At 44.9% G+C, this 576,716-nt stretch overlaps 4 protein-coding genes across 15 annotated transcripts in view; 2 read left to right on the top strand and 2 right to left on the bottom strand.

The window, feature by feature from the left end:
• Nucleotides 1-108,590: 108,590 nt before the first annotated feature.
• On the bottom strand, nucleotides 108,591-360,442 carry LOC143783036 (uncharacterized). Of its 8 annotated transcripts, none has more exons than XM_077271204.1 (26): nucleotides 360,425-360,442; nucleotides 342,421-342,536; nucleotides 340,753-340,866; nucleotides 339,562-339,638; nucleotides 280,355-280,422; nucleotides 264,972-265,074; nucleotides 264,450-264,604; nucleotides 259,036-259,122; nucleotides 258,804-258,954; nucleotides 255,359-255,517; nucleotides 252,641-252,750; nucleotides 246,827-246,917; nucleotides 245,540-245,568; nucleotides 222,905-222,996; nucleotides 222,684-222,798; nucleotides 212,242-212,412; nucleotides 207,226-207,296; nucleotides 174,315-174,485; nucleotides 164,687-164,805; nucleotides 158,377-158,575; nucleotides 158,083-158,284; nucleotides 130,067-130,203; nucleotides 126,744-126,901; nucleotides 112,375-112,441; nucleotides 111,673-111,797; nucleotides 108,591-108,846 (listed from the first exon to the last, which is right to left on the bottom strand). In XM_077271204.1, exons 3-26 carry the CDS (start codon nucleotides 340,779-340,781, stop codon nucleotides 108,842-108,844), a joined length of 2,691 nt encoding a protein of 896 aa, XP_077127319.1. In that variant the 5' UTR covers nucleotides 340,782-340,866; nucleotides 342,421-342,536; nucleotides 360,425-360,442; the 3' UTR covers nucleotides 108,591-108,841. The 8 variants fall into 8 exon arrangements, with proteins under 8 accessions (XP_077127319.1, XP_077127316.1, XP_077127317.1 ...); XM_077271201.1 differs by lacking the exon at nucleotides 360,425-360,442 and adding an exon at nucleotides 360,091-360,241; XM_077271202.1 differs by lacking the exon at nucleotides 360,425-360,442 and adding an exon at nucleotides 359,817-359,936.
• Nucleotides 360,443-360,587: 145 nt separating this feature from the next.
• SQLE (squalene epoxidase) lies at nucleotides 360,588-382,533 on the top strand. 2 transcript variants are annotated; one of them, XM_077271210.1, is made up of 12 exons: nucleotides 360,588-360,738; nucleotides 360,927-361,208; nucleotides 364,556-364,808; nucleotides 373,800-373,980; nucleotides 375,702-375,798; nucleotides 376,091-376,204; nucleotides 376,565-376,736; nucleotides 378,163-378,258; nucleotides 378,555-378,697; nucleotides 379,020-379,116; nucleotides 380,721-380,808; nucleotides 381,422-382,533. In XM_077271210.1, exons 1-12 carry the CDS (start codon nucleotides 360,589-360,591, stop codon nucleotides 381,612-381,614), a joined length of 1,866 nt encoding a protein of 621 aa, XP_077127325.1. In that variant the 5' UTR covers nucleotide 360,588; the 3' UTR covers nucleotides 381,615-382,533. The 2 variants fall into 2 exon arrangements, with proteins under 2 accessions (XP_077127325.1, XP_077127326.1); XM_077271211.1 differs by lacking the exon at nucleotides 360,588-360,738 and having other exon boundaries at nucleotides 360,808-361,208.
• A 10,897-nt stretch (nucleotides 382,534-393,430) lies between these two features.
• On the bottom strand, nucleotides 393,431-459,948 carry WASHC5 (WASH complex subunit 5). Of its 3 annotated transcripts, none has more exons than XM_077271213.1 (29): nucleotides 459,839-459,948; nucleotides 448,397-448,595; nucleotides 446,518-446,663; nucleotides 445,131-445,215; nucleotides 443,724-443,824; nucleotides 441,360-441,552; nucleotides 440,286-440,438; nucleotides 439,902-440,015; nucleotides 439,519-439,690; nucleotides 439,010-439,137; nucleotides 437,538-437,667; nucleotides 437,038-437,150; nucleotides 436,359-436,525; nucleotides 435,520-435,595; nucleotides 435,152-435,262; nucleotides 427,034-427,174; nucleotides 421,284-421,364; nucleotides 411,204-411,305; nucleotides 410,893-411,072; nucleotides 408,864-408,988; nucleotides 408,440-408,602; nucleotides 400,074-400,176; nucleotides 399,700-399,779; nucleotides 398,931-399,034; nucleotides 396,563-396,692; nucleotides 396,378-396,474; nucleotides 395,024-395,177; nucleotides 394,851-394,938; nucleotides 393,431-393,720 (listed from the first exon to the last, which is right to left on the bottom strand). In XM_077271213.1, exons 2-29 carry the CDS (start codon nucleotides 448,580-448,582, stop codon nucleotides 393,664-393,666), a joined length of 3,480 nt encoding a protein of 1,159 aa, XP_077127328.1. In that variant the 5' UTR covers nucleotides 448,583-448,595; nucleotides 459,839-459,948; the 3' UTR covers nucleotides 393,431-393,663. The 3 variants fall into 3 exon arrangements, with proteins under 3 accessions (XP_077127328.1, XP_077127329.1, XP_077127327.1); XM_077271214.1 differs by having other exon boundaries at nucleotides 459,797-459,934; XM_077271212.1 differs by having other exon boundaries at nucleotides 459,742-459,914.
• The window catches only part of NSMCE2 (NSE2 SUMO ligase component of SMC5/6 complex), a 184,903-nt gene continuing 68,103 nt past the window's right edge, over nucleotides 459,917-576,716 (top strand). The window contains exons 1-4 of one of the 2 annotated variants that reach the window (XM_077271215.1): nucleotides 459,917-460,053; nucleotides 463,086-463,237; nucleotides 529,126-529,232; nucleotides 542,650-542,803. In XM_077271215.1, the coding sequence (XP_077127330.1) occupies nucleotides 463,099-463,237; nucleotides 529,126-529,232; nucleotides 542,650-542,803 (400 nt within the window). In that variant the 5' untranslated portion in view covers nucleotides 459,917-460,053; nucleotides 463,086-463,098. The remainder of the gene's footprint in view (nucleotides 460,054-463,085; nucleotides 463,238-529,125; nucleotides 529,233-542,649; nucleotides 542,804-576,716) is intronic. The other variant, XM_077271216.1, reaches the window with a different exon arrangement.

Consider the following 576,716-nt stretch of genomic DNA (forward strand, 5'->3'; position numbering starts at 1 on the left):
TTATTATTGCTATTATTATTATATTGCATTATATTATTTAATTATATTATTTATTACATTCATTATTATTACTATTCTTATCTTACATTATATGCTATTATTATCATATTACATTATAGTATTTTATTAGATTATAATTATATTACATTATATGTATTATTATGTCATATTAGTTTGTATTATAATAATAATAAATTATATATATGATTATTTTATATTATTTTTATATGACATTATTATTACATTAGATTTTGTATTAGTACTTTTGTTTTTATTATCATTATTATATTACTATTATTATTATTGATATTAGTTTGTCATGACATTATTATTATTATCATATTATAATGCATATTATTTTATTTTCATTATTACATTATATATATTACACTTTTACGTTTTTATTCTAATTTTATAGTATTATTATTATTTTACATGACTTTATATTATTACATTCTATTACTTCATATCTTATTACTGTATTACATTATCATATATATGTTATTATATTTCATTATTTTATTATTATTATTATTATTATTATTATTATTTTATCTTATATTATTTTATACTACATTATTATTGTATATTATTATATTACATTATGTTGTGTCCTCCTCTGTTAATATTTCTCTTTTAGGGTTTTCTTTAACTAAGAAAGGTGGGGGGATGAACAACATGGTCGCCACTACATTACTTACTCAGCTTTCCCAGACTTCTGAATGGTGGATCAGTGGTTAGCACAGCAGCCTTACATCTCTGGGGTTCTGGGTTCACATCCCACCAAGGACAACATCTGCCAGGAGTTTTTTATGTTCTCCCCGTGTTTGCGTGGGTTTCCGGCGGGTTCTCCGGTTTCCTCCCACACTCCAAAGACATACTGATAGGGAATCTAGATTGTGAGCCCCATCGGAGACAGCGATGATGATTAATGTAAATTGATGCAGAATTAATAGAGCTATATAAGAAAGTATAATATATAAGTAATGGAAGCCATGTTAAATCAGTTGGGGGTCTGACACTGAAATTCCCATAGATCAGTAAGATGAGGGACCCCCACAATTGTGTGTAGGTGCAGAGCAGTGGTCACACTTCTTGGCCGTCTCACACCTCCCATTGCGTTGCATGGAGCAGCAGCCTGAACAGTCAATCACCTCAATACAGACCCCCGAGTGCGATGGAGATGGACGGAGCTGAACATTTATCTCCTCTTGAGCCAGATCTGTCCAGGATTTCCTTCATCTAAGACAAAGGGATCAGTTTGCTCCATGGACAAGATCCTGGCCAAGGTAGACTTGCTTCTTGCCCTCCTCCCGGTCACTCAATACTCGGGTGCCTCAGTGTCCAGTGAATCATAGATCCCAGCGGTCAGACGCCCAATGTTCGCACATTCATCACATATCCTGACAGCTATATCTCTGGAGGCGGCTGACTCCCCTTTCTCCATTGAGAACATCTGCACAATCACCATCAAACTGATTGTACTTTCCGTGAACCGCTAGCAAGAAATATGGCCACTTACATGGCCGCCTTTAGAGGATCCTGACAGATGAGAAAGCTGAGATTGGCTTCTTAAATAACAGTGAAAATGTCCAAATCAGATCACTATGATCATCTGTAAGATCGGTTTGATTGGTCAGAAATCTGTACGAGCAACTTGGACAATGGAAGAGGAACACGTCTCTTGCTCTGAGGTCTACATATATATCAGAATTTACTTTTTATGGTTTCACTAAAACTGTATACATGACAAAGGTGTTGTGGAGACTCCCACTTCACCGATCGCTGGTCATGCTGACCACATCAGCCAATCACTGGTCAACATGACCACATCAGCCAATCACTGGTCAACATGACCACATCAGCCAATCACTGGTCAACCTGACCACATCAGCCTATCACTGGTCAACCTGACCACATCAGCCAACCTGACCACACCAGGCATTCACTGGTCAAACTGACTACATCAACCAATCACTAGCCAGCCTAACCACATCAGCCAATCTCTGGGTAACCTGATCACATCAGCCAATTACTGGTCAATCTGATCACATCAGCCAATTACTGGTCAACCTGACCACATCAGCCAAGGGAAAATATGGAATTACAAGCTTGGGTCCTCCCATCTCCAACATCTATATCAGCTAATAAAACATTAATATTATTCCTTTAAAGGGGTCGTCACATGAAACAACCTTTTTCTATATGTCCTGGGAATCAGCACTAAAAAAATAATGGTAGATGAAATGTGTCATGTTCGCGGGAGGAATTCACCATCTAAACAGTTCTACCTCCTGTGACCTCGGCTGCCGTCTCACAATGCTCCTTTTATTAGCGAGAAGTCAATATAAGATATGAGCAGAATCTCAGAACTTGTCCTACAAGTCGTCCTGCCAGTCACACCACCAAGGTACACCTGAGTGCACACCGCCCACCTGTGCTACATAACTGGTATATCCTGCTGACAACCACAGGCAGACAGTCAGGGTCGGAGGTACGGGAGGGGGTAGATGTGACATCCATGTCCTCCAAATGAGGGTCACCAGGAAATGAACACTTCGGGATGTTATCGGAATATTGGACATGAAGAGCATAAATCAAAACCAAGATGTCCGCAATGAATCACACCTGCAGGATGTGTACAGGCAACATTGTAAGGACAACGTCACCATGGGTGTCAGGGCTTCATGTGATGGGCCTCAGACAACAGATACCGGGGGGAAGATATCATTCCTCATAATCCGATGAGAAAAAGTCACAAATCATTTAACGTTTTAAGACCCTCGTTGAACTTTTCTAACACGTGGATGAGCTTTGTGGCCAGTGGGGCAACGTCCGCACCCCAAGAAATGCACCGTAATTATTCTAACTCACCATAGATGCACATGTGCCAGATACCATCCATCTCAGGGGCAGAAATACCATTGGTGCAACCAACAGGATAAGGGTGGATTGTCCATTATAATGAGCTATTGGACTGCAAAGGGCCCATATACTGTTCTTGCACTGGTGCCTCTTCTATCTGTGTCCGCCCCTGATCTAACCCATTATCTATCGCTGTCTACCTAGTTTATCTGTGTATTTTTTTGTTTAGTGACTGTACAGGTTGCATCAGTGGTATGTCCGCCCCTGATCTATCCCATCTAACATGTATAGGGGCCTCTCAACTCTCCCCTGATGGATGAAGAGAAGAATCAGGAAGTTGGAATTTCGACAGGATTTCAACTGATCCTTCCTTCCTTCCCTCCCTTCATTTTCTTCTTTTTTCCTTCCTTCTTTTCCTCCCCTCTTCCTTCCTTCCGCCCTTACTTCCATTCTCCCTTCTTCTTCCCTTCCTTCATTCCCTCCCTCCAATCTTCCTCCATTCCTTCCCTCCCTTCTTCCTTCCTTTCACCCTTCCTACCTTCTTCCTTCTTTCCCTCCCTTCTTTATTCCTTCCTTCCCTTTCTCCCTTCTTCCTGCCTTCCCACCCTTCTTCCTTCCTTCCTTCCTTCCCTCTTTTCTTGCGTACTTCCTTCTTTCTTCCTTCCCTCTGTCCTCCCTTCCCTTCCTTTATTCCCTTCCTTCACTCCCTCCCTTCTTCCTCCATCCTTCCTTCCCTTCCTTTGCTCCCTCCCTTATTCCTTCCTCTCTCTTTCTTTCTTTCTTTCTTTCTTTCTTTCTTTCTCTCTTCCTTCCTTTCTTTTCTTGTATCTATCACTGCTTGCAATGGGTGTCCTAATTATAGAAGATTTTTTGCTTACACTATTTATTCCATATATTCACACGCAATTGCTCTATTTCTAACAATAGCAAATCCCTCCCAAACGAAGGGTATATGTACCACCCAACAAGACTTCCACATATAGTGGGATCTGTTAAATAAATCGATCTCCACTATGGTACTGATATGAAACAACACATTTTATTTAAGCATAATAATTAAAAACATCTAAAATCAAATTACTACATGTAAGAAAGGTACAAATCCAATTGAAGGGACTATACTGCCATAGGTAATTGCAGGATAAATCAGGCTAAATCCAGTATATATAAAATATTAGATACCTATACCATAACATGAGAGTCCTAGAATAGAAAGCTATCCCCATCAGGGAAACAATGCTTAGTCATATGATATCCTAGACCAGACTCCTAAGATGTATGGCATATTCAATTGGTAGTAGAGGAATATTACCTTACTGACTGCCTGTTGCAATGTCCTCGGCGTCCCTCTGCCCCGACGCGCGTTTCGCGTTAGCTTCCTCTGGAGGCGTGTTGTTGTTGTTTCATATCAGTACCATAGTGGAGATCGATTTATTTAACAGATCCCACTATATGTGGAAGACAATTTATTCCATGTAGACTTGCAGGAGTGATCTGCTTTTTGTAGATCCTTTTTTTCCCCACCAAAGGATTCTCCAATAGGTTGATCTCCGGAAGTCCCACAGTTGTAGCAAGTGTTCATTTTTCCTGCAGCACCACCACAGATACAGTTGTGCTCAAAAGTTTACATACCCCGGCAGAATTTTTGCTTTCTTGGCCTTTTTTTCAGAGAATATGAATGATAGCACCAAAACTTTTTCTCCACTCATGGTTAGTATTTGGGTGAAGCCATTTATTGTCAAACTACTTTGTTTCTTCTTTTTAAACCATAATGACAACCCAAAACATTCAAATGACTCTGATCAAAAGTTCACATACCCCATTTCTTAATACCGTGTATTGCCCCCTCTAACATCAATGACAGCTTGAAGTCTTTTGTGGTAGTTGTGGATGAGGTTCTTTATTTTGTCAGATGGTAAAGCTGCCCACTCTTCATGGCAAAAAGCCTCCAGTTCCTGTAAATTCCTGGGCTGTCTAGCATGAACTGCACTCTTGAGATCTCCCCAGAGTGGCTCAAATGATATTGAGGTCAGGAGACTGAGATGGCCACTCCAGAACCTTCACTTTGTTCTGCTGTAGCCAATGACAGGTCGACTTGGCCTTGTGTTTTGGATCATTGTCATGTTGGAACGTCCAAGTATGTCCCATGCACAGTTTTCAGGCTGATGAATGTAAATTTGCCTCCAGTATTTGCTGATGCTGCACCCCCAACCTTCTGTCTCTTCCCCATTATGCCGTAGAATGTAAGTCCGCAAGGACAGGGTCCTCTCTCCCCTCTGTACCAGTCTGTCATTGTAAATTAATTTACTGTAAATGATATCTATAACTCTGTATGTAACCCCTTTCTTATGTACAGCACCATGGAATTAATGGTGCTATATAAATAAATAATAGTAATAACATGCTGCATTCATCGTTCCTTCAATTTTGATCAAGTTTCCTGTGCCTTTGTAGCTCACACATCCCCAAAACATCAGTGATCCACCTCCGTGCTTTACAGTAGGAATGGTGTTCCTTTCATCGTAGGCCTTGTTGACCTCTCTCCAAATGTAACATTTATGGTTGTTGCCAAAAAGTTCAATTTTGATCTCATCACTCCAAATTACCTTGTTCCAGAAGTTTTGAGGTTTGACTTTGTGCTCTTTTGCCTATTGTAGGCGAGATACTTTGTGGCATTTGCGCAGTAATGGCTTTCATATGGCGACTCGACCATGCAGCCCATTTTCTTCAAGCGCCTCCTTATTGTGCATCTTGAAACAGCCACACCGCTAGTTTTCAGAGAGTTCTGTATTTCAGCTGATGTTATTTGTGGGTTTTTCTTTGCATCATGAACAATTTTCCTGGCAGTTGTGGACGACATTTTTGTAGGTCTACCTGACTGTGGTTTTGTTTTTACAGAGCCCCTGATTTTCCATTTGTTAATCACAGTTTGAATGCTGCTGACTGGCATTATCAATTTCTTGGATATCTTTTTGTATCCCTTTCCTGTTTTATGCAGTTCAACTACCTTTTCCCATAGATCCATTGACAATTCTTTTTGCTTTCCCCATGAATCACAATCCAGAAATGTCAGTGGCTGGATGAAAGATGCAAGAGTCTGTCTGGATCCCAGAAACTTACTCAGCTTTGTTAAAGAACTTCATCTTCATCTTGTTAAATATCAGAAAAATAACAGAAAAAATGCACAGACACTGATTACAAGCAAACAGGTCACAGGTGAGGATGTTACCTTTAGTAGCCATTCAAACACATTTGTGTCAACTTTTGAACTTGTTATCAGGCCAAAATCACCAGGGTATGTGAACTTGTTATCAGGGTCATTTGGATGTTTTGGGTTGTCATTATGATTTAAAAAGATAAAACACAGTAGTTTAAGAATAAATGGCTTCACCCAACCACTAACCATGAGTGGAGAAGAAGTTTTGGTGTTATCATTCATATTCTCTGAAAAAAGGCCAAGAAAGCAAAAATGCTGCCGGGGTATGTTTTGAGCACAACTGTAGTATGAAGTACTGTATTTCACATCTCCTACTGAAATTAATCAGCTTTTCCTGTAATGCATGGACATGTTTGATCCTCCACAGCGAGAAGCGCTTTTTTTCTTGTCGATAATGGGCGATGGTGCTAACCCCCTTTATCGACTGAAAATTAGGTTTCTTATCTCAAGGATTGCCTTTGAAGTAAGTGTCCACTTTACGTTTTTAGGCCCAATATTATGTTCTGATTAATTTCTAATTGTAACGTTAAAGGTGTTTTCATGATCTAAGAGCCCCAGATCCACTGTGCAAACATTACAGGAGTTGTCCAAGGTTGGAAAATAAGGGTCTAATTTTTGGGCAGAAGCAGGGCCACTCCTGTCCGTGGGTCATGTATGATATGGTAGTATTCTCAAGATACGGCCTCCTCTTCCATCTATGCAAATCTAGTTTTGTTTCCAAGTGGGCGTGGTTTTTAGCTCTTCTCTATCAGCATCATCTTTAGGACCACGCTCCATCAACTAAGAAGATTAGATTCATTTCCACTGTGATTACAGCTGATCACTTGGGGTCCCAGCAGATTGACCCTTTGTGATCAGCTTATTTCTACCAAGCAGAGATTGTGCACAGAGGAGAACCCCTTAATGTAGTCGTTCCCATGAATTTCTTAGTAATTATTTTCTATGTCTCCCTTTAATTACACAGATGGAGTAATTGCATCGTTACCAGGATCAGAAGCAGAGCTTTCTCCTCATTACTCGGTGATATGTTCAGTAGGAGCTCTAATCCATGTTCCGTATCCGCGGAATAGAAGGTTGTTGTGTCCATCCCACCAGCCGCTATAATAACAGCTTTATACACATCATAATGGCTGCTCTATACATCACATAAGCCTTTTAGACCTCGTATCAGCAGAGGGTTTTACGCATTTTTTTTTTTACTTTTGCATTATTCTTGGCTGATCAACAATTACAGGGATTCTTGGCTGTGACTGTTAATCTTCCGAGCCAAAAAAAAAGTTTTTTTCATTTTACAAGTTTGTGCAAAGAATTATGTTTTCCAATTGCATACCTGGGAAATGGTTCCTTAGTAGTATTGAGCGAATATACATGCAGCGCCCCAGAGTCCTGGTCGTTGCAGTAATGTCGCTCTGCCACTAAGGGGAGTGATGTTACGTCTGATTGCACTAAAGGAGTTCACCTGACCAGGTATCACAGTCACACAATACACTTCACACTCCGGCCACCAGGGGGAGCAAAAGGTTCTATGTATTAGGCCACTCCTCACAGTCTGGTAAAACTGGGGGCTGGATAGGAAGTTAGCCAGAAGCTGACTGGGTTGGATCCAGGCAACACCCTGTGGCAGGGGGTGTTGCAGGGGAAGATTCAGGGGGGTCTCTGTCAGGGGTGGGATCCTGACAGTGGCCTAGCGACAAGAACAGAACGTTACGGAGCCGCGCCTGCACTTGAATGCGGTGGCATCCTAAGAAAGGAAACAAAGCGAGGTTTATTGTGGAGAAGTGGGAAACGAGATCGCAGCAAAAAGGAGATAAAGCCAGTAGGAGTCGTGCCTTAAGATCGTGGCAACATCCTACTGAGGCGCGTAGCCGGTGGCCGGAACGCCGAGGAAGTATTGGGCTCTAAGCATTTCTTCAAACCAGCTTTAAGGTTGGCTGTCTCACCTAATTCACCTAAGCAGACAACGGAGGCAATTGTGGGAGAGGAGCGTCTTTAGGGTCCCTATAAAATAACTCCAGGCCTACCCCGTCATACGGGTGCGTCCTAGCCATATCATCTGGGGGACGGAGAGAGAAAGAACATCAGAAACAGACACAACAGTTGTGAGGACTATCCCGTAAGCACAGCAGGGACGTACTACAACACCCAGGCGCTAGTAGGTAGGCACTGATTTCCACCTGCAAAGGGAACTCTGGATGTGCCTTCGGACCGGCCGGTCTCAGCCAGCCCTGTTAGCAGTGCTCTGGATTGCGGATCCCGAAGCCTTCAGTAAAGAGGTAAAGAGACTGCAACCCTGTGTCCTCGTTATTCATCGCGCCTTGCACCACGCACCATCATCACCCCTTTCATTGGACGCCCCTTAGCAGGGTCACGGACCGGGTCTAGCCACCGTGACAACCCCAGGACCGAGACAGAGAGGCCCGGTACCGAGTACCCCGCGGCCCTGCATCTGGGGGCGCTCCAACAAACAGGATCTACTTAAGCCTGAAGAATGAGGTCATGTGCGCCTTGGAACTGTGTCTGAATTGTGCTTGAACTGTGACTTATTGCAAAGACTGTGTATTGCTATTGCCGCCAAAAATTCCCGCCAAAACCGCCGCCATTACAGCGCTAAGAGGAGCGCAGGAGAAGAAGAAGGGCGTGGAAGTGGGCGTGAACAAGCTGAAGAGCGCGAAAGACAATGGCTGCCCAGTCTAAGGATTACTGTATCCTGAGCATAGGACCTGGTATAAGAGAGATGCCGTAAAGTGGCTACCAGGTACACATAAAATTGGCCTTTTTTATGCGCTAAACGCTCTCATTTTTCATATTTCTAGTGCAGTAATGCAAATTCAATTTCTGTGTTTCATGTTTGCATGTGTTAGCGCTGCAGTGTGCTGCCTTTTTTGCTTGACTGTATAGGAGTTGGTGACTCTAAGGTTCAGCACCTGTTCACACTTAATCTATGTTTGGATGTGACGGTCAGTTTTTTCAAATGTATTATTTAGCCTTCTGACCGAGCACTCCGCCTCCTAGTCACAGGTGATTTAATTGTAGCAGGTCCAGTACCCCTCCACAGAGAGAGAGAATGTTAGTCTCATAAGAGGTTTTCATAGGTACCCATTCACATGGAGACGTTTATTCTCAGCGAGGAAGGAAAGCATAGGACCTGGTATAAGAGAGATGCCGTAAAGTGGCTACCAGGTACACATAAAATTGGCCTTTTTTATGCGCTAAACGCTCTCATTTTTCATATTTCTAGTGCAGTAATGCAAATTCAATTTCTGTGTTTCATGTTTGCATGTGTTAGCGCTGCAGTGTGCTGCCTTTTTTGCTTTACTGTATCCTGAGGACGTGTCCGTCAGCAGCTGAGGTCCGCCTTCTCATTCTCTATGGAGGGTGGAGACCATGGAGACTGGGCCGCCCCCGAAAAAGAGCGCGGGAAGAAGATCCAGAGGAGGGGACAAAGATGGCGACTTCCAGGACACCGCATGGGGACGTCCCGGCCCAGCGCAGGGCTGCATCACCCACAGCAGTTCCGGATTCACCACTGCTGCAGGGACTGACCATCGCGGAGCTGCCTATGGGGAGGCCCAGCAGACAGTCGCCCGATGACTGGGTAGCCGCAGCCGAAGCCCGGCAGCTGGCGCACTGCTGAGAAGCCCACGCTCGCGTGAGTTCCCAGTTGGGCCATCCGACGGAGATCCCCCTGTCCCCCGTGTCCCCCACTCTACCCGCTCCAACCGCGGAATACCAACGAACCCCGCCATTGGATCGTGAGCCGCAGGAGCCGGACCTGAGGATCCTGCCGGTGACGGAACACCGACGGCGCCTGGTGGCGGCGTGGAGGAAACAGCCGCGACCCGTGGCCACGATCGATTTAAAGGGTGATGTGGAGGTCCCACCATCGAAGTGGGGTGTGGTGGTACTCTTTAACTCCCAGGAAGGAAGGGGACTCATTCAGGAGATTGGGGAGCCACTAAAGGTCCACGTCACCCGGAGCGAGGTAGAACCTTGCTATGGAGAGATCGATGCGGATCGTGACCTGGAACTCGGGGATGCTGTGACCTACACCCGGTGGCAAAGAGGGACCGGTTGGATGGCTCGGGGCGTCCAGCGGTGCGCAACTCTTCAGGCCGCGACTGAGACCCAGGAGACCGTACCCGTCGCGGGGAAGACAACGGAAGCCTCCGCTACGGACCACCAGGCCACCCAGGCCCATCGTGTGACTTCGGGTCCCACCCGTTCTCGGCTGAGAGGGGTGGTCTGTGAGGTAAAGCCGCTGCCGCCAGAACCGGAGTAAATCCTAATGCTCTGACACTGTAAATAGTTACTTGTTCGTCTTCCTGCTGTTGTTTTGCTGCTAAAACCCGACCAGGGTTGTCCTTAAAGGGATCCCTTCGTTTACCCCGGGTCCCTATTGCTTTTGCTTTTTGTTTTTGCTTTTGTTTTTACTTTTGTTCATCATTGTTTACAAAGACTGCCGAATCATGTACGGTGAATGGTTCACAAACTGTGTTGTAAATAGTTCGCACCTTCTTAAAGGCGCCCTCTACTGGTTTTACAAAAAAGGAGAGCTTTTAAAGAGACTGCTCCTGATTACAGCGCAGAAGTTCTTGCCTTAAACAGACTTGCAGATAGAGAGTCTGCACTACCTCAGAGAGACTTGAGTCCCTCTTAAAGGGAATGTTCACGTGTTGCACTTAAGTATAATGTTGCCGTAAGAAAAAGTTGGATTATAATAATGTTTACATAGGAGTAGTATGTAGTCAGTTAGACAGCAAAAGGAATTGTTTAATGATGTTACTAGAGATTGACGACAGGAAAGAGTTGAAAGCCGAATTTCAATAAAGTGAACCCGTAGGGGTTAGTGAGTCCTCCTGGAAACCATAGAGAGATGGTTGATTGATCTTATACTGTGAATAAAAGTTGAGCTTATGGAAGAAAAGAGGCAGTAGGCCTGGACGAGTAGCCAGGCGGTCCTGCATGTTCAAAGTCAAAGAATAAAGACAAAGTTAATTTATATTTTAGACTTTTGTAGTAGGCCTTTAGTGCGTTCAGCTTATACGCCCTTAAAGGAAAAGTTAAATTATTGTTCAAAATTTGCACTTAGTAGATAGAATACCCGGCTGGGTAATGATGGTTATTTATAGTCGAGTTAGTCATAAGTGTTATTTATAACCTTGAGTAAAAATGTAAATATGTTTCCGTTTGTAACGTTCAAGCGTCCTCACCTTCGATAAAGGGAAGCACTGTTAAATTTACTTGTTCATTGCATTTCAAAATTTTGTATGTCTTTTGCTAACATGTATTGTTGTTCTTCTTCCCAGTCCGGGAGTACTGGATTTAACCGGGGGGGAGTGCAGCACCCCAGAGTCCTGGTCGTTGCAGTAATGTCGCTCTGCCACTAAGGGGAGTGATGTTACGTCTGATTGCACTAAAGGAGTTCACCTGACCAGGTATCACAGTCACACATTACACTTCACACTCTGGCCCCCAGGGGGAGCAAAGGGTTCTATGTATTAGGCCACTCCTCACAATCTGGTAAAACTGGGGGTTGGATAGGAAGTTAGGCAGAAGCTGACTGGGTTTTGCCCAGGCAACATCCTGTGAGAGAGGGAGTTCCTGGGAAGATTCAGGGGGGGTCTCTGTCAGGGGTGGGATCCTGACAGTGGCCTAGCGAAAAGGACAGATCGTTATGGAGCCGCGCCTGCACCCGTTGCGGTGGCATCTTAAGAAAGGACACGAAGCGAGGTTTATTGTGGAGAAGTGAGAAACGAGATCACAGCACAAAGGAGAATAGAACCAGTAGGAGTCGTGCCCTAAGATCGTGGCAACATCCTACTGAGGCTTGTAGCCGGTGGCCAGAACGCCGAGGAAGTATTGGGCTCTAAGCATTACTTCAAACAGCAGTAGGACAGTTAATTATAGGTTGGCTGTCTCACCTAAATCACCTAATGAAAACAACGGAGGCAATTGTGGGAGAGGGGCGTCTCTAGGGTCCCTATAAACTAACTCCAGGCCTACCCCGTCATACGGGTGCAACCCTGTGTTCTCGTTATTCATCGCGCCTTGCACCACGCACCATCATCACCCCTTTCATTGGACGCCCCTTAGCAGGGTCACGGACCGGGTCTAGCCACCGTGACAACCCCAGGACCGAGACAGAGAGGCCCGGTACCGAGTACCCCGCGGCCCGGCGTCTGGGGGCGCTCCATACACGTTACTCGAGAATTCTCGAGCACGCTCGGGTGACCTCCGAGTATTTTTTAGTGCTCAGAAATTTAGTTTTCATCGCCTCAGCTGAATGATTTACATCTGTTAGCCAGCATAAGTACATGTGGGGATTCCCTAGCAACCAGGCAACCCCCATATGTACTTATGCTGGCTAACAGATGTAAATCATTCAGCTGCAGCAAGAAAACTAAATTTCCGAGCACTAAAAAATACTCGGAGGACCCCCGAGCGTGCTCGAGAAATCTCGAGTAACGAGCATATTCACTCATCACTATTCCTTAGTGTATAACAATTATGGAAGTTCATTTGGTCAACAAACATGGAACCAGTCACGACTATCCCAAAAAGGGGGAATTTTGAGAGTGTTTTGCGACGTTCCTGGAATGAAGCTTAAGTGTGATTAATTCTGGTCAAGAAGAAGGTGTCACCATGTTCCCAGGAGCAGAGTGTTCTGTCCTGGTAGTTTATTTCTACCTGCCTGCCTGTACACAATGTATATTGTCTATGTTGTATTGTGTACTTTACAGGCTACCCAGAAATTTGTTCTCTAAATTAGGAAGGCTACAGCTGGCCAAGGGAATGATAGCCTTCATGGCTGACAGCTGCGGATACAGATAGTCAAGTTCACCCAGAAAGTGCCTGAGGTTACCAGGATAATATTTATGATGACACTGATGCATTTCACAAATACAAAGGCACAGGGATTGTGATAGGGGCAGTCAGAAGTGCACATTAGTGAAAGTATGGATGATCCATGTATGGGTGCCTACTGGAGTTGCTTTTGGTTTGTGCTCGAATTAAGACTCAGTCTGCTAGAGTCTAGTTCTGGTTTAGATATCTGGAGCAGTGGTGACCCTGAGGCATACACTGGCCTTGACATTGGGAGACGGTGGTGGATTGGAGGCTAGGTTTTGGTTTTTACATCAGACATGGTGGTGGGCTGTAGACCTATTCTGGTCTGAACATCGAGAGCAATGGTGGCCAGTTCTGTTCTGGATATCAGAAGTAGTAGAAGACTGGAGGCTGGATCTGGTTTAGACATCAGAAGTGGTGGTGGGCTGGAGCTTGGTTTTGGTCTGGATATCAGAAGTATTGGTTGGCTCGAGGTTGGTTCTAGACAGGAGCAGAGGAGGACTGCAGGATAGATCTGATCTGGACTTCAGAAGTGGTGGTATGTTGGAAGCCCGTTCTGTTCTGGATATTAGACTTAGCGATGGACCAGAAGCTGTTTCCAATCTAGACATTAGAAGTGGTGGAGAACTAGGGTTTATTTCTAGTTTGAACAAATGGTTTACAGTGCTGGTCTGGACATCACAAGTGGAGGTGGACTGGAGGTTGACTCTGACGTGGACTTCAGAAAGGGTGGTAGGCTGGAGGCTAGAGCAAGTTGACTACTGAAGATTTGTTGTCTGCAGGAGATTGGGAGACTTGGGAGGGTGAGACAGCTGTGAGGAGATTCGCCTTGTGTATTTTAGCAGGTCTTAGAGAATGCCACTTCTGCTTCACAGAGGAAGATTTGAATGGACAGATGTTGGGCTAAGAACCCTAGTCTCCCTAAAAAGGATAGGGAGACCAGCCAACAAAAAAAGGCAATTTACAAGGGTTTTACTAAGGGCTTGCTCACTCGGGCATATCACTTGGGCAAGTGCTATCCAATGTTTTATTAGATAGCTATTGGGTCAATGTTATGCTATGAGGCAGTGCTGATTTTTTTTCCTCAGCATGAGAAAAAAATGGCAGCATTCTGCGAGTGATTCCGCCAATTGGATCAAGCAAACCCATACATGTCTATGGGTGCTTTTTAAACATCAAACTTAACTCGGATATCATCTGAGTGCAGCCTGACAGCCTGACATCCACGGAGTCAGATAATGGCGAAGATGGAGAAGTTACGTTCTCCATCTTCTCCATCACCTGTGCTACAATTCTCTCATCCAAGAAAATCGGATTGCAGTAAGACGACACTTGGCTCAGACTCTGATCAGAGTTTGATCGGAGTGTCATTAGCTTAGTTGATCTGATTATATCTCATGTAACGTCAACCTTAGACTAGCACTGAAGGGAGGTTGGACAACGCAACCTAGAAAACTCTGCTACTGGGTCCAGGTGGGACTTTTATACGTGACAGTTTTGTGAGGACCAGAGAGAAGCTTCAGTGGAGACTTTATTAAAGCAATTACCGTACCTGTAATGTGCAGGTAAAACACTACCATGGGGAATGTTAGGCTTTACACAGAGGCCATTCATGCCAATAAGTGGTCTGTGTAACCCAGGACAGGACAGGTCCTCCAGAGAGAAGGATAGACTTTGTAACTACGCTATACTGTGACTAAAAGATAAGGCTCCTGAACAAGAGACTCTATTTAAGTATACTTCTCTAAAAGAATGTGAGAAAATGTTTTGTGTTTTTTTTTTTTATTTTAAATAGATAGCCTGTCTGACTTATTTAGATTTTAGTAAAACAAAAAAATGTTTTCAGCATAAAATTTTAAAATCACTTTTCTTTGGTGTAACTTTGTTTTCCTATATTGAACAAAGAACAGTAAATCAAGCAAGGTCTAAATCAGTAATTAGCAGCGTGTAATTCCTGGTACTTTCCAGATCTATCGCTGTGATGAAAAACAAATCTCCCGACTTCTGTATATGTTTTACACTACAATCTGCAGCAACAATACACAGCACTTAGACTATAGGAGTCTGTCACTGAGTGTATAGAGGAGTGAAAATACACTCCACAACGATGACAGTGCAATGCCAGGAAGAAAAGGTTGCGGAAGTATAGAAATCACAGGATGGGTAGACAACATAATGATCTGCAAATTATCAAAACATGGAAATAAATTTTCAAAACCTTCCAATTTTTTCAGTCTGGAGTATGAAATCCCTCGGCGGCTATCAGTGAGGTTATTAGGTCGTGTGAGGAAGGTTCTGCAGCACTGAATGCTCTTGGGCAAGTAATCAAGATCCACTGCTGGCAGCTCCTGTGTAATCACCGACCAATGACGTCCCTGAAGTGCTCAACGGGACACAGGTCCGGGGACACTGCCGTCATGGTAGCACAGTTAGGCCACACAGGCTATCCACACTAGCACCAGGAGCATGGTGTTGTCATGTTAAAAAACGGATCCAGGGCCACTTTGAATAAATGGTTGGACCACTGATTCCACCACTAAATCAATATCATGCCAAGCTGTTAGTGAACCTGGAATGAAAATAAGAGGGGTCCGGCTACTGTACATTATGACACCCCACACCATAATCACATGAGTAGGATGAGTCTGACGTTCCCTCAAGAAAAACTCTGCCTGACGTTGCCCACATGGTCTCCACACCATCCCCAGCTATCATTGCATCCAAGACAAAAGCGGGACTCATTACTGAAGAGGATAAATGTAAATTGCAGCATTCAGTTTCCATCTGGCGACCACGTAGGCAACGCTATGAAGAAGACTTCACGAGGGAAAGTCATACTGGTCCTACTCCCGGGATCCAACACCTTTGGGATGATCTAGAACAGAAATTGTGAGCCCAGTCTTCTCCTCCAACATCAGGGTCTGATCACAAATGCTCTTCTGAAATTTCCACAGACATCTCAAAAATCCTGTAGAAAGTCTTCCCAGAAGAGCGGAAGCTTTTATATCTGCAGAGGGACCGACTCCATATTAACGTGTATGGATGTAGAAGCTAGAAGGGGAAGTCTATGGGAAATCTCCTGTAGGTGTAATGTGGAGGGGAGCACATACTTTGTATACGTAGTGTACCAGGTAATGTAAGTTCTCTTGATAGGAGAGGATTCCATAGTTGGCGTAGTCAGGACCTATTCCATAGAACAAGGCAGACATCCTACTGTATATTCAGAGCCTATTATGTTGTACAGTAATAGACAATCTACTGTGAATATTAACATCAGTTCCGTCTAGGAACTTCTTGTACGGAGTCCGTATAATAGTGTCAGTTCATTCATTGCGGCTCGTTGAGATGGAACGCTGCCGCGCTGCAGAACACACACTCATTATGAGCCGCTCAACAGATCTGCAAGTGTTTCTCCTATTGACATCTATAATGATTAATAAGGGAAGTCGTCCAAACCCTCGCACTGAATGTAACCTATTATGTGCTATTCATTTACCCAGAATTACGCAAAACAAACATGTTCTGTGGTTGCAGCCTCATGTTGTTCCTTCTCCTGGAGATATTATGTTTCTAGTGCATTATGGAACATACAGAGGTCCCAGTGCAAAACCTGAAACGGGGCCCCACCGCCCAACATGTACCATTCATAATACTGGTGCCATTGTATGGCGGAATGGCCCTAATTACCTTGCACATCAGCTACTTGTGTTGTACATATATATATATATATATATATATATATATATATATGAATTTATATTCTAGTAAAAGAAAATACGAAAGACATTGTGGAATGAGATATGTATATAGATTAGGAAAATATGATTTCTTAGGGGTCTTATAAGTCACTGTGCTAGGTGTAATAAAGAGTATAATACCTATATTGTGTAGATAAAAGAGGGGAGAAACAACTTCAATTCACAATGTTAAACTTCAAAGATTCCAAAAATATAAATAAGAAGAATACGTAAATGATGTATAGAGGGAATGGAGGATGAAAGCTCATACCCACCCCATACAGGGGTAAACACTGACAGCAAGGGGCGCCTGTGGAGGAAAGAGCTTAGATTCCTCCAAGTACCTCCTTTTTCATTGATGATATCCCCTGATACCAACTTTACATCCCCTTGGCATTCTTTCAGCAGCTTTATCAGGTCTTCACCTGGAATATCTTCCAACGTCCTGAAGAAGTTCCCAGAGGGATTGAGCACTTGTTGGCTGCTTTGCCTTTACTCTCTGTCCAATTCATCCCAAACTATCTCAATTGGGGTGAGGTTGGATGATTGTGGAGATCATGTCATCTGATGCAACATCCATTCCTTGTCATCTTGGTCACACATCCCTTACATAGCCTGAAGGTGTTTAGGGTCATTGTCTTGTTACAACACAAATGATGATCCCTTTAAGTGCAAACAAGCTGGGATCACATGTTGTTGTAGAATAGTGTGGTAGCCATGCTTGGCAAGTGACCCTTGACTTTGAAATAAATCACCAGAAAATGACCCCTCTCTCCACACCATCACACCTCTCCTTCTGAGCTTCACAGTGGGTCCGACATGAAGAAACCATCTTGTCATAAAAAAATTAAAATCCATAAGGCCTTTCCAGTGTGGAGGGTGGGGGGACATTCACCCCGCTCTCCCCTCACACAGAGTCTCCGGGAGGAGAAATAGCTTACAATCTAAAACTCTTTTTTTAAGAAGAACCACATGTTTAACATGGGGAAAGAGAAGAAATTATGTGTAGTTAGGATTTGAAAAAAACTCTTTAAAACACCCAGTGACGCTAGCACCCCCTGGTGTGGACAGGTAATTAAGACTGGTATATTTGCTGGCAATACACATGAACTCTGGGGTTTGTTTAATAAAAGGTGGAGAAATACCCTTTCACAAGAGCTAATGCAGCGCCCCAGAGTCCTGGTCGTTGCAGTAATGTAGTTCTTCCACCAGGGGGAGCGATGTTACGTCTGAAGGCAATAAAGGAGATCACTTTACCAGGTATCACAAACAACACAACACACTTCACAATCCAGTCCACCAGGGGGAGCTACACTCCTATCTATTAGGGCACTCCTCACAATTAGGTAAAACTGGTGGGCTGGATAGGAAGTTAGGCAGAAGCTGACTGGGCTTCACCCAGGCAGCACCCTGTCGGGCAGCCAGGGGGGAAGGAGGAACATCAAAGAGCTGCAGACAGAGGGGTCCCTGACAGGGGTGGGATCCTGGCAGAGGCCTAGACAGAAGGCCACGGAGCTGCGCCTGCCCCACGTGCGGCAGCATCCTAAGGAAGGACACGAAAGAGAACTGTATTGTAGAGGGTGAGAAACGAAGTCATAGCACAAGGAGAGGAATCCAGAAGGAGTTCTGCCCTGCAAAAGGCTACCTCCTTTCTGAGGCACAGAATCCGGTAGCCGGAACACCGAGGGAGTAACCGTCTCCAAGCCTTGCTCCAGAGACCGGCAGGACAGTTAATTCCATGTTAGCTGCCCGACCCATACCCAGGAGGCACGGTGGCAACTTGTGGGGGCCGGGGCATGATAGAGTCCCTGTAAAAAGCCTCAGGCCACCAGTCATACGGGTTTGTCATATCCATTCCATCAGGGGGACAGAGAGAAAGAGAAATAACATCTAGAACACCAACATCAGTTGTGAGGACCTTACCAAGAAGCTCAGCAGGGAGGTACTACAACACCCAGGCGCTAGAGGAAGGCTACTGATTTCCACCTGGATAAGGGGACTCTGGATTTGCCTTCAGACCGGCCAGACTCTGCCTACCCTGTGGTCTGTACCCTGGACTGTGTATGCTGAAGCCATCAGTAAAAAGTTAAAGAGACTGCAACCTTGTGTCCTCGTTCATCACTGTGCCTCATACCATCCACCATCTACACTCTGGGAAGCCCTGGGGATACACTTCACCTGTGGGAAGGTACACCATCTAGCTGCCATCACATCATCCCCAGCGGACCCCTAAGCAGCGTCGGTCACCCTGACTGAATACCACAGGTGGCGTCACAAACATTATCCCTTTTAAAGACCTTTCCCCATTTACAACGGACGTCCCTAGGGCCACGGACCGGGTCAGCCACCGTGACATCCCCACTGAGAACCGAAGGACCCAGTACCGAGTACCCCATAGCCCTACTGGGGGCGCTCCACTAACTGTTTGGAACAAAAGACTGCTTAAGACATGTGGGCAGCAGTGGAAAGTTATGAATATTGGTGCTTGTATGGGCCTGATATTGATGGGAAATACATTTTCAACTACAGGACTAAAAGGGGAAGAACATGCATATTTTTTCATAACTGTAAAACATGCCAATCCCCCAAATTAAGAGTGGCCAGATAGTTAACAACAGCCATGCCATGTTTTCTATCTGTTTTCCAACCAAAGTTCTCCCTTTAGCTAAGCTCTGAACTGGGGCAGCACGGTGGCTCGGTGGATAGCACTGCAGCCTTGCAGCGCTGGAGTCCTGGGTTCAAACCTCACCAAGGACAACATCTGCAAAGAGTTTGTATGTTCTCCCCGTGTTTGTGTGGGTTTCCTCCAGGTTCTCCGTTTTCCTCCCACATTCCAAAGACATACTGATAGGGAATTTAGATTGTGAGCCCCATTGGGGACAGCAATGTTAATGTGTGCAAACTTTAAAGCACTGCGGAATATGTTAGCGCTATATAAAAATAAAGATTATTATTATCTCTGTGACCAGTGCTTAGTAAGCTTCGCTTATTTATCCTGTTTATTTTATGTAATTGTATATGCTTTACTCTTTTGTCCCCTTAGTAAAACCTTTTGTATGTATTTTTATAAACACTGCCTATTTTTCTGGATTAAGTAAAACATGTAATAGTTCTGTTCCTTTTGTTCTGTAAACCACACCCCTAAAAACCATATGCTACCTGTTGGGTGTACAATCGACCTGTATGAATGATTGGTGGTGGCAGGGAGTACTTAGTTTTCTTATTGCAGTGACTATACCGGGGGTATATACATATATTCCATGCATTGGAATAGATTGTACTGTATGTATACCAAACGCTCACTGTGAATTCTCCAATAATCGGCCTAGTAGAGGTAACAGTCGCAGCCTCCTCCGTTAATCATCTGTCAATTGCGTAATTGTCCTGATGATAGGGGGAAACAGAGGGCTGTTCATGACAAAAAGGTAACAGCGTGGTGGACTCAGCATGACCCCCTCCAGCTGTAATCTTTAACACATCTACTCACCTTTTCTGTGTTTCACAAAGATATTGTGGTTGGTGCCAAAATTCTCACATTTTGACTCAAACCACACTATAGATTTTCACCTATCTAATGTCCAGTCCTTGTGTTGCTTTGGCCGAACAAGGTTCTTTTTCTTGTTTGCGGTCCTCGGTAGTGACTTCTTTGCAGCAATTCGACCATAAAGACTTGCTTCTCTCAGTCTCCCCTGGACAGTTGATGTTGAGATGTGTCTGTTACTTGATGTCTGTGCATCATTTATGTTATTTGAGGTGCTGTCAGTTTGTGGTGTCTGAGGCTGGTAACTCTGATGAGCTTATCCTCTGCAGCAGAGGTAATTATCGGTCTTCCTTTCATGGGGCAATCTTCATGAAAGGCAATTTTCCATATTGACTGAAAATATTTCAAGTTAATGATGGACTGTCATTTCTGTTCCATTAGTCGGCCATATTCTGGCCTAGGACAGTTGTGGAATAGGGTGCAACACTGTATAGAGTTGTGTAACAACACTACCTCAGTAAAACACACCTGATGGCCACAATGACTTTCTGAAGGCCAGTAATTCCGCAAAGAAGCTCTTTACGAGCCATACCTGTTCGTTGAAAACAATTCCTGATAACGGCCTGATGAAGCTGTTTGAGAGAATGCTCGGGATGTGTTACTATTATAAGTGTAAAAGTGGGGAACTGTGAGGAATATGAGGTTTAACACATATTCTGGTTTGTTTCACAAGCGTTTCTTTACCTCTTGTTTCCATGTGTTACTTTGTGATTTTGCTGCCTTCAGTCTGACTCTACAATGTGCTCTTTCCAATAGGAACAATGGTACATACTTATATGCACCCATAAATAAAATACACACCTAGCATATTCACATGCGTGTAAACTTTACACCCACAGATAAAAAGTAAACTCATGTTTTTTTGGCTGGGCCCCGTCCCTAAGATTTATTTCCTCATTTTCGCTTCTGGTCTTTTCCAGTCCTACAAGGAGACTCGAACTATTAATTAGTTTTCCTTCAGTGATGCTTTAAATGTAATGCCGAATGCAATTCTGGAAAAGTTGCTGGACATTTCAGCTCCGAAGTCTGCAGAATTATGAAGCAGTAATACTTTGTTCACAGTTTACAAAACTAACCTGGGTAGATGTGAAGGGAACATAGAGCTTTTGTGGGGTTATAACAAAGGATACAGAAGCATCAAAAGGAAATCCAAACGTGATCGTAGAAAATGTATTTACATGAAGTCTTCAAAGTGTCGGAATAAAACAAACGCAGATTCTTTGAACGTTCATTTAATTCTGGTATTATTGTTTATGAAGGGAGTGTCTGAATAAAGGAGCGTGTCTGATATACACAATATCAAGGGTAGTGTCCACGTCATATATCCCAATTTTTATGAAAGTAAAGCAGGTCAATTAAATAAATCATGATCCTTGGACAATAATAACATTTTTATATTTTTGCTCTTTTACAGTTTGCATTGAACCTGCTATCACTTGACATTGCCATCCTGTAATATATGCATTGTATTGTAGTGAGGCTGTCCTCACAATGCCATTGACCCCCACAATCATGTTGCTTCGGAAAGAGACACCTTCATCCATTTCCAGCCTCTTAAAAGAGCTACAATGCTGTCCAGCAGCAGCACTAAAAGCACGGCTAAAGGGAGGAAATGTACTTTATTCTTCCCAGGAGCCACTGATCTTTAGTCATGGAGCACATACGTGCACGTAGCGACAACAGTCACTGCTCACAGCCTCTTCATTCATGCACCCATAACTGATTGCCTGAGGCTCCTGGGAAGAATAAAATTAATTTTCTCCCAGTAGCTGCACTTTCCTGACAGCATTGTAATGCTATTTACCTGTTGATTAACCCTCATATCTGCAGCATAATAGCATTTTGGGACATGACAGGTTCCCTTTAACCTGCTGTAATTGTCGCTAGCTTCACTAGCAGCAGTAAGACTTCAGTGCCAGCTGTATAACACAGCCAGAGCCTGTGCGTTACGTAGCTGAGACTGCTACACAAGGAGTGGGCACATCTGCTATACGGTGTGTGTGCACGCATTGAAGCCTGGGCAGAGTGGGTATTCCGAGTGCTGCTGGCACTTTCATAGGTTCAGTGTGAGTCGGATCTGATATGGTGCCCAATCTAGTGCCCATTACTGCCCAGATAAATAGTTGAAATAGATTAAAAACAAGCTGCAGTAGGGTTTTTCTAAATACAGTAGGTACAGCGAATGCCGTATGTTATCCAGAACTATGCATAGTGCATACTATCATATCCAGAATAGAACAATTTACCCAAATTATGTCACACTTCAGTACAATAAAGTTAAATAGTGCCCATATATTGCCATACTTTGCCATGTGCAGAGCTAAATAGTGCCCAGAGTGCCCACAAAGCAGCACATAGTTTGTACCTTGAGCAAAATAATGCAAAACAGTGCCCACATAATGCCATACCATGGCCAGATCAATAGGCAACCAATACCCATTGCATAATACCTGCAGCCCCATTAAAGTCCACTCTACCTACCTCACTATTACTGGAACAGGAATTCATTTATACCGCCCTCTGCTGGTCACAGCCAGTAAAACTAGTAATGTCTCAACATATAATGCCTAAATGCCATTACTATAAGGTTGTCAGGACTCTGAACATTTTTATTACCTTTTGTGCATTACTGCCCTTTTCCAAGATGGCGTCTTTGGTCTCATGTGCACTGTGTCTTCCTGCTATAAAACTCCACCCCAACCTTCAGTCTGTGCTAGAGTATTCTGCCTTGCATCCAGCTCCTCACCCTGGTGACTCCCTGGCTATATACCTGCTCCTGTGAACCTGTGTGGTTATCCTGCTACTCTGCTCTGAGTTCCTGCTGCATACACCAGTTTCCAGTAATCCTCCTTCATCTGCTGCTTGTGTTTTCTCCATCTGTATTTGATGGACATGTAAGCTGTTGCTGCTCTGCAAAAATCTGAGACTATTACCCAGGCCTCCCTGGTTGTGCTAAGATATTATTTGAACTGCCTTATAAGCATAGCTATCTGTGTTTGGACTAAAACAAGGACTTATTCGTGTCAAGTATCCTCAAGAATAAATGTGCTTCATAGACTTTCTGTGTGATTGCATTTTCCTCTGAAGTTCCCTATAGACTGCTAAGCTGCGTTTAATATTCACACCAAGTGTTGTGGACTTGAGTTTCTCTCTGCACCTGTTTGAATCACCGTGTGATAATATAGACTTTACCACTTATAAAACTGTGTCCCGTAGTTGTCTTGTTCCATGCAAAGAGTCTCCTGAGTTATCCCCTATAATTACTACAAAGGTGCTCAAACAACACTTATTATTATTATTTATTATAATAGCGCCATTTATTCCATGGTGCTTTACATGTGAGGAGGGGTATACATAATAAAAACAAGTACAATAATCTTAAACAATACAAGTCATAACTGGTAAGAAGAAACAAGACCTCAGATACAGAAACCATAACTACATAGAAAATAGTCCTGTCTGGATCATCCAGGACTTATCGGGATAATACCCTGAGATACTTCAAATACAATCAGAACCAAAAAACATGAAGTAATATAACTCATAGAAATATAAAAATATATATGTTTATTGATAAATATAGAAAAAACAACCAAAACAAAACAAAAGATATAATTACAATCCAGAGAAATAGACAATAATTAACACAGAGTCATATGAATATTGAGAACTGGGTGCACCAGAACCAGTGTTGTACCATGGACAGAGAGGGGAATCTACAATTTAAAGTGCAAATGCTTGATATACCGCAGTAATAGGTATAATAACAGAGGTAGGAAGGGATATACCCTATGGTCAAGTGACCGTCATCCTAACAATATAAGAGAGCTAGTCTCATGCTGTCCTCTTACCCTTTTCCTTGTCCATGTGTAACAACACGCGCCCCTACGCGCGTTTCGCCCACAGCTTCATCGGGGGGCTCGCATAGCATTCATGTCTCCCAATCCAGTTTTATAGTGCATGGCGGCGCCATTATGCGGCGCATGTCTATGACAAGTACGGGCGCCGCAAGCCACATCATCACTGGCGCCAATATGGCGGTGCGGGTCACCGGGATTAACCGGTGACGTCACTGACCCGCACACGTCAGAGGAGAGCGCCAGAGACGATGCCGCAGCCCTTGCCCGCGTCAGAGACATGCGCACTAGCGCCGCAATGATCACAGAGGAAGCACCAAGGTAACGTATTAAAGTACAAACAGAAGACGGTCCACAGATATAATGTGCAATACTTATTTCCTCAAATTTACCCAATATATGGGCCCTGGAAAAATGCTGCATACATCAAATTAGTGAAAAGAGATACTTATAAGGAATATAAACAAAGTGCAATAACAATTAATATCACCATGATAAAATTCATGGCAACGTGACAAATACAGTAACATTTATAATGAAGTGACAAAATATAAAATATAATATACTACATCAATAATAAAATTACTAAAAATTCATATAATGTTAAAGTGACATAATATTAAAGTGAAGATGTGCATAAATATAATCAGCAATATCCTGGATACGACGATCACATTGCACGGGATGAGATTTTGAAGATCTGTGTCCAAACCGACTTTATTCAAGAAAATGCATCATGGGAAAGATCCTTATTGTAATTATGACACTAAATATATAAAAAACAAGAGACAAAAATTTTAAAAGCAAGAATAAAAACAGTGATCCTTAGTCTAGAGATGACGTGATTTATAGAAATGATGTAAAATTCAGTTGCTCATTAAGTCCATGGGGGGTCATCGTATCAAGATTCACTATCCAACGGCATTCTTTTTGCTTTAGAATCCGTACAGCATCACCACCTCTTATCCCCATATGGACACAGTCAATTCCCCAGACTTTCAACTCTTTAGAGTTACATTTGTGTTTGAGTTTGAAATGTCTGGGGATTGTTTTTAAAGACTCCACGTCCTCCACATCATGAGCGGCCTCAATATCCCGTATATGTTCACGGGTTCTGACTCGTAACTCACGTGACGTGAGTCCGATATATATCAAGTTACAACTACACACGGCATAATATATGACGTGCGTAGTTGTGCATGTGATATTTTCTCTAATCTCATATGACCTGAGGCCACTCGATGATACAAAGGACGTGGATCTGGTGTGGTTCTTGCACGCCAAACACTTACCACATGGAAAGAAGCCCCTCCTCTTGCTCCCAACACCAAAAAGGGAAGTAGGTTTTGAGATATAGTGACTTGACACAAGAGTGTCTCTAAAATTTCTCCCTCTTCGTGCCGTCATCAGGGGTGTTGGAGACAGTTTTGTTTTAAGAACAGGGTCAGTCAACAAGACTGACCAATGTTTTTTGAGAATAGTTCTCATGAGGTCCCATTGCTGATTATACGTTGAGATAAACCGTACTTCTATCTCCTTACCATTTTTCCTACCAGAATTGCCACCCTGTGAGCCCAGGAGATCACTTCTCCTGGTATTTTTAGCTCTGACATAGCCTTTCTTAATACACCTGTTGCTATACCCACGATCTCTAAATCTCTGCCCAAGGTCTTTGGCCTGTCCCTCGAATAGTGCATCCGAGGCACAGATTCTGCAAGCCCGCAAAAACTGACCAGTTGGAATGGCAGCAATCGTTGAGTATTGGTGTGCAGAGGATGCGTGTAGTAATGAATTAACGGACGTTTTCTTACGATACATGTCCGTATATATCAATCCATCCCCTTGCACCCTTATTTCAACATCAAGAAAGGACACCACCCTCTGATCATAAGTGTAGGTAAGCCTGATGTTGGAGTCGTTGCGGTTCAGACCCACCATAAATGTTTCCAAATCACTGGCAGAGCCCTGCCATATAAACAAAATATCGTCGATAAAACGAAACCATCCAAGGACTTGGTGGGCAGCCTGTGCACCGTCCACCAGCAAACCCCTCTCCCAGTATCCGAGAAAGAGGTTTGCGTAGGAGGGCGCACAAGCCGCCCCCATCGCGGTACCGCGTTGCTGTAAAAAGAATCGGTCCTTGAATGTAAAAAAGTTATGGGTGAGAATGAACCGCAGCAAGTCCAACACCAGTTCCCTCATATCGGCATCAAGATTGCTAGATTCCAAAAAGAATTGCGATGCTCGTAGTCCGTCCTCATGTTTAATACTAGTGTATAGGGATTCAACATCCACTACTACAAGGAATGCATCAGTATCGAGGGACAGGCCGTCAAGACGCCTCAGGATGTCCGTTGTGTCCCTGACATAGGAGGGCAGCGTCTCCACCTGTGGATGCAGATAATGTTCAATAAATTTACAAACAGGGTCGCATAGCCCTCCAATGCCAGAGACAATCGGACGCCCTGGGGGATTAACCGGGTCCTTGTGGACCTTGGGCAGAAGGTAGAACATGGGCACAACAGGATGCTTGACCAACAGGCCATCAAGGACTTTTTTAGAGATAATACCCCTCTCATGTGCTATCTCAAGGATATAAGTAAGTTCCATCTGAAAGGGAACCAATGGGCTATGTGTTAATTGGGCATATGTCTGTTTGTCCCTTAATTGTCTAAAGGCCTCTTTCTCGTACCTCTCCACTGGCCATATGACCACATTCCCCCCCTTATCAGCTGGTTTGATGACTACATCATCCAATAGTTTAAGATCTTCCAATGACTTACGTTGTAGAGGGGTTAAATTATCCCTACTCTTACTATTATGGATCAATTTAAATTCTTCTGTTACCAACTTAGTAAATATGTCAACCTGTGGACATAGAGATAAGGAGGGGAATGTGGTGGATCTAGAAAATATAGGTGGTGGAGAGGTACCTGAAATCTCTGGATTGGATTCTCGTTCCAACTCCTCCAACGCCTCAATTGCTTCTTGTTCAGTTACATAAGCATCACTCTGGTCAGCAGTTGGTTTGGAGTGTAATTTTCGCAGTACTAGCTTCCGAGAAAACAAGTGGAGGTCCTTTAGTGCTAAAAAGAAATTAAAATTATTAGTCGGGGCAAACGACAGGCCCAAGCCCAAAAGATCCTTCTGGGTCTGAGACAGCACATGAGAGGACAAATTAATCACCTCCAATGTGTTTTTTGTCCTTTTCTCCACAGGGGGTGAGATGGGTATTTTACGTTTCTGATTTTTCTTTCCTCCCCATCTAGAACGGTTTTCTCTAAGAAAATCTCTCCTCTCCCATGTTGTTTTAGGGTTTTCAGAACCCTGGGCTCTATCTTCAGCCGAGGACATGGATGATATGGAGGTAGATCGTGCCCTTGATGATGATCGCTGACCAATTCCCTTTCTCCTCCATTTATAGACTTGATCATTCTGAAAATCTAATTGGTCACGTTGGTATTTCTTCGTTTTACCTTCCACAATTTCCTTTTCCCATTTCAGCTGTTCTACATCAATTTCCCCTTTAAGCTTCATGACTTTATCGGGGGTTAAATGCTCATTAATACTATCTTGTATCTTTTTCAATTCGTCATCAATCTCTATCAAAGATGATTCATTAGATTTAATCAGAAGTTCTAAAAATATTTTGGAGCAATTAGAGGCAGCCACTTCCCATGCTGTGATAAAATCTTCATTAGTTATAGGGAAGGAAGGGAACACTTGGATCCTGAGACCCCTTGGAATAAGACCACATCCAATATATTTTTCTAAAAACGCCTTATTCCACCATAGGCGGGTGCGTTTTTTGAGCAACTCTTTATATTTCTTAATAAGTTCACTGTCATCTCTAGACTTTGGATCACAGGGGGCACCCAGACCCTCATCAAATACTCTGTTGAGTTGTGTCCGCCACGTCTTTTCACGTTCGCGGAAATCCATCTGTTCTGAGATGGACACTGTGAGAACACAGACAATAATTAGAAACAAGACCTCAGATACAGAAACCATAACTACATAGAAAATAGTCCTGTCTGGATCATCCAGGACTTATCGGGATAATACCCTGAGATACTTCAAATACAATCAGAACCAAAAAACATGAAGTAATATAACTCATAGAAATATAAAAATATATATGTTTATTGATAAATATAGAAAAAACAACCAAAACAAAACAAAAGATATAATTACAATCCAGAGAAATAGACAATAATTAACACAGAGTCATATGAATATTGAGAACTGGGTGCACCAGAACCAGTGTTGTACCATGGACAGAGAGGGGAATCTACAATTTAAAGTGCAAATGCTTGATATACCGCAGTAATAGGTATAATAACAGAGGTAGGAAGGGATATACCCTATGGTCAAGTGACCGTCATCCTAACAATATAAGAGAGCTAGTCTCATGCTGTCCTCTTACCCTTTTCCTTGTCCATGTGTAACAACACGCGCCCCTACGCGCGTTTCGCCCACAGCTTCATCGGGGGGCTCGCATAGCATTCATGTCTCCCAATCCAGTTTTATAGTGCATGGCGGCGCCATTATGCGGCGCATGTCTATGACAAGTACACCACCACCTATATTTTCTAGATCCACCACATTCCCCTCCTTATCTCTATGTCCACAGGTTGACATATTTACTAAGTTGGTAACAGAAGAATTTAAATTGATCCATAATAGTAAGAGTAGGGATAATTTAACCCCTCTACAACGTAAGTCATTGGAAGATCTTAAACTATTGGATGATGTAGTCATCAAACCAGCTGATAAGGGGGGGAATGTGGTCATATGGCCAGTGGAGAGGTACGAGAAAGAGGCCTTTAGACAATTAAGGGACAAACAGACATATGCCCAATTAACACATAGCCCATTGGTTCCCTTTCAGATGGAACTTACTTATATCCTTGAGATAGCACATGAGAGGGGTATTATCTCTAAAAAAGTCCTTGATGGCCTGTTGGTCAAGCATCCTGTTGTGCCCATGTTCTACCTTCTGCCCAAGGTCCACAAGGACCCGGTTAATCCCCCAGGGCGTCCGATTGTCTCTGGCATTGGAGGGCTATGCGACCCTGTTTGTAAATTTATTGAACATTATCTGCATCCACAGGTGGAGACGCTGCCCTCCTATGTCAGGGACACAACGGACATCCTGAGGCGTCTTGACGGCCTGTCCCTCGATACTGATGCATTCCTTGTAGTAGTGGATGTTGAATCCCTATACACTAGTATTAAACATGAGGACGGACTACGAGCATCGCAATTCTTTTTGGAATCTAGCAATCTTGATGCCGATATGAGGGAACTGGTGTTGGACTTGCTGCGGTTCATTCTCACCCATAACTTTTTTACATTCAAGGACCGATTCTTTTTACAGCAACGCGGTACCGCGATGGGGGCGGCTTGTGCGCCCTCATACGCAAACCTCTTTCTCGGATACTGGGAGAGGGGTTTGCTGGTGGACGGTGCACAGGCTGCCCACCAAGTCCTTGGATGGTTTCGTTTTATCGACGATATTTTGTTTATATGGCAGGGCTCTGCCAGTGATTTGGAAACATTTATGGTGGGTCTGAACCGCAACGACTCCAACATCAGGCTTACCTACACTTATGATCAGAGGGTGGTGTCCTTTCTTGATGTTGAAATAAGGGTGCAAGGGGATGGATTGATATATACGGACATGTATCGTAAGAAAACGTCCGTTAATTCATTACTACACGCATCCTCTGCACACCAATACTCAACGATTGCTGCCATTCCAACTGGTCAGTTTTTGCGGGCTTGCAGAATCTGTGCCTCGGATGCACTATTCGAGGGACAGGCCAAAGACCTTGGGCAGAGATTTAGAGATCGTGGGTATAGCAACAGGTGTATTAAGAAAGGCTATGTCAGAGCTAAAAATACCAGGAGAAGTGATCTCCTGGGCTCACAGGGTGGCAATTCTGGTAGGAAAAATGGTAAGGAGATAGAAGTACGGTTTATCTCAACGTATAATCAGCAATGGGACCTCATGAGAACTATTCTCAAAAAACATTGGTCAGTCTTGTTGACTGACCCTGTTCTTAAAACAAAACTGTCTCCAACACCCCTGATGACGGCACGAAGAGGGAGAAATTTTAGAGACACTCTTGTGTCAAGTCACTATATCTCAAAACCTACTTCCCTTTTTGGTGTTGGGAGCAAGAGGAGGGGCTTCTTTCCATGTGGTAAGTGTTTGGCGTGCAAGAACCACACCAGATCCACGTCCTTTGTATCATCGAGTGGCCTCAGGTCATATGAGATTAGAGAAAATATCACATGCACAACTACGCACGTCATATATTATGCCGTGTGTAGTTGTAACTTGATATATATCGGACTCACGTCACGTGAGTTACGAGTCAGAACCCGTGAACATATACGGGATATTGAGGCCGCTCATGATGTGGAGGACGTGGAGTCTTTAAAAACAATCCCCAGACATTTCAAACTCAAACACAAATGTAACTCTAAAGAGTTGAAAGTCTGGGGAATTGACTGTGTCCATATGGGGATAAGAGGTGGTGATGCTGTACGGATTCTAAAGCAAAAAGAATGCCGTTGGATAGTGAATCTTGATACGATGACCCCCCATGGACTTAATGAGCAACTGAATTTTACATCATTTCTATAAATCACGTCATCTCTAGACTAAGGATCACTGTTTTTATTCTTGCTTTTAAAATTTTTGTCTCTTGTTTTTTATATATTTAGTGTCATAATTACAATAAGGATCTTTCCCATGATGCATTTTCTTGAATAAAGTCGGTTTGGACACAGATCTTCAAAATCTCATCCCGTGCAATGTGATCGTCGTATCCAGGATATTGCTGATTATATTTATGCACATCTTCACTTTAATATTATGTCACTTTAACATTATATGAATTTTTAGTAATTTTATTATTGATGTAGTATATTATATTTTATATTTTGTCACTTCATTATAAATGTTACTGTATTTGTCACGTTGCCATGAATTTTATCATGGTGATATTAATTGTTATTGCACTTTGTTTATATTCCTTATAAGTATCTCTTTTCACTAATTTGATGTATGCAGCATTTTTCCAGGGCCCATATATTGGGTAAATTTGAGGAAATAAGTATTGCACATTATATCTGTGGACCGTCTTCTGTTTGTACTTTAATACGTTACCTTGGTGCTTCCTCTGTGATCATTGCGGCGCTAGTGCGCATGTCTCTGACGCGGGCAAGGGCTGCGGCATCGTCTCTGGCGCTCTCCTCTGACGTGTGCGGGTCAGTGACGTCACCGGTTAATCCCGGTGACCCGCACCGCCATATTGGCGCCAGTGATGATGTGGCTTGCGGCGCCCGTACTTGTCATAGACATGCGCCGCATAATGGCGCCGCCATGCACTATAAAACTGGATTGGGAGACATGAATGCTATGCGAGCCCCCCGATGAAGCTGTGGGCGAAACGCGCGTAGGGGCGCGTGTTGTTACACATGGACAAGGAAAAGGGTAAGAGGACAGCATGAGACTAGCTCTCTTATATTGTTAGGATGACGGTCACTTGACCATAGGGTATATCCCTTCCTACCTCTGTTATTATACCTATTACTGCGGTATATCAAGCATTTGCACTTTAAATTGTAGATTCCCCTCTCTGTCCATGGTACAACACTGGTTCTGGTGCACCCAGTTCTCAATATTCATATGACTCTGTGTTAATTATTGTCTATTTCTCTGGATTGTAATTATATCTTTTGTTTTGTTTTGGTTGTTTTTTCTATATTTATCAATAAACATATATATTTTTATATTTCTATGAGTTATATTACTTCATGTTTTTTGGTTCTGAAGTCATAACTGGTACAGGAGGAGAGAGGACCCTGCCTACGAGGGTTCACAATCTACAAGGGATGGGTGAGGATATAGTAGACGAGGGTAGAGCTGGTTGTGCAGCGGTTTGGTCGATCGGTGGTTACTGCAGGTTGTAGGCTTGTTGGAAGAGGTGGGTCTTCAGGTTCTTTTTGAAGGTTTCGATGGTAGGCGAGAGTCTGATGTGTTGTGGTAGAGAGTTCCAGAGTAGGGGTGATGCGCGAGAGAGATTATGGGAAGAGGAGATAAGAGGGGAGTAGAGAAGGAGATCTTGTGAGGATCGGAGGTTGCATGCAGGTAAGTACCGGGAAAAGAGGTCTCAGATGTATGGAGGAGACAGGCTGTGGATGGCTTTGTATGTCATGGTTAGGGTTTTGTACTGAAGTCTCTGGGCAATGGGGAGCCAGTGAAGGGATTGACAGAGGGGAGAGGCCGGGGAATAGCGGGGGGACAGGTGGATTAGTCGGGCAGCAGAGTTTAGAATAGATTGGAGGGGTGCGATGGTGTTAGAGGGGAGGCCACAGAGCAGGAGGTTACAGTAGTCGAGGCGGGAGATGATGAGGGCATGGACTAGGGTTTTTGCAGATTCTTGGTTTAGTAATTTAAGGATCCATGAAATATTTTTGAGTTGAAGGCGGCAGAAAGTGGAAAGGGCTTGGATTTGTGGTTTGAAGGAGAGATCAGTGTCAAGGATCACCCCGAGGCAGCGAGCTTGGGGGACTGGGGAGAATGGGCAGCCATTTACTGTAATGGATAGGTTCGTTGGGGGGGTCGCGTGAGATGGGGAAAGATGATGAATTCTGTTTTGTCCATGTTAAGTTTCAGAAATCTAGCGGAGAAGAAGGATGAAATAGTGGACAGACATTGAGGGATTCTTATTAGTAGGGTGGTGATATCTGGTCCAGAGATGTAGATCTGTGTGTCAAAAGCATAGAGGTGATACTGAAAACCATGAGACTCTATGAGCTGTCCCAGGCCAAAGGTGTAAATGGAGAAGAGCAGGGGCCCTAGGACTGAACCTTGTGGGACTCCGACAGATAGGGGGTGAGGTGAGGAGGTGGTGTGTGAGTGGGAGACACTGAATGTCCAGTCAGTTAGGTATGATGAGATCCAGGATAGGGCCAAGTCTGTGATGCCAAGGGATGAGAGGGTCTGTAATAATAGGGAATGGTCCACTGTGTCAAAGGCAGAGGACCGGTCCAGGAGGAGGAGGACAGAGTAGTGTCGCTTGCTCTTAATAGGTCTTTTGTGACCTTAGGGCAGTTTCAGTGGAGTGGTGTGACCGGAAACCTGATTGTAAGCGGTTGAAAAGGGAGCAGGAAGAGAGATGGGAAGACAGTTCAAGATGGACGTGTTGTTCCAGTAGTTTGGAGGCATAGGGGAGAAGTGATATAGTGCGATAGCTAGATACAGAGGATGGGTCAAGAGTGGGCTTTTTGAGGATGGGTGTGATTGAGGCATGTTTAAAGCTTGAGGGGAAAACACTAGTTGTTAGTGATAGGTTGAAGAGATGGGTTAGGGTTGGGATGAAGACTGTGGTGAGGTTTGGGATGAAGTGGGATGGGATCAGGTCAAGTGCACAGGTGGTGAGATGCGATCTTGAGAGTAGAGTGGAGAGTCGATCTTCTGTAATGGTGAAGTTGGTTTTGGAGGTGGAGGGCTGGGAAGCTGGGAGGAAGGGCTCTGGGGGTTGTTGACCAAAACTGTATCTGATGTTATCAATCTTATGCTTGAAAAATGAGGCAAAGTCTTCAGCTGAGATGAGTGGGGAGGGAGGAAGTGCTGGGGGATGGAGGAGAGAATTGAAGGTGTTGAATAACTGTTAGGGTTGTGAAACAGGGAGTTGGGACCTGGGGTGAAGGCTATGAGGGTCCTCGCCATCACAGCCCATGGCAGCTTATAGATGACATAGGTTTCTTACCAACCAATCATGTGTGCACAGCCCTACATTTGCCTGTGCAGTAGTCTGCTGGCTGCATGTGACATGCTGAATGCCCCTGCACAGGGCACAGTCTCTATCCTCTCCTGGGCCTTGGATCTAGATCTGTGGCGGCATCCTGTTCTGTTCACAATGTAGTTTCTGAAATATGTGATCTGGGTAAAGGCATCCTGGGACCAATCCGAGCTGAAGTCCAGATGGAGAACAACATCCTTCAAATTGTCAAAATTACAGGTGATTTGAAGAAAAATCATCACAATATAAACCAGGTTATACTGTGGTTGGAATGGTTTTATCTTTCCATTGGATTTTGTCATTTACTCTCAAAATCAGTTGTTTTAACTAAAAATACTACAAAGAAGGCGTCATTGCTATGTAATCCCATTATATTGGGAATTTAGTAATTATATAGTAAAATGATTATATAACTATCCAGTGTAGGTTAGGATAACAGATTCTAAAAGATTATTGTATTAAATTTTGAATCATTATTTATATAATGAAGTAATCGGTATCCTTGTATCCTTATATAATTAGGAAGTAAAACAGTAAATATTTACACCTCTCCACTGCTCCGACCTGTTCACTAATACAATGGAAGACCTATCTTATGTGGGCACATTGTGTAACCATGCCACAACATATTATGCAATAGTAGACGTAGGTTCACTTTAGTCATTAAGTGCACACATTGTATTACTTATCCTGTATTATACTCCAGAGCTGCACTCACTATTCTGCTGGTGCAGTCACTGTGTACACACATTACATTACTGATCCTGTACTGATCCTGAGTTACATCCTGTATTATACTGCAGAGCTGCGCTCACTATTCTGCTGGTGCAGTCACTGTGTACATACATTACAGTACTGATCCTGAGTTACCTCCTGTATTATACTCCAGAGCTGCACTCACTATTCTGCTGGTGCAGTCACTGTGTACATACATTACATTACTGATCCTGAGTTACATCCTGTATTATACTCAAGAGCTGCACTCACTATTCTGCTGGTGCAGTCACTGTGTACATACATTACATTACTGATCCTGAGTTACATCCTGTATTATACCCCAGAGCTGCACTCACTATTCTGCTGGTGCAGTCACTGTGTACATACATTACATTACTGATCCTGAGTTACATCCTGTATTATACCCTAGAGCAGTGATTTTCAACCAGTGTTCCGCGGCACACTAGTGTGCCGCGACACATGGTCGGGTGTGCCGCGGGGAAAGTTCCCCAAACTATGGTGCCCCCTTTGTTTTGTTTCCCGGCGATGCGCAGTCACGGAATAACACATGCGCGAGCTTTGAACGCTTGCGCGACTTAATGACGTCACCGAGGCCGGCGCATCATCCTGAGAGCGGAGAGACTCTCGCATTTGCCCGCCGCCAAGGTAATGCCCGCCAATAATGCTGTGTATAATCATTAAGTCAGCAACAGCTCATTAACCCCTTCCCGACCTTTGATGCCACGTAGGCGTCATGAAAGTCGGTGCCAATCCGACCCATGACGCCTATGTGGCGTCATGGAATGATCGCGTCCCTGCAGATCGGGTGAAAGGGTTAACTCCAATTTCACCCGATCTGCAGGGACAGGGGGAGTGGTACTTCACCCAAGGGGGGGTGGCTTCACCCCCTCGTGGCTACGATCGCTCTGATTGGCTGTTGAAAGTGAAACTGCCAATCAGAGCGATTTGTAATATTTCACCTAAAAAACTGGTGAAATATTACAATCCAGCCATGGCCGATGCTGCAATATCATCGGCCATGGCTGGAAACACTTATGTACCCCCCCACCACCACCGATCTCCTCTCCGGTCCTCCGTCCGGATCTCCGCTCCCCTCCGTCGTCCTGTCCGCTCCCCCGTCCTCCTGCCCGCTCACCCCGTGCTCCGATGCCACCCCCCTGTCCTCCGATCCACCCCCCATGCTCAGATCCCCCCCCCCTCATACTTACCGGGCCTCCCGGTGTCCGTCCGTCTTCTCCATGGGCGCCGCCATCTTCCAAAATGGCGGGCGCATGCGCAGTGCGCCCGCCGAATCTGCCGGCTGGCAGATTCGTTCCAGGTATATTTTGATCACTGAGATATAACCTATCACAGTGAGCAAAATAAAAAAAATAGTAAATGACCCCCCCCCTTATCACCCCCATAGGTAGGGACAATAATAAAAAAAAAAAAAGAAAATATTTTTTTTTCTTTTTCCACTAGGGTTAGGGTTAGAACTAGGGTTAGGGGTAGGGTTAGGGTTAGGGCATGTGCACAAAAAAAACTAAAAACAGGGAGAGACAGAACTGTTGAGGAAGAGCTTCGTGTGTGTCTTTCCACCATTCCTGCCAGGATATCCCTTTTGTGTTTATCGAAACAGGCCCAGGTTTCACACTGAGTGAGTATAAATACATTTAGAATCAATATTATTAACTAGATGTAGAATATGTACTGTTTTAGTGTCATTTTGTGCCATTTTGGTTGGTGGTGTGCCCCGGGATTTTTTAAGTATAAAGTGTGTGCCGCGGCTCAAAAAAGGTTGAAAATCACTGCCCTAGAGCTGCACTCACTATTCTGCTGGTGCAGTCACTGTGTACATATATTACATTACTGATCCTGAGTTACCTCCTGTATTATACTCCAGAGTTGCACTCACTATTCTGCTGGTGCAGCCACTGTGTACATACATTACATTACTGATCCTGAGTTACATCCTGTATTATACTCCAGAGCTGCACTCACTATTCTGCTGGTGCAGTCACTGTGTACATATATTACATTACTGATCCTGAGTTACATCCTGTATTATACCCCAGAGCTGCACTCACTATTCTGCTGGTGCAGTCACTGTGTACATACATTACATTACTGATCCTGAGTTACATCCTGTATTATACCCCAGAGCTGCACTCACTATTCTGCTGGTGCAGTCACTGTGTACATACATTACATTACTGATCCTGAGTTACATCCTGTATTATACCCTAGAGCCGCACTGTTCAGAGCTGAAATCTGTCAGCGCTTCATTTTGGCTTTCACAATTGTATAGTGGTGATGTGGGATCACTAGTTGTCCCTATAAATGATGGCAGTTCAGCAATTAGATGGTGCATTTGAGGAATTGCAGTTTATAATGTAATAATATATACCAACCTGCTCTGCGTCTGTTCTCCTATAGAGTGGACTGAGGTGTTTGCAGTATTGTTGTATAAGAGCCAAGCACCAAAATTATGTTTTTTATGCTTCTTACTGACGTTTGAAAACATTTCAATGGGCTGGGAAAGTTACCTTAAAATAAATGACAGATCATGTCAGTGTAAAGGGCAGCTGATCAGTTACCAGTCTGGTAAGGGTTATCCCTTCATGTCTTCAGTTCTCATGGACTTTTAATTACATCCCATTCATACATCAATGGTGTTCATTCAGCTGAATCCTGTTTCTCAAATGTTGTCAATAATCTCCGCACAGCAAAATCTGGAGGTTTACCGTAATTAAAAGCAAAGCAGTGATATCTCTAATCATACACAACCCACTCACAGTGAGGAGTTTAGTATTATAGCATAGTGCACAACATATAATGAGGGCTTATAGTATTTACAAGAATATAACTACTATAACACTGCTACCTATGTACAAGAATATAACTACTATAATACTGCTCCCTATGTACAAGAATATAACTACTATAATACTGCTCCCTATGTACAAGAATATAACTACTATAACACTGCTACCGATGTACAAGAATATAACTAATATAATACTGCTCCTATGTACAAGAATATAACTACTATAATACTGCTCCTATGTACAAGAATATAACTACTATAATACTGCTCCTATGTACAAGAATATAACTACTATAACACTGCTACCTATGTACAAGAATATAACTACTATAATACTGCTACCTATGTACAAGAATATAACTACTATAATACTGCTCCCTATGTACAAGAATATAACTACTATAACACTGCTACCGATGTACAAGAATATAACTAATATAATACTGCTCCTATGTACAAGAATATAACTACTATAATACTGCTCCTGTATACAAGAATATAACTACTATAATACTGCCCCTATGTACAAGGATATAACTACTATAATACTGCCCCTATGTACAAGAATATAACTACTATAATACTGCCCCCTATGTACAAGAATATAACTACTATAATACTGCCCCTATGTACAAGAATATAACTACTATAATACTGCTACCGATGTACAAGAATATAACTAATATAATACTGCTCCTATGTACAAGAATATAACTACTATAATACTGCTCCTGTATACAAGAATATAACTACTATAATACTGCCCCCTATGTACATGAATATAACTACTATAATACTGCTCCTATGTACAAGAATATAACTACTGTAATACTGCTCCTATGTACAAGAATATAACTACTATAATACTGCCCCTATATACAAGAATATAACTACTATAATACTGCTCCTATGTACAAGAATATAACTACTATAATACTGCCCCTATGTACAAGAATATAACTACTATAAGGGTATGTTTCCACGTTCAGTTTTGCTTCAGGCTTTGGTCAGGATTTTATGCAGGTAAAATCCTGACCAAAACTGCACCTGAGGTCACTGGCAGGTCACCTGCGGTGTACCTGCGTGTTTTGCTCATAGTAGCAACATGCTGCGTTTAGAAAAAACGCACCACGCATGCGTTTTCGTGGCAAAAACGCATGCGTTTTTAAACGCATAGTGGAGTCTGGATTTCATGAAATCCCATCCACTATGCTGTAACATCTGGACGCTGCGTTTTTGACGCTGCGGAAAAACGCAGCGTCAAAAACGCAGCGTTTCCTGAACGTGGAAACATACCCTAATACTGCTCCTATGTACAAGAATATAACTAATAAAATACTGACACTTTGCTGCCTATATCCTTTGTATTTTACTTATATACTTTAAGTAAGTGATGTCTAATGGAAGACACATACAAGTGCTTCTCACAAAATTAGAATATTATCAAAAAATTAATTTATTTCAGTTCTTCAATACAAAATGTGAAACTCATATATTATATAAAGTTATTACAAACAGAGTGATCTATTTCAAGTGTTTATTTCTGTTAATGTTGATGATTATGGCTTACAGCCAATGAAAACCCAAAAGTCATTATCTCAGTAAATTAGAATAATTTAGAAAAAACATCTGCAAAGGCTTCCTAAGCATTAAGAAAGGTCCCTTAGTCTGTTTCAGTAGCTCCACAATCATGGAGAAGACTGCTGACTTGACAGATGTCCAGAAGGCAGTCACTGACACACTCCACAAGGAGGGGAAGCCATAAAAGGTCATTGCTAGAGAAGCTGGCTGTTCAGAGTGCTGTATCCAAGCATATTAATGGAAAGTTGAGTGGAAGAAAAAAGTGTGTCAGAAAAAGGTGCACAGGCAACCGAGATAACCGCAGCCTTGAAAGGATTGTTAAGAAAAGGCCATTCACAAATTTTGGGGAGATTCACAAGGAGTGGACTGCTGCTGGAGTCATTGCTTCAAGAGCCACCACACACAGATGTATCCAGGACATAAGCTACAAGTGTCACATTCCTTGTGTCAAGCCACTCATGACCAATAGACAACATCAGAAGCGTCTTACCTGGGCCAAGGAGAAAAAGAACCGGGCTGTTGCTCAGTGGTCCAAGGTGTTGTTTTCAGATTAAAGTTAATTTTGCATTTAATTTGGAAATCGAGGTCCCGGAGTCTGGAGGAAGAGTGGAGAGGCCACAATCCAAGCTGCTGGAGGTCTAGTGTGAAGTCTCCACAATCAGTGATGGTTTGGGGAGCCATGTCATCTGCTGGTGTAGGTCCAGTGAGTTTTATCAAGACCAAAGTCAGCGCAGCCATCTACCAGGACATTTTAGAGCCCTTCATGCTTCCCTCTGCCGACAAGCTTTTTGGAGATGGAAATTTCATTCTCCATCACTGTGCTTGATTGGCAGCAAACTCGCCTGACCTTAACCCCATAGAGAATCTATGGAGTATTGTCAAGAGGAAGATGAGACACCAGACCCAACAATACAGACGAGCTGCAGGCTGCTATCAAAGCAACCTGGGCTTCCATAACCCCTCAGCAGTGCCACAGGCTGATTGCCTCCATGCCACGCCGCATTGATGCACTAATTGATGCCAAAGGAGCCCCGACGAAGTATTGAGTGCATTTACTGAACATACATTTCAGTAGACCAACATTTTGGATTTTAAAATCATTTTTCAAGCTGGTGTTATAAAGTATTCTAATTTTCTGAGATAATGACTTTTGGGTTTTCATTGGCTGTAAGCCATAATCATCAACATTAACAGAAATAAACACGTGAAATAGGTCACTCTGTGTGTAATGACTCTATATAATATAGGAGTTTCACTTTTTGTATTGAAGAACTGAAATAAATTCACTTTTTGATGATATTCTAATTTTGTGAGAAGCCCCTGTAATTGTGCAGTGACAGAGTATCAGATGGTTGTACTGCTTGGCAGGAACGGACGGGCTCCAATATTTACAGGACTTCTCCCAAATAAAATAGTCTGATCTGACCATGATGTCTTCTCAGACTCGTGAATAAACAGGGAGCAGACTAATAAACCAGCTGTAATTGCGCTCAGTGAGGACTAACGTCGGCACAATACTCTGCACTTTGGTAAAAACTTTCTTCTCTGACGAGATCAGACATGACCTGAAGTGTTTTCAGATAATTTCTAGTTATTGTTTTTTATTATTCAGAGTGTAAGTAAAATCAGTGTCTGGGACTTAGGGAAGATTTCCAGCACCAGCAGATAAAAATACTGTGGCTTTTGGAATGAGTCTGGGGGCGGTGGATGCTTCTCATGAGTTGGCGAATATTAAAAGAAACTGGCAGCTGCTTTCACTGGTGACTATTAGATTACAAAATACATCATTTTATAGCACTTAAAGGGGTTGTCCAGGATTAGAAAAATTGGGCGTCTGTGGGTGGAATCATAGCGGATCATGTATGGATGGCAATGTAAATCCTGGAAACCCCCTTTAAATATAGCCAGTGCCACACTTCCAGTCAATACTGTACTCCAAGGGATTATGTTCTATAATTTCTCAGTTCGGAGGGTAGAGAAAAGCTTTAGAATTTGGTGATTTAAAATAAAACTGCGCTAATTATTTTACCTAGCAAAATGGAGATACTGGGATCGTGTGACATACCAGGGACTACAAATCTTTTTCTCTGGTCCCTTAACCACTTCATGACCGGAGGTATTTTCGTTTTTTGCTCCCCTTCTTCCCAGAGCAATAACTTTTCTTATTTTCTGTCAATATGGCCATGTGAGGGCTTGTTTTTTTGCGGGATGAGTTGTACTTTTGAACGACACCATTGGTTTTAACATATTGTCTACTGGAAATTGAGAAAAAAATTTCAAGTGTGGTGAAAATGCAAAAAAGTGCAATTCCACAATTACTTAGGTTTTTTTTTTTTTTTTTTAGAATGTTCACTAAATGCTAAAACTGACCTGCCATTATGATTCTCCAGGTCATTGCAAGTTCACCGACACCAGGCATGTCTAGGTTATTCTTTATTTAGGTGGTGAAAAAAGAAATCCAAACTTTGGTAAAAAATAAAAATGGCGCCATTTTCTGAGACCTGTAGCGTCTCTATTTTTTGTGATTTGGGGCTGGGTGAGGGCATATTTTTTGCGTGCCGAGGTGATGTTTTTAACCCCTTTCTGACATCTGACGTACTATCCCGTCGAGGTGGGGTGGGCCCGTATGACCACCAACGGGAGAGTACGTCATACGCAATCGGCCGCGCTCACGGGGGGAGCGCGGCCGATCGCGGCCGGGTGTCAGCTGCATATCACAGCTGACATCCGGCACTATGTGCCAGGAGCGGTCACGGACCGCCCCCGGCACATTAACCCCCGGCACACCACGATCAAACATGATCGCGGTGTACCGGCGGTATAGGGAAGCATCGCGCAGGGAGGGGGCTCCCTGCGGGCTTCCCTGAGACCCCCGCAGCAACGCGATGTGATCGCGTTGCTCCGAGGGTCTCCTACCTCCCTCCTTGCCGCAGGTCCCGGATCCAAGATGGCCGCGGCATCCGGGTCCTGCAGGGAGGGAGGTGGCTTACCGAGTGCCTGCTCAGAGCAGGCACTTGGTAAGCCTGCAGCTCTGCACAGCAGATCGCAGATCTGACAGAGTGCTATGCACACTGTCAGATCACCGATCTGTGATGTCCCCCCCTGGGACAAAGTAAAAATGTAAAAAAAAATTTTTTTCCACATGTGTAAAAAAATAAATAAAAAATAAATTCCTAAATAAAGAAAAAAAAAATATTATTCCCATAAATACATTTCTTTATCTAAATAAAAAAACCAAAACAATAAAAGTACACATATTTAGTATCGCCGCGTCCGTAACGACCCAACCTATAAAACTATATCACTAGTTAACCCCTTCAGTAAACACCGTGAGAAAAAAAAAAAAACCGAGGCAAAAAACAACGCTTTATTACCATACCGCCGAACAAAAAGTGGAATAACACGCGATCAAAAAGACAGATATAAATAACCATGGTACCGCTGAAAACATCATCTTGTCCCGGAAAAAACGAGCCACCATACAGCATCATCAGCAAAAAAATAAAAAAGTTATAGTCCTGAGAATAAAGCGATACCAAAATAATTATTTTTTCTATAAAATAGCTTTTATCGTATAAAAGTGCCAAAACATAAAAAAATGATATAAATGAGATATCGCTGTAATCGTACTGACCCGACGAATAAAACTGCTTTATCAATTTTACCAAGCGCGGAACGGTATAAACGCCTCCCCCAAAAGAAATTCATGAATAGCTGGTTTTTGGTCATTCTGCCTCACAAAAATCGGAATAAAAAGTGATCAAAAAATATCATGTGCCCAAAAATGTTACCAATAAAAACGTCAACTCGTCCTGCAAAAAACAAGACCTCACATGACTCTGTGGACTCAAATATGGAAAAATTATAGCTCTCAAAATGTGGTAACACAAAAAATATTTTTTGCAATAAAAAGCGTCTTTCAGTGTGTGACGGCTGCCAATCATAAAAATCCGCTAAATAACCCGCTATAAAAGTAAATCAAACCCCCCTTCATCACCCCCTTAGTTAGGGAAAAATAGAAAAATAAAAAAAATGTATTTATTTCCATTTTCCCATTAGGGTTAGGGCTAGGGTTAGGGTTAGGGCTAGGGTTAGGGTTAGGGCTAGGGTTAGGGCTAGGGTTATTGCTAGGGTTATTGCTAGGGTTAGGGCTAGGGTTAGGGCTAGGGTTATTGCTAGGGTTAGGGCTAGGGTTAGGGTTATTGCTAGGGTTAGGGCTAGGGTTAGGGCTAGGGTTGGGGCTAGGGTTAAGGCTACAGTTAGGGTTGGGGCTAAAGTTAGGGTTAGGGTTTGGATTACATTTACGGTTGGGAATAGGGTTGGGATTAGGGTTAGGGGTGTGTCAGAGTTAGGGGTGTGGTTAGGGTTACCGTTGGGATTAGGGTAAGGGGTGTGTTTGGATTAGGGTTTCAGTTATAATTGGGGGGTTTCCACTGTTTAAGCACATCAGGGGCTCTCCAAACGGGACATGGCATCCGATCTCAATTTCAGACAATTCTGCGTTGAAAAAGTAAAACCTTCAGAGCTTCAGAGCTCTCCTGTGTACCCAAACAGGGGTTTACCCCAACATATGGGGTATCAGCGTACTCAGGACAAATTGGACAACATCTCTTGGGGTCCAATTTCTCCTGTTACCCTTGGGAAAATACAAAACTGGGGGCTAAAAAATAAGTTTTGTGGGGAAAAAAAGATTTTTTATTTTCACGGCTCTGCGTTGTAAACTGTAGTGAAACACTTGGGGGTTCAAAGTTTTCACAACACATCTAGATAAGTTCCTTGGGGGGGTCTAATTTCCAATATGGGGTCACTTGTGGGGGGTTTCTACTGTTTAGGTACATCAGGGGCTCTGCAAATGCAACGTGACGCCTGCAGACCAATCCATCTAAGTCTGCATTCCAAATGGCGCTCCTTCCCTTCCAAGCTCTGCCATGCGCCCAAACAGTGGTTTCCCCCCACATATGGGGTATCAGCGTACTCAGGACAAATTGGACAACAACTTTTGTGGTCTAATTTCTTTTCTTACCCTTGGGAAAATAAAAAAATGGGGGCGAAAAAATCATTTTTGTGAAAAAATATGATTTTTTATTTTTACGGCTCTGCATTATAAACTTCTGTGAAGCACTTGTTGGGTCAAAGTGCTCACCACACATCTAGATAAGTTCCTTAGGGGGTCTACTTTCCAAAATGATGTCACTTGTGGGGGGTTTCAATGTTTAGGCACATCAGGGGCTCTCCAAACGCAACATGGCGTCCCATGTCAATTCCAGTCAATTTTGCATTGAAAAGTCAAATGGCGCTCCTTTCCTTCTGAGCTCTGCTATGCGCCCAAACAGTGGTTTACCCCCACATATGGGGTATCAGCGTACTCAGGACAAATTGTACAACAACTTTTGGGGTCCATTTTCTCCTGTTACCCTTGGTAAAATAAAACAAATTGGAGCTGAAATAAATTTTGTGTGAAAAAAAGTTAAATGTTCATTTTTATTTAAACATTCCAAAAATTCCTGTGAAACACCTGAAGGGTTAATAAATTTATTGAATGTGGTTTTGAGCACCTTGAGGGGTGCAGTTTTTAGAATGGTGTCACATTTGGGTATTTTCTGTCATATAGACCCCTCAAAATGACTTCAAATGAGATGTGGTCCCTAAAAAAAAATGGTGTTGTAAAAATGAGAAATTTCTGGTCAACTTTTAACCCTTATAACTCCCTAACAAAAAAAAATTTGGTTCCAAAAGTGTGCTGATGTAAAGTAGACATGTGGGAAATGTTACTTATTAAGTATTTTGCATGACATATGTCTGTGATTTAAGGGCATAAAAATTCAAAGTTGGAAAATTGCGAAATTTTCAAAATTTTCGCCAAATATCCATTTTTTTTCACAAATAAACGCAAGTTATATCGAATAAATTTTACCACTATCATGAAGTACAATATGTCACGAGAAAACAATGTCAGAATCGCCAAGATCCGTTGAAGCGTTCCAGAGTTATAACCTCATAAAGGGACAGTGGTCTGAATTGTAAAAATTGGCCTGGTCATTAACGTGCAAACCACCCTTGGGGGTGAAGGGGTTAATGATACCATATTGGTGCAGATACAATTTTACATTTTAATGCAATGTCGTGGCGACCAAAAAAATGTAATTCTGGCGTTTTTACTTTTTTTCTCGTTACGCTGTTTACCGTTCAGGTTAATTCTTTTGTTATATTGATAGATCGGGTGATTCTGAACTCGGCGATATCAAATATGTGTATGTTTTTTTTTATTGTTTTATTTTGAATGGGGCAAATGGGGCGTAGAACTTTTATTTTTTTTTTAATATCTTTAAAAACATTTTTTTTTGCTTTTTGCATGCTTCAATAGTCTCCATGGGACACTAGAAGCTGCAGTTGCCTGATTGCCTCTGCTACACACAGGCGATGATCAGATCACCTGTATGTAGCAGAAATGCTCACTTGCTATGAGCGCTGACCACCGGTCTGGCTATGACAACCATAGAGTTTGTTGGAGACCTCTGGTTGTCATGCAAACCCATTGGTGACACGAGATCACGTGACGGACTCACCGATGGGCGGGATTTACGGCATGCTTAACGGAAGCGCAAGTTAAATGTCGCTGTCAGAGATTGACAGCAGCATTTAACAGGTTAACAGCTGCTGGTGGATCACGATTCTACCCGCGGCTGTTAGGCCAGTGTCACACTATCAGGAGTGGATGATAAATCCAGAAGTTGTTCATATGTTTCTATTATACTTTTCCTCTAATTGTTCCACTCCTGGTTTTGGCTTACAAAAACTGATGTAAAATACTGACCAAATACTGCTAGTGTGATGGCAGCCTTGGAGGCACGTGTCAGCTGTTCAAAACAGCTGACATGTGCTGAGCCCACATCAAAGGCGCTATTATGCCCAACGTCAGAAAGGGGTTAAAGGGGTTCTCCACTACTGGACAACCCCCTCTTAAATGCTGAAGTGCACCAGATAAAAGAAAAAAAACACATACTTAGCTCCCGGGCTGATGACGCTCCAGTGATGGCGATGCTATGTCTTCCAGTGCTCACGTGACATTGTTGACTGCTGCAGCCAATCAGCAGCTACGGATTGTCAGCAGCCTTCACCATTCCATATGTGCTTTTAAAGAGGACCTGTTACCAAGTCACCAAGTTATAAGGCTATGTGCCCACATTGTTTTTTTGTAAAATCTGCAGGTAAAACGCACTGCGTTTTTATCTGCGGATTTACCGCGATTCATGCAAAGTTTGTGCGGATTCCACCTGCGGGTTTACACCTGCGGATTCCTATTGAGGAGCAGGTGTAAACCGCTGCGGAATCCGCACAAAGAATTGACATGCTGCGGAATGTAACCAGCAGCGTTTCCGCGCGGTATTTTCCGCACCATGTGCACTACTGATTTCGTTTTCCATACGTTAACATGGTACTGTACAACTCATGGAAAACTGCTGCGAATCCACAGCGGCCAATCGGCTGCGGATCCGCAGCAAAATCCGCAACGTGTGCACATAGCCTTAGAGTCTAGTTTTTGCTCATATTTTAAGAAAATTTTTAAACAAATAATAATTCACCATTTGACCCCACTTGGAATTGTTCTTCAGTATATGGTAAATGAATAGTGTCAGAACTACAACTCGCCCCACAGAAAAACAAGTCTTCATACAGCTATGTTGATGTAAAAATAGAAAAAAGTAAAGGCACTTTCTGAAGTTTTTTTCTGAAGTTATTGGGCTGATTACAGTCTCTATCCTCTGTAGCACTTGGCACAGGGAGCGTGCGGTACGTGCCTGCCTCCTATCAGTTACATCGCCTCTCCTAAGCTTCTGGCCGGTAGAAAGCTGCTTAGCGCGGAGTCTGACACCGAGTTACTGGCAATGGAGCTAATAGGCTCATAACAAAATAAAACAATTATGTGCGAGCAACGAAACATCGGTCAGAGGCCGCGTCTGATGGGAGTTCGCTCTTTAGACCCATAAAATGCTTCGTGTTCCCACAGGGTTGTGAGTCATTCTCTTTGGGGATCAGGATTTTCTTCTGTTTGTAGAACATCATCATATAAGTCTTAAAGATAAGAGCTGATAACAGTGAGCGATAGCGTAAAGCAATTTCAAAAGCTGTTGGCAAAAAATGTATTCTGCTGATAACTATTCTTCAGTCCTCACTATACATATGCACGCTTGGTTCAGCCGATCCTGCATGTGTTCTGAATGGGTAGAGTGGAGTAAGCCTCAGGCACGCACCTCTGGCGGCAACCTAATGTTAAAATTCATCAAGCCTGATCCTTATGGGAAAGAAATTCTAACACTCTCGGCGACACCATTGTCCATGTGCACTAGCTCTATATGAAGCAAGCTAAGGAGCAGAGCCCGCTACCTATGGTGCCAGCTGTGTAATACAGACGGCAGAAAAGAGGAACTGCTGCAATTTGAGCCAGCCCTGATCGCAATAGTTAGTCAGCATTTTTAAGGTTAGGAATAGGGATGGCATAAGGCGTTATCTGAGCATAGAAAAAAGGAAAATCCAGCTCAACGAAATAGTGAAAAAAACGTGTCGTTCCTTTATTCACTTCAATAATATATGTGGAGGATAAAAACATCAGCAACAACAGAAATAAAAACAGTATCAACGCGTTTCTGGTGACAGAGCACCCTTAATCATGATATCTGTTATAAGATTTGTCTCATACCTTTATACCAAGATCCGGTGAACACACCGGTGCTGCAGTTGATTAGCATAATTACAATTGTTGAAAAAGTAAAAACACATGTGAGTGCATGCAGAGCAAGATATAAGACAAGACAGAAAACACAAAAACAAATAAAATGGCTAGATGGGAATACAGAATGTTGATCACACAATTGTAAATTATTAGAAAAAATTATTACTGCAGAAATACAGTAAAAAAAAAATAAAAAATTTGGAGTCACTTAGAGTCTATGGGATTGAAAAAACGCACAAACCGTTCAGAGGAGGAGACACAGAGGTTATTTTGAGAAATAGAGAAACCTGGTGGATCTTTAAACTCGGGACCAGAACACCACATGGTCTTAGCAAAAGGAAGGATATTATGCTCTTTTATTAATCTTTTCCTTTATATATATAATAGTAAAAAAAATGTATTATTTTTTTTTTTTTCTCTCGGCAGGTCCTTATTTATAGTCCAAGTATAGATCCTGTCCTCATAATGTGGCTTTTCACTTCTGTTCCAGTGATTGAACTTCTTACAGGCGGTCTAACATGACTCGCTTGGCCACCTCAGAGCATTTAACTACTAGTCCATTTATATGTCCATTCAGATTCTTTGAACAGAAGAGTCCGCATTGCAACTTATCTACATAATGCTTTGAATTAATTCCCAGCTTTTACTCTATATAATATATAGCGCTAGGTCTTTTGTTTAACCCCTTCATGACCCAGCCTATTTTGGCCTTAATGACCTTGCCATTTTTTGCAATTCTGACCAGTGTCCCTTTATGAGGTAATAACTCAGGAACGCTTCAACGGATCCTTGCGGTTCTGAGATTGTTTTTTCGTGACATATTGGGCTTCATGTTAGTGGTAAATTTAGGTCGATAATTTCTGAGTTTATTTGTGAAAAAAACGGAAATTTGGCGAAAATTTTGAAAATTTCGCAATTTTCACATTTTGAATTTTTATTCTGTTAAACCAGAGAGTTATGTGACACAAAATAGTTAATAAATAACATTTCCCACATGTCTACTTTACATCAGCACAATTTTGGAAATAAATTTTTTTTTTGCTAGGAAGTTATAAGGGTTAAAATTTGACCAGTGATTTCTCATTTTTACAACAAAATTTACAAAACCATTTTTTTTAGGGACCACCTCACATTTGAAGTCAGTTTGAGGGTTCTATATGGCTGAAAATACCCAAAAGTGACACCAACATTGAAGCTCCCCCACATGTGACCCCATTTTGGAAACTAGACCCCCCAAGGAACTCATCTAGATGCATAGTGATCACTTTAAACTCTCAGGTGCTTCACAAATTGATCCGTAAAAAATGAAAAAGTACTTTTTTTTCACAAAAAATTTTTTTTAGCCTCAATTTTTTCATTTTCACATGGGCAACAGGATAAAATGGATCCTAAAATTTGTTGGGCAATTTCTCTTGAGTACGCCGATACCTCATATGTGGGGGTAAACCACTGTTTGGGTGCACGGCAAGGCTTGGAAGGGAAGGCGCGCCATTTGACTTTTTCAATGGAAAATTAGCTCCAATCGTTAGTGGACACCATGTTGCGTTCGGAGAGCCCCTGTGTGCCTAAACATTAGAGCTCCCCTACAAGTGACCCCATTTTGGAAACTAGACCCCCCAAGGAACTAATCTAGATGTATAGTGAGCACTTAAAACCCCCAGGTGCTTCACAGAAGTTTATAACGCAGAGCCATGAAAATAAAAAAATATTTTTCTTTCCTCAAAAATGATTTTTAGGCCGGAGTTTTTTATTTTCCCAAGGATAATAGGAGAAATTGGACCCCAAATGTTGTTGTCCAGTTTGTCCTGAGTACGATGATACCCCATATGTGGGGGTAAACCACTGTTTGGGCGCACGGCAGGGCTCGGAAGGGAAGGCACGCCATTTGGCTTTTTGAATGGAAAATTAGCTCCAATCATTAGCGGACACCATGTCGCGTTTGGAGAGCCCCTGTGTGCCTAAACATTGGAGCTCCCACACAAGTGACCCCATTTTGGAAACTAGACCTCCCAAGGAACTAATCTAGATGTGTGGTGAGCACTTTGAACCCTCAAGTGCTTCACAGAAGTTTATAATGCAGAGACATGAAAATATAAAATTATTTTTCTTTCCTCAAAAATGATTTTTTAACCCACAATTTTTTATTTTCCCAAGGGTAACAGGAGAAATTGGACCCCAAAAGTTGTCGTGCAGTTTCTCCTGAGTACGCTGATACCCCATATGTGGGGGTAAACCACTGTTTTGGCACACGTCGGGGAGCGGAAGGGAAGTAGTGACGTTTTGAAATGCAAACTTTAATGGAATGCTCTGCGGGCGTCACGTTGCGTTTGCAGAGCCCCTGATGTGCCTAAACAGTAGGAACTCCCCACAATTGACCCCACTTTGGAAACTAGACCCCCAAGGGAACTTATCTAGATGTGTGGTGAGCACTTTGAACCCCCAAGTGCTTCACAGAAGTTTATAACGCAGAGACGTGAAAATAAAAAATGTGTTTTCTTTCCTCAAAAATATTTTTTTAGCCCAGAATTTTTTAATTTTCCCAAGGGTAACAGGAAAAATTTGACCCCAAAAGTTGTTGTCCAGTTTCTCCTGAGTATGCTGATACCCCATATGTGGGGGTAAACCACTGTTTGGGCACATGGCGGGGCTCGGAAGGGAAGTAGTGACGATTTGGAATGCAGACTTTGATGGAATGGTCTGCGGGAATCATGTTATGTTTGCAGAGCCCTTGATGTGCCTAAACAGTAGAAACCCCCCACAAGTGACCCCATTTTGGAAACTAGACCCCCCAAGGAACTTATCTAGATGTGTGGTGAGCACGTTCAACCCCCAAGTGCTTCACAGAAGTTTACAACGCAGAGCCGTGAAAATAAAAAATCATTTTTCTTTCCTCAAAAAAGATGTTTTAGCAAGCAATTGTTTATTTTCACAAGGGTAACAGGAGAAATTGGACCCCAATATTTGTTGCCCAGTTTGTTGTGAGTACGCTGGTACCCCATATGTGGGGGTAAACCACTGTTTGGGCGCACGTCAGGGCTCGGAAGGGAAGTAGTGACATTTGAAATGCAGACTTTGATGGAATGGTCTGCGGGCGTCACGTTGCATTTGCAGAGCCCCTGATGTGCCTAAACAGTAGAAACACCCCACAAGTGACCCCATTTTGGAAACTAGACCCCAAAAGGATCTTATCTAGATGTGTGGTGAGCACTTTCAACCCCCAAGTGTTTCACATAAGTTTATAACGTAGAGCCGTGAAAATAAAAAATAATTGTTCTTTCCTCAAAATTATGTTTTAGCAAGTAATTTTTTATTTTTGCAAGGGTAACAGGAGAAATTGGACCCCAATAGTTGTTGCCCAGTTTGTCCTGAGTACGCTGGTATCCCATATGTGGGGGTAAACCACTGTTTGGGCGCACGTCGGGGCTTGGAAGGGAGGGCGCACCATTTGACTTTTTGAACGCAAGATTGGCTGGAATCATTGGTGGCGCCATGTTGCGTTTGGAGACCCCTGATGTGCCTAAACAGTGGAAACCCCTCAATTCTAACTTCAACACTAACCCCAACACACCCCTAACCCTAATCCCAACTGTAGCCATAACCCTAATCACAACCCTAACCCCAACACACCCTGTTATGGTTCTCAATGGCAAGAGAACATAGCCCAGCAAACATAAGAACTAGCTCTTGGAAGGATGGAAACTAAACTGACCATGAACTAAACCTGCCGCACAACTAACAGTAGCCGGGTAGCGTAGCCTGCGTTTTATCCCTAGACGCCCAGCGCCGGCCGGAGGACTAACTAATCCTGGCAGAGGAAAATATAGTCCTGGCTCACCTCTAGAGAAATTTCCCCGAAAGGCAGACAGAGGCCCCCACAAATATTGGCGGTGATTTTAGATGAAATGACAAACGTAGTATGAAAATAGGTTTAGCAAAATTGAGGTCCGCTTACTAGATAGCAGAAAGACAGAAAGGGCACTTTCATGGTCAGCTGAAAACCCTATCAAAACACCATCCTGAAATTACTTTAAGACTCTAGTATTAACTCATAACATCAGAGTGGCAATTTCAGATCACAAGAGCTTTCCAGACACAGAAACGAAACTACAGCTGTGAACTGGAACAAAATGCAAAAACAAACAAGGACTAAAGTCCAACTTATCTGGGAGTTGTCTAGCAGCAGGAACATGCACAGAAAGGCTTCTGATTACAATGTTGACCGGCATGGAAGTGACAGAGGAGCAAGGCTAAATAGCGACTCCCACATCCTGATGGAAACAGGTGAACAGAGAGGATGATGCACACCAGTTCAATTCCACCAGTGGCCACCGGGGGAGCCCAAAATCCAACTTCACAACAACACCCCTAACCACAACCCTAACCCCAACACACCCGTAACCCTAAATCCAACCCTAATCCTAACCCTAATCCCAACCCTACCCACAACTGTAACCCCAACACAACCCTAACCCTATCCTTAACCCTAACCACAAGCCTAATCTTAACCCTATTTCCAACCCTAGCCCTAATTCCAACCCTAAGGGTACCGTCTCACATAACGATTTACCAACGATCACGACCAGCGATACGACCTGGCCGTGATCGTTGGAAAGTCATTGTGTGGTCGCTGGGGAGCTGTCACACAGACCGCTCTCCAGCGACCAACGATGCCAAGGTCCCGGGTAACCAGGGTAAACATCGGGTTACTAAGCGCAGGGCCGCGCTTAGTAACCCGATGTTTACCGTGGTTACCAGCGTAAAAGTAAAAAAAAAAAACGTACATACTCACATTTTGGTGTCCTTCAGGTCCCTTGCCGTCTGCTTCCCGCTCTGACTGAGTGCCGCCGTACAGTGAGAGCAGAGCGCAGCGGTGACGTCACTGCTGTGCTGTGCTCTCACTTTCCGGCCGGCAGACAGTCAGAGCGGGAAGCAGACGGCAAGGGACCTGAAGGACACCGGAATGTGAGTATGTACGTTTTTTTTTTTTTTTTTTTTTACTTTTACGCTGGTAACCACGGTAAACATCGAGTTACTAAGCGCGGCCCTGCGCTTAGTAACCCGATGTTTACCCTGGTTACAAGTGAATGCATCGCTGGATAGCTGTCACACACAACGATCCAGCGATGACAGCGGGAGATCCAGCGACGAAAGAAAGTTCCAAACGATCTGCTACGACGTACGATTCTCAGCAGGGTCCCTGATCGCTGCTGCGTGTCAGACACAGCGATATCGTATGATCGCTGGAACGTCACGGATCGTACCGTCGTAGCGATCAAAGTGCCACTGTGAGACGGTACCCTAACTCTAATTCCAACCCTAACCCTAAGGCTATGTGCCCACTTTGCGGATTCGTGTGAGATTTTTCCGCACCATTTTTGAAAAATCCGCAGGTAAAAGGCACTGCGTTTTACCTACGGATTTACAGCGGATTTCCCGTGTTTTTTTGTGCGGATTTCACCTGCGGATTCCTATTGAGGAACAGGTGTAAAACGCTGCGGAATCCGCACAAAATTGACATGCTGCGGAAAATACACAGCGTTTCCGCACGGTATTTTCCGCACCATGGGCACAGCAGATTTGGTTTTCCATAGGTGTACATGGTACTGTAAACCTGATGGAAAACTGCTACGAATTCGCAGCGGCCAATCCGCTGCGGATCCGCGGCGGATCCGCGGCGGATCCGCTGCGGATCCGCGGCCGATCCGCTGCGGATCCGCGGCAATCCGCTGCGGATTCGCAGCCAAATCCGCACTGTGTGCACATGCCCTAACCCTACCCCTAACCCTAACCCTACCCCTAATTCTAACCCTAATTCTAACCCTAGTTCTAACCCTAACCCTAGCAGAAAAAAAAATATATATTTTATTTATTTTTATTATTGTCCCTATGGGGGTGATAAAGGGGGGTAATTTACTTTTTTTTCATTTTGATCACTGCGATAGGCTATATCGCAGTGATCAAAATACTTCTGAAACGAATCTGCCAGCCGGCAGACTCTGCGGGCGCAGTGCGCATGCGCCCGCCATATTATAAGATGGCGGCACCCATGGAGAAGCCGGACGGACATCGGGAGGCCCGGTAAGTATGAAGGGGGGGTGATCGGATCACGGGGGGGGACCGGAGCACAGGGGGGGGGACCGGAGCACAGGGGGGGGACCGGAGCACGGGGGAATCGGACAGGAGGACGGAGGAGCGGACAGAACGAATTAGGGGGGCGGACCGCGCACCGGAGCACTGGGGGGGCGATCGGTGGGGTGGGGTGGGGTGGGGTGGGGGCAGATTAGGTTTTCCAGCCATGGCCGATGATATTGCAGCATCGGCCATGGCTGGATTGTAATATTTCACCGTTTTTTTGGGTGAAATATTACAAATCGCTCTGATTGGCAGTTTCACTTTCAACAGCCAATCAGAGCGATCGTAGCCACGGGGGGGTGAAGCCACCCCCCCTGGGCTGAAGCACCATTCCCCCTGTCTCTGCAGATCGGGTGAAATCGGAGTTAACCCCTTCACCCGATCTGCAGGGACGCGATCATTCTGTGACACAGCATATGCGTCACAGGTCGGGAAGGCGTTAAATATAATTTTTTTTTTTTTTTTTTGGGGGGGGGTTTGTTGCCAGCATAGAATACCAGGTTACAATGTGGACATTGCTTAGGATTAAGCTTGCTCTTATATCTGATGTCAGATTATTCTGACGAAATTCATCATTTTCATATAATTGTGTTAAATTATATTCTGTATTTCTGCAGTAATAATTTTTTCTAATAATTTACAATTGTGTGATCAACATTCTGTGTTCCCATCTAGCCATTTTATTTGTTTTTGTGTTTTCTGTCTTGTCTTATATCTTGCTCTGCATGCACTCACATGTGTTTTTACTTTTTCAACAATTGTAATTATGCTAATCAACTGCAGCACCGGTGTGTTCACCGGATCTTGGTATAAAAGGTATGAGACAAATCTTATAACAGATATCATGATTAAGGGTGCTCTGTCACCAGAAACGCGTTGATACTGTTTTTATTTCTGTTGTTGCTGATGTTTTTATCCTCCACATATATTATTGAAGTGAATAAAGGAACGACACGTTTTTTTCACTATTTCGTTGAGCTGGATTTTCCTTTTTTCTTTGATCCCTCCACGCCCTGACACAGCGGTTCCGTGCTCCGAATATTCAGAGATGTCAACTATGGTGAGCTGGACTTTGCTTTGTGTTATCTGAGCATACATGAGTGCTAACCAAGTGATCTAAGGATCATGTGACCTGAATAAAAAGTGTAAAAAATATTTAAAAAAATATACCCTCACCCCCCAAAACCACTCCAAAATTTCAAATCAACCCCCTTTTCTGATAATGCAAATAGAAAAATATAATATACAGTACAGACCAAAAGTCTGGACACATCTTCTCATTCAAAGATTTTCCTGTATTTTCATGACTATGAAAATTGTACATTCACACTGAAGGCACCAAAACTATGAATTAACACATGTGAAATTGTATACTTAACAAAAAAGTGTGAAACAACTGAAAATAGGTCTTATATTCTAGGTTCTTCAAAGTAGCCACCTTTTGCTTTGATGACTGCTTTGCACACTCTTGGCATTCTCTTTATGAGCGTCAAGAGGTAGTCACCGGGAATATAACCCATAACTGTGCAGTAATATTATGCAACATTATGCTACAATTGATTGACAGAAGGTATTTGCATGACATTGGGCCTCAAGCCCGACATCCAGCTACAGGTGTCCTATTGACCCAGGGCCGGACTGGCAATCTGGCAATTCTGGCAAATGCCAGAAGGGCCTGTCTAGTCATGGGCTGCCTTGTCTGCTACGTTGTTAACAGAATTGGTGTTCTCAAGACACCCATACTGTTAAGGCTACTTTCACACATCCTTCGGTACGGGGCCATCGCAAACCGTCGGCCCGATGGACGTTGTGCACAATTGTGCACAACGTGGGCAGTGGATGCAGTTTTAAGACGCATCCGCTGCCCATTATGAGTTCCGGGGAGGAGGGGGCGGATTCGACGGACGAAAAAACGTTACACTGAACGTTTTTTCGTCACGACGGACCGCAAAAACACGACGCATCCGTCGCATGACGGATGCGACGTGTGGCCATCCATCGTCTGTAATAGTCAATGGCAAAAAAACGGATCCTGCGAGCACATTTGCAGGATCAGTTTTTTGGCCATAACAACGGATTGCGACAGAGGCCTGAAGACGGAAGTGTGAAAGTAGCCTTAAGAGTTGCGATGGAGCACAAAGTTGCTGACTCTGTCACTTACCCCAGCAGGCCACGGGTATTATTAGAAATATTAGTCTTGTAGTAAATCTTGCCTTCCTCCATCCAGGGTAATATTAGTAATATATCTCATCTGGTTCATGAGAACGGGGACAACATGGGCCTGTGTGATTTCAAATGCCAGGGCTGAATTTCAGCCCAAGTCCGTACCTGTATTGACCTCACCCCACGGTTCTCAAAGGCTATCATGGTACAGAGCAAGACGGGAATGGAGGCTGCAATGGAGGTCTATCCTCCTCATCTAGTCCTGCTTTAGTCTTGAATGCAATGATAGCTAAAGATTGGTCTGGAGACCATGTGGTTAACGCCATGAAAAGGCCTTTATGAGTGAATGTCAGAGTTTCAAGAGCCATTTTTCAACATGCCAACACCAGGCCGCATGTTGCTCGTGATACTGTGAGCAACCTGCGTGGCCTAAACATTCTCCCATGGCCTGCAGCCTCTCTGGACATGTCTCCCATTGAGGACATCTGTGATATCATTGGTGGGCAATTATAAAGGAAGCTGCCAGCAGCAGATCTTGATGATTTGCCCAACTGCATTCAGCAAGGCTGAACATTCCTCGGACAACCATTAATAGCCTCATTAATAGCATTCAAGGTTATCAGAGCTGGGATTCAGTGGACATTATGGGGTCGGACTAGTATGGCTGGACAGTAGGGAGGGAGAATAGTGTGACGGGACACTATATGGAAAGAAGTGTGAAGACAGTATGAAGGCAGAAAAGTGTGAGGGGATTGTATTGGATGTAGTGTGAGGGAACAGTATGGGGAGAGAAGTGTGAGAGAACAGTATGTGGGAGAAAAGTGTGAGGGGCAAATATGGAGGGGAAAGGTGTGAGGTACAAAATGGGGGGATGTGAGAGGATAGTATGGGGGGAAGGGTGAGGGAACAGTATGGGGGCAATAGTGTGTTGGGAAATAGCGTGAGAAAAACAGTATTGGGGATAAAAGTGTCAGGACACAGTATAGGGGAGAAAAGTGTGAGAAGAACAGTATGGGGCAATGTGAGGGGAGAGTAGAGACAGTATGGGTGTAGTAATAAACTGGGAGGGAACAGTGGAAAGGGAGTGTGAGGGAAAAGTATGGTGCGAATAGTGGTGAGGAGACAGTTTGGGAGACTAGTGTGAGGGGATAGTATGGGGTAATAGTCTGAAGGGACAGTATCGGGGGAACAACAAAGAAAAGGGATTGAAGGAGGCACTCCAAACCTGCTGATAAAATTATCAAAAACTTTATTTAAGGCATGTCAATGCTTAAAAACGTGAAAAACACCTGACGCGTTTCAGATGTTTGTTGTCGTTTCCAATACTTTGCATTTGTAACATCAATTGTATACTAATCTAATTATTTGTACAACATTGATTGGTTCTTTGCATGTATTTAAGGCTTGATTCATTTTTATTGCACATAACCTATGACTAAAGGCGCAGTTAACGTGCCTGAAACGCATCAGGCGTTTTTCACATTTTTAAGCATGGCTGACATGCCTTAAATAAAGTTTTTGATAATTTTATCACCAGGTTTGGAGTGCCTCCTTCAATCCCTTTTCTTCGTTGTTGTTGCTGTCCTCTCCATCGGGATTGGCACCCACCTGTGTATTGTTGATTGGACTCAACCTTACTTGGCCAAATTTTTTCATGACGTCTGCAGCTCCCATATCGCTCTCCTGCACCCTATTGGGGGAATAGTCTGTGGGGACAGCATGGGGGATAAAAGTGTGAGGAGAAAGTATGAAGGGAGAATAGTAGGAGGGAAACAGTATGGGGGAGAAAAATTTGAAGGGAATAGTGTGGAGGAATGTGAGGGGACAATATGGGGCTAGTAGTAAAGTGTGAGGGCACTGTATGTGGGGAATGTGAGGGGACATTATGGAAGAAAATGTGAGAAGACATTATGGGGGAATACAGTGGGTACGGAAAGCATTCAGACCCCTTTAAATTTTTCACTCTTTGTTTCATTGCAGCCATTTGGTAAATTCAAAAAAGTTCATTTTTTCACATTAATGTACACTCTGCACCCCATCTTGACTGAAAAAAACAGAAATGTAGAAATTTTTGCAAATTTAGTGAAAAAAAACCCCTGAAATATCACACTGTCATAAATATTCAGACCCTTTGCTCAGACACTCATATTTTAGTCACATGCTGTCCATTTCCTTGTGATCCTCCTTGAGATGGTTCTACTCCTTCATTGGAGTCCAGCTGTGTTTAATTAAACTGATAGGACTTGATTTGGAAAGGCACACACCTGTCTATATAAGACCTCACAGCTCACAGTGCGTGTCCGACCAAATGAAAATCAAGAGGTCAAAGGAACTGGCCAAGGAGCTCAGAGACAGAATTGTGGCAAGGTACAGATCTGGCCAAGGTTACAACAGAATTTCTGCAGCACTCAAGGTTCCTAAGAGCACAGTGGCCTCCATAATCTGTATTGTTATTGATTCTGATCTTTTACACATGTAGCAATCCATAACTTATTATGTTATTGGTTACTACAGGGTCGGCCATGTATATGGAAACACCTAAATAAAATGGGAATGGTTGGTGATATCAACTTCCTGTTTGTGACACATTAGTATATGGGAAGGGGGAAACTTTTCAGGATGAGTGGTGACCATGGCGGCCATTTTGAAGTCGTCTATTTTGGATCCAACTTTATTTTTTCCAATGGGAAGTGGGTCATGTGACACATCAAACTTATTGAGAATTTCACAAGAAAAACAATGGTGTGCTTGGTTTTAATGTAACTTTATTCTTTCATGAGTGATTTCCAGGTTTGTCTTTGTTTACAGCCATTGACATGTCGCAGAGGTTAACATGTGAGGAGCAGATAGAAATTGTGTTGATGTCTGGTGAACGCAGTACCCGGGTCATTGCAGCAGATTTCAATGCAAGACACCCTACGCAAGAAAACTGTCACCATTCCCATGTTATTTAGGTATATCCATATAAATGGCCCACCCAAAAAAGTTTGCCTCATCACTGAACATAATGTTCTGTGTAAACTGAAGGCCCTGTTCCAATTTTTGTTTTGCCCATTCTGCAAATTCAGTGCGCCGATCTTGCATCAGTTGAACATCCCTTCGGCGGATATTAGCTACTCACAAATGGCACCTTTACAAAATCCAGCTGCTGCAGCATCTCAACTGAGATGATCCAAAATGGCTGACTTCAAAATGGCCCCCATGGTCACCACTCATCTTGAAAAATTTTCCCTCTCCCATATACTAATGTGCCACAAACAGGAAGTTGATATCACCAACCATTCCCATTTTATTTAGTTGTATCCATATACATGGCCCACCCTGTACATCTGTATTTATGTTAGGAGTATTAATTATAAAATTAAGCACTGCTACATGCCAATTCCTAACAGCATGTAATATACTCATTGTAAAGCCGGGGTCACACTTGTGAGTGCAATGCGAGAAACTCGCGTGAGTCTTTCGCATCAATTCCCGGCACTGCCGCCAGCACTCGGGACCGGAGTGTGCGGCTGCATGTGTTTCTATGCAGCCGCACGCTCCGGTCCTGAGTGCCAGCGGCAGTGCCGGGTATTGATGCGCGAGTTTCTCGCATTTCACTCGCAAGTGTGACCCCAGCCTAAGGATTCGATTCTGTTTGCCGTTTACAATGGTCATCACATGACCACAAATATGTTATTTTCATACTTAAGGTCATGTGCCGATTAGCTTATCTTCCTGCTTCTCTCAGTGAAGCAGGAAGAGGAGCTAATGGCACATGAATGTAAGGCCGGTGTTGCATCGCGAGTGCAATGCGAGAAACTCGCATCAATTACTGGCACTGGCGTCGGCGGTTCGGACTGGTGCGTTCAGCTGCACACTCCGGTCCTGAGTGCCGGCAGCAGTGCCGGAAATTGGCGCGAGTTTCTCGCATTGCACTCGCAAGTGTGACCCCGGCCTAAGTATGCAAATTGCATGAGTGGTCACATGATGACCAGTCAAACTGCTTAAGCTGTGATAGTAGGGGGGCGTCAAACTGAAATTTTTGCTCCAGGTGCCGGGAAACCTAGATCCGCCTCTGCATTTAGAAATGACTTTGTAGATGACTTATGGGATAAACTTTGCAGAAGCTACATGGAGAATTATTAACACAGTATAGCATAGCAGTGCTTCCAGGAGCAATTTTAGGCGTTGGTGGAAAAGTGTCATATAAAGTTCATTACTGAAAGTTCAGTGTTGATAGACGTAAGGTTACGTGGAATGAGATTACATATTGAATTGTAAATCTGACGTGGGAAATTTAATGAAAGGCAAAATTAACTGTAGAACTAATGTCAGGCAGCTGCTGCCAATGCAAATAGGTGATAGGACGCTTAAAACAGGGCGAAAAACCCCAGAATGAAAACATTGCTGCACCCTTATATAGATCATACTGAACACAATTTTAAATAGTTTTCCAGAAAACGAAGGTTACTTGTTGGAGACCAGAGTAATTAATGGCATAAGCGTAAATCGGGTTATTTTGTAGAAAAAAAAGTTAAAATATTACCGTGCAAAAATACATAAATGTTCAATATTGGGGTCTGTCTAATGATCTCTCATACCCATGCTAGTAAGTATAATAAGGGGACATCTACTATGTCCAGGGCCTTTTTTAGAAACTAAAAGTGGCTCCAAATGTTAAGATATTGCACTGCTACTACGACCATTCTAAACGTTACTGCCATCAGCATAGGAAGGATTCTATAATGCAGTAAAAGCAGTAAAACTATAGAGTTAATTTAGATGTATGTTCGACAGAATATTACAATTTAACTACAATTAAAGGATGTTTTTTAATTATATGCCTATAAACAATCATTATTTTATCTTGATTTCATTTAACATTTTGTACCATTTCGTTGTTACAGTCTGTTTCCCTACATATTCAACTTTATTGTGGTTTGAGGTCGTCAATCAGCTGAGAGGAGCTAGGAAAAACACAAATAAAAGAATTAAAAAATCACCATCAGACCATCAGAATAAACCCATTCTGCAGCCGGCATTATTCAGTGAAAAACAGAAGTTATATAATTATAATAATAATTTTTATTTATATAGCGCCAACATATTCCGCAGCACTTTACAAATAAGTAGGGATATGTACAGACAATAAAAACAATACAAGGTCACACATTTCACCAGTTACAGAAGGATTGAGGGTCCTGCTGCTCACAAGAATACAATCTATAAGGAAATAGGGACACACTAGGAAAAACGTCCAGTTATGTCTAGTCCAACCATCAATATAATAAATAAGGGTTTTCATATTAAGCTGCATGATCCGGTCATCAGCCAGGATCTGTCTGAGTGCTGTTACCGTGTGCTGTTGGGTGCATGGAGGATGTGGAGACAGATGAATAGGAAGGAGTAGATTATGATTAACATTTAGGAGGGAACAGGGGGTAGTTAGCTTAGTGAGTTGAGGTGAAAGAGAGCATATGCATGCGGGATAGATATTAGTTGGATTGAGTGAGGTAGTGCATTCCAGAAAACTAGCGCAGCATAGGAGAAGTCTTGGAGATGGAGGTGCAAGATTAGGATTATGGAGGACGTTAGTCTTAGATCAGTTGCAGAATGGAGGGCATAGGAAGGGTGATAGATAGAAATGAGGGATGAAATATAAGGCGGTGCAGAACTGTGGAGGATTTTGCGGGTGAGAGAGATGAGTTTATATTGAACTCTATATAGGATGGGTAACCAGTGTAATGACTGGAACAAAGTGCAGGCATCGGTGAAAAGGCTGCACAGAAATACGACCCAAGCTGCCGCATTCAAAACGGATTCAAGAGGAGAGAGTTTGGTTAGAGGAAGAGCGATCAGAAGAGAGTTGCAGTAGTCCAGACGAGAGTGAATAAGAGCGACAGTTAGAGGTTTTGCAGTTTTAAAGGTGAGAAAAGGTCAGATTCTGGAGATGTTTTTATGGTGCAGGTAACATGAGTGAGTGAGTGATTGGATACAGGGAATAAAGGAAAAAGTTCTGTGTCAAATATGACCCCAAGACAATGGGTGTGCTGCTCGGGAGTTATGGTTGCACAACTCAGGCAATTGCAATATTGCGTATATGTAGGTTAAGGTACCTTCACACTAAGCGACTTTACAACGATATCGCTAGTGATCCGTGACGTTGCAGCGTCCTGGCTAGTGATATCGTTGTTTGACACGCAGCAGCGATCAGGATCCCGCTGTGAGATCGCTGGTCTTTGCTGAAAGTCCGGAACTTTATTTCGTCGCTGGATCACCCGCTGACATCGCTGGATCGGTGTGTGTGACACCGATCCAGCGATGTCTTCACTGGTAACCAGGGTAAACATTGGGTTACTAAGCGCAGGGCCGCGCTTAGTAACCCAATGTTTACCCTGGTTACCATTGTAAATGTAAAAAAAAAAACATATACTCACATTCCGGTGCCCGGCGTCCGCTTCCCTGCACTCCTCCTGCATCCTGTGTAAGTGCCGGCCGTAAAGCAGAGCGGTGACGTCACCGCTCTGCTCTGTGGGAGATGCCGGAGATGTTCGGCGCTGACACAGGATGCAGGAGGAGTGCAAGGAAGCGGACGCCGGGCACCGGAATGTGAGTATGTGTTTTTTTTTTACATTTACAATGGTAACCAGGGTAAACATCGGGTTACTAAGCGCGGCCCTGCGCTTAGTAACCCGATGTTTACCCTGGTTACCAGGGGACTTCGGCATCGTTGGTCTCTGGAGAGCCGTCTGTGTGACAGCTCCCCAGCGACCACACAGTGACTAAACAGCGAAGCTGCAGCGATCGACATTGTTGTCTGTATCGCTGCAGCATCGCTTAGTGTGACGGTACCTTTAGTAGAGGGAGGAAACACAAGGAGTTCTGTTTTGGAGAGATTTAGTTCCAGATAGAGGGAGGACATGATGGTAGAGACAGCAGACAGACAATCTCTGGTATTTTGTATTAAAGGTAAGGTACCGTGTTTGTAGATCATTAATAAATCACTGTAATGTAGCATAACATGCTGCTATAACCAAGTTTTAAATGCATGTGAAACAGATTTCGTGTGTTATATGAGTTTAAAGAAGGAACTGGGGGCTGACATCTTGGTTTCACAGCAGTTCACGACACTAACAGTGTCATTTTATGGCACCCCATGGACATAGGAGATAATAGACCACCGCGGACCCTATCTATAACATTGTATCTGCATTAGCAGTGAGCTGGGCACGCCTCTGTGGGCTGCACAATTCACTGCTGTAGGTGTGACTAGCTGCCATTTAACTATAGCCCAGTGCTCTCTGCCCAGCTCCACTTACTCTCTATCACAGGAGAAATGTGCACTGCTCCTCTGTACTCCAGGCACTGGGCAGACATCTTCTGCCCCTCACAAGCTGCCCTGTGTGCTTCTCCTGCTGTGTCTCCGCCTCCCCCCTCACACACAGTCCCTGTGATCTCTGGTAAGCTGCATTCACAGCCTGCAGAGAGAGGTGACACCTGACACCTGTCTCTGCCATACAATGTATCTCTCCCCTCCCTCCACAATGCCTGGCCATTCACTGCAGACCTGGAGCTCCTTATCTTACTGAGGGATGAGTCACAGACAGCTCTGCACAGACAATGCTGCTCCATACACACCACATAAACTATGTAACTGTGCTTCTGATGCAGTAACTGCTGGTGATAGCAGATCACAGGGCAGTCACCCACAAAATGGCTCTGCCCTGTGATGCTGCTCTTCATTCTGCCCCAGGGATATTAGACCACCCAAAAGGGGAGGGAAATGGTGATGTCAGCAGTTACTGCCCCAATTCTCCAGCTAACCGTAAAGCTGGTAAGTCTTACTATAGCTGCTTGAGGTCTAAAACGGAAAATGCTCCCCCTAGTGGTCAATATATATATTTTGTAAGAAAATATATAATATTTTTCATATAGAAATGTTTGCAAACAGTGCAAACATTGCATTAATACATTTTATTTACTATTTTAAGCTTAATTTCACAAAAAAACAAACTACAAAAAAACTGGTGGCACATTCCCTTTAAAGTGTGTGTGTGTGTGTGTGTGGGGGGGGGGGTGTCAGGTGAAGAAGTGTATAATTGGGTGTCATCAGCATAGAGATGCTGCTGGATACCAAATCTGCTAATTGTTTGTCCAATAGGGGCAGTATGTAAGATGAAGATGATGGGTCTAGAACTGAACCCTGAGGAACCCTGATAGTAAGTGGAAGATTAGAGGAAGAGAAGCCAGCAAATGATACCGTGAAGAAGTGGTCAGAGAGATGAGAGGAGAACCAGGAGAGAACAGAGTCCTTGAGGCTGATTCACCGGAGCATAGTGAGGATGAGCTGGTGATCCACAGTGTCAAATGCTGCAGAGAAACCCAGGAGAATCACATGGTAATAGTGACCATTGGATTTTGCTCTTAGTAGATCATTAGAAACTTTAGTGAGGGCAGGTTCAGGAGAGTGTGAAGAGCAGAAATCAGACCGTAAAGGGTTGAAAAGAGTTATCTGAGAGATAGCACATGAGATGGGAGTGAAGCCGGAGTTTAGAGATGAAAGGAAGATTAGAGACTGGTCTGTAATTACTAGTGCAGTTCTGGTCCAGGGATAGCTTTTGAAGTAAATGATTTACGATGGCATGTTTGAATGAAAATGGAAAAAATACCTGAAGAAAGAGAAAGGTTTAATTTTTTAGTTAGGTGGGTAGTGACAGCAAGGAAGAGGAACTGAAGGAGATGTGAGGAAATAGGGTCACTGTTACAGGTTCTAGGGCGAGAAGAAGAGGGGAGTCCAGTCACTTCTTCTTCTGTGACAGGCTTGAAGATGGAAAGTGAACTTGAGGTGTGGGAGGGAAGGGGATCCGGGCTCTGAGGAGATTGTGCAAAAATGTCTTGATGGCTATGATTGATTTTTTTTGTAGGAAATAAGTGGCCAGATCGTCAGCGCTTAGGTTGTTGATGGGGATCAGTACTTTAGGGATCAGCAGGGAGTGGAAGGTTTCAAAGAGTTGTTTTGGATTGTTGGCTAGGGATGTGATGAGGGTGGTGAAGTAGACTTGTTTAGCCAGATGGAGAGAAGAGTTACACGTTTTGAGCATGAACTTATAATGGATTAAGTCTTCTGCTGAAAGTGATTTTCTGCACAGACTCTTGGCACATCTTAAGCAGCGCTGGAGAAAGACTGTTTGCAGCACGTGCCAGGATTACCAGTGTCTGTACTGGGTTGATCTACGTGTAGCTGGGGCTGCTTCATTCAGGGTGCTGTATTGTTATAATGTGACAATGCTGAGACTGGATAGGAGAGGGAGGAGATGAGAGCTATAGATGACTGTGGATTGTTCATAAGCTGCTGGGTATTGATGGCACATAGATTTCTGTGTGTGCAGTAAGTGGGGGTGTCTTGGGTATTGAGACAGTCCTTGATGGAGACGGAAAGAAGGTTGTGGTCAGAGAGTGGGAGAGGAAAGTTAGTAAAATCATGCAGTGAGCAGAGTCATGGAAGACCTGAGTATTCCCATCTTCACATGTAGGAGAGTTGGGAAGCTGTGAAAGGCCAAAGGAGGATGTTAGAGACAGATGATGAAAGAGGTAGATGGGGAGAGTGGCTCATCAATGGGGATGTTAAAATCTCCCATGATGAGAGTAAGAATGTCACAGGATAGAAAGCTTGGAAGCCAAGTGGCAAAGTGATCCATAAACTGACAAGAGGAACCTCAAGGGCGATACACAATTGCCTCTCGCAGGGAGAAGGGTTTGAAGATTCAGAAGGGAAATAGTGCAAAATTTTTGATGAAATGCAATTGCAAAAATAATTTTTAGCCCAAAATACATGCATTTAACTAAAAAAAAAATATCCCAGAAGACAAACAACCCAAGGCAGGAATGCAACAATAGATGTTGCATAGGTTGCAATTGTACCCAGGTGGTTTTGTGACTTAAGGTGGTCCATTTGGCTGCTAAAAAAGCAGTTTGTAACTTAGATACACTGTAAAGTTTTTAAAATTAGGATAAATTAGAAACTTTTATGTGGCCTCATGTATGCAAATCGCATACTTGTGATCACGTGACCGCCCACTCCTGGCGATGGCGTTAGAGATTCCTGAGGAGGGCACACTGTGCTCACTGTTAGGATTCAAAAGTCTGCAGTCACATTTACATACAGTAGTGACTGCAGATATGTACCCCAAGGCTGGACAACCCTTTTAAGTGCTTTGTCACACCCAGAGCACTTAACAAAACTTAGCCTCCTAAGAATATTTCCTTAATGCTTTCCTCTCTATGAGTGATAGCTCAATGTCTCTGTGATTTTCGGCACTGACTAGGTAATCTAGCGTCTGCGTAGATCACTGCGCTCCTCGATTTTACACTCTAAGGTGCCCTGGCATCTGCATTTTACTGTGCAAACTTACATTTTCTAGCCTAGAGGTGAGGGAAGGGGGCACAATGGTGCATTATTAATATATAAGGTGGCATTACTCATATATGGTGGCATAAGGGGACATTTTTAATATATAGTGGAACAAGAGGTATTAATAATATATGGTGGCACAAGTTGGTATTACTATTTCTGGTAATATTGATACTGAATATATTTATGTTGTTTTTTTGGTAGGAAAAACATACATAGCTCCTAGCAGTAACACCGATGGACTCCATGCAACAGTCTAGTGAGGGTCAGGGCCAGGTTCCGAAGTTGCACTGGGGCGCACAGAACTCTAGTCATGTCACTGACTAGTACCAAAGATCCGCCACTTTGAAAAGCTCCAAGCAGCCCGCATCCAGCCTATGCCCAGATTGTGCGGGTTAAAGCGTTATTTTCGCTGTGGGTGGACAATGGTGGCATTATTACTTTTGGAAGAGGCATTCAGGGGCCATAAGTACTGTTTAAGAGGATACTAAGGGGGCATTAAGATTTTCTTGATTGGGCACTCAAGAGACGTTATTTTCTCTAAAAGAGGCTCCCATGGGACATTAATTGTGTTAAAGAGAGGGCATTATTACTGGATACTGGGCACAATATCTGCACTGCCACAGGCCTTGGCACCCCACGTACCATCCCAATGCCCAATTCATCTCTATATCCGGGGAATCTCAGCTTACATTCCGGGGCTGCTTTTTGGTAGGAACGAAACAGGATTCTGAGTTCTGGAATGTATGGAACAGCAGCTGCTAATAGTCGTCACCCACCTATGGAATATCCAGGAATGCAGGGCAGAATGTCCACAACAACACAGCAAAATTCTCAGCCTTCTCTAAACTGGAAAGACTACTGACCCCCAACCCCCCAAAAAAGAAATGGCATGTAATTTGTTATATTAGAGGTCAGCAATGAATGTAAATATCCAGCATTATATATGGATAGGTGCTTAACTATAAATTTAAAGAGGACCTATCATTTGCCATGAATATGTACTATTTTTACCTGGAGTAAATGCCGCTATTCTCCTGAATCCGGCGATGTTTATATTTTATTCCTGTGCCACTCCGTTCTTGAGATATGGCCTCCTCTTTCCTGGAAATAAATGTAGTGATTTTGCTGCAGGGGGGCGTAGTCCTGAAGAATACATCCCCCAAAAATGTATATGCCCACGCCCACGCCCACTTGGCTAACTGGACTAGATTTATATTTAGGGAAGATGAGGTCACATCTGAGTAACAAAGAGGGGAAGGAATAAAAGAAAAACATTGCCGGATTCAGGTGAAAAGAGGCATTTATACCATGTAAAAATTATATATTTTATGATAAGTAATAGGTTCTCTCTAAAGGAAATGTCATAATAAATCACAGCACCCAAAATATCTTTATCCAATACCACATTATTCCCCTCTATACGGGGCATTTTATATGGGGTAACATTAGATCCAACTCTCACATTGAAGTCTCACCTCTTGCCATCTCCAGCCCCTAGACTACAAGAAGACCTTCCTCCTAGCTGACCTACTGATTAACAGACTGCTAAAGAAACGTTCCCAAAAATGCTCATTCCTCATCAATAGTCGGTGTAAGTGCAGCGCCCCAGAGTCCTGGTCGTGCAGTATTGTCGCTCTTCCACCAGGGGGAGTGATGGTACGTCTGATTGTACTAAAAGAGTTCACCTGACCAGGTATCACAGTCACACATTACACTTCACACTCCGGCCACCAGGGGGAGCAAAAGGTACTATATATTAGGCCACTCCTCACACTCTGGTAAAACTGGGGGTTGGATAGGAAGTTAGAAAAGAAGCTGACTGGGTTTTGCCCAGGTAACATCTAGTGAGAGAGTTGCTGGGAAGATCCAGGGAGGTCCCTGTCAGCAAGAGACAGATCGTTACGGAGCCGCGCCTGCACTTCATTGCGGCGGCATCCTAAGAAAGGACAAGAAGCGAAGTATATTGTGGAGAAGTGAGAAACGAGATCACAGCAATAGGAGATAATACCGGGAGGAGTCGTGCCCTAAGACCGTGGCAACATCCTTCTGAGGCGCGTAGCCGGTGGCCGGAACACCGAGGGAGTACTGGCTCTACGCATTACTCCAGATCACGGCAGGGCAGTTAACTTTAGGTTGGCTGTCTCACCTTTACACCTATGCAGACAACGGAGGCAATTGTGGGAGAGGGGCGTCTCTAGGGTCCCTATTAAAAAAGCTCCAGGCCTACCCCGTCATACGGGTGCGTCCTATCCATACCAACTGGGGGACGGAGAGAGAACTTCAGAAACAGATACAAGAGTTGTGAGGACTATCCCGTGGTGCTCAGCAGGGAGGTACTACAACACACAGGCGCTGGTAGGAAGGCTACTGATTTCCACCTGCAAAGGGAACTCTGGATGTGCCTTCGGACCGGCCGGTCTCAGCTTGCCCTGTTAGCAGTGCTCTGGATTGTGGATGCCGAAGTCTACAGTAAAAGGTAAAGAGACTGCAACCCTGTGTCCTCGTTATTTACTGCGACCTACACCGTCACCATCTACACCTCGAGGGAAGCCCTGGGGACATACTTCACCTGTGGGAAGGTATACCATCTAGCTGCCATTCCATCACCCCAGCGGACCCCTAGCAGAGTCGGTCACTCTGACCGAATACCACAGGTGGCGTCACGAACACTTGACAGACTTCTACCTACACCATTAATTGGACGCCCCTTAGCAGGTCCACGGACCGGGTCGGGCCGCCGTGACATCCCCAGAACTGAGACAGAGAGACCCGGTACCGAGTACCCCGCTGCCCTGCGTCTGGGGGCGCTCCATAAGTGGAAAACAACTGTTCATCATTTGGTGGGATTTTGTATGCGGACCCTAAAAATCATCAGTTCCAGGAGCTCATCTCAAAATGTAAACCGGATTTTCTCCCAGACATATGCAAAGATCATATCAAGCGGCCCTGACTCTCTAAAATGCGAGAAGCCCCACTACTCCCATCCATCAAGCCTCCTCATCAATGTGCACAGAGACATGCTTTTCCTCCTGGGAGATCTCATAGAGACCCTTATAATCTAATTTTCTGGTCCCAAATATTAGTTACCACTTGTAGTCTGCCCATCGTGCCACTAAGCATATATTAGCTGGTGGTTTTTCCACCATACAGAACTTGAAGCTTGTTGGCCCCAGTGCAAAATCTCCAACAGGCTCCCCCCAGCTATCATGGGCCTTTAATAGTATTGGGCTTCTCAAATGGGCCAAAGGGCTTTGGTGCTACTGTAACACCTTCACGTACTATAGTTATGCCACTGCCACAACACAGAGGGCTTCTATAGGTGTTGATGGGCCAGTATGAGTATTGGGCTAAATGGCTAGTGACAGTCCATAAAACTCACCAGACACCCTTGTGATGGTCAAAGTGCGCCAAGAGACGATAATAAATTGCCCCCCATAAACAGTGATCATCCGGAAGCTCCTGCATAATAACAGCCGGAGCTGCTTGTGTTAAAACAAAATGCTCTCCAGGCAGTCGTGTGACCTGAATTCTTCGCTCATGACCTAGAATATAGGCACCCAGACAGCTCAGCATCTCAAGAACAAGTCTGAGAGGACACAATCACCCGGTTCCGCGATCTCAGGCATCAAGTAGAATTTAGACATTTTTCTCTTCACTGCTGTTTTTTTTTCACTTGAAAGCTTCAGTTTTTCACTTGGCTTTTTTTTTCGAAAAGAAAACTAGGTCAAGTATACATTAACCAGCCGCCGTGTAGACAAGTTCACTTACTTTAATCATAGTTTAATCTCATTCAAAGTGACAGCTACTCGAAGTAAGAGGGTTCTGTCGGGGACCACAGAGCGGGAATTCTCGTCTATTGTTGTTTCCACACATGAATATTTGAGATTTGGTTTTCTACGTGTTTTCATATTTGAGGTGAATTATTGATTTTCCTCTCAAATGTTTTAGAAAGAGAGAAGAAGAAGGAGAGACGATGAGAAAAACTGCATTGAAAAACACAAGAAAGTTTCATTATACAGATGCCCTGAATGGTCACTTTATTGCAGACACCGACCCTTTCACTGTTGGAGCTTCTTCCTATGGATACCCGACCCCGCATCCAGCATAAAATCAAGTAAGAACATTTTCCATGGATCAGTTTCAATGTGATTCTACGGAAGTACACAACAGCTGCAGACTTATGCTGGAGTGACTGACTTAAGAGGATGTGGTGCTGTGTTAGTTCTTAAGAGTTTATTAATGTTATACTGTGTGACCTCTCTCCTGTAAGTTTTCTCCTGTAATCCTCCACGATCTGACAATACAGTTAATGGTTGTTATATGTCCAAAAGTAAAACAGTTTAATCTCCCAGAATGTTTGAACCATTCTGCTGAAAGCTGAAATCTGCAACGGGTTCTATGAAAGAATGGGAAAATCGAGCAATATGGGTGACTTTGCACGAGTAATGGTCATCGGTAGGGTTGAGCGAAACGGGTCGTTCATTTTCAAAAGTCGCCGACTTTTGGCAAAGTCGGGTTTCATGAAACCCAATCCGACCCCTGTGCGGGGTCGGCCATGCGGTACGCGACTTTAGCGCCAAAGTCGCGTTTCAATTACGCGAAAAGCGCCATTTCTCAGCCAATGAAGGTGAACGCAGAGTGTGGGCAGCGTGATGACATAGGTCCTGGTCCCCACCATCTTAGAGAAGGGCATTGCAGTGATTGGCTTGCTTTCTGCAGCGTCACAGGGGCTATAAAGGGGCGTTCCCGCCGACCGCCATCTTACTGCTGCTGATCTGAGTGTAGGGAGAGGTTGCTGCCGCTTCTTCAGAAGCAGGGATAGTGATAGGCAGGGTACATAAAGCTGCAAACCGCTTGTGCTGTAGCGATTTCCACTGTCCAACACCACCTTTTGTTTGCAGGGACAGTGGAAGCTACATTTTTTTTTCCTCAGCGCTGTCGCTCATTGGGCTGCCCTAGAAGGCTCCCTGACCCTGATAGCTGCGTTGCTGTGCCTGTGTGTGTACGACGCTGTGCAAACCAACTGCTTTTTTCAAAGCACAAATCCTCTTGTTCCTTCCTTTCTGCACAGCTATCTTTTTTGTTTGTCCACACTTTTTATTTAATTTGTGCATCAGTCCACTCCTTATTGCTGCCTGCCATACCTGGCTGAGATTACTGCAGGGAGATAGTAATTGTAGGACAGTCCCTGTTTTTTTTTTTTTTTGTGGGAGATTAAGATTGGCATTTCTGCTAGAGTGCCATCCGTGTGTGTGCCATCCCTGTGTGCGCCATCTCTCACTCAGTGGGCCATAGAAAGCCTATTTATTTTTTTGCTTGATTTGGGTTCTAAAATCTACCTGAAAAAAAATCACTACATCAATCAGTGGGAGAAAAATATTGGCCTCAGGGCTTGTGTGCCACTCCTGACTCCTGTGTGTGCCATCTCTCACTCAGTGGGCCATAGAAAGCCTATTAATTTTTTTGCTTGATTTGGGTTCTAAAATCTACCTGAAAAAAAATCACTACATCAATCAGTGGGAGAAAAATATTTGCCTCAGGGCTTGTGTGCCACTCCTGACTCCTGTGTGTGCCATCTCTCACTCAGTGGGCCATAGAAAGCCTATTATTTTTTTTGCTTGATTTGGGTTCTAACATCTACCTGAAAAAAAATCACTACATCAATCAGTGGGAGAAAAATATTGGCCTCAGGGCTTGTGCGCCACTCCTGACTCCTGTGTGTGCCATCTCTCACTCAGTGGGCCATAGAAAGCCTATTAATTTTTATTATTTGGTTTCTAAAGTCTCCCTGAAAAACAAAACAAAAAATTCAAACAGTGGGAGATTAATATTGCCCTTTCTGCTTGTGTGCCAGTCTTGACTCCTGGGTGTGCCATCTCTCTCTCTCAAATTGTGGGCCATAGAAAGCCTATTAATTTTTTTGCTTGATTTGGGTTCTAAAATCTACCTGAAAAAAAATCACTACATCAATCAGTGGGAGAAAAATATTGGCCTCAGTCAGGGCTTGTGTGCCACTCCTGACTCCTGTGTGTGCCATCTCTCACTCAGTGGGCCATAGAAAACCTATTAATTTTTTTGCTTGATTTGGGTTCTAAAATCTACCTAAAAAAAATCACTACATCAATCAGTGGGAGAAAAATATTGGCCTCAGTCAGGGCTTGTGTGCCACTCCTGACTCCTGTGTGTGCCATCTCTCACTCAGTGGGCCATAGAAAGCCTATTTATTTTTTTGCTTGATTTGGGTTCTAAAATCTACCTGAAAAAAAATCACTACATCAATCAGTGGGAGAAAAATATTGGCCTCAGTCAGGGCTTGTGTGCCACTCCTGACTCCTGTGTGTGCCATCTCTCACTCAGTGGGCCATAGAAAGCCTATTAATTTTTTTGCTTGATTTGGGTTCTAAAATCTACCTGAAAAAAAATCACTACATCAATCAGTGGGAGAAAAATATTGGCCTCAGTCAGGGCTTGTGTGCCACTCCTGACTCCTGTGTGTGCCATCTCTCACTCAGTGGGCCATAGAAAGCCTATTAATTTTTTTGCTTGATTTGGGTTCTAAAATCTACCTGAAAAAAAATCACTACATCAATCAGTGGGAGAAAAATATTGGCCTCAGTCAGGGCTTGTGTGCCACTCCTGACTCCTGTGTGTGCCATCTCTCACTCAGTGGGCCATAGAAAGCCTATTAATTTTTTTGCTTGATTTGGGTTCTAAAATCTACCTGAAAAAAAATCACTACATCAATCAGTGGGAGAAAAATATTGGCCTCAGTCAGGGCTTGTGTGCCACTCCTGACTCCTGTGTGTGCCATCTCTCACTCAGTGGGCCATAGAAAGCCTATTAATCTTTTTGCTTGATTTGGGTTCTAAAATCTACATGAAAAAAAATCACTACATCAATCAGTGTGAGAAAAATATTGGCCTCAGTCAGGGCTTGTGTGCCACTCCTGACTCCTGTGTGTGCCATCTCTCACTCAGTGGGCCATAGAAAGCCTATTTATTTTTTTGCTTGATTTGGGTTCTAAAATCTACCTGAAAAAAAATCACTACATCAATCAGTGGGAGAAAAATATTGGCCTCAGTCAGGGCTTGTGTGCCACTCCTGACTCCTGTGTGTGCCATCTCTCACTCAGTGGGCCATAGAAAGCCTATTAATTTTTTTGCTTGATTTGGGTTCTAAAATCTACCTAAAAAAAATCACTACATCAATCAGTGGGAGAAAAATATTGGCCTCAGTCAGGGCTTGTGTGCCACTCCTGACTCCTGTGTGTGCCATCTCTCACTCAGTGGGCCATAGAAAGCCTATTAATTTTTTTGCTTGATTTGGGTTCTAAAATCTACCTGAAAAAAAATCACTACATCAATCAGTGGGAGAAAAATATTGGCCTCAGTCAGGGCTTGTGTGCACTCCTGACTCCTGTGTGTGCCATCTCTCACTCAGTGGGCCATAGAAAGCCTATTAATTTTTTTGCTTGATTTGGGTTCTAAAATCTACCTGAAAAAAAATCACTACATCAATCAGTGGGAGAAAAATATTGGCCTCAGTCAGGGCTTGTGTGCCACTCCTGACTCCTGTGTGTGCCATCTCTCACTCAGTGGGCCATAGAAAGCCTATTTATTTTTTTGCTTGATTTGGGTTCTAAAATCTACCTGAAAAAAAATCACTACATCAATCAGTGGGAGAAAAATATTGGCCTCAGTCAGGGCTTGTGTGCCACTCCTGACTCCTGTGTGTGCCATCTCTCACTCAGTGGGCCATAGAAAGCCTATTAATTTTTTTGCTTGATTTGGGTTCTAAAATCTACCTAAAAAAAATCACTACATCAATCAGTGGGAGAAAAATATTGGCCTCAGTCAGGGCTTGTGTGCCACTCCTGACTCCTGTGTGTGCCATCTCTCACTCAGTGGGCCATAGAAAGCCTATTTATTTTTTTGCTTGATTTGGGTTCTAAAATCTACCTAAAAAAAATCACTACATCAATCAGTGGGAGAAAAATATTGGCCTCAGTCAGGGCTTGTGTGCCACTCCTGACTCCTGTGTGTGCCATCTCTCACTCAGTGGGCCATAGAAAGCCTATTTATTTTTTCGCTTGATTTGGGTTCTAAAATCTACCTGAAAAAAAATCACTACATCAATCAGTGGGAGAAAAATATTGGCCTCAGTCAGGGCTTGTGTGCCACTCCTGACTCCTGTGTGTGCCATCTCTCACTCAGTGTAGATCAACTTGGCACACACGTGATCAGATGCAAAATGTGATTTTTTAATTGAAGAGAGTACATACATAAAGACGTTTCGGTCATAGACCTTCTTCAATGTACTAAACAGAATAATAAATGATAACAAAATAAGTAAAGTAAAATAAAGTATATACAATGAAGTCATACAATTATGGTCTCATGCATATTGCAGAGTAAATGATTCATATAGCTGCTATGGAATAGGCCAAATACAGTAGTAAGTCGGTCCCTTGTGTAAAAGCAGTTAAAGAAGAAACGTCCAAATATAAGGGCACAAGTGATGTTAAGGGTGAGGGCTATTTAATGGTGATTCTGGTAGTGAGGCATTATGCATTAAGTGGAAAAAGGGGGGAGAATGGAAGACCTACCCTCTCTTTTGGAGACACTGGTATGCGTATTTTGTGGGCGGCTTCACCTGTAATATGTACAGGATGTCTAAAACTATTCAATTGTGCCGTGGCTATAATAGCATAAGTGTGAGTGAACATACCCTTAAGAATACCCTATGGTCCTTGGTTCAGGTACAGACACTTGTGTTTGTATTGCACTATGGGAATGAGAAAGAAAGCCATGAGGGCCCCGCAGAGATGATACCATATGATACGGCGTGTCCCTAGGGTAGTGAGTGCCTGACTTACCTGGTGAGCTCACGTTCCGGACGCGGTGTCCACCGCTTGTCCTGAGTGTGAAGGAGCTCACCGGTCTGTGTCCTTAAATGAGCGCGATATCGCGCCGTATTACCGGATGTGCCGGACCGGAAGTGACCTAAAGCGGAGGGGCGGTGCGGTCATGGTGTGTTCCACCAGTGCTTGAGAGGGTGGGACTATGCGTTCCACCTTGAGCATGCGTTGTATATGTTGCTCACAGGCACTGTGATGCGTTTCTCCAAGGTGATGTAGGTGCTGGGATTGGTGAGAGGTGATCATCCGTGGTGACTATATTCAGTGAGTTTAGCAGAGGCGATATAGGTTCTAGGCATTCTTAGTACAGGCGATTCTGCAAAGAGAAATATCAGTATTAGCAGGAATCTTAGAGATACAATGTCATTCAAAGACAATAATCATGTTATCAACATGTGACGCTCCCATGATGGGCGTAATATTTTGTAGCAACAGTCGGTGAGCCGATCACTGTTCAGGAGAGGAATGCCTGGATATCATAGTCTCTATTCAGGCCCCTAGGGGCTAAAGTCTGCAGTTCATGTATCCAGTAGGCCTCCCTCTTCTTCAGGAGGCCTATTCTGTCACCCCCTCTGCGTAACGGTGACACCTGCTCAATCACTTGAAATCTGAGTTGGGCAATGGAATGGCCTTGGGTGACGAAATGATACGGAATGGGTAATAAGGTGTTCTTGCACCTTATAGTAGATTTGTGTTTAGAGATTCTCTGTTTGATGGATTGTGTTGTCTCGCCAACATAGTACAGTCCACAGGGGCACTTGATAACATAGATGACATATGCCGAGTTACATGTGAAGAATCCTTTAATAGGATATTCTTTACCATTGTGTGGATGGTATAAGGTTGTGCCTCTCTGTATGTTATTACACTGCATGCACTGTAGGCAGGGAAATGTGCCTGTCCTTGGATTCGAAAGAAAGCGCTGTCTGGATGTAGGTTGTAGACTGCCTATATCCGCTCTCACCAGTTTATCACGTATGTTACGTGGTCTCCGGAAGCAAGGGAGAAAGGGTTCATTAAATTCTTTAACCCCTGGATGTGCTTTTCCTAAAATGACCGCACCGCCCCTCCGCTTTAGGCCACTTCCGGTCCGGCACATCCGGTAATACGGCGTGATATCGCGCTCATTTAAGGACACAGACCGGTGAGCTCCTTCACACTCAGGACAAGCGGTGGACACCGCGTCCGGAACGTGAGCTCACCAGGTAAGTCAGGCACTCACTACCCTAGGGACACGCCGTATCATATGGTATCATCTCTGCGGGGCCCTCATGGCTTTCTTTCTCATTCCCATAGTGCAATACAAGCACAAGTGTCTGTACCTGAACCAAGGACCATAGGGTATTCTTAAGGGTATGTTCACTCACACTTATGCTATTATAGCCACGGCACAATTGAATAGTTTTAGACATCCTGTACATATTACAGGTGAAGCCGCCCACAAAATACGCATACCAGTATCTCCAAAAGAGAGGGTAGGTCTTCCATTCTCCCCCCTTTTTCCACTTAATGCATAATGCCTCACTACCAGAATCACCATTAAATAGCCCTAACCCTTAACATCACTTGTGCCCTTATATTTGGACGTTTCTTCTTTAACTGCTTTTACACAAGGGACCGACTTACTACTGTATTTGGCCTATTCCATAGCAGCTATATGAATCATTTACTCTGCAATATGCATGAGACCATAATTGTATGACTTCATTGTATATACTTTATTTTACTTTACTTATTTTGTTATCATTTATTATTCTGTTTAGTACATTGAAGAAGGTCTATGACCGAAACGTCTTTATGTATGTACTCTCTTCAATTAAAAAATCACATTTTGCATCTGATCACGTGTGTGCCAAGTTGATCTACAAGTATATATGGTTTGGGCACCTACTTGTGCACCACCCCTAATAGTAGTGCCTACGGCTATCTAACATCTCTCACTCAGTGGGCCATAGAAAGCCTATTTATTTTTTTGCTTGATTTGGGTTCTAAAATCTACCTGAAAAAAAATCACTACATCAGTGGGAGAAAAATATTGGCCTCAGTCAGGGCTTGTGTGCCACTCCTGACTCCTGTGTGTGCCATCTCTCACTCAGTGGGCCATAGAAAGCCTATTTATTTTTTTGCTTGATTTGGGTTCTAAAATCTACCTGAAAAAAAATCACTACATCAATCAGTGGGAGAAAAATATTGGCCTCAGTCAGGGCTTGTGTGCCACTCCTGACTCCTGTGTGTGCCATCTCTCACTCAGTGGGCCATAGAAAGCCTTTTTTTTTATTATTTGGTTTCTAAAGTCTCCCTGAAAAACAAAAAAAAAATTCAAACAGTGGGAGATTAATATTGCCCTTTCTGCTTGTGTGCCAGTCTTGACTCCTCGGTGTGCCATCTCTCTCTCTCAAATTGTGGGCCATAGAAAGCCTATTAATTTTTTTGCTTGATTTGGGTTCTAAAATCTACCTGAAAAAAAAATCACTACATCAATCAGTGGGAGAAAAATATTGGCCTCAGGGCTTGTGCGCCACTCCTGACTCCTGTGTGTGCCATCTCTCACTCAGTGGGCCTTAGAAAGCCTTTTTTTTATTATTTGGTTTCTAAAGTCTCCCTGAAAAACAAAAAAAAAATTCAAACAGTGGGAGATTAATATTGCCCTTTCTGCTTGTGTGCCAGTCTTGACTCCTGGGTGTACCATCTCTCTCTCTCAAATTGTGGGCCATAGAAAGCCTATTAATTTTTTTGCTTGATTTGGGTTCTAAAATCTACCTGAAAAAAAATCACTACATCAATCAGTGGGAGAAAAATATTGGCCTCAGTCAGGGCTTGTGTGCCACTCCTGACTCCTGTGTGTGCCATCTCTCACTCAGTGGGCCATAGAAAGCCTTTTTTTATTATTATTTGGTTTCTATATTGTCCCTGAAAAAATAATTTTATCTTATTTGGTTTCTAAAGTCTCCCTGAGAAAAAAAAAAAAAATAGGTGGGAGATTAATATTGACATTTGTGCTTGAGTGACAGTCCTGCGTGTGTGGCATCTCTGTGATTTTGTGCCACAGAAAACAGAGTGTGTAACATTGTGCCTGATTTTCCTTGGGGTCTCACCAACCTGTTAAGGGATATTGAAATCATTCTGAAGTTATAGCTCACCGTGTAAGTTGTTTGACAGCAACAAATAAAGTTACTTTGGTTAATTTTTTAAAACAATGAGGAAGTCTGGTGCAAGAGGTCGTGGCCGTGGGCGTTCATTGTCAGCTGGTAATGATGGTAGTGGTAGTGGAGCATCAGGTGGTCGTGGGGATAAAAATATTCCACCTAAGTCTGGAGCTGTGGAGCCAGTTTCGTCGTCTGGCTACACAAGGCCTCGAACGCTCTCTTTTCTGGGAGTAGGAAAACCGATTTTAAAGCCGGAGCAGCAACAGCAAGTTTTGGCTTACATTGCAGACTCAGCTTCTAGCTCTTTTGCCTCCTCTTCTGAAACTGGTAAATGTAAAAGCAGCGCGTCGCTTGTGGATGTTCACGGTCAGGGACAAGTCGCTTCCTTGTCCTCTTCAGCAAAAACTACAACAAGAGAGAAGGATGCAGCAGGCGACACAACTGGTTACTCCATGGAGCTCTTTACACATACCGTCCCTGGCTTAGAAAGTGAAACACTTAACAGGCCATGCCCATTACAAGTAGATTCTGACATGGAGTGCACTGATGCACAGCCACAGCCAGAGTACTATGCTGCTCCTTTGACTCAGACCACAACATTGCCCTCTCAGGGTACTGATCCACAATCAGACCCTGATGAGACTATGTTGCCCCGCCACGAACGCTATACCACCGACCGACACAGTGACACAGACGAAGTTGCACATGAGCTCGAAGAGGAGGTAATAGATGACCCAGTTGTTGACCCCGATTGGCATCCATTGGGGGAACAGGGTGCAGGCGGCAGTAGTTCAGAAGCGGAGGTGGAGGAGGGGCCGCAGCAGGCATCAACATTGCAACAGGTTCCATCTGCCGGGCCCGTATCTGGCCCAAAAGGCGTGTCAAAGCCAAAACCTGTTGGAGGACAGCGTGGCCATCCGTTTAAAGCTCAGTCTGCAATCCCTGAAAAGGGATCCGATGCTAGGAAGAGTGCAGTCTGGCATTTTTTTAAACAACATCCAATTGATCAGCGCAAAGTCATCTGTCAAAAATGTTCAACTAGCTTAAGCAGAGGTCAGAATCTGAAAAGTCTCAATACTAGTTGCATGCATAGACACTTAACCACCATGCATTTTCAAGCCTGGACTAACTACCAAATGTCCCTTAAGGTTGTAGCACCCTCGGCCAATGAAGCTAGTCAGCAACGCAACATCCCTTCCGTCACTGTAAGGCCACCATTTTCCGCACCACCGGCAGTATCTGTGCAGGTTTCTTTGCCAGCCAAAAGCAGTCAGGGTCAGGGAATCACCAGTTTTGTAGGAGGAAATATTGCATCTAGGGCACCGGCGGAAACAATACCGTCTCCAACCGTCTCTCAGTCTGCCATGTCCACCGGCACACCCGAAAGTTCCACGATCTCCAGCTCTCCAGTCCAGCTCACACTACATGAGACTCTGGTTAGAAAAAGGAAGTACTTATCCTCGCATCCGCGTACACAGGGTTTTAACGCCCACATAGCTAGACTAATCACGTTAGAGATGATGCCCTACCGGTTGAAAGCGAAGCTTTCAAAGCCCTGATGGAGTACGCTGAACCACGATACGAGCTACCCAGTCAACACTTTTTTTCCAGAAAAGCCATCCCAGCCCTGCACCAGCATGTTAAACAGCGCATCGTCCATGCACTCAGGCAATCTGTGAGTACAAAGGTGCACCTGACTACAGATGCATGGACCAGTAGGCATGGCCAGGGACGTTATGTGTCCATCACGGCACACTGGGTGAATGTGGTGGATGCAGGGTCCACAGGGGACATCAATTTCGGGACAGTTGTGCCTAGCCCACGGTGTAGGAAACAATTGGCTGTAGGCGTTCGCACCCCCTCCTCCTCCTGCAGAAGCTACAGCTCTTCCACAGACCGCAGTCGGCCAACCACTCCATCGGCAGATGACACTGTTGCACACCAGTTGTCCCATTATGGGCCAGCTACTGGCAAGCGTCAGCAGGCTGTATTGGCTATGAAGTGTTTGGGCGACAACAGACACACCGCGGAAGTTCTGTCCGAGTTCTTGCAACAAGAAACGCAGTCGTGGCTGGGCACAGTAGATCTTGAGGCAGGCAAGGTAGTGAGTGATAACGGAAGGAATTTCATGGCTGCCATCTCCCTTTCCCAACTGAAACACATTCCTTGCCTGGCTCACACCTTAAACCTGGTGGTGCAGTGCTTATTGAAAACTTATCCTGGGTTCTCCGACCTGCTCCTCAAAGTGCGTGGACTTTGCTCACATATCCGACGTTCGCCTGTACACTCCAGCCGTATGCAGACCTATCAGCGGTCTTTGAACCTTCCCCAGCATCGCCTAATCATAGACGTTGCAACAAGGTGGAACTCAACACTGCACATGCTTCAGAGACTGTGCGAACAGAGGCGTGCTGTTATGTTTTTGTGGGAGGATACACATACACGGGCAGGCAGTAGGATGGCAGACATGGAGTTGTCAGGTGTGCAGTGGTCGAAGATACAAGACATGTGTCAAGTCCTTCAGTGTTTTGAGGAATGCACACGGCTGGTTAGTGCAGACAACGCCATAATAAGCATGAGCATCCCCCTAATGTGTCTGCTGATGCAAAGTTTGACGCACATAAAGGATCAGGCGTCTGCACCAGAGGAAGAGGAAAGCCTTGATGACAGTCAGCCATTGTCTGGTCAGGGCAGTGTACAGGACGAGGTAGCGGGCGAAGAGGAGGTGGAGGACGAGGAGGATGATGGGGAGGAGTATATTTTTAATGCGGAAGCTTTCCCGGGGGCACTGCAAATTGGTTGCGTGGCAAGGCCGGGTTCTGGTTTTTTGAGGGACACAAGTGACGTAGATTTGCCTGAAACTGCCCCTCAACCAATCACAACCGGAGATTTGACAACTGGAACTTTGGCCCACATGGCGGATTATGCCTTACGTATCCTAAAAAGGGACACACGCATTACGAAAATGATGAACGATGACGATTACTGGTTGGCCTGCCTCCTTGATCCACGCTATAAAGGCAAATTGCAAAATATTATGCCACATGAGAACTTGGAACTAATATTAGCAACCAAACAATCAACTCTTGTTGACCGTTTGCTTCAGGCATTCCCAGCACACAGCGCACGTGATCGTTCTCACACGAGCTCCAGGGGGCAGCAGACTAGGAGTGTTAGGGGTGCACACATCAGAAGTGGCGTTGGACAGAGGGGTTTTCTGACCAGGTTGTGGAGTGATTTTGCTATGACCGCAGACAGGACAGGTACTGCTGCATCAATTGAAAGTGACAGGAGACAACATTTGTCCAGTATGGTTACTAACTATTTTTCATCCCTTATCGATGTTCTCCCTCAACCGTCATTCCCATTTGATTACTGGGCATCAAAATTAGACACCTGGCCAGAATTGGCAGAATATGCATTGCAGGAGCTTGCTTGCCCGGCAGCAAATGTCCTATCAGAAAGAGTATTCAGTGCTGCAGGTTCAATATTAACCGAAAAAAGGACTCGTCTGGCTACCCAAAATGTTGATGATCTAACATTCATTAAAATGAACCACAACTGGATTTCGAAATCTTTTGCCCCACCTTGCCCGGCCGACACCTAGCTTTCCTATGAAAAGCTCTTGCCTGTGGACTACTGTGAATTACTTTTCTAATGTCTAATTTGCTGCAGCTGATTGTCCAGCATATGACATGTTTACACCTCCCTAAATGGCCAAACTCCACACACGGGGCCGTGGTATTGGACTTGGCGCAAGCACCCGTGAGACTGCTGTTTGTCTGAAGAGGTGGGTGTGCTCGCTTTTGGTCGACGGCATTGCTACTGGGTCCCTCATAGTACAATAAAGTGTCTCTGGCGGTGGTGGTGCGCACCCAACGTCAGACACACTGTTGTAACATGAGGGGCCCTGGGCCTGTACCGCCGGCCACAAGAGAGTTCACCCACCCCCAGGTCAAACATTGGTCTACCACTTCCACAGTTATCTCTCACACTTCCAACAATGTTTAGTCTATGCGCTGACATCCTTCCATACCTGCCACTGACAATACCATTGTGTTGACATGTATGATGGTACTTAACATAGTCAGGGGCAGTGTCCTCTATTTACCACAGTAAATACTTTGCGCTAAATTAGTAGGTCTGAAACAACGCAGAGGATCCCACCCCTGAACCTAATGATTGCACCCTTTAGTGTTTTTGTTTTGTTTTAATGCGAGACATTCACATTTATTTGTTGTTTTGGACTACTAACTGGCAGACCCTCATTACAATCGGCCTCCGTTGACCAGACCACTGCTGCCCATGTACCCCTGGAACCAATTATAAAGTGCCTACAGCCAGCCCATTTTAGTATGTTAGGCCTTCGAAGCCTGTCTGCGGTCCCTCCTTCCACTAGGCCTCCACTGACCTGACCACTGCTGCCCGTGTACCCCTGGAACCAATTCTAAAGTGCCTACAGCCAGCCCATTTTAGTATATTAGGCCTTCGAAGCCTGTCTGCGGTCCCTCCTTCCACTAGGCCTCCACTGACCTGACCACTGCTGCCCGTGTACCCCTGGAACCAATTCTAAAGTGCCTACAGCCAGCCCATTTTAGTATGTTAGGCCTTCGAAGCCTGTCTGCGGTCCCTCCTTCCACTAGGCCTCCACTGACCTGACCACTGCTGCCCGTGTACCCCTGGAACCAATTCTAAAGTGTCTACAGCCAGCCCATTTTAGTATGTTAGGCCTTCGAAGCCTGTCTGCGGTCCTTCCTTCCACTAGGCCTCCACTGACCTGACCACTGCTGCCCGTGTACCCCTGGAACCAATTCTAAAGTGCCTACAGCCTGCCCATTTTAGTATGTTAGGCCTTCGAAGCCTGTCTGCGGTCCCTCCTTCCACTAGGCCTCCACTGACCTGACCACTGCTGCCCGTGTACCCCTGGAACCAATTTTACAGTGCATAGAGCCTATTTTTTTATTTTATTTAATATTAATAAAGCCATGACGTACTACGCTGTACCACGCTATGAGCTACCCAGTTGACAATTCTTTTGCGAGAAAAGCCATCCCACCCCTCCACCAGCATGTTAAAGACCACATTGTCCTTTCATTCTGTCAATCTGTGAGTCCAAAGGTACACCTGACAACAGACACATGGAGCGGTAGGCATGGCCACGGAAGGTTACGTGTCCTTTGTGGCGCAATGGGTTAATGTATTGGATGCATGGTCCACACAGGGGACAGCCTGGTAAGTCTGTCTGCAGTCCCTAATTCAAGTTGTCCTCAACTGAATAAAGCTGAGCTTCTACCTTCTGGCTCTCTTTAAGTGCTGGGTTTTTAAAAATTGGTGGTTCCGGCCTACTAACGGTGTCTGCCCCTGCCTGGTGTTGTCCTCAAATGAATAAAGCTGAGCTTCTACCTTCTGGCTCTGATTAAGCTTTTTTTTTTTTTTTTTTTTTAATTGCTGGATGGGGCCTAATACCTCTGTTCGCTGCTCCCTGGTGTTTTTCCTCAACTGAATAAAGCTGAGCTTCTACCTTCTGGCTCTCTTTAAGTGCTGTCTTTTTAAAAATTGGTGGTTCCGGCCTACTAACGGTGTCTGCCCCTGCCTGGTGTTGTCCTCAACTGAATAAAGCTGAGCTTCTACCTTCTGGCTCTGATTAAGCTTTTTTTTTTTTTAATTGCTGGATGGGGCCTAATACCTCTGTTTGCTGCTCCCTGGTGTTTGTCCTCAACTGAATAAAGCTGAGCTTCTACCTTCTGGCTCTCTTTAAGTGCTGTGTTTTTAAAAGATTGGTGGTTCCGGCCTACTAACGGTGTCTGCCCCTGCCTGGTGTTGTCCTCAACTGAATAAAGCTGAGCTTCTACCTTCTGGCTCTCTTTAAGTGCTGTGTTTTTAAAAATTGGTGGTTCTGGCCTACTAACGGTGTCTGCCCCTGCCTGGTGTTGTCCTCAACTGAATAAAGCTGAGCTTCTACCTTCTGGCTCTGATTAAGCTTTTTTTTTTTTTTTTAATTGCTGGATGGGGCCTAATACCTCTGTTTGCTGCTCCCTGGTGTTTGTTCTCAACTGAATAAAGCTGAGCTTCTACCTTCTGGCTCTCTTTAAGTGCTGTGTTTTTAAAAGATTGGTGGTTCCGGCCTACTAACGGTGTCTGCCCCTGCCTGGTGTTGTCCTCAAATGAATAAAGCTGAGCTTCTACCTTCTGGCTCTCTTTAAGTGCTGTGTTTTTAAAAATTGGTGGTTCCGGCCTACTAACGGTGTCTGCCCCTGCCTGGTGTTGTCCTCAAATGAATAAAGCTGAGCTTCTACCTTCTGGCTCTCTTTAAGTGCTGTGTTTTTAAAAATTGGTGGTTCCGGCCTACTAACAGTGTCTGCCCCTGCCTGGTGTTGTCCTCAACTGAATACAGCTGTGCTTCAACCTTCTGGCTCTCATTAAGTGCTGTATTTTTAAAAATTGGTGGTTAGGGCCTATTAACGGTGTCTGCCCCTCCCTGGTGTTGCCCTCAACTGAATACAGCTGAGCTTCTACCTTCTGGCTTTCGGCCTATAGTATCAGATATTAAACTGCATTTGGCCTACTAGTGTGGTTGGGCCCTTAAAACAGTGTCTGCTGCTCTTGGGTTTGCTACTCCACTGAACAAAGCAGTGCCGCCTGTTTAGTCCTGTTACCAATTTTGAACTGTATTTAGCCTACTTTATTCTTTGGCCCTATATCTGTTTCCTCCTCATCCTGCCCATTGCCCAGCCACTGCTAGATGAGTCTGCTGATACATTGACCCAGACCACTACATTCCCCTTGCACTCTACACAGCCAGAATCTGACCCTGCTGAAAGTAAGGTTCCCCTTCCCGCATGTTATACCACCTTACACAGGGACAAAGAGGAAGGTGCAGATGAAAGTGCAGGTTCCTTCATCAGGTGGGGGGGGGCATACTCGTTGGCGACGTCACTGGCACAGGGCCCCTCAGAGTACGCAAAAGTGTCGCTGCTGGTGGGAGGCGCCCTCGCCGTGCAAACACACCGCTGTACTTTGAGGGGCCCTGTGCCAGTGCCAATGCCAACGAGTGGGCCCCCCTGCTTGCTTAGGATCACAGCACTTGCAAACTTGACATACTTACCTCTCACTGCTCCACCGCCGTGACGTAGTCCACGTTTCCTGTGCCCACTAAAACCTTGAACCAGCCCTACCCCCAACAACTTTTGCCAAATGACCCCCAATTTCCAATGCCCAACTATTATTATAAAGTTAATTAAGATTGACAAGCTTCAGAAACAAGAATGGATGTTTTTGGCATTAAAATGGGCACTGTAGGTGTTTTCCTGGCCTCCACTCACTGCCGACTATGCTTCCCCATTGACTTGCATTGGGTTTCGTGTTTCGGTCGATCCCCGACTTTCAGCGATAATCGGCCGACTGCACTCGACTCGACTCTGGACAAAATCGGGTTTCACAAAACCCGACTCGACCTTAAAAAAATGAAAGTCGCTCAACCCTAGTCATCGGTCATAGAACAGTCTGGGTTAATATTCCAAAACCTGCAAGTCTCAAGCAATTGTGTAGAAAGTATACCGAGATTATGTGATCGAGGGAAAATATCAAACGATACAGTATCCGGTGGATGTGAATAACTTCATGAATGGGGTCAGAGGAGAATGTGAGGAATTTGTCTGTTACACAAGTGGTGCGCATCTAAGAAAACTGGAGCTGACTACGACGCTGTCAAACTAGCGATAAATCCAACTTATGCACAACTTATTGTTTCTTAGCACGGATGGACCTCAACAACAGACAACTCTTTCCAGTGCTTGTACACATTAGAATAGCGTCGGCTGAACTCGACTATCCGACAACAGGTGATGTCTTGGAAGATATTAACACCTGATCATTTCAGGCAGGAAATAAATTGCATCGGGAGCTGCTTGGCTGCAGATTTCTCTGCTCTCTCCTTGAAAAACACATGAACGTTTGGCTGAGCCAAATCGTCATATACATTAGGGAGTCGCGAAAGATAACTGATGACAGAATGTGCGATCTACAATCAGCTATCAAATGTGTGTTGCCAGATTTTCTGTCTAAGGAAACAGGAAGGCAACTCCAGTGAGCAAAGAAGCACAAAAATTGCCTTGTTGAGCAGTGAAAACATGTTCAGATGAATCCAGATCTCTCTTACACCATGCTGATGGGAGGTCAGAATTTGGTGCCAACAGCAGGAATCAATTAACTCTTCTTAGCAATTATCCACAGTTCAGGCTGGTGGCAATTGAATAATAGTGGGGAATGTTTTTGGACTCCCTGGATCCTCTGATACCTTAGGATGGATGACCCCTTCTTCTCAGGCTGGTGGTGTTGGTGTAATGGTAGAGAATATTTTTTGGCACACCCTGGGTCCTCTGATACCTGTGGATAGATGACTCCTTCTTTTTAGTTTGGTGAGGCGGAGTAATGCTTTGGGGAATGTGACTTTTTTTGTACGCGCTGGGTCTTCTGATACCTGTGGATGGAGGTTTGCACAGTAGGACTTTCCAGTTTATGGCCAACCAACCTAATCCCTTCGTGGCAGCTGTTTATCCTACAGCAGTGGATCAATACACCAAGCACCGAGGGTCATAGGGCCATAGATTGATTTCAGTAACATGACACTGAGTTTTCATAGCTTCCGTGGCCTTTTCAGTTTCCCTGGTCCATCGCATCAAGGTAGACCAGACTGTTGTTATTATTATTATTATTTATTGTTATAGCGCCATTTATTCCATGGCGCTTTACAAGTGATCTGAATATTATGCCATCTAATCTGTGGCAACAGCAAAAGTAGATCCTGTCCAGCTGAGTCAATATTCTCAAAAAAACAGTTTCAACACTAAGCCATAAGAAAACACTATGGTTCTGAAGTATAAAGGAGGTTCAAAATAAAGTGGTGTTCAGTGAATATATGCACAATTTAGCTAGCCATAAGATTAAACCTACCTGTCAAATATTAAGTAGGTCTCCTTCATGCCACCAAACCACCTATGGTGCATCGAAGCATGGACCTCTGATGGTGTCCTGTAGTATCTGGCACCAAGAAGCTAGTACATAGCTGCTGTGAGAGCAGGATTTATATTTATCTATCCTGACTCCATTTTGGTTTATTTGTACATGCATTTGCTTCCTTGCAAGATGGAGACTTAGGAATGTCTTTGTCTAAAGACTTGGAAATGACGGAGAAACGGAACTAAGAGTAGAACACACTTAAACTCTTCAGCAGGGTGTAGACAGTATTACCTTTAGCCAATGAGGTGTATGTATGCTAACGCCAGCACATATTTAGAGATAAGATGAGCCAATTATTATGCTACAATGATTGATAAAAAATGACTATATATGATTATGTAATGATGTAAAAAAGAGATATTTTCCTTGATGCTCAATGTATCAGCGTGGCTCTTCTGCACATATTTGTATTTTACAATTTAATTTGGAACAGGCACAACGTCTCGGAACGTCCCACATTATGTGGCGACGACACTGCCAACTTTTGAGAAGGTTAACGTGAATCAACAGTGTGATGCAGCAGCAAAAAAGGAAAACACAAGTCTGGGTTGCATTAACAAAAGCATACAGTCTTCATGATTTGAAGTAATTATATGGTGAGCAGACTGCAAACAATGTTCAGCGAGGAAAGGTTAGAGGATCTGGGAATGTTTAGCTTGCAAAAGAGAAGACTGAGAGGAGACGCAATATCTGTAGGGATGTCACAGTGTAGAGGGATCATCATTATTCTCATTTGCACAAAGAAAGACTACAAACGATGGAATGAAACTGAAAGGGAGAAGACACAGATTAGATATTAGAAAGATCAATGAGTGGAACAGGCGGCCACGAGACGTGGTGAGTTCTCCTTCAATGGAAGTCTTCAAACAGAGGCTGGACAGACATCTGTCTGAGATGGTTTTGTGAATCCGGCACTGAGCATGGGGTTGGACCAGATGACCAAGGAGATCTCTTCCAACTGTACCTTTCTATAATTCTTTGATTCTAAGGGAATTCGGGGAGATTACAAAAGGAATATGAAAAACTGTAAAATATTTACGGGTTGGGTAATGTCTTACCTTATTTAGGACACATAATTACAAATAATAGATGACCTCTTTCGGTAAACTGCAAAAAGAATATAGACCAGCTAATTGCATACAAACCCCAGTCAACCTAAACAAAAGTGTGGAAACCACCAGCATGCAGAATAATTGCTGTTGACAGATCTTAATATCATGTTAGCTGTAGGGGCAGTTTAGATATTAGTTTAGATTAATTTTACTTCTAGTTAGGAGCAGTATAAAATTGGTTCTTGACAAAAAAGCATCATCATACTCTTAAGGTACGTTCACATGGAGTTTTTTTAAGTTGTGTGAACATACACTTAAACTTATATTCGCAGTCGCTTCCATCCATGTATCTGTATTTTTCCTTTTTTCATGTGCACATATATGTGGTTTTTTTTTACTAGCACAATGTAGGAGTAGTAAGGACACATCATTCATGGCAGGGACCTTACTCTATCGGAGGATTTGGAGCAGCTCATTTCTCACCGTGTATTTCAAGTCATTATAACAATAAAGCGCCTCAGAAATTCCTAGGCCTCTGGAAAAATAAGCACAGGCAAAATCAGATTAAGGAAAATCCCTATATGCAAAATCCAGAAAGGATTATAGAAAGGAGCTACTTGTCGAAACTTAACCCCATTAGTGCTGAAAAGATGGAAGAAATTTATGATGAAGGGGAAAGAGAAAAGTTTTCGTAGCAATAAAACCATGCAATGAGCCATATTAGAAGATATGTTAATGGTTCAGAAACATAACGTTGGGTAGCTTTCACAGATAATTTGTTAAATACTCACATACCATCATCTCCAGCCTTGAAAACGGCATGGTCCACAGTTTCCATGGTTGCTAAGTAGCTAAAGAGTGTTGGCATGAAATCCGCCATATGGCATCGGCACTGGTTTTCTGATATTTTGGGGAATGATTTCAGACAGCTACAACAACTTAAAGGTTATGAACACTTTTGGAGGTGATGCGGACATATAGCCTGACCCTTTGACGGCATTCTAGTGTCAGGCTGGAGAATACATCAAGATATTTTTTGTTCTTGGCACTTGGGGGCCGGGCCTTAGATTTTAGTTTTAGTGGCCACCTAGGATCCAGGTTGCCTATGTGGATAACTGGATAAGGTCCTTCATGGTTGCCACATATGACTGCCCAAAACAAATGTCACAACAGGCCAACTGTCCCGAATTTGCTGTGACTGTCCCCTATTTTTAGATAAATTATTGGGATTCTGGACCAAAAGGAGAGAAGGGTTTATGTAACACCCATCCAAAAATGTGTGTTTCATGTCAGGTTGGTAGCCCTCCTGGAAGAGTTGCGGGAGTTCAAGGTAGGACTGGGGATGGGACATAAACATCAGTATTCCCCTAACATTTAATGTTCATTAAGACATCCGCAAATAAAGTCTAAAAATTGCTGCATTGCCCGTGAGCTCCCAAGAAACATGCATACTTTTATCGACAGCTGATCTAACTGATATCTATGTGTTATCTATCAGCAACCATTGTACAGTAAAGGATATAGTATCACTTCTTGTACAGTAAGGAATCCACAGTCTCACTGCTTTTACAGTAAAAAAATCCATAGTCTCACTGCTCTCACAGTAAAGAATCCAGAGTCTCACTGCTCTTATATTAAATAAATTCATAGTCTCACTGCTTTTACAGTAAAAAAAATCCAGTCTCCCTGCTCTTAGAGTAAAGAATCCATAGTTTCACTGCTCTTACAGTAAAGAATCCATAGTCTCACTGTTCTTACAGTAAAGAATCCATATTATCACTGCTCTTACAGTAAAGAATCCATATTATCACTGCTCTTACAGTAAAGAATCCATAGTTTCACTGCTCTTACAGTAAAGAATCCATATTATCACTGCTCTCACAGCAAAGAAATCCATATTATCACTGCTCTTACAGTAAAGAATCCATAGTCTCACTGCTCTTACAGTAAAGAATCCATAGTCTCACTGCTTTTACAGTAAAAAATCCATAGTCTCACTGCTCTTACAGTAAAGAATCCATAGTCTCCCTGCTCGTACATTAAAGAATCCATAGTTTCACTGCTCTTACAGTAAAGAATCCATAGTCTCACTGCTCTCACAGGAAAGAATCTATAGTCTCACTGCTCTTACAGTAAAGAATCTATAGTTTCACTGCTCTTACAGTAAATAATCCACAGTCTCACTGCTATTACATTAAAGAATCTATAGTTTCACTGCTCTTACAGTAAATAATCCACAGTCTCACTGCTCTTACAGTAAAGAATCCATATTATCACTGCTCTTACAATAAAGTATCCATAGTTTCACTGCTCTTACAGTAAAGAATCCATAGTCTCACTGCTCTCACAGCAAAGAAATCCATATTATCACTGCTTACAGTAAAGAATCCATAGTCTAACTGCTCTTACAGTAAAGAATCCATAGTCTCACTGCTTGCATAGTAAAGAATCCATAGTCTCACTGCTCGCACAGTAAAGAATAGTCTTGCTCCTCATTCAGTAAAACAAAAATCACCATCTGTGATAATGATTAAACCTTCTTCCCTCTAAATGTAGAGGATGCTCCCTTTTCATTGTTGCAGGCCTAGGTGTAAAAAAAAAACATTAGTAAGAAATTGGAAAATATAGTATAACAGTAATTAGTTAAATTGGGGTTATCCTATGAAGCTCAGGCAAAGGCTGTTTTTCACTTGAGGACAATGCGGCAGTCAAGGGGCCCTTCAGCATGTCACTATCTGTCATGGTGACCCATTGGCATCCCACCATTGCATTATGGGGGGACCAATGGGCAACTCAACAACTTAAATACCAGTGTCAGTGATTGACTGCAGCATTTAAATTGTTAAACTACAGCGATCGGTGCTTGCTCAGGTCGCTTCTGTTACAGACAGATGACAGCTGAGCCTGTTCGCTCCATACACCCCTGTGACTATATGATGCAAATTTCATGGGGTTAATAGCAGGAATTACAACAAAGGGTTATTCGCATCGCTAAATGTTATCACCGATCAAAAGAATAGATGATATCGTGTGAGACCACTGAGGGCAGGACCACTGGGACCTCCACGATTCTGAAAATTGCCACCGTGCCATTCATTCTCTATGGGACGTGTAGCACAGTACTTGGCCGTCACCGGCAGTCTGCTCCATTCAGACATTAGAGTCCCATTCATAGAATTGGTGGGGGTTCCAGTGATTGGACACCCACCGATCACAAACTTACCTTCCCCTTGGATAAGTGATAACTTGTAATGATGAGGTTAACCCTTTAATAGTCGCTATTAGATTGCTGGACAAGAACAGCGCTTACTACTGAATAGTCTCTTTAACCATATACAACCTGCTATTGAGAGTTCTTTATACTTCATCTCCACTTGCATTTATCATCTTTGTTTACCATGTGCCCTTTTCAATTTCTATAGTACCCCGGCTCTGCGCTGCTGCAGAGGTACTGTACCTCTCTGCTTGTATCTTGTAACTCCAGGATCTGGTCATTTTTATGGGGGTCTTTTGCATAGGTCACACTCCTATCAACACTCTGCGCCGGGCTATCTTATAAAGGCAGCTGGTTCTGGTATCAGTCTCGGGCAGCTTCAATTTAGCTGACATCTCTGGGGCTCACAGGTTGTACTTCCAAGCTCCTGGACCTCCCTGGCACTCCATGTGGTCCAGGCCACACACTGAGACACTTCCTCTTTACGAGTTTATTTTATAATTTTTGGTCTGCAGTGGCATCTAGTGGCCATAATAAATTACCATAATTTTCAGTACATAGAACTAAATAAGTCTGTGTACAGAAGAACAAAGGCCAAGTGGACATATTAAATACACTATAATAGTCTAAAACGGGCAGCATCAGCCCTTACAAGGCAGGAGCTGATTTTCCTACAAGCAATCCTACTGAAATCAAAGAATCACGTGGATCATGCACGGAGAGACTATTAAACCATTAGATCCAAAAGGATAATCTTAGATAACTGTTGGCTCACCAGGATAACAATAGATGACCATTGGATCACTAGAAAAACCATAGATGAGCGCTGGATCACCAGAATAACCATAGAGGAACACTGGATCACCATAAATAAGGACTGGAACACCAGGATAACCTACATATACAGTGGTTCACCAAGAAAATCATGGGCAACCAATTATTTGCCAGTTTTACCATTATTGCACTCCAAAAACTCCTCAATATCCAGAGATAACACTGGATCCCTAGTGCTGCTGACATCAAAGTTTATCTCTGAAGTTCCTGCTTTCTTCTTAGATGGGCTGCTTAACCTTAAAAATATTGATGATCTATCTTTGAGATAAGTAATCCATATAGGAAATGGGATGGGCCAGACATTGGTCGTCTTCAAAACAGGTGATCGGTAGGGGTGCCGAGTGTCGAACCCCTATTGATCTGATACAAAATTACCTATCTTAAGGAGAGGTCATCAATATCTTAAGGCTGGACAACCCCTTTTACGTTTAAGGCAGAGTACACAAAAGCACCGCTGTTTTTCAAGACGTAATTAAAGTGAAGAGCGGGACATGCGGGGAGTCATGCAGTGTAAAAAGATGGAGATGATTCTCATAGATTTTCTGACTTCTCCACACATCAGCTGGAGCAGGGATCTGAAATCTGATTAAACAATGGCCCCTTGCAGTGTCCTGTATCTGATTATCTAGAAGGACCCTACAAGGCAGCATAGGTCGGTCTTACCTGCAGAGTTTATTTTCTGCTAAATATTATATCGCAGAACTCTGCTGGGTATTTTATTTCTAAAACGAGAATATAATCTTAAACCAGCAGACTTCAAAGACCCTTATCAGTGCCGATGGAGATAAGCGATATCAAGAGAAGTCTCTTTCATGTCCATGATTTTATGCTATTGGGTGCAGAAAAGTGTGGACATGCTCAGGTTTGCAACAAGTAAGGACACAAATGCCGCACTTTATCCTTAAAGGGGGGTTGTACACTTTGAACAATCCTTCTTAGTTAGAATGGCTCTAAACTATAAGCTGGTCATACAGTATACCATTACTTGCATACCCATAATATTACAGTCCTTGCAGGGGGTCCCTTGATTGGGACTGTCTCTAGGAACCACTAGAGAGTACTGCTGCGCAGATCTTCTCAAGGAGACTAATATATTGACCCTGACCTTGTGTTAGTGACCATGTATTACATACACACTGCTCAACAACATTGAAATCCCAACACCAAGAAGCAAACGTCATGGAATTGTGGAAACCACAGGATGATAATGATGCGCAAAAAAATTAAATTTTCAAAACATCTGTATTTATTCAGTAGAACAAATATATAAGTGCAGAAATAAATGCTCTTACACACTTTGACATGCATCCGATTGCTCCCATTGCAAATGTTGACAATGAGGTCCCAGATGTGGTCGATGGGAAACAACTCCCGACACTGGAGAATCTTGACAGTGACAGCCAAATGGTGTAACTGCAGAATTGAACCCTGAGCCTGGACAACCTCTTTAATGATTTGCACCAAGTGAAGTCAGAACGACAGAACAACCCTGAGATGACCATTAATAACCTCGCTGGTAGCAGCCGAGGCAGTAAGTGCCGAGATTTCTGCATGTCGAGCTCATACTCCATACTGAATAAATCGAGATATTTCGAAAATTTTGTTTCCACTTTATCAGAATTTGCAGATCAATAACATCTTCCATCATTTAACAATTTTTTCTTCTTTTTGTTGCAATTTCAATGTTGAGGAGTGTAGATATGTAATATGGTTACCCATTCATTAAATAGGTGCCATGCTACACTGGATGTTTCCCATGCAGGGGAACCAATGCAAACTTCTTGACCAAGTGATCTGCAATAAATACGTTGCATTTTTACTGCAGATTATTATGCAGTATGTCTACAATATATCTAATCAAGGCTTGTTGCATGCAGAATTTGCTGAAGATTCGCCAAATACCGGTACTTGGATTAACAGAAATATTTGGAAGGGTAGGAAATAGTTTTTTCTTTTGTTATTCCAGCAATCTTACTTTGTATGTAAATGTAGAACACTCAATAATCCATTATGTGGCTCCTGGTCTGATGGAAGCCTTTTCATTGTGAAGTCCAGAGAGCAGGTGACTTCCGAGTGTAAGCAGCCTGAAGATTAAGCATGTTACTTCTTTTTACTGCTTCAGGATTTCCAAACGACAAAACATGTGCACACAATGTTGTTTTGACATTGCTGTGCATTATGTTCATTTTATGGTGCTTTTTCATGGAGGAATCCGCCTGAAAAATAAAACTCATTTGTGTGCAACATAGCCAGTTTCTGATGCAAAAACTCAGCAAAAAAGACTCTTGGTCCAATACATCATGACCGGTGTTGTTCAGGCTCCAGCTCTGTCCACTTTGTCCTAAGAATGCCAAAAGTCGCAAAATGTTAGCGTATCCTTGAGTTCCATCAAAATTTTGAGACTTTTCAAAGATATTTTATGTGGGCCAGGGCCGCCATCAGGGCATTACAGCCGTTACTGCTGTATGGGGCCCGGTCAGCAGCAGTACACAGAGGGGCCCGCAGATCTGGGGCCCCACTGTTGTGGTTCTACTGATCGGGCCCCATCGTGCACTAAAATACTGTGCACTGCGGCGCACATGTCGGCGCTGGGGCCCGGGAGCCGTCTAGGAGCTGTGCACTGCCTTAACTAGTCGGCTGTGCAGCTCCTGCTCGGCTGTAGCTAGAATGTATGGGCTCCCTGCAGGTCCTGACTACAGCCCATCCATTCTAGCCAGTAGCGTAGGGGGGGGGGGGGGGCATCGCCCCGGGCCCTGTCACATGAAGGGGCCCGCGGGGAGCCAGGGCAGGGCCACTTCTGTGACGAGGCAGAACACATAGGAGCAGAGCAGTATAACGTCTGCTCCCGTCTGACAAGCTGCACGCTGGCTACTAGCACAGTGGCCGGCTGCAGTCTCCCCCCTGCAGTGAATGGTTTCGCCCCCTCTGACCTGATCATGAAGCTTTTCCTGGCTGCAGTTTTCTTCACTCTGTGCAGGCTGGGATTGGCTCAGGCACGCTGGGTCCTAGTGCCCACACTCTGCATTTCACTGACACTTCCTGGTCCTGCCCGCAGTGCAAACGTTATCAGTAAGTGCTGGGGATGGGACATGTTAGGTTTATTAAATTCAGGTATGCCAGTGTGAGACCATTGGGGTATTGTGGGGGCTGAAAGTGGGTGAGGGGGGGACAGGGTACTGGGGGGTGAATGTGAGCCCATGGGGGTATTGTGGGGGAGGGGAGACAGGGCACTGGGAGGTGAATGTGAGACCATGGGGGTGTTGTGGGGGCTGAAGGTGGGTGAGGTGGGACAGGGCACTGAGGGGTGGATGTGAGACGATGGGGGTATTGTGGGGGAGGGGGACAGGTCACTGGGGGCTGAATATTATAATGTTATGTACGGGGAGGCTGGAGATGGGGGTAGGGGGCCTTTGATACGTACCACCTGGGTATTTTATGAGTGTTAGTATAAGGAGCCCGCATACAGTAACCTAGAGCTGCATCACATTTACAGCACCACTTCCAGGTGCTGAAAATCCCCGTCCCCTGCCCCTGTCTGATACTCACCTTCTGGCATCTTCATCTGTTTTAGTCTCCGCTCGGCTCCGTCTCCTGCAGTTTGTGGCCTGTCCGAGGCTCCAGTGTTTCATGGGGCAGCGCAGAGGTCACTAATCAGTGTGAGTCTATGGGAGCCTCGTTCTGGCCTCGTTCTCACTCTCAGGCTATGTGCACACGGTGCGGATTGGCCGCTGCGGATCTGCAGCAGTTTTCCATCTGGTTTACAGTACCATTTAAACCTATGGAAAACCAAATCCACAGTGCACATGGTGCGGAAACGCTGCATTGTATTTTCCATAGCATGTCAGTTCTATTTGCAGATTCCGCAGCATTTTACACCTGCTCCTGTATAGGATTCCGCAGGTGGTAAAACGCAGATGAAATCTGCACAAAAAACACAGGAAATCCGCAGTAAATCCGCAACAAAGTGCACATAGCCTCATAGTCTTACATTGAGCGCTTGTGACATAGCTTCTAACTTCTGGCCTGTCAGAAGCTGCGCTCACAAGTTTGAGCAGCGGCACTGCAGCAGTGCCACAAAATAGTGAATACGCCGGAGGATGAGTAAATGTCCATCATACTGTGTATACGGGAGCTGCAGGTCCATCATACTGTGTATAAGGGAGCTGTGAGTCCATCATACTGTGTATAAGGGAGCTGTTGGCTCATCATACTGTGTATACGGGAGCTGCGGGCCCATCATACTGTGTATACAGGAGCTGCGGGCCCATCATACTGTGTATAAGGAAGCTGTGGGCTCATCATACTGTGTATAAGGGAGCTGTGGGCTCATCATACTGTGTATAAGAGAGCTGCGGGCCCATCACACTGTGTATAAGGGAGCTGCGGGCCCATCATACTGTGTATAAGGAAGCTGTGGGCTCATCATACTGTGTATAAGGGAGCTGTGGGCTCATCATACTGTGTATAAGAGAGCTGCGGGCCCATCACACTGTGTATAAGGGAGCTGCGGGCCCATCATACTGTGTATAAGGGAGCTGTGGTCCCATCATACTGTGTATAGAGGAGCTGCAGGCCCATCACACTGTGTATAAGGGAGCTGTGGTCCCATCATACTGTGTATACAGGAGCTGCGGCCCTATCATACTGTGTATAAGGGAGCTGGGGGTCCATCATACTGTGTATACGGGAGCTGTGAATCCATCATACTATGTATACGGGAGCTGCGGGCCCATCATACTATGTATAAGGGAGCTGTGGGCCCATCATACTGTGTATAAGGGAGCTGGGGGTCAATCATACTGTGTATACGGGAGCTGCGGGCCCATCATACTCTGTATAAGGGAGCTGGGGTCCATCATACTGTGTATACGGGAGCTGCGGGCCCATCATACTGTGTATAAGGGAGCTGTGGGCCCATCTTACTGTGTATATGGGAGCTGCGGGTCCATCATACTGTGTATACGGGAGCTGCGGGTCCATCATACTGTGTATACGGGAGCTGCGGGTCCATCATACTGTGTATAAGGGAGCTGCGGGCCCATCATACTATGTATACGGGAGCTGCGGGCCCATCATACTGTGTATACGGGAGCTGTGGGCCCATCACACTGTATAAGGGAGCTGCGGGCCAATCACACTGTGTATACGGGAGCTGCGGGCCAATCACACTGTGTATACGGGAGCTGCGGGCCCATCATACTGTGTATACGGGAGCTGTGGGCCCATCATACTGTGTATAAGGAAGCTGTGGGCCCATCATACTGTGTATAAGGGAGCTGCGGGCCCATCATACTGTATATATGGGAGCTGCGGGCCCATCATACTACATATAAGGGAGCTGTGGGCCCATCATACTGTGTATATGGGAGCTGCGGGCCCATCATACTGTGTATAAGGAAGCTGTGGGCCCATCATACTGTGTATAAGGGAGCTGCGGGCCCATCATACTGTATATATGGGAGCTGCGGGCCCATCATACTACATATAAGGGAGCTGTGGGCCCATCATACTGTGTATACGGGAGCTGCGGGCCCATCATACTGTGTATAAGGAAGCTGTGGGCCCATCATACTGTGTATAAGGGAGCTGCGGGCCCATCATACTGTATATATGGGAGCTGCGGGCCCATCATACTACATATAAGGGAGCTGTGGGCCCATCATACTGTGTATACGGGAGCTGCGGGCCCATCATACTGTGTATAAGGAAGCTGTGGGCCCATCATACTGTGTATAAGGAAGCTGTGGGCCCATCATACTGTGTACAGGAGAACTGTGAGGGACATCATACTGTTTGACGGGAGCTGCCGGCCCATCATACAGTGTATAGGAAACTGTGAAGGCATATTGTGCATATGGGAGCTGTTGGCCCATTACACTGTATATAGGGGAGCTCTGGGGGGCATTCTACTTTCTATAGTGGAGTTCTGTCAGCATTATACTGTGTATAGGGGAGCATTGGGCTCATTATCTATAGGGGAGCAGTGGGAACATCATACTGTGTAAATAGGGGAGAAGTGGGAACATCATACGGTGTATGGGGGAGTTATAGAATCATTATACTGTGTATAGGGGAGCTGTGGGGGCCTTATACAGTGTATATGGAAGCTTTAAGCTCACCATACTGTGTATAATGGAGCAGTACAAGGGGGAACTTAGGGGACATTATTAAATGTTAAGTGGGCACTTAAGCATCATTGTTATAGGGGCACTCGGAGTATTGCGACCATCAAAGTTGCATATTATCACAATATGGCGGTAAAATCAATGTTCGTTTTTGTATAGAGATTTATTTTCAATAACAGTAGGGTCATATTCTGAGGTTCCCCCTATATTCACAATAAGTGCTCAACCGTAGCTGTAATCAGGGTTAGCTGGTTAGGGGCCCACTCAGATGTTTCGCCCCCCCTAAGTTGAAACCTTAGCTACGCCTCTGATTCTAGCAGTCTCAGTAGTGAATGTGCTAGAATGTATGGGCTCCTGTCAGGTCCTCTCAGCAGCCCATACATTCTAGCTGCTGCTTCACTGCTGGAAACACTAGACGCCCCGGGAACGACTGAGGTAAGTATAAAAAACATTTTTATTTTTGTTTTTTTAAATGGGTGAGGTGGGGGGAGAGTGAGACTGCAGATGATGAAGTGTGTTTGAGGGGGTACTGCACATGATGAAATGATAGGGGGCTGCAGATGATGAAGTGTGGTTGAGGGGGCACTGCGCATGATCAAATGATAGGGGGCTGCAGATGATGAAGTGTGTTTGAGGGGGCACTGTGCATGATGAAATGATAGGGAGCTGCAGATGATGAAGTGTGTTTGAGGGGGCACTGCGCATGATGAAATGATAGGGGGCTTCAGATGATGAAGTGTGTTTGAGGGGGCACTGCGCATGATGAAATGATAGGGGGCTGCAGATGATGAAGTGTGTTTGAGAGGGCACTGCGCATGATGAAATGATAGGGGCTGCAGATGATGAAGTGTGTTTGAGGGGGCACTGCGCATGATAAAATGATAGGGGGCTGCAGATGATGAAGTGTGTTTAAGGGGGCACTGCGCAAGATGAAATGATAGGGGGCTGCAGATGATGAAGTGTGGTTGAGGGGGCTCTGCACATGATGAAATGATAGGGGGCTGCAGATGATGAAGTGTGCTTGAGGGGGCACTGCGCATGATGAAATTATAGTGGGCTGCAGATGATGAAGTGTGTTTAAGGGGGCACTGCGCATGATGAAATGATAGGGGGCTGCAAATGATGAAGTGTGGTTGACGGGGCACTGCACATGAAATGATAGGGGGCTGCAGATGATGAAGTGTGTTTGAGGGGGTACTGCACATAATGAAATGATAGAGGGCTGCAAATGATGAAGTGGGGGTGATGGGGACTGCAGATGATGAAGTGGGGGTGATGGGGACTGGAAATGATGAATTGTATTTGAGGGGGTACTGCACATGATGAAATGATAGGGGGCTGCAAATGATAAAGTAAGGGTGATGGGGACTGCATGCACATCAAGTGAGTGTGAGGGACGGTGGACAGCAATTGATTTGTAGGTGGGGGTGGGGAGAGCCAATGGTATATTGAAGGTAGGGAGAGCAAATAATGAATTTTGAGGGTGGGGAAGAGCAGTTAATAATGAGTAGAGGGTGGGAGAGAGAAGACATGACAATGAATTGAGGCAGAAGGGGCATGTAACTATAATGAATCGGAGTTAGGGTTAGAGCGGGAGGTGCATAGTGGGATCGTTGAGGATAAAGTGACTGGAAATAAATTGGGAGAAAGAGTACAGGTGCTAATTAATTTATATATTAAATGGGGAAAGTGGCTATGTATAGCTAGAAGGGGCTCAGTGGGGAATTATAATTTATATTTGGAATGGTGGGTTGCATAATAACCAATTACAGTATATATTAATGGTGGGTGAATGTCTGTATTCAGATGGGTAGTGTAGAAGAAAGGAAAAAAGTGGGGAATGTGCTCTGAAAGCGGTGCTCTAGATAACTGTGTTATTTTATGCAGAGACGAGTCCTGGCTGAAAGAAGTGATGGCGGTCTGCGCTGGATTAAAAAGAAACGCAAAGATGAAGGACTTCAGCTAGAGACATCACTGGTGAGTCAGTATGTTACCTGTACACTGACACCATACGCTATATACTGTATACAGAGCTCCTGTGTATCATGTCATTAGTGATCCCTGTTTTACCTATACACTGACACCATATACTGTATACAGAGCTCCTGTGTATAATGTCACTGGTGATCACTATATTATCTGTACACTAAACACTGTATACAGAGCTCCTGTGTATAATGTCACTAGTGATCACTGTATTACATGTACACTGACACTATATATAGAGCTCCTGTGTATAAGGTCACTGGTGATCCCTGTATTACCTGTACACTGACACTATATATAGAGCTCCTGTGTATAATGGCATCGGTGACCACTGTATTACCTGTACACAGACACTGCATACTAAGTACAGATCTCCTATGTATAATAGCACTTATGGTGATAGCATTTTTTTTTATTAATGATCAGTATTGTACTATTCAGTCACAATGTGGTGGTAATATGTTGTCCGGCCATGGTGTGGCGGTATTTGTTCCTTGTATGTGCTATTATTTGGTCACTATTTGGTGGTAATATGTGGTCTGGTCATGGTGTGGTGAAAATTTGTTCCTTGTACGTGCTATTATTCGGTCACCGTGTGGTGGTAATATGTGGTCTGGTCATGTTGTGTTGGTATTTGTTCCTTGTATGTAGTTGGTCACCATGTGGTGGTAATATGTGGTCTGTACATGCTGCTTTGGTATTTGTCCCTTGTATGCGATATTGTTCGGTCACTGTGGTGGTAATATGTGGTCTGCACATGGTGTGGCAGTATTTATTCCTTGTAGATAGTATTATAGGTCACTATGTGGTGATAATGTGGTGTCTGGTCATGGTGTTGTGTTATTTGTCCCTTGTATGTGGAATTATTGGTCATTTGAAAAATTGAAAAATAAATAAAAATATACCTAAATTATATTGCATATTTTAACAAATGTTTAATAAGTTAGAGTAGAGTAGGGCCCGGCCAAAAGAGTCTACCTTGTCATCGTGGCAGATTAAAAAACCTTTTGGCCAAAACAAAATCTGCTGGCTATGTGTGTGATCTGGTGATGGGAACTGTTAATGTGTGATTGGTGAGAAGTGTAGTTTTTCCAAGAGTCAGCGGTGGTGCTGTAGACAGTTTGAGGGTTGGAGGCGGGGCTGGGTTGGAGCCTGGGCGGAGTCTTAAGGGGGCCCCGAAAATGTTGCCAGTATGGGGCCCCGAAATTTCTAGTGGCAGCCCTGATGTGGGCGGACTGAGGCGGTATTATTACTGGATGTGAAGGCAGACTTAGGGGACATTACTATATGTAGGCGTGGACTCAAGAGACATTAATACTGCATAATGGGATACTCAGGGGACATTATTACTGTATGTTTGGGGGACGTGTGCATTATTATTGTATGTAGGGGAATCTGTGTCCATTATTACTTCATGTGAGGGACTCAAGTCAGGTGATTGTGATGGCATCTCCAGAAGCATTCAGGTTTTATTCTGAAATCAAACCATACTTGGAACCATTTCCTGTTGGAAGATCGAACGACAACCAAGATTCAGTTTCCTTAGAGAAGGCATGTCAGTTTCTGATGGGATTTTCTGATACTTGATTAAATCCACCTTGCTCTCTACACGCTTCAGGTTTGCAGTGCCAGGGAAATCAAAACTGCCCCAAAGCATCACTGAGCCACTGCCGTACTTCAGTGTTGTCATCACCGAGCCACCACCATGCTTCATTATAGACATCACCGAGCCACCACCATACTTCACTGTAGTCACCAGAAAGCCCCCACCAGGCTTCACAATAAGTACCAATGAGCTGCCGTTGTGCTTCACTGTAGTCAGTGTTATCCTTTCAACAGATGCATCATTCTTACTCATCCAAATATACTGATTCATAGTCAAGAAAAGTTCCATTTTTTTTCATTGCTCTACAGAACAGAATCCACAAACTTCAGTAGATTATTTACGGTATATGGTTTTGAGCATACTGAAGCTGACTTCTGTGCTGTTGGGTCAGCAAAAGAGACATCTTGGAGTTCGGGCACGTAGACCTTCAGCGATTAATAAGAGCTTTGCTTGAAACCTTGGTGCTGCTCTAACCAAATCTTCCTGCAGGTCTTTTTCAGTCACTCAATGGTGACTCCTCAGGAATCTAGTGGCAACTAAGCCAGTGTTCCTTTAACGTGAATTTGGAAACTTTTTCCGACTGTATCTCCAGGAACATTGAATGTCTTTGTGCCTTTTTGTATCCTTACCTTGTTTGTGAAAGGCAATGATCTCTTCCCTTACTTTTTTCGAGCACTCTTTCAACAATCTAAGAATATTAGAGAAATGGAGGCCATTGCCCTTGAGACATGTGCTCAGATTCTTCAATAACACTGCCAGAAGTTAGTTTCTGGCTATGCATAATGTTTACAGCAAGTCATAACAAGCCAAAGGTGAGACTGAGTCATAACAGCCAAAGGTAAGCTAAGACTGCAGAAAGTGGCATTTTGTGATGAATTTGGAAAAAACACTTGTTAGTTCTGTAGAACTATTTACATTGTTCTTGATTGGTTGATAGTAAACAGCAGAACATTTAGACATTTTGCTAGTCATTCAAACTTACAATGATGGAAAAATTCTTGACTGCAACTAACTGTACAACATTTTTGGAGAACATCCGTGGTTGCAAAATGATTACAAATGCCCAGCAATTTTCCCACATATAGGGTCAAGCAATACCAGGGCCAAGTATCTTTCTCTCTAGTGTGTATGGGGAGAATGAGGGGGTCTCTTCTTCACATTTTGTCAGTGGAGGGAATAAAATAGGGAAAGAGGACACTCAGCAAAATGGGTATGGGTCATGACTGTTTCTCTATAGTAATTGATAAAATTGACATCAGCCACTACATTAGATGTGTGGCCTAAGCTAATAACATTTGTAGAGTAAATGTTCAGGATTACATTTTGGCCCCCAAATGTGGCCAATAGTTTATCAAAATACAATTGGTAAAGAAATATTTACAATGATTCAAACAATTATCACATTGAACTTATAGGACAAACTTTAAACAAGGTAGTCACCTCTCACCAACAGCCTGTCCAAAGCACATCATCTATCAAGAGCACAAGTTGTATGTTTATTGTCATACTAGATGGTAGCCCGATTCTAACACATCGGGTATTCTAGATTATGTATGTAGTTTATTTATGAAGATTTTAGAATAATACATTGAATACACAGGATTCGGCCGGCCGCGACCAATTAGCGAAGCGTGGTTCAAATCCCGCGCCAATTCGCGGCCGGACTGCGCCTGTCGCTGATTGTTCGTGGCCGGCCATGTAGTATATAACAGCCCACGTGGTAAATAGCACAGCCACGTAGTATATTGCACAGCCACGTAGTATATTGCACAGCCACGTAGTATATAGCACAGCCACGTAGTATATAGCACAGCCCACGGAGTATATAGCACAGCCCATGGAGTATATAGCACAGCCACGTAGTATATAACACAGCCCACGGAGTATATAGCACAGCCACGTAGTATATAGCACAGCCCAAGGGGTGTATGACAGCCCACATAGCATATAACACAGCCACATAGTTTATAACAGCCCACGTGGCATATAACACAGCTCACATAGTATATAACAGCCCACGCACGCAGTATATAACACAGCTAATGTAGTGTATAACGCAGCCCACGTAGTGTATAACACAGCCCACGTAGTGTATAACACAGGCCACGTAGTATATTGCACAGCCCACATTAGTATATTGCACAGCCGACGTAGTATATTGCACAGCCCACGCAGTATATAGCAATGTGGGCATCATATCCCTGTTAAAAAAAGAATTAAAATAAAAAATAGTTATATACTCACCTTCCGTTGGCCTCCGCTTCGCACCGATGCTCCTCGCGTGCTCCGGTCTCAAGAGTGCATTGCGGTCTCGCGAGATGATGTAGCGGTCTCGCGAGACCGCTACGTCATCATATCGCGAGACCGCAATACATGGAGCAGTCACCAGAGCGTCGCGAGGAGCGGGAAAGGCCGGTTCTGGATCCGAGGGGCCGACAGACAGTGAGTATATAACGATTTTTTATTTTTTTTATTATTTTTAACATTAGATCTTTTTACTATTGATGCCGTATAGGCAGCATCAATAGTAAAAAGTTGGTCACACAGGGTTAACAGCAGCGGTAACGGAGTGCGTTACCCGCAGCATAACGCGGTCCGTTACCGCTGCCATTAACCCTGTGTGAGCGCTGAGTGGAAGGGAGTATGGAGCGGGCACTGACTGCAGGGAGTAAGAAGCGGCCATTTTGCCGCCGGACTGTGCCCGTTGCTGATTGGTCGTGGCCGTTTTGCCGCGACCAATCAGCGACTTGGATTTCCATGACAGACAGAGGGCGCGACCAATGAATATCCGTGACAGACATAAAGACAGACGGAAGTGACCCTTAGACAATTATATAGTAGATTTATTATATAGAATTAAAATTATATATTTATGTAATATAATAATGTAATATATATATACCGTGTGATTGGTTGACACACTCAGCTGCTTCCCAAGGGAGACACAGGAACATTTCTTGAAGTAAATCACCTGCTGGATTATTATAGACCACAGCAGGGTTCAGCAACATAAACAGATCCTTTCTGGCATAACAGTAAAACAAAAAGATAACATACAACAAAGTCCACTTGTCTGAGGGATGCGCCTGCTCAGACCACTAGGTGTATTCAGTTCCACGTGGATCCGCCGTTTGGAGACTTGCTCTCTCCAAAACCACAACACCCACTGACTCTCAAGTCAAGCTATTTAAGCCAGACCATGCGATGATCACATGACCATGACATTTCGGCTCTGCAGCTGGGGATATGGTGGACACCTTCCTTCCCGCTCTATAGGTGTCCACCTAAAACCAGCCCATGTCTGCAACTTTAATTTAACCCTCCCAACATGTAGTGTGCTGGAGGAAAATAGCCTGGTTTCACATCACGCCATCAGGCCGGGTATGTATTGTCCCCTCATTCCTATCCCAGTATGTGTGGTTCCCCCCGTCCTCTCCTGCTCTGTGTGGCTACCCCTGTTGTATGCATGGCTCCCCTGGTCCCATCTTGTATGCATGGCTCAGCTCCCCCCTCCCATCCTTGTATGCATGGCTCCTCCGTCCCATCTTGTATGCATGGCTCAGCTCCCCCCTCCCATCCTTGTATGCATGGCTCCTCCGTCCCATCTTGTATGCATTACTCAGCTCCCCCCCTCCCATCCTTGTATACATGGCTCCCCTGTTCCATTTTGTATGCAAGGCTGGGCTCCCCCGTCCTCCTCTGTCCTCCCCGTCATACTCACCCTCCTCGCACCGTCGCTGAACGTCCCTGCATCTCTGTCCCGGCGCGGCAGCTTCTTACTGTGCTGAGCAGTCACGTGGTACTGCTCATTAAGGTTTGTTTTTAGTTTGAATTTGTAAAAAAAAATTGGCTTTGTTTTGCCATTTTCTAAAGGCTCTTACACACATACTAATATTTCCGGTACCAGAAAAAACAGTATCGGAAATATCAGTGTCCGTGTGTGTCATACTTGTGGCATACATGTGGCAACCGTGTGCTGCATCAATACCACACATACAAGGGCCTGGGAAGCAGCGGTACAGTTAGCGCTGTTCCCCCGACGCTGAGTGCTGAAGATCGCTCGTATCATTTTGCCCCATTTTCAAATAAAAGCGCAAAAATTGAAAATTGCAAGGTCATGAAGGTGTTAAAGGGAATTTGTTTAACTGATTTCGCTACTCAAACTCGTGGTACGGTTGTTTAGATCCTGCCGTATTTTTATAATGACACATTTATAATGCACATTTTTAATGTTGATTTTATAAGCCATAATCATCAACATTAACATAAATAAAGACGTGAAATAGATCACTCTGTGTGTAATGACTCTATATAATGTATGAGTTTCACTTTTTGTATTGAAGAACTGATATAAATTAGCTTTTTGATGATATTCTACTACTTTTGTGAGAAGCAACTGTTTATACCGGTACACACATTAGGGATGAGTGAATTTATTGAGAATTGACAAGGCCTTGGCCTCAGTTCTGACTTGGTATCAGGCTTAGGAGGAAAGAAGAGGCTAGACTGAGTGGAGGACCAGATGGTGGGCTACGGCAGGGCATTCATAAGTCTGCAGCCACACAGAGTGACTGCAGACTTATCGATTTGGACCGGATAATCTCTTTAATGGAATTTTTTAAGGTCAGTTTTCCTTTGCCATTATTTATGTTAAATGTATCAAACTGTCGCACTATGCTTGATAAAATTGATGCAACTTAAGAAATTATTCTTCCATCTATAAATGTTTGTCCATTTTTTTATGCCAAATTACCCCCTCTGACTAATATGAGTTTGTGACTTTTTAAAAAAAAAAAGTTACAAGGTTAATATAAATATATCTTAAACATTCTTTGCCTACTTGAACCTGGCCCGCTATTGAAAAAAAATGCGCAACCGAATTGAAAACATGAACGTGTCAAAAAAGACCTTGATAAACTCCTTTAGTTTTCTGTATATTTTATGCCTATTTTTTTTTTTTTTTTTTTTTTGGGGGGGGGGGGGTTGATTTTAAGGTGACCATTGTGTGGTAGAATCGATTCTTCAGCTAAATACCATTAAGGTGATACCAGACGTTTCCAGTAATTTGGGCACTTGTGAAAAGAAATTTTGGGATTGTGTTACCATTTTCCAAGATTCGTAACATTTTCAATTTTTGGTAAATGGAGCTGTTCGAGAGCTTGTTTTTTGCAGGGTAAGATGATGCTTTTATTGATGCTATTTTGGGGCAGATATGATGTTTTGATGGCTTCTTATTGCATTTTATGTCGTCGACCCAAACAATGCAATTTTGGCATTTTGACTTTTTTTTTTTGCCCTTACGGCGTTTACTGATCGGGTTAATTATTTTTTTTCATTTTTATAGATCGTACTATAATGGACATAGTGATACGACATATGTGTATATTTATTTTTCTTAATATCTGTTGTTTGTGTAACGCACGACAGGACACGTCCTCCTAAATGGGAGATGCTCTTTGTAGCTACTCACTGGGTAAGGCTACTTTCACACTAGCGTCGTGCACTGCACGTCGCTATGCGTCGTTTTGTAGAAAAAACGCATCCTGCAAAAGTGCTTGCAGGATGCGTTTTTTCTCCATTGACTTGCATTAGCGACGCAGTGCGATGCATTGCCACACGTCTCAACCGACGTGCGACGGTTGCGTCGTGTTGCGTCGGTCCGTCGCCACCAAAAAAAGTTGCTTGTAACGTTTTTTGGTGCGTCGTGACCGTCTTTTCCGACTGCGCATGCGCGGCCGGAACTCCGCCCACGCCTCCCCGCACATCACAATGGGGCAGCGGATGCGTTGAAAAACAGCATCCGCTGCCCCCGTTCTGTGGCGCTTTCAACGCTAGCGTCGTTGCGTCGGCACGTCGCATTGCGACGTGCAGTGCACGACGCTAGTGTGAAAGTAGATGGATTTGCTGAACAGAGGATTCCCTCTATTAACTCACTAATAGGGTGTATGGAAATATGTTTAGTAAACTTGGCACCCTCTCTCATGTTTGTGGTTGTGTCTTTTAGTCATATCAGTAGTCTAAAGAGTAACGTTTCTTCTTGTGTAGAGTGACAAACCAAGCTTGGCATGTCAGAGTGAGGAGACTTATAAGCCATACATGCTCCTCTTGGAAATTAAATATGAAAATTGTCTCTTCGTGGAGGAACAGGACTAGAACTCTAGCGCCACCTATTGGAAGCAGTGATCCTAAAGTCAATATCAACTCTTTAAAGAGTTCTCACTGTAATTCCCAGAGCAGTCCTTAATATCATAAGTGAAGTCAGACAGTTAATGCTTTGTATTTAAAGAGTTGACCATTCCGCCATGAAGAGTTGACATTGAATAAATAGAGATAGAGTGAAATGAGGTGCCTTCCTTCAGAAATCACACGCAGCACACAGAATTTGGAGGAATGAAAATTTTTTAAGATGTCCATTTTCAGTTCATCCGGAGGTTATGACATAAGTCTTTTCTTCTGGTATTATGGAAATTCTCAGTCCAGGAGGAAGAAGTCTGATGGACAGACGTATGCAGTTACGCTGAAAAAAAATGATGTCATGAATGTTGACAGATATGTATCAAGCAGGATTAACATGTATGTGAAATACTCAGCCTAAAATCAATCAGAATTATAAAGTTGGTTTAAAACAGCACCTCCCAAGTGTGTGTGAGCCGCCTCCAGCACCACTTGTGCGCCATGCATGGGTCTCTCAGGTGCTGGACCCACATATACTGGATATTTACACGTAGAATGCCCCATCACCCTGTATTCATGCACTACACCAGCTACTTACACCATACAAGCGTATTCATATATAGGGCACAAGCTTGTGTTCATAGTTCCCAGAACTCCCGGATAAGATTGAGAGAAGCTGATGTGAGCTTAAGGGGCACAATGTTGTGTCGAGTCCAATAGTCCTTGCATTTTACTGATCAGATGGCTCCTGGTAGTTGATTCCCCACAGCTGACAACATTGTGAGCACTTACTGAACAATGTGTCAAATTAGGGGCACATCATGACCCACCAATCATGGGCACATTATAAACCAATAACCATGGTCGAAATAAGAACTACCGATCATGGGCACAACATAAACAACCAATTATGGGCACAGAATAAACCATAAATCATGGGCACAACATATACCACCAATTCTGGGTACAACATAAACTAATAATCATTGGCACAAAATACACCGACGGGCGAAAAGGTAATAATGTTTTGAACTTCTGACTTTCAGGCTCCATATCTCACCATCCACTACTGCTTTGATTGTGAGACTACCATCATTTTATAGACAATCTGTCTTTGGTTATAAACAAATTTGAATCACTGCAGTGGAAACACGGGGGTCAGCAGGTGCCTTAGTCAGCTAGACGAAACTGCATGGACCTGGGATCACCCCACCCCGAACGCCTACTCTCCTTTTACCGTGGGCATAATACTACTACAACACAGGGTGAGGGTAAAACAGTGTGGCAATACTTTATTGAACCACAAAACAGGCAAATAACACATAGAACAGTCCCAGCAAAATACCCAAGATGGTGGAAAATAAGTCTCACCCTTACCCTTACTCTCCGGGATAAGAGCAGCTGTGACTTCAGAGCTTCCAGGTCTGACTACCCCACCTGTGGCTCTCACAGACAACAGGTAACGACAAGCTTAGTGTCACGATCCATTTTTGGATTTGTGACAGCTCTGGTTCCACACACATTAAAGCTTTTTCCTTTCAGGCCATTGAGGGTTAAACGCAGTTTTTCCCTGCTGGCAACCTGGTGTTACTGCAGTGTTGCTGGGTCAGCTGATGTTGCTGGTGACCACGCCCACATCCTTTAAAAGGTCACCTGGTGCATCAGCTGACTGTTGGTGATACAGGTCCTTTCTTGAGACCAACCTAGCAGGAGCAGCTCCCTGGTGTCAGTCAAGTCTGGTGTTTGGAGCTCTGTTGCTGTACTATCTGTGGTGTGGAGTTTAGCAGCGGTGTGCACAAGCTAAGTGCTGATTTTTTGTTACTTTGTCCCTTTGTAGTTTGTTCATTCACCTTTTGGTATTGTGTTCCCCTTACTCTCATATTGTGTCATCCTGTTTATTTGCTTTGTGGTGCTGCTTACTTTGTTCACCTCCTGGGGTGGGGGTTGGGGGTTTAGCTCTGGGTTTAACAAGAGATAGGGACAGGTCGGTGACTTGGGCCTCCCTACCTTCAAGGGTACCCCCAAGTTGAGGAAAGACAGGGCTCCCCTTAGCCTGAGGGGCAGTTCAGGGGCCCAGATTCCTCATCTCCTGTTTTCCCATTACTGCCCCGTGACGATCCATTGAAGTACTAGGCCAGGTGACTGAAGGGTCATATCCTGGCTTCTCTAAACAGCTCCTTGGGGCCAGGTGACTGGTGGGTCCCAATCCTGGCTTTACCAAAAGTATCCAAGGGACTCAGGTGTCCGGTGGGTCCACATCCTGACTACCCTAAATGTATCCGTGGTTCAGTGATGGTCAATGGAGCAGATCTGTATTCTTTCAACCGGGTTCGTGGTCCCCTAAGCTGACATCCTGCACAATGTCAAATCTGTGTCTCTCATGATGAAGCCATGATATGGCAGCTATCCTGTAGAGTGTTCCTGGCTGTGGTTTTGTAAAGAGTCTCTGGTTCTTTGGATGTCTTGGCTCTTCTGTTACAGAGGCATATCTCAATTATATAGCTCACAACTGCTGTCCTTCAAGCCATCATCCAAAGGTCAAGAGGAAGATGTGTTGAGATTAACTCGCATTGTTTGACTAATCCATTTGCATAGTTTTTACTCCTCTGTTTTGCAAGTCAACAAGCCACAGGACCCACACAATGGTCATTCAACATATTAAGCAAACATCCATTGCTCAATGACCCTGCATCACTGCTTTGCAAAGGTAGCAGACAATAAGCTTTAGGAGCTGAAATAAGAGGCAAACATCAGCCATTCAAAAATATAAAAAATTCAGTTTAAGACTCATATGAGAACAGTGTATGGTTCTTGACCGACTGAAGAACAAACGCATAAACTCAAACGTCAACATATAGATAACAGTCTATGCCTCCTGGATTACTGAATTTAGACGTCTGGTGAATTAAGATAAAATGCTGTGTCGTCACAACCCTCTTTACCCGATTTAGAAATAAAGACATTAAAATAATAACTATTAGGTATCATCGTGTCCGTATTATTCCAGTATATCAAAATATAACATTGTTTAACCTATGTGGTAAACGTTGTCTTGAAAAATTTTTTTAAAAATGCCCAAATTGCTGTCCCAGATATAAAACCTTTACCTATCAGACATTTATTGCCATAAATGTGGCATAACCTTTAGCTACATGAAGAATCTGCTCACCATTCTTGTGTGCTGTCTGGTCTCTCGTTCTTCCAATGATGTCCACTGTCACCTGACTGTCGGGCTCATATTCGGTCCACGCTGTTGTCAGATCCAGGACTTGTCCATTTTCTGGATTGTAATCCCTGAATGTGAAACAAAAGTATGACTACTAGTGTCCTCTAGCTTCCCAACACATGCACATGTACTGAATCTGCAAATTCTCTCATAAAATTAATTTTCTAGAAAACTAGAAAACTTCCAGAGAGAATTTTGCTGTGAATTTGCCAGGGATTCCACCCTTAGCCCTTTTCACACATCTTAGCTATTTTTTTCAAAAGAATATCGTTAGCACCAGAATTTTGCTTATCTAATACATCAAGGATTTTCCTAACCCATGTACACCACTTCAGGGACACAGGGACATGTTTTTTGGAACCAAGTGTCTGCCCTAAATAAAAATAAAATAAATAAAAAGCAACTTGAATTTTTTTTCCCCTTTTGCATACAAGAAAAACAGATGCAGCACTGGTGGTAAGAATAGACACATGGACCAAAAAATAGATGAAAATCAGAACCAGAACACTGATGAAAAACAGTCTGTTTTTCCTCATATGCAAAAAAAAAAGACTCAATAAAGCCACGTGTAGATGGGGCTCCAACATCTGCACAAGACCCGATAGTGCCTGTCAGTATAGAGAAGGTTAGCTGTATAGTTCTCACCTGTCCCTGGATATTGCTCCGGCTGGCTGTAGGTTTACCTGTTCCCAGTCTGCTGAAGATGAAGAACCTGAATGAGATACCAAGCAGTGAGCATATAATAAGGAATATGTAACATTTCCATGTAGAGATATTTCCACTGAGTGATCAAGTAATGCACCTGCTTTTTAATGCTGTCATCTGGGGCCTTATGGAACTGTGCTACACACTGCCTAATGAATGCTGCCATATAGTGCTATTAACTATTCCCCCACAGAACTCAATTAATGCTCAGTGGATAGCACTGTTGCTTTTCAGCGCTGGGGTCCTGGGTTCAAATTCCATCAATGACAACATCTGGAAGGAGTTTGTATGTTCTCCTCGTGTTTGTGTAGGTTTCCTATAGGTTCTCTGGTTTCCTCCCACATTCCAAAGACATACTGATAGGGAATCTAGATTGTGAGCCCCAATGGGGACAGCGATGATAATGATAGCGCTATATAAGTAAACATACTAATTATGCAGCTGTAAACACCAAATATAAACCACACATTCATAAACACAAAAAGGGAATGTGTTGTCAGAAAATGACCTATTGTTTAAATCAATTTGTATATTAAATTTATTTTTAATACACTTTTGTTAATTTTTTTGTGAGCTCATGATTGATTTCTTTAAAAATACAGAAATCTTGCAATGTTCACAGTTGTGAGCAGTGGCTTCACCTATTATATAATAGGTGGATCCTGTGTTATCTACTGTATATAAAGATGTTATCGGTCATTGTACAGGAGGAGGAGGTGAGCTGTGACATCACCTATTGTGAATGGTGGATGCTGTGTTATCTACTTTATATAGAGGTGTTATCAGTCATTGTACAGGAAGAGGAGGAGGAGGAGGTGAGCTGTGACATCACCGACTGTGAATGGTGTATCTTGTGTTATCCACTGTATATAGAGGTGTTATCAGTCATTGTACAGGAGGAGGTGAGCTGTGACATCACCTATTGTGAATGGTGGATCATGTGTTATCTACTTTATATAGAGGTGTTATCAGTCATTGTACAGGAGGAGGAGGTGAGCTGTGACATCACCTATTGTGAATGGTGGATACTGTGTTATCTACTGTATATAGAGGTGTTATCAGTCATTGTACAGGAGGGGGGAGGAGGTGAGCTATGACATCAGCTATTGTGAATGGTGGATGTTGTGTTATCTACTTTATATAGAGGTGTTATCAGTCATTGTACAGGAGGAGGAGGTGAGCTGTGAAATCACTGATTGTGAATGGTGGATCCTGTGTTATCTACTGTATATAGAGGTGTTATCAGTCATTGTACAGGAGTGGGGAGGAGGTGAGCTGTGACATCAGCTATTGTGAATGGTGGATGTTGTGTTATCTACTTTATATAGAGGTGTTATCAGTCATTGTACAGGAGGAGGAGGTGAGCTGTGAAATCACTGATTGTGAATGGTGGATCCTGTGTTATCTACTGTATATAGAGGTGTTATCAGTCATTGTACAGGAGGGGGGAGGAGGTGAGCTGTGACATCAGCTATTGTGAATGGAGTATGCTGTGTTATCTATTTTATATAGAGGTGTTATCAGTCATTGTACAGGAGGAGGAGGTGAGCTGTGAAATCACCTATTGTGAATGGTGGATCCTGTGTTGTCTACTGTATATAGAGGTGTTATCAGTCACTGTACAGGAGGAGGAGGTGAGCTGTGACATCACCTATTGTGAATGGTGGATCCTGTGTTATCTACTGTATATAGAGGTGATATCAGTCATTGTACAGGAGGAAGAGGTGAGCTGTGACATCACCTATTGTGAATGGTGGATGCTGTGTTATCTACTGTATATAGAGGTGTTATCAGTCACTGTTCAGGAGCAGGAGGTGAGCTGTGACATTACCTATTGTGAATGGTGGATGCTGTGTTATCTACTGTATATAGAGGTGTTATCAGTCATTGTTCAGGAGCAGGAGGTGAGCTGTGACATTACCTATTGTGAATGGTGGATGCTGTGTTATCTACTGTATATAGAGGTGTTATCAGTCATTGTACAGGAGGGGAAGGAGGTGAGCTTTGACATCAGCTATTGTGAATGGTGGATGTTGTGTTATCTACTTTATATAGAGGTGTTATCAGTAATTGTACAGGAGGAGGAGGTGAGCTGTGAAATCACTGATTGTGAATAGTGGATCCTGTGTTATCTACTGTATATAGAGGTGTTATCAGTCACTGTACAGGAGGAGGAGGTGAGCTGTGACATCACCTATTGTGAATGGTGGATACTGTGTTATCTATTGTATATAGAGGTGTTATCAGTCATTGTACAGGAGAAGGAGGTGAGCTGTGATATCACCGATTGTGAATGGTGGATCCTCTGTTATCTACTGTGTGTAGAAGTGTTATGAGTCATTGTACAGGAGGAGGAGAGCTGTGAAATCACCTATTGTGAATGGTGGATCCTGTGTTATCTACTGTATACATAGGTGTTATCAGTCATTGTACAGGAGGAAGAGGTGAGCTGTGACATCACCTATTGTGAATGCTGGATGCTGTGTTATCTACTGTATATAGAGGTGTTATCAGTCACTGTTCAGGAGGAGGAGGAGAGCTGTGACATCACATATTGTGAATGGTGGATCCTGTGTTATCTACTGTATATAGAGGTGTTATCAGTCACTGTACAGGAGGAGGTGAGTTGTAACATCACCTATAATGAATGGTGGATTCTGTGTTATCGACTGTATAAAGGGATGTTACCTGTTATTATAACCCTGTCTATGATGATAATGAGACTACTGTCCCAGCCCAAGTCCAACCCTGTACCATACATCAGTGCTGAAAACGACGGTCCGGCTCACTCGCATCTCCCGATCACCACCACAGGTTGTCTTTTCCCGGGTGAAGTATCCTCAAGAATCTTAGGTGCTTGACCGATGGTGGGTGTCTCCAAGTTCTGATGGGTTGAGGGCTGGGCTCTGACTTGTGTCTGGCGTCATCTGGGCTCTGTAATTTGACCGATGCAGGTCTGGGATTTGGCCTTCACCGGTGTTGTATGATCTGCAGTTCTTGACCAGTGCAGATCGGGTCCTTGGGTCTTGACCAGCATAGTATGTACTCAAGGCTTGGTTTGGTGCCGTTTGAGTCCTGTTTCCAAGTGTGCCTCAGCCTGCTGCCACACATTTCTTACTGCAGCCTGTTGTCTCGGCTATAGCATCTTCCCTAGTGGACGTCTGTGTCTCTCTCTCTTGGCACCAAACTAACCTCCAGTTTGGCGCACAGATCTCTTATATTCAGGAACTTCGTCATCAATCCTACATGACCAGTTTGGATAGTAGGTCGAAGTCTTCTCATACCAATGACGCACCGCTCTGGGGATTCCCATGATTATTGTCACATCCTCTTACACATACGCCCTGTTAGTAACACATGTCAGTACAATATCCATGGCCCATCTATAGCTGGCCGATACAGAATGAAAATCACCTGCCATTTACTGATATTCCAGGCATGAATAACAAAAACAATTCATTGAATGTAAAAGTTACTTTGCTGGAAACATTTATTTTTATGACATTGATGTCTTTTCAGTGGCTCCAGGAGCGTTCAATATTAATTCTTTATTCTCTCAGATCTCAGCAGCGTTTGACAACATAGATATCCCCTATTTTCAGTGAGTCATCTTTGATTTCACGCAAGTGTGTTAGAGCGGATTGCTTCCTTCTTTAGAAAGCATTAAAGTTGGATTAGCACAATTTCTTCAGCTGAAAATTCTAAATCTTCCTGAGCTTCTGTGCTTTACCCTTAAGGTATTCTTCTAATCATATACTTCTAAGTGCAAAAGTTATACTGTACGGTGTGTAATATCCATACTTAGGATACATAAATAAGAATGGTCCCATCACAAAAAACACGATGATCTACCACTGTGGTCCCACCTCCCAGGAATAAAGTGTAAGGAGATGGACATACTGAAACTTAACTTTTAATAAATAAAATATGTATAATATCACAGAAAAAAAAAGAGAGAAGAGAGCAATCATTATTATGTAACTATTGTCTCCCTTGGGTATGGAGGATATTGACTCCTGTTTGGAGGCGGACAGGCATTATACCCACGGTCTTCTTATCAAACTCTAAGATACTGTATATACTTGAATATAAGACGACCTGAGTATAAGCCGAGGCAACCAAATTTTGCCACAAAAAAACTGGGAAAACTTATTGACTCTAGAATAATCCGGGTATCCATTGTCCCCTTATCCCTATCCTGCATGCATGGCTCCCTCATCCCTGTCCTTGTATGCATGGCTCCCCCGTCTCAGTCCTTGTATGCATGGCTCCCCCATCCCTGTCCTTATATGCATGGCTCCCTCGTCCCTGTCCTTGCATGAATGGCTCCTCCGTCCCAGTCCTTCTATGCATGGCTCCCCAGTCCCAGTCCTTGTATGCATGGCTCCCCATACCTGTCCTTGTATGCATGGCTCCCCCGTCCCAGTCCTTGTATGCATGGCTCCCTCATCCCTGTCCTTGTATGCATGGCTCCCCCGTCTCAGTCCTTGTATGCATTGCTCCCCCGTCCTTGTCCTTGTATGCATGGCTCCCCCATCCCTGTCCTTATATGCATGGCTCCCCCGTCCCTGTCCTTGCATGAATGGCTCCTCCGGCCCAGTCCTTGTATGCATTGTTCCCCTGTCCTTGTATGCATGGCTCCTCCGTCCCAGTCCTTGTATGCATGGCTCCCCCGTCCCAGTCCTTGTATGCATGGCTCCCCATACCTGTCCTTGTATGCATGGCTCCCCCGTCCCTGTCCTTGTATGCATGGCTCCTTATCCCCTATTCTCCTATGCATGGTTCCTATAAAAAAAGCAAACACATCCTACTTACCTTCTGTGCGCATCCTCGCTGCATCTTGTTCCAGCGCCAGCAGCTCTTCCTGCCGAGCGATCACGTGGCCCCGCTCATTAAGGTAATGAATATGCACTCCATGCTTATAGGAGTGGAGAGAGGTGAATATTCAATACCTTAATGAGCGGGGCCACAAGATCGCTCGGCCGGAAGAGATGGTGGTGCTGGAACCAATGAGATGCAGCGAGGGCGCGCAGGGAAGGTAAGTAGGATGTGTGCCGGCTCCTGCATCTGTGACCCGCTGCTCCCTCTCCCGCGCCGTCTTTCTGGGACAATGACTCGTGTCGAAGCCGAAGTGGGTGTTTTCAGCACAAAAAAATGTGTTAAAAAACTGAGCTTATACATGAGTATATACAGTAAGTCCTTTTCAGATATATGACTATATATCAGTATGTTCTCCTGAGGAACCAAATAATGTGGAAACGCTTCGAGATTATACATGCTGAAGTTATCTATATGTGGTGCATTTGAACTGGGGGCATTTTTTCTGTTGTTTAAAGGGATATGTGCAATTTTTGCCACAGGTGTTAACTCGGCGACATGGCTACTAAATAAGTTTCCTGATGTGCAAATAAATAGGGTATTATCCAGTGGAAACATGTACTATAAAAAGGGTGGAATTTAACCACCGATGTAGCAAAGGAATTATTATATGAGAATGCCCCTTGTGCCATATGTTGTCTATTGGACTTATTTATGAGTGATATATTTGAACTGGGACACACTGCTTTGTGTATTAGCTTGGCTAATACTTTGACTTGGCTCCTTGGTCATTATGCCTCACCCATGGGGTATACAGGAATATGATGTTACTTGATAGGAATATATAATCAAGGGATGGAGTTTAAATGGTGATTTTTTAAATATATGGGAGCACCTTCAGTGTTATATGAACCCTGTTTTGTTTTTGAGGTTTAGGGAGATCTATGTATGCTATCCCTATCTATAGCTGATGAATGGATATAACCCCCCCTCTCTAAAGCCATTATTCCCCTAGATATTTTGGGATATGTGCAATATCTGCCTATATAATCTAACATCTATTGAATCTGTGATCTTTTTTTCCTTGGCTGAAACCCTTCTGATATATTTCACGTACCACATGGTATATCAGAATTAGGGTACTATTTTGACCTAATTACCTTATAGACAACTCTTTGCACCCTGTGCTATCCTATAGGGTTGTCTAGGGTGAGTGAGGGTTAGCCACCGATGAGTGGGGGTGCCACTACGCAGGACTAAGGGTGCCAACCACCACTGGTACTAGGGAGGGAGACAATAGTTATATAATAGGGATTGCTCTCTCTTCTTCTCTCATAGACAATACAGATCTTTTTGTCTTGGTTTTTTTTTAGTTTCTTTGATATTATTATACATATTTTATTAACAAATTAAAAATTAAGTTTTACTAAGAGATATTTATAATTTCCATAGTGGCAAACTAGCTCCGCTAGAAGGAAAAAGGATGCAGAACTATGAGTTGAGGAAAGGACTTTCATTTACTGGACTGTAGTACTGTGTTGGGTTGTGGTGATGGCAGAGGAACTTGGGAACAGTAGCAAGTAAAGCCTGGAAGCGGTAGAGAGACTATGTGTGAAGATGCTCCATGTTGTAAAGGAAACATTTGTGAAGTTATGCACCAGCTATCTATTGTACATAGTTCCCTATCATGTTACTGCTCAGTAAAAAAAACCTGTTTATTGTTGACTGGTGGTTTCCCTTATTGAACTTTACCCCAACTGGTCTTGGCCAGTTGAAGTCCCAGGCATCATGCAAACAGCAAGGGCGTAGCGCCCTCATATACAAAGTCCACAAAATGCCCCGTACAGACCACGATCACCCTGGTGATCTACTGGCAGGTACAGGACAGATTGCAGGAGACCGAGTTAAGAAGTAGGCCCAAAGAAATGTCATGCCCAATTCCCCAATGTGTTGTCCTTTTTGGACTTAAAGTATAGTGCCATCACAGCCCACTTGCCCAAAATTCACCGGTCTATAACAGTACTGAGCACGTGCACCCTGGTCATCTAGTGGCAGTTAAAGGACACATAGCAGGAGACAGACTTAAGAAGTAGGCCCAATGTAATGTAATGCCCAATTCCCCAATGTGGGGTCCTGTTTTTACAAAATGAAATAATGCCTTCACAGCCCCTGTGCCCAAAAATCACCGGCCTATAACAGTACTGAGCACGTGCACCCTGGTCATCTAGTGGCAGTTAAAGGACACATTGCAAGAGACAGATTTAAGAAGTTGGCCCAATTTAATGTAATGCCCAATTCCCCAATGTGGGGTCCTGTTTTTACAAAATGAAAGTGCCTTCACAGCCCCCATGCCCAAAATACACCGGCCTATAACAGTACTGAGCATGTCGTCGGAGATAAAGAAGAGACATTGCAGGAGACAGAGTTAAGAATTAGGGCCAATGTAGTGGTGTGGGTCTCTGAGACTTGTAATGCAGTGCATGATCTGCCAAACAATTCCCCAATGGGGGTTAAAAATACACTAGTGCCATCGCATGCCCCTAGCCCAAACTTCAACGGCCTATAATAGTACTGAGCACATTCACCCTGGTGATCTAGTGGCAGGTACATTTTAGATTGCAGGAGACCTAGTTAAGAAGTCGGCCCAATGTAATGCCATGCCCAATTCCCCAATGTGTTGTCCTTTTTAAAAAAAATAAGACTGCCATCACAGCACCCTTGGCCAAAATGCACAGTACAGACCACGTTCACCCTGGTGATATAGTGGTTCTGGATGAGGAGGATGAGGATAAGGAGGAAGAGGATAAAAACAAACAGACCAAATCTGGAAGCGTATACCCATGTGTGGTTGTGAAGAGGTGCATGAGAATACACCTCCCCAAAAGAGAGAATGTATTTGAGGTTATGTTTCGCTGTTTTTACTTGGTGGTGTACAGAAGTCTTTCCCAATCCAGGCCTTGTTCATTTTTATAAGAGTCAGCCTGTCAGCATTCTCAGTTGACAGGCGGATGCGCTGATCTGTTATAATTCCACTAGCGGCACTAAAAACCCTCTCTGACAGAACGCTAGCAGCAGGGCAGACCAGGACCTCCAAGGCGTAGAGAGCCAGTTCATGCCACGTGTCCAGCTTGGATACCCAATAATTAAATGGCACAGAGGAATCACGGAGGACGTTTGTACGATCTGCAAGGTACTCCCTCACCATCTTCCCAAACATTGCACTTCTTGTGACAGCACCCCTTGCCTCTGTGCCGCCTCAATGGGAGGGTCTGAGAAAACTGTCCCAGAACTTGGCCATTGTTCCCCTGCCTGAGCTGGATTGTACTTCTGTCTCTCTCGCTTGGAGTCCTTGGTTGTACAACTCTGACGTCTGCTGCCAGCGTTCTCACATGGGAATTTTCTAAGTAATTCCGCTACAAGGGCCCTGTGGTACTGCAACATTTTAGTACACCTCTCTGCCTCAGGCAGAAGAGATTGAAAGTTCTCCTTGTAGCGTGGGTCTAGAAGTGTCACCAACCAGTAATGAGTGTCACCCAAAATTTTGATAACCCGAGGGTCACGTGAAATGCAGCACAACATAAAGTCAGCCATGCATGCCAGATTAACAGGCAAGACTTCCGTGTCCTCTCCAACAGGATGACTGACCATGCTGTCCTCTTCCTCCTCATCCTCCTCCTCCCTGCCCTCAGGCCATACCCGCTGAACAGAAGCTAATACAGATGTGTTTGTAGTACCGTCTATAGCGCATGAAAGTAGCTCCTGTTCTTCCTCCTCCTCCTTATTGCCTACCAATCCACGTTGAGAAGACATGAGGCTGGGCTGAGTGTAATCCCCCTGTATGTTTCCTTGCTCCATGTCCTCGTGCTCCGCCTGCAATGCATCTTCTTTGATTGTGAGCAGAGAGTTTTTCAGAATGCTGAGAAGCGGGATGGTGATGCTAATTATGGCGTCATCACCGCTCACCATCTTGGTGCAGTCCTCAAAGTTTTGGAGGATGTTACATATGTCTGACATCCATGTCCACTCCAGAGGTCTTATGTGTGTAGTCTGACTTGAAATTCGATGGCCTTGTTGATGTTGGTAGTCAACAACGGCCCTCTTCTGCTCACAAATCCTTTCCAACATATGCAGCGTAGAGTTCCAGCGCGTGGGAACATCACACAACAGTCGGTGAGCTGGAAGCTGAAACCGCTACTGAAGCACAGCAAGGGCAGCTGAAGCTGTAGCTGACTTTCTAAAATAGACAGACGACGTACTTTCACTCGCAGATCCGGCAGCTGCTGTCCTCGCTATGCATGTCCTCCTGCCAGGTTGAGTCAGTCACTATGTCATCCACCACCTCGTCTTCCACATCCACACCCTGCTCCTCCTCTCGACTTTCTGGCAATTGTGTCTCATCATTGTCCACCTCTTGTGACACTTTCCCACCATCGCCTTCGTGTGACTGTGGCTGGTCAAAGCTTTGGGCAGCTCTACATGCGATCTCATCTTTCCCCACTTCAAGTTGACCGGCAGAGATTTCTGAATCTTGAAATGGAAAACTGAACAGCTCTTTAGAGTGTCCAAGTGTAGGATCAGCTGTCTCAGGGCACTTGGCATGGTGGGAGGAAGGAGGATCAGGGTGAGGAATATCCTGGCCACACTCACGGCTACTCAGACATGACTGTGTGGAAGACAAGGTGGTGGTGGTGGCTAAGTGACTGGAAGCATTATCCCCTATCCAACCAACAACCGTTTCACACTGCTCTGGCTTCAATAGTGGTGTGCTGCGGTCCCCCAGAAACTGGTACAGGAAGGTCGAGCGAGAAGATGTGGGTCTTTGTTGTTGCCCACTTTCACCTTGCCCACGGCCTCGTCCTCTGGATGCACCATCAGCATCACGTCCACTTCCCCGTCCCTTGCCCCTCCTTGCCTTAACCATTTTAAATGGACTACTGAACTATTTCAATTGCTCAACACAAATGTCTTTATTACTAGTGAAATAATATGTGATCAGTATGCCTGCAAATCTATGATTTTTCAAACCCAAACACCAGGCAGGCCTCAGCCTGACCTAGCAGACTGTACTAAATTTTTTTAAATTTTTTTTTTAAAGTTAATTTATGCTAAATAGCGCTGTATAGAATTAGAGTATCACACAGCCACAAAGTAAGTACACCGGCCTCCAATGCCCAAACTTAGAGCACAGAGATATCTGACGGCTGTAACGGAAATACCACACTGGCAAATCTGTGGCCTTTCAATTTTTTTGGATGCTAAATAGCGCTGTATAGATTTTGAGTATCACACAGCCACAAAGTAAGTACACCGGCCTCCAAAGACCAAACTTGAAGCACAGAGATATATGAGGCCTTTTTCGGTGAATTTAAAACACCAAAAAAAAAAAGGGGGCACAAGGGTAGCACACACAATTATACTACGTATGCCTGACAAACTATCACTTTTCAACAGGCCTCAGTCTGACAGAACAGGCTGTATTTTATTTTTTTTTTTTTTGGGGGGGGGAGTTTGTGTAAAAAAAAAAAAGAAGGTATATAGACAGTAAATAAGCTGCAGCAGCAGGCAGTTATGGAGCTTTGGGAAGGATGCAGTGGGAGCAATGGACGCACATATAGTGCCTGCAGGCCTTGCACTGATGTCGATATGCTGTGCCCTGTCTGCCTAGCGCTGCAATATTGGGACCCACGAATTGGCCATAAAAAGGACTGTTGGTTTCTCAGGAGTTGTCGATGTAAGAGTTGCAGACCTACACTAACTCTAAAACCACGATTCTGACCCTATCTCGGCAGCAGCTCTCCCTACTCTCGCTGAAACAGGAACAGAATGCGGCCCAGCCGTGCTGGGTGGAGACTGCAGTTACCGCCGAATAATCCCGGAAATGCTCGCTGCTCGGCGAGTACCCCAAGTACCCCATACTCGGGCGTAAAGAATAGTGGCGAGCACGTTCGCTCATCACTAGTCTGAAGACTTGTGACCATGTGATATTTCAGTTTTTCTTTTTTATTAAATTAGCAAAAATTTCTACATTTTTTTTTTCAGTCAAGATGGGGTGCAAAGTGCACATTAATGAGGAAAAAAAAGAACTTTTTCCGAATTTACCACAAAGAGTGAAAAATTTAAAGGGGTCTGATAGCTTTCCGTACCCACTGTAAAATGCACAGAGAATCGTTTCACATTGCAGTGCGCATGTAAATTATTTTTTGCATTATTTAAGTGCTTTTTCAGGTGGTTTGCAGGCAGAATCCACCTGAAAAAGATATCATGAGCTCATACCCTAAGGCTAGGTTCCCATTGCATTAATGGGATAGCGCTAACGGACAGCGTTGCACGGCGAAATTAACGCCGTGCACCGCGTCCGTTAGCGCTCCCATTGCCGGCAATGTTAGAGCGCATTGCTAGCGCGTGTCATTTTCGGCACGCGCTAGCGATGTGCCGGTCTTTTGTAGCGCGCCTCGGACGCTGCTTGCAGCGTCCGCGGCGCGCCAGAGGTCCGTTCCCCGCTCTCGCAGATCGGGGATCTGCGAGAGTGGGGACGTTAACGCGACCCCTGAACGCGGCCCCGAAAAAGACATTGCGTTAGCGCAATCCGCTAGCGCTCGCGCTAAACGGATTGCACTAACGCAATGTGAACCTAGCCTAAGGTTAAGCTGACACAGTTTTTTTACATGGATTTTTAAGCAGATCTGCAGCCAAACATTCTGTGAACATACTCATTCATGTCCAGCCAGAAGAACCAAATTATCATATTATTGTGGTAGATTTGGTGCTGTTGCTATCCAGATCACATCTAGTTTTATGGTTTAGGGCAGTAATAATTAATTTGCACCAATGTGTATACATATTCCATATATGTCATGCTATATGCAGCTGTGATCAAAATTATTTAGAGCATCATTTCAGCATTTTTTTCAGTCACCTCCGTCTTCACCTTCCATCGGCACCGCTCCTGTCCTGTGGCACCATCTTGTGACTGCAACTTCTGACTGGCCAGAAGACAGAAGTCGCGGGAACAAGCTCTCAATGTAAGTCTATGAGAGCCAGAATGAGGTTTCAGTTTGCACTGTAAGGCGTATAGCTGTTGCTTAGTGTTACCTACAGTGAAGCATGGTGGTGGCTTAGTGATGTCTACAGTGAAGCGTGGTGGCTCATTGATGTCTACACTTAAGCATGGTGGTGGCTCAGTATTACCTACAGTGAAGCATGGTGATGGCTCGATGTTACCTATAGTGAAGTGTGGTGGTGGCTCAGTGTTACCTACAGTGAAGCATGGTGGTAACTCAGTGTTTTCAACAGTGAAGCATGGCAATGGCTCGATGATGCTTACATTGAAACATGGCAGTGGTTCTGTGATGGCTACAATAAAACTTAGTGGTGACTCGGTGATGCTTTCAATGAAGCATGGTGATGGCTCGGTGATGCCTACAGTGAAGCATGGCAGTGGTTCAGTGATGTCTACAATGAAGCCTGGCGATGACTCGGAGATGCCTATAGTAAAGCATGGCATTGGCTTGGTGATGCCTACAATGAAGCTTGGTGGTGGCTTCGTGATACTCCTGGGCTGTTTTGAACCAGAACCAGAAGTGTATGGAGGGAAACATGGATTCAATCAAATATCAGAAAATCCTAGGAGAAAGCGTCATGACTTCTCTGAGTAATCTGAAGCTTGGATGACATGAGAGAGAGAGAGAGAGAGAGATCCGCCAAAACACGATGGATCCGTTGCACGATGGACGTGACGTGTGGCCATCCGTCGCAATCCGTCGTTTTGGGAAAAAAAACGGATCCTGCAAATGTGCTTGCAGGATGCGTTTTTTTCCCATAGACTTGTATTAGCGATGGATTGCGACGGATGGCCACACGTCACGTCCATCGTGCAACGGATCCGTCGTGTTTTGGCGGACCGTCGTCATGAAAAACGTTCAAGGGAACGTTTTTTCGTATGTCGCGTCCGCCATTTTCTACCGTGCATGCGCGGCCGGAACTCCGCCCCCTCCTCCCCGGACTTTAGGATGGGCAGCGGATGCGTTGAAAAACTGCATCCGCTGCCCACGTCGTGCACAATTTTCACAACGTGCGTCGGTACGTCGGCCCGACGCTTAGCGACGGACCCGTACCGACGCAAGTGTGAAAGTAGCCGCTATTTTCCAACGGATACAGTGCACGATGGATGAAACGGATGGCCATCCGTCGCTAATACAAGTCTATAGGAAAATGCAGGATCCTGGAAATTTTTTTGCAGGATCCTGCATTTTCAAAAATCGACGGATTTTGACGTGAGACAAAAGACGGAAGTGTGAAAGAGGCCTAACAGGACACTAATCCCAAACATATCTCAAGGTCCAACAAGGCTTGGTTTCAGAAAAAGACCTAGAAGATCATGGCCATCACAGTTCCCTGACTTAAATCCTATAAAAATCTTTGGTGGGATTTGAAGAAGGCTGTTGAAGCAAGAATATTAGTGACCTGGAGGCCATTGCCCATGAGGAATGGGCTAAGATTCCTCAGGAACGTTGCCAGAAGCTGGTGTCTGGCTATCCATCACTTTTGCAGCCAATCATAATAGCCAGAGGAGCTCTAATAAGTAATAAAGACATTTGCAATGTAGGGGGTGAATAATTTTGACACTACAGTAGTCAGTAAAAGTGGCAATCACACAGACAGCTCTCCAGCGACCAACGATGCCGAAGTCCCCTGGTAACCATGGTAAACATCGGGTTACTAAGCGCAGGGCCACGCTTAGTAACCCGATGTTTACCCTGGTTACCAGCGTAAAAGTAAAAAAAAACAAACAGCACATACTTACATTCCGGTGTCTGTCCCCCAGCGTTCTGCTTCTCTGCACTCTCAGCCCCAGCCGGAAAGCACAGCGGTGACGTCACCGCTGTGCACGCTTTCCGGCCGGCAGGCGCTCACAGTGCAGGGAAGCACAGCGCCGGGGGACAGACACCGGAATGTAAGTATGTGCTGTTTGTTTTTTTTTTACTTTTACGCTGGTAACCAGGGTAAACATCGGGTTACTAAGCGCGGCCCTGCGCTTAGTAACCCGATGTTTACCCTGGTTACAAGCGAACGCATCGCTGGATCGCTGTCACACACAACGATGTCAGCGGGAGATCCAGCGACGAAAGAAAGTTCCAAACGATCTGCTACGACGTACGATTCTCAGCAGGGTCCCTGATCGCTGCTGCGTGTCAGACACAGCGATATCGTATGGATATCGCTGGAACGTCACGAATCGTACCGTCGTAGCGATCAAAGTGCCACTGTGTGACAGTACCCTAAGTTGCAATGGAAAGTGAAAAATTCGGACTGCAACTGTAAACTCTCATGGCTTTTATGAAATGATCATACCGGGATCAAAGAGTATTTCAGAAATGGTGTTGACAATTCTATATAATATAAAAGGTTCTTGTTGAACAGTCAGTGCAGCAGAATATTTTGGGTCTTCCATGAACTGAAGAGACTGACAATGCATTTTTTAATCCTGTTACCTGGTGGAGCATTAGGCTGCAGGCTGTGACGAATCATCCTTTCTAGAGACTGAAGCCTCTGGTTCATTTGCTCTAAAGCTGTGCTCTGTTCCTGCTGGTTTGCTATCAGCATCTGAAATGACTGTGAACTTTCTGAACTTGGAGACTGAAGTATCAGCCTGGTAAGAAAACAAAGCAAAAGGGATCTTAGAAGCTCAGTCTTCATCTCTCATAGGAAACCTCCTGACCTTTAAGAGCTGTGCCACTTCAAGAAGAATATGAGGGTAAAAATAGTTCAGGCTCATGCTAGTTACCGTTCTCCGCAGATCAGGCAGTCGGCTCTGTGCAGATCAATGTTATTGCAAAAACTTTCCACAATCCTATACTGCCAACCTGCTAAGTACATACAGTATTACCGCCACCATACCAGAAATACTATAATGACCTCAGGTACAAAGCTTATCACTGTGGGTAAAAAGATGTAAAAAATAGGGTATTTGGTTGATACGTTTTTTGCAAAAAATGTATACTAAGCTGCTCCACCAAACGTCAAGGTATACCCATATAGAGCAGTCCTAACTGATGTATGCAATCCCTATCTGATGTATTTAAAAACCTGATCATCTGTATATTACCTGTATGAGCAGGGTTCAGAGAGGAAATGTCCAAAAAAAACGTATCAACCAAATACCCTGGTTTTTTTTTTTACATCTTTTTACTAGCACTTGCTGATTACTGTGATTTTTTTGCAATGGAGTGTTTTCGGTTTTACTTTGCTCTTTTGTGTCTTCAAGTTTCTTGGTGGTGTGTGAACATGTTCCTACAGACTTGTTCACTGTGCAAGTAGCCCATGTGTTTCTGTTTCCATAATTGTTCTCTTGTGTCTACAAGACTAGGGAGTTATCCACCACTCCTTGTGGGCTATATGCACAAAAGCTGCTCCATTCAGCGTGTCCACATGGACATTTCCACTCTGAATCCTACTCATACAGGTAATATACAGATGATCAGGTTTTTAAATACATCAGATAGGGATTGCATACATCAGTTAGGACTGCTCTATATGGGTATACCTTGACGTTTGGTGGAGCAGCTTAGTATACATTTTTTTGCAAAAAAACGTATCAACCAAATACCCTGTTTTTTACATGTTTTTACTAGCACTTGCTGATTACTGTGATTTTTTTTGCAATGGAGTGTTTTTGGTTTTACTGTGCTCTTTTGGGTCTTCAAGTTTTTAAAAAATGGCTGGATGATTTCCTCGATACACATAACATTGTGGGTTATAGTTAAATTAGTGACAAATGTACAATTGGTGGAGAAAGGTTGAACTTTATAGAGCTAAGTCTTTTTTCAACCTATTCAACTATGTAACTATGGAGCTGTGTGGAAGGCTTGTTATTTTCACGGTGAGCTGACCCTTCTTATTGGTACCATTTCAACAATTTGATCACCTTTTATTCTATTATTGCATTTTTGGTGAAGGTGCAGTGAATGAATAACGGCAATTTTAGCGTTTTGATTTTTTTTCTTTCCGCTGTTTATGTTACTGTATTGGTTAGTCCTTTATCTTGACAGATCAGACATTTACAGACACAGCGATACCAAATATGCTTTTTTCCTATGATTTTTCAGATTGGAAAAAAGGGGGAAGATTTTAAACTTTTATTTATTTATTTTAACTACCGGAACTTTGTACAAAGTTTTTAGTTTCCTACGGCTATGTTCCCACGATGAGATTTTGGTGAGTGTTTTATACTGCGTATTTTTGAAAACATGTAAGTAACCTATTTTACTTAATGGGTGCAGAAAAACTGCAACATCAAAAATTCACCAAAAGCAGATGGTGCTGATTTAGCTGTTATACTTTGCTTATGTGAATGCTGTTGTCCTAACCTGTACTCTTTCATCTCTCAGCTTTGTTTTGTGTCACTTGTATCCTCCATAATATTGATAAAGAAGATATGGTTGCTATATGTCATAGGTGAACAAAAGCTCATTCTCTCAAGATGCCTGAGGAGTGCAGGCGACTCAGCTAAAAGCTGAAATATGCAACAAGTTTTCCTATGGATCCACTAATTAAGGCTCGAGTTACATGGTGACTAAAAATTATGTACAAATATTACATAAGAATGTGTCTTCGGTTATTCCCTGAGTGTAAAAAAGTAGCAAGTAACTATGGAAAAAGCCTAAAGGAACTCTCAGCTGAGCCTTCTACACATTCTACTTTCTTCTAAGGAGGTGCTGATCAGATTTTTTTTTTTTGCGCTGTGCTTGATGCTCATTAACCTTTAAATTTGTAGGAGAGGTACGTTTGATAGTATCAGGGACCCATCATAGAGGGGTTGCCTTGTGAGCACACATGAAATGGGCAAATTCACTAAGCACCTCAGTTTTCTAAGTATACTGTAGTCTAAATGGCAGTAATGTTTATTTTCGATATCTGCATATATCCTGGAGCGCACAGTGGCTGCTGCACTCACTTGTATGTATATGTATACATTGTAGTCATCGCAGCTGGCTCAAGTTCACATTTGCTTCATTTGGTTAGACGGGGCCTTGTAGATAGATAGATAGATGTGAGAGATAGACAGGAACCTGTCGTGTCCCCATATGCTATTTACTTGTAGATATACGGTTAATCTACAGATTAATAATGTTACAATGCTGCCTCACTGAAACTGCAGCTACCGGGGGAAAATTAACGTCATTCCTCCCAGGAGCCGCCGGCTTTCAGTCATAGGTGTGTGACCAGAGGGGCTACAGTCGTCGCTCACAGCATTGTGAGTGGCGACCATAAGCAAGCTACATCACACTGACTGACAGGTCGTGCTTTGCACTGATGAGCTGCAGAGTGCTGCAGAGAGAGCTGCAGTGGAACGCTATTAACCTTCAAGTTCCCTTTAAATGGCTATTTCACCCTGAAGCATTTATCAGTGCAGAACTGACCCCTGGGACCAAACGTTAAAATAGGGGACCTTAATCGCTGTTCCCCGTCCTCAGCAACTAGAGAGGAGCGGGGAGGAATGTGAATGGATCAGCATGAGGGAACATGGTCAACCATCGCCGATCTATCCAGTGACTAGATGATAAATGCTTCAGGTGGCAACATCCCTTTAAGCAGCTCTCAATTAAACAACGTCATTGAACCAAAGCATCTTTGCACAATCTCATGGTTGGATTAGATTCTTAAAGATTAAAGATCTTTCGTTTTGTGCCGTACAATTATTCTCTGCTTCACCACAGGAAACAAGTCATTTTCTTAGCATTAAAAGTTCATGTTGTGAAGAAAATCATCCCCAGAGCTGCGTACATCATCTCAGACGTGGTAAAAAGTGACGTACCTCTGCAGGCTATTGGTCTGATGTGGTTTGGAGCTGGATTTCGTGTTTCCATGGCTAGTCCTCTTTTTCTGAATGCCCGACAGCTCGTTCTTCAGCTCCTGTTCTTTCACAAGCTGCAATAGTTCCCCTAATTCTTCCTGGAGGAAATAAAAGAAAGTAGGTTGTTTCTGTGACCGGGCACTTGAGAAAATTGTGAATACATTAGTGCGGCAGAAAGAACATTCATACATTTTTCAATAGGAGATTCCCATCGGAGCAGCGCAGAGACCCGATGAAGAAGAATATTTCTTAGTATTAAGACTTAAAGGCCCGAAGGCCAGAAGACGGAGAATCCAATCTGGGCACAACACAGATATTCAGTGCCACTTGGTAATTTGCTAACAGAAATAAAGTGATGTTATTAAGGAGCCTCGTTGGAAACATATGTACTACTCAAATTAATTTGTTAGACCTTAAAAAACAACAGAATTGGATTTGTACCCTGGGAAGTCATGCTTGTACTGGCGCCACATGGCTATAAAAATACAGCAAATTCAACAGGTACTTCATATTACCCCTTTTTCTTTTCAATCTGTTCCCTCTTTGGGCAATGTTTTTTTTTGCGCTGTTGTTTTTTTTCTCTCCCCTTCTTCCAAGAACCATAAATGTTTTTTATTAAACTATCAACATAGTCAAACAACTTTTTTTTTAACCCCTTACCCCTGAAGATGGTTTGTACATAACAATCAGGCCAATATTAACAATTCTGACCACTGTCAATTTATGAGGTAATAACTCTGCAACGCTTCAATGGATCCCGATGATTGTGAGACTGTTTTTTCGTGACATATTGTACTTCATTTTAGTGGTAAAATTTCTTTGGTATGACTTACGCTTATTTGTGAAAAAAATGGAAATTTGGCGAAAATTTTGCAACTTTACAACTTTGAATTTTCATGCCCTTAAATCACAGAGATATGTCACATGAAATAGTTAATAAATAACATTTCCCACATGTCTACTTTACATCAGCACAATTTTGTAAAAAAAATTTTTTTTGTTAGGAAGTTATAAGGGTTAAAAGTTGACCAGCAATTTATCTTTTTTCCAACAAAATTTACAAAACCATTTTTTTTTAAGGGACCACCTCACATTTGAAGTCACTTTGAGGGGTCAGTATGATGGAAGATACCCAAAAGTGACACGATTCTAAAAACTGCACCCCTCAAGGTGCTCAAAACCACATTCAAGAAGTTTATTAACCCTTCACATGCTTCACAAGAAGTTTTGGAATGTGGGAAGAAAAATGAACATTTAACTGTTTTTCACACAAAAATTATTTTACATTCAATTTTTTTTATAGAAAAGATGGACCCCAACTGTGTTGTGTAATTTCTCCTGAGCATGCTGACACCCCATGCAGAGCTTGGAAGGGAAGGAGCACCATTTGACTTTTTGAATGCAAAATTTGCTGGAACAATTGGCAGACTCCATGTTGCATTTGGAGGGCCTCGGATGAGCCTAAACAGTGAAAATCCCCAACAAGTCACATCATTTTGTAAACTAGACCCCACAGGGAACTAATCCCGATGTATGGTCAGCACATTGAACCCCCAGGTGCCTCACAGAAGTTTATAATGTTGAGTCGTAAAAAAAAAAAAAAAAAATTCTCCACAAATATGTTTTTAGCCCAAAATATTGTATTTTTTTAAGAGTAACATTATGCCCAGCCTGTGCTTCTGGAGACATGCACCCGTAAGTTAGGCGGGCTCTAATCGCTTCAGACATGCCAAACATGTGGACGCTATATGTCGTTTAGGTGCACTGTGGGGCTCAGAAGGGAGGGGGCATGTGGATTTGGGAGCGGAGAATTTGCTGAATTTCTTTTTAGGGAGCAATTTAGCTTTTTCATAGCCTTTGTACTACGTGTAACGTGGAAGCCCACAATAATTTTGTTAACAGATGACAGACCTGAGTGAGGGCTTGCATTTTTTTGTGGATCGAGTTGAAGCTTTTTTTGGGAACATTTTACATAACGTTTGGGGTCACATTTATCCGGCGCTCTATGCTGAGCACTTGCTTTGGAGTTTCCATTCTAAATTTCTGAGTGACGTGATTCAGATGAACCTCCGAGGGATCCGTTCACTATATTGAGACAGCGGAGTTACTCTGGACTCCGTCTGGCCTCTGATCTGCAGTTTCCTTCTTTTCAGAAGTGCACAAAACTGTGGTCAACAGCAATTTTATGCAATCCTAAAAAGACGGACACCGCTGGATCACAGGTCCTATGGGGTCCACAGTGCCTCCATTTGCCTCATTATAGGGAATCTTCCACCAGAGGTTCCGTCTGAATCACGTATTTCAGAGATTTACACAGAAACCCTGATGCAAGTGCTCAGCGCAGGGCACAGGATAAATGTGCGCCGAGCCTTAGTGCAATCTTTGGAAGGGAGAATAAAAAAATCAACAGCAGGTGAAGAATTGGTTGTATTTAATTCTTACACTGTTCTTCGTGCGGTATAAGTGATTAGGTGACTTTATTCTTCGGGTCGATGCGATTACAGCGATACCAGATTCATATCAGGTTTTTATGTTTGGTTGCTGTCACACTAAAAAACGCTTTTTATTGCAAAATAATAGTTTTTGCATCACCATATTTTGAGAGCTATAATTTTTCCATGTTTTGTCCCACAGAGTCACGTTATGGCTTGTTTTTTGCAGGACGAGTTGACGTTTTTACTGGTACCATTTTTGGGCTCATGACTTTTTTGATCACTTTCTATTCTGATTTTTGGGTGGCAGAATGAACAAAAACCAGCAATTTAGGATTTTTTTTTTTTTGTTGGGGGTTATTCTATTCCATGTGTGGTAAAATTGATAAAGCAGTTTTATTCTTCGGGTCAGTACAATTACAGCGATACCTCATTCATATAATTTTTTTTTATGTTTTGCCGCTTTTACACAATAAAAACTGTGTTATAGAAAAAATAATCATTTTTGCATCACTTTATTATGAGGACTATAACTTTTTTATTTTTCCACTGATGACGCTGTATGGCAGCTTGTTTTTTGCAGTACAAGATGACATTTTCAGTGGAACCATGTTTATTTATATCCATCTTTTTGTTTGCATTTTATTCCACTTTTTGGTTGACGGTACGACGATAAAGCAATGTTTTTTCCCTTGTTTTTATTTATTTTTTTATGGTGCTCACTAAAGGGGTTAACTAGTGTGACAGTTTTATAGGTCGGGTCGTTGCGGACGCAGTGATACCAAGTATGTCTCCTTTTATAGTTTGGGGCTTTTTTCCTAAAAATATTTATTTATAGATACAATATCTTTTGATTTTTTTATTACTATTTTGGATTTTTTTTTTTACATATTTTTACAATTATTTAAATTTTTTCTTCATTTTTTACTTTGTCCCACTATGGGACTGATCACTTCTACAGCATGGGGATGCAGCAGCATCCCCATATTATGCAAACTGTCAGCTCTGCATTGTTAAAGAAACTGCTTGATCATGAACTGTTCATGATCAGCAAGTTTTCTAGCTCTGGTGACCCGGATGTCGTTATGATGACATCGGGTCACCATGCCAACGATCGGGACCCCGCGTCACGCCGCAGGGTTTCCGATCCAAAGGTATAGGGGCTGACAGCCCTCTACTGGCTCCCAGAATGCTGCGATCGTATTCGATAGCAGTGTTTCGGGGGCTAACGTGCCGAGAGGGGTGTGTGACCGCCCAGGGCACAAGGACGGATTATTATGTCCAATGTCAGAAAGGGGATAATTAAGCCATAATTTTTTTTTTAATAATTCAACTTGTGAATTTTTTTTTTGTAAAAACTAAAAATTTGTTTAGTTGCCATTTTCTATGGCATGTACCCTTTTTTTTCTTGCTTTAGGACTCATTCACACGACAAGTTCTTTTCACGTACGACAAAAATGAGCCATTTTTCATCAGAGCCTGGGACGAGTGGCATCAGTTTTCCTCGTACGTGAAAACTAAAGTTTCTCCAACGTCTCCTATCTATAACTCAATGAAAATCAGACCACACTCAGATGGCATCTGTATACACATGTGTATATATATATATATATATATATATATATATATATATATATACACACACATATGTATATATATATATATATATATATATATATATATATATATATATATATATATATATATATATACACACACATATGTATATATATATATATATATATATATATATATATATATATATATATATATATATATATATATATATATATATATATATATACACACACATATGTATATATATATATATATATATATATATATATATATATATATATATATATATATATATATATATATATATATATACACACACATATGTATATATATATATATATATATATATATATATATATATATATATATATATATATATATATATATATATATATATATATAGAGTTTCTGCAGAAAATCTGCTGAGAGACTTGCAGTGGCCATGGTGGCAATATCCTCGCTCCCAGTGGGTCTCTGTATCTTGATGAGACATTATCTCTGAAGATTGGCAAGGAACAAGGTTTCTACTACTATAGAAATTCAGGAGAAGGTAAGTACACAAATATTTTTAATGTCTTTTGGACTTTGCTGATCCTTTAACATTCCACCACATTTAAAATACCGCCAGGGTATCAACCATCAGTAAATCTCTGCACAGTTATTAGAAATAGGGCACCTAATTCCAGTGGCCGGTTCCAGGCTTATTCTTCTTGGGCAGAGTCCTGGTGACTGCTCCACTCTTTTGAATTTTCCTTCTAGTCTTAATATTATTTATTTAGCAATCTTCAGCCCGATCTTGATCCATGGTGGCTTGATGGATGTTTGATCTGTTTGTAGATTCTGTACAACCCTAAATAGGTTCACCAGGGTCTTCTCAGTCGTTGTCTTGATAGTATCAAGCCATTGGGTCTTTCTCTTCAGCTTGTTTCTTCTATTATTCAGATCACGATGTCCTTCTCCAGTGATTGCTCTTTTTGTTTATATGCTTTCTTATTTTTATGTCAATAGAATTAGATACAGCCTTGCTTTATATAGGACACATTTTTTTATTACAATTTTGCGGTCTATATGACTTACTGCTCTCTTTTTGTTCAATTTTAGGGAGGTGAAGTGCCATTTTAATGATATATTAGTTTGGACATTTACACATGCAGAGATAAGGTACTTGTTATTTTTTATATATTTTTTTATATATTTTATTTAGATTCCAGTAAAAAAGAGGTGATGTGCACCGTTTTATTTGACAAAAAATATTTTTACATATTTTTAAGTTCTGGTTTCTTTTTTGTACATTTTTTTTATTAGTCCCTCTAGGGGACTTGAACCTGTGATCGATTTTACAATGCATGGCAAACAAAGCGGCATTCAGTAGGTCTCCAGCTGCTTTGACAACCCTATCTGTGCCCCACACGTGCGGTAGTCCATGCACAAAAAAATGAAAAAATGCCGCATGCACCAGTCTTGTCCATGTTGTGGGCAAGACTTTGCTAGATTTCAAGGTCTAACAAAGCTTTTGTACCATTCTGCGATGCAGACAAATGAACAGAACCCCTTTAAGGCCTCATGCACGTGGTCGTGTTACAGATCCATGTTGTATATAGCTTTCTGTCCCACGTTTTCTTAAAATCTTGTCCCTGTTGAAAGAGATCGGAAAGAAAAAGATGTAGATTGCTACTAGTGACAGCATTTGCTTAGTTTGCGAGGCTGTTAATTAGTCTGTCGTGCCTTCTCCGTGCCAAGTCCTATTTTAATCATTACATCATAAATTAATTGCCAAACCGTGAATGAGAGAACTGAACTGCACAGCAAAAATCTAATGTGATTTAAAGATAAGCTGGGAACAGACTTGTGAATCTCAATTAGCTCATAAAAGAAATTAATTAAGTTCAGAGACTGAAACTTCCACATTGCTAATGGCTAGGTTTGTGCATCAATTCACGATCAAACCTAGCGATCAATAAGAAAATAAGATTAGGGCAGACAGAATGGCCAATTGCAATGGACGCACAGTTTTGTGGTTAAAACCGCTGTAAAAATCAAGTAATTATTTAAAGAGCAATTATTTAATTACTCATCTGGCCTAAGGTCTCGTTCACATGCCAGTAATTTTCACATACGAGAAATAAGGACTGATTATTCTGATCAAACTTTGATCAGAGTGTAGTCCGAGTGCCATCAGTTTTTCTTCTCCTTCCTGACAACAGTCAGTGCTAGTGACGTCATTCACTCTCAAAAGTTGCTCAAATGTGTCTAAAAACCTGTCTGCAGTGAGGAATCAAATTATATCTGCTACTAATACAATTCTCTGGACTGTGGGGTAATTAAAAGGAGAAGCTGCTGAGGCTTCTAGTGCAGGCGAGAAACTGCTATAAGCAGGATACACGTCCGATAATGGCCAGAAATAGTGTTACTCCCCACTTTTTTTTTTGTTCATGTTTATTGTATTTGTCTATACTTGCCCCCTTTTCACATGTAAAGCACCATGGAATAAATGGCGCTATAAAAATGTATAATAATAATAATAATGTACACACAGTACAGGTTATACTGAAAGCTCAGCTGAAAATGCAGCTACACCTTAAGTCAATACAGGAGCAGAGAACCGCACAAGTTCTCATCATTGCTATGAAGCAGCGAGGAGGAATGAAGTATTTGGGGCCTACGTTTTATAGATAGTGGGGACCCAGCACTGGAATACTAAGCAATAATTTTTTACTTATCCACAATGGTGGAATAATCTCTTTCACTCACATATCAGTTTGGCAGGCTAATTACTAAGTGAAGAAGTTGGATCGGAATTACTACAAACATTCTAATGGAGGGGAATAGTCATGTATGCCCAGTTACTTACTCGCTCGGTTACTTTGTGGCTAACCGCTGGATTATTTTGTGGCTAGTCGCTGGAATATTTTGTGGCTAGTCGCTGGGTTACTTTGAGGCTAGTCACTCAGTTACTTTGTAGCTAATGACTGGATTATTTAGTGGCTAATCGCTGGGTTACTTTGTGGCTAGTCGCTGGGTTATTTAGTGGCTAGTCGCTGGGTTACTTTGTGGCTAATCGCTGGGTTATTTAGTGGCTAGTCGCTGGGTTACTTTGTTGTTGTGAACTCTGTTTTTGGGCTCCCTCTTGTGGTCACAAGTGGTACTGTGTGAGTGCTATCTTTGGGCTCCCTCTGGTGGCTCTTTTTGTCATTCTGCAGATCTGTGGCTGGGATCAGCTGTCTCGTTGTCTGCTAGTTGGTTTCCTGTTTGGCTCACCTGGACTTTTGGTTGTTGCCTGCTGTCGATATATTCAGTGCTATTTTGATCTCTCCTGACTACCTTCGTTATCAGTCTCTCCAAGAGAAGCTAAGTTTCTGTTTGTTTATTTTTTGATCATCAGTGTTCAATATGTTTCTTGGTTTATTATCTGTCCTTGTCCAGCTTGCTAATATGTGATTTCCTCGCTTGCTGGTAGCTCTGGGGGGCTGAGTTTCTCCCCTCACACCGTTAGTTGGTGTAAGGGTTCTTGAATTCTCAGCGTGGATATTTTGTAGGGTGTTGTGAATTTGGATTCTGGGCTCCCCCGGTGGCTACTGGTGGAATTGAACTGGTGTCTTCATCTTCTCTGTTCACCTGTTCCCATCAAGATGTGGGAGTCGCTATATAACCTTGCTGCTCTGTTAGTTTCTTGCCGGTCAACAATGTTATCAGAAGCCTCTCTGTGCTTGTTCCTGCTCCTAGACAACTACTAGATAAGTTGGACTCTTGTCCATGTTTGTTTTTGCATTTTTGTTCCAGTTCACAGCTGTAGTTTCGTTACTGTGTCTGGAAAGCTCTTGTGAACAGGAATTGCCACTCTGGTGTTATGAGTTAATGCCAGAGTTTTAAAGTAATTTCTGGATGGTGTTTTGATTAGGGTTTTTAGCTGACCATGAAAGTGTCCTTTCTGTCTTCTGCTATGTAGTAAGTGGACCTCAAATTTGCTAAACCTATTTTCATACTACGTTTGTTGTTTCATCTTAATTCACCGCCAATACATGTGGGGGGCCTCTGTCTCCTTTTGGGGTATTTCTCTAGAGGTGAGCTAGGACTAATATTTTCCTCTGCTAGCATTATTTAGTCCTCCGGCTGGTGCTGGGCATCTAGAATCAACGTAGGCATGCTACCCGGCCACTGCTAGTTGTGTGTTAGGTTTAGTTCATGGTCAGCTCAGTTCCCATCTTCCAAGAGCTAGTTCCTATATATGCTTATGCTATGATCTCTTGCCATTGAGATCATGACAGTTTGACCGGCCCACTAAAGGGTTAAAATCCTTGGCTGAGAAAGGAGAGAAATAAGTAGTCTGCTGAAATTTTTTTTTTTTTTTTTTTTTTCTCCCCTTTGAATGGCTCTGTGTCCACCTGTTTGTAATGGATCTTCAGAGGGTAACTGCAGGTTTGAATAATCTCGCCACGAAGGTACAAAATTTGCAAGATTTTGTTTGTCATGCACCTGTATCTGAGCCGAGAATTCCTTTGCCGGAATTTTTCTCGGGGAATAGATCTGGGTTTCAGAATTTTCGAAATAATTGCAAATTATTTTTGTCCCTGAAATCTCGCTCTGCCGGAGACCCTACACAGCAGGTCAGGATTGTGATTTCCTTGCTCCGGGGCGACCCTCAAGACTGGGCTTTTTCATTGACACCAGGGGATCCTGCGTTGCTCAATGTGGATGCGTTTTTTCTGGCCTTGGGGTTGCTTTATGACGAACCTCATTTGGAGCTTCAGGCAGAAAAAACTTTGATGTCCCTATCTCAGGGGCAAGATGAAGCGGAAATCTACTGCCAAAGATTCCGTAAATGGTCTGTGCTTACTCAGTGGAATGAGTGCGCCCTGGCGGCGACTTTCAGAGAGGGTCTCTCTGATGCCATTAAGGATGTTATGGTGGGGTTCCCTGTGCCTGCGGGTCTGAATGAGTCCATGACAATGGCTATTCAGATCGATAGGCGTTTGCGGGAGCGCAAACCAGTGCACCATCTGGCGGTGTCCACTGAGAAATCGCCAGAGAGTATGCAGTGTGATAGAATTCTGTCCCGAAGCGAGCGGCAGAATTTTAGACGGAAAAATGGGTTGTGTTTCTATTGTGGTGATTCTACTCATGTTATATCAGCATGCTCTAAGCGCACTAAAAAACTTGGTAAATCTGTTTCCATTTGCACCTTACCGTCTAAGTTTATTCTATCTGTGACCCTGATTTGCTCTTTGTCATCTATTACCACGGACGCCTATGTCGACTCTGGCGCCGCTTTGAGTCTTATGGATTGGTCCTTTGCCAAACGCTGTGGGTATGATTTAGAGCCTTTGGAGACTCCTATTCCTCTGAAGGGGATTGACTCCACCCCATTGGCTAATAATAAACCACAATACTGGACACAAGTAACTATGCGTATTAATCCGGGTCACCAGGAGATTATTCGCTTTCTGGTGCTGTATAATCTACATGATGATTTGGTGCTAGGATTGCCTTGGCTGCAATCTCACAACCCAGTCCTCGACTGGAGAGCTATGTCTGTGTTGAGCTGGGGATGTAAGGGGGCTCATGGGGATGTACCTGTGGTTTCCATTTCATCATCTATTCCCTCTGAAATTCCTGAGTTCCTGTCTGACTATCGTGACGTCTTTGAAGAATCCAAGCTTGGTTCGTTACCTCCGCACCGAGAGTGCGATTGTGCCATAGATTTAATCCCGGGTAGTAAATACCCAAAGGGTCGTTTATTTAATCTGTCTGTGCCTGAACATGCTGCTATGCGTGAATATATAAAGGAGTCCTTGGAAAAGGGACATATTCGTCCATCGTCATCTCCCTTAGGAGCCGGTTTTTTCTTTGTGTCAAAAAAAGACGGCTCTTTGAGACCATGTATTGATTATCGGCTTTTGAATAAAATCACTGTTAAATATCAATACCCATTGCCGTTGCTGACTGATTTGTTTGCTCGCATAAAGGGGGCCAAGTGGTTCTCTAAGATTGACCTTCGTGGGGCGTATAATTTGGTGCGAATCAGGCAGGGGGATGAGTGGAAAACCGCATTTAATACGCCCGAGGGCCACTTTGAGTATTTAGTGATGCCTTTTGGTCTTTCTAATGCTCCGTCAGTTTTCCAGTCCTTTATGCATGATATTTTTCGCGATTATTTGGATAAATTTATGATTGTGTATCTGGATGATATTCTGATTTTTTCGGATGACTGGGACTCTCATGTCCAGCAAGTCAGGAGGGTTTTTCAGGTTTTGCGGTCTAATTCTTTGTGTGTGAAGGGTTCTAAGTGTGTTTTTGGGGTACAGAGGATTTCCTTTTTGGGATATATTTTTTCCCCCTCTTCCATTGAAATGGATCCTGTCAAGGTTCAAGCTATTTGTGATTGGACGCAGCCCTCTTCTCTTAAGAGTCTTCAGAAATTTTTGGGCTTTGCTAACTTTTATCGTCGATTTATTGCTGGTTTTTCGGATATTGCTAAGCCATTGACCGATTTGACTAAGAAGGGTGCTGATGTTGCTGATTGGTCCCCTGATGCTGTGGAGGCCTTTCGGGAGCTTAAGCGCCGTTTTTCCTCTGCCCCTGTGTTGCGTCAGCCTGATGTTGCTCTACCTTTTCAGGTTGAGGTCGACGCTTCTGAGATCGGAGCTGGGGCAGTGTTGTCGCAGAAAAGTTCTGACTGCTCCGTGATGAGGCCTTGTGCCTTCTTTTCCCGTAAATTTTCGCCCGCTGAGCGGAATTATGATGTTGGGAATCGGGAGCTTTTGGCCATGAAGTGGGCTTTTGAGGAGTGGCGCCATTGGCTTGAGGGGGCCAGACATCAGGTGGTGGTATTGACTGACCACAAAAATTTGATTTATCTTGAGACCGCCAGGCGCCTGAATCCTAGACAGGCGCGCTGGTCATTATTTTTCTCTCGGTTTAATTTTGTGGTGTCATACCTACCGGGTTCTAAGAATGTTAAGGCGGATGCCCTTTCTAGGAGTTTTGAGCCTGACTCACCTGGTAACTCTGAGCCCACAGGTATCCTTAAGGATGGAGTGGTATTGTCAGCCGTTTCTCCAGACCTGCGGCGGGCCTTGCAGGAGTTTCAGGCGGATAGACCTGATCGTTGCCCACCTGATAAACTGTTTGTTCCTGATGATTGGACCAGTAGAGTCATCTCTGAGGTTCATTCTTCTGCGTTGGCAGGTCATCCTGGCATTTTTGGTACCAGGGATTTGGTGGCAAGGTCCTTCTGGTGGCCTTCCCTGTCACGAGATGTGCGAGGCTTTGTGCAGTCTTGTGACGTTTGTGCTCGGGCCAAGCCTTGTTGTTCTCGGGCTAGTGGATTGTTGTTGCCCTTGCCTATTCCTAAGAGGCCTTGGACGCACATCTCGATGGATTTTATTTCAGATCTGCCTGTTTCTCAGAAGATGTCTGTCATCTGGGTGGTGTGTGACCGTTTCTCTAAGATGGTCCATTTGGTTCCTCTGCCCAAGTTGCCTTCTTCTTCCGAGTTGGTTCCTCTGTTTTTTCAAAATGTTGTTCGTTTGGATGGTATTCCTGAGAATATCGTTTCTGACAGAGGGACCCAATTCGTGTCTAGATTTTGGCGGGCATTCTGTGCTAGGATGGGCATAGATTTATCTTTTTCGTCCGCTTTCCATCCTCAGACGAATGGCCAGACCGAGCGGATTAATCAGACCCTGGAGACATATCTGAGGTGTTTTGTGTCTGCTGACCAGGATGATTGGGTTGCTTTTTTGCCATTGGCGGAGTTCGCTCTCAATAATCGGGCCAGCTCTGCCACTTTGGTGTCCCCGTTTTTCTGTAATTCGGGGTTTCATCCTTGATTTTCCTCTGGTCAGGTGGAATCTTCGGATTGTCCTGGAGTGGATGCTGTGGTGGAGAGATTGCATCAGATCTGGGGGCAGGTGGTGGACAATTTGAGGTTGTCCCAGGAGAAGACTCAGCTTTTTGCCAACCGCCACCGTCGTGTTGGTCCTCGGCTTTGTGTTGGGGATTTGGTGTGGTTGTCTTCTCGTTTTGTCCCTATGAGGGTCTCTTCTCCTAAGTTTAAGCCTCGGTTCATTGGCCCGTATAAGATATTGGAGATTCTTAACCCTGTTTCCTTCCGTTTGGACCTCCCTGCATCCTTTTCTATTCATAACGTTTTTCATCGGTCATTATTGCGCAGGTATGAGGTACCGGTTGTGCCTTCCGTTGAGCCTCCTGCTCCGGTGTTGGTTGAGGGTGAGTTGGAGTACGTTGTGGAGAAAATCTTAGACTCTCGTGTTTCCAGACGGAGACTCCAGTATCTGGTCAAGTGGAAGGGATACGGCCAGGAGGATAATTCTTGGGTGAATGCATCTGATGTTCATGCCTCTGATCTGGTTCGTGCCTTTCATAGGGCCCATCCTGATCGCCCTGGTGGTTCTGGTGAGGGTTCGGTGCCCCCTCCTTGAGGGGGGGGTACTGTTGTGAATTTGGATTCTGGGCTCCCCCGGTGGCTACTGGTGGAATTGAACTGGTGTCTTCATCTTCTCTGTTCACCTGTTCCCATCAAGATGTGGGAGTCGCTATATAACCTTGCTGCTCTGTTAGTTTCTTGCCGGTCAACAATGTTATCAGAAGCCTCTCTGTGCTTGTTCCTGCTCCTAGACAACTACTAGATAAGTTGGACTCTTGTCCATGTTTGTTTTTGCATTTTTGTTCCAGTTCACAGCTGTAGTTTCGTTACTGTGTCTGGAAAGCTCTTGTGAACAGGAATTGCCACTCTGGTGTTATGAGTTAATGCCAGAGTTTTAAAGTAATTTCTGGATGGTGTTTTGATTAGGGTTTTTAGCTGACCATGAAAGTGTCCTTTCTGTCTTCTGCTATGTAGTAAGTGGACCTCAAATTTGCTAAACCTATTTTCATACTACGTTTGTTGTTTCATCTTAATTCACCGCCAATACATGTGGGGGGCCTCTGTCTCCTTTTGGGGTATTTCTCTAGAGGTGAGCTAGGACTAATATTTTCCTCTGCTAGCATTATTTAGTCCTCCGGCTGGTGCTGGGCATCTAGAATCAACGTAGGCATGCTACCCGGCCACTGCTAGTTGTGTGTTAGGTTTAGTTCATGGTCAGCTCAGTTCCCATCTTCCAAGAGCTAGTTCCTATATATGCTTATGCTATGATCTCTTGCCATTGAGATCATGACAGTAGGGTTTTCTACTGACCGCACAGTTTCCTATCTGTCTTCTGCTATCTAGTACTGGCGGGCCTCATTTGCTGAATCTGTTTCATTTCTACGTTTGTATTTTCCCCTTACCTCACCGTTGTTATTTGTTGGGGGCTTTCTATATCTTTGGGGTTGTTTCTCTGAGGCAGGTGAGCTCTTGCTTTCTCTCTAGGGGTAGTTAGTTTCTCAGGCTGCGTCGTGACGTCTAGGAATTCGGGCACGTTCACCGGCTACCTTTGGTATGTTCGGTTGGGATCAGGATTGCGGTCAGTCCAGTTACCACCTCCCTAGAGCTCGTTCTATGTTCAGTAACTTAGCTAGTCAGCTCTGTGATCCTCAGCCACTAAGGATCATAAGAGTACAGCAGGCCAAAAAGTGTTTAATGCATCGTAGAAGTGGGATAAGAGAAGTCCTGAGTGCAATTTTTTTTTTCTCCTTTTGCTGCAGTCTGTCCAGCTTCTCTCATCCCCTTAATCTCTGGGTGGCTTTGAGTTCAGCTGCAGACATGGATATTCAGAGTCTGACTTCTAGTGTGGATCATCTTGCTACAAGGGTGCAAAGCATTCAGGATTTTGTTGTTCACAGTCCTATGTCAGAGTCAAAAATACCTATTCCTGAGTTGTTTTCTGGAGATAGATCTAGGTTTCTGAATTTTAAGAATAATTGTAAATTATTTCTTTCCTTGAGACCTCGTTCCTCTGGTTCCTCAGCAAGTTAAAATTGTTATCTCCTTGTTACGGGGCGACCCTCAAGATTGGGCTTTCTCCCTGGCGCCAGGAGATCCTGCATTGCTGAATGTGGATGCGTTTTTTCTGGCGCTTGGACTGCTTTATGAGGAACCTAATCTTGAGAACCAGGCTGAAAAGGCTTTGCTGGCCCTCTGTCAGGGACAGGATGAAGCAGAGGTGTATTGTCAAAAATGTAGGAAATGGTCGGTGCTTACTCAATGGAATGAGTGTGCCCTGACTGCAAATTTCAGAGAAGGTCTTTCTGAAGCCATTAAGAATGTTATGGTGGGGTTCCCCACGCCTGCTAGTCTGAGTGACTCAATGGCTTTGGCCATTCAGATTGATCGGCGTTTGCGGGAGCGCAAATCTGCGCACCATCTGGCGGTGTTTTCTGAACAGAGACCTGAGTCTATGCAATGTGACAGAATTCTGACCAGAATTGAGCGGCAAAGTCATAGACGTCAAAATGGGTTGTGCTTTTACTGTGGTGATTCTACTCATGTTATCTCAGCATGCTCTAAGCGCTTAAAAAAGATCGCTAAATCTGTCACCGTTGGTACTATACAGCCTTAATTCATTTTGTCTGTTAATTTAATTTGTTCTTTGTCATCCTACTCGGTTATGGCTTTTGTGGATTCAAGTGCTGCCCTGAATCTGATGGATTTGTCGTTTGCCAGACGCTGTGGTTTGGTCCTGGAGCCTTTAAAATTCCCTATTCCACTAAGGGGAATTGATGCTACACCATTGGCTGAGAATAAGCCTCAGTATTGGACTCAAGTGACCATGTGCATGACTCCTGTACATCAGGAGGTGATTCGCTTTCTTGTGCTGCATAATTTGCATGATGTTGTCGTTTTGGGTCTGCCATGGCTGCAGGCCCATAATCCAGTTCTGGATTGGAAAGCTATGTCTGTGTCAAGTTGGGGTTGCCAGGGGATTCTGTTATGATCCCAGTGGCAAGGATCGCAGGTCTGACAAGCTAAGTACTAACGGACAACTAGCTCTGGGGAAGTGGTAGCTAGATTGACCGCAACCTGATCCTATCCGCACCCAACTAAAAGTAGCCGTGGAACGTTACCTAAAAAATTCCCAGACGTCTCGTCACGGCCGGAGAAACTGACTATTCCTAGAGGGAAAGAAAGTCCTCGCTTGCCTCAGTGAAATGACCCCAAAGAAATAGAATAGCCCCCCACAAATATTAACGGTTAGTTAAGGGGAAAGCACAAACGCAGAGATGAAATTAGATTTAGCAAACGAGGCCCGCTAATACTAGATAGCAGAAAATAGGAAGGGGACTGTGCGGTCAATACAAAACCCTATTCAAAATGTCCACGCAGAGATGGCTCGAGCCCCCGCACCAACTAACGGTGCGGGGGAAGCAACTCCGTACCCCAGAGCTTACCAGCAAAAAGAAATCACATATTAGAAAGCTGGACTAGACTCATCATACACAGAAATCATATTGCAGGCAGATGAGCAAAAATATTCAAACAGAACTTAGCTTATCCTGAAGAGGCAGAAAACGAGATGAACAAGAGCAATCAGAATAGCACCGAATACATTGACAGCCGGCGACAAGTGGAAGTGAAGCAGAGCTAAATAGGAGCCTCCCTGGTGGATAACGAGGCAGCTGATCCAGCCAGACCCGCAGGATAATAAACCAAACCACCAGGGGGAGCCCAAAAACCAAAGTCACACAATACCATCTGTGACCACAAGAGGGAGCCTGAAAACGGAGTTCACAACAGTACCCCCCCCCTTGAGGAGGGGTCACCGAACCCTCAAGAAAACCCCCAGGGCGATCAGGGTGAGCCACATGGAAGGCACGAACCGAATCAGCCGCATGAACATCAGAGGCGACAACCCAGGAATTATCCTCCTGACCATAGCCTTTCCACTTAACCAAATACTGAAGCCTCCGTCTAGAAATACGAGAATCCAAGATCTTCTCCACCACGTATTCCAATTCTCCCTCAACCAGCACAGGGGCAGGAGGCTCAACCGAAGGAACCACAGGCACCACATACCTCCGCAACAACGACCGATGGAACACATTATGAACAGCAAACGATGCCGGGAGGTCCAAACGAAAAGACACAGGGTTAAGGACTTCCAAAATCTTATAAGGACCGATAAACCGAGGCTTAAACTTAGGAGAGGAGAAGACAACCACACCAAGTCCCCAACACAAAGTCGGGGGCCCACACAGCGACGGCGGTTGGCAAAGCGCTGAGCCTTGTCTTGTGACAACTTCAAATTGTCCACCACATGATTCCAAATCTGATGCAACCTATCCAACACAACATCCACTCCAGGACAGTCGGAAGGCTCCACCTGACCCGAGGAAAAACGAGGATGAAACCCTGAATTACAAAAAAAAGGCGAAACCAAAGTAGCAGAACTAGCCCGATTATTAAGGGCAAACTCGGCCAATGGCAAAAAAGTCACCCAGTCGTCCTGATCAGCAGAAACAACACATCTTAAATAGGTTTCCAAAGTCTGATTAGTGCGCTCGGTTTGGCCATTCGTCTGAGGATGGAAGGCCGACGAAAAAGACAAATTAATGCCCATCTTAGCACAAAAGGTCCGCCAAAATCTAGACACAAACTGGGATCCTCTGTCGGAAACAATATTTTCAGGGATCCCGTGCAAATGAACCACATTCTGAAAAAATAGAGGAACCAACTCGGAGGAGGAAGGCAACTTAGGCAAGGGCACCAAATGGACGATCTTAGAAAAACGATCACACACCACCCAAATGACAGACATTCTCTGAGAGACAGGGAGATCTGAAATAAAATCCATGGAAATGTGCGTCCAAGGCCTCTTCGGGACAGGCAAAGGTAACAACAAGCCACTGGCACGAGAACAGCAAGGTTAGCCCGAGCACAAATTCCACAAGACTGCACAAAGGAACGCACATCCCGCGACAAGGAAGGCCACCAGAATGACCTAGCCACCAAATCTCTGGTACCAAAAATCCCAGGATGGCCTGCCAACACCGAAGAATGAACCTCCGAAATAACTCTGCTGGTCCATCTATCTGGGACAAACAGTCTCTCTGGTGGGCAACTGTCAGGTCTATCCGCCTGAAATTTCTGCAGCACACGTCACGAATCTGGGGAAATGGCAGACAAAATCACTCCCTCTCTGAGAATACCAGCCGGCTCTGAATCTCCCGGAGAATCAGGCACGAAGCTCCTAGAAAGAGCATCAGCCTTCACATTCTTCGAACCAGGCAGGTACGAAACCACAAAATCGAAACGGGAGAAAAACAACGACCAACGAGCCTGTCTAGGATTCAGGCGCTTGGCCGACTCGAGATAAATCAGATTTTTGTGATCAGTCAAGACCACCACACGATGCTTAGCTCCCTCGAGCCAATGTCGCAACTCCTCAAATGCCCACTTCATAGCCAACAACTCCCGATTACCAACATCATAATTCCGCTCGGCAGGCGAAAACTTTCTTGAAAAGAAAGCACATGGCTTCATCACAGAGCCATCAGAGCTTCTCTGCGACAAAACAGCCCCCGCTCCAATCTCAGAAGCATCAACCTCGACCTGGAAGGGAAGGGAGACGTCTGGCTGACATAAGACCGGAGCTGAAGAAAACCGGCGCTTCAGCTCCCGAAAGGCCTCCACAGCCGCAGGAGACCAATTAGTAACATCAGAGCCCTTCTTGGTCAAATCCGTCAATGGCTTAACAACACCAGAAAAATTAGCGATGAAGCGACGGTAAAAGTTAGCAAAACCCAAGAACTTCTGAAGACTCTTAACAGATGTAGGCTGAGTCCAGTCATGAATAGCCTGAACCTTGACTGGGTCCATCTCAATAACAGAAGGAGAAAAAATGAAGCCCAAAAAAGAAACCTTCTGGACTCCAAAAAGACATTTTGAGCCCTTCACAAATAACGCATTGGCACGCAGGACCCGAAACACCATCCTGACCTGCTCAACATGGGACTCCCAATCATCCGAAAAAAACAGAATATCATCTAGATACACAATCATAAATTTATCCAGATATTCCCGGAAGATGTCGTGCATAAAGGACTGAAAGACAGAGGGAGCGTTAGAAAGTCCAAAAGGCATCACCAAGTACTCAAAATGGCCTTCGGGCGTATTAAATGCAGTTTTCCATTCATCACCCTGCTTAATACGCACAAGGTTATACGCACCTCGAAGATCTATCTTGGTGAACCAACTAGCCCCCCTAATGCGAGCAAACAGATCAGATAACAATGGCAAAGGATACTGAAATTTGACCGTGATTTTGTTTAGAAGGCGATAATCAATACAAGGTCTCAGGGAACCATCTTTCTTAGCCACAAAAAAGAACCCCGCACCAAGAGGGGACGAGGAGGGGCGAATAAGTCCTTTCTCCAAAGACTCCTTTATATAACTCCGCATAGCAGCATGCTCCGGCACTGACAAATTGAAAAGTCGTCCCTTAGGAAATTTACTACCAGGAATCAAATTTATAGCACAATCACAATCCCTATGAGGAGGTAGAGAACTGAGTTTGGGCTCATCAAATACATCCTGGTAATCTGACAAAAACGCAGGGACCTCAGAAGGAGTGGATGAAGCAATTGACACCACAGGAGTGTCGCCATGAATTCCCTGACAACCCCAACTTGCCACAGACATTGCTTTCCAATCCAGGACTGGATTATGAGTCTGCAACCATGGCAGGTCCAACACGACAACATCATGCAAATTATGCAATACAAGAAAACGAATCACCTCCTGATGAGCAGGAGTCATGCACATGGTCACTTGTGTCCAGTACTGAGGTTTATTCGTAGCCAATGGTGTAGCATCAATTCCCCTTAGTGGGATAGGGAATTTTAAAGGCTCCAAAACAAAACCACAGTGCCTGGCAAATGACAAATCCATCAGACTCAGGGCAGCACCTGAATCCACAAAAGCCATAACCGGGTAAGATGACAGGGAACAAATCAGGGTAACAGACAAAATAAACTTAGGCTGTAAAGTACCGATGGTGACAGATTTATCAATCCTTTTTGTGCGCTTAGAGGATGCTGAGATAACATGAGCTGAATCACCACAGTAAAAGCACAACCCATTTTGCCGTCTATAATTTTGCCGTTCACTTCTGGTCAGAATTCTATCACATTGCATAGACTCAGGTGTCTGTTCAGAAGACACCGCCAAATGGTGCGCAGGTTTGCGCTCCCGCAAACGCCGATCAATCTGAATGGCCAGAGTCATTGACTCATTCAGACCTGCAGGCATAGGGAACCCCACCATGACATTCTTAATGGCTTCAGAAAGACCTTTTCTGAAATTTGCAGCCAGGGCACTCTCATTCCATTGAGTAAACACCGCCCATGTACGAAATTTCTGGCAGTACACCTCTGCATCATCTTGCCCCTGAGAGAGGGCCAATAATGCTTTTTCAGCCTGGTTCTCAAGATTAGGTTCCTCATAGAGCAATCCAAGGGCCAGAAAAAACGCATCCACACTGAGCAATGCAGGATCCCCTGGAGCCAATGCGAAAGCCCAATCTTGAGGATCGCCACGCAAGAAAGAAATAATAATCTTAACTTGCTGAACAGAATCCCCAGAGGAACGAGGTTTCAAAGAAAGAAACAATTTGCAATTGTTCTTAAAATTCAGGAACCTAGATCTATCTCCAGAAAACAACTCCGGAATAGGTATTCTAGGCTCTGACATAGGACTGTGCACAACAAAATCCTGAATACTTTGTACCCTTGCAGCAAGATGATCTACACTGGAGGCTAAACTCTGGATATCCATATCAGCAGCTGAACTCAGAGCCACACCAAGATTAAGAGGAGGATAGAAGCCAGACACACAGCAGCTAGACACACGGCAGCAAAAAAAAAAAAAATATTCTCCAGGCTTCTTTTCTCCTGCTTCTGCCATGCAATTAACACTTTACGGGCCGGCTGTACTGTTATGATCCCAGTGGCAAGGATCGCCGGCGACAAGTGGAAGTGAAGCAGAGCTAGATAGCAGAAAATATGAAGGGGACTGTGCGGTCAATACAAAACCCTATTCAAAATGTCCACGCAGAGATTGCTCGAGCCCCCGCACCAACTAACGGTGCGGGGGAAGCAACTCCGTACCCCAGAGCTTACCAGCAAAAAGAAATCACATATTAGCAAGCTGGACTAGACTCATCATACACAGAAATCATATTGCAGGCAGATGAGCAAAAATATTCAAACAGAACTTAGCTTATCCTGAAGAGGCAGAAAACGAGATGAACAAGAGCAATCAGAATAGCACCGAATACATTGACAGCCGGCGACAAGTGGAAGTGAAGCAGAGCTAAATAGGAGCCTCCCTGGTGGATAACGAGGCAGCTGATCCAGCCAGACCCGCAGGATAATAAACCAAACCACCAGGGGGAGCCCAAAAACCAAAGTCACACAATACCATCTGTGACCACAAGAGGGAGCCTGAAAACGGAGTTCACAACAGGATTCATGGCGATGCTCCTTTGGTGTCAATTGCTTCTTCCACTCCTTCTGAGGTCCCTGAGTTTTTGTCAGACTACCAGGATGTATTTGATGAGCCCAGATCCGGTGCCCTGCCTCCTCATAGGGATTGTGATTGTGCTATAAATTTGATTCCTGGTAGTAAGTTCCCTAAGGGACGACTTTTTAATTTGTCTGTACCAGAACATGCCGCTATGCGGAGTTATATAAAGGAGTCTTTGGAGAAGGGACATATTCGGCCGTCCTCATCCCCTCTTGGTGCAGGATTCTTTTTTGTGGCCAAGAAGGATGGTTCTCTGAGACCTTGTATAGATTATCGTCTTCTAAATAAAATCACGGTCAAATTTCAGTATCCTTTGCCATTATTGTCTGATCTGTTTGCTCGGATTAAGGGGTCCAGTTGGTTCACCAAGATAGATCTTCGTGGTGCGTATAACCTTGTGCGTATTAAGCAGGGGGATGAATGGAAAACAGCATTTAATACGCCCGAAGGCCATTTTGAGTACTTGGTGATGCCTTTTGGACTCTCTAATGCTCCTTCTGTGTGTCAGTCCTTCATGCATGACATCTTCCGAGAATATCTGGATAAATTTATGATTGTGTATCTGGATGACATTTTGGTCTTTTCTGAGGATTGGGAGTCCCATGTGAAGCAGGTCAGGATGGTATTTCAGGTCCTGCGTGCTAATGCCTTATTTGTGAAGGGCTCAAAGTGTCTTTTCGGAGTACAGAAGGTTTCCTTTTTGGGTTTTATTTTTTCTCCTTCTACTATTGAGATGGACCCAGTCAAGGTCCAGGCTATTCATGACTGGACTCGGCCTACATCTGTTAAGAGTCTTCAGAAGTTCTTGGGTTTTGCTAATTTTTACCGTCGCTTCATTGCTAATTTTTCTGGCGTGGTTAAACCCTTGACGGATTTGACCAAGAAGGGTTCTGATGTGACTAATTGGTCTCCTGCGGCCGTGGAAGCCTTTCAGGAGCTGAAGCGCCGGTTTTCTTCGGCTCCAGTTTTATGTCAGCCTGATATCTCTCTTCCTTTTCAGATCGAGGTTGATGCTTCTGAGATTGGAGCAGGGGCTGTTTTGTCGCAGAGAAGCTCTGATTGCTCTGTGATAAAGCCTTGTGCTTTCTTTTCAAGAAAGTTCTTGCCTGCCGAGCGGAATTATGATGTTGGTAATCGGGAGTTGTTGGCTATGAAGTGGGCATTTGAGGAGTGGCGACATTGGCTCGAGGGAGCTAAGCATCGTGTGGTGGTCTTGACTGATCACAAAAATCTGATTTATCTCGAGTCTGCCAAGCGGCTGAATCCTAGACAGGCTCGTTGGTCGTTGTTTTTCTCCCGTTTTGATTTCGTGGTCTCGTACCTGCCTGGTTCGAAGAACGTTAAGGCTGATGCTCTTTCTAGGAGTTTTGTGCCTGACTCTCCGGGAGTTTCAGAGCCGGCTGGTATCCTCAGAGAGGGAGTGATTTTGTCTGCCATTTCCCCAGATTTGCGACGAGTGCTGCAGGAATTTCAGGCGGATAGACCTGACCGTTGCCCACCAGAGAGACTGTTTGTCCCAGATAGATGGACCAGCAGAGTTATTTCCGAGGTTCATTCTTCGGTGTTGGCAGGTCATCCTGGGATTTTTGGTACCAGAGATTTGGTGGCTAGATCCTTCTGGTGGCCTTCCTTGTCGCGGGATGTGCGTTCCTTTGTGCAGTCCTGTGGGATTTGTGCTCGGGCTAAGCCTTGCTGTTCTCGTGCCAGCGGTTTGCTTTTGCCTTTGCCTGTCCCTTGGACGCACATTTCCATGGATTTTATTTCGGATCTTCCCGTCTCTCAGAGAATGTCTGTCATCTGGGTGGTGTGTGATCGTTTTTCTAAAATGGTCCATTTGGTGCCCTTGCCTAAGTTGCCTTCCTCCTCCGATTTGGTTCCTCTATTTTTTCAGAATGTGGTTCGCTTGCACGGCATCCCTGAAAATATTGTGTCTGACAGAGGATCCCAGTTTGTGTCCAGATTTTGGCGGTTCTTTTGTGCTAAGATGGGCATTGATTTGTCTTTTTCGTCTGCCTTCCATCCTCAGACGAATGGCCAAACCGAGCGAACTAATCAGACCTTGGAAACTTATTTAAGATGTTTTGTTTCTGCTGATCAGGATGATTGGGTTACTTTTTTACCATTGGCCGAGTTTGCCCTTAATAATCGGGCTAGTTCTGCTACTTTGGTTTCGCCTTTTTTTTGTAATTCTGGCTTTCATCCTCGTTTTTCCTCGGGTCAGGTGGAGCCGTCTGACTGTCCTGGGGTGGATTCTGTGGTGGATAGGTTGCAGCAGATTTGGAACCATGTGGTGGACAATTTGAAGTTGTCACAGGAGAAGGCTCAGCGCTTTGCCAACCGCCGTCGCGGTGTGGGTCCCTGACTTCGTGTTGGGGATTTGGTATGGCTGTCTTCTCGGTATGTTCCTATGAAGGTCTCCTCTCCTAAGTTCAAGCCTTGCTTCATCGGTCCTTATAAGATTTTGGAAATCCTTAACCCTGTGTCATTTCGTTTGGACCTCTCAGCGTCGTTTGCCATTCATAATGTGTTCCATAGGTCTTTGTTGCGGAGGTATGTGGTGCCTGTGGTTCCTTCTGTTGAGCCTCCTGCTCCGGTGCTGGTTGAGGGCGAATTGGAGTACGTGGTGGAGAAGATCTTGGATTCTCGTATTTCTAGACGGAGGCTTCAGTATTTGGTTAAGTGGAAGGGCTATGGTCAGGAGGATAATTCCTGGGTTGTCGCCTCTGATGCTCATGCTGCCGATTTGGTTCATGCCTTCCATGTTGCTCATCCTGATCGCCCTGGGGGTTTTGATGAGGGTTCGGTGACCCCTCCTCAAGGGGGGGGGGGTACTGTTGTGAACTCTGTTTTTGGGCTCCCTCTTGTGGTCACAAGTGGTACTGTGTGAGTGCTATCTTTGGGCTCCCTCTGGTGGCTCTTTTTGTCATTCTGCAGATCTGTGGCTGGGATCAGCTGTCTCGTTGTCTGCTAGTTGGTTTCCTGTTTGGCTCACCTGGACTTTTGGTTGTTGCCTGCTGTCGATGTATTCAGTGCTATTTTGATCTCTCCTGACTACCTTCGTTATCAGTCTCTCCAAGAGAAGCTAAGTTTCTGTATGTTTATTTTTTGATCATCAGTGTTCAATATGTTTCTTGGTTTATTATCTGTCCTTGTCTAGCTTGCTAATCTGTGATTTGCTCGCTTGCTGGTAGCTCTGGGGGGCTGAGTTTCTCCCCTCACACCGTTAGTTGGTGTGGGGGTTCTTGAATTCTCAGCGTGGATATTTTGTAGGGTTTTCTACTGACCGCACAGTTTCCTATCTGTCTTCTGCTATCTAGTACTGGCGGGCCTCATTTGCTGAATCTGTTTCATTTCTACGTTTGTATTTTCCCCTTACCTCACCGTTGTTATTTGTTGGGGGCTTTCTATATCTTTGGGGTTGTTTCTCTGAGGCAGGTGAGGTCTTGCTTTCTCTCTAGGGGTAGTTAGTTTCTCAGGCTGCGTCGTGACGTCTAGGAATTCGGGCACGTTCACCGGCTACCTTTGGTGTGTTCGGTTGGGATCAGGATTGCGGTCAGTCCAGTTACCACCTCCCTAGAGCTCGTTCTATGTTCAGTAACTTAGCTAGTCAGCTCTGTGATCCTCAGCCACTAAGGATCATAACACTTTGTGTCTAATCACTGGATTATTTAGTGGCTAGTCGCTGGGTTACTTTGTGGCTAGTCGCTGGGTTACTTTGTGGGTAATCGCTGGATTATTTAGTGGCTAGTCGCTGGGTTACTTTGTGGCTAATCGCTGGATTATTTAGTGGCTAGTCGCTGGGTTACTTTGTGGCTAGTCGCTGGGTTATTTAGTGGCTAGTCGCTGGGTTACTTTGTGGCTAATCGCTGGGTTATTTAGTGGCTAGTCGCTGGGTTACTTTGTGTCTAATCGCTGGATTATTTAGTGGCTAGTCGTAGGGTTACTTTGTGGCTAATCGCTGGATTATTTAGTGGCTAGTCGCTGGGTTACTTTGTGGCTAGTCGCTGGGTTACTTTGTGGGTAATCGCTGGATTATTTAGTGGCTAGTCGCTGGGTTACTTTGTGGCTAATCGCTGGATTATTTAGTGGCTAGTCGCTGGGTTACTTTGTGGCTAATCGCTGGGTTATTTAGTGGCTAGTCGCTGGGTTACTTTGTGGCTAATCGCTGGGTTATTTAGTGGCTAGTCGCTGGGTTACTTTGTGTCTAATCGCTGGATTATTTAGTGGCTAGTCGCTGGGTTACTTTGTGGCTAATCGCTGGATTATTTAGTGGCTAGTTGCTGGGTTACTTTGTGGCTAGTCACTGGGTTACTTTGTGGCTAGTCGCTGGGTTACTTTGTGGGTAATCGCTGGATTATTTAGTGGCTAGTCGCTGGATTATTTAGTGGCTAGTCGCTGGATTATTTAGTGACTAGTCCCTGGGTTACTTTGTGTCTAATCGCTGGGTTAACTAATCGATAAGTTTTGCAGTTCTGTCTGGAAAGTAAAAAATCTCACACTTGTGACTTTTAGGCTCCGGTAGGATCACACTGCATAAACTACGAATCGAGTTGTGTCACCCGCGGTTTTGACTCATGATCAGAAGTTAATTAAAGTCTCTTTGAAGTTCAATTTGAATAATCTCCACGGCATTCACAATCGGCAAAGATTTCAACATGTTGTTCCCCAGATCTTTTTTTTTCTTCTTTTCCCTGCATGTCAAATGCTTTCATCTTCCCATATGCCCCATCTCCCTCATGAAAACAGTGGTTTCACTCATTTTACTCGTCCTGTGTGGCACTGATACTGTATAACAAGGGAGCTCTTTTTTCTTTACAGGCAGCCCCATGTAAATGATAATTAGATGGAAAATGTTGTAGACAATGTAAAAAATATAGGGTTTTGCAGACTGAAGATAATAATTACCAATAGTTAGAACAGGCCATCAATATTAGAAGGATGAGGGACCAACAATCAACTACTTTCAGTTCCGGCAGATGCCAGATAGAAATAATGGATAAAGCTGGCGCAGCTCAGCTCCATACACTGTGTAGTGTCCGCTGCCGGGTACTGCAGTTCAAATCAGTTCAGTCGAAAAGGAGCAGAGCTGCTGTACCTAAGAACGGCCGTTACACACTGTATGAAGCTGTGCCGCTCCAGCTCCATTCACCATTTACATTGAGCCATCTCCATAGCTAAAACCAGCTGACTTATGGGGTGTTGGCCCTCCACCGATCTTATATTGATGGTGGTTTATTTGGCTCATGTCCACAGCAATGTTATGGATAGACCCATACAGGGATGAAAGGACTGTAATTTGTGCTCACAATAAGGATATATGTATTTCCTGTGCCACCCTGTGAAACGTCCATTAAAGGGGTTGTCCGAAACTAAGTGACTTTCTTACTAAATGCTTATCTATTTAATATAATATTACAACCATTTTTTAAAATGTGCATCAATTAAAGGGAACCTGTCACCTGAATTTGGCGGGACCGGTTTTCGGTCCGATGGGCGGTGTTTTCAGGTGTTTGATTAACCCTTTCCTTAACCGCTGGCTGCATGCTGGCTGCAATATTGGCTGGAAGTTCATTCTCTGTCCTCCGTAGTACACGCCTGCACAAGGCAATCTTGCCTTGCGCACGCGCAGTATCCTTTGCCCAACTGCGGGCAAAGCCGAAAAGCATTAGTGCGCATGCGCCGGCGTACTATGTCCCGGAAGTATTTCGCTGTGTTCCGGGACATAGTGCGCCGGCGCATGTGCAAAGGGTGAATCAAACACCCGAAAACACCGCCCATTGGACCGAAAACCGGTCCCGCCAAGTTCAGGTGACAGGTTCCCTTTAAAATTTCCCGCCGTTTCCTCTCTCCTCTAACTTTCTTCTGTGTTTTTTTTTTATAATGATTTTCATCATCATCACCAAGCTGGGGCTGCTGTCACTCACACTGTTTCTTTTTTCGCCCCTGAAATAAAGCATCATCAGGGGGCGGTGCTGCGTTCACATTCCATAGCTTCTGTCACCACTGTCCCCAGATGACGTCCTGTTTCAGCAGTGGTGATGGAGAAGTGACTGCAGTCTCTTCCCTGAAATCTCCAGTTTACACTGCTTCTGTCCCTGCTGCCTCATTCACTGAAAAGAGACATCTTCAGGGGACTGTAATAGAAGCAGGGTGAGTGACAGCAGCTCTGCCCCTTGATGATGATTCATTTGAGGGCGGCAATAAAAGCTGTGGGGGTGGCGTTGATGTCACTAATTTCGAAAAACAGAAGGAGTAGCCAGTAGTAGGTCATCAGGAGACAGTGGTGACAAAAGTTGTGATGAGTGACAATGATGCCACACTCTTTTTTTCATCAGTGGTGAGTGACAGCAGCCCCATAAGAACCAGCCATTTCAAGCCAGAGAAGGAAGCAGTGGAGAATGACTGTAGTCCCAGCCCCAATGACGATGTCTTTGCGAATCCGCAGTGCTGGGATACTCTAGGAAACTTTTTATCAAAAGTAAGAAGTAAAAATACAGACAGGAAGAGTAGAGTCAGAACATACCACTTTTAGAAAAGTATGTGGTATGTTTACCTCAAACGCATAGATGGAATTTTTTTTTTACTAAATTTTGGCACTTCACTGATGTCTTTATACTCTGTGTTCACACTAAAAATACAGTATTTACCGTGATCGTGAAGCTGGACTCCCTCTACTTCTTTTGGACATTAGAAAATGGATTAGATTATTGTAAATAGTTATCGACATTCAGACAGACTCTTTTGCTTATGAATTGGGCCGCGGCTGCCCGGTCTTCTCAGTTAGCCTCAAAGAACCACATGAATTTTAGAGAAGTGCAAAAAACTCTCATATGTTGAAAGTATGCAATCAGGAAAATCTCCCACTTTTTAACACCACAGTTTAAGAGTAAGTCTAAGAAATCCCCCCATCCCCTCGATGAATTAACTACAGATGACCAACTTGATTTGTGCTGCCCTGGTCCAATGTCCAGTTTGGTTCTCCATGACAGTCGGTCTTCTTCTATGCCTGGCATCCTCGGCCAAAAATCATAAGCGCCTTGCGATGTGACCCTTATCATGACATTGCAGGGTCCAGGATGTTGAGCTGAGAATGCTGGCACAGATATGAAGACCTGCTACCACAGAGGTCTGGAAGTCAGCACCGGGCAGCATGAGTCAATTTGCTAATCTTTAATGGAGACACATTAAAAAAAATAGCAGATCCAGTAGCAGCAACATGCTGATGGTTTCCAGTTAGCAATTTTATTTTGTACACTGAAATAAGTTAAGCAAACTAAAATGAAGGGAAAAGAAAAAATAAGTGACAAAAAATATATTACAAAGATGCTATACTTTCCACTTACCACTTAGTTATTGAGTAACCATACATGAGGCTTTCATATGTACTAGTGATAGTAGTAATTTGGTTGAAATATTACTGTTCAGAAAGACACCACCAGGAACTGAAGCCAACCACAATCTTAATCTTAGCACAACCATGGCATGTGTTGGATGCACAAATTTACCTTTATTTGGATGGTGACTTTTTTCAGATCTTCATCTTGATCGATTGTAAGGTCATCGTCATAGAAGAGAGACAGAGGGGCGCAGCTGCTGTGCACGTAGTGATCAAACTTAGATTTATTTTTTTTGCTGAGGTTTTCCTCTATCTGTAGCAGCATAGTTGCCTGTTGCATGGCTGCATTGGCCGTTGCATTATCGTAAACCCTTCGAAAGAAGATTAAACAAAATATTTCTATGGACAGGTAGAGAAGTCGGCACAAACATACAAAAATCAATATTATCTATCCAAGCAATACCTCTGAAATGTATCAGCAAGCAGCGCTATGAGCAGGTTGATACAGAGGATGGAGGAGATTCCTAAAAATGTTCCACACAGTATATAGGCCATGACAGGATCAACAGAATACATGTCTTCAAAGCCATAGTCATCCACCAGCGTCATGCGGAATATGGAGAACAACATCTGCGGTACGGTGGCCATGTTGGATACTAGACCTGCAAAAATAAAGAAGGAATATCCAGTGGCACATAATACATTTCTTCAATGGACGGTTTTATTTGTCCTAGGAACGTTTGGATACGCATTGTAGAAATATGAAGGACAGTAAAAGCTCCTGAGGTTGGGATTGGGATTTTCACTGTGAATATTTTCTAATTTAGTCAATGAATCAGTTTTAATTACCCTGTGACCCAATAAGAACTAACTGATCTGCAACCGATTTGCATTTTATTTAAATATAGTTTAGTGATATAATTTTGTTGTCTTCGTTTGTTTTTGGTGACTTGGGGTGATTAAAAAAAAGAAGAAAAATGTGCTCAGAAAAATACAGGTGCATCTCACAAAATTAGAATACCATCAAAAAATTAATTTATTTCAGTTCTTCAATACAAAAAGTGAAACTCATATAGAGTCATTACAGACAGAGTGATCTATTTCACGTGTTTATTTCTGTTAATGTTGATGATTATGGCTTACAGCCAATGAAAACCCAAAAGTCATTATCTCAGTAAATTAGAATACTTTATAACACCAGCTTGAAAAATGATTTTAAAATCCGAAATGTTGTCCTACTGAAATGTATATTCAGTAAATGCACTCAATACTTGGTCGGGGCTCCTTTTGCATCAATTATTGCATCAATGCGGCATGGCATGGAGGCGATCAGCCTGTGGCACTGCTGAGGGGTTATGGAAGCCTGGGTGCTTTGATAGCAGTCTTCAGCTCAGCTGCATTGTGGGGTCTGGTGTCTCCCATCTTCCTCTTGGCAATACCCCATAGAGAACTATGGGGTTAAGGTCAGGCAAGTTTGCTGCCAATCAAGCACAGTGATACTGTTGTTTGTAAACCAAGTATTGGCACTTTTGGCAGTGTGGACAGGTGCCAAGTCCTGCTGGAGAATGAAAAGCTTGTAGGCAGAGGGAAGCATGAAGTGCTCTAAAATTTCCTAGCAGATGGCTGCGCTGACTTTGGTCTTGATAAAACACAGTGGACCTACACCAGCAGATAACAGACAGCATATACACTCCTGAACATTGATATTGCGACATTAAGAAGGAAAAGTCAATTCTCATGACCTATTATCGCACTCCTGAGCTCTTACACAAATTAAATCCAGCAATCCCTGAAGTCTGTGGGAAGATGTAATACTGATAGCAGCTCTCGCGATCATATTTTCTGGACTTGTCCTTTGGTACTACAAAGTATTGAAGCACATCCATGTTCCACCTACAGGAGCTTCTACAATGTCTCATTCTACATCCATTGACATTAATGGAGTCAGTCCGTTTGCAGATATGACATTCCCGCTCTTCTGAGAAGGTTTTGGAGTTAATATGTGGGAAATTTCGCCCCTTCAACCAGAAGAGTATTTGTGAAATCCATTCTAATTCATCCCAAAGGTGTTGGATGGGTTCCAGGTCGGGGCTCTGAGAGGCCGGTCATGTTCTACAACCCCAACCTTCACAAATTATGTCTGTATGGACCTTGTACAGTACACTCGGCACCAGGGGTGGATTAAGGGTAGCCAGGGTCCCGGGCTGTTCAGACACTGTGGCCCCCCCCCGGTCATGTGACGGGGGTCATGTGACGGGGTACATGTGACGGGGGTCATGTGACGGGGGTCATGTGATACCCGAACCAGATTATTCCGGAAAAATGGCCGGGCCCTACTCTACTGTAACCTATTAAATATTTGTTGAAATCTGCAATACAATTTAGGTATATTTTGACCAATAATATCACATACAAGGAACAAATACCACCGTGCCATTTCCAGACCACATATTACCACCACATAGTGACTGAATACTACAATACTGATTAGTAATTAAAAAAAAACAAAAACACAGTACTATCACCATAAGTGCCAGTATTCACAGGAGATCTGTACTTAGTATGCAGTGTCTGTGTACAGGTAATACAGTGATCACTGGTGACATTGTACACAGGACCTCTGTATATAGTATACAGTGTATAGTGTCAGTGTATAGGTAACACTGACTCACCAGTGACGTCTCTGGGTGAAGTCCTCCATCTTTCATCCAGCACAGACCGCCATCATTTCTTCCAGCCAGGACTCGTTTCTGCAGGAAATAACAGTTATCTAGAGCTCTGCTCGCAGAACACATTACTTAATTTTTCACAACTTCTACATTACATGGAGAAAAAAAGGCGATATAGTGTCACTCTGCACAGTAACAGGACCGCCCCCCCCATTTAAAACAGTATACTCAATAAATAAAATAAATACATCACTGCAGTAATAATATCCCTTAATTAGCCCCTATGGTAATAATATTCCCCACCCTGGCCCCGTGTGTCTCATTCCTGGCTCCTGCCATATGTTCTCCCATCCTGCCCTCATGAGTATCCATTCTACACCATATGATCTCCCCATCCTGCCCCATCTGTCTCCATCGTATCAATCCTGCCCCATGATCCAATCCTGCCCCATGTCTTTCATTCTGCCCCGTGTCTCCAATCATGCCGCGTGTCTACATTCTGCCCATGCCTCCAGTCATGCGCCCAGTGTGTCCAGCAATCTGCCCCAGTGTGTCCAGCATATTACCCCTAGTGTGTCCAGCATATTACCCCCAGTGTGTCCAGCAATCTGCCCCAGTGTCTCCAGCATTGCCCCAGTGTCTCCAGCATTGCCCCCAATGTCTCCAGCAATCTGCCCCAGTGTCTCCAGCATTGCCCCCAGTGTCTCCAGCATTGCCCCCAGTGTCCAGCAATCTGCCCCAGTGTCTCCAGCATTGCCCCAGTGTCTCCAGCAATCTGCCCCAGTGTCTCCAGCATTGCCCCCAGTGTCTCCAGCATTGCCCCCAGTGTCTCCAGCATTGCCCCCAGTGTCCAGCAATCTGCCCCAGTGTCTCCAGCATTGCCCCCAGTGTCTCCAGCATTGCCCCCAGTGTCCAGCAATCTGCCCCAGTGTCTCCAGCATTGCCCCCAGTGTCCAGCAATCTGCCCCAGTGTCTCCAGCATTACCCCCAGTGCCTCCAGCATTGCCCCCAGCATTGCCCCCAGTGTCTTCAGCATTGCCGTTCGCAAAAAAAAAAAAAAGAGTTCTCCTCACCTGACCAGCGCTCCAGCGGCGAGCAGCTCCCTCCAGCAGCGCACACTCGCCGGCGACTGACAATGACGTCAGACGCCGGCGACGTGTGCGCTGCGGCCGACTTCAGCTGCCAGCCTCCAATTGGCTGGCGGCTGTTGTTAACCGCCACAGCGCCGGAAGGGGCCTGGTGAGCAGATGAGAAGGGGCCCGATGCCGGCCCCCTCTCTCTGCCCACCGGGTCCGGGGGCACATAAATGCCGGCGGCGGCGGGCATTCACAGTACTCGGGCGGTCAATCTGTGCGGTAGCCCAGGGCCCCCCACACCACTGGGCCCTGGGCTACCGCCCATATTGACCCTCTTATAATCCGCCCCTGCTCGGCACAGTCATGGGGAACAGAAAAGGGTCTTCCCCAAAGTGATCCCACAAATCTGGAAGCTACGATTGTGGGTCGCCCCGCAGGCTAGGGGTTACTCGGTACCGGGTCCGGTGGTTCACAGGGGATGTCACGGTGGCGACCCGGTCCGTGGTCCAGGGCGCCCATGTTAAAGGGGAAGGTCTTTAAAGGGAATAAAGTTTATGTTTGTGACGCCAACTGTGGTATTCGGTCAGGGTGAGGCTGCTTTAAGGGGTCCGCTGGGGTGATGTTATGGCAGCTAGGTGGAATATCTTCCCACAGGTGAAGTATATCCCCAGGGCTCACGATGTGTAGATGGTGGTATGGTGAGAGGTGCAGAGAAGAACAAGGACACAGGATTGCAGTCTCTTTACTTGGTTTACTGTTGGTTTCAGCAGCCACAGTCCAGGGCACCAGACCACAGGGCAGGCAGAGAAGTCCGGGCAGTCCAGAGACAAGCAAGTTCCCCTGGGTAAGTCAGGTGGGAGCCTACCACTATGCGCTTTCTGTCTCTAAGTCTGCTGCCACTAAGTGTCTCAGCAAGGTCTTTAATCGTTCTGCTGTCCTAGGACAGGTACCTGTATGGCAATCAGCTCGAGCCGTGTGAACTGGAGTCTGTTCTCAGTGACTCCAGGCTCCTAGGTGCTGCTGTGCCACAGGTAATTATGGGCAAAGTCATTGTAGAACAATACCCTCCGGTTCTGCTCTGTGTTTTATAATCCACAAAAGCCTCGGGCTCCCGGATTCTTGTGCTGTAACTCTTCAGAGGCCTGCTCGTGGCCTCCTAGAGCTCTCACTTTCCTCTGTGCTCCACTCCTGTATGTCCTCGCACCCAGACTCCTGCTACAAACTGAGCTCTCTCCGCCTCCAAACCAGGATCTTTATTCAGGGAAGCTGCCCTAAAACAGGGTTTTGAGCTCCCCCTCCTGGCCTGGAATTGGAAGGTGTTGTGTGTGTGCAAACCTACCAAAGGAAATCCCACTTGTCTCCAGACATAGCACTATCCTCCACATGAGGAAGACAGCACTACTGTGGTACCCGAACTCCTGGGGTGCCACATTTGTCCACAATGTTTTGTGCTAAAGCATCAAGGTTTCCCTTCACTGGGACTAAATTGCCGAGGCCGAACCCTGATAACAAGTCCATAGCATTATCCTCCTCCATCACCTGTACAGCGGGCACAATGCAGTCAGGGGGTAACATTCTCCTGGCATTCACCAAACCCAGACTCCTCCAGATAGAGAACTGTGATCCATCACTGTACAGAACACATTTCCTCCAGAGTCCACTGGTGGCAGCTTTACAACACTCCATCAGACGCTCAGCATTATGCTTGGTGATGTACGGCTGCATATTTCTGTTAGGCCGTGAAGCTCCCGGTGGGGGGTGCAGTGTTTGTGCTGATGTTAATACCAGAGGAGGTCTGGACTCTGCTGTTATGGGGTCAGCAGACCGTTGGTGATTTTTTTTTTGCCCTCTGCTCCTCAGCACTCAGTGACTCAGCTCTGCAACGTTATGGGGTCTCCACTTCGTGGCTGAGTTTCTGCGGTTACTTCCACTTCTCAATAATATTCACAGGTGATGGGGGAAGATTCAGGAGAAAGAAATGTCATGAATGGACATGACATTTAATGGTGGCTCCTATTAGGGTACGTGCACACAGTCAGTAAACGCTGCAGGTTGGACGCTGTGTACTTCCGCAGTATCCAACCCGCAGCGTCCAGATGTTACAACATAGTATGCGTGCACAGATATCCGAGGCTCACCTGCGGAGATGGACATGCGGCGGATCTTTTCAGACTGCAGGACCTCTATCTATCTTGCGGAGATGCGCCGTCTCCGCAAGATAAATTTTACCGGTACAATGCATTGGACACAGTGAATCCGCATGGTTCAGTGAACACATGCGGATTCACCTGCGTTCAATAACCGGCAGCGGACATGTGCTGTGTCCAAAGCGCTGCCGATTCCTGACCGTGTGCACCTACCCTTACAGGACTGACCTGGTATCAATGAGCTTTGCACCGGTCTGTCACATGTTAGCAAAGACAGACAGCATGGCGGAGAGCTGGTAGTTATGCACTGTGGAAATGGGACTGAATTCAATAATTAAGAAGTGTGCCCCAATACTTCTGACAATGGACAAGCTGTTCTACTAAAAGCAGGGCTTCATACAGCATCGTCAATAAAAACATAAAAATGTTATAAGTCTATAAATGCAGTGACACGAAAACAAATGATCTTCAGAAATAAAGTCTAAAAAATGTAACGAAGCAAACCACACAAATGAAAACAATGAGTGGAAATTATCTTACTTTGTTGGTACAGCACCACAAATACAATCTGACATAGAGGTAGTTTTATATATTTGCAGTGTATTCCCACTATTACGCAAAGGGCTAAATTATTATTTACACATTATGCACAGTGCATCTAGATCGATTCCATGTAATTATTTTATTCGGATGGGATGTAATAGGGGTTGTGATCCCTGCAGGGTACAGGTTGTAGTGGTGGCGGCACAGAAGAGACGGCTTAGTGCACAGTGGAAAATCGTTATTTGCTTCCGGCATTTGATAGCCTTGATTTGTCTAGTATTGTATAAAAATATCATATCCTGTATATACGAATGATAATAAAGATGTGAACACTTTACCTCCAAAAATGATCCAGAATGAACAGGCATAAGGAATGTAAAATTCTCCATACAGAAACAGGAATTTTAAGATGTCAGTTACAATCTTTCCAAGCATCACAATGAATGGGCCAAGAAGACTGAAAAAAAACAATAAGAAAAAAACATTACAAAAAGTGCCATGTATGAGAGCGTGGAGTGTGTGCATATAAGCCATTAGTAATACGTCACATGCAGTTGTGCTCAAAAGTTTACGTACCCCGGCAGAATTTTGGCTTTCTTGGCCATTTTTCAGAGAATATGGATGATAACACCAAAACTTTTTCTCCACTCATGGTTAGTGGTTGGGTGAAGCCATTTATTGCCAATCTACTGTGTTTTCTCTTTTTAAATCATAATAACAACCCAAAACATCCAAATGACCCTGATCAAAAGTTCACATACCCTGGTGATTTTGGCCTGATAACATGCACAGAAGTTGACACAAATGGGATTGAATGGCTACTAAAGGTAACATCCTCACCTGTGACCTGTTTGCTTGTAATCAGTGTGTGCATAAAAGATGAGTGAGTTTCTGGGATCCAGACAGACTCTTACATCTTTCATCCAGCCACTGACGTTTCTGGATTGTGAGTCATGGGGAAAGCAGAATTGTCAACGGATCTACGGGAAATGGTAGTTGAACTGCGTAAAACAGGAAAGGGATCCAAAAAGATATCCAAGGAATTGATAATGCCAGTCAGCAGTGTACAAACTGTGATTAACAAATGGAAAATCAGGGGCTCTGTAAAAACAAAACCACGGTCAGATAGACCAACAAAAATGTCGTCCACAACTGCCAGGAAAATTGTTTGTGATGCAAAGAAAAACCCACAAATAACATCAGCTGAAATACAGAACTCTCTGAAAACTAGTGGTGTGGCTACTTCAAGAAGCACAATAAGGAGGCACTTGAAGAAAAATGGGTTGCATAGTTGAGTCACCAGAAGAAAGCTATTGCTGCGCAAATGCCACAAAGTATCTCGCCTACAATACGCAAAACAGGACAGAGATAAGCCTCAAAACTTCTGGAACCAGTAATTTGGAATGATGAGACCAAAATTTTACTTTTTGGCCAATACCATAAACGGTACATTTAGAGAGAGGTCAACAAGGTCTATGATAAACGGAACACCATTCATACTGTAAAGCATGGAGGTAGATCACTGATGTTTTGAGGATGTGTGAGCTACAGAGGCACAGGAAACTTGGTCAACGTTGAAGGAAAGATGAATGAAGCACCTTATCACCAAATACTGGAGGCAAATTTGCACTCATCAGCCCGGAAGCTGCACATGGGACATGCTTGGTTGTTCCAACATGACAACGATCCAAAACACAAGGCCAAGTCGACATGTCATTGGCTACAGCAGAACAAAGTGAAGGTTCTGGAGTGGCCATCTCAGCTCCTGACCTCAATATCATTGAGCCTCTCTGGGGAGATCTCAAGCATGCAGTTCATGCTAGACAGTCCAGGAATTTACAGGAACTAGAGGATTTTTGTCACGAAGAGTGGGCAGCTTTACCATCTGAGAAAATAAAGAACCTCATCCACAACCACCACAGAAGACTTCAAGCTGTCATTGATGTTACAGGGGGCAATACACGGTATTAAGAAATGGGGTATGTGAACTTTTGATCAGGGTCATTTAAATGTTTTGGGTTGTCATTATGATTTAAAAAGAGAAAACACAGTACTGTAGTTTGACAATAAATGGCTTCACCCAACCACTAACCATGAGTGGGAAAAAGCTTTGGTGTTATCATTCATATTCTCTGAAAAAAGGCCAAGAAAGCAAAAATTAGGTATGGGTATGTAAACTTTTGAATACAACTGTATGTCAGGGTGCTTATCATATACCAGTCGGGGAGGAGCCGGGCATCAGATCCCCCATAATCTGATATTGATGGCCTCTCCTAAGAACATTCCATCAGTAGCTTAAAGGGAATCTGTCTGCAGATTTGTGCTATTTAATCTCAGAGTGGCATGTTTAGGGGCAGATACCCTGATTCCAGTGATGTGTCACTTACTGGGCTGCTTGGTACAGTGTTGATAGAATCCCTGTTTTCTCTGCTGTAGATGTATCAGTGTCAGAATACTGAGCTGTGTATAATCTCGCCGACACCACTGATTGGTAGCTTAATATGTAAAAACACATACCAAGTGATAAAGCCTTCCTAATACCCTGTCTGATGACAAATGCACACTTAGCAGGATGCAGCAGGCCTCCACTGATAAAGGCTAGGTGCGGCACGAGTGCAAACTACTTGATAAAAACAACCACCCCTATCCTCCAAACATTGCAGGGGTTGGCTGCCTAGTAGAAAAAATGCACATTGATATGACTCACATAGGACGCCAGTCACACTGATAGGTGTGGTGCACAGTGTCTGGTATGCAACCTATTAATGACGCCCCTTGTATTAACAGGCGGGCTGCCCAGCACTATAATATGCAGCACACGGTGACAGACGCCCCCCCAAAAAAAAACCTAACCAACATAAAAAGGCCTGGCCACATCCTGCAAAAAAGGATATGATATAGTGCAAAAAAATGTATGCATATGATAAACACATACACTATATGAGGTATTGGTTTATTATTTTGGCCAAAACAACGTAAGCCCGCAACCCAACGTCAAGGGTCCCCATAATAATGCGGGTCCTACCACTAATATCATAAAACAGCTAACATAGAAAAAAACTCAGAAAAAACACATACCAAGTGATAAAGCCTTCCTAATACCCTGTCTGATGACAAATGCACACTTAGCAGGATGCAGCAGGCCTCCACTGATAAAGGCTAGGTGCGGCACGAGTGCAAACTACTTGATAAAAACAACCACCCCTATCCTCCAAACATTGCAGGGGTTGGCTGCCTAGTAGAAAAAATGCACATTGATATGACTCACATAGGACGCCAGTCACACTGATAGGTGTGGTGCACAGTGTCTGGTATGCAACCTATTAATGACGCCCCTTGTATTAACAGGCGGGCTGCCCAGCACTATAATATGCAGCACACGGTGACAGACGCCCCCCCAAAAAAAAACCTAACCAACATAAAAAACGTGTGCTGCATATTATAGTGCTGGGCAGCCCGCCTGTTAATACAAGGGGCGTCATTAATAGGTTGCATACCAGACACTGTGCACCACACCTATCAGTGTGACTTTATCACTTGGTATGTGTTTTTTCTGAGTTTTTTTCTATGTTAGCTGTTTTATGATATTAGTGGTAGGACCCGCATTATTATGGGGACCCTTGACGTTGGGTTGCGGGCTTACGTTGTTTTGGCCAAAATAATAAACCAATACCTCATATAGTGTATGTGTTTATCATATGCATACATTTTTTTGCACTATATCATATCCTTTTTTGCAGGATGTGGCCAGGCCTTTTTATGTTGGTTAGGTTTTTTTTGGGGGGGCGTCTGTCACCGTGTGCTGCATATTATAGTGCTGGGCAGCCCGCCTGTTAATACAAGGGGCGTCATTAATAGGTTGCATACCAGACACTGTGCACCACACCTATCAGTGTGACTGGCGTCCTATGTGAGTCATATCAATGTGCATTTTTTCTACTAGGCAGCCAACCCCTGCAATGTTTGGAGGATAGGGGTGGTTGTTTTTATCAAGTAGTTTGCACTCGTGCCGCACCTAGCCTTTATCAGTGGAGGCCTGCTGCATCCTGCTAAGTGTGCATTTGTCATCAGACAGGGTATTAGGAAGGCTTTATCACTTGGTATGTGTTTTTTCTGAGTTTTTTTCTATGTTAGCTGTTTTATGATATTAGTGGTAGGACCCGCATTATTATGGGGACCCTTGACGTTGGGTTGCGGGCTTACGTTGTTTTGGCCAAAATAATAAACCAATACCTCATATAGTGTATGTGTTTATCATATGCATACATTTTTTTGCACTATATCATATCCTTTTTTGCAGGATGTGGCCAGGCCTTTTTATGTTGGTTAGGTTTTTTTTGGGGGGGCGTCTGTCACCGTGTGCTGCATATTATAGTGCTGGGCAGCCCGCCTGTTAATACAAGGGGCGTCATTAATAGGTTGCATACCAGACACTGTGCACCACACCTATCAGTGTGACTGGCGTCCTATGTGAGTCATATCAATGTGCATTTTTTCTACTAGGCAGCCAACCCCTGCAATGTTTGGAGGATAGGGGTGGTTGTTTTTATCAAGTAGTTTGCACTCGTGCCGCACCTAGCCTTTATCAGTGGAGGCCTGCTGCATCCTGCTAAGTGTGCATTTGTCATCAGACAGGGTATTAGGAAGGCTTTATCACTTGGTATGTGTTTTTTCTGAGTTTTTTTCTATGTTAGCTGTTTTATGATATTAGTGGTAGGACCCGCATTATTATGGGGACCCTTGACGTTGGGTTGCGGGCTTACGTTGTTTTGGCCAAAATAATAAACCAATACCTCATATAGTGTATGTGTTTATCATATGCATACATTTTTTTGCACTATATCATATCCTTTTTTGCAGGATGTGGCCAGGCCTTTTTATGTTGGTTAGGTTTTTTTTTTGGGGGGGCGTCTGTCACCGTGTGCTGCATATTATAGTGCTGGGCAGCCCGCCTGTTAATACAAGGGGCGTCATTAATAGGTTGCATACCAGACACTGTGCACCACACCTATCAGTGTGACTGGCGTCCTATGTGAGTCATATCAATGTGCATTTTTTCTACTAGGCAGCCAACCACTGCAATGTTTGGAGGATAGGGGTGGTTGTTTTTATCAAGTAGTTTGCACTCGTGCCGCACCTAGCCTTTATCAGTGGAGGCCTGCTGCATCCTGCTAAGTGTGCATTTGTCATCAGACAGGGTATTAGGAAGGCTTTATCACTTGGTATGTGTTTTTTCTGAGTTTTTTTCTATGTTAGCTGTTTTATGATATTAGTGGTAGGACCCGCATTATTATGGGGACCCTTGACGTTGGGTTGCGGGCTTACGTTGTTTTGGCCAAAATAATAAACCAATACCTCATATAGTGTATGTGTTTATCATATGCATACATTTTTTTGCACTATATCATATCCTTTTTTGCAGGATGTGGCCAGGCCTTTTTATGTTGGTTAGGTTTTTTTTTTTTGGGGGGGCGTCTGTCACCGTGTGCTGCATATTATAGTGCTGGGCAGCCCGCCTGTTAATACAAGGGGCGTCATTAATAGGTTGCATACCAGACACTGTGCACCACACCTATCAGTGTGACTGGCGTCCTATGTGAGTCATATCAATGTGCATTTTTTCTACTAGGCAGCCAACCCCTGCAATGTTTGGAGGATAGGGGTGGTTGTTTTTATCAAGTAGTTTGCACTCGTGCCGCACCTAGCCTTTATCAGTGGAGGCCTGCTGCATCCTGCTAAGTGTGCATTTGTCATCAGACAGGGTATTAGGAAGGCTTTATCACTTGGTATGTGTTTTTTCTGAGTTTTTTTCTATGTTAGCTGTTTTATGATATTAGTGGTAGGACCCGCATTATTATGGGGACCCTTGACGTTGGGTTGCGGGCTTACGTTGTTTTGGCCAAAATAATAAACCAATACCTCATATAGTGTATGTGTTTATCATATGCATACATTTTTTTGCACTATATCATATCCTTTTTTGCAGGATGTGGCCAGGCCTTTTTATGTTGGTTAGGTTTTTTTTGGGGGGGCGTCTGTCACCGTGTGCTGCATATTATAGTGCTGGGCAGCCCGCCTGTTAATACAAGGGGCGTCATTAATAGGTTGCATACCAGACACTGTGCACCACACCTATCAGTGTGACTGGCGTCCTATGTGAGTCATATCAATGTGCATTTTTTCTACTAGGCAGCCAACCCCTGCAATGTTTGGAGGATAGGGGTGGTTGTTTTTATCAAGTAGTTTGCACTCGTGCCGCACCTAGCCTTTATCAGTGGAGGCCTGCTGCATCCTGCTAAGTGTGCATTTGTCATCAGACAGGGTATTAGGAAGGCTTTATCACTTGGTATGTGTTTTTTCTGAGTTTTTTTCTATGTTAGCTGTTTTATGATATTAGTGGTAGGACCCGCATTATTATGGGGACCCTTGACGTTGGGTTGCGGGCTTACGTTGTTTTGGCCAAAATAATAAACCAATACCTCATATAGTGTATGTGTTTATCATATGCATACATTTTTTTGCACTATATCATATCCTTTTTTGCAGGATGTGGCCAGGCCTTTTTATGTTGGTTAGGTTTTTTTTTGGGGGGGCGTCTGTCACCGTGTGCTGCATATTATAGTGCTGGGCAGCCCGCCTGTTAATACAAGGGGCGTCATTAATAGGTTGCATACCAGACACTGTGCACCACACCTATCAGTGTGACTGGCGTCCTATGTGAGTCATATCAATGTGCATTTTTTCTACTAGGCAGCCAACCCCTGCAATGTTTGGAGGATAGGGGTGGTTGTTTTTATCAAGTAGTTTGCACTCGTGCCGCACCTAGCCTTTATCAGTGGAGGCCTGCTGCATCCTGCTAAGTGTGCATTTGTCATCAGACAGGGTATTAGGAAGGCTTTATCACTTGGTATGTGTTTTTTCTGAGTTTTTTTCTATGTTAGCTGTTTTATGATATTAGTGGTAGGACCCGCATTATTATGGGGACCCTTGACGTTGGGTTGCGGGCTTACGTTGTTTTGGCCAAAATAATAAACCAATACCTCATATAGTGTATGTGTTTATCATATGCATACATTTTTTTGCACTATATCATATCCTTTTTTGCAGGATGTGGCCAGGCCTTTTTATGTTGGTTAGGTTTTTTTTTTTGGGGGGGCGTCTGTCACCGTGTGCTGCATATTATAGTGCTGGGCAGCCCGCCTGTTAATACAAGGGGCGTCATTAATAGGTTGCATACCAGACACTGTGCACCACACCTATCAGTGTGACTGGCGTCCTATGTGAGTCATATCAATGTGCATTTTTTCTACTAGGCAGCCAACCCCTGCAATGTTTGGAGGATAGGGGTGGTTGTTTTTATCAAGTAGTTTGCACTCGTGCCGCACCTAGCCTTTATCAGTGGAGGCCTGCTGCATCCTGCTAAGTGTGCATTTGTCATCAGACAGGGTATTAGGAAGGCTTTATCACTTGGTATGTGTTTTTTCTGAGTTTTTTTCTATGTTAGCTTAATATGTACACTGTACGCAAGGTGCCAATTGGTGGAAGCGAAGTTACACAGAAGTTACACAGATTAGCTGGACTATTGTACATACGACACCTAGTCCTGTAGTGATAAACTCCTGCTGAAAAAACACTGATTATTTTGAATCTACAACAATGGTTAGAAAAATATTTAGAACTGAGAGTCCTCAGTGGTTGATACCTTTTAATGGCTAACTGAAAAGATGGTAACAAATTGCAATCTTTCGAGACTACACAGGTCTCTTCATCAGGCAAAGACTAAAAGAAATTCTGAAGAATCACATATTTATGCACAACATAGCATAGGAAAAAAAAAAAAAAACCATGGATAAGACAGGTGACATGAAGCAGAATTACCATGAGTGATAAACAGTTATGTCCATAAATATTGGACCAGTTCTTAGATAAGGAATGTTTTATTGTCCTCTGATTGGGGTCTGTCCTCTCCGACAGCTGCAGGTACCTTTCCTTGCAATCAGAAAAAAATTTAAACCTGTCCATTTATAATGACCATGGACAAGATAAAGATCCCCAATTCACATCAGGACTACAAGATACCAGGTACTTTCAGCTGCGTCACTTCTGATGTGGTGTACCTAATTATTTGTACTAAATGTCCAACTGGGGGTCTGTATGTAGGGGAGACAGGGCAAAAGCTTAGAACAAGAATTAATTCTCACCGCCACACAATAAGAGAAAAAAGAATGGATCTACCTGTGGCAATACATTTTTGTCTCCCAAATCATAACATTATGGACATGAAATTACTTGTGTTAAAAGGTAGCTTCAAATCTAAGAGAGACAGAAGAGCATGGGAATATAAACTGATGACGACCTTTGACAGTCTTAGTGGAGGAATGCATGTGTCGCATGGATTTATGTCTTTTTACATCAACTAAGGAACTTGCCCCTCAGACTATGAGGGGTCATCACAACAGAACCAGACCCCAATCAGAGGACAATAAAACATTCCTTATCTACGAACTGGTCCAATATTTATGGACATAACTGTTTATCACTCATGGTAATTCTGCTTCATGTCACCTGTCTTATCCATGTTTTTTTTTTTTTCTGTGCTATGTTGTGCATAAATATGTGATTCTTCAGAATTTCTTTTAGTCTTTGCCTGATGAAGAGACCTGTGTAGTCTCGAAAGCTTGCAATTTGTACCATCTTTTCAGTTAGCCATTAAAAGGTATCAACCACTGAGGACTCTCAATTCTAAATATTGTTCTATCTACTGGCTAACACGGTACCAAGATATATATCTTTCCTGTATCAACAATGGTTAGTAAGGTGCACAGATGGGATATTACTAGATATAACTACTTACATAATCGCATTCCCTCTGGACGTGTGTCCTGTCTGTTTATCATGTTTGCCAATGTGGGCGAGTTTTTTGTTTTCCAGATGTTTGTGGATGGTTGTGAATTTTAAAAAAGTTACAAGATTTTGAAGTGATTTTATGTACGTCTGAAATTTCTGCGCAAATTCTGCAACATTTTAGTAGAACATGCAACTATTTGCTCTAAAAAGGTGCAAGGAGGATAAAAGACAACAAAATAAAAAGCATTTTTTCTTTTGTGTAAAATAGAAAAAGAAAAAAAAATGACAACAAATACCACTAGAGAAAAAAAAAGGTGACTTAAAAAAGCGAGTGACAGATCTGGTTCAGTAGCTTTGCCATACTGCAGAGCTTATGCTACAGTGACATATTTACTGTTAGGGTTCATACTACTCACCTGCGAGAAACTCGGATGAGTCTCGCATGTCAATAACCGGCACTCAGATCGGAGCGTGCGGCTGCATAGGAATACATGCAGCCGCACGCTCCGCTCCTGCTGCCGGGTATTGACGTGCGAGACTCATCCGAGTTTCTCACAGGTGAGTATGAGCCCTTAGTCAGTGATTGTTCGGAAGTCAACCCTGTTGTCATTTTATTTGCAAATACAGATAATGGGGCTTTTGAGCAAGAGAGCAATGATTAGAAAAACTGCTCTGAAAATGCCCATGTTTGGGGGAGTAGGTGATTTTTCACGACTGATAACAGAAATTTAGTCAGGAGCGAAGAGGAAGGGGGACGTGAGCAGATAACAGCTGTATAGAAACCAGAGGGCTGGTGAGAGTTGGGTGGTATCTCCAACCTTAACTTCTCAGCCTAGAATGTAGTCACTGCATACTTGGCTAGTCTCTGGTGGTCAATCTCTTTGGCAATAAGCTGTACACTATGTAAGATAAAAGCTCTCATTGAAGGAGAATGAAAGCAGATAGAATCCCGAAACAGGATACATGGAGTCCAGATATCTCAATGATCATATGACCCTTTTATAATTAATCTATAGATGTTAATTATATCCATTTCAGTGTAAAAAGTATGGATACAAATATACCGCTGACTTATAAACTAGTGACAGGTGGATTCAGCAAACCTATCCTACTACTTACCGGATGGCTCTGGCGTGCTTCATCAGCCGCAGCCAGAGAAAGACAATGGTGACTGCAAAGACTCGCACATGAGAAACATGTAGGTCAGAATTTTGCCGCACAACCACATCTGCTATATGTGTGAGAATAACAGCCAGAAGTAGAAAATACACAATCCAATCGAAGACATTCCTGAGAGAGATAAAAAATTATACATTTGTATAGGAAACTGTCATTTATGGTAGAGGAAAATGCTACCTTGTCAAAATTGTATGTATTGGTGCAATAAACAACACTGTTGCATAATATACATACCCTTTTATTAAAATGTTAGTACAACTAAGAATAGGGTCTAATGTCAGTGCTCTCACTGTATATTACAATACATATCCAAGGGGTGAAATAAGTATCGAACATGACACCAATTTTCTAAGTAAATATCTTTCTAAAGGTGCTATCAACATAAAATTTTCACCAGATGTTGGTATCAACCCATCCAATCCACACAGGCAAAGAAATCAAACCATATCTGTCCATAAATTAAGTTAAAAGTATTGAACAGGCTTACGGAAATTTAGTTAATACTTCGTACAAAAGCCTTTGCTGTTAATGACACCTTCAAGATGCCTCCTGTATGGAGAAACTAGTCACAGGCATTGCTCAGGTGTGATTTTGAAACTACTTGAGAGTTTCCTTGTCATGTGTTCAATACTTTTTCCCTGTGTTTATTTAGAAAATTGGTGACATGTTCAATACTTATTTCATCTGCTGTAAATCATAAATTTTACAACAAATAGCCCTTGTCTAATCTTCATGTAATGATCTATTAATTTGAGTTCAATATCAAAAGTAATTTTTTTTTATCATTGTTATTAATTAGGATTAAACCTCTGACCTTTGCCGGACGCTGAGCGATGGACTCCAGTGAGTAAAACACGGCTCCTTGGGACGTTTTATACTGTTTATATTAATACGTTAAAATGAGAAATTAATCTCAAAATTATCAGGCTGTGAGTTTAAATGTTTTCTAAAGCTCAGAAAATGGAAAGTAATTGTACCATTTAATTTCCGAGCGTTTCTAATCTATGCAATGTGTCACGTACCAGTGCTGAGAAATAAAATTCAGACATCCACTGCAAATGCGAGAAGATGTGAATGAAAAGCTAACAAAAATGATACTGTTCAATAGAGATAAAAACCAAGACTCAGCCCAGGGGAACTCCAATTTTAGACCCACCAATCAAATTCATTATTAGCACTGACTTTAATCGTCAAGTCAGTATTGATGGTATTACAAATAGTTACAGTCTGCAGCTATCCTGTATATGTTTGTATAGGGCTATCCTTTTTATTTAAGAAAACAATGAGCAGTAACAGATAACTTTTCTAAATTACACCCCTTATCAAACATGCTGATATGTCCCTAATGCCTTCCTAAAAGAAGTGACTTTCTAGCAAAAATTGGATCCAATCTTCCGGGCATGCAGAGAGGGATCCCACAACCCTCTGCGGTGCCCCTCACTGAGAAAGCACAAGATCACGTGCATTGAACTAAACTAGCTCTTACGCTCCTAGGTGGCGCACGTGGTTCATGGACCCCCTGTGCCACGGACCGGACTTACCCTGGAGGGGTGTGACTAAGCTGCTACCCTGGTGTTCTCTGGAGCCTCTAGTGGTGAGGTCAGACTTGTGCGGTAGGTAGCTGCCAGGTACCACTCCAGGGCGACGTCCGGCCGTAGCTGTTGACCCCAAAGGGCAGAGATGCTACTTCTGCTTCTTGGACACAGCAGGATGCTCACTTGGGACAAGTTCAGGTAGGACAGCCTTTTGGTGCAAGTTCCCACAGGACAGTCTCTCGGAACAAGTTCACACAGGCAGCCATGGGGATAAGCTCACAGTCCTGGATAGGACAGCCTCTTGGGGCAGGTTCACACAGGACGGCCTCTCGGGAGAAGTTTACACCGGACGGCCTTTCAGGACAAGCAGACAGGGCAGCCACAGGGAAAAGTTCACTGTTCTGACTTGGGTATTCAGTCCCAAGTGTGGCAGACAGTTACCGTCGATGCGACCATGGGGACACCGTCAAAGCAGTCACAGGGATACAAGGGCAGATACACAGGTTCTCAGGATATGGAACATTATCAGACTAGGGAAAGGGGACCTGGCAACATACAGTTACAACCACCTAACATAACTATAGGGGGTGTTCAGGTGCCTCTCAGTAGGGCAGGGTGCTTTTTGTACATGATGTCTCCCAGCTATTGACTGGGAGACACCTGGCAGGGGAATGCACATTTTACTAAATGCTTCCTAGCACCTGCTGGGAGCATTTATCAAGTGCGCACACTGCCCCTTTAAGAACAGGGGAGTATACACACCCTTGCCCTATGAATGCCGCTGAGACACCGCTGCATGCGCAGAGGAGGAAGAAGACAGGGACTGGAGCAAGCTGGGGATCTCACCACGGCCAGGGCGGTGAGTAAGCCGGCGTCACTACATGGTGACAAAACAGGGCACAATGCAGGGGTGCCGAGCACAGCGCTACACTAGCTTTGCCTTGTCCTTTGTTAAGCAGTTGCCAAACTGGTTAGTAAAGTATGAGGGAAAGCTGGTTTAGTTCACAACGTGAGATCCCCCTAAATACAACGAGGGCAGCTGAAGGTAATAAAAACAAAAAGAAAATACAGTGTCCTTTAAAAGAGTATTGCAGCCTACGCCTAACTAGGTTATTATCATTCCACTGGGTAGGCAATAACTGATAAGTAGAGAGTGGTTCCACTTCCCACCACTGAGACCACCACTGATTGCTGGAACAGTAAACTTGTGTCCATCATTCTTCCTTGGCCGCTGTAATCTTTTTTTCCGCTGTTCTCTATAAAACTTAATGTTTTGGATCTGACAAGTTTCCTTTATTAACCTGCCGATATGGGGTTAATCTGCAGGTTAATAGTGTTATGAAGGTGTCTGGCCACAGTATTCAAAGTGAGACATCCAGGAGAAAATGAACTTTATTTCTCCCGGGAGCAGTCGGCTTTCAGTCATGCAGGCGGGCTTGGAGCAATTACAGTAACTCAGAGCACTGAGAGCGGCGGCTGTAAACACACCCCAACACTGACTGACAGGTGGCTCTGTACGTACTTATGAACTGCTAATCCGGCTGTCAGTCAATCCCCGGGTGTTCTTACCACTGTAATTGCTCTGGCCTTGCCTGCATGACTGAAAGCCGGCTGCTCCCAGGAGAAATAAAGTTTATTTTCTCCTGGGTGTGGCACTTTCAATACTGTGGTCGGGCTCCATCATTAACTATTAACTTGCTAATTAACCTTTATCTGCAGTTTAATAATGTTTTTGGACCTGACAGGTTCCCTTTACGTTTTATGGAGAACAGAAAACTAAAAAGACTATAAATAAGGAGAAAAGCACAAGGAGAATAAAAAACTGCAGTTATGGGGCTGTGCTGATGCATGAAAGCAAGTAAAAACAGCAGCATCCTGGATACACACCAAGTTCACATTCAGCCTGTATTACTGAGAGGGACAGTCTCATAGATGAGAAATCTGAAACTTGGATCAGGCTGAAAACAGCATATTAAAGGTCTGAAAATGAATCAAGAAATGAAGATTGCAAAATGGAAATGTTTCCATGTCAAAAGTATCTACAGAGGTCAATCCATCCTGTATTGTTTAAGTAGAAAAGTTCTAAAAAAAAAAGAAAGGTGGGAATAACTGAGAATACATTTCAATTAAGCTGTACAGCAGTGCTTTTGACAGGATGGGTCCAACAATTATAGTAATCCATGAGATGAAAACATCAAGGATAGATGAATAATGACTTGAGGATCTTCAGTGATGAACAGGTTAATTCAGCATCTGGTTAGCTGCGGATAGTGAGTCATAATGGCACAAAAACAGATAATACATACCGAGGAAGCAAATTCAAAACAGACACCACGGAAGCATTTCTCTCCATGGAAGAGCAATGCAAAGATCCCAGTGGGCAAAGTCAAAGAAAGTCTCATCAAAAGCTAATTAGACTGTGGCCTCAGGGAAATGTATTACTGAATGAAAAGAGTGGGTCTTCCTTCTCCCTTTGCGATTAAATGCTTTATAACTGAAAACTTGAGCACGGATTGAGCTAATACTATTGTTGAGCGGCTTCTGGTAGTTGGTAGGGTTGAGAATACGGGCATGAAAGGTCAGCGAGTCACTTGTCATCACAAATGTATGAATTCATATTGCCTCACCCCGGGCAGGAGAGAGCTAGTAGCTGCCAAAAACAGGCGAGACAACAATTCATGATTTGTTTTTATTTACATTTTTCTTTCTTTTCAGTTTCAGGAGAATGACCCTGATTCTAATTTAGAGTGCCCATAACCCATTTAGATGAGCCAATAATCGGCAATTTCATTTGTGATTATGGGCCTCTGCAGTGTTGAATTGGGGTGGTAAGAGCCCACCAGTAACATTGACTTGGGGGGCCCTCTGTTCAGCATCATGCAAATATCACAGTGGCGACCAAAAGTTTTCTTTTTTTTTTTTTTTTTTAAAGTGTGATATCTTCTGTCTGGTTGTTGTGATGCCATTTTCCTGGTGATGAATTGAAAGTGCATGAAGCTGTATACTATTTATTGCTCACAACATAGAGAGTAACATTTTTGTTTGCAAACCAATTATTTACTAAATTGGATGTGTGCTTAGGATCATTGTCTTGCTAGAATTTCCAGCCCCTTCCTACTTTGGTTTTACCATGTGGCAGCTTTACATGCTCCAGTATATCCTATACCTGGTAGCATTCATATTTCCATCAATTCTATGCCAAGGGCAAATGGCAGATGCAGAAAAGCAGCCCCAAACCATTACATTGCCACCACCATGTTTCATTGTAGGAGTTTGGTACTTTACATCACTATAGTATACAGATTGAACTTGAACTGAACTTGGATTTATCCTACCACAACACCTTAGACCCATCTGCCTTCTGGTTCTTTGCTGAGATGAAAGGCTTCTTGACTGGAACTCGTCCAGTCAACCCTACTGCTCTTAGCCATTGCCCCACAGTTTGGTGACTCACTTTGACCCTATATTCTTCATTCATTTTGTCATGATACAGGTTGGGGTTTGCTTCTTGCTTTTCCGTCCCCGGCCTGGTTATGGTGGGGTTAAACTTTCCTGCCTCTTTTTGGTTCGTGGTTGGCTATTTATTGGTGCCACTCGTGGTAGCATTTGTCAGTGATAGTTCAAGCCCCTGGCTTGAGCAGCTGACCCGTATACCCTAGTGATCCTTCTGCCTCTGATTATCCGTATTTGTGCCTGACCCGTTCCCTATCCTTGACTTAGTGTGTGTTTGGTAGTTTTCTACAGTGTATGACTGGGCTTGTATTCTGAAATCTGCCTCCTGCTTTCCGTCTCCGTTATTACGCTTCCCATCTGGCTTTGACTCTCTGGCTCGTACCCCGACTACGTCTTGTGTCTTATGTTTTGGATCCTGCACTCCCGTCTGGTTCTGATTTCTGGCTGGTCTCTGGCCTCGTGCATTGCTGTGACCTCTGGTACTCCGTCTTCCTGTTTGTTGCTGACCGGCCTGTCTGACTACTCTGTCACCTCCTGGTGGCGCTCCTCGCTTTTCACTGTGGTGCTACACGGTGAGTGCTACCTTTTTCCCCTTACCTGCGCCCCCCTGGTGGAGGTTGCGTGCAACTGCCTTGCAATTGCATTACACATTTCGTTTGAAATCTGCACAGCACTTTTATGGACATCAGATACTGGCTTTTACTTATTAATTTTGTCAACTTTGGAGGAAGTTTTCCATGGTCGTCCACTTCTAGGTTTATCAGCTGTTCCATAAACTTCTTTTTTCTTCTTTTTCTTTCTTTATTATAAGTGACACGTGACTCTGAGAGCAGGTGAATTCCATAGCGACCTCTTTTTGGGTTTTGTCTGACTTTACTCTCAGGATAATAAGCTTCCTGACATCTGGTGATAAATTTGACTTTGTCACTTTGCCATGTTTTAACCGAAAAACACACAAAAAAAGTAAAAATTTTAGGCAAAATTCGACTACCCACGAAAAAAATATGCAAAACATTTGGCCCAGCACATGTTGAAAACTAACACATAAAGGGATAAAACAATGTCAAACAAAATTTTCATCCTTGTAGCTGACAACCATGTGCTCCTGGTTTACTAAAATCACCAGGAAAATGGCATCACAACAACCATACAGAAGTAATCACATTTTTTAAAAAAATGCAAAACTTTTGGTCGCCACTGCATGTATCTCTCTTTTTCTCAAATTTACTTCTATATAATAAGTATCTAAATTTTGGACAATCCCTTTAATAGACAAAACATTTGCCGTTAATTCTGTGGTGCTATACACATGAAAATAGTGTAAACGGTTTACAGTATATAACATACAATCTAACTTTATATAAGATAACATGAAGTATAACAGTACAATGAACAAGTCTAAATGTCTCTGACTGGTGCAGGGAGAAAGAAAAGACCCTGCCCACAAGGACCTACAATCTACAGAGGAAGGGAAGAAGACAGTAGGTGAGGCCCGCAGATTCTTATTAAAAATAGTTGCACCAGGGCTATTCTAGGTTGGAGGCTTTTTTTATTAACTCAGTTTTTTTTACACTGAATCACTCCTTAGGCAAGCCGTGAGGCAGTGAAGAATTCAGAGGTCAAATGCCAGCAGGGTACGTCATAGACAAAGGCGATAATACAAACAGTCAGAGGCAAAGTCCGAGATCTATTAACTAAGGTGAGAGTGTGTCAAAGGCAAAGTGGTAATCCAAACAAGTAGTCAAAAAGGCAAATCCAAGGTCTGCCAACAAAGATCAGAATAGCAGAATACAGAGCACAGAACAAACACACCACTGAGCTAAACGCTACAACTGGCAATGGTCTGATAACAGCTAGCCAGCTAAAAAGTTAGGTAATTACCAATAACGGGTGATACCCAGAAGACCCTGGAGGCCGGCCAGATGAGCAGCTGGGCTGTCAGTCACAATACTGACAGCCCAGGACACCCCTGCCTCAGATTTGGCAATTGGGCTGTCATTCACAATACTGACAAGTCAGCACACCCCTATCCTATAGAGCGGCTGAGATGTCACTCACAGCGTGGAGGAATCGTGACAGTTGTCATGTTGCTTTCAAAGATTTTCAAGGCAGGGGAGAGTTTTACTGGTTAGGGTAATGATTTCCAGAGTTTGGATGATACACAGGAGAAGTCTTAGATATGGTTGTGTGAGGAGCTGGTTCAGTTGATGCTCTCCATTGTCTGACTTAAACAGAAATTTGTTTCTAGCAGCAAAGATGTTGAAATAGATTACAAAAAGTGAATGCAGGTCTTTGTCTCTATACAGGAAATAGGGTTGGGTCTTTCTTTGTCATTCTGCTCTTGCTCTCCTGTCTGTCACTGACAAACTCCATAAGGACATAATAGAGAGGCAGGCTTTCAGTCCAGAGCAGGAATGTCATTGGATAACAGTAGGAAGTGAGAGAAAGAAAGTTCTAGCACCTACAGTTGTGGCAGAATGCTGGTGAAGAAGAACTGCCCACTCAAGTGGATGGCAGGTTACAGAAAGTGAGATTCGCAACCGTTCCTGTGCAAATTGCCTCTTCAGAGAAAAAGAGGACTTGAACTCTATGACTTATGATAAGAGCCAAATCAGTATCTCAATTCGCAGACATGGTGTTTCGGGCTGTTGGCCCTCGTCAGTGCGAAGCACGAGAACTAATTTGGCTAGGTGAGAGGCTCTGAATTTCCCAGAGGCGCATTGCATGGCGAATAAGCCTCCTTACCTTGACAAGCCAGAGCTGGTATGTCACTCTCCACAAGGAGAAACCTTACCTCTTAGACCTCAGTCCACAACAGTTCCTGGACATATTAGAAAGGTATGTTCACCTTAACCTGTTTTAACTTGTCGGGGCAGAGAGCACAAGAAAAAAGGTTTGCTTTAAATATTAGATAGATTAATATGTCATAAAGATATATATTGTAGCCTGTAAGTCTTTTGTTAGAGAAATGTGAATACTATATAGCAGCCATGGATGGTCTGATATTACTATATCATGTTGTGTTGTTTTACAAAGTAAAAAATTAATAATTTATAAAATCATCTCACAGACGGCAAAGTTTGAGAAGATGCCTGGAGAAGAAAGTCACAAGAATCAATAAAACAATAAACTGTCACTACTTTCACAGTCTGGAGGCAAAATACATAAATTACTTTTCTTCGCTATTTCTTCCTTTCCTTAGAAATCTTCTTTGGTGCTCTCACCGAATCACTTACCATGGTGCCAGACTAATTTATATTTCAAGGGCAGGCAGAGCACATAGCGCACAGATTCAGTAAAATTACAATTGTTTACATAAAAAAAGATATATAGCTTTGTACCTCCCGTTAGCCAGTAGATAGAAAAATATTAAGATTGGAGAGTCCTCATTGGTTGATACCTTTTAATGGCTAACTGAACTCATAGCAATGGCTTACAAAAGAGGGAAAATAAAATCGGAGTTTGGCTAAGCAAGTGCAGCCAAGGAGAGCCATCTGGGGACCATAGTAATAACCCTGACTAGTCGGGCATTGGCCACGGCCAGCTTCTTCCAGCTCCAGATTGACAGGTCTCTTGGAACAAGCCAGCCGGGGGTGGCGATGGACTAGTTTCAGCTCCGTCTTTGGTTCCTTTGACTATGATTGGCTCCCTCTGTGTTGGTATATATTCGGTTGCTAAGGTAATCCACAAGCATCTTTAATGTCATTAATTTAAAGGTCAGCTCAGGCAGCTATGTGCTGCCTGAGTACTTAGGCTGTATAGTTTTCTGCTTCCTCCTGTTTTGTCACAAGTTTAACTCTATCTTCCTCTTGGTTCAGCTCCAGCCAGGTGTTTAATTTTGTACTTAGCTACTCCTAACTTCTATACAGCTACTTCCATTTTTTTTTTTTACCAAGCATAATCCAGGTTCTGTAGATGTTCACTGAGCCTTCATGAACTTAGATGGAGTTTCTGTAGATGTTTACATGTTTACAGAGCCTTCAGGAACTTAGATAGAGCTTCTGTAGATGTTCACAGAGCCTTCAGGAACTTAGAGCTTCTGTAGATGTTCACAGAGCCTTCAGAAACTTTGATGAAACTTCTGTAGATGTTCACAGCGCCTTCAAGAACTTAGATAGAGCTTCTGTAGATGTTAACAGAGCCTTCAGGAACTTAGATGGAGCTTCTGTAGATGTTAACAGAGCCTTCAGGAACTTAGATGGAGCTTCTGTAGATGTTAACAGAACCTTCAGGAACTTAGATGGATTTCTAACTATTTTGGAAATGCATCTAGGAGTTACAGACATTACAGTAGCAAAAGTAGAAAAAAAAAACATTTTAACATTTTCAATGTAGACAATTTTGAAAATTGCTTAAAATTGCATTTAGGAAGCAAATACACAATGGAAATTAAGTCTGTGAAAAAAACAGAAAGGAAATGCACAGGTTCCCTTAGGACACGTGAACACTGTAGTACTAAAAGGGTTGTCTGAGACATGAATGATGCAGTAAGGAATGAGGACAAAGGTTTGCAGTCTCTTTACCTTGTTTACTGAAGACTTCAGGCAGCCACAGTCCAGGGCACCAGATCACAGGATAGGCAGAGTCCGGCCAGCTTGGAGGCAAGTTGGGAGTCCCCTTTTCCAGGTGGAGATTAAGAGCCTTCCCTCTAGCGCGGTGGTATTGTAGTCCCTTACTGCCTATGGCTTCGGATAAGGTCCTCACAGTTCTTCTCTCTGTCCCCCATATAGGATAGGACAATACCCGTATGACAGGTAACTCAGCCTTTTTACAGGCACTCTATCACGCCCCGGGCTCTATGTGTTACTGTGTCTTCAGGTGTGTGTGGCAGACAGGTAACTTGCAATTCAGCTGTCTTGCCCGTCTCTGATGTAAGTCTTACAGTCCCTTACAACCTTGGTGTTCCGGCTACCGATTGTCTGCACTTGGCCAGGGAGACAGTCTGCTCGCTGCTGTCCTCCCCCTGGTGTCCTCGCCTGTGCTCCTCTCTCCTACACGCTCACTGCAATATATTCGTCTTCCGGTGTTGTCTCTGTCCAGGAGCTGCAGCACTTTCTTGTGGCTGCATGACTCCTCTGTTTCCTTCCCCTCTGTCTCTCTGACAGGAACTGCCTAATTTTCCCTCCAAACCACAATTTGTATATGGGAGTCTCCTAGGAATAGGATCAAAAGCTCCCTCTTGTGGCTTGGAGTGTGAACATGTTGCATGCTTGTGTTTACCTGATGAAAATTATCCTTCCTTGCCTCCAAGCGTAACATCACTCTGCCCATGAGGAAAGCAATGTTAATGTGACGACCAGGACCCTGGGGCGCCACATATATGTAGAAAGATGTCTATGATTTCTGGGATGTCGAAGGAAGATTGTATCATGTTGTGTGAGTGGCATGTAACCTCTTAACCCCCTTGTAAAACTCCCAGATGAGAAGGTAATGATTACACTTTTAGCAGAATATTTTTGCACCCTGCTATTAAACATTATTACAAGTTAATAAACACAGAAGAGACATTCACAAATGGAAATCCTCACAGATCTTGACACGATAAGGATACTCATCTACTTCTTAAGCCCTCTTACTTTGGCAGTCTCGATGTAATCAAAGAATTTTGCATGTATTTTTACATTAGGCATGTCTTACACACTGTGGTCCTCTAATGGCACTGTCTCTGTGACATGTGACAGGCTGCTCAGGTTACAAAGAGCTGCATTTGATTGCGTGACACTTCCCAGTGTTTGGTTTGTAACCCACATTACAGAGCTTTCAGCTTGCGGGATGAATAAGATAAGAGCAATGAGGCAGAAATGATATCTGGGATTGAGGAATCTTCAGTCTAATAGCGTATGGGCCAGTCAGGACTGGCAGAGCAAGGGGCGAAATAGCAAAATAATTGCTGGGTTTGAAGCTATAAAGTCGTTACCATGAAAAGATGTTATATGATGGAAAACCTAGAGAATCTGCTATAGCGCCACAGAGTTGTTGGGATTATTATATTTTTTACAGCTTTGCATCTTTTTTAATGTAGCTATTTTAACACTTTTCTAGTATTTTTAGGCTGTTTTTAAAATGAGTATGTCTTAGTACCTAATTTTATGACTGCGTTTTCTGTTAAATTGCATTTTTAACACATTACGTGATTCAAGAATCATGTGATTTCAAGATTCTACTAAAAATAGCAAGAGTCATCATATCAACATAAAACTACACATCAACAGAAATAAAAATCACTGTACTATAAGAATGGTATGATTTTTTTTTTTTAATTCGTTTATTAATTTCAGAATAAAACAAACATTACACAGATTTGCATTTGTCATTGTCAATTATACCATAATGGTATAATTTTGAAATAAATAATCAATCAATTTAAACAGGACTTGTCACTTGTTAAAAAATGGAGTGAAATACCTTGTAAAAAATCACTCAACTCCCCTGATTCTGCCACTCTTTTCCTTTATCTGCTGCGTCGCTCCATTGCAGAGATATTCACATTTGTTTTTTTTCTGGAGCACAGTATGTGAAATCTCTGCTCTGCAGTCCAGCTGGGTGATTCTTCACAGTCTTCTCTAGGCGAGTGCGCTTTCACATCTCTCTCAAAGACAGCCAATCACAGCTTGGCAAGGCATGAGACTTATAGACTGATATATCTGTGATTGGCAGCACATGGGAAGGAGGGATGAAAATGCACGTCCCCAGAGAGAAGCCTGTAAAGAAAAGCCCACTTGAACTGGAAGTGTAGATTTCACATTGTGTGCTGCAGAAGAAAATATGTGTATATCTCGGCAACACAGTAATGCAGCGCAAATCGTAAATAAAAGCGAAGAAGCAGGGGAGCTCAGGGATTTTTACTCATGAGCCAGGAAGTGGGGGTGGATCTTTGTCTCTACAAGAAGTGGGGGTGGGACCTTGTCTCTACAGGAAGTGTGGGTGGATTTTTGTATCTACAGGAAGTGGGGCGGTCTTTATCTCATTACAAGAACTTGGAGCAGATCTTTGTCTCTAGAGGAAGTAGGGGTCTTTGTCTCAACAGGAAGTGAGGCAGATGTTGTCTGTACAGGGGGTTCTTAGTTTCTTTACAGGAAGTGAGGGTGAGTCCTTGTCACTTCAGGAAATGGGGAGGGGTCTTTGCCTCTCTAGTGGAAATTTGGACAGATCTATCTCTCTTCAAGAAGTTGGGACAGAGTACAGACATGCAGAAACAGGTTTTAGGTTCAGGACAGAAAATCAATTGAACAATGGCAGGTGCATTGCATGCTAAGAAGTAAAGTAAAGGAATTTCCAGCTCCTCCAGTGCTGCCAGAGTCCTGATGAAGAGGAACGGACTGCTAAAAATAAAAAATGGCAAGTTATAGAAAATCAGAATTGGGGTTCCTAGACATGCTAGACTGGTATTGTATGTGCACCAAAAGCAGTTTGATTTTGTTGTGGCTGATGTGGACAGTAAGACCATGCTTTTATTCAGGCTTTGGGCGAGATGACATTTTAAAACTTTATAATTTGCACCTTATAAGTTTCATAGCTTGTTTTATTATTTATATATATTTTTTTACCTCTTTGCCTTTAGTGCTAAGTCTAGTCTACGTTGACTGTGTTTGGGTGTGATTTATTCTTAATTTATAATTAAGTGCAATGTTAGTGCAAGACTGAGGAAGTAGCAGTGGGTTAATCCATAAGGCCGGGTTCACACAAGCGATCCCTCGTCTGGTGGCAGTAATTTCGGAACATGAAATCATTGACTTGTCCAGGCATTGCAGTCCATATACGGACAGTGAAAAATGCTTATGTCAACCCAGTCTTATAAAATGTACACAACAACCTAATGCAATCTATGTCACTCTATCATTCCTAGATTCCTGAATTCACAAGTGTTCCCTCCGAACATCCATTTTATTTAATAGAGCTGGAGAGTTTGCTTCCATCAATGCTCCCAAGCATAAGTGGCAGCACATAGAATCATTTCAGCAGGCTGAGATAAATAAGCCAGATCGTTAGGTCACAGTGATGGAATTAGAAGAGACAGACAAAAGGAAGAATAGTGAGAGGACTAATAGGGGAATTGATAAACTGTGTCAGCATGATTCAGACTGCCGCACACAAAAGTCAAACGAGGAGACGTTGGAGTGAAATAAGGTTCTGGGAGGAAAACTTCCCCGATCACAGAGCAAAGGCAGGATTACGTAACAGGACTCCGCACACAGCCCATACTGATTAGCTGCTGTGCGCTGGATGCTGAACTATGTGCTTAGCATGCTAAATTTGTGAAGATGTATTTTATGCAGAGCAAAAAGTTAGTTTACCATTAATTAGGTTGCAATAGAAATACAACTTCCTAGACATAAAACTGTGCACATCAGTTCACTGGGGAAAGGGTTGTTCCCCCCAGCACACCATACCACTATACTTTGTGAATGACACAGGGTCAGGAGCTCCACTTGCCCCATCATGGCATGCGCATCTTGCACCATACAAGTGAGACGCAGCTGTAATGGCCAAAAAAACCTGTTCTGGACCTTTAACCCCCTTAGATGCAATGACTAGCAGTGGAATCTGCACCTAAGTGGTTTTACAGTAAAAAGGGCCCATTCTGAATACAATACAATGTGATTGTGGGGCGCCAAAGGATTGGACTCGCAACTGGTGTCTGTTAATGACCGATGGGTCTACCATGTACATAAGTTTGCTAGAATATCTATGTTAGTATTGGCGCAGACAAATGTATATTCTCTCATCCAAGACAATTGGACCAATTATGCAAATCACACTGATCAGAGTTTCATCAAAGTGTGATCCGATTCTCTAGGAACAGGAGAAGATGGAGAATTTTTTCTCGTCCTCCATTCTATGGAAATTGAACAGCACTCAGATGTCATCCAAGCACAGTCCGATGTTTTGCACGGACTCAGTGACTTCCATGACTGAGTTCGATCCAAAGATTAGATCAAACTCTGACATAATGCGAGTTCAGGCTTGGACAAGCTCTGCCTGAGGAAAGAGTCGTATGTGTACACGGCCCCATAGACAAAACATCAGATTGCAATTGGACCAAAAATACACTCGTCTGCACCTGCCCCTACCAACAGGCATAATGAATTGCAATTCTGAAATATTGCAGTCTATTATGAAAGAAATGAGAATATTCTTTTTTTAAGCCAATTACTAAGTAAATAAGTAAGGCCTCATTCACACTTCAGTTGTTTGGCGTCAGTCTAAAACCGCCAGTTTCCTCAAATAACGGATCCGTAATTTTTTTTGGCGGATCCGTTATTTTCCCATAGACTTGCATTGGCGACGGATTGTGACGGATGGTCGTCAGTTCCATCTGTCATGCGACAGATCCGTTGAAATTTGGCGGACGTTGTCTAGACATAGACGGACATTAAAACGTTTTTGTCAACGCCGAAATGACGGTTTGCGGCGGATCCGTCGCGTCCGTCATTCCATAGAATGGCCGCCTATGGACGACGGATCCGTCGCGACCGTCATTTCGGCGGATCCGTCGCCCCAATCCGTTTTTTCAATTGCGCATGCTCCAAAAAGTAGATACTTTTCCCAGACAACCCCAAGTAACGGATCCGTCAAAAAAACGGATCCGTTAGAACCGTTTTCTCAATAATTGTGACGGATCCGTCGATCCGTCACTATGTCGGAAGTGACTGACGCCAAACAACTGAAGTGTGAAAGAGGCCTAAGTTAGAATGTTCAAGAAAGTGATTAGAAACATTTAAAAAGAATCCAAATTTCATAACTCTACTTTTAACTTAAATTTACTGTGGGAAAAAAACAACAACAAAAAACTATATGACCACATTCACAGTTACCTATTTAATACAGATTATTTATTTTGCATGATGAATGCGATTAACTTAAAACAATACTTAAATAATTGGTTTTGATATCCTGCCTCCCAAGAAGTAAGCACAAAGTCGTATGTAAAATAAATAGTGACCATGAAAAATCTTCACGCATAATGCAAGCTTTCAAACAGCTTTCATACAGCTCCACCCACTGAAAAATATTATGGGTGAGCAAATGAATACCCATCCCCCCAAAAAAAATTATATTATATATATATATATATATATATATATATATATATATATATATATATATATATATATATATATATATATAGTACAGACCAAAAGTTTGGACACACCTTCTCATTGAAAGATTTTTCTGTATTTTCATGACTATGAAAATTGTACATTCACACTGAAGGCATCAAAACTATGAATTAACACATGTGGAATTATATACTTAACAAAAAAGTGTGAAACAACTTAAAATGTGTCATATTCTAGGTTCTTCAAAGTAGCCACCTTTTGCTTTGATGACTGCTTTGCACACTCTTGGCATTGTCTTGATGAGCTTCAAGAGGTAGTCACCGGGAATGGTTTTCACTTCACAGGTGTGCCCTGTCAGGTTTAATAAGTGGGATTTCTTGCCTTATAAATGGGTTTGGGACCATCAGTTGTGTTGAGCAGAAGTCTGGTGGATACACAGCTGATAGTCCTATTGAATAGACTGTTAGAATTTGTATTATGGCAAGAAAAAAGCAGCTAAGTAAAGAAAAACGAGTGGCCATCATTACTTTAAGAAATGAAGGTCAGTCAGTCCGAAAAATTGGGAAAACTTTGAAAGTGTCCTCAAATGTAGTTGCAAAAACCATCATGAGCTACAAAGAAACTGGCTCACATGAGGACCGCCCCAGGAAAGGAAGACCAAGAGTCACCTCTGCTTCTGAGGATAAGTTTACCTGAGTCACCAGCCTCAGAAATCGCAGGTTAAAGGGAACCTGTCACCACGTTTTTGGAAGATGGGATAAAAATAGCGTTAAATAGGGGCAGAGGTGGGCGTTACATTAGTGTGTGTGTTATGCGTTTATTACCCACCTAAGTTGCCGAAATAACTTTGCAAAGTCTCCGTTTTCGCCTGTCAATCAGGCTGGTCAGGTCACATGGGCGTGGTGTCTTCACCCAGATTTGGCGTAGTTTTCCGTTGGTGGCGTAGTGGTGTGCGCATGCCCAAAGTCCGGAATCCTCTTCCAGGGGATTTAAAATAGCGCGGTGTTCGTTATTGCATTGGTGATCGGTGGGCGCGGCCATCTTCCTTTGGCCGCGCGTGCGCAGAAGCGGCGCTCTGCTGGCCGCGGCTTCAGGAAAATGGCCGCCGCGATATCCATCTGCGCACGCGCGGCATCCCGCGGCCATTTTCCTGAAGCCGCGGCCAGCAGAGCGCCGCTTCTGCGCACGCGCGGCCAAAGGAAGATGGCCGCGCCCACCGATCACCAATGCAATAACGAACACCGCGCTATTTTAAATCCCCTGGAAGAGGATTCCGGACTTTGGGCATGCGCACACCACTACGCCACCAACGGAAAACTACGCCAAATCTGGGTGAAGACACCACGCCCATGTGACCTGACCAGCCTGATTGACAGGCGAAAACGGAGACTTTGCAAAGTTATTTCGGCAACTTAGGTGGGTAATAAACGCATAACACACACACTAATGTAACGCCCACCTCTGCCCCTATTTAACGCTATTTTTATCCCATCTTCCAAAAACGTGGTGACAGGTTCCCTTTAACAGCAGCTTAGAATAGAGACCAGGTCAATGCCACACAGAGTTCTAGCAGCAGACACATCTCTACAATAACTGTTAAGAGGAGACTTTGTGCAGCAGGCCTTCATGGTAAAATAGCTGCTAGGAAACCACTGCTGAGGACAGGCAACAAGCAGAAGAGACTTGTTTGGGCTAAAGAACACAAGGAATGGACATTAGACCAGTGGAAATCTGTGCTTTGGTCTGATGAGTCCAAACTTGAGATCTTTGGTTCCAACCACCGTGTCTTTGTGCGACGCAGAAAAGGTGAACGGATGGACTCTACATGCCTGGTTCCCACCATGAAGCATGGAGGAGGAGGTGTGATGGTGTGGGGGTGACACTGTTGGGGATTTATTCAAAATTGAAGGCATACTGAACCAGCATGGCTACCACAGCATCTTGCAGCGGCACGCTATTCCATCCAGTTTGCGTTTAGCTGTACCATCATTTATTTTTCAACAGTACAATTACCCCAAACAGACCTCCAGGCTGTGTAAGGGCTATTTGACCAAGAGGGAGAGTGATGGGGTGCTACGCCAGATGACCTGGCCTCCACAGTCACCAGACCTGAACCCAATCGAGATGGTATGGGGTGAGCTGGACCGCAGAGTGAAGGCAAAAGGGCCAACAAGTGCTAAGCATCTCTGGGAACTCCTTCAAGATTGTTGGAAGACCATTTTCGGTGACTACCTCTTGAAGCTCATCAAGAGAATGCCAAGAGTGTGCAAAGCAGTCATCAAAGCAAAAGGTGGCTACTTTGAAGAACCTAGAACATAAGACATATTTTCGGATTTTTCAAACTTTTTTGTTAAGTATCTAATTCCACATGTGTTAATTCATAGTTTTGATGCCTTCAGTGTGAATGTACAATTTTCATAGTCATGAAAATACAGAAAAATCTTTAACCCCTTCCCGACCCATGACGCCACGTAGGCGTCATGAAAACCCGTGCCAATCCGACCCATGACGCCTATGTGGCGTCATGGAATGATCGCGTCCCTGCAGATCGGGTGAAGGGGTTAACTCCTATTTTACCCGATCTGCAGGGAGAGGGGGAGTGGTACTTCAGCCCAGGGGGGGTGGCTTCACCCCCCCCGTGGCTACGATCGCTCTGATTGGCTGTTGAAAGTGAAACTGCCAATCAGAGCGATTTGTAATATTTCACCTAAAAAAATGGTGAAATATTACAATCCAGCCATGGCCGATGCTGCAATATCATCGGCCATGGCTGGAAATACTGAAGTACCCCCCCCCACGCCCACCGATCGCCCCCCCCGTCCTCTGTTATGGGGTCCGGTCCCCTCCGTCCGCCTGCCGGCTCCCCCGTCCTCCTGTCCGCTCCCTCCTTGCCCAGACCCACCCCCCCTGTGCTCCGTTCCCCCCCCCCGTGCTCCGATCCACCCCCCCACCACCCCTTCATACTTACCGATCCTCCCGGTGTCCGTCCGTCTCCTCGCTGGGCGCCGCCATGTTGGAAAATGGCGGGCGCATGCTCAGTGCGCCCGCCGAATCTGCCAGTCGGCAGATTCCTTACAGGTACATTTTGATCGCTGTGGTAGGTTCTATCACAGCGATCAAAATAAAAAAATAATAAATAACCCCCCCCCCCCCTTTATCACCCCCATAGGGACAATAATAAAATAAAGAATTTTTTTTTTTTTTTTTTTTTCCTCTAGGGTTAGGATTAGAACTAGGGTTAGAACTAGGGGTAGGGTTAGGGTTACGGGTAGGGTAATTAGGGGTAGGGTTATGGCATGTGCACACAGAGCGGATCGGCCGTGGATCCGCAGCGGATCGGCCGCGGATCCGCAGCGGATCGGCAGCGGATCGGACGCGGATCGGACGCGGATCCGCAGCGGATCGGCCGCGGATCCGCAGCGGATTGGCAGCGGATCCGCAGCGGATGGGCCGCGGATCGGCAGCGGATCCGCAGCGGATTGGCAGCGGATCCGCAGCGGATCGGCCGCGGATCCGCAGCGGATCGGCAGCGGATAGGCAGCGGATCCGCAGCGGATCGGCCGCGGATCCGCAGCGGATCGGCAGCGGATTGGCAGCGGATCCGCAGCGGATCGGCCGCGGATCCGCAGCGGATCGGCAGCGGATCCGCAGCGGATCGGCAGCGGATCCGCAGCGGATTGGCAGCGGATCCGCAGCGGATTGGCAGCGGATCCGCAGCGGATTGGCAGCGGATCCGCAGCGGATTGGCAGCGGATCCGCAGCGGATTGGCCGCGGATCCGCAGCGGATTGGCCGCGGATCCGCAGCGGATTGGCCGCTGCGAATTCGAAGCAGTTTTCCATCAGGTTTACAGTACCATGTACACCTAAGGAAAACCAAATCCGCTGTGCCCATGGTGCGGAAAATTCCGTGCAGAAACGCTGCGTTGTATTTTCCGCAGCATGTCAATTCTTTGTGCGGATTCCGCAACGTTTTACACCTGTTCCTCAATAGGAATCCGCAGGTGAAATCCGCACAAAAAAACACTGGAAATCTGCTGTAAATCCGCAGGTAAAACGCAGTGCCTTTTACCTGCAGATTTTTCAAAAATCGTGCGGAAAAATCTCACACGAATTCGCAACGTGGGCACATAGCCTTAGGGTTAGGGTTGGAATTAGAGTTAGAATTAGGGCTAGGGTTTGAAATAGGGTTAAGATTAGGCTTGTGGTTAGGGTTACGGATAGGGTTAGGGGTGTGTTGGGGTTACAGTTGTGGTTAGGGTTGGGATTAGGTCTACGGTTGGGATTAGGGTTAGGATTAGGGTTGGAATTAGGGTTACGGGTGTGTTGCGGTTAGGGTTGTGGTTAGGGGTGTGTTGGGGTTAGGTTTGTGATTAGGGTTATGGCTACAGTTGGGATTAGGATTAGGGGTGTGTTGGGGTTAGTGTTGAAGTTAGAATTGAGGGGTTTCCACTGTTTAGGCACATCAGGGGTCTCCAAACGCAACATGGCGCCACCATTGATTCCAGCCAATCTTGCATTCAAAAAGTCAAATGGTGCTCCCTCCCTTCCAAGCCCCGACGTGCGCCCAAACAGTGGTTTACCCCCACATTTGGGGTACCAGCGTACTCAGGACAAACTGGGCAACAACTGTTGGGGTCCAATTTCTCCTGTTACCCTTGCAAAAATAAAAAATTACTTGCTAAAACATAATTTTTGAGGAAAGAACAATTATTTTTTATTTTCACGGCTCTGCGTTATAAACTTCTGTGAAGCACTTGGGGGTTGAAAGTGCTCACCACACATCTAGATAAGTTCCTTCGGGGGTCTAGTTTCCAAAATGGGGTCACTTGTGGGGTGTTTCTACTGTTTAGGCACATCAGGGGCTCTGCAAATGCAATGTGACGCCCGCAGACCATTCCATCAAAGTCTGCATTTCAAATGTCACTACTTCCCTTCCGAGCCCTGACGTGCGCCCAAACAGTGGTTTACCCCCACATATGGGGTATAAGCATACTCACAACAAACTGGGCAACAAATATTGGGGTCCAAATTCTCCTGTTACCCTTGTGAAAATAAAAAATTGCTTGCTAAAACATCTTTTTTGAGGAAAGAAAAATGATTTTTTATTTTCACGGCTCTGCGTTGTAAACTTCTGTGAAGCACTTGGGGGTTGAACGTGCTCACCACACATCTAGATAAGTTCCTTGGGGCGTCTAGTTTCCAAAATGGGGTCACTTGTGGGGGGTTTCTACTGTTTAGGCATATCAGGGGCTCTGCAAACGTAACATGATGCCCGCAGACCATTCCATCAAAGTCTGCATTCCAAAACGTCACTACTTCCCTTCCGAGCCCCGGCATGTGCCCAAACAGTGGTTTACCCCCACATATGGGGTATCAGCGTACTCAGGAGAAACTGGACAACAACTTTTGGGGTCCAATTTCTCCTGTTAGTCTTGCAAAAATAAAAAATTCTGGGCTAAAAAAATATTTTTGAGGAAAGGAAACACATTTATTATTTTCACGGCTCTGCGTTATAAACTTCTGTGAAGCATTTGGGGGTTCAAAGTGCTCACCACACATCTAGATAAGTTCCCTTGGGGGTCTAGTTTCCAAAATGGAGTCACTTGTGGGGAGTTCCTACTGTTTAGGCACATCAGGGGCTCTGCAAACGCAACCTGATGCCCGCAGAGCATTCCATCAAAGTCTGCATTTCAAAACGTCACTACTTCCCTTCCGAACCCCGACGTGTGCCAAAACAGTGGTTTACCCCCACATATGGGGTATCAGCGTACTCAGGAGAAACTGGTCAACAACTTTTGGGGTCCAATTTCTCCTGTTACTCTTGCAAAAATAAAAAAATTCTGGGCTAAAAAATATTTTTGAGGAAAGGAAACGCATTTTTTATTTTCACGGCTCTGCGTTATAAACTTCTGTGAAGCACTTGGGGGTTCAAAGTGCTCACCACACATCTAGATTAGTTCCTTGGGAGGTCTAGTTTCCAAAATGGGGTCACTTGTGCGGGAGCTCCAATGTTTAGGCACACAGGGGCTCTCCAAACGCGACATGGTGTCCGCTAATGATTGGAGCTAATTTTCCATTCAAAAAGCCAAATGGCGTGCCTTCCCTTCCGAGCCCTGCCGTGCGCCCAAACAGTGGTTTACCCCCACATATGGGGTATCACCGTACTCAGGACAAACTGGACAACAAAATTTGGGGTCCAATTTCTCCTATTACCCTTGGGAAAATAAAAAATTCTGGGCTAAAAATCATTTTTGAGGAAAGAAAAATTATTTTTTTATTTTCACGGCTCTGCGTTATAAACTTCTGTGAAGCACCTGGGGGTTCTAAGTGCTCACTATGCATCTAGATAAGTTCCTTGGGGGGTCTAGTTTCCAAAATGGGGTCACTTGTAGGGGAGCTCCAATGTTTAGGCACACAGGGGCTCTCCAAACGCGACATGGTGTCCGCTAACGATTGGAGCTAATTTTCCATTCAAAAAGTCAAATGGCACGCCTCCCCTTCCGAGCCTTGCCATGCACCCAAACAGTGGTTTACCCCCACATATGAGGTATCGGCATACTCAGGAGAAATTGCCCAACAAATTTTAGGATCCATTTTATCCTGTTGCCCATGTGAAAATGAAAGAATTGAGGCTAAAAGAAATTTTGTGTGAAAAAAAAGTACTTTTTCATTTTTGCGGATCAATTTGTGAAGCACCTGGGGGTTTAAAGTGCTCACTATGCCTCTAGATGAGTTCCTTGGGGGGTCTAGTTTCCAAAATGGGGTCACTTGTGGAGGAGCTCCAATGTTTAGGCACACAGGGGCTTTCCAAACGCGACATGGTGTCCGCTAACGATGGAGATAATTTTTCATTCAAAAAGTCAAATGGCGCTCCTTCCCTTCCGAGCCTTACCATGTGCCCAAACAGTGGTTTACCCCCACATGTGAGGTATTTGTGTACTCAGGAGAAATTGCCCAACAAAATTTAGGATCCATTTTATCCTGTTGCCCATGTGAAAATGAAAAAATTGAGGCTAAAATAATTTTTTTGTGAAAAAAAAGTACTTTTTCATTTTTACGGATCAATTTGTGAAGCACCTGGGGGTTTAAAGTGCTCACTATGCTTCTAGATAAGTTCCTTGGGGGGTCTAGTTTCCAAAATGGGGTCACTTGTGGGGGAGCTCCAATGTTTAGGCACACGGGGGCTCTCCAAACATGACATGGTGTCCGCTAAAGATTGGAGCCAATTTTTCATTCAAAAAGTCAAATGGCGCTCCTTCCCTTCCAAGCCCTGCCGTGCGCCCAAACAGTGGTTTACCCCCACATATGAGGTATCAGCGTACTCAGGACAAATTGGACAACAACGTTCGTGGTCCAGTTTCTCCTTTTACCGCTGGGAAAATAAAAAAATTGTTGCTAAAAGATCATTTTTGTGACTAAAAAGTTAAATGTTCATTTTTTACTTCCATGTTGCTTCTGCTGCTGTGAAACACCTGAAGGGTTAATAAACTTCTTGAATGTGGTTTTGAGCACCTTGAGGGGTGCAGTTTTTAGAATGGTGTCACTTTTGGGTATTTTCAGCCATATAGAACCCTCAAAATGACTTCAAATGTGAGGTGGTCCCTAAAAAAAATGGTTTTGTAAATTTTGTTGTAAAAATGAGAAATCACTGGTCAAATTTTAACCCTTATAACTTCCTAGCAAAAAAAAAAATTGTTTCCAAAATTGTGCTGATGTAAAGTAGACATGTGGGAAACGTTATTTATTAACTATTTTGTGTCACATAACTCTCTGGTTTAACAGAATAAAAATTCAAAATGTGAAAATTGCGAAATTTTCAAATTTTTTGCCAAATTTCCGTTTTTTTCACAAATAAACTCAGAAATTATCGACCTAAATTTACCACTAACATGAAGCCCAATATGTCACGAAAAAACAATCTCAGAATCGCTAGGATCCGTTGAAGCGTTCCTGAGTTATTACCTCATAAAGGGACACTGGTCAGAATTTCAAAAAACGGCAAGGTCATTAAGGCCAAAATAGGCTGGGTCATGAAGGGGTTAACTGAGAAGGTGTGTCCAAACTTTTGGTCTGTACTGTATATATATATATATATATATATATATATATATATATATATATATACACACTGTATATAGACACAGGTGCATCTGACAAAATTAGAATATCATCAAAACGTTGATTTATTTCAGTTCTTCAATACAGAAAGTGAAACTCATATTATATAGTCATTGCAAACAGAGTGATTTATTTCAATCGTTTGTTTCTGTTAATGTTGATGATTATAGCTTACAGCCAATGAAAACCCAAAAGTCGTTATATCAGTAATTTAGAATAATTAACAAAAAACACCTGCAAAGGCTTCCTTAATGTCTAAAAAGGTCCCTTAGTCTGTTTCAGTAGGCTCCACAATCATGGGGAAGACTGCTGACTTGACAGATGTCCATAAGGCGTCATTGACACACTCCACAAGGAGGGGAAGCCACAAAAGGTCATTGCTAAAGAAGCCGGCTGTTCACAGAGTGCTGCATCCAAGCATATTAATGGAAAATTGAGAGGAAGGAAAGTGTGGTAGAAAAAGTTGCACAAGCAACCGGGATAACCGCAGCCTTCAAAGGATTATTAAGAAAAGGACATTCAAAAATGTGGGGGAGATTCACAATGAGCGGACTGCTGCTGGAGTTCTTGCTTCAAGAGCCACCACACACACAGACATATCCAGGACATGGGCTACAAGTGTCGCATTCCTTGTGTCAGGCCACTCATGACCAATAGACAACGCCAGAAGCATCTTAGCTGGGCCAAGGAGAAAAAGAACTGGACTGTTGCTCAGTGGTCCATGGTGTTGTTTTCAGATTAAAGAACATTTTGCATTTCATTTGGAAATCAAGGTCCCAGAGTCTGGAGGAAGAGTGGAGAGGCCACAATCCAAGCTGCTGGAGGTCTAGTGTGAAGTCTCCACAATCAGTGATGGTTTGGGGAGCTGTGTCTTTTGCTAGTGTAGGTCCACTGTGTTTTATCAAGACCAAAGTCAATGCAACTGTCTACCAGGAAAATAGAATTAGTTCTTACCGGTAATTCGGTTTCTAGGAACCTTCCACGACAGCAGTATCAGAGGAGGTCTCCCCGCCCTAATAGGGGACAGGAACAAAGAGGTTAAATACCCCTCCCCTTCCTGCAACCACCAGTGTTTTTTCTGGACACAGTAGCATGTATAGTTACCATTTAAGTGCAGGAATCATAAATTTATAAAACAGATAGGGAGGGAAATTAGTGCTGTCGTGGAAGGTTCCTAGAAACCGAATTACCGGTAAGAACTAATTCTATTTTCTCCAGTCACCTTCCACGACAGCAGTATCGGAGTGATACCAACCGCTAATTTCTTTAGGGAGGGACAACCGCCTGCAGAACACGTCTGCCGAACGTTAGATCCCTGTTGAAGTTGAGCCTGTAGTGCCTGGTGAACGTGTGTATTGACGACCAGGTGGCGGCTCTGCAAATCTGCTCTGCTGATGCGCTTCCCCTTCCTGCCCAGGAGGTTGAGACTGAGCGGGTAGAATGGGCCTTCAGTGAAGCTGGAGGTGAGAGCTTCTGAGAGGAGTATGCTAAGCTAATGGCCTGCTTAATCCAATTAGCGATTGTGCTTTTGGCTGCCTTCTTGCCCTTATTACGCCCCGACCACAGGATGAACATGTTTTGGTCCAACCTCCAATCTTCCGTTTGTTGGAGGTAGAACAGGACTACCCTGCGGACGTCCAGGGTGTGAAAGGCTTCCTCTTTAGGATTAGAGGGATTGGGGCAGAAAGAAGGTAATATGATGTCCTGATCTCTGTGAAAGCTTGAAGCTACCTTAGGTGTAAAGGACGGGTCTAATTTGAGAATTATACTATCCGTAGTTATAGTCAGGAATGGTTCCTGAATTGATAAGGCCTGTAATTCCCCTATACGCCTGGCAGTAGTGATAGCTACCAGAAAGACCGTTTTGAGGGTTAAGATTTTTAAGCTAGATGTTGAAAGGGGTTCAAAGGGTTCCCCGGTCAGACCTTTTAGCACCAGGTTTAAGTCCCAAGGAGCGGTATGGATCTGGAGTCTTGGACGGATTCTGGTTGCCGATGATATGAAACGTTTCACCCATCGATGACATGCTAGATCCTGGTCAAAGAAAGCACCAAGAGCTGACACCTGAACCTTTAGGGTACTAGGTGACAGACCCAGCTCCAAGCCCTTTTGTAGGAATTGAAGAATCTGTGCAATATTTGGGTTAAAGGGATCCGGTCTGTTCGGGGCACACCAGGACGAAAATCTCTTCCATATCTTGCCATAAATGGCGTTTGTTATTGGTTTCCTACTTTTTTGTAGGGTTTCGATTACCTCCTGCGAGAGTCCTCTGGCTCTCAGGATCTCGGCTTCAGTAACCAGGCTGTCAACTTTAGTTTGTGTAAGTCTGGATGGATCAGGGGACCCTGTTGAAGAAGGTCGAGTCTCTGTGGAAGCGGAAACGGGCCTTCTAGACACATGCTTGTTAGAGCGCTGAACCAGCTCCTTCCTGGCCATAATGGGGCCACCAAAATCGTTGTGACCTGATCCGTCCGGATCTTCTGCAACGTCCTGGGTAGCAATGGTATTGGTGGAAAAGCGTATGCCAGGGTAAACTCCCAGGGGTGGGAGAACGCGTCCAGTCCTAGTGTCCCGCTTGAGGGGGTCAGGGAGAAGAAGGTGTCTGATTTCTTGTTCTGAATGCTGGCAAAAAGGTCCACATCGGGAGTTCCCTACCTCTGGACCAGGGCTAGGAATACCTCCTGGTTTAGAGACCATTCCCCTGGATGGAAGTCTCTCCGGCTGAGATAGTCCGCCTGGGAATTGTCCAATCCCCTTATATGAACTGCCGAGATTGACATCAGGTGGTTTTCTGCCCAGGAAAAAATCCTTCCAGCAGTCAGCTTCAGGTTCGAGTGTCCTGTGCCCCCTTGGTGTCGGAGATATGCCACGGTGGTCATATTGTCGGACATCACCCGGACATGGTAGCCCTGGATGATGGCAGATGCGGCTTTTAGCGCCTCTTCCACCGCTTTCAATTCCCTCAGATTTGAGGAACTGCGTCTCACATCTGGGGCCCACAACCCCTGGAAGTGGAAGCCTTCTATCACGGCACCCCAACCTCTCTGACTTGCGTCTGTTGTGAGAACTCTGAGGGGAAGCTGATCCCAGCTGACTCCCCGGTGTAGATTCTGGGGGTTCAGCCACCATAACAGAGAGGATCTCACATGCGAGGGAAGGGGAATCTTCCTGGTTAAGGCCATCTGATGTCCTCTTGAGTATGCCAGGATGTGTGATTGAAGTATTCTCGTATGGGCTTGCGCCCAGGAGACTGCTTGAATGCAGGATGTCAAAGAACCCAGGACTGACATAGAGTCTCTTAGAGTCGGGGCTCTTTGATCTCTGAACCTGGAGATCCTGCGAACAAGATCGGTCTGACGGTCCTCGGGTAGAAAAGACATTCTCTTCTCTGAATCCACAAGGATTCCTAGGAATTTCTTCTGTGGCGAAGGTTGGAGGTCTGACTTCTCCAGGTTCTGGATCCACCCGAGAGATTCCAGAATGTCGAGGACTCTTGTTACATCCTGATTGAGACGTGAAGCGGATGGAGCGATGATAAGAAAATCGTCCAGGTATGGTATGACACAGATCCCTTGTTGACGAATAAAGATTACCGCTTCTGTCATGATTTTGGAGAAGACTCGTGGAGCCGACGAGTCTCCGAACGGGAGGACGTTGAATTGGTAATGGCTGACCCGTTTGTTTTGGGAGATCGCGAACCTGAGGAATCTTCTGTGGTCTGGGTGTATTGGCACATGATAGTATGCGTTCCTCAGGTCCAGCGTTGCCATCACCCAGTTCTGACCGATCAGCGGGATTGCTGATCTGATTGATTCCATTTTGAATCTCCGGTATTTTATTACTTGATTCAGAGGTTTCAGGTTGATAATGATGCGATGTTTCCCTGAGGGTTTTTTCACCACGAAGAGGTGGGAATAGTGACCTTCTCCTATTTCCCGATGTGGTACATGGGAGATCACCTTCGCTCGAAGCAGGTCTAGGATATCCGGCATCAAAATTTCCCGAAGTCCTGGGGATTGTAGGGAAGTGATAGACAGACGATGGGGAGGAGGACTCTCGAACTCCAATCTTAGTCCCTCCCGTATGGTACGTAGGACCCACTGGTTTGTGGTAATCACCTGCCACTGGGAGAGGAATCCCGAGAGTCGACCCCCGACCGGAGGGCAGTCATTGTTTTTCAGAGGCCTGGGTCGGTTGGGGGACCAGGATGTTTCTGGCCTTTCCTCCCTTGGGGTAACTCCATCGTCCTGATTTGCCGTTACCCCTGTAATTCTGCTGGGGGGTTTGGTCACGGGGGGGAAGAAAAAACCGCTTCTTAGGGTTCTTTTGTTCCGGAAGGACCTTCTTTTTATCCGAAGCCTTGTCCAAGATCTCGTCCAGGACCGGCCCAAATACATAATGACCCTGGAAAGGTATACCACAAAGCTTAGACTTTGAGGTAATATCACCTCCCCAGGATTTAAGCCACAAAGCTCTTCTAGCGGAATTAGTGAGAACCGCTGATTTAGCGGCAACCCGTACTGATTCTGCGGAGGCGTCCGCGAGGAATCCAGTTGCTCTTTGGAGCAGAGGAAGAGAATTAAGAATCTCCTCTCTGGGTGTACCCTGTACCAGGTGATTTTCCAATGTACGCAGCCAGAGGAACAGGGATCTGGCTACACAGGTTGATGCCACGTTGGACCTCAGTAGGTTAGTTGAAGTCTCCCAGGATTTTCTTAATAAACTTTCAGTTTTGCGATCCATGGGATCTTTTAGCTGGGAGGAATCTTCAAAGGGCAGAGCCGTTTTTTTGGTTACCCTTGAAACCTGGACATCAACCTTGGGCATTTCGAAAAGAGAACAGTCTCCCTCTAATGGAAAACGGTTTTTGAGTTCAGATGGGACGTTTAACCCTTTCTCTGGAAGGCCCCACTCATGGAGGATGAGGCTTTCTATATTCTCGTGTATGGGGAATCCCTTTACAGATTTGGGCTTTAACCCCCCGAACATGTCATCCTGTACAGAATGGCCCTCCACCTCCTCCTCCACCCCCATGGTGCCCCTCACCATAGACACTAATTCCTCCAAATCCTCGGAGGAAAAGAGGTATTTTTTGTTGTCTGATTTGGGAGCAGAGGTAGAGGCAGAACTCTCATTCTCCCAATGGTCCCCTGAGTCAGAAGTATGCACTTCTCCTGAGTCAGAGTCAGAGACTACAGGGGCTATTTTCCTTTTCTTAGCAGGAGGAGGCTGTGGTGTCGGGGGTTGTGAGAAGGTCGCCATGGAAGATTGAACTTCCTGTCTGATGAGAGTCCTGATGCTGTCCATAAGAGAGGGCTGTTCAGCACGCAGAACCTCGTCTGTGCATGGCTGGCAGAGCTTCTTTTTATGTGTGGGGGGAAGCTTGCAACACATGCAACACACTTGCGACTGGGCACCTTCTTAGAGGCAGAAGCTTTGTCTCCCTAAAAGAGAGAGAAAGACGGACTAAGTCGAATGAATTCTAGAAAAAATGGACAGCAAGGGACATCATCCCACTACTTACGGCAGGGGGGTGAGCGCTGGGCTCTGCAGAAGCAGAGTGAAGGGTTTTGTCGCCATCCATATCAGAGATCTGACTATAGAGAGTATAGACAGGAGGTCTTACCTGGAGGCTTCCTTAGCCAGGAATAAATAGGTTGTTACCGAGGCTCCCAGCGAGATTGGTGGTGCTCCTCCCCCTCGTGATGTCCGTTTGATGGGGGGGGTCAGGAATGCCCCGTCCATGCCGCCGCTGCAAGTCCTGGGTCAGGACGCTGTACGGCGCGCGCGGGAGCTGCGGCGCAAGGAGCCAGCGGAAAAAAACGGAAGTTCGGCTGAACGTCACTTCCGGTGCGCGCGCGCCAGCTCCAGCAGCAGCGTGGAGGGAGGAGGAAGCCGGGGAGCTTGAGAAGGACCCTGGAGCACCGCACCGCCCTGCTTTGCCTCTCGAAAGAGGCGCGGGTAGGGCGGGCAGGGGTCCCAAGTCACGTGAAGGGACACGGAGATGGGAGCAGTCTGGATGGAGGAGGAGAGCGGAGCCCCCGACCTCGACTGCCCGGCTAAAGGTAACAGTGCTCCCGATCGCCGGCCACGGCAGCACTATCAGAGGACCTCTTCATGCCCCATAGGGGACAGGAAATACACTGGTGGTTGCAGGAAGGGGAGGGGTATTTAACCTCTTTGTTCCTGTCCCCTATTAGGGCGGGGAGACATCCTCCGATACTGCTGTCGTGGAAGGTGACTGGAGAAAGTTTAGAGCTCTTCATGCTTCCCTCTGCCGACAAGCTTTTTGGAGATGGAAATGTCATTCTCCAGCAGGACTTGGCACCTGTCCACACTGCCAAAAGTACCAATACCTGGTTTAAAAACCAACAGTATCACTGGGCTTGATTGGCAGCAAACTAGCCGGACCTTAACCCCATACAGAATCTATGGAGTATTGTCAAGGGGAAGATGAGAGACACTAGACCGAACAATGTAGATGACCTGAAGGCTGCTATCAAAGCAACCTGTACTTCCATAACCCCTCAGCAGTGCCACAGGCTGATCGCCTCCATGCCACGCTGCATTGATGCACTAATTGATGCAAAAGTATTGAGTGCATTTACTGAACATACATTTCAGTAGGCCAACATTTCGGATTTTAAAATCATTTTTCAAGCTGGTGTTATAAAGTATTCTAATTTACTGAGATAATGACTTTTGGTTTTCATTGGCTGTAAGCCATAATCATCAACATTAACAGAAATAAACATGTGAAATAGATCACTCTGTTTGTAATGACTCTATATAATATATGAGTTTCACTTTTTGTGTTGAAGAACTGAAATAAATTAACTTTTTGATGATAGTCCTCATATGGTCACATGGACAGAAAAATCAAAAATTAATAATTTTCGTAATGTGAATATAAATTAAACGCTGTTGATTGATTTCCTATCGCAGCATTGCCGTCAGTTATGACATCGTTCTTGTGCCATTTTCCACTCTATACCGTGTAGAGTAAGCATGTCACAAAGTTAAAAAATGTAACATAAGACAGTACATGTACACAGCAATGTTATTTTGACATTGCTGTGCATTATGTTGCTTTTTGGGGTGCTTTTGCATCAGTCCTTCAGGCAGATTCTGAGTGAAATCAGTCTAAAAAATGCTTCAATGTGTACAGTCTAAGATTGGCCTTGTATGTGCCATTGTAATTTTCAAGAAATCAGAGCAAACTATGACAAATGTACCGTAATAAAAGATACACAGTACTCAATAAATGTGTGCATTTTAAGATTGACCTAATATCAGAAAATGCAATCTACACCTACTTTGCACAGGCGCAGATTCGAACGAAAGCATTTTCTGATATAAAGTGTAATAAACCATTCTAAAAGTCATTACCCATCTCACCTTCTGGTTTGCTGTGCCCACTTTTTTTTAACTTTTAGTTAGCATGGTGCACACACAAAAAATATTTTAAAAGTGAAATTTTGCACATTTTGAACAAAACAATACATGCATGATTGGTATTGCTACAAACATATCAACCTGTAGAATATAAATGCATTATTTTTTTATTTGTATGGTAAACTGTTTGAGAAAGACATGAATGGGGAAGGCTCATATTTCGTTAAATGCTTATCTCCTAAACAATAAAATTGGTTGGAAAGCGGATGGGGATTATTTACAAAAAATAAATACTGAAATTATGAATTGAACTGAGGGTTTTGACAACTTCTCATTTTGTTGCATTTGGATTATGACATTGAGAAGCTTTTGTATGGACGTGAATAATTAAACAGCTAGAGCTGATTATTTCCTCATATTTTGCAGAACTAAATTCCTAGGCCAAATTGTGCCAACATGTTAAGTAAGTAAGATAAATTAAAGGGAAACTCTTGGTGACACAAGAAGAAGTCATAGCAGCCTGCCTCACCTATTTATTCTGTTGTCCTCTTTATAACACCTCTAACTTGTTTTTCAGCAGACAATCATTTCAGATTGTCATTAGTAGACTGGGGTAACATAGACGCAGGTTTAGGAGTGCCTTGTGCAGCAGCATGCAGCATGTTATGGTCAAAGTGTTATTTTAACCTCTCGCTATTGTGGGCCGGAGTTATGTTGGCAAGAGGCTTATATCATCGACAGAAAAAAAGAAGCAGCCTGGAGGGAATTCAGTGACATCATCCTTGCTAAGAGGATTTAGGGCTGAGACAGACTGCCGTATAACTCGTGCAATGAAGGCATTGCACTTCACGCACTGGCCTGGCACCTTCTCCTGACCTGAGCATGACAGCGGGATGTATTTCTATGCAGCCGTCAAGCTCAGGTCAGGAGAGCAGATAGCCAGTACGAGGTTTACGATGCGGTCCTTGCATGAGTTATATGGCAGTCTGTCTCTGCCCCTAGGGTGGATACCACCAATTGTACTTGAAGACTGTTGCAAAGTAAAGGATTTTTAATTATTTTTTGTTTTACTCAAATTTACAAGAGACAACGCAGACAACGTGAGAACAAATGAGCTTAAAGGGAACCTGTCATGAAAAAAAAAAACATATTAACCTGCAGGTATGAGGTTAATCTGCAGGTCAATGCCATTCTGAAGCTGCACCGGCACTTAGACCACCGTTGGGGGGGATAATGAGCTTTATTCCTCCAGGCAGCGTCGGGCTTTCAGTCATATGGGTGGATCGTTGCGGCTTCAGTCTCTACTCTAAGCCACTCAGAGCGGTGACTGAAGCTGCATCAGTTCACCCCTACGACTGAAAGCCCGAGGCAGCCAGGAGGAATTAAGTTCATTTAGTGCCAGCAGCGGGGCTCTTAGTGTTAGCACCGGGCCGGTTCAGAACGCTATTAACCTGCACATTAACCCCATATCTACAGGTTAATAGCATTTTTTTTACATGACAGGTTCCCTTTAACCATTCATCAACAGCACAGCCTCACAATAAAAAAAAACTTTTAATTTTACGTGGATGAGCGCAGCAAAACTATGCTTTTCTGCAGGTTTTTGTCAGACAGGACAGACATGCGTTAGGCCCTGTTCACACTGCGTTAGTGGAGGAAGGGGTTGCCTGAGACTCTCTAAAACGCGATTTACGCAAACTCCGATGGGACGATAAATGGCAGTGAGACGAATAGAGGTCATATAAACCAAGTTTGTGCTTTTTTCTAGGTTATTTTTCAGATTAACACAGAAAGGTAGCAGCCCACGGTTTTTATTGTTCATAAAAAAACAAAATGATAGGACATGTTTTCATTACTAAACATTGTAGAGCTGCTTTATTTTTTATTTTAGAGGAATGGCTTCAAATGCGCACACAACCTTTACAGTGATACATGGCATTGTAATGCTTCTCATGTGAATTGTAGACATTTACATTGCTGTTTCTGCTGATGTTTTAGGCCACTGTCAAGTGTGTAAAGCTTATGCAGTAGCTGGTAGTGGATCTGTACTGATGGCATTGTTAAAACATCCCTCCGAGCAAGGTACAGAGCAGGACTATGTTCCCCCTTCGAGGATGTCATCACATAATGTCTACACAGCGTAGTATAGATTTGCATTAGGGACATAGTCTCACTGTGTTAGTGTCCTATAGCTCATGTCAATTTACTCCCCTAGGCATGAACACCAGATAGCAGTTCCTAGAATATCAGTCTTCCATATGAAATGTCAGATATTTGGGATCACCTACCAGAAATCTTTGAAGTAAGCGGGGTGAATAGCCTGCAAGTCGTCAATACCCTTCTGTAAGTATTCCTTTTCCTACAATAAAAGTGCACCAAATGTTATGACTTGTAGGATCGATTGAATTCTTAAAAGGGTTGTCAACCTTTGGTAACAAGTATTTTTTATTATTTAAATGCATGTATTTTGGGATAAAAAAATATTTTGCAGTTGTGTGTTATTACAAATTTTGTACCTTTTGCCTCTAATAGTCTCTGTGTTGATGAGTCCATAAATGAGCTTCTTGTAATATTATTACAGGAGCGTTTGTAAATGTGAGGCTGCTTTCACACTAGCGTCGGGCCGACGTACCGACGCATGCTGTGAAATAAATGCCCGACGTGGGCAGAGGAAGCAGTCTTACGACGCTTCCGCTGCCCCATTGCAAGGTCCGAGGAGGAGGGGGCGGAGTTTCGGCCGCGCATGTGCGGTCAAAAATGGCGGACACGACGCGCAAAAAAACATTACATGTAACTTTTTTTGTGCCGACGGTCCGCCAAAACACGACGCAACCATCGCACGACGGTTGCGACGTGTGGCAATACGTTGCAATGCGTCGGTAATGTTAGTCTATGGGGAAAAAACGCATCCTGCAGACAACTTTTCAAGATGCATTTTTTCTCCCGAACGACGCATTGCAACGTATTGCAAACGACGCTAGTGTGAAAGTAGCCTAAGCTGTCGTCAAATGTGACGACACAGCATTTAATCTTAATTATCCAGACGGGTGCTCTAGTCCGCTAGCCCGAAACTACTACTCAGACAACACAGGGTGAGGGTAAAACAGTGTGGCAATACTTTATTGAACCACAAAACAGGCAAATAACACATAGAATAGTCCCAGCAAAATACCCAAGATGGTGCAAAATTACAGAGTCTCACCCTTCCACTGACTCATCGGGATAAGAGCAGCTGTGATTTTAGAGCTTCTAGAGCTGACTACACCCACCTGTGGCTTACACAGAGAGGAGGTAAGGCCAAGCTTAGGAAGTGGTCAGTTCTTTGAAGTACAAGGCCAGGTGACCAGAGGGTCACAACCTGGCTTCTCCAAATATCTCCACGGAGCCAGGTGACTGGTGGGTCCCAATCCTGGCTTTCACAAATGTAAACATGGGGTTCAGGTGATTGGTGGGTCCAAATACTGGATTCCCCAAACATATCCATGAATTCAGTGATGGTCAATGGAGCAGATCTGTATTCTTTCAGCTGGGGCCATGGAACCCTAAGCTGGCATCTTGTAGAATGTCAAATCTGCGTCCCTTGTGATGGAGCCATGATCTGGCAGCTATCCTGTAGAGTGTTCCTGTCTCTGGTTCTTTGGATCTCTGAAACTCTTGGATTTCTTTGATTTCTTGTCACAGAGGCATATCCCTTTTATAGTTCACAACTGTTGTCCTTCAAGCCAACATCCACAGGACAAGGGGTGATGGAGGTTAACCTGCATTGCTTAATTATTTATAGTTTATCCTTCAAAATTTGCATGTCAACAAGCTAAAGGACCTACACTATGGTCAATCAACATATTAAGCAAACATTCATTGCTTAATGACCCTGCATCACTGTCTTGCAAAGAAAGCAGACAAATAGATGTAGTAGCTGATATAAGAGGCAAACATCAGCCACTCAAAATATCAAAAAAAAACTTTTAAGACTCATGTGACAACAGTGTATGGTTCTTGACCAACTGATGAACAAACACATAAAGTCAACAGGAAAAAAGGAATGTATGTCAAATGGAAAGAGGGGTGCATATCTAAAGAAGTACAAGTGTTTCACCGTAAATTAGAATCATCAAAAAGTTAATTTATTTCAGTTCTTAAATACAAAAAGTGAAACTGATGGATTATATAGAGTCATTGCAAACAGAGGGATCTATTTCAAGGGTTTCTTTCTGTTAATGTTGATGATTACGGCTTACACTCAAAAGTCATTATCTCAGTAAATTAGAATAATTAACAAAAAGGCTTCCTAAGTGTTTAAAAAGTTCCCATAGTCTGTTTTAATAGGCTCCATAATCATGGGGAAGACTGCTGACTTGACTGATGTCCAGAATGCAGTCAATGACACACTAAGAGGTGGGAACATCACGGTGTGGAGCTATTTTTCAGAATATGTCGCTGGCAAACTTCAAGTGCTTGAAGGAAGGATGAGTGGACAAAAGCAATGAACCTACCAGAATGATCAAGATGAAACAAGGGTGGACATTTTGATCAGGGTCATTTGAATGTTTTGGGTTGTCATTATGATTTAAAAAGAGAAAACACAGTAGTTTGACAATACATGGCTTCACCCAACCACTAACCATGAGTGGAGAAAAAGTTTTGGTGTTATCATTCATATTCTCTGAAAAAAGGCCAAGAAAGCAAACATGCTGCCAGGGTATGTAAACTTTTGAGCATAACTGTACCTATCTAAATATGAAAAGTATAAGATAAGGTGTCCCACAAGGGAGCTTGTAAATCTCACAGTGGGCTCATGAAACTAAAGGTGGGCCTCCCTTTTGTGATGATACTACCCCCATAGGCACAAGCAGTATTCCTCCCCTAAAACATTGCACACTACCTGACACAAGGAGTAGTGGTATTAGATAGAGAGCCGTTTGGAAGACAAAAAGGGCTGTCTCTTGTTATTGAGCTGAGCCAAATGATCCAACTTAGTACAAGAGCTGGAAATCCCATCACTCATAACTAATGTGAACAAAGCATTAGAGTATGTTCTGAGTTTTCCTAAAGGGAATATGTCAGTAGGATCAACCTTCCTAAACCATCTATATGGACATGTAGGTCATAGAAAGCTGAATAAAATAATACATTGATATTTGTGATCCGTTGTCTTATTCCAGAGAAATCCATGTTTTTCTTTATATGCAAATGAGCTGTTAAGATCTTTGGGCCGGACATAGATTTCTGCGAGAATCTGCCTACAGATGTAAAGGGGTATTATCAGTGTGAAATATGTATATCAGGAGAGCAGACTGTCAGTAATTACATGTCTCACACTTGTAACTCGCCATTTAATTTAAAATAAGCTCTGTGGAGGCAATGTTTGTCCCATAGATCTTAGTAGCTCATTTACATATTAAGAAAAACATGGATTTCTTTGAAATAAGACATCAGATTGCAAATATCAAAGTATTATTTTATTCAACTTTCTATGACCTGTGTGTGTTATGGCTCGGTTTGGGGATTAGATCTGCTAACTTGTTGCTCCGTGGTCAGTTCTCTTGTCTACTGAGCTATTGCCGTTTCTTCTCTGCCCACATGCTGATAGTTCCAATTGTTTTTGTTCCCCCTTCTTGGTGTGCTTCTCTCTGGGTGTTTTCCATTTTCCCATGTTGGTCTGCCTTATCACATTCTGGGATTTATATGTTCACCCTTCACTGCACTTCCTTGCTGGCTATACCTCTAGGTGAACTTGTATTTACCAGTTCCAGCCTTTCAGCTAAGGGGTTTACCTTGCATGGCAAAACCAATTGTATTCCTGCAGTGAGTCTGTCTTTTTCTTCACAGATCCTCTTCCTTTCACTTCTTTAGGCTTATGGGACGTTATTCTTGTTCCATTTATTTTTGGCTCTTCTTAGCTTTCCCATTCTACATAATATAAAAGTGTTTTCATTTTCTCACCCTGGGTTTTAGATAATCTTCCTGCACACTTTCTAGCCTGTACAGGGACATGTTGGGTGTAGGTGCGGCATGTCCCTTTAGCAGGTCTTCCCTTTTTCCGTTAACCGTGAGTGTGTGTATATGTGTTTTAAGTTCATAACAGTATGTCCATATAGACTACTAAGAGTGTTGATCCTACTAACAGATTCCCTTTAAGGTATATCCAAGGTTTTTCAGCATGAAACATACAAACTTTATTAAAATTATAAGAGAACAATTTCTCACATTTAGCCTCAGAATCCATCTTGAAATATCAAGTAACGTAGCTAAATAGGTTAGGCTATCTTACATATACTATATACAATGATGTAATAAAAAGAGCAAAGCATAGGCAAATAGCCCATTTTGCAAATAATAATATGCACATCCATCACATTATGCAGATAAGTCAGGGGCAGACATGTCATTGGTGCAAGCTGTGCGGCCGCACAGGGGACCAAGAGGTAAGGGGGGCCATTTCTACCTCCAAAGCAGGTGCAATTTTGCATTTTTAGGTGTTCTTGGGCTCATATATTGTTTTTGCACAGGAGCCCTTTTCTGTCTGTGTCCGCCAGTGAGATAAGTAATACTATATATTTAGGGCATGTCGATAAGCCATCCATATGAGTCCAGATCTTCTTGTATACCATAATATTAGAAGTCTTAGCAACAACAGTGGAGAAATGCAGATCTTGATTTTTCCACCTGGAAGCTATGTGTATTTGAGCAGCTGGCAGTATAAGCTAAGCCAATATAAAGGCTGTATTTTGCATATTTAAAGGTTCGTCTCATAAAAAGAAAATTGCTGGTAATTTAGGGCATTTAGCTCCCTGTGATAGGGATGAGCGAATAGCTTCGAAAAAGGTTCTTATCCGAATAGCTATAGCGCTTCCCGAATAGCTGTCTCGGGAACCCGGATACCTGGAGCGCTCCCAATAATCAGCTGTTCGGCGCCGCAGCTGTATGTGTCGCGGCTGTGTGACAATCACAATACATGTATGGATAGCCTGTTTGTTAAGACTGTCACACAGCCGCGACACATGTAGCTGCGGAACCGAACAGCTGACTATCGGGAGCGCTCCAGGTATCCGGGTTCCCGAGGCAGCTATTCGGGAAGCACTATAGCCATTCGCATAAGCACCTATCCGAAGTTATTTGCTCATCCCTACTCTGTGACTTCTCCCACCAAATTTTCAAATTTACTATTCTAGACCAAAAATTAGCTACTATCGGGCAAGATCACTGTGTACAATTCAGAGGGGTTTTTTTTTACGTGGACTTGCACCAAAGTAAAAAAAAAAAGAAGAAAAAAAAGCTTAAAATAAGGATGGCCTTTCATGTACCTCTAACCACATTGGATGGCAGTATTTTAAGTCTTTCTCAAGCTCTTTTTTTCTCCATTCTTTCCATTGATTCATCTTGATCTTTGACTGATAAATTTCTTTAAATTCCTCCACGATTTGATATAAGGTCAAGCCCAGAGCTATGCAGATGACAATGATTCTCCAAACATCCTAAAATCAAGAAGAATCAAGATATTTAATTACAGGTTACCTAAAGATAACTCGTGAAGGGGACTTATATTTTTTTTAGTTTTTGTGAGTTCGTTTTTTCCTTCCCTTCTTTCAAGAGCTATTTAATATTTTACATTTTCCATCCATACAGCCATAGGAGGGTTTGGTTTGTTTTTTTTGCAGGATGGGTTATTATTTTCAATGACATCATCATGTTTTCAATTACATCATTTTACCATATATTCATTAGAATGGAATATGGGAAAGAATTTCAAGTGAAATTGTGCAAAAAAATGCAATCCCCCCATTAATTTTGAGTTTTATTTTTATGGTGTTAGGAGAAAAAAATTGGGTTCGTGTTGTCACTTTCTGAGAGTCCTATCTTTTTTTATTTTTTTCCTGTGAAGGCTTGTTTTTTTGCGTGATCAGCTAATGTTTTTATTAGTACTATATTGAACTAAAAAAAATCAATTCGACCATATTAATGTTTTCCGCCTTATTGCGTTTATGGATTATATAACTTTATATTCTGATAGATCAGACGATTACAGACATGGCAATACAAACATGTTTTTTTTTTAATTTCTTTATTTTTTTATGTGGGAAAGAAGGGGAGAGACTCCATTTTTTTATTTTAGAAACTTTTTTGTTGTTGTCCCCTTAGCAGGTTTGAACCTGTCAGAATGCATGTCCTAAATCCTTCCATACAACAGCTTTGCAGTATATACAGGGCCTTGAAAAAGTATTCATACCCTGTTTATTTTCCAAATTTTTTCATGTTACACCCACAAACTTAAATGTATTTTATTGGGATTTTATTTGATACCATCACAAAGTAGAAAGTAATTGTGACGTGTAAAAGAAATTATACTGGGTTTTCTAAATATTAAAAAAAAATATATAAATCTAAAAATTGTGACATGCATTTGTATTCAGCCCCCTGTAGTCTGATACCCCTAAATAAAATCCTGAGTGACCAATTGCCTCCAGAAGTCACATAATTAGCAAACTGATTCCACATGTGTGTCATTTATTCTCAGTATAACTACAACTATTCTGTGAAGCCCTCAGAGCTTTGTTTGAGGATATTAGGGGTCAAACAGCATAAGGAAAACAAAGGAGCACACCAGAGAGGTCAGGGATAAAGTTGTGGAGCAGAGTAAAGCAGGGTTAGGTTATAAAAATACAGCCCAAGCTTGGAACATGTCATGGAGCACTGTTCAAACCATCATCCAAAAATGGAAAGAGTATGGCACAATTGTAAAGAACGAAAAAGCTGGAGGCAAAACGCACGTCGGGGTGAGGGGACGCCTGGGCATATCTCCAGTGGCAGCTTTACTCTCAGGTAAAAAATATTGTCCACACTTACATCTTTTATGTCTGATGTCTGGCTTACAGGACTGTGTTAGTGGCCATTGCTGCATTTACCTAGGATTGTGCCAGCATACACTTAGGACATTATTTAGGCTATAATGTGAATACCTGGGCTGCACTCCAGCTATGATAGAGTGACCATTTGGATATAAACTCTTATGCACTGGGGTTTAACTTCTATGGAAGGGGAGTTACTGTACTATTACTTATCCTTCTTGATCTCCAATTATTATCCCTCCATAGAATCCCCCATTTATTCTCTCCCCTTTTGCTCAGTGACCCCTACAGTATTTCTGCTTTTTTACATTGTTTTTATCACTATCATTGAATAAAAATTAACTACTATTTTAATATTATCCTTAGATCTCTTCGTAATTCACCATATTTATTTATAGATGGGATTGTTAATATACAATTGTAAACCTACCAAGACATAGCCACCTAAACTGACATCCAAAGCAAGAAGAGCAATAACAGAAGTAGCCAAAAGTCTCATGGTCTCTCTGGAGGAGCTGCAGAGATCCACAGCTCAGGTGGGAAAATCTGTCTATAGGACAACTATTAGTCGTGTAACCATATACAATGCCAGTGTCGGCATAGTGATCTAGTTAACAGTGTGGCTGTGTTAAATGTTTCAGTATGGGAATACCAATTTACATAATCCACCGAGACAAGGAGACACTTATTTAAAGATATTTTCTGGGTTCAGAATTCTGATGACCTGTCTTTGACCCTTCTGCCCCCTGCGCTACTGGTAATAGTATATGTAAATAGCCTAGGGTATTTAGTTATCACTATTTTGATTAAAAAAAAGCATAAAAGCCGAGCCCAGAAGAGGAGGCGTGCTGTTCCGGGGCAGAGGATCAGCGGTACGAGTGCCGGTACAAAGGAGTTCGCCCGGGATCGCGGCGTAGCGCCGAGAAGATTCGGTGAGTGGGGGAGCAAGCAGTGCGGGAGGACAGTGGCCCCTAGAAGGCGCGGCGGCCATCTTATCTTCGGAGTACCGCACTGCAGGACAGGCGGTCCGCAGCTTTGTTCTTCAGCGGTAAGGCCCCGCTGCATCACCTCAGTGACTGCTTACTTATCGGTCCACTATATAAGGTGGGGCATCCGGATAAGACGCCAGCAGACCCTTAGAGGTGCCATTTAGGTGCTCCCTCTCCCTGGTCCCCTTTTTTGGCGCCAAAAGCCACCATCTTGTAAGGAGGCAAAGTCACGGCCAGGGGCTCAGCTCACCCCCTGGGTCAGCGCTGCTGCACGCAATCTGCTGGACAATTGAAGGTCCCTAGGCCATCTCTCCATATAGATAGGAGGTCATACTAGAGGAGGGGAGTGTGCTGATGGGGGTTCGGGCTGCGTGATGTAGCTGTTCTGGCTCCGTGTGTCCCCCCATGACCAGATGTGACCAGCCATAACCTGCTAATATTTATGGGCAGAACCAAAAAACGTGTTGGACAGTCTCTAGACCCTTTAGCTCACACAGAAGACATGGATCGCTACGTTACCACAAAAAATCAGCAGAGGAATACCAGATCCCAGTCCTCCTCTAAAATCCCTGGTGACTGTTCATAATCACAGGACTCCCTAGTCTCCCACAGCTCCCCTGATAGAGCTACATACGAGGGGGACGATAATTCTGAATTCCCTGATGACATGACTATCCAGGACCTCAGTAAATTTATCAGAACTCTTCCCACCAAAAATGATTCAGAGACATTCGCCTGCAGAATTGAAAGCTCTTACAAAAAAGAACTGCAGGTCCTTAAATCAGAATTCACATCTAGAGTGGAAGATGTTGAGAAATCCCAGGAAATTATCTTGCAAGAACTTCAAACCCACAGAGAGGTTCTAGCTAATCATACCATGAGATTGGAGGACATGGCTATAGGGTTAGAGGACTTAGAGAACCGCAACAGACGCAATAACATTAGAATACGCGGCCTCCCTGAGTCTGTCGGCCCAACTGAACTAGACAGTACAGTCCAAAAACTGTTCCTTGAGATCCTGAACGACAAAGGTGCGCGTTCCATAGAATTTGATCGGATCCATAGATCCCTGGGACCCAAACCACAATCAGACTCTAGACCCAGAGACGTCATATGCAGAATACATTATTATAGAGTCAAAGAAACCATCATGTGGGCCGCTAGACAGAAAGGCTCCATTACCTTTTGTGGGGCTCAGATTCTAATATTATCAGGTCTATCTAGGCGGACCCTACAATTAAGAAGAGCTCTGCGTCCACTTTTATCTCTTCTTAAAGAAAAAAATATTCTATACAAATGGGGATTTCCGTTTCAACTGATCGCTTTTAAGGGCGGGAAATTAGCAATTTTTCGCAACCTGGGAGACCTCGCCACCTTCCTGGGAACTTTCGAATTACCACTGACTGAGCTTCCTGACTGGCCAAAGCCTCTTCAGCTCCCAGACATTCCACCCAGATGGCTGAAATCCCCTCACGTCAAGCAATCTAAAAAGAACAGTTCAGCTCCTTATCAAACCTGAGGGGGCATCCGTGTTCCTCATCTTACTCGAAGTTTTCTGTCCGACATACTTATGTTCCAACAGGATATCTGGACTTTTGGTCCGATATATACTTGGTTTGCTCGTGCTCAATTGTTCGATTGGTTGTCATCTTGGTGGACACCCCGGCTTCTTACTTATGATGTTATATAAGGTCTTATTTTCTAACAGTTATCGCTAAATAGTTATGGCTCAAAACATGGATTAAGAAGTTCTATTGTTGACCTGCAAATGTTTATTACTTGTTTCACGGGTGTCTGGGTCGTGGGGGTGGCGGGTGGAGAACGGATCCGACTGTCGGCTTTTCCTCACTCAAATAGATGCGCTTGGTGGATATGGGACACACCATCGCGTCTCGACTTCTTTATATAGGTGTACTCACGCCTTACTTTGTACTCTTCTTTCCTTCTCTCTACTTGTTTGTCTTTATTTCTTCCCTCCCCTCTCTCAGTCGTTCAACTCTCAACCCCCCAGCCTATCTCCAACTCTGGATTCACTTATGGGGACCTTGGGGACCCGGCTTCCGCGCCCGCACTGCCAGTTCTCTGAAAATTACCTTGACTATGGCTGAGATCAGGTTTTGTTCATACAATGTTAGGGGGCTCAACTTTCCAGAAAAAAGAAAGCAGATTTTGTATTCCAGCCATAAGCAACGTATCTCAATTTTATTACTTCAGGAGACTCATTTTAAGACTGGGGTGACTCCTGACTGTACATCTCCTTATTATCCGAAATGGTTTCATAGCTCGAACCCCCATGCTAAGTCCAAGGGTGTATCCATAGGTTTTCACAAGTCCTTCCTCCCGGAGGTCCTTGATTCGGCGATTGATCCAGAGGGGAGATTTATTTTCTTAAAACTGACTTGGGGATCTCGTGAGCTCACTTTGGCGAATGTCTATTTTCCTAACCAGGACCAGCTGAAATTCGGCTACTCGTGTAAAAAGCTCCTAGAGAATTTTGCGGGCAATTCACCGATTGTTTTGGGAGGTGACTTCAATCTTCCAATGAACCCCTCAGTTGATGTGTCATCTGGTAAGTCCTCGTATCCCCTGTCTACCATCAAAAAGGTAAGAAAGCAGATGAGTGATCTACGTCTGGTTGATGTTTGGAGGGCCCTTCACCCGGATACAAGAGACTATAGCTTCTATTCTCAGGCACATTCCATCTATAGCAGAATCGATTATTTTTTTGTGTCCCATTCCCTGCTGGATTCGGGGGTGGGGGCGGAGGTGGGGTCGATGCTGAGGTCTGACCACGCACCTATTTATTTTTCAACAAAATTGGACACCTCAGTGAGGCCTGGATTTTCTTGGCGCCTAAATGAGAACTTATTGCGAGATCCGTTATGTGCCTCAGAGGTGAAACGATCCATAGTAGGTTTTGTGGCGGATCATGCATCGGACCCCACATCTCCTGCGATAAAATGGGAGGCATTGAAGAGTGTCTTGAGGGGTATCCTTATCTCCCATGGTGCCCGCCTCAAGAGGATCCACATAGCAGAAATAGCTGATCTCTCTTCTAAAATCTCTAAACTCGAGTTAAAACATAAACAAGACCTTTCCCCGGGTTACCCTGTTAGATCTATCCACGGCCAGACAAAAATTACTCACAATTCTGGATCAGAGGTCCCGGTGTTTTAGGGAGAAAATTCGGAGCCGGTTTTATCATATGGGAAACAAGAGCGGCAAATTCTTAGCAAGGGCCTTACACCCAAGGGGTCCGCAGACTTTTATCCCTTTCATAAAAATGGCCAAAGGTAAGATAGCACATAGTACACGGGACATATTATCCAGCTTTCATGACTATTACAACTCCCTATATAACATAAAAGGTCACTTTGGGGACCTTCCGACTCACTTACTCCATGATAAAATAAAATCTTACATTCAATCAAATAGGTTGCCTGTGGTCTCGGAGGAGTGCCTGGTGGGTCTGGAGGAGGACTTTTCATTAGAGGAGGTCACCTCGGTAGTTGGAGACCTGAAATCAGGGAAAAGCCCTGGTCCTAATGGCTATTCAGCAGGGTTTTGTAAGCAATTCTCGGACCTTTTGGGCCCTCCATTGTTGGCCGAGTGCAATTTTGTCGCCTCGGGGGGGGGGGGCGTTTCCCCCACAGGCCTTAGCCGCCCACATCACAATTATTCCAAAGCCAGATAAGGATCCCACCCTGTGCAGTAGTTATCGTCCCATTTTACTTATCAATATAGATGTCAAAATGTATGCCAAAACGATTGCTAAGAGATTGAGTGGTCTCTTGCCTCATTTGATTAATCAAGACCAGGTAGGATTCGTTCTGGGTAGAGAGGCTAGAGATAATACTATCAGATCCATTTCGTTGATAGACAGAGCAAACAGAACTGGGGACCCCATGTGCTTATTATCAATTGATGCTGAAAAAGCATTTGACAGGGTGGGTTGGGACTTCATGTATCTAACACTTGAGGGTATTGGAATAAAACGGAAAATGCTGAGGAGCATTATGGCACTCTCCATCGGCGCAAATCAAAGTTAATGGCTCCCTGTCGGACCACCTTCACATTCGAAACGGCACGAGACAGGGGTGCCCTCTGTCACCCCTGTTGTATATACTAACTATGGAACACTTGGCAATGCGATTCGCAATAATATACCAATCAAAGGGGTGCAGATCTCTTCAGAAGAACATAATTTGGCTCTATTTGCTGATGATGTGCTTATGTATATCACCTCGCCCTTAACTACTATACCCAATGTTTTATTGGAGCTGCATCGCTTTGGCCAACTGAGTAACTTTAAAATTAACTCACACAAATCCGAAATGCTAAATATCTCCCTATCCCCTGCATTAGTCTCACAATTACGTTCCTTCCCTTTTAAATGGCACACTGACTCCCTCAGATACCTGGGTATAGCCCTGACTACCAAGACATCACGGCTGTACGAAATTAACCATAAAATGGCCCTTCGTAAGGCTGAGCTTGACCTGGAGCGTTGGAATAAATTGCATTTGTCCTGGCTTGGTAGGATCAATACTATAAAAATGGATCTATTGCCACGCCTGTTATGACCCCAATGGCGAGGGTCTCAGAGGAACGTGGAAGTCTGCAGAATACAAAAATCCAGCTCATAGGGCAGTGGTAACTGGGTTGACCATATATCTACTCCTAACGCCAACACTAGAAGTAGCCGGGGATCATTCCTACGTTGATTCTAGATGACACGCGCCAGCCGGAGAATCTAGCTACCCCTAGTAGAGGAAAACAAAGACCTTTCTTGCCTCCAGAGAAGGGGACCCCAAAGCTGGATAGAAGCCCCCCACAAATAATGACGGAGAGGTAAGAGGAAATGAGAAACACAGAAATGAACCAGGTTTAGCACAGAGAGGCCCGCTTACTGATAGCAGAATAAAGAAAGGTAACTTATATGGTCAACAAAAACCCTATCAAAATCCACACTGGAAATTCAAGAACCCCCGAACCGTCTAACGGTCCGGGGGGAGAACACCAGCCCCCCTAGAGCTTCCAGCAAAGGTCAGGATATAGATTAGGAACAAGCTGGACAAAAATACAAAACCAAAACAAATAGCAAAAAGCAAAAGGCAGACTTAGCTGATATAACTGGAACCAGGATCAGTAGACAAGAGCACAGCAGACTAGCTCTGATAACTACGTTGCCAGGCATTGAACTGAAGGTCCAGGGAGCTTATATAGCAACACCCCTAACTAACGACCCAGGTGCGGATAAAAGGAATGACAGAAAAACCAGAGTCAAAAAACTAGTAACCACTAGAGGGAGCAAAAAGCAAATTCACAACACACGCCTTCTCTATTACTTTCAGACCATTCCGATGGTTCTGCCTGCTTCCTTCTTCTCCAGACTCAAATCAGCCATCACAAGATATATTTGGTCGGGCAAATGACCTCACCTACTACCAATCCCAGAGTTAACATCTGGGGGGGGGGGGGGTTGGGTGCCGGGGATTACAGGGGGGGAGTCTTCCCTTTCTTACTAGAAATCTGATTCTTTTTGTCAATCGCAATCATCTAAAGCTTAATTTGTCATCTATACCTGGTCCCTTGACACCGATCTCTGACAATCCGGAATTCCCTGCGGGCCTAGATAAAACCATATTCCTCCATAAGCATAGGGATAGCCATCCAATAATTCATGACTATATTACCCCTTCATGTGTAAAACCTTTGCATTCCCTCTTTGAGGGTTCGGAGATTCCACTTGGGATGTGGTTTCTTTATGAACAAGTCAAAAGCTTCGTTCTCAGGGTATCTAAACGGGTCGACCTTTTCCGGTCGCTTACTTCTTTCGAGTCGGCGTGTCTGGGTGGGGACCCTCCATCACACACAGTATCACTCCTGTATAAAATGTTCCAGGGGTACCAGATATCTACATTGGATCCTCCTGCTTTCTTCCAGAAATGGGAAATTGACTTGAATAAGTCGTTAATACCGGATGACAGGAATAGGAGTCTTCTCTATACACTTAGATCCTCACTATGTGCGGACTACCAAGAGAGAAGTTATAGACTTCTGGCTCGATGGTTTAGATGCCCAGATACCATCCACTCTATGTTCCCAAATACCCCAGACACGTGCTGGAGATGTTGGGGGGAGAGGGGTTCATACATTCACATTTGGTGGTCTTGCCCATGTATTAAAGGTTTCTGGGAGGATGTGTTTAACCTACATAATAAGCTATCTATGTATAAAGCCCGACCCTCAATAGAGGTGGCTCTGCTATCTATCTGTGAGCTTTCAGTGGCTAAATTTAAAAAAAGCCTCCTCAGACATTTCTTGACAGCTGCGTGTAATTTAATACCTCGCTACTGGAAGCAGACGAATATCCCTTCAAGAGCCGAGCTTGTGGTGGAGCTGAATCTCCTCTTCAGAATGGAGCAGTTGGTTGGTCAGGACACCGGGACCTTGGACAAGGTCCTGAGCGTATGGACCCCTTGGATAATGTTTAGGGAGACCGCGGGCCTGACTGCGTGGCTTAGCGGAGTCTCTGATTCAAACCTTTAATTTTTTTCAGATTGGACCCTTGGGTCGTGAATTAATAAGCACTGAATTCGGTCCCAAGCTGCGTTGGGCGGAATAGCGGAGGCCGGTTCCCCCCCATCCTTTCCCTCTTATCTCTTCTTTTCTATCTGTTCCTTCCCACTCTCTTCTCTTTGTTTGTTAATTGTTGTATATGTTATAAAGGAGTTTTGGTTATGATTTGGACTGAATTTGGATAATTTAATACGGTGATATATTTGAACTTGGTTGTTAAACGAAGCTCCGGAGAAACGGACCCACACTGTGACGGTGACTATAGACATATTTCGCCATAATGGATTACAGCAAGAAGATAACGGAGTCATGGTGTGGGTCTATAGAGTATTGTTTATTATACATTTTCTCTTGATTACAGTGGTAATATCTCAAATGTCATTTTAAGTGGTATCATTCTACTATTATCTTGCTTCAATAGTTTTTGCGAAAGTGACTTCACTCAATAAACTTGATTTACACAAAAAAAAGCATAAAAGCCATCCCACCGTGATCAGGTGTATCTAATCCTTATCTTGTGCCAGCCGACCTCAGTGTAGATAAGGACAGAGCAGGACATGGGCCCGACTATTCAGACACCTGCCTAAGGGAAGCCATATTGATGAAATGCCTAATTCAGAAAGGGGCTGCCACGCTACTGTTTGTACAAAGTACAAAAACTACAGCAAAACCAAATAAATGAGCTGGAGCATAAATTGCTATACATGTGATGTGTAAGCGCATGTTGCATGTTCACACTGTGGCCATTTCACAGACAAGAAAAAACAAACCCTATGTTATTTACATGTAATATAACTATTTACCTATTACAGGTATGGGCTCATTTTGTTTGTTTTTTCTTGGTTTTTGTTTGTCTGCAAAACGTATGTGTTGTGACTGTGGTTCGTTGAACTTGAGTTGGAAGCACATCAGGGTCTGATCTTACAAATGCTTTTCCTGGTCGAATGGACAAAAATCCCAACAAGCACATATAAAAAATCTTGTAGAAAAGCTTCCGAGAAGAGCGGGAGCTGTTATAGCTGCAAAGAGGGAACCAACGCCATTTTAATGCTATGCATGTAGATTGGGAGGTCAGAAAAGCTCCTGTAGGTGTAATGCGGAAGTGCCCCAATACCTTTGTCCATAGAGTGTAGCAACTTTTAGCTACAGAGACCTAAAAGAACAATTGGTTGTAGAAAATTCCATTATGTGGACCAACATACCAACTGAATAAGAGTCTTCATATTAATAAAGTGTTATTTTTCACAACTGTGTTTTCTTACAACTTTCCGCTGCCGGAAGGGCTGTGATATAAAGCCATTCTCTTTGCTTGCACATGCCATGACGTACCTCTGGAAATTTGTAAGGGGCATCCTCTGCTCTTGGCAGCGAAGATGCGATTCCCAGAGCTGTCCACGATATGATGAATAGAAGATTCAGTGACAGCATTATAGAGATTTTCTTTCTACGGGGAGAGAGAACATAGCGCAGGCTTTCATCTCAAACAGCTGAGGGAGAGCTTTGCCCACAGGCACTATCAATTAGCTCAATGAAATAGTCTCCAGGCTTACCTGCCAAAAAATCTCCATTTTTCTTCAATTAATTTCTGGATAACTGGGTGCATGATAATATCGAGTTGACGGGATTGCACAATGACTTCGAGCTGAAGAGGATGATGGAGGGAAGCAGACAATTACAGACTTACTTATCATGCGTGCTAAATGGGTCACTTGTGATTGCTGACCCATCATTTTACACTATATGGTGCCCATAGATTGCAGGGAAAACACATCTACAAATTAGGGTGATGCTGAATTTAGTTTAGAAGAATGAATAAACCACATTGTCTCCTCCTGAGTAATTAATCAGTATTTGTAAATTCTAACAAAATGTATAAATTCTACCTTTTTCTATCTATAATAATAACAATAATAATAACAATAGTCGTAATTTATATAATTCCAACATATTCCAGATCACAGAACAATTCAGAGTTCATATGTATACATAATATCAGACATTCAAAAATAATAAACAAGAGGAGGGCTCTGCTCAAGAGGGCTTCCAATCTATGGGGAAATAGGGCTGGGACAAAAAGTAAAGGTCCTTATATTGTACAATGGTTCAGTTATTTTTTAATTGTAAAAAAATATGCAAGTGCACATAAAGAGCAAGTGACCTTTATGGGAATTAAAGATGTCACTCATTAAATGTGAGGGCTGCGCTATCTCCTTTAATTAATGTGCATTATTAATCGCATCAGAAACGCATGCATGCTCTATGGAAGCTATACAGAGCAACCTGGCACAAGGAGAAGAGCTGGGGAGCCAGGCAGAAAATGTCTGCGTCATTGTTAGCTAGCAAGTAGGGGTGAGCAGCAGTCAAAAAATTTGGTGCACTACTCAAGGTCTCAGAGAGCCACAAACATGCCATGAAGAGGCTCATACATGTACTGCAGTCAGTGAGATTTGAGAAGGAGCCCAGCCCTCTTGCGTGAAAGCACCACCACTTCACAAAGAGAGAATTGTCATCACAGAGAGGAACAAATGCATCTGTCAAGTAGGTGTCTACAAGGGGTGACCAGTTGCCACACATGAATGTTGATGCCTGTGAGAATAAGAGTGTCATCACAATGTGGCAACGAGTTCTGGGGAACCTAGTGCCTGAGTTTGAGGGATTGATGGTAACTAAGTGAATCCCTCCCCTAGCTGTATTTTTAGTGATTGATTTCTCTGGTTGATAAGCTTTAGGGGGCTAAGTATTATTCAATACTTCCCCATATGAGGCCTATCAACAGTAACCGGACATTAATTTGTTAATGTTTGGACCACTCTATGGCATGTCACCAATATGGACTAGCTGCTCTAAAATGATAAACAGCTGCCTCCCCAACATGTTTCACCTTTGCTGGCTTCTTCAGGGAAATGAGGCTGCTTTGCAGAGAAATCAATTACTAAAAATACCGCAAGGGGGAGGGACTGAATAATACCTACCCTTATATGAGACTGCTTATCCCCAAAAAATAAAAAGGAAAATAAAGATGAAGAATTGAATAATAGTTACCCCTGAATAATAGCCATCAGACAGTTGAAATTTTTAAACGAGCACAACCTCATTATTATTCTTATAGTTTAATAAAAGTTACTTTTTAATCTTAGAATCTTTCATTTAAAACAAGCTCTAGAGGCAGATTCTCGGAGAGATCTACTTCCGGCCCATTGATCTTAACAGCTCATTTACACATTAAGAAAAACGTGGATTTCTCGAGAATAAGGCATCAGATCACAGATATAAAGCTATCGTTTTATTCAACTTTCTATTACCTAAATGCCCATATAGACGGTATTGCCCATATGGATGCCCTTTAAATGAAGTTTTGGTCCACATGCTCGAACCTTCTCCATTCATTGTCAATGGGACGGCTAGAAATAAATGAGGGCTGTACTCCGCTATCTCCAGCAGACAATGAATGGAGCTAAGGCTGAGCATGTGCACCTCCACTCCATTCAAGAGGGCTTTACAGAGCCCCATTCTTTTACTGCTGGGGGTCCCTCCAGTCAGATCCCTCAATGATCAGCAAGTTATCCTCTATCCTATAAATAGAATATAGCTAGCAATTTTGGGAAAAAAAACCCTTTAAAACAACAAAGTAAGATGCATCTTGTAATTGTAGAAGGTACAGATTGCGAAGAATGTTAGTTAGATTATTTGCCAAATAGAGCATACAGATGGAGTGGTATCTATTTATCTGTCTGTATAGCCATATATTTTTATATATCCTATATGATTTATAAGTGTATTTGTTTTATAATTATACATGTATTAAATTTACGAACAGCTATGGCGCATTTCATGATGACTTGGCTGTTTAACTACCGTAAATTTATTACTATAAGTTGCACAATTCATTTTTTATTTGGATATAAAAGCGTTAATTTGCCTCTGATTTACAATACCTTCAGGACCGGAGCACAGGCACACATCACAAGTTAGTTACAACACTAAAAAAAAATGTTCAGATGACTGCATATATACCTTACTAATATTGCTGAACATATATGTATCCACTATAGAGGTACACCAAACCAATGCTACGCGGCATGTCATGAGAGGGGACCCATCACTGAAGGATCCCTGCTGCTTTCCTTCATTCTACCATTAAATGGAATAATAAATGTCTGTTTACATCCAGCCGCCACTGATTGAACAAATATTTGTTTTAAATGGAACCAATAATTTTCTCACCACAAAAACAATGTTACCAATTCTCTTTTATGCTCCAAATGTTCCTTTTTACCATTGCCTCTCTGGCTAGCTTTAGCCTTATGAGCTGCACTGTTGAGTATACTCTAGTTTTCTTGTATGATTTATTTACGCTGATGGCTCTGAGAACCTCCATAAAGATTTGCATACATATATGACTAATATTAGCTGCTCATCTTATAATTTGCTGAATAGGAAGAAAATCCATTCTTACTAAAGTCAGCACAGCAGGCAGCAGCCACTTAGAGTTTGCACTCGTTTAAGACACAATGCATGACTAGCTTCACACCCAGCAAACATTCCTATGGTCCATTCATTTACAATTGTGCAATCATTCCCATTTTGCTTTCCCTGTGCATGATTTGCAAGCAGAAAAGCTCAGAGCACTGTTTTCTATCACATTAAAATTCCCCATCATTAATTTTCCTGCTTTGTTCCATTGTACTGGATGTTTGCGGGCATTTTGCCTCAAGAAGAAAGAGTTGGGTTAATTTTCTCCAGCCCTGACTTCTTGTGCTTTCTGTCACAATGCAGTAGTATGTCATTACTTTCTACTTTTACTTCTATATCCACAAACTACAGGAAATGTTGAAGGGATCCTATACCTTAGGGGGCAGACAGACGGCCAAATTTCTGGTGCGAGGATAATATTGCAAACCTCGTACTGACTGTTGGCTCTTCTGACCTGACCTGGACAGCTGCAGAGAAAAACATCCCACTGTCATGCTCAGCTCAGGAAAGGTGCCAGGCCAGTCCATGCACGGAGATGTGATCCGCAAGAACTACGGCCATTTATCTGCATCCTTAAAAGAATTATGTTATACTTTAATTTCTAAAATTTATAATAGCGCTGGCCTAGAGTCTTGTAAGAGGGGCAGTAGGCATGGCACTGTACTGAACACTTGCTCCCCGACAAGAAACCAAACAATAGAGAAAGTCATCCAATATGGAGCCACTTGCACTTTAATGTTGGACCCACCCAGTCCAAGACAATCAGTTACCTGTGGCTCCAGTAAAGCTCACTCTTACCCAAGTATTTGCAACTGCTCTCTGCATTAACAGGCCCTTGCCTTCAAAATGCCCTCTTGAGCAAGCAAGCTGTCCATTCCTGAATGTGCATTCTATCTGGGTTATTTAGCTCTTCTACCAATTTTTGACTGTCTACTTCAGATGCATTATTACTGAATTTAGTTAGGGTTAGTATCAGTACGGGAAAAAAAAAGAAAAGAAAAATGTGCATTCTACAGCTGTCAAGTGCTGATCAGAGGCACATCACTGATCGGCCTCCAGTTGTTGGATTTTGTGTGTGTGAAAAAAAATTAAGAAAAGTTTTTTAGATTAGTTGATAGGACTAGATTATGGACAGTAAAAATATACTCTAATCGGAGACTATTACAATATTTTTTACTAAATATAGTCAGGTTAATGTCAGATAGTTGTGGGCGCTCAGTATTTTTTTTTTCACAGTCCATTCAGTAAGTTTGTTTTTTATATTTCCAAATTTTTCTATTCTTTTAATTTTATTTTTATCTCTTTCATTCTAGATTCTTTTTTTTCTAAATAAATAAAAATTTTTTACACCAAACACTCACATACCTCAATAAAATTTGGTACACAAACACTGCATATGTAAAAAAATGTCATCCGAAACAGGGTATTCAGCTAAAGAGGCATACGCTTTACTTAACTCCAACACTGATAGTGAGGGAGAGGATGCCATCCTCCACCTTCTCTTCCTGAAGTGATACCGAACCACCACGCAGACGCTCCAGGACAGAAAATGAACCAGCGCCCACCGTTACTGACCCCAAAGATTGTGAGCCATAGATTCCTTATTTTCTGGCACAATCAGGAATCCAATTTGACACCACCATCCTCACAGAAATGATTTTGTAAACGTTATGGTGGCCGAGACAAATTGTACGCCCAACAATTTTTGACCCAAAACACCATTACTTCAATTTCTAACTGGACCCCTGTAGACGCATAACAAATGAAGACCTTTTGGGGCCTGGTCCTTCACTTAGGATTAGTGAAGATTCCAGAACTCAATATTTGAGTGTTTATAAAACACTCCAGTGCTCCGCATGGCTACGATCTGTAAATGTTTTGAGGCCATCCACAAATTTTTGCAATACAATGATAATGCACGATATCCTCCCTAAGATGACCCTAGCTTTACTGCCTTTTCAAAGTTAGGCCAGTCACTAAGCACTTCAGCAACAAGTTTGCTGAGGTGTACGTCCCAAAGGGACATCTGCGAGGATGAGTCGCTAATACATTTTATGGGGAAGCTCAAATTCTGCCAATACCTGCCCAGTACGGCTTGTAAAAAAAAAAGGCTAAGAGTTGACTTAATAGCTGTCTACAAATATCTGAAGGGCTGTCACAGTGTGGAGGGATCATCCTTATTCTCATTTGCACACGGAAACACAAGAATAGGCTACTTTCACACATCAGGTTTTTAGTTTCAGGCAGAATCCGGCTAATGTTCCAAAAAATGGATCCGTTGCAAATAGTGAAAAAACTGATGCAAAGGATCCGTTTTTCTGCCGATTCCGGTTTTAATTTTTAACATGTAGTTTACAGTGATGAGAGAGAGAGAGGGAGAGAGAGAGAGAATGATTTCAATGGAAAATGCTTTGAAAACCGGATAAGGAGGCCGGATTCATCGTTTCACATCTCCGTTTCACGCGTTTTTGTCCGGGTCCGTCAGTGTGCGCTTTTCCTCTAGACGTTTTCTCCGTCCGCCGGAAACGACTATTTGGACGGATCCAGAAAAAAAGGATGAAACGTCTGGCCATCAGGTGCAATCCGGCGCTAATACAACTCTATGAGAAAAAAAAAAACAGATCCGGAGTAAAAAAAAAAAACAGATCCGTTTTTTTTCAAAACTTGCCGGATTGTGCCTGAAACAAACAAACTGATGTGTGAAAGTAGCCTTAAATGGAATAAAACTGAAAGGGAGAAGATTAAAAAATTGACAGTAAGGATGATCAATGAGTGGAATAGGCTGCCACGAGAGGTGGCAAGTTCAATGGAAGTCTTCAAACAGAGGCTGCACAGACATCTCTCTGAGATGGTTTAGATAATCCTGTGCTGCACTGAGCAGGGAGTTGGACACGATGACCCTGGAGGTCCCTTCCAGCTCTAACATTCTATGATTCTATGAAAACGTCACTCCTTCCCTTCCGAGCCCTGCTGTGTGCCAAAACAATCGTTTTCCTTCACATATGAGGTATCAGCGTACTCAGTAAAAATTGCACAGCAGATTTTGAGGTCCATTTTCTTTTGTTACCCTTGTGAAAATGAAAAAAATTGAGGCTAAAATAAAATTTTTGTGGCAAAAAATTGATTTTTTTTATTTTCACGACTCAACATTATAATTTTCTGTGAAGCACCTGCGGGTTCAAAGTACTCACCACACATCTAGATAAGTTCCTTGATGGGTCTAGTTTCCATAATGGGGTCACTTGTGGGAGGCTCTCCAAATGTGACATTGTGTCCACTCTAAAGTCCAGCCAATTTTGCGCTAAAAAAGTCAAACAATGCTGTGGAGATACAGCATTGTATCTTAATTAACCAGACGTCTATTTTCAGACGTCTGGTTAAGAAAGAATAGACTGTTATCTATATGTTGACTTTTGAATTTATATGTTTCTTTCTGGTTGGCCAAGAAAACAGACTTTTGCTTGTGTAAGCCTGTAATATTGACTTGTAAGTTGACATTTGATGTAACATATTGTGCTCTTATCCTTGATGACTAGTGATGTTTGCTGATATGCTAATTATACATTGTCCATGCCAGCCAGTTTGTTGGCATTCCAAAGTAGGAAAATCTATGCAAATAGATTACATAATCAATGTGAATTGGTCTTATCAGCACTACTTGTAAATACTGAATGAAACACACTTGTTAAGTATAAAAATTGGTTATATGGCTCTGTATGGAGAGTTTGAGACAGCCAGAGATTCAGCCAAGACATCCAAACAGCCAGAGACTCTACAGGACTGCAGCCAAGACATTATGACTCCATCACGAGGGATACAGATTTATCATTCTACAGGTTGCCAGCTTAGGGGACCACAGCCCCGGCGGCAGAATACAGATCTGGTCCATTCACCATTGCTGAACCATGGATACATTTGTGAAAACCAAGTTGGGACCATCTGGTTATCTGGCAGCATGGATACATTTGTGAAAACCAGGTTGGTACCTGCAGGTCACCTGGAACCTATGGATACATTTGGAGAAAGCCAGGATTGGGACCGGACGGGCGCCTAGCTCCATGGAGTTGTTCGGAGAAGTCAGGTTGTGACCCTCGGATCAACTGGCCTTGTACCTGAATGGACTATCATCTTTCTAAGCTTTTTGATACCTTCTCTCTGTGAGTTCCACAGATGGGCTAGTCGGCCGTGGAAGATTAAGCCAGGCTGTGACCCTCCGGTCAACTGGCCTTGTACCTGAATGGACTGTCATCTTCATACGCTTGTCGTTACCTGTTCTCTGTGTGCATGCCACAAGTGGAGTAAACGGCCCCCGGAAGATCTGAAGCAACAGCTACTATTATCCCGGCGAGTCAGGGGAAGGGTGAGACTCTGTAATGTGCACTATCTTGAGTATTTTACTGGGACTATTCTAAATGTTATTTGCCTGTTTTGTAGTTCAATAAAGTATTGCCACACTGTTTTACCCTTACCCTGTGTTGTCTGAGTAGCGTCATGCCCACGTTATAGGAAGAGAGGGCGTTGGATTTTCTTCAAATTAGTGACATCATCTATCAGACTCAATTTGTACATAGGTATATGGAAGGATTGTTTTTGCAAGAGGATTTCCATGTACAGACAACACCTAACAGAATCCTTGGCTGTGCAGCTTTGTACTAAGGAACAATTTAGCTTCCGTGAATTGACATGCAGGCTTTGTGCCATTTGGCTGAGCCATTATTCTTTGTGCCCAGGTCGCAGATTTGGTGCTAACTTTTATTATGGAATCCATATCACAAATTTACTGAAACACTACAAAGCATGAAAGCATTTTAACTCACAAGATCTCCTTCTCTGCTCCCCTCTTATCTCTTTTCCCCACAATCGCATACAAGATTTCTCCCGCGCATCCACCTACTCTGGAACTTTCTACCCCAACATATCAGACTCTTGCCTACAATAGAAACCTTCAAAAGGAACCTGAAGGCCTACCTCTTACGACAAGCCTACAACCTACAATAACCCTCGTTCCACCAAACTGCTGCACGACCAGCTCTGCCCTCACCTACTGCATCCTCATAAATCCCTTGCAGAGTCCTCTCACCTCCTGTACAGTCGGTGTGTGAAGGGTTAAACTAAGAAAAATTAAAGCAGGCTTCATTTTGTGCTTTTCGACTTCATCTTACGGTTTTGAGATAAATTTTTGTTACTAGGTAAAAGTTCATAGTTGTTATGAGACCTTGATTATTCCAGCCCGAACAAGATATGACACTGAAGGTGTATTGTTCTACGAGACCTTGAAGTGCAGGCTGTTCCTGCATTCTTACAGGTTAAGAACTGTGAGCGTGTTCTTATGTTGATTGGTTGAAGTATAACTTCTAAGATTATGAAAAGTGTGACACAATAAACGAGGGGCTCAGAGATCTGCTAGATCCCCCCAAACAGAGACACATGTCTCCGTCTGGTCATTTTCAGTTGCTGGCAACGCTCTGTGGATCAATTTGGAAATCACTAGGTCAACCATGAAGGGTCACTTCAGATCCTTCCTCAACAGGTGACTCGTTTTGTTTAAGATTATTGTACTTGATTTTTGTTATGTATACCTCATTTCATATGTAAAGTAATAATTTTAACTAAACACCATACAGGTGCATTACAAAATTAGCATGGATCTAAGGCCATGCAACCGAACTGGAAATCCACAACATGATCGTAACCGGCTTTTTTTTGTAATTGCTAGTTGCTATCTAATGGGTCAATTCTGCCACAAAATCTGTCTGTAGCACATGGGAATTTTGTTTTAAGCGTTCAGCCCACTCCACAGAAGATAAAAAGGTGATGGTGTAAAAAAAATGCTTTTCTGTCTGGCTCCCCGTAGAGTGATTACGTCAATACTGGTGCAATGTCTTCTCTACTCATGTACTTACTATATAAATGTTTCTAGTACCAGCCCAGACATAGCTGTTCAGTTTGCAATGCCATTATTTACAAATATCTTTGGGGACAAATTCCCTTAATTTTTACTCTTGAATAATAATGAAATGTAAAATGAGGCCGTGCAACATTATATTTCATTTACTCAATTTTTTTCATGTTGAGAACTCATTAGCAGTTTGCCCTGAATCCTTAGAGATTGTTCTGCTGGACTTCATGGGCACAAAAACATTAATGCAAAAAAATAAAAATAATAATAATCTTTCCTCTCTTGGAAAAAAAAAGCCAACTTGAGATGATTAACTGGTGGGGAGGACGGGGTTTAAAATCAGAATAAATGGACCATTTTTCTAATCACTTGCTGCTATTATGTCTTATGGCTTTGCACTATACCGTTCTGAAAACTGCTTCAAATTACCATTTTCTAGCAGATGCAAAGGCAGGATTCTTCACAACTAACCTGTGAATGTTAATTAAACTGTGAAAACAAATAGTAATGTCCTCTAAAGGCATAATAATAACCATAATTTCTGCTTATAATTGCCTTTTTGTAAAGTAAGCAGCATTGCCTGTAGGTCAAAAGAAGGAAAAAATAAGGATTACATCATATAACTAAACCTTGATCGATATAGACAGAAGTGTGTATACTGTACAAAAGAGGGAATGACGTAGAATAAAAATCATAACAGCCTACTACACATTTCTCTTAATGTCAGGTAAAGAAGGCTGTTCTAAATTTTGATCCACTCAGTTACCAGACATAATTAGCTCTAATACAATGCATTGTGGATTGGTGCAGGGGCTACCTGCTATTACATACACCATTTTCGTCCGTAAGTTCTGGGCTCACCTGGTGAGGTGGATTTTCCATGCTGTAGGTCAGGATGAATAGCAAAGACCGGAGGCGAGCATCTAGTGGAACTGGACTTGCTGGATGGCACATGGATCAGCGAAAACTAGGTGGCAGAGTATGCAGGGCTGCAGATGGGTAAGCAAAGCTGGAAGAAGTAGATGCAGCTGGAGAACAGTTACATACAGGAACAGGAGAGAAGTATGTGCAATCAGATGTCTTGCAGAAGGGATACGGTTAACCTCAGGAGTGGAGGAGATATATACAATCAGATGTCTTGTAGCAGGGATACGGTTAACTTCAGGAACGGAGGAGATATATATATACAATCAGATGTCTTGCAGCAGGGATACGGTTAACCTCAGGAATGGAGGAGATATATACAATCAGATGTCTTGCAGCAGGGATACCGTTAACCACAGGAACAGCAGAGTGGTAGTTGTGTTTTTACCACCAACCAAAATGAAGACCCAAATAATTAAACAGGTGTCCTTGATAGCAGAAATTAACTTGTAGCGTGATTCAGCAGAGCTTGTTAGCAGAGGACAGTCAGTAACTTTATAGCTTGACTCAGCAGTACTTATTAGTGAAGTTGAGTTAGTAAATTGTAGCTTGCTTCAGCACAGCTCATTAACGAAGACGAATTAGTAACCATTAGCTTCATTCAGCGGAGCTTATTAGCAAAGATGAGTTAGTAACTTGTAACTTGATCTTGATTCAGCAGAGCTTATTAGTGAACATGGGGTAGCAACTTGTAGCTTGATTCAGCAGAACTTATTAGTGAAGTTGAGTTAGTAAATTGTAGCTCGTTTCAGGACAGCTCATTAGCGAAGGTGTAATAATATTAGTAAGTGCATCCAATTTGCAATGTAGTAGAGTTCTTCTGATAAGTTATGTAGCTTACCCCATGTGCAGGGCACTGTAGTAGCTTAGGTATCCTTGGTTAAGACCACCAACAACTAACTAACTAACTGTCACTATGTGAGTGAAAGGCCAAAACTTAAAGATGACACATTTCCTTTGTACTTTAGGCAAAAATATTATATACATACTGTATATATACATACATATATATATATACACACATACATACATATACACACACAGTGGGTACGGAAAGTGTTCAGACCCCTTTAAATTTTTCACTCTTTCATTGCAGCCAACAGAAAAAGTAATTTTTGCAAATGTATTAAAAAAGAAAAACTGAAATATCACATGGTCATAAGTATTCAGACTCTTTTCCTCGGTATTGACTAGAAGCACCTTTTGAGCTAGTTCAGCCATGAGTCTTCTTGGGAATGATGAAACAAGTTTTTCACACCTGGATTTGGGGATCCTCTGCCATTCTTCCTTGCAGATCCTCTCCAGTTCCGTCAGGTTGGATGGTGAACGTTGGTGGACAGCCATTTTCAGGTCTCTCCAGAGATGGTCAATTGGGTTTAGGTCAGGGCTCTGGCTGGGCCAGTCAAGAATGGTCACAGAGTTGTTCTGAAGCCACTCCTTTGTTATTTTAGCTATGTGCTTAGGGTCACTGTCTGGAAGAGGTTTTCATCCAGGATATCTCTGTACTTGGCTGCACTCATGTTTCCTTCAATGACAACCAGCCGTCCTATCCCTGCATCTGAAAAACACCCCCATAGCATTATGCTGCCACCACCATGTTTCACTGTTGGGATTGTCTTGGGCAGGTGATGAGCACTACCTGGTTTTCTCCACACATACCGCTTAGAATAATCACCAAAAAGGTCTATCTTTGTCTCATCAGACCAGAGAATCTTATTTCTCATAGTCTGGGAGTCCTTCATGTGTTTTTTAGCAAACTCTATGCGGCTTTCATATGTTTTGCACTGAGGAGAGGCTTCTGTTGGGCCACTCTGCCATAAAGGCCTGACTGGTGGAGGGCTGCAGTGATAGTTGACTTTGTGGAACTTTCTCCCACATCCCTACATCCCTACTGCATCTCTGGAGCTCAGCCACAGTGATCTTGGGGCTCTTCTTTACCTCTCTCACCGAGGCTCTTCTTCCACAATTGCTCAGTTTGGCTGGACGACCAGGTCTGGGAAGATTTCTGGTGGTCCCAAACTTCTTCCATTTAAGGATTATGGAGGCCACTGTGCTCTTAGGAACCTCAAGCACTGCAGAAATTCTGTTGTAACCTTGGCCAGATCTGTGCCTTGCCACAATTCTGTCTCTGAGCTCCTTGGCCAGTTCCTTTGACCTCATGATTCTCATTTGGTCTGACATGCACTGTGAGCGGTGAGGTCTTATATAGACAGGTGTGTGCCTTTCCAAATCAAGTTCTATCAGTTTAATGAAACACAGCTGGACTCCAATGAAGGAGTAGAACCATCTCAAGGTGGATCACAAGGAAATGGACAGCATGTGACTTAAATATGAGTGTCTGAGCAAACGGTCTGAATACTTATGACCATGTGATATTTCAGTTTTCATTTTTATTAAATTTGCAAAAATTTCTACATTTCTGTTTTTTTTTCAGCCAAGATGGGGTGCAGAGTATACATTAATGTAAAAAAAATGATCTTTTTCAAATTGACCAAATAGTTGCAATGAAACAGAGTGAAAAATTTAAAGGGGTCTGAATACTTTCCGTACCCACTGTACTTCTGGTTGCTAAGGGGTTAATAAACTTGGCTCATCTTACTCCAGCACGCCCTGAATCACAACAAGTTTCTTGATCCAGGACAATTTTTATCAATAAAAAAAGAAAAGGAAATTAGATATTAAATGTACTTTAAAGTACCGTTTCACAATAGTGTACATGAGCTGTGTGTGTACGTGAGAAATAATACTCTTTCTGGTCATTATATGACTTGAATTTTTCATAGATTTCCCCTCTGCAGGCTCTATCTCTTAATTTGCAATTGTTTCTGAGCTGGTGAAATGAGACTAGCTTCTATGATGTCTGTCATACACAGCACAGCACATAGAGAGATTCCTGCTCTTCATTTCTAGTTAGCCATTTTAAGCTCAGCAGTGCTGAGTAGTGTAGCGTGATCCAGCTCGAGGATGAGGTAAGAGACTTGCTTAAATGCTCAGCGCGATCTTTCCAAGTCTTCCTCTGCACGTTTCCTGACCCTGATACTTCCTTCTCCCCACTCTCTTCTCAGCAGAGTATAATAAACTGTGTAATCTGAAATTTCACAGTGACGGCAGTCCATCTTGTCAGAGCAATGTGGAGTTGAGCTCTTCTTCTCAGAGTGGATGACAAGTTCAGGGGAACGGAAAGAAATGGCTCATAAGTGGAGAAGGAAGCTAATGTTCCAATATTCGCTTGTACTATTGATTTATGTAAAATTTGATGAAAGAACAGTTCCCTTTTAAATGGCCGACAAACAGATTATGTATGTTCCACTGAACTGTAAATGTCGTAAGTGTGATAAAAGAATCAGACATCAATGTAACAGTGACTAACTGCATTGGCATTTCTGCCCACTCTTCACACCATTGATAGTACTGATAATAACAATGCTAAAAGCAAGACAGCGATGTGCAATAGAACCGAGAAGTCTTACTCATGCCGAAATGTGTCCCAATCGCTTACGAAGAGAGAGTTTATTCATTTTCTACTCTCACTTAGTAGTGGAGTTTCTAAAAAAAAAAACACCTGTAGATTCATGCATAACTTATACAACCCACATTAAAAAGAAAAAGGTTTCTGGACTCACCGCATAAATTTGGATCTGAAGACTTCTGCCGCCGCACTTGGTCAGATTGCACTGCTTTAGTTGATTGACAGGTCTCTCCTGTTGTGTGTACAACTGCAATTGTGTAGCCAAGCTCTGGTTCAGGCTGCTAGTGGTTTGGACAGCATGAATCAGCTGACAGGTTCCTTTTAAAGGTTCCCTTTAAATATTGCTCTGGAACCTGTTTCCTGAGCAATGAGATACAGCCTGTGTCGTTATTGTGATGCTAGTGTGGCACCCCAGGGTCCTGGTCGTCACAGAATCACTGCTATCCTCACAGGGAGAGTGATGTTACGTTTGGAAGCAATGAAGGATATCTTTTATCGGGTAACCACCATACACACAACATGTTCACACTCCAGGCCACAAGGGGGAGCTTTTGATCCTATTCCTAGGTGACTCCCCAGTATATGTATATACTTTATATTGTGGTTTGGAGGGAAAGGGAGAGCAGATTGTCAGAGAGACAGAAGAGAGCAGACCGACAGAGTGTCAGAAGGTCTGAAGGGGCCATGTAGTCTGAAGTACTACAGCCCCTGGGAAGAGACATACAGAAAGCCGAAAGTTGTTCAGTGAGCGTGCAGGAGAGCAAAGCACAGGAGAATGACACCAGGGGGAGGACAGCAATGAGCAGTCTGTCTCCCTGGCAAAGCGCAGATAACTGGTAGCCGGACCACCGAGGTAACCAGGTAAAGAGACTTCAAACCTTTGTCCTCGTTCTTTACTGCGCCATTCACCATCTTCCATCTACACACCGGGAGCCCTGGGGATACACTACACCTGTGGGAGGTTATACCATATAGCTGCAATAACATCACCCCAGAGGACCTCTTAAAGCAGCTTCGGTCCCCACTGACCGAATACCACAGGTGGCGTCATGAACATAAACTTTATTCAATTTCCACTTTTACATGGGCGCCCAGGGCCACAGACCGGGTCGCTACCGTGACATCCCCCTGTGAACACCGGACCTGGTACCGGGTACCCCACGGCGCTGGCAGGCGACTCATTAGTCACTACTTACAGACACGCCGTGAGGTGGGGATGACAGGGAGTCCAAGGTCAAAAGCTAGGAAGGTACGTCAGAAACAGAGGGATGAGGCAAAAGCTTAGTCAGGTCACAGTGCGGAATCAGAATTCCAAGAAGGTAGCAGAGCAAGACAAAGGGGCTAGGCAAATGGATGGTCAAAGGCAAATCCAAGGTCATCAACAAAGATCAAGAACTAGAACTCCATTCCCAGAAGAAACACATCAAACTGAGAAGAACTACAACAAGCAGAGATAAGAGGCAGACAGCCAGCTAAATAGCCTGAGAATCATTCTGAACAGGAGACCCAGCATGTCCCGGCCCAGACTGGGCGACTGGACTGTTACTCATCACACTGTCAGCTCAGCATTCCCCTACCCTAGATTGGACGGCTAAGCTGCCATTCACTACACTGAAAGAAGGAATAGTGACAATTATGATAAGCAAGAGCCATGTTGATATAACAAATATTTGAAATAAATATAAATAGTCATTACCCATAAAGTGATGTCAAATAGTAATAATACATAAAGAATGCATCATTGAAAAATGTAAAAGAAGCAAATAGTGGCAGTGGGCAACAGAGTGCCATGTGCATAGTCACCCAGGTGAATTGGTTCATAAACAAAGAGATGGGTGAATGATGACTCCACTTTTGTGCACATTTTTTTTCCTAGACCCAGCCAAAAATTAATAAAATACTAATTACAATGGCTAAACCTAAATTGTTCTACTTCTAAATGTATGTAGTTACTGTACTTAGCAAATCTTATACTAAGCTAAAAGAGCCATTAAAGGGAATCTGTCACTAGGTTTTTGCCTCCAATTCTGAGAGCAGCATAATGTAGATAGAGAGTGACCCTGAACCCAGCGATGTGTCACTTACTAGGCTGCTTGTTGTAGCTTTGATTAAATCAGTGTTCTATAAGTAGAGGACTACTAAACCTGCTACCAGGTAGTCCGCCATATTCATGACCTCTGTATAACCCCGCTCCCACCAATTAGTAGCTTTTTCCCTATGCACAGTGTACACAGGAAGTTGCCAATCAGAGGTGTGGGCAGGGTTATACACAGCTTAGCATTAGAGAACTGCTAGATCTGCAGCAGAGAAAACTGTGATTTTAACAAAATGACAGCAAACAGCCCAGTAAGTGATACATCACTGGAATCAGGGTCTCTGCTCATACATTACGCTGCTCTCAGATGGGGTAACAAAAACCTAGTAACAGATTCCTTTTATGTACATGTAGTTCTACTAAAAAATGGCATCAATAACAGACATATAATGTTCTATTACAAAAGGACCACGATTATTCAATTTTTTTTTGTTTTGTTTTCTCTAAGCTTTTGTGTTTGCTTTACAATAAAAAATCCTTTTGTTAAAATGTAGGAAGTGCAACCAATCCTTTCTACGTTTCTTTCTTTCCTCTTTTTTTTTCAAATTGGGTATGTAAAGTTTTATACTCATTAGAGCAAGGCCAGGTACAGCAGCTTACAATTACTCCCAAAGCAATCTCTCCATTTTGCAGGGGAGCCGCTGTTTTAGGCTATGTGATCACATTGCGGACTTGTGCGCGGATTTTTCCGCACCGTTTTTGAAAAATCCGCAGGTAAAAAGCACTGTGTTTTACCTGCGGATTTACTGCGGAATTCTGGCGTTTTTTGTGCGGATTTCATCTGCGGTTGTACACCTGCAGATTCCTATTGAGTATCAGATGTAAAACGCTGCTGAATCCGCACAAAGAATTGGCATGCTGCGGAAAATACAACGCAGCGTTTCCACGCGGTATTTTCCGCACCATGGGCACAGCGGATTTGGTTTTCCACAGGTTTACATGGTACTGTAAACCTGATGGAAAACTGCTGCGAATCCGCAGCGGCCAATCCGCTGCGGATCCGCAGGCAAATCCACAACGTGTGCACATATCCTTACTCACAAAAAAGTGGGCGGCTGGTTTTAATTGACCACATGGTTTTGCAGGTAAAAGAAAGCAGTTCCTTGCAGAATTATGTGATGATTTGGTAAACAATTGCAAAACTGCAGCAGAGTTTTTCGGTGGAGGTTTGTCCTTGGATGTGGACATGTAAATGTAGTGCTCTTTATACTTGTCTATCACACTGGTGTTCTTCTGTAGTTCGATATTGGGGGAAATCCTCTTTTCCTATGCAGGCTCACCCTACTAAAGGGTTCTGGAAAGCCACAGCCCAGGAATGAGTCAGTGTAGTTCAGCCATTCCATGTAGAAGTTTGCAGGTACAGCAGCTGCAAATGCATGTTAGGCCGGTTTCACACGTCAGTGGCTCCGGTACGTGAGGTGACAGTTTCCTCACGTACCGGAGACACTGACACACGTAGACCCATAAAAATCAATGCATCTGTTCAGATGTCATTGATTTTTTGCGGACCGTGTCTCCGTGTGCCAAACACGGAGACATGTCAGTGTTCGTGGGAGCGCACGTATTACACGGACCCAATAGAGTCAATGGGTTCGCGTAAAACACGGACCTCACACGGACATTCTCCGTCTGGGGTCCGTGTGCGTGCAGGAGACAGCGCTACAGTAAGCGCTGTCCCCCCCACATGGTGCTGAAGCCGCGATTCATATCTTCCCTGTAGCAGCGTTTGCTATAGAGAAAATATGAAGAATAGTGTTAAAAATAAAGATCCATGTGTCCGCCGCCCCCCCACCCCCTGTGCGCCCCCCCGCTGGTCAGAAAATACTTACCCGCTCCCTCGCTCCTTCCTGGTCTGGCCGCGGCTTACTGTATGCGGTCACGTGGGGCCGATCATTTACAATCATGAATAGTCGGCTCCGCCCCTATGGGAGGTGGAGCCACATATTCATGACTGTAAATGATCGGCCCCACGTGACCGCATGCAGGAGAAGCCGCGGCCAGACCAGGAAGGAGCGACAGCCGACGGGGGACCCGGGTAAGTATTTTCTGACCAGCGGGGGGGCGCACAGGGGGAGGGGGGGCGGCGGACACATAGATCTTTATTTTTAACACTATTCTTCATATTTTCTCTGCAGCAAACGCTACTGCAGAGAGGATATGAATCGCAGCTTCAGCAGCTTCAGCACCATGCAGAGTGGGTACCACACGCTCCGTGTGGTACCCACTCGCCATACGGGCGGCACACGTGTGCCGCACGTATGGCCTCCGTGAGTTCCCAGGCACACGGACACGGATAACTCCGGTACCGATTTATTCCGGTACCGGAATTATCTGGACGTGTGGGACAGCCCTTAGGAAGGGTGACTGCTGTAATTCCCACAAAGAAGCTGCCATTGCATTTAGTGGATGAAGCAGGAGCTGCACTAATCCAAGGTTCTGCATTGATGGAGCAGTATTTTGTAGCGTTAGATGCTGAGGTCTGCTAGTAAGAAACTGCCCTATAGAGCGAAGGAACATGTGTACCCCTAAGGAATTGTAGATAGTGTAGTCAGCACCTTGGAAGGGCACCACACCACCAACCAGTGTATCTGATGCTGATTATTACCTACAGATTATGCAGGCGCTGACATATCATTAGTGCAGGAGTTAAGGGGGGTCATTTCCTGAATTTTGGATTCTGATAAGCTATTGGAGTACAAAGGGTCCATATATTTCTCTTGAACAGAGGCCCTTTTCTGTCTGTGTCCGCAAGTGATAAGATGTAAACATAAAAAGTTATTACACAGCAAAGTAAACACGAGTGTGATTTTAACCGCTCTCCTGGACTCCAATTTCCATCTGGTTCTAGGATGTATTAAGAGAAGCATACAGTCTAGATCGCTGTCTCTAACATCATGTCCTCCCTCTATCTGAAACTGAACCTGTCAAAAACTGAACTCCTCGTGTTCTCTCCCTCTACTAACCTACCTTTGCCTGACATTGCCATCTCCGTGTGCGATTCAATCATTACTCCAAAGCAACATGCCCGCTGCCTTGGGGTCATCCTTGATTCCGAGCTTTCATTCACCCCCCACATCCGATCACTGGCTCGCTCTTCTTATCTGCATCTCAAAAACATTTCTAGAATTCGCCCTTTTCTTACTTTCGACTCTGCAAAAACTCTTACTGTTTCTCTTATTCATTCTCGTCTGGACTATTGTAACTCTCTACTAATCGGCCTCCCTCTTACCAAACTCTCCCCGCTCCAATCTGTCCTGAATGCTGCTGCCAGGATCATATTCCTCACCAACCGTTACACCGATGCCTCTACCTTGTGCCAGTCATTACACTGGCTACCCATCCACTCCAGAATCCAGTACAAAACTACTACCCTCATCCACAAAGCACTCCATGGCTCAGCACCACCCTACATCTCCTCTCTGGTCTCAGTCTACCACCCTACCCGTGCCCTCCGCTCCGCTAATGACCTCAGGTTAGCATCCTCAATAATCAGAACCTCCCACTCCTGTCTCCAAGACTTTACACGTGCTGCGCCGATTCTTTGGAATGCACTACCTAGGTTAATACGATTAATCCCCAATCCCCACAGTTTTAAGCGTGCCCTAAAAACGCATTTGTTCAGACTGGCCTACCGCCTCAACGCATTAACCTAACTATCCCTGTGTGGCCTATTAAAAATAGAAAAAAAACAAAACACATAATCAGGTTCCTTGCATCGTGTTCTCATACATCTTATGCAGTTAATAGCCCTCTGTGTCTGTACTGCTACATACTTAGGCTGTTAACTGGTTCATGCAGCTTTACATGAACACCCGAGCCTTACACTATGGCTGGTCCAAATAACTAAAGCAATTGTTACCATCCACCTCTCGTGTCTCCCCTTTTCCTCATGGTTTGTAAGCTTGCGAGCAGGGCCCTCATTCCTCCTGGTATCTATTTTGAACTGTGATTTCTGTTTTGCTGTAATGTCTATTGTCTGTACAAGTCCCCTCTATAAGTTGTAAAGCGCTGCGGAATATGTTGGCGCTATATAAATAAAAATTATTATTATTATTATTAGATCACGCAAAGTCATTATTGCCCTCTACTACTCCTTGGTCAGGCCTCATCTGGAATACTGTGTCCAGTTCTGGGCCCCACATTATAAAAAAAGACATCGAAATACTGGAGCAAGTTCAGAGAAGAGCTACTAGGATGGTGAGTGGACTGCAAAGTAGGTCCTACAAGGAAAAGTTAAAGGATCAGGATATGAGGCTCTCATCCTGGGCATGGGGAGCCTATGGGGCTCTCATCTTGTACATGGGGAGGCTATGGGGATGTCATCCTGGACATGGGCAGGCTATGGGGATGTCATCCTGCAAATTGGGAGGCTATGGGGCTCTTATCCTGGACATGGGGAGGCTATGGGTCTCTCATCTTAGACATGGGGAGGCTATGGGGATGTCATCCTGGACATGGGGAGGCTATGGGGCTCTCATCCTGGACATGGGGAGGCTATGGGGATGTCATCCTGGACATGGAGAGGCTATGGGGATGTCATCCTGGACATGTGGAGGCTATGGAGATGTCATCCTGGACATGGGCAGTCTATGGGGATGTCATCCTGGACATGGGGATGCTATGGGGATGTCATCCTGGACATGGGGAGGCTATGGGGATGTCATCCTGGACATGGAGAGGCTATGGGGATGTCATCCTGGACATGTGAAGGCTATGGGGATGTCATCCTGGACATGTGCAGGCTATGGGGATGTCATCCTGGACATGGGGAGGCTATGGGGATGTCATCCTGGACATGGGGAGGCTATGGGGATGTCATCCTGGATATGGAGAGGCTATGGGGATGTCATCCTGGACATGTGGAGGCTATGGGGATGTCATCCTGGACATGGGGAGGCTATGGGAATGTCATCCTGGACATGAGGAGGCTATGGGAATGTCAACCTGGACATGGGGAGGCTATGGGGATGTCATCCTGGACATGGGAAGGCTATGGGGCTCTTATCCTGGACATGGGGAGGCTATGGGGATGTCATCCTGGACATGGGGAGGCTATGGGGATGTCATCCTGGACATGGAGAGGCTATGGGGATGTCATCCTGGACATGTGGAGGCTATGGAGATGTCATCCTGGACATGGGCAGTCTATGGGGATGTCATCCTGGACATGGGGATGCTATGGGGATGTCATCCTGGACATGGGGATGCTATGGGGATGTCATCCTGGACATGGGGAGGCTATGGGGATGTAATCCTGGACATGGAGAGGCTATGGGGATGTCATCCTGGACATGTGAAGGCTATGGGGATGTCATCCTGGACATGTGCAGGCTATGGGGATGTCATCCTGGACATGGGGAGGCTATGGGGATGTCATCCTGGACATGGGGAGGCTATGGGGATGTCATCCTGGATATGGAGAGGCTATGGGGATGTCATCCTGGACATGTGGAGGCTATGGGGATGTCATCCTGGACATGGGGAGGCTATGGGAATGTCATCCTGGACATGAGGAGGCTATGGGAATGTCAACCTGGACATGGGGAGGCTATGGGGATGTCATCCTGGACATGGGAAGGCTATGGGGCTCTTATCCTGGACATGGGGAGGCTATGGGGATGTCATCCTGGACATGGGAAGGCTATGGGGCTCTTATCCTGGACATGGGGAGGCTATGGGGATGTCATCCTGGACATGGGAAGGCTATGGGGCTCTCATCCTGGACAAGGGGAGGCTATGGGGTTGTCATCCTGGACATGGGGAGGCTATGGGGATGTCATCCTGGACATGGGGAGGCTATGGGGTCTCATCCTGGACATGGGAAGGCTATGGGGCTTTCAGGCTGGACATGGGGAGACTATGGGTCTCTAATGCTGGACATGGGGAGTCTATGGGTCTCTCAGGTTGGACATGGGGAGGCTATGGGTCTCTCAGGCTGGACATGGGGAGACTATGGGGCTCTCTTGTTGGATATGGAGATGCTATGAGGCTCTCATGCTTGACATGGGGATGCTATGGGGGTCTCATGTTGGACATGGGGAGGCTATGGGGGTCTCATCCTGGACATGGGGAGGCTATGGAGGTCTCATCATGGACATGGGAAGGCTATGGGGTCTCATCCTGGACATGGGGAGGCTATATGGCTCTCAGGCTGGACATGGGGAGGTTATGGGTCTCTAATGCTGGACATGAGGAGGCTGTGGGTCTCAGACTGGACATGGGGAGGCTATGGGTCTCTGAGGCTGGACATGGGGAGACTATGGGGCTCTCATGCTGGACATGAGGATGCTATGAGGCTCTCATGCTGGATATGGAGTTGCTATGGGGCTCTCATGCTGGACATGAGGAGGCTGTGTGGGGCTCATGCGGTATATGGGGATGCTGTGTGGCGCTCATGCTGAATATGGGGAGGCTATGTGGGGCTCATGCTGTATATAGAGAGGCTGTGTGGGGCTCTTACGGTATATAAGGGGTTGTGGGGGCTCACACGATATATAGAAGCGGCTGTATTTGGGTTCAAACTATATATAGGGGGATATCAGCATTCTTAATTCTGCTCAATATTAAGTGATACAATATAATTATCATTGATATAATAATTATAATTAATATAGTGATATTAATATCGAGCATAATTAATTGAAGCCTATTGGTTCGGCCCTCCACAACAGTCACCGTCTACCATGTGGCCCCTCCAGAAAATTAATTGCCCACCCCTGGTGTAGCGGGCTTATCCTTATTGTCATTTGCACATGGAAACACGAGAAGCAATGGAATAAAAATGAAAGGGAGAAGATACAGATTAGATATTAGAAAATACTTTTTGACAGTGAGAGTAATCAATGAGTGGAACAGGCGGCCACGAGAGGTGGTGAGGTCTTCTTCAATGGAAGTTGGAAGTCTTTAACAGAGGCTGGACAGACATCTGTCTGAGATGGTTTAGTGAATCCTGCATTGAGCCGGGGGTTGGACACAATGACCCTGGAGGTCCCTTCAAACTCTAACATTCTGTGATTCTATGGTTGTTACCTATGTACCACACAACAAGGAAACCTTACAGGCAGGGTGTCAACCTCATCTGTTTCACTGTTTGTTGTAGCGTTGAGAGTGACCATTATGTTCCTGTATGGCGTCAAAGTGATAGCAACAGCCAATGCCTATAACCTCCAACCCGTCCAACCCATGTATCACAGGTGTAGCTTAATTTCTTGCAAATGAGCACAAAAACAGATGAATTGCATGCAACCTTTTTTGCTGTAACACAAATTAAGTTGACAAATTGCTCAGTAAAAAAAATAGAGAAACAAAAAAGCTTCTTTACTTACTGGAGATTTGGCCTGTGTCCCTTTGAAACCTGTTTAAGAAGAAAAAGTAAGATAAATAGTTAGTCAAAATATCTGATACACCTCCTATATAATGAAGAACACACAGTGGCTGAAGATGAATCGTTATATTCATAGGGGTTTTTGTTGGGCTCTCCTTGCTGCCACTTACTTGTCATGCACAGTGAGGGGAGGCTAAGTGCCACACGAGGGAAAGAGGGGATAGAAGCCCAAATGCTAAGTGAAGGGAGTGTGGCGACCCCTAGGCAGATCTAATAGCACCCTGCCTCCCCTACCGTCCCTATATTGTTCCACACCAATTGCCGAGCAGGAACCTAAGCCCTGTGTATCCCAGGAGCTAGGCCATGAATAGGGAAGGGGGATGAGCAATGGTAAGTCACCACTGTACACTAAAGAGAAGAAGGGAGACAAACAAGGAGGAAGCAACTTAGCTTGAGCAGATTCAAAGAGATAACACCAAACATCCTCCAACAGCACCAGAGAGGAAGTAAGCTGACTGCTATAGCTCCAAGCCTTCACAAGGGAAAATGAGATTATCACCGGTGACTCCTTGAAGCAGACTGAGAGTCTATAAACACCCAGGTCCAGGTGAGTCATTTAGAGTGGAAGGGAGGTTGCTACTGGGTCCAAAAGTCAGAAGGATTATGAAGGTGTCTGCAATGCAAAACGCAGAGACCTTCTGCGGCCAGATGCAGAGCGATTCTCTGTAGCATCTGACACACCTGTGACACTACTATTACTGTGGGAAATGCTGCTTCTTGCCCTCTGCAGCTTTCAGGAGAGAAGAGCAGCACAACTCTTCAGCCATTTGCCTACCACTTGTTCAGGGGAACACATGTTCAGTTCATAAGAAAGTGTATAGAATCCAACCCAGGCTAACATCCCACTTGTCAGCTGCTCTATAGCACCGAAGATCTTTATTAAGATGAATTTTGTGATTTAAAATAAAAAAAATAACTTTTCAGCCACACGTAAACAATGTAGGCACGAGCGTCCATCAACCCATAGGTTTATTGCTGTACAAATTCCGTGCAGGAAGTATTAACTAATCCATATGGCAATCAGTTTCTAGAATGCAGCAGAGCAGGGGACCGAGGTATTATTTTTAATGCCATAATGTTGGTAAGTAGTGCAATCAAATAGGTAATTTATATATCATTTTATTAAATGTAATTCTCAGAAAAGCTTCTTAACTATTCATTTTCAATTCAGAGACACAGGATCGGCAGCTTAATGTATTCATACCCTTCAATGTTTGTTCTGACTAACCTGAGGTCTGCGGTTCCACAAGGTTTAGGTAAAAATGCTGCTTTCGGTTTGCCCGATCTTTAGTATGAAATTGATCCAAAGCCAGGCAGGCCTAAGGACAACATAATAAATATGTTTAATTACCTCCTAAGCATAGGCCCTAGTTACAATCCACACCAATGACCAAATACCCCTACATAAAATATATCCTTAAATGAGATATGTAATTCCTCTGTTTCCGATTTTGCTAATTATTCTCAGCCAATTCTTAGTTCCATCTTGTTCTCAACCAGTTTTTTTAAGCATACATAAAAGTTAATTCCCCTCCTTTCTCAGGCAGTTCTCTCTGTGTGTTGTGTGTACTCTGAATATTTTAGTCCTTTTTCTTTCCCTCTGTTCATCCCTGAAATGCACGATTTCTCTCTCCATTATTGCTCTTCCTGAGGAGAATTAAGAGCTGTACTGTGAGCCAATCAGATGTCTTATCCCGGCTCCTTTCCACCTCCAAAGGGTTTCCATATGCAGATGATATTTTTTATTTTAGGTCTAACTGCTCTTTAAAGGGGACCCATCACATCTCCCAAAATATGGCAACATATCTTAATTCCTTCCTGAACTATGATAAGTTTTTTTTAATGAAAATGTCCCCATTCCTCCACTAAGAACCCCCTGTTTTTGACACACAATACAACTGATCTAGCAGTGATCTCACAAGATCAAGAGACCAGCTGATAGCAGATTCTGTACCCCCTTTGTGAATACTTCTACATCGTGTGACTTCTGACATTGTTTATTGTATCTGTCAAAGGGTATTCAGAAACTAGGATAGATGCTGCAAGCAAAAGCTGAAGGGCCTAGGAGCCGGAACAGAAACTGTAGACACCAGCAATGGGGATACGGAGGCAAGGACAGATGTGGCAAACAGCAAATGAGGGATATAGAAGCTGGATCGGTAACTGCAAGTAGTAGCAGAAGGAACACAGAGGCCAGGAAAGATGCCACAAGCAACAGGAGAGGGATACAGAAGCTGGAGTAGACACTGCAAGCAGCTGCAGTGGGGATACAGAATGCCGGATAAATGTTGCAAGCAGCGGGAGAAGGAATACAAAAGCAAAGACAGAATGAAGGCAGCAGAAGAAGGGATGCAGAAGTCGGGACATATGCCGCAAGCCAGTGGCATAGACAAATATTTTGAGTCCCCTAACCCGTGAACTGATATCACTGCCTAATTCCCTTCCACAAGTCCAGTACTGAATGCCTTATCACCTGAGTGCAAGTATTGTACAATACAGGTGTCATAATAGTTTACCCTTTGACCCTCTTTTATTTCCAACAAAAATTGTAATAATCAAGTTAAATAGTGATTCATAGTATTCTTTTTTCCCTATCCCTTAACCTAGCAGTAAATCTATCCATAAACCTAGCCTTAACCCTAGACCTATACCTAACCTTAGCCCTATCCCTATTGGCTGCTCAGTTCCATCATCTCTGTTGCTGCCTATTTCATTATACCGAGCTTTCTCATCTCAGTGACTGATTAAGACCAGAGGGAATATAGGACCCATGATATTCTGCAGGGGCTTCTGTTTGCGGCCTCTGTCTCGGCTCCTTGATCCTCTTTGCACGGTTATCAGAAGGTAGTTGGTTCCAGCGTTGGGACCAGAGCTGGTGAAACTGTTCTGACATTGTGCACATTTATTGACAGAGCGGCTCAGTTCTAGCCCTTGTGACACTGAACTGTTGAGACCATTGAGTTGTTTAACAATTAATTTACAACCTGGCCACCAAATGAACAGGGGAAATGGAAACAAATATACATTTCCAAGAGGAACAACAGAAAAATGGCACAATAAAAAGTCGTAAAACAAAGGAAAGCAGGTCCTAATTAACATCCACTTGTTAAATGGAGTAAGTGAATCCATGTCCCTGATGGAGACAAAAGTCCATGTAATGGGACAGAAATGAAACTGGGACATGTGAAAAAAAATAAGATGAGGGTATAATACAGATTATAGGAGGGTAATATTGACAGTGCAGGATGTCATTTCCCTACTAACCTCATATAAACTGGAAGTGTGGGTAGAAAATGTACATACACAAATAGCATAATGCAGGGATTAATGTAAGGTTATATATCTAAGCAACTAGAGGCACGCAACTTACAGAGAAAATGAGAGAAAATTAGATTAATTCATGATGGTGGAGGATATGGGATAACTGGAGGAGTAAAGTAATCTGACAATGTATAGTTAGCAGCAACATACAGGAGACTGCCGATGACGCCATTGTAAGGACTTCTTTATGTTTCTACACAATATATAAAACTATTAAGACAAATACATAAAGTACAATAAGTATAGGGTTACAGAAAGGTCATTCTGGAGTCTTTCCATGCAGAATATTATCAATAATTCACTTTCTCCAGGTAAAAATGGCTACGGCTAGGGTTGGGGTCCCACCTTGTAGGTTTCAAATGACAAATCTGCCTAGTTATTTAGTGATACATCTCTCTATGTGTGACTACTGTATATACGTGTGTCTATGTGCAGTGTGTGTATATACATTTGTGTGTATGTGCTGTGTATATACATGTGCGTGTGCATGAATATTAAAAAGATGCAAAATATGCACAATTTTTTGGGATGAACATAAAATCACTCCAAGGAAGGACTGGATTCCATTTCTGTAAAAACTTTGCAACCTTATTAAAAAAATCACAATTGATGAATCAGCCAAAAACGTGTGGAAACTCCAAGCCCTGCCCAAAATGTCAAACATGAGAAAAGCAGGTTAACGCATATAAAATAAAGTTTAAAAAAAGGCAAAAACAAAATGAATAAGGCGCAAATAAAAAACAGGAGAAACCCCGCCACCCCCCCCAAAAAAAAAAAAAAGACACAAAACACAAATGCAATAAAGAATAATTATTATTTAGCACCCTTCAGTTTGTTCTCGAGCCATGACGACTTGATGGATGAATGATCTGTAGGAAGATCAATCTTGTGCAAGTCTAGATAGGTCCACCAGGGTCTTCTCCTCCATTATCTTAATTGTATCAAGCCAATGGGTTGCTGGTCTTCCTTTTTTCCTTGTTCTTTCTATTCTTCTGACCATGATGTCCTTCTCCAGTGATTGCTCTTTTCATATGATGTGTCCAAAGTAGGCAAGTCGTAGCTTGGTGATCCTTGCTTCGACTGACATGTCTGGCTTGATTTGTTCCAAAACTGATTTGTTTGTTCTTCTTGAAATCCATGGTACTGATAACATCCTTCTACTGCACCATATTTCGAGGACGTTGATTCTTCATTTTTCTTTATGTTTAGGTTTCGCATTTATGTTACCACATCACCACTGAAATGTTCCTTGATTTGAAGACCTTGCACAGTGACTTCACTGTTGATTTGCCCATAGCTATTCTCCTATTGACTTTCGGTGTCATCGCTCCACCTTGAGTGACCATCGATCCCAGTAGGTTGAAGTTCTAGTTCGCCGCTGTCCATCTCAAATGTGTCCCGTTCATACCTGTAGTACAGGCAGTAGTTAATATCTTTGTTATCTTTGTATTGAGTAGCAGTCCCATGTTTGAGCTTTCCACCTGGACACTTCATAATAAGGCTGTCATTCTATCTGTGCTTTTTTCTATGAATTGATACAATGTAAATTTTAGCAGTAAAAAAAAATTGCATCAAATTGGGTTGATTTTGTCCTGCAGATTTCACTGTGAGGATTGCAAAGAGTGAAATCCATGGTAAGAACCTACAGAATAAATTGTAAATTGACAAGCTGCAGATTGAAAATCTGCACTGTAGGTCAATTTATGCTAGAGTTTTGTATGCAGCGTGTGGATGGGATTTGGGAAAATCTCATCAATAATGCAACTACCGTAATAGGCTGCAAATTCACCATGCAAAAAAATCTGCAGCGTATTCCTTACATGAGAGCAAACTCTAAGACATTTTGTGCAGCAGAGGTGTGCGCCTGCTATGATAAATGGGTAACAGTCTCATTTTCACTAAACTAACAATCCATTACCAATTTCTAAATAAAGCAATTATTTCTGTCTTCTGTGAAGTAGAGGGCTGCGTGTACCACGAACTGACATATGGAAATGCTGGAAGCTTGCAAATATATTTCCAGCTGATTATGTTTGTGTTTCTACGTGAATTCATCATGGGAGATAATATCCACTTCTAAAAACTGAGCTGAAAGATGTAAGAAAAAACACACAGTAAATTGTACTTCACAGTCCAAGGTGCTATACAGAAGTCAAATAACCAAGGCAATACACGAGAGAACACAATTTTTTTTTGTAGATTCAGCTCTGATGTTGTCCATGCACATTAATCTGTGCACTAATGTGTTACACCGTTAAGATGTTTGATAAGAGAACGATTAACTGTTTCATCAGACATGAGATGAGCAGAAAGATTTGCACAACCCTAGTTTAGTGTCCTCTTTGATATTCCGTGGCAGTGCCAACTTCCTTGGCTGGAACTCGAAAGTTGGCATCCTGGACGCCCCATGCAATTACTAGACCTGCATAATGTCATGGTGTCATGGGAGGCTTCGTCACTGGAGAACCAAGGTAATCACAAGTCGCATCTGGGATCCAATTCAATGGTCTAATGATCAAGAAGTACTGACCCAGATGTTGGACAAGACTAAAACTTTTGCCCCGATTCAACAAAGCTTTTACAAGTCTGGAGTAAAAAGCTTTGAAAAGTCGCAACATTTTTTGCATTTTCTCATCAGTTTTGATGAATCTAATTCATGACGAACTGTAGCGTTCCTTGCACCAAAAATCTTACTCCAGTCTCTGATTTCTGACATGGTCCTGGAGGCGCACGCCGCTTGTCAGATATTCCTGATTCATTAAGAGGCATACAGATCTTGATTAATCAGGAGAATCTGACACCCAAGATGCTCCATCATCAAAAAGTGTGAAAATTGATACATAGAGAAATGTCTTTTTCTGGTCTTACTTGGTACTTACTGCACTTTAAGAAAACTTCTGGCATGTCATAGAGAGCTGTAAATGGTGTTGAGATCCCCCCATCCAATCACTATAATGAAGAAGCATAAGTGCTGCTGTCTTCCAAGCCTGAAGATGGACTCACAGGCTATCTAATGAGCCATTCTTCACACTTGGAGGACAGAGAGCTTCTTCATTTTAGCTTATTTTTAGCAATGTCTACTGTATGAAATGTGAAAGCATTTTGATAATATGAAGTGTAGGCAATCAAATCCTCTAAGTGATATTGTTTCTTCCGAATGCATGCATATAAAGTATTGCACAAAGAATCCCTTTTTATTCTGTGCAAAGTACGGTAAATGTAACTAAATTATCAATAAAACGTTTGATAATCAGTATCTCGGTTTTTATATGAAGAGCAGCATTTATAGTAATAACATCACGGCAGTAATATGAGCTCGATCCGATCCTGCGACTGCCAGTGAACAACCGCAGAACATGATCCGCTGATCATTGAGAGCCATAACTATTAAAGACTTGAATTTCCTCCTTGTTGCCGGTCAAATCATTGAACGAATGAAAAATCTCCATTCACATTACACAATTTTGGAAAGATGAATGAGAATTTTTTTTTCACTCGCCGAAACGATTTCATGCGCGATGGACGGGCGTTTTTTGGACACATTGATCAGTTGCTCAACACATTCATATTACACAATTATTGTGACCGATGGATCGTTAGTGTTGAAATCGGCCGGTGTAAATGCGTAGTAAGTGTTCGCCAAGCTGTACTACCATAGAAGCCATCTAATGTGTACTATATCTTATAGCCTTCGTAACTCATTAGACAATGTTTTACTCACCACAGGAGGCATATTTACCACCATCATGGTCAGACAGGACAGTCCTGTGTCATCCTGAACACTTGCATCACATTTCAGATTCAGCAGTAGACGCGCTGCTTCACTGCGATCTAAGGAGGGCAAACATTACCATGAACAGCTGGATAATCATTTTCTTAGTCTAAGGCCTCATTCAGATTTTCATTTTTCATATCAATATTTTTCATGGGCAGAACACGCATTATAGCCTATGGGACCATTCACCTCTAATTGTCTTTTTCTGCAGACCAAGTGTTTGCAAAAAAAATGGAGATTTGATTTGATTTTATTTGAGTCACAAAGAAAACTCTTCCATTCAAATCAATGAAAAAAGAGAACACAGATGGCGTCCGTGTGTCATCGTTTTTTGCTATTTAATAGTTAGGAGAAGCTTGGAATGTAATGGATAGCACACTGATGATAAAAATGGACTCCAGGACCAAAAAGGGAAACAAATCTACAACAGGTACAGTGAAGAAAAATGGCCGTCTTTTATCTTGTATACAAAAAAACAAACAAACAGATGTCTGGATGAGGCCCAAGGTAAACGTGACATGAGTGTTTTATACATTTTTGCAATCTAGAAATGTTCCTTGGTTCTATAGAATATTAGAACCACAGACAGAGCACAAAAAATGCTTTACTTGTGTTGAAAATGCCACTTACTGCTGCCCTCTGTTGCAAATGTTTGAGCCATTTTCAATATTATTTAAGCCCTATCCTCTTTCTTGATCTAATGGATGGCACAGAAGGCTGGTGAATCTAGGGAACATGGCTTAAATTAGATTGCAAACCGTCACAGCAGAGAATATTAGTAAGTAATATATACACTGCTCAAAAAAATAAAGGGAACACTAAAATACCACATCCTAGATATCTCTGAATGAAATATTCCAGTTGCAAATGTTTATTCATTGCATAGTGGAATGTGTTCAGAACAATACAACATAACAATGATCAATGTAAATCAAGATGAATATCCCATGGAGGTCTGGATATGGAATGATACTCAAAATCAAAGTGGAAAATCAAATTACAGGCTGATCCAACTTCAGTGGAAATGCCTCATGACAAGGAAAAGATGCTCAGTATTGTGTGTGGCCTCCACGTGCCTGTATGACCTCCCTACAATGCCTGGACATGCTCCTGATGAGGCGGTGGATGGTCTCCTGAGGGATCTCCTCCCAGACTTGGACTAAAGCATCCGCCAACTCCTGGACAGTGTGTGGTGCAACGTGATGTTGGTGGATGGAGCGAGATATGATGTCCCAGATGTGCTCAATCGGATTCAGGTCTGGGGATTGGGTGGGCCAGTCCATAGCTTCAATGCCTTCATATTGCAGGACACACTCCAGCCACATGAGGTCTGGCATTGCCCTGCATTAGGAGGAACACAGGGCCAACCGCACCAGCATATGGTCTCACAAGGGGTCTGAGGATCTCATCTCGGTACCTAATGGCAGTCATTCTGCCTCTGGCGAGCAAATGGAGGGCTGTGCGACCCTCCAAAGAAATGCCACCCCACACCATTACTGACCCACTGCCAAACCGGTCATGCTGAAGGTTGTTGCAGGCAGCAGATCGCTCTCCACGGCATCTCCAGACTCTGTCACGTCTGTCACATGTGCTCAGTGTGAACCTGCTTTCATCTGTGAAGAGCACAGGGCACCAGTGGCGAATTTGCCAATCCTGGTGTTCTGTGGCAAATGCTAAGCGTCCTGCACGGTGTTGGGCTGTGAGCACAACCCCCATCTGTGGACGTTGGGCACTCAGACCATCCTCATGGAGTCGGTTTCTAACCGTTTGTGCAGACAAATGCACATTTGTGGCCTGCTGGAGGTCATTTTGCAGGGCTTTGGCAGTGCTCCTCCTGTTCCTCCTTGCACAAAGGCTGAGGTAGCGGTCCTGCTGCTGGGTTGTTGCCCTCCTACGGTACCCTCCACATCTCCTGGTGTACTGGCCAGTGACCTGGTAGCGCCTCCAGCCTCTGGACACTACGCTGACAGACACAGCAAACCTTCTTGCCACAGCTCGCATTGATGTGCCATCCTGGATGAGCTGCGCTACCTGAGCCACTTGTGTGGGTTGTACAGCCCGTCTCATGCTATCACGAGTGTGAAAGCACAACCAACATTCAAAAGTGACCAAACATGAGCCAGAAAGCATTGGTACTGAGATGTGGTCTGTGGTCCCTACCTACAGAACCACTCCTTTATTGAGGGTGTCTTGATAATTGCCAATAATTTAAATCTGTTGTCTATTCGATTTGCACAACAGCATGTGAAATTGATTGTCAATCAGTGTTGCTTCCTAAGTGGACAGTTTGATTTCACAGAAGTTTGATTTACTTGGAGTTAGATTCTGTTGTTTAAGTGTTCCCTTTATTTTTTTGAGCAGTGTGTTATAGCTTTGTTACAGCATTTTTAATGTTAGTCCTAAAGTGACTGACCCCTCTACAGAAGGATTTGTAGGTACCCCCCTACAAAAGGATTTGCTTTCTCTTATGGATTCACTTCTGTCTTTGTGCTAAAAATATGCAGCTGTTAGAAATAATATTTTACACACATTTCCCTAAGATCTACATGACAGCCGCTGTTAATGTTGGGGGGCGCATGACGACAACGCATCAAACCGATCTCTGTGTGACCCTACCTTCAGTCTGCATCTAAAGTGTGCTACCTTCTTGTGTGTCAGTCTTACCTAATTCTGCAGCCAGGTGCAGAGCTGTGCGCTGCTTGTGGTCTCTGGCTTTGGTGTCTGCATCTTGCTTCAGAAGAGCTTTTAAAGAGTTAACTGCATCATATTTGGCGGCGTAATGCAGAGGTGTCTGGTGCCCCTTTGTTACTGCATTAATGTTTCCTGCAAAATAGGAGATAAGATAAATGAGCAGTGTAACATTTTATAAATGTAAATCTAATGTACAGTTAGGTCCATATATATTTGGACAGAGACAACATTTTTCTAGTTTTGGTTACAGACATTACCGCAATGAATTTTAAACAAAACAATTCAGATGCAGTTGAAGTTCTGACTTTCAGCTTTCATTTGAGGGTATCCACATTAAAATTGGATGAAGGGTTTAGGAGTTTCATCTCCTTAACATGTGCCACCCTGTTTTTAAAGGGACCAAAAGTAATTGGACAGATTCAATAATTTTAAATAAAATGTTAATTTCTAGTACTTGGTTGAAAACCCTTTGTTGGCAATGACTGCCTGAAGTCTTGAACTCATGGACATCACCAGACGCTGTGTTTCCCCCTTTTTGATGCTCTGCCAGGCCTTCACTGCGGTGGTTTTCCGTTGCTGTTTGTTTGTCGGCCTTTCTGTCTGAAGTTTAGTCTTTAACAAGTGAAATGCTGCTCAGTTGGGTTGAGATCAGGTGACTGACTTGGCCATTCAAGAATATTCACTTCTTTGCTTTAATAAACTCCTGGGTTGCTTTATCTTTATGTTTTAGGTCATTGTCCATCTGTAGTATGAAACGACGACCAATCAGTTTTGCTGCATTTGGCTGGATCTGAGCACACAGTATGGCGGCTCTGAATACCTCAGAATTCATTCGGCTGCTTCTGTCCTGTGTCACATCATCAATAAACACTAGTGACCCAGTGCCACTGGCAGCCATGCATGCCCAAGCCATCACACTGCCTCCGCCGTGTTTTACAGATGATGTGGTATGCTTTGGATCATGAGCTGTACCACGCCTTCACCATACATTTCTCTTTCCATCATTCTGGTAGAGGTTGATCTTGGTTTCATCTGTCCAAAGAATGTTCTTCCAGAACTGTGCTGGCTTTTTTAGACGTTTTTTAGCAAAGTCCAGTCTAGCCTTTTCCTTCTTGATGCTTATGAGTGGCTTGCACCGTGCAGTGAACCCTCTGTAGTTACTTTCATGCAGTCTTCTCTTTATGGTAGATTTGGATATTGATACGCCGACCTCCTGGAGAGTGTTGGTCACTTGGTTGGCTTTTGTGAAGTGGTTTCTCTTCACCATGGAGATTATTCTGCGATCATCCACCACTGTTGTCTTTTGCATTGATGAGTTCACCAGTGCTTTCTTTCTTTCTCAGGATGTACCAAACTGTAGATTTTGCCACTCCTAATATTGTAGCAATTCCTCGGATGGGTTTTTTCTGTTTTCACAGCTTAAGGATGGCTTGTTTCACCTGAATGGAGAGCTCCTTTGACCGCATGTTTACTTCACAGCAAAACCTTCCAAATGCAAGCACCACACCTCAAATCAACTCCAGGCCTTTTATCTGCTTAATTGAGAATGACATAACGAAGGGATTGCCCACACCTGTCCATGAAATAGCCTTGGAGTCAATTGTCCAATTACTTTTGGTCCCTTTAAAAACAGGGTGGCACATGTTAAGGAGCTGAAACTCCTAAACCCTTCATCCAATTTTAATGTGGATACCCTCAAATGAAAGCTGAAAGTCTGAACTTCAACTGCATCTAAATTGTTTTGTTTAGAATTCATTGTGGTAATGTCTATAACCAAAATTAGAAAAATGTTGTCTCTGTCCAAATATATATGGACCTAACTGTATCTATCATCTATCTATTATCTGTCTATTTATCCATCTATTATCTATCTATAATCTATCATCTATTATCTATCTACTATCTATCATCCATCTATTATCTATCTATCCATTATCTATCAATTATCTATCTATCTATTGTCCATCTATTATCTATCTATTTTCTATCTATTATCTATCATCTATCTATCAATTATCTATCTATTATCCATCTATTATCTATCTATTATCTATCTATCATCTATATATCTTTTATCTGTCTATCATCTATTATCTATCTACTATCTATCTCTCTATGCTATATGGACATCTACAGGAACTTTTCTGTCTGGTCTGTAACAGCTTCCCTCTTCTTTGAAGAATTTCTACAAGATTTTGGAGGTGTTTGTGGGAGTTTTTGCCCTTTCATTCAGAAGAGCATTTGTGGGGTCAGACCCTGATGTTGTGGGCAGGCCGGGATCACAATCTCCATTCTGATCCACCCCAAAAGTGTTGGATGGGTTGAGGTCTGAGCCCTGTGCAGCTGGTCATGTACTTCCACCACGCTCACCCTCCATGTCTGTATGGACCTTGTGAAATGGAGACAGTCATGGGGAACAGAAAAGGGTCTTCCCCAAACCGTTCCCACAAACCTGTAAGCTACAATTGTCCACAATGTCTTATGCTGAAGCATTTAGATTCCCCTTCACTGGAACTGAGGGGCCGATGCCTACCCCTGATAACAAGCCCATAGCATTATCCTCCTCCACCATCTGTACAGGGGGCACAATGCAGTCAGGGGTAACGTTCTACTGCTATTCACCAAACCCTGACTTCTCCATCAGGCGCCAGATAGAGAAGTGTGATCCATCACTGCACAGAACACGTTTCCTCCAGAGTCCAGTGGTGGCGGTTTTACACCTCTCTATCCAATGCTCAGCATTGTGCTTGGTGATGTACGGCTGAATGCAGCTGCTCGGCCATGGAGCTCCCAGCAGGGGCACAGTGTTTGTGCTGATACCAGAGGAGATCTGGACTCTGCAGTTATAGGGTCAGCAGAGTGTTGGTGATTTCTCTGCCCTCTGCTCCTCAGCACTCGGTGTCCCCGTTCTGTAACATTAGGGGTCTCCTCTTCGTGGCTGAGTTGCTGCAGTTCCTTCCACTTCTCAATATTATCACTCACAGGTGATGGGGGAAGATTTAAAAGTAAGAAATGTCATGAACGGACCTACTGTGACTTGTCACCCTGGATGCTCCTATTACAGTACGGCGCTGGTATCAGTAAGATATTCAGGATGAACCATTCTGGTTCAATGTATGACCAGGCAAACTATGTTACATTCTTCCTCTCCAGAGGTTTTCCTGAAGGACAGCTCCAATATATGCCAGTGTATAGCCATATAGTCACACAGTTCAGCCAATAGCCTACATAGTTAAAAAAAAGCAAAAAAACCTCGACTATGCACAGCGCTCATTCTTGTGCTGTAATTATATCCATGCTTTATATACTACACTATGAATAATTCATACTTCATCCATTGCATAATGCATTATATTTATTGTATGAACACAATGTCATGGCAGTAAATTTATGGATGAGTAGCAATAAATTTGCTCACCTCCTTGCTTTAATAAAAAGCTGACCATGTCGGGGTAATCCATTGCAGCTGCCACATGCAGCGGAGTGACTCCATAATGATCGGGCCTGTTTATATCCGCATGTCTTTTGATCAGGAATTGTGCCACTTCAGTGTGCCAGCTCTTGGACACCTAGATATGAAACACAGGTCACCTCCGCCCAGCAGCAGCCACCTACGTCCATTGTTATGGTGTCAGTAGAGGCCACCTCACCTCATGCATCACTGTCTGACCATGTCTGTCCACCTCATTTACATTGGAGCCTTGGGCGAGAAGATTATCAATGGTCTGAAAGCTGATCTGCAAAGTAACATATGACATTCAGGAAGCTGACAAATACCGTTGTACATCACTTTTTGGTTTATATTTACTTTGCCTTAGTGATCCTGAGTTACAGCCTGTATTATACTCCAGAGCTAAACTCACAATTCTACCAGGATCAGAGCTGAAATCTCAAACATTCCCTAGTGGTTCAATGTTTGCTCAGAGATTGTGCTGCTGATTGGCATTCATAACTGCAAGCACTGAATGGTAATGTAAAGAAAACTAACTGTCCCCTGCATGAGAGGGGCTCTGACTACACCAGCAAATAGTGAGTGCAGCTCTGCAGTATAATATAATGAGGTAACTCAAGATCAGTAAAGGATAAGTAATGTAATGTACGTACACAGTGACTGCACCAGCAAAATGGTGAGTGCAGCTCTGGGGTATAAGGGTACTGTCACACAGTACGATTTTGATCGCTACGACGGTACGATTCGTAACGTTCTAGCGATATCGTTACGATATCGCAGTGTCTGACACGCAACAGCGATCAGGGATCCTGCTGAGAATCGTACGTCGTAGCAGATCGTATGGAACTTTCTTTCGTCGCTTGATCACCCGCTGACATCGCTGGATCGTTGTGTGTGACAGCGATCCAGCGATGTGTTCGCTTGTAACCAGGGTAAACATCGGGTAACTAAGCGCAGGGCCGCGCTTAGTAACCCGATGTTTACCGTGGTTACCAGCGTAAACGTAAAAAAAACAAACAGTACATACTTACATTCCGGTGTCTGTCCTCCGGCGTCTCAGCTTCTCTGCACTGTGTGAGCGCCTGCCGGCCGGAAAGCGAGCACAGCGGTGACGTCTGACGTCACCGCTGTGCTTTCCGGCTATGGCGCTTACACAGTGGAGAGAAGCTGAGACGCCGGGGACAGACACCGGAATGTAAGTATGTACTGTTTGTTTTTTTTACGTTTACGCTGGTAACCAGGGTAAACATCGGGTTACTAAGCGCGGCCCTGCGCTTAGTTACCCGATGTTTACCCTGGTTACCGGGGACTTTGGCATCGCTCCAGCGCCGTGATTGCAAAGTGTGACCGCAGTCTACGACGCTGGAGCGATAATCATACGATCGCTGCGACGTCACGGATCGTGCCGTCGTAGCGATTAAAATGGTACTGTGTGACGGTACCCTAATACAGGATGTAACTCAGGATCAGTAATGTAATGTATGTACACAGTGACTGCCCCAGCAGAATAGTGAGTGCAGCTCTGGAGTATAATACAGGATGTAACTCAGGATCAGTAATGTAATGTATGTACACAGTGACTGCACCAGCAGAATAGTGAGTGCAGCTCTGGAGAATAATACAGGATGTAACTCAGGATCAGTAATGTAATGTATGTACACAGTGACTGCACCAGCAGAATAGTGAGTGCAGCTCTGGAGTATAATACAGGATGTAACTCAGGATCAGTAATGTAATGTATGTACACAGTGACTGCCCCAGCAGAATAGTGAGTGCAGCTCTGGAGTATAATACAGGATGTAACTCAGGATCAGTAATGTAATGTATGTACACAGTGACTGCACCAGCAGAATAGTGAGTGCAGCTCTGGGGTATAATACAGGATGTAACTCAGGATCAGTAATGTAATGTATGTACACAGTGACTGCACCAGTAGAATAGTGAGTGCAGCTCTGCAGTATAATATAATGAGGTAACTCAAGATCAGTAAAGGATCAGTAATGTAATGTATGTACACAGTGACTGCACCAGCAAAATAGTGAGTGCAGCTCTGGAGTATAATACAGGAGGTAACTCAGGATCAGTAATGTAATGTATGTGCACAGTGACTGCACCAGCAGAATAGTGAGTGCAGCTCCGGAGTATAATACAGGATGTAACTCAGGATCAGTAATGTAATGTATATACAGTGACTGCACCAGCAGAATAGTGAGTGCAGCTCTGGGGTATAATACAGGAGGTAACTCAGGATCAGTACAGGAACAGTAATGTAATGTATATACACAGTGACTGCACCAGCAGAATAGTGAGCGCAGCTCTGGGGTATAATACAGGATGTAACTCAGGATCAGTACAGGATCAGTAATGTAATGTATGTACACAGTGACTGCACCAGCAGAATAGTGAATGCAGCTCTGGGGTATAATACAGGATGTAACTCAGGATCAGTAATGTAATGTATGTACACAGTGACTGCACCAGCAGAATAGTGAATGCAGCTCTGGGGTATAATACAGGATGTAACTCAGAATCAGTACAGGATCAGTAATGTAATGTATGTACACAGTGACTGCACCAGCAGAATAGTGAGCGCAGCTCTGGGGTATAATACAGGATGTAACTCAGGATCAGTACAGGATCAGTAATGTAATGTATGTACACAGTGACTGCACCAGCAGAATAGTGAATGCAGCTCTGGGGTATAATACAGGATGTAACTCAGGATCAGTAATGTAATGTACGTACACAGTGACTGCACCAGCAGAATAGTGAGTGCAGTTCTGGGGTATAATACAGGATGTAACTCAGGATCAGTACAGGAACAGTAATGTAATGTATATACACAGTGACTGCACCAGCAGAATAGTGAGCGCAGCTCTGGGGTATAATACAGGATGTAACTCAGGATCAGTACAGGATCAGTAATGTAATGTATGTACACAGTGACTGCACCAGCAGAATAGTGAGCGCAGCTCTGGGGTATAATACAGGATGTAACTCAGGATCAGTACAGGATCAGTAATGTAATGTATGTACACAGTGACTGCACTAGCAGAATAGTGAGTACAGCTCTGGAGTATAATACAGGATGTGCCTGTCAGGACTCTGAACATTTTTTTTACCTTTTTGTGCATTACTGCCCTTTTCCAAGATGGCGTCTTTGGTCTCATGTGCACTGTGTCTTCCTGCTATAAAACTCCACCCCAGCCTTCAGTCTGTGCTAGAGTATTCTGCCTTGCATCCAGCTCCTGACCTCTGGTGACTCCCTGGCTATACACCTGCTCCTGTGAACCTGTGGGGTTATCCTGCTACTCTGCTCTGAGTTTCTGCTGCATACACCAGTTCCAGTAATCCTCCTTCATCTGCTGCTCGTGTTTGCTTCCATCTGCATTTGCTGGACATGTAAGCTGTTTCTGTTCTGCAAGAACCTGAGACTATTACCCAGGCCTCCCTGGTTGAGCTAAGATATTATTTGAACTGCCTTATAAGCATATCTATCTGTGTTGTGGACTAAGCAAGGACTTATTCGTGTCAAGTATCCTCAAGAATAATTGTGCTTCATAGACGTTCTGCGTGATTGCATTTTCCTCTGAAGTTTCCTATAGACTGCTGAGCTACATTTGATATTTGCACCAAGTGTTGTGGACTTGAGTTTCTCTCTGCACCTGTTTGAATCACCGTGTGATAATATAGACTTTACCACTTATAAAACTGTGTCCTGTAGTTGTCTTGTTCCATGCAAAGAGTCTCCTGAGTTATCCCCTATAATTATTACAGTAACTCAGGATCAGTACGGGATCAGTAATGTTATGTATGTACACAGTGACTGCACTAGCAGAATAGTGAGTGCAGCTCTGGAGTATAATGCAGGATGTAACTCAGGATCAGTAATGTAATGTATGTACACAGTGACTGCATCAGCAGAATAGTGAGTGCAGCTCTGGGGTATAATACAGGCTGTAACTCAGGATCAGTACAGGATCAGTAATGTAATGTATGTACACAGAGACTGCACCAGCAGAATATTGAGTGCAGCTCTGGGGTATAATACAGGATGTAACTCAGGATCAGTACAGGATCAGTAATGTAATGTATGTACACAGAGACTGCACCAGCAGAATATTGAGCGCAGCTCTGGAGTATAATACAGGATGTAACTCAGGATCAGTACAGGATCAGTAATGTAATGTATGTACACAGTGTCTGCACTAGCAGAATAGTGAGTGCAGCTCTGGAGTATAATACAGGATGTAACTAAGGATCAGTACAGGATCAGTAATGTAATGTACACAGTGACTGCACCAGCAGAATAGTGAGTGCAGCTCTGGAGTATAATACAGGATCAGTACAGGGTCAGTATAGGATCAGTAATGTATGTACACAGTGACTCCACCAGCAGAATAGTAAGTGCAGCTCTGCAGCATAATACAGGATGTAAGTCAGGATCAGTACAGGATAAGTATACTTTACTTACTTATACCTTACTCAACTTTTTTATTTTCTATCTAGATACACAAAGATTTATGCAAACCATGAGAAACTTGAGAAATGTTAAAACTGTACCTTGGATCTTTGACAGTAAAACCATTTGTCAGCCATGCACAGTGTGAATGTAGAGGTGAGGAGTAGTGTTGAGCGATACCGTCCGATACTTGAAAGTATCGGTATCGGAAAGTATCGGCCGATACCGGCAAAGTATCGGATCCAATCCGATACCGATACCCGATACCAATACAAGTCAATGGGACTCATGTATCGGACGGTATTCCTGATGGTTCCCAGGGTCTGAAGGAGAGGAAACTCTCCTTCAGGCCCTGGGAACCATATTAATGTGTAAAATAAAGAATTAAAATAAAAAATATTGCTATACTCACCTCTCTGACGCAGCCTGGACCTCACCGAGGGAACCGGCAGCGTTCTGTGCTTAAAATGCGCGCGTTTCCTTCCTTCCGTGACGTCACGGCTTCTGATTGGTCGCGTGCCGCCCATGTGGCCGCGACGCGACCAATCACAGCAAGCCGTGACGTAATTTTGAGGTCCTGGAAGCCTAATTCTAGGCATTCAGGATTTTAAAATTACGTTCCGGCTTGTGATTGGTCGCGTCGCGGTCACATGGGCGACGCGACCAATCACAAGCCGTGACGTCACGGGAGGCAGGACACGCGCGCATTTTAAGCAAACAACGCTGCCGGTTCCCTCGGTGAGGTCCAGGCTGCGTCGGAGAGGTGAGTATAGCAATATTTTTTATTTTAATTCTTTATTTTACACATTAATGTTGTATTTTACACATTAATGTTGTTTCGATACCGATACCCGATACCACAAAAGTATCGGATCTCGGTATCGGAATTCCGATACCCGCAAGTATCGGCCGATACCCGATACTTGCGGTATCGGAATGCTCAACACTAGTGAGGAGCACTGTGCGACCACCACTCATATTGACAGTAAATGAAGCAGTGGTCGTACGTGCTCCCTACCGCTGTACTCACACTGAGACTTTTAGACCCGTTCTCTTGATTTATTCCCTATCCTGTAGATATGTAATAAGTGCTCTGTCTGCCCGGTGTTTCATACATAAAGCCGATTGTGACCGAAGATGGAGGGAGATACCTGCTCGCCTTCATTCTTGCTGAGATGTATGAAATATTTTAGAATGGTGAACTGATTCTTGAAGTTGGTCACTTCCTCTGGGAGATGAATGGACTCCTCACCGATGTCATCACATTTGTCCTCCAGGCCCACATAGGTTTCAGAAGAAGTGCGACCTACATTCAGGATGCAACAGGGGAGTGAGTTGTAAGGTACTAAAAATATGCGGTTGTGTGGGATGCCTAGTGACGCAGATGGACTGGTGACTTAGGAGTGGAGTGGATTGTTGTATGACTTCCTTTCAGCCAAATTGGTACATACAGCACACAAATGGAAAGTGATTGGGTGAATCAGTACAGCCTTGTTCACATGGTGCAGTTTTCATGTATTTTATGTAAACTGTGAACAGAGAAAATGTGGAAATGCAAATTTTATATTTCATTTACAGGATCCACTGCTGGTTTTGGCAAAAAAAAAAAAAAAATACAAGTATGAAGTCCACCAGGACAACACTAGGCACAGCGCGAGTCGCACATGCACTACCTGGTTTGGCAATGTCATCTTTCGATCTCTTCAGGAGAGGGAAGTACTTGGTGTATTGAGTGTGTATCCAAGAGAACTTTTCATCAGAAGCCATAACATGCCCCTTTAGGAGAAAAACATACAAACTGAGTCAAAATCAATCAATGTAAAAATGAAGGTACTTAGAGCCGCAAGTTGGCCAATTCATGTCTGTGCCAATCAGCATTGGCAAGGTGGCCATTTTTTTACCTTTTTATCCGACATACCTGTCCTGGACCAAAAGCTTCCACATTAAAAGGGCAGGTAGGATTCAGCACTCATCCTTATGCCATGTGCATACAGAGTTTTTGGAGCAGAAACGCTAAGTTTTTCTTAGTTCTGTAAGCAATGGCACACCAGCTATTGTGGAATCGTTACTGCCATAAGGTACTTTATGGGGGCCGCACTGCTCTGAATTTCATCTTCTGCATTTCCTGAGAAATCAGCTACCTGCAGGCACCACTAGAGGGAGCTGCGTGCATACAGAATTAAAGTGTTATACCTACAATCACATTATTCTTTGCAATGCACTGTTAAAATACAGACAAAGGCCAGCATTACCGTTTCTTTCTTGTACCTTTATCAATCATCTCCATCTGCCACTTTGCGAATGCCTGATCCTTTTCTTAGGCTGGCGTCACACTGGCATATTGCATCCGATGCGAGAGCATCGGATGCAATATGCTAATGACACTCGGCTCCTGCTCGCAGCAGAGCAGGAGCCGAGTGTCATGCGTCTGTGCTCCGATTCTCTCGCACAGGGAGGATCGGAGCACAGCTGCGGAGGAGGCGGAGAAATTAATTTCTCCATCTCCTCCATTGCTAGGGTCCGCTTATAACGCACATCACTCGGATGATATCCAAGTGATGTGCGTTGTCTCACTTGCACCCATAGGCTTATATGGGTGCGAATGAGCCGAGAGTTTTCCTCGGTCCTAGACAATCGCAGCATGCTGCGATTGTCTCGGACCGAGGAAAACGGCCGGCAAAAAGTCGGCTGCTGGGAGCTGCCCTATAGCTTAACATTGGTCCGAGCGCAATGTGATTTTTTATCGCTTTGCACTCGGCCGTTTAAAACGCCAGTGTGACGCCAGCCTTACACTGCTAAACCTACATGTCCCAGGAGCATCTTACTTCTTCTCAGTGCTGCACACTACTCCCTCCCTTTCCTCTGTACTCCTGACCAACTCCTTCACTCTGAGTTATCAATGTAAACTAAGTGTATAATTCACCTTATGCTTCTGTGCACTTTCTCAGCTACTGTACAGTCCCCTGCCTGACCGTTGTTATCTTCTGCCATTTACATCAGTATACCTGCCTGTGTGGTTTTACATCATTGTTAGCTGGTTTCTCTCAGAGCTCAACTCTCCTACTCTCCTGAACTACAGTTCTTGTAAGTTGTATAATGAGTTGTTTGTTACCTGTTGCTGATAGACATGTCATGTGAAACTGCAAATGCTACTCTTTAGATGCATATGGCAGAAGATAATCCACTGCCATATGTATTGACAGAACAGCATTTGCAGTTTCAAATCACTGATCTCTCATCAGCAAAGGACATAGAAAGCTCAGCTCCTCACTGCCTAGTTATTACAAGCTATGTTGTGGAAGAGTGCAGGAGAGTTGAACTCCGCTTGAAACCAGCTAATGATGTAATATTACAAAGTCATCTTTATTGATGGAGATTGCAAAAAAAAAATCAGCCAGGCAGGGTACTGTACAGAAGCAGAGTGTATTGTGAAGGTAAAGTACACTCTACATCAGTTCGGAAGGCAGAGCAGAGCTATGCTGACAGGAAACTAGATGAGAGAGACTGCATTGCCTATGATCGACCAGGAGCAGTGAAACTACGGCAGGATGGTTTCAATGGCAATTGTTGGATAAATAAAGGAAGGGCATCCTTTGGAGCTATGTGCAAAAAAAAATCAAGTTATATTGGCAAAAATGAATAAATACATGTGTACATTATTATAAAACCACATTGTGATTTTGTGAATAGCCCATTAAAGGCAGTTACCACCTCCAAAATGCAAATTTAGCTTCTTAAACATTTATATAAGGGACTTAGCCCCTTAAAAAAATCATACCAGCAACATACCATAGTCTTTTAAACCATATGTAAAAGTCTGCAAACTGGTACCCCATCCAATTTACATATCTAACACTATCCCTGAAGCTTGATTGATATCGCACGTGTTTTACATTTTTTTAATCACAATTTAATCTAAGTTGGAGGTTTTATTTCCCCAATTTCCAGTACATTATGTGGCAAAGTGAACATTCAAAATGACAACTTGCCACGTATAAAAAAAAAAGCCATCAAATGGCCATATCGACAGAAAAATAAAAAAAAAGTTAAACAAAATAAAACGCAAAAAAAGCAAAACTGGCCTCGTCGGGGAGGGCTTAATGCAGATGTAGTATATCTGGGGCAACTCATTTGGCCCTATGGTTTCTGAGCATAAACTGGACTATAACAGATATACTGACTATATTCTGCATATACAGCCTGCATAAGGAGCGATAGTTACACAGAAGGCTGAGTATATGTATACACATGTCTAATATTATAATGTGTGCCATGTCTACGTTTACATACAAATATTATATTTCTGTATATTTACATAGATATTCCTTTTATTCATTTGTCTATTATAAAATGAACATCTTTTGCACTTAATATCAGTACGTTATCGGCAGTAATACACTGCTGCCAGGCCGGCTTTGCTGTAATTGTACAGGTTTATTTTTATCTTCGTCAGATTTATGCCAGAAGACAAATTCATTATTCATGAGGGGAGATATATCCTGAAGGGGTGTCTTCATCATCATCCAAGGACTGTGCTCTGTTCTGCTTCTCGGAGCTCCTCCTTATTGAAATCAGTGCCCCTGTGTGTTCTCTGGATTCGAGGAACATAATAACGCCGCTAGTAAATGCTACAGTCAAAATTATATTTATAGGAAATAATGGTAAATAATACAGTTACAGTATATACAGTGGCTTGCAAAAGTATTCACCTCCATTGGCTTGTTACCTACTTTGTTACATTACAGCCTGTGTTTCAATATTTTTGTAATCCGATTTCGGTGTGATGCATCAGCACTAAATACCGTAAAGATCAAGGAGATCTCCAAACAAGTCAGGGACAAAGTTGTTGAGAAGTACAAGTCAGGGTTTGGGTATAAAAAAAATCTCCCAATCTCTGATGATCCTCTGGAGCACCATCAAATCCATTATCATCAAATGGAAAGAATATGGTACCACAACAAACCTGCCAAGAGAGGGCGCCCACCTAAACTCTCAGCCCGGGCAAGGAGGGCAATAATCAGAGAGGCAGCGCAAAGGTAACTCTGAATGAGCTGCCAAGTTCCCAAGCAGAGACTGGAGTATCTGTCCATAAAACCATAATAAGCATACAGTCCATAGAGGTGGCATTAATGGAAGAGTGGGCAGAAAAAAACTTTACTTACACACAAAAATTGTAAGGCTCGTTTTGAGTTTGTCAAAAGACATGTGGGAAACTCCCCAAATGTATGGAGGAAGGTGTTTTGGTCAGACGACAGGAAAATGGAACTTTTTGGCCACCAAGGTAAACGCTATGTCAGGCACCAAACCAACACAGCTCATCACCCCAAGAACACCATCATGGTGGTGGCAGCATCATGCTGTGGGGATGTTTTCGGCAGCGGCGACAGGGAAAATGGTCCGAGTCGAGGGGGAAGATGGATCTTGCAAAATACAGGGATAATCTTGAGCAAAACCTGTTTAAGTCTGTCAGTGATTTAAGACTTCAACGGAGGTTCACCTTCCAAAAAGACAATGACCCAAAGCATTCTGCTAAAGCAACACTTGAGTGGTTTAAGGGGAAACATGTAAATGTTTTGGCATTTGCTAGTCAAAGCCCAGACCTTAACCCAAATGAGAATCTGTACTCAGACTTGAAGATTGCTGTACACCAAAAAAACAATCTAACCTGAAGGAGCTGAAGCAGTTTTGCATTGAGAAATGGGCAAAAATCACAGTGGCCAGGTGTGAAAAGCTCATAGAGACTTATCCAAAGAGACTTGTAGCTGTAATTTCCACAAAAGGAGGCTCTACAAAGTACAGACTCCAGGGGGGTTGAATAGTTATGCACACTGAAGTTTTCAGTTATTTTGTCCTATTTGTTGTTTGCTTGACACTAAACAGAAAACAAAATGTTCACAGTTGTAGGTATGTTCTTTACACGAACCGATGCAAGACCTCAAAAAAAAACAACCCAGTGAGATTCTAGGTTTTGAGGTAGCAAAACACAAAAGTGCCAGTGGGATGTGGGGGTTGGTGAATACTTTCGCAAGCCACTGTAGATTTGTCAGGCAGTTGCGGACAGTCTATTGTTCTTTGCCTTCAGACACTGCAAGGGAGAGGCTGACCCAGGTCCAGTTCTGAGTCTTCACCACTGCTCCCAGTGTCTGTTATTGTCTGACATCACGTCAACAGTGCTGCAGCTAATCACTAAGCGGTTGCAGCGCTTTCAATGTGACATCAGCACTGTCAACAATAACTGACATCGAGAGCAGTGTTGAAGACAGCGGTGGACCTGGGGAGGATGAGTAAAGTGCAGTATGTTTTTTTTTTTTTTTAAATAAACTGCAGCCTGGGGACATGGGTTTTCCATTTTTTTATGGATAGGTCATGAATATCTGATCAGTGAGGTCCGATACGTGCACCCCCCCACTAACCAGTTGATTGTAGCATCGACAACGACCAGATGTATAAGTAGTCGTAACCAGACAGCTCTACTCACTCCTGGGTACCGGAGAGTTGAGCTGCAGCACCTGAGAACTGCCTCTACATTGTGTACAGAGCTGGGGTGGTCTGGTTCTGTGCTCTATGTTTTCGCATACAAACACTAATGCAAAAATGCTGACGTGTGAATGAGGCCTTAGGTTAAGTTCCCACAAAGAAGTTTTTGAGGTTTCAAATTTTTGCTGCCAAAAAAATGCAGTTCCAGCAAAGTGGATGGGATTTATAGAACTCTCATGCCGATTGTGCTTCATTTTTTTGTTACGCAGTGTAAAGTGACCTGTAGTAAATTTTTGAAATCTACAAGATGTCAATTTCTCTTGCGGGTACACTGAGTTTTATGTACGGATTTTCTCCATAGAATTGCACTGGATGCGGAAAATCCGAGGGTAAAAAACACATTCATAAACACAATGAAAAAAAAGCAAGTAATAGGGTTACATTCCCACAATGAGTATTCCAGTGATGAATCACTTAGTTTACTGGGTGCAGCAGTTATGATACAATCACACTTTTCTCTGCTGCAGATCTTGTAAAGCTCTGGGTACTGAGTCCTGTATAACCTCGCCCCCACCACTGATTGGCTGCTTTCTGTGTACACTGTGCAATCAGTGGTGGGGGGCGGGCTACGGACTAGGACTCAAGACACCTAGTCCTGCAGTGATAATCTGCTGCTAATAAAACACTGATTGCATTGAAATAACAGCACATAGGCCAGTAAGTGACACATGACTGGATTCATGGTCTCACCATGCAGCTCTCAGATTCCATAGTAAAAAAAAAAACCTGCTGACATATTCCCTTTAAACAACGTGCAGATAAGAAATGTTCGAATTCCATCTATTCGTTTGGTCCTATATTATGCTGCGGACTTTCGCATGCAAAAATCAATTTTGTGAATATAACCATGGACGGAGCCAATTTTACATTTATATATTTGTGCATTTTGCAGTAACAGCGTTGTGAGTGATATTTCATGAAATCATTCAAACGCTGCAGAGAGGATCTGCGACGTAAGTGGACCGTCGAAAAGGAATTACAATCCACAGCATGTTAGTTCATGCTGCCGATGCCATCGCAGATGTCTGCCTTCTGCCTAGCAAAAGGTGAAATGTGCGGCAAATTCTGCAGTTCTTCAGGGGCAAATATTACTGCGGATTTTCCTTCTCCGGATAGTCCTCAAACATTCGATATCTATTGCTGGATCCTGACAAGACCCAATAACAGTATAACATATATGTAGAGCCGGACAGTCCCTCAATGTCTTCTACTGCAGGAAAAGATGGAACCATTTAAAGTCGCACTTTCCTCTACTTCCCAGGAAATGTCTTATTCCCCCACTAACAAAATAACAACTGGATGAACCAACATTCATGTTCCCAGGGAAAAAGCAGAAGAAAAGGCGATTTATTCCTGAAGCAACCACTTCAGGCATAGTTCTAATTTCTGAAATCGCTCTGAAAAAAAAAAGCCCATTAAGCGCTGTAGTACTGTAGTTTGCAGCCATTGCAGATGTGAAATAGATTGAATACAATGTTCTGTCCTTACAGGACCCAACCAATGTGTCTCATAATATATTTCATTGATAAGTGGAGTTTACAGTTTTGCCATGTCACTAATATAGAAAATGCAAGAAACTGCTGGTTGGATGGCATCAAAACACTGCACTGCGTCTTCACTGTCTCCAGCATCAATCACGCCAACCTGCACATTGGGAAGACGTGTGCTGCCATCTGCTGCTGTGATTGGAAATTTACAGCTATGTACAAACTGCACAATTTCTCTTGAACACTGACCCAATTTTGTAAAAAAAAAAGATGTTCTAATCAGCGCCAAATCTTTAGTGTACTCATTTCAGCTTCATCGCTCCATATTTATCAAATGCCGCACCTTAAAGATTCATTTTGTGCTAATTACACAAGTGCCAGTTTTTAAAAGGGTTATCCAGGACTACATTAAATTTTTACAGGCAGGTAACTACGATCTCTGCCAGCAGAAAGTGGTCACAGACCGCTACTTCTGACGATTCTGGGGCTTCCTCTGACGTCACGTTGACAGAGAAGTGGCTTCTCTTCCGCTCTCCCTGTTGATGAGGCGAGACTGCTGATGTCATGCTGATTGACAACCAAGTCCCGGCTGCATAACTGCAGGAAGCCAGCTGTCAATCAGCATGACATCAACAATCACACCTCATCGATGGAACAGCCAGGAAATAGAAGAGCTGCTCTGTTAACATGGAGCAGATGAACCATCGGTGACCGCTCTCAGGAAGCACCAGATAGAACAGGCATGCACCTGCCTGTTATATTTTTACTGTTAGCCACAAAAAAAACTAATGAGGTCACTAAAGTTTTAAGCAAATTGCAACTTTTTATGTACGTTAATTGGTAGACTTCGATCAAAGCAGATGTGTCACACGTGAATGTAGAATTTTTCGCAAATTGTGTTTTTTAATGTGTGAGGAGGAAGAACAGGCTGCGGGTACCTGTGTAATGCCGCATCCGGAACTGTCAGGGCTGCGTCCAGTGTTGCCGGGGAGAAAGTTTGGGGAGCCGGACAGCAACTATGACCTGTTGAGAGGGGGCATGGTGAGCAGAGAGGAGAGAGAGCAGGAAGCTTGGGAAAAGGCAGAAGTTTCCCGCCGGCAGAGAGAGGAAGCAGGGGTGATCCGCGCTCTGCAGAATGAGATGGTGCGGAACGGAGATGCGGGAGAGATTAAGTGAGGGCCCCCGAAAGTCAGAGAGAGCATGGGGCGTCGGGCACTCAGCGAGGCAGCGTGTGGTCGTTGTGTAGGGAGAAGAGCCAAGTTAACGGTCTCTCCTGCGTGTCTGGGCCGGAACCGTTGAGGCTGTCACCAGTGTTGCAGGGGGAAGAGATTGCTGACCAGAGCAGTTCAGGGCACCTGACTGATGGAGGCGGGTCCGACATAAATAGCAGTTTGAGCAGGAAGACATGACATTTGGTGGGGACCGAGCTTGTGAGTAGTAAGATGGTTAACTCCTTCTTCACAGACCCACGCCCGCTAGCTGTGCCTATATCCACAGCTAGCCAGACTGCCGACGCGTCCTACCCTCAGCCCAGAGAGACTTCTTCACCAGGAAGTGACCAGGATAGAGCACGTACCTTTGCTCCGCTCACCACTGCGGAGGCACTGCTTAGTCCCAACCTTGCGGTGCCTGCCAAGGACCAGCCCGTGCCTGTGGCTGTGTCCGCTGGACTGTGTGCTCCTACTGCGGCCTTGCTCACTTAACTTTCTGCTTCTTCTTCTGTGCCGCCGACCATCACCTCTGCCCCACCATGTGCACAGATCAGGAGATTGTGTGCTGGAGAACCCAGAATATTCGTCGTCGCAAGGAGAAAGTGCATCGCTCATCTGCGGGACCGGATCGGAGACATCTCGCGCCGCCTGAGGCGCCGCCGAGGGATCTTCCAGCCACCTTCCTCCAGTGCGCAGAGACGGATAAGTTAACCTGTTACATTCTATTTCATTTGACTTTTCCCCCGTCCTCCAATCACATCCTTTACCCCTCTGCTTGTACCATTACTGTTTGTATATATAAAGATCCTGTTGACCCTTGCTCTGCCTCCTGTGTGTCACGGCATCCTACGCACCTGCTAGCATAGACAGTCGCATGGAGAAGCGAGTGCCAGGTGCAGTATCGTGAGGCGTGCTTCCTTTCCTCATTGCCGGGCGTACAGCTGAGCACGCACCGGACAGAGACTCCTACGGCGCTTGCCACTTCGGCTTCACAGATTAATGGACTAGGGGCTCAACGGGCAAAACCAGTGACCGCTAGAAGCTGGATTGTGTGTTGGCAGAGTACGCCTGAAGACGCAGCGACGGCCGTTGCTGGTATTTCACCTTTCTTCAGACTGCACGCGACTAAGGAACAGTCAAGTCACGATAAGTGAAGTTTAATAACAAGACTGTTGTGTTATACGATGATCCTACTGTTAACTATCTGTTACCTCACTGCGATGAATTCATTGTTATAAATTAAACCGCACTATTGTTAAGCCTTGCTCTGCATTCCCTGCGTTACTGCATCCTTGTACCTGCTTACAAATGCATGTTACAAATGGTTGCTGTGTTGCTGTAGAAGACATCTACGAATCCCATGGACAGCAGGGATCATAAATAAAGATGTTCTTGATCATAAAAACACAGAATTGCCCTTGGAAGGGAAGATCACCAGATAGGAACTGATCTGTTTTTCACATGAGATAAGGGAAAATTCCCTAGAAAAGGAGATGCTACTCAGAATTGTCAGTGGTACAAGCGGACAGGAGACAGCACAGGCCCGTTGACTGGACACCATCAAGAATGACACGGAAATGAACATTAAGCAACTGGAAAAGGTTGTGAAAAATGGAGAAGAACTGCAAGAACTGGCCCACAGAGAATCCAATGGTCGCACCCGACTGGTTAGAATCAGAATCCCAAAATTGTTGCAAAATAAATGTATTTTTTCACACAATCTACGACCTGTCTGGAATATGCGACTACAAGTGCTTTCCACTAAATTAGAATATCAAAAAGTTCTTCAATACTAAAAGTGAAACTAATATATAGAGTCATTACACACAGAGTGATCTATTTAAAGTGTTTATTTCTGTTAATGTTGATGATTATGGGGTATTGTTAAGAGGAAGATGAGAGACACCAGACCCAACAATGCAGACGAGCTGAAGGCTGCTATTAAAGCAACCTGGGCTTCCATAACCCCTCAGCAGTGCCACAGGCTGATCGCCTCCATGACACGCCGCATCGATGCAGTAATAGCTGCAAAATGAGCCCCGACCAAGTATTGAATGCATTTACTGAACATACATTTCAGTACGCCAATATTTCGGATTTTAAAATAATTTTTCAAGCTGGTGTTATAAAGTATTCTAATTTACTGAGAAAATGACTTTTGGGTTTTCATTGGCTGTAAGCCATAATTATCAACATTAACAGAAATAAACACTTGAAATAGATCACTCTGTAATGACTCTATATAATATACAAGTTTCACTTTTTGTATTGAAGAACTGAAATAAATTAGCTTTTTGATGATATTCTAATTTAGTGAGAAGCACTTGTATTTTGAGACTTGTATATAGAAACTAGATGGAGGCCGGATGCTGTCGCATCGGGAGGGCAGTAATGTCACGATGGGGGCAGGCTTTGCAGCGTTGAGAATCTCTTCCCCCATGTGCTCACCCACCTATCCACTGTCTCTTTCCCCATGTGCTGACTTTTCCCATCTGTGCTCTCTTCTTTGACCTGTCTACCCCATGTGCTCTCCCCCTTGTCTGCTGTCTCTCTCCTTCCTGTGCTGTGTTCTCCCCTCAAAGACAATACTGACATTACAGCAGATCGCAGAGGATACATTTTGTGAGGCAAAATATTTTTTAAAAACAGTCAGTGAAATATTTTACCTCACAAAATGAATCCACTGTGATCCCCTGCTGTAATGTCAGTATTGTCTTTTGCTTCCTCCCCTGCCCAGGAGATGTTGTATGCTCCGTACACGGTCAGACACAGACAATTTTTAAAATGAACTTTCGTTCGTGGGAAAACCCCCTTAATGTGACCGGCTTCCTCTGCCTGTAGACACGTCGCACATCTTCCGCCGGGATCAGCGACGGCCTATACAGTGTGTGTGTGTGTGGTGCGTACGGCGTATACAGTGTGTGAGTGTGTGGTGAGACGGTGTTCCACTGGTGGTACCGTGCAAGAGGTTAGTACCACCAGCAGTTTCCATATTGAGACACCCATCATTTGGGTGTCCCAATATGGAGGTCGGTGAACTTCTGCGGCTTGGAATTCTGGGATCCGGACACATCTGGACGGAACAGGATGTGAAGACATTACAAGGTAAGTATATATTAAGATGTGCCTACAGGTTAACCACGTCTTTTCCTTTTCTCGTCATTATTATTATTTAGCGTAGACGGTAAAAACTAACGCAAAAATCTACGCCCAACTTATCAATGTTTTACTTCACTTATTATAACGATAAAATATCATAATTTGTAAAATAAATTTGGTGCAAACGCAATGATAAACGTCCTTCACAGAGTATTTCTTATAGAGAGCAATTACTGGACAAGGTCATCATTGTCGGAATAGAAGGAACAAGGTTAAGAGGAAGACCAGCAGCTCGATTGCTTGACACTAGCAAGACAACGGTGGAGAAGACCCTGGTGGACCTATCTAGACTTGCACAAGATCGATCTTCCTACAGATCGTTTATACATCAAGTTGCCATGGATGGAGATTGAGCTGAAGGCCGTTAAATAAATAAAAATGAAAGTAAAGTGGAGGCACAACTGGGAATACTCCGGCTGTGATGTGAGCGCCTCGACAGTCACTGTATGGCCCTCAGGCTGTTTAACATAAGCTGTTTCCTAGAAGAAGGTTGCCGGCCGCGCTGTTATGTCTGGAGAACATTTTGTATTCATTATTTTATTCCTGTGTCTCTGTTTCACGGCACAAGTTTTTTCAAGAAATGGAACAATTGTCATTCGTTCTTTCACCAATAAAATTTGACAACTACAACTGACATACCGTAATCAGTATTAGAATACAGCAATAATATGATTATAGGTCTGGGCCCCACTTAGACAATGGTTTTGCAATGTGTACAAAACTGCACGGCCAAATGGGCGCTGAATGTTAAGTGGGAAAAATTAGTAGAAAGTGAACAGGCAGTTCTAGAATTTGATGTGTTGGAAGCTAGAAAATTGGTAAATGTCATAAAAAATGTGACAAAAGCAAAATTGTGATGTCTAAAAGACTAGTTCAGAGCAGCTATGATAGAAAGGTGTCACAGCACACAGAGTATCGCAGCTATGATAGAAAGATGTTGCAGCATGCAGAGCATCACACTTATGATAGAAAGAGTCATAAAACGCAGACCATCGCACTTATGATAGAAATGTGTCACAGCACTCAGAGCATTTTAGCTATGATAGAAATATGCCAGAGCAGGCAGAGCATCACAGCTATGACAGACATGTGTTAGAACGTGCACACCATCACAGCTAAGATAGAAATGTCTCACAACATGCGGAGCATTGCAGCTATTATAGAGGTGTGCCACAGCATTCAGAGCATCGTAGTTATGAAAGAAAAGTTTTACAGCATGCAGAGCACCGTAGCTATTATGGAGGGGTGTCACAGCACACAGAGCATGGCAGCTATGATAGAAAAGTCTCACAGCATGCAGAGCATCACAGCTATTATAGAAAGGTTTCACTGCACGCAGAATATCGCAGCTATGATAGAAAGGTGTCACAGCACACAGAGTATCGCAGCTATGATAGATGTTGCTGCAGGCAGAGCATCACACTTATGATAGAAAGTGTCATAAAACGCAGACCATCGCACTTATGATAGAAATGTGTCACAGCACTCAGAGCATCGCAGCTATGATAGATATGTATAACAGCATGCAGAGCACTGCAGCTATGATAGAAAGATCTCACAGCACGCAGAGCATTTAGCTATGATAGAAATATGCCAGAGCAGGCAGAGCATCACAGCTATGTGTTAGAACGTGCACACCATCACAGCTAAGATAGAAATGTCTCACAACATGCGGAGCATTGCAGCTATTACAGAGGTGTGTCACAGCATGCAGAGCATCATAGTTATGATAGAAAAGTTTCACAGCATGCAGAGCATCGTAGCTATTATGGAGGGGTGTCACAGCACACAGAACATCGCAGCTATGATAGAAAAGTCTCACATCATGCAGAGCATCACAGCTATTTATAGAAAGGTGTTACTGCACGCAAATATCGCAGCTATGATAGAAAAGTGTCAGCACACAGAGTATCGCAGCTAATATAGAAAGGTGTCACAGCACACAGAGTATCGCAGCTATTATAGAAAGGTGTCACAGCACACAGAGTATCGCAGCTAAGATAGAAAGGTGTCACAGCACAGAGTATCGCAGCTATGATAGAAAGGTGTCACAGCACAGAGTATCGCAGCTATGATAGAAAGGTATCACAGCACACAGAGTATCGCAGCTATGATAGAAAGGTATCACAGCACACAGAGTATCACAGCTATGATAGAAAGGTGTCACAGCACACAGAGTATCGCAGCTATGATAGAAAAGTGTCACAGCACACAGAGTATCGCAGCTATGATAGAAAGGTATCACAGCACACAGAGTATCACAGCTATGATAGAAAGGTATCACAGCACACAGAGTATCGCAGCTATGATAGAAAAGTGTCACAGCACACAGAGTATCACAGCTATGATAGAAAGGTATCACAGCACACAGAGTATCACAGCTATGATAGAAAGGTATCACAGCACACAGAGTATCGCAGCTATGACAGAAAGGTGTCACAGCACACAGAGTATCGCAGCTATGATAGAAAGATGTTGCAGCATGCAGAGCATCACACTTATGATAGAAAGAGTCATAAAACGCAGACCATCGCACTTATGATAGAAATGTGTCACAGCACTCAGAGCATTTTAGCTATGATAGAAATATGCCAGAGCAGGCAGAGCATCACAGCTATGATAGACGTGTTAGAACGTGCACACCATCACAGCTAAGATAGAAATGTCTCACAACATGCGGAGCATTGCAGCTATTATAGAGGTGTGCCACAGCATGCAGAGCATCATAGCTAATATGGAGGGGTGCCACAGTACACAGAGCATGGCAGCTATGATAGAAAAGTCTCATAGCATGCAGAGCATCGCAGCTATTTATAGAAAGGCGTAATAGCACACAGAGCATGGCAGCTCAATGTGTTTGGGGCTTGTGTGGTCACTAGGGTTGAGCGAAACGGGTCGTTCATTTTCATAAGTCGCCGACTTTTGGCAAAGTCGGCGTCTCATGAAACCCGATCCGATCCCAGTGTGGGTCGGCCACGTGGAACGCGAACTTGGCGCCAAAGTCGCGTTTCGAATGACGCCTTCCCCGCCATTTTTTTGAGCCAATTAATTGTGGGCAGCGTGATGACATAGGTTCCGGCTCCTGCGGCATCATAGTGCTATGTTACGTTTTCGGACGTAGTAATTTCCGGAGTCAAAAAAATAACATATGCCTTGCAAGGAGGGGAGGGAGAGAGAGAGAGAGAGAGAGAGAGAGAGAGAGAGAGAGCGAGAGCGAGAGCGAGAGCGAGAGCGAGAGAGAGAGAGAGAATAAAAAAAAATATTTCATTGACATACATTGGGTTTCGTGTTCCGGGTCCGGAACCCGACTTTACAGTAGAATCGGCCGATTCCATACGATCCGACATCCGAGAAGGTCGGGTTTCACAAAACCCACCTCGATCCTAAAAAAGCTAAGGTCGCTCAACCCTAGTGGTCACATAAATATCTGGCCCCAGTTGGAGGAGCCTACAATAGACATGTGAGCATCAGATTTGGACCATGGAGCACTGGAAGAAGGTGTTCTGGATCAATCATGTTTTCTTTTACATTATGGATAAAATGTGTGTCATGTACTTGGGGAAGAGATGGCACCAGGATGCACTGTGAGAAGACAAGCCGTAGGAGGCAGTGTGACGGGGCAATGCCCTGTTGCTGGGAAATTCTGGCAGCTCCACCATCAGATTAAAAACGTTGTGTGCACATACACCAGAACCGCTTCAGGGAATGCTTGAAGAAACTAAAAACTCCTCCAAAATATCTGCACTGAAGAGCTGTGTGGACACGACATCTGACAAGTTTTTTAAGTAGAAGCTCTCCAACTATTGAGGGTTTTTTTTCCTGAAGTGTCTTTTGAGTTATATTTTTGGTTGTTTCCTGAGCATTTTTTCTGACTTTTTTTTTCAGCTAGTGAGTTTTTGAAGGTTTTCCCATGGTTTTCATGACTTGTTTTGATCTGTCATTTTCCAGTGTTTTTTTCCACTCCACTAAACAATGAAAAAACCCGTCGGTCTTTTTAAAGCAATCCTTCCCATTGATTTGTGTTGTAAGGCTGGCGACACACTTGCGCCTGCAATGCGAGAAACTCGTGCGAGTCTCTCGCCTCAATACCCGACACTGCCGCCGGATTGGAGTGTGTGGCTACATGTATTTCTATGCAGCTGAACGCTCCGGTCCTGACCGCCGACGGCAGTGTCGGGTATTGAGGTGAGAGACTAGTGCGAGTTTCTGGCATTGCAGTTGCAAGCGTGACCCCGGCCTAAAGTAGAGATTGTTATTCCGAACTGAAAACACCAGAATAAACCGATCACTTCTTTTAAACGCTTGTTGTTTTTAGAAACTGGAATTGGTTAAAAGACATTGAAAAAGCCTGAACATGTGCACAGTGTGTTGTATTTACATAAAATTGCTTATGTTCACTTTTTAAAATGTTTTTAATAGCGGGAATCTGCCTGAATAAGCCGTGAACTAATGTACTACAAAACCAGTCGTTCTAAGAGGGCCCAAAAGGTCCTTATTCGCAATATGACAAGAATAGTGCTATTTCTGATGTGTGACGATTAGAGGTCCAGTTGTTTTTCTTTATTTCGTAGCCATATACAATTAATGATAAGCCGTAATTACACATCCTGCATATATTAGTAGTAAAATGAGATGGTAAGAGATAGCAATGAGTGCACTCACCTCAGCACGTTCGGCCTGGCGTGAGACACTCAGCCCAGACAGTAAAGCTTTGCACAAATCTTCTTTAGCTGTAAATACGAAACACACGTGAGTACGGCTCCCCTCTAACACATAACTGCCGATGGATATGACAGTTGATCAGGTTTTTTTGGCGTCTGGATGTGACTTTCTCCCTAGATATTTGTCTCCATAGACACCGTAACGCCTGATGCTGTTTTCTTTTTTCTTGTGTTGACAAGGTCTTAATTATAGAGCGGAGTTACCGGCATCTGTCTCACACACAGTACTGGAAATACAACCCCACACGCTACTCACCTAGAAGCCATTCACCGGTGACAGACATTTTTCTCTTATTTGCTTCTCTATTGTTGAGGGCTCATTCAGTTTAACCTGTGCACCTTCTCACCTTCTTTCTCTCTCTCTTTCCCCAGTATCATGTTTAAAGTTGACAAGCATTCCTTATAGGAAAAGTTATATTTTATCTACAGTATATTTTATAGTTTTGTTTTTTTTTTCAAAAGTAATTTAGGCTCCAAGTTTCAAATTATCATTGGGCTCGTTTACAAGAGCCGAAATGCGTTGTTTGTTTCCTATGAAGAGGTGATCATTTTATTAATACTTTGAATCTATGGCCTTTTTTTTGCTATGGAGCATGCCCACAAAAAGATAGTCTATCTTGATTCAATTAGGCAGTAACCGCATGTAAAAAGAAATTTTGATAGAATTAGATAGGTACACTTATTAGGTCAGAAAATTCAAAAGGGGTGTTACATATATATTTAGTATGGGCACTAAAATTCCTGTACCCTTTCTCTTGGTCTCTACCTATGGCTTTAAAGGGTTACTCCCAAAATATTAAATAGTAACCAGCCTGCCTCAGGGCGGTGATTGACAGTCCTGCAGTGAGGGTTGAGGTAAAGCTGTCCTTGTAAAGTATCAAATCCTTGTGTAAAAGTGCAGGAGATGGGCACACAGCTCCTCCTTGCGGCCGGAGGGATCTTGACTCCACAGCAGAACATTGACGTGACTCAGGACTTCTTAAAAACATTTCAATTTTATTTATAACTTCTTCCAATATGGAGGAACAATATTAGTAACATCATGGCCTCTCCTACACACCCTATCCAATGAGGACCACTCCATTTGCTTCACGGATTTCTATGGCAGACACACAACACCACTTCTTGCTGGCTGGTCTCTGCCCACCTTCTCTGGTCGCTGCTGCCCAATTCTGCTTTCTGCCCCAAATACAGGCTTTGTCGCTTCCTCAGGTCCAGGTAAATCAGGCGCCTCCTTGGCCAATCAGCTACCAACTTTAGGACAGTACCCACTTTTTGGTGAACAAAATCACTTCTCTGGGGTATTTTCTAAAGATCTGTAGCTTCGTCCCTCCTCACTCCAACTTCGTCCCTCCTCCGAAGAGTAAGGCAGGGTTTCGTAAAACCGCATGGGGAAGCAATACTCACTGTATCCTTCCTCTGTGTTGCTATAAACTACACAGTGCCCCATCTCACAACGTCAGACAATGCATCTCAGCCTCTCATACGATACATTTGACTCAGGGGCGGACATACCGCATGTGCAGCCACTGCACCCGCATCGGGGCCCAGAGGTGGAGGGGGGCCCCTGCAGAGCGGATAATACTTAGGGCAATATAGCCTGTTTCTCCAGCTGTGAGATTCCGAGGGTGCCCTGGCCAGATTATCCTCATGTGTGGCGGGCAGGGAGCGACCCCTACAGGAGAAAATGGCAGTGGAGCGGAGATGCAGAGATCCTTCCTGTGCTTCCTGTCTAACAATGCAGCGCAGCTGGATGATGTCAGCATTTAGTGTGCGCCTGTGTCAGATAGAAAGTCGCTGTCAACGAAGATGCTGCGGCTGCAGGAAACGTGCGGAGAGGTGAGTGGTGCTGTGTGTGTATGTGTGAACATGCGGATAGGTGAGTGATGCTGTATGTGTGTGTGTGGCTGCAGGTAACGTGTGGAGAGGTGAATAGTGCTGTGTGTGTGTGCTGTGCGGAGAGGTGAGTGGTGGTGTGAGTGTGTGTAGGCAATGTTGGGGTTGGTGATGAAGGTGTGGGAGAAGGCAATAATGGAGGTGGGAGAACAATGATTGGGGTGGTGGGGAAGAACAATGATTGGGGTGGTGGGGAAGAACAATGAATAAGGTGGTGGGGAGAATAATAATTGGTATGGAGGAGAGGGCAATGATGTAAGTGATGGGGATAGTAATCACCAGAAAAAAATATATTCAGGGTATAAATTAGGTATAACCAAACAGGACTGAAAAAAAACCCTTTAAAATATAACTTTTAATATTCAGAGTAAAAATTACCCAAATTTATGGGTCAGGAGACAGTAACACCTTAATCTATACAATCTAATGAAAGGATAGAGACTAAAACGGTGGGGGGGGGCGTGATCTGATCCCTTACTCACCCTACCTCACAGCGGAGGTTGGCACCCTAAGTTCGACATGGCGCCCCCACTCGTCGACGGCTCTCCCTTATGACCCTATAGGATCTTAACAAAATGAAACTTCCACCACACCAAAACCTTATATAAAGTGCAATAGTGCTTTAAAAGGTGCAATAAAAGCTGTAGAAATCTTTTTTGTGGATAAGTTTCCACAAGAGAAGGGAGTATGATTTTGTTTCCCTTCTATTAATCTTATATATATGAAGGTGCAAGGTGTCTACAATACAAGATAAATCAAAGCATCTGCAATATATGGCAACAGTAGTCCTGCCTATAGTCACAGAACATGCCTGACACCTATGATATTATTACATACCTGAGTTATATACACAAGATATGAAAAAAATGTATATACGTGTAGGCAGAGATATACAAAGTCACAATGCTATGTCAGATATATCAGCATAATGACAACCCCCTGCCACACACTAGCACCTCAGAAGATCAGATCACGCCCCCCCCCACCGTTTTAGTCTCTATCCTTTCATTAGATTGTATAGATTAAGGTGTTACTGTCTCCTGACCCATAAATTTGGGTAATTTTTACTCTGAATATTAAAAGTTATATTTTAAAGGGTTTTTTTTCAGTCCTGTTTGGTTATAAGTGATGGGGATAGCAATGATGAGGTGATGGTGGAGGGAAATGATGGGGGTGGTGGAGAGTGCAATGATGGAGGTGGGGGAGAAGGTACTGATGGAGGTGGTGGAAAGTGCAATGATGGAGGTGATGGGGGAGGGCAATGATGGAGGTGATGGGGGAGTGCAATGGTGGAGGGCAATGATGGGGGTGCTGGAGAGGGCAATGAAGGGGTGGTGGGGATAACAATGATTGGGGAGGTGGAGAGGGCAATGATAGAGGTGGTGGGGGAGAACAATGACTGGGGTGGTGGACAGGGAAATGATGGAGGTGATGGGGGAGTGCCATTGTGGAGGGCAATGATGGGGTGGTGGAGAGGGCAATGATGGGGGTGCTGGACAGGGCAATGATGGCGTTGGTGGGGGAGAGCATTGGTGGAGGGCAAAGATGGGGGTGGTGGAGAGGGCAATGAAGAGGGTGCAGGAGAGGACAATGATGGGGGTGGTAAGGGAGATCAATGATTGGGGTGGTGGAAAGTGCAATGATGGAGGTGATGGGGGAGGGCAATGATGAAGGTGATGGGGGAGTGCAATGGTGGAGGGCGATGATGGGGGTGCTGGAGAGGGCAATGAAGGGGTGGTGGGGATAACAATGATTGGGGAGGTGGAGAGGGCAATGATAGAGGTGGTGGGGGAGAACAATGACTGGGGTGGTGGACAGGGAAATGATGGAGGTGATGGGGGAGTGCCATTGTGGAGGGCAATGATGGGGTGGTGGAGAGGGCAATGATGGGGGTGCTGGACAGGGCAATGATGGCATTGGTGGGGGAGAGCATTGGTGGAGGGCAAAGATGGGGGTGGTGGAGAGGGCAATGAAGGGGGTGCAGGAGAGGACAATGATGGGGGTGGTGTTGTGAATTCTGTTTGTGGGCTCCCTCTGGTGGCTACTGGTGGTACTGGTTGACTTCTGTCTTCTATTTCCAGTGCACCTGTTCCCATCAGGAAATGGGAGTTTCCTATATAGTCTGGCTTCTCACGCATTTACTTGCCGGCTATCAATGTTACCAGAGCTCCTCTGTTTCTTGCTACCTGCTCCAAGTCTGCTGATTCAGATAAGTTGGATCATCTGTACCTTTTGTCCAGCGTGCATTTATATTAATCTTGCTGCTGGAAGCTCTAGTGAACTGAAATGACCACTCCGGTGTCATGAGTTGATGCCGGAGTTTAAAGTTATTTCAGGATGGTATTTTGTAGGGTTTTGAGTTGACCGCGAAGTCCACTTTTGTATTTTCTGCTATCTAGTTAGTGGGCCTCTCTTTGCTGAACCTGTATTCATACTGCGTATGTGTTTTCTTCTTAACTAACCGTCATTATATGTTGGGGGCTACTATCACTTTGGGGTTTTCTCTGGAGGCAAGCCAGGTCTGTGTTTCCTCTATCAGGGGTAGCTAGATCTCCGGCTGGTGCGAGACGTCTAGGGATAAAACGCAGGTACGTTCCCCGGCCACTGGTAGTTGTGTGTGTGGTTCAGCATCGCGGTCAGCTTAGATTCCATCATCCTAGAGCTAGTCCTGTTTTTGCCTATGTCCCTGCCATTGGGAATCATGACAGTATAGCCGGCCTGTGTTAAGTATTGGTTGAAGAAGGAGAGAAAAGAAGTCTGACACCTTTTTTTTTTTTTTTTTTTTATTCTGAAGTCTGTCTAGCCATAATTGCAGTCTGCTTCCTTCCCCTCCTCTTAATCCCTGAATGGCTCAGATCTCAGCTGCTGAGAAATGGATATCCAGAGTTTAGCTTCAAATCTGAATAATCTTGCTTCTAAGGTTCAAAATATACAAGATTTTGTCATACATGCTCCTATGTCTGAACCTAAAATTCCTATACCAGAGTTTTTTTCTGGAGATAGATCTCGTTTTTTGAATTTTAAGCACAATTGTAAATTGTATCTTTCTCTGAGATCTTACTCCGCTGGAGACCCCGCTCAGCAGGTTAAGATTGTCATTTCCTTGCTGCGGGGTGACCCCCAGAATTGGGCATTTGCATTGGCGCCAGGGGACCCTGCGCTGCTCAATGTGGATGCGTTTTTTCTGGCGCTGGGGTTGCTCTATGAGGAACCTAATTTGGAGATTCAGGCTGAAAAGGCCTTGCTAGCCCTCTCTCAAGGGCATGATGAAGCTGAGGTATATTGTCAAAAATTTCGAAAATGGTCTGTGCTTACTCAGTGGAATGAGTGCGCCCTGGCGGCGAATTTCAGAGAGGGTCTCTCTGACGCCGTTAAAGATGTCATGGTGGGGTTTCCTACGCCCACAGGTCTGAATGAGTCCATGACAATGGCTATTCAGATTGACCGGCGTTTACGGGAGCGCAAACCTGTGCACCATTTGGCGGTGTCTTCTGAGCAGGCACCGGAGAATATGCAATGTGATAGAATTCTGTCCAGAAGTGAACGGCAGAATTATAGGCGTAAAAATGGGTTGTGCTTCTATTGTGGCGATTCTGCTCATGTTATATCAGCATGCTCTAAACGCACAAAAAGGGTTGATAAGTCTTTTGCAGTTAGCACCTTGCAGTCTAAGTTTCTTTTGTCTGTGACTTTGATTTGTTCGTTATCATCTATTACCGTGAATGCTTATGTGGACTCTGGCGCCGCCCTGAGTCTTATGGATTGGTCCTTTGCCAGGCGCTGTGGGTTTAGTCTAGAGTCTCTGGAAGTCCCTATTCCTTTGAAGGGTATTGACTCCACACCATTGGCTAGGAATAAACCTCAATACTGGACACAAGTGACTATGTGTATGACTCCAGACCATCAGGAGGTGATTCGATTCCTTGTGTTGCATAATTTGCATGATGTCTTAGTGCTTGGATTGCCATGGTTACAAACTCACAACCCAGTGCTTGACTGGAAAACAATGTCTGTATTAAGCTGGGGATGTCAGGGGGTTCATGGGGGAGCACCTTTGGTTTCCATTGCTTCATCTACTCCCTCTGAGGTTCCGGCATTTTTGTCTGACTATTGTGATGTTTTTGAGGAGCCTAAACTTAGTTCGCTCCCTCATCACAGGGATTGCGATTGTGCTATAGATTTGATTCCTGGCAGCAAATTTCCTAAAGGACGTTTGTTCAATCTGTCTGTGCCAGAGCATGCTGCTATGCGAGAGTATATTAAGGAGTCCTTGGAAAAGGGACATATCCGTCCATCCTCATCCCCTTTAGGAGCAGGTTTTTTTTTCGTGGGTAAAAAAGATGGTTCCCTGAGGCCTTGTATTGATTATCGGCTGTTGAATAAGATTACAGTCAAATATCAGTATCCTTTGCCACTGTTGACTGATTTGTTTGCTCGTATTAAGGGGGCAAGGTGGTTCTCTAAGATTGACCTTCGGGGTGCGTATAATTTGGTGCGGATTAAGCAGGGAGATGAGTGGAAAACTGCATTTAATACGCCCGAGGGCCATTTTGAGTATCTGGTAATGCCTTTTGGTCTTTCTAATGCCCCTTCAGTCTTTCAGTCCTTTATGCACAATATTTTCCGTGAATATCTGGATAAATTTATGATTGTGTATTTGGATGATATTTTGATTTTTTCCGATGACTGGGAGTCGCATGTTCAACAGGTCAGGAAGGTTTTTCAGGTTTTGCGGGCCAATTCTTTGTTTGTAAAGGGTTCAAAGTGTATTTTTGGGGTTCAGAAGATCTCTTTTTTGGGGTACATTTTTTCCCCTTCTTCTATTGAGATGGATCCTGTCAAGGTTCGGGCTATTTGTGATTGGACGCAACCGACTTCCCTTAAGAGCCTTCAGAAATTCTTGGGCTTTGCTAATTTCTATCGTCGATTTATAACTGGTTTTTCAAGTGTTGTTAAGCCTCTAACGGATTTGACTAAGAAGGGTGCTGATGTTTCCAATTGGTCCTCGGCGGCTGTGGAGGCCTTTCGGGAGCTTAAGCATCGCTTTTCTTCTGCTCCTGTGTTGCGCCAGCCTGATGTTTCACTTCCTTTTCAGGTCGAAGTTGATGCTTCAGAGATCGGAGCAGGGGCGGTTTTGTCGCAGAGAAGTTCCGATTGTTCGGTGATGAGACCATGTGCGTTCTTTTCTCGAAAATTTTCGCCCGCCGAGCGAAATTATGATGTTGGTAATCGGGAACTCCTGGCTATGAAGTGGGCCTTTGAGGAGTGGCGTCATTGGCTTGAGGGTGCTAAGCGTCAGGTGGTGGTCTTGACTGATCACAAGAATCTGATTTACCTTGAGTCAGCCAGGCGTCTGAATCCTAGACAGGCGCGCTGGTCGTTGTTTTTCTCCCGGTTTAATTTTGTGGTCTCATATCTACCAGGTTCAAAAAATGTGAAGGCAGATGCCCTTTCTAGGAGTTTTGAGCCTGACTCCCCTGGTGTTTCTGAGCCTACGGGTATCCTTAAGGATGGGGTGATATTGTCTGCTGTCTCTCCAGACTTGCGACGTGCTTTGCAGGAGTTTCAAGTGGATAGGCCTGATCGTTGTCCGCCTGGGAGACTGTTTGTTCCAGATGAGTGGACCAGTAGAGTCATCTTGGAAGTTCATTCTTCTGTGTTGGCAGGCCATCCTGGAATCTTTGGTACCAGAGATTTGGTGGCCAGGTCCTTCTGGTGGCCTTCCCTGTCTCGGGATGTGCGTACTTTTGTGCAGTCTTGTGATGTTTGTGCTCGGGCCAAGCCTTGTTGTTCTCGGGCTAGTGGATTGTTGTTGCCCTTGCCTATTCCGAAGAGGCCTTGGACGCACATCTCTATGGACTTTATTTCGGATCTCCCGGTTTCTCAGAAAATGACCGTCATCTGGGTGGTGTGTGACCGTTTTTCTAAAATGGTTCATTTGGTACCCTTGCCCAAGTTGCCTTCTTCATCTGAGTTGGTTCCTCTATTTTTTCAGAATGTGGTTCGTCTACATGGTATCCCGGAAAACATCGTTTCTGACAGGGGATCCCAATATGTGTCTAGATTTTGGCGGGCGTTCTGTGCCAGGATGGGCATTGATTTGTCTTTTTCGTCTGCCTTCCATCCTCAGACGAATGGCCAGACAGAGCGAACTAATCAGACCTTGGAGACTTATTTGAGGTGTTTTGTGTCTGCTGATCAGGATGACTGGGTCGCCTTTTTGCCGTTGGCGGAGTTTGCCCTTAATAATCGGGCTAGTTCTGCCACTCTGGTTTCTCCTTTTTTCTGCAATTCGGGGTTTCACCCTCGTTTTTCATCTGGTCAGGTGGAATCTTTGGATTGTCCTGGAGTGGACACTGTGGTGGATAGATTGCACCAGATTTGGAGTCATGTGGTGGACAACTTGAAGTTGTCCCAGGAGAAGACTCAGCAGTTTGCTAATCGTCGTCGTCGTGCTGGTAATCGTCTTCGCGTTGGGGACTTGGTGTGGTTATCTTCTCGTTTTGTCCCTATGAAGGTCTCTTCTCCTAAGTTTAAACCTCGGTTCATAGGTCCTTATAAGATTTCGGAGATTCTTAATCCTGTATCGTTTCGTTTGGACCTACCAGCATCTTTCACTATTCATAATGTCTTCCATCGGTCTTTGTTGCGGAGGTACGAGATACCGGTTGTTCCTTCTGTTGAGCCTCCTGCTCCTGTGCTGGTGCAGGGTGAATTGGAGTATGTTGTGGAGAAGATTTTGGACTCTCGCGTTTCCAGACGGAGACTTCAATATTTGGTCAAATGGAAGGGATACGGTCAGGAGGATAATTCTTGGGTGACTGCCTCTGATGTTCATGCCTCTGATTTGGTTCGCGCCTTTCATAGGGCTCGTCCAGATCGCCCTGGTGGTTCTCATGAGGGTTCGGTGCCCCCTCCTCAAGGGGGGGTACTGTTGTGAATTCTGTTTGTGGGCTCCCTCTGGTGGCTACTGGTGGTACTGGTTGACTTCTGTCTTCTATTTCCAGTGCACCTGTTCCCATCAGGAAATGGGAGTTTCCTATATAGTCTGGCTTCTCACTCATTTACTTGCCGGCTATCAATGTTACCAGAGCTCCTCTGTTTCTTGCTACCTGCTCCAAGTCTGCTGATTCAGATAAGTTGGATCATCTGTACCTTTTGTCCAGCGTGCATTTATATTAATCTTGCTGCTGGAAGCTCTAGTGAACTGAAATGACCACTCCGGTGTCATGAGTTGATACCGGAGTTTAAAGTTATTTCAGGATGGTATTTTGTAGGGTTTTGAGTTGACCGCGAAGTCCACTTTTGTATTTTCTGCTATCTAGTTAGTGGGCCTCTCTTTGCTGAACCTGTATTCATACTGCGTATGTGTTTTCTTCTTAACTAACCGTCATTATATGTTGGGGGCTACTATCACTTTGGGGTTTTCTCTGGAGGCAAGCCAGGTCTGTGTTTCCTCTATCAGGGGTAGCTAGATCTCCGGCTGGTGCGAGACGTCTAGGGATAAAACGCAGGTACGTTCCCCGGCCACTGGTAGTTGTGTGTGAGGTTCAGCATCGCGGTCAGCTTAGATTCCATCATCCTAGAGCTAGTCCTGTTTTTGCCTATGTCCCTGCCATTGGGAATCATGACAGGGTGGTGAGGGAGAACAATGATTGGGGTGGTGGAAAGTGCAATGATGGAGGTGATGGGGGAGGGCAATGATGGAGGTGATGGGGGAGTGCAATGGTGGAGGGCAATGATGGGGGTGGTGGAGAGGGGAAGGATGGGGTGGTGGAGAGGGCAATGATTGGGATGATGGAGAGAGAATGATGGAGGTGGGGGAGAAGGAAATGATGGAGGTGTGGAGAGGGCAATGATGGAGGTGATGGGGAGGGCAATGATGTTAGTGGTGGAGAGGGCAATGATGGGGATGATGGAGAAGGCAATGATGAGGGTAGTGGAGAGGGCAATGATGGGGTGGTGAAGAGGGTAATGATGGGGTGGTGAAGAGGGCAATGATGATAGTGATAGAGAGGGCAATAATGGGGCTGGTGGAGAGGGCAATGATGGGGCTGGTGGAGAGGGCAATGATGGAGGTGGTGGGAAGAACAATGATTGGGGTGGTGGAGAGGGCAATGATGGAGGTGGTGGATGAGAACAATGATTGGGGTGGTGGAGAGGGAAATGATGGAGGTGATGGGGGAGTGCAATGGTGGAGGGCAATTATGGGGGTGATGGAGAGGGCAATGATGGGGGTGCTGGACAGGGCAGTGATGGAGGTGGTGAGAGAGAACAATGATTGGGGTCGTGGAGAGGGCAATGATGGAGGTGTGGGAGAACTATGATGGAGGTGGGGAGAGGGCAATGATGGGGTGGTGAGGGAGAACAATGATTGGGGTGGTGGAGAGGGCAATGACGGAGGTGGTGCGTGAGAACAATGAGGGGAGACCAATGACTGGGGTGGTGGGGAGAACAATAATTGGGGTGGTGGAGAGGGCAATGGTGGAGGTGGTGGGGGAGAACAATGATTGGGGTGGTGGGAGAGAACAATGATTTGGGTGGTGGGGGAGAACAATAATTGGGGTGCTGGAGAGGGCAATGATGGAGGTGATGGAGGAGAGCAATGATGGAGGTGATGGGAGGGCAATGATGGGGTGGTGGAGAGGGCAATGATGGAGGTGGTGGAGAGGGCAATGTTTGGAGTGGTGGAGAGGGCAATAATGGAGGTGGTGGAAAGGGCAATGATGGAGAGAGAAATGGTGGAGGTGATGAGGAGTGCAATGGTGGAGGGTAATGATGGGGTGGTGGAGAGGGGAAGGATTGGGATGATGGAGAGAGAATGATGGAGGTGGGGCAGAAGGAAATGATGGAGGTGTGGAGAGGGCAATGATGGAGGTGATGGGGAGGGCAATGATGTGAGTGGTGGAGAGGGCAATGATGGGGATGGTGGAGAGGGCAATGATGAGGATAGTGGAGAGGGCAATGATGGGGGTGGTGAGGAGGGCAATGATGATAGTGGTGGAGAGGGCAATAATGGGGCTGGTGGAGAGGGCAATGATGATAGTGGTGGAGAGGGCAATAATGGGGCTGGTGGAGAGGGCAATGATGGGGCTGGTGGAGAGGGCAATGATGGAGGTGGTGGAAAGAGCAATGGAGGTGGTGGAGAAGGCAATGACAGTGGTGGAGAGGGAAATGATGGATGTTGGCGATAGGACAATGATGGGATGTGGGGGTGAGGACAATGAGGGATGTGGAGGATTGGGATGGGAGGAAAGGGGACTTACTGTATAATGGACTTACGAACAGGGGGCGGAAGATGTTAGATATGGATGTAAAATGAATTGGGTGGTGAAGGAGGGTGCTAAGCCCCTGGTAGCATCCCCCCCATTAATTGTGATGCTATCAGGGACTTAAAATGTATTGGGGATTGGGAGAGGACGCGATAAGGTGCATAGGACCCTTTATAATGAATGGAAAGGTGGGAGAAGATGCTGTCAGGGACTTGCAATGAATTGGGAGGTGGCAGAGGATGCTCAGTACCTGATAGCATCTTCTCCCACCCCCAAATTCATTATAATGCTATCAAGTACTTATAATGAATGGGGGGGGGTCACAGGACAGGGACTAAGGCTATGTGCACACGTTCAGGATTTGCAGGAGAAAATTCTGCTGCATATCCTAATGTGTTGATTATGAAAATTCACCTAACACTCTTTGTGGATTATCTTTCCAAATAGCTTGCAATTTTATTCATACAATAAATCAAGAAGCGTAACAGAATTATGCAGTGGAAGCGATTATATTAACAAAACAATGTTTCGGCTCCTCTGGAGCCTTTATCACAGAATCGCATTAATCCAATGCCAAGTGGAAGATTGCAGTGTAGAGGGACAGGAGTCCCTGAAATGCTCAGTAGAGGCTATATAGAAATGATAGTCCTTTTGGGTTTATCCAGTCCCCACACAAAGGAAGTGAGGCTCTTAGGCTGTTAGTGTATGCAGCGGCGCTCCCGCACCAGAACTTGGCTTGATTTTTGTAACTGCATTTTTTTTCGTAGGTGCCGACAATAAAATGCGCAATAGCAATCTACTCTGATGCATTTTTGCTGCGTTTTCACCTCTTTTGATTAACTTTTGGTGCAGATTTGAAGCAGCATTTTTAATGGATGTCATACAGACGGTGTTGATGTCTGTCATTTTTTGAAGCCAACCATTGAATTCAATAGGCAAATCTCATCTGAAAAACAGATCAGACTAGTGCAGTGATGGGCAACCTTTTGAGCTCGGTGTGTCAAAATTCGCCAAAAAACCGAGCATAACTTGGGTGGTGTGTCACCTTGATAAAAAAACATAATTTTGCGACATGTATAGTTTAAATAACAAATATGTATAATTAGAATTAACTTACCTGCTTAGTGACTTCTTTGTTCATCTGTCAGTTGGTTTCTTTTGTTGGTCTTGCTATTATTTAACTTGTGTGGGGTGCCGTGAACTAAGATAAGTGAGGGGGAGGGGGAATTCTTCCAGTGATGGCGAACCTGTGGCACTCCAGCTGTTGCAAAACTACAATTCCCATCATGTCTTTACAGCCAAAGCCTTTGCTTTGAATGGCCAGCCATGATGGGAATTGTAGTTTTGCAACAGCTGGACTGCCACAGGTTCGCCATCACTGATGCCTCCCTCTCACTTATCTCAGTAATGGCCAATGACACCCCACAGTTCACTGGATGATGGTTGCTGTAGTAGTCACAGGGCCTGAGTCCAGACAGCAATCACAGGGCCTGAGTCCAGACAGCAATCACAGGGCCTGAGTCCAGACAGCAATCACAGGGCCTGAGTCCAGACAGCAATCACAGGGCCTGAGTCCAGACAGCAATCACAGGGCCTGAGTCCAGACAGCAATCACAGGGCCTGAGTCCAGACAGCAATCACAGGGCCTGAGTCCAGACAGCAATCACAGGGCCTGAGTCCAGACAGCAATCACAGGGCCTGAGTCCAGACAGCAATCACAGGGCCTGAGTCCAGACAGCAATCACAGGGCCTGAGTCCAGACAGCAATCACAGGGCCTGAGTCCAGACAGCAATCACAAGGCCTGAGTCCAGACAGCAATCACAGGGCCTGAGTCCAGACAGCAATCACAGGGCCTGAGTCCAGACAGCTATCACAGGGCCTGAGTCCAGACAGCTATCACAGGGCCTGAGTCCAGACAGCAATCACAGGGCCTGAGTCCAGACAGCAATCACAGGGCCTGAGTCCAGACAGCAATCACAGGGCCTGAGTCCAGACAGCTATCACAGGGCCTGAGTCCAGACAGCTATCACAGGGCCTGAGTCCAGACAGCAATCACAGGGCCTGAGTCCAGACAGCAATCACAGGGCCTGAGTCCAGACAGCAATCACAGGGCCTGAGTCCAGACAGCAATCACAGGGCCTGAGTCCAGACAGCAATCACAGGGCCTGAGTCCAGACAGCAATCACAGGGCCTGAGTCCAGACAGCAATCACAGGGCCTGAGTCCAGACAGCAATCACAGGGCCTGAGTCCAGACAGCAATCACAGGGCCTGAGTCCAGACAGCAATCACAGGGTCTGAGTCCAGACAGCTATCACAGGGCCTGAGTCCAGACAGCTATCACAGGGCCTGAGTCCAGACAGCAATCACATGGCCTGAGTCCAGACAGCTATCACAGGGCCTGAGTCCAGACAGCAATCACAGGGCCTGAGTCCAGACAGCAATCACAGGGCCTGAGTCCAGACAGCAATCACAGGGCCTGAGTCCAGACAGCAATCACAGGGTCTGAGTCCAGACAGCAATCACAGGGTCTGAGTCCAGACAGCAATCACAGGGTCTGAGTCCAGACAGCTATCACAGGGCCTGAGTCCAGACAGCTATCACAGGGCCTGAGTCCAGACAGCAATCACAGGGCCTGAGTCCAGACAGCTATCACAGGGCCTGAGTCCAGACAGCTATCACAGGGCCTGAGTCCAGACAGCTATCACAGGGCCTGAGTCCAGACAGCAATCACAGGGCCTGAGTCCAGACAGCAATCACAGGGCCTGAGTCCAGACAGCAATCACAGGGCCTGAGTCCAGACAGCTATCACAGGGCCTGAGTCCAGACAGCAATCACAGGGCCTGAGTCCAGACAGCAATCACAGGGCCTGAGTCCAGACAGCAATCACAGGGCCTGAGTCCAGACAGCTATCACAGGGCCTGAGTCCAGACAGCAATCACAGGGCCTGAGTCCAGACAGCAATCACAGGGCCTGAGTCCAGACAGCAATCACAGGGCCTGAGTCCAGACAGCAATCACAGGGTCTGAGTCCAGACAGCTATCACAGGGCCTGAGTCCAGACAGCAATCACAGGGCCTGAGTCCAGACAGCAATCACAGGGCCTGAGTCCAGACAGCAATCACAGGGCCTGAGTCCAGACAGCAATCACAGGGCCTGAGTCCAGACAGCAATCACAGGGCCTGAGTCCAGACAGCAATCACAGGGCCTCCAGACAGCTATCACAGGGCCTGAGTCCAGACAGCTATCACAGGGCCTGAGTCCAGACAGCTATCACAGGGCCTGAGTCCAGACAGCAATCACATGGCCTGAGTCCAGACAGCTATCACAGGGCCTGAGTCCAGACAGCAATCACAGGGCCTGAGTCCAGACAGCAATCACAGGGCCTGAGTCCAGACAGCAATCACAGGGCCTGAGTCCAGACAGCAATCACAGGGCCTGAGTCCAGACAGCTATCACAGGGCCTCCAGACAGCTATCACAGGGCCTGAGTCCAGACAGCTATCACAGGGCCTCCAGACAGCTATCACAGGGCCTGAGTCCAGACAGCTATCACAGGGCCTCCAGACAGCTATCACAGGGCCTGAGTCCAGACAGCTATCACAGGGCCTCCAGACAGCTATCTCCTCAGGCCTCAGAAGTGCAGCCTGGGACTTCTGGTCGGTGCAGCCTAGGTCCTTCAGGATTTTAAAATTACGTTCCGGCGTTGTGATTGGTTGCGTGCGGTCACATGGGCGACGCAACCAATCACAACGCCGGAACGTAATTTTAAAATCCTGAAGGACCTAAAATTACGTCACGGCTTGCTGTGATTGGTCGCGTCTCGGTCACATGGGCGGCACGCAACCAATCACAAGCCGGGACTTCAAGGAAGGAAGGAAAACAAAACCGCGATTTTTAAGCAAACAACGCTGCCGGTTCCCTCGCGGACGTCCAGGCTGCGTCGGACAGGTGAGTATAGCAATATTTTTTATTTTAATTCTTTATTTTACATATTAATATGGTTCCCAGGGCCTGAAGGAGAGTTTCCTCTCCTTCAGACCCTGGGAAAGAAGCAATTTCTATGGGGCCGCGGCCGGCGTGTCACTGAAAATGACTACGCGTGTCAGCACTGACACGCGTGTCATAGGTTCGCCATCACTGGACTAGTGCATGTTGCAATGTTTTATGTGCAGACTATTGATGTTCATCTAAACTACAGTCCCCGATTCGCTTGCATGGTCCATGTTGGGGTTTGTCTGTGGATTATTGGACACAGTCATCATACAGGCTGAAAATAGGCTCGTCTGAACAAGCCCTAAGGCTGCATTCACATACAGTATCTGTGAGACACATACGTGTGCTGTTCATTTTTTTCTCTCGGACAGCACATGGACCCATGGTTAGATTAATCCATACACACATCAGTTTTAGAAACAGGTCCAGGTTTCCAGTCCGTGAGACTCAAAGCAGGTCCTATTCTCATTTGTTTTTCAGATCAGACTCGGCCGTTAAAGTCTATGGGGATCTGTATAAAAAGGATGAAACACGTAAGACAGACTGTGTCCTTCATTGTTCCATCTGAATGTAATCCTTTTTTGCTAAGAGTTAATGGATAAAAAAAAAAATCAGACTGCTTCAGTGAGAAAGAAAAACAGAGGAGAAAAAAATGGAAGCAACTACAGAGTGAAAAAAACAGTCGAATTCTTCTAGATGGTAAGGCCGGATTCAGACGAGCGTATGCAAATGGAAGTCATATGGATATAACACAGATGTAAACAAAAGACACCCAGATGTCATATGGATGACGATTCTGATGAAAGTCATCCGATTTTCATAATCTGGCCTCACACCGATGTGTGAATGTCGCCTCAGGTTAGGATCAGATTTCGATTTTCTTCTGATTTTCATCCATAAAAATTAGATGACTGTCATCCGTATTGTCATCCATGTAACATCTGTGTCTGTGTTTTACATCCGTATTTATACATCAACAGTTTAAAATTTAAAATGTATTTCCTATGAGAAGAATTGCAATTTATTTGTAACAATCGGATTCGATTCAGCTGATACCTATGTGATCTGATATTAATAAGCGAGTCTCATCCAAAATAAGGCACAAAATAGTGCATGCTGTGATTTTTTTTTTTTTACAAATAATAACTAGTGATGAGCGAATATACTCGTTACTCAAGATATCTCGAGCACGCTCGGGGGTCCTCCGAGTATTTTTTAGTGCTCAGAGATTTAGTTTTCTTTGCCGCAGCTGAATGATTTACATCTGATAGCCAGCTTGATTACATGTGGGGATTCCCTAGCAACCGGGAAACCCCCACATGTACTTATGCTGGCTAACAGATGTAAATCAGTCAGCTGCGGCAAGAAAAAACAAATCTCCGAGCACTAAAAAATACTCGGAGGACCCCCGAGCGTGCTCGAGAAATCTCGAGTAACGAGTATATTCCCTCATCACTAATAACAACATCCAAACAACTCTATTGAATTCCATTGGTTACATGGACAGCATGCTGGTCTGAACGAGATTTAGTACATGTAGCTGTTTCTTAAGTCAGACATTAGATGGAGACAAATCCATTCAGATATACAATATTACTAGACTATAAGGTCATGTTCATGTTTTTACAACAGAATTAAACTATTGGATAACAAAGTTGGGTTTACAAAAATTTTGAAAAAATCAACTTTAATATCAATCTTTATTAATGTGCCTTAAAATCAACTGATTTCCACAGTCACATGAACCATTAAATGGATAAAGAATAAAAAGCCTGTACCTAAATATATTGCTATTTCGATAACTACTCAGCTGCAGAGGCTGGCACCATAACTATGCGACATTGGAGCCCCCGCTCCTCCACGACTCTCCCTAGATGAGACTATGTCCTATAACTATATAGACAATACACTAAAAAAAATATCAACCAGCTACAAACATGGCAAAGCGGTGAGATTGATCCTCTATCAGTAATCCCATCATAACACGCAGACATGATCCACCAGTAATAAATATTTACTGTTAGGAGTTATTCAATAATGAATCCATATGATGTAATGTAATGTAAGATAGGATAACTTAAACACGCTCAATCCTGATTTGTGATGAGCAAATATACTCGTTGCTCGGGTTTTCCCGAGCATGCTCGGGTGTCCTAAGAGTATTACAGCTTGCTCGGAGATTTAGTTTCTGTCGACGCAGCTGCGTGATTTGTGGCTGCTGGACAGCCCGAATATATGTGGGGAATGCCTGTTTGTTAGGGAATCCCCACACGTATTCAGCCTGTCCAGCAGCCGCAAATCATGCAGCTGCCTCGACAGAAACTAAATCTACGAGCACGCCAAATAACTCGGAGGACACCCGAGCAACAAATATACTCGCTCATCACAAATCCTGATAAAAAATAAATTTCCGTCTGTATAATTGCTGGTTTATCATAGCAGATGATGAATAACCCCCTATATAGTTGTTGGTAATTCATAACCATTCATAAGTATTTAATAATAAAATGTGGTCCTATAGATGGATGCAGGTTATAACACCCTATTTTTTATAATGAAGTGCCAAGTGCAAGTGAAATGTGAATATATATCTTAGGGAAGTCCTATCATAACACAAGTCTCAGAGCTCTCAGTAACCTGCGTCCATCCCAACGCATTTCTCCTCTCCAAATCCCTACAGAATGTTGCCCCAACAGTAGCGCATGTAGATTTGTGGACCCTCTGTGCCACAGGGCCGGGCCTGCCTAGGAAGGGGCAGAGATAAGCGGCTACCTGGTGTTCACTGTAGCTCCTGATGGTGGAGACAGACTGGGCTGCAGGTAGCCACCCGGTACCACTCCAGGGGACAGGTTTGCTGACACTGATTAGGGCTATGCTTAGACACACCAATCTAGGATACTGGATCAGGGACTGGCATCACATGGACCAGGGGACAATGTTCAGAGACTGGCCGCACTAGGACCAGGGGATTTCGGGAACAGGACTGGCCAATCCAGGACCAGGGGACTTCGGATTCAGGACTGGCCACTTCAGAACCAGGGGACAACGTTCAAGCATTGGCCGCACCAGGTCCAGGGGACTTCAGGAACAGGACTGGCTACTCCACGACCAGGGGACTTCAGATATAAGACTGGCCACTCCAGGACCATGGGACTTTTGATACAGGACCAGGGGACATTGGATACAGGACTGGCCACTCCAGGACAAGGGGACTACATTTAGGCACTGGCCGTATTGGGACCAGGGGATCAGGGTTCAGGGCTCTGGCCACACCGGGACCATGGATTCGGGTATAGCTGCACCAGGACCAGATGATTTGGGTCAGGACAATAGCCACACCGGGACCTTGGCATCTCACAACTACACTGGTAGAATACCCAGGGCTGCCACTAGGAATTTCAGGGCCCCATACTGGCAACATTTCGGGGGCCCCCTTGAGACTTCACCCAGGCTTCATCCCAGCCCCACCTCCACCCCTCGAACCATCCACAGTCCCACCGCACTCTCTTGGAAAAACTCCACTTCGGCACCACATCCTCACCAATAACACACTTACAGTTCCCATCAAAACATACATAGCCAGCAGCTTTTGTTTTGGACAAAAGATTTTTTAATCCGCCACCATAACAGGGTAGACTCTTTTGGCCGGGCTCTACTGTAACTTATTAAACAGTTGCTAAAATATCCAATACATTTTAGGTACCGTATATACTCGAGTATAAGCCGACTCGAGTATGAGCCGACCCCCCTAATTTTGCCACAAAAAACTGGGAAAACTTATTGACTCGAGTATAGGCCTAGGGTAGGAAATGCAGCAGCTACCAGTGAATTTCAAAAATAAAAATAGATGCTCCATACCGTTCATTATTGCCCCATAGATGCTCCATATAAAGCTGTGCTACATATAATGCTCCATACCGTTGATTATTGACCCATAGATGCTCCATATAAAGCTGTGCCATATATAATGCTCTGCACCGTTCATTATGGCCCCATAGATGCTCCATATAAAGCTGTGCCATATATAATGCTCTGCACCATTCATTATGGCCCCATAGATGCTCCATAGAAAGCTGTGCCATATATAAAGCTCTGCACCGTTCATTATGGCCCCATAGATACTCCATATAAAGCTGTGCCATATATAAAGCTCTGCACCGTTCATTATGGCCCCATAGATACTCCATATAAAGCTGTGCCATATATAATGCTCTGCACCATTCATTATTGCCCCATAGATACTCCATATAAAGCTGTGCCATATATAAAGCTCTGCACCGTTCATTATGGCCCCATAGATGCTCCATATAAAGCTGTGCCATATAGAATGCTCTGCACCGTTCATTATGGCCCCATAGATGCTCCATATAAAGCTGTGCCATATAGAATACTCTGCACCGTTCATTATGGCCCCATAGATACTCCATATAAAGCTGTGCCATATAGAATACTCTGCACCATTCATTATGGCCCCATAGATGCTCCATAGAAAGCTGTGCCATATATAATGCTCTGCACCCTTCATTATGGCCCCATAGATGCTCCATAGAAAGCTGTGCCATATATAATGCTCTGCACCATTCATTATGGCCCCATAGATGCTCCATAGAAAGCTGTGCCATATATAATGCTCTGCACCATTCATTATGGCCCCATAGATGCTCCATAGAAAGCTGTGCCATATATAATGCTCTGCACCATTCATTATTGCCCCATAGATACTCCATATAAAGCTGTGCAATATATAATGCTGCTGCTGCAATAAAAAAAAAAATCACATACTCACCTCTCTTCGCTCAGGACGCCGGCGCTTTCAATTTTTACCTGCTCCTCGTGCGGCTCTGTCTCCAGCACTGACGCTCAGCAGAGGGCGCGCACTGACTACGTCACCGCGCCCTCTGACCTGAGCGTCACAGCTAGAGGACGCTGATGACTGAGCCGCACCGGAACGAGGAGCGGTAAATATCGCGCAGCGCTCCCCTCCCCGCATACTTACCTACTCCCAGCGCGGTCCCTGCAGTCCCTGCTTCTTCCAGCGCTGCATCTTCTTCCTGTATTGAGCGGTCACCGTTACCGCTCATTGCAGTCATGAATCTGCGGCTCCACCTCTATGGGAGGTGGAGCCGCAGATTCATGACTGTAATGAGCAGGACCATGTGACCGCTCAGTACAGGAAGAAGATGCAGCGCTGGAAGAAGCAGGGACTGCAGGGACCGCGCCGGGAGTAGGTGAGTATAACTAGACAGCCCCCGCTCCCCCTTCCCTGCCGACCCCTGGGTATGACTCGAGTATAGGCCGAGAGGGGGACTTTAAGCCCATAAAAATGGGCTGAAAATCTCGGCTTGTACTCGAGTATATACGGTATATTTGTATCTATTTTTCAATTTTTAAAATGACCAGTAATATCACAAACAAGGAAAAAATACCAGTGCACCATTACCAGACCACATATTAGCACCACATGGTGACCAATAATATCACATACAAGGAATAAAAACCGTCACATCATGACCAGACTACATATTACCACCACATAGTAACAAAATAATACCACATACAAGGAAAATACCGCCACAACATGTCCAACCCACACATTACCACCACAGTGACTGAATAATAGCACATACAAGGAATACCACCACACCATGACCAGATCACATATTATCACAACATAGTGACCAAATATTACAAAACTGATCATTAATAAAAAAAACAATACTAATATCACCATAACTACCATGTATACACAGGAGATCTGTACTAGTGTCCGTGTACAGGTAATACAGGGATCACCAATGACATTATATACAAGAGCAGTACGCCGCTCTGCTCTAAAATGAGGAAGTGCGTGCAGCATGTCACATGATGTCGGGACCATGATACACCTGGGCCGGCAGCAGCTTAAAGGTACAGTGCCCATTTCCGTCCGCCGGTTACATTAACAACACTGTAGCTGTATCTTTAAATCACCACAGTGTTGTTATGCATCTGGCATGCGGCAGCCTTGAACAAAATGTCCCTGGGGCCCAGTGAGCAGAAGCAAAGAGAGGGAGGCCTGTCTGGAGCGGGCTGTCAGCATGTTCGGGCCCCCCTTTTTGCTTCTGCTCACCGGGCCCTATACAGTAGTAAGGGCAGTAATGCCCTGATGGCGGCCCTGAGAACACCAACTACCTAAAGACCAGTGGCGTACACACCATGTATGCGACGGGTGCCGCCGCATCCGGGCCCCACGGCCGGGGGGGCCCGGTGCTGCCCGGCCCCATGGTGTGTACGCCACCTATTTTTTTTTTTTTTTTGTGTTAATTTTTTTTTGCTCGGGTCGGGGACCAGTCGTCCCGGGGGGGGGGGGGGGGGGGGGGCGCGCGCGAGAGAGCCGACAGGGCTTTGCTGTCGGGCCCTGTCGGAGATGAGCGTGTGGGGAAGCAGGAAGCTTCCCCACGGTGCTGCGCTGCAGTTGGAGGGGGAAGGTCACATAGGGGGCGCGCCGGTGATCTCATTTCCGAGCGACCGGAAGTGACGTCACCGTGCACCCTTTGCGACCGACGGCTGCTCGCTCCTGATTATGACCCCAGTATATGATTATGACCCCAGTATATGATACATTACAGGCAGCGTTACTCCCCGGCCCTGTGTATTGCAGACATGTAGCTGCACTGCTCTGGCACCAAGGTGAGCAGGTGGGCGTGGTCTGAGACAATCCCCCTCTCTGATTGGCGGAGGCTGTCGGGGTCGCGCCTGTGTTGTTTCTCTGTGCGCGCCCCCGTGCAGTGGAGCAGCCGCCGGACCATGGGACCCTGAACCCCCGGAGCAGCCCGCAGGCCGCAGCCATTACACAGGTGAGAGCCCGGGGCGTCGGTGTGCCGTCACCAGCCTGTGCATCGCAGGTTATTGATGGGCTCGGAGCACACATGCCGCGTGCCAGAGCAGGAGAGCGCTGCTCACAGGCGGGGAGACAAGGGGTTAATCATGCGGGAGACCGTGCGCAGCGCTCACCGCCAGTGATGGAGGCAGCGGTCAGGTGGGGGCTGTATCATACATGGAGCTGATGCTGCCCCCCAGTCACATTGTGCCGCACAGGCTGCTGCATACTGATCCCCTCCCTGGGGGGCAGACAATGGGGGCTTCTGTGGCATCAGTGAGGGGCTTTTCTTATAGGAGTCCTGTGTTGTTTGCTGCAGACAGAGGCGATTGTATGAATATTATTCCACCATTGGTTCCTTATGTTGGGGATGGTCTGCAGCTTCGTCTTCAGTGTGTGTGATAATATAACATTGTCTGTAATAATATATATCATGTCTGTAGTAATAATGTCTAATATAATGGCTGTGTATGTAGTAGTGATAATGTATAGAATAATAGCCTGTGGTTTTGTGCTCACCTCCATCCTCCCATGTAAATAAATGGCAGAAAATAAAAGCCCTGGACTGTGAAGGAGCAGCAGGGGATATTGTTGCTGCTGTTTGGCATCCAGTATATTTGGGGGTTTCAGGGGGGCTGGATTGTCCGGCGAGCACTTATAAGCTACTGGCCGTGACCCGGGTGATCTATAGGGGGCTGGCCTAATAAGTTAAATCTTTGTTCCAGTTGCTAGATGCCAAAATGACGGACCAGTGATCCCGTAGACTGACCAGTGATCCCGTAGACTGACCAGTGAGCCCGTAGACTGACCAGTGAGCCCGTAGACTGACCAGTGAGCCCGTAGACAAACCTATGAGTCCCGCTGCTTTACCGGGCTCCCTATATGCGGGATTAGGGCAGCAAATTGTTCCCCCCGGTGAGCTGGCGCTAGCTTACCTGTCATGTGTGCACTTGTTGCATTTTCCTACATTGCTGTTATGATATCCGAGACTTCGGTGTTGTCCGTCTGTAGCTTCCAGTAGATCAGTATATAGTTATATAATATACTAATGTGTGGTCTTGTAACTAAAGATGATCTTGTTTCACTAAACAAATTGCTTAAAGCGATACTTAAGGAAGACATTTAGGGAGGCCTCTACCCATCCGCATCCTTAAAGGGGTTGTCTGGCACGAACATATTGATGGTTATTAATATTAGATCAGTAGGGGGCGTCCAAAACCCGCACCCCCAGTAACCAGCTGATGTGATCCCAAGCCCTGGCAGTATGAAGACCATGTACGGAGCTGATCAGCAGTTTCTTACATCTAGTGGTCACTTCCGTGTGTTGCAGTTTATTCCGCACTGATCTGAGATAGATCACATATTTTACAGATCATCATTGATATAAGTCCTGGATAAGCCCTTCAGCGTAAACGTGACAGTGTATTCCTGCTGCCCAAACTGTGCGGTATGAATCAGCCGTGTATTGTTTCCTTTGTAACGCTGCAGAGTTTCAGGGAGAACCTAATTTTAAAAGCCGAGTAGGGTCCATGAATCTCAGATGACTAGTCCCAGAGGCGGGTCCCCTGCAGCTTCTGCCCTCTCCTCTTGTCTAGACTTACAAGTCTCTCCCTTTACACACAGGGTAGGCAGAGACCTGTCAGTCCTGGTGGGTGGGGAGAAGCTGCTTTTTGGTCTACACTTCTCATACCAATAGTCCCAGGCAGGGCTGTGGAGTCATGGAGTCAGAGACGGAGCCCATTTTGGTGGAGTCGGTGTCATGGAAATTGAGGAGTCGGAGGTTTGGCTTACCGACTCCACAGCCCTGGTCCCAGGATGTCTTTTATAATTGTGTTTGCTTTGACACTTAACAGCGTTCATAGTAAAACATTCACGGCTCCAACAACGGAGCCAGTGTCTGATTTATGCGGCGTACAGTCTCCGGTCAGGTTCCTTTTAAGCTGGCCACACACACTAGATGATAAATGAATGTTCGTTAGTCAAATGATCATTTGTTCCGCAATAGCCCCATACACACATCCGATTACACCAGCTGGTGGTCTCCACTGGCCCCATCAAAAATCCAGGCCAAACATTTGTCAATCATTTGTTGCTCCATTTCACCAATCCAGATGACGACTGGTCATTACAGCCAAAATTGTCAGTTTCTATCAACTATGCTCCAGTGTGTATGGCCGCCGCGCAATGAATTGCGACAGGGCAGAGCCTGACACAGGATTTTAATTGACTGCCTCCTGGCAGCTCGGAGAGTGGTGATCCCGGCGATATGGGTAACAGTGCTTCCCAGCCAGCGAGTGGTGCAGGGCAGTATAAAAAAAAGATGTTCAGCTAGGGGTCCTGAATCTACCATTCAGACCTAGACCATTCAGTGTATTTATGTAGTTATGCCAGGGAGGAAACGTGAGCAATGCTTTTGCAGTTCAGTAGTGGTTATACTAAGTTGTTCTGCAGCTAGAAGGTCACACTGAGTTACACGGAACTAGAGGTAGTCTGCAAGAACCCCTTGATGGGAGATGTGATGTATTTCCAGGAGACATAGCAATTGATGCCCTACAGTCAGACAGACCAGATCAGGTGTTTAATCTAAAGTTAAGGTTTTACTGAATTTAGCTCTTCAGTTCAAGTGGTTTCCAGGTTATGAAGCTCTGCTGTGGAGGCGGGGATATAAGGTTGAATGTGCTTTGTTTCTACAGAAAGAAGCTTTACCATTATGTCAAGCTACAAGCATCTGAGCGGTGCTCAGAAGCGTAAAAAAAAGAGAGAGGAAAGCCAGAAACATGCCAAAATGCCCAAAATCAGTAGTTTCTTCAATGCCCCTTCTTCTGCAGAGAGCTCTGTTACTATTTCACATACAGAAGATTTAGAAGCAAGGGCTGAAAGTCTTTGCTCCTCAGAGAATTCAATACAGGAACTGGCGCAATCCAGAGATCATCCTGCAGCAAGTACAGTTGAGCAAATGGCACGTGTTACTGAAGCTAGCACGGAAGATATTTGTGAAAAACAGGCAGACCAGCCAGGCACTTCTGGATTGGCTAGCGAAGAATTCGTTATGCCATTTGATAGCAGTACGAGTCCTATCAACCTTGCTTGTGAAAAATACATAACAGACAGAGCAAATTTCCCAGTTACTATAACAGACTCGTCTGTTAAGATGTTTATAATTACGCATGGCCCTTGCAGACCACCAGGACCATTTCCTAGAGATAATGACGACAATAAAAGATGCTTTTCTGCGAAGTATTATGAGAAAATAACGAAAACAGGTCAAAAATTTCCAGTTTCTTGGCTTTGTTACTCGCCAAAATTAAATGCAGCATACTGTGAGCCATGCTGGCTGTTTGGTGATCGAAGAAAATTAGGATTTTCCCCAGCTTGGGCCAGAGGACTTAAAAACTGGAGAGGCTTATCGCACAAAATACAACGCCATGAATGTTCACAATCTCATCTAGAAGCTTGTGTAGTTTATGATCAGTGGCGAAGAAAGGGATCAATTGACCTGCAAACTGAAAATCAGTTAAGAAATCAACATAATTTCTGGAGGCAAATTTTAAAAAGAATAGTGAATGTTACCCTAACAATGGCCATGGCTAACATGCCATTTCGGGGTCACAGAGAAAAAATTGGCAAAATCAATAGTGGTAATTTCCTGGCAATTATAGAGTTACTAGCACTCTATGATCCCCTGCTTAAGGAACTGCTGGAACTGCCAGAGGGCACAGCAAAATACCTTAGTCCCAGAATTCAAAACGAATTAATAGAAATTTTGTCAACCAAAGTAAAATCTGAGATTTTATCTCAAGTGAATGAAGCTCACTTCTATTCGCTGATCATGGATACAACGCAAGATGTATCAAAAACTGATCAGATGAGCCAAGTAATTAGATACGTGTCTGTTGAAAGGAATGCAAATATGAGAGCCACGAAAGTTCGCATCCATGAAGCCTTTCTTGGATTTCAAGCCATTCATGACCAGCGTGCTGCTGGTATAGAGAAAGAGATCCTGGAATGCATTGACAGCAATGGCCTTTCCATTCATAAGTGCCGTGGTCAGGGCTATGATGGAGCTGCCACAATGAGTGGCATCTATTCTGGTGTGCAGGCCCGAATTTTAGAAAAAGAACACAATGCTATGTATGTTCACTGTGCAGCACATAATTTGAATCTTGTTCTTCAAGATGCTGTTTCAGAAATTACAGAAATTTCAAACTTTTCTGATATATTGCAACATGTCTATACATTTTTTGGGGAAAGCATACGACGTTGGGAGCTTTTGTCATCATTTACAAGCAGTTCATCGGTCACACTAAAAAAATTATGTCCCACACGCTGGTCTTCCCGTCATGAGTCGCTGCTTGCCCTAAGATTTCGTTTTTCTGATGTAATGATGGCATTGTCAAAAATCATCCTTATTTCATCCAAAAAAACTGAAATAAATGAGGCAATGGCTCTTAAAAAGAAAATGGATTCATTTCAGTTTGTTTTTTTGGTTGTCCTTCAGACAAAAGTATTACAGACTGTTAATGCACTGTCAACCATGCTGCAGGCAGAAAGCATGGATTTATCTAAGGCAACTAATTTAATAAAGAATGCAGCTGAAGAACTTTCACAATTCAGAAATCATTTTGATGAAGCGAAAGAGAGCGCTATCTTGTTGGCACGCAGCTGGGGCATCTCCCCAGCTTTTGAAAGTAAGCGATTATCAAAAGTTAAAAAGCATTTTGATGAACTGAGTACGGATGAGAGATTGCACATTCCGGAGGACCGATTTAAAGTCACCGTGTTCTATGAGTATTTAGACATCATTGTAGGTCAGCTGTCAAACCGATTTAATGGAATGAATCGGGTTGTGCAGTATTTTAGGATACTTCAGCCTGCAGATCTGGCATCTTCCTCAGATGAGGAATTATATGAGGCTGCATTACAGCTGCAGAAAAAGTACAACCAAGATCTTTCACCAGCATTTCCAGCCCAGCTTCTGAGTTTTAGATGTGCTCTAAAGAATGACATTCAAAAATTGACATCTGTCAAGGACCTTGCACATTTACTGTTAGTCGAAAATAGCCTGCTATCGTCAAATCTACCGGATGTGTGCATAGTCTTACTTTTATTCCTAACCTTGCCAGTAACGGTAGCATCAGCAGAAAGATCCTTCTCAAAATTAAAACAAATTAAAAACTATCTAAGAAGTACAATGTCTGAACACAGACTCTCTGGTCTTGCCATTCTAAGCATTGAAAATGCAAGAGCCAACCAACTTGACATAGATGGCATTGTTGACCAATTTGCTGAAGCAAAAGCACGTAGGCGCCAGTTCTAACCTTCCTAACGTTTGTTATACTCCGTGAGTATGCAAGTTGAAGTTGAAGTTTTATTTTTTTTTTATAGAGATGGGTGGATTTTCCATACTTATTTCCAGATTCCCCTGGAATGTAATTTTTTTCGTAAATGCCAGTTTTGTTAATGTTTTAATCTAGGATTTTAATTGGCTATCAAAACACCTCTTTTTACAATGAGACTTAATCTTCTCTTAAAAAAAAAATTCACCCATCTCTATTTCAGAGTTCTGGTTTCAAAGTTCCATTTGTTGCATCTGCATGAATGCATCAGTTCTTTATGTTGTTTAAAAACGTTTTCTAAGCCTTTTGCAGACCTGTATACAGCTGTATCATACACCATTCACATGTCTTTGCAGGTGTTGTAAGGGGTTAGAAGCTACTTTGCCCTGTCCATATTTTGCAGAGGGCAAGTGGCAACTATTTCCTTTACAGTAGTTAACTGACAATTTTATTGGCCATTTTAATACTGAAAATATATCTACGTCAGTCACTAAAATGTATTTTGCTATATCTGTTTAAATATATACCATTATGGTATATTCTAGTTTAAAAAACAAGCACGTTATGGTGAATGGCAGCTGTATGCACACATGGTAAAAGGCATTCAAAGTCTCACTCAACTAATTTGTGTTATTTACATTATAGGTTGCCACATCTCAATATTTGCGGAATGTTTGGCCACAGTTTTGGTTTTGAGTTCAAGTTTCAGAAGTTTAGAATGTTTCCAAGTTTTTCTGTTATTTTCAAGTTTGGGAGTTTTTGCTGGGAACACCACCATTCTCTGTTGTTCAAAGTTCCAGGTAATGTTTATCATACTAAAGTGAATAAATGTTTAGGATCACACTGTATTGGGGATGGCAAATAATAATAGTTTCACTTTTTTAGGTTGAATTCATTTTATCTATTACTGCAATGCAATGCTGCTTTCTCCTGCAATGCTGCTTTCTGGTAAGTCTATTTTTTATTGCCTTCGCCATATAAATTAGTAATTGGGGGGTGTGGCTGTGGAGAGGGTGTGGCTGTGGAGGGGGTGTGGCTGTGGAGGGGGCGTGGCTTAACATGCAAATTTTCGACGCGCTACGCGCGCCACCTATTCCCCTACCTTCTTCGGGGGGGGGGGGGGGGGCCCTTTGCTCAATTTTGCTATGGGGCCCTGTGAAATCTATGTACGCCCCTGCTAAAGACGTAGTTCGTGGCTTGGCGACTCTCTGAGGGAGTCTTTTATATGAATACCTCCCGGCTATTGGCTGGGAGCCATTTTGCATGTGAAATAATTATATTAAATACTTCTCAGCAAGAAGGTGAGGGCATTTACTATATGCGCACGCTGCCCCTTTAAGAGTAGAGGAGTGCACGCACTAGGCACGCCACCACGAAATGCGGCGCGCACACTAGGAAGTAGAAGGAGTACGTTGGGGAACCACACAGCGGGGCTGGGGCAGTGAGTAAGCCAGTGTCCCTGCATGGAGAGAGAAGGGGACACAACACAGGGGCACCGGCAATGGCGCTACACAAAAGAGTTCAGCTGGTTCATCTATATCAGATCAATGGAGGTATGACACACAGCAGATCCATTCTTAGGGCTCACTCAGACAGCACTTGTGTTTATCTACAAGTATTATTTATGTTTTTCACTCATACCTAAAATAGTGAATGTAGCCATTTGCATGTCTGTAAAACCAACTGGTCCACGAAAACTTCCCGAGACGTCTGATTTTGATCTGAGAGTCAAATCAAAATTGGTAATGAAAGTCTAAAGGTCTGTGAAAAAATCAGACCGCACCAGGATACCATCTGAGTGCAGTTCGATTGTCACAGACTGTTAGAAGAAAGTGGAGAAATTGTTTTTTTTTCAGATACGAGAAATCGATGATAATCGGATCAAACTCTGATGAAAATCACTGATGAAACTTGGTAAGATTTTCTCATGTGAATAAAACTGATGTCTGAATAGAGGAGCCTGATCTGTTGTACCTGGCAGCAGTCACTACAGTATTGACCTGATTTACGGAAGAGTCTAAATCACGTACATTGTTCGTTTTGTGGATGGGCACAGAGAGCAGCACATGGAGCCATGCGGATATGTTTTACAAAAGCCATCTGAACGTGGGTCCAGAGAGCTGTGCTATTTGCAGTAAAGGGAGTTATCGATACACAGGTCAAAACTTTTTTCCTTATAGTATGTCAAACAAACATCTTGGAGTTAAAGGTTACGTTACTCAGCAATTACTAAAAGATAGAAATGTGTAGACCGAAATGCGTATATGGAAAAAAATTACAAATCTGTGTACAATTTATTGGAATTATTTTTTCAAGTAATCAAATATTTCAAGCACTTATCACTGTGTCCTTACACCATGTCATCTCTCCTAATTTACAAGGTTTTCAGCTTCAAACATGTGAGGTAACACCCACCATTAGGGTTGAGCGACTTTCATTTTTTTAAGATCGAGTCGGGTTTTGTGAAACCCGACTTTGTCCAGAGTCGAGTCGAGTGCAGTCGGCCGATTATCGCTGAAAGTCGGGGATCGACCGAAACACGAAACCCAATGCAAGTCAATGGGGAAGCATAGTCGGCAGTGAGTGGAGGCCAGGAAAACACCTACAGTGCCCATTTTAATGCCAAAAACATCCATTCTTGTTTCTGAAGCTTGTCAATCTTAATTAACTTTATAATAATAGTTGGGCATTGGAAATTGGGGGTCATTTGGCAAAAGTTGTGGGGGGAGTAGGGCTGGCTCAAGTTTTTCGTGGGCCCAGGAAACGCGGACTACGTCACGGCGGTGGAGCAGGGAGAGGTAAGTATTTCAACGTTGCAAGTGCTGTGATCCTGAGCAAGCAGGGGGGGCCCACTCGTTCGCATTGGCACTGGCACAGGGCCCCTCAAAGTACGGCGGTGTGTTTGCATGGCGGGGGCGCCTCCCACCAGCAGCGACACTTTTGCGTACTCTGAGGGGCCCTGTGCCAGTGACGTCGCCAACGAGTATTTACCCCCCCCCCCCCACCTGATGAAGGAACCTGCACTTTCATCTGCACCTTCCTCTTTGTCCCTGTGTAAGGTGGTATAACATGCGGGAAGGGGAACCTTACTTTCAGCAGGGTCAGATTCTGGCTGTGTAGAGTGCAAGGGGAATGTAGTGGTCTAGGTCAATGTACCAGCAGACTCATCTAGCAGTGGCTGGGCAATGGGCAGGATGAAGAGGAAACAGATATAGGGCCAAAGAATAAAGTAGGCTAAATGCAGTTCAAAATTGGTAACAGGACTAAACAGGCGGCATTGCTTTGTTCAGTGGAGTAGCAAACCCAAGAGCAGCAGACACTGTTTCAAGGGCCCAACCACACTAGTAGGCCAAATGCAGTTTAATATCTGATAGTATAGGCCGAAAGCCAGAAGGTAGAAGCTCAGCTTTATTCAGTTGAGGACAACACCAGGCAGGGGCAGACACCGTTAGTAGGCCGGAACCACCAATTTTTAAAAAAACAGCAGTTAATCAGAGCCAGAAGGTAGAAGCTCAGCTTTATTCAGTTGAGGACAACACCAGGCAGGGGCAGACACCGTTAGTAGGCCGGAACCACCAATTTTTAAAAAAACAGCAGTTAATCAGAGCCAGAAGGTAGAAGCTCAGCTTTATTCAGTTGAGGACAACACCAGGCAGGGGCAGACACTGTTAGTAGGCCGGAACCACCAATTTTTAAAAAAACAGCAGTTAATCAGAGCCAGAAGGTAGAAGCTCAGCTTTATTCAGTTGAGGGCAACACCAGGGAGGGGCAGATACCGTTAGTAGGCCGGAACCACCAATTTTTAAAAAAACAGCAGTTAATCAGAGCCAGAAGGTAGAAGCTCAGCTTTATTCAGTTGAGGGCAACACCAGGGAGGGGCAGACACCGTTAGTAGGCCGGAACCACCAATTTTTAAAAAAACAGCAGTTAATCAGAGCCAGAAGGTAGAAGCTCAGCTTTATTCAGTTGAGGGCAACACCAGGGAGGGGCAGACACCGTTAGTAGGCCGGAACCACCAATTTTTAAAAAAACAGCAGTTAATCAGAGCCAGAAGGTAGAAGCTCAGCTTTATTCAGTTGAGGACAACACCAGGCAGGGGCAGACACCGTTAGTAGGCCGGAACCACCAATTTTTTAAAAAACAGCAGTTAATCAGAGCCAGAAGGTAGAAGCTCAGCTGTATTCAGTTGAGGACAACTTGAATTAGGGACTGCAGACAGACTTAGCAGGCTGTCCCCTGTGTGGACCATGCATCCAATACATTAACCCATTGCGCCACAAAGGACACGTAACCTTCCGTGGCCATGCCTACAGGTCCATGTGTCTGTTGTCAGGTGTACCTTTGGACTCACAGATTGACAGAATGCAAGGACAATGCGGTCTTTAACATGCTGGTGGAGGGGTGGGATGGCTTTTCTCGCAAAAGAATTGTCAACTGGGTAGTTCATAGCGTGGTACAGCGTAGTCCATCATGGCTTTATTAATATTAAAAAAAATAAAAAAAATAGGCTCTATGCACTGTAAATTAGGTTCCAGGGGTACACGGGCAGCAGTGGTCTGGTCAGTGGAGGCCTAGTGGAAGGAGGGACCGCAGACAGGCTTCGAAGGCCTAACATTATAAAATGGGCTGGCTGTAGGCACTTTATAATTGGTTCCAGGGGTACACGGGCAGCAGTGGTCTGGTCAGTGGAGGCCTAGTGGAAGGAGGGACCGCAGACAGGCTTCGAAAGCCTAACACAATAAAATGGGCTGGCTGTAGGCACTTTATAATTGTTTCCAGGGGTGCACGGGCAGCAGTGGTCTGGTCAGTGGAGGCCTAGTGGAAGGAGGGACCGCAGACAGGCTTCGAAGGCCTAACACGATAAAATGGGCTGGCTGTAGGCACTTTATAATTGTTTCCAGGGGTACACGGGCAGCAGTGGTCTGGTCAGTGGAGGCCTAGTGGAAGGAGGGACCGCAGACAGGCTTCGAAGGCCTAACACAATAAAATGGGCTGGCTGTAGGCACTTTATAATTGTTTCCAAGGGTACACGGGCAGCAGTGGTCTGGTCAGTGGAGGCCTAGTGGAAGGAGGGACCGCAGACAGGCTTCGAAGGCCTAACATAATAAAATGGGCTGGCTGTAGGCACTGTAAAATAGGTTCCAGGGGTACACGGGCAGCAGTGGTCTGGTCAGTGGAGGCCTAGTGGAAGGAGGGACCGCAGACAGGCTTCGAAGGCCTAACACAATAAAATGGGCTGGCTGTAGGCACTTTATAATTGTTTCCAGGGGTACACGGGCAGCAGTGGTCTGGTCAACGGAGGCCGATTGTAATGAGTGTCTGCCAGTTAGTAGTCAAAAACAACAATTAAATGTGAATGTCTCGCATTAAAACAAAACAAAAACACTAAAGGGTGCAATCATTAGGTTCAGGGGTGGGATCCTCTGCGTTGTTTCAGACCTACTAATTTAGCGCAAAGTATTTACTGTGGTAAATAGAGGACACTGCCCCTGACTATGTTAAGTACCATCATACATGTCAACACAATGGTATTGTCAGTGGCAGATATGGAAGGATGTCAGCGCATAGACTAAACATTGGTGGAAGTGTGAGAGATAACTGTGGAAGTGGTAGAGCAATGTTTGACCTGGGGGTGGGTGAACTCTCTTGTGGCCGGCGGTACAGGCCCAGGGCCCCTCATGTTACAACAGTGTGTCTGACGTTGGGTGCGCACCACCACCGCCAGAGACACTTTATTGTACTATGAGGGACCCAGTAGCAATGCCGTCGACCAATAGCAAGCACACCCACCTCTTCAGACAAACAGCAGTCTCACGGGTGCTTGCGCCAAGTCGCGATACCACGGCCCCGTGTGGGGAGTTTGGCCATTTAGGGAGGTGTAAACATGTCGTATGCTGGACAATCAGCTGCAGAAAATTAGACATTAGAAAAATAATTCACAGTAGTCCACAGGCAAGAGCTTTTCATAGGAAAGCTAGGTGTCGACCGGGCAAGGTGTGGCAAAAGATTTCGAAATCCAGTTGTGGTTCATTTTAATGAATGTTAAGATCGTCAACATTTTGGGTAGCCAGACTTGTCCTTTTTTCGGTTAATATTGAACCTGCAGCACTGAATACTCTTTCTGATAGGACACTTGCTGCCGGGCAAGCAAGCTCCTGCAATGCATATTCTGCCAATTCTGGCCAGGTGTCTAATTTTGATGCCCAGTAATCAAATGGGAATGACGGTTGAGGGATAACATCGATAATGGATGAAAAATAGTTAGTAACCATACTGGACAAATGTTGTCGCCTGTCACTTTCAATTGATGCAGCAGTACCTGTCCTGTCTGCGGTCATAGCAAAATCACTCCACAACCTGGTCAGAAAACCCCTCTGTCCAACGACACTTGTGATGTGTGCACCCCTAACACTCCTAGTCTGCTGGCCCCTGGAGCTCGTGTGAGAACGATCACGTGCGCTGTGTGCTGGGGATGCCTGAAGCAAACGGTCAACAAGAGTTGATTGTTTGGTTGCTAATATTAGTTCCAAGTTCTCATGTGGCATAATATTTTGCAATTTGCCTTTATAGCGTGGATCAAGGAGGCAGGCCAACCATTAATCGTCATCGTTCATCATTTTCGTAATGCGTGTGTCCCTTTTTAGGATACGTAAGGCATAATCCGCCATGTGGGCCAAAGTTCCAGTTGTCAAATCTCCGGTTGTGATTGGTTGAGGGGCAGTTTCAGGCAAATCTACGTCCCTTGTGTCCCTCAAAAAACCAGAACCCGGCCTTGCCACGCAACCAATTTCCAGTGCCCCCGGGAAAGCTTCCTCATTAAAAATATACTCATCCCCATCATCCTCCTCGTCCTCCACCTCCTCTTCGCCCGCTAACTCGTCCTGTACACTGCCCTGACCAGACAATGGCTGACTGTCATCAAGGCTTTCCTCTTCCTCTGGTGCAGACGCCTGATCCTTTATGTGCGTCAAACTTTGCATCAGCAGACACATTAGACACGTCTATGATTAGGCGATGCTGGGGAAGGTTCAAAGACCGCTGATAGGTCTGCATACGGCTGGAGTGTACAGGCGAACGTCAGATATGTGAGCAAAGTCCAAGCACTTTGAGGAGCAGGTCGGAGAACCCAGGATAAGTTTTCAATAAGCACTGCACCACCAGGTTTAAGGTGTGAGCCAGGCAAGGAATGTGTTTCAGTTGGGAAAGGGAGATGGCAGCCATGAAATTCCTTCCGTTATCACTCACTACCTTGCCTGCCTCAAGATCTACTGTGCCCAGCCACGACTGCGTTTCTTGTTGCAAGAACTCGGACAGAACTTCCGCGGTGTGTCTGTTGTCGCCCAAACACTTCATAGCCAATACAGCCTGCTGACGCTTGCCAGTAGCTGGCCCATAATGGGACCACTGGTGTGCAACAGTGTCATCTGCCGATGGAGTGGTTGGCCGACTGCGGTCTGTGGAAGAGCTGTAGCTTCTGCAGGAGGACGAGGAGGAGGAGGAGGGGGTGCGAACGCCTACAGCCAACTGTTTCCTAGACCGTGGGCTAGGCACAACTGTCCCGAAATTGATGTCCCCTGTGGACCCTGCATCCACCACATTCACCCAGTGTGCCGTGATGGACACATAACGTCCCTGGCCATGCCTACTGGTCCATGCATCTGTAGTCAGGTGCACCTTTGTACTCACAGATTGCCTGAGTGCATGGACGATGCGCTGTTTAACATGCTGGTGCAGGGCTGGGATGGCTTTTCTGGAAAAAAAGTGTCGACTGGGTAGCTCGTATCGTGGTTCAGCGTACTCCATCAGGGCTTTGAAAGCTTCGCTTTCAACTAACCGGTAGGGCATCATCTCTAACGAGATTAGTCTAGCTATGTGGGCGTTAAAACCCTGTGTACGCGGATGCGAGGATAAGTACTTCCTTTTTCTAACCAGAGTCTCATGTAGTGTGAGCTGGACTGGAGAGCTGGAGATCGTGGAACTTTCGGGTGTGCCGGTGGACATGGCAGACTGAGAGACGGTTGGAGACGGTATTGTTTCCGCCGGTGCCCTAGATGCAATATTTCCTCCTACAAAACTGGTGATTCCCTGACCCTGACTGCTTTTGGCTGGCAAAGAAACCTGCACAGATACTGCCGGTGGTGCGGAAAATGGTGGCCTTACAGTGACGGAAGGGATGTTGCGTTGCTGACTAGCTTCATTGGCCGAGGGTGCTACAACCTTAAGGGACATTTGGTAGTTAGTCCAGGCTTGAAAATGCATGATGGTTAAGTGTCTATGCATGCAACTAGTATTGAGACTTTTCAGATTCTGACCTCTGCTTAAGCTAGTTGAACATTTTTGACAGATGACTTTGCGCTGATCAATTGGATGTTGTTAAAAAAAATGCCAGACTGCACTCTTCCTAGCATCGGATCCCTTTGCAGGGATTGCAGACTGAGCTTTAACCGGATGGCCACGCTGTCCTCCAACAGGTTTTGGCTTTGACACGCGTTTTGGGCCAGATACGGGCCCGGCAGATGGAACCTGTTGCGATGTTGATGCCTGCTGCGGCCCCTCCTCCACCTCCGCTTCTGAACTACTGCCGCCTGCACCCTGTTCCCCCAATAGCTGCCAATCGGGGTCAACGACTGGGTCATCTATTACCTCCTCTTCGAGCTCGTGTGCAACTTCGTCTGTGTCACTGTGTCGGTCGGTGGTATAGCGTTCGTGGCGGGGCAACATAGTCTCATCAGGGTCTGATTGTGGATCAGTACCCTGAGAGGGCAATGTGGTGGTCTGAGTCAAAGGAGCAGCATAGTACTCTGGCTGTGGCTGTGCATCAGTGCACGCCATGTCAGAATCTACTTGTAATGGGCATGGCCTGTTAAGTGTTTCACTTTCTAAGCCAGGGACGGTATGTGTAAAGAGCTCCATGGAGTAACCCGTTGTGTCGCCTGCTGCATCCTTCTCTCTTGTTGTAGTTTTTGCTGAAGAGGACAAGGAAGCGACTTGTCCCTGACCGTGAACATCCACAAGCGACGCGCTGCTTTTACATTTACCAGTTTCAGAAGAGGAGGCAAAAGAGCTAGAGGCTGAGTCTGCAATGTAAGCCAAAACTTGCTGTTGCTGCTCCGCCTTTAAAAGCGGTTTTCGTACTCCCAGAAAAGAGAGCGTTCGAGGCCTTGTGTAGCCAGACGACAAAACTGGCTCCACAGCTCCAGACTTAGGTGGAATATTTTTATCCCCACGACCACCTGATGCTCCACTACCACTACCATCATTACCAGCTGACAATGAACGCCCACGGCCACGACGACCTCTTGCACCAGACTTCCTCATTGTTTTAAAAACTTAACCAAAGTAACTTTATTTGTTGCTGTCAAACAACTTACACGGTGAGCTATAACTTCAGTATGATTTCAATATCCCTTAACAGGTTGGTGAGACCACAAGGAAAATCAGGCACAATGTTACACACTCTGTTTTCTGTGGCACCAAATCACAGAGATGCCACACACGCAGGACTGTCACTCAAGCACAAATGTCAATATTAATCTCCCACTGTTTTATTTATTTTTTCTTTTTCAGGGAGACTTTAGAAACCAAATAATAAAAAATAAATAGGCTTTCTATGGCCCACTGAGTGAGAGATGGCACACACAGGAGTCAGGAGTGGCACACAAGCAGAAAGGGCAATATTAATCTCCCACTGTTTTCTTTTTTTTTTCTTTTTCAGGGAGACTTTAGAAACCAAATAATAAAAAATAAATAGGCTTTCTATGGCCCACTGAGTGAGAGATGGCACACACAGGAGTCAGGAGTGGCACACAAGCAGAAAGGGCAATATTAATCTCCCACTGTTTTATTTTTTTTTTCAGGGAGACTTTAGAAACCAAATAATAAAAAATAAATAGGCTTTCTATGGCCCAATGAGTGAGAGATGGCACACACAGGAGTCAGGAGTGGCACACAAGCAGAAAGGGCAATATTAATCTCCCACTGTTTTATTTTTTTTTATTTTTCAGGGAGACTTTAGAAACCAAATAATAAAAAATAAATAGGCTTTCTATGGCCCACTGAGTGAGAGATGGCACACACAGGAGTCAGGAGTGGCACACAAGCGGAAAGGGCAATATTAATCTCCCACTGTTTTATTTTTTTTTTCTTTTTCAGGGAGACTTTAGAAACAAAATAATACAAAATAAATAGGCTTTCTATGGCCCACTGAGTGAGAGATGGCACACACAGGAGTCAGGAGTGGCACACAAGCAGAAAGGGCAATATTAATCTCCCACTGTTTTATTTTTTTTTTCTTTTTCAGGGAGACTTTAGAAACAAAATAATAAAAAATAAATAGGCTTTCCATGGCCCACTGAGTAAGAGATGGCACACACAGGAGTCAGGAGTGGCACACAAGCAGAAAAAGCAATATTAATCTCCCACTGTTTTCTTTTTTTTTTCTTTTTCAGGGAGACTTTAGAAACCAAATAATAAAAAATAAATAGGCTTTCTATGGCCCACTGAGTGAGAGATGGCACACACAGGAGTCAGGAGTGGCACACAAGCAGAAAGGGCAATATTAATCTCCCACTGTTTTATTTTTTTTTTCTTTTTCAGGGAGACTTTAGAAACAAAATAATAAAAAATAAATAGGCTTTCTATGGCCCACTGAGTGAGAGATGGCACACACAGGAGTCAGGAGTGGCACACAAGCAGAAAGGGCAATATTAATCTCCCACTGTTTTATTTTTTTATTCTTTTTCAGGGAGACTTTAGAAACCAAACAATAAAAAATAAATAGGCTTTCTATGGCCCACTGAGTGAGAGATGGCACACACAGGAGTCAGGAGTGGCACACAAGCCCTGACTGAGGCCAATATTTTTCTCCCACTGATTGATGTAGTGATTTTTTTTCAGGTAGATTTTAGAACCCAAATCAAGCAAAAAAATTAATAGGCTTTCTATGGCCCACTGAGTGAGAGATGGCACACACAGGAGTCAGGAGTGGCACACAAGCAGAAAGGGCAATATTAATCTCCCACTGTTTTATTTTTTTTTTCTTTTTCAGGGAGACTTTAGAAACAAAATAATAAAAAATAAATAGGCTTTCTATGGCCCACTGAGTGAGAGATGGCACACACAGGAGTCAGGAGTGGCACACAAGCAGAAAGGGCAATATTAATCTCCCACTGTTTTCTTTTTTTTTTCTTTTTCAGGGAGACTTTAGAAACCAAATAATAAAAAATAAATAGGCTTTCTATGGCCGACTGAGTGAGAGATGGCACACACAGGAGTCAGGAGTGGCACACAAGCAGAAAGGGCAATATTAATCTCCCACTGTTTTCTTTTTTTTTTTCTTTTTCAGGGAGACTTTAGAAACCAAATATTAAAAAATATATAGGCTTTCTATGGCCCACTGAGTGAGAGATGGCACACACAGGAGTCAGGAGTGGCACACAAGCCCTGACTGAGGCCAATATTTTTCTCCCACTGATTGATGTAGTGTTTTTTTTTCAGGTAGATTTTAGAACCCAAATCAAGCAAAAAAATTAATAGGCTTTCTATGGCCCACTGAGTGAGAGATGGCACACACAGGAGTCAGGAGTGGCACACAAGCCCTGACTGAGGCCAATATTTTTCTCCCACTGATTGATGTAGTGTTTTTTTTTTCAGGTAGATTTTAGAACCCAAATCAAGCAAAAAAATTAATAGGCTTTCTATGGCCCACTGAGTGAGAGATGGCACACACAGGAGTCAGGAGTGGCACACAAGCCCTGACTGAGGCCAATATTTTTCTCCCACTGATTGATGTAGTGATTTTTTTTCAGGTAGATTTTAGAACCCAAATCAAGCAAAAAAATTAATAGGCTTTCTATGGCCCACTGAGTGAGAGATGGCACACACAGGAGTCAGGAGTGGCACACAAGCAGAAAGGGCAATATTAATCTCCCACTGTTTTATTTATTTTTTCTTTTTCAGGGAGACTTTAGAAACCAAATAATAAAAAATAAATAGGCTTTCTATGGCCCACTGAGTGAGAGATGGCACACACAGGAGTCAGGAGTGGCACACAAGCAGAAAGGGCAATATTAATCTCCCACTGTTTTATTTTTTTTTCTTTTTCAGGGAGACTTTAGAAACCAAATAATAAAAAATAAATAGGCTTTCTATGGCCCACTGAGTGAGAGATGGCACACACAGGAGTCAGGAGTGGCACACAAGCAGAAAGGGCAATACTAATCTCCCACTGTTTTCTTTTTTTTTTCTTTTTCAGGGAGACTTTAGAAACAAAATAATAAATAAATAGGCTTTCTATGGCCCACTGAGTGAGAGATGGCACACACAGGAAGTCAGGAGTGGCACACAAGCAGAAAGGGCAATATTAATCTCCCACTGTTTTATTTTTTTTTCTTTTTCAGGGAGACTTTAGAAACCAAATAATAAAAAATAAATAGGCTTTCTATGGCCGACTGAGTGAGAGATGGCACACACAGGAGTCAGGAGTGGCACACAAGCAGAAAGGGCAATATTAATCTCCCACTGTTTTATTTTTTTTTTCTTTTTCAGGGAGACTTTAGAAACCAAATAATAAAAAATAAATAGGCTTTCTATGGCCGACTGAGTGAGAGATGGCACACACAGGAGTCAGGAGTGGCACACAAGCAGAAAGGGCAATATTAATCTCCCACTGTTTTATTTTTTTTTTCTTTTTCAGGGAGACTTTAGAAACCAAATAATAAAAAATAAATAGGCTTTCTATGGCCGACTGAGTGAGAGATGGCACACACAGGAGTCAGGAGTGGCACACAAGCAGAAAGGGCAATATTAATCTCCCACTGTTTTCTTTTTTTTTTCTTTTTCAGGGAGACTTTAGAAACCAAATAATAAAAAATAAATAGGCTTTCTATGGCCCACTGAGTGAGAGATGGCACACACAGGAGTGGCACACAAGCCCTGACTGAGGCCAATATTTTTCTCCCACTGATTGATGTAGTGTTTTTTTTTCAGGTAGATTTTAGAACCCAAATCAAGCAAAAAAATTAATAGGCTTTCTATGGCCCACTGAGTGAGAGATGGCACACACAGGAGTCAGGAGTGGCACACAAGCCCTGACTGAGGCCAATATTTTTCTCCCATTGATTGATGTAGTGTTTTTTTTTCAGGTAGATTTTAGAACCCAAATCAAGCAAAAAAATTAATAGGCTTTCTATGGCCCACTGAGTGAGAGATGGCACACACAGGAGTCAGGAGTGGCACACAAGCCCTGACTGAGGCCAATATTTTTCTCCCACTGATTGATGTAGTGTTTTTTTTTTCAGGTAGATTTTAGAACCCAAATCAAGCAAAAAAATTAATAGGCTTTCTATGGCCCACTGAGTGAGAGATGGCACACACAGGAGTCAGGAGTGGCACACAAGCCCTGACTGAGGCCAATATTTTTCGCCCACTGATTGATGTAGTGTTTTTTTTTTCAGGTAGATTTTAGAACCCAAATCAAGCAAAAAAATTAATAGGCTTTCTATGGCCCACTGAGTGAGAGATGGCACACACAGGAGTCAGGAGTGGCACACAAGCCCTGACTGAGGCCAATATTTTTCTCCCACTGATTGATGTAGTGGTTTTTTTTCAGGTAGATTTTAGAACCGAAATCAAGCAAAAAAATTAATAGGCTTTCTATGGCCCACTGAGTGAGAGATGGCACACACAGGAGTCAGGAGTGGCACACAAGCAGAAAGGGCAATATTAATCTCCCACTGTTTTATTTATTTTTTCTTTTTCAGGGAGACTTTAGAAACCAAATAAAAAAAATAAATAGGCTTTCTATGACCCACTGAGTGAGAGATGGCACACACAGGAGTCAGGAGTGGCACACAAGCAGAAAAGGCAATATTAATCTCCCACTGTTTTATTTTTTTTTTCAGGGAGACTTTAGAAACAAAATAATAAAAAATAAATAGGCTTTCTATGGCCCACTGAGTGAGAGATGGCACACACAGGAGTCAGGAGTGGCACACAAGCAGAAAGGGCAATACTAATCTCCCACTGTTTTCTTTTTTTTTTCTTTTTCAGGGAGACTTTAGAAACCAAATAATAAAAAATAAATAGGCTTTCTATGGCCCACTGAGTGAGAGATGGCACACACAGGAAGTCAGGAGTGGCACACAAGCAGAAAGGGCAATATTAATCTCCCACTGTTTTCTTTTTTTTTTCTTTTTCAGGGAGACTTTAGAAACCAAATAATAAAAAATAAATAGGCTTTCTATGGCCCACTGAGTGAGAGATGGCACACACAGGAGTCAGGAGTGGCACACAAGCCCTGACTGAGGCCAATATTTTTCTCCCACTGATTGATGTAGTGTTTTTTTTTCAGGTAGATTTTAGAACCCAAATCAAGCAAAAAAATTAATAGGCTTTCTATGGCCCACTGAGTGAGAGATGGCACACACAGGAGTCAGGAGTGGCACACAAGCCCTGACTGAGGCCAATCTTTTTCTCCCACTGATTGATGTAGTGTTTTTTTTTCAGGTAGATTTTAGAACCCAAATCAAGCAAAAAAATTAATAGGCTTTCTATGGCCCACTGAGTGAGAGATGGCACACACAGGAGTCAGGAGTGGCACACAAGCCCTGACTGAGGCCAATATTTTTCTCCCACTGATTGATGTAGTGTTTTTTTTTCAGGTAGATTTTAGAACCCAAATCAAGCAAAAAAATTAATAGGCTTTCTATGGCCCACTGAGTGAGAGATGGCACACACAGGAGTCAGGAGTGGCACACAAGCCCTGACTGAGGCCAATATTTTTCGCCCACTGATTGATGTAGTGTTTTTTTTTTTCAGGTAGATTTTAGAACCCAAATCAAGCCAAAAAATTAATAGGCTTTCTATGGCCCACTGAGTGAGAGATGGCACACACAGGAGTCAGGAGTGGCACACAAGCCCTGACTGAGGCCAATATTTTTCTCCCACTGATTGATGTAGTGTTTTTTTTTCAGGTAGATTTTAGAACCCAAATCAAGCAAAAAAATTAATAGGCTTTCTACGGCCCACTGAGTGAGAGATGGCACACACAGGAGTCAGGAGTGGCACACAAGCCCTGACTGAGGCCAATATTTTTCTCCCACTGATTGATGTAGTGTTTTTTTTCAGGTACATTTTAGAACCCAAATCAAGCAAAAAAATTAATAGGCTTTCTATGGCCTACTGAGTGAGAGATGGCACACACAGGAGTCAGGAGTGGCACACAAGCCCTGACTGAGGCCAATATTTTTCTCCCACTGATTGATGTAGTGTTTTTTTTTCAGGTAGATTTTAGAACCCAAATCAAGCAAAAAAATTAATAGGCTTTCTATGGCCCACTGAGTGAGAGATGGCACACACAGGAGTCAGGAGTGGCACACAAGCCCTGACTGAGGCCAATATTTTTCTCCCACTGATTGATGTAGTGTTTTTTTTTTCAGGTAGATTTTAGAACCCAAATCAAGCAAAAAAATTAATAGGCTTTCTATGGCCCACTGAGTGAGAGATGGCACACACAGGAGTCAGGAGTGGCACACAAGCCCTGACTGAGGCCAATATTTTTCTCCCACTGATTGATGTAGTGTTTTTTTTTCAGGTAGATTTTAGAACCCAAATCAAGCAAAAAAATTAATAGGCTTTCTATGGCCCACTGAGTGAGAGATGGCACACACAGGAGTCAGGAGTGGCACACAAGCCCTGACTGAGGCCAATATTTTTCTCCCACTGATTGATGTAGTGTTTTTTTTTCAGGTAGATTTTAGAACCCAAATCAAGCAAAAAAATTAATAGGCTTTCTATGGCCCACTGAGTGAGAGATGGCACACACAGGAGTCAGGAGTGGCACACAAGCCCTGACTGAGGCCAATATTTTTCTCCCACTGATTGATGTAGTGATTTTTTTTCAGGTAGATTTTAGAACCCAAATCAAGCAAAAAAATTAATAGGCTTTCTATGGCCCACTGAGTGAGAGATGGCACACACAGGAGTCAGGAGTGGCACACAAGCAGAAAGGGCAATATTAATCTCCCACTGTTTTATTTTTTTTTTCTTTTTCAGGGAGACTTTAGAAACCAAATAATAAAAAATAAATAGGCTTTCTATGGCCGACTGAGTGAGAGATGGCACACACAGGAGTCAGGAGTGGCACACAAGCAGAAAGGGCAATATTAATCTCCCACTGTTTTATTTTTTTTTTCTTTTTCAGGGAGACTTTAGAAACCAAATATTAAAAAATATATAGGCTTTCTATGGCCCACTGAGTGAGAGATGGCACACACAGGAGTCAGGAGTGGCACACAAGCCCTGACTGAGGCCAATATTTTTCTCCCACTGATTGATGTAGTGTTTTTTTTTTCAGGTAGATTTTAGAACCCAAATCAAGCAAAAAAATTAATAGGCTTTCTAGGGCCCACTGAGTGAGAGATGGCACACACAGGAGTCAGGAGTGGCACACAAGCCCTGACTGAGGCCAATATTTTTCTCCCACTGATTGATGTAGTGTTTTTTTTTTTCAGGTAGATTTTAGAACCCAAATCAAGCAAAAAAATTAATAGGCTTTCTATGGCCCACTGAGTGAGAGATGGCACACACAGGAGTCAGGAGTGGCACACAAGCCCTGACTGAGGCCAATATTTTTCTCCCACTGATTGATGTAGTGATTTTTTTTCAGGTAGATTTTAGAACCCAAATCAAGCAAAAAAATTAATAGGCTTTCTATGGCCCACTGAGTGAGAGATGGCACACACAGGAGTCAGGAGTGGCACACAAGCAGAAAGGGCAATATTAATCTACCACTGTTTTATTTATTTTTTCTTTTTCAGGGAGACTTTAGAAACCAAATAATACAAAATAAATAGGCTTTCTATGGCCCACTGAGTGAGAGATGGCACACACAGGAGTCACGAGTGGCACACAAGCAGAAAGGGCAATATTAATCTCCCACTGTTTTCTTTTTTTTTTCTTTTTCAGGGAGACTTTAGAAACAAAATAATAAAAAATAAATAGGCTTTCTATGGCCCACTGAGTGAGAGATGGCACACACAGGAGTCAGGAGTGGCACACAAGCAGAAAGGGCAATACTAATCTCCCACTGTTTTATTTTTTTTTCTTTTTCAGGGAGACTTTAGAAACCAAATAATAAAAAATAAATAGGCTTTCTATGGCCGACTGAGTGAGAGATGGCACACACAGGAGTCAGGAGTGGCACACAAGCAGAAAGGGCAATATTAATCTCCCACTGTTTTCTTTTTTTTTTTTTTTTCAGGGAGACTTTAGAAACCAAATAATAAAAAATAAATAGGCTTTCTATAGCCCACTGAGTGAGAGATGGCACACACAGGAGTCAGGAGTGGCACACAAGCCCTGACTGAGGCCAATATTTTTCTCCCACTGATTGATGTAGTGTTTTTTTTTCAGGTAGATTTTAGAACCCAAATCAAGCAAAAAAAATAATAGGCTTTCTATGGCCCACTGAGTGAGAGATGGCACACACAGGAGTCAGGAGTGGCACACAAGCCCTGACTGAGGCCAATATTTTTCTCCCACTGATTGATGTAGTGATTTTTTTTCAGGTAGATTTTAGAACCCAAATCAAGCAAAAAAATTAATAGGCTTTCTATGGCCCACTGAGTGAGAGATGGCACACACAGGAGTCAGGAGTGGCACACAAGCAGAAAGGGCAATATTAATCTCCCACTGTTTTATTTATTTTTTCTTTTTCAGGGAGACTTTAGAAACCAAATAATAAAAAATAAATAGGCTTTCTATGGCCGACTGAGTGAGAGATGGCACACACAGGAGTCAGGAGTGGCACACAAGCAGAAAGGGCAATATTAATCTCCCACTGTTTTATTTTTTTTTCTTTTTCAGGGAGACTTTAGAAACCAAATAATAAAAAATAAATAGGCTTTCTATGGCCGACTGAGTGAGAGATGGCACACACAGGAGTCAGGAGTGGCACACAAGCAGAAAGGGCAATATTAATCTCCCACTGTTTTCTTTTTTTTTTTTTTTTCAGGGAGACTTTAGAAACCAAATAATAAAAAATAAATAGGCTTTCTATAGCCCACTGAGTGAGAGATGGCACACACAGGAGTCAGGAGTGGCACACAAGCCCTGACTGAGGCCAATATTTTTCTCCCACTGATTGATGTAGTGTTTTTTTTTCAGGTAGATTTTAGAACCCAAATCAAGCAAAAAAAATAATAGGCTTTCTATGGCCCACTGAGTGAGAGATGGCACACACAGGAGTCAGGAGTGGCACACAAGCCCTGACTGAGGCCAATATTTTTCTCCCACTGATTGATGTAGTGATTTTTTTTCAGGTAGATTTTAGAACCCAAATCAAGCAAAAAAATTAATAGGCTTTCTATGGCCCACTGAGTGAGAGATGGCACACACAGGAGTCAGGAGTGGCACACAAGCAGAAAGGGCAATATTAATCTCCCACTGTTTTATTTATTTTTTCTTTTTCAGGGAGACTTTAGAAACCAAATAATAAAAAATAAATAGGCTTTCTATGGCCCACTGAGTGAGAGATGGCACACACAGGAGTCAGGAGTGGCACACAAGCAGAAAGGGCAATATTAATCTCCCACTGTTTTATTTTTTTTTCTTTTTCAGGGAGACTTTAGAAACCAAATAATAAAAAATAAATAGGCTTTCTATGGCCCACTGAGTGAGAGATGGCACACACAGGAGTCAGGAGTGGCACACAAGCAGAAAGGGCAATACTAATCTCCCACTGTTTTCTTTTTTTTTTCTTTTTCAGGGAGACTTTAGAAACAAAATAATAAATAAATAGGCTTTCTATGGCCCACTGAGTGAGAGATGGCACACACAGGAAGTCAGGAGTGGCACACAAGCAGAAAGGGCAATATTAATCTCCCACTGTTTTCTTTTTTTTTTCTTTTTCAGGGAGACTTTAGAAACCAAATAATAAAAAATAAATAGGCTTTCTATGGCCGACTGAGTGAGAGATGGCACACACAGGAGTCAGGAGTGGCACACAAGCAGAAAGGGCAATATTAATCTCCCACTGTTTTATTTTTTTTTTCTTTTTCAGGGAGACTTTAGAAACCAAATAATAAAAAATAAATAGGCTTTCTATGGCCGACTGAGTGAGAGATGGCACACACAGGAGTCAGGAGTGGCACACAAGCAGAAAGGGCAATATTAATCTCCCACTGTTTTATTTTTTTTTTTCTTTTTCAGGGAGACTTTAGAAACCAAATAATAAAAAATAAATAGGCTTTCTATGGCCGACTGAGTGAGAGATGGCACACACAGGAGTCAGGAGTGGCACACAAGCAGAAAGGGCAATATTAATCTCCCACTGTTTTCTTTTTTTTTTCTTTTTCAGGGAGACTTTAGAAACCAAATAATAAAAAATAAATAGGCTTTCTATGGCCCACTGAGTGAGAGATGGCACACACAGGAGTGGCACACAAGCCCTGACTGAGGCCAATATTTTTCTCCCACTGATTGATGTAGTGTTTTTTTTTCAGGTAGATTTTAGAACCCAAATCAAGCAAAAAAATTAATAGGCTTTCTATGGCCCACTGAGTGAGAGATGGCACACACAGGAGTCAGGAGTGGCACACAAGCCCTGACTGAGGCCAATATTTTTCTCCCACTGATTGATGTAGTGTTTTTTTTTCAGGTAGATTTTAGAACCCAAATCAAGCAAAAAAATTAATAGGCTTTCTATGGCCCACTGAGTGAGAGATGGCACACACAGGAGTCAGGAGTGGCACACAAGCCCTGACTGAGGCCAATCTTTTTCTCCCACTGATTGATGTAGTGTTTTTTTTTTCAGGTAGATTTTAGAACCCAAATCAAGCAAAAAAATTAATAGGCTTTCTATGGCCCACTGAGTGAGAGATGGCACACACAGGAGTCAGGAGTGGCACACAAGCCCTGACTGAGGCCAATATTTTTCGCCCACTGATTGATGTAGTGTTTTTTTTTTCAGGTAGATTTTAGAACCCAAATCAAGCAAAAAAATTAATAGGCTTTCTATGGCCCACTGAGTGAGAGATGGCACACACAGGAGTCAGGAGTGGCACACAAGCCCTGACTGAGGCCAATATTTTTCTCCCACTGATTGATGTAGTGTTTTTTTTTCAGGTAGATTTTAGAACCGAAATCAAGCAAAAAAATTAATAGGCTTTCTATGGCCCACTGAGTGAGAGATGGCACACACAGGAGTCAGGAGTGGCACACAAGCAGAAAGGGCAATATTAATCTCCCACTGTTTTATTTATTTTTTCTTTTTCAGGGAGACTTTAGAAACCAAATAATAAAAAATAAATAGGCTTTCTATGGCCCACTGAGTGAGAGATGGCACACACAGGAGTCAGGAGTGGCACACAAGCAGAAAAGGCAATATTAATCTCCCACTGTTTTATTTTTTTTTTCTTTTTCAGGGAGACTTTAGAAACAAAATAAAAAATAAATAGGCTTTCTATGGCCCACTGAGTGAGAGATGGCACACACAGGAGTCAGGAGTGGCACACAAGCAGAAAGGGCAATATTAATCTCCCACTGTTTTATTTATTTTTTCTTTTTCAGGGAGACTTTAGAAACCAAATAATAAAAAATAAATAGGCTTTCTATGGCCCACTGAGTGAGAGATGGCACACACAGGAGTCAGGAGTGGCACACAAGCAGAAAAGGCAATATTAATCTCCCACTGTTTTATTTTTTTTTTCTTTTTCAGGGAGACTTTAGAAACAAAATAATAAAAAATAAATAGGCTTTCTATGGCCCACTGAGTGAGAGATGGCACACACAGGAGTCAGGAGTGGCACACAAGCAGAAAGGGCAATACTAATCTCCCACTGTTTTATTTTTTTTTTCTTTTTCAGGGAGACTTTAGAAACCAAATAATAAAAAATAAATAGGCTTTCTATGGCCCACTGAGTGAGAGATGGCACACACAGGAGTCAGGAGTGGCACACAAGCCCTGACTGAGGCCAATATTTTTCTCCCACTGATTGATGTAGTGTTTTTTTTTCAGGTAGATTTTAGAACCCAAATCAAGCAAAAAAATTAATAGGCTTTCTATGGCCCACTGAGTGAGAGATGGCACATACAGGAGTCAGGAGTGGCACACAAGCCCTGACTGAGGCCAATATTTTTCTCCCACTGATTGATGTAGTGTTTTTTTTTCAGGTAGATTTTAGAACCCAAATCAAGCAAAAAAATTAATAGGCTTTCTATGGCCCACTGAGTGAGAGATGGCACACACAGGAGTCAGGAGTGGCACACAAGCCCTGACTGAGGCCAATATTTTTCTCCCACTGATTGATGTAGTGTTTTTTTTTCAGGTAGATTTTAGAACCCAAATCAAGCAAAAAAATTAATAGGCTTTCTATGGCCCACTGAGTGAGAGATGGCACACACAGGAGTCAGGAGTGGCACACAAGCCCTGACTGAGGCCAATATTTTTCGCCCACTGATAGATGTAGTGTTTTTTTTTTCAGGTAGATTTTAGAACCCAAATCAAGCCAAAAAATTAATAGGCTTTCTATGGCCCACTGAGTGAGAGATGGCACACACAGGAGTCAGGAGTGGCACACAAGCCCTGACTGAGGCCAATATTTTTCTCCCACTGATTGATGTAGTGTTTTTTTTTCAGGTAGATTTTAGAACCCAAATCAAGCAAAAAAATTAATAGGCTTTCTACGGCCCACTGAGTGAGAGATGGCACACACAGGAGTCAGGAGTGGCACACAAGCCCTGACTGAGGCCAATATTTTTCTCCCACTGATTGATGTAGTGTTTTTTTTCAGGTACATTTTAGAACCCAAATCAAGCAAAAAAATTAATAGGCTTTCTATGGCCTACTGAGTGAGAGATGGCACACACAGGAGTCAGGAGTGGCACACAAGCCCTGACTGAGGCCAATATTTTTCTCCCACTGATTGATGTAGTGTTTTTTTTTCAGGTAGATTTTAGAACCCAAATCAAGCAAAAAAATTAATAGGCTTTCTATGGCCCACTGAGTGAGAGATGGCACACACAGGAGTCAGGAGTGGCACACAAGCCCTGACTGAGGCCAATATTTTTCTCCCACTGATTGATGTAGTGTTTTTTTTTTCAGGTAGATTTTAGAACCCAAATCAAGCAAAAAAATTAATAGGCTTTCTATGGCCCACTGAGTGAGAGATGGCACACACAGGAGTCAGGAGTGGCACACAAGCCCTGACTGAGGCCAATATTTTTCTCCCACTGATTGATGTAGTGTTTTTTTTTCAGGTAGATTTTAGAACCCAAATCAAGCAAAAAAATTAATAGGCTTTCTATGGCCCACTGAGTGAGAGATGGCACACACAGGAGTCAGGAGTGGCACACAAGCCCTGACTGAGGCCAATATTTTTCTCCCACTGATTGATGTAGTTTTTTTTTTTCAGGTAGATTTTAGAACCCAAATCAAGCAAAAAAATTAATAGGCTTTCTATGGCCCACTGAGTGAGAGATGGCACACACAGGAGTCAGGAGTGGCACACAAGCCCTGACTGAGGCCAATATTTTTCTCCCACTGATTGATGTAGTGATTTTTTTTCAGGTAGATTTTAGAACCCAAATCAAGCAAAAAAATTAATAGGCTTTCTATGGCCCACTGAGTGAGAGATGGCACACACAGGAGTCAGGAGTGGCACACAAGCAGAAAGGGCAATATTAATCTCCCACTGTTTTATTTTTTTTTTCTTTTTCAGGGAGACTTTAGAAACAAAATAATAAAAAATAAATAGGCTTTCTATGGCCCACTGAGTGAGAGATGGCACACACAGGAGTCAGGAGTGGCACACAAGCAGAAAGGGCAATATTAATCTCCCACTGTTTTCTTTTTTTTTTCTTTTTCAGGGAGACTTTAGAAACAAAATAATAAAAAATAAATAGGCTTTCTATGGCCCACTGAGTGAGAGATGGCACACACAGGAGTCAGGAGTGGCACACAAGCAGAAAGGGCAATATTAATCTCCCACTGATTGATGTAGTGATTTTTTTTCAGGTAGATTTTAGAACCCAAATCAAGCAAAAAAATTAATAGGCTTTCTATGGCCCACTGAGTGAGAGATGGCACACACAGGAGTCAGGAGTGGCACACAAGCCCTGACTGAGGCCAATATTTTTCTCCCACTGATTGATGTAGTGATTTTTTTTCAGGTAGATTTTAGAACCCAAATCAAGCAAAAAAATTAATAGGCTTTCTATGGCCCACTGAGTGAGAGATGGCACACACAGGAGTCAGGAGTGGCACACAAGCAGAAAGGGCAATATTAATCTCCCACTGTTTTATTTTTTTTTTCTTTTTCAGGGAGACTTTAGAAACAAAATAATAAAAAATAAATAGGCTTTCTATGGCCCACTGAGTGAGAGATGGCACACACAGGAGTCAGGAGTGGCACACAAGCAGAAAAGGCAATATTAATCTCCCACTGTTTTCTTTTTTTTTTCTTTTTCAGGGAGACTTTAGAAACAAAATAATAAAAAATAAATAGGCTTTCTATGGCCCACTGAGTGAGAGATGGCACACACAGGAGTCAGGAGTGGCACACAAGCAGAAAGGGCAATATTAATCTCCCACTGATTGATGTAGTGATTTTTTTTCAGGTAGATTTTAGAACCCAAATCAAGCAAAAAAATTAATAGGCTTTCTATGGCCCACTGAGTGAGAGATGGCACACACAGGAGTCAGGAGTGGCACACAAGCCCTGACTGAGGCCAATATTTTTCTCCCACTGATTGATGTAGTGTTTTTTTTTCAGGTAGATTTTAGAACCCAAATCAAGCAAAAAAATTAATAGGCTTTCTATGGCCCACTGAGTGAGAGATGGCACACACAGGAGTCAGGAGTGGCACACAAGCCCTGACTGAGGCCAATATTTTTCTCCCACTGATTGATGTAGTGATTTTTTTTCAGGTAGATTTTAGAACCCAAATCAAGCAAAAAAATTAATAGGCTTTCTATGGCCCACTGAGTGAGAGATGGCACACACAGGAGTCAGGAGTGGCACACAAGCAGAAAGGGCAATATTAATCTCCCACTGTTTTATTTTTTTTTTCTTTTTCAGGGAGACTTTAGAAACAAAATAATAAAAAATAAATAGGCTTTCTATGGCCCACTGAGTGAGAGATGGCACACACAGGAGTCAGGAGTGGCACACAAGCAGAAAGGGCAATATTAATCTCCCACTGTTTTCTTTTTTTTTTCTTTTTCAGGGAGACTTTAGAAACAAAATAATAAAAAATAAATAGGCTTTCTATGGCCCACTGAGTGAGAGATGGCACACACAGGAGTCAGGAGTGGCACACAAGCAGAAAGGGCAATATTAATCTCCCACTGATTGATGTAGTGATTTTTTTTCAGGTAGATTTTAGAACCCAAATCAAGCAAAAAAATTAATAGGCTTTCTATGGCCCACTGAGTGAGAGATGGCACACACAGGGATGGCACTCTAGCAGAAATGCCAATCTTAATCTCCCACAAAAAAAAAACAAAAACAACAAAAAAAAAAACTGTCCTACAATTACTATCTCCCTGCAGTAATCTCAGCCAGGTATGGCAGGCAGCAATAAGGAGTGGACTGATGCACAAATTAAATAAAAAGTGTGGACAAACAAAAAAGATAGCTGTGCAGAAAGGAAGGAACAAGAGGATATCTGCTTTGAAAAAAGCAGTTGGTTTGCACAGTGGCGTACACACAGCAATACAGCTATCAGGGAGCCTTCTAGGGCAGCCCAATGAGCTACAGCGCTGAGAGAAAAAAAAAAAATGTAGCTTCCACTGTCCCTGCACACCGAAGGTGGTGTTGGACAGTGGAAATCGCTACAGCACAAGCGGTTTGGTGGTTAATGGACCCTGCCTAACGCTCTCCCTGCTTCTAATGAAGCAGCAGCAACCTCTCCCTAAGCTCAGAGCAGCAGCAGTGAGATGGCGGTCGGCGGGAACGCCCCTTTATAGCCCCTGTGACGCCGCAGACAGCAAGCCAATCACGGCAATGCCCTTCTCTAAGATGGTGGGGACCAGGACCTATGTCATCACGCTGCCCACACTCTGCGTTAACCTTCATTGGCTGAGAAATGGCGCTTTTCGCGTCATTGAAACGCGACTTTGGCGCGAAAGTCGCGTACCGCATGGCCGATGCAACGCTGGGATCGGCTCGGTTTCATGAGACGCCGACTTTGCCAAAAGTCGGCGACTTTTGAAAATGAACGACCCGTTTCGCTCAACCCTACCCACCACATAATCCCTGTGATGAGAAAAAAAACACCAAAGAATGACACAAACTATGATTCATAAGCATTTCTGTCTTATCTTTAGAACAAGCGCACGTCTAAAAATGTTAGAAGAGAAATGTACAAAAATGGGTAATTGAGATGAAATTATTACATTTTCGTGTTTCTTCCATTCTTTAAAGTGGACTTATTACTTACTAAAAAAACTGCATTAACCCCTTAACCCCCGGAGGTATTTTTGTTTTTTACATTTTCGTTTTTTGCTCCCTTTCTTCTCAGATCCATAATTTTTTATTTTTCCGTCAATATGGCAATGAGAGGGCTTGTTCTTTGCGGGACGAGTTGTACTTTTGAACGACACCATTGGTTTTAACATATCGTGCTCTGGAAAACGGGGAAAAAATCCAAGTGTGGTGAAATTGCAAAAAAATGGAATGCTTCAATAGTCTCCATGGGAGACTAGAAGCTGCCATAACCTGATCAGCTCTGCTACATACAGGCGATGATCAGATCCCCTGTATGTAGCAGAATTACTCACTTGCTATGAGCGCCGACCACCGGTGTGGAGCTTGGCAGTGGTGTCTCAAAGCTAATTGTTGTGTTTATTCCTTGTCCGTCTCGTGTTTGTCACTAAACCCTGTGTTTGTAACATCTGCAATGATGAAGCCAGTGCACTAGCCAGGGCAGTGTGAGGTGACAGCGAGGGACGAGGTTCCCGACAGTGGCGGGGGAAGGACTCACTTGAGGCGTTAGGGGAGTGCAGGGTCAGGCTCAGGTTTAAGCAGGAGGTGACAATTCCTCATTTCCCAATTGGTAGGGCCTTCCTCACCCCTTTACCATTCTGTTGTGTGTCATGCCGTTTGCCGCCCCCCCCCCGTGGGGTTGCTTTATCTATCGTGACATTATCAACGACTGATACATTTTTCCAGGGCATCGATGGCCCAAGCACAGGCTTTTGCTCAGCTGATTCAGACCCTCACTGATGAGGTTAAGGAGCTGCGCTGTCAGGTGGTGCAGCAGCTTCAGCAGGTGTCGGGGTTCTGGGTTTCGGCTCATGAGCAGGCTCAACCGTAACCCAAGGTATATCTCCCTGACATGTTCTCTGGTGGGAAAGATACATTTTTGTTTTTTCAGGAGGCCTGTAAGCTATATTTTAGGCTTGGCCCTCGTTCTTCAGGGAGTGAGGAACAGCGTGTGAGGATTATAGTCTCTCTTCTCAAGGGTGATCCCCAATCCTGGGCCTTCTCCTTGCCGACCGATTCACCTTCTTTGCGGTCGGTGGACGAGTTTTTTGTGGCATAGGCGCTGGTGTTTGGGGATCCTGATGGCGTCTCCCTAGCTGAGTCTAGACTCCGTAAAATCAAACAGGGGGGCCGACCAGCTGAGGAGTACTGCTCAGAGTTTAGGAGATGGGCCACTGACACGCAGTGGAACCCTGCCCTTAGGAGTAATTTCTGTCAGGGTCTGTCACCTAGGCTACAGGATGCTCTGGTGCAGTACGCTACTCCTGGGTCGTTGGAAGCCGCCATGACCCTTGCTATCCGGGTGGATAGACGCCCCAGGGAGAGACATACACCAACCCCCTGTTGTTCTTTCTAGTTAGAACACACCAGTGCAGATGGACGAACCTATTTAGTTGGGAGGAGTCTCTTCTCAAACGGGGTTGCCTGCAGTTCACTGTGGTATGGGGGCATGTTTCTACTGTGGACTTACAGGTCATTACATCAATGTCTGCCCATCTTGTGTCAAAGTATGTACACCATCTCATAAGCTGCGTTCCCCTGGTCGTGTGGAGGGAGGAGACCAGGGTGTGTATATTTCCTCCATCTTTTCATGTACCATTCCTGCTGAAGTGGTGGTTGGTGGGGTTACTGAGACTGTACCGGTGCTTGTGGATAGTGGAGTGTGAGTCATTTTGGTGGATTCTCACTTTGTCTGATGGGTAGGATGGTGGCGAGACCCCTTAGCGTTCAGGCAATTGACTCTGTCCCACTCAGCCAGGGGAGGGTGACCAAAGTCATAGACAACATTAACCTGCGTATAGGGACTCATGAAGAGTCTCTGTCATGCTACATCTTGGAGGGTATGCCAACTCCCATTGTCTTAGGTCTCCCTTGGTTGAAGAAACACAACCCAGTCATAAATTGGCAGTCCATGGAAGTAGTCAGCTGGGACCACAAGTGTAAGGACTGCTGCCTGGGAGCTACGATCTCTGCCGTCCTTCTCCAACATACCCCTTCTTCTCCAGTGGGAGCAGCTGAGGGGCTACAAGGGAGTAGGGGCAGGATTCAGCCCTCACCACAGGTAAACCCTGAGTCTCGGAGTCCTCCCAGGAGGAGAGATCAGGGGAAAAACTATTTATTATATATCCCTTTATACAATATATCATCCAGACTATGTATCTGTGACTGGATATCATGTGATCGGAGTCCAGGACATTTAAAGCCCTGTTGGTTAGCTCAATATACCAGACCCCCTGAGGAAGCAAGAACTAAACATGCGAAACGTGAGTAGCAGGTTTTCTGTTGATGTGGTAACTTTGCAGACTGCACTACATTATGAGTAATAGCTTTTTGCCATATACCTATGAATTGGCATGTTTGTCTGCATATGTCATTTATACCTCAGCACACATCTCCTCAGCACTCATTCTGCCTGTAGGCCATCTCCTCAATATTCCTCCCTGACCTCAGGCTGACTCCACAGCATTTCTCTCTGCCCTCAGGCCATCTACTCAGTGCTCCTCTCTGCTCTTAGGCCATAAACTCAGCTCTCCCTTTTCCCTCAGGCCATCTAATCAGCACTCCTCTCTCCTCAGTGCTCCTCTCTGATGATACTGGAAATGATACTGGGAATTTAATCCACAGACAGAAACACTTGTACAGTAGTACTTATCTAATCCATAAAGCATATTTTACAAAAAAAAAGTGAATTTTGATACTGCCAATTCAAACTACTAATTCTGGCATCTGTTTCAAACTCTCAAAAATAAATGGAATCCGAATGAACATTGTCGTTTGAAATTCACACATTTCTTAATGATAATAGAATAATATCTCTTTAGCTCCTGTGAGAACAATAAAGCTATAGGTACCCTTCTACTAACACAATTGTTGCCCCAAATGGCCTGTCATACCTATATTTTTTATAGCCCTAGAATTTTTTTTTGAAGTCTGTGTTTTTTAGAGTGTCACACAAAATAACACACTTCTGTCACTTTATACTCTACTTATGCCACTCCACAAGTGAAGTAACAATTATGACTTTTTAAAAAGTCACATCTCAGAAATCTAGGTAAGGTCAGTTTCACACATTGAGCATTCACGGTCCTAATTTAGGATTTCAATGCCTAGGCCGGCTATGGGTTTCCAGGTATATATATATATATATATACATATATATAGATATAGGTATATCAGGCTATTGAGTTCAGGTCAGGAGACCCACGGCCGATCAGACATCACAATCCGTACTAGGACCATGAAACTTGGACATGTAAAACCTGTCTATTTTATAACTAACCATGTCTACTTTCTCGCATGAACTTCAAAAGTACCCAGAGCAGGGTAAAATCGCAAAGAATTGTGTAAGTTTTGTGTGCCATAATTTAACTTATTGATACTAGAAAACCAGTGAAAACACTTTGATAAATTTCCCTCTGTAAGTCAATAAAATGATGTGAATCACAAAAAGGGCACACACAAAACCTATCAGAAACTCCCTCAGAAAAAAGTTGTCTGAGTCTGCCAAGATTGGCGAACCTTATGCTGAGGTGTATCACAAGCAAAAGAGGGTCAGAGGTATAAATGCAAAGTAATTCCGTTGACTTAAGGTACCGTCACATTAAGCGACGCTGCAGCGATAGCGACAGCGATGCCGATCGCTGCAGCGTCGCTGTTTGGTCGCTGGAGAGCTGTCACACAGACCGCTCTCCAGCGACCAACGATGCCGAGGTCCCCGGGTAACCAGGGTAAGCATCGGGTTGCTAAGCGCACGGCCGCGCTTAGTAACCCGATGTTTACCCTGGTTACCAGCGTAAAAGTTAAAAAAACAAACAGCACATACTCACCTGCGCGTCCCCCAGCCTCTGCTTCCTGACACTGACTGAGCTCCGGCCCTAACAGCACAGCGGTGACGTCACCGCTGTGCTTTCACTTTCAGTTTAGGGCCGGCGCTCAGTCAGTGTCAGGAAGCAGAGGCTGGGGGACGCGCTGGTGAGTATGTGCTGTTTGTTTTTTTAACTTTTACGCTGGTAACCAGGGTAAACATCGGGTTACTAAGCGCGGCCCTGCGCTTAGTAACCCGATGTTTACCCTGGTTACCAGTGTAAAATATCGCTGGTATCCTTGCTTTTGCTGTCAAACACGGCGATACACGGCGACCTAGCGACCAAATAAAGTGCAGACCTTCTAGCAGCGACCAGCAATTTCACAGCGGGATCCAGATCGCTGCTGCGTGTCAAATACAGCGATATCGCTATCCAGGTCGCTGCAACGTCACGGATCGCTGGCGATATCGCCTAGTGTGACGGTACCTTTACAGACATGTGTCTTCAGCTGAAGATGTTGTAGACGTAGACATAGTTTGAGCAGTCTAAGACTAAATAGATAATAGCGAAGCCTGTATGTTATGTCAGGAATGATAATATCTTAGACTAGGGAGTTCACCAAAGATTTTAACTTTTTATGAGATGTAGTCAGAGGAGTAACCAAAGTAACACTGGATGCGATCTTGGCCAGACACGTTTTTCTTCTTTTGCGTTTTTCTAGTTAAAATCAGAATGGTAACGTCGTCACAGGAAACTACATTAAAATTTTGAAGATGATTAATAAACAAGTGTCATAACAAGTAAGCTGATTGCAGCAGTTCATTTTTTTAGAAACTTTTTTGAGTAGTTTAGGCTACTTTCACACTAGCGTTAACTGCATTACGTCTCAAAACGTCTTTTTTCAGAAAAAACGCATCCAGCAAAAGTTTTTGCTGGATGCGTTTTTTCCCCATAGACTTGTATTGGCGACGTATTGCGACGGATTGGCATACGTCGTGTCCGTTTTACGACGGATGCGTCGAAATTTGGCCACACGTCGTCGCCAAAAAACGTTGCTTGTAACGTTTTTTGTCTCCGCCTAAAAAACGTGTCGCGACGCATCCTGCGGCATACGTCGTTGGCTACAATGGAAGCCTATGAGCGACGGATGCGTCGGGACACGTCGTACGACGCAATGCAGCGCTGCAATACGTTTTTTTACACTGAGCATGCTCGGAAGCTGGATTTTGTTGCCAATTGGCCAGACACCCCCAAATCTATATAAACCTGGCCTGGGCCTTCAACCCCACATATGCCAGCAAGACCCAGAGAGAAGACTGCCAGCCACAAGACCCCAGCCAGCCACGTATTTAAGTGCCACGTATATAAGTGCCACGTATATAAGTGCCACGTATATAAGTGCCACGTATATCAGTGCCACGTATATCAGTGCCACGTATATCAGTGCCACGTATATCAGTGCCACGTATATCAGTGCCACGTATATCAGTGCCACGTACTGTAAATACTATAACTACGTGGTTATACGTGGCACTTAAATACGTGGCACTGAAATACGTGGCACTGAAATACGTGGCACTGAAATACGTGGCACTGAAATACGTGGCACTATGACTGTCAGAAAATGTTCATTAAACGGTTAGGGGTGAGGTTAGGGGTAGGGTTAGGGTTTGGATCCCTTTATCATCATCCGTAGTTCATTAATCGGATGTATCCAGAGTCGCCTCCGTCTCCGTTGCTGCAGAAGCATCCTCTGTTTTTCCGCTGCCGCCTCCTTCTCCCGCACTATGATATCCAGGCGATTCGTCTCAAAGATAATGTCGGTAACCAAACTAGCAATGCTCACAAGAACACCTTCCATCGCTGCCACAAAACTAAAACCCTCAAAGATGGGCTGTAAAAACAGTAACTATATAGTTTTCCATATTTTCCAGTAGCCAATCAAATTTGGGAGCCTCCCATTTTAAAAACGGATCAGTCGTAAAAACGGATGCAACGGATGGTAAAAACGGATGCAACGTATGCAACGCATCCAGTATTTTCGACGGAAACGTTTAACGGATTTGCGACGGATCCGTCGAAATGCTGTATGCGTTGCATACGTTTTTCACTTTTTTGACGCATCCGTTTTTTCGGCAAAAAAACGGATTTGCGACGTAATGCAGTTAACGCTAGTGTGAAAGTAGCCTTAATGACATCCGGAAGACAAATAGCCCCCCCAAAAAACAATGACAGTTACATTAGTTTCTCCGAAGTTAACTAAAGGGGTATTCCAGAAAAAAATAAAAATAGGAATAAAAATGAGTCCAAATCTCAGGAGTAAAACAAATAAATGTCAGATTTTGGAGAATAATGGCACCAAGTAAAAAGAAAAAGATATATATATATATATATATATATATATATATATATATATATATATATATATATACACACAGTATATTGAACTGCCTATTCTTCAACATGACAGTGAAGGTGCTGAAGAAGCTGTTGTGTCCCTACCTTGAGGATGCTTGGTTCTTTTCATTAGTACTCCTGTGCTTCTCTTCTTCATCCTTTCATAGACTGGCCACCTCAATCTGGTATTTTGGGGGGTGGGAAAACGAAATATAAAAGTAACATACCGTAATAATAATAACATGATTTATTGATTATCTTGCGTTTGATAAAAGTTCAAAACCATCCTCAATTGCTTTATTGGGTGATAGTAAACAAATTCCACCTGCAAAATCTTTGCATATCCCAAAGCAAGATATTGAGGCGCTACATAAGATTGTAAAAGGATATTGTAGAAACAATAAAGACTTGCCAACTAAAATGTAATGTCTATGATCCGTTGGGCTAGAAAGTTGCTACTATTATGCTCCTGAAAACGGAGGCCCCTGTCTAAGTTAGGCTTCTTTCACACTAGCGTCGGGCTCGGCCCGTCGCAGTGCGTCGGGCCGAGGTCCCCGACGCTGGCGCTGTCTCCGCCGCACAACGGGGGCAGAGGATGCATTTTTCCAGCGCATCCGTTGCCCCATTGTGAGGTGCGGGGAGGTGGGGGCGGAGTTCCGGCCGCGCATGCGCGGTCGGAAAAAGCAGACAGTCGGGAGCAAAAAACGTTACATGTAACGTTTTTTGCTCCCGACGGTCCGCCACTGCACGACGCAACCGTCGCACGACGGTTGCGACGTGTGTCATTGCGTCGCTAATGTTAGTCAATGCAGAAAAAACGCATCCTGCAAGCACTTTTGCAGGATGCGTTTTTTCGGCAAAACGACGCATTTGCTACGTAATGCAGTTACTGCTAGTGTGAAAGTAGCCTTAGATTCATGCCTAATTAGTTAGAATCTGTACAGAAAGAGCCTCCTGAAAGGTGTTTAGTCGGTCCACCAACACCAGGAGGGGGTCCCATTTTATACTTTGCTTTGGGCCCCCCATGTACCATTAGGGCAGAATTTAGTATATAAATACATAAAAATGAGTCACAGAAAAGTAGACGTGACATCAACATATGATATGAACGGCAATATGACAATAAATGAACTCCCGTAGGGTCCAAGGGGTTCCTTCATTCCTCCAAGGATGATTAGCTCGCTTTTCATCAACCCTTGTTAAGATCCTTAAATTTTAAAATCCGCATAATAGATTTTTTTGTGGGATAAGTTTCTATTGGCGCTATTTTGGGGTACATAACATTTATTGACTTACTTTTTTCTTCCTCTTCTTCCAAGAGCCATAACTTTTTTATTTCTCTGTGGACATAGCCAAATGAGGACTGAGTTGTAGTTTTGAAAGCCACCGTCCACTTTACCATATAAGATACTGAAAAGCGGAAAACAGTGGGTTGAAATGGGGAAAAAAACTATTCTGTCGTTTGTTTGTTGAATTTTATTTTTGTTTTTTACAGTATTCATGTGCGGTAAAAATGACCTGGCCACATGATTCATCAGATCATGTATAATAACATCAAAGCAAAAATTTACTTACCGTATATACTCGAGTATAAGCCAACCCGATTATAAGCCGAGACACCTAGTTGTGCCACAAAATACTGGGTAAGGTTATAGACTCGAGTATAAGCTGTGTCTCCTCATCCCCATCCTGTTATGCAAAAAAATGTGCTGAAAAACTTGGCTTATATATGAGTATATACAGTATTTGAGAACTTTGTAAAAAGAAATTGTTTTGTGTCACCTTTATCTGAAAGTCAAAATGTTATATTCTTCCATTGATAGTTGAGAGTTTTTTGCTGACTGGGCCAAATTTTTTAAATCTGACCAATGTCACTTTATGTGGTAACAATTCTGGAACGCTTCAACATATCCCATTGATTTGGACATAGTTTTTTCCTGACACATTGTACTTTATGATTATGGTAAATTTAGGTCGATATGTTTTGTGTTTATAAAAAATATCAGGAATTTGACAACAATATAAAAAAAAATTGAAATTTTTAAATAATAATCCCTTTAATAAAGATAGTTATACCATAGAAAAACATTAATAACACTTCCCACATGTCTGCTTTAAATCGGCACATTTGTAAAATGTTATTTTATTTTGTTAGCACTTTAGCAGGTTTAAAAATGTAGCAGCATTTTTTCCTTTTTCCAAGGAAATTTACTAAATTATTTTTTTTTAGGGACCCATCCAGGTTTGAAGTGACTTTGGGGGTCCTATATATTGGAAACCCCCCAAAAGTGATATCATTTTAAAAACAGCGCCCCTCGACATATTGAAAACTGCAGTCAGGTAGTTTATTTACACTTCAGGTAATTTTCAGGAATTAATGCAAAGTAACATGACAGGAATGAAAAAGTGTATTTTTACCACCTAAGTGTTGTTAACTTCTGAACAACTTACTATAACTGCCAGACTCTAAAGCCGCTATTTAGTTGTGAATAGACACGGCAAACATCAGGACCATGCCATCAAGATCTCAGGGTACCGATGGGGCAATTTTCTCACTAGCTATAGTAACATTAAAAATATGTTCACACCAGTATTTTGTTTTTTTGTTTCTATTGAAAGCCACAACCTCTTCACTGTTCGGATCCATCATATTCCACACATATCAGTTACCTAAGGACCTCATGGAAGTCCCAATTGGGTCCTTTAGTTTTTCCATAATTTTTGCATACTGAAAAGTGATGCTATTTTTGCTTTGAAAGTCATAAAAAGACTTTAAAAAAATTAAACAAAAGTAGAAGAAATGGAAAAGTGTAAATTTAGCATTCATGCTTTTACATTTTTTACAACAAACATAAAAATAATAAATTTACCATATAATAATAAGGATTTAAAACAATGTTCTGAATAAAATAAACGTCACATCTACACTGAGCGAGGAATCGAACCATGAATGTAAGTACTTACTGTGGTAAATACTGATGATCTTCTCACTTGCATGTTCACTTGGGTGAAGTAAAAATATCGCTAGAGAATAATCTGACTTAAGCTTTCTTACAGGATATGAAAAAACGTGAGCATGTCTATAAGAAACAAAGGAGTTACTCCCAAACATTACAGGAATGCTTATTATGTCATTACAAACATGTATTCTTGCTTATTCAAAGTATTTAAGAAAATGATTCAAAGCTTCTGTCGACGGTCACCAAGGATTGTAAAGGAGGAGTCCGCTGGGTTTCTCTTTGCATCGCTTCTAGCGTAAAAACAATATATAATACAGATTTCAATTAAATATGTTTTGTAGTTTATAGAGCAGGGGTTGAGGAATCTTTTTTCTGTCAAGGGCCATTTGGATATTTATACCATCCTTCCCACTGGGCTGGGAAATATACATCACTGGAGACACTGGGGTGGGGCATATACATCACTGGAGATACTGGGCTGGGAGGTATACGTCACTGGAGACACTGGGCTGGGGCATATACATCACTGGAGACACTGGGCTGGGGCATATACATCACTGGAGACACTGGGCTGCGGCATATACATCACTGGAGACACTGGGCTGGGGCATATACATCACTGGAGACACTGGGTCTGGTATATACATCACGACAATGGGCTGAGAATATACATACATCACTGAAGACACACCCTGGGCTGGGCATATACATTACTAGAGGCACTGGGCTGAGGCATAGGCATCACTGGAGACACTGGGCTGGGAATATACATTACTGGAGACATTGGGCTGGGAATATACATCACTGGAGACATTGGGCTGGGAATATACATCACTGGAGACATTGGGCTGGGAATATACATCACTGGAAATTCTGGGCATATACGTGACAGGAGACAATGGACTGGGGCATGCACATCACTAGAGACACTGGGCTGGGGCAAACACATCACTGGAGATACTGGAAAGGGGCATATACATCACTGGAGACACTGGGATGGCAATATACATCACTGGACACACTGGGCTGGGGCATATACATCACTGGAGACATGGGGCTGGGGCATATACATCACTGGAGATACGGGGCTGGGGCATATACATCACTGTAGACACTGGGCTGGGGCATACACATCACTGGAGACGGGCATATACATAACTGAAAACACTGGGCTGGGAATATACATCACTGGAGACATTGGGTTGGGCATATGCATCACTGAAAACACTGGGCTGGGAATATACATCACTGGAGACACTGGGCTGGGGCATATACATCACATACATATATATTATCACTCCTGGCTTTTGATGTCAGACTCCTTCACTATCCCGACTCACGGCTTGTCCGTGAGAAGTGACTCATCATTACACAGTTTGCCCTTCCAGTAATTGTTAGCTACTCACTAATTTAGTTTATCTACACAGAGTCCAGGTGTCCAGGGATATTAGATTTTGATTGATCTCTGTCATAACATGAGGGCATTAACTCCTTCCCGACATGCTCCATACATATACTGCTTTGCGGGAGCTGCGTTCCCGCAAAGAGAAGTATATGTACGGCGCATTAATCACGAGGACTCACACTGAGGCTGCCGTCACATTCAGTATTTGGTCAGTATTTTACATCAGTATTTGTAAGCCAAAACCAGGAGTGGAACAATTAGAGGAAAAGTATAATAGGAACATATGCACAACTTCTGCATTTATCACCCACGCCTGGTTTTGGCTTGCAAATACTGATGTAAAATACTGACCAAATACTGCTAGTGTGACGGCAGCCTGAGCGCCGTGTCAATCAGGTGCGGGTGTCTGCTTTATGTGCTAGCACAGATTGCGGGCATTTAATCCCTCTGATGCCGCTGTCAACAGTGACAGCAACATCGAGGAGCTTTGTGCAGGGAGGGGGCTCCCTGTGTGTTCTCATCAGAACAACTTAAAATTCCCAAAGGGGTATAATTTCCAAAATGGGGTCACTTGAGGGGGGATTCTGCTTTTCTAGCATTTAGGGGCTAACACAATTTTGATGGTACAAATGTATTTTTTCTTCACTGCCCAATGGTGTAAAATTTTGTGACACACCTGTGATGTCAATATGATCATTGCACTCCTAGATGAATTCATTGAGAGGTTTAGTTTGTAAAATGAGTTCCCCTGTGGGGGGTTCCGCTGTTCTTGCACCTCAGGGGCTCTGCCAATGTGACATGGCACCCTCAAACCAGTGTAGCAAAATCTTCTCTGTAATATGATGTACTTCCCTTCTGAGCTTTGCACTGCTCCTGAAAAGTAGTTTTCGACCACACATGGGGTATCGGTGAACTTGAGAGAAAGTGCACAATTTTTGGGGTCCAATTTTTTCTTCTGTTATCCTTGTGAAAATACAAAATTTGGAGGCTAAAAAAAACATAATTGTGGGAAAAATTTGATTTTTTCAAGGCTCAATATTATAAACTTCTGTGAAGCACCTGGGGTTTCAAAGTGCTCACCACACATCTAGATAAGTTCCCCGATGGGTTTAGTTTCCAAAATGGTGTCACTTGTGGGAGGTTTCCACTGTTTAGGCACATCAGGGGCTCTACAAATGCGACATGGCATCCGCTAATTATTCCAGCAAATTTTACATTCAAAAAGTCAAATGGGGCTTCTTCCCTTCCGAGCCCTGCTGTGCGAACAAACAGTGGTTTCCGCCACATATGAGGTAACGTATACATTATATATGGTGTGGGAACCTACTCTGGCACCTTCCGTGGCTGTGCTCATTCTCCAGTTACTCTTATGAAAGTAAAAAAAAATGGGTCTAAAGGTAAAAAAGTTAAATGTTTATTTTTTTCCTTCCACATTCCAACTGATGGATTAATAAACTTCTTGAATGTGGTTTTGAGTACCTTGAAAGGTGCAGTTTTTAGAATTGTGTCACTTTGGGGAATTTTCTGTCATATAGCACCCCAAAGTCACTTCAAATGTGATGTGGTCCCTAAAAAATGGTTTTGTAAAATTTGCTGTAAAAATTAGAAATCGCTGTTCAACTTTCAACCCTTATAACTTTCTAACAAAAAAATTATGTTTCAAAATTGTGCTGATGTAAAGTAGACATGTGGGTAATGGCATTTATTAACTATTTTGTGTGACATGACTGTCTGATTTAGGCCGGGGTCACACTTGCAAGTGCCATGTGAGAAACACGCACCTCAATACCCGGCAGTGCCGCCACCACTCGGGCCGGAGCGTGTGGTTGCATGTATTTCTATGCAGCTGAACACTCCGGTTCCGAGTGCCGGCGGCAGTGTCGGGTATTGAGGCGAGAGACTCGCGCGAGTTTCTCCCATTGCACTTGCAAGTGTGACCCCAGCCTAAATCAGAGAGTCATTTTTCACATCATAGTCATATCAAAGAATTTTTACCACTTTCATGAAGTATAATATATCACAAAAAAACAAACTCAGAATCAGTGGGATCCATTCAAGCGTTCCAGAGTTATGATCTCATAAAGTGACAGTGTTCTTTCAGAATTGAAAAAATTGTCCTGGCCAGGAAGGTGAAAACAGGCTTTGGGGTGAAGGGGTTAAAGATTAATTCCCATCATTGAAAGTTATTAAAGCTGCCCTGCAAAATAATCAGAAATGCATGCATCGGCGAAATCTCTTTGCCTGCTCCTCTTGAGTGACAGGTTCTGCCTGTGTGTGCATCTAGGGAGGAACCTGCCAGTCAATGGTGGAAATTATTTTATCATGTGATGCACTGCAAAGCGGAAAAAAATCCAAGTAGAGCAAAATTGCAAAAAAAATTGAAATTCCATAATTGTTTTTTAGGTTCTTCATTTAGCATGTTCACTATGCAGTAAAACAAATGACCAGGCAATATGATTTTCCAGGTCAGTACCAGTATGCAGATACCAAATGTGTAGTTTCTTCTTTTATTTAAGTGGTAAAAAACAAAATTTGGTGGTGTAAACATTTTCCGTCACCCGTAACCAGAGCTGTGGAGTCCTAAGCCAATCCAGCGACTAGGACTCCTCAATTTCCCTGACTTCCGAATCTACAGCACTGCTTCATTACTGAGCATGTACATAAAGTGCACCGCAGATTCATCTCAACTAAAAGCCTAGATCCTTAGATCAGGAATAGAACAGACATTAATAGGACATTTTATAACTTTCCTAGATTATTAAGAAAACATTTACAGCACATCCTGCATTGCACTACTGTACCCAATTTATTATAAATTTTAGTAGTCTTAGTCATACCTCCCAACTTTTAAAGAATGCAAAGAGGGACAAAGGTAGTGGTGCGCAGTGTGCGCTGCGGCAAATTTTAGGCAACGCCCCTGACCACACCCATTTCACAACTAGTCACACCCATATCCATGCCCCAACCACACCCATTTAGCACTGCTGATCACACTGTTTCATAAACAATAATTATAAACAGAAAAAAATATGGCCACACATGATGCTCCACAATGTATAATGGCCACACAGTGCTGCATACTGTTTAGTGGCCACACATGATGCTCAATACTGTATAATGGCCACACAGTGCTGCATACTGTATAATGGCCACACATGATGCTCAATACTGTATAATGGCCACACATGATGCTCAATACTGTATAATGGCCCCACATGATGCTCAATACTGTATAATGGCCACACATGATGCTCAATACTGTATAATGGCCCCACATGATGCTCAATACTGTATAATGGCCACACAGTGCTGCATACTGTATAATGGCCACACATGATGCTCAATACTGTATAATGGCCACACATGATGCTCAATACTGTATAATGGCCACACAGTGCTGTATACTGTATAATGGCCACAAATGATGCTCAATACTGTAGAATGGCTACACATGATGTTCAATACTGTATAATGGCCCCACATGATGCTCAATACTGTATAATGGCCACACAGTACTCCATACTGTGTAATGGCCACACATGATGCTCAATACTGTGTAATGGCTACACAGTGGTGCATACTGTATAATGGTCCCTCATGATGCTCAATACTGTATAACGGCCACACAGTGCAGCATACTGTATAATGGCCACACTTGATGCTCAATACTGTATAATGGCCATAAAGTGCGCCATAATGTATAATGGCCCCACATGATGCTCAATACTGTATAATGGCCATAAAGTGCGCCATACTGTATAATGGCCCCACATGATGCTCAATACTGTATAATGGCCACACAGTGCTGCATACTGTATAATGGCCACACATGATGCTCAATACTGTATAATGGCCATAAAGTGTGCTATACTGTATAATGGCCCCACATGATGCTCAATACTGTATAATGGCCACACAGTGCTCCATACTATATAATGGCCCGCATGATGCTCAATACTGTATAATGGCCACACAGTACTCCATACTGTGTAATGGCCACACATGATGCTTAATACTGTGTAATGGCTACACAGTGTTGCATACATCATTTAGGACTGCTCTACATGGGTATACCTTGACGTTTAGTGGAGCAGCTTAGAAAACATTTTCTGCAAAAAGTGTATCAACCAAATACCCTGTTTTTTACATCTTTTTACTAGCACTTGCTGATTACTGTGATTTTTTGCAACGGAGTGTTTTTGGTTTTACTGTGCTCTTTTGTGTCTTCAAGTTTCTTGGTGGTGTGTGAACATGTTCCTACAGACTTGTTCACTGTGCAAGTAGCTCATGTGTTTCTGTTTCCATAATTGTTCTCTTGTGTCTACAACACTAGGGTGTTATCCGCCACTCCTTGTGGGCTATCTGCACAAAAGCTGCTCCATTCAGCGTGTCCACATGGACATTTCCATACTGTATAATGGCTCCACATGATGCTCCATACTATATAATGGCCCTACATGATGCTGTGTTCAGTATAATGGCCCCACATGACGATGCCAGTGTACAGTTGGGGATGTAGATGTGTCCCAGCAGCTCTTCTTACAATGCAAAGATTTCACCACCTGTCGCTGTCTACACTGCTGCCTCACAGATCCTGCATACTACAATGTAGCCCAGCTCTGCGAACTCTGCATTCACTCAGACACCACTATCTACTGGTTCCACTCCATAACTGCTGTAGTATATAAAGGATACATATATATATATACACTGTGCCTATGACTAACAGGATGCACTGTATTGCTCTAACTGCTGCCACTACTCCTGGTTATGCCTTGTACTGTAAGCAGAACAGAGCAGGGCCAGCTGCATGTATGTGTGCAACACACATACATGTACCTCAAAATGTCATCTCTCCCTCTCTGAACCACAGCACCAGAAGAAGATACAGAGGGGGGGCATGGCCTAATACAAGGGGGTGTGCCGGCTGCTTCTCCTGCTAGCTGTGCGGGAGAAGTAGAGTCCCGTGCGTGACCGCGGGGCACAACCTCAAAATCGGGACAGTCCCGCAGTATGAGGGACGGTTGGGGGCTATGATCGCCTCTTATTGTAGGAGTTCTGGTGTTTACATTTTTTATTTCTCATTACCATGTTTACCAATCTGGTTAATTAAAGGGGACCTGTCACCCCCCCCCCCCCAGTCGTTTCAAACTAAAAGATCCACCTTGTGCAGCAGTAATGCTGCATTCTGACAAGGTGGCTCTTTTAGTTCTGAGTGCTGTAACTAGAGAAATAATCCGTTTTATAATTTGTCAGAAATACCTTGTCTTCAGTCAAGGAGGCAGGCCGCCCTGCTTGTGAATCCCAGCCCCGCAATGTGAATAAATCATAAGTCACTGCGGGGCTGGGATTCACAAGCAGGGCGGCCACACAGGCGCAGTCACCGAGACTGCATATGAGGAAAGATGGGCAGCGCTCACTGCGCCTGCACCAGGCAGGAAAAAAGAGCGCAGGCGCCGGCTATTTTTAAAACAGCGCTGAGGCGGCGCCCGGCGCCAAGAAGATTTGAGTGACGGCTGTGTGGCATCTGCTGCAGGGGGGAAAGGCCTGCCTCCTTGACTGAAGATAAGGTATTTCTGACAAATTATAAAACGGATTATTTCTCTAGTTACAGCACCCAGACCTAAAAGAGCCACCTTGTCAGAATGCAGCATTACTGCTGCACAAGGTGGCTCTTTTAGTTTGAAACGACTGGGGAGGGGTGACAGGTTCCCTTTAATTTTATATTTTGACAGAATGGACTTTTACTTACGCAACTATACTATTTGTATTTTTTTTCTCAAGAAGGGGGTGATTTGAACTAATATTTTTTTAGAACTTTTTTTTTTTACTTATCAATGTATCTGTTGGTCCCGTTAGGGGACTTGAACCTGCGATCAAAATACAAGAAAACAATGGTGGAATTTCATTTTTTTCCACCACTTTTGAATGATGTCATAAAAACCTATAATTCGCCACACAAAAAAACTGAGCCCTCGCAACCTATATCAATATGGCTCTTTGGAAAAAAATCAAAAACAAAAAATCGTTTGGTCATGAAGAGGTTGTGTTTTTCTTTACACGAACCCGGTGATAAAGTTGTGATAAGGCACAACCCCTTTAACCCCACACGACACATAACGAATATATTTACGTCATTGGCCGTGTCCCTGCCTTTTATGTAGGCTCACACGGTCGCAGGTTTAAACTTTTAACATAACTATTAAATATAGAAATAATAAAAAAAAGTTTTAAAAATATTAAAAAATAAATAAAACACAATTCAAATCACCCCCCCTTTTGCCCCATTAAAAATAAAAGAAAAAAATACACATATTTGGTATCGCTGCGTTCAGAATGTCCGATCTATCAAAATCTAAAGTAAATTATTCCAATCAATAAACGGTGTAACGATAAAAAGAATAAAAATGCCAGAATTATGTTTTTTGGCAATATTGTAATAAAATGCAGTAAGAGGCGATTAAAGCGTTGTATCTACCATATTTTTCGGACTATAAGACGCACCGGACCATAAGGCGCACCTAGGTTCTAGAGAAGGAAATTAGGAAAAAAAAACTAAAGCAAAAAATGTAGTCAATGCTGTACTTAAGATCACCTATCCTGGTAAATATGGTCCCCTCATCCCTATCCTGGTATGCATGGCCCTCATCCCTATCCTGGTATGCATGACCCCCTCATCCCTATCCTGGTATGCATGACCCCCTCATCCCTATCCTGGTATGCATGGGCTCCTCATCCCTATCCTGGTATGCACAGCCCTCATCTACATCCTGGTATGCATGGTTCCTCATCCCTATCCTGGTATGCATGGCCCTCATCCCTATCCTGGTATGCATGGCCTCCTCATCCCTATCCTGGTATGCACGGCCCTCATCCCCATCCTGGTATGCATGGCCCCATCCTTATTCTGGCATGCATGGCCCCATCCTTATTCTGGTATGACTGGCCCTATTTTTATTCTGATATGATTGATTGGCCTCATCCTGTTCCTGGTATGATTGATTGGCTCCATCCCATTCCTGGTATGATTGATGGGCCCCATCCCGTTCTTGGTATGATTGATTGGCCCCATCCCTGTTATAACCCCAATGGCAGAGGGTCTCAGAAGTTATTACCAAGTCTGCAAACACAAAAACCAGCTCATAGGGCAGTGGTAACTAGGCTGACCGTATACCTGATCCTAGCACCACAAATAGCAGCAGCCGGGGAACGTACCTACGTTGGTTCTAGACGTCTCGCGCCAGCCGGAGAACTAACTAACCCTAGAAGGGAAAAGATAGACCTTTCTTGCCTCCAGAGAAAAGACCCCAAAAGTTGGATACAAGCCCCCAACAAATAATAACGGTGAGGTAAGAAGAAAAGACAAACGTAAGAATGAACTAGGTTTTTAGCAAAGAGAGGCCCACTGACTAATAGCAGAATATAGGAAGATAACTTATACGGTCAGCAAAAACCCTATCAAAATTTCCACGCTGAATATTCAAGAACCCCCGAACCGTCTAACGGCCCGGGGGGAGAATATCAGCCCCCTAGAGCTTCCAGCAAAATCAGGAATCACATTTAGTACAAGCTGGACAAAAATAAGAGCAATGCAAATAACCAAAAAATAAGGAAGCAGGACTTAGCTTATTTTGCAAGAACCAGGACCAGCAGACAGGAGCAAACAGAAAGGAACTGATTACAACGATGCCAGGCACCAGACTGAAAATCCAGGAAGCTTAAATAGCAACACCCCTGGACTAACGAGCCAGGTGGGTACCAAGCTGAGGAAAGAAACTCAAAGTGTCATGTCGCTAGTGACCACAAGAGGGAGCCAAAAAAAATCCAATTCACAACAGTACCCCCCCCTTAAGGAGGGGTCACCGAACCCTCACCAAGACCACCAGGACGATCAGGATGAGCAGCGTGAAAGGCACGAACCAAATCGGCCGCATGAACATCAGAGGCGACCACCCAGGAATTATCCTCCTGACCACAGCCCCTCCACTTGACCAGATACTGAAGCCTCCGTCTGGAGAGACGAGAATCCAAGATCTTCTCCACCACGTACTCCAACTCGCCCTCAACCAACACCGGAGCAGGAGGCTCAACAGAAGGAACCACAGGCACAAGGTAGCGCCGCAACAAAGACCTATGGAACACGTTGTGAATGGCAAACGACACCGGAAGATCCAAGCGAAAGGACACTGGATTAAGGATTTCCAAAATCTTATAAGGACCGATGAAGCGAGGCTTAAATTTAGGAGAGGATACCTTCATAGGAACAAACCGAGAAGACAGCCACACCAAATCCCCAACACGAAGTCGGGGACCCACACCGCGGCGGCGGTTGGCAAAACGCTGAGCCTTCTTCTGTGACAACTTTAAGTTCTCCACCACATGATTCCAGATCCGCTGCAACCTATCCACCACAGAATCTACCCCAGGACAGTCAGAGGGCTCAACATGTCCCGAGGAAAAACGAGGATGAAAACCAGAGTTGCAGAAAAATGGCGAAACCAAAGTAGCGGAACTAGCCCGATTATTAAGGGCAAACTCAGCCAATGGCAAGAAGGTCACCCAATCATCCTGATCTGCAGAAACAAAACACCTCAAATAAGCCTCCAGTGTCTGATTTGTTCGCTCCGTTTGGCCATTAGTCTGAGGATGAAAGGCAGACGAAAACGACAAATCAATGCCCATCTTAGCACAAAAGGATCGCCAGAACCTGGAAACAAACTGGGATCCTCTGTCAGACACGATATTCTCAGGAATGCCGTGCAAACGAACCACATTCTGAAAGAATAAAGGAACCAGATCGGAAGAGGAAGGCAGCTTAGGCAAAGACACCAAATGGACCATCTTGGAAAAGCGATCACATACCACCCAGATGACAGACATACCCTGAGACACCGGAAGATCCGAAATGAAATCCATGGAAATGTGTGTCCAAGGCCTCTTCGGGACAGGCAAGGGCAAGAGCAACCCGCTGGCACGAGAACAGCAAGGCTTAGCTCAAGCACAAGTCCCACAGGACTGCACAAATGACCGCACATCCCGTGACAAGGAAGGCCACCAAAAGGACCTAGCCACCAAATCTCTGGTGCCAAAAATCCCCGGATGCCCTGCCAACACCGAGGAATGAACCTCGGAAATGACTCTGCTGGTCCATTTATCAGGAACAAACAGTCTGTCAGGTGGACAAGAGTCAGGTCTACCAGCCTGAAATCTCTGCAACACACGTCGCAAATCCGGAGAAATGGCTGACAAGATTACTCCCTCTTTAAGAATACCAGCTGGCTCTGAGACTCCAGGAGAGTCAGGCACAAAGCTCCTTGAAAGAGCATCAGCCTTCACATTCTTTGAACCTGGTAAATACGAGACCACAAAGTCGAAACGGGAGAAAAACAATGACCAATGGGCCTGTCTAGGATTCAGGCGTTTAGCAGACTCGAGATACATCAGATTTTTGTGATCAGTCAAGACCACCACACGATGCTTAGCACCCTCGAGCCAATGACGCCACTCCTCAAATGCCCACTTCATGGCCAACAACTCCCGATTGCCAACATCATAATTCCGCTCAGCAGGCGAAAACTTCCTAGAAAAAAAAGCACATGGTCTCATTACAGAGCAACCAGGGCCTCTCTGCGACAAAACGGCCCCTGCCCCGATCTCAGAAGCATCCACTTCAACCTGAAAGGGAAGTGAGACATCAGGCTGGCACAAAACAGGCGCCGAAGTAAACCGGCGCTTCAGCTCTTGGAAAGCTTCCACGGCTGCAGGAGCCCAGTTAGCAACATCAGAACCTTTCTTGGTCATATCCGTCAAAGGTTTAACAACGCTAGAAAAGTTAGCGATAAAACGACGGTAGAAGTTAGCAAAACCCAAGAACTTCTGAAGACTCTTAACTGACGTGGGTTGAGTCCAATCATGAATAGCTCGGACCTTGACTGGGTCCATCTCCACCGCAGAAGGGGAAAAAATAAAACCCAAAAAGGGAACCTTCTGTACTCCAAAGAGACACTTTGAGCCCTTAACAAACAAAGCATTCTCACGCAAAACCTGAAACACCACCCTGACCTGCTTTACATGGGAGTCCCAATCATCAGAAAAAAACAGAATATCATCCAGATAAACAATCATAAATTTATCCAGATACTTCCGGAAGACATCATGCATAAAGGACTGAAACACTGAAGGAGCATTAGAGAGCCCAAAAGGCATCACCAAGTACTCAAAATGACCTTCGGGCGTATTAAATGCAGTCTTCCATTCATCTCCTTGCTTAATGCGCACAAGGTTGTACGCACCACGAAGATCTATCTTGGTGAACCACTTGGCACCCTTAATCCGGGCAAACAAGTCCGACAACAGAGGCAAAGGATACTGAAATTTAACAGTGATTTTATTCAGAAGCCGATAGTCTATACAAGGTCTCAAAGATCCTTCCTTCTTGGCCACAAAAAAGAATCCCGCACCAAGAGGGGAAGAGGATGGACGGATATGCCCCTTCTCCAGAGACTCCTTGATATACGAACGCATTGCAGTATGCTCAGGTACAGACAGATTAAATAATCTTCCCTTAGGAAATTTACTACCTGGAATCAAATCTATAGCGCAGTCACAGTCCCTATGAGGAGGAAGAGCACTGGACCTGGACTCGCTGAATACATCCTGATAATCAGACAAATACTCAGGAACTTCCGAAGGAGTAGAGGAAGCAATAGACACCGGCGGGGAATCACCATGAATTCCCTGACAGCCCCAACTTGACACAGACATTGCCTTCCAATCCAAGACTGGATTATGGGTCTGTAACCATGGCAGACCCAAAACGACCAAATCATGCATTTTATGCAGAACAAGAAAACAAATCACTTCCCGATGTTCAGGAGTCATGCACATGGTTACCTGTGTCCAAAACTGCGGCTTATTTTCCGCCAATGGCGTAGCATCAATACCTCTAAGAGGGATAGGATTTACCAACGGCTCAAGAGCAAAACCACAGCGCTTGGCAAATGACAGATCCATAAGACTCAGGGCAGCACCTGAATCCACAAACGCCATAACAGGGTAGGAAGACAATGAGCAAATTAAAGTCACAGACAAAATAAATTTAGGTTGCAAATTACCAATGGCGACAGGACTAACAACCCTTGTTAGGCGTTTAGAGCATGCTGATATAACATGTGTAGAATCACCACAGTAAAAACACAACCCATTCTGACGTCTATGATTTTTCCGTTCATTTCTAGTCTGAATTCTACCACATTGCATTAAATCAGGTGTTTGTTCAGACAACACCACCAGAGGATTAGCGGCTTTGCGCTCCCGCAAACGCCGGTCAATTTGAATAGCCAGCGCCATGGAATCATTCAGACTTGTAGGAATGGAGAAACCCACCATCACATTCTTAATGGCTTCAGAAAGGCCATTTCTGAAATTTGCGGCCAGAGCACACTCATTCCACTGAGTAAGCACGGACCATTTCCTAAATTTTTGGCAATACACTTCAGCTTCATCCTGGCCCTGAGAGATAGCCAGCAAGGCTTTTTCTGCCTGAATTTCAAGATTGGGTTCCTCGTAAAGCAACCCGAGCGCCAGAAAAAACGCATCAATATTTGCCAATGCCGGATCTCCTGGCGCTAACGAGAAGGCCCAATCCTGAGGGTCGCCCCGCAAGAAAGAGATAACAATTTTAACTTGCTGAGCTGAGTCTCCAAACGAACGGGGTCTCAGAGATAGAAACAATTTACAATTATTCCTGAAATTCCTAAACTTAAATCGGTCTCCAGAGAACAGTTCAGGAATAGGTATTTTAGGTTCAGACATAGGACTACTGGTAACAAAATCTTGAATGCCCTGCACACGAGCAGCAAGCTGATCCACACTAGTAATCAAAGTCTGGACATTCATGTCTGCAGCAAGCTCAAGCCACTCAGAGGTAAAGGGGAGGAAGAAAGAGAAAAAAAAAAAACCTCAGAATTTCCTTTCTTATTATCCCACTTCTGCAATGCATTAAACATTCACCTTGGGCCTGGCATACTGTTATGACCCCAATGGCAGAGGGTCTCAGAAGTTATTACCAAGTCTGCAAACACAAAAACCAGCTCATAGGGCAGTGGTAACTAGGCTGACCGTATACCTGATCCTAGCACCACAAATAGCAGCAGCCGGGGAACGTACCTACGTTGGTTCTAGACGTCTCGTGCCAGCCGGAGAACTAACTAACCCTAGAAGGGAAAAGATAGACCTTTCTTGCCTCCAGAGAAAAGACCCCAAAAGTTGGATACAAGCCCCCAACAAATAATAACGGTGAGGTAAGAAGAAAAGACAAACGTAAGAATGAACTAGGTTTTTAGCAAAGAGAGGCCCACTGACTAATAGCAGAATATAGGAAGATGACTTATACGGTCAGCAAAAACCCTATCAAAATTTCCACGCTGAATATTCAAGAACCCCCGAACCGTCTAACGGCCCGGGGGGAGAATATCAGCCCCCTAGAGCTTCCAGCAAAATCAGGAATCACATTTAGTACAAGCTGGACAAAAATAAGAGCAATGCAAATAACCAAAAAATAAGGAAGCAGGACTTAGCTTATTTTGCAAGAACCAGGACCAGCAGACAGGAGCAAACAGAAAGGAACTGATTACAACGATGCCAGGCACCAGACTGAAAATCCAGGAAGCTTAAATAGCAACACCCCTGGACTAACGAGCCAGGTGGGTACCAAGCTGAGGAAAGAAACTCAAAAGTGTCATGTCGCTAGTGACCACAAGAGGGAGCCCAAAAAAATCCAATTCACAACACATCCCGTTCCTGGTATGATTGATTGGCCCCATCCAGTTCCTGGTATGATTGATTGGCCCCATCCAGTACCTGGTATGATTGATTGGCCCCATCCAGTACCTGGTATGATTGATTGGCCCCATCCCGTTCCTGATATACATGGCCCAATCCTGTTCCTGGTATGATTGATTGGCCCCATCCAGTTCCAGGTATGATTGATTGGCCCCATCCAGTACCTGGTATGATTGACTGGACCCATCCCGTTCCTGGTATACATGGCCCCATCCAGTTCCTGGTATGATTGATTGGCCCAATCCAGTTCCTGCTATGATTGATTGGCCCCATCCAGTTCCTGGTATGATTGATTGGCCCCATCCCAGTCCTGGTATCCATGGCCCCATCAGAAAAGGTAAAAAAACCAAAAACCTTTAGGCTATGTGCCCACGTTGCGGAAATGTCGCAGCATTTCCGCAACTCCCTGCCGCGGGTAAAATGCATGCGGAATTCGCATGCATTTTCCCGCAAAAAACACAAGCGTTTTTAGCTTGCAGAATGCTTGCGCTTTTCCAAGCGATTTGAAGCATCGCTTGGAAAAGTGATTCGACAGGTTGGTCACACTTGTCAAGTGAGTCACCCGCCAGGGCAGTGGGGTACCCGGTACCGGGTCCGAAGTTCACAGGGGGATGTCACGGTGGCGACCCGGTCTGTGGCCCTGGGTGCCCATGTAAAAGGGGATAATTGAATTTAGTTTATGTTCGTGACGCCACCTGTGGTATTCGGTCAGTGGGGACTGACGCTGCTTTAAGCGGTCCTCTGAGGTGATGTTATGGCAGCTAGATGGTATAACTTTCCACAGGTGAAGTGTATCCCCAGGGCTCCCAGTGTGTAGATGGAAGATACTGAATAATAAATAATAATAATAATAATCTTTATTTATATAGCGCCAACATATTCCGCAGCACTTTACAATTAAGCGGGGACATATACAGACAAATTCAATACAAGTTAAGACAATTTAAACAGTGACATTAGGAGTGAGGTCCCTGCTCGCAAGCTTACAATCTACAAGGAAATGGGGGGGACACAATAGGTGAAAAGTGCTTGTTATTTCAGGTCTGGCAATTATAATATGGCAAATGGCGCATTAAAGAACGAGGACACAGGTTTGCAGTCTCTTTACCTGGTTTACTGAAGACTTCAAGCAGCCACAGTCCAGGGCACCAGATCACAGGGCAGGCAGGGTCCGGCCGGCTTGGAAGCGAATCCAGAGTCCCCTTTACCAGGTGGAGTTAAAAGCCTTCCTCTAGCGTGGTGGTGTTGCAGTTCCTTACTGCCTATGGCTTCAGATAAGGTCCTCACAGTTCTTCTCTCTGTCCCCCATATAGGATTGGGCAATACCTGCATGACAGGTAACTCGAGCCTTTTTACAGGGACTGTTATCACGCCCCGGGCTCTGTGTTACTGTGTCTCAGGTGTGTGTGGCAGACAGGTAACTTGCAGTTCAGCTGTCCTGCCGGTCTCTGCTGTAAGTAGTAGAGTCCCTTACAACCTCGGTGTTCCGGCTACAGGTTATCTGTGCTTCAGAAGGAGGCAGCCTGCTCGTAGCTGGTCTCCCCTGATGTTACTCTCCTGTGCTTCGCTCTCCTTCACGCTCACTGAACAATGTCCTTTCCAGCTGTATATCTTTCTTTAGGAGCTGTAGTGCTTCAGACTTAACGGCCCCTTATACGTTCTTACTGCCTCAGACTGCTCCAGTATGCTTCCTGGCACTTTCTTATTCTTACTAACTTTCCCTCCAAAAACCACAATATATATGCATATGCAGGGGAGTCACCTAGAAAATAGGATCAAAAGCTCCCCCTTGTGGCCTGGAGTGTGAACATGTTGTGTGTATTGAGGTTACCTGATGAGAGTTATCCTTCATCGCTTCCAAACGTAACATCACTCTCCCCCCTGAGGAAAGCAATGCTACTGTGACGACCAGGACCCTGGGGCGCCACACAAGCATAGTGCAGCAGCAATAGTAAAATATAGAATGTTAAAAATAAAAAAAAAATATATGGTTATTCTCACCTTCCGACGACCCCCGATCTCCTCAGCGGTGCTCCCGCTGCCTTCCGTTCCCAGGGATGCTTTGCGCGAAGGACCTTTGTGATGTCACGGTCACATGACCGCGACGTCATCTCAGGTGATTCGCGCAATGCATCCCTGGGAACGGAAGCCGCCGCGTGCACTGCTGAGAGCCAGGAGGACTCCGGGGGCCATCGGAAGGTAAGTATATCCCTATTTTTTATTTTAATTCTATTTTTTTTTACAGGAATATTGTACCCAGGGCCTGAAGGACAGTCTCCTCTCCTCCAGACTGGGTACCATCCACACATGAAGCGCTCACTTTACGCATGCTGGGCATAGCTACATACATGAAGTGAGCGTTTCAATGCAATCCTATAGCGGCGGAATCGCCGTGATTCCGCAGAAATAATGAACATACTGCGGATTTTACCGCTATGCGATTCCACAGCGAGAAAATCCGAAGCATGGGCACAGCAACTGCGGAATCCCATAGGATTGCATTGGAATGCGTTTTTAACCCCTTTACCCCCAAGGGTGGTTTGCACGTTAATGACCGGGACAATTTTTACAATTCTGACCACTGTCCCTTTATGAGGTTATAACTCTGGAACGCCTCAACAGATCCCGGTGATTCTGACATTGGTTTCTCGTGACATATTGTATTTCATGATAGTGGTAAAATTTATTTGATATTACCTGCGTTTATTTGTGAAAAAAAAACGGAAATTTGGTGACAATTTCGCAATTTTCCAACTTTGAATTTTTATGCCCTTAAATCAGAGAGATATGTCACACAAAATACTCAATAAGTAACATTTCCCACATGTCTAATTTACATCAGCACAATTTTGGAACCAAAATCATAAGTGATCGCAGTGTTTCGGGGGCTAATGTGCCAGGGGCGGTCCGTGAACGCTCCTGGCACATAGTGCCAGATGTCAGCTGTGATAGTCAGCTGACACCCGACCGCGCTCCCCCCCCCTCCGTGAGCGTGGCCGATTGCATATGACGTACTATCCCGTCACTGGGATTAAGTCCCAGGTCACCTCGACAGGATAGTACGTCATATGGGAGTAAGCGCTTCCGCTGTGGAAAAAAAAGCAGCAGAAACGCATAAAAACCGCACCGTGGGCACACAGCCTTCCTCTTACCTTCCTCGCAGTCGCAGCGTCCTGCTCCGGTGCCAGCGGCTCTATAATGCTTGTTTATACGCAGCGCAGGGCACATGGAACGTTTTCCTGTGCGTTTTTTTTTTAGCATGGAGAAAAATGCATTTTTACAGTAGCAGCAAAATGAGATACAGTAAACGTGACAGCTGGAAACTTTTTTTTTTTTTTTTTTTTTTTTAGATTTTCATGATTTTAGAGCTGTAGCGCTTGGTGGTAACGCCATTACTTTTTTTTTTTAAGGAAAACCACTTTTTACCTCAGCAAAATGTGACTGCCTAACACCAACTCTCCTTCAGTCTTTAGTCACACCGCGTCATGAAGGTCCCTGCCGCCTGTCTCGTATTTTTAAGTGAAAAATACAGGTTTTTCCTGTCACGAAAATGACGAAAACCGTAAAAACCCGTTTTCCTCCGTGATGAATCTTCCGCGGTCATCTTTTACCTCAGCGCCCTCCCTTTCCCGCCTCCTCAGCTTGGCCCCGCCCCCTTTACGTCACATCGCACTACAGCCACAAGCGCAGAGTGCGAACTGGAGCGAAGCGCCCGACCACTCCCATTGGTTGCTCTATCCATAGCGTGAGCTCTGCTCACCTTAGCGACGGTTTACCATTGGCTGGTAAAGTATTGGGCGGTGCTCAGGACCTTGCGTGCTGTGAAACTCCGCCCCATTAGGTGACGAGCTCTCGTCGCCGGGCAACCGCAAGCGCCGAGTGCTGCTGAGGCTGAGATTTGGCTCCGCCCCTCTCGTCCATCCTATGATACCATGTATCTCGGGGATTGGCAGATTGGGCAGACGGATCCATCCTGTGGAGGAGTGTGGGGGGGAATGGCCGGGAGAGCTGGTGATTCTGTGTGACGGGACGAGCGCACCCCCCCCCGTATGTAACCAGTCCCAGTGCCTCCAGGTGCGAGCAGTCACTGCGCCCAATTCACACCTGTGTGCGGCAGCTCAGCGCGTCTCCTGCGTCCGCAGACATTTACATTTGGAATCAGAATTTTTTTATATATTTATATTTTAAATCATTTTAAATATTTATTTTTTATTTATTATTTTTCTCTCTATATTTTTCCTTTCTGTTAAATAACGCACAAGGCGACTGTGCTCCCCGAGATGTGGACCTTCCTGGGGGTCGCCACCTTCACCTATGTGTACAAGAAGTGCGACGAGCTGCTGAGCGCCCCCCGGCTGGAGCTGCTGCTGGCCGTGCTGGGGGGCTGCACTGTGGGGCTGCTGCTCTCCGCCATCCGCTACCGAGGGCGCACCCCGAAACACGGCGCTGCGGGGGGCATCACTGCGGGGGGCATCGCTGCCAGGGTGCTGGGCCTCACCGGGCCCCGGAAGGTGGAGAAGGCGGAGGAGGACGGGGAGAGGCCGGTAAGAGGGAGATGGCGGGGACACAGCAGGGTTACATCTGTCACTGGCTGCAGCAGCTGTCATCTATGTACAGTGTCTGTCTATCTGTCATCTATCTATCTATTATCTATCTATTATCTATCTATCTACTATCTATCTATTATCTATCTATTATCTATCTATCTATCTATTATCTATCTATCTATCTATCTATCTATATATTATTTATCTGTCTATCTATCTATCTATCCATTATCTATCTATTATCTATCTATCTATTATCTATCTATTATCTATCTATCTATCTACTATCTATCTATTATCTATCTATTATCTATCTATCTATCTATTATCTATCTATCTATCTATCTATCTATCTATCTATATATTATTTATCTGTCTATCTATCTATCTATCTATTATCTATCATCTATCTATCTATTATTTATCTGTCTATTTTATCATCTATTATCTATATTATTTATTATCTATCTATCTATTATCTATCTATCTATCTATCTATCTATCTATCTATCTATCTATCTATTATCTATCTATCTATTATCTATCTATCTATTTATTTATTATCTATCTATCATCTATCTATCTATTATCTATTTTCTATCTATTATCTATCTATGTATCTATCTAGAAGAAAAAAAAGAAGAAAAATTAAAATGAAGGCAGCACTCCAATTGTTTCAGGTGGAAAAAAGTGAAAAAACTTTATTCTGCCCCACTCATCCTGGGCAATGTATCGGCTCCTCCTGAGCCTTTTTTTTTTCTTCTGTTTAGTTTGGCAAGTATTAGACTGTTTGCCTGGAGGCCTGGCACCCGCTGTGAATTATTGTGCTGTTCCTTTTTTCTATCTATCTATCTATCTATCTATCTATTATCTATCTATCTATCTATCTATCTATCTATCTATCTATCTATCTATCTATCTATCTATCTATCTATTATCTATCATCTATCTATATATTATCTATCTATCTATCTATCTATCTATCTATCTATCTATCTATCTATCATCTATCTATTATCTATCTGTCTATTATCTATCTATCTATCTATCTATCTATCTATCTATCTATCTATCTATCTATTATCTATCTGTCTATCTATCTATCTATCTATCTATCTATCTATCTATCTATCTATCTATCATCTATCTATATATTATCTATCTATCTATCTATCTATCTATCTATCTATTATCTATCTATGTATCTATCTATCTACCTATTATCTATCTATCTATCTATCTATCTATCTATCTATCTATCTTTCTATTATCCATCTATCATCTATCTATTATCTATCATTCTAGATCTATCTGTCAGTCTCTAGATCTCTGCAGTTGAACACTATGTGTACACGTCTATACCGCATGCGTGGTGCCCGGTGCAGAATATTCGTATACTCTGTATACTCTGCAGTATCACCGGCGTCCTGAGCTCTAGTCAATGAGTTTCAATGAGACGGAAAGCGGATAATGTTCTCACAGTGAAGATTAATCTAGAAATCAGGAGTCTGCGGAGATTACTGTACTAAGCTGCTTCGTCTACCGCCAGCTCTCTCCATGTAGCTTTAAGAAAATATATATTTATTGTAACAATTCAGTTCCAATCAGCTTTAGTTACAGAACCGTACACACATCAGTAGTTATTAGTCATATTTAAAGGGAACCTGTCACCACGTTTTTGGAAGATGGGATAAAAATAGCGTTAAATAGGGGCAGAGGTGGGCATTACATTAGTGTGTTTGTTATGCGTTTATTACCCACCTAAGTTGCCGAAATACCTTTGCAAAGTCTCCGTTTTCGCCTGTCAATCAGGCTGGTCTGGTCAAAAGGGCGTCTTGTCTTCCCCCAGATTTTGCGTAGTTTTCCGTTGGTGGCGTAGTGGTGTGCGCATGCCCAAGGTCCCGAATCCTCTGCCAGGGGATTTAAAAGAGCGCGCTGTTCGTTATTTCATTGGTGATCGGTGGGCGCGGCCATCTTCCTTTGGCCGCGCGTGCGCAGAAGCGGCGCTCTGCTGGCCGCGGCTTCAGGAAAATGGCCGCCGCGATATCCATCTGCGCACGCGCGGCATCCAGCGGCCATTTTCCTGAAGCCGCGGCCAGCAGAGCGCCGCTTCTGCGCACGCGCGGCCAAAGGAAGATGGCCGCGCCCACCGATCACCAATTAAAACGAACAGCGCGCTCTTTTAAATCCCCTGGCAGAGGATTCAGGACTTTGGGCATGCGCACACCACTACGCCACCAACGGAAAACTACGCAAAATCTGGGGGAAGACAACGCCCTTTTGACCAGACCAGCCTGATTGACAGGCGAAAACGGAGACTTTGCAAAGGTATTTCGGCAACTTAGGTGGGTAATAAACGCATAACAAGCACACTAATGTAATGCCCACCTCTGCCCCTATTTAACGCTATTTTTATCCCATCTTCCAAAAACGTGGTGACAGGTTCCCTTTAATCTCATATCTAGTATCAATCTCATTTTCTGTTTACATCTCTTATTTCAGCTTCCTTCCTCCTTTCCCCTTTCCCTTCCTCCAGCACCCCGCTAGTGTTTGTCCTTTGCTGTGAGCCCTCACTGTGACCCCATGTGCCATGTATAAATCCTTGTGTCTGTTTTTATTTGTACATTTATTTTAGTTATATAGTGCAGCGCTTTACAGACATTACCAGCACTGTCCCCACTGGGGCTCACAATCTAGATTTCACGCAAATACAGAGAGAACATGCAAACTCCTTGCAGATGTTGTCCTTGTTATACCCAGTACCCCAGCGATGTAAGGCTACAGTGCTAACCACTGAGCCACCGATACAGTGCTAACCACTGAGCCGCCATACAGTGCTAACTACTGAGCCACCATACAGTGCTATCCACTGAGCCACCATACAGTACTAACCACTGATCTACCATACAGTACTAACCACTGAGCCACCATACAGTGCTAACCACTCAGCCACCATGCCATGCTAACCATTGAGCCACCATACAGTGCTAACCACTGAGCCACCATACAGTACTAACCACTGAGCCACCATGCCATGCTAACCACTAAGCCACCATACAGTACTAACCACTGAGCCACCATACAGTGCTAATCACTGAGCCACTATTATTCCCGTATCCCTTCCTTGATTTCGGAGTCACAATCTGCCAGGGTCCGGGCCGCCATCTCTTGCACACAGACCTATAGATGACGCTGTAACCATATGGACACATGTAGCGAGCGCATTGGGAGCGCTGATGGCGTACATCCTATACCCAGGGAAATAATGTGACATGGACGGGACCTCAGAGCGGTATTAGGAAACTGCAGTTAATATTTGGGATATTTTTGCCTTTTTTTTGCAGAAGAAAACTAAGAATAACTTGCGGTCGTCCACTGTCAGTAATGGCGCCACAGTTTCTGCTAGCAGATCGGGTGATGGTCCCGATGTCGTCATTGTGGGCTCTGGTGTCCTGGGATCCGCTCTCGCTACAGTATTATCCAGGGACGGGAGGAGGGTGGCCGTCATCGAAAGAGATCTGAAGGAACCAGATCGTATCGTCGGGGAATTACTGCAACCTGGAGGCTATCAAGCCCTGAAGGACCTTGGACTTGGCGGTAAGTAATGACGCCACAACTCTGGTATTGGCGAGGTCGGAACTGCTTTACATACATAGGGATGGATAAGGGAGTAAAATAAAAATGGGAATCAATTAAAAGGGGGCCAGAGAGTTATCAAAAATAAAAAAGTTTTGCTTGGTCTTTGCTTGGTTTGCTTGGTCTGTGCTTGGTTTGCTTAGTTTGTGTTTGGTTTGCTTGATCTGTGCTTGATTTGCTTGGTCTGTGCCTGGCTTGTATTTGGTTTGATTGACCTGTGCTTGATCTGTTTTTGGTTTGCTTGGTCTGTGCTTGGTTTGCTTAGTTGGCGTTTCCTTTGGTTGGTCTGTGCTTGGTTTGCTTGGTCTCTGTTTAGTTTGTGTTTGGTTTGCTTTTTTCTGTGCTTGGTTTGCTTGGTCTGTGCTTGGTTTCCTTAGTTTCTGCTTGGTTTGTGTTTGGTTTGCTTGGTTTGAACAGTCAACATATACTTACAGCATCTCCAACATATGTCGGAGCAACCTTCAGCTATTGCAGGGAAGTTAGGCTACGTTCACATTAGCGTTGTGCGCCGCAGCGTCGGGCGCTGCAGCGTCGCCGCATGCGTCATGCGCCCCTATATTTAACATGGGGACGCATGGACATGCGTTGTGTTGCGTTTTGTGACACATGCGTCTTTTTGGGCGCACAGGACGCAGCAAGTTGCATTTTTTTTGCGTCCAAAATCATGCAAAGGACGCATGCGTCACAAAACAATGCGTTTTGCATGCGTTTTGCATGCTGCGTCGCCGATGCATTGCCGACGCAACACACAATAACGCAAATGTGAACGTAGCCTTACATGAAAATAAAAAGCCCAGCTAGAAGTCCACACTCCATAGCCAAACTAAGCCTAAAGTTTATAATTTGTCAATTAGAAACTCAGAAACATCAGTAGGGAATAGATATAAACCCCGGCCATTACATAATCATCACTTATGCTTCCTATATGTGCCACTGCCACTATTATCCAACAACACGCAAAGCACACTCTCAAATAGGGAACATTGAGTATATGGAGTTTATCTATTATCTATCTATCTATCTATCTATCTATCTATCTATCTATCTATCTATCTATCTATCATCTATCTATCTATCTTTTTTTTAAATCAGATATTTTTATTAAACATTATAAATGTGATACATGAAAATTACATCACTGTGAACAGTGTACCAAGGTATTTTACATTTTAAGAAATTTTTTAAACCCCAAACCCAACTCCCACCTCCTCTCCCCCCCACCCCTAGAGACCTGACAAAAACCACCCCAAGTTGCTACATTGTACATAACCATACAGAAAAAGGAAGACAATACGTCAACATTTCCTCCGAGTAGGCAAAAAGTCCAAGAACAGAAACAAAGTCACTTAAATCACGCTGATTCGAGCCAAGGATTCCACAGCTTAGGCTACTTTCACACTAGCGTCGGGAACAACCCGTCGCTGCGCGTCGGGCCGACGTTCCCGACGCTAGTGTGGTCTCCGCCGCACAACGGGGGCAGCGGATGCATATTTTCCACGCATCCGCTGCCCCATTGTGAGGTGCGGGGATGTGCGGGGAGGTGGGGGCGGAGTTCCGACTGCGCATGCGCAGTCGGAAAAAGCGGACCGTCGGGAGCAAAAAACGTTACATGTAGCGTTTTGTTTTCCCGACGGACCGCTACCATACGCCCAAACGCCGCCAAACGCATTCACCGTTTGGAAATGCGTCGCAAATGCGTCGCAAATGCGTCGCTAATGTTACTCTATGACGAAACAACGTATCCAGCAAAAACTTTTGCTGGATGCGGCGTTTCGCAAAAACGACGCATTTGCGACGTATTGCAGTTAACGCTAGTGTGAAAGTAGCCTTACTGAAAAGGTCCATCTTGTTTCTCTTAAGATAAATACTCCTCTCCAGAGCAATAACGTGATCCACTTGTGTCATAAAGTCCCTTCTCGATGGCGGCTCTTCCCTAATCCAGAACTTGGCAATCAACTTTCGCGCAATAAACAGCAGTCTAGCAATAGCCAGTTTATACAAATTGTCAGTTACAACCTCTTCTACATAACCCAACACACATACCAAAGGATCCCGTGGTAGAGAGCAATTATATATCAACCCCACCCTATTTAGTACCACAATCCAAAAGGAGGACAACCTGGGGCACTGCCACATCATATGGAGGATATCCGCCTCGGTCTGCGAGCACCTGGGGCACTCTGAATTAGGTCTCAGACCAGCTTTGAATAGCATGTTCGGAGTTCTGTAAGCCCTATGAATGACAAATAGTTGTGACAACCTCCCAGGCTCACTCAATGAGATCCTGGGCACATACTCCAAAATTGAATCCCAGCATTCGTTATCAATCACCCCCAGGTCGGCCTCCCATTTCACCCTCGCTTTAATAGGATGTCCCACTAAGAAGGAGAATAAAAGAAATTCGTATATGCCCGAAATCACCCCCTTCGTGCCTCCCCCTGTAAGAGTGAAATCCAGCATAAGGTCAACCTGAATCTCCACAGGTCCTCTCTTAAGGCCCCGTCTCACACAGCGACACTGCAGCAATACAGACAACGATGCTGATCGCTGCAGCGTCGCTGTTGTGTCGCTGTGTGGTCGCTGGGGAGCTGTCACACAGACAGTTCTCTCCAGCGACCAACGATCAGGGGAACGACTTCGGCATCGTTGAAACTGTCTTCAACGATGCCGAAGTCCCCCTGCAGCACCCGGGTAACCAGGGTAAACATCGGGTTACTAAGCACAGGGCCGCGCTTAGTAACCCGATGTTTACCCTGGTTACCAGCGTAAATGTAAAAAAAACAAACACTACATACTCACCATCTGTTGCCCGTCAGGTCCCTTGGCGTCTGCTTCCTGCTCTGACTGAGCCGCCGTACAGTGAGAGCAGAGCGCAGCGGTGACGTCACTGCTGTGCTCTCACTTTACGGCAGTCAGTCAGAGCAGGAAGCAGACGCCAAGAGACCTGACGGGCAACAGATGGTGAGTATGTAGTGTTTGTTTTTTTTACATTTACGCTGGTAACCAGGGTAAACATCGGGTTACTAAGCGCGGCCCTGCGCTTAGTAACCCGATGTTTACCCTGGTTACCAGTGAAGACATCGCTGGATCGGTGTCACACACACCGATTCAGCGATGTCAGCGGGACCTCAACGACCAAAAAAAGGTCCAGGCCATTCCGACACGACCAGCGATCTCGCAGCAGGGGCCTGATCGCTGGTACGTGTCACACATAGCGAGATCGCTACTGAGGTCGCTGTTGCGTCACAAAACTTGTGACTCAGCAGCGATCTCGCCAGCGATCTCGCTATGTGAGACGGGGCTTTTACACTGTGCCTGGTACGCATGTAAGATGCAGCTATACTGGTACAGCTCAGAATTTGGCAGTAAAAATTCTTCCTGCAATGCCTCAAAAGTCCTGATCCTGCCCTGATATAGTATTTGGCTAATCCGGGATATGCCTGCCTCCCTCCAGATATGAAATCCCGCCATCTGTCTGAATTCTGGAAGGAAGTAGTTGTTCCAAATAGGTGAGAACCTGGTAAGTGCCCTCACCCCCCCTAATGACCTTTACTGTATCCCAAATTTTATGAATAAGCCTAATAGTACAAAATTTGGAACCCAACTCACGGAAATGCCCACCCTCCAGGTCATCACTCAGTACCCTTGACCCAATCAACATCCTCAGACTACAGGGTATCCGTTCCCCACCCGACTCCACACCCCAACCCCTAAGGTGCTGACACTGTGATGCCAGAAAGTATAGCCATGGATTAGGTAGTGCCACCCCACCCTCCGTCTTAGGTCTTTGTAAAATTTCCTGTTTAAATCTAGGACTTTTCCCACCCCAAATCAGCTCACCGAACAAAGATCTAATCCTCCGAAATCTGCCCCTTGGTATCCATACAGGAGAGTTGTGTAACACATAAAGAAGCTGCGGCATCACAATCATCTTTATAAGATTTATCCTACCAATCACCGACAAGCGTAACTTTTTCCACGCCTGGATTTTAGTGCGTATTTTCCGCAAAAGTGGTACCAAGTTCAGGTCCTCAAAACCAGTCAAAGGGAGAGCCATCTGAATCCCCAGATATTTGAATTTATCCACTGACTGCAACCTAGTAGAGGAGTCACACAACTCACTATCTCCATATTCCCCATCAATCAGCATCATATTGGATTTATCCCAATTGATTCTTAGGCCCGAGTAACTCCCAAATTCCTCAATAATGGCCTCCGCCCCAGCTAGGGCCCCTTCAGAATCTTCCAGGAAAAGCAAAATATCAGCGTATAACGCCACTTTTTCTTCTAAATCCCCTTACAGGAAACCTCTCACCTCCCGGGATCCTCTAATTTTGGCAGCAAGGGGCTCCACCGCCAAGGCGAAGAGCAGCGGGGACAACGGGCAGCCCTGTCTAGTACCCCTAGACAGTGCAAAAGTTTCAGAAAAGGCGTTATTCACTCTTATTTTGGCCACTGGAGAAGAGTATAACAATCGCACCCATGAGATGAATGTAGGTCCAAACCCCAATCGTTCCAGTACTGTCCACAAATACCTCCACTCCACACAGTCAAAGGCCTTATGAGCGTCCAAGGAGACCACAACTCGTTTGCCGACATTATCGGAAGGGATTTGCAAATTTAAAAACAACCTTCTCAAATTGAGTGCCGTTGACTTGTTGGGCATAAAGCCTGACTGATCAGGGTGAACCAATCTGTCAATCACCCTAGTCAGCCTATTCGCCAAGGCCTTTGCCAAAATCTTAATGTCGGCAGTCAGCAATGAGATTGGTCTATAAGATTCTGGTAGTTGTAGATCCTTGTCGGCTTTAGGGATAACCACCACCACAGCTTCTCTCATCGACAAAGGTAACTCCCCTCTTTCCAATGAACTATTGCAGACCCCTACCAGTTTGGCCAACAAATGTCCTTCAGAATCTTATAAATCTCAGCTGGGATGCCGTCCGCCCCCGGAGCCTTACCCCCAGCCACTCCCGCCAGAGCAACCCCCAATTCTTCCTCCCCTATCGGCTCCTCCAGTGACTCACATTCCTCCTTACTCAACCTAGGCAGGTCAATCCCCTCCAAATACCTGGTCATATCCTCAAACCCTTTCCCCACGCTAGAGGTATATAATTTTCCGTAGAATTTCCCAAATGCTTCCAGAATTTGTTCCCCCTGAGTAACCAACGTCCCGTCTTCAGTTTTAATGGAGTAGACATGTGAGGAGCACCTCTGTGCAGATGTTACTACAGAAAGTAAGTGTCCCACCTTTTCCCCCTCTGAATAGAAAGTTTCTTTTTGAAAAGCCCTTGACCTTTCTGCCTTTTTTAGATGTAGCTGATTAACCTCCTGCTGAGCTACCTTCATACGGTTCCGGGACTCCTTAGTGCTATGGGCCCCCAACGCCGCCTCAGCTTCCTTCAGTTCTTTCAGAACCGCTTGATCCTGTGCTCTAGTCCTCTTTTTATGTCTGGAAATGTCCCGAAACAGTATACCCCTTAAATACGCCTTCATGGTGTCCCATACTACATGACTTTCTGCGCTCCCTTCATTAATCTTAAAAAACTCCTCTATCTCTACTCCCACCCTCTCCATATCCAAACGTTGCAACCAAGAAGGGTGAAACTTCCAACCCATCCTCCCCGATCCAGCCTGCCCTGATAACTTCAAAGATACCTGAACTGGGCTATGATCTGATAAAATCCTAGGGCTATATTCCACCCCACTTAATAATTCGTTCATCCCATCATTACCCAAGGCTACATCAATTCGAGACATAGAGCCATACGTAGTTGAATAGCAGGAGTAAGAATATGTATTGACATTACGTACCCTCCATAAGTCAATCCAACCTATTTCTCTAAGATAATTTCCAAAAGGGGTACTGTTGCCGTCCCTGCACAACGAGGCGTGATTACTCTTGTCCCAGTGATCATCCGCTATATTGTTCACATCTCCCACTACTAGAAGGGGAACTCCATCCCACCCTCTCATAGACTCCAATATTTCCTGAAGCTTCTTACCCGAATAAGGCGGGGGTACATACAGTGAAACAATACAAATCAAACGGTTGAAGATTTTACACATTAAAAGAACATACTGATCATCCTTATCAATTTTAACCTCTATTTCCTCAAATGGAGTATTTGTATGAATTAAAACTGACACCCCCCTTGCATAGTTAGAGAACGTCGAGTGATACGCCTTGCTCACCCATCGCTTCTGTAACACATCAACTTTTTCCTCCACTAAATGGGTTTCTTGCAGGCAAATCACCGAGGGCCTCTGTTTCAGCAAATACTGAAATATTGCCGCCCGCTTAGTAGCGTCCGCCAACCCCCTAACATTCCAACTTACAATTTTAACGTCTCCTCCCATTTCCTAAATAAAGACAACATATACGAACAGTCTCCCCCAGGTCTCCACCAATACCCACCTCCCCCCTCCCCTCCCACCAAACCAAACCAACCTCCCTCATCTGAAACTCAACAAAATTCAGATATAACAAACTTTCTTTCTCTATATGAGAACTGAGAGCGCTTAGAACAATCTAGAACAAAGCCCTTTACCATCCCTCTCTCCCCCTCCCACCGCAACCAATAAGAGCTATTCATTGCGCCGCCGAACACAATGTTTTAACTTTGGGGAGCATTTTGTCAGAAAATACAAGGCGCGCTCAAAGGCCAGAAAGAGGCACAACCAGTGAAATCACGGATCTTCAAAATCAGACTCAGCGGTTCCGGTCCGTGCCAATTTTCTTAGCATTAGTATCCAGCCAATGCATAGCCTCCTCCGGACCTTGAAAAAAGTGAACACGATCCAGCGCCACCACCCTAAGCTTCGCCGGGTAGAGCATTGAATATTTTAGGTCCAGTTCTCGGAGCCGCCGCTTGATTTCACCAAACTTCATTCTAAGTTTTTGCACCGACGCCGAGTAACCCGGATATATGGAGATCCGATTTCCATCTATGCTCAAGCCGTCACTGATCCTGGCCTTCCTTAATAGAGTTTCCCGATCCCGGTAGTCCAAGATTTTTGCCAATATAGCTCGGGGGGGAGAACCAGGTTGCAGGGGCCGGCTGGGGACTCTATGAGCCCTCTCCACCGAGAAATGATTTGTGAGGTCTTTGCCTCCCACCGAGTTCTTAAGCCATGCCTCAATATATTCAGTAGGGTTATTCCCCTCCACCTTTTCCGGCACCCCAATTAGTCTCAAATTGTTCCTGCGGGAACGGTTTTCCAAGTCATCTGTTTTAAATTCTAATTCTGCAATACGTTGGATATATTTCTTTTCTCTTTTTAGCAGTTCATTAGTCTGATCCTCCACACTGCCCACACGTTCCTCCACCACCTCCACTCTCCTTTCCACCTTGCGCATAGCAGAGTTAAGGGACTTCATTTCAACTTTTAAATCATCCACCCTTGTATTCAGCGCAGCCAGGGCAGATTTGCAGTGTATAACAACAGAAAAAATATCCTGCAGTGTTGGTTCCCCCTTGCCTGGGTGTTGCACATCAGAATCATCAGTCAGCACTGGGCTAGCAGCAGGGTTCACACTGTCAGTGCTGTGCACTCCCTGAGGTCTGCCTGGGGAAAGCTGTTTCTCCTCCATACTGGGATTGTCCTCCCCTCCTCTCTTCTGCCTCTGCGGGGTCTCCCCTTCTCCAAGCCCCTCAGGATCCAGCAGCAGGGCACCCCCCTCCTCAGTGTGGGCAAACCGCTCCAGCCGGGCGATTACCTCCAATCTTCGGCGGTATGCAGCGCTGACTTTAGCCGCCTCCTCCTCAGCCACGGCTCCATCTTGGATTTTCGCGCCTGCCGCCGGCGCTGACTGTTTTCGGCGTGGCATCGCCGCTCCTTTCCGCCCGCTGCCTCCGGTGTTCTCCTCCTTCCGCAGGGGTCTAGTGGTGCCCCCCTGCTCAGTATCGGCGTTCGGCGGCGCCTCCAAGGTTAGATTACAGGAGCGGTGCGGGGAGAGAGAGCCGTCGCACGTCCTCTCACATCGCTCGCTAGGCCACGCCCCGCTATCTATCTATCTATCTATTATCTATCTATCTATCTATTATCTATCTATCTATCTATCTGTCTGTCTGTCTGTCTATTATCTATCATCTATTTATCTAGTTATTATTATAGTACATGTTTATAGCGCCATTTATTCCATGGTGCTTTACATGTGAAAAGGAGGCAAATATAGACAACTACAAGTAAACACGAGCTAAAAAAACAAAGCATACAGGTACAGTACATAAGGAGGGAGGACCCTCACAGTCTGCAGGGGATGGGTGAGGATGCACTAGGATTATCTATCTATCTATCTATCTATCTATCTATCTATCTATCTATCTATCTATCTATCTATCTATCTATCTATTATCTATCTATCATCTATCTATCTATTATCTATCTATCTATCTATCTATCTATTATCTATCTATCTATCTATCTGTCTATTATCTATCTATCTATCTATCTATCTATCTATCTATCTATCTATCTATCTATCTATTATCTATCTATCTATCTGTCTATTATCTATCTATATATTATCTATCTGTCTATTATCTATCTATCTATCTATCTATCTATCTATCTATCTATCTATCTATCTATCTATCTATCTATCTATCTATATTATCTATCTATATATTATCTATCTATCTATCTATCTATCTATATTATCTATCTATTATCTATCTATCTATCTATCTATCTATCTATCTATCTATCTATCTATCTATCTATCTATCTATCTATCTATCTATCTATCTATCTATCTCATACACACAGTCCGGCACATACACCTGGTGCCAGGTCTGAATCCGGTCACATCATAACGCCGTACTTGTGAGAAAAGCACGAATCATGTTCAATGTTTCCGATCCTGTTTGAGGCATTTTTTTTTGCCGGGGCACCTTACAGTAGTGCCCCCTTATTCGTGTAGACGCTCATATTGTGGTCTCCTTTCAGATGCAGTAGAAGGTGTGGATGCCCACGTCGTTCATGGATACGTCGTTCACGACATAGAAAGTAAAGCAGAAGTGGAGATCCCGTACCCCATGAATGAGGAGAAGCAGCTGCAGTGCGGCAGGGCTTTTCATCATGGTCGCTTTATCATGGGGCTCCGCAAGATGGCCATGGCTGAACCCAAGTAGGTGTACAAGCCTCTTCTCTACCAAATGTTTATTGTCTTATCTGGTTTTGTTGCGATCCCCTCACGTGTGTCTCCAAATCATGAGAGTGAATCTGTAGATGTTGGTGTTTTTGGAGGCCATGAATGAGAGTTAGCAGATTTAGTTGGTAGATCATGTGATATCGGTGGCTTTGGATTAGGTGTTTTTTAGTGTTTTTTTATGGGCTCACCTGCTGAGGTGGCTTCACTAAGTCTTCGGTAAAGGTGAATAGCACAGGCTTGACACAAAGATGCAGGAAAGCTAGACTTGCCAAATGACACATGGAACTGCGAGGATCAGTACAGATGGATCGGCAGGGTATGCGGAAAAGCAAAGCAGGAAGCACTGGATGAAGCAGAGCCAAATGTGTGGACTTCAGAAGAAGAGTAGGAGATGCAGCAGCAACAGGATAGCTGAGAAGTGACATAACAAAGTAGAAGTTGCGGCAACCGAAGGATATCACAGATGAGTTCCTTCTCAAGTACCTTGTTTCAGCAGAGACTGAAGGTGCTCACAGCACCAGTTGTAGCAGAGATGAATTCGTGATCAAGTACCTTGTTGCAGCAGAGGTGAAGGTGTGGAAACACCAAGAATGGTTGGATTGAGCTTGATATTAGCAGCTGGTTGCTGGATAGTAATCTGGAGAAGCTGAAGTGTTAATCAGACATTTGGCATGAACCAAACCAAGAGGGATGTGTAACTTAACTCCAGTGCATTGCCACCTCAATACTCAGGCAGCACACAGCCATCTGAGCCAGCCGTCAAAGGCCTTGGGTGGTGACCTCAGAGATATTTGCCAGGCTACTGTAGTAATCAGAGGTGGAGTAGCACACAGTAACCTGCTATAGGGGAAGGGAGCAAAGTCTGGCACTAGAGCCGGGACAGGTAACAGATATTTACTGGATTACTTTTTTGGGAGTTTACAAATAAATGTCTGTAGATCAGGGAGGTTTTAGATCAGGGAGGTATCTGTTAATAACTTGTTTTTATTGATGACCAATTGTCTGTACATCTGGTGTAGATCAGGTTTTGCTGGTGTACAGCAAATGTTTCTGGAGATCATAGACATGAAGAGCCCGATGAGCAAAATATTTTTCAACTTTTGGCACTTTGGAGTTATTTTGTACAGCTTTGACAATGTGGGCGAAGCTGGGTCGGGACGGGTGACGGACGATCACCACTTGCAAGATACTACTGAATCATAAAGAGGCATACGCTTCTCAAATCAATTGAGAGTCCCACACTCCACCCCATCCCAAAATCAAGACCGGTGTGTTTTTGGAGATCACAACGAGTGTTTGGAGATTGGGTGTTTTGGAGATCACGAGCAAGTGTCTGAAGATTGGATGATCACGAGCGAGTGTCTGCAGGTCGATTTTTTTCTGAAAACACAAGATCACCAACTAGTGTCTGTAGATCAGTTGGGGGGGGGGGGGGGAGATACCGAGTAAGTGTTTGTAAATCCTTTCTTTTTAGATCATAATCAAGTGTTTGAAAATGTATTTTAATTTTGGAGATCGAGAACAAATGTCTCTAGATTTTTTTTAGAGCACGGTCTGTAGATGTTAATGTCGCAGAACTGGGTCATTCTCATGAGCACCTGTTTATATCTGACCAATTTATACGACTTGTATATAGCTGTGTAAGACATGACGCCTTACGCTGGTGGTAGTCACGACAATTCTCGCTTGTTTTGCAGCACGCAGTATATCGAGGGGACTGTGCTACAATTAATTGAAGAAAATGACACCATTTTAGGAGTCCAGTACAGGGACAAAGAAACTGGAGATGTTAAGGTAGGATGGGGGTGGGGGGCTCTGTAATGAAAAATACAGAACTGATGCTCAAATCAGGTGCAATTGTTCCTGATACTGTACATTAGAGGGGGCTTGATAGATAAATATATTATCTATCTATCTAACTATCTATTATCTATCTATCTATTATCTATCTATCTATTTATCTATCTATTATCTATCTATCTACCTACCTATCTGTCTATCAATTATCTATATATCTATTACCTATCTATATAACGTTCCTCTTGTGGTTGGTCTGGCACATTAATAGTTCATCTCTATTTTGTAGGAGATCCGTGCGCCTCTGACCGTCGTCGCTGATGGTGTTTTCTCCAAGTTTAGAAAAGACTTAATTTCTGGACAGGTCACGGTGTCCTCCCATTTTGTGGGGTGCATTTTAAAGGTCAGTACTTTAATATCCAGTTCTGCTCTTGTCACTGACACGTGATTTCAATTAGACATTTTGGGGCAAAATGGACAACTGATCAGGGGCTTCCACGCCCTTTAACAATAACAGTAATTTTGACCAGGGGTGGCCAAACTTTCACATGCCAGTGTACATATTATTTATGGTGCTTTCCCTCATTAAACATGGACGGGACATCAATAATAAAGCCCCTAAACCAGAACACACTGGATGTTAATAGTTTGCTCTGGGGTCTGCACTCTGACTTTCCATTATTTTAACCATTCAGTAAAAAACTTTTGGATAAATGATAATTCCAGTTTTGAAGCATTTGACTTTTTTTTTTTCCAATTCCAGGACTCTCCACAGTTTAAAGCCAATCACGCCGAGCTTGTCTTGGCCAATCCCAGCCCTGTCCTAATCTACCAGATATCATCCAACGAGACCCGGGTCCTTGTCGACATCAGGGGAGAAATGCCAAAGAACCTGAAAGAATATATGCTGGAGAACATCCTGCCCCAGCTCCCTGGTGAGGACCATAGTTATAGATAAATCACAGCTCTCTGTTGAGGACCATAGTCATAGATACATCAAGGCTCCCTAGTGAGGACCATAGTCATAGATATGTCACTTCTTCCAGGTGAGGACCATTGTAATAGATACATCATAGTTCCCTGTTGAGGACCATAGTCATGGATACATCAAGGCTCACTAGTGAGGGCCAGAGTCATAGATACGTCACTTTTTCCTGATAAGGACCACAGTCATAGATACGTCACTTCTTCCTGGTGAGGACCATAGTCATAGATACATCAGTTCTTGCAGGTGAGGACCATAGTCATAGACACCTCATAGCTCCCTGTTGAAGACCATAGTCATAGATACATCAAAGCTCCCTAGTGAGGACCACAGTCATAGATACGTCACAGCTCCTTAGTTAGGACCATAGTTACAGATAAGTCATAACTCCCTGGTGAGGACCATAGACATAGATACGTCACTTCTTCCTGGTGAGGACCACAGTCATAGATAGGTCACTTTTTCCTAGTGAGAACCACAGTCAGAGATACATCACAGCTGTCTGGAGAGGACCATAGTCATAGATACATCACAGCTCCCTAGTAAGGACCATAGTCATAGATACGTCACTTCATCCTGGTGAGGACCATAGTCATAGATATGTCACTTCTTCCTGGTGAGGGCCACAGTCATAGATACGTCACTTCTTCCTAGTAAGGACCACAGTCATAGGTACGTTACTTCCTGGTGAGGACCATAGTCATAGATATGTCACTTTTTCCTGGTGAGGACCACAGTCATAGATACGTCATTTCTTCCTAGTGAGGGCCACAGTCATAGGTACGTCACTTCTTCCTGGTGAGGACCATAGTCATAGATACGTCTTTTCTTCCTGGTGAGGACCACAGTCATAGATACGTCATTTCTTCCTGGTGAGGACCACAGTCATAGATAAGTCACTTCTTCCTGGAGAGGACCATAGTCATAGATATGTCACTTCTTCCTAGTGAGGACCACAGTCATAGATACGTCACTTCTTCCTAGTGAGGACCACAGTCATAGATAAGTCACTTCTTCCTAGTGAGGACCATAGTCATAGTTATGTCACAACTCCCTGGTGAGGACCACAGTTATAGATACATCATTTCTTCCTACTGAGGACCATAGTCATAGATACGTCACTTCTTCCTGGTGAGGACCACAGTCATAGATACATCATTTCTTCCTACTGAGGACCATAGTCATAGATACGTCACTTCTTCCTGGTGAGGACCACAGTCATAGATACGTCACTTCTTCCTAGTGAGGACCACAGTCATAGATACGTCACTTCTTCTTGGTGAGGACCATAGTCATAGATACATCACAGCTCCCTGGTGAGGACCACAGTCCTAGATATGTCACAGCTCCTTCACAGCAATGTTCCTTTACTACAGAACATTTACAAGATCCTTTCCACTTTGCTGTTGAAAACGACCGACTGAGGACGATGCCGGCCAGCTTCCTCCCGCCTTCACCTGTCAACAAAAAGGGTAAGACTGCATTTACATAGCTCCAGTGATGGTGATATTGATTTATGCTGCTTCCTAGAATATAAACTATATGAAGTGAGAGCCCACAAGTGTTGATTTAGGGCAGGAGCTACGTGGTAACTTGTGGCTACAATGTCCCTCTGCCACCATCGCAACAGGGCTGGATTTCTTCCGACTTTTGGGTTGTGGCCAGTTGCACTTTTATATCACACAGGCACGAGTTGCCACATAGCTCCAGCCTTAGGCAGACCGACATGATGACCAAGCCTATTGACTCTCGTCTTTGTTGGGTGCAGGAGTTCTGCTCTTGGGAGATGCATACAACATGAGGCATCCGCTGACCGGAGGAGGCATGAGCGTCGTCTTGAATGATGTGAAGATTTGGAGGGATCTTCTACAGGATCTGCCAGACCTGAACCAACACTCGCAAGTCCTGCAGGTGAGAATCACATTTCTAAACAGGATTTATCAGCACTGTTTTGGATTTCAACAAACCTCAAGACTCTATGAAAGAGGAATGAGGAGGATTGTCCCATTTATCCATTGCATAGGATGGGGGTTGTCTCTTGGCAATCCCGGCATCCTTGTGACACCAGAATTTTTTATTTTTATGCAAAAGCCAAAGAAATTCCCAGCCGTACTGTCATGTGCGGCTTCCCACATTTTTTTTTTCTTTTTTTTTTTGCACAGAATCTAAACTGATGACAAGTAAATGATTTTCCTACAGTGACGTCTTAATATTGTGTCCTAATATTTTTTAGGCCAAACAGCAGTTCTATTGGTCGCGGAAGAAGTCGCATTCCTTCGTAGTGAATGTTCTGGCTCAGGCCCTGTACGAGCTCTTCGCTGCCACAGATGGTGAGTGGGAACCGCAGAGACACAGGACGTGATAGGAACAGAGGCAGAGATGAGGGATATGGGCTCATAGAAATGATAATTTTCCATCTTTTGTGGCCACCAACCGCCACGTTGTACTGATCTGTAATGGCGCTCAGTGTTGATTCCATGACTTGTGACATGCCCTATCACATGTGGCAACTCACAGTCCTGTAATATCCAAAGCTTGCCATCTACCTCCACCTTTGGCCCAATTTTTTTTTTTACTTCAAACACATGCATTGAGGCTAACAATCATTTTTTTCAATTGGGTTTGATTAAGTATTTCGCACCCCTTTGCCTTCTATAGCCTCTGAGCTGTACTGTCTATTGCCACCGGCAGAATGAGTTTCATAGTTTTTTCGGTTGAAGGTAGATTTAAATCCATCAAGTTCAACTTATAACCTAACATGTGGATCCAGAGGAAGGAAAAACGCCATAGGGCAGACATTAATAGCTCCATATTAGGGGAAAAATTCCTTCCCAACGCCATGCGGTAATCAGACTAATTCCCTGGATCAATGCCCCATCACAGAATCTAGTGCCCATAATCTGAAATATATCTATCAAAAAAGCGTCCAGACCCTTCTTGAATTTTAGTAGTGAATCAACCATTACAACATCATGTGGCAGAGAGATCAATAGTCTCACTGCTCTTACAATATAGAATCTAAAATCTCACTGCTCTTACAGTAAAGAATTCATATTCTCACTGCTTTTACAATAGGGAATCCATAGTCTTACTGCTCTTGCAGTAGAGAATCCATAGTCTCACTGCTCTTACAGTAAAGAATCCAGTCTCACTGCTCTTACTGTAGAGAATCCATAGTCTCACTGCTCTTACAGTAGATAATCAATAATCTCACTGCTCTTACACTAAATAATTTGTAATCTCACTGCTCTTACAGTAGAGAATCCATAATCTCACTGATTTTATAGTAGGTAATCCATAACCTCACTGCTTTTACAGTAAAGAATCCATACTCTCACTGCTCTTACAGTAGAGAATCCATAATCTCACTGATTTTATAGTAGGTAATCAATAACCGCACTGCTTTTACAGTAAAGAATCCATACTCTCACTGCTCTTACAGTAAAGAATCCAAAATCTTACTGCTCTTACAGTAGATAATCCATAATCTCACTGCTCTTACAATAGAGAATCCATAATCTCACTGCTCTTACAGTAAAGAATCCATAGTCTCACTGCTCTTACAGTAAAGAATCCATAATCTCACTGCTCTTACAGTAAAGAATCCATAGTCTCACTGCTCTTACAGTAAAGAATCCATAGTCTCACTGCTCTTACAGTAAAGAATCCATAATCTCACTGCTCTTACACTAAATAATCCATAGTCTCACTGCTCTTACAGTAAAAAATCCATAGTTGCATTACTTTTACAGTAAAGAATCCATAGTCGCACTGCTGTTACAGTAAAGATTTGCCTTCTGTGATTATGATTAAACGTTCTTCCATCTAGCTGTAGATGATGACCCCTAGTTAACCGAAAATCTGTCAGTGAACTCATTGAAATTGAATGATAATTTGCTCATTAGTTTCCCATATGATGCCTTCTTGCCTTCAGATTCCCTGTACCAGCTGAGACGAGCCTGCTTCAACTACTTCAAGCTTGGAGGAGAATGTGTCGCCGGCCCCGTAGGACTTTTATCTGTGTAAGTGACCCCATACTATCCACCTCTTTCCTCATACACCATAAATAAGTCGATACTCCGACTCCACGCCACTTTACTAGGAGGGGCAACCAACTTCTATAAATTACGACATAAAAATTGCCATGACTGCCATGTAACGAACATTAATTTTATATTCCGCTGCTTGGGAAGGACAAACAGTCAAGTATGAGAAAAAACGGCATTCCGTCATTGTTTAGCAAACTCAGTGTTTATTGTAACTTTATTCCATACGTGCTAAAACCACTGAACAAAGATCCTCAAACACTGACGCGTTTCGGAAGTAAATGTCCTTATTCATAGATTTATAGCTATGTTTACGTCCGAAACGCGTCAGTGTTTGAGGATCTTCCTTCGGTGGTTTTAGCACTTATGGAATAAAGTTACAATAAATGCTTTCTCAAGAAGGACGGCGTGCCGGCTTTTCTCTTACGTGATTACATTGACAGGCTTTGCCCAAGCTGTCGAGCCCCCTGGATGAAGCCATTACAGGTGGGGTGAGCTGTTGGTTTCTTATGTTGGACAGCACAAACTAGGCAAATTTAATACATCCTTGCATAATAACTATAATAACCCTATTATACTCTTCCTGCAGAGTGTCCCCCAGACCCACGCTGCTCATTGGACATTTCTTTGCCGTCGCCTTTTACGCCGTCTACTTCTGCTTCAAGGCCGAGTCCTGGTGGACCAAACCCCGCGCCCTAATCCGAGGCAGCGCCGTCCTCTACAGAGCCTGTTCCGTCATCTTCCCGCTCATATACTCAGAGACGAAACACCTGATCTATTGAATCCAGACATTGAACACTTAACCTTGCCCGCAGAGGGCACAAAATAAGGCAATGAGGTGCGGCACCTGTGCCACCGCAGACTCGGGCCGGGTAATCGCCGGTCCATATTGATCCCAATTCATACAAGAAGAATGATCGCGAAAGGGGAGTCCTGACGGCTTCTCGCTCACAGCCGGGGCGCGGGATCGGATACGTTCCACATCTAGGTTCTGTGATGAGATGCAAAGTATTTTCTGAATCCTTACAGAACGACTTCACGTGCACTAATGTATATATATATAAGGAACCTGCAGCCAGAAAATGACATCTCACGATTAGGCATAGGCGATCATTAAATCCAACCGTTCCGCAACCTCCCTGTAGTAATAATTCATGGACGTTAATTCTCCTTCATGTTAATCGGCATCTCTTAATTATTTAATTGTAAACTGTGGGCTGTATCTATAGCGGTGCCAACGGGATCATTAGGAGAGGTGACATCACTCTGTACCCACCTCAACATTAGCCTGTCTCATGTAACCACTAACATCCTGGGGTCAAACATCTCCCACCTGGCTGTAATCTCCACTTTGTGCAATCTATGGTGATTACTGGTGCCGTCAGCCAGGATTGTGCCTGGACAAACGACTCCCAACGCGTTTCGTTCCTCCGTGCCTCTTTTGGATTCGCAGAATTCGCCTGAGCCGGTGGTGTGGAGTATCGGCCAAGGATGTAAACGGTTGAATCTACATTTATTACGTTGCACATTATTGTCGTGGTCTTCGAAATTCTTAATGAATATTCCCGAAGATATCGACGGTCTAGAGGCAAATATTTTTGTACAGTATATAATACACAATGTCTCGTGGACTTTGTTAGTTTTTATATTTTATATAATGGAAAATTTTATGCAAATAAAAAAAAAAAGAAGTCAACCTGAGATTTAACAGAGTTGTTAACTTTTACAAATTAAAATGGATTTGTGAACAGGTTGAGACTTGATGTCGTGAGAGTTGGTTCGGAATTACTTAATTAAATGCAGAGACGGGTCTGCTAGACTGTGAGATAGAGTGTTATGACTGGATGGGGGCACTCGTATTTGCTTGATAAGTCTAAAAATGGCTACCATATTGGCTTATGCCCATAGTGGCCGTTGCTACTAGCCACGTGATCTTGCAGCATTGGACAATATACTTGCTAAACCTTAATCCTGCCAGCAAGGCAGATGGTAAAGAACAATTGGATTTAGTCACTAAATTGGGGCAAAAGGTACAGGAGCTATGGTTGTCGGCTGCGGTCACCAGGAGGCCGACACTAAGAATACACAAAAAGTAAGCTTTCTCTACAGGCTACACCCTCCTACTAGCACCAAGCCAACACCAGCATAGTTTAGTGTCATGTAGGAGGCAGACACAGAACGTAGTTCTCCAGATCTGCTTCTACCTACTTTATGTCTTTCTCATTTTTTTTAATGTTTAAGACTTCCTTCCAGGCTGGGAAAAAGATCGAGAAAGGCCACTGTTACCCTACTAGAGGCAGAGGTAACAGTGCTGAAAGAGTCACACTTACTCTCCTCTTCTGTATCTAGCAGAACCTTATTACCTGGTTTTACTGGCTCCTAGTAGGTTGGTCCTTCTCTCTGTTGCATAGTTTGGTTGCAGAAGAAACTTGTGAGAGTAGATTATATTGGGTAATTCAACTTTTATCTTCACAGAACATGAGGTACATGCATCAGCTTCTTAATACAGCATAACAGGAAGTCTGAAGGACCTTTTACAGAGAGAAAGTGAAACCAAAGTACAACAAGTATATGCATTACATTCAGCTAACCATATAACAGTAGCAACATTGCTATCTACTGTCAGAAAAGTGTAAACTCTTCCTGCACACAAATAAGTCTGTAGCTGTTGCATATCTGCCAACACTCTCTGCACCTGCCCGGCTACTCTCCCCCCAGGGTCTGGCGCGTAGCAAGGAGTGAAGACAGCAGCTAGAGTTCCAGCTTTCAGGTCAGGGGAGTAACATTCCTGTTACCGTGCCGCGCTCCTCCATTTGATTCCCGCAATCCTGCTCTCCCTCCAGCCAGACCGCTACTACTACCCCTTCTCTGTGCATTTTCCAGCCCCCATTCACTCGCTTACCCTCCTACTAATAAAGTGTAAAGAGAATCTCAGCATTGAAGATGACAAAGGTAGAAAATCTTGCTGCATATCGTATATTTTATTTTGATCTGGCAACAAGGAAGAACAGATACTGTCCAATGTTTCGAACAACAATGGTCTTTGTCAAGGACATCTGTAGTAAACATAAACAACAAACCCCCAGACTAAATCAGATATGATGTAAGCGTAAAAATATAAGGTTGAAATCAAAAGAGAGGTAACAGTGGAAGAGGATCAATAAATTATAAACAATGGAACATAGTAGTATAATAATGACAATAATCAAGGATACTGCAATAGATACATGAGATAAATGTTATGACAGCATAAGAACCTATGAGTGAGGGTTGAGACCAGGAGCAGAATCCTAGAAGTAGGATGATAGGTATGAAACTAAGTTTGTTTATCATGCTGTTGTGGGTATACAAAGTGTAATATGTAGGTGTGAACAGGTGTCCGATGTGTATTTATAAGAGTATACAGCTAGAGGGTAAGGCAAATGGATGGCAAGGTGTACTGGAATGTGTCAAGAGAATTGTTATATGGAGATAATAGTGACTATATAAAATAAAAAACCTACAGTATGATAGAATAGAGGCAGGGTAATGATGGTATGTAGTAGCAATGTGGACTATTCCAATTCTGTAGAGGATATCTCCTGCAAAAGGGCTAATCGCATTGTGAGAAACTTTTGCAACCATTTAACAAAGTCCTATCTATGGAACGGAAGCACCCTGACAAAAGTTTCCAGAAGCCTTAAATATGTACATTTTTTATTCACATTCAATCTACTCTCCAAATGTGCTTCCTACCCAAAGTGGACCCCCCAGTCTCTTGTCTGACCTAACCAACAGACACAGAGTTCTTGGCTAAGTCCACTTTTGAAGAGTCAGCATGTCCTTGTGATTAGGCCTTTCCAACCACTTTGGTATCTTAGTCAGTTTAAGCTATGTCCAAGCAACTACGCCAGGGCATCCTTTCTGGTACCCCAACCACAGAAGTTTTTGATCTAGCCAATCAGATTATGTGTGCGGGCAAATACCACTCCTCTGTCTCACTGGAAGATCAAGTTTTGGGCAACGTAGCCATTTGCAGACTCTTTTGGCTCAAGACATGAAGTGCTGAATTCCTTGTAGGCATACTCTTTTTGGGTTCCTGTCTTTTTGGTCGCCAGGTTGGATGAAATTATCTCTGAAGCTACTGGTGACAAAAGGATCTTGTTCCAACAATCATGATCTAAACGCTCCAAACATGGCCCAATTTCAGTTATTGGCAAGTTTTCCTCTGTCAGGAGAAGATTGCATCTCAAAGGGAAGAGAAATCTGTCTTTCAAGACAACGCTGCCTTGGAACCTCTGCTGCTAACCTGACCATTCTATCAAGTCCAGGATCAACAAATCATCTTTCACATAATGGGGTGCCAGACACAAATTCCCTTTGGCTGGGATGCTGTCTTATATTTTTCCAGATTGTGGTGCTCTCTGCAAAGACTCCTAGATCAGAGAAAATATTGTGTCCAGATACAAGATGGAGTGCTCTACTACCCCTCATGATCGGTTCTTCAGCTCTCATCCCCCAGTTCATCTTCTCTCGCTACGGGATTCTCCAAAACCATGTTCTCCCTCATTCAATCTGAGGACATTATACCGGTCGTGGAATAATTCACAGGTTACTTTTAAAGCCTGGTCATAGATCTCAAGAAGCACTTGTTTGCAAGGCCCATGCGGAATCTGAAGCATCTCTGCAAACATACCTGACATCAGCACTTCAGGACGAGTCCCTGCACACGGTGTTAATTTCCATGAAACCCTGTGAGTTCTTGTGCTTGTCGGATATACAGGATGCTTATCTTAACATACTTATCTTTGCTCCTCATCAATGTAGACCACAACACTCATTTTCAGTTTGTCTTTCTTTCAGGCCAGGCTGGCCATGGCTCCCTGCATATTCATGAAGGTCATGGCAGCTGTCATGGCCCTTCTAAATGCTGATTGGAGTCCACAAATCCGTTGTCATCCGCTATCTGGTTGACATCTCATAGTTGTCATCCCTTCTCTGGACGACATTTCTTGCTCTGAAAACTTGGATTGTCTGCCAGTAACCATGATCACTGTTTTGCTTTCGATGGATCATCAACAGATCAAAGTTATATTTGATTCGATCACAGTGCCTTCTCTTCTTAACGATGTTATTCGATACCACTGAAACTGGAGGACGAAAAGATGACCCTACAGATCGACATCTAAACTCTTAGCCCTCCATCTCAGTCATTCTCATCTTTTGCAGTAGTATCTTGGGAAAGATGGTAGCAGCCCTTTGCCCAGTTTCATACCAGGCCCATCCAGCTACCTCTTCTATCTTTATGGGACAAGTATCCCCCTCTTTAGTTTACCCTATCATCCTGAATCAATCAGTTCGGCAGTCTCTCTGGTGAATTTTGTTACCTATAATCCGACAGTGCCACTCTTTTCTTCCCATTCACTGACAAATAGTGACTACAGATGCTAGCCTCCAGGATCGGGGAGTTGTTTCCATCAGTTCGCTGTCCAAGGGCACTGGAATCCTCGGGAAACCAACCTGCCATCAGCATTCTGGAGCTCCAAGTAATTTGGCTGTCCTTTCACCATTAGCAGGACAATCTTGTACTGTAGGTCTTCCAATTTGCATTAAGACTGATACTGTCACCACTAGGGCATTAATCAACTATCAGGGACATGCTACTGACTAGCAATGGCAGAAGCTTCTTTCCTGGATAGAAAATAGAGTCCTGGTGATTTCAACAGACAACATATCCAGGATAAACAATGGAGTCATCGACTACTTCAGTTGCAAGCCACTGGCCGCAGGAGGTTGGTCTCTTCACCGTGATATCTTCCTTCAGATTTGTTAGCAATGTGGCACCACTGATGTGAACTGATGGTATCTAGAATAAATTACAAGGTTCCTCGATTTGTTTTCAGGAACTGAAATCCCATACCTACCACTTCCTATTCATGTGGTCACACTTCTCCCTCCTTTACATCTTTCCTAACCAGCTTCCCAAGAAAATAATGGCACAAGGTATTAAAGTCATCTGGTGGCTCCATATTGGTCCAAAAGGTCCCAGTATGCAGAAGTGCTCCATCTTGTTGCAGATGTCCACTGGCGCCTTACGGATTGGCCTGATCTTTCTTCCACCCAAAATCAGGGTCAGTGAGTTTAACAGTATGTCTGTTGAGACCGCTTGTCTGAAGGCCTTTGGTCTCTTTGACAAGGTAGTCCAGACCATAATCAAAGCATGAAAATCTTCCTCGTCTCACATATACCATCAAAGAAGGACTTTTTTCCAAAATGTGTAAATATAATCAGATCATTCCTATGTCATTTTCTCTCCCCTCTCTTCTCTCCTCCTTAGTCAGCACTAAAGGTAGGCTTGGCCACTAGCTCACTGAAGGGTCACATATCTGTCCTGTCCATCATTTTCCAGATAAACTTGGCCTTAAAGTCTCAGATCAAAACCTTCCTCCAGGGTTTTGCATAATAGGATTCCTCGCTACCACCATGGGATCTTTATTAGGTTCTACAAGGGTCTGCAATCTTCTGCCTTTGAGTCTTTCAAGGAAGTTTTTCTACAGTTCATCTCTTGAATATGGCTGAGTTGCTGTCAAGTCTATCAGAATGATCTCTGTGCTGGCAGCTCTTTCGTGCTGCTCGATATTTCTCATTCTCTGGAAGGGCAATGTTGTTTAAGGACAGTAACCTCCTTTCAACTTAAAGTGTTCTTCTGTCCATCACAGGCTCATCCCAGAGAAATCTCTCTACAAGTTGGACGTGGTCAGAGCAATTCATCTCTATCTCTCTGTCACTGCCCGCCGGTTCTCAAAGGGGCCTGACAAACTCTAAGGCAATGTTCTACAACTTCAGTCCTTAAGAGACACCAAAAAAATACTGTATGTTTTCTATCTACTGGCTAACACGGTACCAAGATATATATCTTTCCTGTATGTTTTCAGGATTTCATTATTATTGCCCAGGTGATGGAATTATCATCTGGGCAATCCTAAGATAATTCTGAAAACCTATTGTTTTGTGGGATATGATCTGCCATTCTAGAAGTCTTTTGAGTGAAAGATGAAGTTCCCAGATTCAAGATCATGGAGCAGTCGACATAACCAGTAGGGGCTTCCTAGACAGTGCATTTTCAGGAGTCTAAATGTTTGCAAGTCGGGCTTGGTCGTCTATTCACACTTTCTCCAAATTTTACAGAATGCATAACTTTATGTCCACGAGTCATGGCAGAAAGGTGGTGCAGATGGAAATTGCTCAGCCCTACCTCTTCCATCTTCTGTTTTTGTACGTTGTCATCCAAAAGAACTTCTTGGTGCACCTCATGGTGCCTTTGCCTTTCAACAAAATTCTAAAGTTTTCTTTGCATTTTTCTTTCTTAGTTTTGTGTCTAGGTTTCCCTTATGGCTTTTTTACTACCCCGTGTTAGCCTGCTGTTTGTAAGTTGGTGTAGCCTGCACTGGAAGAACAGAATTTTTATGTATTCCTAATGTCAGCATCCCGGTGGCAGGGGTCCACACCCTGATTCCTGTTTCCTCCATAGAGTACAACAAAAAAGTGATTTTAGGGTAAATACCCAAACTCCTCTTTTCTAATTTCTGCTGTTAGGGACACAAGACCATGGGTATTGGCCCTGCTACTTGAAGGCTGATACTAGGAGAAAAAATGCGTTGGCTTTGCCTAGTGGACTATACCCTTTCCTCAAACACTAGGCAATTCAATTTTATGCTAAAAGCAGGAGAGAACATTTTTTGAACAAGTAACAACCAGGAACCAACATGACCCGATCCCAGCAAAAGAAGAATGCCCATGGACAGCAGAACTGACCCTAGGAAAAGAGTACAAAAGAGCGATGCAATCTACAGTATGTCCCCCAGTGTAATAAAAAAGAAGTTTACGGTAAGTACAAAAATATAATGTTCTCGTTGATAGCGTTTGGGAACACGGCAACGTGGGACCACACGAAAGTGAAATTGAAGATTCAAAATTGCTCTTTTAGCGATCATAATGGCCCCGATAATCAGGAGTTGATAATGTTTCCTGTGGATGTGTCACTTTGGATAAGTCCTACAAGTTAGATGGCGAACAGCAATCTTCAAGTTTGACCACAGATTCTCAATTAGATTAAGGTCTGGGCTTTGACTAGGCTAATCCAAAACAGTTACAGGTTTCCCCTTAAACCACTTGAGTGTTACTTTAGCAGTATGCCTTGAGTCATTGTCTTGTTGCAAGGTGAACCTCCGTTCCACTGTCAAATCACTGACAAACGGGTTTTGCTCAAGAATATCTCTGTTTTTTGCACCATCCATCTTCCCCTCGACTCACACATGATGCTGCCAGCACCATGTTTCACTGTGGGGATGATGTTTTTTGGGGTGATAAGCTGTGTTGATTTGGTGCCAGAGCTAGAGTTTACCTTGGTGGCCAAAAAGATCAGTTTGACCACAGCACCTTCCTCCATACAGAGGACTAAAAAAATAAATTGAAAAAATTGAATAAAAAGTTTAAAAATCTCCCCAAATTTTGCCAAATCTAAAATATATCTATATATAAAAAAAAGCATATTTGGTATTGTCGTGTTGGTAAAAGACCAATCCATCAAAATGTAAAATTGCCAAATTAGTTCTTTTTTTGGTCGCTACAGCTCGGTATGCAAAAAGAAAAAAAAAAAAAAAAATCATATAGCTTTATTTACTGAAAAATAAAAAAAGTTATAGGCTCTGGTAAATGGCAACACCAAAAAAAGTTTTTTTAATTTTGAGTATTTTTAGGCCACTAATAATAGCACTGACCTGGAGAATCATGTGGCCAAGTAATTAAATGCAGTAAAATCTAAACTTAAAAACAATGGCGGAATCTAGTTTTTTTCCCCCTCACCATTTCGGCTTCCCCCCCTCTTTCAGGACATTATAAAGAAAGATGAGTGGCGCCATTCAAAAATACAATTTGTGCTGCAAAAAAAAAAAAAACAAGTCGACAGAAAATGAGACACAACCTCATTTGCAAAAAAAAGTTGGGACGCTGTGTAAAACAAAAGGAAAATAAGAATGCAATGATTTGGAAATATCTTATTGTCATATTTTAATCACAACATAATGTAGAACACAGATCAGAAGGTGAAGGAAAATAAGAACTCATTTAGAAATTGATGGCAGCAATACATCTCAAAAAAGTTGACACAGGATTAACAAAAGACTTAACAAGTGGTACTAATGAAAAATAGCTGTAGGGTTAGTTTTCCACTAAATAACGTGACTGTATAAAAAGAACATACTAGAGAGGCAGAGTCTCTTAGAGACAAAGATGGTCGGAGGTCACGAATCTGATCAACTATGTCTAAAAATTGTGGACTAATTTCAGAAAAATTTTCCTCACTGTAACATTTCAAAGACTTTAAATATTCACCATCTACAGCACATAATATAATCAAAAGATTCAGAGATTCTGGCAAAATCCATGTGCATAGGGGACAGGGTCGACTGTCAATATTAGATGCTTGGGATTTACAGGTCCTCAGGCGCCGCTGAAATAAAAACACAGGCTCAGGGAAACTTCCAGAAATCATTGTTTGTGAACACAGTCATGCGATTCACAAATATAAGAGGAAGCTCCATCATGTAAAGAAGCCATAGATCAGCACAATCCAGAAACGCTGCTGTCTTCTCTGAGACTAAGCTCATTTAGTGGTCAATATATTTTTTATTAAACAGAAAAAGCAATATTAACAAACATTATAAAACATAATTTTAACCCATTCACGTTAAGAGAGTATAGACATTCAACCCTCCTCCCCTTCATCAGCAATATCACCACCGCTAAGGTTAACCTTTTACATCAGCATACATATCTTAATTGAATATATCACCGGGAGAGGGAGAATGGCTTAGTTAAGCAAAGAAAGAAAAAGGATAGAATAGAAGAGAATATTAAGAGAAAGAAAGGAAAGAGCGGCCATCGATACAAGAATATTAATAGGACGCCAACAGCCCAGGACCCAACAAATTTTTTCCACTATGGAAGACGGGGTAGTGCACCTTGCCAGGACTGAAAATATTGAGACTCTCTGAATTGAATCCACCGATGCCACACCGCAAACCAGCTTATACCCGACCTGTCATGAAAACCCCCATCTCCTCCAACCAGCACAGAACATCCACCACCTCCACCCACTCAATCCGCCCCAGAACAACTGGGGACCTCCAAAGTCTGGGTATAAATTTGACATATTGCAGTCATGAAATTTGGCAATATATTCTTCTTAATTGTGGACAATGAGCCCAGAACTATTGATAATAATGCTATCTCTGGTGTCGCCTCCACTTGTGACTAAGCTAATTTATAATGGACCGAGGCAAAACAGAAAACTGTTCTGTGGGGGGGATGAATCAAATTGAGAAATTCTTTGTGAACCACAGACGTTATGTTCTGTGGACTCAGAAGAAGAAGGACCATCCAGCTTATTATCGAGGTGGACCATCCAGCTTGTTATCAATGCACAGCTCTGCATATGATGGTCGGTGCTGCATTAGTGCCTATATAGAATAAATATCAATTGAATGCAAATACAATTTCTTTTATTACAGTTCAAAACAGAAGAGCAACATTTGAGTGTCAATGCATTTCGGCCAAATAGGTCTTTTTCACGATAGTTGTATTCCGTAGGTAATTTCATCTAAACAGGGATTTTCTCTTCCCTGGCAGTGCAATTTGTTAAGTCTGAAGGGTATTGTTCAAGAGATATCCATAAGTAGGTTGAAAAGCCTGCATTTCACATATCCGGGACCGGGTGACAACTTGTAACTCCTCCAGCACTCCTTCTCATACCAACTCCTCTCCCTCCTTTTGTCATGCAGCGTAAAGCTATCTCTGACAAGGACTTGGTAATAGCGCCCAGATTATATAGGGAAAAGGAGTGGCTAACCGAGCACAGCTGAACACAGATTTCCAACATGGCCGATTAACCCCTGTTCTGCTGGAAGAAATAAACATGTTTAATAAACCAGACAAGTGCTTCTTCTCAGCGGTGGAGTCTTCTGGCTCCGCTCACCCCATGACAGATACTATAGATTTAAAGAGCCTACTGCATGTTAGAGTTGGAAGGGACCTCCAGAATCATCGTGTGCAACCCCTGCTCAATGCAGGATTCACTAAACCATCTCAGACAGATGTCTGTCCAGCCTCTGTTTGAAGACTTCCGTTGAAGGAGAACTCACCACTGGTGAAGAGCGAATGTGCTCAGATAACGTCTTATCCGAGCATCTGGGCGTGCTTGTATATTATGCTTGAGTCCCTGCGGCTGCACTATTTGGGGCTGTTAGACAACCTCAAAACATTTGGGGATTGCCTGTTAAGACAATCCCAGCATGTGTTGAGGCTAATAGCCACAAATTATGCAGCCGCAGGGACTCGAACATAATATACAGTACAAGCACTCCCAGATGCTCAGGTAACATCCGAGCATGCTTGGATAAAACATTATCCGAGCACGTTTGCTCGTCACTACTCACCATCTCTGGTGGCAGCCTGTTCCACTCATTGATCACCCTCACGGTCAATTTTTTTTTTAGAATATCTAATCTGTATCTTCTCCCTTTCAGCATCATTCCATTGCTTCTTGTATTTCCATGTGCAAATGAGAATAATGATGATCCTTCTACAATGTGACAGCTCTTCAGATATTTGTAGACAGCTATTAAGTCTTTTTTTTTGCAAGCTAAACATTTCCAGATCCGTTCCTCTTAGGACATAGTTTGCAGACTGGTCACCATCCTGGTAGCTCTTCTCTGAACTTGCTCCAGTTTTTCGATGTTTTTCTAAAATGTGGTACCCAGAACTGGACACAGTATTCAATGAGGCCTGACCAAGGAGCAGTAGAGAGGGATAATTATTTCATGTGATCTAGACTCTATGCTTCTCTTAATGCATCCTACAACTGTGTTTGCCTTTTTTGCTGCTGCATCACACTGTTGACTCATGTGCAGTCTGTGATCTATTAGTATAACCAAGTCTTTTTCACAAGTGCTGTTGCTCTATTCCTCCCATTCTGCTGATGTAATTTTCGTTTTTCTTGCCCAGATGTAGAATCTTGCATTTCTCCGTTAAATACCATTCTATTAGTTGCTGCCCATTGTTCAAACTTATCTAGATCCTTCTTAACCATTTTTCTGCCTTCTCTAGTGTTAACTATCCCTCCTAGCTTTGCATCATCTGCAAATTTGATTAGTTTACCTTCAGTTACCTTATATAGATCATTTATAAAAATGTTGAACACTGGGGCCAGGACAGAACCCTGTGGTACCCCACTTGATACACTCTTCCAACTGGATGTGGAACCATTTATTACCACTCTTTGAGTACGATCTCTGAGCCAGTTATGAATCCACCAAACTGTAGAATCATAAAGTTGGAAGGGACTTCTGTTTATACATCGGACCCAATAATAACACTGTCTGCAATCATCTTCCTTCTAGTTGCGGCTGCCGGCATCTGTGAACCATAACCTGCTGACTCTGTCCTTGCAGAGAAATTGAAGCTTTAAAAGGTTAAACTGCTAGAAGTTCTGCCCTTATTAAACCCTTCAAGCTTTCACCTGTGCTGGCCGAAATACTTGGAAAACAATCAGACTCATTTTACTATGAAATCTATTAGTTTATTGCCTAAAAGTCATTTAGAGATGACTATTTACATGCATAAGTGCTATTGAAATTGCAAATATTCTTCTGCAGAAAGGATGTTGGGTCAATGAGGGATATGCAGGCAACCAACTGGGAGACTAGTCATTATGACCAGTAAGGTTATACAAGCTGGTCGTGGGCCCGGCACGCGGTATGGCGCTGTATGGCGAACTTCACAGCCGTCTCCTCATCAAAGGATTGTTCTGAACTCATCAAAGATGAAGTTAGGCACATGAGCATCCACCACCTGCGAGAAGAGCAAAAAAACATGGAGATCACTAGTTTGAGGTGGCCCCCGACATCTCCTGGCCCAGATCCCCATGATGGACAGGTCTCTCTTACTGTGTCCATATACGCACAGACCTGTCAGTCCAGGGGAGCGAGGCGGAGAGAAGCCACCAGGGATCGGCTTTGGACTAATGATTCCAGATACATAGCCCCCTAACCTAAGGGTCCGCACCCCCCTCCCTGAGTCACCGTTTTCAATGTCTTGATCTTTATTTTAGTCTTTAACCGTTCTTTACGATTTTTCAGCACCAAAAGTTGCAGAGTCTTTAAAAAGTTGCACGTTTTGTCTAAAAATGAATCAAATTGAAAAACTGCTCCAGAAACCTTACTCCAGGCAGGGACTAGAATAAGATGTGCCCGAAAACTGAAGAAACCGCAATGATGGCTCGGGACTATAGTATACAAATCTGCTGGTTCGTTTACCAGAAATTGTGCACTGTGGGTGAGGCCAAGCGGCTTGGTGCACTTTTTCGAAAGCCATGTTTTTTAGCTATCTCCACCCCCTTTTCCTTGATTGACAGCATAGTTTTCATTTAAATCTCCCATGTGTGCATCGTCAGAGTGGCGACACATGCACAAAATTTCAATGCAGACACTACTGTCAATCAAAGGAAGAAGGGGCGGAGATAGCTGCAAAACATGGAGTTCGAAAGGTGCACCAAGCCACACCCAGTTTGCACAAGAGAGTTCATCAACATATTTGGATAAAGAATGTTTTTCTGGCCAATGCACTAATGAATTTGTTCACAAAGGGTCTACTTTATAATTGCATTTGTCCCTTTTTATACATACAAGTTTTAGTGTTTTTCATTTGTGCCTTTTTTAAGTCTATTTTATATGTTTTCATCTGTTGTTTCTTTTTATGTTCTCTTGATTCGTCAATTACGACTTTAGATTAAATGTATTCCGGTCTCCCTGCCCAGGAGTGACTTTATGTAAGTCTACAATTTTTGATGCAAATTTAGAAAATATTTTTAGCCAAAAAATACATAAATTAAAAAAAAAAAAAAAAAAGTGTCACCAAAGGTGAAAATTGTGATGTTTATGCTATGTGAAAGTATTCCAGTCTCGCTGTCTGTGGACACTCACCTTCCGTGGCAGCTTGGTGAAGTGGACATAGTCTTCAAGGAACATGAGTGCGCCAACCACGTCCGCCGGCATCTCGGGAATCTTCTGGCTGTAACCAACAAAACGAAACCATGAGGCCGTCCCTGTGGACCCAACAGATGGGCAGCATAGACTTTTCGCTGTGGTCATCTCACCTTGTGCTTTGCTCCATCGATGAGCGAATGAACTGGCCAATAAGTGCCAGGAACTGCTCGGTGTAACGGGAGTGGAACTGCTTCAGCAGCGTCAGGAGCCCGAGTACTAATGGCGGCCAGTCGATGGCGTCGGCCGGCTTCTTGCAAGTCATACCTGGCGATAAGGCACAGTCACGTCAAAATAGTCAGCCGCTCTTATATTAGGAACAGTCCGATTTTTGTCCAAAGATCACATTGGTGAAATCTGATCTTTCCTGAAAAAAAAAAAAAAACTCAATAGAAAGATCAGCCCCTTTGGCACGGCTCAGAGATTTCTACTAATGAAAATCTGACAATATTCTCTGGCTTGCAGACCCCCATGGACACACATGGGGAGACTTTGGGGGCCATTTCTCTCTTTATACTCCAATGGTAGTGTGTGCTTACAATGCTGTGCCAGATCTCCCGTGACAGAAGTCTCTGAGCAGTGCCAAAGGGGTTTTCATCTCTCTATAGAAGATTTTCTTTTTTACTTAAAATATGCCATTTTGTCACATACATCATGGCAGATAATCATGTACTGGATTTCCCCTTTAAGTATCAGTAATTCAACATGATGAGATCACATCCATAGTGATGTTATGGTGAGAAATCAATGAAGCAGCTCTGTGGCTGTCAGACATATGAAAGTGACAACATGGCGGCCCATCAGCACCTCATAATCGTGTCCCGGGTGCCACTAACAGCACGGCCATTTGCCCTATATACTGCTGTCCAACATTGAGTGCAGCGAATGGAGCTTAGTTCTGATCGCTGCTGTTACAGAGAGATGTCGGCTGTGTAATACGAGTAAAGAGAAGTACGTTGCAGGCTCATATCCTGAGCACGCTCCATACACACGACGTGTGACATGCATGTACACTTTAAATAAAAAGATTTGCATTGCAATACCACAGACAACCCGAGGACTGATGTGGCGCTGTGTAAGAATCTATGCCTTTAAATTCACTTTGCAAATGCAGATGCTTTCACACTTGGTTTATGCTTTTGTAAGCGGGGGTGGGGTTAGAGAGCACATGGAGGTGTGGTCTGTAACTCATGGGTGTGGTCTGTAACTCATGGGTGTGGTCTGTTACTCATGGGTGTGGTCTGTTACTCATGGGTGTGGTCTGTTACTCATGGGTGTGGTCTGTTACTCATGGGTGTGGTAAGACAATATGTGCTGATCTGTAGCCTAAAACTATTGGCTTTCGAGTGATTGTGAAACTACAAGTCTCAGCAGGCTAAAATAATATGTGCCTGTCATGGTATGCTGAGACTTATAGTTCTACAATCCACTGGTGGACAGACTAATGACAGAACACCTGTACGTTACCCAGATTCTTGCTGTACTGCAGCTTGGGTATCTGAGTGATCAGGAAAAGGAAGTTGACGACGGGAAAGAAGGACAACTGCTTAGTGGTGATGTAAATCTGGAAGAAGAGAGACATGGTGAGGTCAGTGACCGGCGGCAGAATCACTCCACAATCTACAGATCGGACAAGGGTGAGGAGCCGCCACCTTGTTCAGGGGGTTGTGCGTCCCGGCAGCTTCCAGGTAGGCCGTGATCTCGTACAGGAGGGTGTTGTCCTCCTTGGGGCACGGCAGGGACGGGTCCTTGTAATGTGCCTGGATGTCCGAGAGAATCGCTCTGCACAACAGAAAAGGCAGAGCTGAGAAATCCTAGGTCCCATCCTGACAATTGTGCACCAGCTAAGAATCATATAAGGGGCGATACAGACCACCAGACCCCCATCTACACACTGGTGGGAAGCGATGTCATGTCCGACCTGAGGTCTGTATAAGATAGAAGGGAACGAGCCAAGATGGGAAACACACAGGTCTATAATCTGATATAGTGCCCAAATGCTGCCAGGACTTAGAGAAAACGTGACGATCCAGCTTCTCTACAGACTTATGGAGAAAGCCTGCGAGTCCAGCTTCCCCCCCACTTATAGAGAAAGCCTGCAAGTCCAGCTTCCCCCGCCACTTATAGAGAAAGCCTGCGAGTCCAGCTTCCTCCACCAGCGAGAACTTCTTACCTTAGGAGTCGTTTAGCCTCCCCCGCCACTTATAAAAAGAAACCTGCAAATCCTGATTCCCCGTCCACTTATAAAGAAAGCCTGTGACTCCTGCTTCCTCTGCCACTTATAAAGAAAGCCTGTGAGTCCTGCTTCCCCTGCCATTTATAAAGAAAGCCTGTGAGTCCTGCTTCCCCTGCCATTTATAAAGAAAGCCTGTGAGTCCTGCTTCCCCTGCCATTTGTAAAGAAAGCCTGTGAGTCCTGCTTCCCCTGCCATTTATAAAGAAAGCCTGTGAGTCCTGCTTCCCCTGCCATTTATAAAAAAAGCCTGTGAGTCCTGCTTCCCCTGCCATTTATAAAGAAAGCCTGTGAGTCCTGCTTCCCCTGCCATTTATAAAGAAAGCCTGTGAGTCCTGCTTCCCCTGCCATTTATAAAGAAAGCCTGTGAGTCCTGCTTCCCCTGCCATTTATAAAGAAAGCCGGCGAGTCCTGCTTCCCCTGCCATTTATAAAGAAAGCCTGCGAGTCCTGCTTCCCCTGCCATTTATAAAGAAAGCCTGCGAGTCCTGCTTCCCCTGCCATTTATAAAGAAAGCCTGCGAGTCCTGCTTCCCCTGCCATTTATAAAGAAAGCCTGCGAGTCCTGCTTCCCCTGCCATTTATAAAGAAAGCCTGTGAGTCCTGCTTCTCTGTCCACTTTTTGAGAAAGCCAGTTAGTCATGCTTTTCCATCCAATTAGGCTATGTCCCCACAATCAGGAACAGCAGCATTTTGGATGCAGAGTATTTTCATTGCATCCAAACGCGGCGTTCTAATTGCCACACTTGTTTGTCAGTACATGCAGATTCACATTTGAATGGTCAAAATTCGCAGAGGAGAATAGTGTCTCCACTACAGAAATTGGCATGCTACGGCTCATAAACCTGCACTGTGTGCAAGTTTAACCAGTGGTAAATAGAAGCACAGTGGGTAGGAGATTTCTATAAATCCCATCCACTGTGCTTGTAATGCAGAACACAATGTTTTGTAAGCAGTAAAATACACTGCATCCAAAACGGTGCTCTTCCTGATCATAGGCACACAGTCCTATAGAAAAAGCATGTGAGTCCAGCTTCCCTCCTCCACTTATAGAGAAAGCCTGTTAGTCCTGCTTCCCTGTCCACTCATGGAGAAAGTGTGCGAGTTATGATTCCTAATATCCAAATCTTGCTTTGCTGTGTCCATTTATCAGGCACCTAAAAGTCCTCCTTTCCTCACAGACTCAAACAAAAAGCCTGCGAGTCCCACTTCCCCCGCCCACTTCCCCAGCCCACTTATAGGGAAAGCCTGCGAGTCCCACTTCCCCCGCCCACTTATAGGGAAAGCCTGCGAGCCCCACTTCCCCTGCCCACTTATAGGGAAAGCCTGCGAGCCCCACTTCCCCTGCCCACTTATAGGGAAAGCCTGCGAGTCCCACTTCCCCCGCCCACTTATAGGGAAAGCCTGCGAGTCCCACTTCCCCTGCCTACTTATAGGGAAAGCCTGCAAGTCCCACTTCCCCCGCCAACTTCCCCCGCCCACTTATAGGGAAAGCCTGCGAGTCCCACTTCCCCTGCCCACTTATAGGGAAAGCCTGCGAGTCCCACTTCCCCTGCCCACTTATAGGGAAAACTTGTGAGTCCCTCTGCCCGATATCCACCGCCTACCTCGGCATGTTCTGCCCTATCACATGCTGTGTCCAGTCAGGAGCCAGCAGAGGTGCCATGTACTGTGCTCCGATAGCAGCAGATAGTAGTGGTTCGTTCCATAACTACAATTGTGCCCCCCCGGGCTGGACAGCGGTTAATGACGGATATCTGGGACCAGCAGATCACACTTTTCTCTCTTACTCGTTGACGTTGTCCAGGGCGGCTGCCAGGTGTTTGGAATCGAATTTACAGGAGTAATTTAATTCATTCGCAATTTGCTGTCGTAGAATCTGCATCTGTCCAACCTGCAAGGACCGAAGAACAGAAATTCTGACATTTCAATTTTTATTTTTTCCACAATACAATGTTTACCAATCGGGTGAATTAATTTTATAGATCGGAATTTTGCAGACAAGGCGATATGAAATATGCAGATTTATTATTAATAGGGGTACAAGGTTGGTTGCTAACATTTTTAAACTTTATTTTTTTTTATATATATTTTTTTTTAGTGCCTTTAGGTGACTTGGGCCGGTGATCACAGCCAGTATTTTGCGGGCATGGTGCGCATTCAGCTCCTGAGCCCTCTCCATACTCTAGTACCCAACATGTGATGCAGCATCACGCTACATCTCGGTAAGGGGTTAATACAGTGGGTCTGCAGCCTGCGGGAGTTCCATGCATTATTCTTTTTTTACATGCTAGACATTGTTGGGGTTGTCCAGATTTAGAAAGTAGGATTTGCGGTTTTTCCTTAATGACCAGTGCAGCTCTTGTTCATGGACTGGGCCTGAAATTTTAGTTTAGCCCGATTCGCTAGCATAGTGAAAACTTGCAATACCAGACAAAGCCTGCTGAAGAGAGTGGCGCTATTGCTAGGGAAAAAAAGCAGATCCCTTGTTCTAATCCTACACAACTCCATAAAGGCCCATAGACTGCACATATCGGCCAGGCGGATATTCTCACTCACCTTCATTATGGCATCCAGGTAAGGTGCCCAGATCTTCTGAGTTTTGGTTATGGCGGAAGAATAGATTTTGGCAGAATTGGCTGCAAACAAACAGAAGACATGATCCCGAGTGCTGCCCCAAACGCTCTGCCCAACATCACGCACTTTATAACATTCACTTTGTAGACAGTGTCGATTGATTGACTATGGACCCCACCTTCCATGAGGGATTTTTAATACTGGTGTCTACTGAAACTGGGGGCCTTTTTCCCCCCACAAGACCGGAGCCTTGGTGGTCAGATCTGTTTTTGTGGCAACAATCCCTGTTAAATGTACCACAACTCTTCATTATTAAATCCCATCATGACAGATCACAGTAAGGTCTCCGCACTTACCAACAATCCCCTTTATCGGGCTGACAATTTTCTGCAGAGCTCGAAGTGTTTCTTGAGCAGTTTTGTCCTTCAGAATAACCCTCTGATATAAGCGGAGGAAGCTCTGGAGGAAGAAAGGAGTGAGGAAGAGTCTGGATTATATGGGGCAGCAAGAGAGGTCGTGACTACATGCGAGGGGATCAGTCATCACTATACAATTATATATACACACAGATATACACTAATGTGTTATACGGGGCAGCAAGAGAGGTCATGTCTACATGCGAGGGGATCAGTCATCACTATATAATTATATACACACAGATATACACTAATGTGTTATACGGGGCAGCAAGAGAGGTCGTGACTACATGCGAGGGGATCAGTCATCACTATATAATTATATACACACAGATATACACTAATGTGTTATACGGGGCAGCAAGAGAGGTCGTGTCTACATGCGAGGGGATCAGTCATCACTATATAATTATATACACACAGATATACACTAATGTGTTATACGGGGCAGCAAGAGAGGTCGTGACTACATGCGAGGGGATCAGTCATCACTATAATTATATATACACAGATATACACTAATGTGTTATACGGGGCAGTAAGAGAGGTCGTGTCTACATGCGAGGGGATCAGTCATCACTACATAAATTAGATATACACAGATATACACTAATGTGTTATATGGGGCAGCAAGAGAGGTCCTGTCTACATGCGAGGGAATCAGTCATCACTATACAATTATATATACACACAGATATACACTAATGTGTTATACGGGGCAGCAAGAGAGGTCGTGTCTACATGCGCGGGAATCAGTCATCACTATATAATTATATATACACAGATATACACTAATGTGTTATACGGGGCAGCAAGAGAGGTCGTGACTACATGCGAGGGAATCAGTCATCACTATAATTATATACACAGATATACACTAATGTGTTATACAGGGCAGCAAGAGAGGTCGTGTCTACATGCGAGGGAATCAGTCATCACTATAATTATATATACAGACTAGATGGCAGCCCGATTCTAAAGAATCGGGAGCCTAGAATCCATATATACTTTATTTATTCAAATGTAAGAATAATACAATTAATAAATAATAGTAAGAAAGAACAAAAAATGGCTGCACTCACCAGCTCTTGACAATTCTTGTTATTTAAGGTACAGTTACACAGGATCCATGAACATGCTTATGAGGGGAGTGATGAAAGACATCAGACAACAACTTTGCGTGTTGTGGCAAATGCCACAACAACGGTTCTTTGCTTAAGAACAATAATGTAAATAATAAATAATATGTATCAATAACTATGTATATTGGTATGTTCTTTCTTGGCACAAATTGCAGGAAGTAGTATTCTAGGCAATTATATATTAGATGGGCATTTCCTGAAGGAAATACATGGTGCTTGAACAGCGCTACCAGCTTTACAGCAGCACTTTTCACACACGGGACTGGGGGACGCGCTTACTTTTGCACCCGGGGCCGGGGGGCGCGCTTACTTTTGCACCCGGGGGCGCACTTACTTTTGCACCCGGGGGCGCACTTACTTTTGCACCCGGGGGCGCACTTACTTTTGCACCCGGGGGCGCACTTACTTTTGCACCCGGGGGCGCACTTACTTTTGCACCCGGGGGCGCACTTACTTTTGCACCCGGGGGCGCACTTACTTTTGGGGCCGCACTTACTTTTGGTGGGCCCCCGGGGCTCCTCGGCCTCCGATTTGGTTGGTGGGGCCCCTCGTCCTCCGATTTGGTGGGTGGGGACCCTCGGCCTCCGATTTGGTGGGCGGGGCCCCTCGGCCTCCGATTTGGTGGGCGGGGCCCCTCAGCCTCCGATTTGGTGGGCGGGGACCCTCGGCCTCCGATTTGGTGGGCGGGGACCCTCGGTCTCCGATTTGGTAGGCGGGGCCCCTCGGCCTCCGATTTGGTGGGCGGGGACCCTCGGCCTCCGATTTGGTGGGCGGGGACCCTCGGCCTCCGATTTGGTGGGCGGGGACCCTCGGCCTCCGATTTGGTGGGCGGGGACCCTCGGCCTTCGATGTGGTGGTCGGGGCCCCTTGGCCTCCGCTTTGGTGGGCGGGGCCGGGCCCCTCGGCCTCCGCTTTGGTGGGCGGGGCCGCTCGGCCTTCGATTTGGTGGGCGGGGCTCCTCGGCCTCCGATTTGGTTGGCGGGGCCCCTCGGCCTCCGATTTGGTGGGCGGGGCCCCTCGGCCTCCGATTTGGTGGGCGGGGACCCTCGGCCTCCGATTTGGTGGGCGGGGACCCTCGGTCTCCGATTTGGTGGGCGGGGACCCTCGGCCTCCGATTTGGTGGGCGGGGACCCTCGGCCTCCGATTTGGTGGGCGGGGACCCTCGGCCTCCGATTTGGTGGGCGGGGACCCTCGGCCTCCGATTTGGTGGGCGGGGACCCTCGGCCTCCGATTTGGTGGGCGGGGACCCTCGGCCTCCGATTTGGTGGGCGGGGACCCTCGGCCTCCGATTTGGTGGGCGGGGACCCTCGGCCTCCGATTTGGTGGGCGGGGACCCTCGGCCTCCGATTTGGTGGGCGGGGACCCTCGGCCTCCGATTTGGTGGGCGGGGACCCTCGGCCTTCGATGTGGTGGTCGGGGCCCCTTGGCCTCCGCTTTGGTGGGCGGGGCCGGGCCCCTCGGCCTCTGCTTTGGTGGGCGGGGCCGCTCGGCCTTCGATTTGGTGGGCGGGGCTCCTCGGCCTCCGATTTGGTTGGCGGGGCCCCTCGGCCTCTGATTTGGTTGGCGGGGCCCCTCGGCCTCCGATTTGGTGTGTGCTCTGCCTGGGGCCACTGTGCTCTGCCTGGGGCCCCATATGCTGCCTGGGGCCCCATATGCTGCCTGGGGCCCCTGTGCTCTGCCTGGGGCCCCATGTTCTGCCTGGGGCCCCTGTGCTCTGCCTGGGGCCACTGTGCTCTGCCTGGGGCCCCATGTTCTGCCTGGGGCCACTGTGCTCTGCCTGGGGCCCCATAAGCTGCCTGGGGCCCCTGTGCTCTGCCTGGGGCCCCATATGCTGCCTGGGGCCACTGTGCTCTGCTTGGGGCCCCTGTGCTCTGCTTGGGGCCCCTGTGCTCTGCCTGGGGCCCCTGTGCTCTGCCTGGGGCCCCTGTGCTCTGCCTGGGGCCCCTGTGCTCTGCCTGGGGCCCCATATGCTGCCTGGGGCCCCTGTGCTCTGCCTGGGGCCCCATATGCTGCCTGGGGCCCCATATGCTGCCTGGGGCCCCATGTTCTGCCTGGGGCCCCTGTGCTCTGCCTGGGGCCACTGTGCTCTGCCTGGGGCCCCATATGCTGCCTGGGGCCCCTGTGCTCTGCCTGGGGCCCCATATGCTGCCTGGGGCCCCTGTGCTCTGCCTGGGGCCACTGTGCTCTGCCTGGGGCCCCATAGGCTGCCTGGGGCCCCTGTGCTCTGCCTGGGACCACTGTGCTCTGCCTGGGGCCCCATATGCTGCCTGGGGCCCCTGTGCTCTGCCTGGGGCCACTGTGCTCTGCCTGGGGCCCCATATGCTGCCTGGGGCCCCTGTGCTCTGCCTGGGTGTAGGACACTGGTGACGTCACTTATCTCCGGACATTAGCTCCGGACATTATCTCCGGACATTAGCTCCGGACAAAGCCACGGAAGTTGGCACAAATTGCAGGAAGTAGTATTCTAGGCAATTATATATTAGATGACTGATCCCCTCGCATGTAGACACGACCTCTCTTGCTGCCCTGTATAACACATTAGTGTATATCTAATATATAATTGCCTAGAATACTACTTCCTGCAATTTGTGCCAACTTCCGTGGCTTTGTCCGGAGCTAATGTCCAGAGCTAATGTCCGGAGCTAATGTCCGGAGCTAATGTCCGGAGATAAGTGACGTCACCAGTGTCCTACACCCAGGCAGAGCACAGGGGCCCCAGGCAGCATATGGGGCCCCAGGCAGAGCACAGTGGCCCCAGGCAGAGCACAGGGGCCCCAGGCAGCATATGGGGCCCCAGGCAGAGCACAGTGGTCCCAGGCAGAGCACAGGGGCCCCAGGCAGCCTATGGGGCCCCAGGCAGAGCACAGTGGCCCCAGGCAGAGCACAGGGGCCCCAGGCAGCATATGGGGCCCCAGGCAGAGCACAGTGGCCCCAGGCAGCATATGGGGCCCCAGGCAGAGCACAGGGGCCCCAGGCAGAGCACAGGGGCCCCAGGCAGCATATGGGGCCCCAGGCAGAGCACAGGGGCCCCAGGCAGCATATGGGGCCCCAGGCAGAGCACAGGGGCCCCAGGCAGCATATGGGGCCCCAGGCAGAGCACAGTGGCCCCAGGCAGAGCACAGGGGCCCCAGGCAGAACATGGGGCCCCAGGCAGAGCACAGGGGCCCCAAGCAGAGCACAGGGGCCCCAAGCAGAGCACAGTGGCCCCAGGCAGCATATGGGGCCCCAGGCAGAGCACAGGGGCCCCAGGCAGCTTATGGGGCCCCAGGCAGAGCACAGGGGCCCCAGGCAGAACATGGGGCCCCAGGCAGAGCACAGTGGCCCCAGGCAGAGCACAGGGGCCCCAGGCAGAACATGGGGCCCCAGGCAGAGCACAGGGGCCCCAGGCAGAGCACAGGGGCCCCAGGCAGCATATGGGGCCCTAGGCAGAGCACAGTGGCCCCAGGCAGAGCACACACCAAATCGGAGGCCGAGGGGCCCCGCCAACCAAATCAGAGGCCGAGGGGCCCCGCCAACCAAATCGGAGGCCGAGGAGCCCCGCCCACCAAATCGAAGGCCGAGCGGCCCCGCCCACCAAAGCGGAGGCCGAGGGGCCCGGCCCCGCCCACCAAAGCGGAGGCCGAGGGGCCCCGACCACCACATCGGAGGCCGAGGGGCCCCAACCACCACATCGGAGGCAGAGGGTCCTCGCCCACCAAATCGGAGGCCGAGGGTCCCCGCCCACCAAATCGGAGGCCGAGGGTCCCCGCCCACCAAATCGGAGGCCGAGGGTCCCCGCCCACCAAATCGGAGGCCGAGGGGCCCCACCCACCAATTCGGAGGCCGAGGGTCCCCGCCCACCAAATCGGAGGATAAGGGGCCCCGCCCACCAAATCGGAGGCCGAGGGGCCCCACCAACCAAATCGGAGGCCAAGGAGCCCCGCCCACCAAATCGAAGGCCGAGCGGCCCCGCCCACCAAAGCGGAGGCAGAGGGACCCCGCCCACCAAATCGGAGGCCATGGGGCCCCGCCAACCAAAGCGGAGGCCGAGGGTCCCCGCCCACCAAATCGGAGGCAGAGGGACCCCGCCCACCAAATCGGAGGCCGAGGGGCCCCGCCCACCAAATCGGAGGCCGAGGGGCCCCGCCCACCAAAGCGGAGGCCGAGGGTCCCCGCCCACCAAATCGGAGGTCGAGGGTCCCCGCCCACCAAATCGGAGGCCGAGGGTCCCCGCCCCCCAAATCGGAGGCCGGTCCCCGCCCACCAAATCGGAGGCCGAGGGTCCCCACCCACCAAATCGGAGGACGAGGGGCCCCACCAACCAAATTGGAGGCCGAGGAGCCCCGCCCACCAAAAGTAAGTGCGGCCCCAAAAGTAAGTGCGCCCCCGGGTGCAAAAGTAAGTGCGCCCCCGGGTGCAAAAGTAAGTGCGCCCCCGGGTGCAAAAGTAAGTGCGCCCCCGGGTGCAAAAGTAAGTGCGCCCCCGGGTGCAAAAGTAAGTGCGCCCCCGGGTGCAAAAGTAAGTGCGCCTCCGGGTGCAAAAGTAAGTGCGCCTCCGGGTGCAAAAGTAAGTGCGCCCCCGGGTGCAAAAGTAAGCGCGCCCCCGGCCCCGGGTGCAAAAGTAAGCGCGCCCCCCAGTCCCGTGTGTGAAAAGTGCTGCTGTAAAGCTGGTAGCGCTGTTCAAGCACCATGTATTTCCTTCAGGAAATGCCCATCTAATATATAATTGCCTAGAATACTACTTCCTGCAATTTGTGCCAAGAAAGAACATACCAATATACATAGTTATTGATACATATTATTTATTATTTACATTATTGTTCTTAAGCAAAGAACCGTTGTTGTGGCATTTGCCACAACACGCAAAGTTGTTGTCTGATGTCTTTCATCACTCCCCTCATAAGCATGTTCATGGATCCTGTGTAACTGTACCTTAAATAACAAGAATTGTCAAGAGCTGGTGAGTGCAGCCATTTTTTGTTCTTTCTTACTATTATTTATTAATTGTATTATTCTTACATTTGAATAAATAAAGTATATATGGATTCTAGACTCCCGATTCTTTAGAATCGGGCTGCCATCTAGTCACTATATAATTATATATAGACAGATATACACTAATGTGTTATACAGGGCAGCAAGAGAGGTCGTGTCTACATGCGAGGGGATCAGTCATCACTATAATTATATATACAGATATACACTAATGTGTTATACAGGGCAGTGAGAGAGGTCGTGTCTACATGCGAGGGAATCAGTCATCACTACATAATTATATATACACAGATATACACTAATGTGTTATACGGGGTAGTAAGAGGTCGTGTCTACATGCGAGGGGATCAGTCATCACTATATAATTATATATACACAGATATACACTAATGTGTTATACGGGGCAGCAAGAGAGGTCGTGTCTACATGCGAGGGGATCAGTCATCACTATATAATTATATATACACATATACACTAATGTGTTATACGGGGTAGTAAGAGGTCGTGTCTACATGCAAGGGGATCAGTCATCACTATATAATTATATATACACAGATATACACTAATGTGTTATACGGGGCAGCAAGAGAGGTCATGTCTACATGCGAGGGGATCAGTCATCACTATAATTATATATACACAGATATACACTAATGTGTTATACAGGGCAGCAAGAGAGATCGTGTCTACATGCGAGGGGATCAGTCATCACTATATAATTATATATACAAAGATATACACTAATGTGTTATACAGGGCAGTGAGGTCGTGACTACATGCGAGGGGATCAGTCATCACTATATAATTATATATACACTAAGAGACAAAGTCTGTGTCCCCTCCACATTTCACCTACAGGAGCTCTTCTGACCTCTCATTATACGTCTAGAGACATTAATATGGAGTCGGTCTCTCTGCAGATATAACGGCTTCCGCTCTTCTGGAAAGGAATTCTACAAGATTTTGGAGGTGTCTGAAGGAATTTTTGCTCCTTCATCCAGAAGAGCTTTTGTGAGGTCAGGCACTGATGTTAGGGGGAGGCCGAGGTCACAATCACAGGTCTAGTTGGGTGGCGTTTAGTTTCAGGCTCTTTGCAGCCGGTCAGGTTCTTCCACCAAACTCCCCCCCTCCATGTCGAGCTTGTGCACTGGGCACAGTTATGGGGAACAGAAAAGGTCTTCCTCCAAACTGTCCCCATAAAGCTGGAAGCTACAGTTGTCCACAATGTCTTGTGCTGAAGAAGTCGGATGACCCCACACTGGAACTAAGGGGTAGGGGCCACCCTCTGATAACAAGTCCATAGCATTATCCTCCTCCACCATCAGTACAGCGGGAACAATGCAGTCAGGGGGTAATGTTCTCCTGATATTCACCAAACCCAGACTCCTTCATCAGGCAACAGATAGACAAGTGTGATTCGTCAATGTACAGAACATGTCTCCTCCAGAGTCCAGTGGTGGCGGCTTTACACCACTCCATCCGACGGTCGGCATTGTGCTTGATGATGTACGGCTGCATGCAGCTGCTCGGCCATGGAGCCCCCGGTATTGGGTGCAGTGTTTGTGCTGATGTTAATACCAGAGGAGGTCTGGACTCAGTAGTTATGGGGTCAGCAGAGTGTTGGTGACTTTTCTGCCCTCTGCACTTGGCCCCCCGCTCTGTAACATTACAGGGTCTCCACCTTGTGGCTGAGTTGCTGCGGTTCCTTCCACTTCTCACTAATATCACTCACAGGTGATGGGAGAAGATTTATGAGGAAGAAATGTCATGAACAAACTTGTTCCCCCCGGTGGCTCCTATTAAAGGCCAGCGCTGGTATCAGTGAGCTCTGCACCATCGGCCGTTCTGTCACATGTTAGTAAAGGCAGACAGCATGGTGGGACGCCTGAAGTTATATACTGGGGGCATGGGGCCAGGGGTTATATACTGGGGGACGGATGTTATACAGTAGGGGAAAATGGTTCCGGATTTAATACATCAGGTGTGAAGGGCTGGATGTTAAGCACCAGGGGCGAGGGGCAGAATCTTAAGCACCGGGGGCAAGGGGCCAGATCTTAAGCACCGGGGGCGAGGGACAGGATCTTAAGCACAGGGGGCCGGATCTTAAGCACCGGGGGCAAGGGGCCAGATGTAAAGTACCAAGGGCGAGGGGCCGGAATAACAACGTCCAGAGAAAGCGTCTTCTCTTTACCTGTAGTTCCTTCACAATCATGAAGCACAGTAACCTGTCGAGGCCGTTTAATCCAAAAGTCCCCAGGGAGTCCTGGATCTCGGAGAAGAGATGGTTGTTGGTCACCTCCTGGTGAGTCCTCATGTCGTACCAAGTGTTCATCTGATCTATGTAACAAGTTACCCTGAAAAGGGGACAAACGAAGATCACCTTGCATGTTACACAATGGGGGCTGTATGACGTAGCAGCACGTTACTGTGACACCGCGCACATCTATAGGGGATGAGCAGGGGATGGAGACGGACACAGTCAGCGGATCCCGCAGAGGCACAGGTGATGCCCCTAGACCGAAGGTTCAGTCCAGGGGCCATAATCCCTTGTGGGAGCCTCTTCCTATGGGGAAACCTTTCTGTGCTCCCACAATGGCGCCATACTTCACACTCACTTGGGATCAGTTATCCTTAAGATTTCACGACACAGACGACCGATGAACGTCACAGACTCGTCTACGGGAGGAAACTTTGGAATAGGAATGTGCGTGGATTGGTACATGCTCTGCCAATCCTGAATCTGGAAGAAATAGCAAGTCCTGGGGTTACAGACTGCAGCAAATGGACAAAAAAAAGTACATTAAAGGGTTCTTCTCATCTTTTCAATGGATATTGCTGGATAGAGCTCACAAAAACAAGCACTTTTGCAATTTACTGCCTATTAAAATGTTCATCAGTTCTTGAGAGATTAACACTTTTCTTTTTGTTCACAGTTCGTTACCTAGGAGACCGACCACCGCTGCTGTGTAGCTTTGTATGGCTCTGAAGCTGGCCGGGATTAGGAGGTCCAGCAATCCTAGACAGCTTTATAATTGCGCTTACAGGCTCAATAGAAAAGAGCTTATAAGCACTGTGCCTGTTCTGCTGTCTTGCAGAGGTGGTCGGGCTCCAAGGCAACGAGCTGTAAATGTTAATATCTCAGGAACGGGTGAGAATTTTTAGAAGGGGTAAATTGCAGAAGTGTTTGGTTTTACAAGAGCTATCGGACAATAGTCGTCTATAAAGATGGGAAAAATCCCTTAACCCCTTACTGACCTCGGACGGGATAGTACGTCCGAGGTCAGCTCCCCTGCTTTGATGCAGGGCTCCGCGGTGAGCCCGCATCAAAGCCGGGACATGTCAGCTGTTTTGAACAGCTGACATGTGCCCGCAATAGGCGCGGGCAGAATCGCGATCTGCCCGCGCCTATTAACTAGTTAAATGCCGCTGTCAAATGCAGACAGCGGCATTTAACTACCGCATCCGGCCGCCCGGCCGGATATGACGTCATCGCCGACCCCCGTCACATGATCGGAGGTCGGCGATGCTTTAGAATGGTAACCATAGAGGTCCTTGAGACCTCTATGGTTACTGATCTCCGGCAGCTGTGAGCGCCGCCCTGTGGTCGGCGCTCACAGCACACCTGATTTTCTGCTACATAGCAGCGATCTGATGATCGCTGTTATGTAGCAGAGCCGATCGCGCTGTGCCTGCTTCTAGCCTCCCATGGAGGCTATTGAAGCATGGCAAAAAAAGTAAAAAAAAATGTGAAAAAAATATAAAAAAGTTTAAATAACCCCCCTTTCGCCCCAAACAAAATAAATCAATAAAAAAAAAAATCAAACCTACACATATTTGGTATCGCCGCGTTCAGAATCGCCCGATCTATCAATAAAAAAAAGCATTAACCTGATCGCTAAATGGCGTAACGAGAAAAAAAGTCAAAACGCCAGAATTACATTTTTTTGGTCGCCGCGACATTGCATTAAAATGCAATAACAGGCGATCAAAAGAACGTATCTGCACCAAAATGGTATCATTACAAACGCCAGCTCGGCACGCAAAAAATAAGCCCTCACCTGACCCCAGATCACGAAAAATGGAGACGCTACGAGTATCGGAAAATGGAAAATTTTTTTTTTTTTTTGCAAAGTTTGGAAATTTTTTTCACCACTTAGGTGAAAAATAACCTAGTCATGTTAGGTGTCTATGAACTCGTACTGACCTGGAGAAGCATAATGGCAGGTCAGTTTTAGCATTTAGTGAACCTAGCAAAAGAGCCAAACAAAAAACAAGTGTGGGACTGCACTTTTTTTTGCAATTTCACCGCACTTGGAATTTTTTTCCCGTTTTCTAGTACATGACATGGTAAAACCAATGATGTCGTTCAAAAGTACAACTCGTCCCGCAAAAAATAAGCCCTCACATGGCCAAATTGACGGAAAAATAAAAAAGTTATGGCTCTGGGAAGGAGGGGAGTGAAAAACGAACACGGGAAAACGGAAAATCCCAAGGTCATGAAGGGGTTAAAAAACTCATCATCACCTAGTAATGCAGTTTACAAACTACAGTACATGTAAAGCTATTCAGTGCCTAAGGCAGATGGATTGACCACCATGCTTTACACTGCAGCCTGAAACACACATATAAAAGGGAATGCTGAACCTTGGTGCGGAGGAAGTTATTACACTCTTGCTCCACGTTATAGTTCACGATACGAGACACTTCTTCCTGCCAGATCTTCAGGCCATAAATGCTGACGTAATCCTGAATGTACTCAAAGGAGCGGTGGAAACCATCCATGGTGGACGCCATTTCCTTCAACTTTGGAAGAAGCTCGCTGGGCTGGAGAGACGGAGGAAGAGAAACATCGTCATCACTCTATATGCTGCAGATGAACCGAATACCTCTCAGCTGAAGGTTTGTTACAATTGTATCCACCTAAATAATCTAAATAATGGCGGACAGACAGGTACCTTTGCTCTGGGGTTGAAGATGAGGCCTTTATGTAACGCTAACGCCACACGCTTCACCAGCTCTTTCCGTATCCCATCTTCCAGAAGCTGCTTCGGATCCACCTGAAAACAACAAAAATCTGCAATGACACAACGCCCACCAGAGACAACGACATAGTACAGGTCCGGCACAAATGGCCGGGAGCTGATCTGCAGTACCAGCTGTGGCCACTATGCGGTGTAGAGAGCTGGACTCTACGTGGAGCCCGTGGCAGCTCCAGTATCAGCTGATCAGAGTGAGGACAGGTGCTGGACACCCCCGGTCAGATATTCATGACCCACCCTAAAGGATCGGGCATCAATTACATAGAAGTGGAAATTTCTCCTTCGCCTCATTGGGGGACACAGACCGTGGGTGTATGCTGCTGCTACTAGGAGGCTGACACTAAGTGATACAAAGAAAGTTAGCTCCTCCCCTGCAGTATACACCCTCCTGCTGGCTCTCAGCTCCTCCCCTGCAGTATACGCCCTCCTGCTGGCTCTCAGCTCCTCCCCTGCAGTATACGCCCTCCTGCTGGCTCTCAGCTCCTCCCCTGCAGTATACGCCCTCCTGCTGGTTCTCGGCTCCTCCCCTGCAGTATACACCCTCCTGCTGGCTCTCGGCTCCTCCCCTGCAGTATACACCCTCCTGCTGGCTCTCGGCTCCTCCCCTGCAGTATACACCCTCCTGCTGGCTCTCGGCTCCTCCCCTGCAGTATACATCCTCCTGCTGGCTCTCGGCTCCTCCCCTGCAGTATACACCCTCCTGCTGGCTCTCGGCTCCTCCCCTGCAGTATACACCCTCCTGCTGGCTCTCGGCTCCTCCCCTGCAGTATACACCCTCCTGCTGGCTCTCGGCTCCTCCCCTGCAGTTTACACCCTCCTGCTGGCTCTCGGCTCCTCCCCTGCAGTATACACCCTCCTGCTGGCTCTCGGCTCCTCCCCTGCAGTATACACCCTCCTGCTGGCTCTCGGCTCCTCCCCTGCAGTTTACACCCTCCTGCTGGCTCTCGGCTCCTCCCCTGCAGTATACACCCTCCTGCTGGCTCTCGGCTCCTCCCCTGCAGTATACACCCTCCTGCTGGCTCTCGGCTCCTCCCCTGCAGTATACACCCTCCTGCTGGCTCTCGGCTCCTCCCCTGCAGTATACACCCTCCTGCTGGCTCTCGGCTCCTCCCCTGCAGTATACACCCTCCTGCTGGCTCTCGGCTCCTCCCCTGCAGTATACACCCTCCTGCTGGCTCTCGGCTCCTCCCCTGCAGTATACACCCTCCTGCTGGCTCTCGGCTCCTCCCCTGCAGTATACACCCTCCTGCTGGCTCTCGGCTCCTCCCCTGCAGTATACACCCTCCTGCTGGCTCTCGGCTCCTCCCCTGCAGTATACACCCTCCTGCTGGCTCTCGGCTCCTCCCCTCCAGTATACACCCTCCTGCTGGCTCTCGGCTCCTCCCCTCCAGTATACACCCTCCTGCTGGCTCTCGGCTCCTCCCCTCCAGTATACACCCTCCTGCTGGCTCTCGGCTCCTCCCCTCCAGTATACACCCTCCTGCTGGCTCTCGGCTCCTCCCCTGCAGTATACACCCTCCTGCTGGCTCTCGGCTCCTCCCCTGCAGTATACACCCTCCTGCTGGCTCTCGGCTCCTCCCCTGCAGTATACACCCTCCTGCTGGCTCTCGGCTCCTCCCCTGCAGTATACACCCTCCTGCTGGCTCTCGGCTCCTCCCCTGCAGTATACACCCTCCTGCTGGCTCTCGGCTCCTCCCCTGCAGTATACACCCTCCTGCTGGCTCTCGGCTCCTCCCCTGCAGTATACACCCTCCTGCTGGCTCTCGGCTTTTCCCCTGCAGTATACACCCTCCTGCTGGCTCTCGGCTCCTCCCCTGCAGTATACACCCTCCTGCTGGCTCTCAGCTCCTCCCCTGCAGTGTACACCCTCCTGCTGGCTCTCGGCTCCTCCCCTGCAGTGTACACCCTCCTGCTGGCTCTCGGCTCCTCCCCTGCAGTATACACCCTCCTGCTGGCTCTCAGCTCCTCCCCTGCAGTATACACCCTCCTGCTGGCTCTCGGCTCCTCCCCTGCAGTGTACACCCTCCTGCTGGCTCTCAGCTAACCAGTTCTTGCTTAGTGTCTGTAGGAGGCACACGGGTCTGTTTCAGACCCCAACGTTTTTATTTTTTTTTTTACTTTTCTGTAAATTTTTATTTTTTAATTAACGGAGTGAAGGGGGCGATGGTTCCTTTCAAGGTTCCGATCTCCCCCGAATCATCAACAGGCGAGCACGGCGAGTATACCTCCCCGTACCTTTCCTGCGACGTGGGAAGCCATGCCTGAGCTCACTTCAGGGGCGACGGTTCCTTTCATGGTTCCGATCTTCCCACACCAGCAGCAGGCGACCACATGGAGTGTCGCCTCCATGTATCCTCTCCTGGAGCCAGGCCTAATGCCGGACAACTGGCCCTGTCCACCAGGTTTTACCCTCGGCTGTACAGAGGCCCCTCTCTATGGCGTCCGAGCAGCCCCCACTGTCCCACCACTGTGAAAGCGGATGGCATCAGAAGGCGGACGGTTCCTCTCCACCTCCCTAACAAAGGGATGGTCGATTGAGGTTTATCCCTGCACTGTCCACGCTGCACAGAACAGCGCTGAAACCCACATCCGCGGCGGTTCCATGCCGGGACGCGCACCGATGGTGAGTGGATCCATCTTCAGTGGGATATCCACATGCTGACAGGCAGCCTCAGCCACTTTCCTGTGGCCCACCTCTCTGAGGTAACGCTCTGGCCGGCTGCAAAAATTTAGCCCCTGGCTTCGGCCGATGTGTAGGCCGCATCCCGGAAGTCTTGCCTGGAAAGCCCCGCTGGTGTCGCCCGCCGGCTGCAGAAATTTAGGCTCCGGCTTGGGCCTATTCAACATCGTGTCCGTGGCTCCGCCCCCCGAATTGGCGCTTCTCGCTCTCTGCGAGATTTTATAAACTCTGCAACTCCCGGTGGCCATCTTGGTCCACCCAGCCGGCTCACACTGGGGCGACGGTTTTTTGCATTAAAGGGGCACATCCACTTTACATCAGTAACGACCAGTATTCCCTGGTCTTAAAGGCATATGACAAGTATTCCTGGTCTTTAAGGTGCATGCCCAGTATTTTCTGGTCTTAAAGGCGCATGTCCAGTATTCTCTGTTCTTAAAGGCGCATGACCAGTATTCCCTGGTCTTAAAGGCGTATGACAAGTATTCCTTGGTCTTAAAGGCATATGACCAGTATTCCCTGGTCTTAAAGGCGCATGACCAGTATTCCCTGGCCTTAAGGGCTCATGATCAATCCAAGGAGCCCTCCACCGCCAACCCCAGCTTATCCTCTAGTTCCCCTCAGTGGACTTCGTCACTGATCGCAATCCATGGTTCTCTGACCAATAGATTGAATCCCTTCGTGTACCCTATGTGGCTCGGTGTGCTCGCAGGACCGATATAAATGGTCCCTATCCTACATGGGAGCCGTCAGCCAGCAGGGGCCGCAAGTATTCTAGAAACGTACAGGTGTCTAGAAACATACAGGCATCTAGAAAACGGAAGTTTTCATTTCCTGCTCCCTCACCAATGATTTGATGACAACAAGTCTCTGAATATGGATTGGATATTGCCTGAAATTGCCAGAGCTTCAGAGAAGAGTAACCAATCTCGTTACATTGACGAAGACTCTGGTTCTGCTCTAGACTACGCAGTGTCCCTCAGAAGGAGACTAAACTCCCTCGTAGAGCATTTGCCATTCAGTTCGGATAAGCGATTCACTGGACAGAAGCCTCTACGTGTGATGCCATACCTGGCCTGATTTTTAAGGGCGACGAGTCCTTTAAAGGGCACCGATCTCCCCACACCCCCCTCTGCATCACCACTATTTAGCGGATGATGCAAGAAGGCGGACATTTCCTCTCCACTTCCCTGTTAAGAGGTTGATGGATAGAGGGTTCCTAATTTTTATCTCTGCACCGTCAAAAGAGAGCGGCGATGGCAAGAGACTATGACCTGCCGGATGCAGCCGCACATTCTGCCACGGGGCAGATTAACCGGGTAGAATCTCCTGTGGTATACCTACCAGTATCCCTACCCAATGGGTCATCAATTACAAATAACACGGACTGTCAGATAGCAAATCTGGTTCGTTGCGGCTTCGGGTTCAGCGCTCTATCCTCCCTAGCCGCCGCATGGATTGCTAGAGCAATGGTCTCCTGGCTGGAGACCTTAACTACCTTGATTCACACCAGTAACAACTGGCCAGTCAAATCTTTTGAGCGGGAGACTGACAAAGGATTGTATAAGGATTGTCCAGCACAGTCTAGATCTAAGGGATCTTGGTTCCAAAAAGGGGAACGAAAAGTAAGACCGACCCTGGACCTCAAACTTCTAACAACCTTTGACATGGTCCTCTTTCTTCAGATGGAGTTCCTCCCCTCAGTCATTACTTCAACAGAACAAGGTGCAGTTTCCGGCATCCATCGACATTCGGGATGCTTACCCTCTTCAAAAATTCCTTCGCCTTTCCATTCGTGAACAGCATTTTCAAGTCACAACCTTGTCCTTCTGCCTTGCTACGGCACCCAGAGTGTTCGCACGGGTCATGGCTGATGTCATGTTTTCTCTTGTACCCTAGAGGCGTGCTCGTCCTGCCCTGTTTGGTCAACTGTGTAGTCGCCCTTCCAGGACTACGCTGAGTCGTCTATATCACTTGCGATACCCTCTCACCTGGGCTGGCAGCTACACTTAGACCTCCTCATTTCCAGCCCAGCAGTTATCCTTTTTGAGGATGATCGTGCACACTTCTAGAAGGATGGTAATTCTCCCTCACGACAAGGTCATGGCCCTTCAACAGGGAGCTCGTGCAAGGAGAGTTCTGAGGACTTGATTACTCTCACCCTCATTTCATTCGATTTGCTAGGAGAGTTCAGAGGAAAAATGGTGACGACAATGGAAGCGGTTTCCTTCTCTCCGCAAGTCAAACAGACTTTCAGACGATAGTCTCTGAGCCCGTTCTTCATCCAGGGCCTTTCTCCCGGTTCAATGATTATTAGTAACTACCAATGCCAGTCTTCTTCTCCCTATCATTGCTCTGGAGATCCGAACGGTAGTCCTACAGCAGGTCCACTGCCTTCTGGCGGGTGACCCTATCCGAATTCAATTGGATAATGCCACGGCGGTGCCATACGTCAATCATCTAACAGGTTCCCACGGTCAGGCGCCATGACCTAGGTACCTCACTTTCTCTGATGGGCCGAGATCTATCATTCGGTGATCTCTGCAGTATATATCCCAGGAGTAGAACTCTGGATGGCAAACAAATTCAGCCATCTGGGTTTCGCCTCAAGTCAGTGGGAACTTCTCCCCGAGGTCTTCCATCAGATCTGCCTTCACTAGAGCTCTCCAGTTGTAGGTCGGATGACGTCCAGACTGAATCACAATGTATTCGTGTTCGTGGTTCAGCCTCGAGATCCAAGAGCCATCGCACTCCATGCTCTGCTTCTGCCGTGGTACCAGTTTCCATTCCTCCCCTTCCACTACTTCCGAAAGCCTTTCGGAAGCAGAAAGGGACCCCAGTGATCCTCCGAGATCCGCACTGACCACGTTAGTTTTTGTTTGCGGTGCTAGTATCTTCCCGCCTTATCGCAGCAAAACTGCAAGTAGGGACTCTCTCACAGGACGTTTTCACATGTAGTTCTTCCCTATCGCATACCGTTAGATCATTCAGACCTTAATGGTCCTAGGAGCCTTACAGTAAACTCATTTTCATTCGGGCAGATTTTACTATCAGGGAAAGTCACTCCTTTTTTCTCAGCGATATCCTCACTCTGACGAGTCTTTGGAGCTAGCTGCTCTGCTCTTTCAGACTTTTTTCCCTTATTACCTTCAAGGCAAGGTTGTCCTCAGGCCATCCCCATCCCTTGTTACCAAGGTGGTAATGTATTACAACTGTTATGAGGGCATAGTTCTTCCCTCATCTCTTTCGGCACCAGTCCACAAAATGGAATGAGTTCCCCATATTCTGGACGAAGTGAGTGCTCTGAGTAGGTACGTCTCGAGGTCGTCGTCCTTCCGACGGTTGGACGCTTTATTTGGGCTTCCTGACGGTAGAGGAAGGCTTCCTGACATTTTCAGGAAGGGTTTAGCCGTTTCATCGGCCATGATAACATGGTGAATTTGTTTCACCATCCAGGAGTCCTTCCGTGCTAGAGGTCAGCCCATCTCCCTGTCTATCGAGGGTTCTAGGCACCAGGCGTCGGCAAGGCACGCCTGCAAGCTTGCGGATTCGTCCAGTCCGCATGCATTCCTGAAGCACTATAATTCCCACACTTCCACAGATGTGAGTCTGGGCAGGCGGACTCTGCAGGCCGCGGTGGCGCACTTGTAAGTAGCGGTTACACAGGGCCTGATCTGATGTTGTCCCCACCCAGGGACTGCTTTGGGACGTCCCACGGTCTGTGTCCCCCAATGAGGCAAAGGAGAAATAGGGATTTTTGTGTACTCACCGTAAAATCCTTTTCTCCGAGCCAATCATTGGGGGACACAGCTCCCACCCTATTAGCTTGTGCTTATTTTTATATTCTGACATGCTATACTCTCATATATAATATGACATGCTATACGCTCATATGTTGTTATTGATCTCCTACTGCTTTTGCACCTAACTGGTTAGCTGAGAGCCAGCAGGAGGGTGTATACTGCAGGGGAGGAGCTAACTTTCTTTGTATCACTTAGTGTCAGCCTCCTAGTGGCAGTAGCATACACCCCACGGTCTGTGTCCCCCAATGATTGGCTAGGAGAAAAGGATTTTACGGTGAGTATACAAAAATCCCTATTTTTTTACCCCTCGGCACGGCGCACCATCATGTGGAGCGTGTGATTAATAGCCACTGCCTGGGAGTAACTGCTGCAGAAGTAACCGCCTAGATGCTGCCTTACCACAGTGACAGCGGCATGTAAAGGGTTAGGAACGGGGCACACTACACCACCGTACTACAGCTTTACATTATATGGTGTAGGTGATCAGGAATCTGTAGGTTCAACTCTCATAAGAGGATTAGCAGAACAATGCAAAAAAGTAAATGCATTATATATATATATATATAATGGTGTTCAAAAGTCCTGCATAGGCGTGAAGAAAACTATATGTTTAATACTTCTGCATCTCTACAGTGAAACTGGTGGAACATATGGAACATATATGTTTTTGTAATCCCTCATTGTATGCCATACTCATTTTTGAATGTCCCAAGTGTATAAATTGTTATGGTATGCGCATTTTTGATAATTTTTTTACAGCATAACCATACCTACACCAGTACAGTGTGTAGAATGGTGAACAGGTTTCTAAGTTCATTAACTTCCAATGCAAGTTCACACAGACTTAAATTTTACTTTTTAAGATTTAATATTTTTTATTTAATTCAGAGTCCTGAAAAGGGCCTTTTGAGTGCATCTTTAGCTTCTAATACTTTATAGGCCAGCCTTTGCTCTTGAGCACCAGCTTGCATCTCTGTGGCATTGAGTGAACAAGCTTCTGCAGATGTTCACGAGTGATGATGTGGTTCCAGGCCTGTATCAGAGCCTCAATCAACTCACTCTTGGTCCTTGGCTGTTTTCTAGATATCTCTAATGATACCGTATGCCACAAACTTTCAATTGGATTGAGGTCCAGGGACTGAGCTGGCCAGTCAATAGTAGTCACCTTGTTCTTTTTTTTCCATTCCGTTACTGTCTTAGCTCTGTGACAAGGAGCATTATCATCCTGGAAGATGTAATCCCCTGAAAACAGGTGTTGAGCAGAAGGCAGCATTTTCTTATTAAGGATGTCTATGTATTTTTTTGCATTAACCATACCCTCCACAATATGAAGCCTTCCAACACCATTGGCTGCCATACAGCCCCATCCTCTCTTTTAGTTGACTTTCTGGGCCGACCAGATCTGGGCCTGTCCTGGGTAATTCCAAGCTGCTTATGTTTCTACAAAATTCTTACGACTGTACTCTGATTACAACCGACCTTCCTTGCGATCTGGGGGCCAGTATAACCCTCTTCATGTAGCACCACAACTTGCACACGATCCTCCGCTGACAAAAATCTGAAGGCTCCCATCATAAAATTCTACAGTATGATTCACTAGATAGAGCAACAGATAAAAGCAACAAACAAAGCAGCAGATGTGATGCAATGTAATGCAATGTGATTGGCTGCCATATCCAGGTTATGATTGGTCACAAGAACCTCATCTGTGATTGGCTAATTTTGGATCTGAAGCTGTACAATATTTAGTTCTGCTTTCAATTCCCCTATTGTTGCTATAATTTCAGGCAAAACTGCTTCAAAAGCTAAAAATATTACAGGGAGAGAATGCAAAAGTGTATTCTGAACAAAATCATATATGATATGTCATATTAGCATCGAAGATATTCGACAGAAAGCGTTTAAAACTTGAAAAATCAATTTATCCTATGCAGGACTTTTGAACACCACTGTGTATATGTATATATATATATATATATATATATATATATATATATATATATATATATATATACACACACACACACACACTATATGTATGCATGGCAATGAGCTCACCATAGATGTCCATAAATTATGTGTAATAATGTGAAACCTCCATACAGGTCACGATCAGGAGCAGCAGGATGTGGTAATGTATAGTGTGTGTGTGTATATGTGCGTGTAGCAGTGCTGCGTATGAGTATATGTGCATGTAGCAGAGCTGCGTATGTCTATATGTGCATGTAGCAGAGCTGTGTATGTCTATATGTGCATGTAGCAGAGATGTATGTCTATATGTGCATGCAGCAGAGCTGTATGTCTATATGTGCATGCAGCAGAGCTGTATGTCTATATGTGCATGTAGCAGAGCTGTATGTCTATATGTGCATGTAGCAGAGCTGTGTATGTCTATATGTGCACGTAGCTGAGCTGTGTATGTCTATATGGGCTTGTAGCAGTGCTGTGTATGTCTATATGTGCATGTAGCAGAGCTGTGTATGTCTATATGTGCATGTAGCAGAGCTGTGTATGTCTATATGTGCACGTAGCAGAGCTGTGTATGTGTATATGTGCATATAGCAGAGCTGTGTATGAGTATATGTACATGTAGCAGAGCAGTGTATGTCTATATGTGCACGTAGCAGTGCTGTGTATGTCTATATGTGCATGTAGCTGAGCTGTGTATGAGTATATGTGCATGTAGCAGAGCTGTGTAGGTCTATATGTGCATGTAGCAGTGCTGTGTATGTCTATATGTGCATGTAGCAGAGCTGTGTATGTCTATATGGGCATGTAGCAGTGCTGTGTATGTCTATATGTGCATGTAGCTGAGCTGTGTATGAGTATATGTGCATGTAGCAGAGCTGTGTAGGTCTATATGTGCATGTAGCAGTGCTGTGTATGTCTATATGTGCATGTAGCAGAGCTGTGTATGTCTATATGGGCATGTAGCAGTGCTGTGTATGTCTATATGTGCATGTAGCAGAGCTGTGTATGTCTATATGGGCATGTAGCAGAGCTGTGTATGTCTATATGTACATGTAGCAGAGCTGTGTATGTCTATATGTGCATGTAGCAGAGCTGTGTATGTCTATATGTAAATGTAGCAGAGCTGTGTATGTCTATATGTGCATGTAGCAGAGCTGTGTATGTCTACATGTGCAGGTAGCAGAGCTGTGTATGTCTATATGGGCATGTAGCAGAACTGTATATGTAAATGTGCATATGTAGCTGAGCTGTGTTGTGTGTATTACTATTACATTCAACATGACAGAACTGAAGTTTTTCTTTTGCTCATGTCACCTCCCAAAAAAGGAATAAAAAGAGATCAAAATGTTGATTAGATCCCAAAATTACACCAATCTATATAACTCTCCCCACAAAATAAATAAATTAATAAAATAAATAATGAAAAAACAAATACATAAAAAATGTATGGCTCTTGAAAAAGATTGATAAAAAAAGAACAAAACAATAGCATAGTAACACAAGGTGCGTTTTTAAGGGATCCATCGTTCGTCCCACCCTACGTACCTTTATTATTCCTACCAGCGTGGTCTTCATCATGAGGATTCCTTCAGTAAATATGGAGATGGCATGAGTCAGTTTGGCCACCTGAAGAGAAGTACAGGATCCGTCAATGTCCGTCATACCGACTGCCCCGTATTATAACGAATATTAGAAAAGGAGATTTTTGTGTACTCACCGTAAAATCTCTTTCTCTTAGCCTCTAATTGGGGGACACAGGACCATGGGTGTTATGCTGCTGTCCACTAGAAGGCGACACTATGCATAATCTGAAAAAGATTAACTGTGGCTCCTCCTCTGCCGTATACACCCCTGGACGGCGTCAGCCTTCTCCAGTTTTGTGCAAAAGCAGTAGGAGGAACGTAACATGAATAACATAGACATGCCTATAAGAAGGCCACTATGTACGAGCTCAAAGAACAATATGAGAACTCAACAGTAACAACAGCCCCAGAAGGGCATCAGGGTGGGAGCTGTGTCCCCCAATTAGAGGCTAAGAGAAAGAGATTTTACGGTGAGTACACTAAAATCTCCTTTACTCTGTCACCTCATTGGGGGACACAGGACCATGGGACGTCCTAAAGCAGTCCCTGGGTGGGAAGCAATGGGCAAATATTGTGCAGACAGGCCCCTATACTTAGGGCACCGCCGCCTGCAGGACACATCTACCCAGGCTCGCGTCCGCTGAGGACTGGGTATGAACCCTGTAGTGTTTAGTAAATGTGTGTAGGCTAGTCCAAGTGGCCGCCTTACACACTTGTTGTGCCGAAGCCTGGTGCCGAATGGCCCAGGAGGCCCCTACCGCCCGTGTAGAGTGTGCGGTAATACCGGCTGGAAGAGGAGAATTCTTAAGGCGGTAGGCCTCTTGTATGGTGGATTTGATCCACCTGGCAAGGGTAGCTTAGGAAGCTGGCAGACCCTTGTGGCCGAATTCCGGAAGGAGGAAAAGAGAATCAGACCTCCGGAAGGACGCAGTCCTAGACACGTATATACGCAATGCCCTGACGAGGTCAAGCGTATGCAGAGCCTTCTCCACTCTATGAACCGGACAAAGGGATGGTAGTGAAATTTCCTCATTGAGGTGGAAGTTGGACACAACCTTCGGGAGGAAGGATGGTACCGTACGAAGAACTACCTTGTCCTGGTGAAAAGCCAGGAAGGGCCGTCTGCAGGAGAGTGCTGTCATTTCAGACACCCTGCGTATCGAGGTGATTGCCACCAGGAAAACCAACTTCTGGAAGAGAAGGCGGAGCGGGACCTCCTTAAGGGGTTCGAAGGGTGGTTCCTGCAATGCTGTCAGGACCAGGTTGAGGTCCCACGTTTCTAGTGGTCGTCTGTAGGGGGGAACCAATCGGGAAACCCCCTGAAGGAAAGTCCTTACTTGCGGCTTGGTAGCAATGCGCCTTTGAAAAAGCACTGAGAGGGCTGATACCTGGCTCTTAAGCGAGCCCAATGACAGCCTGGCCTCCAGACCCGATTGGAGAAAACCAAGTACTTTGGGTAGAGAGTAAGGGAGTGGGGTCTGGCCACGAGATTCGCACCAGGTAAAGAAAGCTTTCCAGGTACGGTAATAAATCTTGGCAGAGGCTGGTTTCCGTGCTCTGATCATGGTTCCAATGACGTCCGGCGAGAGCCCTGCCTGGGTTAGAACCCAGGTCTCAAGGGCCACGCCGTCAAATTGAGAGCCCCTGAGTTCTGGTGGTAGAACGGGCCTTGTGATAGAAGATCGTGGCGGACGGGGAGACGCCAGGGGGCGTCTGCTGTAAGTTGTACGATGTTGGCGTACCATGTACGTCTGGGCCAGTGAGGTGCAATCAGGATGGTTGGAACTCCCTCTTGTTTGATCTTCCTCACCACTCTGGATATCAGGGGGAGAGGTGGAAAAATGTACAGAAGCTGGAACTGGGTCCAGTCCTGAACCAGAGCGTCTGCTCCGAGCGACTGCGGATCATGTGTTCTGGCCATGAAGTTGGAGACCTTGGCATTGAAGTGGGATGCCATTAGGTCCACATCCGGGGTCCCCCAGCGATGGCAGATCTGGCGAAAAATTTCGGGATGGAGAGACCACTCTCCCGAGTCTATTCCTTGTCGGCTGAGGAAGTCTGCTTCCCAGTTGTCCACACCCGGAATGTGGACCGCCGAAAGAACCGACCCTGTGTCCTCCGCCCAGCGGAGGATGTGTGACACTTCTCGCATCGCCTGGGTACTGCGGGTCCCCCCTTGGTGATTCACATATGCCACAGCCGTGGCATTGTCCAACTGTATTCTGATGTGAGAGGCTGCCAGTAAGTAATGGAAGGCCCTCAATGCCAGGAGGATGGCACGAATTTCCAGGATGTTGATGGGCATGGTCGCTTCCACTGGGGACCACTTGCCCTGTGCCCTGTGGTGTAGGTGCACCGCACCCCAACCCGTCAGGCTCGCGTCGGTGGTCAGAACCCTCCATTGACCTGTGAGAAAGGATTTCCCCTTTGCTAGCGAGGTTGGCTTGAGCCACCAGTGCAGGGACCTCCTGGTTGACGTTAGCCGGAACTCCCTGTCGAGAGAAAAGGGATTCCTGTCCCAGGACTTGAGAATGGCTAGTTGGAGAGGCCTGAGGTGAAACTGGGCAAATGGGACCGCTTCTATTGCTGCCCCCATCTTGCCGAGGACTCTCATGGCAAACCGGAGAGATCGAGGGGGTTTGCGGAGGAGGGTGCGAACTCCTAGGCGGAGAGCCAGTGCCTTGTCCTTGGGAAGGAGCACTAGACCCCTGGAGGTGTTGAATAGCATTCCCAGGAAGGTCAGGGACTGACTCGGGGTTGGTGATGACTTTTGTAAGTTGATTAACCAGCCCATGCGACTGAGAGTATCGGTTGTGATTGAGACGCTGAGCTCGCAGTCCTTGAAAGTGGGAGCCTTGATGAGGAGATCGTCCAGGTATGGAACAACTACTATGCCTCTGGAGTGTAGGACGTCCATGGTGGCTGCCATGACTTTGGTGAACACTCTGGGAGCCGTGGCGAGTCCGAAAGGGAGAGGCACGAATTGGTAGTGGTCCTGGCCTATTGCGAACCTGAGAAACCTCTGATGGGCAGGTGCAATGGGTATATGCAGGTATGCGTCTTGTATGTCTATGGAGGCGAGATATTCTCCCTTCTCCATGGACGCAAGGATGGACCGAAGGGACTCCATGCGGAAGTGACGGACCCGTACATATTTGTTGAGCTGTTTTAGGTCTAGTATGGGCCGTACGCTGCCTCCTTTCTTGAGAACTACGAACAGATTGGAGTAGACCCCTCGGAATGGCCTTGGCAGCCCAAACTGAGGCGAACGCGGGAGCCAGGGATGCCCCTGCTGCCTCGAAAATTGAACGAGCCATGCGTTCTACCTGCCGGTCTGCTGCGTCCCTGAGGGTTGAGCTATCTGGCAGTGAAAGGAGGGTCTGTGCTGCTAGCCTAGAGACTGGGGGGTCCACTTCGGGTGAATCTGTCCATTCCTTGGTGTCCTTCTCTGGGAAGGGGTACCTTGCCTCCAGATATTTGCGATTAGCGAATTTTTTTCTCAGGCTATGAGAACTGCTTGTTAAGGATCACCTTAAACTCTGGGTGGTTAGAGAAAACCTTAGGCGGCTTCAGAGGTCCTTCAAAGGAAATCTTATGTTCTGGGGCCTCTGGTGGCGGATCGGAAATGTCCAGCACCCGATGGATGGAAGAGATTATGTCCTCAACTAGCGCTGTATTGCTAGGAGGGATTGGGATCAGGGACCCCTCCGTTTCTCTGTCTGAGTCAGAGTCGCAGATGCCTTACGAATCCTGTGTATCACTGAGGCGTCCCCTGCTGAGTGAGCCGGGGAGAAGGCCTTCTCTGGTCAGGGATTGCGGAGATCTGCATCGTCTGTCCCTAGAATGGGACGGTCTAGATGACCTGGAGCTACGGTGTCTTTCCCTAGAGGGGGATGACCGTGTGCTATGGGATGATGCAGATGGACTTGATCTATGGGTCCGCTTGCGTCCTGACCTAGACGTGGATGTGCTAGGGTCATCTTGTTCCTGAGTCAAGCTCTCCCTTTGTTGTGTAACGGTCATAGCCGAGGCATGACCCTGCAGAGCCTGAAGCAATGTGGAGGTTAGGTTATCTATAGACTGCGTCATAGATTGCGATATCTGAGTAGCCCATTCCGGCGTGGCATTAGACACCGAGGCATTGGCAGGGGGCTTCTTGGGGCTCTGACACATTAGTTTGTATACAGTTCTGGCAATGCGGGTACGTGCTGGCACTGGGGAGAGCGGTCCCGCAGGCTGTGCAGAATGCATAATAGCAGTTCTGCCTGGTTCTCTTGGACCTTGAGCCTGGCATAGTGCACAGAGTGCAGAAGGGCTGCCGGCAGAGGACCTTACAGGGGTAGAGAAACCTATAGGGGAGCCTTATAGGTAATATGGATTCACAGCGGAGTAAAAAACCCAGCTGTGATCTTACCCCACCAGTGTGCCCCTAGGTCCAGCGCCGAAGATCCACAGTCCTGTGCCCCCCGGAGACTGGCTGCCTGGTCCTGCAGACGGGGAGATGCAGGGTTAATCTGCAGCAGAAAAATGGCTGCTGAGAAGGGGGCAGGCAGAGAGCTGGAAAAAGGCGGCAAGGCTGTGTAAAAACGCGCCCTTTCTGTCTCGATCCACCCCCTTTATGACACTATAGAGTGTCATATTTGTCATCCGGGGGGGCGGGCCGGGGGGCGGAGAAGAGGCGGCGGCTTCAGCTAGGCCGAAGCAGGGGCCTAAATTAGATGCCTGAGGCCCAGAAGGGCTCCAGGCCGGCGCGAAAGTCCGGGAGGGGGTCGGATCTGAACCGGACCCCCCCGGATTTAAAGGCAGGATGGAGGTGGGGCTATAAGCGGAAGGGGGAGCCCGGTTGGGGTCTCCCTGAGGCAGTATAGAGCTGGTGCTGGAGCCCTGTGTCTGTATGTGCCATGCCTGCCTGCACTCCCCCCGGCCCCAACAGGAGCCCGCAGCTGGGCTGGGGTCCCTGGATGCAGGCGCAGTGTGCTGGCCCATTGGTGGGAGCAGGCCCTACCTGAGGAATCTCAACCTAATACCCCCCAGAGGGGCATTAGGGAGGGTGCTGTTGTCCCCTTCAGGGGCCTTTATCCTCGCCTCGACCTCAACCCAGAAACCAAAAGGAATTGGGGAAGGAGGGGGGGTCTCGACTTCGAACCAGCACCCGAGGGACTGGGGAAGGAGCAACATGGGGAATAGCCATCTCTACTTCAACTGGGCACCCCATAATAGGGGGCCGAGGAAGGAGCCATGCCGGGAGTCTCACAGGAGACCCTCTTTTCTTCATCTGTAATCCCATCGGAAAGAACGGAGTAAAAATCTTTTAGGTGTGCCTCCTATGCGACACTAAGCAAAAACTGGAGAAGGCTGACGCCGTCCAGGGGTGTATACTGCACAGGAGGAGCCACAGTTAATCTTTTTCAGATTATGCATAGTGTTGCCTCCTAGTGGACAGCAGCATAACACCCATGGTCCTGTGTCCCCCAATGAGGCGACAGAGTAATATGGGTTTTAGGATAATAATTCTGTGAATAATTTCACATTACATCCTTACTGGGGGTCCGATGTTTATATTTCTGATATAAATCTAATTATCCTGCTTCTGTATAAGAGCGGGTAAGTCATTTTCTAAAATCGTCCTCCCCTCACTAACCCTACATAAGGAGGACAGGAGATCACTAGCCGCTGTCACATGCCGCAGTCTATGGTGAAATCGCGGCTCACCTCGTACCGGGCCCCGAGCTGAGCGTAGTCCCTTAGTTTGTCCTTGTCGAGGCGCGTGGGCACTTCTATTATATCATGGGTCTGCAGTTTGATAATTTTGGCCAGAGATGTGAACATGCTCTCCGGAATGATCTGAAGAACCTGTGGAAATAAAGCAACAAACATCTTGTGATTTAAGAACACACAGCTATCCAGTAACACAGGAGTGGGGAGGTATGAAGGCATAGATAGGAGGAGCTTCCATTAAAGGCGTTGTCCAGGCAGGTCAGGCAGGAGGTTATCATTAGATGTCACAAACTGAAAAACCTAAGCTATGGTGGGGGCGTGCTCTTTTTTCATGTGCCTGTTTATGATTGGTCAGCGTCATACAGGGAGAAGAAGTACACGCCCCCACTGAAAACTGAGAACACCCACTTGGACTTAAAAAACTTTAACTCACTATGTGCCAATACTTTGAATGCTAATATCTCCATAATGGAGAGCCAAAAAAAAAAGTGTTTTTCCACTCTGCAACAGCGATTACATCGCGTGTCCAGTTCAACATGAAACACTTGGTGAAAGGTCCTCATTAGGCTCGGTGCAGACCACATCTGAGCCCTCTGATGGTTTCACACACTCAGGAGGTATGCGCCCAACAATAGCCACAGTCAGGATGGACACGTAGGTATCCGTCCACCATAGGGACCCAATATAAGACATTTTTGTATTTTTTCAGTGAACCTCGGTATAAGGCAGTGCAGCTACAGAGCTTTCATAAACAGTGTAGCAAACGGTCTGTAGATGCACGCCGACCACACAGAGGCTGAAAAAACACATCTCCGGCCACTGTCTGGTGATTGGGAAAGCATTAAGCTACTTACGGGTAGCGGCATTTTTCGGAGGCCCATGACAGCACCACGAGAGAGGGGATCCGCCCCTTTAGGAACAGGAAACCCACAGATACAAAAGGGCGGCACCTCTCCCACGCATCAGTTGGATTACAGAGCCTGAGAGGACTACCGCAGTTAATGACAAGCAAATACAATACAATTAAACACAATAATTTTAATAAAGTAACAATTGAGATAACACACGTGAGAAGAAAACTTTTCTTCTTTAAATTATTTAGTTCTTTATAAACCCAGGATGTGCAACCCCCATGTGAAAAGGGAGGGAACTAAGGGTGCTGTCATGGGCCTCCGAAAAATGCCGCTACCCGTAAGTAGCTTAATGCTTTATTCGGACTCCCATGACAGCACCACGAGAGATTTACAGAGATGTAAGCCATTTTAGGGAGGGACCACAGCCTGCAGCACCCTTAACCCGAAGGTGAGATCTGAGGAGAACCCCAAGTCCAACCTATAGTGTTTAAAAAAGGTGGAAGGGGATGACCATGTGGCCGCCTTACATATCTGGTCGACCGACACTCCAGACCTCTCTGCCCAGGATGACGCCATGGCTCGGGTGGAATGCGCCCTCAGATTCTGCGGAGCTGGACCCCCACCTGTCGTGTAAGCAAGAGAGATAGCCTCCCTAATCCATTTAGCTACTATGTATTTTGATGCTCTAGCCCCTTTCCTTGGACCTTGGAAGGACAGGAATAGTGCATTATCCTTCTTCCAATCATTAGTGACCGAGATATATTGAAGAAGGAATCTCCTGACATCTAAGGTATGGAGCTCACTTTCTTTAGGGTTAGAAGGATTAGGGATAAATGAGGGTAAAACTATCTCCTGCGATCTGTGAAACTGGGATACTACCTTTGGTAAGTAGGCTGGGTCCGGCCTAAAGGTACCGTCACACAGTGAAATTTCCATCGCTGCGACGGCACGATTCGTGACGTCGCAGCGTCGTATGAATATCGCTCCAGCGTCGTAGACTGCGGTCACACGTTGCAATCACGGCGCTGGAGCGATGCCGAAGTCCCCGGGTAACCAGGGTAAACATCGGGTTACTAAGCGCAGGGCCGCGCTTAGTAACCCGATGTTTACCCTGGTTACAAGCGTAAACGTAAAAAAAACAAACAGTACATACTTACATTCCGGTGTCAGTCCTCCGGCGTCTCAGCTTCTCTCCACTGTGTAAGCGCCATAGCCGGAAAGCACAGCGGTGACGTCAGACGTCACCGCTGTGCTCGCTTTCCGGCCGGCAGGCGCTCACACAGTGCAGAGAAGCTGAGACGCCGGAGGACAGACACCGGAATGTAAGTATGTACTGTTTGTTTTTTTAACGTTTACGCTGGTAACCAGGGTAAACATCGGGTTACTAAGCGCGGCCCTGCGCTTAGTTACCCGATGTTTACCCTGGTTACAAGCGAACACATCGCTGGATCGCTGTCACACACAATGATCCAGCGATGTCAGCGGGTGATCAAGCGACGAAAGAAAGTTCCAAACGATGTGCTACGACGTACGATTCTCAGCAGGGTCCCTGATCGCTGCTGCGTGTCAGACACTGCGATATCGTAACGATATCGCTAGAACGTCACGAATCGTACCGTCGTAGCGATGGAAATTTCACTGTGTGACGGTACCCTAAGGATAACTCTATCCTGGAGAAATTCTGTATACGGGGGAAGTCTGGAGAGCGCCTGGATGTCTCCTATTCTGCGAGCTGATGTTATAGCTATTAGGAAAGCTGTTTTGAGAGACAACATCCTGACTGAGGCTTCATTCAACGGCTCAAAAGGGGGCTTTGTCAAAGAAGAAAGGACAAGATTTAAATCCCATGGTACCATTTTGTTTCTATATAACGGTCTAATTCTACCGACCGCCTTAATAAATCTCGACACCCAGTAGTTTCCCGCAATATTACATGAGAACAGGGCCCCGAGTGCTGAAACTTGTACTCTTAATGTGCTTGTGGAGAGATTTAACTCTAACCCCCTTTGCAGAAATTCCAATATTTGACTTATTGGTACCCCATCATTAATGTTAAATTCTGAGGAAGTTAGGAACTTTCTCCAGGTTCTGGAGTAGATTCTTGTTGTTATTGGCTTTCTACTTTTTAAAAGGGTATCCACTAATTTAGAAGAGAAGCCTTTATTCTCTAACAATGACCGCTCAAACTCCAAGCCGTCAAATGAAGTCCCTTCACTTGTGGATGGAGTATCGGCCCCTGGGAGAGTAAATTTGGGATGTCTGGAAGCACCCAGGGATCGTCCACTGACATTGTCCTGAGCCATGAAAACCAAGTTCTCCTGGGCCAGAAGGGAGCAATCAGAATGAGTCTCGCACGGTCTTCTCTGATTTTCCTCACCACTAGAGGTAATAGGTTCAATGGTGGGAAGGCGTAGGCCAGAGAAAAATCCCATTTTATGAGGAATGCATCCACTGCCAGTGGATTTTCCCTGGGATTTAGGGAACAAAAGTTTTTTACTTTTTTGTTTTCTTTCGTGGCAAATAGGTCCACCACTGGTCGACCCCATAAGCGGACAATCTGCTTGAAGATGTCTCCATTTAGAGACCATTCTCCTTGCTTTAGGACATTGCGGCTGAGAAAGTCCGCTTTTACATTGTCTTTTCCTGTGATGTGTAGAGCAGTCAAAGATTGTAAATTCTCTTCTGCCATCCGGAGGAGACGATCTATGATCTGCATCAGAGACTCGGAGCGTGTACCTCCTTGATGATTTATATAGGAGACTGCCACCCGGTTGTCCGAGAGGATCCTGACGTGGTGGCCCTGCAGATACATGAGGAGTTTTTTAACTGACAATTCGATTGCCAATAATTCTCTCTGATTGGATGAAGATGTTGAGTATGGTTCCCATTGGCCTTGCACTACAATGTCATTCATGTGAGCCCCCCAACCTGAGGAGCTAGCATCCGTAGTTATAACCCGGGATACTTCTATCATCCAGGGAACGCCTGCCGACAAATTATCCCTATCTAGCCACCAATTTAGGGATTCGAGAGTCGCTGGTTCTAAAGTTATCTTTTCCTCCAATACACCCCTCAAGATCCTGTCTTTAAACAAAACTTCTTTCTGGAGGGATCTAGCATGAAAATGTGCCCACCTTACTGCTGGAATGCAGGATGTGAGGGACCCCAGCAGGGACATAGCTTGCCGAAGGGTCATTGAGGGTGTATTAATTGCTTTTAATACCTGATGCTGAATCTGATTTAATTTATTTTCCGGAAGATAACACTGTTGTGTAGTTGAATCTAATAATAAACCTAGGAACTTCTGAATTTTTTGAGGCTGTAACCGAGATTTTTCAAAATTAATTATCCAGCCCAGGCGTTCCAACTTAACCCTAGTTAGTTCTAGTTGGGACAAACAGTGTTCTGCCGAGTTCCCTGCTATGAGGAAATCGTCAAGGTATGGGACAATAAGGACATTAGATTCCCGCAAGTGAGCCATCACCTCCGCCACTATTTTTGTGAATACTCTAGGGGCTGATGTTATACCGAAAGGAAGAGCTCTGTACTGAAAATGATTCACCACTCCTCCCATTAATACTGCTACCCTCAAGAACTGCTGGAAATCCACATGAATAGGTACATGGTAATAGGCATCCTTTAAATCGATTACCACCATAAAGCAGTTTTTGAACAGTATTTTTATTGTTGAGCTGATGGACTCCATCTTAAAAGTATGCTTAACCAGATAACTGTTAAGATGCCTGAGATTTATGATGGTTCTATTCGTTTTATCAGGTTTCTGAATAAGAAACAAGGGAGAATAAAATCCTTTCCCTCTATCAGACTCTGGAACCTGTATAAGAACATTTTTAGAGCAAAGAGACCACACCTCTTCTTCTAGAGCAGATTGTTCTAGGGGATTAGAGCGCAAGGGAGTTAACATAAATTTATCCCGTGGGGTATGGCAAAACTCAAGTGTAAGACCCCGAGAAATAGTATCTTGTACCCAGACACTATTCGTGATTTCTGACCATTCTGAACAGAAATGTAATAGTCTACCCCCCACCGGCGTTCCTAGTCATTTGTCTTTTCTTTCGAGGAACGACGGAACATATATCCCGTACCTCGTCTACGTCTGTCTTCCCATCTAGACCGATCCCTTAAAGGTGAAAAGGTACGCTTTCCTCCGCGACCAAACCTTCTCTTATTAAAGGGACGACGGTAGGACCCAAGCAGATTGGGGAATTTCTTTTTGTCATCCCCCGCTTTTTCTAGGAGTTCATCCAAGGTGGGACCAAATAGATACTCCCCTTTACATGGAATGGCACAAAGTTTTGATCTTGACTGTATATCGCCTGGCCAACATTTCAGCCATAGAGCTCTCCTGGCTGCATTTGAGAGACCTGCTGCTCTAGCAGCCATTTTAACGGAGTCAATGGATGCATCTGATAAGAAGGCAGCTGCTTCTTGAATCATTGGTAAGGCAGTCAGAATAGAATCCCTTGACGCACCTTCTTTCAACTGGGTCTCTAATTATTCCAGCCAGACCATCATTGATCTGGCTGTACAGGTTGAAGCCACTGCAGGCCGTAAGGCACCGGCTGCCATCTCCCAGGTACTCTTTAGAAAGGTGTCTGCTTTCCTATCAAGGGGGTCTTTAAGGGTCCCCATGTCCTCAAAGGGGAGAGAGGCCCGTTTTGCCACCTTGGCTATTGCCGCATCTAACTTAGGGGCTTTTTCCCAATTGGTGACTGCTGGATCATCAAATGGATATCTGCGCTTCTGCGCTGGAGGTAAGGAACCCTTTCTCTCGGGTTTTTTCCACTCTCTATTGATAAGATCCTGGATTTTCTCATTGAGCGGAAAGACCCTACGTTTTTTCTGCTCCAACCCACTAAACATAATTTCCTCCTTGGAAAGTTGGGGTCTCGATTGAGTTATGCCCATCGTTCCTCTGACCGCTTTGACCAGCTTATCCACTCGTTCAAGGGGTAGACAGAAGCGGCCGGTGTCCTCATCCGAGGAAGAGGACGATGCAGCTGAGCCGGAGAAAACTTCCTCCTTATCCTCCTCTACTGAAGAATCGGAGTGTAATGGAGCTTTAGATTTAGAACTTCCTCCTTGAGAAAGACCTTTTAAGGATTGTCTGACCTCCATTCTGATCATCTCTCTCAAGCTGGTGGTCATAGTAAGGGATTCCTCCGCCACCTGAGGGGGTAAGTAAAGTAATCTAATCCTTGTAGATATAATGCTCTCACCCCCTCCCCTTTCCTGAGACCTCACCGTCTGCTGGATACAGGGGCCACATAATTTTTTAGGGCACGAATCAGGTAGGGGAACCCCGCAGATGCCACATTCCCTGTGTTTCGCCTTCCCGGCACATTTCTTCCCCTATAATAGAACATATGAGGGGGATCACGTCACTGGGTGAACTTTCACGAAGATCACTTACCAGCAGCTGCCCAAAGAAAAGTACCGGAATACGAGGGGGTTTTCCTCTGGCTGATGCTCCAGACCCCTGCCTGGAGGAGCTTTTGTGGCCAGACTCACTACTCCTTTTGTCGTGATCCTTCCCTTTAGGCTTCTGAGCTACCTCTTCCAGCAACTGCAACTGCACGTGCTCGTCCTCCATCTCCCACAATATGAGGCCAGAAGCAAGGGACCACGATCCGGAGTTCTTTTTATAACCCCTCCTCCGGTCAGCAGCTGTGCCTAGCGCTCCCCTGATTGATTTTCCTGGCCTCCCCCAGGTGCAGGCGGTTATCTCTGGGGCTCAGAACGCCAGCGTCGCTATACCGGTGGGCGCCGCCATCTTGGATACACTGCGCATGCGCAGGACCCTGGAAACCCGGAAGTGACTGCCGACTCCTCCCCCGACGTCACCCGGGCTCCCAGCGCTTCTCCATCAGCGCACAGAGCGGCGAGGGACGCCAGACAGAGCCGCAGCACCCCAGGTGGCGCCCCCAAGCGCCGCCGCATACAGAGACCCCAGCCACCCCAGAAGGAGGAGACCCAGGGGACATACTCACCTAGCGCTGGCTTGGAGACAGGACACCACCGGCGACCGCTCCCTGCTGGAATGACACTGACATGCAGCCCTGCCAGGACCATCGTGACATCTTCCAGGAACTCCGCACCGGCCGAGGTAGGAGACCCCCTCGCTACCTGAGTCGGCCGGCCGGCCTGGGATCCTTTTGTAAATTCTGCAGGATCCCGTCCCATTAGGAACAGGAAACCAACTGATGCGTGGGAGAGGTGCCGCCCTTTTGTATCTGTGGGTTTCCTGTTCCTAAAGGGGCGGATCCCCTCTCTCGTGGTGCTGTCATGGGAGTCCGAATAAACTAACAGTACAGCCGGGGAGAAGGAACTGATTAAAGTAGCCTAATAAGTAGTATTTGTTCTTCCTGGATAGCTGGATATCAATGCCTAGGACAGAAGGAAAAGAAGGGAGGAAGAAAGGAGGGAGAAAAGAAGGAAGGAAGGAAGGAAGGAAGGAAGGAAGGAAGGAAAGAAAGGAGGGAAAGAAAAGGAGGGAAAGAAAAGGAGGGAAAGAAAAGGAGGGAAAGGAAGGAAGGAAAGAAAGGAAGGAAAGAAAGGAAAAGAAAAAAGGAAAGGAAGGAAGGAGGGAAGGAGGGAAGGAAAGGAAGAAAGGAAAGAAGGAAGGAAGGGAAGAACGAAAGGAAGGAAAAAAAGGAAGGAAGGAAGGGAAGAAAGGAAAAAAGGAAAGGAAGGAAGGAAGGAAAGAAAGAAACGAAGGAAGGAAACGAAGGAAAAAAAGGAAGGGAGGGGAAGGAAAGGAAGGAAAGGAAAGGAAAGGAAGGAAGGGCAAGAAAGTAGGAATGAAAAAGAAAAAAAAAACAAAGAATGAAAAAGAAAAAGAAACAAAGTAAAAAAAGGAAAGAAAGGAAGGAAAGGAAATAAACGAAGGAAAGAAAGTAAAAAGTTAAGAAAGAAAGCCCATAGAACAGATTTGAAATCTGAAGGACTGTTTGCCCAGGTTGCTCTCAGCAGTAGCCCTCTTTATCTCTTCACATGGTTTTCGCAGCCACTTAACAAGACAGCAATGAGTAAACCCGTTCATCAGACGATCACCCGAACACGGGGACCCCAAGTTATTAACGGTTATTGCTAGCACAAAAGATTGGGATCCAGATTTGGTTGTTGGACGTCATGGAAAAGCAAGGTTATCGCTAATGATAGAGACTTCGTGCACGGCTCCTGTTATCCTTACAGTATAATGGGGGTTCAGCATGTGAGGATGGGATTGATCTCTTACCTTCCTGACATAAGACACCAGCTCTCCAGAGTAATACTGAGACACACTGAGCAGATCGGGGCTGTTGGCCTGATTGATGCGCAGTAAGGGCAAGTCCAGGGCAGATGCCAGCTGTAATGAAAGACAAGGGGTGTAATAGTGTCAGACTGCAGTTCACACATTGCAGCAGACTACCACGGTGCTTCCTCAGGGTCTCAACTGGGAAAACAAAAAGAACTGAAAGAACAAAGTGCAAAATACAATGTGGTTCTCCAAAGAAATAGTGACAGGAATGACCACAAAACACATTTGTTTGAATCGAGTTTTAGTGACCCTATAAAATAATCCCCACACCCGATGGGTCAGTATGAAGTAGGGGGGCGTCTTACCTTCAGGAACGTGGCTCGCAGTTTGGTGACCATGGACGGATTGGCTCGGATGCTCTCCTGCATGATCGATGTGAAACTAGTGCAAAGAATGGTAATATTTTACACTTGTGCCACAACAAGCAGCAATGTCATATTAATTATGAGGAGCAGCACCAGATGACTAGAGCATACGGGAGGGCACCAGTAAGACACCAGCATTACCAGTGACATACGGTAGGTGAGGACCCTGTCAGAGATTTCGCACTTGCACCTTGGGGTGCCATGTGTTACCTAAAGGTACCGTCACACTCAGCGACTCTGCAGCGATATAGACAACGAGCCGATCGCTGGAGCGTCGCTGTTTAGGTCGCTGTAGAGATGTAGAGACGTCAAACACAGCAGCTCCACAACGATGCAGGAGCGATCCTGTGACGTAACGGCGACTCACTTATCGTTCTCACAGGTCGTTAGCTCCATGTAAAACATCGCTGACATCGTTGCTTTTGCTGTCAAACACGACGATACACGCCGATCTGACGACCAAATAAAGTTCTGGACTTCTAGCTCCGACCAGCGATATCACAGCAGGATCCAGATCGCTGCTGCGTGTCAAACACAACGAGATCGCTATCCAGGACGCTGCAACGTCACGGATCGTTGTCGTTCTCGTTGTAAAGTTGCTGAGTGTGAAGGTACCTTAAGCGTTAAAGTAAACGATGCTACCACCAGGGCAGGATGCACGAGTGAAAGAATGTGGATTCTTTCACTCTAACATTAAAATAGGAGTAAAGTAAAATAATCCACACGTGAACTGCACTCACAGCAAAATGTGTCCGGCCGTCCTGCCAGATGAGACGTACCTGTCGATGAGCTGCCAGGCGAAGGACAAGTCCCCCACGATCTGCATGGTGATCAGAACTTCTTCTTTGATGTTAATTGTGCGAATCATCTGGTGCAGAAACCTCCGGGTGTCAGCGAGGAACTGGCAGACCTGAATGTTACTCTCCAGCTGGTGGAACTCCTGAACCTGTAGGAAGTCATAGCGATTATTAGTCACAGAACTGGGGAAGATGCGGAGGATGGAGACGTTATACTTTCTTTTCTAAGTCGGTATTTTCAAATAATGAGAAGTATAACTGCTGTCATAACTCCTGCGACTCCCAGGCCTCCTCTATAAGTGGACGGTGGAAGCAGGACTCCCGGGCTTCCTCTATAAGTGGACGGTGGAAGCAGGACTCCCGGGCTTCCTCTATAAGTGGACGGTGGAAGCAGGACTCCCGGGCTTCCTCTATAAGTGGACGGTGGAAGCACGACTCCCGGGATTCCTCTATAAGTGGACGGTGCAAGCAGGACTCCCAGGCTTCCTCTGTAAGTGGACATGGAAGCAGGACTCCCGGGCTGTTTAACCCACCTGACTTTTATCAGATATGGTAAACCATTGGATCAGCCATGAAAACTATGCCAATCAGACTGCCCCATTGTGAGTATGCATTTATTAATTCACCAGATATTTGGACGCAGACATCCACAAGGTCTCACCTCTTCCAAGGCTTGTATGAGCTGTACCGTCTTCCTCCCCGCCGCTGTGGAGTCATCATAGTTTAGGGACAGGATCTGTTTGGAGATTTCCCTGAACCAGGCCTGCAGGTTTTCTGTGAATAAATGTGAGAAGATTACACGGTGACGGCTAAACCAGAGGATCAATAATTCAGTAATTTCCTAGTAATCTTGTGGTCAGTAAATTGAAACCATAAATCAGACCCGACACTGGAGGCTTTCTACATTTGTAAATAGTCTCTGGAATCTAGAGAAGAAGGTTTTCATTCATCTAGAGCGAGCAGAGGTAATAAAAATGAGAACTGAAATATATTATTAAGTTTAAAAACTAAGTCTTTGCCCCTTTCTCAGAAGACAGGAGGGATATAAGGCAGGCTGGGTCCTGGACAGGAGGGATATAAGGCAGGCTGGGTCCTGGGGACGGACTATGGAGGTCAGGAATGTCTCCACCGTCCACCTTCTTATGGTCAGTGCCTTCATACCGTTCTTCTCCACTCTGGTGAGCGGTTTCACTCCGGAGAAAACATCAGCGAGTTCTGTCATCCGCTCTGATCCTTCCGTCTTATAGTTTTCCCACTTGCTCTGTTTTTCTGACAACATTTGCTTAAACATCTGAAATTAAGAGTAAAATGAAGATGTAAAGCATGAGCGACCATTTAATAACTGGACAAGCTGAATCCAGCAGCTTGGCTCTTCAGTTGCTTCTTAGCGGTAGGGTCCCGAGTTGTGGGTATAGGACCCCCTGTGCAGGATGCCAGCTTTGCTACATCCATCAAATCCTTTGACCCTCTAACTCTCCAGTATATATATATCCGTCATAGAGCGGGTCAGGGTGTATGGAGCAGACTCAGAGGATGACAACGCTCCATGAAGTGTTGTCTGTGTTATACAGCTGGCATTTGCACCAAACAGCATCGATCTCAGCTGCTGACCCATTAAATGCCGCTGCACCGTGCTGCCCTAGCACGCATCCCACCTCTCCCACCATGACGTGAGGGTACCGATGGGTCGCCACAAGGTACTTCTGTGAAGCCAAGTCCCAATCTGAGCTTCACAGTAGACCATGATTGGGACTTCTACTGCAACAGCAATCCAACAACTGCATGCTCAAGTCCCTTCAAAATATACAAATTAAATCTTGAAAATATTTAGAAAAAAAAAAAAAAATCAGAATAACTTAGCTTTTTTTCCCCAGTTAAAAATTTAGAAATTTAATTAACAAAAAAGCATATTTGGTATTGATGCATCTGTAAACATTTGATGAAAAAACCTGAAACAGCAAACGTCATAACAAAAAAAAAGTAAAAAAAAAAATCAAACTCCCAAAATCACAATTTATTTCACCGCTGCACCTCAGGCAAAAAAAAAAAAATGCAATAAAAAGTTACCAAACTGCCATTTATACCCCAAAATGATGCCGATAGAAAGCGACATGAACCAATTATTTCTTTTTCTTTAGTTATTAAAGATACAAATTTTATTTACGCTACGAAAAAAGTAAAAACCTATAGAAGTTTGTTATCGTCATAATCGCACTGACCTGGAGAATCGTGCCGCTGTGCCAATGCTGTAAAAACCAAAGCCAAAAAACGATGGTGGAATTGTTTTCCTTTCTCACTTCACTTAGAATTTTCTTTTACAATTTTTCTGAATATTATATGGTAAAAAGAATGATGTCATTCAAAACCAGAACTCGCTCCGTAAAAAAAAAAAAAACAGGCCTGGTACAGCGATGTCAATGGATAAAAAAAATGTTGAGTCCTTGAAAAAAGGGAGGAAAAAATGCAAGAAAGAAGGGAGAAAGGAAGTTTTACAACAAACTCAACCAACTTTCCAAATGTTGATGGAGCCTGTCTGGTTTATAGAAGGGGGTAACAATGGACCTTCTCGGACGCCTTTCTGTCCTAGGGGCACAGAGGATACAGTGGCGGACATCGCACAGGGAGAACTTTACCTCTTTTAGAAGAAACTCAAACTGGGCAGTGTCGAGCAGCAGCTGGAACAGGACCTTGGGGTTGTACTTGGACTCGGCCAGGACTTGGTCTTTTACTTGTCGGAGCCGCTTATTATTTGGGTCATAAGCTGGAAAAACAAAAAAGCGCAACATTTTGTTCCTTCAAATACTAGGTGTGAGGACGTGATCGCTGCAAAACCTCTGGGCGAGCACTATTGCTGCGGCGATGGGAGACTGAGCAGGTAGGGAACCATGTCTCCTCCTTGGACGGTTATTTGTAAATCATGGACAACCCCTTTAAAGGCCTTTGTACTTTACAGCAGCACCCTGACCTCTATAGATTTTTAAGTCAGAAGATGTTCACAAAATATATACATTTAACAATTTCTATGGGGCTAGATATAAATATTATATAACTATATATTTTTTTTTTAATAATTAGCCCCATAGAAATAGTCACTTTAAATGAACGATAAAAGGGACCACGCTTAGTCGGAATGCACCATTACCCGAGTCTGCAGTGTGCAGCATCAGCCACCGGATGGCGACGTTGCAGTCTCGCAGGCAGTTCAGCAGCTTGGGAATATTATCCAGCACAAACTCCTCTCTCAGGAATCCCTCCTTCAGGAACTGCTGCACTTGTGGGTGCAGACGCTCCGTGATGGCAGCGTATCGACAAGCCTGGTGCAAAACAAGCAGATCAATGACAGATTACTAAAATACTCACTAGATATCATGAAAACATACACATTCTATTATCGGATTGGTATATTGGGGGGTAGGGTAGAGTCTCTTCTAGTAGTAAAATAATGATCTGCCAGAAACAGCTGCACTCCGTGTTGGGGCTGCATCAGACAGAATCAGTCTCCTTCTCCCTCTGGCGCCGTGATACCTGCTCCTTGATGTTGGGCAGATCCAGGGTGTAGTTCAGAGCTGTTTTCGCAGCTTTGTACGGTTCCCAGGCCTCCATCAGATTGACTGTGATCCCCATGTAAATGCTGATAATCTGGAGGGAAATGAGACACAATGAATGGCGAGGTCACCCGGCATCAGCAGACTGGAGCGACACCATCCTTCCTAAAGAGATCCTTCAAAATGGACAAAAAATATGCTTCACATTGTAGATCCTTTGAATTTGTAAGATCTGCGCTGGATGTCAGTGAATGGAAATATTCCCCTTCTATATCCAGGTTGTAACATTTCCCCTCTGTCTTGTTTGCGGTCCTGGATCACCCATATACAATGTCACCACAAGTCTCACAGATCCTCAACTCACCCAGTTATCAGGGAAATATTTATCCACTATCTCCCTCATCTTGGCCTGATGCGTGTGTAGTGTGGAGGGGTGAAAGTACAGGATGACATACAGCATGGCAGCTTGTGTGGCAAGAGCGGTGCTCCGGTGCTCTGGTAAGGGGTAAGCAGACACCTAAAAAGAAATATCAAACTAGGAGATGATGGAGTAACATGCTGGAATTAAGGCGTACCAGAGTCCACGGATAATAGAGGTCCTATACTATTCTCCAGAGCTGCACTCACTATTCTGCTGGTGCAGTCACTGTGTACATACATTACATTACTGATCCTGAGTTACATCCTGTATTATACCGCAGAGCTGCGCTCACTATTCTGCTGGTGCAGTCACTGTGTACATACATTACATTACTGATCCTGAGTTACCTCCTGTATTATACCCCAGAGCTGCACTCACTATTCTGCTGGTGCAGTCACTGTGTACATACATTACATTACTGATCCTGAGTTACATCCTGTATTATACCGCAGAGCTGCACTCACTATTCTGCTGGTGCAGTCACTGTGTACATACGTTACATTACTGATCCTGAGTCACATCCTGTATTATACTCCAGAGCTGCACTCACTATTCTGCTGGTGCAGTCACTGTGTACATACATTACATTACTGATCCTGAGTTACCTCCTGTATTATACCACAGAGCTGCACTCACTATTCTGCTGGTGCAGTCACTGTGTACATACATTACATTACTGATCCTGAGTTACATCCTGTATTATACCCCAGAGCTGCACTCACTATTCTGCTGGTGCAGTCACTGTGTACATACATTACATTACTGATCCTGAGTTACATCCTGCATTATACTCCAGAGCTGCACTCACTATTCTGCTGGTGCAGTCACTATGTACATACATTACATTACTGATCCGGAGTTACAACCGGTATTATACTCCAGAGCTGCACTCATTATTCAGCAGGATTTCGAGCTGAACTCTCCCAGCATTCCGTCATTATTTGCTGACTGTGCTCGTCTTGTTCCGGGGATTTGCCTTATGAGGGGGAACGTTCCTTACTTACATATTGACCTCACCTGGTTATAGATGTCGTCTGAGCGCAGTCTGCCGATCACCATACTGATGTAGGTGTCACTTATAGGCACTCGGCTGAAGTAACTCTCGGGGTAGTTTGGGGGCCGCTTAGACCCCGGTTGGCTGGAATACCCCGTACTGCGCAGTAGTTTGCAGATATCGTCCATATTGGAATCAGCAGAGGATCTGGCGGCACTGAATAATCAGGGGAAGATAGAATATACATACATATATATACATATATATATATACACACACATATATATATATATATATATATATATATATATATATATATATATTTATTTATTATCATTCTTATTTTATTTATGCATTTATGAAGCACCAATGATGTTTCATACCATTATTTCTGAGTCAGGAGCAGCGCAGAGATCATAGAGCTGTATAAGCCGGAAGCTGGCAGTCAGAGATAGCGAAACTCTCCACAAGAGAAGGCAGAGATAATTTCCTACCCGTTACGCCTTCCTGATCAGTGTATAAACAGTGTGTGCACACAGTATAACAATTCACCCTCCGAACCCAGTGATTATGTGATCGCCAGGTGTCGGGAGGGAGAAGATCAGCTCTAATATGCAGATAGGAGGATGAATCTCCCCTGTAACTGGGACTAATGGATCAGTCCCAGTCACAGGTGAAATCAGAAATAAAAATATATATATTTACACTGTTAAATGAACCCCCAAAGGTTGTTTTTATCACTTCATGGGCGCAAAATGTCTAAAATAAAAAAAAAAAAAAGGAAAAAAAAAGTCTATATCGTTGTTACTAGACTTTATTCCCGTCGAAAATAAAAATGTGTCAGACGTATAAAAATATTTATTAGGCCAGGGGCTGCACAATTTAAAATGCATGTCAGGGATTCTTTGTCGTCCTAAGAAATGTGAAAAATAAACAGGTCCCCTCATCAGAAAAAAAAATATAATAAACATTCCGAATATGGTTACTTGTTTTGTGTGTGTAAAGGAGGAATGTATAAGTGACTATTCATAGACTGTCATTAGTCCCCATGTACAGCTTCTGTGAACTCCAAAGAAGGGGTTTTGCAGGTATACGGGGGCTTTTTTTTACCATGTTATGAACCCCTTTTACCAGGGGAGGATACGGGAGCTCTTCTCCATGTCATCACCACTTTTACCAGTGACAGCTAGTTACTGTCATTTCATACCCTGTACAGCCTCAACAAATCCAAGGGAAAGAAACAGGATCTTTTTACCATGTCATCACCCTCTTTTGCCAGTGACAGATTGTTACAGTCATCACTCCCCCCGTACTGTCTGAACTAACTCAAAGAGAGAAAACAGGAACTTTTCTCCATGTTATCACTGCATTTTAGTATCAGCTCTTCCCCTATATACAACCTACAGTAACCCTAGATACAGGGATCTTTCTCCATGTTATCACCCTTTTACTATCACCTCTTCCCCTATATACAACCTACAGTAACCCTAGAGTGATACAGGGACCTTTCTCCATGTTATCACCCCCTTTTACTATCACCTCTTCCCCTATACAACCTACAGTAACCCTAGAGTGATACAGGGACCTTTCTCCATGTTATCACCCCCTTTTACACTCACCTCTTCCCCTATACAACCTACAGTAACCCTAGAGTGATACAGGGATCTTTCTCCATGTTATCACCCCCTTTTACACTCACCTCTTCCCCTATATACAACCTACAGTAACCCTAGATACAGGGACTTTTCTCCATGTTATCACCCTCATTTACACTGACCTCTTCCCCTATACAACCTACAGTAACCCTAGAGTGATACAGGGATCTTTCTCCATGTTATCACCCCCTTTTACACTCACCTCTTCCCCTATATACAACCTACAGTAACCCTAGATACAGGGACTTTTCTCCATGTTATCACCCTCATTTACACTGACCTCTTCCCCTATACAACCTACAGTAACCCTAGAGTGATACAGGGATCTTTCTTCATGTTATCAACTTCACCCTCTGATTGTCAGACTTACGGCGTATAGTTAATTTCTATTGATAAGATTTATGAAAGTGCCGATAACTATATATGGGAAGAATATTAACTTTTTGGTAAGATTCAGGGTTTTTTTGTGCATTTTTACTGGCAACCAAAGGCTTAAAGTAGAAAATAATTTTCTGTTGAACTCTGACTTTCAGCACGAGAATGGTGGCTGTCACGTTACATACTATGCCACCTCGGATAGATATGATTATGGGGTCCGGGCAGTGCTCCTACCTCCTACATGATTTCCCTTTGAACACGGAGACTTGTATTGTAGGACGTCAGTTTGTACTAAGACGAATTATAAACATGGAGCAGCCGGGAGGAGCAATATAAAGTGTACACGAGACGTACCTGTATCTGTAGTAGGAGACCAGCATCCTCTCCCGCACTTCTCCCTCAATCTTCTGATCGATCACCAGCAGCATCACCCCATACAGGTATAAAGCCTCGCACTGCAGGAAGAGGGCTTATATGTTACAATGCTTCGTCCCAAGAAAGGTCACATTTTGATAAGAAGTCATTTATAAAGACATAATGGCTGACAACCTGCTGCACTGGCCAGAATACGAGAGCCCTTCGATCTCGTCTGTTTAACCTCTTAGATGCAGCAATCAACATCAACCATAGCATCTAATGAGTTTGACAGCATACGGTGATCCCTTTATCGGCCAATCGACAATGTGCAGAACATTTTCTTGCAATTGAGTTTTAAAGGAAGCCACTTTATAGCCAGTAGCATGGCCGACAGCCCAGAATAATGTATGCAATGTAAAGGCAGCTCCGGCATAACCGAGCCAGTCACAACCACCATTTTCCAGATTTCAAAAACTGCGGTCTCAACATGGCCTTAGGCCGAGGAGACACAGACTGAGGCTGGTTTCACACATCTGTGTTTAAGAAAGCAAGTATGGACCATGACGTACGTGCCATGATGTGTGGACCATGACGTACGTGCCATGATGTGTGGACCATGACGTATGCGCCATGACGTGTGGACCATGACGTACGTGCCATGATGTGAGGACCATGACGTACATGCCATGATGTGTGGACCATGACGTATGCGCCATGACGTGTGGACCATGACGTACGTGCCATGATGTGAGGACCATGACGTACGTGCCATGATGTGAGGACCATGACGTATGCGCCATGATGTGTGGACCATGACGTACGTGCCATGATGTGAGGACCATGACGTACGTGCCATGATGTGAGGACCATGACGTACGTGCCATGATGTGAGGACCATGACGTACGTGCCATGATGTGAGGACCATGACGTACGTGCCATGATGTGAGGACCATGACGTACGTGCCATGATGTGAGGACCATGACGTATGTGCCATGATGTGAGGACCATGACGTACATGCCATGATGTGTGGACCATGACGTATGCGCCATGACGTGTGGACCATGACGTACGTGCCACGATGTGTGGACCATGACATACGTGCCATGACACATGGACCATGTGTACGCGCCATGACGTGTGGACCATGATGTGTTGAACGATCTTGGCTCTCCTGACCCGAACTCAAAAGCCTATAGAGCTGTGGTTTTATACAGGTGAAACCAGCTGAATAGTTTACCTGTGAGATCTACAATGAGAACAGATGAATTTGGAAAACTGCAACAAAGGATCAAGTTCTAAAGATACTACAAAGATAAAGATACTAAACTGCAGTGTGTGCTAGAGGAACCTCAGTAATACCGTCCTGCAGCCGCCTGCTCCCCCGCGGTCACCGCCACTCACCAGCAGCTGCTTCCCGTCTTCATTCAGGAGCACGGTCTCCAGAGTCTGCTGGATGTAAATCCCTTCATTAAGATCTTCCAGGTATCTGAAAAAGGGAAAATAAAAACTCCCGACATGTAATCTGGTCAGAGATACCAGGATAAAGTCGGCAGCGGCTGAGGTGTGCATTATGAGGTACTGCAGCAGCTGAGGTATGCATTATGAGGTGCTGCAGCAGCTGAGGTGTGCATTATGAGGTGCTGCAGCGGCTGAGGTGTGCATTATGAGGTGCTGCAGCAGCTGAGGTGTGCATTATGAGGTACTGCAGAAGCTGAGGTGTGCATTATGAGGTGCTGCAGCGGCTGAGGTGTGCATTATGAGGTGCTGCAGCGGCTGAGGTGTGCATTATGAGGTGCTGCAGCCATTGAGGTGTGCACTATGGGGTGCTGCAACCACTGGGGTGTGCACTATGAGGTGCTGCAGCAGCTGAGGTGTGCATTATGAGGTGCTGCAGCGGCTGAGGTGTGCATTATGAGGTGCTGCAGCAGCTGAGGTGTGCATTATGAGGTGCTGCAGCCACTGAGGTGAGCACTATGGGGTGCTGCAGCCACTGGGGTGTGCACTATGAGGTGCTGCAGCAGCTGAGGTGTGCATTATGAGGTGCTGCAGCGGCTGAGGTGTGCATTATGAGGTGCTGCAGCAGCTGAGGTGTGCATTATGAGGTGCTGCAGCCACTGAGGTGTGCTCTATGAGGTGCTGCAGCCACTGGGGTGTGCACTATGAGGTGCTGCAGCAGCTGAGGTGTGCATTATGAGGTGCTGCAGCGGCTGAGGTGTGCATTATGAGGTGCTGCAGCGGCTGAGGTGTGCATTATGAGGTGCTGCAGCGGCTGAGGTGTGCATTATGAGGTGCTGCAGCGGCTGAGGTGTGCATTATGAGGTGCTGCAGCGGCTGAGGTGTGCATTATGAGGTGCTGCAGCGGCTGAGGTGTGCATTATGAGGTGCTGCAGCAGCTGAGGTGTGCACTATGAGGTGCTGTAGCAGCTGAGGTGTGTACTATGAGGTGCTGCAGCGGCTGAGGTGTGCATTATGAGGTGCTGCAGCGGCTGAGGTGTGCACTATGAGGTGCTGCAGCTGCTGAGGTGTGCACTATGAGGTGCTGTAGCAGATGAAGTGTACACTATGAGCTACTTCAGCCACTGAGGTGTGTACTATGATGTTCTGCAGCAGCTGAGGTGTGTACTATGATGTTCTGCAGCAATGAATGGCTTCCATTCCTCCTGTCAGTAATATAAGTACGTAACTGGTGTTTCCGTTCCTATCTGAGGTTCCCTCTGCTCTATATGTCGGGGGGTTTCGTGGACCCTGGGTCCTGGCGGTCGCTGTGACGTGAGCGGACGGCACCTACCGGTTCACATCTACAATGTACTTGTGGACGCTCTCGAAGGCCAAGTAGAATCTGCTGAGGATTTCTATGTTGTTTTCTAGGAATTCCTCGTCCAGATCTTGAAGTTCTGGTTTGGCCTCCAGCCGCCCCTCACACATCTCCGGGCCCTGTGTAGACAACACACATTAACCCTAAAGGGCCTAGTCAGGTTCTTCAGGATGCGGAAATTTTAGTTAATTAAAAAAATAAAGAAATAATCACATCATTATCGTGGATTTTTGGTCTTGTGTTTTCCATGTGGTATAAAACGACATGATAATTTGATTGTATCAGTCATTAAATTACGGGAAAAAAAAAAAAAAGAACGATTCTGCAGGCAGATGTGGCACCTGCGCTCCAGCATAATCGCACGGTTACTGTGTACTTAATACCTTTGCGGATTTAATTGAGGAGGAAAAAAAAAGCCAATTTCAAAATGGCGCCCGCCGACCCTGCGCAGTAGCAGCTATCGGTTTGTATAGAGATCCGATAGCTCCACCAAGATGGCCGCGCCTGCGTAATAGCAGCTCTTGGCAGAGCAATGAGGGAGCAGCGACCTGTCAGCAGTCAGAGGACCACATACCCCAGCGTCGCCTAAGGGTACGAGAATCTCATTAACTACAAACTGAAAATAAAGTTTAAGAAACAACCACAAGACGGATTTCATCACCAGGTATCATTTTATTCAGTAGAACGGCGCCGACCTGACACCTGCTGACAGGTTCCCTATAATCCCCTTTCCGACATCGGGGGTAATAATACGCCAATGTTGGACTCCCTCCCTTTGATGTTGGCTCCGGCGCTGAGCCCACATCTTTCCCGGCACATGTCAGCTGTTCTGAACAACTGACATGTGCCCGCAACAGCTGCGGGAGGAATCGCGATTCACCTGAGGCTATTAACCTGTTAACTGACAATGTCAAATGCTAACAGCGGAATTTAACATGCACTTCCGGCAATCGTGCCGGAAATCTGCCCATCGGTGATCCCAGTCACGTGATCGTGGGTCGCCGATGGGTTGGCATGACAACCTTGTCACTGCTGGATTGCTATAGCAAGTGAGGTATTCTGCTACATACAGGTGATCTGATCATCGTCTGTACGTAGCAGAGCTGATCGGGTTGTGGCAGCTTCTAGTCTCCCATGGAGGCTGTTGAAGCATGCCAAAAGTGAAAAAAAAAAAAGGGATTTAAAAAATATGAAAAAGAATATAAAAGTTCAAATCACCCCCCTTTTGTCCCATTCACAACAAAACAAAAAAATCAATCATATTTGGTATCGCCGTGTTCACAATCGCCCGATCTATCAATAAAAAAAATGATTAACCTGATCGCTAAATGGCGTAGCGAGAAAAAAAGTCAAAACGCCAGAATTACTTTTTTTGGTTGCCAAGACATTGCATTAAAATACAATAACGGGCGATCAAAAGATCGTATCTGCACCAAAATGGTATCATTAAGTGGTAGTGAACGGAGTTACCACGATGAAGAGCTCTATTGTGACTGCAGGGCGAACCTCATGTAAGAGGCGAGTCGCCCTCACCCGGGACCAACTGCTATAAGTACCAAAGCCTAAAGTTTGCCATTGCCGGCTACCTACAGCTGGCTAAGCTTTCCCAGTACAGACAATAATGTTGCATCATTAGCGCCCCCTTCTGATTTCTATAGTGTCGCTCCTGAAAAAGCCACAATGGCGACATAAAACACAGCGCGTGGTTGGGAGAGGTATGGAAGCTGGAAAACCAAGGAAACTGCAGCTCCTTCATTCTCAGGGTGGGGGGTCCTGGCAGAAAGACCCTCTTCCCACTGCTCTGATCAATCAATTCTAGAATTACAGACAATAATATATTCCTTAGTTTTACCTTAAAATAGCTGAAATCAAATATGATCTCTCCATATTTTTGCTGGTCCGCCTTATCTTTCAGCCTGAAGACTCCGGGTACAAACTCGGAGAGTCTGAGCAATTCGGCAATAATAGCATTACCCCGGGAGACGATGCGCAGGACCGCCTGACCGCAAAGATTGTTCTCAGCCAGAAAGTCCACCATGTTTGTTCACATCCTGAAAGATATAAAAAAATAAAACTAAAGGTAAAAAACAAACAAACAATCTTTAAAGGAGTGGTCTAGGATCACACTGCTTGGGTCTGCCATCATTTTGTAACCGGTGGGGATCCAGAGAATAAAGGGGCCGCAGCGCTGGAGAACTACATCCCTTTAGCAGTTTTCCCTGCTCAGCGGCCCTCGCACCTCCTACCATCCTCGCCTCCTCTTTTAATTATCCATATACACATATGTAACCATAAGCCACCAAATATATTTGTAATTGAGGGGAAGTAACCCTCCCTGGACACCCTGAACGGGTCCGACACAAAGGATAACTCCAATAAGATGTAAACCACAAAAAAAGGAGTAAATAAATCCAAATCATCATATTAAAAACCAAAACAAACTTTTATTGAATAAATATACACAATAACAAATGTTAAAATTCAATCAGTATCATCATATTCAATATCCAATATCGCAGTAAAGCAGAGGTATCAAAAATAGGGGAGACTCAATGATAGCCAGGTCAGTAGTGCACTACATAATCATAGTACATCCCAACCATGGGTAAAGCTAAGCAATAGCACAGCAGTAAAAAGGCAGTATAAGCTGGGACACTATCACATACAATGTGAAATACACAGTAATCGGTGCCCCTATGGAGCACCAAGTCCACAGACCAACATTTAAGGCATAATACTAATTGCAGTTGCATGCTTACCCATGGTCAAATCAAAGGGGAGTAGGCAACACTTCACCCGGCGGCCCCGGACGCGCGTTTCGCGATGTAGCTTTGTCAACAGGGTTCGCCTGTTCCTGCGTCTCCTGTGCTTATCACTGCCACACACCGGAAGTGTGGTTGGTAATTGGCGCATGCGCCGTGGCGCTCTGAATCGGCTGTAACCGAGGGCCGTCACTGCAGGGCGCACATGAGGCGGAACACCGCCGTATGACGTCATATGATGTGCGCCCAGCATCTAAAGACGATCATCAGAAGGAGCCGGCCACAAGAGCGTCCTCAGCGCATGCGCACACACCAGCAGCCATTTCTAAGAAGCCCAGTGAACGCGGCCATATTTGTAAGTATATAACAGAAAGAAAAACTAGACTTAAAAAGAATTGACTATAAAGCAATGAAATGACGTGCGGTTGGATGGACATCAGTGTGGGGCATAGTGACACAATCATAAATCAGACACAAACCGTGAAACACCACACAAATAAGATAATTACATAAACATAGTGACCGCAATCATAGATCGCATATGAGCAGTGAAAAGGCCACAAATGTCAAAGTGCTTGATATAAAATTAATAATACAATGTCGTGACAACATACACATTCCATAAAATACATACATACATCGATAAATACATAAATAACAATTAAGTGGATAGTAGATCCACAAAAGGTGACACGTGTTAAAGTGTAATTGTCTAGAAATCTTCAAAATCCATATAGGACCATCCACGAATACGGCCGACTTCAACTACGGGACATCAGGGCTCGTGGTCGATATAAAATAATGATAATAAGAAGGCTAAAAACACAAAAAACAACAAAAGAACAAGTTAAAAATAAATACAACATGGGGATAAGAAAGCTCATGTACCGCAAGGCGGGAAATTCATATCCCGCCTACGTCAGATTGAGACAGCCGCACAGACAAACGAAAACAGAGGACATAATCGGCCCCTCCACTTATAGGAAGGGAACGAAACTGAGCTGTTCATTCAGCCCTCTTGGGGCCATGGTATCAAGGGTGACGATCCACTTGCATTCACGTTGTGCCAAAATTTTGGCCATATCACCACCCCTGATACCACCATGAACCCTATCGATGCCCCTTACCTTAAGGCCAGTGGGATCCGATCCGTGATGCAATCGAAAATGCCTAGGAAGAGTTTTTAAACTAGATACTTCCAAAACCTTCTTCCCCGCCTCAATATCCCGTACATGTTCGCGTGTCCTAACCTTCAACTCCCTTGACGTGAGACCAATATAGATAAGGGAGCAGGGACACGTCGCATAATATATCACGTGGGTGGTATTACACGATATAAATTCCCGTATCTTAAATTCCCTGCTCCCATTAGATGTTATAAAGGTCCCACATCTCAGGATGTTAGGACACGCGACACATGAACCGCAGGGGAAGCAGCCCTGTCTTGGGCTACTTGTGCCAAAGGGGCACCTGGTTTTTGCCACATAGTGGCTCCTCACCAGGTTGTCCCTCAAGTTTCTCCCCCTTCGTTGTGTCATCAAAGGGCGTTTGGTGAGTTGGGAGGCAAGGATATTATCTGTTAACAAAATAGGCCAGTGTCTATTAAGGCTATCACGAATCAGATTCCACCGGCAATTAGACGTTGAAATGAACCTCACCTCCGGTTCTTGAGTGGGTTTACTCAATTTACCTTGGCACAATAAGTCCTCCCTCCGCGAAGATCTAGCCCTTCTATACCCTGCCCTAATACACCGACGACTGTATCCCCGGGCCTTGAAGCGCTCAGCGAGGATGGTAGACTGTCTCTCGAAGCGGGCCTCCGTGGAGCAAACCCGCCTGTTCCTCAAGAATTGTCCAACTGGGATGGCTTTAATAACTGAGTAATTATGTGCCGAGGAGGCATGCAATAAGGCATTTACAGATGTTTCCTTCCTGTATAAATCAGTCTCAATTGAGCCATCCTCGGCCACACACAGGGTGATATCCAAAAAATCAATTCTACTCTTATGACAAGTGTACGTGAATTTTAAATTAAAGTTGTTGTCATTAAGTTCCTGCATAAACCTGGTTAGGCTGGTCTCGCCACCGTTCCAAATCATAAGAACATCATCAATGTAGCGAAACCAGCCAACCACAGAGTCCGCGGCATGTGCCCCGTCGCCCTGAAAAATGTGCCTTTCCCAAAAACCCAAAAATAAATTTGCATAAGACGGAGCACATGCCGCGCCCATTGCAGTACCTTGTATCTGCAAATAAAACTTATCCTTAAATACAAAAAAATTATGGGTTAAAACAAATTCCAACAACTCCAAAATAAATTCCAAGAAATGACCATCCCAGTTGGTACTCTCGAGGAAGAAGCGGGTGGCCCTCAGGCCGTCATCATGCCTGATGGATGTATACAAAGATTCTATATCAATAGTAACCAAAAGCATGCCCGCCTCCAGAGACAGTCCCTCAACTCTCCTCAACACGTCAGTCGTGTCTCTGACAAAGGAGGGCAAGGTCTCCACCAATGTCTTTAAATAAAAATCAATAAATTTACATGCATTTTCACATAGCCCTCCCATGCCAGAGACAATAGGGCGGCCCGGTGGATTAACAGCGTCCTTGTGCACCTTGGGCAGGAGATAGAAGGTCGCAACCCTGGGGAATTTGGGCAATAAACCATCTAAAACCCTTTTGGGTATAATACCCAGCTCATAAGCTGGTGCCACAATGTGTTCCAATTTTTTCAGAAAAACCTGAGTAGGGTTCTGAGCCAAGACACGATAAGTCTCTTTATTTCTCAACTGCCTCAAAGCCTCTTTCTCATACTTCTCGACAGGCCAGACCACCACATTCCCCCCCTTGTCAGCAGGTTTGATAACCACCATGTCCAAAGACTGTAGTTCCTCCAAGGCCACCCTTTGGCCTACTGTTTAATTATCCAGCCTGGTGGGGCGCCATTGTTGCGGTGTGTTGCACATGTGAAGTCCTGCCAGGCCGACTAATCAAAAGAACAGTCACAGACACAGATTAAAGCCGACTATGGAAGTATAAGGGAAGGGCGAAGCTGAGAGAGACACATTCTTCTGTGTTTTACCTTACTGCAGAGCTGGATTCACAGCTACACTTCTCAGTACTACTGTATAATATCCTCCATGCTGCTGCTGCTGCTATAGAAAATGTGCTACATATAGACAGGAGAGCAGGAATGCCTCATGTCTGTGTGTGCTGTGTATGGGAGACATCAAAGCAGAAAGTGTCCACCCACCAGCTCAGAGACGAGGCGGGAGAGAAGGAAAAATGCAGCATACATGTCATATCATGGTAAGACAGTGTTATTCCTCATGTATACACACAATCGTGTTCTGCAGCATCTTGGGCACTGAAGTAAGAACACACTTCAGCTGCTGAAGAACCTTAGATTCCTACAAGTCATGTTAGTGACTGACACAGGTGTAAGACAGTGTTCACACGTTGCATTTTTGCTGTGTTTGTAAATGTAATTTTAAGGCTATGTGCACACGTTCAGGATTTCTTGCAAAAATTTCCTGAGCATAACAGGTCATTTTCTGCAAGAAATCTGCATGCGCTTTTCACCGCGCTTTTGGTGAGTGTTTTTGCGGATTTTTCAGGAGGTTCCCAATGCAATAATATAGTGGGAAATCCGCAAAAAATCCGCAAAATTAATGATCGTGGAAAAAAACGCATCATGTGCACAAAAATTGCGGAATGTGTTCTAAATGATGGGATGCATAATGTATGCGTTTTTTTCGCGTTTTTATAACGAAAAAATGTGAAAAAAACACGAATAATCTGCTACGTGTGCACACAGCCTTAAGCTGCGCTTTACAATAAAAGCAAAAGCAGTGAGATTTCAGAAATCTCATGCACACATTGTTTTTTTTTCCAGACTGAATTGGAAAACTGCTGCGTTTTTAAAATCTGCAGCATGTCACTTCTTTAAGTGTTTTTTTCACCCATAGAAGGCAACGAGAGAGTGCAAAAAACGCAGCAAAAAACACAGGTATCAGGTTTTGCTGCAGAAACCAAAGGACATTGCATCATTATTTTTTTATTTTTTGGGGCAACTAAATTTTATCAGCATGCACAAGAGACGACAAAAACTCACCCCCCCCACCCAAAAAAAAGGAGCAAAAACTACTTTTTGCAGCAGCTACCTCGAGAAAGTTTTGCCTGCAGGAACAAAAGCGCAGCATAAATGCAACGTGTGGACACAACCTAAGAATTCCCTACAAAACTGATTTGGGACACAGATTACTGTGCAGGAGGAGATAAGTGGTGCTGGCGTCGCCTGTCTCAGTATAAGGGTGCAGTCAGACGGTCATATTACTAGAAATCCTCGGACTGGCCGTCCACTCTCCTGACAACTGCATAGAAATACAAGCTGCCGTGCCCAGGTCAGGAGAGGAGGTCAGGAGAGGAGGTCGGGAGAGATCAGGAGAGGAGGTCGGGAGAGGAGATCAGGAGAGGAGATCGGGAGAGAGGGTAGGGAGAGAAGGTCGGGAGAGATCAGGAGAGGAGGTCGGAGAGGTCAGGAGAGGAGATCAGGAGAGAGGGTTGGGAGAGGAGGTCGGGAGAGATCAGGAGAGAAGGTCAGGAGAGGAGGTCGGAAGAGATGAGGAGAGGAGGTCGGGAGAGATCAGGAGAGGAGGTCAGGAGAGGAGGTCAGGAGAGATCAGGAGAGGAGGTCAGGAGAGGAGATCGGGAGAGATCAGAAGAGGAGGTCAGGAGAGGAGATCGGGAGAGAGGGTTGGGAGAGGAGGTCGGGAGAGATCAGGAGAGGAGGTCGGGAGAGGAGATCAGGAGAGAGGATTGGGAGAGGAGATCAGGAGAGAGGGTTGGGAGAGGAGATCGGGAGAGATCAGGAGAGGAGGTCGGGAGAGGAGATCAGGAGAGGAGGTCGGGAGAGGAGATCAGGAGAGGAGATCGGGAGAGAGGGTAGGGAGAGGAGGTCGGGAGAGATCAGGAGAGGAGGTCAGGAGAGGAGGTCGGAAGAGATGAGGAGAGGAGGTCGGGAGAGATCAGGAGAGGAGGTCAGGAGAGGAGATCGGGAGAGGAGGTCGGGAGAGATCAGAAGAGGAGGTCAGGAGAGGAGATCAGGAGAGACGAGAGGAGGTCGGGAGAGGAGGTCAGGAGACAGGATCGGGAGAGGAGGTCGGGAGAGGAGGTTGGGAGAGATCAGGAGAGCAGGTTAAGAGAGGATATCGGGAGAGGAGGTCGGGAGAGATCAGGAGAGGAGGTCAGGAGAGATCAGGAGAGGAGGTCGGGAGAGATCAGGAGAGCAGGTCGGGAGAGATCAGGAGAGCAGGTCGGGAGAGATCAGGAGAGCAGGTCGGGAGAGATCAGGAGAGCAGGTCGGGAGAGATCAGGAGAGCAGGTCGGGAGAGATCAGGAGAGCAGGTCGGGAGAGATCAGGAGAGCAGGTCGGGAGAGATCAGGAGAGCAGGTCGGGAGAGATCAGGAGAGCAGGTCGGGAGAGATCAGGAGAGCAGGTCGGGAGAGATCAGGAGAGCAGGTCGGGAGAGATCAGGAGAGCAGGTCGGGAGAGATCAGGAGAGCAGGTCGGGAGAGATCAGGAGAGCAGGTCGGGAGAGATCAGGAGAGGAGGTCAGGAGCAGGGCTGTGGAGTCGGTAAGCCACAGTTGCGACTCCGACTCCTGGATTTTATCAGGTTCCGACTCCGACTCCTTCATAAATGGCCAATTCGTAACAATAAATTTACTGTTGTAAAATATTAGCATCGTGCTTATTCAGTTTCTCACCATCATATAAGAAATCAGACCACTTAGAGCAAAAACTATATTTATTAGAATACAATTAGAATATAGCAAATAACTTTTATAAACTTTTATAAACTCTTGTAAGTAAATATGCAATAAACACTGTTATGCAGTTAATAAGAAGAAATCTATAAATTTGTCCTCAGAAAAAGTATTGCCTCTGTCAGATCCTCCTTCATGGATGCCCTCAAATCTGATCTAATTATTTTGAGAGCAGAGAACAACCTCTCTACACTAACTTGGGTTGGTGGCAAAGCAGTAACCACTCGGATAACCTCTCTGACAATGTCAGGATACAGAGGAATCGCTTGTTGCACTGTTATTTTTGATGAATGGTCAAATTTCTCAATTTCTTTTAGTGCACATGAAAAATTCTGCTGAAATGTACTGGCTGTGTTCTTTGATGGGGATGACTCTTCTTCTATGCGGGAACGCTTTGCACGGTCCTTGTGATCCAAATATTTTTCTAAATTAAATTCTTCATCAGTTGATGAGGGTGAAGATGTGGCAGGACGACCAAATTCTTCCTGTTCTTCCTGACTGTTCTGCAACCCTTTCATCCTTACTGCTATTTCAAACAGCTTCTTTTCCTTTAGTTAGCTGTTGATCATCTAGAAGAATCCGATGCATTGGGTCTACATAAACAGCTGCCAAAAGAATGTTATTTTGTAATAGTAGCTCCTCTCTCCGTTTCATTGATGCAGCAATGCCACTTGCAATTAACCCTCCTCTTTGGGACAGGCGAAACATCAGGTTCTTCCACTCCTTTAAGAAAATACCTGGAGTTAAGTCCTCTGCTTGTCATTTTTTAGTCACTGTAAATGGGTGCTCTAGCAATTTTTCCAGCTCAGTCACCTGATTCCACTGACTTTCATTTAGCGTCAGTTGAGGGTTAGCCATGTCTACAAGAAAGGTTTTCAGTTCAACCAAGCGCTGAATCATTAAGTAAGTACTGCCCCATCGTGTGGCTTGATCAATAATTGCCCCTTTTCCAGCACGTCTCTTCAAAATTGAGTCAACTTTAGGTGTTCTGGCAACAGTAGCCAATTTTCTCACCTTGCCAATCAGTGCAGCAGCATGTCCTTCTTGCAGACTGTCTCTTATAGCCAGCTATAGGGTATGCACAACACAGCGCATGTGATGAATGAAAGAACGTATTGACACAGTTTCAACAAGATCATCTAAACTATCATGTTGCTGTTCATCTGAAGCAACTTCAGTTTGCTCCTCAGTTACAATACTGTGTTCCTCTATTTCAAACATTTGTGTCTGTGGACCCAGAATGTTCTTCTAGCTGCTGGTCACCATCATTACTCTCATTCATTAGCTTAATAGTACTTATCATATTTGAAGCATTGTCAGTTACGACAGGAAGAACTTGCTCTTTTTTAAGTTCATAGTCTTGCAGAACCTTTTCCACCAAGACCTGGAAAAACTCACTGGTGTGATGAGCTTTGGTGTCTTTTACTGCCAAAGTCTTGGTAACTATTTCATTTTTGTCACAAACAAATCGGACATTGATGGCAAAATAGTTCACTCTGTGACGTGTGCAGGCATCCATTTTAAGAAACAGAAAGCGTCCGTTGAGAGTTTTTTTTAAGTTCTTCCTTTTGTTTAAAAGCTTCTTCGATTACTAATTTTCTAATACTCTCTCTCTCCAGAGAAACACCAAGCTTGAGGGCCATTTCCCCATTCAGACACATAAAAGCTGGTCGTGAAAATAATGAAATAGGCACACTATCCTTTACAACAAGCTCTATGATCTGTTTTTTAAATGTATCTACTGTCATTGTCACAATAACTTTGTCACTGACAAAATATCTGGCAACTGATAGCTGCAAAGTTCTCTGCTCCTTTGTTTGGCTGGAAGAGCTGGGCACTGGTTCATTGGTTTGGATGCAGTCTTTCTCATCCACTGCTTTCAGTACTTCTGGATGAAAGCGCTGTAAATGTCTCTTTAGATTAGAAGCTCTGGTAGGAGCATTTTTATCTTTGCCTGAATATGCACTGATCTTGGCTTCACAGCATTTGTTTTCGTCTGGATCATTTGTCATACACTGACAGACATAATGTTTTCTATCTTGAGTGATGGAGAAATGTTCAAATACAGCTGATTTAATGTGACGCTTCTTTGACATTCTCAGGTTTTTAATTCTGCATTCACAGTCCAAATGACAATTGTTTTTCCTAAAAACAATTGTACAAAATTATTGCCAGGTCGTACAACTGATATAGTGGTCAGTAATACTGTTATTCCTCATGTACTCACAGTTAACTGATGCAAAGTTTGTTGAAAGGATAATACTTCTTACAGTCTTCCTCTTCTGAGTAGCAGCTGTGAGATGCTTGGAAGAGGCACACCTAGTAAACATCTAGTCTAGAGGAGGAGCTTTACTACTAAGAATTTGCAACACATTTTCACTTTCAGTTTCATACATTGTAAGTAGGGGGGTTGGGGCAGCATGAGGTTAACCAAGTATAAGATTAGGTAAGGGCAGTGGAGAACAGTGACACACAAGAAGTAAGAAACGTCTATCTCCAGCAGAACTGCTTATCACTGTTGTTCATAGTTTGATAGAACATATATATTTGAGTAACATTTATAAAATTCATATGAAAGCTCAATTATGAAATATTAATACATTTTTTTTAAAGTCGGAGTCGGTACATTTCTACCGACTCCAACCAAAACTAACTCCGACTCCACAGCCCTGGTCGGGAGATGAGAGGAGGTCGGGAGAGGAGGTCAGGAGACAGGATCGGGAGAGGAGGTCGGGAGAGGAAATCGGGAGAGGAGGTTGGGAGAGATCAGGAGAGCAGGTTAAGAGAGATCAGGAGAGCAGGTTAAGAGAGATCAGGAGAGCAGGTTAAGAGAGATCAGGAGAGCAGGTTAAGAGAGATTAGGAGAGCAGGTTAAGAGAGATCAGGAGAGCAGGTTAAGAGAGATTAGGAGAGCAGGTTAAGAGAGATCAGGAGAGCAGGTTAAGAGAGATCAGGAGAGCAGGTTAAGAGAGATCAGGAGAGCAGGTTAAGAGAGATTAGGAGAGCAGGTTAAGAGAGATTAGGAGAGCAGGTTAAGAGAGATCAGGAGAGCAGGTTAAGAGAGATCAGGAGAGCAGGTTAAGAGAGATCAGGAGAGCAGGTTAAGAGAGGATATCGGGAGAGGATATCGGGAGAGCAGGTCGGGAGAGATCAGGAGAGCAGGTCAGGAGAGGACGTCGGGAGAGATCAGGAGAGGACGTCGGGAGAGATCAGGAGAGGACGTCGGGAGAGATCAGGAGAGGACGTCGGGAGAGATCAGGAGAGGACGTCGGGAGAGATCAGGAGAGGACGTCGGGAGAGATCAGGAGAGGACGTCGGGAGAGATCAGGAGAGGACGTCGGGAGAGATCAGGAGAGGACGTCGGGAGAGATCAGGAGAGGACGTCGGGAGAGATCAGGAGAGGACGTCGGGAGAGATCAGGAGAGGACGTCGGGAGAGATCAGGAGAGGACGTCGGGAGAGATCAGGAGAGGACGTCGGGAGAGATCAGGAGAGGACGTCGGGAGAGATCAGGAGAGGACGTCGGGAGAGATCAGGAGAGGACGTCGGGAGAGATCAGGAGAGGACGTCGGGAGAGATCAGGAGAGGACGTCGGGAGAGATCAGGAGAGGACGTCGGGAGAGATCAGGAGAGGACGTCGGGAGAGATCAGGAGAGGACGTCGGGAGAGATCAGGAGAGGACGTCGGGAGAGATCAGGAGAGGACGTCGGGAGAGATCAGGAGAGGACGTCGGGAGAGATAAGGAGAGGACGTCGGGAGAGATCAGGAGAGGACGTCGGGAGAGATCAGGAGAGGACGTCGGGAGAGATCAGGAGAGGACGTCGGGAGAGATCAGGAGAGGACGTCGGGAGAGATCAGGAGAGGACGTCGGGAGAGATCAGGAGAGGACGTCGGGAGAGATCAGGAGAGGACGTCGGGAGAGATCAGGAGAGGACGTCGGGAGAGATCAGGAGAGGACGTCGGGAGAGATCAGGAGAGGACGTCGGGAGAGATCAGGAGAGGACGTCGGGAGAGATCAGGAGAGGACGTCGGGAGAGATCAGGAGAGGACGTCGGGAGAGATCAGGAGAGGACGTCGGGAGAGATCAGGAGAGGACGTCGGGAGAGATCGTACGTACAGACTCGTCAGTGGGAAACTCTGGATGGGGCGGCCGACCTTTGAGAATAATGACATGAAACATCTGTATTTCTGCATTTGGGTTCAATGACGCTGCGCGGTTCGGCATTTACAGGACGTCTGTTCTCCAGCACATTCATCCTTCTTGTGGTCTGTGAGGCACTCAGACACTGGATGGTCAGGACGAGCTCACTGACGGCCCCTCAGTCACCTCACTCTGCAGCCAGCAATAGGCAGCTCGGTGACAGGAGAACATCGCTAGGAAAGCCAATAGTTATAGTGAGCTGTAGACCCCAGTGCCAGACAGGTAAGTAAAAGAAAAAGCCCTCAAAGGCGGAAAACCCCTTTAATTGAACCTCAGGATGAGCATTATGATGTTCTGCAGCAGCTGGGGCGCTAAACTATCTTGGAGGGTCAGGAAATAAGTAGTAGCGCTAATGAGGAAGAGTAACAGCCTCGGGTGCAGACCACAAGGCCCAGCATGCTCACAGTCTCCCAGCAGCCAGTGCATGCAGCGGGCACGTCCCCTGTCCTTCCTCCGTACCAGCCCCGCTCCCGGCCTCTCTCCTCCGGGCGCCGCTCTCACCGCAGACCCCTCATTCCGGGGCGAAGACGGAAACCGCTGACATCTCCCCCGTCACGTGACCTGCCTCCCGTCTGTCAGGTGACTGCGGCGCTCACTGGTGACGTCACGTCAGGTCGCGCTCCATATCCATAGCAACAACCAGCCCTGCACAGGGGGCGTGGCCTGGAGGAAAGAAAAAGCAGCGCGCGAGGCCGAAGTGTTGCCGTGACAGGCAGGTACTGGAGCACTACAAGTCCCAGCAGCTTCGCCTGTCCATGAGTGACAGCTCCTGCGGGATTTTCACCCAACTTTCTTTTCATCCAAGTTATGTCAGCATGTTCTAATAGTAGAGAGCTGTGTGATTACTGAGGGGGGAGATGGGAGCTCTGGTGTGAATAATGGGGGGAGATGGGAGCTCTGGTGTGATTACTGGGGGAGATGGGAGCTCTGATGTGATAACTGGGGGAGATGGGAGCACTGGTGTGATTACTGGGGGGAGATGGGAGCACTGGTGTGATTACTGGGGGGAGATGGGAGCACTGGTGTGATTACTGGGGGGAGATGGGAGCACTGGTGTGAATAATGGGGGGAGATGGGAGCTCTGGTGTGTGATTACTGGGGGGAGATGGGAGCTCTGGTGTGATTACTGGGGGGAGATGGGAGCTCTGGTGTGATTACTGAGGGGGGAGATGGGAGCTCTGGTGTGATTACTGAGGGGGGAGATGGGAGCTCTGGTGTGATTACTGAGGGGGGAGATGGGAGCTCTGGTGTGATTACTGAGGGGGGAGATGGGAGCTCTGGTGTGATTACTGGGGGGAGATGGGAGCTCTGGTGTGATTACTGGGGGGAGATGGGAGCTCTGGTGTGATTACTGAGGGGGGAGATGGGAGCTCTGGTGTGATTACTGAGGGGGGAGATGGGAGCTCTGGTGTGTGATTACTGGGGGGAGATGGGAGCTCTGGTGTGATTACTGGGGGGAGATGGGAGCTCTGGTGTGATTACTGAGGGGGGAGATGGGAGCTCTGGTGTGATTACTGAGGGGGGAGATGGGAGCTCTGGTGTGATTACTGAGGGGGGAGATGGGAGCTCTGGTGTGATTACTGGGGGAGATGGGAGCTCTGGTGTGATTACTGGGGGAGATGGGAGCTCTGGTGTGATTACTGGGGGGAGATGGGAGCTCTGGTGTGATTACTGGGGGAGATGGGGGCTCTGATGCAGGGTGGATTGATTTAAATCACGCCGATTTAAATCATGATTTAAATCACGATTTAAATCAAAAGGTTTTTTTTAATATAAATCACGATTAAAATGAGAAGTGAGAGCAGTGCGCATGTGCGCCCATAGTTACACGGACGAAACTAGGGGCAACGATCTAACGCCAGGGTGAGGGGGGGACCCCAAAGTAAGTAAAAATCTTTTTTGTTTTACTATATGGCATTAGGTAGGTGTTTAAAAGCAGCATGTCTTAATTGTATAAACTATTAATAGCCTCCACATTTTGTTCATACTGCCCCTTTAATTCCACACTTCTAGCTTGGTTTCACTTTTGGTTTAGTTTCTTTTTCCATTCAGATGACATGCCCAAACTTGTTGGATAGTCAGCATCCTACAGAAACCTCTGGAAGAGCATGGCATTGTGAATGTTACACATATACAGCCTTTATTCTACTGAGTTAAACAACTCAGCTTTATCTCATGATGGAAGAACCTTTGGATGGTAAAATATTTTCCTCAAAAAGCAGTTTATTGAAAAAAATCCGATTTAAATCAAAAAAATCCGATTTTTTTTGATTTTTTTAAAAAAACATTGATTTTTATCCACCCTGCTCTGATGTGTGATTACTGGGGGAGATGGGAGCTCTGGTGTGATTACTGGGGGAGATGGGAGCTCTGGTGTGTGATTACTGGGGGGAGATGGGAGCTCTGATGTGATAACTGGGGGGAGATGGGAGCTCTGGTGTGATAACTGGGGGGAGATGGGAGCTCTGGTGTGATTACTGGGGGAGATGGGAGCTCTGGTGTGTGATTACTGGGGGAGATGGGAGCTCTGGTGTGTGATTACTGGGGGGAGATGGGAGCTCTGATGTGATTACTGGGGGGAGATGGGAGCGCTGGTGTGATTACTGGGGGGAGATGGGAGCTCTGATGTGATAACTGGGGGAGATGGGAGCTCTGGTGTGTGATTACTGGGGGAGATGGGAGCTCTGGTGTGTGATTACTGGGGGGAGATGGGAGCTCTGATGTGATTACTGGGGGGAGATGGGAGCGCTGGTGTGATTACTGGGGGGAGATGGGAGCTCTGATGTGATAACTGGGGGAGATGGGAGCTCTGGTGTGTGATTACTGGGGGAGATGGGAGCTCTGGTGTGTGATTACTGGGGGGAGATGGGAGCTCTGGTGTGTGATTACTGGGGGGAGATGGGAGCTCTGGTGTGTGATTACTGGGGGGAGATGGGAGCTCTGGTGTGTGATTACTGGGGGGAGATGGGAGCTCTGGTGTGTGATTACTGGGGGAGATGGGAGCTCTGGTGTGTGATTACTGGGGGGAGATGGGAGCTCTGGTGTGTGATTACTGGGGGAGATGGGAGCTCTGATGTGATAACTGGGGGGAGATGGGAGCTCTGGTGTGTGATTACTGGGGGAGATGGGAGCTCTGATGTGATAACTGGGGGGAGATGGGAGCTCTGGTGTGTGATTACTGGGGGGAGATGGGAGCTCTGATGTGATAACTGGGGGAGATGGGAGCTCTGGTGTGTGATTACTGGGGGAGATGGGAGCTCTGGTGTGTGATTACTGGGGGGAGATGGGAGCTCTGATTTGATAACTGGGGGGAGATGGGAGCTCTGATGTGTGATTACTGGGGGAGATGGGAGCTCTGGTGTGATTACTGGGGGGAGATGAGAGCTCTGGTGTGATTACTGGGGGAGATGGGAGCTCTGGGGGGAGATGGGAGCTCTGGTGTGATTACTGGGGGGAGATGGGAGCTCTGGTGTGATTACTGGGGGAGATGGGAGCGCTGGTGTGATTACTGGGGGAGATGGGAGCGCTGGTGTGATTACTGGGGGAGATGGGAGCTCTGGTGTGATTACTGGGGGGAGATGGGAGCTCTGGTGTGATTACTGGGGGGAGATGGGAGCTCTGGTGTGATTACTGGGGGGAGATGGGAGCTCTGGTGTGATTACTGGGGGAGATGGGAGCGCTGGTGTGATTACTGGGAGAGATGGGAGCACAATACATATATTCTTATCTACCTTGTATCGGTTATTAGGTGACCCACAGACATGGCCGCCCACGGGGCATCACTGATCTCCCCCTCGGCCGTAGAGAGCCTGCTGTCCTCCCTGAAGAACTGCCAGCCTTATATCGACACAGGAATGGACATCGCCACCGGCGTCGCCCTCGACCTTCTACAGACCGGATGTGAGTTGTAGTTCTGATATTTTACCTTTCTTACCACATGGGGCAGTTTATTACTATCCGGATGCCATCACCGGGTGCCCTGCCAGCAACCCCAGAAAGCTGCTTTACCATCCGGATTGGGATGGCGGCGGCTGCTGAACATTCAACCCATAAACTTATATGTGGTTTAGTCTGAAAATCAGATTTACTGAGGAAGTGAGAAGCTGCGGGTTCATCCGACATTGTCGCCCTAAGCCGATTACATGGGAGACTTGTCAGTGCTGCACTAACAAGACACTGTCCGGGCTGGAGAGAAATGCACAGTACATACCGGCAGTATTATATTAGTTATATTCCTGTACATAGGGAGCAGTATTATAGTAGTTATATTCTTGTACATAAGGAGCAGTATTATAGTAGTTATATTCTTGTACATAGGGGGCAGTATTATAGTAGTTATATTCTTGTACATAGGGGCAGTATTATAGTAGTTATATTCTTGTACATAGGAGCAGTGCTATAATAGTTATATTCTTCTATATAGGAGCAGTATTATAGTAGTTATATTCTTGTACATAGCGGCAGTATTATAGTAGTTATATTCTTGTATATAGGAGCAGTATTATAGTAGTTATATTCTTCTATATAGGAGCAGTATTATAGTAGTTATATTCTTGTACATAGGGGGCAGTATTATAGTAGTTATATTCTTGTACATAGGGGCAGTATTATAGTAGTTATATTCTTGTACATAGGAGCAGTATTATAGTAGTTATATTCTTGTACATAGGAGCAGTATTATAGTAGTTATATTCTTGTACATAGGAGCAGTATTATAGTAGTTATATTCTTGTACATAGGAGCAGTATTATAGTAGTTATATTCTTGTACATAGGAGCAGTATTATAGTAGTTATATTCTTGTACATAGGGGCAGTATTATACTAGTTATATTCTTGTACATATGGGCAGTACTATAGTAGTTATGTTCTTGTACATAGGAGCAGTATTATAGTAGTTATATTCTTGTACATAGGGGCAGTATTATACTAGTTATATTCTTGTACATATGGGCAGTACTATAGTAGTTATGTTCTTGTACATAGGAGCAGTATTATAGTAGTTATATACTTGTACATAGGAGCAGTATTATACTAGTTATATTCTTGTACATATGGGCAGTACTATAGTAGTTATGTTCTTGTACATAGGAGCAGTATTATAGTAGTTATATACTTGTACATAGGAGCAGTATTATACTAGTTATATTCTTGTACATAGGGGCAGTATTATAGTAGTTATATTCTTGCACATAGGACCAGTATTATAGTAGTTATATTCTTGTACATAGGAGCTGTATTACAGTAGTTATATTCTTGTACATAGGAGGCAGTATTACAGCAGTTATATTCTTGTACATAGGAGGCAGTATTATAGTAGTTATATTCTTGTACATAGGGGCAGTATTGTAGTAGTTATATTCTTGCACATAGGACCAGTATTATAGTAGTTATATTCTTGTACATAGGAGCTGTATTACAGTAGTTATATTCTTGTACATAGGAGGCAGTATTACAGCAGTTATATTCTTGTACATAGGAGGCAGTATTATAGTAGTTATATTCTTGTACATAGGGGCAGTATTATAGTAGTTATATTCTTGCACATAGGACCAGTATTATAGTAGTTATATTCTTGTACATAGGAGCTGTATTACAGCAGTTATATTCTTGTACATAGGAGGCAGTATTATAGTAGTTATATTCTTGTACATAGGGGCAGTATTGTAGTAGTTATATTCTTGTACATAGGGGCAGTATTATACTACTTATATTCTTGTAGATAGGAGCAGTATTATAGTAGTTATATTCTTGTACATAGGGGGCAGTATTATAGTAGTTATATTCTTGTACATAGGGGCAGTATTATAGTAGTTATATTCTTGTACATAGGGGGCAGTATTATAGTAGTTATATTCTTGTACATAGAGGACAGTATTATAGTAGTTATATTCTTGTACATAGAGGACAGTATTATAGTAGTTATATTCTTGTACATAGGGGCAGTATTATAGTAGTTATATTCTTGTACATAGGAGCAGTATTATAGTAGTTATATTCTTGTACATAGGGGCAGTATTATAGTAGTTATATTCTTGCACATAGGACCAGTATTATAGTAGTTATATTCTTGTACATAGGAGCAGTATTACAGTAGTTATATTCTTGTACATAGGAGGCAGTATTACAGCAGTTATATTCTTGTACATAGGGGCAGTATTGTAGTAGTTATATTCTTGTACATAGGAGCAGTATTACAGTAGTTATATTCTTGTACATAGGGGCAGTATTGTAGTAGTTATATTCTTGTACATAGGGGCAGTATTATAGTAGTTATATTCTTGTACATAGGGGGCAGTATTATAGTAGTTATATTCTTGTACATAGGAGCAGTATTATAGTAGTTATATTCTTGTACATAGGAGCAGTATTATAGTAGTTATATTCTTGTACATAGGAGCAGTATTATAGTAGTTATATTCTTGTACATAGGAGCAATATTATAGTAGTTATATTCCTGTACATAGGGGCAGTATTATAGTAGTTATATTCCTGTACATAGGGGCAGTATTATAGTAGTTATATTCCTGTACATAGGAGCAGTATTATAGTAGTTATATTCTTGTACATAGGAGCAGTATTATAGTAGTTATATTCTTGTACATAGGAGCAGTATTATAGTAGTTATATTCTTGTACATAGGGGGCAGTGTTATAGTAGTTATATTCTTGTACATAGGAGCAGTATTATAGTAGTATAGTGCTGGCGGTTGGGGAGTGAAGCTGCTGAAGAAACCACTTGGGGGAACAATGGTTGAATATGTGAGGCAGAACCTGCTGCATGAGACCATGAAGTGCAGCCCTCGGGGGATTTATGTGCTATCCATTTTTTGATGATATTGATGTAAGAAGGACATGGCTGTTTTTATTTTTTGCTTACACCCGGTGTACAAAAAACGTGTGTATGTGAACAAGCACATAGAGGAAAATGGGTGTAAGTGCTACATGTGAAAGCCTAGATCTGAAGTGTATGTGACTCATGTCTGGTTTTGGTTTTTACATTTGGCCACTTCAGTATTTATTTTTTTTCATTGGATTTTTTTCTGGTAATTGTAAGTTATTATTTATAAATGCCTGAAGTTCTCACTTTTGCCTTGTGACCTGGTCTCCATCCTGCTGGAGAAGGCGTCGTCGTCATCACCTCATTGCTCCGGGATGATGGGAGAAGTTGTCCTTGGAGCAGGGTGGGATCCTGTCCCTTATTCATGGCGGGGTTCTTAGTTTGTGAGTGAGCCCCCATAGATGATAAGCCCCCCACATGAGTGGTCTCAGGAGGCTTTAATGCTGACAGACGCAGGACTGTTTTGGGGGATCTTGAAGAATGATTGTCCTGAGAAGAGAAGGTGAGAGGAGCCCTGAGTCCAGTGCCTGCAGACTGTGGCCTCCTGAGAGCAGCCATGCGGGGGCTTCTCGCTGCCTTCACACATCCCTGAAGGAAAGTGTGAAAGGTTGTAAGGACATATCCAAGGAGGAAGGGGCCGGAAGTTCTGGAAGGAGATTCTCTTTATACAATGAGCTGATTATTTGCCTGTTATATATGTATAAGCTGCAGTGTGGGGCCGTCCCTGCCGTGACCCCTCTAAGGCTCCTTACACTGCGTCCTGCCCACATTCAGGGTCCCATCGGGGCTTTCTTCCAAACACACTGCAAAATGGGAGTCAGGCGTTTACTAGAAAACTCTGCACAACAGAGCACGTGATGACTGCCAGCACCATTATAGTCTGCCAACCCGATGCTCCTGCTCCTCAGTCCTGCACACACAGTCTCCCATGTAGTATACTGCCCAGCCACGTAGTATACTGCCCAGCCACGTAGTATACTGCCCAGCCACGTAGTATATTGCCCAGCCACGTATGTCACAGGTTAAAAAATAAACATATACTCACCTTCCGAGGGCCCCTTGTAGTTCTGTCGCCTGTGTGCGGTGCAGGCAGCAGCTTCCGGTCCCAGGGTGTGATGACGTCGCGGTCACATGACCGTGACGTAATGACAGGTCCTTCTCGCATACCATCCTTGCCACCGTAACCTGCCACATGTATGGAGCGGTCACCGGAGCGTCGCGAGGAGCGGGAAAGGCGGCGGAAGGTGAGTATATAATGATTTTTAATTTTTTTTATTATTTTTAACATTAGATGTTTTTACTATTGACGCAGCATCAATAGTAAAAACTTGGTCACACAGGGTTAATAGCGGCGGTAACGGAGTGAGTTACCCGTGGCATAATGCGGTCTGTTACCGCTGGCATTAACCCTGTGTGAGCGGTAACTGCGGGGAGTAGGGAGGGACTAATCAGACTGTGGCCATCGCTGATTGGTCGCGGCAGCCATGACAGGCAGCTGGCCAGACCAATCAGCGACTTGGATTCCATGACAGATAGAGGCCGCGACCAATGAATATCCGTGACAGACAGACAGAAAGACGGAAGTACCCCTTAGACAATTATATAGTAGATATATTACAGTACAGACCAAAAGTTTGGACACACCTTCTCATTTAAAGATTTTTCTGTATTTTCATGACTATGAAAATTGTACATTCACACTGAAGGAATCAAAACTATGAATTAACACATGTGGAATTATATACTTAACAAAAAGTGTGAAACAACTGAAATTATGTCTTATATTCTAGGTTCTTCACAGTAGCCACTTTTTGCTTTGATGACTGCTTTGCACACTCTTGGCATTCTCTTGATGAGCTTCAAGAGGTAGTCACCGGAAATGGTTTTCACTTCACAGGTGTGCCCTGTCAGGTTTAATAAGTGGGATTTCTTGTCTTATAAATGGGGTTGGGACCATCGGTTGTGTTGTGCAGAAGTCTGGTGGATACACAGCTGATAGTCCTACTGAATAGACTGTTAGAATTTGTATTATGGCAAGAAAAAAGCAGCTCAGTAAAGAAAAGCAAGTGGCCATCATTACTTTAAGAAATGAAGGTCAGTCAGTCCGAAAAATTGGGAAAACTTTGAAAGTGTCCCCAAGTGCAGTGGCAAAAACCATCTAGCGCTACAAAGAAACTGGCTCACATGAGGACCGCCTCAGGAAAGGAAGACCAAGAGTCATCTCTGCTTCTGAGGATAAGTTTATCTGAGTCACCAGCCTCAGAAATCGCAGGTTAACAGCAGCTCAGATTAGAGACCAGGTCAATGCCACACAGAGTTCTAGCAGCAGACACATCTCTACAACAACTGTTAAGAGGAGACTTTGTGCAGCAGGGCTTCATGGTAAAATAGCTGCTAAGAACAGGCAACAAGCAGAAGAGACTTGTTTGGGCTAAAGAACACAAGGAATGGACATTAGACCAGTGGAAATCTGTGCTTTGGTCTGATGAGTCCAAATTTGAGATCTTTGGTCCCAACCACTGTGTCTTTGGCTACGTTCACATTTGCGTTGTTGGGCGCAGCGTCGGCGACGCAGCCAACAACGCATGTACACAACGCAGCGTTTTGCGACGCATGTGTTGTCATAAGATAGTAAAGATCAGGAATTTCTGCTCAGGGAAAACGCTACAAGTAGCGTCCTCTGCGCCCTATCTTGTGCGTCAATATGATGCATGCGTCGTAAAACGCATTACAACGTATACCGGCGCATGTCCATGCGCCCCCCCATGTTAAAGATAGGGACGCATGCGTCGGTATCCGTTGATGACGCTGCGCCCAAGAACGCAAATTTGAACGTAGCTTTTGTGCGACGCAGAAAAGGTGACCAGATGGACTCTACATGCCTGGTTCCCGCCGTGAAGCATGGAGGAGGAGGTGTGATGGTGTGGGGGTGCTTTGCTGGTGACACTGTTGGGGATTTATTCAAAATTGAAGGCATACTGAACCAGCATGGCTACCACAGCATCTTGCAGCGGCATGCTATTCCATCCGGTTTGCGTTTAGTTGGACCATCCTTTATTTTTCAACAGGACAATGACCCCAAACACACCTCCAGGCTGTGTAAGGGCTATTTGACCAAGAAGTAGAGTGATGGGGTGCTACACCAGATGACCTGGCCTCTACAGTCACCAGACCTGAACCCAATCGAGATGGTTTGGGGTGAGCTGGACCGCAGAGTGAAGGCAACAGGGTCAACAAGTGCTAAGCATCTCTGGGAACTCCTTCAAGATTGTTGGAAGACCATTCCCGGTGACTACCTCTTGAAGCTCATCAAGAGAATGCCAAGAGTGTGCAAAGCAGTCATCAAAGCAAAAGGTGGCTACTTTGAAGAACCTAGAATATAAGACATAATTTCAGTTGTTTCTCACTTTTTTGTTAAGTATATAATTCCACATGTGTTAATTCAGAGTGTATATATATATATATATATATATATATATATATATATATATATAATATTTATTTATTTATTTTAATAAAACATACAATCATTTATTTGCCATTACTTACCTTTCTAAGTTGATGGCCCGATGCTAATCTAATTGCTGTTATTCCATTATATTACCAGACACCATGCAGTTCAGAGACTGCTTCATATGCCACCTGGTGGTGGAGTTAGGGAATTGCAGGATAATTATTTTTTACAGTTCAGTCATTAATGCGCATTATCTTGTCAGAATAATTTGCTGCTCCTGTTTAACAATCACCACATCATAGATGAGTACAGGATCAGTAATGTAATGTATGTACACAGTGACTGCACCAGCAGAATAGTGAGTGCAGCTCTGGGATATAATACAGGATGTAACTCAGGATCAGTAATGTATTGTATGTACACAGTGACTGCACTAGCAGAATAGTGAGTGCAGCTCTGGGGTATAATACAGGATGTAACTCGGGATCAGTAATGTAATGTATGTACACAGTGACTGCACTAGCAGAATAGTGAGTGCAGCTCTGGGGTATAATACAGGATGTAACTCGGGATCAGTAATGTAATGTATGTACACAGTGACTGCACCAGCAGAATAGTGAGTGCAGCTCTGTGGTATAATACAGGATGTAACTGAGGATCAGTAATGTAATGTGTGTACACAGTGACTGCACCAGCAGAATAGTGAGTGCAGCTCTGTGGTATAATACAGGATGTAACTGAGGATCAGTAATGTAATGTGTGTACACAGTGACTGCACCAGCAGAATAGTGAGTGCAGCTCTGGTAAGTGATGTAATGTACAGTACTGTGCCAAAAGTATTAGGTCGATGTGGAATAAATGCTGCACAGTAAGAATGTTTAAAGAACAGAAGTATTGCTATTTTTTTAAAAAAGTTAACAAAATGCAAAGTGAGCGAAAGAGAAACGTAAATTAATGTTTAGTGGCCACTTTTTGCCTCTTTCGCGTCTTCCTGATACATTTTCTCACAGGAACTCTGTAGGAGATTGTTCCAAACATCTTGGAGAGCTGACCCCAGATCTTCTGTGGATGTCACTTGTGCGGATCCTTCTGTCTCTTCATGTGATCCCAGACAGACGGGATGATGTGAGATCAGGGCTCTGTGGGGGCCGCGTCCTTGCTCTTAGTGCTATTGGCTGGTTGTTTGGGGTCTTTGTTGTATAGATTTTGAGACTCCTCCCTGATCCCAAATATTGCTGGGATTTAGATTTCTTTTTCTTTGTTAATTTACTTTGCATTTTATTAATTTGATAGTTATTTTTATTAACACTTCTATTTTTTAATGAATTCTTACTTTACAGCAATTTTCCATATATGCCTAAAACTTTTGCACAGTACTGTAAGTACAGTGTTTCTTGTTGGTAGAAAGTCCGCCCCACATTTTTGATGTTCTTGTACTTGTTTTACTTCTCTTGTACTTGTGGGCCATTGATCGCAGACCAGGTTTTTTATTATGCCCTCCCAAAAAACGTAATTTTCCTAACAAGTTTATTCCATATAGATGTTTCAAAAATGATTACACTCCAATGAAAGTCCTAGAAGGAGAGCTAAAGTTTAGACTATAAAATGTTAACTAACAAGGTAAATCTAATCATTTATTACATGTGTCCAACATATAGGGGACTATAAAAGCCCGTTATTTAGTAAAGAAAACCCTTCCCATTTCATTCTGCCAGCAATAGCACCACATGGAAGAGAAATGTCATAAGACCCGAGAAAGGATATTGTTTCTTCACACAAGAAAGGTGACGGCAACAGGAAGATCAGTAAAGCTTTTCTTATCAGTCAGATATGGAGCAAATGTGAGACAAAAATGTAACAAAGATGGGTCGTCCTGGCCGACGCGGAAAGTATCACCTAAACATGAGCGTCTTCTAATGAGAAGGCTGGAAGAAGATCAACTATCAAGTTCATTACACTTAGCTAAAGAAGTAGAAAACCAAACCAGGGTGAGTGTTTCCTGTGATGCAGAGGAATGGTTTGCTTGGGTGTCGGCCATAAAGGAAGCCTCTCCTGAGGCTCATGTATGAAAAAGCCACCTACAATGTGCCAGGGCCCATGCGGAAAATAACGGAGATTACTGGAACTTTTTAATCTGGAGTGATGAGACCAAGAGACTTGTTCCTGGAACTGATGGCTTCAAAATTGTATGGTGTCACAAAGATGAAGAGTCCAAAGAAAAATGCATGGTGCCTACAGTGAAACATGGTGGTGGCCGTGTCCTTATGTGGGGCTGCATGAGCTTGTGTCCGGGAGGCTACATGTCATTGATGGTATCATCATGAATTCACAGATGTGATGCTCTATAGTGAAAGACAAGATGTCGCCGTCACTCCGTACCCTCGGTAGGTGAGCACATTTCCAACATGTCAATGATCCAAAACTCACATATGTTCTGTTTCTGAAGAAGAACAGGGTGAAAGTGACTCAGTGGCCGAGTGTCTCCTGATCTGACCCCGACCAAACACTGGGGAATTCTGAAGAGACAAGTTGTCATCACTCTCCATCCAGCATCCAGGCTCTAAAAGATCTGGAAGACAGGAAATAGATAGATGATACAATTAGTGATGAGCGAACATGTTGGGATAAGGTGTTATCTGAGCATGCTCGTGTAATATGTTCTAGTCCCCGCAGCTGTTCGACAGCTGCAACACATGCAAGGATTGTCTAAAAAACAGGTAATCCATGCATGTGTTGCTGCTGTCGAACAGCAACAGGGACTCGAATATATTATTCGAGCACGCTGACTTCTCTTGGTTAGTGCCTGAGCATGCTCAGATAACACCTTTGCTCATCACTAGTTACAATATATCGCCAACTTCTTCATTCCAGGCCTAGAGGACTTGGTGTTGTCCTCAAAAGTCATGGAGGTCATACAAAATACTTGATGTAGAAGTTTTTTATGCAGGATGTACTTATTTTTGAATCTACTACTTTGAGTAAAGCTGACAATTTTGTAATGAAAGTTATATTATTAACCTTTACTTCCATGTTATGGGTTAAAATAATGTTCTGTAATACTCCGTCTTGTCAAAATATTGGGAATTGTTCTTATGTTCAGTGATATGTTGATTACAGTTTTACTTTACAAAGGGGGTGTACTCACTTATGATGAGGCTGTCCTTATCCAGCCAATGAAAAGTGCAGGAGGTAACAGCCGACCTGCAGAATAAAGCTACTATAGCAATTATACGGTGAGCACCACAAAGACAAGAGGCAATTTTTATTATTTTTTAAATATAATTTATATATACACTGCTCAAAAAAATAAAGGGAACACTTAAACAGAATATAACTCCAAGTAAATCAAACTTCTGTGAAATCAAACTGTCCACTTAGGAAGCAGCACTGTTTGACAATCAGTTTCACATGCTGATGTGCAAATGGAATAGAAAACAGATGGAAATTATTGGCAATTATCAAGACACCATCAATAAAGGAGCGGTTCTGCAGGTGGGGACCACAGACCACATCTCAGTACTAATGCTTTCTGGCTGATGTTTTGGTCACTTTTGAATATTGGTTGTGCTTTCACACTCGTGGTAGCATGAGACGGACTCTACAACCCACACAAGTGGCTCAGGTAGTGCAGCTCATCCAGGATGGCACATCAATGCGAGCTGTGGCAAGAAGGTTTGCTGTGTCTGTCAGCATAGTGTCCAGAGGCTGGAGGCGCTACCAGGAGACAGGCCAGTACACCAGGAGATGTGGAGGGGGCCGTGGGAGGGCAACAACCCAGCAGCAGGAACGCTAACTCAGCCTTTGTGCAAGGAGGAACAGGAGGAGCACTGCCAGAGCCCTGCAAAATGACCTCCAGCAGGCCACAAATGTGCATGTGTCTGCACAAACGGTTAGAAACCGACTCCATGAGAATGATCTGAGTGCCCGACGTCCACAGATGGGGGTTGTGCTCACAGCCCAACACCGTGCAGGATGAACACCAGGATTGGCAAATTCGCCACTGGCGCCCTGTGCTCTTCACAGATGAAAGCAGGTTCACACTGAGCACATGTGAGACGTGACAGTCTGGAGACGCCGTGGAGAGCGATCTGCTGCCTGCAACATCCTTAAGCATGACCGGTTTGGCAGTGGGTCAGTAATGGTGTGGGGTGGCATTTCTTTGGAGGGCCGCACAGCCCTCCATGTGCTCGGGAGAGGTAGCCTGACTGCCATTAGGTACCGAGATGAGATCCTCAGACCCCTTGTGAGACCACATGCTGGTACGATTGGCCCTGGGTTCCTCCTAATGCAGGACAATGCCAGACCTCATGTGGCTGGAGTGTGTCAGCAGTTCTTGCAAGATGAAGGCATTGAAGCTATGGACTGGCCCGCCCGTTCCCCAGACCTGAATCCGATTGAGCACATCTGGGACATCATGTCTCGCACCATCCACCAACATCACGTTGCAACACAGACTGTCCAGGAGTTGGCGGATGCTTTAGTCCAGGTCTGGGAGGAGATCCCTGAGGAGACCATCCGCTGCCTCATCAGGAGCATGCCCAGGCATTGTAGGGAGGTCATACAGGCACATGGAGGCCACACACACTACTGAGCATCTTTTCCTTGTTTTGAGGCATTTCCACTGAAGATGGATCAGCCCGCAATTTTATTTTCCACTTTGATTTTGTGTATCATTCCAAATCCAGACCTCCATTGGTTAATAAATTTGATTTCCATTGATGATTGTTGTGTGATTTTGTTGTCAGCACATTCAACTTTGTACAGAACAAAGTATTCATTGAGAATATTTCACTCATTCAGATATTCAGATCTAGGATGTGGTATTTGAGTGTTCCCTTTATTTTTTTGAGCAGTATATATATATATATATATATATATATATATATATATATATATATAATATATCTCTATCTCCTCATTGTGTAACAAAAAGTAATAAATACTATTAATTGCAGTATATGTTCTTTAATGGTAGGTAGTTACAAATTCAGTAATGAAAGTTCCTCTCTAAAGCACAAAACAGCCGCATTAATCATATATCCAATATTTTTTAGTTGTTTTTTTTTTGTATTGTTTGTATTGTAGAGTGCATGTAGTTCACGCAGTTTCCACAAGGTGGCAACAAATCCATACACAAGCTGTGAGCTATTCCTCTGGTGGCCACTTTTCAGATTTGCTGGCCGCACTATGCGGCACTATCAGAGCGCAGGTATTTTGCAGTGACAGGTCGCTGGTCTGTGGCAAGCCTTGGAGAAATGTGCTGAGCTGGCGAGACTCGTCCATGTTGTTCTAGCTGTGCCAGCTCATGGATTCTACACTTGCGGTCTCATAATTCAGCACATGTTACAGTCAGGAAGGTGCTGTCTTCTGTCTTGGCAGAAATCTAAGAATTTCTGGCTGTGCGTTCGGCATCTTTGACAATTCTGCATGTGCTCGGCATATGTGGCTGGGGTAGATTTCCACCATTTGCTTTCTTATGTAAGAGTTTCTGCGTATCAATAAATCACATTACCAAGTATTACAGCTGTTTACTAAAGATCCAACGAAATGTATCCTCCGGAGAGTTTTCTCAGCCCGCCCTATAGAGAGGGGGCACACCATTACTGTATGACATACTAAATGTAGAATTATACCGCACCATAGACCGGAAAGAGGGGGGGACACAGACTATGGGGCGCATGTTTCACCGCAGCAAATTCCCCAACCTGCACAGTCCTTTATCTGCGACCACCGCACGTATTGTTACTAGTGAAGCCCATTAGTGTTCCTTTGCAATATCGTTCCATTTTCTTGGCCACAAAAGTCACCGCTCCCCCCTAAAATACATTTTTGCACACACAATATTATGCCCCTCGAGTCCCTTACACAAAGTATGATTCTCCACATACAGTATGATTCCCCTACAGTATCCCCCCCACACACACAGTATGACTCCTCCACAGCATGCTCCACACAGGGTGATGCCCCTACAGTCCCCTACACACAGTATGATGCCCCTACAGTGCCCTACACACAGTATGATGCTCACAGTCCCTTATGCACAGTATGATGCCCCTACAGTCCCCTACACACAGTATGATGCCCCTACAGTCCCCTACACACAGTATGATGCTCCCACAGTGCCCTACACACAGTATGATGCCCCCACAGTGCCCTACACAGTATGATGCTCCCACAGTGCCCTACACACAGTATGATGCCCCCACAGTGCCCTACACAGTATGATGCTCTTACAGTCCCCTACACACAGTATGATGCCCCTACAGTGCCCTACACATAGTATGATGCCCCCACAGTCCCCTACACACAGTATGATGCCCCTACAGTCCCCTACACACAGTATGATTCCCCTACACACAGTATGATGCCCCCACAGTGCCCTACACACAGTATGATGCCCCTACAGTGCCTTACGCACAGTATAATGCCCCTACAGTCCCCTACACAGTATGATGCCCCTACAGTCCCCTACACACAGTATGATGCCCCCACAGTGCCCTACACACAGTATGATGCCCCTACAGTCCCTTACGCACAGTATGATGCCCCTACAGTCCCCTACACACAGTATGATGCCCCCACAGTGCCCTACACACAGTATGATGCCCCTACAGTTCCCTACGCACAGTATGATGCCCCTACAGTCCCCTACACACAGTATGATGCCCCTACAGTCCCCTACACACAGTATGATGCTCCCACAGTGCCCTACACAGTATGATGCTCCCACAGTGCCCTACACACAGTATGATGCTCCCACAGTGCCCTACACAGTATGATGCTCCCACAGTGCCCTACACACAGTATGATGCCCCCACAGTGCCCTACACAGTATGATGCTCTTACAGTCCCCTACACACAGTATGATGCCCCTACAGTGCCCTACACATAGTATGATGCCCCCACAGTCCCCTACACACAGTATGATGCCCCTACAGTCCCCTACACACAGTATGATTCCCCTACACACAGTATGATGCCCCCACAGTGCCCTACACACAGTATGATGCCCCTACAGTGCCTTACGCACAGTATAATGCCCCTACAGTCCCCTACACAGTATGATGCCCCTACAGTCCCCTACACACAGTATGATGCCCCCACAGTGCACTACACACAGTATGATGCCCCTACAGTCCCTTACGCACAGTATGATGCCCCTACAGTCCCCTACACACAGTATGATGCCCCCACAGTGCCCTACACACAGTATGATGCCCCTACAGTCCCCTACACACAGTATGAAGCCCCCACAGTGCCCTACACACAGTATGATGCCCCCACAGTCCCCTACACACAGTATGATGCCCCTACAGTCTTTCGCACAGTATGATGCCCCTACAGTCCCCTACACACAGTATGATGCCCCCACAGTGCCCTACACACAGTATGATGCCCCTACAGTCTTTCGCACAGTATGATGCCCCTACAGTCCCTTACGCACAGTATGATGCCCCTTCCATAGAGTATGATTCCCCCACAGCATCCCCCGCACAGTATGATGCACGCAGACAGTATAATGCCCCCATAGCGTCACTTACCTGTCATATCACTGCTCCTGTGTTATTTCTGGTAAAGCATAAAAATCTAACGACCTTCAGGCCTCGTGAGAATATTGCTTGACTTGAAAGTCCTTGCAGGAGCTTTTAGGCTCTTCCTAGACGCCGGCCCCTGCTCCACCATTCTTCTGTATTTGTGTTCTGAGGATACAGATGAAGTCCGGTGGATTTGGGACGGTTGTGAGATCTGGTATAATTCCCAGCGCTTTGGCACAGTTATATGACTGAAGAACGTTGTGAAAATATCACATTTTTTTTCCAAACCTTTTTTTAACCCCTTTGTGCCATAGCTAATACTTGTTTTTGCATTTTTTCCAGGAGCCACAACTTTTTTTTTTTTTTCTGTCGACATGGCTGTATGAGGGCCTGTTTGTTTTTTTTTCAGGTATGAGTTCTAGTTTAGAAAGACACCGTACAGCACACCCATCACACATGTTTACTTGCTCCGTTCCTAAGTTTTTCTTCACTCATTTGAGGACTCCTAAAAATTTCAGAGCAAGCGTGATTGTGATTCAGCAATTTATGGAATTCTGCCAGAATATTTACATGTGCCGCCACCTCTCTATTCATCGGCCGCACGCGACAGGGCCCCGTTCTTGAGATAGATGCGGGACCCATTTTAAGCATTTAATCCATATACAGTACTGTGCAAAAGTTTTAGGCAGGCGTGGAAAAAACAAACAAACTGCAAAGTAAGAATGTTTTTTTTTTTTTAAACAGAAATGCTAATCGTTTAATCAATAGGAAAAAATGCAAATTAAACAACAAAGGAGAAATCTAAATCCCATCAATATTTCGTGACCGCCTGTCGCCTTCAAAGCAGCATCAGTTCTTCTCAGTAAACGACAAACATTTGTATTGTGCTTTTCTCACAATGGACTCAAACCGCGTGCGAACTCGGCAGGAGATTGTTCCAAACATCTTGGAGAAATGACCCCAGATCCTCTATGGATGTCACTTGTCCAGATCCTTCTGTCTCTTCATGTGATCCCAGACAGACTGGATGATGTGAGATCAGGGCTCTGTGGGGTCAGATCATCACTTTCAGGGCTCCTTGTTCTTCTTACTGACATTGGCCGGATGTTGGGGGTCGTTCTTCTGCTGCAGAATGTATTTTGGAGCCAATCCGACTCCTCCCTGATGGTATTAAATGATGGATAAGTATATGCATATATTTCTGAGCATTGAGGACACCATTAATCCTGATTAAATACCCAGCTCCATTTTCTGAAATGTAGCTACAACCTTCCAGGACCCTCCACCGAGCATCACTTGTTCCCGAAGACCCTCGTTATTGTGCCTCTCTTTTGCCCTTTTTGGCGAACAATCTGCCAAATGGTTCACATTGTGACTCCTTGGCCCAGAGCACCTGTTGCCATTTTCTCTGCACCCCACCTCCTGTTTTTGTGCAAAGTTGAGTCACTTGATCTTGTTTCCAAGTCGAAGGTCTGGCTTTTGGTTGGAATCTTTCCCTGAAGACCTCTTCTTGCCAGACTTCAACCTACTGGTTGCTGCCATCGCTGAGTTGATGCCACTGCTGGGCATCTTCCGATTTCACAGTGAAGTAAGTACAATGTGTCCTTCATCTGCTGCACTAAGTTTCCTTGTCAATCACTACGTCTACAGTCCTCAATGTTGTCCGTTTTTTGGTGGCCTTAATTCTGCTAAATACAGGCAGACACTTCTCCATCAATCAGTACCATCAGGGAGGTGTCTGGCTAAATTTATTCTGCACCTGGTTAGTTCTCCAAGATGTTTGAAACAACCTTGTCGAGTGCCATCCAAAACTATGTACAAGAACCTAGAAGAACTGATGAAGGCAAAGGGCGGTCTCCAAATATTGATCTGATTTAGATTTCTCTTTTGTTCATTTTGTTAATAAGAAACTATTAACACTTCTATGCCTGAAAGCTTCTTACTCTGCTCCTTTTCTCCGCACCTGCCTAAAACGTTCCCAGTCCTGTATGACAAACCCCTTCACCTTGAGTTGTTGGGCTCCTCCATGGTCGAGGTGTCTCCGGTGTAAATACAAATCTTCATTCTTCTTCTGTGATCTGAGATGAAGAATGAAGTCTCTGCGCCCGCTGTCTGGCAGGAGATCTGCCACGTTATTAGACCATTTTTTATATATACATTTTTTTGTCAGGGATTATGAGTCAGTTTTATACAACTGTGATATTTTAAGGAAGTTCTAATGATTTCTGGAGAACGTTCTGTACTTTGGAAAATGTCAGGGGCGCAATGTCAGATGATAGATTTATTCATCCGCTGAGGTAATTTGTATGATTTCACACCTGCAAATCGACACTTTAGTTCCCAGCCTCGTTAACTCCTGTCGATGATGTATCATGCGTAACTACAGGTAGCGATGGTGATCATCATCTGTACTTAAAGGAACGTTAAAAAACCCAAATCTTACCTTATCTCCATAAACCATGTAGTTGGGGACAATCTGTTGTCTTCTGCAGTCAGTCAGGAGAGGCTCAATATTGCAAGGTTTATTTTAAAGATTGTACGTTCTCCTCGATCCATAGGATATGGGAAAAGTCATCACTGGTGGTTAGACTACTGAGACGCCCAGAGATTCTGAGATTGGGACTGTGGATCCCAGGAGTTGGGCTCTGTGGAGCTCCATATTGAATGGACCCCCCCTCTATTCATGGTCTATTAGACTGCCGAAGAAAGCCAAACACTGCACCCTACTATTTCTCACAAGTCCCTTAGTCAAAAACATGGATTGGAGGCTAGACAAGTACACTTCTGGTCCATTGAAGATGGTGCTTTGGAGAAACAATTTCCTGGGATCCAGTGTTGAACGTGGGATTACCTAGGTTTCCTTTAGTTAGACCTGCAGCAGTCCGTAAGTTATTCTGTATTCAGTAGTATGGTTATTTTGGAAATAGCTCTTTAAACTGGCCATGCATATTAATTGAATATAGTAATCAGGAGCTCCAGATGATTGACACTGCAGACCAGGAGCATTGTTGCACCACTTGCACAAAATCTGCTCTCAGACTGCGTTGTGTCTTCAGCATCGGAGGAGCTCAGGGTCACATTGGTGATCTGGCCAGCTTTAGAGCAGCGCTTACAAGTTCTGTAGAAAAGATCCTTTATGCACTGCGCTCCTTGCCTAGGAGAACTGACCAGCTCTGATATAATGCGGTAAGAATATGGCAAAACCACTGTCATTCTGCAGAAACCTGAAGAAACCAAAGTGGGCGAAACTTTTAATGAAATTCAATCGCAAAAATTTTTTTTGGCCCAAGATACGTGTATTTAAAGAGTACCTATCGCCAATCTGGGGCTGCCCTTTAATGCAATAAGAGTGGGCATTTCCAGACTAATAATTTTACTGAATACAAGTTATTGTGAAAAGTGCTCATAAGTGTCCTCCTGCCTTCTGAAAAGACCCATCTTTCTACCAAGTTACTGAAAACTATCTGCTCTAATCATGTTCGGTGACCTCTCTCTCTGGTAGAAAGTCAGGCCTTTTCAGGTGGGCATTAATTGGGGCCACTTATCAGCACCTTTGACGCAAAGGTATAATTAGTAAAATCACCAGTCTGAGGTTGCACACTCCTTTATTAAAGGAGTTGTCCACTACAATCACTGTTTACCCCAGTTTAGCATCCTAAACTCACCTCCGGAGATGATGCTGTTCCAACGGTGTTGGCACTTGCTCTCATGACATGGGGCTCCCATGACAATCAGTGGCCAGTCCCTCTCCCCTCTATTAGGACATATTGGTTATCCTGAGGAAGTCAGAGCTGCAGCTGCCCTCTCTCATTTTCCGGAAGTCAGTTATGTTCGAAGGAGGAGAGAATGATTGGCCTCAGGGATCGCGTGACATAAGTGTCACACAAGCCCCGGGGGAGCCAGTGCCAACACTGCTGGAATGACGCCAGCACCGGATTTGAGTATAGCTGCTATTATTTTACTTGGGGGAAACTTAGTGATTCAGAAGGAGTTGTCCGAGTAATGGACAACTCCATTAATTACAAAGGGTATCCCCAGACTGGATCTAGATACTCTATGATGAAGTCTCCAGCTTTGCTCTTCTTGGTGCACGACCGAAGAGACAAAACGTCACATCCACTGCTAGTCTGAGTTTTCAAGGAGTAAGTGTCCAGGACAGGAAGGCTCCTTCATGTAGGCAGCTTATCTACCGGTGCAGAGAGGTCCTGCCTGCCCGAATGTTCTGTACTTGGAGACCGTGGAATCTGGTAGAGACAAGTTAAGGACTCTTGAGGGTTTTGTACAGACAATATCTGCACAGGATTTTATGACAGATGCGAGAAGTGTTAGAAATGTGTCTGGCACAAACAAATAACACAAACTTCCATGAAACCCTGGCTCTGTCTCCTCCTACCATCTGCTGCCACCGCGCCAGCTGTCAGAGCGACATCAGACGTCAGACCGGGGTAGCCATCGTCGTTCAACCTTCATTTCAATTAACTTTTACATATTTATGTTCATTATTGTGTGAACTTTAGAATCTGTTTCTAACAGCACGGACCTCTTCCTCTATCTATCTATCTATCTATCTATCTATATATATATATATACATACAAATATATATATATATATATATATATATATATATATATATATATATATATATATATATATATATATATATACACACACACAACTTCAGGGCCAATTGCTAGATTCATTATGCAAAGTGATGTCCTACCTCTGGGACTTTTCAGTAGTATTGTGTGATTACCAAGGCCTACAATGGGACAATAGTCTCTACGTGGCCCACACACCTGCACGGGACTGAATTGTACTTTTTACACAGCGTTTGGTCAGGTGTGGTGTTGTGCCAGAGGGAAATCCAAGATGAGGATGTAGCTTCTCCATTTTATGAATTGGTGCATAGACTGTAACTGATAGAACAAGGTGCTGAGGCCCCAACGTTTTTCATATCTGTAGAGGTAAAAATCGAGCACACTCTGTATGTAAACTGAATGCATGGACACAGTTTTGACATTATCTTTAGCTCTATTGCTTCCAACTTGGCTTGTATGCGAGCACATTAAGACTTCTAAACTTAATTAGACCCTTCACCAGACCCTAAAATTAAGAGACAAGACTACTAAAATTAAACGAACCCCTGAGTAGGCTCTCAAATTTAATTAGGCCCCTAAACCAGTGCATAAAACTTATTGGACCCCCAAACCTCTAGATTACTGTGGAATTAAGCAGATTGCAATTACATTTGCCATGTCTCTTGGACAGTCTTCTATATCATGTATATGTAGCAGTCTCAGTGTCTCCTATGTGATGTCTAAACAACAGTCTGTGTCTCCAATGTGATGTATACAGCAGTCTTAATGTCTCCTGTGTGATATATATACAGAAGTCTGTGTCTCCTATGTGATTTATGTACAGCAGTCTGTGTCTCCTATGTGATGTATATACTACAGTCTGTGTCTCCTATGTGATGTATACAGCAGTCTGTCTCCTATGTGATGGATATACAGCAGTCTCTGTGTCTCCTGTGTGATGTATATACAGCAGTCTGTGTATCCTGTATGATGCATACAGTAGTCTTGGTCGGCGCTATGTGATGTATATACAGTAGACCTTCTTCTGCTTGAGTTTTATAAACATGACATGACCAGTGATGAGTTTCCCACTGTGAGGAGACCTGCAGTGTAATATACATCTAAGGTCAGTACAACTTAATGCTAGAAGTTTTGTGAAAAACTCGTATCACAAAGAATCGACTGCGCTCCAGATCAATGCAAACCTGGAAAAGCATACCACCTAACATCACAGCCGCTCCATAGAGAAGCCGCTCCAGCCGTTACATTAGAAGTTAATTAACTAAATGTTTGACCCAATATAGCAGGATCATTGATAGAAAAAAGGTTCCCTGCCGCTGCTCTAAACCGTTCTTTAAAACATAAGTCTACTTTGATGGCAAAGGAAATCAAATCGTCAAGGGCTTAAACGTACTCCCATGGCTGCAGCGTCTCCAGATTTGTCTGGAACGTCCTAGGTCGATGATTACACAGGAGCTGCCAGCAGCGGATCTTGATGATTTGCCCAAGTACCTTCCTCAGAGAACCATTAATAGCCTTGGCTGCTATCAATGCGGTTAAGTGCGGGCATTTCCTCACGTGGCTCATACTCCGAACCAAAATTTTTTTAAAACTTAATTCTTATTTTTCCACCATTTACAGATTAGTGACATGTCTATCCATCCTGTGATTTCCATCAAACCACAACTTTTTCTTGATGTTACAATTCCACCGTTGAGGAACGTATAACCTACTTCTCCAGGGTGCTCTTCGGTTTCAGACGGTGCAGCACTTAGTGCCTTGATGTCCATCAGGACCGTGCGTGCTTGGCCCCGGCGTCCGTCCACTGCTGACAGCAGCCTTAGTCACTACCCTTGTGAAGTCCTTCTGTAACGTCAGGTCTGCAGGTTCTGAACCACTGGCGTCCCAGATCCGAACCCAATATAGAAGATAAGTCTTATAAAATTGCTACAGATATTTGCAGTTATTTTTTTTGGAATCAAATGCTGACTCTTGGGCCACTGAGTGTGGCTAGTGGTGGTCACCAGATGTGCAGAACCTCTAGATACAGCTCTACCCATCCTTGGCCACATATTCTTCTAGTGTGACCATCGTATCTTGCACACTACGCTCCAGTCCAGATTCTTCTCATGATGTCCTCGTGTTGTTTTCAGTCTGAGGCCCTGATTTTTGTGGAACGCTCTGCCTCGGTGACTCACAAGCCTCTTATTGTATTAGCCCTGCTGTTCCATCGCAGAATAACAGGATGATTAACAGTAATAACAGACTCGGGGCCCATCTGAATCACTGTTGTTCTCTTTCTGCGAGGCTTATGGCTGATGCAGATTCGCAGTGAACTACATTTTATATCATTTTATATTTACAGTGTGTGTGTGTATATGTATGTATGTATGTGTGTGTGTGTAATATATATATATATATATATATATATATATATATATATATATATATATATCTATCTATATATATATATATATATATATATCTCGTTATGCAGCCGTTTCCCAGGCCTTTAGTCTTAGGACGGCCGGGCGGCATCGGATTCAGGTTCTCTGTACCCACCGAGATCGAACGTGCATAGGAGCCTCCCAACAATGATGTAGGAAAGAAGGATCGGGCAGCTGGACACCAACATGCCTGATCCCCTTGTTCCTGCAGGAGATAATCTGTCCTTTTTCTCTTTGGAAGTGCACGGCACCATGTGCATTGCTTCTAGATATCTTGAGACCATAATTTTCTATCTTTTATTATATATAATGGTATTTTTTCTTTCGTATCTTGATTTCCATAGGAATTTTGAACAACGAATACTTTGTAATGTTCAAGTCATGCCGATGTCTTCTGTTACACCTCCTATCACTGCATGAAGCCTTGGAAAATTAGGGGGTGAACTGCAGCTTCATCCATCAAGTGGGTTTGTCACCAGATCTGACAAAAGAAACGTCTGTATATTATTAATGAGATCTTTTAGACCTGAAGAGGCTAGTGTAGTTACTTTGAAAATCCAATTTACAATGGCGGTATAATCCTGAAGAGAGAGTTAATGAATCCAATAGTATTCATTCTCCGCCCACTGACCTGACTGACTGCAGCCTGTACTGAGCTGTGTACCAACTCAGCAGCGAGGAGGAACACTGAGGAGCTGTTGGACTAGGTGGTTGGATGTTCAGCAGCTGATAGGAAGGACACTGAGAAGCTCTCTGTCTAGGTGGGTGGAGATCCTGCAGCAGGAAGGAGGGACACTGGGGAGCTGACAGGCTAGCTGGGTGGAGATCCTGCAGCAGGGAGGAGGGACACTGAGGAGCTGACAGGCTAGCTGGGTGGAGATTCAGCAGGAGGGAGGAGGGACACTGAGAAGCTCTCTGTCTAGGTGGGTGGAGATCCTGCAGCAGGAAGGAGGGACACTGAGGAGCTGACAGGCTAGCTGGGTGGAGATCCTGCAGCAGGGAGGAAGGACACTGAGGAGCTGACAGGCTAGCTGGGTGGAGATCCTGCAGCAGGGAGGAGGGACACTGAGGAGCTGACAGGCTAGCTGGGTGGAGATCCTGCAGCAGGGAGGAGGGACACTGAGGAGCTGACAGGCTAGCTGGGTGGAGATCCTGCAGCAGGGAGGAGGGGTACTGAGCTGTCAAGCTTAGGTGTATGGAGGTTGAGCAGCAGGGAGGAGGGACACGAGCTGTCAATTCGGGTAGGTAGACTGTGTTTGAGGTTACGCTTTCTAAAGGATTATTAAGCCATCCTGAGATGGATTTTAATAGTAAGTATACCAGACTCATCAGGTCTATTTAATAACATGTACAGTTAGTTTTATACTAAAAACCTCAAATGCGCAGTGGTTTGCAAACCTTGCTTTCGGTGTTGAATGGTAGCCTTGACAATACTGTTAGGTATAACCCTATTATTCTCTAGGTACATTCCCATGGGGAGCACGTGCCGCTGTATTTCTGTAATGAAGTCTGCAGATTTCTGCGTAGTTTCGCAGCAGATATGATACGTGGGAACCTGACCTCACTGAAAAGGAAGTCCATTAACAATAGATGGGAGTGCTTTTTGTTCTTTTATCTGGGTTTATTTCATCATCTGAACTATTCTGGTCCTTTGCCAAAGCCACATATCACTTGCAGTTATCACTCTGTGTGTGGCCGCTGTCAGATCAGCCATTGTTCCCAGTGAGGAGTCGTGAATGGTAGATTGTGCCTTATAATGTATCGCTGTCACGGCACCTACGGAGCGAGCGCTGGGTAAGAAATGTGCGCTCCGTGAGATATCCCCGCCGTGCTGAAGATGAAGTCACCGTGGGGCGCTCTGATCCGGGGCAGAATCAAATCTCCGTGCACCAAGTAACCCTCACGTCTGTCTCCACTCGGTAATTAACATTTATAAGATCTGGAGGACTGGAAGCCCGCACAGAAAGCAGGCTGTCTACCCACACATCTGGGTTATGACTTTATATATGGGCTGCTATGGTAGGAAATAAAACCTCTGGCAGCGGAACGCCAGGGCGTAATGACTAATAACCTCATGTCATATATTATAAGGTGCCAGAACTGATGAGATGATCCGTTGTTGCTTATTTTCTTGCTTCTGGGCATACCAGCGGAGATGTTTGTGGCATATCACCAGGGTATGCCTCCAAGGGATATTCAGTGGGTATTCAACCTTTGACTCCCCTCACTTGCCCAAATGACCCAACATGTGGCTCCCTAGAAAAAGGCTCTGGTCATATCACCTTTGTATGGATGTCATCAGGTGCCATCTTCATGTAGGATATCTGCCTGGCCTGGCTATTCACTGCTTGCGTTGAGAAACATGTGATGGTGTCTCCGCGGTGTTGGATGTTTTGGTCTCCCCGAGGCCAATCATCTGTGCCTTTACAGCCTTTTACTAGGCACTGCTCCTAATAGCCAGATGCCTACTCCACACTGATGAGGGGCAAACACCCCGAAACAGCTGTCTGTGGATGGATACCATGCTTGGCATAGGTGGTTTTCCTGTATTGGATGTTTTCCTTTATTGGATGCTGCCCTTCCCGTGGTTGTTCCTTCCCGGGGAAAGGCCTGGCTATTCACTGCTTGCGTTGAGAAACACGTGATGGTGTCTCCGCAGATATCCTACATGCATTTGCATATTTCCCATAAGGGATGGGGGCAGTGTTCTGGATCACTGCGTTGAGAAACACGTGATGGTGTCTCCGTGGTGTTGGATGTTTTGGTCTCCCCGAGGCCAATCATCTGTGCCTTTACATCAGGTGCCATCTGTCACCCATAGGTGAGCCATTGATCAACCACGTGATACCATGTAGTATAGGAGGCTATGGTTAGGTGGATTCATAACTGGCTCAGTGATCATACTCAAGAGTGGTGAAAAATGGCGGCACATCCAATTGGAAGAGTGTTTCAAGTGGGGTACCACAAGGCTCTTTCCTGGCCCCAGTGTTGTTCAACATTTTTATAATTGATCTAGATAAGGGAACTGAAGGAAAACTAATCAAATTTGTAGATGATGCAAAGCTAGGAGGGATAGTTAACACTAGAGAAGACAGAGAAAGGATTCAGAAGTATCTGGATAAGCTTCAACAATGGGCAACGACTAATTGAATGGTATTTAACGGAGAAATGCAAGATTCTACATCTGTGCAAGAAAAATGAGCGTTACATCTTCAAATTAGGAGAAATAGAACTAAGCAGCACGTGTGAAGAAGACTTGGGTATACTAATAGATCACAGGCTGCACATGAGTCAACAGTGTGATGCAGCAGCAAAAAAGGCAAACACAGTTCTGGGATGTAATAAGAGAAGCATAGAGTCTAGATCACGTGAAGTAATTATTCCTCTCTACTTCTCCTTGTAATAATTATAGGGGATAACTCAGGAGACTCTTTGCGTGGAACAAGACAACTACAGGACACAGTTTTATAAGTGGTAAAGTCTATATTATCACACGGTGATTCAAACAGGTGCAGAGAGAAACTCAAGTCCACAACACTTGGTGCAAATATCAAATGCAGCTCAGCAGTCTATAGGAAACTTCAGAGGAAAATGCAATCACGCAGAAAGTCTATGAAGCACAATTATTCTTGAGGATACTTGACACGAATAAGTCCTTGCTTAGTCCACAACACAGATAGATATGCTTATAAGGCAGTTCAAATAATATCTTAGCTCAACCAGGGAGGTTTGGGTAATAGTCTCAGGTTCTTGCAGAGCAGAAACAGCTTACATGTCCAGCAAATGCAGATGGAAGTAAACACGAGTAGCAGATGAAGGAGGATTACTGGAACTGGTGTATGCAGCAGGAACTCAGAGCAGAGTAGCAGGATAACCCCACAGGTTCACAGGAGCAGGTATATAGCCAGGGAGTCACCAGAGGTCAGGAGCTGGATGCAAGGCAGAATACTCTAGCACAGACTGAAGGCTGGGGTGGAGTTTTATAGCAGGAAGACACAGTGCACATGAGACCAAAGACTCCATCTTGGAAAAGGGCAGTAATGCACAAAAAGATAATAAAAAATGAGTCCTGACACTCCTTGGTCAGGCCACATTTGGAATACTGGGTCCAGTTCTGGGCACCACATAAAAAAAATGACATTGAAAAACTGGAGCAAGTTTAGAAAAGAGCTACCAGGATGGTGAGAAGACTGCAAAGTATGTCCTACAAGGAACGGATAAAGGATCTGGGAATGTTTAGCTTGCAAAAAAGAAGGCTAAGAGGAGACTTAATAGCTGTCTACAAATATCTGAAAAGCTGTCACAGTGTAGAGGGGTCATCATTATTCTCATTTGCACATGGAAACACAATAATGTGGTGGGGCGGGATTATGGGTGGTAATGTGGTGGGGGGCGGGATTATGGGTGGCAATGTGGTGGGGGGGCGGGATTATGGGTGGCAATGTGGTGGGGGGGCGGGATTATGTGTGGTAATGTGGTGGGGCGGGAATATGTGTGGTAATGTGGTGGGGCGGGATTATGTGTGGTAATGTGGATGGAGGCGGGATTATGTGTGGTAATGTGGTGGGGGACGGGATTGTGTGTGGTAATATGGTGGGGCGGGATTGTGTGTAGTGATGTGTTGGGGTCGGAATTATGTGTGGTAATGTGGTGGGGGGTGGGATTGTGCGGTAATGTGGGGGGCGGGATTATCTGTGGTGATGTGGTGGGGGGAGCAGGATTATGCGTGGTGATGTGGTGGGGGGCGGGATTATGCGTGGTAATGTGGTGGGGGGCGGGATTATGTGTGGTAATGTGGTGGGGGGCAGGATTGTGTGGTAATGGGGTGGGGGGCGGGATTATGTGTGGTAATGGGGTCGGGGGCGGGATTATGGGTGGTAAAGGGGTGGGAGGGCGGGATTATGGGTGGTGATGGGGTGGGGGCGGGATTATGGGTGGTGATGGGGTGGGGGCGGGATTATGGGTGGTGATGGGGTGGGATTATGGGTGGTGATGGGGTGGGGGGCGGGATTGTGTGTGGTGATGGGGTGGGGGGGCGGGATTGTGTGGTAATGTTGTGGGGGGGCGGGATTATGCGTGGTAATGTGGGGGGTGGAATTGTGGTAATGTGGTGGGGGCGGGATTATCTGTGGTGATGTGGTGGGGGGCGGGATTATCTGTGGTGATGTGGTGGGGGGCGGGATTATGCGTGGTGATGGGTGGGGGCGGGATTATGCGTGGTGATGGGTGGGGGCGGGATTATGGGTGGTGATGGGGTGGGAGGGCGGGATTATGGGTTGTGATGGGGTGGGGGGGCGGGATTATGGGTGGTGATGCTTATGGGTGGTGATGGGGTGGGATTATGGGTGGTGGGGGCGGGGTTATGGGTGGTGATGGGGTGGGGGACGGGATTATGGGTGGTGAAGGGGTGAGGGGGCGGGATTATGGGTGGTGATGGGATGGGAAGGCGGGATTGTGCGGTGATGGGGTGGGAGGGCGGAATTGTGTGCGGTGATGGGGTGGGAGGGCGGGATTGTGTGCGGTGATGGGGTGGGAGGGCGGGAATGTGTGCGGTGATGGGGTGGGAGGGCGGGATTGTGTGCGGTGATGGGGTGGGAGGGCGGGAATGTGTGCGGTGATGGGGTGGGGGGCGAGATTGTGTGCGGTGATGTGGTGGAAGGCGGAGCTACTGTGCAGGGGGCGGGATTAGCGAGTAATTACGATGCCTCTTATATATATATATATAGATAATGGAAACCTGGAAATATTGTTCAGAGCAGCACTCAAAATTCTGCCGAGTATGAACTTCTTGTACAATCCTTCATCTGAAAGTAATGTAACATGTTGCAGTCATGTAGCCACAGTGTAAGCGAGATATTGGATGTGGAGGCTATATGACCACCATAAGGCTAGCTTCTGCCCTGACACATTATAGCATATTTTTATATTGTTTCCTAATTGTGCATAGATAAATATAAAAATTCTGATCCTGGAAACCCAGCATTTTACAATTTTTCAGCTTGGTCTAATACCTGACGGAGGAGAGATGGGCAGGAACCCTGTGGTGTCAATGTCAACCCTTCCTCAGGCCGCTCACATCCTCCTTCCCTTTGATCCTCTGAGCTTCCCTTTCCCTTCTGGGTATAATTACCGGTCACACTGTGAACTCCCTGGGCCACTTTTTGGGCCGAGATGAAGGCAGATCATGGATTCTTCTATTTTTATGCACGTCCAGGCCTTGGTTTCTATGGAGGCTTGGAGATCATCTTCAGTGCTTTCTTCCACCCGTCTGGGGGTGGTCTTCCTGACTTTATCTGGCTGGTGCCACTTGTATGGAAGAGGATGATTTGGCTGGAAACGAAACGTTTTTATTTTTGCCTCATTTTGCGGGAAATCATCACTGTTTATGTTTCTAAACTAATTTTGGTCTAGAAAGTTGGCAGAAATCTCTGTTACTGTAGAGCGCCAGCGAATGCCAAATACGAAACGGATCTTTGTAATTATCAGCGAGGGTTAACGGCAGGAGACTGTAATATTGCGTTCTGCAGCTCGGGAAGTGTTATGGCTCTCGTTACTCAACCACATGTTATCAGTTGCTCAGTTTTATTGTACGCCGTTGGCGTTTCTTTTCAAGTTTTTGGGCTTATCTGCCTCTGAAATCTCGAGCACACCTCCCTATTAGGATCCTGTTACTGATTCATCATATGATTCCCATAGAAAGCTGCGGATCCACACATTTCATATGACAGAGGTGTCCATAATAATCTCTAGGCACATTGCTTCTGGAGAATTGGATAGCTCATAGGGGCACCAAAGTGCAATACACGGTGATTAATGGCTCTGATTTACTGATGTTGCATGACTCACAGGCTTTTTATGAGTTGGTAGGGGAAGCAGGACTCACAGGCTTTCCCTATAAGTGTCTGAAATGGGCAAGACTCACAGGATTTTTATGAGTGGGTGACAGAGGCTGGACTCAGGCTTTCTATATGAGTAGATGAGAGCGGCAAGACTCACAGGCTTTCTCTGTGTAGGTGAGAGAGGCAAGATTCGCAGGCTTTCAATATGAGTAGGTGAGAGAGGCAGGACTCACAGGCTTTCTGTCTGAGTAGGTAAGAGTGACAGGACTTTCAGACTTTCTCTATGAATAGGGGACAGAGGCAGGACTCGCAGGCTTGCTCTATGAGTAGGTGAGAGAGGCAGGACTGACAGGCTTTCTATATGAGTAGGTGAGAGAGGCAGGACTCACAGGCTTACTCCATGAGTGGGTGAGAGAGGCAGGACTGACAGGCTTACTCCATGAGCATACCTCCCAACTTTTGAAGATGGGAAAGAGGGACAAAGTTTGCGGCGCGCAACACGCGCCATGGCAAATTTTAGGCCACGCCTCTGACCACACCCATTCATAATTAGTCACACCCATATCCACGTCCCAACCACACCGATTTAGCACTGCTGATCACACTGTTTTATATACAATAATTATAAACAAAAAAAAATATGGCCACACAGTGCTCCATACTGTATAATGACCCCACATGATGCTCCATACTGTAAAATGGCCACACATAGTGCTCCATACTGTATAATGGCCACACAGTGCTCCATACTGTATAATGGCCGCACATGATGCTCCATAGTGTATAATGGCTGCACATGATGCTCAATACTGTATAATGGCCACACATGATGCTCCATAGTGTATAATGGCCACACATGATGCTCCATAGTGTATAATGGCCACACATGATGCTCCATACTGTATAATGATCCCACATGATGCTCAATACTGTATAATGGCCACACATGATGCTCCATACTGTATAACGACCACACATGATGCTCAATACTGTATAATGGCCACACAGTTCTCCATACTGTATAATGATCCCCCTCACTCCTGTATGCATGGCTCATATTCCCCCTCCGTATGCATGGCTCATCTCCCTCCCATCCCATATACATGGCTCATATCCCCCCCTCCTGTATGCATGGCTCATATTCCCCCTCCTGTATGCATGGCTCATATTCCCCCCCGTATGCATGGCTCATCTCCCTCCCATCCCATATACATGGCTCATATCCCCCCCTCCTGTATGCATGGCTCATATTCCCCCCCCCCCGTATGCATGGCTCATATTCTCCCCCCTGCATGCATGGCTCATATCCCCCCCCCCCTGTATGCATGGCTCATATTCCCCCGCGAATGCATGGCTCATATTCCCCCGCGAATGCATGGCTCATATTTCCCCCCCATATGCATGGCTCATATTCCCCCTCTCCTGTATGCATGGCTCATATTCCCCCCCCCCCTCTGAATGCAAGGCTCATATTCTCCCCCCTGTATGCATGGCTCATATTCCCCCCTGAATGCATGGCTCATATTCCCCCCTGAATGCATGGCTCATATTCCCCCCTGAATGCATGGCTCATATTCCCCCCTGAATGCATGGCTCATATTCCCCCCAGAATGCATGGCTCATATTCCCCCCTGAATGCATGGCTTATCTCTCCACCCCCCTGCTCCCGGTCCTGCTCCCATCTTGCATGGCGCGCCGGCTTATGTCCTCCTTCATCCCCCTGTCCCCCGTCCCTCATACTCACCTGTCCCTCATACTCTCCTGTCTCACATCGCGCAGCCGCGCCGACATCCCCCTCGCTCTGTCCCGACTCCCGGCGCAGCACCTTCTTCCTGCGTGAGCGGTCACGTGATACCGCTCATTAAGGTCATGAATATGCGCATATTCATGAGCTTAATGAGCGGTACCACGTGACCGCTCATTCAGGACGAGCTGTGTACGCCGAGACCAGGCATCGCTGGAGCAAGGTGAGGTGAATATCGTCTTCAAGGAGGGCAGGCGGGGGGCGGGATCAGAGCGTCCCGTGCTGGACAGCAGGGCGAAGCAACAAAACCGGGACAGTCCCGCACAATGGGGGACGGTTGGGAGCTATGCATGAGTAGGTAAGAGAGGCAGGACTGACAGGCTTACTCCATGAGTAGGTGAGAGAGGCAGGACTCACAGGTTTACTCCATGAGTAGGTGAGAGAGGCAGAACTCACAGGCTTACTCCATGAGTAGGTGAGAGATGCAGGACTTACAGGCTTACTCCATGAGTAGGTGAGAGATGCAGGACTCACAGGCTTACTCCATGAGTAGGTGAGAGATGCAGGACTCGCGGGCTTACTCCATGACTAGGTGAGAGATGCAGGACTTACAGGCTTACTCCATGAGTAGATGAGAGAGGCAGGACTCACAGGCTTACTCCATGAGTAGGTGAGAGAGGCAGGACTCACAGGCTTACTCCATGAATAGGTGAGAAAGGCAGGACTCGCGGGCTTACTCCATGACTAGGTGAGAGATGCAGGACTTACAGGCTTACTCCATGACTAGGTGAGAGATGCAGGACTTACAGGCTTACTCCATGAGTAGGTGAGAGAGGCAGGACTCGCAGGCTTACTCCATGAGTAGGTGAGAGATGCAGGACTTACAGGCTTACTCCATGAGTAGGTGAGAGATGCAGGACTCGCGGGCTTACTCCATGACTAGGTGAGAGATGCAGGACTTACAGGCTTACTCCATGAGTAGGTGAGAGAGGCAGGACTCGCAGGCTTACTCCATGAGTAGGTGAGAGAGGCAGGACTCACAGGCTTACTCCATGAGTAGGTGAGAGATGCAGGACTTACATGCTTACTCCATGAGTAGGTGAGAGATGCAGGACTCGCAGGCTTACTCCATGAGTAGGTGAGAGATGCAGGACTCACAGGCTTACTCCATGAGTAGGTGAGAGATGCAGGACTTACAGGCTTACTCCATGAGTAGGTGAGAGAGGCAGGACTCACAGGCTTACTCCATGAGTAGGTGAGAGATGCAGGACTCGCGGGCTTACTCCATGACTAGGTGAGAGATGCAGGACTTACAGGCTTACTCCATGAGTAGGTGAGAGAGGCAGGACTCACAGGCTTACTCCATGACTAGGTGAGAGATGCAGGACTTACAGGCTTACTCCATGACTAGGTGAGAGATGCAGGACTTACAGGCTTACTCCATGAGTAGGTGAGAGATGCAGGACTTACAGGCTTACTCCATGAGTAGGTGAGAGATGCAGGACTCGCGGGCTTACTCCATGACTAGGTGAGAGATGCAGGACTTACAGGCTTACTCCATGAGTAGGTGAGAGAGGCAGGACTCACAGGCTTACTCCATGACTAGGTGAGAGATGCAGGACTTACAGGCTTACTCCATGAGTAGGTGAGAGATGCAGGACTTACAGGCTTACTCCATGAGTAGGTGAGAGATGCAGGACTTACAGGCTTACTCCATGAGTAGGTGAGAGATGCAGGACTCGCGGGCTTACTCCATGACTAGGTGAGAGATGCAGGACTTACAGGCTTACTCCATGAGTAGGTGAGAGAGGCAGGACTCACAGGCTTTCTCGGAGTAGGTGAGAGAGGTAGGACTCGCTCGCTTCACCAGGAGTAGGCAGGGTATGATTAACTATACAAATAAGTTTTGTCAAATGTAACAATTATGATTTTTTTGCAAAGTTGGAAAAAAGTCACAATTTTCACTTCAGTGGGGAGGATAAGTCAGACCTGGATATTTAAAAATGTACTAAATGTATCAAACCTTGTGAGACACTTAGATAAATGTTCCCATGCTGAATTAGAGATTTGGACTTGACATTCCATATAACCATGAGGTACATGGACACTTTCACACATTTATATTGCTTTCTAGAAGTCTTTTGATTCCTTTAACTGGTTCTTGTCCCAGGTATATTGAACTATCGGGGTCAGAAACCATTTATTTGTTTTTAGTATGCCTTTTTTTGCAGAAATCTCATGCACGCATATTTTCTTTTCCCTGACTGAATTGGAAAGCGGTTCCTTTTTTGAAAACTGTAACATGTCACTTTTTTCAGCGTTTTTGCTGCATTTGTACATCGTGTTTTCACCCATAGAAAGCAATGAGTGTGCAAAAATGTCTGCCATCAGTTTTTCCCCTTTTTTTTTTTTTTTTTTTTAGAGAAAAAAAATTAGGTACGGCAGGATGTGAAACCCATTTATTTCTGTTTAAACCAAAATGTCGCGGTCACCTCACCTGAGAATGGCCACTAGGGATTAGTACAATTTAATGAAATGGAGTTATAGATGTGTTAAAGTAAACTATTTCCTGAGCAATGTGTGAAGCTGAACAATGCCTGATCAACTCAAGGGCTGACCAATGTGTGAAAGTAAACAGTATCTGATCAACTCAAGGGCTGACCAGTGTGTGAAGCTGAACAATGCCTGACCAACTCAAGGGCTGACCAATGTGTGAAGCTGAATAATGTCTGACCAACTCAAGGGCTGACCTATGTGTGAAAGTAAACAGTATCTGATCAACTCAAGGGCTGACCAGTGTGTGAAGCTGAACAATGCCTGACCAACTCAAGGGCTGACCAATGTGTGAAAGTAAACAGTGTCTGACCAACTCATGTCCAGACAAAAAAAGTCAGTGTCAGGAAGCAGACGCTGGGGGACGCGCAGGTGAGCATGTACTGTTTGTTTTTTTTACTTTTACGCTGGTAACCAGGGTAAACATCGGGTTACTAAGCGCGGCCCTGCGCCTAGCAACCCGATGTTTACCCTGGTTACCCGGGGACCTCGGCATCGTTGGTCGCTGGAGAGCGGTCTGTGTGACAGCTCCCCAGCGATCAAACAGCGACGCTGCAGCGATCGGCATCGTTGTCGCTATCGCTGCAGCGTCGCTTCGTGTGAAGGTACCTTTAGTCTACATTCCAAAACGGCGCTCCTTCCCTTCCGAGCTGTGCCATGCGCTCAAACTGTGGTTCCCCCCACACATGGGTATCAGCGTACTGAGGACAAATTGCACAACAACTTTTGGGGTCCAATTTCTCCTGTTACCCTTGGGAAAATAAAACAAATTGGATCTGAAGTAATTTTTTTGTGAAACCATTTTAAACAATCCAAAACTGGAATCCCCTTTTGAGTATTTTCTGTATTATACCTTTGACACAGTGGACCATTCCCTATTATTACAGACCCTCTCATCCCTTGGCATCACAGACTTGGCCCTATCCTGGATCTCATCATACCTAACAGACCGGACATTCAGCGTCTCCCACTCACACACCACCTCCTCACCTCACCCCCTATCTGTCGGAGTCCCACAAGGTTCAGTCCTTGGGCCCCTGCTCTTCTCCATTTACACCTTTGGCCTGGGACAGCTCATAGAATCTCATGGCTTTCAGTATCACCTCTATGCTGATGACACTCAGATCTACATCTCTGGACCAGTTATCACCTCCCTACTAACCAGAATCCCTCAATGTCTGTCCACTATTTCATCCTTCTTCTCCGCTAGATTTCTGAAACTTAACATGGACAAAACAGAATTCATCATCTTTCCCCCATCTCACGTGACCCCCCCAACGAACCTATCCCTTACAGTAAATGGCTGCCCACTCTCCCCAGTCCCACAAGCTTGCTGCCTCGGGGTTATCCTTGACGTTGATCTCTCCTTCAAACCACATATCCAAGCCTTTTCCACTTCCTGCCGACTTCAACTCAAAAATATTGCACGAATCCGTTCATTCCTCAACCAAGAATCTGCAAAAACCCTAGTCCATGCCCTCATCATCTCTCGCCTTGACTACTGCAACCTCCTGCTCTGTGGCCTCCCCTCAAACACTCTCGCACCCCTCCAATCTATTCTAAACTCTGCTGCCCGACTAATCCACCTGTCCCCCCGCTATTCTCCGGCCTCTCCCCTCTGTCAATCCCTTCACTGGCTCCCCATTACCCAGAGACTCTAGTACAAAACCCTAACCATGACGCACAAAGCCATCCACAACCTGTCTCCTCCATACATCTGTGACCTCGTCTCCCGGTACTTACCTACACGCAACCTCCGATCCTCACAAGATCTCCTTCTCTACTCCCCTCTTATCTCCTCTTCCCACAATCGTATACAAGATTTCTCTCGCGCATCCCCCCTACTCGGGAACTCTCTACCACAACATATCAGACTCTCGCCTACCATTGAAACCTTCAAAAAGAACCTGAAGACCCACCTCTTCCGACAAGTCTACAACCTGCAGTAACCACCGATCAACCAAACCGCTGCATCACCAGCTCTACCCTCACCTACTGTATTCTCACCCATCCCTTGTAGATTGTGAGCCCTCGCGGGCAGGATCCTCTCTCCTCCTGTAACATTGTGACTTGTATTGTTCAAGATTATTGTACTTGTTTTTATTATGTATACCCCTCCTCACTTGTAAAGCGCCATGGAATAAATGGCGCTATAACAATAAATAATAATAGACCCATTAAAGTGACTTCAAATGTGATGTGGTCCCTAAAAAAAAATGGTGTTGGAAAGATGAGAAATTGCTGGTCAACTTTTAACCCTTATAACTCCCTAACAAAAAAAATGTTGTTTCCCAAATTGTGCTGATGTAAAGTAGACATGTGGGAAATGTTACTTATTAAGTATTTTGTGTGACATATCACTGTGATTTAAGGGCATAAAAATTAGAAGTTGGAAAATTGCAAAATTTTCAAACTTTTCGCCAAATTTCCGAATTTTTTTCCACAAATAAAAGCAAGTAATATCAAAGAAATGTTACCACTATCATGAAGTACAATATGCCTCGAGCAAACAATGTTAGAATCACCGGGATCCGTTGAAGCGTTCCAGAGCTATAACCTCAAGGGAAAAGGGAAACCAAGCGGCAGAGGAGGGGAGTAAAGAAATTGGAATAGCTGTAAGGTGGTCTGCCAGAATATTGGAGGGGTGTGGGGAGAAACAGTGCTGTCTTCATAGCAGAGCTAGTAACTGTGGCAGTGCAGGTATCAGCATGACCGCATGCAGAGGTGTTACCACATATAGCATATAAGCCAAATACTCATGTGGGGGATGGAAAGATTTTAGTTGTTTTTTTTTTTTTTTTGGGGGGGGGGGGATTCTTTTTTTTGCAATTTACAGTATATTAACAGGGGGTGTGGTGCCAGTATGCCGCTAGTGGTGGAATCACGGGCATCTTGATAAGAATGGAGGTGCCCTTTGCCTTATTGGTATGTTTCATTACAGCTGCTCGGGGGCTATGCACTGGCACAGCCATACCACACACCTTCCCGTATGTGACATACCGCAGGCCCCGTCCCCATCCCTTATATATCCACTGCTGCCATTATCCATTCTGTATTCCCTCTGGTTCATTGTTATGACATTTCTGTAAATGAAAGTTAAACCAGACGGAGAAGATAATTTTGGATGAGTCACCTAAAATGCAGCCTGGGCAGTCAGCTTAGTACACGGAGCAGTTACAGCCTAATGGACGTTCTCCGAACAAGCCGATGAGATGTGAGTAGTGGAGAGCAGGAAAGTGTAATGCGATCCTGGACACATACAAAATCCAGCTCTCCTGGAGGAAGAATCATTTCACTGACTCACAGAAACAAGTACCGTAAATGAGAAGTCCTCTTGGAGACGACCATCCAAAATTGTGATGGACAGCGGTCTTCTAGAATTCTGGTCTTGCCAAAGAAGATGGACGAATACCTAGTGTAAGAGACGTTTTAGGCATCTGATATTCACAGTCCATTTTCGGACCATGATGTGTGGCTCGACCGAATCTCTCCTGACCCGAACTCATATATGCCTGTGAGGCTGTTAAGTTCGGGTCAGAAGACACTTGGCCAATACATATTTGGGGCATGAATGTTGGACATGTGGGATGTGCTGGTCATGTGGGACGTGAAGGTTGTGAGGGACGTGTGAAACGTGAGGGTCATATGGGATGTGCTGGTCATGTGGGACATGAAGGTTGTTTGGGATGTGTAGATGTGTGGGACGTGTTGGACCTGTCCTATAGATGGTTGTAAATCTATCACAATATGGTTAGTCTAGATAAAAAGTGGTTTTCCCAAAGAGGTGGTCCTTCGGAGAGTTTGGTGACCGTAAATTTTCTGCCCCCAGTTTCCATGTTGATAAAGATGTGCCCAAGTCTTGAATTTCAAATGTGCCCATGTATCTGCCGATAGACCTCCTCTTATTTCACTGCCCAAAGACCGGTTTGCCGCCTTCGTCCTTGCAGCTTCTCCTGTTCAGCTGTATCTCCAGGCTGGTGGTGCTCATGTCTCTGTATTAGGCAATGCTAAGCGAGAGCGATGTGAAATGGATGAGTTGTCATCAAGTTAGAGGCCACACTACAGATTACTATAAAAGAAAATTCATATTTGAAAGGTTCCGGTTCTCATTTTGGAGGTTCAGCTGATTTAGACAATGCTTCCTGGAACACAAAGTATGCAAATTAGCCTTTCTTCAAAATTAAGAAAATCGTTTATCAACTCCGGTAAGTCAATATCCATCCTTTTTAGCACAGAATGACTGGCCAAACCAAGTACAGCCGCTTCTGCACCTTCGTCGTGGCCAAACAAGTCAGTACACCTTCCCACCGTCGTATTCCTCCGACCAGAAACGCACCTCTGTAGACAGCGGTTTCTAACTTCTTGCTCCTCATCTGTGCAGGGTAGGGTGTTGGATGTTTTTCTTCCCTTCTGGTTGAGAGTTGGTTAGCATTCCTTACTCAGGGAGCCTCGATGGTCAGACTGCTTACAACAGCTGTATCTGCACAAGGAGAATCCTTCGAAGAGCTGCCTCAAAGGTCAGAACTTGACCTACAATGGCAAGCTATAGGTATCACTGGAAATGTAGGTTTATTCCTTCCAGCTTGACAGCTAATTTTAATTTAATAAAGCAGATTTTTAGCTGTTCCTCTGTTATGGAAGCTTTTCTTCCGAGAGGTGTTCTCCTCTTTTGGACCAAACCTTTACAATGTTCTTCCCCACTTGTGTTGATTGTGAGTCCTGTTCTTGTCCAGAATGCTACCAGTTTCCCACTATCGAAGAGCAGTGATTTGTGGGAGCTCAGATATCGGGTCCACATGTCTGACAACTGAGTGGGGCCAATTACCCCCGTTCAAGGTCAAATAGTAAAATTTAGAAAAAGCTCAGGCTGTAGAGATAAGGAACTGGTAAAACACAGTGAGGCGATATGTTGGCAATGTAACTCAATTTTGTTAGGTCAGTTACTGTCAAATGGGTTTATGCGCGGAATATCTTTATACCCAGAAATTCTGAATGAAAAAGGAATCAGGATATGGATTTGTTGCAGGGGACACTGAAATTCCTTTTGATTTCCCAGGACATATCTGCTTCTGTTTGACAGCATCTTCCAGGGGTGGGTGGATTTATACACAGGATTTTGGGTCACTGACCTCAAGAGTGTATGAATCAACCAGGGCTGTTCAGGCGGTAAGCCAAACCTCTGACTCCGACTCCTCAATTTCCATGACACTGACTCCGACTCCACCCTAAATGGACTCCGACTCCACAACCCTGACAGGGTTGTGGAGTCGGTAAGCCAAACCTCCGACTCCTCAATTTCCATGACTCCGACTCCACCAAAATGGGCTCCGACTCCACGACTCAGACTCCACAGCCCTGGAACCAACATCTTCAGCCTGATAATAATACCGCTATGCAGGATCTCTGGTACTGCCTATTGGAGGAAGCAATTCTAGAAGTCAAGATTCAGCTGGTAGCTGTTTTGGGGTTCTTGCCCCTGCAGAGTAAGATGCTGGTTTGCTGGATGAGAGTCCTTCGATGGAAGTATGGGGTAATGTTTTACCTTGAGGGAACCACCAAGTGGACGGTGGGAGACATTCAGTGGTATTTAAAAGTTTGGGCACCCCATGGTCAAAATGACTGTTATTGTGAACAGTTAAGCAAGTTGAAGTTTAAATGACCATTTAAAGGGCTAAAGTTAAAGATTACACATTTCCTTTGTATTTTAGTCAATACAAATGTGTGTGTGTGTGTATATATATATATATATATATATATATATATATATATATATATATATATATATATATATATATACACTCACTGGCCACTTTATTAGGTACACCTGTCCAACTTCTTGTTAACACTTAATTTCTAATCAGCCAATCACATGGCGGCAACTCAGTACATTTAGGCATGTAGACATGGTCAAGACAATCTCCTGCAGTTCAAACCGAGCATCAGTATGGGGAAGAAAGGTGATTTGAGTGCCTTTGAACGTGGCATGGTTGTTGGTGCCAGAAGGGCTGGTCTGAGTATTTCAGAAACTGCTGATCTACTGGGATTTTCACGCACAACCATCTCTAGGGTTTACAGAGAATGGTCCGAAAAAGAAAAAAAATCCAGTGAGCGGCAGTTCTGTGGGCGGAAATGCCTTGTTGATGCCAGAGGTCAGAGGAGAATGGGCAGACTGGTTCGAGCTGATAGAAAGGCAACAGTGACTCAAATCGCCACCCGTTACAACCAAGGTAGGCCTAAGAGCATCTCTGAACGCACAGTGCGTCGAACTTTGAGGCAGATGGGCTACAGCAGCAGAAGACCACACCGGGTACCACTCCTTTCAGCTAAGAACAGGAAACTGAGGCTACAATTTGCACAAGCTCATCGAAATTGGACAGTAGAAGATTGGAAAAACGTTGCTTGGTCTGATGAGTCTCGATTTCTGCTGCGACATTCGGATGGTAGGGTCAGAATTTGGCGTAAACAACATGAAAGCATGGATCCATCCTGCCTTGTATGGAGCATCTTTGGGATGTGCAGCCGACAAATCTGCGGCAACTGTGTGATGCCATCATGTCAATATGGACCAAAATCTCTGAGGAATGCTTCCAGCACCTTGTTGAATCTATGCCACGAAGAATTGAGGCAGTTCTGAAGGCAAAAGGGGGTCCAACCCGTTACTAGCATGGTGTACCTAATAAAGTGGCCGGTGAGTGTATATATATATATATATATATATAGTCATTTTCTACATTTTAAAAATTCCAAAAAGGAAAATGGACCTATGCAAAGGTTTGTGCACCCTTGGAGATTTGTGTGCTCGCATAACTTTGACCAAGGTTTCAGACCTTAATTATCTTGTTAGGGTTATGAATTGTTCACTGTCATCGTTAGGTGATGGCCAGGTGATGCAAATTTCCCAGCTTTTAAAGACCCAGCCTCCTCTAACCTTGTCCAAAAAACAGCAGCCATGGGTTCTTCTAAGCAGCTGTCTAGCCCTCTGAAAATGATAATGGTGGAGGTCCACAAAGCAGGAAAAGGTTATAAGAAGATGGCAAAACGGTTTCAAGTTGCCCTTTCCTCGAAATGTACCGTAATTAACAAATGGCAGTTGGCAGGAACAGTGGAGGTCAAGATAAGGTTTGGAAGACCAAGCAAAATTTCAGTGAGAGCTGCTCCTTTGATTGCTTGAAAGGCAAATCGGAATCCTACCTTGACTGCAAAAGACCTTCAGAAAGATTTAGCAGACTTTGGAGCGGTGGTACATTGTTTACTGTCCTGAGACACCTATACAAATATGGCCTTCATGAAAGAGTCATCAGAAGAAAACCTCTCCTGCGTACTCACCATAAAATTCAGCATCTGAGGTATGTAAAAGAACATCTAAACAAGCCTGATGAATGTCTCGCGGCTGTTCGACAGCCACAACACATGCAGGTATTGCCTGTTTGCCTCACATCTGAAAAGTGAGAGGTGACATGTGATTGTTTAAAAGGGTAGTCCTGACTCGAGAAAGGGTCTCTTAAGTGCTCTGTTGGATCGGAGTGGTGGCCGTGCATTCATGGTGTACGGGACTGCTGCAACTGAGTGAATGAGATTTCTAAAAACGCTGCTTTTTTTTCTCCCCATGGCAAAAAATGCAGCTTGTGAATAAGATTCATTGTTTGACAGTCCCTCTGAAATGTCCTGATGTTTTTGTGAGGATTTCCACTTCTTTTGGAAGTGAGTAATGGGTTCAGGGTGTTCGCTGTGTTTCTTTCTGTAGATTGACACGGTGACATAGCTGATACTCTGCACCAGGCTTCATGGTGAGGGACGGCCGTCACTCGGAGGATTGTGCTGCGTCATGTCCAGGCTGCATACATCCCCCTGTGCGGCTCACGCTGTCACATGTGTCGTCCTGTGACTGCACGGATGGGAATTGCACAATTAAATGAATCAGGATCTTTTCAGCACATTGGGACACAATCATCAAAATGAAACTCTTCCGCAATCAGTTTCTAGTGCAAGTTTGCAGTGAATTTCATCCTTAAGTTTGCTTCAAACCCTTAGGCTGGGTGCTGACGACCGTATATCTTCTCCGACGAGAGAATCGGGGTGAGTTTGATCATGGTTGCTCCGTTTCTCTCTGATGAGGAGAAGATGGAGAAAAAGATTTCTCCATCTTCTACATTGTGTCAATCCATAGAAATCGGACGACACTCAGATGTCATCCGAGTGCAGTCTGATGTCTTCCACACACTCAATGACTTGCATCAGATCAAACTCGGGCATGCGGCACTTTGGGTTTTTTTTCTCCCCCAGTCTGGCTTTGTCCAAGGAAAAAATTGAGCTGTCCCTGACCTGTATCCTAAATCCACAGAGTATGCCATAAGTGCATGAAAGGCGTGGGTATCGTCTCTGGGGACCAAATCTATCAAGAAAACCACATCAGTTTCTTAAAAGATTATTCTCCCCATCATAGATGGATCCATTGTTGGATAGAGCTTGTAAAAACAAGGAGTTTTGTAATTTAATGTTTATTATAATTTGCAGCCATTCTTGAGATATTAGCACTTTTTGTTTGCAGCTCGTTGCCTAGGAGACCGACCACCGCTGCTGTCTAGCTTGTAAGCGCTGCCGGGAATAGGAGGTAATGGCTTACGCCAGAGATCCTGCTCAGCTTCAAGACTTACAAGCTCAACAGTAAAAGAGCTTGTAAGCACTTCATATGTTCTGCTGTCTTATCAGTCGGTTTTCAAGGCAACGAGCTGTAAAAGTGCTAATATCTAAAAAACGGCTGAAAATTTTACTTATTTCAATAACCAGTGACAAGCACTATTAGATAATGGCTTTCTAGAGCCGAGCTGCAATACTACATGCACCATGTGGACCGGTATGGCGCTGTTTTTTGAAGACAGTAGCCGTGCTTTTCTTGTCTTGTACAACTCCATTCCTGACTTGGTCACGTTTATCATTAATGAAGGTGACTGAGACCCTCAGATGGTGTCCGGCAGGCGGTGATCAAGCCCCGGATGGCGTCCGGCAGGCGGTGACTGAGCCCCCGGTATTGGTCCGGCAGGCTGTGACCGAGCTCCCAGATTGGGTCCGGTAGGCTGTGACCGAGTTCCCAGATGGTGTCTGGCAGGAGGTGACCGAGCCCCCGGATGGCATCTGGCAGGTGGTGACTGAGCCCCCGGATGGCGTCTGGCAGGCAGTGACTGAGCCCCCGGGTGGCGTTCGGCAGGTGGCGACCGAGCCCCGAGTGGCTTCCGGGAGGTGGTGACCGAGCCCCCGGATGGCATCTGGCAGGTGGTGACTGAGCCCCCGGATGGCGTCTGGCAGGCAGTGACTGAGCCCCCCGGGTGGCGTTCGGCAGGTGGTGACCGAGCCCCGAGTGGCGTCCGGGAGGTGGTGACCTAGCCCCGGATGGCGTCCGGCAGGCAGGCGGTGACTGAGCCCCGGATGGCATTTGGCAGGCAGTGACCAGGCCCCCGGCAGGTGGTGACCGAGCCCCCAGATGCCGTTCGGCAGGTGGTGACCGAGCCCCGGATGGCGTTCGGCAGGTGGTGACCGAGCCCCGGATGGCGTCCGGCAGGTGGTGACCGAGCCCCGGATGGCGTCCGGCAGGCGGTGACTGAGCCCTGGGTGGCGTCCGGCAGGTGGTGACCTAGCCCCGGATGGCGTCTGGCAGGCAGGCAGTGACTGAGCCCTGGGTGGCGTCCGGCAGGTGGTGACCGAGCCCCGGATGGCGTCCGGCAGGCGGTGACCGAGCCTCGGATGGTGTCCGGCAGGTGGTGACCGTGCCCCGGATGGTGTCCGGCAGGTGGTCACCGAGCCTCGGATGGTGTCCGGCAGGTGGTCACCGAGCCCCGGATGGCATCCGACAGGCGGTGACCGAGCCTCGGATGGTGTCCGGCAGGCGGTGACCGAGCCCCGGATGGCATCCGACAGGCGGTGACCGAGCCCCGGGTGGCGTCCGGCAGGCAGTGACTGAGCCCCGGTTGGCGTCCGGCAGGTGGTGACCGAGCCCCGGATGGCGTCCGGCAGGCAGTGCACTGTACGAGGCCAGACTTACAGATTCTTCCTCGGCTCTTACACATCCCTGACACATCCTACACGATTGCGACACAGCTGAAATGTAAGGGCTCACTCCCGTTGCGTAAGTCAGGGCCAGTTGTGTAACCTGAATGCTTCATTTCGCTGTGTATGATAAATCCACCCCACGCTTCGGTGGCTCATCTGATGGCCAGAATCCGCTCGTAAACAACAAGACCTTCTTCACTGACATTTGCTCTTTGGATCCCATTGAAAATTGTCACGAGATGTCAATAGTAATGCGTTCTGCAGAAAGTTCGCTCTCAGATCACTGCTTCACCCTTACAACTTTAGTTAAAATCGAAACTTTTTTTAATGCTGCTTTCAGACATGGCGGCTTTTTTTACTCATCCTTGAGTTTCCTTCATAGCCTTAGCTGAGTTCTGACATTTGTTCAGGTCGGTCCTTGTGTGTATATATATATATATATATGTGTGGCTATGAGGGTTAACATGTGGGTCGGAGACGCACAGCCGGTTCGCACATCGCGGCACTTACTTTCCAAATTCACTTTAGTTTTGAGGTTTGGTCACCCTGGTTTATTTTAACATGGATTGTGACATTTATCTGCTCTAAAATCAACATCAAGGTCGTTTAATTGAAAGCAAAGTTTGATGCAAATTTTGGAGCAGATCCGCTTTAAAAAATCCAAAACCTTATGTGCTTTGTGTCTGCGCCAAAATCCAGAAACGTAACAAACGCCACTTTATATTGAGACAACCCCATATTATTAATAATATTACAACTACACTGAAAACAACACTAATAAAAGAAGCAAAAACCAGTTCACAACCGATCTCAAAACTGTATTCTTACAAAACCGCAGCAAGAAGCTCTTGTCTTCTAGAATCCGTTTTTAGAAGTGGTTTTTGCAGCGAGAGGAAAACTCAGTGCTCCAAAATCCACAGGAAGAATCCCTACATATACTCTAAGATTCTTCTTGTAAAACCTTTCAGATTTTTTCCATGTGAACCTAGCCCATCAGATATGTTCACGCGCATTTTTTAAATTCTTTTTTTACATGGATTTTGAAGCAGATACCGCTTGACGATCCACATGAATAAATTTCACGGTGCTGATTTTTCCGCTTGGAAGAAGCCTTATCCATCAGACATGTTGGTAAATGGGGTTGGCTGACCGCTTTTCTGTCTATACATTGGCCGTGATATAAAAGGGGGCTGGCTGATCTCCCTGCCTATTCATTGGCTATGATAGAAAAGGGGGCTGTGTGACCCCTTCCCTGTCTATACATTGTCCATGATAGAAAAGGGGGCTGGCTGACCTGTCTATACATTGATCATGATAAATGTAGCGAAGCAATCCTTTTTAAGAACTGTCCCATAAACTACATTTATCATATATCTACAGCACAGACGATAAATTGATCATGGCTGGGGTATCGGGCTGCTGAAAACCCCACTGATCCTGAGAATGGAGCGCTAGTGAGCATGTGCGACCTCCACTCCTATAGACAGTGACTGGGCCTGTGGTCGCACATGCTCACTGCTGCTGAATTCACCCAGGACACTTGGGGACAGTCCTGTGCTGTAATGCCGCACAGCCATGGACACAGAAGGAGGCTCTGTATGTTCAGCACAGAGAGGACATGTAGATGCCATATTATGGTGTCGCTGGCCCTTCATCAGTCTGGGAATCCATGGAATACTATAACGTGCTGTACGCTGCCCCCGGTGTATGGGAGGGATACAGGGAAAATAGTTTCCAAGAATAAGATATTTTCTCTGCAGAAATCTCAAGAAACAGTTATTGTCTTCAAAGCCATGTTGTTCCCTGGAGGGAAGCATATGCTCAGGTGCATCTCACCGCAAATCTGACTGGAAACAGATGGATAAATGGAGACATTACATACTGGGCGCCACATATGATCCATCCATATGTGAGACCCGACCTGCTGAGTGCAGGGCACTGTATGCGGGGCTGCTGAGCACAGGGTGCTGTCTGCGGGGCTGCTGAGTGTGGGGAGCTGTATGCGGGGCTGTTGAGCACAGGGCGCCTGAGTGTGGGGAGCTGTATGTGGGGCTGCTGAGTGTGGGGAGCTGTATGCGGGGCTTCTGAGTGCGGGGAGCTATATGCAGGGCAGCTGAGTGCAGGGAGCTGTATGCGGGGCTGCTGAGTGCGGGGAGCTGTATGCGGGGCTGCTGAGTGCGGGGAGCTGTATGCGGGGCTGCTGAATGCTGGGAGCTGTATGCGGGGCTGCTGTGTGCGGGGTTTTTTATGCGGGGCTGCTGAATGCGGGGTGCTGTTTGCGGGGCTGCTGAGTGCAGGGAGCTGTATGCGAAGCTGCTGAGTGCGGGGAGCTGTATGTGGGGCTGCTGAGTGCGGGGCTGCTGAGTGCGGGGCTGCTGAGTGCGGGGCTGCTGAGTGCGGAACTCTGTATGCGAGGCTGCTGTGTGCGGGGCTGCTGTGTGCGGGGCTGCTTTGTGCGGAGCTTTGAATGCGGGACCCAGTGTGCGGGGGGCTGCTGAGTGCGGGGTGCTGTATGCGGGGCTGCTGAGTGCGGGGGAGCTGTATGCGAGGCTGCTGAGTGCGGGGAGCTGTATGCAGGGCTGCTGAGTGCTGGGAGCTGTATGCTAAGCTGCTTGGTGTGGGGGCTGAATGGGGGGCTACTAAATGCGGGGCTGCTGAGTGCGGGGCTCTGTATGCGGGGGGCTATATGTGGGGCTGCTGTGTTCGGGGCTCTGAATGCTGGACGCAGTGTGTGGGGAGCTGTATGCAGGGCTGCTGAGTGCGGGGCGCTGTATGCGGGGCTGCTGAGTGCGGGGCGCTGTATGCGGGGCTTCTGTATGTGGGGCTGCTGAGTGGGGGGAGCTGTATGCGGGGCTGCTGTATGCGGGGCTGCTGAGTGCGGGGCGCTGTATGCGGGGCTGCTGAGTGCGGGGAGCTGTATGCGGGGCTGCTGAGTGCGGGGCGCTGTATGCGGGGCTGCTGTATGTGGGGCTGCTGTATGCGGGGCTGCTGAGTGCGGGGCGCTGTATGCGGGGCTGCTGAGTGGGGGGCGCTGTATGCGGGGCTGCTGAGTGCGGGGAGCTGTATGCGGGGCTGCTGAGTGCGGGGAGCTGTATGCGGGGCTGCTGAGTGCGGGGAGCTGTATGCGGGGCTGCTGAGTGCGGGGAGCTGTATGTGAGGCTGCTGAGTGCGGGGAGCTGTATGCGGGACTGCTGAGTGCGGGGAGCTGTATGCGGGGCTGCTGAGTGCGGGGAGCTGTATGCGGGGAGCTGTATGCGGGGCTGCTGAGTGCAGGGCGCTGTATGCGGGGCTGCTGAGTGCAGGGCGCTGTATGCGGGGCTGCTGAGTGCAGGGCGCTGTATGCGGGGCTGCTGAGTGGGGGGAGCTGTATGTGGGGCTGCTGAGTGCAGGGCGCTGTATGTGGGGCTGCTGAGTGCAGGGCGCTGTATGCGGGGCTGCTGAGTGCAGGGCGCTGTATGCGGGGCTGCTGAGTGCAGGGCGCTGTATGCGGGGCTGCTGAGTGGGGGGCGCTGTATGCGGGGCTGCTGAGTGCGGGGAGCTGTATGCGGGGCTGCTGAGTGCGGGGCGCTGTATGCGGGGCTGCTGAGTGCGGGGCGCTGTATGCAGGGACACTGCATTCTGGGCTGCTGGGTGCATGATGCTCCATGTGAGACTTGTAGACCACAGACCGCACCGCCATCTTTGTGCCCCTCTGTGTGTTCAGTACCTGCACTATTGGGCTCGGTGCCCGCTGTACATTCCTCGGTGTCACTGACTTCCAGACTTGCCGATCTACCGCTCCCCCTTCTGGGTTGTCAGGAAATCGGAGAACGCTGGAGTCATTAGGAAAGAATGCAGCTCTGACAACTATTGTTTTGTCTCAAGAAAGTGTCCATGGCAAGATGTCTTACTGCTTAACTGTGTGACTGCCAATGTCGTGCTCGGAGCCTCCGTAGCTGCACTACAACCACCAAAAAACCCAAAACAAAAGCTCTCTGCACAAGAAGCAAACCGTCACCCAGGGTGCTTCTCTCAGAAAATGGTGGCAGGAAGCATTAAAAAAAATCACAAAATTCTGATTTTTTTTTTCATCACATTAAATAGGGGGTAAAAAAAAACGATGCAAGTTTGGGTATCGCCATAATCGCACTGACCTGGACGATTTCGTTTTCCGGTCAGTTTTATCACTCTCTGAACCCAGTAAATAACAAAACCTCCTCGGACTCTGCAGCGGGGAGTGGAGGGTTAGGCTACTTTCACACTAGCGTCGGGCCCGTCGCGGTGCGTCGGGCCGAGGTCACCGACGCTAGCGTTGTCTCCGCTGTACAACGGGGGCAGCGGATGCATTTTTCCAGCGCATCCGCTGCCCCATTGTGAGGTGCGGGGAGGTGGGGGCGGAGTTCCGGCCGCGCATGCGCGGTCAGAAAAAGCGGACCGTCGGGAGCAAAAAACATGTAACGTTTTTTGCTCCCGACGGTCCGCCACAACACGGCGCAACCGTCGCAAGACGTGTGTCAATCCGTCGCAATACGTCGCTTAATGTTAGTCTATGGGGAAAAAACGCATCCTGCAAGCACTTTTGCAGGATGCGTTTTTTCTGCAAAACGACGCATTGTGACGGATTGCAGTTAACGCTAGTGTGAAAGTAGCCTTAGCGTGCTGGGATTGGCGCCACCTGTGTATTACAGCCAGCTACTGCTGCAGATGGCACGGGCACAACTCCTGAGCCGCAGAGGTAACAGAATGGGAGAGGGTGGTAAAATCAGGACTGTGGAGTTGGTAAGCCAAACCTCCGACTCCGTCTCCTCAATTTCCATGACACCAACTCCACCTAAATGGCCGTTGACTCTGACTCCACGACTCTGACTCCAGCTCTGCCTGGGCTTTGGAGTCGGTAAGCCAAACCTCCGACTCCTCAATTTCCATGACACCGACTCCAATTCCATCAAAATGGGCTCCGACTCCACAACCCCGACTCCACAGCCCTAACTGGGCTGTAGAGTCGGCAAGCCAAACCTCCGACTCCTCAATTTCCATGACTCTGACTCCACCAAAATAGGCTCCAACTCCGACTCCACAGCCCTGGGTAAAACACTCACATGTTGTTGCGTTCATTTACGGGACGGCGTTGATTTTGATGTTGGCATAAAATCCCTTGTTGTCGGCAGCACGTTGCCTCGTACAAACTGGCCGTGCTGCCGGTTAGACTCGTGCTGTATGGGACATTTGTTTTGTCCCCATACAGTCTGTGTGATTTGTATCCAGTGGATCGGTGCTGGTTATGGGCATGAGCCACAATTCCTCATCGTGAAGCACATGGGCGCTATATGGCCCGAGGCGGTAATTTATTGCGCACCGCCGGCGGTCCTAGCTGTAGGATTTTGCCTCGGTGAGGTGTTACACCTCGGTTACCTGAGCTCCTGTCTGTCCATAATCACAAGGCTGATCATTACGCCCTTCATTTGTCTGCCTCTTTAAGCAAGCAGGAAACTTCAAGGAAATGCGGGTTTGCGTGCGGAGAGATGTGTTTCTTTCTAGGTTTTCTGCCACAATCACACGAGGACTCATCAGGAAGGAATGCCACGCACGCTGCCGCGTCCTATAGACAGACGGTAATGCTGCTCTCTGCTGTTCGGGCTCACTCTGCACTTTGGAAGTGAGTGTCGAGTGACTGCTCATCGCTCTCTGAACACAGAGCTGCACTGGGCCAAGACATAAAGGGAAGGGAATTTATTAAGAATGGTGTTTTACACAACACTCTTAAAGGGTCATTCCCATCTTTAAAGGGATTATCTCAAGTTCTTAAAGGGAACCTGTCAGCAGGTTTGTGCTCAGTAACCCACAGACAGTGTTAAGTCGGCACCGTTACACTGATTACAATGATACCTGGTGATGAAATCCGTCTTGTGGTTGTGTAATCTTTATTTTCAGTTTTGAGTTAATGATATGCTCGTGCTTCGGGGCGGGGCTTCATGTGGTGCTCTGACTAGGTATTCATAATACAGACTGCTGACAGGTCACTGATCCCTCACTGACCTTCCCCCTACTTTGCATAATGAATATTCTATCTATAGCTTGGGGAAAAAAAAGAAAAAACACAAAATTTTCAAATACCATATGAAAGGGAACCTGTCCGCTTGATTTTACTTCTAGAACTAGTGTCACGGCTGTATCCGTGCTTGTGCCCCCATAAAAATGACACCTTTTTTGTATAGATCCGATGTGCCAGTCATGAGAAATCTAGTGTAGAAGCCGTATGCAAATGAAGCAGGAAGTGCACTGGAGGGGGGCGTGTCTGCGTCTTTCAAGCGCTTTGACACGTCCCCGTGAACTTCCTTTCTTGCCTGATTTGCATGTCTCTTCTACACTGGATTCCTCTAGACAGGAACATCGCATCTCTACAAAAAAAGTATATTCTATACAAGGGGACAAGCGCCTACACAGCCATACCACTACTGCTATGTTTTATAACACGCAGACCAGTTTCCTTTAAGGGATTCCCTTAGCAAATATTGAGTAACACAACCAAGAGTATTCTTTCCTTTGATGGACCTGCTATGTCTGGCCCATGGGGACTGTGTGTTGTCTCATTTCCCTTTATTTGGGGCTCCAAATAAATGTAATACTTGATGCTGGATTCTCTCGTTCAGATATCTCAAGTTGGTGCAAATCGATTTACAGGATAACAGGGTAATCTATGATCTCTAGACTGATTCCCTGAGAACTGCCTCCTATATACCCGCTGTCACGCTGCAGCTCCAGAAGTAAGTGCAGACTCAACTAGATGGCAGCAGAGTGGAGAGAGGGCTGAAATCCTGCTCAGAGCAGACCAGCAGAACTGCAGCGAGGCTACCACCAGGTGGCAGCAGAATGGTCAGACAAGCCGGGTAGATACCAGAGAGTAGCGTAGTACCAAGGGAAATTCCGAACACAGAGTCAGAGGAGCGCCGAAAGGTCAGAACCGGTCCGTATCAGAAGGAAGAGACAGAAGCAGGTCAGAGCCAAAGCAGAGTCGAGTACCAGGGAATCCAAACACACAGGGACACACAGAGTCAGGGGTGGGAAGAGAGGTGTGATAGACACGGGCAAAGTCAGCTAAACGCAGCAGGACAAATCAGGGTTTCACCAGAGCCAGCTACACACGCCGTAGGCAGGAAATATAACTGACACTGCCTGTAGGATGCAGCACAGCTAAATAGCAGACCCGGCACGAGGAAGAGAAAGTTAACCCCTGACATGACCAGACTGGGAAAGGAGAAACAAGACCCTAACCCGGTGTGGATCATGACACCCGTATCCGCGGCTCATATTTTGATTGACACAACATTACATGTGTGTCACGCTGCAACAACATTGTAGCGCCCGGCCGGATAATCAAAGGTAGAGCTGCGGGTGCCACTAGGTAAGAGGTGGTTATTATGGCTTCCGTCCTCCGACCACAGATTACTGGTGTGGCTGGTGGTCCAGGTTCTGCGAATCGATTTGCACCAAGTCTACAGGCAAACCTTCTAATTAACAAGGCTCGTTAGGAGTCACTGATGTAGTCTACAGGTCAGCTCTCCTCCAGGGGGAAGAACACAATGTGTGGCATCTACCACGTAAGTCAATATGTGACCCATTATGGAGTCTTGAAACTGGATATAGCAGCCATAACGCGGATCCACTAGGTAACCCAGGGTATTGTGCGTTTCATGATCTTCCCTTTCATGGCACAGTTGGGGGTCACAGGTAGGACAACCATCTGAAATTCTCAGCTTTTCCTCTTCTATTGTTTGTTTCGTGTTGACGTTGAGTTTATCGACCCTCCTTCCATTCACCTGTTGCCCTGTTCGGTGTCTCGGGCCCCATGCAGTGTTTGATTGACAGTCGATCCTGCTAAACAAAAAGTCCTGTGTGCCCGGGCGCGCCATGTATTCAGAGGTAGCTTAGCAGGCAGACAAAAGTGAAGAGCCTGGTATTGGCCGGTGGCCAGTGTTTGTAGCCTTGTCATCATCATTAACCTGAGTAGTCACAAGTGGACGGCCACTCTGATCCCAGCGATTCCTCTTTATTACATGTGAGCAAACATGACAAAGTCGTATGCAATTAACCCCTTAAAGAGAACCTGTCAGCACAATGTTACATATGGAAGTAGTGGTATGACTGTGCAGACACTTGTTCCCCTATGTAAATTATACCTTTTTTTGTACAGATCTGATGTGACAGTGATGAGAGATCTCGTGTAGACGCCATATGCAAATCATTGGAGGGGTATTGGTTACCCTTAAAGAATCCGATCTGCCCCCAATGCGCTTCCAGCCTAATTTGCATATGGCTTTTATGCTAGATTTCTCATGATCCCACCACTGTGACCAATTTGTGACAGATGACACCAGAGAGATCACCCAAATCTCACCGCTGCCACCAGTATATCAAGAAAACGCAACTCACTGCCTCTAATTGTCAGGACAATTATGCAATTGACTGACGAGTGATGGACGAGGCCGCGAACTCAGTGAGCGTATGGTATATACACCTCCAATACTGGCTCCTGTAATATATCTGTATACAGTGTATATGTTTGTGTATGTGTGTAATATACCCTGGTACGACCACCAATCGTTTATACAGAGGAACAGAGCTATTACATTTTATATATTTAATCCAGAAAGGTAGGCAGTGTTTATAAAAAAATATATATAGAAAGATGATACAAAATGGGTAGAAACCAATATACAATTACATAAAAAGAAATAACCAAAGAAAATGACTAAACCTAAAGTCACAGAAATGGTTCATAACTTAGCGGAGTGAAGCACTCTGATTGGGAAAATGGAACACTCACAGCGAACTTATGTCTTCCAGGATGAACAATGACCCAAACCCAAATTCTGCATTTATTAGCTCAATGTTACGCTCACACAACTTGATGAGCGCATATGTCGGCTGATTGTTGGATGCGCTAGGTCTATTACAACTTTATGAGATCCCCTCGCGGGCAGGGTCCTCTCTTCTCCTGTACCAGTCGGTGACTTTTATTGTTTAAGATTATTGTACTCATTTTATCTTATCATTATATTTTATCATAATATCTTCGCCCCTGAAGGTCCCAGGCGGTAGATATTGTTGTCATATTTCTTGTCGTGATTTTACCTTTACATAGAGATTAAGCATGGCCTGGATAGCATCATCTTTCTACTTGTTATTAAGTTGGAGGGGTTAGAATTGCCTTACAGTGATGCGTGTGAATGCATTATGTTCATCCCTTCACTGCGATGCCGAAAATATATCTCCCCTAATTATTGGATCAATACAAACCTCAATATTCATTACTGGACACCGAAGACTTAATGTCTATGCAAGATGCTTTGATGAGAGTGAGCTCATGCCGGGGAAGGCAGTTATCCTCCTCTGCTTAAACGAATCTCAGACTAGTTGTCTTTTTTCCAGTAAATCTCTCTGCTGTAATTATATGGCCACTGCAGGGCGCTACCACTTCAATGGAGATGTTAGCTCTCTTTCCCTCTTCTCCTGTTATAATTAGTTTTTTCTCATTTCCCTGTATAGTCAATGTGAAGGTGTCATGGATTTTAATTATTTTTCTATGACACAATCGCAGGGATCTGATGGGTTACAATGGCAGTTGGGGAATTTCTGTAAACCTCCATGGCTGCCAACTGAGTCATCTTGTGAAGCTCATCCAGAAGCTGGGCTTCATTGCAGAATTACAGTTACTGTAGCATAATGTAAGCGATCGCACAACCACAGGGGGATCTAAAAATGAATTAAAAATTGAATAAGATATGTTTTGTGACAAAACACTCCGGGATCGCCTTTGCTGGGGTCAAAGGTCACGTGGTTTGTGCATTAAACTCTGAGGCGTACAGCAGGATTCTGAGTAGACTGACCGTAGGTCAGATTTATTCAAGTGAAAGCAATCATCAAAACAAAACATAAACATAAATCCTAGCCTGTCCGGCACTAACTAAACAAATACGTTGCTATCTAACAACTGGGGGGGCTTCTCCCACCCAGCTAACATCACACAGTTCATGAGCACAGCTCTCACTCACGTTTGTCTCACACAGGCAGGCATTCTGTGTGCCCCAGGCTGACGCCCAAAACCCCCAGCTGGTCATCTTTTATTCCTGCAGTTATTAACCCCTCAGTATCCTGCAGATACTGAGCGATCTAATTCATATAGGACAAATACCTGGGCGAGATATACCTGCCCCCGACTACCAGACCGACATGACTCTTACATATCCTCCCCCCCTGCTCAGACCACTCCGGTCGAGCAAGAACACCCTCGAAACAGTGCACTCGGGACAGGGCATCAGCGTTCCCCATCTGCACCCCGGGTCGGTGTTCCACCGTGAAAGAGTAAGCCTGCAGGGCAAGGAACCACCGGGTTACCCGACTATTATGGTCCTTGTGGAGGTGCATCCACTTGAGAGGGGCATGGTCCGTGACCAGCCTAAACTTCCTACCTGCCAGGTAATACTTGAGGGAGTCGAGGGCCCATTTAATGGCTAGGCACTCTTTTTCAACCACGGCATACCTCTGCTCATGTACATTCAGTTTCCGGCTGAGGTAGAGGACCGGGTGTTCGACTCCATCCCTCACCTGGGAAAGTACAGCTCCGACACCAGTGTCAGAAGCATCAGTTTGCACCACAAACTCGCTGCTGAAATCAGGAGTCACCAGTACGGGCTGAGAGCACAGAGCCGTTTCAGGCTGTGGAAGGCCTCTTCAGCAGCTGAGGTCCATTTTACCATGACGGAACCCCTCCCTTTGGTAAGATCCGTCAAGGGGGTAGCCATGGCTGCAAAATTGGGTATGAACCGGCGATAATAGCCGGCAATTCCCAGGAAAGCTTGTACTTGTTTCTTGTTTACTGGCTGCGGCCAGCCCTGAATTGCCTGTATTTTATCGATCTGGGGTTTAACAACTCCTCTGCCAATCACGTAGCCCAAGTATCGGGCTTCTTCAAGCCCGATGTGACACTTCTTGGGGTTCGCCGTTAGGCCTGCGTCTCGCAGGTCATCAATCACCGCCTGTACCTTCTGGAGGTGAGTTTCCCAGTCCATGCTGTAAATTACGATGTCATCTAGATAGGCAGAAGCGTACTGCCTGTGTGGTCTCAAGACTCGGTCCATCAATCTCTGGAACGTTGCTGGAGCTCCGTGAAGTCCAAACGGCATGTAGACATACTGGAACAGACCTTCCGGTGTAGCAAATGCCGTTTTCTCTCTGGCCGCCTCAGCCAGGGGAATCTGCCAGTACTTGCCAAAAAACTAAATATTGTTGGGGAAAAAACATAAATACGGCGTACATATACCCCTAAAAATCACTTTTATTAATAATTCAATATAAAATCCTGACCCCAAAAAAAATTGTCACAAAAGATATATCTAAACTATTATGGTCCTAAATACCACTGATGCTCAAAACTACCTTGCTGTGGAGGTTGGCACCCTAAGAGACGATTTTTTGGCGCCCCCACTCAACGTAGACTGTCCCTATCTCCCCTGCACTGTCCCTTAAAGTGCAGGCAGGAAAACAATATAGGGAAAGTGCAGTGGTGAAAAGATAATTTATAAAATATAAACCATAATCAGGACCTAAATAGGTGCCTCCATATAGAAGAATTGGCAAAACGCACAAAAGTTTTAGCAAATAGTGCCCCTTTATACAAAAAAATCGTATTTCAATGGCAACCAAGATATTGCTCAGTCCTAAATATTTCAATTTATTGCCAGAAAGAAATCATTGCTCCAATGGCGACAGTGAAAATATACACATGTTATTGACTTCACCATTGGGCACATAGTCAACAATATCGCACCTCTATTCTGGCAAAGCATAAAAGAGCAGCCATAGAAAGAAAAATAGTAAGGGATAAACTTAGCGTGTGCCGTGTCTCCTCGTATCTCCTCAACGCGTTTCCCCGCTCTTGCGGTTCATCAGGAGGAAGCGATGGTGTATTGATGTAGCATGCCACCTAGATATAGGGCATAAGCCGGCCTTGACAATATGGGCTTAAATAGCCCATAACAAACTGCGTGCCAAAGTAAGTCACGCCCCCTATCATACGGAGTCCCTGATGGGTCAATAAGGTGCCTCCGTCCTCATTTACAATCATAAATAAATAAATAAATACATAACCGTTCTACTTAAATAGCCCCATTCACATATCTTGCAGTATAAGGCGCCATCTAATAAAGCCCAATATAGCACGCATATATATCCAGATACCCGCGATACAAATAGTATTAACCCTGGCCTGAGGTGCGCATGTCCGGGATCACCGTGGAACGCAAGCCGCAGCACCCCGCTGCGCGTCAGAGAGCGCCTGCGCAGTAGGTATGTTGAGATCTACTATACAGGGCCCTGTCCCATTCCTCCTCACCGGTGCGCATGCCCGAGGCCACGGATAGAGTATTGGATCCCTTCAAGGGTTAACCGGACAGGCTGCAACTATATACCGGAAACTAATAAGGGGGCATATGATTCCAGATAACTGTGATAACGATAACTCAAAAGTATGAACGGCAAAATTTCTTTTACTATGAGGACCTCAGCATCTTATAAAATGTATATGTATATATAACAATACATCAAATATTCAGATCAAACCTACAATAAGGAAACATTAAAAAATGTGTGTGGACAGGTAGTTATAGCGGCATAATAATTCATATCAACCAAAATAAAAGTTAAATTAAAGGACATACAGGGCAAAAGAGGTAACCTGTCCCCAGATACATGTGATGGTATATTCTTTATAAAAAACACGTAAAAGAGAGGTTCTCATTGAGGCCTTTAGGGGACAGAGACTGTAACCTAAATATCCACTCTGTCTCCCGTCTCTGTATGATTTTATCCAGATCTCCCCCCCTAGTTTTGGGCCGTACCAACTCAATCATGCTAAATGTGATTTCTTTAAGGTTTCTGCCGTGATGACTATTCATGTGACGAGCCACAGGCGTATCACGTCCGTGCCTGATGTCACCTAGGTGTTCACCTACTCTTACCCTAAGCTCCCTCAGGGTCTTGCCTATGTAATCCATAGGACAAGTACAGGTTGCTTTATAAACCAGACCACTTGATTTACAATTTCCGAAGTCTCTTATTCCATAAGTCTTACCATTTGCTGCACTTTTAAACATTTTTCCTTGGGCCATGAAGACACATTTGGTACAATTTCCACATCTAAAGAAACCCAGGGGCCTTCTTTCCAACCATGTCCCTGGTTTAGATGGCCTCTGATATAAACTGTGTACCAAATGGTCTCCTATCGATCTACCCCTCCTATACGTGATGCTAGGTCTAGGAGGTATAAATTTGCTAAGGTTAGGGTCCGCTTGTAGAATCCCCCAGTGTTTTTTAAAAACCTGGTATACCCTCTCCGACTGTCCGTCGAAAGTGCCTATTAGTCTGACTATGTTATTCTCCTGCTGGTTTATTATGTCTTTATGTCTCAAGAGGGACTGCCTCTCCATTTTTGATATTTCATGGAATGGGCCATCTGCCAGTACCCCTTTGTTAGATCCAGGGTCGTAATGTATCGGGCTTTACCAAGCCGGTCGATCAACTCATCGACCCGGGGCATGGGGTACGCATCAAATTTAGAAACCGCGTTCAGTTTCCTAAAGTCATTGCAAAACCGTATGGAGCCATCTGGCTTAGGTATCAACACGATTGGACTGGACCAAGCGCTGTGCGACTCCTCGATGACACCTAAGTCCAACATTGCCCTCATTTCCCGGGAGACAGCTTCACGGCGGGCTTCCGGAATCTGGTAAGGCTTCACATGGACTGTGACCCCAGGCTCTCTGACAATCTCATGTTTCACCAGCTTAGGCTACGTTCACATTTGCGTTGTGCGCCGCAACGCACAACGCAAACAAAAACGCATGCACAACGCTGCGTTTTGTGCCGCATGCGTCCTTTTTTTCATTGATTTTGGACGCAGCAAAAATGCAACTTGCTGCGTCCTCTGCGCCCGGACGCGGGCGCCGCAGTGACGCATGCGGCGCAAAACGCAAGTGCAACGCATGTCCATGCGCCCCCATGTTAAATATAGGGGCGCATGACGCTGCGGCGCCCGACGCTGCGGCGCTGACTGCAAATGTGAACGTAGCCTTAGTCTGGCCAGGTTTTTCCGAGAAAAACTGCCGGTTTTGTAACAAAAACTGCTTCACCTCAGATTTTTGTCGTTCCGAGAGAGTCTCGCCAATCTGCACGTCCGGTACGGTAGGTGCGCAAACCGGACGGGGTATATCCGCCGTTAGGGCAGAGCGGTCTTTCCAGGGTTTTATCAGATTCACATGATAAATCTGTTCTGGCTTTCTCTTACCAGGCTGGTACACTTTATAGTTCACTTCACCAACTCTCTCAACGACCTCAAAGGGGCCCTGCCATTTCGCCAGAAATTTACTATCCACCGTAGGGATTAGGATCAACACCCTATCCCCGGGTGCAAATGTACGGACCTTGGCGCCTCTGTCATAACTTTGCCTCTGGGCTCCCTGGGCCTGTAACATATGGTCCTTAACAATGGGCATGACAGCGGCAATACGGTCCTGCATTTGTGTTACATGGTCTATCACCGTTTTAAAGGGAGTGACTTGACCTTCCCAGGTTTCTTTTGCGACGTCCAACAGTCCACGGGGACGATGGGCGTACAATAGCTCGAAAGGCGAGAATCCTGTGGAAGACTGGGGAACTTCCCTAATGGCAAACAGCAAATAGGGTAACAAGTAATCCCAGTTCTTCCCATCTTTGTCTATCGCCTTCCGGAGCATTTGTTTTAAGGTTTTATTGAACCGCTCAACCAACCCATCTGTTTCAGGGTGATAGACCGATGTACGCAATGGGTCTATTTGTAAGAGCCTACAGAGCTCCTTCATTACCCTCGACATAAAGGGAGTCCCCTGGTCGGTGAGTATCTGTTTAGGAATTCCCACCCGACTAAACACTTGTACCAATTCCTTGGCGATCGTCTTGGTAGCTGTGTTACGCAAAGGGATGGCTTCCGGGTAACGAGTGGCATAGTCCACGATGACGAGAATATGTTGGTGCCCACGTGCGGACCGGGGAAGGGGCCCAACCAAATCCATCCCAATTCTCTCAAATGGGACTCCAATGACAGGGAGAGGTACCAAAGGGCTACGGAACCGAGGTTTAGGCGCGGAAATTTGGCACTCTGGACAGGACTCACAATAGTTACGCACATCACTATGTATGCCAGGCCACACAAAACAATGGGACATCCTTTCTGTGGTTTTCTGCACCTCCAGATGTCCCCCCATTATATGTCCGTGGGCCAGGTCCAGTACCTTCCGCCGATAAGGTTTGGGTACCACTAACCGTTGCACAGTGTCCTCCCCTTTTTTTTCTACCTGGTACAGCAAATCATTTTCAAGAACCATATACGGGTGTGCTAGCCTAGTGTCAGGTTCTACGGGTACCCCATCTATTATTTTTACATTTTTCTAGCCGGAGCCAGAGTAGGATCTTTCATTTGCTCGCTGTGGAAGTCATCCACCTGGACTTCCAAATCTGGCAGGCAGGGGGCTGGATGGCTGTCTGCCTCTGCCTCTCGCTGAGTTTCCTCAGTTTCCCCCGCCATAACTGAGAAGGGGTACTGAAGGTTAGATTCAATAACCTCCCCAGCAGCATCTTCCTGTGGGGTCTCCTCCAGGAGCTCGGGACCTCCAGATAGCATGGGAGAAGATTCACGGTTGCAGCTACCGTGAAGGAGCAACTGATTTTCCCACAACCGCCAGAAATGAGGAAAATCCCTGCCCAAGATTATATCCTGTAACAATGCGGGAACGAGTCCCACTTTGTGTTGCACCGTCCCATAGGGAGTGGAGATACATATGACCGCTGTAGGATACGAGCAGGTGTCACCATGCACACACGTTACAGAAAACTTGTCAGATGGACCAGTTGGACATGCTATCAGACTGGCTTTCACTAGAGTCACCACACTTCCAGAGTCTAGTAATGCCACAACATTTTTCCCATCTACAGACAATTCACACAGATGTTTCACTGTATCATTTTGACCCGCATTCACACTTACTAGCCGTGTAACCAAAGACGTGTTTTTTAGAGTCTGAAACGTCGCACTGCATGGGTTCAGTGGTGACAGGACAGTTCGCAGAAACATGGCCCTTCTCATGACAACAGAAACACCTAACAAGCTCCCTATTGAAACCAGAGTCCGACACCCTTGATCTCGGGGTGCGAGCAGTCCCGTGTTCCTCCCCCACAGTTTTTGGCAATTTTCCTTCCCCCGCAGTCCCTGGAACAGTCTTACTGGTTCCACGAGGAGGAGGTACAGTTCGGGTAGTAGCGGTATCATCAGGAAGTCCTTCCGCCACGGAATAACGCTCCACCAAGTCGACAAGTTGATCCGCTGTCGCGGGATTTCCTTGGCTTACCCACTTTTTCAGCGCTGGTGGTAGTACTCTCAGATACTTGTCCAGGACGACCCGCTGGATTATCTCCGGTGTTGTCAGTACCTCGGGTTGCAGCCATTTCTTTATCAAGTAGATCAGGTCGAACATCTGAGACCGCGGCGGTTTATCTTGCTGATAGGTCCACTGATGTACCCTCTGTGCACGGACAGCCGTTGTCACCCCCAGCCGGGCCAGGACCTCAGCTTTCAGCCTCTCAAAATCCTGAGCGACTTCCGGGTCCAAGTCATGGTAAGCTTTTTGGGCCTCACCGGAGAGAAACGGAGCAATCAGATCGGCCCATCGTTCCTTCGGCCACTTCTCTCTCAACGCTGTCCGCTCAAACGTTGTCAGGTACGCCTCGACGTCATCTTCTGCAGTCAGCTTTTGCCAGTATCGACTCACATGGATCCTCCTGGACTCTGCTTCCGGGTTAGCCTCAGGCATGCTTACCAAGCGCTGCGCCACCTGTTGGAGAAGCTGGCGGTCTGCAGCCGTCTTGTCCACTAACTCCTTCAGCTGTGCTGCCATCAAGCGATTAGCTTCCTGCTGTACGGCAGCGGACTGTACCAGGGCTTTCACCACGTCTTCCATACTGTCACCTGTACCACGGAGTGCCCGCGTTCTCCACCACAATGTGACAAAACACTCCGGGATCGCCTTTGCTGGGGTCAAAGGTCACGTGGTTTGTGCATTAAACTCTGAGGCGTACAGCAGGATTCTGAGTAGACTGACCGTAGGTCAGATTTATTCAAGTGAAAGCAATCATCAAAACAAAACATAAACATAAATCCTAGCCTGTCCGGCACTAACTAAACAAATACGTTGCTATCTAACAACTGGGGGGGCTTCTCCCACCCAGCTAACATTACACAGTTCATGAGCTCAGCTCTCACTCACTTTTGTCTCACACAGACAGGCATTCTGTGTGCCCCAGGCTGACGCCCGAAACCCCCAGCTGGTCATCTTTTATTCCTGCAGTTATTAACCCATCAGTATCCTGCAGATACTGAGCGATCTAATTCATATAGGACAAATACCTGGGCGAGATATACCTGCCCCCGACTACCAGGCCGACATGACTCTTACAGTTTGAAAAAATATAATCTATAAATGTTTATATCATCTTGTTTCTCCCCATCGAGAAGTATAAGAATTGTTTTAAAAAATAATATTATTTCCAATATATCAAAATATTAAATTATTTTCTGCTGCATATTAATCATCAAACAGAAAAAAAATTAAAACGTGGATTTTTTTTTTTCGTATCCTTACTACATTATGTGGTAGAAATGGATGATTTAATTCAAAAAGTCCTCAGTTGTGTCGTGACCACACCGGCACATGCATTAGTCCAATATACTAAGTTTGCCGTATCCAAGACCTGTCTGTCTAATGTAAATATTAGGGGGTGACCTTGTCTCCGCTCTCCCTCTTCTGTCTTCATCCAGAATAATCCTCCTCCTGTTCAGATATCAGACAATACAATACAGTAAATGGTTTGTTAATCTGCTGATGGCGGAAAGTGCCAGTCGTCCTGGATGGCGGCCATCAGTGGCCGTAAAGCCGGGGCTCACCTTTGATGAACCTTTTCTTCTCCGCACATTATAGCAGTTCCCCACATTGCGGTTTCTTGCTCCACCAAGGACCCTTTTTTAAAGGAGTCATCTTTTTATTTCTTGCTTCAAAACTATATAATGATGATGAAGACTCTACAGAAACGGAGGTAGAAGCCAAGGTGGAGGCTTTGACCAGAAGAAGTCAGTCAAGCTTTGTGGCTTGAGGTCCGGATAGATGGGGACTCACTTGGGGTCTTTTTTTTTGCACTTGGTTGAGGAAAGTCACATTTTGGGCCAACATCCTTGGCGCCTCTTCTGATTGCACCACCCTATGCCCATTAATCAGAAGAGGAGACGGGAGAAGGTTCGTAGGGTTCTGGTCCGGCTCCTGTAGACTACTGACATGGCCACTGGATTAGGATCCTCAGCTCTACCTACCTTGACCTTTTGACTCTCCCGTGTCCTCGGCCCACCCCGGTGAACGTCCCCGGTTATTCACTTCATTGTTTATTCCCTGTCTGGCAAATAGAATGGCGTTTCACAATTCACCATCATTTTTTTTTATAACCCGATCACCATCCGGTTGCTCCGATTTTTGCTGATTCTGGCCAGTGAGTCACATCAGATACACGATTGCCTCATCGTCACCCAAAAACAAGTGAATAAAAATAACTGAAGGAAGTGTCCGAGCCTAATGAATAAAAAAGAAGCTCTTATTGCAAAACTCTCAGCTTTTTAAGGAACTTGGAAAACACCTACAATTCAGACGCCGGGAGCGAGAGATCTGATTTCATTCACAAAAGCTGAAATAAGTTTACAGGAAATATCAGTGGTAAAAAGCTGAATGTGAAGATGAGTCTTACGGAGAATACATGGAGTAGGGTCGGAGGAGGCTTCCCTTCGTGCATGCATTTCCTGCTGCTGTAGTTCCATTTCTTACAGGTAGTGGGTGCTATAAATGTTATATCAGGTGAGCTGCAGAATACCTTGTATAATGTAAGAATGCCAGAAATGCAGGCAGGGGACAGCTCTCCGAGCGCAGCTGGGGTCAGCTCTGAGAGTAGAAGGGGTCAGCTCTCCGAGCGCAGCTGGGGACAGCTCTCTGAGCGCAGAAGGGGGCAGCTCTCTGAGCGCAGCAGGGGGCAGCTCTCCGAGTGTGTCGGCTTGACCCGTACAGACTGGTATGATGCAGCGCATGGCTGTCATGGTCAGCTGACACAACAGTAAGGGTACACATACACACGGCAGATTTGTGGCGCTCGGCCATAGGCCACTCACGTGCTGCAAAACCAGCACATTTCATGGGCGCTATGGCCGCTCCGTCTCACAGATCTATTTTGGGGGGTTTTTTTGGACTGATCCCGTTTGCGCTATTGGATCCACCGTTTCCCTACCGATCCCCATTGACGTCTATTGGGATCACTCGGGGCCTTTGGGAAGAATAGCGCTGCATGCTGCCCTCTTCCTTTATTCCATGAACAAGCCTTAATGGGGTCCCTATTCTAATGTATGATTGCTGTGATTGTGACTGTCGAGACCCCCCACCATCCCAAGAACGTCCCTTTTGGAAATGCAGCATTAGTGTGTATGTGCAATGGCCACTTCTATACACAGCTGTGGAGCGGTGGTCCCACATACTCATGACCGCTATATTCACACAGGGACGTTGGGACCCCTGTGTTTGTGGTTGCTGTGGATACCAGAAGTCATACCCCCACCGATGATACCTTTATCATCTCTTCAGTGGTTGATCAGTTTATTACCTATTCGCGGGACCGACCACTGATCCTGAGAAGGGAGATCCTACGTCCCCCAATATGGCACCAGTGGTAGCACAAGCTCCCGATCGAGTCATTGTCTATGGGACTCTCCGCAATACCAGAGTGCTGCACTCCTCTAGCCTCATAGACGCTGCATGGAGTGATATTGTGCATGTGACACACCACCCCTGTTCTTGGGATCGGTGGGGGTCACAGCGATCGTACACCGGATGGGTGATAAGTCCAATTTCTGTGAGTTTTTCTTTTTTTTTTTTTTGTTGGATACATACATTTTTGCTGGATACAAAAACAATCACTCCAAGTGTGAACAGAGCCGTACGTGTGTAGTTTGTATGCCCGCGCACTGTTGGGTAGTGCAGTGCAGCAAACGTGGGGAAGGACATAAAAACACAAGCTTTCCCCTTTACTGGTCACACGCCACAAAATGGCTTCATAATATTGAGGCAATTTAAGGGAAACCACATGCTGTGTTTTGTTTTTATTTGTGGTTCCTAACTGCCCAGCACAGTGTGTATGGGACCATTTGGTAAAGCAGCAGTTTGTGCTTCAGAGCTGCTGTTCACACTGTAAGATATTGTAGCTGGAGTGAAGCAAACGCTTTTTACCTCCTAGTTACAGTCGGCTTGATCTTCTCTCCATGTCTCACATGCTCTTTCTCCCAAGCCAGAAAGATTTAGATATCCAAATTCAGGGGTCAGAGCGGCGCACTTTCACAGCTCGGCCACACCGGCGGTGCACCGTGCACACTAATTAGCATAAGGGAATGAAAAAAGCAATTCCTGCAAAGTGGCGGGAGAGATTAATACAGGAAATGTATGGTTTATATAGTGGCTGAGTCCCCTATTGGTGTATTTGCTTTCGGGGGGTGATGACTCCCTTTAATCTCGCTGTGTGTCAGTTTCACCATGGATTTGTACAAAGCAGAAATCCCTCCTTATTGCCGACCATCAGGTGTCTCCCATCTGTGTAACTTGCCAGTTGTCACGTGTAATCCTTCTCTAGTAGCAAAGATGCCAGGACAGATTACAGGAAGTGGGGCGAGGCTTTATCTGCATACAGGAAGTAGGGAACAGGAAGTAGGATGTGGCTATCTATCTAAACAGGAAGTAGGTGTGGCCATGCACAAGAAGTAGGTGTGGTTATCTATATACAGTAAGCAGGGCATGGCTTCCTTTTTTGGGGGGAAGTATGGGAGGGGTTGTGTCTCTACAGGAGGTAGGACGGATATTTGGTTTTACAGGAAGTGTGTGGTTAGGTCTTTTTCTCTCTACAGGAGTAGGGCAGGTCTTTGTCTCCACAAAGTGTGGATGGGGTTTTCTCTCTACAGGAAGTAGGTTGGATATTTGTCTCTCTACAGGAAATATGGGTGGGGTTTTTTCTATATAGGAAATTGGGTGGAAATTTGTCTCACAGGAAGTAGATCGAGGCTTTTTCTTTCTTTAGAATGTGTCGGCGTGTTTTTTCCCATACAAGAAGTAGGGTGGGGCTTTTCCTTATTATCGGATGTGTGGGCGGGATCTTTCTCTGTATGGAAAATAGGGTGGGGCTTTTCCTTTAGGATGTAGGGGCGGGGTCTTGTCTCTGTACAGGAAGTAGGGTGGGGCTTTTCCTCTCTTTAGGATGTAGGGGCGGGGTCTTGTCTCTGTACAGGAAGTAGGGTGGGGCTTTTCCTCTTTTTAGGATGTAGGGGCGGGGTCTTGTCCCTGTACAGGAAGTAGGGTGGGGCTTTTCCTTTCTTTAGGATGTATGGGCGGGGTCTTGTCTCTGTACAGGAAGTAGGGTGGGGCTTTTCCTTTCTTTAGGATGTATGGGCGGGGTCTTGTCTCTGTACAGGAAGTAGGGTGGGGCTTTTCTTCTCTTTAGGATGTATGGGCGGGGTCTTGTCTCTGTACAGGAAGTAGGGTGGGGCTTTTCCTCTCTTTCTGATGTATGGGCGGGGTCTTGTCTCTGTACAGGAAGTAGGGCAGGGCGTTTCCACGCTTTAGGATGTATGGGCGAGGTCTTGTCTCTGTACAGGAAGTAGGGTGTGGCTTTTCCTCTCTTTAGGATGTATGGGCAGGGTCTTGTCTCTGTACAGGAAGTTGGGTGGGGCTTTTACTCTCTTTAGGATGTATGGGCAGGGTCTTGTCTCTGTACAGGAAGTAGGGTGGGGCTTTTCCTCTCTTTAGGTTGTATGGGCGGGGTCTTGTCTCTGTACAGGAAGTAGGGTGGGGCTTTTCCTTTCTTTAGGATGTATGGGTGGGGTCTTGTCTCTACAGGAAGTAGAGTGGGGCTTTTCCTCTCTTTCGGATGTATGGGGGGGGTTTTGTCTCTGTACATGAAGTAGGGTGTGGCTTTTCCTTTAGGATGTATGGGCGGGGTCTTGTCTCTGTACAGGAAGTAGGGTGTGGCTTTTCCTTTAGGATGTATGGGCGTGGTCTTCTCTGTACAGGAAGTAGGGTGGGGCTTTAGGATGTATGGGCGTGGTCTTGTCTCTGTACAAGAAGTAGGGCGGGGCTTTTCCTCTCTTTAAGATGTATGGGCGTGGTCTTGTCTCTGTACAGGAAGTAAGGTGGGGCTTTTCCTCTCTTTAGGATGTATGGGCAGGGTCTTGTCTCTTTACAGGAAGTAGGGTGGGGCTTTTCCACTCTTTAGGATGTGTGGACGGGGTCTTGTCTCTGTACAGGAAGTAGGGTGGGGCTTTTCCTCTCTTTAGGATGTATGGGCGGGGTCTTGTCTCTGTACAGGAAGTAGGATGGGGCTTGTCCTCTCTTTAGGATGTATGGGCAGGGTCTTGTCTCTTTACAGGAAGTAGGGTGGGGCTTTTCCACTCTTTAGGATGTGTGGACGGGGTCTTGTCTCTGTACAGGAAGTAGGGTGGGGCTTTTCCTCTCTTTAGGATGTATGGGCGGGGTCTTGTCTCTGTACAGGAAGTAGGGTGGGGCTTGTCCTCTCTTTAGGATGTATGGGCGGGGTCTTGTCTCTACAGGAAGTAGGGTGGGGCTTTTCCTCTCTTTAGGATGTATGGGCAGGGTCTTGTCTCTGTACAGGAAGTAGGGTGGGGCTTTTCCACTCTTTAGGATGTGTGGACGGGGTCTTGTCTCTGTACAGGAAGTAGGGTGGGGCTTTTCCTCTCTTTAGGATGTATGGGCGGGGTCTTGTCTCTGTACAGGAAGTAGGGTGGGGCTTTTCTTCTCTTTAGGATGTATGGGGGGTGTTGTCTCTGTACAGGAAGTAGGGTGGGGCTTTTCCTTTCTTTAGGATGTATGGGGGGTGTTGTCTCTGTACAGGAAGTAGGGTGGGGCTTTTCTTCTCTTTAGGATGTATGGGGGGTGTTGTCTCTGTACAGGAAGTAGGGTGGGGCTTTTCCTCTCTTTAGGATGTATGGGCGGGGTCTTGTCTCTGTACAGGAAGTAGGGTGGGGCTTTTCCTCTCTTTAGGATGTATGGGCGGGGTCTTGTCTCTGTACAGGAAGTAGGATGGGGCTTGTCCTTTCTTTTGGATCTATGGGCGGGTTTTTTCTCTACAGAAAGTAGGGTGTATATTTGATTCTACAGGAAGTGTGGCCAGTTTTTATCTTTTTACAAGTGTAGGTGTGGTTTTGTCTCTTTGCTGGAAATGTTGGAGGAGTTTTGTCTCTTTACAGGAATTGGGGTGTATTATTGTCCTCTTTACTCCCTTGCAGTGAAGCCATTGGACAGTGGCATACTGGAATGTAAGGTAAAAGAAGCTCTAGCACCAATAGTGCTGGTAGAGTGCTGAAGAAGAGGATTCACTCACAGAAATAAATTGTATGGCAATCACACTACAGTGTGCACCAAAAACAGTTTTAAATTATTTTGACCAAAGAGGAGAGCAAGGCCGTGTTTTTTTTCTACAGAGCGTGGGGACGAGCATTTGTATTATTTTTACTAGTTGTATTGTTGCATCTCTCCAGTTATACAATCTAGGCGGAGGTTAGGAAGCCTGTTACGAATAAACCTGGCAACCCTTCTGTGTCTTCTCAGGTGAGGCCGCCGAGGTGGACGACATGGAGTCCGTCATGCTGGAATACGCCACGATGAACCGAGATCTGAACCAGTATATAAGTGCGGTGGAGGAGACCATGCGGAAGGTAGGAACGGGGACACATCGTGCTGGAGGTCCCGGGGTGCTGGTCCTTATCGATCAGGCATTAGTTTCCTATCCTAAGGATTTGCAATCAGTGTGTAAGGCCCAGAAACCCTTGTAAGATCAGAAATCAGGAGCCGTCTGTGCAGACTGTCTCCCATCTTCCGTCCTGTAGATCGTCAGCTCTTGTGCTCCGGGCTCCATGACATCTGCACCTCGTTACACATGAGATGCAGCCTTACATAGTCCACACACCGGGTAATAACTCGCTCCACCTTCCGCTCAGGTTTTCTAGAAAATGGCCGGAGTGTGCGCAGGTAGTCACGAGAGCCATCGCTGGCAGATGTGTGCCGTGGATCAGGAATGCCGACCGTCCTGATGTCTTCCACGGCTAACGACGGCCCCTGCCTTCACAGATACAAGTCACTATGGCCTTAGGGGGAATTATTGAAAACTCCTGGACTAGTGCGGAAGGGAACTTGTTGGGTTACAGGCCAGAATGTCCCTTTAAACACATTGTTTATTCCTTTTACTTTTTTAAAAGGGGCATTTACGCTAACGAGGGAACCCCCCATCCCCCAAAAATGTTACCGTGCATCAGTAATGAGGAAAATTGCAAAATGCCCTTTGAAAACAAGTAACATTGCAATTTACCTCTTATTAAAAATCCTCTCCCGTCTCAGCCACAGAGGGATTTTTATTTCTAGCGTTTTCTGTTCGCTGCCTAGGTTACCAGTCACTTCTGCAGTCTGTCAGAGGAGGCCGGTTTCTAGGCAACAAGCACTCATTTACAAGCTCTTTATTTTCAGAGCAGTACGAGAGCTTAGTAACAGATGGATCTCTCGCCCCGGCCCACTTCAGCGCCCCTCCGATGCTGCAGAGGCAAAGATGTTTTTGCTTGAAACATCCAAAAAAATTGCTAAAATGCAGCCACAGCCTTGCAGGCCCCTCCACCGAGCATCACTGCTCCTGAAGACCCTCATTATTGTGCCGCTCTGCAGCCCTTCAGCAACAATCTGCCTTCTGTCACAGCCAAATATTTCGCATCATGTCCAGAGCGCTTTCTGCCATTTTTCTGCCCCCGACTCCTATGGTTCTGTGCATAGATTTGTCGCTTGGCCTTATTTACTGTACGTGTTGTGGACCTATGGTTCTTGGCTGCAATTCCTCAATGAAGATGACTTCTGGCCTGACTTCTCCGAGCAACAGATAGATGTTAATGGGTCTACTGGTTGTTGCCAGTTATGAGCTGATGGTGCTGCTGGACAATTACAGATTTTGAAGGGAAGTAACTATGATGTGTCTTTCATCTGCAGCACTTAGTTCCCATGGTTGATCACTGAGTCTACGGTCCTTCATGAGGCTCATTTCTTGGTGTCATCAATGCTAAAATATATAGGCTGATGTGCATCACTCATGCAATACTGATAACACCTCTATATACAGCAGATAACACAGGATCCACCATTCACAATAGGTGATGTCACAGCTCACCTCCTCCTCCTGTACAATGACTGATAACACCTCTATATACAGTATATAACACAGGATCCACCATTCACAATAGGTGATGTCACAGCTCACCTCCTCCTGTACAATGACTGATAACACCTCTATATACAGTAGATAACACAGGATCCACCATTCACAATAGGTGATGTCACAGCTCACCTCCTCCTCCTGTACAATGACTGATAACACCTCTATATACAGTAGATAATACAGGATCCACCATTCACAATAGGTGATGTCACAGCTCACCTCCTCCTCCTGTACAATGACTGATAACACCTCTATATACAGTAGATAAACTAGAAGCTTGGGCTGATAAATGGCAAATGAGCTTTAATGGGGATAAATGTAAGGTCATGCACTTGGGTAGAAGTAATAAGATGTATAACTATGTGCTTAATTCTAAAACTCTGGGCAAAACCATCAATGAAAAAGACCTGGGTGTATGGGTGGATGACAGACTCATATTCAGTGGCCAGTGTCAGGCAGCTGCTACAAAGGCAAATAAAATAATGGGATGTATTAAAAGAGGCATAGATGCTCATGAGGAGAACATAATTTTACCTCTATACAAGTCACTAGTGCGACCACACTTAGAATACTGTGCACAGTTCTGGTCTCCGGTGTATAAGAAAGACATAGCTGAACTGGAGCGGGTGCAGAGAAGAGCGACCAAGGTTATTAGAGGACTGGGGGGTCTGCAATACCAAGATAGGTTATTACACTTGGGGCTATTTAGTTTGGAAAAACGAAGACTAAGGGGTGATCTTATTTTAATGTATAAATATATGAGGGGACAGTACAAAGACCTTTCTGATGATCTTTTTAATCATAGACCTGAGACAGGGACAAGGGGGCATCCTCTACGTCTGGAGGAAAGAAGGTTTAAGCATAATAACAGACGCGGGTTCTTTACTGTAAGAGCAGTGAGACTATGGAACTCTCTGCCGTATGATGTTGTAATGAGTGATTCATTACTTAAATTTAAGAGGGGACTGGATACCTTTCTGGAAAAGTATAATGTTACAGGGTATATACACTAGATTCCTTGATAAGGCGTTGATCCAGGGAACTAGTCTGATTGCCGTATGTGGAGTCGGGAAGGAATTTTTTTCCCCATGGTGGAGTTACTCCTTGCCACATGGGTTTTTTTTGCCTTCCTCTGGATCAACATGTTAGGGCATGTTAGGTTAGGCTATGGGTTGAACTAGATGGACTTAAAGTCTTCCTTCAACCTCAATAACTATGTAACTATGTAACTATGTAACTATGATAACACAGGATCCACCATTCACAATAGATGATATCACACCTCCTCCTTCTCCTCCTGTACAATGTCTGATAACACCTCTATATACAATAGATAACACAGAATCCGCCATTCACAATAGGTGATGTCACAGCTCACCTCCTCCTCCTGTACAATGACTGATAACACCTCTATATACAGTAGATAACACAGGATCCACCATACACAATAGGTGATGTCACAGCTCACCTCCTCCTCCTGTACAATGACTGATAACACCTCTATATGCAGTAGATAACACAGGATCCACCATACACAATAGGTGATGTCACAGCTCACCTCCTCCTCCTGTACAATGACTGATAACACCTCTATATACAGTAGATAACACAGGATCCACCATACACAATAGGTGATGTCACAGCTCACCTCCTCCTCCTGTACAATGACTGATAACTCCTCTATATGCAGTAGATAACACAGGATCCACCATTCACAATAGGTGATGTCACAGCTCACCTCCTCCTACTGTACAATGACTGATAACACCTCTATATACAGTAGATAACACAGGATCCACCATTCACAATAGGTGATGTCACAGCTCACCTCCTCCTGTACAATGACTGATAACACCTCTATACAGGTTATGTCACAGCTCGCCTCCTTCCCCCTCCCAGCACAGATTATACACACATCACTATCCCATAGAAGTCAATGTAGATATCCATCTCTTTGTTATCTATGATCTGAGTGGCCTCTGTTAACAGCCGTTCTGACAAGATCATGTACAGAAAACAGAACAAGAAAAACCTGCAGCATATTAGAAAATAAAAACAGAAAAACAGGTTACAAAAAAATAAGTACTATTTTGTCTTGAAATAATTGTATAGGCAGAATGATCAGATCAGTTGAATTCTTAAAGAATTTACAAGTATTACAAAACAAAAGTAAAAAAATAGATCTTCTTGTGGACTATTTTGAAGCAGTAAAATATATGTTGCACAACCTGAATGATTATTAAAAAAAAAAACTTAGAAGAAAAAATACTGCATAATCCTAATGAGAATGTAGTGTATGGATGCGGGGGTTTCCTCACTTGTTACTGGTGGTAATGGACTGATAATGAACTTCCCTTTATCTCGTCACTCTCGATCAGCAGTGGGGTTGCGCCATTGTCACAATGCCTCGGTATATGTATGCCATAGAGTCATGGTGACGAGTGATAACAAGTCCTCCCTCGGATGGATGGTTTGGGCATGTTAATGTGTACAGTACCCGGCCCTTCCTAGCCTCACCTGGTGCTATCCTCGATGAGGTCAGTCCGGAGGAGCTGTGCCAGGCTGTACATTTATTACATGTCCATCTTATTGACGTGCAGAGAGTACTTATATGTTTTATATACTTTGTAGCTGTCATGAAAAATGAACAAGTCATCTAGTTGCCAGGTGGATTTTTTCTGTTGTGCTTGGTGGAGTGAAGTTTATGACGTTCCTCCTAGATAGCGCCCATGATCCTTTTACTATATTCATTATATGGCCAACAACTATAACATTAAGGGTATGTTCACAACTTAGTGTTGTCTCCAACTCGTGCACTAATTCGCACCTGCAGATATGTATGGCTTTTAGGATCTCCAAAACGGCATGTCTATTGAGGTGTTCCTTGTACACGGCAGGTCTTGTGGGGTGTTCCTTGTACACGGCAGGTCTTGTGGGGTGTTCCTTGTACACGGCAGGTCTTGTGGGGTGTTCTTTGTACACGGCAGGTCTTGTGGGGTGTTCCTTGTACAAGGGAGGTCTTGTGGGTGTTCCTTGTACACGGCAGGTCTTGTGGGGTGTTTCTTGTACACAGCAGGTCTTGTAGGGTGTTCCTTGTACACGGCAGGTCTTGTGGGGTGTTCTTTGTACACGGCAGGTCTTGTGGGGTGTTCTTTGTACACGGCAGGTCTTGTGGGGTGTTCTTTGTACACGGCAGGTCTTGTGGGTGTTCCTTGTACACGGCAGGTCTTGTGGGGTGTTCCTTGTACACGGCAGGTCTTGTGGGGTGTTCTTTGTACACAGCAGGTCTTGTGGGGTGTTCTTTGTACACGGCAGGTTTTGTGAGGTGTTTGTTATGCATGGCAGGTCTGGGGGGGTGTCCCTTGTATATGGCAGTTCTTGTAGAGTGTTTCTTGTACACAGCAGGTCTTGTGGGGGTTCCTTGTGTAGGAGACATGATGTTGGGGTTCCTTGTACACGGCAGGTCTTGTGTGGTGTTCTTTGTACACGGCAAGTCTTGTGGTGTGTTTCTTGTATACAGCAGGTCTTGCCAGGTCCCTGAATAGGATGGGTGCTCAATGGCCGTCAGATGCTACATCAGTAGCACCTCTCATCTCCCGATGGTGAATTCAGAGTCACCATATATCAGCTTAGTAGCCCAGTTAATATCACCTGCAGCCGATACATCTTCATAACCACACAGCGTGACCATTTAGGACCTCACATAACTAATAAACTGATAAAAAAGATCTTTAACAAACTGAAAAATGAGGGTGATGAAATAGGTTATTATATAATGTATTTTCCATATTTCAAAAAGGGAAAAGTAAAATGAGTAATCGTGACCCGGACGTCCCTCCAGGCTTGACGGTTTGTCTGTTGGGTTATCTCGCCCCCGGCGCTCGGTGAGGATGTGGTGCGATACAGACATGTGAATGTACAGACATGAATAATCTGACGTCCTCATCTCACTGAGGGGAAGTACTAGGGATACGCTACGAAAACCTCGTCTTTCCTGATAGGTTCTCTTGATCTGTTTCAAAGCTGATAAGAAAAATTCTAAAATCCACCCCACCCCACCTCGAGTCTACTACTCCTCTGCTAGTAGTAATGTTAAGACGAGTCTGCGCTCTACGTATCGTGTGGGAAACCAATATCAATCAATGATATCGATATTCTCCACATTCTGCATTGATCATCCCAGCATATACACGTGACGGTGCATGGAAAATGTTGAAAAGACAAGACCGTTACTTATTTGCCCCTTTTTGGAACCACTCTTATGTTTGGCTCAAAAATGGCAAGAAAATCTGCATTTTGGATCCCCGATAGTTACAGCTGCAAATCCCACCACGATCACAGGTCTCCTGACGTGAGGCGAGTGCATCATAGGCATAGACGAGGTTCTTGGCTACAGTCAGGAGAGTAGCGATCAGACTGAGAAGTGCAGCCATAACACAGACTGAAAAGTACAGGCACCATATGGTTGTGTGAATTAGACCTTATAGTCGACAAGAGCAAAATTACTACTTGGCTGCCCAATTTTTGGGATTCCTTCAGCCTAACATTAGGTTTCCATTAGATGTACTTTGTGATTGCATCCCACAGGATGTTGTTCACCTGTATCAAATGAATTAATTTACAGTAAGTTCTTGAAGTTGAGTGTTGAAAACAATAAATGGAAAAGCGTGAGGGTGTTGACAACTCTGTGAAGGTCAAATTATGATGGCTAAACAACTGTGCTATAGCATATCTTTTACGAAGGGTCTTGTGGGGTGTTCACAGTATCTGGCAGGTCTTCTGGGGTGTTCCCTGAATATGTTAGGTGTTGTGGAGTGTTCCCAGTATACTCCAGGTCTTGTGGTGTCTTCTTGGTAAACAGCATGTCTTGTGAGGTGTTTTTGGTATACGGGGAGTCTTGTGGGTTGCTTCCAGTATGTAGCTGGTCTTCTGAGGTGTGCCCTGAATACGCTAGGTTTTGTGGGGTACTCCTCGTATATGGCAGGTCTTGTGGACAGTTTTTGGCATATGGTAGGTCTTGTGTGGTGTTCTTCAGTTATACAGTGGTGTTTGGAGTACATGCCAAGTCTCGTGAGGTGTTCGCAGTAGAAGTCAGGTCTTGTGAAGGGTTCCCATTATGCAATGCAATTTTTAATGCCTACCAAAATAGTCAAAGGAAGCTTAACCAGTGCCGACATGGGCGCCCAGGACTCATTGATATGCCACAGGAGCAAAGACTAGCCCAATTGGTGCAGTCCTGCAGAAGAGCTACTGTAGTGCAAATTTCTGAAAAAGTTCCTGCTGGCCATGCTGTATGTCGGTCAGAGTGGCCATGCTGACCCCTGTCCACTGCCCAAAGTGTTAACGATGGGGGTGGGAGCAGCAGAACTAGACCGTGAAGCATTGGAGAAGATGAGCTGGTGTGATGGACAATGCTTTTTTTCTATGTGGATGGCTTGGCTGGGTGTGCGTCACTTACCTAGGGAAACAATGATACTAGGATGCTGATGGGAAGAATACAAGCTGACTGAGACAGTGGATGAGGCAAACCCATGCTGGGAAAGCTTGAGTCCTGGATGTGAATGTGACGCGTACAGACCAAGTAGCGGTATTCCCTAAACTGATCAGAAATGGTGGAGGAACATGACCCCGAGATCAAGCTGATGACTTGTTTCCAAATTACCCAGAACTCAGTTTGGTCAATAACCTGTGGGAAGGTCTGGAAAAACAAATCCAATCCAAGAAGGCCATACCGAGCAATTTACAGGACTTAACGGTTTTGCTGCTAACATTTTGGTGCCTCTCGTGGAGTCAAGGTCTTGATGGGTCAGAGCTGTTTTAGAGGCACAACAGGGCTTTTAGAGGCTGATTAATAAAATGTTATTTGCGAGGTTAGACCAGGTGTTGTGCCACCTTGCCCTCTCAGTGAACTAAGCCGTCATGTTTTTATGCAAATTTATGGCAGACACTTGGGTATAAAGGACCCGGAGCCTCGGCATGGCGCTGACTGTGCAGCTGTGACATTATTAGTCACGGTGCCGTGTTTGTTTCAGGAAACCTGGGGCTTTCGGTTGCACATTTCTCTCCATCATCTGCAGTCAGTTCTGAATGTCCATAACGATCTGTTCAAATTCACGAGAAAAAAAACGTTCTCATCGCCTGACTGGCAGGGAAACAGGAAACGTTTGCTTCCTCTTCAGGGCGATCATCTAAGCGGGACCTCTTTTGTGTTATCGTCATACCGCAGTGGGGGCAAACACATAGGTCGCTCAGGACATCAACAGTCCGAGCCAGCGGTTATTTCTGGCTGCATGGGAAGACGCGGAACATTATTTGTCCGCGTTATTTCCATACAAAAGAGTTCAGAAGCCGAATTCTTAGAACTTCCAAGGAAGGCTTCCTCTCCGCAAGACACAGATCTGTAGGGAAAGTCGTGCCGAGTAAACATCAGGAAGGGTGGGAATGTGCTCGCATGTGCACTATTCCAAGCATTTAAGTAAATTCTCTACATAACTCCTCCTGCCTGTTGTGCTGGTGAGAAGCAGATCCCTCTGCTGCCCCGTACAAGAGTCCTTCATTAAGCCCTGGTTTCTTCGTAAATGAGCATCGTAGGCAGGGTCTTCTGATTAGGAACCATCTCGATGACCCAGAGTTGGATAGTACAAGGCGCAGGCCTTTTGTCCAGCGGTCGTAGATTACTGACCTGGCCGATGGACCACCGTCCTGCAAATCGGTTCCCTCATCTCTACCTTTCACCTAATGTGTATTAGAATTTCTTGACTCTACCCTCATGACATGTTGGGAGACAGAAGGATCGGACATGTTGGTTTTCAACAAGCCTGATTCTTTTTTTTTTTTTCAAGACAGATAAGCCGTCATCAGAAGTATCGGACTGTGGATTGCTTGTACATTTGTGTAGTGGTTTGACCGGAATATCTTGGCCAAATAAGCTTTCAGCCATAACGTGCATGACCACCATTAGTCTTTGTAGGAGCTGTATGCAGAAAACTGCAGGAGAGTTTTACCTATCACTTTTCATTTTGATGTATTGCACATATATCGACCCTTTGGCAATGTGTGTTTGTACGAAGCACGTGCCATACAGCGTGCGTGTTGTACAGCGTGTTGTACAGCTGGCACCCAAGATCCAGCTCAAGGCCCCCTCAAGGTCTAAAACAATACATTTGTATAATAAAAAAACATATATTTTTTAAATTAAAGAGAAAAAAAGCTTATTTGGTATTTCTGCATTCATAAAAGTTTGTTGTAGCAAAATATATAAAATTATTTCAAAGAATGCCAAAATAGCCTTTCTTTCAATAGCCTCACCTCCAACAAAAAGCGCAATAAAAATGATCAAAAACCTTGTTGTTATTCTAAAATGCCAGTAATAAGAACTACAGCCTGGCACACAAAAAAATCAAGCCAAAATACAGCTGTATCAACGGAAAAATAAGTTATGGGTCTAGGAAAATGGTGACACAAAACTATTTTATATTGTTTTTTCCTGAAGTTCAGAACTTTTTTTCAGCCGATAAAATACTAAAAAAAAAAAAAGAACATGACTCAAGTTTGGCATCGCCAAAATCGTACTGATATGGAGTAATGTAACTGAGCTTCTGCTGCCGCCGGTCTTTACTGACAGTCCGCAGCCGTGACATCACTGCACATGTTCTCTGCAGCCGGTCCCTGGGCTCAGTTGTCCTACCTGTGTATATGGTAAAACTACACTGAACTCCGTGATCAGCTGCAACAGTGATGTCGGTGTTATCGTGATCAGCAAAAAAAAATTTGTTAAAAAAATATATTTTTTTTTTTTTCCTGTTCGGAACTGTTTTTGCAACCTTTTGACGCCAGTTTTTACTTGTTTATCAAAATGGTGTAAAAATTGCTCCAAAATACTGGCATACTCCAAAATACACCAGGGGGACTTGGATTGGAATAGCTCCAAATTTTGTGACTTCAAAAATTATTAGATTTGGGTTATAGAATAATTAATTTTTTTCAATAAAACTATTGAAAGTGAAGCTTAACATTTGCCAAACTGGAGACAAGTTTAATGCTAGTTTGAGTTCGGTGTGAATTGCAGCTTATTACTTGCAGTATTTTTCCATTTGCAGGGAAATCTAATGGCTTGACAGATATGTGGGAATCGGCTCTCTGCACATTTCATGTCTCGCCGGTTTCTCCCCCGGTGTTGGGTTACTCGCTGTTCCCTGTAACCTTTTAGTGTTTGTACTGCTTTTTCTTAGAAGTGGAATGCCAAGCTTTCCGTGTATTCCTTTCTGCCTGCTAGGACTTTGTTATGTCATTGCTTCTATTTTTTTCCCATAATTACATCACAGAAATATCTAATTTGAATTACAGTACGGTACGTATTACTTGCTGCATAACGAGATTCTCTGAGGTTGTCTCACGTAACGACTCTTGGCCATATGCAGGATTATGGCTTTGTTGCTCAGCTTTGTTCAGTACTGGTAAAGCCATCTGGCAGCAGATAACATTTTGGGCAGACATGTCCCCTCCTTGGGTACTGTCTGGCCCCTTGGCGATATTCTGGTAGGCCTAACGTGGGGTATATAATTGGGTCTTTCCCTGGACACCTTGGAGAAACCCATCAGATGATTAACCGTCATCTTTGGAGACTCCATCAATACCATCGCCAATCCTGCTTTGCTTTTTGGAACCACTTAAACATGATTCCACAAACCTGCAGGCAGCTGTTTTGGGTGGAATTTTTCCACCGGAGTTTTTGTATATTGGAAGGATCTTCTGTCATAATGTTTGAGGAGCGCATAGGATTCTACCAGAATCATTGGAGAAAAGATGATTCCAAAGTAGCAGTGAATCCATCATCCGGATCTAGGAAGAGCTACGTGATGCTTGTTTTATCTCGTAATGACTGTATGTCACAGTATAGGTATCTAATATAAGTAAAAGGGGGCCACATAGGGCAGAAAACTGGGTGATGGTTAATTAGGGAAATTAATGGTAGGTAATAAATGTCCATTTCCTGGTGATACCCACCCATCATTACAATAAGAGTCTGAGCTCCAACTTAGTGCATGACCACAGTGAGAACGTGTGATCAAAGTCTATGGGGCTGATTGAGATGGCCAAGTACATCACTCTTCCATTTCTATAAGTCCCACAGGAAACTTTGAGGAAAGTAAGTGTCACGATCCTACCAGGAGGTCAGTCAGCGGACGGCACTACAAACACACAACGGGATAGAAATGTGGAGAGGAAGGCCTAACTGATAGGGAATGATGGACAGGACACCTCCTGAGCCTGTCACTGCACTCCCCTAATGCCCTAAGCGGATCCTTCCCCCCACCGTCGTCAGGATCCTTGTCCTTCGCTTTCACCTCGCACTGCCCTGGCTAGTGCACTGGCCGGCAAGGGCGCTAGCCTCACCACTGCGGATGGTACAAATGGGGTGGTGACAAGCACGAGACAGACAAGGTAAAAAAAAATGGATCATAACAGTAAGTGTCCATAATCTGTTCCCACATACAGTAACCCACAGCAGAAGCTAATGTTATAGTCCAGTCACTGACCGGTTGGGATGCCGGGTGTTGGACCGTCACCAATTTGGTGATCAATATTTTAACCCTGGAAAAGGCTGAGTAATTCTAATGAACATGATAGAGGAGGTGGGTTTTCTTCTCGAGTTGCCTTTCCATGAGATACTATGGCGGACCCCATCCATTGAGACCATGGATGGCCATCTATTTGTGCAGCCTCTGCAGTTGGGTGCAGTTGCTTTATATTACAGCATACCTTGGCGGGCAGCAGCTGTCATGCTCTCTGAAAAGCATTGGGAACCATATATAGCCTTATAAAGTGAGGGCGTAAAGAAAGACAAAGTGTTTCCCGGCGTCGCCTATATCTCCCCCCATGAATTTCGTGTCTTTGATCGTTACAGTACACCCAGCGCCAGAAGGTAGAAAGCCTAATTCTACAGATTTCAGCTTTTCCCTTTTTTTCCCTTGCATGTGATTTAATTTTCTCCACTTGTCATAAAATAATTTAGTTTTTCCAAGCGTGATAAATTAACGCCGGCAATTATAAGTTGTAATGAGCGAGCCAATTAGCTCTCCTGTCCGCGAACTGGTAATGGAATTGAATTGCTCTTTGTCGGGGACAAAGTCACGAGCAGCGCGCATCCTGGCGCCTCTGGCTCTCTCCATGCAATCCCTGCAGCTTCTGGTTGTTTATTAATTGGACCCGACATTTTCTTCCTTCCTCTGTAAAGATAAAAGGAAGTGGCTTCCACATGCCGGACCCGGTGTGCTTTTCTCTGGCCGTCGAGTTCTGCTATGTCGGAAACAAGATTATGTTGTTCTTATGATCTCACATAGACCAGACCCAGAGAACAAAAGGTGTGGCTGTGAAAATAAAGTAGTATTTTTCTTTTCTATTTTTTTCTTTTTCTTCAGTACTGTATGTTATTGGGGCCTTAATGTTCCCCCTTTTTTTTTTTTTTTTTTTTTTTTTTTTTTTTTTTAAATATGTGGACCAAAAATGCTATAAATTTGGCCCAACCATTGGGAGTTGCTTAGATGTTTCTCCAGTTTTTTGTACATGATCACAGATGCCGCCCATCTTTCCTAAATATGGCACATATGACTCTAACTCTAATGTACTTTTATTTATTGTTAATGTACCTTTACATGTCAGAAAAAGGTATTAATGTACCTCTTCTTGCCTGAAAAAGGGATCAATTTACATAAATACCCCCCAGAATCTATAGTGCCCTCCTTTATTATGAAGAAATATAGTATAGATATATTTGTGTATAATGTACCTTTACATGTGTCAGAAAAAGGTATAAAAGGTATTAATGTACCTGTTCTTGCCTGAAAAAGGGATCAATTTACATAAAATACCCCCCAGAATCTATAGTGCCCTCCTTTATTATGAAGAAATATAGTATAGATATATTTGTGTATAATGTACCTTTTAATGTGTCAGAAAAAGGTATAAAAGGTATTAATGTACCTGTTCTTGCCTGAAAAAGGGATCAATTTACATAAAATACCCCACAGAAACTATAGTGTCCTCCTTTATTATGAAGAAATATAGTATTGATACATTTGTGTGTATCTGTTCTCCTCTAGCATTCCCGCCGCCGAGTCAGCTACACTACTTCTCTAATATGAAAACACATTGTGCTATTCCATGCTATGATCTGAGGTCTGGGGGTTTATTGCGATCTAAAACGAACATGTCATAATTGATTATATGTGAACATGGGCTTTGCGGTAGCAGCTAAACTGGAACACGTCATGTCTGCATGTGCCAAAGCACACAGACAATAGCAGAGGCCGTGCCACATCCACCATAGAGGATTGTGTAATGAGATAACCCCAGATGCTGAGCGTTACCATCACACGGTCAGGACTTCAGGACGCAGGTGTGAAACAGATTAGATAGATCAATAATGAGATATATACGAGAGGTGATGGATATTAAAGGGGTTGTCCAGTGATCACCTATCCACAGGATGGTGGTTAGTGGTGGTCTGACCGCTGTTTATAACTGTCGATAGATCGAAATGAAAACGATAAATATCTTATTAGGGATGAGAAAATACATTTGCAGGTCAGATCAGTATTCTGTGGGTGCTGGACGGGGATCCCCGAGAACCGCCTCCTACTGACAGCATCCGCGGCCCCTCTGATTAGCCGGCCTGGTGTATCGTCACTATTGCCATGTGACGCACATCGGAGAATACGCGAGGTCGGTTCTCCAGTACTAAATCGTTTCACTCATCTCTATTGGCTCCTGATGTTAGATAACATGAGGTGTAACCCCATCATCATTTATCATCACCATTATTAGAGTGGGTTTTTTGTATCACACCTGTTTTATCCAATTACTTTCCTGCTCTGCAGGTCCGGAGACACCCCCCCGAGGAGATCCCAGATTTAAGGCAGCTCGTACAAGCAACCTACGAAGACCAACAGCGAAAGAATACGGATGAAGATTTGAAGAAAAATGATAAATTCCTCCAGTTTGAAGAACAACTCCGAGACCTTAAGAAGCAATGTAAGAAAGATAGATTTTTCTTTTTATGTATATATTCATGTAGCTCGGTTTTCACGCTTGACTTGGTCTTGGGCATCCTTTCTTTGGTGAGGAATATAAATGAATTGATCCATTTTTGTATACCGTTGAGGCAATTCAAAAAATCCTGCTTCTGTTTAGTGGACACAGCTCCCATGCAGAACTGTGAGTTTCCATGGGTACAGACTACAAACAAGCCTGTGTAGTCTGATCCTGCGTCATGTAAAAGATCCCTGCGCTCTCTCCTGCGGAGGTTTATGAACCAGGCCTGCCAGCTACAATATGGTGGTGATCATTTCATTTTTCGCATGTAAGCCCTCAGCCGTGAATTTAACTTCGATAAACTCTTCAATGGGGCGAGGGATCGGCTTCTACGGGAAAACCTAATGGCTTTGCATATTACTATGAGGTTACTGGGGCGGCGTAACACTTTAGAAACCTTTTGATATGTCGGAGAAGTGAAATGTTGCTGGAAAATGTCTCTTTTGCTGGATCTATTTATTTTGTTGAATGGAGAACTGAACAGGGCAGTAGGGTGAAGGCAAGCGGAAACGTGTGCCGTGATTCCAGTGTCCGGTAATACAATTACTTACCCCTTGAATCACCTGCTGCTCCTGTCCTTCCAGGCTTTATCAGTGATGACATCCCATACATCAGTTACCTGACCGCTGCAGCCAATCACTGTTTTAAGTGGATACATACCTTGCATAGAACCAGGGCTGTGGAGTTGGTAACCAAAACCTCCGACTCCGACTCCTCAATTTCCATGACACCGACTCCCTCATACCAGGGCTGTGGTGTCTGTAAGCCAAACCTCCGACTCCTCAATTTCCATGACACCAACTCCCAATTCCATGACTCCGACTCCCTCATACCAGGGCTGTGGAGTCGGTAAGCCAAACCTCCGACTCCTCAATTTCCATGACACCAACTCCGATTCCATGACTCCGACTCCCTCATACCAGGGCTGTGGAGTCGGTAAGCCAAACCTCCGACTCCTCAATTTCCATGACACCGACTCCACGACTCCGACTCCCTCATACCAGGGCTGTGGAATCGGTAAGTCAAACCTCTGACTCCTCAATTTCCATGACACCGACTCCCTCATACCAGGGCTGTGGAGTCGGTAAGCCAAACCTCCGACTCCTCAATTTCCATGACACCGACTCCCTCATACCAGGGCTGTGGAATCGGTAAGTCAAACCTCTGACTCCGACTCCTCAATTTCCATGACACCGACTCCAACTCCACGACTCCGACTCCCTCATACCAGGGCTGTGGAGTTGGTAAGCCAAACCTCCGACTCCTCAATTTCCATGACACCGACTCCGACTCCACAGCCCTGAGAAACGTAGCTGCTGAGGCCAGTGGTTGACAGTGGGTGATTTAAAGGGTAAGTATTTGTATAAGCCCCTTTACCGATTGCTTGAATTGTTTATGCTCCTATAAAAGAACTATAGATTTATAGGTCATATATTCTTTTCAAGGGGGCGTCAGCATAGTGTCCAGGAGCATTTACTGACATTGACCAATCCTAGGCAGGAGGCGTCATACAGGGGCAAAAATGACTAAGCTTTCTCCTGTTTCCTCCTACATCTACAGTTATTACATACAGAAGAGAAGAGCAGTGCGATGTCTGATTACAAACACCATAGCTCCCAGCCGTCCTGGGCCTAGCGGGACAGTCCCGATTTGGGGAAAATGTCCCAGGAAGTCAGGGCAATGTCCCGACTTACACTCATTGTGCGATGTCTCTTCTTCTTCAGTCTTCACTACGTGTTAATTTTTGCTTAGTTCCTACCCCTCCCCTGAATCTGACGTTGGCCCGATGTCTCTCTGCTATCTTCATACTTACATTAATTTAGATAACTCATTCATCTTATTTTCTTGAAGTGTGATTTTGACAGGTTTTGAACCCCCAACCTGTATCATTAAAGGTAGCAGCAAAAGCTAGGCGTCACAGGCTGCACTGTCCAGGAGAGGAGAATTTTCTCTGCGTGAATGTGCACTGTATTTTGCTTCATTACAGGCAGACTGTACTGGTACATAGAGATACATCTCTGTATAGCACTGCATTTCTTTTTACCTTTGTTCTAGAGGGTAAATAAAAGTCAAGAGATTTTTTTTCCTTTTATAAAGTTTCTAAAATAATTATATTTTTAATGTTCTTTTTTTAAATAAAACATCTTAGTTCAGCAAATAACAGAGATAATTGGTATCCTGGTAATCGTAACAACCCGTACAATACAGTGAAAAGATGATTTACATTGATTGGAAAATGACGTAAAAAAAACAACGTGATTATTTTCTCTATTAACCCAACAAAGAAATGTAAATTAAATGTTACCCATATTTTCTCTTCATGTGCTTTCCTTCTTATCCACAACCAGTTTTCTCTGCCCTCTCTGAGAACATAAATGCTTTCTCCCCTCTCCATTCTGAAGAGCTATGTGTATAACCTCATCATTAATGCTTTCTTTTAACACTGTGAGAAGGAAGGGGAGAATTTTAACATCCAAAATATGAGAATAAAAAAAAAATATATAAAAGTTTGTCCAAACCGTAAAAGGTTAATAATATCCATCCCACAGCCAAAATGTCAGTGTGTGTGTGTGTTGTGTGATCACACATTGCTGCGGCTCAGGGCCGATGTTTTATCTACTTCCTGAGATGTTTATTCTCTGAAAGCCACGGAAACGTGAAAGGAAGAAATTCTATAAATAAGGGAGGAAAACGATGTTCAGCAATTAGCGGGAAAAAATGCATATTAAAAATAGAAAGCACACACTTTCCAAAGAGCTACCTTGGGGTGCGTTGGTTGTCGTGACTGCAGGTACCTGCCATTATCATGCCACTTCCATCAACAATAGAGAGCGACATGTGAGAGGTTACAGCGCAGACAGAGGCGTGCGGGGGCCGACCACCAGCCCCCAACATGCTCCACTGCACCCGCCAACTGCGGGAATAGAATAATGCTGCAAAAATAATAATATGCTGATTATGAAGTGTGTGCCGTGCCGTGTGCCCGCAATTAGGACTCGCTTGTCATCTACTCGCAGTGGGGTAGGTGAAGAAATCGCACTTAAAGGAACTTACACCTTACTTAGATAAACGGCGGATCTATGGATAGATTGATAGATGTACAGATAGATAATGACGGATAGGTAGGTGGATGGATGATGGATGGCTGGGTGGATTGATGAGTAGATGGATGGATGGGTAGATGGGTGTATGGTTGGATAGGTTGATGGATGGTAGATGGATGTACAAATGTATGTACAGATAGATTGATAAATGTACTGATGGATGGATGGATGGATGGATGGATAATGATGGATTGATGTATGGATGGATGTACAGATGGATGAATGTACGGATGGATGGATCATGATGGATTGATGGATGTATGGATGGATGGATGTACAGATAGATGGATGGATGTACGGATGTATGGATGGATGGATGGATGTACAGATAGATGGATGGATGTACGGATGGATGGATGGATGTACGGATGGATGAATGTACGGATGGATGGATGGATCATGATGGATTGATGTATGGATGGATGGATGTACAGATGGATGGATCATGATGGATTAATGTATGGATGGATGTACAGATGGATGAATGTACGGATGGATGAATAATGATGGATTGATGTATGGATGGATGTACAGATGAATGAATGTACGGATGGATGGATGTATAGATGGAGGGATGGATAATGATGGATTGATGTATGGATGGATGTCCGGATGGATGGATGTCCGGATGGATGGATAATGATGGATTGATGTATGGATGGATGGATGGATAATGATGGATGGGTAGATGGATGGACGGACGGATGGATGTTCAGATGGATGCAGCATGGTGGCTCAGTGGTTAGCACTGCAGCCTTGCAGCACTGGAGTCCTGGGTTCAAATCCCACCAAGGACAACATCTGGAAGGAGTTTGTATGTTCTCCCCGTGTTTGTGTGGGTTTCCTCCAGGTTCTCTGGTTTCCTCCTACAGTCCAAAGACATACTGAGAGGCGTGTATAGGATAGATGATAGATAAGGCGCAGATAGGTATAAGATCACCTCTAATCGATGCATAGATACCTGCATGAAATGGATGGATAGGAGAGATTTCTATTGATCTCTTTCATATCTATTTCTCTATCTACAAAAAACTAGATCAGTCAGTACTAAATAATGAAGATGTCGTCACTGACCCATCTGAAAACAGGGTCTTTATTAGGGGTCAGTAAGGGCGTCTTCATTTGCCGCCTCTTTTATGTTCTTGGAGAGATTACGGACTCGGAGGCTGTCGACCATCTTTCCATACTTAGAGTATGTCTATAGTGACCACCACTGGATGCGCAAATTTTCCCCGTCTCTGTGATCTTTGTGTCTTTTCATCTGTCATTTTGTCGAGCTGCTGTATTTATAGAGATGTTTATTCTGCTTAACCGCATGAATGGACAGAAAATTTTCAAGTATTTCATGTTTCCTGCTGCCATCTACAGAAAGTCCTGGAAATGACTGACATCTGGGGTAACATTGTCTGAGTGTTTTATTTTATTTTATTTTTTTCACATCTCTAGTATACGTCCGCACAAATCTTTTTCCCTAGGACGTATACAAGGGTCGATCGTGTGGATTTCCAAACCAAATGTCAATTTCGTTCCAATTTTTCACATCGTATGTGTATCAGATTTGTGACTATCTCATCTACTTTCCATCTAATGTATCCTGATGCGGAAATCTGTGCATAAACCTGCTAGGAATATCATCTGCAGCACTTCCTTCTCTTGCAGTTTTTGCAGCACTTCCTTCTCATTGCCAGTAAAAAAAAAATGGTGGCACGCTCCATTCGATGCACTGATAGTGTTATTCTGTACTATGTCAATATTTGGACCCTAATCTTTTATTTATTATGGGTCCTGTGGGATTGTGTCTTTTTGCCAGACCAATATTTTTCATATATTTTATTAGATATGGAAAAAAAAAAAAAAAAAAAAAAGAAGTTTAACCGAAATAATAGGAATGGAGGCCCAGGTTGAGGCGTCTCAAATCAAAGTAGACGTTCCAGTTCTCCTCCTCAGAAGGAGAGAAGACAATGAAGCGTCTTGAACATGGCGTTGAATTCAGGAGCGTGTAGACACAGTTCCCTTTCCGGAGTTGCTTTCACGCAATCTTGCACGCCACCTTAGGATTGTTTCACAGGTGGAAGCTCTTGTGTACATTCCTAGAACAAAAGCAGCCGAGGTAAGAAAAGCCGCGCAGGATGGCAACAAAAGCGTCATTCATCATCCGGACAATGTAGTGACGTAGACAGAAAGTTACACCGCAGCAGGTCACATCCGTAAACCCGCCGTCACGCGTCCGACCTATGCTAGCAAACCTATAGCAGGTACGGTAGGTGATGCTCCACCGATACTTTCCACCTTTGGCGTCTATTATCTAGACATGACCGGGCAGAGGAAGTTGGGCCGCCCACCCGCTCTTTTCATCCCCGACTTAGGAAATAACACTGCTGTTTTGACAAGAAAATTAGCAAAATAGGCACAGATTCCTCCCTAAGAACCTTAAGAGGATTAACCTGAGGAAGCAGAAAAGACTAAAGAAAATATGTTGAAAGTTCAGTGGAGAAGGTTTACGGCAAGTGTCTGCATAGTCTTCATTCTTCTTCGTAAATAGCCGAGGCTTAGTGTAGTGACGGAAGCCTCCTGTTATAGGGAACAACGTACTTAGCAGATTTCTAGGGTCTTATCGAGATGTCTACAGGATATAAATGTTCTATTTTTCCTTTGTGAGACTGAAAGCTGGTGTAAGGAAACTTGCCCAATGGGGAAAAAAAGGTAAACATATTAGATTCTCACCCAGTCAACCAGTGCCCTATTCTGCACCGACGAGAGGCCAGATCCCAAAACAGCTGCCCACAAGATGGAGGCATTTTCTGTTCAGAAAAGACCTTTAGTTTGGCTGAGTATCCAGTCGTATGGCAAGGCTTGTTAAAGGGTTGACTAACTTATAGAGTGGCTACCTTCCATATTGTACGGTCATCGTAACAGTCATTGCATGTGATTGCCGCCTGTAAATGGTGGGTAACAAGCGCCAATCGAAATACTACTTCACCTGTTATTTTGGTATCTCTCGATACAATAGGACCTTCTCTCAATCACTTCTGCTCTTAAAGGGTTTTATTTTACGAATAATATAGATGGAAAAGCCAATTTCTACAATTCACCCTAATACCAGAATAGCTACCCCGAAATCAAGGAATATCGGCATTACAAATATGACTATTTAAGTCAAAAGGAATGACGGTGCGGACCTTATGATGAGCATGGAAGTTGTAGATGTTCTGCTAAAATAAAATTCGAAAGAGTTAGAAAAACACCATTTTTTTTTTTAGTGATGGCTTAAAGAGGACCTGTCACTGAGTCAAAAGTGGCCATTTTTGGCTCTTATTCCCATTGATCTGAGTATTCCGCTTTTTGTTTTTTAAAAATCCACCATTCTGCTCCAGAGATATGAGCCTTTTTTTTAGCTAATGCTGCTTTTTATGACCTTTGCCAAGTGGACCGTTCTCACATGGTAATAATACAGAGTAGCCTAAAGACACGCCCATGAGGAGCCTGTGAGCACCGCCCCCTCGGAAAAAGTGTTAAACAATTAGCTCTAAATAGGCCCATATTTCTAGAAAAGTGTGGTGGATTTATTTATTTATTTTTTTAAATGGAGTACTCGAGGGAGCAGCTGGAATAAAATAAGAGAGAAACTGGACATTTTTAGTCTGGTGACACCCAGTTGAGATGGGCAGTAAGACGCAGATGACTATTATTAGGATGTAAATTAGGCCGGACAGAGCACCCTGTGACTCCAGATCATTATAGTCCATGGCCACGTCAGCACATGCGTGAATCCCGTTTTGCGGGGGGTTCGGATGTTAGCCCCGACGGAGCCTAAATCTATGTGAACCATATTGGTCTTTGTTATTGTTGTTAATATTAGTATTTGAGGATAAATGGACTGATCGCGAATGATATGTGTCCATTTTTCTCAAGGTCTACTCTCTGTGCGAGCTCTGCTCTATCTCTGAGAACATGGGATGCAGCCGGATATTCTGCCGCTCTTCCGTATACACAGGACGAGAATAGAAGTAAAATAATCAATGTCAGGATCTTTACTGGAGAACGTCAGAGACTGCGCATGGAGAACTATTAATACAGCTGCTGAGAAAGCAAACAGCCCCAAGCCCTTAGGCCCTGGACCATAGATTGATTATTGGGAAGGTCACGCTCTGATCTTTCACTCCCAGTCCTGGATTTATTTCTCATCTGAACAGCGCTGGGTTATGTCCTCTGCACCAGAAGATGAGGTAAACTAGAGCTGTAATACGGTTCTCTACTTCAGGCTATTTTTTTTCTTTTTAGAAAAGTTCCTTGACAATAAGTTTGGTCCCGGAGTGTGATCCCCAGTGATCGCTTTAATCTGTGGTGGAATGTAGCAGTAAGTGTTTCCCTGCAGCGCCTCCACTGGCATGATGAAGCATTACACACAATGTCTGTGTAGTACAGGACTGGATAGGTCCTCCAAGGAGACAAATGTTTTTTTTTATAATTTCTCTCCACTTTGAAAGAGGTGAGGATCCCGACCAGAGGTCAACTGACCGGTTTCTCACATCCTTTTTTCGTGGTCTGAGTACGGATTGTGATGCACAAACTGCCCTCGAATCCACTGACCCGAACTCGACAGCCTGGTATACGTCTACAAGCCTGTCGAATTCAGGCGAGGAGACCTGCAGCCAGGCCGTACTTGAGACACAGATGTGACATGCAGGTGGATGAAGCAACCGGCAGGATACGACAACGATAAAGTTGGAGCCACTTGGATTTCATAGCAACTTGAGATGAATGACCGACACTACTGAGGTTTGCTACTCCACTTATTGTCCTTGCAACTGATGAAGATTGCGGGATGCCAAACTGGTCTAACTTCATCAGATCCTTAGACCAGAATAGGTGGGAAAGATCATTCATGGAGAACCCCTTTGAGATCCAAACAGCAGACCGGACAGGATGGTGTCGAGAAACAAGACTACCTGCTGGGGTTCCCAACATCTCTTCTGATTAATAGGCCTGACGTGTCACGCTACGACGATGAGGTCTCTCTGGACCTTCTAATCAGAAGAGGTTCCGGCAGATAGAAGATGGCTCAATAGTAGTCCTAGTCTGGTGGCCAATCACCACAGCTACAGGATCAGGGTGCTGCAAATCTTATTAGTTTTCTTAACCATTTGGGCCTGACCCACTGTTAAGATCAATGAAACATCAAAAATCTCAAACTTAGGGGATTGCTATTTTTGGGGCAAATTATTTTTGCTACAAGGATAAGCCGATCACAGATCTATCGATAGGATCCCCTCCCGGCAATCTGCTGTTATCGATGAGGAAACTTAGGAAGTGTTCAATATCCCTATTGCTCCTCCGCAGGAGAAAATAAGTATTGCACAGCTATCTGCTGCTTCCCCCACTCTTTGTGGCTGTGTTCCTCCTCTCTGGCTAATAAAGGAGCCCACCTCTCTTAGCTAAAAATGTTCTTACTGCAATAAGATTCTATTGAACTCTTCCTCTTTGTAGGGCCAACTTTTATAGGATGTTTATGTTTTTTTCACAAAGATTTTGACTTTTGGAATGTGGGTGTGCACTGGGTGAGCCACATGGGTGTATCAGAACGCCCCGATCTGCCGTACACATATGTGACCCAGCAGAGTCCGGTCAGCTTCGGCGCTTCCTTACGTAGTTGGCACATTGTTCTGGCCGTGTTTGTATTTCCAGGTTCCTCGCCTTCCTGGCGGCACCACCACTCACCGGTGTCCCTATCAGACGTAATGGGCTGATGATGACATAACGCGCAGTGTTTAGCTCTGCTCATACCACATCTGTTTCCACTTCTAACACAAAATAAAGGGCGGCTGTTGTGCGTTCTTGCTCCACACCTTTTGTCTTTGGCAGCAGGACAGCAGCGTCTATCTATGAACGGAACAGTTAAGTCACGGAGAACAATAGACGACGGCAATGCTGCCAAAATAGTGTCGCATGTTTATTCCATGCGATGTCGAAGGCCGTAACAGGTGAAAATGAGCCGACAGGTGCTAATTTAGATGGAAGCACTGACACTTACTTGCGCCTCGGTGTGTACAGTATACATGTATGGGCATTACCTGTTAGGCGAAGGTGGCATCGACTACTAAACAATGTCCGATAAAAATATTGGGGCCCATTTATTATTTGAAAGGTTTTGTTTTTTTAAAAGCGGTTGCCAGGCTTGGGGCTCATTTCTGACTGCAGACTTGTGAATCGTCGTCGGGATTCTCCAGCGAATTGCATACTTCTGGACACATTCTGACTAGACGTGTTCGGCCTTGCTCAATTCACTTCTATCGAGAGTGGTTGCCCATGTCTAGTTGGCAGGTGACCGCATGAATGCAAATCGCATACTTGTGGTCACTCGCCCGCCAGCTTTCGATGTCGGCATTGGAGAATCCTGACATTGTCCACTGGGTGCGCTGTGAGGATTCACAAATCTGCAGTCACATAAAGTGACTGCAGACTTCAGCCCCAAGACTAGAAAACCTCCTTAGAGTTACTTTTTTTTTCCTCTTCCAGTATTCGTTAACATTTCTACAAAACGCCACAGGCAGGTTTTTTTTGCAGAAAAGTAAAAAAATATATATATTTTTTCTTTTACCTATTTTTGCTCCTTTTAGAGCAAAAAAAATAATTCCACATCCCTTCTTGTATAGGAAATGAGCAAGTTAAACCATCTTCTTGGCCTGTGTCGTAACATAATGTACCTACATTAAGGCCTCCTCATACCTAATGAGTAAAAGTCCCAAATTTTCCCTAACAAATAATATCGGGAAAGATAAGAATCCTTTCATTTACAAACAGAGCGCTCAGGTATATGGGGGATTCGGAAGAGATAGTCAGTCGAGTGTAACAACTCTGCTGGCATCACGGTATGGCCTCTCATCTCTCTCACACCATCTTACCCACTGCTCCATGTCATGTTGTGTTCTGTCTGTTGTCAGCTCCATATTCTGTGCCTCTGCTCTCTGCATGCTTCCTGTCTGTGTGCATAGGGGGGCGGCACCAGAACTCTCTGGTTCCTATAGAATCAGGTGCACCTGTCTAATCTGTTCCTGACCATTTACCAAAAGGCATCCAGTATTTAGGGCAGCTCCACCCTGTGGACTGGGCCTGTGCAATGTGTGAACTCAGTTGGTGTTTTGCTTCTGAGCTGCCAGGCCTTGCTCTGTGTCTTGCCTTCTCTGAAGGCTGTTCTCTTTGCTTTGCCTTGTACCTGTCTGTCTGCCCTCCAGGAGGCTGTATATCCTGGTCCCTGTGTCTTTGTTCCAGTACCTTGTCTCATTCCATTACCTTGTCTGAACTCTGTCCCATCACTGTCTCCTTGTCTGTACTTCTTTCCGTACTGTGTCCTTACTTGTGTTTACTCTGAACCACTTTTCTACCCCTGCTCTGCACTCCTGCGATTCTGCTCCATTCCACTCTGCTGCTGCAGAATCTCTTGCTGCAGCTCCTCTCCGCATACCTTGCAGTTTCACTCTGCTCTGCTCTTGCTGCTGCAGAATCTCTTGCTGCAGCTCCTCTCCGCATACCTTGTGATTTCACTCTGCTCTTGCTGCTGCAGAATATCTTGCTGCAGCTCCTCTCCGCATACCTTGTGGTTTCGCTCTGCTCTTGCTGCTGCAGAATCTCTTTCTGCAGCTCCTCTCTGCATACCTTGCGGTTTAGCACTGCTCTTGCTGCTGCAGAATCTCTTGCTTCAGCTCCTCCCCGCATATCTTGTGTCTCTGCCGTTCCTGCCAGCCCTGTGTCTCTGCCGTTCCTGCCAGCCCTGTGTCTCTGCCGTTCCTGCCAGCCCTGTGTCTCTGCCGTTCCTGCCAGCCCTGTGTCTCTGCCGTTCCTGCCAGCCCTGTGTCTCTGCCGTTCCTGCCAGCCCTGTGTCTCTGCTGTACCTGCCAGCCCTGTGTCTCTGCCGTACCTGCCAACCCTGTGACTCTGCCGTACCTGCCAACTCTGTGACTCTGCCAACCCTGTGTCTCTGCCGTATCTGCCAGCACTTTGTCTCTGCTGTACCTGCCAGCCCTGTGTCTCTGCCGTCTCTGCCAGCCCTGTGTCTCAGCCGTACCTGGCCAGCCCTGTGTCTCTGCCGTACCTGCCAACCCTGTGACTCTGCCGTACCTGCCAACTCTGTGACTCTGCCAACCCTGTGTCTCTGCCGTATCTGCCAGCCCTGTGTCTCTGCTGTACCTGCCGGCCCTGTGTCTCTGCCATACCTGCCAGCCCTGTGTCTCTGCCAGCCCTGTGTTTCAGCCGTGCCAGCCTACTTGTCTGAATTTCAGCCGTGCTCTTCTGCCAGTCCTGCCTGATGCCCGCACCTGTCCTAGTGTTCCTGTTCTCCAAGTGGGATCAGCAGCTACAGCCAGACACCACCATGGAGTAGCACCTGGCAGCTGCCTGCCGCACAAGTCTGACCTCACCATCAGGGGCTCCAGAGAAGACCAAGGCAGCTGTCATAGTCATGCCCCTTCCAGGGTTGTTTGGTTCATGGCACAGTGGGGCCACAAACCCCCCCGAGCTCACGCCCACCAGTCAGGGCGTGAGCGTCACATCGATCTTATGATTGAAGGCTTGCTGCTCTGATCTCTCCCATACAGACCTGAAGAATTACTGCTCTCCTGTCTCTGTGTCACATGTTCAGACTGAGCAGTGTATCTGTGAATCCAGCATTTGGATGAAATAAAATACTTGCAAGGAATCAACACCTCTATTTGTCTTTTCCTTGCTTTTTCATTCTGTTCATCCTGCTCTCTCTATTCCAGCAATGTGTTATTTACTGGGCTACTTGCTTTAATTTTTATTAAATTCAATGTTTTATCAGCAGGAGATTATCGCTAGAGGGCTAGTAAACTTGCTGCCATTTAGTCTAACCCTGCTAACGCCACTGAATGGCCGCTTTCTGCCTATGCACAGTGTACACAGATAGCAGCCAATCAGTGGTGTGGGCGGGGTTATACACCCCTCAGCATTACAAGAGAAAACAATGATTGTATCAAAACTGTAGCAAGCAGCCCAGTAAGTGAAACATCGCTGGAATCGGGGTCTCTGTCGCTACATCACGCTACTTTCAAATGGAGTAGTAAAAACTTGATGACAGATTTCCTTTAAAATGATATCCACAGCAAAATTTGCGTGAAACACGGAAAATCTTCTTATTTACCAGGTCCCTACGATCAATAAATTGGGTAAGCGATGGCTTTTGGTGCCGAGGTGCAGTACCTGCGGCCTTAGGCTCTGTGTCTGGCAGAGTTCTCGGTCAGACCCTTTCCCCTTCACAATGATCAGATATTAAGCAAGGGAGGGATCACTACCTATTTGGTTCCGCCTACGAGCAGCCGGACTGTAGTGATGACCATATATATTGTCAAGCTGCTTTATAAAGTCAGCGGGCGAGTTCAGTGCCAAGGCCAGGGCCCTTCTTAAGGGGGATGTCTGTCTTCATCAGAGGACTGGGCCATTTGGGGCATTGACCGAGTCTCAGAGCTCATTTCTGGCCCGCTGCCATAAACGCCAATCCTCAGGACCCTCTCCCTCCCAATAGAAGGGGGTCCTGAGGATCTACTATAGATAAGGAAATTGGAAATACCGTACCCTTTTATCAATATTAGTGGAATATTATAATGGTCCTTGAATAAGTCCCCTGTTTGGCCTCACCATATGTTTTCCAGATTAGCCCTTATGAGAACACGTGTTAATGTTAGTGTAAGAAATCCTTTTAGTCTTACCAGATGATTTTTTTTTTTTTTAAAGAATGTTGTTTTTTCTGACATTTTTTCCAAAGGATGGGAGCCTCACCCCATCTACAGAACAAACAGGTGATTCATGCTGCACATTATAAATGCAATGAATTAGAATAGTATTATGATAAAATATGTAATAAAGTTACGTGCGCAAAGTCAGTGATTACACGTATACAATACATATATAATGTATTTATGAAATGGACAATGGCACCGTGTTCCTCCTTGTGACCGTGCCTGGTTATGAAGCTGAGCTCCAGTCACTTGCAGTACCAGACAGAGCCACAATGGACATGGATGGCGCTGTGCCAGTTATTTCAGTGCTGAGTTTTGCTAACTGTTGGGTCTGGCAATCACAGATCATAGATTTATATCCAGCAATGTCCTTATTGGAGGCCCACCAAGATAGACCTTTAACTTATCATATAGAGAGCTTTTGGCTCATTATTTGGCCGGCAGCGATCTCTCCTGGTTCTTCCATACACAGGAGCGCTTGCTCTGCTGACTAACTGTTGAATAACCTAGCCTGCTAGACTGAGAAACAGGGAGGCAGTGCTATCTGTGCCATCAATATTTACAGGAAAAAAGTCTATACCAATTTTATTTATACAGAGATTCAAGGCACCAGTGCTATCTGTGCCAGCACTATTTACAGTGAGTAAGTGCATTCTCTATCATTTACATGGAAAACTAGAGGAATAGTACTACCTGTGCCAAAACTATTTACTGGTAGGTAGATGTTTCTGTAAATAAATAATTCATATGGAAAGATAGAAAGGTAGTACTATCTGTGCCAATACTATTTACAGGTACAGAGAGGGAGCCAGTGTGATCTGTGCCAACGCTATATACAGGGAGGCCGTACTTTTTGTGCTTACATCATTTATAAACAAAAACAGGATATAGTTTATTCTACACCAATACTGTTTATATGGAAAGAAATGGAAGTAGCACTATCTGTGCCAACTATATTTATACAAGGAATCAGTATCTGTGTCGGCACTATTTACAGGTAGAGACTGGGAGGCAGTAATATCTGTGTTAGTGCTGCCTCCCTGTAACTAGTGCTAACACAGATAGTGCTGCCTCCCTGTATATAGTGCTAACACAGATAGTGCTGCCTCCCTGTATATAGTGCTAATACAGATAGTGCTGCCTCCCTGTATATAGTGCTAACACAGATAGTGCTGCCTCCCTGTATATAGTGCTAACACAGATAGTGCTGCCTCCCTGTATATAGTGCTAACACAGATAGTGCTGCCTCCCTGTATATAGTGCTAACACAGATAGTGCTGCCTCCCTGTATATAGTGCTAACACAGATAGTGCTGCCTCCCTGTATATAGTGCTAACACAGATAGTGCTGCCTCCCTGTATATAGTGCTAACACAGATAGTGCTGCCTCCCTGTATATAGTGCTAACACAGATAGTGCTGCCTCTCTGTAACTAGTGCTAATACAGATAGTGCTGCCTCCCTGTATATAGTGCTAACACAGATAGTGCTGCCTCCCTGTATATAGTGCTAACACAGATAGTGCTGCCTCCCTGTAAATAGTGCTAACACAGATAGTGCTGCCTCCCTGTAAATAGTGCTAACACAGATAGTGCTGCCTCCCTGTAAATAGTGCTAACACAGATAGTGCTGCCTCCCTGTATATAGTGCTAACACAGATAGTGCTGCCTCCCTGTAAATAGTGCTAACACAGATAGTGCTGCCTCCCTGTATATAGTGCTAACACAGATAGTGCTGCCTCCCTGTATATAGTGCTAACACAGATAGTGCTGCCTCCCTGTATATAGTGCTAACACAGATAGTGCTGCCTCCCTGTATATAGTGCTATCTGTGCCAATGCTATTTAGAGGAAGAGACAAGGAGACAATACTATCTGTGCCATGATTACTTACACATAGAGACAAGAAGACAATTCAGTTGGTGGTAACTTTATTTACACTGAGAGATACTGTATGTAGGTAGAACTATATTTTACAAGAAGATTCCTTTTTTAAGACAAGAAATGACGGGGCACAAGATTAACAAAAATACATGTGAAGATGCGCTCCTTACCCTCCGGCCTCTACTATACTGCACCCTCGTATAGGACGGGTCATACTGATATATGGTATGCGGGTATACGCCATGTCCTCCAGCCTCTCCTACAATGGTACGTTTTATTCCGCACGTTCTTCAGCTTATATAACTCGTGTCTTACAGGCAAACAAACATCATAAAGTGAGGTACATAATATGTGACTGCGGCTCTTTCCTGATATGAATATGTCCATTCATGGAATATAAATACCCCGCGGGTGAACAGGAAGCTGAAGAAGGTCTTATATAATGCACAACAAGCCGTGCGCTGTGCTGTGTACATCGTGTGACGGAGGCAAGAATAGAATAGTCACTGGAGACGACTTGAAGGCCTAATAAGTGGGGTCACACCTATGGGACGTCCACCTATCCGGAATACGGAGGTCCATTGGCCTTGGTTTCCAGCCAGAGGCTAAATGTAGATGTCTGTTCATCTACCTTGAAAACTACTACTCGTTTTGCAAAAAGCCAACCCTGACGCGGCTATGTCAACAGAAAAATTAAAAAAGGGGATGTATAAATAATCATTCTTTGACCGGAAGGGGATTTTTTCCGTTCCTTTTTAAAGAAAAATTGAAAGCATTTAATTAAGGTAAAGAAATAGAGGATATGTAAACAATCAGTGACTCAAATGTTTATTTATTTTTCAATTCCCCCCCCCCCACAAAACATTTTTTTATAGTAAGATCGAAAACATAAAATAACTTTTATAAATTTTGTATCCCCATAATGGTACCGACCCATAATGAAATTACATTTTTTTTCTATTTCCTTGCTCAAAAATCTAATAAAAGTTAATAAACTATTTGTCTCTCCAACTTATCAGGTAAGAAAACAAGCCTTATACAGCTCGGTCCACAAGAAATGAAAAGTTGCAACTTTTAGAAAACAAACACTTGTCCAAAGGCCTAGTATTGTCCGGGCTTTAGGGTTCCTTCTCACTGATGGTCCACGTGGAAAAATTTTACAGACCATAATAATGCAATATAGTGGTACAGAGCAAATTGCAAACGCGACTGAGGCCTTTTTTTCAATAAGGCCATCAGAACTGAGCCTTAGTAAATGAAGCTTTAATTAAAAAAAGAAATCATTTGACATATTTAATAGCATCACATCAGAAGTTTGGATGGGTTTGTGTCCAGGTGTTGAGACCCCTTCTGATCACTAACCTTAGCTTCTCTTCTCCGGTGGACTGGGGTTAGCCGAAACCAGGCTTATGCAATCTTTTCCAAAAGTTTTCAGTCTAACCCAAGTTTTGGTTTTCATAAAGTTTGCTGCTTCAGTTTTTATTGTGACGATTTACTTTAACTCTAGATTGTTATGATGAGCGATCAGATGAACTGGAAAAAAAGTTCAAAGTCAGTCCTTACAATTAAAATTAACTAGGCCTCAAAATCCGCCTTCAAAGAGAGAGAGAGGTTCAGTTGCAGAAGTAGAAGTAGAAGAAGACTTCACCCAGAAAGGTCTTGCAAGTGCCAGGGCCATCTCCTATAAAGGATCCGGCTATGAGATCGGTCCAATACCAGTGCAGAGCTTGCTCCGAGATGGCAGCAGGCAGGTGTCAGTATGGTGAAGAATTATGGAGGTAGTTTAGTGGTAATAACGTCAGGAAAAAAGAAACCTCTCTGGAAAGAAAACATCAGGGACAGACTGACATTGTGCAGGTATCAGACTGCAGAGGATGGTGGTAAAGTTATTTTCTCTAATAAATCCCCCTTCAGACTGGAAGAATGATTGGAGAAGAAGAGGTGAACGCCTTCAGACTGGAAGAATGATTGGAGAAGAAGAGGTGAACGCCTTCAGACTGGAAGAATGATTGGAGAAGAGGTGAACCCCTTCAGACTGGAAGAATGATTGGACAAGAAGAGGTGAACGCCTTCAGACTGGAAGAATGATTGGAGAAGAAGAAGTGAACGCCTTCAGACTGGAAGAATGATCGGAGAATAAGAGGTGAATGCCTTCAGACTGGAAGAATGATCGGAGAAGAAGAGGTGAACGCCTTCAGACTGGAAGAATGATCGGAGAAGAAGAGGTGAACGCCTTCAGACTGGAAGAATGATTGGAGAAGAAGAGGTGAACGCCTTCAGACTGGAAGAATGATCGGAGAAGAAGAGGTGAACGCCTTCAGACTGGAAGAATGATCGGAGAAGAAGAGGTGAACGCCTTCAGACTGGAAGAATGATCGGAGAAGAAGAGGTGAACGCCTTCAGACTGGAAGAATGATTGGAGAAGAGGTGAACTCCTTCACACTGGAAGAATGATTGAAGAAGAAGTGAACGCCTTCAGACTGGAAGAATGATTGGAAAAGAAGAGGTGAACGCCTTCAGACTGGAAGAATGATTGGAGAAGAAAAGGTGAACTTCAGACTGGAAGAATGATTGGAGAAGAATGAACGCCTTCAGACTGGAAGAATGATTGGAGAAGAAGAGTTGAACACTACCATGAGTCCTGTGTCTGCCAGCAGCAAAGCATCTGGAGACCAGGGCTGAGATCATGGCCTGAGACCTTAGACCATGGCTTCTCACCCATGGAGGGGCTCACTCACAATTCTCCCTAAGAACACAGTCATAAATAAAGAATGGGATCTAACCAATCTCCAAGAGCAACTTGTCCCATCATCCGGGTGCAAAGTGGTGATGAACAATGCCATTTCTAACATGATGGAGACCAAGTGATAGCGAAGTGGCTCCATGAAGAAAGCCTTGACATTTTGAGTTTGTAGCCAGGAAACTCCCTATTAAGAACCTGTGGTCAATCCTCAAAAAGCGGGAGGACAAACACAGGCAGCACAGAAATTGTGATTAATGTCCCCGGGAATAAGCCATTAATTACAGGGCCGCAGTTTGCCGAGGAACAATTGTGAGAACTGTAAATGTCATGAGTGAATCCCAGTGAAAGTGGAGCTGCGCTGTAACCGCGACGCGCGCTGGGGAACAACTCTACAGTAATTCTCTCAAGCTGGCGGCAGCACCCGTGACCCCGCGATGAGCGTGCAACATGTGTTCTTGATTGCTCTCATATGATTGTGGTGATGAGTAATTGCACTTGATGCTCATTATTATAGAGAGGAGATAAAGCAACACATATGTCTCCTTGCATCGCCATTAGGAGGGGAGACGTGCCCAGGTCCTAGCACAATAGCAGATGATTGTGATGAAGCCATGCTGTGACTTGATCTCCGAGGCATGCGATTACTCCTAGTAACCTGCAGGCAGCGGGCCCTCCAGATGTCCAGGACATGCTTTCTTTCTGCCTTGTTTCATCCCGTTAAACATGTGTTTGCACTCAACTTTGGCATCCCGCTAAATCTAGGACATACATCGGCAATCCGGACTTTGCTAACAACTGACCCTGATCTGTAGATCTTCGTTCTCGTTTCCTGAGGCTTTCAGCCCATAAAGACGTAATACTTCTCACTGCTGAGAGTTTGTTGCAATCGCGTCCAATCTAGACTAATCCTCTATAAGTGAAATACACCAGCAGCCGAAATCTCTCGTGGGTGTAACGTGCTGGGGACCACAGAAATCAATGTAGAAAAATAATTCATTTCTTTATACGTACCCCAAAATACAATCAAACAAGCTTGTCAAGAAGAAAAACATCAAAAAGTTATGGGGTTTGAAATTTTTGAGGCCTATTCCCTCCCCAAAAAAAGAAAAATGCATAAAATCCTTACAGGCTGCAAAGCATATCACAGCCACTAGGTGGCCACATTAAAGGGGCTTTTTACATTTTGAAAAGGGTCCCCATACTTTACATAGATCCAGGTTGTACTCGCCCTCACCGGGTCCCTATCATTGCAGCACCGCTGCAGCCAGTCACAACAGCTCTTCCGGTATGCGGCAAAGCCACTGATTGGCTGCAGCGGTGAGTTACGATGTTAACATGACATCACAGCTGCCAACAGGAGCATCAGTGGGAAGTTGGCGCTGGACCTGGAGAAATTAAGCACTATTTAATAGATATAAAGTGCAAATATCTTTCGACAGAGTATTGCAAAATCTGTTTATTGTTTTTTGGTTTTTTTACGGCTACGTTCCTATACACAGACCCCCTGCAGCAGCATACACCACTGCACGTATCTTTTAGGAAAAAGATGCATTGCAAAAAATCCACAATATTAAAAAAAGCTCATCTGTAAATGATATATACTCCCAAACGGTGGAATAGAAAAGTAAAATGGTCTTCCAGCACCAGGGTTCAGCACTGTGCTTGTTTTCCGGCGTGACCTCAGTTGACTTGGACGCTGATGTATTCCGCCAGTCTCTGCGGCCTTTCTTTTTTTTTTTTTTCGTTCCTGACCCATTCCAAGTTTGTCAACAGAGTTCTCCGTCGTAATGTTTGACCTCCGCTCCAAACTTTTGGCAAATTATCTAGGCATGTCCTAACAAGTACTGTGAAAATAACAAGATATTGACTCATCGAATAGCATCAGACCTCCAGATTTCTGGTCCTATAACGCAACGTTCTACGCACTGGCCCATTGAAATCAATGACTATGAAGGAGTGGAGGCGTCCACCCAAATCCAAAAGTCTCATCCATGAAAAATTGACAACTTCACAGGTGTCGTTGTAACAAAGGCAAAAAGTCCAGGACCCAAGCAGCTGTTGTCATCATCTGCCTGTTATGTAATGGCCTCAGGAGGGGTTTTCACCGAATTTTTCATGCTGCTCTAAACACGATGTAATATTGGCTTCAGGGCTGAATAAATCTTAGTTTTTTATTATTATTTCGCCTTTCATTTGCGGAGATATTAGCAATCAAATGTTTCTCACAAAATAAGTTAACTTTTGTTAAGTCAAAGGGGATGTTGTTAGATATTTTTCTCTGGGGGTGTGTACTTCCTCCTCCTGTATGATACTGACCAATCAGAAGCAGGCAGCAACATAGAAGTGCAGAAGGAACTGTGATGATGTCACATGACCGGAGTGCACAGAACCTACCAGCTGGGGTGCGCAGCCTATATTAGCACCAAAGATAACTCGTTAGATGCCAAACATTTGATTATTAATAGCTGTGCAACAGAGAAGCAAAATTAATAAATATATATGGTATATATACATTGTATTCTTCCCTGTAGCCACTATCAAATTTGCTGAAAAGTCATCTTTTGGGATTTTTCAGATGTTTTGGACTTATCTGTCGTTCATTTCTGGCAAACTAACAGGTCCTAAACCCCTATAAACCTATAAAGAAAAACTGAACACAAGCAATGCACAAAATATACAGTATGTATCCTAGCCATTCCTCCCTTAATTTCCTAGAATTCAAATTTTCACATTACAATTTAATTCTTTTTTGTGTCTCTTCCTCCTCACTTTCTGGTGTGCCGCATTACTAGCTTCTGCAGCTGGATCCTCCCCCTGTTTGCCCTGTTGGATTCCTGAGCCCAGCCCCTCGATCAGAGGAGCATGGCTTTACCTGGGCGAGGATGGAACTGATCATCAGGAGAATAACCCCGGTGTTCTCTGCGGGATTTCTTGAAGTATTGACGTATTTCAAAGTCCTTATGGACCCCAATGTCTGATGTGACCTCGTGTCTCCTCACCCGAACTTGCAGCCTCATAGGCACATGTGAGGCTTTTGGGAAACCCACAGTTTAGGGTTACTGGTCCTATTCCATTCTGGAAGTAAGTGGTGAATCCGAGATCACAGACTTTACCGATGAAATCTTCCCATCGGCACTTATTACGTCATAAGATAATTTTTCGGCTTTTCCCCTCTAAATTACATACAATACTTGGACACCACATTTGAGTAAAGTTCAAGCAATATTCATTGTTCAGATTGTCATAGAATGGAAAACCCTAAACTCTAACTAGAGTGCTCATAAATGTGAGCGCTATACACATTATGGAGCGGAAAACACATTTCGTATACTTTCATCCTTTTTTCCCAGTAGATGTAGCACATTGAGCCGGCGTCTCTGTCCTCCCCTCCTGCCTCCATTCTTTCCAGGAATCTTGGTCCAGTAAACAAGCATGTCTGATGATGAAACCCGGCTCGTTCTCGCTGCGCGTTGCCTATATTTGGTGGCAAAGTTTAACAGAGCTTGTTTGCTTGAGGGCGGCTAAAAATAAGTGAACAGTATGACGGTGGGGTTTATATTCGTGCATAATGATGCTTTTTATTAAAATGCCACACAGAGTAATGATGGCGGCCACCACGCGTGCCACTGCGTTATTTATATTGACCCCTTAAAGGGAAACTGGTAGGACATTTTTCACATATCGAAGTAGTCATATGGCTGTATAGCGCTCCTCTCCTGATAAATATGATGCCTTGTTTGTAGAGATGCGATGTTCCAGTCATGAGAAATCTAGTGTATAATCCGAGGTGCACTGGGGGCGTGTCAGTGCACTTGGTTAGACACGCCCCCTAGGGCATTTCAAGTCTGATTTGTATGTGACTTCTATACTAGTTTTCTCGTGACTGGAACATCACATCTGGACACAAAAGGTGTCATTTTTGTTGGTGAAGGAGCGTCTATAACTCTATACAGTCATACTACTACTTCAATATATTAAAGGTTCTCTTTAAAGGGATTTTGCAGGATTGTTCAAAAGTTGGCAAAAAAAGAAAGGATGTTACCCCTCCAAATCACAGTAATCAGTCCTGACCAATTTCTGGTGTCAACTTTGACGTTTGCATGTCCAACACGTGATGTCACATGAGTAATGAACTGGAGGTCATCACTCCACAACCAGTGGGCAGTACCAGTATGGCAGCATTAGAATAGCAGGTGGTTTTAAGAAATACTTTTTTTTTTATAATATTACCTACTCTTTGGCATCTTTTAAAAAAAAAAAAAAACATAAAAAAATCCTAAAAGCCTTTCTCAGATATGGCTCGTTTGTTTTACGCATCTCGTTCTCCCAGAGGAGCATTGCATGGCAAGTAAGCCTCCTTACCTTGGCATGCCAGAGCTGGAAGGTCGCTGTCACGCTCATTCCCTGACTGGTGGGCGTGAAGTCGGGGGTTTGTGGCCCCACTGTGCCACAAACCAGACTACCCTGGAAGGGGCGTGACTATGACAGCTGCCTGGGTTTTCACTGGAGCCTCTGATGGTGAGGTCAGGCTTGTGCAGCAGGCAGCTGCCAGGTGCTACTCCAGGGTGGTGTCTGGCTGTGGCTGCTGATCCCACTTGGAGAACAGGAACACTAGGACACGTGCGGGCATCAGGCAGGACTGGCAGAAGAGCATGGCTAAAACTCAGATGAGTAGGCTGGCACGGCTGAGACATAGGGCTGGCAGAGACACAGGACTGGCAGGAACGGCAGAGACACAGGGCTGGCAGAGACACAGGGCTAGCAGGTACAGCAGAGACACAGGGCTGGTCAGGTACGGCAGAGACACAGGGCTGGCCAGGTACGGCAGAGACACAGGGCTGGCCAGGTACGGCAGAGACACAGGGCTGGCCAGGTACGGCAGAGACACAGGGCTGGCCAGGTACGGCAGAGACACAGGGCTGGCCAGGTACGGCAGAGACACAGGGCTGGCCAGGTACGGCAGAGACACAGGGCTGGCCAGGTACGGCAGAGACACAGGGCTGGCCAGGTACGGCAGAGACACAGGGCTGGCCAGGTACGGCAGAGACACAGGGCTGGCCAGGTACGGCAGAGACACAGGCCTGGCTAGGTACGGCAGAGACACAGGCCTGGCTAGGTGCGGCAGAGACACAGGGCTGGCCAGGTACGGCAGAGACACAGGGCTGGCAGGTGTGGTGTATGTAGGAACAGGTCGGGACCTGTTCACACAGGAGATGCAGGTACGGAAACAAGCCAGAAGGAAAGGAGTATGAAGGAACAGGTAGGGACCTGTTCACGCAGAAGATGCAGGTACGGAAACGAGCAGGAAGGAATGGAGTGTGAAGGAACAGGTTGGGACCTGTTCACACAAGAAGAGAAGTGCAAGGCTGCAGATAGGAGCGGAAGAGCAGCAAGAGATAGCGCAGCAACAAAAGCTAAGCAGAGCAGAACCGCAAGGAATGCGGAGAGGAGCTGCAGCAAGAGATTACTGCAGCAGCAGAGCAGAGTAGAACGGAGCAGAACCGCAGGAGTGCAGAGCAGGGGTAAAGCCACAAAGGTACAGAGCAGGCAGAGCCGCAAGAGTGCGGAGCATAAGTGGACTGAGAACACAAGGAAAGACACAGCAGGGAAGGAAGCCACAGACAAGGAGACCGAGATAGGACTACGTTCAGACAAGGTAGTGGAGCAAGACAAGGTACAAGAACAAAGACACAGGGACCAGGATATTCTGCCTCCTGGAGGGCGGACAACAAGATCAAGGCAAGGAGAAAAGCCTCTAGAGAGGGAGAAACACAGAGCAAGGCCTGGCAAACTCAGAAGCTAAACACAAACTGAGCTAACACATTGCACAGGCCCAGACCACTGGGTGGAGCTGCACTAAATACTGGAGGCCTCCTGGCAATTGGTCAGGAACAGATTAGACAGATGCACCTGATTCCTATAAGATCCAGAGAGTTCAGGCGCCGCCTCCCTATGCACACAGCCAGGAAGCATGCAGAGAGCAGAGTCACAGAATATGGAGCTGGCGAGAAACAGAAACCACAACATGACCTGGAGCAGTGGGTAAGATAGTGTGAGAGATGAGAGGCCATGCCGTGATGCCAGCAGAGTTGTTGCAGTCACTCTCCACAAGGAGAAACGCTACACCTTAGACCTCAGTCCAGAGCCTCTCACTTGGCCAAATCAGATCTCGTACTTTGCACTGAAGGGCCAATAGCCTGCTTCCAACAGGTGGCGCTATAGAGTTCAAGTCTTTTTCCTCTCTGGAGAGGCAACACTATATGATCATCCTTTTGTCAATAGACCCTTCTAACAAGTCGGGATTGTCCAGAGACGTGAACCCCTTTAAGTCTGTCGCCGTAAACCCCTTCCCGTCCCGACGTAGAGCAGGTTCAGGAGCTGAGACCGCTCCACACAGTGGAGGTGCCGGAACTTGCCTATGACAACAGCAATCGACCCGATCAATTATATTTAACCACTTAAATGCCCCTGTCAGTCTCCAGTGGTGGTGCAATCCTAGAGGGGTGTCCGATCAGGTGCCCGCCCAGTCTATGGCAAGTCGTGAGGGCCAATTTAAAGACTATCAGTAAGTTAATGGAATGGGATATTTCTGGAGATGAGTGAATCAATTCTCAGGACCCCAGTTCAGCGGCCACTTCAGCAGTGACTCACACATGACGTTGTGCCAAGCCTACTGATCGGGAGCAACATGGCAGGTAGGAGGCGGTGCGCAGGGCTCCATCTTGGGCTACTGACCAGGATCCTGTGAATCGATTTGCTCATCTCTAGGTATTTCCCCTCGGGGCCACATCTGAGGGCCACATTCCCTGTCCTTATGGAGACTCCGGGGTGGCGTTACATTTGTTGGGGTGGTCTCAATCAGACCATAGAGTATATTGGATGGTTGCCAATTATGAGTACTTGTCTGAACAGGCGCAAATTCACAATAAAGTGTAAGAGGTTTCTGTTAAATGTCTCCAGAGCGCTCCAGACAGTATAATGACCGGATCTGTGAGACCGCGTCCTGCATGTAATACCGTATTACACCCCCCGCGGGATCCCTCATTGTCAGGTTCCTGCATATCGGTCTGTCATCACACTGCACATACGGATCCACAGAAACCATCATCTGCCTCTTGTGAAGTCTGCAGGTCTCGTGAGAACCTGATCTCATGGCTGTTTTACACAATGGGAAATGTAAGTGCTGATACCAGATGTGATCCACTACAAGCCAGCAGAGATCTTGACCAGGGGAAGGTGAAACATCCGCTTCATCACGGACACTTAATGTCGAATTGGAGATCATTTTGGAAATATGAAGGAATTTCTGGGGTTCTCCACTTTGGACAATATATACTTGTTAGAAGGATTTTCTAACAATAAGCTGATCATAAAGTTTCTTATCGTTCAGATCTCCAGCGATCATCTGCCATCTGTGGTGAAACCTGGCAGTAAGTGTTTAATTTCCCTGCAGTGCCACCACAGGGCAGATGAAGCATTACACCGTGTCCATTCACATCAGTGGAAGTGTCTGTGTAGTGCAGCACAGGATGGGTCCTCCAGGGAGATGGACACTCTTTGTAGGCAGTGTCCATTCAAGTCAGGATCTGGGGATCCTGAATAATTCACTAACAAGGAAATACATACGAAGATGGGGTTTCTAAACCCCACAACCGTTGCTCACGTAGGAAAATAGCTGTGTCCGTCAACAATAAGCTTTTTTTTTTCTTAGGATCCTTGATTATTCCAGAAGTTTGACTGGGTAAGCCATAATGTTGCAAAATGTGCATATTCCTTTAAGAAAGGACAATCCCTTTAAACCACCTTCTGCTATTACCACTTAATGTGATAGCTGGCTTTTTCCCTTCCCCATGCCGGCACCTGTATATCAGGTGTGCCGTCATGGGTTCCGGAAAAACCGGCTACCGGTAAGTAACCTTGGTGTTTTCCCTTCCCTCATGACGCCACACCTGATATACAGGTGCCGTCATGGGTTCCGGAAAAACCGACTACCGGTAAGTAACCTTGGTGTTTTCCCTTCCCCCATGACGGCACACCTGATATACAGGTGCCGTCATGGGTTCCGGAAAAACCGGCTACTGGAAAGTAACCTTGGTGTTTATTATATTTTATAAAATCCCTATGAATCACAAGGGTCTTCCCATTTTGGAAAGGAACTGATTGTTGGAAGCTGATCGTGGGGTGACACAATCTAACTGCTTTCAGTAAGTGTTCCCTTTCCCCCGCAGGTTAAATGAAGCGTTACACGGTTCACTTATGAAGCAATGGTTTGTCACAAAATGTGCCAGATCCTCCAATCTGAGACTTAGATGAGGGTCCTGAGTGGAGGTCTCCTCTACTTTAATTCAACATTGCCTTGTAGGATGTTTGGGAGATGGCCACAGAGTCCACCATTCCCAGACTGCAGTCAGTAGTCTTCATATAGTCCTGTGGAGAAACCTCTGGGACCTGGAATGGTCCTCTTGGATTGTTATGTAATCACTACCTCCAGTCTCCGTCAGTATAAAGGTTTGCTCGATCTAGCATATATATGTGCCCCCCTGCTACATGGAGCTCAGAGGACAGAGCGTGCTTGTCCTTCTCTCGCACCCAGTGTAATGTTCACATTATGTAAGAGAAGTGAATTCCAGCTCTTAGTTCACCAAACAAATGGACGTGTTCCAAGAACTCAACCAGCGTGATCACTTTCCTAACCCTGCGCCTGCATCAGCTGTTTATAAATCACAAACATCCCTTTTAATTCACAATTTCCATTGTCCGGTACAAAATGTCTTAAAAATTCAAAATATTCCAGGACCTGAAGCAAAACAAAAAAAAAAAAACAGCAAGAAAGAGGACCTTCCACCAAGTCACAAGAGGACAGTTGTTTTCTTATTTTATTCTTTCTTCTTCCCTGAGCATTGTTTTGTTTTGTTTTGTTTTTTTGTTTGTTTGTTTGTTTTTTTAAATTTGCCATACGGTTCCAAAGGCCTTTTTATTTAGTGCTGATTTTTGTGATCGGTTCCAAGGGGGCGTGCATCACGGGAGTAATAATAGACACGCCCCAGAGGATCCTGTGAGCACTGCCCAATTTGTAAGGCCCATACAAAATCAACACTAACTGAAAAGGCCTCAAACTCTGGAACCGTATAGTGAATAAAAAAAAAAGTAATATTAAAAACCGTATTAAAACTGTTCACACTTGACCTGGTGACAGATCCTCGTTAAGTATGTTAATATTTAAAGTGGTTGTCCATTATTAGAAAAACATGGCTTCTTTCTTTTACAAACTTCTCCACTCTGATCATAGGTTGTGTCTGGTAGTGGTTTACTCATATTCACGTCAATGGGCAGATGTGGAGCGGTTTCTTAAAGCACATAGCATTTTTTATTTTCTAATTCTGGACAACCTTTAAAAATGTCATCCAGCTGCATATCTGGAATACTTGATATTGCAAAACAGCTGGCAGAAAAGCAGCGATTAATTTGAAATTAATTTAATATGTCCAGGAACTGTGCCAATTCTCATGTTTTATAACTTGCCGTACAGTCTTTTTAAGTGAATTAGCATTAGCAGTTAGCAGCATTCTACAGGCACTATAGATGTTAGGATATTCCTTTCCCTCACTAACCAGCATGCATTGCAACCTGTCAATGTCCAGTAGTAGCTTGCCCTGAACTGAAAAAGATCATCTTTGTTCTGCTTATATGAAATTTATCAGACAGTAGAGCAGGTACAGAAACGAAGACTCATCTCCACTTCTCGTAGAAAGGCAAAAGTCCGCCCCTATTACTGTAGAGACAAAGTCCTGCTTCCTGTACTGAGATAGACTCTCCCCACTTCCTGTAGAGGGGCTAAGCTTCGCCTTCACTTCCTGTACAGAGACAAAAAACCTGAGCCCGCCTCACTTCCTGTAGAAACAAAGGCTTGCTTCCTGTACAGAAATAAATACCTGCCCCACTTTCTGTTGAGGTACCAAGCAGCACCTCCTTTTCCTGCAGAGGAACAAATTCCTGCCTTCACTTCCTGTACAGAGATAAAAGCCCAAACCCGCCCCACTTCCTGTAGAGGGACAAAGCCCACCTCCACTTCATGTACAGAGCCAGAGACCCACCCCCGCTTCCTGTAGAGACAGAGGCCCTCCCCAGCTTCCTATACAGAAACTGGCCCGCTGCCGCTTCCTGTATGGAGACAGTGGCTTGCCCCAGCTTCCTGTACAGAGACAGAGGCCCACCCCTGCTTCCTGTAGAGACAGAGGCCCTCCCCAGCTTCCTATACAGAAACAGCTGCCCGCCCCCGCTTCCTGTGTGGAGACAGCGGCCTGCCCCAGCTTCCTGTACAGAGACAGAGACCCACCCCCGCTTCCTGTAGAGAGACAGAGGCCCTCCCCAGCTTCCTATACAGAAACAGCGGCCCGCCCCCGCTTCCTGTATGGAGACAGTGGCTTGCCCCAGCTTCCTGTACAGAGACAGAGGCCCACCCCTGCTTCCTGTATGGAGACAGCGGCCTGCCCCAGGTTCCTGTAGAGACAGAGGCCCGCCCCACTTTCCTGTACAGAAACAGGGGCCCGCCCCCGCTTCCTGTATGGAGACAGCTGCCTGCCTCAGGTTCCTGTAGAGAGACAGCGGACTGCCCCAGGTTCCTGTAGAGAGACAGAGGCCCGCCTGTTATGATCCTAGTGGCAAGGATCGCAGGACGGACTAGCTAAGTAACTGAACAGATGACTAGCTCTGGGGAGGTGGTAACTAGATTGACCGCAACCTGATCCTATCCGCAAACTATATCAACTATAAGTAGCCGTGGAACGTTACCTGAAAATCCTAGACGTCTCTTCACGGCCTGAAAAACTGACTATTCCTGGAGGGAAAGAAAGTCCTCTCTTGCCTCAGTGGAATGACCCCAAAGATATAGAATAGCCCCCCACAAATATTAACGGTGAGTTAAGGGGAAAGCACAAACACAGAGATGAAATCAGATTTAGCAAATGAGGCCCGCTAATACTAGATAGCAGAAAATAGGAAGAAAACTGTACGGTCAATAAAAAACCCTATTCAAAATATCCACGCAGAGATTGCTCGAGCCCCCGCACCAACTAACGGTGCGGGGGAAGCAACTCCGTACCCCAGAGCTTACCAGCAACAAGAAATCACATATTAGCAAGCTGGACTAGACTCATCTTACACAGAAATCATATTGCAGGCAGATGAGCAAAAAATATTCAAACAGAACTTAGCTTATCCTGAAGAGGCAGAAAACGAGATAATCAGGAGTAATCAGAATAGCACTGAATACATTGACAGCCGGCAACAAGTGGAAGTGAAGCAGAGCTAAATAGGAACCTCCCTGGTGAATAACGAGGCAGCTGATCCAGCCAGACCCGCAGGATAATAAACCAAACCACCAGGGGGAGCCAAAAAACCAAAGTCACACAGTACCATCTGTGACCACAAGAGGGAGCCTGAAAACGGAGTTCACAACAGTACCCCCCCCCTTGAGGAGGGGTCACCGAACCCTCATCAAAACCCCCAGGGCGATCAGGGTGAGCCACATGGAAGGCACGAACCAAATCGGCCGCATGAACATCAGAGGCGACAACCCAGGAATTATCCTCCTGACCATAGCCTTTCCACTTAACCAAATACTGAAGCCTCCGTCTAGAAATACGAGAATCCAAGATCTTCTCCACCACGTATTCCAATTCTCCCTCAACCAGCACAGGGGCAGGAGGCTCAACCGAAAGAACCACAGGCACCACATACCTCTGCAACAACGACCGATGGAACACATTATGAATAGCAAACGATGCCGGGAGGTCCAAACGAAATGACACAGGGTTAAGGACTTCCAAAATCTTATAAGGACCGATAAACCGAGGCTTAAACTTAGGAGAGGAGACCTTCATAGGAACAAAGCGAGAAGACAACCACACCAAGTCCCCAACGCGAAGTCGGGGACCCACACAGCGACGGCGGTTGTCAAAGCGCTGAGCCTTCTCTTCTGACAGCTTCAAATTGTCCACCACATGATTCCAAGTCTGATGCAACCTATCCACCACAACATCCACTCCAGGACAGTCAGAAGGCTCCACCTGACCCGAGGAAAAACGAGGATGAAACCCTGAATTACAAAAAAAAGGCGAAACCAAAGTAGCAGAACTAGCCCGATTATTAAGGGCAAACTCGGCCAATGGCAAAAAAGTCACCCAGTCGTCCTGATCAGCAGAAACAAAACATCTTAAATAGGTTTCCAAAGTCTGATTAGTGCGCTCGGTTTGGCCATTCGTCTGAGGATGGAAGGCCGACGAAAAAGACAAATTAATGCCCATCTTAGCACAAAAGGTCCGCCAAAATCTAGACACAAACTGGGATCCTCTGTCGGAAACAATATTTTCAGGGATCCCGTGCAAACGAACCACATTTTGAAAAAACAGAGGAACCAATTCGGAGGAGGAAGGCAACTTAGGCAAGGGCACCAAATGGACCATCTTAGAAAAACGATCACACACCACCCAAATGACAGACATTCTCTGAGAGACAGGGAGATCTGAAATAAAATCCATGGAAATGTGCGTCCAAGGCCTCTTCGGGACAGGCAAAGGTAACAACAAGCCACTGGCACGAGAACAGCAAGGCTTAGCCCGAGCACAAATTCCACAAGACTGCACAAAGGAACGCACATCCCGCGACAAGGAAGGCCACCAGAATGACCTAGCCACCAAATCTCTGGTACCAAAAATCCCAGGATGGCCTGCCAACACCGAAGAATGAACCTCGGAAATAACTCTGCTGGTCCATCTATCCGGGACAAACAGTCTCTCCGGTGGACAACAATCAGGTCTATCCGCCTGAAACTCCTGCAGCACTCGTCGCAAATCTGGGGAGATGGCAGACAAAATCACCCCTTCTCTGAGGATACCAGCTGGCTCTGAATCACCAGGAGAGTCAGGCACAAAACTCCTAGAAAGAGCATCAGCCTTCACATTCTTCGAACCAGGCAGGTATGAGACCACGAAATCAAAACGAGAGAAAAACAACGACCAACGAGCCTGTCTAGGATTCAGCCGCTTGGCCGACTTGAGATAAATCAAATTCTTATGATCAGTCAAGACCACCACACGTTGCTTAGCTCCCTCGAGCCAATGTCGCCACTCCTCAAATGCCCACTTCATAGCCAACAACTCCCGATTACCGACATCATAATTCCGCTCGGCAGGCGAAAACTTTCTTGAAAAGAAAGCACATGGCTTCATCACAGAGCCATCAGAGCTTCTCTGCGACAAAACAGCCCCCGCTCCAATCTCAGAAGCATCAACCTCGACCTGGAAAGGAAGGGAGACGTTTGGCTGACATAAGACCGGAGCCGAAGAAAACCGGCGCTTCAGCTCCCGAAAGGCCTCCACAGCCGCAGGAGACCAATTAGTAACATCAGAACCCTTCTTGGTCAAATCCGTCAATGGCTTAACAACACCAGAAAAATTAGCGATGAAGCGACGGTAAAAATTAGCAGAACCCAAGAACTTCTGAAGACTCTTAACAGATGTAGGCTGTGTCCAGTCATGAATAGCCTGAACCTTGACTGGGTCCATCTCAATAGCAGATGGAGAAAAAATGAAACCCAAAAAAGAAACCTTCTGGACTCCAAAAAGACATTTTGAGCCCTTCACAAATAAAGCATTGGCACGCAGGACCTGAAACACCATCCTGACCTGCTTAACATGGGACTCCCAATCATCCGAAAAAACTAGAATATCATCCAGATACACAATCATAAATTTATCCAGATATTCACGGAAGATGTCGTGCATAAAGGACTGAAAGACAGAAGGAGCATTAGAAAGTCCAAAAGGCATCACCAAGTACTCAAAATGGCCTTCGGGCGTATTAAATGCAGTTTTCCATTCATCACCCTGCTTAATACGCACAAGGTTATACGCACCACGAAGATCTATCTTGGTGAACCAACTAGACCCCCTAATGCGAGCAAACAGATCAGATAACAATGGCAAAGGATACTGAAATTTGACCGTGATTTTGTTTAGAAGGCGATAATCAATACAAGGTCTCAGGGAACCATCCTTCTTAGCCACAAAAAAGAACCCCGCACCAAGAGGGGAGGAGGAGGGGCGAATAAGTCCTTTCTCCAAAGACTCCTTTATATAACTCCGCATAGCAGCATGCTCCGGCACTGACAAATTGAAAAGTCGTCCCTTAGGAAACTTACTACCAGGAATCAAATTTATAGCACAATCACAATCCCTATGAGGAGGTAGAGAACTGAGTTTGGGCTCATCAAATACATCCTGGTAATCCGACAAAAACGCAGGGACCTCAGAAGGAGTGGATGAAGCAATTGACACCACAGGAGCGTCGCCATGAATTCCCTGACAACCCCAACTTGACACAGACATTGCTTTTCAATCCAGGACTGGATTATGAGTCTGCAACCATGGCAGGCCCAACAAGACAACATCATGCAAATTATGCAATACAAGAAAGCGAATCACCTCTTGATGATCAGGAGTCATGCACATGGTCACTTGTGTCCAGTACTGAGGTTTATTCGTAGCCAATGGTGTAGCATCAATTCCCCTTAGTGGAATAGGGAATTTTAAAGGCTCCAAAACAAAACCACAGCGCCTGGCAAATGACAAATCCATCAGACTCAGGGCAGCACCTGAATCCACAAAAGCCATAACCGGGTAAGATGACAGGGAACAAATCAGGGTAACAGACAAAATAAACTTAGGCTGTAAAGTACCGATGGTGACAGATTTATCAATCTTTCTTGTGCGCTTAGAGCATGCTGAGATAACATGAGCTGAGTCACCACAGTAAAAGCACAACCCATTTTGCCGTCTATAATTTTGCCGTTCACTTCTGGTCAGAATTCTATCACATTGCATAGACTCAGGTGTCTGTTCAGCAGACACCGCCAAATGATGCGCAGGTTTGCGCTCCCGCAAACGCCGATCAATCTGAATGGCCAGAGTCATTGACTCATTCAGACCTGCAGGCGTAGGGAACCCCACCATGACATTCTTAATGGCTTCAGAAAGACCTTTTCTGAAATTTGCAGCCAGGGCACACTCATTCCATTGAGTAAGCACCGACCATTTCCGAAATTTCTGGCAGTACACCTCTGCATCATCTTGCCCCTGAGAGAGGGCCAACAACGCTTTTTCAGCCTGGTTCTCAAGATTAGGTTCCTCATAGAGCAATCCAAGGGCCAGAAAAAACGCATCCACACTAAGCAATGCAGGATCCCTGGCGCCAATGCGAAGGCCCAATCTTGAGGATCGCCACGCAAGAAAGAAATAATAATCTTAACTTGCTGAACAGAATCCCCAGAGGAACGAGGTTTCAAAGAAAGAAACAATTTACAATTGTTCTTAAAATTCAGGAACCTAGATCTATCTCCAGAAAACAACTCCGGAATAGGTATTCTAGGCTCTGACATAGGACTGTGCACAACAAAATCCTGAATACTTTGTACCCTTGCAGCAAGATGATCTACACTGGAGGCTAAACTCTGGATATCCATATCAGCAGCTGAACTCAGAGCCACACCAAGATTAAGAGGAGAAGAGAAGCCAGACACACAGCAGCTAGACACACGGCAGCAAAAAAAAAAGAAAAAAAAAATTTCTCCAAGCTTCTTTTCTCCTGCTTCTGCCATGCAATTAACACTTTACTGGCCGACTGTACTGTTATGATCCTAGTGGCAAGGATCGCAGGACGGACTAGCTAAGTAACTGAACAGACGACTAGCTCTGGGGAGGTGGTAACTAGATTGACCACAACCTGATCCTATCCGCAAACAACTATAAGTAGCCGTGGAACGTTACCTGAAAATCCTAGACGTCTCTTCATGGCCTGAGAAACTGACTATTCCTGGAGGGAAAGAAAGTCCTCTCTTGCCTCAGTGGAATGACCCCAAAGATATAGAATAGCCCCCCACAAATATTAACGGTGAGTTAAGGGGAAAGCACAAACACAGAGATGAAATCAGATTTAGCAAATGAGGCCCGCTAATACTAGATAGCAGAAAATAGGAAGAAAACTGTGCGGTCAATAAAAAACCCTATTCAAAATATCCACGCAGAGATTGCTCGAGCCCCCGCACCAACTAACGGTGCGGGGGAAGCAACTCCGTACCCCAGAGCTTACCAGCAGCAAGAAATCACATATTAGCAAGCTGGACTAGACTCATCTTACACAGAAATCATATTGCAGGCAGATGAGCAAAAAATATTCAAACAGAACTTAGCTTATCCTGAAGAGGCAGAAAACGAGATAATCAGGAGTAATCAAAATAGCACTGAATACATTGACAGCCGGCAACAAGTGGAAGTGAAGCAGAGCTAAATAGGAACCTCCCTGGTGAATAACGAGGCAGCT

Source organism: Ranitomeya variabilis, chromosome 6 (assembly GCF_051348905.1).
Source record: "Ranitomeya variabilis isolate aRanVar5 chromosome 6, aRanVar5.hap1, whole genome shotgun sequence".
NCBI lineage: Eukaryota > Metazoa > Chordata > Amphibia > Anura > Dendrobatidae > Ranitomeya > Ranitomeya variabilis.

Coding starts and splice junctions, on each gene's coding strand:
- WASHC5 (XM_077271213.1), bottom strand. CDS start 448,582: ATGGTGGACTTTCTGGCTGAGAACAATCTTTGCGGTCAGGCGGTCCTG. Junction 440,016..440,285: donor AATATTTCCCTGATAACTGG/GTGAGTTGAGGA, acceptor ATTTCCCTCCAG/ATTATCAGCATTTACATGGG. Junction 427,175..435,151: donor TGGTGTCTTATGTCAGGAAG/GTAAGAGATCAA, acceptor TTATTTCCACAG/GTTCTTCAGATCATTCCGGA.
- LOC143783036 (XM_077271204.1), bottom strand. CDS start 340,781: ATGGCTCTTGGAAGAAGAGGAAGAAAAAA. Junction 339,639..340,752: donor GGAAGAAGAGGAAGAAAAAA/GTAAGTCAATAA, acceptor CCAAAATACCAG/ATTGAGGTGGCCAGTCTATG. Junction 130,204..158,082: donor AAGTCACCATCCAAATAAAG/GTAAATTTGTGC, acceptor TATTTCCTCCAG/GAAGAATTAGGGGAACTATT.
- SQLE (XM_077271210.1), top strand. CDS start 360,589: ATGATACCATGTATCTCGGGGATTGGCAGATTGGGCAGACGGATCCAT. Junction 360,739..360,926: donor ACCAGTCCCAGTGCCTCCAG/GTGCGAGCAGTC, acceptor ATAACGCACAAG/GCGACTGTGCTCCCCGAGAT. Junction 379,117..380,720: donor GCTCTTCGCTGCCACAGATG/GTGAGTGGGAAC, acceptor TCTTGCCTTCAG/ATTCCCTGTACCAGCTGAGA.